The sequence below is a fragment of the Phalacrocorax aristotelis genome, chromosome 5, assembly GCF_949628215.1.
Source record: "Phalacrocorax aristotelis chromosome 5, bGulAri2.1, whole genome shotgun sequence".
In the NCBI taxonomy this organism is placed as follows: Eukaryota; Metazoa; Chordata; class Aves; order Suliformes; family Phalacrocoracidae; genus Phalacrocorax; species Phalacrocorax aristotelis.
In genome coordinates, this window is record NC_134280.1 from 52,289,221 (window position 1) to 52,775,725 (window position 486,505).

The window sequence follows — 486,505 nt, forward strand, 5'->3', positions numbered from 1 at the left end:
CTTAGGAAGAGTTATTACATTTGAAAACCACAACATGAATGACCACATTTCATTAATTCAATTTGAAATGCACAGAAGCCATTGTTGCCAAGGTATTAGGCACGAGTTTCATTTATTTTTCTTGCATCTTTCATCCCCCTTAGTTAAGGTAAGCAGAACCAGAGCTCTGCTCTACATTGCCTGCCAACAGTTAAGATACTAATTACAGGCTCCTCTTCCAAATCCTTTAAAACAGAGTAAAGAAAAGGGAAGACAGCACAACTGTGCACTTAAGGTATCACTCTGTAATTAAGAAACTATGACTAATGTCACTGACAAATGAGGCAAGTTACTTGCTTTCTTCTAACCTTCGCTACTCTTAGGTCTTACTCATTTTCCATTTAGACAATCTGATCTCCACAGCCAGTTTTCTTCCACATTCTACAGTACCTTGCATAGCCAGTTCTAAAGTTACTGTAACAAACTAAAAAGTGGTAACAACTATACACAACACATAGCTCATCTGCCATTTACTGTAAGAATTTAACACTCTCTTCGCATGTGTTTCACCATGAGGCTGTGTGCAGCTTTGTTTTCTGTGGAGAAACCTCTCAGATTTCTGAAGTGGCCTGATGCATTATACTAAACAGAAAACAGACTGCATCATCTATTCCTAGAACCAGGGAAAGGAACCTATGGCCAGAGAGCATCCACCATTTTCTTCCATAGTGGCAGTGCACATATTTATTAGGGGGAAGTTAACAGACCAGTGAAAAAAGTGTGGAGAGTGAGAATGAAACCCTGGGTAGGGCTGGAAAGCAAAACCCTGGTGAGTCACCTGTAAACTGATGGAAAAAAAAGAATGGTTGAGGCTATCAGAGACAGGTGAGAAAAGCATAAGCAGTTGCCAAGGAAAGCAACTAAACCTCTACAGAGCTACGTGGAAAGAGTGTACCGGATCCTCTGCTTAAGTTAATGCCAACTTGGTTTACATTAATTGCAGACTGTCATTACTTTACTTTCCACACCACAATAAATATTCTCTTCTCTGACCAAACCATTTATTTTCCCAGTTCACATGGCAAGCAAGGGCTTCACAGATCTGAGGCATAATGCAGCTTTACCCAGGTCACAACTATCTCTGGTTTATCACACTTGTAGGAAGTAGTTCTTAACATTAGGAGAGTTATAATTTGAACACAGATGAATTCTGGTTTCATTAATAGCTTTAATACTACCACTTCCTAACTTCTGAATGCTTGCCTTTGTCACCTTTTTATTATATGATTTACTTTCAGGTTGTAATTATAGTATTTATAGCATATATGATATCTACATTTTATCTGGCTTTTGAAATTTTACATTAAATTGGTATAATCAATTTCTCAATTTTTAACACTACTTCTATGCAAGAAACCAAGAAGAAGAGGTAAAATTGGCAAGATTATGTCCATTGCTAGAATTATGGGTCAAATAATACATATATTGGACTTACTGTTACAAGAGGTACTTTTAGTAACCAATGCATTGGTATATTTTTTGATACAAGATCAAAATAAGAGTCAGAAGAATAGTTTTCAGCCAGATCCTTGGCTGTTGTAAATAATTTCCAATAACCTTCTATTAAATGAGCTGGTCTTTGTCAACTCTACAGACCTATCCTAAATTAATTCCCATGTTATTTGATGCTGAGATGTCAAGATGAGCTTCTGGGTTTCACACAGCATTAAAATTGAGAAACATGGACAAAAATACAAGAAACAAAACTGTTTTCAACAACTCCCTGAATCTTCCCTCCTGCAAACAAAAGTCCTTCATTTTAGCGCCAGGCAATACCACAACTGTGATCCCTTAGTGGGTTCCTGGTGTACGTTAACAGTAAAGTCAGCTGCTTAAGTTTCTGTTATTAAAATACTTCAAAACATGCTTCTGGGGTTTCTTTCCCCTCATACAACTGAAGAGGAGAGCTTACTCCTCCCCACCTGTGTAGGTAGGTAGTTTTCACTGTACAATCTGGGAAACTTTAAAAAAGTCCTCCAACTACTTTTTTTAATCTACAAGAATCACTTGGAACAACCACTCACATGACCAACGAACATGTTTACTTAAACACTTCTGGTTTTTGTGATACTATCTACAGATATGATTCCCCAGCAATTAGTAAAATCTCATAGCCTGATAACTTTCAAAATTTCATAAGCCACCTAACAGAGTGGCCTGAATTTCTTCTGTACCTGTTTTCTTATTACTAATTTCACCCACTCCTTGTGGTGGAAAGGGAGGAAGAGAAAGACCCTGTATGGTTGGATAAGCTCAACACTGGAACATCATTTGAATGTCACTACTCCTAGAGGTCAGAAATTTCACTCTGAGCAGTAGCAATCATAACAATTCCAGAATACATAAAGTTTTGAGAAAATTACCTAAGCAACATCTTTTGAAGAACACCTTCAAATACAACTGGGACAACCTTCACAACAGCTTTATAATACTCTACACTGGTAAATGATTGGTGAAGCAGCACATTCATGTGCATTGTTGTAGTCACAAAGAGTTACAAGGAGTGAAAACTAAAAACTGTCTTAGACAAAGGAAAAAATATTTTATATTAGCACTCTCCTTAATAACTCCAGTAAAAGAGACAGAGCAAAAGAAAAAAACAGCCTTAAGTCCACTGACACACCTAGTCATCCTAGGTACAGACACCCTCCTCACCTTCACTAGATGAGTATCAAAAGCACTAATTGCCCTGTCATGGTTTAACCCCAGCCAGCAACTAAGCCCCACCCAGCTGCTCACTGACTTCCCCCTCGCCCCCGGTGGGATGGGGGAGAGAATAGGAAGAGTAAAAGTGAGAAAACTCATGGGTTGAGATAAGGACAATTGAATAGGTAAAGCAGAAGCTGCGCACACAAGCAAAGCCAAACACAGAATTAATTCACTACTTCCCATCAGCAGGCAAGGCAGGTGTTCAGCCATCCCCAGGAAAGCAGAGCTCCATCGCACATAACAGTTTCTTGGGCAGACAAACACCATCACAGAAAATATCTCCCCCCACTCCTTCCTACCTCTTCCCCCGGCTTTACATGCTGAGCATGACATCATACGTTATGGAATACCCCTTTGGTCAGTTTGGATCAACTGTCTTGGCTGTGTCCCCTCCCCTCCTGGCTTCTTGTGCCTCTAGCAGAGCATGGGAAGCTGGAAAAGTCCTTGGCTAGTATAAGCACTACTTGGCAATACTTAGCACCTACCTATCAACAACTAAAACACCAGTGTGCCACAAACACTATCCTCCTACCAAATCCAAAACACACTATACCAGCTACAGTGAAGAAAATTAACTCTATCCCAGCCAAAACCAGGACACTGTAGTACACCCAATGGGAAACAAGAAACTCTCTGCAAATGTTTTAAAGTAACACAAGAAGATCCTGGTATTCTGTTATTCCCCTCGTGCAGAGGTGGGTGCAACGGAGAAGAAAAGCAAGCTCTGCTACTTCTGACCATCACATGTAGCCTATTGCTAAAGGTATATGCACATTAGCTGCTGAAAGCCTAGTTTGTTGGCTGGCTTGTTTAATTGCTTAAGTGAGACTAGGGTATATTTATTTAATACAGCTAACTGGTCATGCAAACAAGACATCATTTGCCTTCTTTATGTAGAGATGAATTGATATTCATTATAGGTACTGGCATAGAATAAAACAACATTCTATGGGCAGGAAATTCAGTCTTTTCTTTTTTCCTGGTCTGCTGAAGCATGAAGATATAGATCTAGGGTGTGTAAACAGCTTACTACTGATGATGAAGATGTAACTTTATTAAACATCCTGGATATTTTGACAGGGAACGTTTCATTCTATAGCAGGGCAATATGTTGATTTAAGTACCCCAACCTTGCCATAATAACCTATCACTGATCTCAGTACCAAAATCAAATCTAGGTAACACTTCATAAAGGAACTCTTTTTTGTTTCTTTTATAATACTAAATGAATGAGGATCTAATATATTTAGTGCTAAGCATTATACAGGAATGATGCTGAAACAATGTGATCATGGTCACAGGCCACAATTAATTTAACATTTTTTTTCTCCCACAAAGCTGGTGTAAGGCTGTCTGATTGTTTGAAATTACTCCTCATATTTCCCATGAGAAGGCAAAACCAGATTATGCAGAGAATTCAGAAGCAGATTTCAAGGTTTAAGGCCATCTCTAATAAATGTAGGATACAGTCTAGGTAAAGCTGGCTTAATGTTCCTCAGATAGGTGCCTAATGCTTGTCAGTGCCACACAGAATGGTTTCCATGGTATACACTCGGTGTGACTATGTGATCCTGCAGGACCCTTCAAGGTTATTAATCTGGGTTTTTTACAAGATTAGCTGCCCCAAGAGGCACGGAGTGGCTTCCTAATGCTGGGTGCCCACTTAGGAAATACTCCACACCTCCTCAGACTTCAGAAATCAGTGGTATTTTTTGCTAAGGAGCTGCCTGGCATCAGTTACAGTATTGCAAATCTTAGAAGTATTACTTGCATGCCTTCTGCGTAATCGTAAAGAAACACCAGACTAAATTTGTTCCAGGACCTGTTGTTTGTGGAGGAGGAGTTGTGTTTTATTTCCAGTCATGTTGTGTTTCTTTATTAGACTGAACCTTTACAAAATATATATGCAAAATATATATATGCAAAAAATATATAAATGCAAAAAAATATATGCAAATATATACAAAATATATGTATATGTACATGTATATGTATATGTATATACTCCTCCCAAAATGCAAATAATATCGGCCAGTTTCTGAGGAAGGAAGAGCATCTTCTGTTTACCTGTTCATTTGCTAAAATCCCCCAAACCGCACCTTCTTAGACTCTCTGAATCAATCTGGGACTGAAGCCAAAGTCACCTACTATATAAGTCTGATGGAGCACAGGTGAACTACTCCTGACCAACTTTAGACCTGACATCCCTGTGCCAGACTCCACTCAAGATGGGGTTTGGTAGGGGAATATGGGTACCAGAATGGGCTTTTCTGTTAGCAGTTTGTTGTATCCATCAGATAGGTAAGAAGTTCTTTTTTTTACTGGGAAAAGAAAAAATACTCTGTTTAGATGTAATAACATATTTTAAACAACTATACTCATTGTTTCAGATTGTTGCATTTTTTCTTTTTCCATTTTCATTAAATATTTCATGTCTGTCTATTAACTGGACTGATTTAATTTAATATTGCCTCAAATTACTGCATATAACTATATTTGCAAGGTAGCTTTGAAGATCAACTCGGAAAGAACCATTATTCAAGTCTTAAAATGTCAGATTTTCAGTATCTCTTATGCCTGACAAAAACATTTTATTTCTGTTGCATTTTGTATTAGAATTGATTATGAATGTTATGGGTTTTATGAAATTTAAAAAAACACATTTCAGTTGCTAGATCAGACCACTGGTCATTTTTTTCCACTGTCTAGTCACCTACCAGGAGCTATTACCAGAGTCCTCAAGATTTCTTGCAACTTCTTTTGTAAAAGAGACTAGAAGGGAATATTCATGTGTTGATGATTTTCAGGAACTAATTGTGCATTGATAATACCCTGTGTAAAATATTTATATAAATTACTGATATTGAGTGTGAACAGGATTTGGAGATTTATCCAACACATGCAGACCATCTTTTTGTATGGATTTTTTTCTCCTCTCAATATTGTATCTATCAGGGCTGGTCTTGGCAGTATTTATTAATATGAGGAGCCCTATTAAGTCAATGGAACCACTCAAATTTAAATTACTTGCCCGAGTACAAGCTTGTTAAATCAGTCCCATTCATGTACAGTAACTACTGTCCTGTCAGCTAACATTTTTAAATCTTCAGATTGCTTATGTAAATTTATCTTGCATATAATTGTCAAAACATTGACAAGTGCAAATTTAATTTTAGGCTACTTTATAGTTTGTGAAATAAACAGTAAAATACTGGCAGGTTGATTTAAGCACAAAATACAACAGTTGCTTGGAGTATAAGCTTATGTTTATAGTTATGCAATGTCAGTCAAAAGTATCTTCAACCATTCATTGAACAAGAAAGTTATTTGTACTATGCAATGCTAATCTCATAAATTGCTTTGAAAGGAAGTAGTGGTTAGACAGTGTCCAGTAAACTCCTCTTTATTCGAATCATGCTGTTTGGAAAGTATTTTCAGATGTCCTGAGTGAATAACGAATATTTACCCAATCCCACAACATCTCCACAAACATTCTATGCCTGACTTTATATTTTGGGTCAAATACTAACTCTTATAAATTAATTGTAATGATAATCGCATATGTAGATTGGCAGCTGGCTATAGACTTAGCAAAGTACATTGAGAAATATTCTTAATAATTAGGTCAGTTCCCAAAATATCAAATAGGAAATTATCTTGACTATTCTTACAACTGAGAGACTCTTATTTTTATAATGGTCAACAGTGTGGCATTGTGCAATTGCTAAATAAATGAGTGCAGCTAGAATTTCCTTGGGAATTATGTATTTGCTAACTAAACAAAAGCTCCTGCTGTTTCCTTGAGAAAAATAAAGTTCTAGCCATTTTTCCTTTACAGGAAATGCCTGCCATATTTACTTATAAAAGACAAGAGCTTAGAACACCAACCTAGGAGGTTACGGTTAGCTTTTTTCTAGGCATGAAATGGTTCAGGACAATATTTGTCGTCTCTCAAAAGACTTTGACAATACCTCCTCTGGTATGGTATTGCTGGGCCATGCATGGAAAGGAATAAAAAACTTATGGAGTCACAACAGAGGGAAGGAGAACTCATCTGGAAGACAGTTCATGTAGTTGACCCAGTAACCATTTAACTGGAGGTACAAAAATAATCCTTGAAGCAAGGCACAAAAAAAGGACAGTTTTGATGTAGCTGAGTGCCCCAGTCATGTGGTCACATGATCATGGCCTATTTTTTCCCTCCTTTGTCACTGTCCCACTGCTTTCGGTACTGTGTCTCAGCTTCAGGTCGGGTAGCAAGAACCCTTGATCAAATAGAATTACAGTGTGATGCTTAAGGTTTTCTTGCAGAGAAGATGTGAGTTTGAACCCTCTCAGAGTAAGAAGAGGGGCAGAACAGGAAACCTGGTTCTTTTGCTTACTCCTCCTGGGTTACTGCTCAGGCTATGGGCCCTTGTATTATTACTCAGAGGTACCTTCTTGCATCCAGCTGTAAAGCAAATCTAGATCCCTGATTGAGGCTTTAGATTTTCTCCCAAAGAAAAGACAGTATGCTTAGGCACTAAAGAAACTGCCATAAAAATATCTGCAGCCATTACTGGATCAAGCCCTAAGTCTCATGCTTCTTTTATCCAGTTCTGTGCCTTTTCTTATTATTACCTATCTACTACACAGCATTTTTAATAAATGACTCTTCCACATTTTGTGAATTCTTCCTGTAATTGTTTCACGTATTAGTGAGATTCAGTGCAGCAGTCAAATAAGAGCTGTGATCCAGTCATTAAAATCCCTTGTAGTGAGTTTTAAGTGAAACAAAGAAAGCAGATATACAAGAAATGTTATCTGGATTTCAAACTCTGTGTATTTGTAATAGAAAGTCTCTTTCTATAATTACATTTTACCTTTACTTGAGGCCTGTTTTATTTTTTCTGATGTAAAAGGACTCTCCCCCTTTGTCTTACAGAGATGTATCTGGGTCCTTTGATCCTATCTAAATGCCTTGCTTTAAAAGTTCAGGACATTGTAATGACCATGTTTTTTACAATTTCTTCACAGGAGCCCAGGCTGAAATCCAACAGGAAACAGGAAGCAAACACACTGAGGTTGTTCAGCAGAAACAAAACAGTATGTTCATTTATACCATGTATTTGTATTTATTTGTTACATCTCCACTAAATAATAAAAATGCCTAGAAAAGCTACTTAGCATATTGCTGGTAATGTCAAGTAAAGATAAATGTGTATTAACAAGCCCCTCTCTATATAAGAATAGTAATATCTTTATTAGATACCAATTACTAAACACACATAGTATGGTTATATTTGTATAATAACAGGTAACTAAGAAAACAGATGTGTGTTTGTAAAGGTTGTATGCATATGAGCATGACTATGTATATGTAAAATAAAAGTGGAATATACGTGCAGGAAGTTTGGTTCCTTATAAACAAGGAAATGAGATCGCTTTGGCAAGTTGTAAAGTCGGCAGCTGATGTTGGGAAATCTATTTGCAACCCAACTTTATTGATTTTTATCATGTAATGATTTCTGATCATCCTGTACGTCAGATTTGTAGTCATTTCTTAGGCATTTCAGCCCCTTAACAGAAAAATATTAAACAGAGAGCAAAGGGGATAATTAAAGTTTTTATTCCATCCTTAGAAAGAGGAGGTGTAATGAGAAGGAGGCTATGCTTTTGTACCAATAAAAGGCTAATTTAGTACAGCTTAACCCTTTGTACTGTTCAGTGTGTCTGAAGCACTCCAGTATGCAGAGCTGTGAATTTCTGCCTCTCCTAACACAATACAGAGTTTCATAAAGCGGTCAAAATTAAAACGTAGAAAATGCAGATCATCACAGTTGAAAGCAAGTTCTTACGATCTAACTATCCTGATTTTGAATTGTAGTATGCACTTTAACCTGATCCATGGCCTGTAAAATGGCATTTACATTGCACGTACAACAAAACAGGCCATGAAACATGTTTCATTGGATCTGGCATATTAACTTTCTAGTCCTTTCTAGGTCAACTTTAGGTGCAAATTTTGGTATTCTTTTACCAGGTTTTGTTTTCTTTCTTTCTTCTTTCTAGCTTCCGCTACAGTTTCATCTAAGGTGAACATCATTCAGCCAATGCTGATAAATCCAGTAGTAACACGTAAGTAAAAGAAACAAAATGTATTCAATAAGTTTTCAGTTTTAGGGGATGTAGACAGCGGAATCTAATACAAATAGGGAAAGGCAGTAATTAATTATTAAGAGGAGAAAGGGTGGTTAAGAAACATAATATTGAACTGTAATTTTAGCTGAAACGTGGACAACTAATAAAGCTCTAGCAGAACATAACTGTAACCATACTCCCTATATACCATGGGGGTGTATGAACTACTATAACAATATACCCCCATTTATAGGGGTATATAAGACGAGTAACAGATATAAAATGAGTGAAGAATGAATACACAGTTTTATAATGGATAAATGGACAGAAAATAACACATTAAGATAGGCAGGTGAAAACTATTGAATGACAAAATGAAGCCTTAGACAAGTTGATTTTCACTATGTTAAAGTTGGAATTTTAAGTCATTTTTTTACAGCTAGTTTTAATTCACAGCTTCCAATCTGGCTCACAATGGCCGCGTGTGCAGCACATGGGGCAACTTTCACTTCAAGACTTTTGATGGACACATATTCTCCTTCCCTGGGCTCTGTAATTATGTTTTTGCATCCCATTGCAACACTCCCTATGAGGATTTCAACATCCAAATTAGGCGTATTATGGTGGAAAACGCTCCAACAATCAACCGTATCACCATGAAACTTGAAGGTGTAGCTGTTGAATTATTAAAGGCTGTCGTCATGATCAACAGCAACAGGTAAGTTTATTCATAGCACTTGTTTGGTAACCACAGACCTTTTTATCAAGCTTGCCAAGTACTTTGGTGTATTTGGGAGGAAAAACTACGTGTTCTTCAATAAATCTGACAATTTTACCAACACAAATAATAAATAACTTGCTGTTAATTCCTTTCACAGTAAATCAATCCTTCCCTTAAAGATTACCCCAAAAATAAAATTTGGATGAAAAATCCTGAGAGGTCGGATCCAAATTCAGATCCATATTTGATGACATCGGACCATATTATTTTTTATTCACTTCTCTTTCCGCACACTGCATTATTTTACAATCCCTACAGATCATGGATACCACAAGCCATATTTTTTCTCTTTATCAAACATCTGGATCAGAAAATACCTAGCATTCTTTCTGCCTTTTCCCAGAGTTCAGCTGCCATACAGCGAATCTGGAATTATGATAGAGAAAAGCAGCATTTATGTGAAAGTTGCCAGCAAAATGGGTATTGTGTTAATGTGGAATGAAGATGACAGTATCTTGGTAAGAACTGCTCCTGGACCTGTCTACACCTTCAGAGAGACCAGAGCTAATCTTTGATTAGGCCAGGCCCTGTCTGTTTATGGGGTTACTATTGCCTTCCCATCTCATGCTGTTGAGCGCTTCTTTATTAACAAAGATAGGCTTGCATCTAGGTAGTCCTAAAGAAAATTGCACAGATTTACCTCTAGTGGATAGCAGATATCTGCTTAAAATAGGGTGAAAAATCACTTCCATTATATCATTAACATATCAGCATTGTTATATGTGATATTGTTATTTGATATATATCAAACATAATTTTCTAGCAGAATTTCTCTATCTTAGGACTTCATTTTTGTTGTGGATTTGATTTTCTTTCTGTAGAATCAATAGAGAGAAAGAGGCTGACAGCAATATAGATATTACAGTGACAAATTAAGTCTGCATCAATAGTATCAATAGCTTGGACTCTGTATTGTAAATCAAATCCAAGCCAAGTCTTCATTCTATCCCACAGGGTTTAATTAGATTTTTCAATAAAATTACACAGATCTGATGAAAAATACTTAGAGGCAGCAGGTGCGGGTGCTTTCAGTGGTCTTGAATATATTTAAATATATTTATACTAACTTTTATCAACTTACTGTCCTTCATTTTAGCTGGAATTGAATGAGAAATATGCCAATCAGACCTGTGGACTTTGTGGGGACTTCAATGGCTTACCAATTTACAATGAGTTCTATTCAAACAGTAAGTTTTTTAAATTAAAAAAATTGGTTTCTGGAGTCTCCAACATGCTTTTTTGTATTCTTCTAACTCTAACATCATCAGCACTCCTCTTTCCTATCCTACTAAATTATTTAACTGGAGGATAAAATTCAATCTCTGTTGAAAAATATGTCGTACAGAGATCAGATAATGTGATTTTATACTTTAAGTATAAATATAGTACTGCTGCTATACTGATTGCATATTTCTTGGATGCCATGGTTTTATTTACCTCATCAGCTAACCCCATTAAAATGAGCCAGATTTTCACTAATAACGTAAATATAGAAATATATTCAATAAAACAATAGGCAATTGTAGTGTCTAGTCAGTACGTTTATTTTTGCAGTTCTGTCTTAAAATTGGTATATCCACATTTGCCTGCTGAATTGCATCATCTTTATTAGATCTTATTTTCATCATGCTATCTAGTCCCAGCTTGAGCTTTTTGCTAAACCTTGTCTCACAGCAGTCTCCATTGTCCAAATCCCTGTTTAGATTCTTTTCTTTCTTCCCTGCATGGGTTCAAAATGATCTGGAAACAGTTTGTTATCTTTCTGTTAAAAATCTTAGTTTACATCTAGATGTAATAGGTCGAGAAACGTTTTCTAATGTTTACTTTTTCCAGGGTGCTGTGCAAGGTAAATTCAGGTAGTGATGTACTGTTTCCTTTGGAAGGGATGATGATCAAATTTAAAGACTTAAGGGAACTAGCTGCCTCGGCCAGTCTTGAGCAGAATTCTTGAGAGGAGAAAAAGATAGCAGGCAGTTGCACTGAAAAAAAACCCCAACCTTCATTACAAAACTTCTTTTGTACAGATCTTAAAATGACAGCCTTGCAGTTTGGGAATATGCAGAAAATGGATGGGCCAACAGAACACTGTGAAGACTCCACTTCTACCCTGCCAGATAATTGCACAGATAATTTTGTAAGGATTTTTTTGTCTATTCTTTTATTTTTCTTTCAAATTTATCTATATCCTTCTACAGCTGCAGATGGGTCAACAGGAAAAGCCCTCAGGTGACAGCAACTTAAAGAGGGACATAAGATTCTATCACAGAATAATTATACAAACTAACAATACCAAAAAGTTGCTCCTTTCTATTTTCTGGATTTGTTTGCTTTTTTTCTCCCAAGGATGACATATGCCAGAAAACATTGACCAGCTCTGCATTTGCAGAGTGTAATGACTTACTTGATGTTGGAGAGTACATTATGCTTTGCCAAGATGATTTGTGCCGCTCTGAAGAGTCTAAAAATGCCTCATGTATCTGTGACACCTTTGCTGAATACTCCCGGCAGTGTGCTCATGCTGGTGGGCATCCTCTGAACTGGAGAACCTCAAAACTGTGCCGTAAGTATCACTGGAGACAGTCTTACTTTACGCTCAGTAACTAACAAACAACAAGCTCTCAAATGATGCTCAGGATGCAGAAGAAATTACAGGTCATTCAAGATTGTATTCTCCAGAGGGTTCTGATGTACAAGTTCCAGCATGAAGACTTAGCAAAATAGCTAAGGGTTTTAATGCAAACTGGATTAAACACTATCAAACACTTGAATGGATACTCTAATTGAGAGTCAGTGTTATTTAATTAACTGGGAGAGTAAATAAAGGAGAAAGAATGAGGTGTACTTGCTTGCTTCTATTCCTGTTTCTCTCCTATTGTCATGGTGGCTACAGCACTTTTTATTCTCAATTATTAACTGATTGGGTCTTCACAAGGTGATTGGCTGGTTAAGAACTTATTTATCTCCTCTTGCTTGGTAGTGAGGAGTTTGCACCACTGTAATCTTCATAGAGATTTGCACTGATACATACTAGATTATGGGGTGTAGCTGTTGATACTATCACCAGCATTTGCTCCAAAACAAAACCCCAGGAGGTACTATTTGCACTTCCAATGATTGTAGGGGAATAGACAGGGATCGGCGACCGGAAGATCACGGGATGTGACGGAAAGATAGACTCCTCCCCATAGGAGTGGCAGGAACAGGAAGCTCAAGAGCTATATAAGCGTGTGACGCAGCTAAATAAACGAACATTTTGCATCCATCATATTGATGTCTGTGCATCACTGTCCCCAGGGTGGGTAGAGCCCTGTGTCCCGGAGATATGTGGCCCAAGATAAGTTCTCCCACAGAAGCGCACAGCAACAAATGATATCTGAAAAATACAAATATACTAAATCTTTAGGAACATAAGTCTTACATTTCACTAGCAATACAGGTGTTCATGAGAAGGGTGCCTTCAGTAGAAACACAGGCCTTGCTGACTTTGTGGGGTCATTACCTTGCTTTCCCCAGAAATCTGGTCATTGAGCCAGTTCAGCACCAGAGAGTCATGGAAAGCACATCTCAACTCTAAAATATGGATCTAGGTGACTAAATTTGCAAATTTTGAGAGCTGGCAGTGGATCCACAGTTTAGTATGATTTTACATCTAGCTGAAAAACATAAATAAATACTTTTTTTCTCATACACAGTGAACTAGAAATACTTTTGACTGAAAAAAAAATCTCTCCTTTAAAATTACAGCCAAGAAGTGTCCTTACAACATGCAGTACCAGGAATGCGGCTCCCCCTGTGCTGACACATGCACCAATCCTGACCGATCTCAGTTTTGTGAAGAACACTGTACAGATGGTTGTTTCTGCCCCCCAGGCAAGTTCTTCTGTACTCACATCTCTGATTTCAAATAACAACAACAGCTTACCTGTAGGATTTGGGCACATTCCATGCGGTTTAAGCTGTCTGTGTTTGCATTTTTCACAGCTGCAAGTGACAAGCATTTGTCATGTCTCAGCTGAGAAAAGATATCTGAATATATTGCCCATACACATGCAATATTCAGAAAGCAGGAAAGCAGAACAGCAAACAGATCAAGAATAGCCTCTCAACAAGCCACCTGTGCTACAATAAGTCCCTCTTTCAAAGCAGGTGGAATTTCAGAATACAAAGGTTGAAACCTTCACTGTTGCAAATTGCCATAATCCTGCTGTTGTCAGCATAACTATGTCCATTCACAACAGTTGCAGATCTGTCTCTAAGATGACTTGTAACAAACAAAAATGGTGTATAGAAATGCCTCTTTAACTGATCATGGTCTTGTCTTTTTTTTTTTTTTTTAAATCTAGGGTCTGTATTTGATGACATCAACAATTCTGGCTGCATTCCCCATCAGCAGTGCTCCTGTGTTTACAATGGCAACACCTATGCTACAGGAACTTCTTTTTCACAGCAGTGCCATTCCTGGTAACCTTTGTTACTTTTCTAATTTACTATTTCCTCTCATATATTTAATTAATTTAATGATTTATTATATGCAATTGCATCATTGGTAATTGATATGTGTATTTAACTGACTGCTACAGTTTGAAATATCCCTAAAGAACATTCTTTGATTTATTTAGTCACAGCCTTAACTAGCTTTGCACTCTAACTCAAGGTGATCAAAGCAAGGATTTACAATGTTTAGATTTCTCACCAGTCAATTAAAATTATTCCTCTTTGTTTATTTTGCTCAAACACTTGGACTCCTCTAAGGGCAATGAGACCGCAGTCATTTATGTATTTGCAAATATTTATTTTCTCTGGAGAAAGCAAGGGATGACACAATACAACCTTGATTTCACAGTTATTAATCTTGTACCTGTGCACTACCATATCACCTTAGAAAACAGATATGCTTTGCATCAGGAGTAAGACACGGGGTTGCATTTCTGTTAGTTTCTGATACATTTGTATAACAAAACAAATTTTAATTTGTCATCGTGCTTTATGTTAGCTGCAAAAAACAAGTAATTGCTTATCCAATACCTGTTGCTGGAGCGTTCACATGTTCAAAGAAGGAAAACAAATGAGCAAAGTGAATGCATACCAGAGTCGTTCCTTCTACACATGTTCCAATGTTTTGGAAAGCCTTAAACCCAGATTTACTGTGTGTCAAACTACAGCTTGAGGGGTAAACATTAGCAAAATAGCTGAACCTAACATCACTTAATTTCTTTTACTCTGGACTACTGTTACTTATTTCAGCTAGCTTTATTATCTCTGTTCCAGTACCTGTAATGGAGGCCAGTGGAATTGCCAAGACTTGTCATGCCCAGGAACATGTTCAGTAGAGGGAGGTTCACACATTTCCACATACGATAAAAAACATTACGATCACCATGGAGACTGCACTTATGTCCTTTCTAAGGTGGGAATCAGATATTTCTGGGTCATAAAGACTTATACATACATAGAAAGAAAAGGTGATCTCATTCAACACCTTTGAAACTCACCTCTTTTGACATACAGATGTTAAATTGCTTCTCACTTAACCAGATGTTTACTAGAACATATGCTGCCATTCAAATTACAACGATCTGTTAACTCTTAGGATGCCATGCAACAGTGTATGGTGTTAACTGGGGAATTTCCAGTTCTATGATGTAGTAGTTGCTGAAGAGCACTGCCTTAAGAACTTGCTTAGTCTACATTCTTAAGTGTGATTAATCCAGTTTTCTTATGGAGTTGCATAATTTTCTGCCATGTTTTTTTATTACATGGTATTGGGCCAAATGCTACAAGTCTGAAAAATTACACCAACTGCTCTGAAAAAAAAAATTGAATTTATGAGACTAGTATTTTTATTTCATTTCTGGGAAGTTCAAATAGAGAAAATCAGTTCAAGTCAACTGATATCTTTCATTTAGGTTCTAAATATTTTAAAACAGATTTAAAAATAAGTCAAAAGAAATAGAAAAATTAATTATAATAAAAATATTTAATTACAGCAATGTGCAAATTAAAAGTTTTGATCTTTTAGGGGCTTTTTCTGTTCTTTGCTTTCCTTTTTCCCCATCTGCACAATTTAGTAAAAAGAAAATGCTGTATGTTGCTGTTCTCCTGAAAAATGTTTTATGTGAAACTTTTGTCTAGCATTGATACCAGCTACAGCAAGATGACAGATAATGTAGAATTGAATCAAACATTAGAAGTGGGCATGAATAAAAACGCTATATATGGATATCATCAATAAAATGCAAAACTAGATTCTAATTCTCTCATTGTTCCTAATATTACACCAGGCAGAACTGAATCTTAGGCTGAAAAAAGCATGGGATTTGGGAGAGTCTGGATCTTCTCCAGAAACAGAAATATTTTTTCAGTTGAGAGAAAATTTTACAGGGAAAGCTTCCGTAATTAGTCTTTCATGAAATAACTGTTGGCTTTTTTTTTCAGCACTGTAAAGATGAAACATTCACCATCCTGGTAGAACTACGCAAATGTGGCCTAACAGACACTGAGACATGCTTAAAGACAGTGACCCTCAACATGAATAAAGGACAAACTGTAAGAATGCAAAATAAGCATGGGAGACAACTATTAAAAATATGGGGAGCAAAGAAGCTAGGCCTTAATCAGTCAGAGAACTGCATTTCCCTCTCAAATGGTCAGCATATGCGATAAGTACATGTTATTTTTAATCAAGTGCAAAGAAATTGGTTTTCTTACAAAAATCAGATCAGCCATAAATTTGGTTTTGTGGAAGCTCATTAAGAAAAACGTTGTACTCACAAAGCAGAAAAAAAGCTATTTTCTCTGCCAATTAGATGGAAAAAACATGAGTTTTTAGCTTAGAAACTACAACAGTAAGGGATGTAATTCATCACAAAGATGTGTTCAAGGAAACCAAGATTATGTAATTCTTTTATGGCAGGAAAATGAGTAAAGTGTACAAAGTGGAAAGAGGGAGGAGGTGAAATCACAAAAAATTACCCTTTTTATCTGTCTTTTTTATTAGTACTACTATTTGGACTATAGTTATCCTTCATGCAGTTGCCTCTCCTCTTCCTTATCAGCTCATCGAAGTCAAACCTGATGGTCATGTGTTTGTGAACTCAATCTACACCCAGCTGCCCATCTCAGCAGGTATTTTTTTCTCTAACAGTCCATGAGCAATAAGCTCAGAACTTCAACTCCACACCTGCTTATTTACTTAAACTATGGAAGATAAAAGGACAGCGAGTTCTTCAGAACCTGTATGTTCACACCTTTGTTCTCTTTGGGATATTTCCTGAGTCACACAAGGGCTTTTGAAGCAGAAGTGGGAATTTTGGTGTCAAAAATGGGAGATAGTACAAGCATAAGCAAGAGTTCAAACAGAAGCAAAAAGCATTTACACTCCCCTGATTTCATCACTGTAAAGTTTACTTCCTTCTCGCTGTCCAAAATTGAACCAAAGACATCTGTTTACCTCTTTTTTTTTTAAACTTACCACCTGTGCTCACACTTCCTCAGACAGAGATTTGATTTTTATTCTATCTCAATAACTAATGATTCTATGTGATAACTCTGACCTCCACATCCGCTTAGTTTCCCTCTTCAGAGGAATAAGGGCTCCAATGTATGCTGTACGAGCTTAGAAACAACAATCAAAGTGTTCTTTTCAATGCTCAATGCCATACAGTTTTTCCTCGTTGTTCTCTTGGAAGGAGTAATCTTCAACTGCTTAATGTCAAGACAGCAAATAAAGTTAACCATTTGGTAGCTACAAGCAAATTCTGAACTGTAATTTTTTATTTATATTTCTGATTTATTTTCATAAATATTGGCTTTATTTCACCTCAGAATTTGCAACAATTGCAATAGAAATTCAAGAATAATAGTATAATAATGCGCTGTTTCTAGCATTTCACCTCATTCAGAAAGTGATCATTCTGTTGTTCACCTGTAGCTAATGTCACTGTGTTCAGACCTTCATCATTCTTCATCATCATGCAGACGAACTTTGGTGTCCACCTTGAAATCCAAATCACACCTATCATGCAAGTGTTTGTGCGACTGGATCCTATTTTCAAAGACCAGACCTGTGGTAAGTGAATGAAGTATAAGAATATCTTGCTTAATGTCTTTTGTCTAGTATAAGCAGTATAAAATTTTCACTGCTTTTCAACAGGTCTCTGTGGAAATTTCAATAATATCCAAACTGATGACTTCAAGGCCATAAATGGAATAATTGAAGGAACGGCAACAGCATTTGCTCATACATGGAAAACTCAGGCTGCGTGCCCTAATATCCAGCACAGTTTTGAGAACCCTTGTGCACTCAGCATTGATAATGGTGCGTGCTTCTTAGAATTTTTTCTAGGTTTTTTTTTGCTCATCCCTAAGGAAAACACATCCGTTGAAAAGCAAAGATAAGAGAGTAAAGATTTACATCTGAAATCAGAAATAAATATTCAAAATGGAAGCACTAGGGATAAGTACAAAGTGAAGGAAGAGTCATAGAAACATAACTGAAGGAAACTGTATGGTCTTTGAAAACAAAGAGGATGTCTAAGCTGACAACTTGGTGTCAGAGGAGTGGATTGCAGGAGTATCTTTGGAAATCTTCTATTCTTCCCCTTCAACAGGTCCTCTTCTTTGGTTTTAGGAAACTTAGCCCACAAGCTGAGTGAAAAAAAGACAGGAGAAGGAGACATTTTATGTAATTTCAGAACTGGCTTCATAGACCAGAGCAGTGTGCTTTTGTGACTAATGAAATACAAAGAGTAACGTGCATTCATATTGTTTGTTGTTTTCACAGAAAAATATGCTCAGCATTGGTGTGGACTACTAACTGACAGCAAAGGACCTTTTGCTGATTGTCACTATGCAGTGAATCCCTCTGTTTACCACACGGTACTTTGTTAGACTGTTTTTCCCTTTATAAACAATAGAAATAGGATCATTACAACTAGCTACCAGAAAAGGACCATTCCAGACATGTCTCGTCTCATGCAATGCCTGTATTTTCATTTCTGTACTGCAGCACTTCCTTCTTTCAGCATGTGTTTCTGTTTGTGCTATAACGTTACCTTATTTCAGTTGTCAGTCTTGGCTTCAAGAGCCTGACTTGCTTGCAAATGAAAAGGCAGCTATTTACTTCTGGATGGTTATACATATATAGCAGGAAGCATATGTAAAGTATCATCAGCGTATGTAAAGTCTCATCAGCCTTGTACCTCATTAATAACTACTTGGCACAGAAAGCCCATTAGCTAATTACCATCATTCTGCTATCAATGTGTTGCCAATCATTCTCACTATGAATCATCCAGGTATGGCCACTGGCGAAATGACATGTCTAGACTGCATACTGTGAATAGAGCTTTGTATGCTATTGTGCAGCATATTTGTAAATACAGTTCAAAGGAACATGAAGCTGTTAAATGTATAACAGACTTTAAGACCACCATTTCCCAATAATAACTGCAGACATTGACTGAATTTCCATTACATTCGCTTTCCCCTGCCAGGAGTCTTAGACAAAGACTGGAAAGTGATAAAGCTGTGTTGGTGTTGTCTATGAGTGAGCGTATCTGAATAAAGATTAGTGCATAAGACCAGAAAGATAATGTTGACTTTTTTTAAAAATTGACAATATTACCAGTGCTGAGACTTCATTTTTCTCTGCATTCTTAGAACTGCATGTATGACACATGTAATTGTGAAATGAGTGAGGACTGTCTGTGTGCAGCCTTGTCTTCCTATGTGAGAGCTTGTGCTGCAAAAGGAATCCAGCTGCATGGATGGAGGACTGATGTCTGCTGTAAGTATTCTTAACTATCCCCATTCCTAAGAACACACATCAATAAAAACTGCTGATCAGAGATTATTTTAAACTGATTTCTAGACAAATATACTAAGTGTTGAGGAAGGGATTTTGTTAAGTGCACTCCTGGAAGTAATTTTTTGCTGTTCCCTTAGAATCAATCCATTGCTAGCACGAGCAAATACGAATAGATAGGAGAAATAGCTTGCTTAGGAAAGCAAGTTATGGAAGTGCCTCCACCTGTTTCTTTGCAACTTTGAATTTCACTACAACTTTATGTATCACAAGTTATTGTAGACAAAATGTGACATATTACAATAACAGTACTAGTAACACTAACCAGAACACTTGCAAATGGAAGGTCTCTGAAGCTGCATGCTAGGTTCCACTGATCCAGTAGGGCTGTTTTCAGCATACCAGGAGGCATTCAGGGAGTGATCTTGCCTCGTACTTCAAAAGGTTTAGAAGTCTCGACAATGAACGGCAGCACCAAATGGAGGTTTCTTTCCAAAATGTCATTTGAAAACGTATTTTCTTCTTTGCATACATCACTTATTCCATTTGTACAGTAGCTTTTTACGTCTAACTCTGGAAGTATTCAGAAATACATTTACATGAAAGATGCAACATAGGCAGAGGTGTACAGTATCATTCACAAGTTATTTCTACTGCCTATGGTTTCTTATTTGCCCACCAGAAATTACCATCTGGGATTAACAAATCTATTATTTTTCTTCTCTCAAGCAAAATACACCATGTCATGTCCCAAATCCCTAAGCTACAGCTATACCATCTCTTCCTGTCAACCCACTTGTCGGTCTCTGAGTGAGCCTGATGTCACATGCAACATTAAGTTTGTCCCAGTTGATGGCTGCACCTGTGTAAATGGAACCTACATGGATGAGAGTGGCAAATGTGTGCCTGCTAATGAATGCCCCTGCTACTACAGAGGATCTCCCATATCGGTTGGAGAAGTTGTCCATGAAAATGGGCTTGTATGGTAAGTGAATCTTTTGCAAAACACTCGGGAATTGTATATGTTTTCCCATTAAAATCTGTTACGTTTAAACTGGTCTCACCCTGCCTTCGCTGAATTTCAATACAATGCTCTCACTTTTTTCAGCTTTATTTTCAACTCTTAAGAATGGTACATATTCCCCTGAGCCGCAGAGATGGGGAGCAGAATGAAGCCCCTGTATTCTAAGGGGAAGTGAGTGACCTGCTACACCACTTAGACACACACAAGTTGATGGGGCTGGATGGGATACACATAATGGTAATGAGGGAGCTGGCAGAAGTGCTCACCAAGCCCCTTTCCATCATTTGTCAGCAGTCCTGGCTAACCAGGGAGGTCCCAGTTAAATGGAGGGTAGCAAATGTGACACCCATCTAACAAGAAGGGCTGGAAGGAGAATCCAGGGAACTACAGGCCTGTCAGCCTGACCTCGGTCCTGGGAAGGTTATGGAGCAGATCATCATGAGTGCCATCACACGGCACATACTGAACAACCAGGTGATCAGGCCCAGTCACCAGGGGTTTAGAAAAGGCAGGTCCTGATGGACTAACCTGATCTCCTTCTATGACAAGGGGACCCACTTAGCAGACGAGGAAAAGGCTGTGGATGTTGTTTACCTGAACTTTAGTAAAGCCTTTGACTCTGTTCCCACAACATTCTCCTTGAGAAACTGGCTGCTCATGGCTTGGAGGGGCATACTCTTCACTGGGTTAAAAAACTGGCTGGATGGCCAGGCCCAGAGTTGTGGTGAATGGAGTTAACTCCTGTTGGTGGCCGGTCACAAGTGGTGTTCCCCAGGGCTCAGTACTGGAGCCAGTTCTGTTTAATATCTTTATCAATGATCTGGATGAGGGGATCAAGTGCACCCTCAGTAAATTTGCAGACAACACAAAGTTGGGCGGGAGTGTTGATCTGCTGGAGGGTAGGAAGGCTGTACAGAGGAATCTGGACAGGTTGAATCAATGGCCTGAGGTCAATTGTATGAGGTTCAACAAGGCCAAGGGCCAGCAGGAGTAGGGAAGTGATTGTCCCCCTGTACTCGGCACTGGAGAGGCCACACCTCAAATACTGTGTTCCGTTTTGGGCCCCTCACTACAAGAAAGACATTGAGCTACTGGAGCATGTCCAGAGACGGGCAATGAAGCTGGTGAAGGTTCTGGAGAACAAGGCTTATGAGGAGCAGCTGAGGGAGGTGGGATTTTTTAGCCTGGAGAAAAGGAGGCTGAGGGGAGACTTTATCACTCCCTACAGCTACCTGAAAGGAGGTTGTAGTGAGGTGGGTGTTGGTCTCTTCTCCCAAGTAACAAGTGATATGATGAGAAGAAACAGCCTCAAGTTGTACAAGGAGAGGTTTAGATTGGATATTAGGCAAAATTTCTTCACTGAAAGGGCTTTCAGGGATTGGAACAGGCTTCCCAGGGAAGTGGTTGAGTCATCATCCCTGGAGATACTTAAAAGATTTGTAGATGTGGCACCCAGGGACACCATTTAGTGGTGGACTTGGCAGTGCTAGGTTAATGGTTGGACTCAATGATCTTAAGGGTCTTTTCTAATCTAGAAGATTCTATGATTCTATGATATTTCCAGATCAACAGAGCAATTGTATTGAGGTGCATTTTCTATTTAATTCCATGATTTTTCAAGCATAAAACTATGTCAACACTATCAAGAAGGGGTCTTATGAGAAAGTAAGTAGAGAGAAGAGACATAAACTCATTTCAATCTATGATTTTTCCTGTTAAGCAATAATGTGGAATATGGAAGCTGCACTGGTAGTGGTATTGATGGAAATTCTTTCCTGAGACTGCAAAACAGCATTCTGGAATACCTTTGGAAATTCTGAAACTTGGCAAGAGAGAGTAGCTCTCAGTCTCAATACATGGTTTGAGAAGGAAAAAAACAATATTTTTCCATCTCTTACAGCACTTGCATGCAGGGAAGACTGAATTGCATTGGAGCACCCAATCCAATTCCAGGTAGAAAAATAATCTTCCACTCATCATCTTCTCTGTGTCAGGTTTTGGACAGAAAAAATTGACAGACTTGATTTTTCTTAATTGATTTTTAAATAACAGAAGTATGTCTCATTTAGTTATAGTGCAACAGTTATCATAAGTCAGGCGTTAACCTAGAGTAACGATAAAACCTCTTTTTCATAAAGATTTTTTTCTTAAATAGTGTGAGAGTTTTTCTGGGAATTCAGTGCTATGCAGTGAATCTATTTAGCAGTTTAACATTTAACAATACCTATTAACTGAAATATGCAATTCCCAAAGAATTTCTAGATGGTTTTAATGGCTACAGCTGTGGGATAAACACTGTGCCATTTCTTACTGTTCTCACTTCTTTCCTTCCTCTAGTCTGTGAACCTCCCATGATCTACTTCGACTGTAGAAACATCACTGCAGGAAAATCTGGAGCAGAATGTCAAAAAAGTTGCCACACTCTGGATATGCAGTGTGTAAGTCAGTCAGGTCTGCATGAAATGGTGCTTCCAGGTTTTTCCTGTGCTCTTGGTGCCAAAGTAACTGATCTATCTGATCTGCTCCAAATTTACAACACAGATACTTTTTTCTTGTAGCAAAAGCCTAAAATCATGTTATGAAGCGTTAACAATGGGACCTTTAGACCAAAATATAATAATGTACCATCCAGTTTAATTCATGAGATTAATGTTCTACCTTTCTTCACTATTGCAGGTAACAGTAATTAGTAGTGAAAATATCTAGGGGTCTGCTAACTCATTTTACTTCTTTAGGAGAAAATTACTGCCCAGAAACTGGCTAAAAGAAATAATTCTTCCTCATACCATGACGCAATTATGAACTTCTTGCACATCTAATTCTATGCCTCCATCTAGCTGCATGGTAGCCACATGCCATTTTGGGAATAACTACCATATGAGGTACAATGTAACCCAACGAAACTGAAAAAAAAAAATAATTACTTGTTTTCTTTTTAAAGCTCCTTTCAATCACAATTCACGCAGTACAAAGAGCAAGGCTTCTTCAGCTAACACAGAGCAAGACTTAAGATTAATGTATTTCAAATTTCACAGACTCCAGCAGAGCAATCAGGACTGATGTACATAAAACATTTATCTTTAACAAATTTATATTCTATTAAATCAATGGCTAATAACTTCCTTTTTGTTCCATTGTCCTACAAATACTTCGTAGTCCTCTCTTATTTAAGTTGGGCAGCAATAACACCATATAAAGACATTTTATGAAAATTTAACTTACTTTTTCTATTGTGATTATTTCATTCTGAAATTATATCTTCCTCTTGACTTTTCCAGTATAACACACAATGTATATCTGGCTGCGTTTGCCCAGATGGGCTTGTGTTAGACGGGAATAGTGGTTGTATTCCTGAAGAGGAATGTTCATGTATTCACAATGAAGCCATGTATCAGCCTGGGGAAAAGATCAACGTTGACTGTAACACCTGGTAAATATTTCCTGAGAAGTAGCATTCCTGGTTCCATCATTTGCCTTTCCAAAGATCTTAAATAATACAACAGCGAGGAAATATTTGAAATGCACATTTCATCAATTGATGGATCTATTAGTTTTGGATTAAACAGTATGAGCAGGTTTCCTTCTGATGCACACAGAAGCACAGAATGAGAGGAGGCCTTTGCGACTACAGTATTAGCCTATTTTGTAGTTAAAGTATTCAGAGTAGCAGAACAGAACTTTACTTTAATTCTTTACATGAACAACGTAAAAGACTATTTTAACTCCATGATCAATGTAACATTTACCAGGGATATGTTGCCAAACAAATATAGAGTTGCTGGGATATGTCTATGCCAAACAGTGAGTTGTTTTATTATTAAAATACTTTATTCTCAATCCTAGTGTATGCAAGAATAGGAAGTGGGAATGCACCAAAGATCAATGCCTGGGCACTTGTGCTGTTTATGGAGATGGTCATTATAATACTTTTGATGACAAAAGGTTCAGCTTCAATGGAAACTGTGAATACACACTAGTGCAGGTACTGATAATTAGCAATAGTAAATGAGATGTAACCTTGATCATGTCTACAAAAAGAATATATTTTTAAATGCTATTCTCTCCCAGGACCACTGTGGGAAGAGTGGCACAGCCAATGGGACCTTCAGGGTTATCACTGAAAATATTCCCTGTGGCAACACTGGAACAACTTGCTCAAAATCTATCAAAGTTTTCTTAGAGGTGAGAAGGTTTTGCATATAGACCAGCTTTGTTCTGTACCTGTTTAGGGCTTAGTAGAAGCCTAGATATCCATTGCTACAAGAAAGTTTGAAAAATATTTTAAAAACCAAATCAACTTGTAAATTAAGCTTAAATCAGATTCAAGTTGAATATTTGGTAGAGCTTCCCAGCTTTCTATCTTTTCCATTTCCCACCCTATCTTACACCGCTCTTGGGAAAAATATAGATCTACAGGAAAATTGTCTTCAGCAGAAATTTAGCCTATCGTGTCAGAAGATTATTTTATTCTGTGCAACATAGTTCCCCCATGACTAACAAAACACCCTTTTTTGACCTATGCCATTCAAAATGCCTTTTTATCACAGTTCCAGGAACCTGAGATTTTAACTATATAGTTTTGATTTATCACATCTGGATTATTTGTTTTCATTATATAAACTATCTGTGGTACTCTTAAAAGTAGAAGCACATGTTTACAAGCACAGCTGCAGGTATTCAGTTCATTTCTAGTCACCTTTTCCTCCTGTTCCAGAGCTATGAACTGATACTTGGTGAGGAGCATGTCAGCGTCATAAAGAGAGGACAAAATGCTAAGGTGCCATACACAGTCCGTTATATGGGTATGTACTTTGTAATTGAGACAACAAGCGGACTGATCCTCATGTGGGACAAGAAAACCAGCATCTTCATCAAACTCAGCCCTGCTTTTAAGGTGCGGAACTAGCAGTTAAACAGCAATCTATGGTCCAGATTTGGACTGAGTGTGAATTTTATTGAGATGCTGCCAAGATCCCCAACAGGTGATGTCTCTAGCATTCCTGCAGGACATCCCAGTTTGGTTTTCATTCCTCTGGTGTCTCAGGAAGCCGTGTCATCATTCTGCTACTGTTCTGAGCTCTGAAGGCAGCTTTCAGTGCCTATTTGGGCTGACAGACCTTTAGTTGTCAAACTGTTTTTTTAGACTTGAATTTGTTAAAATTACCCAGTGAACCTTGGTAAAGGTTATAAGACCTTGTTAAAATTACATAACTACATGTGTAGAAATCAGTTGGGTAGTCTTGATCTTGAATGTAATCCATTGTTTCTGGTTCTTACTGACACATAAATCAAATTATACTTCAAGAACAAGGAAGTGAAATATTATGAATGAAAGCCTCTAGTAAAATGCTGCCATGTATTCTTTAAGCATATGTCTACACAGGTGATAAGGAAAATGTATTCCTATTGTCATACTCCTTCTCCTAGCTTATTATATATAAGTACTAAAAACTACAGTAAATGAGGAATTTAGTATCCTATTATATGCCACAGTGACATTTCTATTAGTTACAAAAATTAATTGTGATTTAGAACTAGATATACAAATTTATTTCAGTATCATAGGTTCTTTTGCTGCCTCACCCACTGGCACTTTATAAAAGTAGTAGTAATTTGGAAAATATGCACCTTAGATCCATAGAGAAAGCATAGCATCTATTGTAGCCTATCACAGTTTTACAGATCCATAAATTAAGAATAAGGGATATTTCTGGGTGTGCAAGGAAAATGTAATTTCTTTTTATACCCGTGAGCAGTGATAGCAGTAAAGACTCAATAAACAGACTATGTGGCTGGACTGGAAGTATTTATGACAACTTTGTAAGGCTGTTTTTAATATGTATTGTATAAAACAAGGCTTAAATGAAAAGCTTAGTTGGCTAGCTGTAAGTCCTTATTTCCTTGTTAAAGACATACCTCAGAGAGAGATGTTTATCGTGACAAAGATGGTTTTATTGTTAGATTTAAAAGAAGAAAAGTCAATAGCATTACCCTTCTAGCCTTAGTGGTCATATTCTGTTGCTGAGGAAACAAATGATGAAGATGTTCAGGAATCTTAGAATGGTATGGCACCATTCTAAGAGCTGAATTTCAAGTATTGTTTCAGTCTCAGATGTTGTCTCAAGTTTTCTCACATCCATTATTATTTTATTTACTTCCTTTTGCAGGGCCAGATCTGTGGCCTCTGTGGAAATTATGATGGCAACAGCATCAATGACTTTACTACAAGGAGTCAGTCTGTAGTAGAGAATGTCCTAGAGTTTGGAAACAGCTGGAAAGTATCCTCTACATGTCCTGATGCTTACAGCATAAAAGACCCATGTTCTACCAACCCCTACCGAAAGTCCTGGTCAGAGAAGCAGTGTAGCATCATCAACAGCAACATCTTTGCTGCCTGTCACTCTCAGGTATTACCAGGAGAGAAGCTTACTGTATGAAGACTGGGTCTGTGCATTATTGAATTCATTAGCATGTTTCACTTTGAATTGTGTCAGGAAAACTTCAATCTAAATCCTACTCAATGGGACAGCTCTATAGTCCCTACCTGTAAGAAACAAAAGTACATGTAGTTCGTAGGAAATATTGACCTATTATGAAAGAATAATTATTTCATAAGTACTATGTATTTTCTTGTAGTGTCACTTGAATAAAAATTCTCATATACCATGTATAGAATCAGCATAGCCTTTATCGGACACTGAGGGCATACCAAACAACGCAGGGTAACTGTGTTCTTCATATTACTTTACTTCTTTCTACTGGCAGAGTCCTTCATTTTCTATCAGTTGCCTAATGTTGCTTGGGAACATGAATCTAATTGTCCACTAGAACACAAGTCTGCGTGTCAAAAAATCTGTCAATATGTGATTTGGATGTACCATCTGGCATCACCTCTGGTGTTTGTGTATAGAAACAAAAGAAAAAGAAATTACTGATGTAAACCTTTCTTCCGAGATATAACAATTTGAAGAAAATTGCCCTAACAAAGCTAAGAAAGAATTTAGAAGGCAGGATGTATAGTATCACACTTCTTTTTAATAACAGGTTGAACCAGCAAAATATTACCAAGCATGTGTGACAGATGCTTGTGCCTGTGACACTGGAGGAGACTGTGATTGCTTTTGTACAGCAGTAGCTGCCTACGCTCAAGCATGTAGTGAAGTTGGTGTCTGCATAGCCTGGAGAACCCCATCAATCTGTCGTGAGTTTTATGTCATAAACATTTCTTCTGAGAGAGTAGTTCAATGTACAGTGTCCTGCTCATGTCCTTGAACATACACTCTGGGTGTCTTACATATGTGTATTATAATCTCACTGTGTAGACTTTTCACACTAAGCTGTTTTGATGGTTGCATGATTTCACCTATTCATTGACTGTTTTCAAGACTGTTCAAGCAGCATTGCAGGGATATGATGAAGAGACATGAGTCAAAAATAAAGCTTTTATTCCTCAACATGTCCAAATCTCTGTTTCTCCTTAGCACTGTTCTGTGATTACTACAATCAACAAGGGGAATGTGAATGGCACTACAAACCTTGTGGAGCCTCCTGTATGAAGACCTGTAGGAACCCAAGTGGAAAATGCCTCCATAACTTGCCAGGCTTAGAAGGTAAAAAGAGCTGCAAGTACCTCTAAGTGGGTACATTTTATTATATTTTTAATGGTCTTTAATGGAATGTATTTCCCCCATCAGCTGCATTTGCACCATTCAATTGTCTTCAACATCATTGCATCCATGTGAATGGAGACAGAGTATGGAAACTGGAGTTGAAAACAGCTCTAGGACTAAGTCCTTATGGGTGGGCTCTGCTGATGCTAGTACTCTGCATTACTTCCTAGACTTATTGGAAAAAATTAAGTAGTAAAAATTATGACTGTTAAAAGCAAGACCTGCAAACACATTCTGCACAAATAAAACATTTGCTGACCGTATCTCATCCTCACCTTTTCTATCTTCTATATGCCTTTCTACATTTTCCTTCCTCCAGGCTGCTACCCTAACTGCCCACCTGACAAGCCATATTTTCATGAGGATCAGATGAAGTGTGTCAGTCTCTGTGACTGTTATGATAATGAGGATGGAAAGATATATAGACGGGATGAATGTAATTTATGGTAAGATTTAACATACCAGCTTAATCATGTACAAGGAAAAATTATCAAAACAGCAGTGGGAAACAGCATGTTCCTGTTACATAACAGGACTAGTTTATGCTGCCTGTGTAAAAATAACATCTTACCATCTAATGCCATTTTTCTTACTACAATAGTAGTAAGAAGTTCTTATGTGATTTTATGTTCTGTTGAATTTGTTCCTGATTATGTTGTAAATCCTCAGCATAAAAATACAAGAACAGTAAGTCCTTTATGACCAAGTTTTCTCTATTTCCTGTTCCTATGGCAGGAAAAATATTGTTCCAGGAATATAGGTATGTAATAGGAGTCTACTTCCAAGGATTTTATTACATTCTTACACTGCTTGCAGTATTTAGACTCTTCCCCCTTTCAGCCTGCTTTTTAGTACAAAAACATTGCAAGTGCAAGGAAAGTGCTAAGGAGGAAAGAAGGAAAGTCTTCCTTAAGACTTCTACCTGTAGCTTTGTATAATACTTAGCTTCACTTCCATTTATAAATTTGGGTTTAATATAAAGAAACATTTTGGGAAACAATGACAAAAAAAGAAGCCAACATGAACTGGATACTCAAGGAATAAACACAAATAAAGTGTCCTGTCTTTTGATGCTAGAATTGGCATGAATATGACTAATAAAATTACTTCATAATCAAAAATATGTGGGTTTCTGTGTTTTTCATTTCAGTGAATGCACAGCAGAAGGTTTACAGTGCCAGTTTGATGACAAAGGTAAGACAACTAAGAAGAATTATTAAGAAAATTAAATATGGGATAGTATCTTTTCATAGATGCCTGACAAACTTCTGAATTACAGTATGCTACTGCATTTATGATGGAAACAGCTACAAATATGGTCAACTCATCTACAACACCGCAGATGGATTTGGATGGTGTTTCAGTGCAACATGTGATGTCAATGGAACAATAAACAGAAATATCTTTAAATGTGGCATCTCTACAACACCGACCTCTTCTATACTTTCTACAATTCAGCCCCAAACCACTGCTTCAGGTATGTATGAATGCTTTTTAAAATAACCGAAAAATCTCTGGAGGGGACTGAAAATTGCCTGAAAGGGAGGGCTTTTTCATCAGTTAATGGCATCTAATTTTACTTGAAACTGTTGATTTCTGCTGGAGCCATGAGTTCATCTGGCAGCTTCAGTTGCTAAGATAACCATAATCAAGGATATAGAAATGAGTACAGCATTTTTACAAACTCAGTCTCCACTGTTTCACCATGGCTTTTCCAGGGGAAAAAAAAAATAGAGCTTATTAATCATTGCACCCTTGAGAATCCCCTAATTTCCTTGCAAACAAAAACCAGCAGTTCTAGACCAAGTTCTGAAAACACAAAAGACAACTGATGCCATATTTTAAATCACTGACCACATTAGTGCAAACTGAAGATAAGAAATCTATTTTGAGGGAATCCTCAAATTATTAAAAACCATTCCTAATGGTATTTAATAACCAAATAAAGTTTCCTTCTACTCCTGCAGTACACCTCTACATTATTCCTGCAGTTAACTCTTTATAGCAACCATGTAATTCTGAGGAATTGTGAGGAATATTTCCACAGAATTGTACAATACTACAGCAAGAACTCAATAGTCAACTTCAAGCCTTCTATTAAGTAACATTCATATAAAGAAGGTGGCACACATTCCACATGCTTATCTTCATAATGCTAAGAATATGAAAAGAAACCTTATTAAAATAAGTAGAAAATACTTACTAGATTACATATTTCAATATACTGTTTGTGTATTCCATATTAGAATGTATTATATATACACAATAAATGTGTTAATATATATTTTATATTTTGTATTTATAAATATATTACATGTTATAATATTAAAATAAGTAGAAGGGTCATTAACTTGTAAAAGTATTTTAAAGCCTGTGTGGTTACGCAGTTAAGTGTAAATAAGTACAGAGATAATACCAAGGAGAAAAAATCTCCTCTTACTTATACCACAGCAATCATGAGATCACATTCTCCTATGTATTGACACTCCACACAAAGGATATCATATTAGCTATATTTAACTACAATTTTTAAATAAATGTCACAAAGTACCACCAGAAAAATGAGACATGAGTACAAAACCTACCTCAGAAAAGAAACGCAAGACTGTCAAAGTTCATTAAAATTAAAATATTACATTACATATATAATATTACATATAACATTAAAACATATAGAGGATGAATAATTTCTTCATGCTACTTTCTTTAATAAGATGACAAGACTTATATTTCCTCCTTTTAATTACAGACATGATGACCACAACACCAATGACAACTGTATGTGTGAAGAATGTATGTGTATGGTCAGAATGGTATGATTGCACACAGCCTGAAAAAAAGGATGAGAGCGGAGATTATGAAACATTTGAAAATCTCAGAGATAAAGGATACAGTGTGTGTACAAACCCAAACGGTGTTCAATGCCGAGCCAAAGAACACCCAGATACAGAAATAAACAATCTTAACCAAAAGGTAGAGTGTAGTCAAAGCAGAGGATTAATATGCAATAACAAAGAACAACCATCTAAACAATGCTATAATTATGAAATAAGAATATTATGCTGCAGCTACATACCATGTTCCGAAATACAAAAGACAACACAAAGAACTACAGAAGAATTCACAACTACTGCTGTGAAATCAACACCATTTACATTACACACGAGAACAAAAACAACATCACAAACACTAGAAAGCGCTGCGCAAAAAAGCCCACAACCTACAATGACAACACAAAAAGAGAGCATGACTCCTCTGACAGATACTTCAGTTACAGCAAAGACACGACAAGTCCCAACGCTAGGTTATGAGACCGCATCAACTTCAGTAGAAAACCCCACCATATTAACACAGCCTCCAACATCACCCACTACTGCCTCCACCCTCACCCAGACACCAAAAACAACCACCGCCGCCACCACGCTTGTCCACAGTTCCACTGCACCACCAGCACAAAGAACAACCATCATCACCACAACCAGCGGCTCCAGCACCACCAAGACCTCTACACCTCTGACAGAAAGAACAACCACCATCACACCAACGCCAACACGGCTCACTCCAGCCACTAGCACTGTCAGCACCTCCAGGACTACAATGGCAAGCACCACAACATCCAAAACCACGTCTGCTCCAGAAGAAACCTCCACCATCGCAACACAGCCTCCAACATCACCCACTACTGCCTCCACCCTCACCCAGACACCAAAAACTACCACCGCTGTCACCACGCATGTCCACAGTTCCACTGCACCACCAGCACAAAGAACAACCATCACCACACCCATTAACGTGGCCAGCACCACCAAGATCTCTCCATCTCCGACAGGAGGCACAACCACCATCACACCTACACCAACACTGCCCACCTCAGCACCCACTACTGCCACCACTGTCGTCACCTCCATGACCACAATGAGCTGCCAGCAGCACTGTACCTGGACGCAGTGGTTTGATGTGCACTCCCCTAGCCCTGGTAGCCAAAATGGAGACATGGAAACGTTTGCAAAAATCCGAGCTGCTGGGCATGCACTGTGTGACAAGCCAGAGGACATCAAATGCCGGGCTAAAGATTACCCTGAAAGGAGTCTGGACCAGCTGGGACAGATAATTGAGTGCAGCCTTGACATTGGGCTTGTGTGCAGAAATAAGGACCAGATCAAAAAGTACCCCATGTGCTTCAACTATGAGGTCCAGGTGAAGTGCTGTGACAATTACCACTGCCCGCTATCATCAGAAACCACACTCAGCACTGAAGGCTCATCCAGCACAGCCTCTCCTGCAGAAACCTCCACCATTGCAAAACAGCCTCCAACATCACCCACTACTGCCTCCACCCTCACCCAGACACCAAAAACAACCACCGCCGCCACCACGCTTGTCCACAGTTCCACTGCACCACCAGCACAAAGAACAACCATCATCACCACAACCAGCAGCTCCAGCACCACCAAGACCTCTACACCTCTGACAGAAAGAACAATCACCATCACACCAACGCCAGCAGGGCGCACCCCAACCACTAGCACTGTCAGCACCTCCAGGACTACTATGTCAAGCACCACAACATCCAAAGCCACGTCTGCTCCAGAAGAAACCTCCACCACCACAACACAGCCTCCAACATCACCCACTACTGCCTCCACCCTCACCCAGACACCAAAAACAACCACCGCCGCCACCACGCTTGTCCACAGTTCCACTGCACCACCAGCACAAAGAACAACCATCATCACCACAACCAGCAGCTCCAGCACCACCAAGACCTCTACACCTCTGACAGAAAGAACAACCACCATCACACCAACGCCAACACGGCTCACTCCAGCCAGTAGCACTGTCAGCACCTCCAGGACTACTACGGCAAGCACCACAACATCCAAAGCCACGTCTGCTCCAGAAGAAACCTCCACCACCGCAACACAGCCTCCAACATCACCCACTACTGCCTCCACCCTCACCCAGACACCAAAAACAACCACCGCCGCCACCACGCTTGTCCACAGTTCCACTGCACCACCAGCACAAAGAACAACCATCATCACCACAACCAGCGGCTCCAGCACCACCAAGACCTCTACACCTCTGACAGAAAGAACAACCACCATCACACCAACGCCAGCAGGGCGCACCCCAACCACTAGCACTGTCAGCACCTCCAGGACTACTATGGCAAGCACCACAACATCCAAAGCCACGTCTGCTCCAGAAGAAACCTCCACCATCGCAACAGAGCCTCCAACATCACCCACTACTGCCTCCACTCTCACCCAGACACCAAAAACAACCACCGCCGCCACCACGCTTGTCCACAGTTCCACTGCACCACCAGCACAAAGAACAACCATCATCACCACAACCAGCAGCTCCAGCACCACCAAGACCTCTACACCTCTGACAGAAAGAACAACCACCATCACACCAACGCCAACACGGCTCACTCCAGCCAGTAGCACTGTCAGCACCTCCAGGACTACAATGGCAAGCACCACAACATCCAAAGCCACGTCTGCTCCAGAAGAAACCTCCACCACCGCAACACAGCCTCCAACATCACCCACTACTGCCTCCACCCTCACCCAGACACCAAAAACAACCACCGCCGCCACCACGCTTGTCCACAGTTCCACTGCACCACCAGCACAAAGAACAACCATCATCACCACAACCAGCGGCTCCAGCACCACCAAGACCTCTACACCTCTGACAGAAAGAACCACCACCATCATACCAACGCCAACACGGCTCACTCCAGCCACTAGCACTGTCAGCACCTCCAGGACTACTATGGCAAGCACCACAACATCCAAAACCACGTCTGCTCCAGAAGAAACCTCCACCATCGCAACACAGCCTCCAACATCACCCACTACTGCCTCCACCCTCACCCAGACACCAAAAACTACCACCGCTGTCACCACGCTTGTCCACAGTTCCACTGCACCACCAGCACAAAGAACAACCATCACCACACCCATTAACGTGGCCAGCACCACCAAGATCTCTCCATCTCCGACAGGAGGCACAACCACCATCACACCTACACCAACACTGCCCACCTCAGCACCCACTACTGCCACCACTGTCGTCACCTCCATGACCACAATGAGCTGCCAGCAGCACTGTACCTGGACGCAGTGGTTTGATGTGCATTCCCCTAGCCCTGGTAGCCAAAATGGAGACATGGAAACATTTGCAAAAATCCGAGCTGCTGGGCATGCACTGTGTGACAAGCCAGAGGACATCAAATGCCGGGCTAAAGATTACCCTGAAAGGAGTCTGGACCAGCTGGGACAGATAATTGAGTGCAGCCTTGACATTGGGCTTGTGTGCAGAAATAAGGACCAGATCAAAAAGTACCCCATGTGCTTCAACTATGAGGTCCAGGTGAAGTGCTGTGACAATTACCACTGCCTGCTATCATCAGAAACCACACTCAGCACTGAAGGCTCATCCAGCACAGCCTCTCCTGCAGAAACCTCCACCATTGCAAAACAGCCTCCAACATCACCCACTACTGCCTCCACCCTCACCCAGACACCAAAAACAACCACCGCCGCCACCACGCTTGTCCACAGTTCCACTGCACCACCAGCACAAAGAACAACCATCATCACCACAACCAGCGGCTCCAGCACCACCAAGACCTCTACACCTCTGACAGAAAGAACAACCACCATCACACCAACGCCAGCAGGGCGCACCCCAACCACTAGCACTGTCAGCACCTCCAGGACTACTATGGCAAGCACCACAACATCCAAAGCCACGTCTGCTCCAGAAGAAACCTCCACCATCGCAACAGAGCCTCCAACATCACCCACTACTGCCTCCACTCTCACCCAGACACCAAAAACAACCACCGCCGCCACCACGCTTGTCCACAGTTCCACTGCACCACCAGCACAAAGAACAACCATCATCACCACAACCAGCAGCTCCAGCACCACCAAGACCTCTACACCTCTGACAGAAAGAACAACCACCATCACACCAACGCCAACACGGCTCACTCCAGCCAGTAGCACTGTCAGCACCTCCAGGACTACAATGGCAAGCACCACAACATCCAAAGCCACGTCTGCTCCAGAAGAAACCTCCACCACCGCAACACAGCCTCCAACATCACCCACTACTGCCTCCACCCTCACCCAGACACCAAAAACAACCACCGCCGCCACCACGCTTGTCCACAGTTCCACTGCACCACCAGCACAAAGAACAACCATCATCACCACAACCAGCGGCTCCAGCACCACCAAGACCTCTACACCTCTGACAGAAAGAACCACCACCATCATACCAACGCCAACACGGCTCACTCCAGCCACTAGCACTGTCAGCACCTCCAGGACTACTATGGCAAGCACCACAACATCCAAAACCACGTCTGCTCCAGAAGAAACCTCCACCATCGCAACACAGCCTCCAACATCACCCACTACTGCCTCCACCCTCACCCAGACACCAAAAACTACCACCGCTGTCACCACGCTTGTCCACAGTTCCACTGCACCACCAGCACAAAGAACAACCATCACCACACCCATTAACGTGGCCAGCACCACCAAGATCTCTCCATCTCCGACAGGAGGCACAACCACCATCACACCTACACCAACACTGCCCACCTCAGCACCCACTACTGCCACCACTGTCGTCACCTCCATGACCACAATGAGCTGCCAGCAGCACTGTACCTGGACGCAGTGGTTTGATGTGCATTCCCCTAGCCCTGGTAGCCAAAATGGAGACATGGAAACATTTGCAAAAATCCGAGCTGCTGGGCATGCACTGTGTGACAAGCCAGAGGACATCAAATGCCGGGCTAAAGATTACCCTGAAAGGAGTCTGGACCAGCTGGGACAGATAATTGAGTGCAGCCTTGACATTGGGCTTGTGTGCAGAAATAAGGACCAGATCAAAAAGTACCCCATGTGCTTCAACTATGAGGTCCAGGTGAAGTGCTGTGACAATTACCACTGCCTGCTATCATCAGAAACCACACTCAGCACTGAAGGCTCATCCAGCACAGCCTCTCCTGCAGAAACCTCCACCATTGCAAAACAGCCTCCAACATCACCCACTACTGCCTCCACCCTCACCCAGACACCAAAAACAACCACCGCCGCCACCACGCTTGTCCACAGTTCCACTGCACCACCAGCACAAAGAACAACCATCATCACCACAACCAGCGGCTCCAGCACCACCAAGACCTCTACACCTCTGACAGAAAGAACAACCACCATCACACCAACGCCAGCAGGGCGCACCCCAACCACTAGCACTGTCAGCACCTCCAGGACTACTATGGCAAGCACCACAACATCCAAAGCCACGTCTGCTCCAGAAGAAACCTCCACCACCACAACAGAGCCTCCAACATCACCCACTACTGCCTCCACCCTCACCCAGACACCAAAAACAACCACCGCCGCCACCACGCTTGTCCACAGTTCCACTGCACCACCAGCACAAAGAACAACCATCATCACCACAACCAGCGGCTCCAGCACCACCAAGACCTCTACACCTCTGACAGAAAGAACAACCACCATCACACCAACGCCAACACGGCTCACTCCAGCCACTAGCACTGTCAGCACCTCCAGGACTACTATGGCAAGCACCACAACATCCAAAACCACGTCTGCTCCAGAAGAAACCTCCACCATCGCAACACAGCCTCCAACATCACCCACTACTGCCTCCACCCTCACCCATTCAGGCATTCCAACCAAGATAGGTGGTTCTATTCTCCCAACATCTGTTTCTTCTACTGGACGAAGTACTGCCACCACTGTGTTTCTCACAAATTTCACAACCACAAGCAGCCCAGGTGTGTCATTGTCTATCTCTGGAAATGTTTCAAACAGCTATTTCTGTAGAACACAGTTGGGCTCATTGTGTTCTATCACTTCTTCCTCTATACCTATTTCTTCCAACATAAACCACTTTTTCATCTATCTGTCCCTCTGCTACTAGTATCTGTGTTGGACAAGTATCTGATTGGACTCCATGTCTTGATATTACTTTTCATGAGATCAAGGGAGACAGTGGTGACTTTAAAACTTTTGAAAACCTTACAGCTACATGTCACAAGATTCGCCAAACCCCAGATGATATTCAGCGTAGAGCTAATAGTTTTACACAATATCTATTTAGCAGTAGGTGAAATAGTACAATGTAACAAACATGTTGGCTGTTTTGCCAGAATATTGAACAGTCCTCTCCAATATGATAGTTATGAGATCAAAAGCTTGTTTTGCAAACTAAAGTATGTCTTGTGCTTAACAGTAGCTACAACTGGTACATCACAATCAAGTCATGTTACAACAAGCACGTCTGCAATCTTCAGTTCTTTCCCCAGCACACCTGTCACAACAGAAGCAAGTACATATTTCACATCAAGTGGAACAACTCCATGTTTTTGTCATGTGTCTACTAATTTTTTTTCTCCTGGTAGGTGTCTTATTTTATGGTTATAAAATTTTCATAAGCAATATAAACCCTTAATACTCTATTCAATTAAAGATAACCCCTTAAAATCATCCAAACATAGACCTTTTTATATGTGAATACACTTTATATTTTCTTGGGTTTTTTTTTCTTAAGTATTTTCATTGGTCTTTTAATTTCTCCAATTTTTCTCCACAGGGGAAGTGGTATACAAGAGAACAGATAAGGCTGGCTGTATTTTTTATGCACTTTGCAGCAAGGAATGTGAAATTGACCCATTTCAGGGGCCATGTCCTTCAACAACTCCTTTCACTTCAGTCACCTCAGAAACCACAACACAAGCTGCCTCATCCACAGAACGTGTATTGTCTTCTGTCTCACCAACCACAGCAACATCCCTCACAACTTCAGTAGAAATAAACTGTACTGATGTCAGTCCTCCACGAAAGGTAGTTCCCCTCATTATTTTCTAATATATCATCATTGCAAAACCAGCCCAATTTCTGTCCTTTAACAATCAATTCAAATCAACTTGTACATATTTCAATAAAAAAGTTGGTCACATTACAAATTACATTCTATCACATTCTATGACATTTAAATGTCATAGAAATAAGTAGACCAGCTATGAAAGTGTTAAAATCTCATTCCTTCTACACAGAGAAATTTCTGTGATTGTTCTCAGCTTCCCTGCTCTTAAGGCCTGAAATAATTTGCTAAGAAAACGTTAATCTGAACCCCCTACCAATTTTGAGGGTCTATCTCAAGGTGACCCAGGACAACAAGGGTGAGAGAACGCTTAAAAATCAATCATTTACGTGTTTTTCAGGCTGGAGAGAACTGGACAAGTAATTGCCAGCAGTGCATCTGTGACCCCTTCACTACTACTGTAAAATGCGAGCAGCTCCCATGCCAAACAGTTCAGACGCTATTTTGTGACCTAGGATTTGTTGCCATGCCTGTACAACCACAAAAAATACCATGTTGTCCTGAACTTGAATGCCGTAAGTATTAAAAATACATATATACACACTCTGGTAAATTATATTTGCATCTGTTAATATCTAAGCAAGTTCTTCATGTATCACAAAAACAGTAGTAGCTTCCTTAAATTGTTCTGTCTCAGCAAACACGCATCAATTTTTGACTAAATATGCATCAGAATTTTATTTAAAAACAAAGCGTTGTTTTCAATGAAGTTTGCTGAGAGAATTGGAATGGGTGGGAGAGCAGGATAGTACTTTGAACCTTCAAGTGGTCTATGTAGCTCAACTACCTCTGTATCTGTACTCATAAAGGTTATTAATGCATTTTATTTAATATTTTTATTTAACTGTAGCTAAACTAGGATGCATAAACATAAAAATAAACCAGCAGAAATCTTAACTGCAAAAGCAAGTAACACAAAGCAATACAAAGTAACTGAATTGTCAGTGCATGAAAATTAATATAGTTACACTGTTGTTGAATGCTCATGAAAATTTAAAAATCCAAGTTACATATGCTTATTTGTATACATACATTTTTATATACATATATTTTTATACACATATACTTATATGTGTATTTAAAAAGGTAGCTATAAATTAAGCCCAAAATGGGAAGATCAAAACAAAGGAACAGCCAAGTTTGAAGTAGTTCTGTGAAAGACATGAATAGGCTCTATTGTATTATAAAATTATTTATACGACCACAATAAGAATACCTTTTTCCCACTCCGAGTCAATCTTCCATTCAAGCCATGTTCTGAGAAGTCACAAAGAAACAATTAGAAAGGCATCTTTGAAGGTTACTGGACTTCTAGGGTTCAAAGAGGAAATAACTAATTTAATTTGAAGTGAACCTGACTTCGAAAGGGCAAAAAGGGATTCTTCATGTATAGCTCGAGCCTGAAGCCATTCCTTCTCAACTCTTCTAGCTAATTACAAAGATGAAACTTTACTTAAACATCCAGCTATACTAAATATGAGGTCTAAGCACGTACTGGGGATTCAAGTTTTCCATATCTCTGTGTTACTAAAACAAACCTTGATAACATCTGGACTTCTCAGGAAGTCTCACATCTGAGTTTACACTGAAATTATTTTTTTCTTTGTTTTTCAGGTCGAATACCTGGAACCTGTAATATTAATGGTACAATATACATGGTGAGAATGTTATAGTGGTATATTGCTGAAAGTGAAATCTACACCTTTCCTAAAATCAGCCTTTGAGAAAGTTCTTTTCCCAGTATATGCTGTTCTTATCTCTAGCCCTTAACTGGAACTTATTTTTTTCCTAATGTCAAAAAAAAAAAAAAATTGTCACCAAAGAGTTCCTCAACATGTAGTGTAAAACAAGAGTATACCATTTTTAGTGACATACTTAGTTTTTAAGCTCTCTCCCACTTCTGGAATTAATGAATTTTCCAAACAAGCTGATGAATAGCCCAAACTCAATAATTCTTTGAAATAAGCCCAGAGAACCTTCAAACATAAAGCTAGGATTTTTGCTTAAATCTTCTGCTAAAATTGGTACTTAGGTCATTTAGCCAAAATGTAAACATTAGCTCTGGAGCCTTTTGGGTTCAGTTTTCTCAAAAACTGAGTTTTCACTTGTTGAAATTAATGTTTTGAATTGATGAACATATCATCATGTGTGTGTTTTTCACATGATGAAACATATCATGTGGTTGACATGATCATGTCACATGACATCACAATGTCATGAAATGAACATTTGAATTTTGAAAAAAACAGAAATTCCAGAACGACTAAAATCCCTTTGTTAATTTGTATCTCTGCTCATGTATCTGCATAGGTATCCAATTGATTTAATCACCATTTGTTAATTATAATTTTTATAACTACTGAACATGACTTACAGGGAAAAAAAATCTTAAATGGAGCATTGAAAAGCTGGTAAAATAATGAGGCAGTACAAACCAGTCTTACCTGCATTTTATTAATTTACTTTTCTTTTTTATAGTGCTTCATTAGTTTCATCCCGATGTATGTTTTCTTGCAAGACATAAAGCCAAACAACTTTATCTTGTTCAAAGATAGTTGAACAACTCAGTCACACGTGCATTTCAACAACCTTAATGGTTCTCACCAAGGCTTTCAACTCTGCCTATACATTATATAGAAATGAGTATCTTTTCTTTCTGTCTTCCAGGTTGGAATGTCAACAGTAATCAAACCATGTAAGAATTGTACCTGCACTTCTGAGGAAGATAAAGCAGCTGGGGGGAATATTGTGCATTGTGAACCAATTAATTGTAGCACATCTTGCCCACCGGTGAGTTCAGATTCTCTAGGCTGCAGAGTCACCCCTCAATTACAAGACGACTAGAATTCTCCATCACCAACTCAACAAAATTTCTCTTTCATCTCCTTGTGGGTAGGGTTATCAATATGTGACTGAGGATGGAGAGTGCTGTGGGAAGTGTATTCAGATAGCTTGCCAAGTCAAACTCAGTAACAACACTATTCATGTGCTCCAGGTAAGTATTCCTGTCATTTTCAGATCTCCGTATTAGGCAGTACAGGTTAGAACAGCTAGGAGTCAACTCATGACCCCTACTAGTAAAAATCTAATTAACACTGAAAACAAGACACCAGTTTTCCAAATTCAACATTTACTTGGAATAACAAATTATTGATACATGTGGTTAACTGGGCAATGGTTTCTCATTTGTGGTCTGACTGTTCAGGTACAGGACTTAAACTTTTAAGCTAGCCACAGTTTGCAAAATTTTGCTTTTGTCACTTGAAAGATGTTCAGAAGCATGTGAGAATCTTTCACATGTGAGAACTTATTTAGCTCAGATGTTTTTGAACTAATCACACTATACCTGATCACAAAAAAAATATTTTCTTTTCTTACAAAAATCTTAGGTTAATGAGACCATGTCACTCGATCATTGCAGCCATTACAAATGTGAAAAAATTGAAGATCAGTTTGTTGCAGTCCAAACTAAAAGAATATGCCCCGAGTACAACCCAGGAGAGTGCGATCCTGTAAGTTTTAATCAATTATTCATCGATTGAATGCAGTTTATAAGAAAAAGGGGAGGGTGGACAAGGAATAATAAAACAAATCGCTTTCACTGAAGGTATAGGAATGCCTTAAGAATGAAATCAACCTTGCTGTAACAAGGTAAGTAAGTAATCCAAAGCTTCATTTAGTGTATATCACAGAGGAGCCTTCTGCCCAGTATCAGTAATGCCAACTCATATTCTTACTCATGATTGACATCTGTGCATTAATACATTCTTGCCTCTTTACTTCTACAAAGGAGGAAGCAGACACTACTCCTGACGGCTGCTGCAAAATATGTAAACGTAAGTAATGCTGTGTTCTGCTTGGAGTGCTATATTCAATTTCTGTCTCTGAGTAGATGGAAGGATTCTTCACTCCTCCAGTTTTCACTTATTCTATTTATCAAGACCCCACGTTTCACTGATTATTGAAGAGCAAAAAGCAAATTTGTTTTCTTGATACTGAATACCACAGCTCAAACCACAAATGCTTAAGCCTCTGCATTATCTTCCAAAGACACTGTAAAGCAGAATAACCTGAAAACTCCAGATACATTACACAGTATCCTCTTGCCAATGTCACATACCTCAGTGTCTCAATAATCAGACATTATGCACTTGGAAATTGTTTTAGCATTCTTTTAGTTCTGAACTAGAGATTTGAAGCATATATTTTTCCCCCCCTCTTCTTATGAAGCTGCCACCTGTAAACCTTACAGCAAAAAATCTGTGATCCACCACGGTGACTGTGAATCTTCTGAACCTGTTGAGCTCGCGTATTGTGAAGGAAGTTGTCCTGGCTCATCAGTGTAAGTTCCAAAAACTTAACTTAGCATCTCTATGGCTTCATTTATACTAACAGTCTCTCAAGTTAATCAATACACAAGGGGGTTTCCATCAGCTCCCTCAGTACCTTTCCATCATTTGTCAGCAGTCCTGGCTAACCAGGGAGGTCCCAGTTAAATGGAGGGTAGCAAATGTGACACCCATCTAACAAGAAGGGCTGGAAGGAGAATCCAGGGAACTACAGGCCTGTCAGCCTGACCTCGGTCCTGGGAAGGTTATGGAGCAGATCATCATGAGTGCCATCACACAGCACATACTGAACAACCAGGTGATCAGGCCCAGTCACCAGGGGTTTAGAAAAGGCAGGTCCTGATGGACTAACCTGATCTCCTTCTATGACAAGGGGACCCACTTAGCAGACGAGGAAAAGGCTGTGGATGTTGTTTACCTGAACTTTAGTAAAGCCTTTGACTCTGTTCCCACAACATTCTCCTTGAGAAACTGGCTGCTCATGGCTTGGAGGGGCATACTCTTCACTGGGTTAAAAAACTGGCTGGATGGCCAGGCCCAGAGTTGTGGTGAATGGAGTTAACTCCTGTTGGTGGCCGGTCACAAGTGGTGTTCCCCAGGGCTCAGTACTGGAGCCAGTTCTGTTTAATATCTTTATCAATGATCTGGATGAGGGGATCAAGTGCACCCTCAGTAAATTTGCAGACAACACAAAGTTGGGCGGGAGTGTTGATCTGCTGGAGGGTAGGAAGGCTGTACAGAGGAATCTGGACAGGTTGAATCAATGGCCTGAGGTCAATTGTATGAGGTTCAACAAGGCCAAGGGCCAGCAGGAGTAGGGAAGTGATTGTCCCCCTGTACTCGGCACTGGAGAGGCCACACCTCAAATACTGTGTTCCGTTTTGGGCCCCTCACTACAAGAAAGACATTGAGCTACTGGAGCATGTCCAGAGACGGGCAATGAAGCTGGTGAAGGTTCTGGAGAACAAGGCTTATGAGGAGCAGCTGAGGGAGGTGGGATTTTTTAGCCTGGAGAAAAGGAGGCTGAGGGGAGACTTTATCACTCCCTACAGCTACCTGAAAGGAGGTTGTAGTGAGGTGGGTGTTGGTCTCTTCTCCCAAGTAACAAGTGATATGATGAGAAGAAACAGCCTCAAGTTGTACAAGGAGAGGTTTAGATTGGATATTAGGAAAAATTTCTTCACTGAAGGGGTTGTCAGGAATTGGATCAGGCTTCCCAGGGAAGTGGTTGAGTCACCATCCCTGATGGTGTATTTAAAAGATATTTAAAAGATGTGTAAATGTGGCACTTAGGTACATGGTTTAGTGGTGGACTTGGTGGTTCAAGATTTACAGTTGGACTTGATCTTAAGGGTCTTTTCCAATCAAAATGATTCTATGATTACAGAATGGCAACAAAATTAATGTGTTCATATGGTTTCACTGAGTGGCCTGAGACTCAATGGAAACAGGAACAGTTTCACTATTGAAGAGACACGTAATTAAAATCACATTTGTAAGTGTGTGTGGGAGGGACGAAGAGAGGATGGAAAAAACACACCACACTCCCAAAGCCCCCAACAAAGCCCAAAACAAAAGTCATGGAGGGTGGTGTGTGGGGTGGGGGTTCTGTGTCGGTTTTTAATGAGAAGATGTATTTTCTTTTCCTGGCGGAACACAGGTATTCTCTTGAAACAAACCTGATGCAACGTGAGTGTAGTTGCTGCCAGGAGTTCAGCAGCCATACAAGAGATGTGACCCTGACCTGCCAAAATGGGACAAGCATAAATTATAAGTATATCTATGTGGAACAATGCCAGTGTATGAATGCATGCACTTCAGAATCCTCTGCAGCACATGGCTTCCAATGGAAAAATCAGCAAATCAGAAGATAGATATGATCATTCCAAAAAGAAAGAGATCCTAGGGAAGCTGGAATCATATTTCCCCCAAATAACTTGTGCTCTGCCTTTAACAGAACTTACTTCAGTTTCTGTTATCACATTTTCTCTTTTCTTACTTGTAAAAAAAGTCAAATAATTCAATTGTTTGGGGTTTTTTTTTTTTTAAGTGATACAATATTGAAGGGTAAAAATAGATGACTGTGTAAAATACCTTTGTGTAAATTATGGAAGTAGGCAAATATATTTCCATTCAATCACAAAATGGAAGTTTTGCCAAGTAGTTTTAAGGAGTCTCCAAAAAAACAAAAACCAGAAAACATTGTAGCTACATTGAACTTAACTCTTGTGCCTAGAGAAAGCTTTACTGCAGATCATTTTTATGGATGTAATGGTCCTAACAGACATTACAGCAACATGAAGACCATTTTCCTGTTCATTTTGTCTCTTATTTCATCAATAAAACTTCCAGCATTTTTTCATTTTGGTGACTGTTTGATACTCAGCTGCATTATCTAGATGACAGAGAGCCCAATGGCATCAGGGAGTTTTCTCACTCAGCTGTGTATGTTCTCTAGCAGCTTTTAGGAATGAAAACACTATCAAAACCCTTTTCCTGGGTGAGGTTAAATTCCCTCAGCCAGGTTTAAGTACCTCTGCTCACTGGCATAAAAGGTACAGAGATTAAAAAAAAACTCTCATTTGCTTACTGTATTGTAGTTGCCAGGGTGGTGGGATAACAGGCAGGCTGTAGCTTGTTTTCCCTGTCATTAGTGGAAAGGTCCAGAAGTAAAAAAAAAGGGAAAACTTCATGAATCACTACCATTTCATGTTCTAGACAAAAAGAAATCAGACCACTTAGAAATAAGCACTTGCTTCTTCAGTTAAAAAAACAAATTATATTAAAAAAGCTCTAGTTAGTTGAAGATTGTTTAAGGTGAAGTCAATGAACTTAGTAAAATCCGAAAACTCTCCTGCCTGTAACTGTCACAATATTCACAAATAAGTTCAGGATATGTTTTTAAACTGTGCATTTCTTTCCTGTGCCATCTAAAAGATTTTGATTTACACTAGTGAGAAAATTGGGTGCCTTTTCACACAGTAGCTCATCATGTTTACCTGATCCATTTGGAGCATTTACCTTATAGGTAGCTGTTATAACACAAAGCCTGAAATCTGCACTGAAGCCTTAGCTGAAAAATAGAGGAACTGTTTGATCAAATAATTGCACCTTTTATACATGCTTATTTAGAAGTGAAATTCAACCCCTGAATGAAAATATTGGCCTTCACAGGCACAACCTGATATCATGTTAGGAATAACCAGGGGGGAGAAGTAGGCAGGTTTGTCAGCTTCACATTTTACCGCTGAACTCCATCTGCCTCTCGGCTCCCCATGGTTTGCCTGTCCCACAGCAGGTACACAGGCTCCAGGCAAGGCTCCTAGCTGTGACAGCAGAGCAGGCAGCTGTGCCACTCCCCGCACCTTCTCCAACCTAGTAATAAGCCACTTTTCATAGGTAACCTGGGCTGAAGCCAGACCAGCCAAGTGCCACCTGTTCCACAATTTCACCACTGCATCCTCAGGCCCTGAACACCAGGTATGAGGAGACATCCAAACAGTCCTGAACAGAGTGACCAGTGGGTCAAGCAGTTCGACAGCTTCAGTATGGCTTTCAGAGGGGTTAGCACTTTGGACATAGCACCAGAACAGAGAGAGCCTGATGGGATCTGGAACTGTACTGCAGTGAGTGAAAAACCAGCACTGCTGGCTGCAGGAGGTCTTATGTGAAAGGCATTCATGTGTGCCAGCCAGCTTAGGCCTAGTGTTATAATGCAGAACAGGCAGTGTTAATCCAGGCAAGACAAAATGATGCCTGCAGAGCTGATAGGTCAGGATGCAGAGTGAAAAAACCCAGCAACACTTATGTAACCTAAAACAAACATCCATCTGTAAACACTTCTAATGTTGGTTTTGAGTTCAGACTGAGGCCAATGAAATTTGCATGCTTTTCGCCCTAACTCCCTAGCCCCTATATTCCAAGTATTTAGTACCACGTTCACCAGTTACAAAGCTTCCCTAACATTTTCTGGCCTGCAGGTTTCCTAAACTATTTTAAGCACTGTATTAACAGCAGTACATTTCAGTTCAATTCTTAAGCTGCCCTCTAGTGGTCATTATTTGCTTCTCTACAGGAAACTAAACCAGGAGCTGTTCCATTAATTCTAACAGAAACACTAAGCCTTGCAGAGCATGTGCATCCATCAGATCAATTATATTAGCATGTAAAGTTATTTTTTTATTTTAAATTCCCAAAATATGGAACATGTAGACGGTATTTCTCCAAGCTGAACACTACATTTCCAGGTAGCTGATCGATAACCCATGAGTTTAATTTGAAGATGCCATTGCAATCCTCAGTGTTCATGTACTGCGTTCATGAAAAAATAATCACCATAATTCACCGCTTAGAAGAGATAACCTTGATTAGTGGGGTTTTTGTGGTTATACCAGATCATTCTTATGGATACCTTTACTCTTCTATCTCCTGTTGTCACACTTCCATTTCCTGAGCCTCAAGATTATGTTGCCAACAGGAGGATAAGTCACTGATTTGCCTTATAAGGCTCTCCAAATACTGTGCCAGTAGTAAGTGAACTTTATACTTCTGTTAGCTATAATCCTGAAAGATCCACACAGGAGGTATGTGCAAAAGGGCTTGCCCAATGTCTGAGCACCATACAGAGCCCTAACACTTTCATTATTTTGGGGATCCAGAACTTTTAGGAGTTGGCTACAAACCAAGGAATACCTCCTTTCTACACACTGTCAGAAGGGACCATTAAAACATGGCATGCCGACCACCTTTAAATGACCAATCATACTCCATTTATTTTTGTTACAAAAATCATAGATACACTAGCTTGGAATCTAAGAATTAAGATAATGCAGACCTTAAATGAATTTTTACTTACTCCTCTTTCTAAAGCCTCTTCTTTTTCCTCTCTAGAGAAGTAAAAGGTTCTTAACTAGATTTTGCCTCCAAGTAGAAAAGGATTGAGAATTTCTTTTGCATAAGCTTCCTTCACCCCATCCAATCCAACTCACATAATAGAACAAGCAAGCATTTTTATTTAAAACATAAAAGAGACAACCAAAGAAACAGAAATACTGTGTTCTAACATCTAGCATCACAGAAACTCTGTGGTTGCTTATACAAAGACAGTCCTTAGGGTCATGCTGTTTGCTGACAGCTGACTATACCACAACACTAAGGTAATGAAGCTCCCCTGATTTTCCCAGCTGCTTTCACTGTCCATTTTGTTCCCCCCCACTGAAGATAGCAGCAATGGATCACCTTCAATATAAAAATATTCAGATTAGCTCAATGGGCTGAGCTATTTCTGAGGTACATTTTAGCACTTCCGCTATATTTCAATAGTGAAGACACAGATCACGTTAAGTTAATTCACTCAACATGAAGGCTGAGCCCTGGTTCTCAGGTAATGAGGCTCTATATCACACAAATTTAGAGTCCTGTATTGTCCTGTACATGACAATCAAAAAAACAGGACAGGCACTGATTAACAGACTCACTACAAAAGGTTTTAAGCTTGGAAATATCTACTAGAACAAGCAGAGTGGTTGGTATTTTCATTCTTCAAAACAACAGAAAATGAAATTATCAGGCCCAGATAAGAAGTCACTACAGAAGTCAGCATTGCAAATTCATTAGGACAAAGGTATAAATCAACCTCCCTCTATAAAGCTCAAAACCTAGACACCTTAAAGTTGGGGAGCTGAAGTGATGCTATTCTCAGCTATCTGGATCTCTATTTTCCTGAAGATTTATTCCAAGCACAGCTGTATTAGTTGAAACTATATGAAGCATCTTCTGGACTTTCAGAGTTACCACCCAGCCATGAAATTAAATGGAAATTGTTGCCAGTTTATTCACATGCCACATTAAAATAAAAATTAATAATCTTATGATATCAAGCAAGCTTGTTAATTCATACTGCATCATTTGAGAACAGAATAAATTCCATTTTATAGTGAGCTGGCTCTAAATAATATCTGCTATCACAGAATACCTCAAGTTGGAAGGGGCCCACAAGAGCCACCAAGTCCAACTCCCTGCTCCTCACAGGAGTACCTAAACCTGAACCATATGACTAAGAACAACGTCCAGATGCTCCTTGAACTCTGACAGGCTTGGTGCCATGGCCACTTCCCTGAGAAGCCTGTTCCAGTGACTGACCACCCTCTCAGTGAAGAGCCTTTCCCTAATATCCAGTCTGAACTTCCCATAATGCAGCTTCATACCATTTCTTGATGTCCTATTGCTGGTCACCAGACAGAGGAGATCAGTACCTCCCCCTCTCCTGCTCCTCTTGAGGAAGTTGTAGACTGCAATGAGGTCCCCCCTCAGCCTTCTCTTCTCCAAGCTGAACAAGCCAAGTGACCTTAGCTGCTCCTCACGAGTCTCACCCTCAAGACCTGTCACCATCTTGGTCACACTCCTCTGGGCACTCTCTAACAGTCTGATGTCCTTCTAACATTGAGATGCCCAAAACTGCGCACAGTGCTCAAGGTGGGGCTGCACTAGTGCAGCGTGGAGTGGGACAGTCACCTCCCTCAGCTGACTAGCTGTGCCATGCTTGATGCACACCAGGACTTAGTTGGCCCTTCTGGCTGCCAGGGCACACTGTTGACTCATATTCATTCAACTTGCCATCAACCCAGATCTCCACATCTCTTTCTGCAGGGCTGTGCTGCAGCCTCTTGTCTCCCAATTTGCATGTATAACCAGGATTACTCCATCCCAGGTGTGGAATCTGGCATTTGTTTTTGTTAAATTTCATACAGTTGGTGATTGCCCATCTCTCTAGCCTGTCCAGATCTCTCTGTAAAGCCTCTCTACCCTCAAGGGAGTCCACAGCTCCTACTAATTCAGTATCAGCAGCAAGCTTAATGTAATTTGACTCTTGCATTCAGGCCATTTATAAAAAAAAATTGAAATCAAGCCCTGAGGAGCCCCACTGGTGACTGGCACCAGCCTGACGTAACCCTGTTTATTATAACCCTTTGAGATGACCCATCAGCCAGTTCCTCATGCAACCTATTATGGACTTGTCAAGCCATATGCTGGACATTTTGTCCAGAAGGATACTCAGAGACAGTTATCAAAAGCTTTGCTAAAATCCCAAAACAACTTTTCTACTGGCTTCCCTTGGTCAACTACTTTTATAACCTTGTCATAAAAGGATTAGGTTAGTTAAGCAGAACTTTCCCCTCACAAGCCTGTTGGCTGTGACCAATGCCTGCATTGTCTCCCAAGTGTTTTTCAGTAAATCCCAGAATAAACCTCTCCATAATTTTACATAGTTATGTTTCTTCCCTGTCATGGTTTCAGCTGGGATAGAGTTAATTTTTTTCACTGTAGCTGGCATAGTGCTGTGCTTTGGACTTAGTATGAAAATAAAGTTGATAACACACCGATGTTTTAGTTGTTGCTGGGTAGTGCTTATACCAGTCAAGGACTTTTGTAGCTCCCCATGCTCTGCCAGGTGCACAAGAAGCCAGGAGGGGAGGGAGCACAGCTAAGAGAGCTGATTCAAACTGGCCAAAGGGATATCCTGTATCATGTAATGTCATGCCCCGTGTATTAACTGGGAGGAGCTGGCCAGGGGACACAGGTAGCAATCATGACTTGGGGACAGGCAGCATCAGTCAGCAGGTAGTGAGGGACTGTATTGCTTGTGTTTATTTTTCCCTTTTCCCTCTTTTCCTTTTCATTACATTATCATCATCATTATGATAATGATTATCATCATTACTACTTTAATTATGAAACTGTTCTTACCTCAACCCACAAGTTTTCTTACTTTTGCTCCTCCAATTCTCTCCCCCATCCCACAGGGGTGGAGGGAGCGAGCGAGCAGCCGCATGGGTGTTTAGTTACCGACTGGGGCTGAACCACGACATTCCCTCATCACTCCCTGCAACTGGAAGGATAGAGAGCAACAGTACTTGTGCTCCTGATCCCTTAACCAGTCGTCCCAAGGCCCTGAAGTCTCTTTTGATTGCCTTTGGACTTTAGTGCAACTTCATTGCTGTCTACATTTTAAAAAAATAATCAATAGCAGATAATAATCTCAGGCCATTACCAGGGTAGGAAGTTCTCATCACATCTTTAACCCGGGCTCCAGGGAGGCAGCAGACTTCCCTAAGAAGTTGGTCTGGTCAGCAAATTGGACCTTCTGTTCCCCTCAAAAGAGTCTTCTGTGACAATGACCCATCTTTTTTTCTTCATGGAAGTCATTCTGACACAGCACATAGGCCAACTTAACCTTGGTGACACCTCCAGCCTAGATTGAGCTGTTGTCCTTGTCATTGTTTGGTTCCCCTTGCAGAGCCTTGTACCTATTATATAAGAGCACCTCTGAAGATGAGGTAGTCACGGAGGAGGTTTGCATGCTGTGCGGAGCACCATTCCCCCCACTATGTGCACTTTTATAATTACTTAGTGATACATTTTTAAAATAGCATTAAGCATTTTAGATCAACCCGAATGCTCCACATTAAGCTGACTGCTATCACAGAAATTATGCATTCAAGGTGAGAAAACATTGTCCTGTGACACAGTGCCAAGCTCCTGAATCTAATCCATAAACACAGACAGCACAGACATGGGAGATAAGGTCAGTATACTTCATTCACTGTAGTTATTTTATAACTGGAGATAATTTTAAAATAAATTGAATCAACCTTCATTCTCTTCCAATAGTAAATGCATTAAAATTATAAAAGTTGTCCATTTGTATCTAGTCTGCTTCATATTTCAGATTAGTACACTTAATGTTTAAAACATGTTCTAACTGAATTCTTTGAATACTCCAAACAGCAGTACTTTCATAGTTCTCCCACACATGGAAACACAGACATAGCTAAGATCAATTTCAATCTAATCGCTTTCCACAAATTCACTTCTCTCACCTATATGCAAATTGTATTTCAAGAGTTACTTATACTGTAAGTATAGACTATTTGTTCTTACAAAACTAATTATGCTTTTTGGCAAGATAGTAACAAAAATCCTTCTAAAATATGTTGTAGTATAAAAACAGATCAGCTTGTGTTTCTAAGCAAGCTTCCTGAAGATCTAGGAGAGAAAGTTGAAGCCTTCAGTAGGCTACAACTTAAAACTTCAGAGAAGATTGTTAATATGGGGTGTCATTTTTCCTACTTATACTAAGAAAACACATATTTGCATTTCTTCCTAGACATCCTGTTCTCATTGATGTAATTAAATGTTTTAATAATTCAAGATACACTACTTCTCTTTACACCCCCACACATCATCACTGGTTGATTAGCATTGAAATGAAAAGCTAATAAATATTAAAATGCTAAATACATGCTTTATCAGCCACAAGAACACCAACATTTAAGTAAATTAATTCTCACTTTTCTTATCTTTCCATGCACTGGAGAAATGCGAAGGCAAACTGTAAACTTCAGAACACAAATTGGGATAGAAAGTGACACAGGCTAGCACAAAGAACAATTTGAACACAGTTAATTTCGTAGTAGGTGCTAAGTACATTAAGGAAATAAAGGAAACTCAGTTGTGAAAGATTCCTTTCAACTATCATTTGTTAAAAAAAATAAACTCCTTATAAAAAACACTCTGAACAGGACAGTAAAACCCAAAATGTTAGCTTGATAATACACTAACACTACAGACTAGCATTTGATTAATAATCACTGAGCATAGATAGCAATCCTTTTAAATAAGAGGACCTCAGATTACTTCTATGATTGACTGTAAAGCTAAGAGATGCTACGTAAACCAAATCTTTAAAACTCATTAATTACAGATTAGCAGATAAAGCCAGTTCTTACTGTAGCTAAAATAGCACATAACAAGGTCTATTTCATTACTCTTCATTTGGACACCACTCATCTAGAGAGTTTCAATCCCTTCATAATGCAGAGGATTTTCTCCATAACCACACACTGTTCTTCCCTCGTCCCTTACCCTCCAACATTTTCCTTCGAACAATGCAATCTCACTACTGCCTCATTCTGTCCTCTAGACTGGCATACTGTAACTTTTTTTGAGAAAGTAGCACCTAGAAGAGTTAGAAGAAGGCATCTACCCAGAGATGAATGCTTAAAATACTTTTGAGCTTTTACCATGTTAGTCCCACCAGATGATCCCATTAAGAACCAGTGTAACTTGCTAACTAATGTACAAGACTGAATAAAAAAGACTGAGACCTGAATTGTAAGATCAGTCTATACACAAAGAATCAAATTGTGGTGCTCTCCAACAGAGACATAATACACTTTCATTTAGATGATACATTTATTAAATTAGAATGAAAAACTTAATGTACTTTAGAGTGCAAGAAACACATTTGGACACTGGACCTCAATACAGAGAAACAATGTCTCCAGAATTATTACAGCGAAAAACATCCTCTGTACGGTATTACATATCAACCAAACAAGCAGTAACATTTGTAAGGGAAAAAACATTCAGTACCATCAGCAGATGCAAAGAGCAGTAGAGAAGTAAGTAGCAAGGATCTAACTAGACAAAAAATGTTCCTACCTTTAGCAAGTTTAGGCTCTTGGCAGGACTCAAACTAGTACTAGGAGCACTAACTTTTAGCAGATGCCAGTCTTATACAGCTGGCTTTAGCTCCAAGCTGCTTGAAGCTGTTGAGCAGAAGAGCAGCATCAAACACAGGATTATCCCATTAGCATTTTGTCAAAAGCTACAATCATGAGTGAAAATTTGTCTTAAATCAAGAAACAGACTTTCAGTTCCAGTATCTTAATTTCACAGACCCTAAACACTCCCTGCCTTTTTTCCATCTCTCCTATTCAAACCTGACAATGAACAGTCTGACTGAGAGGATATGTATGCTGAAAAGCTGAGCAGACTTATGATCAGGGTTTTGTTCTTTTTAATAAAGATAAGGTAGCACATCTTGACATAAGAGCTTCACCTATAATGCTTAAATCAAGATAAGAAAACCCAGAACAAAACTTAAGTATAGCATAACATGCTGAAATCCATCTACTGGCCGTACTGCTCCTACATTTCCCATCTTCAACTCATATCTACCCTGTTTTGCGTAACATTTGCCTAGAACTAAAAAAATTTCTAAGAACAGAAGCCTCCCTAAGAGGTCCAGAGACTTGTTTATTAAACCTGGCTAACTTAACATTTGCACTTACCCCTCCTGGTGTTTGGATTGAAAGGTGTTTATTCAGTGCTTGAAATAGAGCTGTAATAGGATGCAGTACAATTTACCAGCCATTAAGTTGAACCACGACCACTTGCTTTTATAAAAAGCTGTATTATGGATCCCAATGTTTTAATATAAAAATTAAAATATATACATTTTCCCTGAATTGTTCAATCCCTAGCAATTCATGCTATCTGCGTAGAAGTTAGAGCAAGGGACTCTTCCTGGAGATATCTAAGCATTAGATACTTAACGAGATTTACCCTTTTGGGTGATGATGTCACAAATCACTGTGCTATAAAGACCAAATGCCTCTACACCTACTCAATCAAAACATTTACCATGATTGTAGGGATGGGGCAAGACTAGTTTCTTGATTAACACTTTATTTTGGAAAATAAAAATATTGTGACTGCATAACTAAAGCACACAGAAACCATAGCCTTGAATCCCATTACTGAAAAGCCAATTGGAGGATGTAGAAAGACACTTATGCTTTCAATGGTAAATTTATGATTGTAAGGGATTCATAACAAAACTTGAAATCATATTATGAAAAGACAGCTTTAAAAGGTCAGAAACTGGAATGATTTTTGGTGCTGTATTTTGAAAGTTTCACTACCACTTTAATAATAAAAAAATATTCATGCTTTACTGCCAGTGCTACCTAAAGGCTTCTTGAATGAAGGGGGGATAAAAATCAGCTTTTCAGCAGATAAAGATGGTATTTTAACCATGGGACATGAAACAAAGTATTGGGAAAAAGAGAACATGGGTCCCTTTCCCCTGTTTCAAACATGGCTTTAACGTTCTCGTGAATCGCTCAAGAGCCTAGATTTCAAGTGTACATTCATTCCAGCTCTTGAAAATATAAAGGTCTATGGCTATTGTAGAAAGTATTTGAAATCAAATATTAGAAAGAAAAACAGAAACATTGCACATCACTGGAAAAAATAAACTGGTGCATACTATTTAAAGTGCATTACTTTACCAGCTACAAAAACAGACACAGCAGAAGTTTATCCAACTGGTGTAACTGGTGCATACTGTAAGATTCTGCAGCTCCAAGATGAACTTATCTGAAAAAAATAACACTAACAATAAATACAAGCAACCTCCAACCTCCTCTGAGGATCAGACTATAACTCCGATATGTTTAATTTTCTCTCACAATTTATTTCTATCTGCATCAAATAACTTGACTATGGCAATTGTAGTCAAGTCACTGAGCAACTCATAATGCCATTCAAAAATTCTGAAGCTACTTTTCGTGCTTATTTCAGATTACAGGAGAAAATACAATACTTTTTCCACTGTTATAAAATGATAATTTTGATGAAATGTAGGTGTAAAGAAAGAAGCTTTATAATCAGACAACACCCTAAATAATTGTTTACAGCTTCAGTAATTTTCCAGGTGTCAAGTGTTTCCTTCTGCACTTATTTTTTGAATAGCCATGGGAATGCAGAAGTAAGAGTGCAATTAACTATGGGAGTACATTAGGGCTCAGTCCTGTTCTCTGCTACAGCAATACAAACTGTACAAGTTAAGTTACCTGTTAAGATTTTACAGATATAACAATTCTATATGGGAGGATAAAGCCCCAAATGCACGCCAGATAATATATTGCTTTGGTGCTCAATGACTAGATTGAATAGAATATGCTCATTACAAATACCAATAGCGCAATCTAAGAAATTCACCTTATTAAATAAAAAAATCTTTAATCAGAAACAGTTGAACATATCACAGCAATAACTAAACACCACAGGACAAGGAAAGGATCTTTCTTTTAATGTCTGGCAGAAACAGGCTGCTTGATGAAACCTAAATATGTTAACAAATCAAGTTATGTTTAAAGAGCAAACCCTCCACAGAAAAAATTTCTTTTCAAGCAAACAAACAGTAGTAAAACCTGTACTGCATAGAGTTCCTTTGTAAGAATAAGGTGGGGGGGGAAAGCAGCTCTCCTCCCCACCCCATCAGAATATAGTCACGCAGGGCACAGCTGATAAAGATGCTTCAATGCTGCATTGTAGGACATAAGCTAAACTGAGTATGTACAGACTGAGAAAGAAAGTGAAGAAGATCCAAATGTCCAAGCAGAAAAGGGGTATAATCTCTCACACAGGATGCGCTAACAGAAAGCTGTTGGGAAATTCTTCCTCTAGCTAAATCCCTGGCTTGGCAAGTAAAAATAAGTGGCATTGAGGACGGGGACTATGCAGGAAGTAGGGATCTATGATTCTTCAGCCATCTGAAGCAAGGAGTTGATAGCTGCATCCTTGTTCCCCCTCTGAGCTTCTAGCACTGAGCGGATTACTTCCCTGTCCATGTTGGGAAACATGTCCTGGATAGATTTCAGGTCCTCTTCATTACACAAGTGCTGAGGGTTGACCGCAGGAGGTGGTATTGCCACTGGTACCATACCCGGATTACAGACTGCAGGCATCCCTGCAGGTAAAAATAAAAAAAAGAAAGAAACTAAAACATACCGGGGGGATTAAAAATTTTGAAGAAAGCAGTTCATGACTTGCTCCAACCCACCAACGTCTACATTTTTTTTTTAATGTGTACTCCAGGAAAAAAAAAGATTGCAGAGATTATACGATTATATCCAGACTGTTTCAATCAGAATACATTTTTCTGGAACGGGTTGTCTGCCCAAGTTATGTTCCAGAAGGGGTAAAATACAGTATGGCAACACGTACAGCTCAAAGTAAGGTATGACTTGCATTAACCAGGTTTACACATGAATCACTAACCAAACAAAAAGCACACCACAGAAAGATGGGGTGGTTTCCCGCCACCACTCTAAACTCCAGAAACAAGGCACCCATCACATTTTAGTTCCTACTTTATTTATGTTGTGATAAAAAGATGGGGTTACACCAGCAATATACATAGCTGATATTTAGAAATTCAATTAATGCAATCTCAGGAAAGCAAAGTACTTAGGTCCACTAGGAGACTGGACAACACTCATAAGCAAGTTTTAAGCAAGTGCTTTTCCCTGGTTCAAGCTCCATCCAGTTTAGCCTACAAAGTCAAAGTGGCAAAAGAACAATTCATCTAATAGCTATCGGGGTACACACTGCTTTTCCCTCTTCCTCTGTCCGAGGACAAAATTCATCTGACATTTTTCATTAGCTTCTTGTATGTCTGTGTAAACTTAAAGCAATGTCAGTTTATAAAGACAGTTTTAGAAAATTAGTTTTCTAATTCCTATTAAAAGGAATTACTAAAGTCCCTTTTCCTCACTTAATTTTTCTCATTATTGAAACAGATCCACTGCTAAAAAACCCTACCATTTGTTTTTATAAAACTGAAACCAGGTATAGCATACTTCTAGAATCTTTCATTACCACTTCTGAAATTGGTGTATTTAATTTTTTCTCTACGTAGTTCCAGACCCCCGATTATCTGAGTCCCATGCCTTTGTGTGTTACTTTTCCAGTTCTGCTGTATTGTTTCTAAGGTAGGGCAAGGAAAACTACCTGCATCTAGACAAACATGGCACTGCTTCATACAGCATCACGATAAAGCTTTTGTATTTGTTTTCAAGCATTTTACCCACTGTTTCAAACATTATTAACCTAGTATTTTCATAGAACAGTCCACAGTAATTCAAAGACCTTATGTGTAGTAATGACCAATCAAGAAGTCATAACTAAATATGTATTAGTTAAGATTTTTCTTTACATATAATATTTCAACACCAGCCTTAATATGTGCTCTTATTTCCCATTTACTATAATAAGATCCTTCTGCAACCTGCTGCAGTCAGAGAGGCTTAGAAATCTGCTAAGAGTTTTTGTTTTGACAAATTGTCTACTGTCCACTTTTTTTTAAATGAGGCACCCCAAAGGCCTCCCTCCATTGGGAGATGACTTATCACTTACTTTTATCTGTTCATCAGCTTTTCAAAATAGCTATTTTATCACAAGAGGACCTTTACTGTATCAGAATATCATATGACAGGAAGAGTCCTTAGCAAACAACATTTTCAAAATGCAGCTGACAAGGTGATTACACAGACCACATCATTCTTACCCACATACGTACCTATCATTTGTAATGTATAAGCTTTTCCTACATAACTATGTCATCTCCTTCTAAAGTTTACCTAGTTAGTTATTTGTTTTAAATCAGCTCATTCTAATCTCCATAGGTTTTAATGAGTTTATGCAATAGGGAAAACACTGCTTAAAAAAATCCAGTTTGCTATCCCCCAGTCCTCTGAAAGCAGGGCTAATTAAGCAATTGGTTACATACTGCATTTGTTAAAAAACCCCACAATACAAGACTGGGAATAAATGTTATCTTACCTGCATTTTCTTACTGATTATCTTAACAGTTAGTGTTAAACTCCAAAATTATAATCTGAGGCTTCTTCTCCATAAAAAAAGCATTCCTTCCCAAGAAGGACAAAGCCAAGCACTTTCTTCCTCCGCGTGTTATGGCCTCACATTCCAACTTTTTTGTACTCCCTTATACATCTTTACAGTCACTTAATTGCTGAAATGATCCTAGGTTTTCTGCTTTAAAATAGCTCTCAACTCCTTACACATTTGATCTTCAAAGGCTTTGTTAGCCAGCCTTATTACCAGTTTAGATTTAATATATAATTTAACTCTCACAACCCCTCATTTGGGCAGACCTACCAATTTTTGTCAGAAACCTGTTTTGCTACAGAAACTTTTTAGAATTCTCCAAGAGTGCTTTTTTTTAATTTGGTATACATTTACTTTGAGCAGCTAACAACTTCTTTTCTTTTTCCAGTTTTTCATTCACCTGTTAGCTTTCTTTCTCGACCTTAATTATTTCTCCTTAAGTTAAACAAAAGGTAGGCTATTTGCATCACTATTACACATCTTCAAAATAAGGTTCTTTTTGAACCAGGTTTCATACATTACTCAGAAGTAGATTAAAAGCTGCTTCTATCTATTGAACTCTGACTAACTGCTCAAATCATAACGTAAAGCAGATCTACTAACATAATTTTCAGGTGTGCCTCTTTGCAGCCTCATCTCTCTCCGCATGACTGAAGTACTAATGAAGTAATCAAACGTATTGACACTATGCTACTTCTATTCAAACCTAACACCTCCAAAAAATGACAAAGAGTAATTTCAATACTTACCTTGTCTCTTCAAGATTCTCCTTAACTTGCAACTATTTAATCAGAAATGTCTGTGCTCACTCTAACTTGTAGAAATATTTTTGCACCTCAGTGATCATTGTTTTTCTATCAGCTTTAAAAATGCTATATTAAAATTCACATTCAAGGTTGGATCAGCTAAACCTATCTTAACTTACATCAACTCTGGCTGATAATGTACTATAACCTAACATAGTTTGACTGTGTGCATTGAAACTGAGATTTTGCCTAATGTACTCTTTGCTGTTTCTTTCTTCAACTTGGACTTATGTCCTGTCTGAAGGAATGCATAACTGAATTTTAAGTGCCTCCATATTTAAGATTATTACAAAGGGAGTTTTAAAATAAAAATTAGAGAACATTAAGTTTTATTAGATGCAAAAAGAAACTTAAATTCTTTAAATCTAATGTACAGGCCGAATCTATCCAGAAAGGTTCATGCTGGCAACTAAAGAATTGTCCCTCTCACCATAAATCTATTACCTATACCCTGGAACCATGTCTCTGCCCAGCTGTTTGCATCACACCACTACCAAGGATGTCTATTGCCTCTTCTGCAACAACCTAAACTTTAGCTCTAGAGCTTCTCATACCATGTAGACCATAGTCCCTGGAATTTTTTCTAGTGCTCTGTGTTTGAACACCTGGCAAATCAGACCATGCGTGCATCCTGCAGGCAAACCACTAGGCAGTCCTCACCAACACTGCAAATACACTTTATCCAACAACCATATCCAGCAGCATTTCAGACTGCCTCTTCTATAGCTTCAACAAGCCAAGTATTCCTCACACTTCCTACAAACCACCTTGGCATTTACAAGAGGTGAGCAAAGATTCATGGCCTCAAAAAATAGAGTTGCAAAGTACCTGAAAGAACAGAGCAACAGATGTTTTACTTCTAATACAAGCTTCCTAATCTTCTTCAGTTAGTCATCAGCCTAAATTGCGTCCATACAAAAGGCCAGTTTAAAATATTAACCCAAATGAAACATGAGACTCGATTCTCAAGTACCACAGCATCCTACAGCTTGCCGATAAAGTTTTCTTTTTTTCAAAAAAAGAAAAATCAAGACCAGCATAAAGTTTTTCTTACTGCTTTCATCAAAACAGGATAATTATGAAGCCAGACATCAGCACAGGCAGTATTCAAAAAGTATTTTCAATCTAAATATTCAATTTTAGCGACAAGAAGTTTCTCAGTAGTGTTGTTTTTCACTGATGATTTTCAAAAATCCGTTTTCTTTAGAAAAGTCTAGTTCTTGAATAAGTTTATGCTGTCTAAAACCATACAAAAGGAAATTAGTATCACAGTGATTTTTAATATTTTTATGATAAATGCTTACTTTCCATGAAACAATATTCAAGCTATATAAATATCAGTTTAAAGAGTACCTTTCTTGGGTTTTTGCTTTGTTCCATGCTCAGACTAGAAGCATGCATAATTTCTCATTTACGAAGTAGTAAGCAAGGCTTAAGCATAAACTTAAAGAACTACACACTGAAATTTAGTAAATATGTATATATACACAGTCATTAGAGAAAGTTATAACAACTTCAAAATTATCGATGTTCAGTAAAATGCTGCTTTACATATTAAGCACCTCATTTCACTAACAGGTGAAAACTGAAACTAAACCACAGAAGGATCCACTATAAATGGAATGGCACACTCCTGTGTTGCTCTCAGGTGTTAGGTGAGTGTTATAAATCAGAAGAACGGAGCACTGTTTTCCAATTCAGTGAAATGGCAATGACAAACATGCTGCATAAGCAGTGACATTCCAATACATGAAACAACACGTACAATAGCAAGTCAATTGTTATGAGCAGCAATGGAAGCATCAAAGCAGCATAACAGGGTAAACTTTTTCTAACCGCACACAAGGCATTACACACTTTTTGTTTTATTTTCTTGTTCAGTCAGGTCCCCCATGTTTAGTTTCTTAACTCACTATTATTCTGTCCCATGCACAGACCCTTTCAGAGTAAACTGAAGAACCTTCTCAGAACAAATTATTTCAGTTAAAGGAAGCAACCAGTATCACCTTTTAATATACACAAGTAGGCCTTAATACTATTTGCTTCAGAAAAATAAGTGCTAAAATATGCATACCATCTCAATTTAAAAATGTTGCTTCTTTGCAAACTACTAGAGAAGTGAAGCATATGGACCCACAGAAAAATTCTATAATTCCACTGCTCTGAATAAACCAAATATGCTGCAACGACATCAGTTTTATTTACAACATCTTTCTGAAATTCACAGCATCAAGAAATGACATTTTGTCTCACAGAATTCTAGAATTTTCTGAACATACTTGATTGAAGACCAATGCTTTTATCAAAGTTAAGGATGTCACAGTATCTTTGCACAATTCAAAGACATCACAGTAAACTGAGTCTAAACTGAAGGAAAACTGGCTTCCTGTAACATAATTTGCCTTTAGAGTTCAAGTCAGATGCTCAACTTGACATAGCTCTAGAACAGATGTGCATGAAAGATACACACTGATGAAAAAATTGTTATATTTTTGAAAAAAGGCTTAGATGAAGATTAACAGAAGGCAACTGGCAGGCTGTCTTCTCAATGTCATTGCAGAACTGAGTTCTCTGCTTTCAAGTTTATATGAAGTCATGACATTACCTGCTTCTCCTCAAATCTTGCAGTAGCAGAACAACTGCAAGATTAAAGTTCCTCTTCTAGGAAACCAGTGCTACCTAGAATAGCTCACTGGCATACAGCATTTTCAGAAGAATATTAACATCGTGTTTTAGCCATCGACACCACTATCACCAATTACTCTAATCATTATAGCTTGAAGCTGAGCAGATGCCTTTAAAGACTTTCCAATAGGTTAGAGGGGCTTTAGCATTTTCTAGGAGATGCATTAAATTGTCCTATTGTGACATTCAAGTGGCAATACCTTGTGATACAGTCTGCTGTAACGAATAAAGCTGTTTAGATGGGTTCATGCAAAGACTCTTGAGTCAATGAGGATGGGAGTGAGAAAAGAGCTTGGAAACTTACCCAGAGCAAAGTACTCAAGCCCTAAGGATAGGTGAAAATGAAGGGGCAAGGGGAAAGGAATAAGACATGGGAAAGAAATATTAATCTATTTTTAAAAGGAAATGAACCATTTAGCTTCCAAAGGTGAAAGCTGGATAAACTGAGTAAAACTAAGCTACCTAATATAAAAAATTAAATGCTACTAGCATTCAGTCTCCTGACTAAATTTGCTTCAGCACTCTGAACAAGTTTCCTACATGTGCCGTTTATACAGAAGTAACAATTAGAGGAAATGTTTTCACAATAAGTAAGCCACCAGGTGTTTACAGCAAGGATTATATTTTATAGCCCACAAAGGACAACATACATCCATGGTTTTCTGAATACATACCAATAACATCACAAGCTAACCTATGACACTCCATACAGACACCTAAAGTAGTAACGTACATATACTCACAACTTTGCCTCAATGAAAAATAATATTCTGGACTAACAGAGCCCTGAAACACATGGGGTTTTAACCTACTATTTACACAGGTTTTTATAAGTACAAAGAGATTTCCTACTTATCCCATGGATACTTAGCTGGTAAGAAAGATAGCTTGCTTCACTGAATTAACTTTTTAGCTTACTGCCTTTGATAGATTATCAAGATGACCAGCTTGGTCTGTAAGCAACCAGTATACCACAATATTCCACAGCCTAAATTAAGTAATCTTTAGAAAAGAAACGGGAAGAAATGGTAGATAAACTCAACTTTTAGAAGAGCAACAGGATTGAAAAGTTGAAGTTTTCCCAAACCCAATCCACAAATAAAATCTATGGCAACTATTGTTTGTAGCAACTAGCATTACTGTCAGCAGTTTTTAATTTTTAAAACTTTTGAATGAATTAATGTGGTGCAAGAATATTTATGGCCACTTCTGCTTTCATCACAGTTCTGTAACACGTACCATTAAATGGCAGGGGAAAAAAGCATTACTGGTGTTGGCATTTCAAGCTTCATCTGCTTACCACAGTAACTAACTGCTTGCTACTACTATTTACCTCAGTTTGTACAATAGAGATATTTGTGAGAGGAATTATTTGCTTTGACATTTGAGAAGGTCAGTTATGTACACTAAGTTTTGAACAGAAATCTTCTGTTACAGAAAAAACAGCTTCACCTCCATGACAGCTAAATTTAACTTAACATCATCTTTCATTAAAGCACAATTATTTTGGACAGTTAACAAATAACTTACATTATCTGGACAAGCATTGTAGTCCACCCATTGTATTTCAATCCTAGGTAAGACTTAGAACCTAAATGATCCCTCCATTTCAGATGTAATAAACTGTTCATTGCTGTTTTTCTGCTCTTCCGAAGTAAACAAATAGAACTTGCCTACTGACTAAGCTCATTTAACTGGCTAGGTAAAACACCTGAACTAAGATGGGAAGGAAGTAAACATAGTCCTGTGGAGCATACTGATATTCTACCATTGCCCTTCTTGAGGCAGTCTCAAGAAGATAAAACCCTGCACAATGTTCTAAAGTGTACCAACAATTCAGCTGGGCAGCAAAGGCTGGCAGTTTGCATGCAGCTCTCCGAAAGAGTTTACACAATCCTGGAGGAATATTTAGTTCAGCATACAGAACACATTCTGACAACGCTCCATGTCTTCCAAGATGGACTACTGATTCCTTTACAATTTGAAATTACTTTTATTAAACCATACAATTAGATACAGTAAAAGTATTCTGAAGTCAATTCACTTTCAAAGTCCAAACCTAACCATCCATTTAATCATTTTGAGTGGGTCATTGATTAGTGACTAGGCAAAAGCTTTAAAACTCAGTGCTTTGAGAAATTTTGATGGTGCACACAAATTCTAGCACAGCAAACACAAAGCACATAATATTAGGAAATACCAAAAATATTTTCTAAATCTAAATATGTCAAAGGTGGCTTGTAATAAGTTGGCATTTACAAAGTCAAGGAAGTACATTCAAGCCTTCCCGGAACAAAAGAAAAGTTCAAACTGGGGATGGAACTTCACAGTGTTTTAAATATACAAGTCATAGAATCGGGAAGAATTTTTAATACAGAAGATCATAGCAGTAATTAAAAACAAACATGCTGAATCTTTGCAGAAGGGCAATGCTCCAACATACAGATCAATAAAATTGTTACATGAAGTCAAACTCTTATATGCTAAAATGTCAGGCATTACTATCACTTGCTAAATATTAGTTATTTCTTCATTTGTCCAAGTACATTTAATAAGTATTACTGAAAATATTCTCAAAACAAAATTTATAGAACACCAAGATCTGAGCATCCAGATACACCACTGTACTGCTTTTCAGCTTTCAAGGTCTAGTATCAGTTTTATCTGTTCAGTTCTATGTCTAGTTTCAATTCTATCTGAAACTAGTCTCTTCATTTCCACTGTTTGTACTCTGACTGGCACAGTAATTTTGCAATGCAAATAGTCTCATTTTGATCTGTTGAAGAAAATTCTATAGCACCTTCTATTACATTGGTATATGTACCACCCCAGCTATTGTTTCTCTCTTTACCATACACAAAATAACTTTGAAGTTCACCAACTGCTTCAGTATACAGGGATGCAATGAACCTAAAAGCAAAAAAGATGGCACCTAATTCAAACACAGAAAAGTTGCACAGAAGTCTGGCTTACCACAACAGAATCTCAGTTCAGGATGCACACACAAGTTGAAACTAGTTCACTGGCAAAGCAAGCAAGACTTAAATCCTGAGAATTAAGCTACAGACACAAAAACACTTTAAATGAAGCAAATTGCATGTTTTCATCAGGGAATAAAGTACGTATCCAAACTTTTCCATGTTTTACTCTAACTTAACTCTATAAAATGAAACAGGAGGTATGATTCTTAGTTACATCAGTAGACGACTACCTAGGAAGTTTGTTTTTACAGAGAATGAAATTTTACATTCAAACAGGAATTGAGTCTTTAAAAAAATTTATTGTGTCAGCAATGCAGTTATGTCCCACGCACTATCACTCATTCATACACATATATTTTGGATTTTGTTGCATACAAGTCTGTATCTTATTTTCCCCAAAAAGTATACCAATTACTGAATAAATGTCCATACAACAAACTGGAGCTTAAGAGCTGCAAGTTAAACAGACACACAGAAAAAAACAAAACTGAACTGTACTTCAAGCTTATTTGCATACTTTAAACTTTTCATCTTAGGTTTTGTAACTTTTCTGAAGTTAACACATCTTTCTGTACAAGTCCAAAACTTACTTTGCACAGACTAAGAGAACTGATGATACCTGCTTTAGCTTTTCTTAACATATTTACGTAACTCTCTTAGGGCTCCCTTTTTCATTTTCACTGTGATACGCACTTCACATGCTGCGTAGCAAGTTTCCAACAAAGCATCTTCAAAGACCACAGAAAAGTCAATTCATTTATGGGATATTTAAGCTGCAATTCTGATAGCACGTGTCATTTGGTGCACTTTCTGAAGTCTGAACAGTTTCACACATGGATTGCCACCATTTAAATAAGCACACATTATATTAAGGTGCAGCGTGCTAGACATCTAGTTATTCAGTGACCTGATACAAATCTAGAAGAAATACTCAAGAAGAGAAGCCTTCAAATTACTTTTTCCAACCTGATAGTAATTTTAATCCACTTAAACTCATGCAGCTCCCTTAAACAGGGTACAAGACTGAAAGCAAACCTACACTTAATTTGCTCACTCTTCTCCCAAAAATGTGTCATGGAAAAAGCGGTCATGGATAAAGTAATTTACAGTTTCCTTTACATTCTGGAACCTGGAAAAAATTTGGCAGTTATTTCTCCAAAACCCTTCACCTTGAAGCTTAAAAGTCTCCAAGGAGGGAAAACATACCTGCTATAGGCACATATCCAACTCCTTGCTGATATACAGTGGGCATCAGGACCACTGGCTGGGGCTGCATCATCATGGCAGCTGGCAAAGACTTCACATAAAAAGTACAATAGACAGATGAGAACTACTCAAGAAATAGAAAAAACTAAACCAACAATTAAAACAGTATTTGCAAAAAAACCCGTCACATTGCAAATCCATGTTCAATATTACAATATGACTATACTAAGCACTAATATAAAGCAAAACCTCTGGCAAATTAACTGAATACTGTCCTTTTAAGTCACAATCAAATTGCCTGTAAATCAATATAAATACATAATGTCAAACTAGCCTTTTGCAACAGTTTTATATATTTTGCCACTGCAATTTTGTTACTGAAGCGAAGTATTTTAAAATATGGGTTTAATCACCTCTCATACCTTATTCTTGTAAAATGAATATACAACATATTCATCGTAAATGAAAACTTAGAGCAGACCCGAATTTTATTAAAAGCAGTATACTGCTCCTAGAAGGAAATTTTAGTTAAAATCAATTATTTAAGGTAAACCAATACTTCAAACAAGATATCAATTTAACTCCATTCCCTTTTACTACCAAAAATTCTGTTCTGTTTGATCCTGAAAAATATTAAAAGGTCAGATTCTGTGTACTGTACGTTCATGAGCAGCCAGTTTTAAAAGTTAATTACAAACTCATTTCTCCTAAGGGTAACGAAACAACTGTTGAGATGTGGCAGAATGTGAATTTCAAACAGCAGGGAGGATCTTTCCCAGCTGTGACTCAACAGCAACTTGGAACTTTTGATCATGTACAAGCATAGCAGGAAGCATTCAGGCTGCACATGCTTCACGCTATCCAACAGCTACTTAAGGCAAAAGTGACAGATGACAGAATAGTCCACAAGCTGCTAAATGGACCAGTATAAGTCAGCAGTTCATTTGGTGCTCCTAGTCATGAACAGGAATGGAAGTAAAAAACTGAAGTCATCAGAAAGAGCATTCAAACTATCCAGAAAGACCTAACACACTGAAGTTTCCATTATTTCTAATTCTAAATTAACATGACTTTCTAAAGATTTAGGGGGGGAAGTTACTGTTAGATTCCATGAAGCTTTTAAAAATTATTATTAGATTAGAAACAACAATGGACCATTTGACTGTTTATTTTTTAATACTTCTATTAGCACAGGAATAAGCTGATTTTTTGTAATTGCAAAACCATATAAATAAATACCCATTTACCACCTCACCAAAAAGTATCTACTGCCTTAACTACCGTATTTGACTTCTATTCCCAAGTTTAATTATTTTAAATGCTAGCACACACACACAAACACCCAGTAAGGTACAATGGAACTACTTCTACCTCAAACTGAAATATTTCCCTCCCACTACCCAAAATGCTTCTCTCCCCTCCTCCTCCCACCCCAAACTTGGCTTACCGTGTATGACATAACCAGATTAATCATTCCTTCCTTGTCATCACCCTGCCTTCCACTTAGGCTATACCATTCATCCTCCACATTTCCTTGTTTCAGAGACTCAGGAATTGTAATATGTGTCCAAGCAATGCGGTCATCCATTGAAAAGGCCCGCTGGAATATGATAAAAAATTATCAAGTTAATTGCCCTGGAAAAAAAAATCTTAAAATTATTCTTGACTAACACTTCCTTCTTTTATTATTCTATTTCATTTTGCCAATTCTGTTTTTAAGATTCCTTTTGAAATTACTAAAGTGTTGTAAATATTTTAGCCATCTCCTTTCCAACAAGGATGAATAATGCTTTAAAGTGGGATTATAGATCGATTGCAGAGAATAAGAAATTGAAAACCTGAAGCACAACACTTCTGGAAACACAACATACTAATATGAGCATAGTCTGTGTGAATCTAGTGACATCATATCAGAGGCCATTAAATTAATGTAGACAGCTCCTGTTTATACTACCACAGGCTGTGAACTGCAGTCATTCAAGAGCAGATACAAGTACTGATCTGCCACCCCTGTTGAAGCATTGAACCACATACTTCAACCAATCAACTAAGCCCATGAAATAGCACCCAAAGGCCTCACTTGTGTAACAACCACACAGCTGGTGCAGTGTCAAGTTCTACTATGCACAGTAAGAGAGGCAGCAAAAAAGAAAGAGCCAAACTACAGACTTTAGCCTCAGTTGTAAACTTAGTTTAAACAGTTTAAGAATGTATGTTTGTGCTAAGTGGAACAGCTGAGATGCAGGCTCATATTCCCTGCTGCCATCATCCAGCAGAACAACAGACTAGAATTCAAGATAGTACTCTTCTAGAAAAGCTTCGTAGAGCAGATTATCTACCAGAATTTTTAAATCAGACCCATTCAATCTCTAATAAAATGAAATTTTTAAGAGGTTCGGTATTTATTAACACTGCATCTTAAGTAAAGCATAGACAAGTACCTACATGCCCACTTGGAATGAATGATTTAATCTATACTTGCCTGAAATTCATGTTTCTGCTAATAAATCCTAGTGACTACACACAGCCTATACATGACCATTTTAGCCTCAGCATTTTCAAGCTTGGGAAAGTTTCTAGCTCCTTCTGGGTTAGAATAACACAGAATATAAGGCTGCAGGGTATTTTGATAGCGAAGAGGAGTTTAAATACCACTCAGGCATTTTTTTGCTTCTCTTCCTTTGCTGGGAACCCTGCTAATGCACCTTCTCAGCTATCAAAGGAAAATAGAGCTGACATTCTTGCATTAGGCTTCACTCTTCCCCATTGCTGCTCTTGGGATTCTGAAAAATTTGCATTATCTCCCAGAGAACACAGCTAAGAAACAGCCTTTGGTAACTCAATCCTTTTTTGCAAGAAGCCACCCAAGCCTCAGTCCAAACAGGAGATTGGGGGTGGGGGACAGGGGAGGGGGGAATATGTAATAGTTCTGACCTCATCAAATATCTCTAAATAAAAAGAGTCCACACCCGGGGGAACAGTGCATTGAATAACTTTGTTCCAGCGGGGGTTCTTGGCTCCATTATGTGCTGTTGGAGTTTCATACACAGCATATCCCAGCCGTATTCGGCAATATGGATCCATGCGTGTCATTCCATAGTTCTTTGCCAATTTTGCCTGGTAAGAAAAAAAGCCTATAAGTGTATAATATTTACATTAACTTGGTAAGTTAATTACTATTAGTTCACAAAGAGAATCAGATATTGAACAACGGACTAGATTCTATTATGAGGTAGACAGGAACAACAAAAATGAAAAACAGCATCCAGTTTAAAACATAGATGACACCATTAAATGTCTGAGACCCCTTGAAAAGGGAACCTCTTTTTAACCTATTCTGATATAGAATACACACATCTTCATGATAGCTAAAATAAGTTACTTCATACCAAACCAAAAGATACGTGATTACAAGGAAATAGTAATAAGTTCAATTTTGCCTAGGTATTTATCTCCAATAAACTTAATGTGATAGGTAGCCTGTCCTCTTTCAATGAAGTACTTCTAAAGGATGAAATACAGAAATCCAGTAGCTTCTGGAATATCACACAATACAAAAGCACAAACTGCAAAAGCAGTTCCACTGAAGTAAAATCTAGTAGATCATACTTACAAAGTGATTAAAAAACTTAATTCAGCATGTACATTTGATATAAATTAACTCACTGGGCAACCTAAGTTCTATGTTACTATAAAAACAGATGCTGTATAGAATCAGAAGACATCCAACATACTTTTGCTGTAGCATCAGAGGAATAGAAGTAAATAAGTTGATGACAGTCCCGAAGACAATGCTGAGTACAGTTGCATAGGTATGCCAAAGTAGAAATCAGACTTTTGGACATGCTGTTTCTCTGACCTGTACTAAGCAGGCTACAGTTCCTTTTATAGTAAGGCAAGTGGCAAAATATGGTGCCTAGGATGCCTCCCACCTACAGGACACAAAGAACTGGAACAGCTGAGACTTGCATAAGATTTAGTCACAATGGCTGCTGCTCTGGCCTGGAAAGCCCTTTTCTTCTTCAGGGCACATGCTGGTTCAGTAATTCATACATTAGACCTGGCAAGAAATGTCTCAAACTGTTCCTTGTAATTGTCAAGCCCACATTTAAATCAGGAAAGGTGGCACCTAAATTATGCACTCTCTAGGCTCTGAAGTCCTGAGATTAAACAGTTTACCATATAACTTCACCAAAAGAAAAGCCAGCATATAAATTGTCTGTCTAGTAATTTAAGAGGTCACAATCAACTGTGCTCAAACACACCACCATTCCTATATATCCACAAGGGAAAAAAAGCAGTAAATTTCTTTCCCAAAAACATTTTCTGATCTTCTACTAGTTTATTAGTAACGGAATTGAAGTATATCAAGCAGCATGCCTTATCAACATATATTTAAATACAGAAGACTTCAGCAAGCTCTTCTTGTTCCACGGGTTAACTATGCCATGGTAAGCCTCCTACCCAGAATGTCACATGACATGCAGCCAAGATTCCCACAGCATTCTTGCATAAACTCTCAGACAGGTACAGAGACTATCCCTTGGGACACCACAGGGTTCTTCTGCCATTCAGAGGGACCCTGACAGGCTGGAGAAGTGCGCAGGCAGGAATCTCCAAGTTCAACAAATGAAAATGCAACATTCTGCCCTTGAGGAGGGGTAACTACATGCACCACTATAGGCTGTGGGCCAACTGGTTGGAGACCAGCTTTGCAGAGAAGGACCTGGGGGTCTTGGTGGACATCAAGTTGGAAATGAGCCTTTGCAGCAAAATTGACAGACAGCATCCTGGGCTGCATTAGGAAAAGCACAACTAGCAGGTCAAAGATTACTGCTTCTACTCAGCACTGGGGAGACCATATCTGGAATACTGTTTCTTTAGTTCTGGGCCACCCAGTAGAGGACATGGTCATATTTGAACAAGTCCAGCAAAAGGCCACTAACATAATTAAGAGTTTTCACAGAATCACAAAATGGCTGAGGTTGGATGGGACCTCTAGAAACTGTCTAGTCCGAGCTCCCTGCTCAAAGCAGGGTGAAATACTCAGGCATGTTCTGAGTGTCTCCACGGATGGAAGCTCCACAACACATCTGGGGAACATACTCTGATGTTTGACAACTCTCACAGTGAAAAAGATTCATATATTTAAATAGAGTTTCCTGTATTTCAATTTGTGCTCACTGTGACTCTTGTCTTTCATCTAGATAGCACTGAAAAGAGCCTAGCTGTCTTCTTCATAAATACCTGATGAGAGGGACTACTCATCAGTAAGACTCCCCCCAAGACTGCTCCCCAGCTCTCAGTCTTTCCTTGTATACAACATCCTCCTTAATCCTCAATTAAGTGACTGGCCTGGGGTGGGTAGGGGTGGGATGATGTTTGGACAAAATAAACTCCAGAGGTCCCCTGTGACTTCAAGTATCCTGTGATTCTGTAACAATTGGCTACTTGCAGACACGGCATCAAGAACAGCCATCTTCTTGATAAAACTAGCTAGGTTTTATTATTCAAGCAATATAAATATTTTTCTTGTCTGCATAAGCACCTAAAAATAAACAAGGATTGAACCTGATAAAGACCAGTATCAACTCCATTGGTTCACCAATCCAAACAGGAATCTGCATGTTTCTGTACATAGCCACTTAAAGTGAGATGCAAAACTTCTTGAACACTATACTCTCTGACCCCTTATCTGCTCCAGGAACTTCCACCATCTACACTGATCAGATCAACATCCCATGACAAAAAGCACTTCAAGTTGTCCAAGCAAATAGCCAAAGATGAACAACCTATGGAGTAGCATACAAGTTGCTAGAAACTGCTAGAGTTAAGACAGACATGTCATGTTGCTTGATAAAGGTTTGTTTTCTTATAAGCCTGAGGTTTAACCTGAATCATCTATTCCTAGCTCGGGGGGGGGGAGGGGGCGAACAAAAAAAATCATACTAAAGCTTCTTCCACTGTGCTCTAAAAGTGGTAATATTTTTCTGCTGTTCAAAGTTGCAGAAGAAGCTTCCAGTCTTACACTCTCTGAACACAGATTGTAGTTCTGAGGAGTTTCCCAAAGAGGGCTGCAACTGAATGCAATGAATGAGTTAATGTGTCTAGACGTTAGAAGTAATCAACTTTGAAAAAGCCTTAACCCCAGTTTTCAAAGGAAGGATATCAGCAGTGAAGAAGCAAACTGACCAGTGGAAGATACAGAAGGAAGGATCAGTGCCTCTTTTCCTGAGAGACCCTATATAGGTTTACTCCCCAATAAGGGCCTCACCATGGAAGCTGTAACCATACGTGTACTATTCCAGGCTTGGTGCTAAATTTGAGGCTAAACATCTCTTTGGTATATTTTTAGTGAATAACTTGAAAACAGTACATGCAAATAGATGATGTATGTTGAGTTAATGTGAAGGACATCTGGTATGCTAATGTAGATTTGCAGAGTAACTGAATTGTGTTAAGATAGACAAGTTTTAAAATCTGAAATCTTACGCATAATGAATGCAGTAATACATTACTGCCAAGAGATAAAAGAAAGAATAACAAGGGAAAAGAAGCAGCAGAAAATAAAGAGCTAGGACTATGCCCTTTTAAGAAAGCCTGCAGAAATCACTAGAAAAACAGCAAATGCATTAGACGAAATGGGGATGGAACAGAGCAGTTACCTAAGAAAAAATACATAAGGCAACTGCAGTTCCCTACAATGCTCTCAAAACCGCTAATGTCTTCCAATATTAAGCACTTCTACAGAAAGCCTTCTTAACAGAAATTTCCAGAGAAACCTGTTCTCTGCAAAAAAAACAAACCCATGAGTTTATTTGATTATGTGCTATAACAGCAAGGTTTATAGGGAATTGCTGCACCATGTGTGATGCAGCTATGAAACTGGACAAATGCTGATGCACAGAAACATGAAGCTACAAAAGCTTTAAAAATTACTCATTCCCTATATACAGGTAATTTAGTAACTCAAATTCCAACACAAAATCTTTTTGTGGCTGCCTATCAAAAAAGATTGCATTATTATGGTTACTTAATTCTACAAAGACAGTACAGTTTATACCTGTACTACAGTAATGCTGAGTCTGCCTACTGTACCCATTGGTCCTCCATACTGTAGCTGCTGAGCTGCCTGGGCATCCAGCTGGATTTGCTGTTGCTGCTGGGTTGGAGTAATGCGAAGAAAATCTTGAGGAAGCTCACCAACATAAACCTTAAAGAAAAAAGAAAAAAACTCTTTCAAATTTAAGTCCTCTCTTTTTCATTGTGAAAGTGAAAAAGAATATAAATCAAAGAAAAGCTTGGCAAAAACATCTGGCAGAATTTAGCCTAGTTTTGACAGCATGAACAAAGAACTAATTAAACGACAAAACTGCCAACTCATGTAGAGAAGGTTCTCATACTCACTTTCAAAAACACTAACTTCCAATTCAAGCCTCTGAAAAAAAAAGTAGGACACAGCCAATGCTGCTCTGCAACCAAACATTTAATTAGTCTACACAAAAGTCAGAGCTACCAAGTTTCACATCCCATTCACATATGGCATCTGATGGCACCCAGCTCTTCCACTCATTCATCACTCACACTGCATCCAATCATTCCTGCAACAGGTCATAGCACCCTGGTCCCTTTCACAGTCACCTTCAAGACAGATCATAAAAACAATGCTTCCTAAGAACCAAATCATTTAAAATAACTAAGAATCCTTCAACCTAACACAGATGCCCTAATGCTTTTCCAGTGTTAAACGCAGCTGGCCTGCACCTAACTTCAGGTACAGTTTGGGGGCAAAATCCCACCATACTCAAAACAATAACGGACAAATTAAAAATCTGGTCTATCACAAGAAAGAACTATGACAAAAAATTCCAAGTAGAAAAATCTTTGAGGGACTCCATCACATGTGCCAACATGAATAAGCAGTCACCATGCATTTTCCATTAGGTTTTTCAGTAAAAGAAGGGAAAGTTTCTACCTATTACTTGTCAATTCTATTACTGTCATTTCAACAACTCGTGTTGTTTCTAGGTTTTAAATGCTCAGTGAACATTATCAATAACACATTTGGAGAGATTGTCACGTTAAAATAACCAGCATACTATAATGATAAATTTTAGAAGGCAAATAAAGTGGCATAGAACATTTATAATTAAGCTGTACTAGTTTGTTGTCTATATACAGAACTGTCCACCAATACAAGACAAAAGACAGTGCAATATCTTACACTGTTATCCCAGGCAAGATTACACAACTGTGTATCTGGCAGATGCATGCCTACATAATGTACTTTAACAAGTTAACAGGCCTCTAGGACATAGCTTCTGAAGATCAGACAGCACTTACATGTCAAGACTGCATCATGGAGTAGCAAGTCATACCCAATGTGATTTGGCAAGAGCTGCAATTTCTGTCTGAGCGCCTCAGGATCCCAGCAACAGTAGGTGTTACGTGCCAGAAAAGAAGTTTATCGAAAAGCTAAGGAGGAAGTACTGAATGCCTGCTGCTAGGCTGTTGGGAGGAAGGGAGGGTGGGTAAAGAGGGAATCAGTTTTGCTTTCAAGCATCTTAAAATTTTACAGTTAAGATCCTAAGTAGCTTAAGCTTTAAAAAGTAGGGAGGGAAATTGGGGCAGAGAAAGAGAAGACTAAGCTAAAAGACAGTGCTAATATTAAAAGAAAGCTTACTTACATTAGACTGGAATTAGGGTCTTGTAACAGCCTTCTCATTAGAATACATGTTATAAAAAGGAGTTAGTTTTAAAATAAAGCATAATCCATTTAGGAAAGATTTGAAATGGCACCAGAATTAGCAAGGCAATGGCGTTTAGAACACAAGAGGTCCCCTCCAACCCTTCACCTCCAAGAAGTTTCAAATCTTGTATTATTAGCATCTCTAAGAATAGACAAAGATTTCTCAGTCAGTAGTGGTAGCTGCAGCCCTGAAATTACATTCCCATATGTGCAAGCTCCCTCTGTCAGCTTCTCAGAAAACAGGGCAGCATTTCACCTCAACCACCTTAACATGGACAGTGGAAAGCTTAATTCATTCACAACAAATGAGAAGTCTAAAATTTAAAAAGTGAACGATATTATAAAGCACCCAAATACTGCTCCAAAATGAAATATATAGTCTCTGTACTGAGGTCTAAAAGGGTCAAAAAAAATCTGTAAGGGAGACCAAAGTTTTCTTACAGCATCTAAGCTGATTTTAGGTCATTCAGTTATCTCACACAAAACTACTGGAATTGCAGAGCAGACACACACAGACTGAAGACAGCTAGCACAACTAAATTTTCAAAAGATCCGACTGGTAAACCTCTCCAAAAGGCAGAGTGGGGAACAGAAGATGCATATGCTACCATCTTAAATGTTCTGCCCTGACTGTGATCTGGTACACAAGTCCTGATGATATATTCAGTAAAACATCTAGGAGAGATGCTTACTGAGGAAAATACACTGCTCTGGTACACAAGTCCTGATGATATATTCAGTAAAACATCTAGGAGAGATGCTTACTGAGGAAAATACACTGCTCAGTAAGTTCTTATGCTAATTATCAGTTGATTCCATGTTGATAGAGACGAATCAGTAACATGCCATCTTTTTATCTGTAAAGAAGAGAGGCTAATTTACATCTTCCTCAAAGCAGTTAAAAGCAGGCACATAATTGCCACCTCCAAACCTGAATCAGAAAAACAAAGTTACATAACCCAAGTTCAACCACAGTTTTTGTTTTTAATGTAAGGAGAATCTAAGTGACAAGCTTGTACCACTGATCCTACTCATCACCCACTTTACAACAAATGCACTTCCCTCTACTATAAAAACATTTAAGGAAGAATGTGAAATTCAACCCCACTGTGCCATTCACTGTAGAACAAAAAATTAATTCCACATAACATTTGAATTTTACTAGCACTCTTTAAGCAAGACAGCAATATGACAGTGCTATGATAGAACTACAATTCAGAATACAAATGTTGAACACATTCATAAAAATAACCCTGCCTTATTAATAAACTTTAGTGACAGCATTGCATATCAACAATTATCTAGAAATAGAATAATATTGCCCTTCCTGTCTGCTAAAACCACCTAAGAGCTAGTTTTGAGGATCTTCAAAGTGAAATGCTGCAGGTATAAAAATTGCATCTCCTTCAGACTGAAGGAGGTGTGATGTTCTACAGCTATTTGAGCTAATTTAGGACTGGGCTGTCTCATCCTCACCCTCCTGTTTCTCACCCATTTCTTGTAAAACGTTAAATGATACCAAGGCAACATAACATACACTAGTGCAGAGGGCTGATCAGAAGAAAATGAATTGAGTTGGAGGTAAAGGGAAGAGGGGAAGTGTTAGGACCCTTACCGTGTAAATGATACGTAAGTACTGGTACCTACAAAACGGGAAGGGAGCACAGAGCCAAGGACAACCGCACATGCCCTGACTTACGGGACGATATGCAGAGAGATATGATACATTCAGGGAACCATTAACTAAGGTTTCCACAGTAGCAATTACCAAGAAACTCTGATACTAGGTTTCAGAGAAGTTTTGTGTTAATGAGCTTTAAACACCTAGCTACTCAAAAAAGTTGTAATTGTTCTTCTTTCAATGTCTTCACTTTTTTTAAGAAAGAATAAGTGACAGAATGAGAGAAAAATTTGAACTAAATAATTATTCTGTTTTGCACACTAAAGAAAAAATTGAGACCAGATAGGATGCATCCAGAGATCCTGGAAAAGCTAGCTGATACTTTCTCAAGGCTACTATCAACTTTGAAAGGTCATGGAGATTTCAGGAAGTCCCCTATAACTGGAGAAAGACAAATGTCATACCCAGCTTTCGAAAGGGCAAGAAGGATGACCTGAGGAATAACAGGCAGGTCAACTTCACTTCAGTTGCTAAGAAAATCATAGAGCAAGTCCTCTGGAAGCCATTTCTAGACACACAAAGGAAAAATCAGAGACTAGGAATAAAAAAAAAGCCTAAGGAGCCCAACTCCTTCTACAATAAAATTATTAGAATCTGTGAATAAGGAGAGAGCAGCAGGTATCAAAGCTGGGATATTACAATCCAGATGGGTAAACCACTGGTTGGGTGAAAAACCGGCTGGGTCACTGAGCTCGTAAGTCAAAGTTCTGTGGTTAACGATACCAAAGGTTGGTTAAAAGCGAAGTTTTAGAGATCTGTACTGAGCCTAACTTACACATCTAATATTTTTCCTTATCAGTGACCAGAGGTGAAGATAGAATGTGCTTTTAGCAGTTTTGAGAATGACACCAGATTTGTTGGGGAATGACTGGTATACTTGAGGACAGGAACAACCAGACAGACGAGAGAATTCACTGGCAGGAACCTGATAAAACTCAAAGTCCTGTACTTCACACAGGAAAATGCCTGGCACCAGTGCAGACTACAGAATAACTGGCAGGCCTGCAGCTCTACAGAGAAAAACATGCAGGTCCTGGTGAGCAGCAAGCTAAACACAAATGAGCAGAGCACTCACAACAATGAAGCCTAATAGCATACTATATTGGATCAACAAAAGCCCATCCAGTAGCTGAGGAAAATTATTGTTTCCCTTTACTCAGCACTCATTAGACCACATCTGGAATACTGCAACCCATTTGGGGCCCAGCAGCACATGAAAAATGATAAACTTGAGCAAGCCCAGCAAAGATCCACCAACATGGCTCATGAAAAGGGCTGTCGCACAAGACCTGTGAAGACAGGCTGAAGATTTGTTTAGAGTCGAAGAAACTTAGTATGTACCTTGTAGCAGCTTTCCAGTATCTATAAGAAGGTCATTAAGAGAACAGAGCCAGGTTCTCTTCTGAGATGCAAGGCAAGAAGAAAGGAGACCTCAACTGTCAAACTGAAGCAGGGGAGGTTTGACATGAAATGAGGTGGAAAAAAATTCACCACAGGGACAATCACAGATAGGAACAAACTGCCCAGGAAGACTGCAAAAACTCTCACCTTACAGGTTCTGAAGATCCTGCTGGACAAAGCCCTGAGCAACACGGTCTGAATCAAAAATTGACCATGTTTTTATCAAGAGGTTGGACTACATGGCCTCCTGATGCTCCTTCTAACTTGAACTATTCTATGATTCTACAGAACTCACATTATAGCATTACACATCCCCAGTTAAACTCCTGTAGAATTGGAGTCAGAGGCTCTACTTCAGAATTCCAACTTAGATATGGACAGAGGAAAGAATAACAGCAACTGAGTTTAGTACAGTTACAGATTTTTTGCTGTTTGCGTTTGGTGGTTTTGGGGGGGTTTTTTGGGGGCAGGGGTGGGGTGGAAGAATTGTGGTTTTTTTAAAAAATATCACCAAAATAAGTGTCATGGACTGCAAGGTACCAGTCATTTCTTCTCCTGTTCTTATTATTTTCCCTGTTGTCAGAAATTTCTGATCTACTTGGTCACTTCTGCTGCTTCCATATATCTACCTATAAAGGCTTTATGATTCTATAACCATCACCTTAATAGCATTTTCCCTTTCCCCCCAAACACACAACCTATATTTAGTCTTGACTCTATATTTTGCCACAAGCTACTGCCTCTGGATTTTCCCAGCACATCCAAATTTGTCCAAGACATTAACATTTAAATATTTGCAAAATGCATTCCACAGTGCAAAAGCACAACTGTTAATAAAGAAAAAAGTTTGGTTTTACTGAAGAAATCAATATGAACCATTGATTACAATCAAAAAAAGATTCCACTCCTGCTAAGCACGACTGGAACTACTCTGTTTGAACATGAGCTAAAAATTAAAGATAGAATGAGTGCCTATAGACATCTCAAGTTCAAGACGTATTTCTAGTATATTCGAGCTATGTGGATTTGGTCTGCACTCAATGTAACAGAGGAATAACATTGGGAAGAGCTATAGAAACAGCTCAAAACCAGGAAACCCATGAATTCACATTGGGGTTAGCATTAAGAAGGGTAATTGCCATAAATTCCAGGAAGAGGCTTCTGATTTTTTTCTACACTACCACTAGACATACCAATACAGATCTTTCTTTCCTCTAAGTCTGGGTTGAAAGAAAATAAGCCACTTAGTGCCTTAAGGCACGTCTCTTATCTATTGGAGAGCAAGAACTTCACAGCATTACCAATGCTGCCCTCAACATTTTTTGTCAAAGGAACATGCTCCAGAGATCAGATCACAGCACTTGTGAATTAATTCACATTTGGCTTAGAAACACTCAATGACAGCTTTCTCCCTCAACTTTTTAAACAACTTCCCAAACCCTGATTGCAGCAATGGAACTTCCACCTTCATGGATGAGGATTTTAATACTACATATATTCACTTTCTGATAAGAATCAAAACATCTAATAAAATGCTCAATTATACCCAGATTATCAACACAACTTTTTTGTAATGGGACTTCGTATTCAAAATTTTTTATGTGACAGCATTACATGTATCAATACTGCAGGATGCAAACAGGAATTGCTTGTCACCTTTGTTCAGAAAAAGATATCAAAGTTTCAAAGAGTCTCAAAACAAAGCTTCAAGTAAAATCAGAGACAAAATTACTTAAATAGCTAAATGACAGTATTAGGACAAGCAAAGAGAAGTAACCTTAACTATAGCCTGCCCATTAAAAGATTTCAAATCATCAGAGTAGTGATTATTAGGGAAATTAGGAGCAGAAATCTAAGCAGCCCTAGCTTGGAACTTGATCTAATTTTGGAGGATCTGACACATTTGCCAGCACAGTGAATAATCACAGAGATTAATTTTGGGTGTGCTTGGCTAGCTAAGGAATCACAAATACAAGGTTCTGGCCTCTCAGATTTAACCTGAAGCCTGACCAAACTGTTCACAGATACCTCTCTCTTAGAAAAAGTATCATTTAGCAGCCCTTATACATTCAGCTACAGTTTAGATTTCAAAAGCTGTTTTGCTCTCAAAAGAGCACAAAAAGTGAAAATACGCTAATTCCATAATATCCTGAAAACAGCCAGAGAAATCTGTATTCTAGCAGAATATTTATCAATAACAAACAGGATGAAGTCCAGTTCTGTTTCAGTTCTGTATCCAGTTCTGAAAAACTAAACACCAATCAGAAGTTTTAATTACTCACCAAATAAGCATCACCACAAACTAGAAAGCACAGGTATAAGAACAAGGCTGGCAACAGTATAGCAGCATACTTTGTCTTACCTGCATGAAACAACTTAATATTTTCTTGCCTGTTCAAACAGAAAGACAGAACTATTCTCTGCAGCACTAAAGAGAAATGTTTCCCAATCCTTTAGCACCATTTAGTGGCTATTCATTTGTAATGCAGTTGTATATATAAAAACAAGTAGAATTCTATATTCCACTCCAAAGAGAATTAAGAAAGGCTGGCATGTACCATATCAGCATCCTCACCTGTGAACTGAATGTTTTCAAAACAGTAAATTTTGCAATATTAAGCTGCCAACCTTGAAGACAAGGAAGAAAAGCACATACAACGTTAGGAAGACATACGAAAATACCAGTATTTATATTATTTTGAGCAAAACCTGTTACATATTGGCAGAATTCTGTTTGGGTACAATCACACCATCAATTGTCCAACACCAAGCCTTTAGGGATAGCAATTACCTAATTCACCACAGATTCAACCAGAACAGCAGTCATTGTCTTTTCATGATACTATCAGGAGCAAACAAAAAACTTAATTCGCTCTTTTTACCTTAATCCTCCACTTCAAACTTTTATTCCAACAACAGAACCATCATCGCAATCCATTGTAAAAGGAATCTCTTCTGGAAGACCAGTCAAAAAAGGAATTTTAAAGAATTAAATTGATGATCATATAATATTACTGTCATGAGATAACAGCAGAAAGTGATGCAGTTTTTCAAGATTGGCAGTTTAATAATTCATTCCTCTGGTCTTTCATCAAGGCTGCATAGGCACATACATAAAAATGTAGCTGTTTCTAGGAAATAGCACACCGCAGTTCAAACTGATTGTTTAAGAAACTCTTATTTCACCTGCAGAACAACATCGTATTGTCAGTTACTACCTTCCAGGCAGGAACAGCATATCAGTCGAGAGCTGCTGTCATACTGCAGTTATACACCACACTGCAGAACGTCCCGGTGTGGGGCAAAATTATTCCAGGGCAAAACTAGACAATAACACATTCCCAATAAACTATCAACACTAACTCCTAAAGATTTTTTAAAGTGGTTTTAAGAGTGCTCAGTTCCTTCCCCCCACCACACACGCCTACATAACTACCACGGAATGCGCCTTCCAGCACGTCTCACGTTCCAGCTTTCAGGTGGCAATTTCAGAGACAGCTCCCGGAATCTGCCCAGCCCAACCACGAAAACACAAAGCTCTACTCTGCTTTAAAGAGAAAGAGGTTTAGCTTTGGTTTAGTTTAAGCCGTCCCCTCCTCTGTAAGGCCCTCAGACAAAGGGCGGGCAGAAGAGTCTCCTCAAGCCCTACACGCAAATAGGAGAGACTTTCCCCTCCCCTTTCCCCAAGCCGCTTCGCAAGGCGGAGAAGCGTGAGGAGAGGCAGACTATCCTTCCCCACCCCCTCCCCCATATCAGGGCACTCTAGAAAAAGAGGCCTTTCCTCTCCTTCCCAGGCAGAGGAAGGGAGGGAGGAAGGGGAGGAGGGCGGGTCCCCCCGAGACCCACCGGTAGAGCCGGGCGGAGGGGCAGGAGCCGAGACGCAGAAGGGTTCCCGCCGGGTTGGGCCCCGCCCGCCCGGCGTGTTGCGGGAATTAACCTCCAGAGGCCGCCGCCGCTGGCCCTCGCCCGGCGGCACTCACCGGGCCCCGCTGGGTGGTGACAGTGGTGGCCATGGCGCCTCCGCGGGGCCGAGCGCCCTCCTTCCGCCCTACCAGCCCACCGCCGCGACCGTTACCGCTCCAACCGCCGCCCCTCGCGGCCCGCCCACGTCACCTGACCCCTGCACCGCCCACAGCGCCACGCGTGCGTGCAGCAACGCGCTCCTCCCCCAGCCCTTCTAGCCGTTTCCAAGACCGCGCCTTGCGCATGCGCCAAGGAAGAGGCCTGAGGAGCGGCTACCCCCGCCTTATTGCGCATGCTTCTGTCGATTCGCTAGGAGGGGGAAGGCCGAGGGCGCTCTTGTGCATGCGCTCTTCTGCTCTGCGGCCGCCGCGAGGGAGCCGGGCGCGGCGGGGCCGCTAGGGAGTGCTGCGGCACTAGGAGGAGGCGGGGCGGGTCCGCGGGTCCGCCGCCGCCATCTTGTGGCTGGGGGCGGTGTCCCCTCCCGCCAGCCTGAGACGAGCTGTCCCGTCTCCTTAGGGGGGGAGATGATAGGCAGGGGGTTTGCGTGGGGGCCCACGGGACGCCCCCCGCTGGGTTTTCCGCCCGTGGGCGCCATGTGTGCAAGGAAATGACCTTTTGCCTTGCCCAGTCTGGACACCTGGTCCGGTGTCAGTGGTTTTCCAAGGGGGAAGACCATGACCTCCTTCAGCTCACTAAGCAATTGCAGCCCTTTCCAGAAGAACGAAAGCAGCTTTAATAGTCATCCAAGTGCTGCTTTGGGAGATAAAATCTGATCGTTTCAAAGCCTATTTAAATAACGTGTTTCCTGTTGTTAGGATCTGCTGCACAAATTTAGCCCTTAATTAAAATTCTAGCACAGATTTTGGCAGCTGGAAATAGAACAGTGCAATTAGGGGCGCTCCAAATATAGCACCAGCTTTTTTTTCCATGCTACCCTAACATCTACTTGGAGTGGGAACGCCCTCATCTTTTCACTTGTGTCTTGATACTCAGAAAAATGAGTACTACAGGATATAATTGATTGGGAGCCATTGAACACTGAATGTAGTTGATGCCAGCTGTAAGTCAGCCAGCCAGCTGAAGAGAAGGGCTGTAACGTTCCCTTTTACCCCTATCAACGGTTTCTCTGCTAGAAGCAGAATTCAGGTCGATGTACAAAAGCACCAAAGAAGCAAATCATCCTTCCCTTTTTCTTGCCACTTGAAGAAACCAAACCTGAAAGGACATGGAATTTTTTCTTTAAAAAGGGTAAATTCACACACTTCCTTTTTTTTTTTTTTTTTTCCAGTTTGGGCCTCTAAACAAGCTCTTGATGTAGGGGTGGGTTTTGTTTTTTTTTTTGCAGGGAGAATGGGTTAAGCTTGGAGGAAGCTTGGGGACTGGGTTTTTTTCATTGCCTCTCGTATAGGCCTTTCAGCAGAGATAGTGTGCTATATGAAGGGACAATGTGATGTGAAATTAAGCTAAGTGATCAAGAACATTCAGTATCTTACAATGTCAGATCTATGCCCTGTCTGTACAAAGCTTGTGTACTGATCCACTTACATTAGTTTATAAAAAATGCTATCTAGATGTAGCCTCTTTCAGGAAACTCCCAATTTTTTGTACTGTATATATGTGCAAAGAGTTTCAGTGGTTAAATAATAGAAGTTTCTTGAGCCAACATGGTTAAAACAGTAAGTAAACCCCATAGAGGTAAGGGAAGTGCTTATCTCCACAATTACAATCTTGACATCATAAGGGCAGGCTGGAGGGAAAAGAGTGTTAACAAGCCTCATTGCTATTCTTACATCTATAACCACTCGCAGTTTTAGGTAAATCATGGGCAGTTACAGTCTTACTTACTGTGGATTTCATTCTAAGACCCAGTCTAGTCACAACAGTTTCAAAGAGCTTAGACATGAGAAAACATTATTGTCTCTATAAAATTTATATCAGCAGAAAAAAACAGTAATATTAACCCAGAGATTCTTGAGATTTGTTTTCCTCATGCAGATATACGCTGTGCCTAGAGTGAACATCGTGCCTTCCTGACAGCACCACCATTTTCTAACTGCATCTTTTACTTTCCTTTATTATTATTATTCCCAGGAAATCCACATAGAATCTAATAACTTAATTTTTAATCACCATTTTTAATCTAAGAATCTGTTGTCAAACAAGCCTCCACTCTCCCCAGGGTAAATTAGCATTTGAAGGTGGCCTGGAAACTCTACAAAAATACCGGCTTTGCCATCTGGTGGACATCCAGTAGAACAGCAAATAGCCTTCAACCAGGTGAGACAGGTGTTTTTGTTTCCCCAAGTGCGATATCACCACAAATAGGGAGCACTGGTGCAAAAACATTAGGCGAGGCATCTGATGCCGTGTAGTAATTAAAGTGGGAATGTAAGCCACAGGAAAGGTGAGAGAACAAAAGTCATAAACCCCTGTTATTTGCAACATATGGGCATTGTTAAAAAAAGGTTGAAAGGTAATTAAAGAAGCTATAATGACAATAAATTGCATTTATATTGTAATAAAAATTTAGACGTTAGTTTTTCCTGTATCATTCTTCTATTCTGATTCCTGCCTCTTCTCTGTTCCTCCTTTCCCTTCCCCTCATCTGCCCTTCCCAGAATCTCCCCTACCCAAATCTGCCCCTTTTTTCCATTGCCCCATCTGTTCTTTCCTAAATACTTCTACCTCTTCTGCATCTCCTCTCCATCCTCTCTTTTGCTTTGATGCTCTGTTTCATCTGCATTTTACTGTTTAACTTTGCTTCCTACAGATTTGTCATAAGGCCCATATTCCCTGAAATGTCACCTGGAGCTTTCTGTTCACATTTTTTATAACCTCATCTCCTTGTTCCAAGATACCAGCTGGGTAAGAGGCAATGCATGTTTCTGAGCTCTCCGTGCTCCTTCCCCGATACCAGGCCAAATACCAAAGATTACTATTTCCTTTGCTGAAACTTGCCTGGTGGGGTCACTAATACAGTTTACTTTCTGTAACCAGTTGCCTATTTTTATGAAATTTCTTAGACATTAATATCTCTGAAGACATTAAATAAAAAGTGATTGAAAGCAGATAGCAGGTTGGAGATGTGTAGAGACAAAAAAAAATACATCCACGTAGTGTGGTGCTTGAAAATTATCAAATAGGCATTTTTCCCTAAGCTAGCTCCAGAATCTGGTAGTGCAGATGCCACCTATGCATTTCTTCATAAAAACAGAAAATAATGTCTCATGGGGCAGAGAAGAGTAATGCACATGATGCTGTCCTCACTGAAGAGCAGTTACAGCATAATTCCTGCCAAATTAATTTTGTGCATGTTCACTTAAAAACCAGAAGGGACAGTTCAAATGTAAAGGAGAGTCTGATGCTATGGGGGGAGTGAGGGAACAAGATGCTCAGCAGGATAGCATCTAACTTTTGGTAGGTACTTATTTAACACTCAGCATTGGGGTCTAGCTCTAAAAGTGAAACCTGTCAGACCTACAAAAATGTAAACAGCAGTAATTAGTGTGGTGAGAGGACTACATTTGTACCTGTCTAATAGTGCCCTTTTAGGAAGGTCAAGCCTCCCAGTTTATTTAGGTAAGATACATAATGGGTGCCTTCAGTTGGAAGTGAACTTCAAACTGTTTGTGGAAAGTTCACAAGTGAGTTGGGTGGTTACATTTTGTGCCATTTTTCCTGTCAATAATGAGTATCTGTCATGATTCCGGGGGAGTTCCCACAGTCATTTAAACCCCATTTGTTTATTGTGGCTTACAAAGACAGTGAAGTCACAGGAATGTGTTTTAAAATGCACTCTTAGCTGAAATAAAGCTGGTGCACAAAAGCCAAGTGACAAGTCATGGCTGTGATTTGTTTAGTATTAGACACTTAGATTAGATATTTATTTGTAATTAGATATTTATTTGTATTAGATACTAATCTGGCCCCGCGCAGAATGAAGAAGGATCTCACAGCAAACTAGCAAAACATGTTTTGGGTTAAGTTTGTAGGTGTTACAAGCACACAAGAATATTGTGGGATGGCTTTGCATCATTTGCATCACTTACATCACTGGCTTGGGTCTCAAGCAAAATCAGGCCTTTTCGCCATGTTGCTGAAGGACTTCAGATGTAGCACAAAGGTACAATCCTACTGCATGAGAAAAACATCTTTTGCAAAATGCAGATGCCAATTTCACCATGATTTCTTACGCAGTCTCCCAAAGCTGACTTGAAGTTAATAGCAGGCAAGGGTGACAGTGGAGAAGGCCAAAGGGATCCACTGCTCTGTGGATCCAGCCCATACCAGAGTGGAAGTGCAGAAGAAGGAAAGGGATGTTGCAGGCTTCAAGCTACAGAAAAGCCCTTGGAGTCCCAGTGTGCCAAGCACAGCTTCTCAGGATGTATGTGACCTTACATAGGCACTGGACACAGCAGCAAACACTCAGCAGAGTGCAATGCTAATCTTTTGTTTGTGGTAGCAGCTCAAGCTTGGTGACGTACAACAGAGCTGAAACAATAACATGGAAATCCCAGATGGCATTCAGACTGGCTGTGACAAACAATAATTTCCACTTCAATAGCATGCAAGGTATAGTGCACTGCAGACTTTAATCCTCACAGTCCAGTTGGGATGCAGAAGGATTACATCCCTCATCACAAAGGAAAGCGAGGTCAAGTGTAAAACATGACAACTCTCTAACAGCACACAACATTACCCAGGACTTTCAACCAGGATGCATACTGCACTGAAACGACAAGGGAATTGAGTTGTATAGACTGAAAAGAGAAAGAATTAAATACAAACTGAAGCTAAAGTAAGCATTGCATCCCTCCCAACACCAGGCCATGAAACAGAGATGTTAAACAGCAGGCAACTTACCACCACTGCATAATTTCATACCCCAACATTATAGCTACTGATTGAGCTAGATGAGTATTGGCAAAAGTGTTGTTTGAGCAATTGCGGGGGATTCTAGCAGAAAAGCCAAAAGCACTGCCGAACAGCTAATAAGTGGCTGTTCTTCAGTCACGCTGCACTCGAAATAGCTTTCCAACAGAGGAAAAGCAAATTCTATTGGCTTCAACACCTGGTTGAGCAACTTAATAAGGACAAAATTGAAAGTTAGAGCTGAATCATTATTTATTTTATAGCTACATCTTCATCACACAGTTCACTCCGAAATGGGAGTTATTTCATTTCAAATCAAGCTCGTGCCAGGTTTTTCTATGGGCTCATTCAGCACAGAGGTGAGGAGAAGGTTCTCTGAAAACAATTTCAGACAGCAGCTGCTTCAGAGGAGGAGAGCAACCTACAATCATAGGAAGATTTTTTTTTCCCTCTTCTCCAGTTCTGCCATGCTTTTCCTGAATGGTATTTCTTAAGTGTATTTTTAATGCACCAGGAAAATTATAGTGGTGCAAAGACTGTATTTAGTGTTGTTTGGGTAACATGTCAATTTCCAGGCAGCACTTCAAAAGAGATGAGTAAACAGTTACAAGAGCAAAATGTCTCTGTCCTGTCCACATCAGACACAGAAAATAGCTTATTCTTCTCATTGAAATTACCTTTTATGTGTTTGAACACTGCTATTGTTTCACCTCTTAGTTTTCTTTTCTCCAAAGTTCAGCTGCTCAGATGATTGTAAGTCTAAACTTAACCCAATTCCTTCAGCCTTTCCTTAAAAGTATACTTTCATGATGCCCGATAATTTTTGTTGTCTTCCTCTGTTTTTTTCCAATAGGACCATACCTTCCTTGAAGTATTCAAAATTGGACATAGCTTCCCAGCTGGGGCACAGACAGCTCCAAGGAGAGGTGAAAAATGTCTAAATGTTTTGTAGGTGATAACACTGGTTCTAAATTGCAGTAAGGTTTTCCTTTTTTACAGCAGCATAACATTGTTTACTCCTGTTCAGCCTATGGTCTATGTTAACATCCAAATCTTTTTCTGTCATGCTATTACATAGCTTGTCCTTCCTTACCTTATGTTTTTGCCATTCATTATTCTTGTCTAAGTAAGTGTGATACCCAGATTTGTACCTACTACCATGCCAGTCTGTGAGTAGATATTGTAGGAATCCTGTTCATGTGCTGTATGATTTTCCATGTATTTGTTTCACTTTTTGCTTGCTCTTTTCTCTTTTCTCTTCTTTCTTTTGCTTTCCTTTGCTTTGCTTTTCTCTTTTTTTTTTCTCAGAAAAGAAAAAATATGTAGACAAGTGAAGGAAATATTTTTATCCACTCTCCAAATTTCCCCTCACCAAAATATAAATTAAGACACGTAAGGAGAGAAACGATGAAAAATAAAAGTGAAATGACTCAGGAAAAAGCGACAACTACCTTCAAGAAGTAAAGGGTATTATTTTAGCATAATGCTAACAAGCCCATTTTTTTTTCCAGATTTCTTCAAAATACTTCACACTCAATTTGTTCATAAATTTCCCATTTGATCTAATGTTTTCTGTAGGCACAAGTAGTGCAAATGTGAATCTCTGCTCAACATAACAAATATTTCCCGCTGGTTTACGTAAAGTACAATTCCCCACACTCATAGTAATGGGCAGAAATTCTTTCACTCCCACTCCATCCCCAGGCCAGCAAACATTGCTCTTCTGCTTACTCAAGGTCATTATAGAAATCTTTGCTTATATGCAGCAAAACACAGTTTTTCTCCTTTGTACTTTGGCTAATTTGTTGCTCCTTCTCCTTATGCAAATCAATGTGCTATCTCTCCCCTCTCTCCAACTGCTGTTTTTTACAAAATAAGCACCATTTGTGTGTGTGTGTGTGTGTGTGTAAAAGGATTGAAGGGAGAAGGAATTCTGCAAGTTAAATGTCTTACCTTCTCCCACTGGGTTCTTCAATTTTATAGATATTAGTTTTTTTAATTAAGAGTGAATATTAAGAGGACTCTATGATATTAGCAGCTTTCAATAGTGATATTTAGCATGTTCTTTCTCTGGTTGGATCTCCCTCTGTGTCTTTATATTTGGTGCCTAAGTGCCCGTAAGGAAATAATTCTTTTATGTTAGATCTTTAATCACAAACCTTGCAAGGAAATTTGCTGTTTTCCAAACAATGCAGAACTAACTTCATTACCCCATTAACATTCTAGATACACTTGTCAGCTCTCAAGTCCCATCTTCTTGAAATTCTCTAGCCTATATTCCCTTTAGGAAAGATTATTTTGAAATCATACAATAGCCTGATTTACTATTTCCATCTTTCCTCCAGAGCCTTTCTTGCTGCATGTGACAGGTTATGGGCAACAGGGTAGGTTGCACAAAAATGTACTTGGTGCCTGCAGTGAGAGAATTCTTACATGTATTTGCTTTTGTTTCTTTGTGGTCAGATACTAAGCCTCCTTCGAAGTCAGCACCAATGTACAAAGAGGGTCTGGAGCTCTGTCCATGGAGAGACAGTGGTTTTACTTCTCTGCAGAGCTGCCTTACCTCAGCCTCAGGGAAGTCAACAGGAGCTGCAGGAGTGCAGCACCTGAAAATGCAGCACATTTGGCAATTTTTTATCAGGTTTCTTCCAACAACCTCAAAGTCATTAGGGTACTAGAGACAGTGCTGAGGAAAAGCAATTAGATACTGAGTCAGCAGTAGCTTCAGAGTTCTCAGACATCTGGACTGGATGACTCTATATCTGTAGCTAAATATTTCAAGCATTTCCCAACTCCTGTTCACTGATCATTAGGTGTCACCATATAAGGAGGTGTCACCTACGTGTTCAGTCACACAAGCATCTGAGTGAAGAAGAAAATTAATTTCTCCCTACAGAGGATACTTCTAGTGAGGTATTGTTCTTGTGCTTAAAGCTAATTGCTTTAAACATAAAAGCAATATTCATGTTGTTAGACTTGCTGAAGATCTAAGTTCAGCTTCCATAGGCTCTATGATCTCAGTAAGTAATTTGATCTCACCACACTGCCTCTCTACTCCCAGACAAGGTGATATTAACATACCTGTTCTGTGTTACAATTCTGCATGCTCAAGGGCAGGATCTCTGTGTCAATAAACATGCATAGAGTGTGTAGCACAAAAGGTCATTTTGGTCAAGGGCTTCAGCACTTACTGCAATTTACACTTACTGTAATTCACAGGAAGAAATTACCAACTTGATAGAGAGTGTGCTTCATTCCTCTCTATCTTCTGAAAGACTGCGGAAAGACTTAGAACAATGAAAGTGTTCCTTCCTTACAATTAGCAAGCTATGTTTCCCCTGTGGCCAAAGGGTATGTGCAGCACACCACAGGCCTGAATACCAAGCTGAACATACAGCACAGCACAAGCCAGCACCTTCGCAGGTTAACTGTTCTGTAGATCACTAACTTGTTAACGTACAATGATCTTCTAATGAGGCTAATTGCAGAAGTATGTGTGCATATGAACCCTCATGAGACCGCAGGTACACCTCAAGTTGTCTACAGGAATGCACTTGGAAAGAATGAATGGCAGAAAAAGTGATGAATCCAATCAAAGAGTGAAAATGAAATAAGGCAAGTAAGAAAAGTTGTTTTCATCATCTTTGGATGTAAAATTTTCAGATTAAGAAAATTTCTGTTTAAAAGCAATTAATTGCTGCTGTAAGTGTGGTTTAAATTGAAGTTATAATAATCTCTAAAGAAAGAAAAAGAACACACCGATATATCTGTATGACATATATGCTCACATATCTGTTTCGAGTCCCTTCTAGCTCAGCTTCCCTTCTGCTGCTTATAGCGTTGTGTAGCACTTTCTGGCACATACGGTGTCTTCAATGGAAAGGTGGTATCATCTGACTGTAATTGTACAGATTTCCACTGCAGGAATTCAGCCCTACAGGTATATTCAGAACATGAAAAAGGTGTGAATAAATTTTTTCTTTCTAAAATAAAGATGGGAAGACAAATATCATAAGATTATCTGAGCTTTCTACACTGCAAATGCTGCATATGTGATTTTTTGCCTCATTCTGTTCTTTATCCCTGGTTTAACAGAAAAATCTTATACTTGTATGACCTGTAAATACTGCTATAGAGACAGTTTATCAAAAACAGAGGGACATTTGTTTCCCCTCTGTGCAGAATACACCACATATTTTTGTGTTACAAGAAGTAACAATTTTTTACTGAAAATACATTTGCAAGCTGTAATGCTGCTATTGGTTCCTACCAATATGTAAGTTTTATGTAAGCCACGGTCAGATTTCATGTGTGTTATGCATACAAGACAGCAGCTGAAACTGGTTGAGCAGATCTGCTGAAAAATGAGGGCAACAAAGCTATCTACCCCATTGCAGAGTTAACTTCTGTGGCTCTTCTGAGGACATCATGCTGGTTTTGGCTGGGGTAGAGTTAATTTTCTTCAGAGTAACTAGTGTGGGGCTGTGTTTTGGATTTGTGCTGGAAACTGTTGGTAATGCAGGGATGTTTTAGCTACTGCTTAGCAGGGCTTACACAGAGTCAAGGCCTTTCCTGTTTCTCACCCCACCCCACCAGCGAGTGGGCTGGGGGTGCACAAGAAGCCAGGAGGGGGCACAGCCAAGACAGCTGACCTCAACTGACCATACTATATGACATCATTGTCAGCATATAAAGCTGGAGGAAGAAGAAGGAAGCAGGGAATGTCTGGAGCGATGGCGTTTGCCTTCCCAAGTAACCGTTACATGTGATGGAGCCCTGCTTTCCTGGGGATGGCTGAACACCTGCCTGACGATGGGAAGTAGTGAATGAATTCCTTGGTTTGTTTTGCTTGTGTGCACAGCTTTTGCCTTACCTGTTAAACTGCCTTTATCTCAACCCATGAGTTTTCTCACTTTTACTCTTTCGATTCTCTCCCCCATCCCACCAGTGGGGAGTGAGCAAGTGGCTGGGTGGGGCTTAGTTGTTGGCTGGGGTTAAACCATGACAGAAATATTTCTGGAACCCTTTCTTTGTGACTATGTTTCCTTTTTAACTTTGACCCCGCTGAACATTTGTTTTTCCCATGGCTTTCCCTGTGGCACTGGGCGACAAGAATTAAGTAACATCGGTGTGGCTTTGCACAGTTGCAGTCGTCAATGGATTGCCAGGTAGCACAGTTCAGACTACCTTGGCCCACATACTCCCTTACAGGCAGTCTACCTCTTATTATTAGTATTATCCAACAACAATAGTACTTAAAGGTCTTTATTTAGATTGGGTCCTAATTGTACCAGGCATTTTCTCTGACAAAACCATTTTTATGTGTACATAAACTGTTCTGACTGATGTTGTTGATCCAGGGTAAGAGATTCCTACCCTCAGCCTTTTCCACAACTTCTCTTTTGCCCCCTCCATTTAGCTCTTTCAGCTATTTATCTTATAATTTCCTCCCTCAGTTCTGTAAAATTATTCTAGTTAAAAACAAACAAATGAACAAATGCTCTCAAGTATGAAAAGAAAGACACTATTGAATATTACTGCCTCATTATTCAGGTGGGGAACTGAGATACAGAGATTAACTGACTTGCCAGAGGAAAAGGAGGAAGGATGCAGGAAGAAAATGTAGTTTCTCTGAGTCACAGTTCAGTATCTTAAATAGAAACCTTCTCTGTTCTGACTTCACCTTACCTCTGAGTGTTGCCTGATCTCTTTTTGCTCAAACTTTCCTCTTCTAGACCATTATGTCTTCTGATTTCAAAGGGTGACTTGTCACACAGGACAGGCAAGAAGGAGATTAATGGGTTGTTCTCTCCTTTTCATCTCTGGAATTTTTCTCCACTGCCACTGCTACAACATACACTGAAAATGATGCCCTGGAATCAGCTTTCACTTCACCATCTAAGGTTTTTTTCCCTGTGTCATATTTGTTCAGTGTACTGTTTGCTTGCTAGCTCCTGCCTGGCAAGCTTTGTCCACCTGCTTTGTGCATAAATGCCAGGGATAATTCTGAAGGCTCAGCATGATTACCAGCTGACCAGTTGCCACGTTGGTCTCTTTACAAAATGGCATGTATTTTTTAATTTATATTTTAAAAGTCCCTGTGCCTATCTTTAGATGCACAAACAAAAGGTTTTAGCCAAATGTAAATACGCACTGTCTGGATTAATGTCCACTAATGAAAGCCCTTCTTAACGAACCTCAACTAACATACTAAACCCCTCCACATCTTTAAATTCCTTTATGCTCTTCCACAAAGTCTAGAGAAAAGATATACTCTGCAATGTGACCCACAGGTGAATAAACTTAGAAGTTGGCAGTCCATGCCTCCTAAACCGTGCCCTGAAGTGCATAGTTTAGCTGCATACAGCACTGAGTGACATTGCTATTCTCGTACTAGTCCCATCCTTGTATACTCCAATAACAGGACAAGCAAAGTGGGCTGTATAGGACTGTCTACCCTATTCTGCAATGGAGATCTGTGGCACCTTTAGAGCATCCATGTGTTGGAATAATTAACGAGGTTTCCCAGTCCAGCTCATCAACTTTCAAAGTTTCTTCAGTGTGTCTGTCAGCAGTTCTTTTGCTTTGCTAATAAGTGTCCTCTCTGGGACAGAGCCCACAGCTTGCATTAACTCATCACACTTTCACACCCAGTCCTTGATGTGGTGTGTTGTGCCTCTCCCAGCACTCAACTGTACTGCTTCTGTTTGACATGACTTGCACCAGGCTCTGCACATCCCTATGCCAAATGTCTCTGTCTTCATTCTCAATGGCTGAAGTACACCAGTGATACCAAAGATACTGTTTTTCTCACAGTTTGTAATACTATGGAAAAGAAAAGGAGAAGAAAAAGTGGGCATTTATGAGATGGAGCCTGGGCAATACCAGAGGATTTTATTCAGCTACAATATACCTTTTTGTCTGAGTGAATTTAGGTGAGCTATATTAATACCAAGTCTTTTCTTCCACTTGTTGGCAATGTATCTCCCTGTTGTTTGAAACCAGTTAGCAGGTGTATGGCACTACAGAACCAGCAACATGACTTTCCAAAGGATCTTCACTGTCTCTGCTGATTATCCTTCACTACTGTCACATAATTCCCACCTTCTGGATGAGTTATTCTTCCATTTTATGCTGTTCTAGCATGAAATTACAAAGCCTGATGCTGCAAATTAGATTTCTGTAGGGATATTAGGTGTATCAAGAAAGGCAATTCCAAGTGGCCTCAAAAACCTGTCCTTTTTAAACATCTCTTGAATGGGAGCTTCTTGTAGGGAAAACGGGGAGAGAAGGCAATAGGGGCAAGAAAGATTGTGATATGTTTTGCATTGTAAAGTTAGAGCTTGTTAGCTTCATTTTCAGTGGCGTGATGTTCTTATTGTTTTTAGCAAGTTTGGGACATGCAGCAGCTCTGCATGTAGAGTGACTCACTTCTCTTAAAATATCTTTGAATAATGTCACCTTAAAACACACTCCACTAAGAAGCAAAAAAGGTAGGGGAAGAGAGGAGGAGATTCAGAAATCTGCAATAAATTTCTACAGAAGGAAAACCTTGTTAGGAGGACATGAGGTTATGTCCCAACTTATTTTAACCCATACAGCATTCGTTCATCACAGCTAACGTTCACTAAATCGGGACTCCACCAGCTGTACAAAATCCAAGGGAGACTGAGGAGAGTAATAATCACTGAAAAACCCTGCTGATGACCTCTCATGTGTCTTCAAGCTGTCTCTTGAAGACTCCATGTGGCTGTTTCAGAAGAGCAGCCTCCCTGCCTGTATTGTATATTGATGCAGGAGAGAAAGACAAACCCCTGTAGACAACAGTGTGGGAAGATTACAATTTGAGGAGGATAAAAAGGTTAATCCTTCAAAACCAAAAGAAGGTACTCCTTAGACCACTGTGGCTTGTCATAAAACTGGAAAATAAATATCTACATTTAACATCTATTCATATACTGGTATTACTAGAATGGAAGTCCAAAATTCTGTTTTTCCATTTGAAAGGAAGTTGGAAAGCCAGAGAGTTACACTGGCTGGACCTGCTGTGTTTAAGGGAGTATTCACAAGGTTTTTGGGGAGGGAAGAATAAAATGCACAAAAGAAGAATGCTGTGTTGAGTAACATGGAAATACTTCATAATACGTGAAATCATAAAGTCCTCATATATTTTAAGTTCATTCCTTATTCAACAAAGTGTTTACGTCAAAAGGAAGTTGGTGAAGGAAGGAAACGAAGATTTGGCCTTAAGTTAATTTCATGCTCCCCTTCCTTTGGACTGATAAGCACCAAATTAACTTTGTGCTAATCAAGAGGTTAGAAAACATTATAGAGATGGATTAATTCTGCTGATTATGGTAAAAAAGGTATTTATGATATTCAGACAATACAGCAGTGCATTTCTCCTAAAATAATTAGGTTTACAATATTTCAAACTTTTCATGCACAAAAGTAGAAAGTCTTGAGAAGCCTTTTCTTTGTCTTCTCTCTCCAGAACCCTGTCTCCCCTACCCCCCTCCTCAGTGCTTCACCACTTCCATTCACAGAACAGTAGGAGAGAGAATCAAATAGAAAATCATGTTGTTCTGCTTTCCCTTTTATCATATTCAACACTTGACCCAAGCAATCAGGAAGCAATTAAAAGCTTCTGTTTCAACTCCCTATCCTGTTCAAATTCTTGCTCTCATTTTGTTTGTCTGAAACTTTGCTCTTTTAAAAGCGTGCCAGTGTGTGTGAATGTGTGTGTTTGTACATACAGACATATGCATGCCCTTGTTCTTTCAGTCAAGTGGTATCACAAAATGTCTTTTCATTTCTAACAGGGTTCAGTCATCTTTGTAATAAACATGTCCTTTAACAAAATTCTCAACTTCAATGCTTTTCAAAATGTCTCTAATGATTTCTAATTTACTGACATTTTCCCTGAGCCCCTCATCAATTTAACTATTCAAATTGCTAACACTGTTAATTCCTCTGTCTCCAGTAGACCCACTGCAGACCTTGAAATCCCTCTGCTGCCTCTGCAGACAAGAACACATCTGGCTGCACATCCATACCATGCTGGATCAGAGTATTTATTACCCTGGCAGTGGAGTCTCATCACCATGCAGTATGATTGATTAACGGCTTCGTTTTCACCATTTCTATCCAGAAGGGCCTCTCACGGGGCCATTTCCTCCCCTCACTTCTATCTTACGGTGGTGTAATTCCACTTATTCCAGCACATGGAGAACAACATGAGGACAAGGGTCTGTATTTCTAAGGGTGTGTGGGGAAGATTTTGAGAAACATTTGGAGCTGCATGCCAAATTGCCTTCCATGCCATTGAAAAAGTCCAGATGTCTGTACTTTGGGAGAGATTTGAAGGGGAAGCAGGTGCAGGCTGACCTGTCTTCAGACAAAGGCCCAAATTTTCAAAATGGCCTGACACATGCTCTACTGGGACTTTTGGCTTGAAGATACTAAAACAAGCTAGGCATGACCTTGCTGCACATCAGCTGAACTGTGCTAATTGGTCTTACCCTCTGGTATGTAAAAAGCATTTGGAAACGGGTCCTCTGTCAGTGGCAGTTCAGGCCTTGGAGTGTTTTGCATTCCAGCTTTCTAGACAAAGCTTACATGTAGAGGCAGCTTGTTAAGTGGCTCACCTCAAAATTTCCTGGACAGAAGTGCTGCTATCTATGGTGGTACACATGCAGCTAGCAAGTGATATGTGGCAGTTTCTTAAAAACGATCATCCTGCTTGTACATGCAGAACAAAGAGATTAACTGCCTCTGCTGATGCTGCCACAGCCAATGAAAATAACCAAACAAATTCAGACAGGGACCGGATGGTCTGCAGCAGATAGCCGGGAGAGTGTTTCTAAAGTAGCAGTGCTTCAGGGGGAAATCCCTGCAGAAGTGCAGCCCAGTAATTAGAGCATGAGGAACTTGGTAAAGGTTTCTAGAGTCTATGTCTGAACCACAAACTTCCTGTTAACTAAGTTTCTTAAACCTTCTGGGCCTTGGTTTCCTTGTTTGTGAATTTCCAATTGAGGGACCCATCCTGGGGTGATGTAATTAGCTTATGTTTACAAAATGCTTTGTGATACCGCAAGGGATGTTACTGGCTACATGCAAGGACTGTTTTTTGTATAGGACAGCATACACAATTTTTTCAGTCTGTCTTGATAGCTGCATGTTCTGTAAACCTGGGGTAAAAAAAAATTACTGATGAGCTTGAATGAGTGCTCTCAGTGCCTTTGGAGTTATGGATAACTGTGAAAAGTTATCCACAGGAAACAGAAGTCTGCCACTCTGAACAGTGTTTACTCCTTGAAAAAAACAATTTTGTTTCCATGAAAAATAAGCTTAGAAACAAATCTAGGAAAATAATGGCAGAATTAAGTTTCACATCTCCACTCAAGTAGCTTTCAGAGGAAGATTAAAAACCATTATTTTGTGGCCCTGATGACTTCCTATGTGGACTCCAAAGTTCATAATGAGGCCCTAAACTGAAACCCCCACGTGGAATTAATCTATTCCCATGTAGCACTTCTGAATCATACTATATAGGAGTAATTGGAGCAGAATTTGGTCCTCAATCAGATGTTTAATGAAAATACACCTACACAAATTATGAACTTCAGGCCTAGATCAAAATCTAATAAAGTCACCAAGGAAAAGAAAGTAAGTAAAAACACCACACCTTCAACATCTGACAAGCAGGGCTCTGAGCTGTGAAAGAACTGCTAGTTGTGGGATGGAGTGTCACTGAGCTATTCTGATATATTTAACTTCTTTGTAAGGCCAGCCCTATTTATGGGGTTGGCAAATGCAGCAAAACATTAGGGACAGCTGATTGTCTACTAAAGATGTGTGGGTGATGCCATACCAGAGATCTGCTGCTTTTCCTGGGGCAACCCAGCCCTGCTTCTCTGACTCTTTCACTCTCAAATGCTGCTGACTCTCTATTGCTGAGAGGATCCATTACCCAATATGTATTAATTCATAATATTAAAAATAGCTCATGTATGCATAAAGGCTGAGTGGAGAGCGAGACAGTCTTCTCTCTTCTTCCATTGTCTCTGGAGATTACCCATAGCCACAGTGATTTTTCAAACAAGCTCAGAGCAATATGTTTGAACATCAGTTAGAAACTTATCCTCACATTATATGGAAGCAGTTAATACAGAGGTTGAACACGTGTTAGAAAACATAAGATCAGGGTTTAAACCTCTTGATGTTGCCATTGCATTAGCATAAAATCTTGATTTGTATCACTTACTCTGCCAATAGAAAGGAGAAAAGAAAAAGGCACATTCCTGGCAACTCCATGTTGGCCACACTCAGATTGTTTCTCTAAAGACATGAAGGAATAGAATCATAGAATCATTTAGGTTGGAAAAGACTTCTAAGATCATCGAGTCTGACCATTAACCTAGCACTGCCAAGTCCACCACTAAACCATGTCCCTAAGTGTCACATCTTTTAAGGTCTTTTAAATATCTCTAGGAATGGTGACTCAACCACTTCCCTGGGCAGCCTGCTCCAGTGCTTGACAACCCTTTCAGTGAAGAAATTTTTCCTAATATCCAATCTAAACCTCCCCTGGCGCAACTTGAGGACATTTCCTCTTGTCCTATCACTTGCTACTTGGGAGAAGAGACCAACACCCACCTCACTACAACCTCCTTTCAGGTAGTTGTAGAGAGCAATAAGGTCTCCCGTCAGCCTTCTCTTCTCCAGGCTAAACAACTCCAGTTGCTGCTCCTCATAAGATTTGTGCCCTAGACCCTTCACCAGCTTTGTTGCTCCTCTCTGGAGACACTGCAACACCTCAACGTCTGTCTTGTAACTGAGAGGCCCAAAACTGAACACAGTATTTGAGGTACTGAGTATATGTGAGTACTGACAATCACTTTCCTACTCCTGCTGGCCACAATAATCCCCCATAAGTCATAGACTCTCCTTTTTTTTCCTGAGTTCCAGCCAAAGCTCTCTGTTCAACCAGGTGTCTTCTTCCCCACTGGCTTGTCTTTGGGCACATAGGGACTGCCTGTTCCTGTGCCTTTAAGATTTCCTTCTTGAAGAATGTCCAGCTTTCCTGGACTCCTTTGCCCTTCAGGACTGCCTCCCAAGGGACTCGGTCAACCAGACCCCTATACAGGCCAAAGTTTGCCCTCTGGAAGTCCAAGGTGGCAGTTCTGCTGACCCCCCTCCTTACTTCTCTGGGAATTGAAAACTCTTTTAAGTTTGTGATCGCTGTGCCCAAGACAGCCTCCAACCATCACATCACCCACAAGTCTGTCTCTGTTCACAAACAACAGGTCCAGCAGGATGCCTTCCCTAGTTGGCTCACTCACCAGCTGTGTCAGGATATTATCTTCCACGTGCTCCAGGAACCTCCTAGACTGTTTCCTCTCTGCTGTATTGTATTTCCAGTAGACATCGGGTAAGTGGAAGTCCCCCACGAGAACAAGGGCTAGTGATCCCGAGACTTTTCCCAGCTGCTTTTAGAATATTTCATCTGCGTCTTCATCCCAGTGGGGTGGTCCGTAACAGACTCCCACCATGATATCTGCCTTGTTGGCCTTCACCCTGATTCTTACCCATAAACACTCAACCCTTTTATCACCATCATCAAGCTCTAGACAGTCAAAACACTTCCTAAAATACAGGGCTACTCCACTGCCTCTCCTTCCTTGCCTATCCCTTCTGAAGAGTTTACAGCTATCCATTGCAGCAGTCCAGTTGTGCAAGTCATCCTGCCATGTTTCCATGATTGCAATTACATCTTCTTTTTAAAGCTGCACAATGGCTTCCAGCTCCTCCTGCTTGTTGCCTGTGCTGCATGCATTGGTGTAGATGCACTTCAGTTGGGCTATCAGTCCTTCCACCTCTTTGGGGGAGAAGCCCTAATTCCTATGTGATTGTTCTCAGGTGCTTCCGTGGTTTCCAACAGAGCAACAACCCTTGTGTCTTTGCCGCCATGTGGATCTCCATGCCCTACCTCCACTGAGATGGCTAGGGTGCTGCGTGCATTAGTACAGGGACATTTCAAATGTGCTCCAGTGTACTCAGCACATCATGGAGCAGACTGAAGGACCTCACTAACACACTGTCACTCAAACACTGGCATGAGCTCTCTAGTGAGTCTGGTTTTATCCCTTTCCCTCTTCAAATCTATTTTAAAGCTCTTTCAATGAGCCCTGCTAACTCCTGCTCAAAGATCCTTTTCCCCCTTTGATGCAGGTGTACCCTGTCTGTCACCAGCAGGCCTGGTGTCATGTAGACCAACCCATGATCAAAAACCCCCAAATTTTGCCAGTGACACCAGTTATTGATCTGCTGGCTCTTCTTGTTTCCTCCCTCATCATTCCCTGCAACTGGAGGGATAGAGAGCAACAGTACTTGTGCTCCTGATCCCTTAACCAGTCATCCCAAGGCCCTGAAGTCTCTTTTCATTGTGCTCGGACTTCTTATGGCAACTTCATCACTGCCTACATGAAAAAGCAGTAATGGCTAATAATCCAAGGGCCATACCAGGGTAGGAAGTTTCCTCATTACATCTTTAACCCAAGTCCCAGGGAGGCAACAGACTACCCTAAGTGGGTCTGGTCAGTAAATTGGAACTTCTGTTCCCCTCAGATGAGGGTCTTCTATGACAATAACTCACCATTTTTTTCTTTGTGGAAGTGGTTTTGACACAGTGCATAGGCCAGCTTAACCTTGGCATCACCTCCAGCATAGAAGAACCATCATCCTCATCATTGTTCAGTTCCACCTGCAGAGCCTCGTACCTATTATGTAAGGGCACCTGGGAAGGTGAGGTAGTCACGGAGGAGAGTCACCTTCTGTGCCAGGCAGGAACTTGTTGCCATTGCCCCCTATTCCTTAAGTCACTGTGTGAATACATAGAGAATATGTATTTCTCCCTATTAAGATCAAAAAGGCTGGGAATGGAGGGATCAGGCAAAGAAGGCTTTGCCTCCAGTGGCTGTACACTACTTCACAAAAGAGACAAAGCCGCTTACATCTCTCAGAAACAAGGAGGAGATTGGCTGGTGTTCAGATATCAGGCCATGATGCATAAAGGCATTTAGGTGATTGAGTTGAGCGGGTTGCCCAAATGCACTTGTGGATCTTAGCATATATATACACATAAAAGGTATTAGGAAAGGCTGAGGGAACTGGGTTTTTTAGTCTTAGGAAGAGAAGGCAAAGAGGAGATCTTATGGCTATCTGCAACAACCTAATGGGAGGGTGTAAAGAAGAAATGCCCCCCAGTCTCAAACTGGGGGGCAACCACACTGTTGTGTGGTGGTAAAAGGAGATGGAGACATCAGGTTACTGTCTCCCAGCAACTCGAGGTTTATCTGAAAGAAGGCTGAACCTTTTTCTGCCAGCCATTCCTTGTAGATGCAGGGAAAGTACTCATTAATCTTCCTCCATTTGATTTCTGTATTTCTGGAGAATTCTAAATTGACAGGTGGGGCCTTTTGACCAGTTCACTTTCCCTTGCATGGTACTTTCTCAATTCCTTTTTACCTTTGAGACCTTGTGTACTCAAGCTATTTGCAACATCTTCTTTATACTACATTCAGCTCAACTAATTTAGCATTTCAGGCTTCACAGCTCCTTGCCCATATCCTGACTCAGGAGCCCAGACCATAGAACACAGTCCTCAATATTATGACTGCAAGCAGGAATTTCCTACGACATTTTTATTCTGTCTCTGGTCTATCTCTGGACCAGCTTAGTTTCTTGTCCTCATTCTCTTCATACCCCTTAAAATAACCTTGTTTTTTCTGTCTGTAAAATAGGACTAATAAGAAGACTTCAAAAAGTGGACTTCACCTTGACATTAACAATCAGAAGGGTCCTTGTCATGACTAAGCATCCTGAGGTATAAACATGCTGCTACCTGTATGTGCCAGACAAATAACTAACAAATACAGTATAAAATTATGTAGGATCTGTCTCCCTTAGAGACCACTTTGATGAAATGAAACATCGTTGTGTAAACTTCAGTGGAAAGGAGAAGAGAGCACCAGTTCTGTTTCATATGACAGAAGTGACAATGGGGACTTGCAGTTTAACAAGCCCAGTCTACACAGGAAACTAAGGTAATTGTAAATTAACATAACTGATTAGCAGCCTTAGATAACATAATTGCTATGCAGAACTTCCCAGTTTTAGTTAGCATTCTTATTAACTACTCTGTAATTATTAAGGCACCATACTCAGCACCAGCAACTTAATTATCTTTAGTATTGCTCTAGTCTCAAGCTTGAATGCCAATGATTAATAAAACACAATTATTTACACTGTAATTTTGGCATTTTAATTAAACTGAAAATACACTTCATTTGCTTTTGGCCACAGTGTTAACTTTTTAAATTAAGGTCAGATCTTTTAATCAAGTTGGGTTTTTTTTTTATCCCTAATTGCAAGTTAGATAGACTGATCTCTTGTCATCTTAAGAAAACATCGTGACTGTTGGTGACAAATGGGTCTTGGGGTAACAGAACAGTCTCATTGCTCTGGAGTTATGTAATCCCAGGGCTAACAAACAGTACCTTAATATGGTATTTCCATGATTCTTAAGTAACTTCAGTGTATGTAAGTCCCATTGCATTCTCTTTTAGAATTAGTCTTTGCAAGGGTCAGTTAGTTATTACTTACATTACGACAGTACCTAGAAGGTCCTGTTGAGACCACAGAATTTAACAGACCAACAAGACCAAAGATGAAGGGGGAAGTGCTGGCTTACAGAAGTAAAATGATCTGCTCATTGTCACCTAATATGGCACTGTCCGAGCCAGGAATAGTCAAGGCCTCCCAGCTCTAATGTCTGTGCTCTGCCTGCTAGATCACATTGCTCCTTAGGTTAGCAAGTTTAAAAATGCCAAACACATGGAGGATGAGGCTTAGTCCCTATTTTCGTAACAGGATTCCTGGCCTTAGTAATAATTAAAAATTTTTTAATGCATTTTTGTAACTCCTCTGATTTCAGAGAATTTTTTTTCTGATTTACACTACTATAAGATGGATCAGGCCCAGGATTAATAGTTTTCCTCAGAGTGTCTGAGCACAGTAAGATTTGCTTATGCAGAGGAAGAATTATTTCCGTGCCATTACCCAGAGAAATTTGCTATGAATTTGAAGCAAATTCTGCCCCAGTTTTTGCCCTCTGAGAGACTCTCAGTGCTAGCCATTAGAAACTTTATAGGTAAGCTTCACTTTATTTTTATATAATCAGAATATAACTTAACTCAAAATGTCGATGTGTTTGCCTTGGGGGAGAATAGGAAGGAGAATTACCTAGTCCATTTCAGGGATTAGTCTTATATGTGCTTGCTTTATTGCTGTATCTTCTAAGTTACAGGACTGGAAGCCCAGAGGTGAAATGGCTGAACACTGGATCAAAAGCCAGATTTTGGGGAGCACTGTGAGAGAGAATTTGTCAGGAGGACTGACTGAAAGCCGTGACAGACAGAAAATGAAGACTGAAAAAGATTTGGATGGGGAAAAAATATGTCAGTTTGGGAAAGAAACAGGTTATGGAAAAGAGGATGCTTTGGGCTGGGCTACTTAAAAAAGAAGCAAGGAATTTGCAGACTTTGGAAGCTAAAGAAAGCTGTGTAGGAAGCAAACATGGAACCTGAGAAACAGGAAGAGAAGAAAATGTTATAATTGCAGTGCCACTTAAATGTGATCTAATCTCTGGCCTGGACAAATCCAAGACCTACGTGTCTGCTCAGCCCAGCACAACAGTGAAATGACTGACTGCCAAGAAAGGGGAAACAAATTGCCTGTCTGTAGAGATAGTGCAGGTATCTCTGGAGCTGTATGTTAAATGCTTGATAAAACTTGAACAGGTAAAGAAGCTTTCAAGCTATAGGGAAGAAATGCCCACTATGCAGATTCATAAATGTATGTCCATAATTTCTAGCTTTTACAGAGGTCTAGTAAAAAGGCTAACCCCCAAATCTTTTCCCCATATGGGATGAGAGTAGGTCACTAAAGTGAAAAAAAAAAAACCACAAAAGAACGATGCAAAAGCAGATCAACAGGTAACAGGAAAGTTAAGAGCCTTTTGTGAGAAAACTTGTATAAGCCTTTCCATCCACTTTCAAAATCCCCTTCTACATTGGAAAATCCTCCTTTTTAAAGATGTAATTAGCAATAATTGTAGGGCTGGATACTCTTGTCATTTGATTCTTCTGCTGCTGTAACTTCTGTGAAGCTGCTATGGACTTACATACGCAAAAGGAGAGTCACAAAGCCCCCTACTCTAGGGATCACTTGCTTATTGTTTTTGTTGCAGATCTCTTAATATCTGGAGATTATTCTTCAGTTACTTAAGCATTCTGGCTGAATTTCAAGACATTGTAATAATAAGAGGGGTGAGGATAGGGGATTTTTAGGCATTAAGAGAAGCGCTTTCATTTTGTCCTGAAGTAGACATATAAAGTTAAGGATGGCAGCTTAATTCCTGAAGCTATTGGAGGCTTTGGGAATGACAGTACTTGCCAATTTAGTGAGAAGATAACAGAGCTGATTTACACCAGCTAAAGACTGAGCTAAACTCTCTAGTGCTGCACAGCCATCACATAAGTGTCCTATATGATGGCCTCATTAGCTTGGAAAGATGTCAGCTGAATTCTACTGCTTAGATAAAACAGAAGGATGCTAAAGCTTTTCTGAGTCAGATTTATTATCAATATTCTTATCCATGTCTGGTGAGAAGAATGTGACTCTTTCTTCCAGGGGTAATCCCTGCCAGAGTGATCCCTACTTCTATCACTTCAAGATTACTTAGCTGCATTACCCTTTGCCTTAACCCCCCTGGGAAACCCAAGCTGAGGAACAATTCTATGACCAATTTTCAAAGCAGAATCATGACAAAATCATTATTACACCAATATTTCTGGGTCTGTAGCAGCTGCTACTAGGTTTCTAAATGGAGTTTAAAATACTAGGATCAACCTATAAATCCCTAAATTTATGGGATATAGTTACCAGAGGGACTGCCTCTTGATTCCTTCGCAACTTTCCTGGCTGAGATTTCTAGGGGCACTTCAGTGGTAATTCTCTGACTATAAATCAAAGAGGTCACAGACAGAATGCTTTTCACAGGGATACGGTAAGGGCTGGAGATCCTTGGATAAAACCTGTATTTTGTAGGAGAGAAAGGGATTGGTTAGTGCGATTTTACCACAAATTACACATATCTGTAGTTCATGGGTAGGAATGAACAGCAGGGCATGAGTCTCCTTTGCACAGGGTCTTTTATGAACTTATATCCATTTAATTACTGCTATGTACTTAGTGCTTTTGGGGCAAGAGGCAGAGTAATGCTCTTCTGGTGCAAAGCGTTCACCTGAAAAATTCCTGTTTAGTTTCAGTGGCTCTAGATCAGACCTATTAAAGAGAACAGCCATAGCAAAAGCACTTGAAAGAAATCCAAGCTAGTTAAAGGTTGACAACTGCTTTATAGATAACAATATTTTCATAAAGCAGACAGAGTTACAGAATTATGATCTCCATGCAACAAATTAGATACATCTTGAATACTTTGACTAGGTGTTCGATAATTTTCTAATACTTTCATTTAAAGAGCTTTTTATTATGACTACTTGCACCTCCACATATAGTCTTTCCTGTAATTTTTGGGATGTAATATACTTCTGATCTTTAAAATCTAAAAAAAAATTAATTAAAAACAAAAATAAATTATCCCATTACATGATTGAGCATATTCACCTTTTACTTCATAGAATTTCTTCAGAAGAAGGAGCACTGAAAAGTCTCAAGATCCGTATTTCATTGAGCAAGTAAGTACAAAGACAGTCATACTAAGAATGCATGGAATATAAGTCACATTCACTTGAGTATAAATAATATTAGGTTTTGATGTAAACCATGATAAATCAGAGAAGTATACACAGTCCCATTGATTTTATGCCCAATTGCTTTTGCCACAGTTCCCTTCTTCATTGATTCTTTTTTGTGAATTCACAGGGAAAACAGAAGAGAAAACAAGTGGTCCCCATCTCTTCACCGTTATAGTACTTTACTTGTGTTTCTTTACTTCAATATATGTTTATTTCACTTAGATCTTTCCTAGTTTTTGCTGACTTACAGTTCCTATTGTCTTGGAAACACAGCAACCCTGCTCCATCTTTCTTTTCCAGTTAGCCATAGAGAGCATTAATACCAGCCATTTTCTTCCTGTGCCTTCAGTAGTCCTCAGAGGGTGTGATGAAAGTCAGGAGTTGAGTATTCCTGGGCCATGTTCTCACTGTCAGCACAAACCAAAATGAAGCATAAATCAATGCTTCTGTTTCAAAGATACTATACAGCAATTTGAGCAGAGATTTGGCCCCTTTTTGGCAATGCAGCTATTGGATAGCATATAAAGTAACTGGGGATTTAAGGAGTCTGCCTGTTTTTAGTAACTTTAATAAGTAATCCCCCTGGACTCTTTACAACTAAATACTAGTTCTTCCATTCTCTTTTTGTATGCCGGTTTGAATTTCATGGCTGTTTCTTGGTTCCACAAGATATTCCCCCGTTTATTGCCAAGGCTGGAAGGTGAGTAGCAAATGTTGCTGGCGAGGTTAAGAAGAGGGCTGGATGGGCTCATGCTTAAGGTAATCATTGATACCCTGGGAAACTGTATTCTTTCCCTGCCGCTATGATAGCCCTCAGACAACATGCTACAAGATGAGAAGTCACATATTTGACATGGGTTCATTAATTGCCTCCTACTCCTTAGTATCTGATCAGATGTGCTAAGAATTTGCAGCTAAAATTAGCATCAATGAGAACTATTTAATTTATAATGCCCAACACAAAGTGAATAAACAATTTGCATCTAAATCACTCTGTCTCAATTTCCGTCTGTAAAATGTGAATAAAAATAACTAATCTAATGAGAATGTTGTGGGGGAAGTACTGGCATACTGCAGTGATGACTGCCATGGGAAGACCCACAGGGAAATTAAAGAGTGTCTTTTTATAAAGATTTGAATAATATTCAATAAATAAGTAAGATCTGCTAACCAAACACTTAGCAATGATAATTAAATTAAATTTTGTTAGCAAAAATTAAACACTCTTGCACTAAAAAAGCTATGGTCATCTGAAAAAAAAAAAAGTCCTGACGTGAGATTGTGTTGCACTACAATCAGCTTAAACTCAGGAACTTCTCAACTTTACAGCTGTCTGACTTTGTAACCTTAGTGATAAGCTAGTGTTATTCACATGAAACATGGCAAAACCACTGCTGAATACAATCCAAAACGTTGCTTTTTTAAAAAAAAAGGAATCAGCCTCTATGCAGTATGTAAAAAGATTCCATGTATCATCCCCAAACTTATAGCATATAAGCTCTGAGTGAATTTTCTGATAACTTAAAAGCAAATCCATTAAGTAGATTAAGTTAAATTAATTAAAACAGCATCCTACCAGAGATCTGTCATCTACGACACTTTTGAATTGTACTTGAATGACCTTCCTGACAAATAACACAGATACATCCAACTTTTCAGATAGCAAAGAACTCCCAAAATCCCCTCTTTGAAGACATTAAATGGAGGTTAGCAATTGTTATGATTATTTAGGTTAGTGACAAGCTTGTCTCAAGTTAGCATGTGTCAGCATTTGTGGAGATCAAGCAAAGGAAAATGGAGAAGCAGTTTGAATGTCTTAGTCTGATCAGGGAAAAGCAACTCTAGAACTGTTAGCTGGTGTGAAGGCAGTTTAAATGATGATTAAGTGAATAGTGTCTGCCAGGAGGACACAGAAAGCTCTGTCACCAGGGAAGAAAAACAAAACTACAGCCTAAGAGACTGACAGCTCCTCATACCAATATCCTCATATTCTGTTTTCTATATCCCCAGAAGACTTAGGAGCAACACAGTCTTCCTCAGAGCATGCTGAAGGTGTAAAAACCTAGGTTAAGCACTATGAACTGAATGTCCCAAGAGTGATGTCCAAGTAGTGCCCTTGTCTGGAAATTGCTCTAAGCCAGCCCTCCAAGTGCTTAATTCTAAGCTTGCACTTAAATGCGTGACTGAATTTGTGCCTGCGACTCTCTGGATCCTGAGCACTTTCTCATCCTCAAATTTTTTCTCTAACTTAGCCCTTCTCAGGCTGTTGCTCCTTAAGGTGCCTTTAGACAAAAGCACAGTGAAGATGACATTCTCTCTAGGAAGCCCAAGGGGCTCCAGTTTGCTTTATGTATTCCCTGTTCCTCTTCACTCTTTCCAAAGTGCACTTAAATCTGTAAATCTTTGCAAAGACCCTGCTCACTCTGTCTCATGCCCTGGTGGCTAAGTTGCTGTGTTGAGCAAAGAGATTGTCCATGCCTCAGTCTCTAATGCTGCAGGGAGATACCAGCCCACTGCCAAATCTCAGAGGCTGTAGAAAAAGTCCTTTGTTAATGTGCCAGGGGTCCCAAATAATACTTCTTGTTATTTAGGGTTTTGGAGAGGATTTTTTGCATAATATGAACTCATACATGGTTTCTTATCAACAGCTGCAGGGGAGAAGTAGGGCTGTTCTTCCTGTTCATCACTGACTTGTTGGCCACTGGTCTGCCCACAAGTGATGGTGGAGTATGTAAGCTTTATTGACAGGCACCTGGCAGCCGTTACACTGAAAACAATGACAATATCCCTGTGTGTCTCTCAGTTTGACTCCCCACAAGGAAGCCACTTTGGGCCCAGTTTACAGAATGGAGCTATAAGTATCATTTTTCCATGCAGCAAAACCAGAGGCTTTGGTGCTTGGCTCCTTTCTGCTGTCAGAAATTGGTGGGGAAACAGTGCTGTAACTCGGAATAAGTTATTAGTGAAGTGAGATGGATGTTTTTACAGCCAAGTCCTAATCCACAAGGTAAATCCAAATTCCTGTAAGTGGGAACAGTGGCTGCATGGGTTCATAGAGTTGTAAGGTTTAATTCCTCAATTTGTGTACAAACACTAAATCAGTGGGATTCCTGTATATGCAAAACTCACAGGTCGGTCACCTCTACTGGGTATTAGATTAGACTCTGCCTGCAAGCAAGCTGTATACTTGTTGACTGAAACAAAAACCAAGGCTACTGTGAAACGTACTTTGAAATCTAAGAAACCACATAACTGAAGAATGAGTTTACATAAAAAAGGCAAAATTATGAAAAGAATTGTCATTAGGCACTGTATTGATAAAGATAACCTCTCCCATTATTTGACTGGCATCTGTCCACTTATGCTTGCATTGCTATTCTACCTCTGTTCCTAAATAAAGTTGAAACCTAAGACTTCTGTATTTATTCACATTTCTAAAAGATGTTGTGGAGCAACTGAGAATGAAGGAAAGGTGACCATTTTCAGGCAACTGAAGGCAACTGATTCATTAGCTATGCCAATTTGTCTGTTTATGTCCTTTTAAGCAGTCCATTCTCACTGAACTTAAACTCCCATAAAGCAACACCACCACCTACAGCTCAAACATCATACTCTCTACCATATGCTAATTGCACTTCTCTGTCCTGAGCTAAAGCCTTGTCAGACCTGACTAATAGATCACTTGTTTTGAAAATACACAGTATCACTTTAATTTTCATTATCCAAAATTAGAGGTTGGTTTGGAAAAAAAAAGAACCAAAAGAAATGAAACACCTCAGTGCAACTTTTAAAAAGAAAGATTCTTCTGTATGTCTTCATCCTGCACTGTGACTTTTGTAGTACAGGGATCCCCATGAAATGCCTTTATGCATTGTAAGCAGAATGTTTTAGTTCCTGAGCAATCCAAGTTCCTCAGAAATTGGTGTTTCTATATATCTATGGAAAAAAATACCTTTGTCAGCAATGGAAGCTCATGAGGTAAATGTTACGGAGAGAGACTTCTTTTTCTACTACTGGAAATAGATACCACAGCATAAAAATTGCTTTACTGCAATAATTTTTCAGTGATTATTTCTTTGGTTCTTTGTCCCATGTTGCCAACCACGCTGTAGCTTTGGCAGGCTGAAAGGGATACTTCCCTCTCAGTTTCACAAAGGTGGGTACCAGGAGGCATTGGGCAGTTCAGGGAACCATGGTCACCACGGTGACAGTGATTAAAAAAATCTAAAAATCTTGTTACTTGAGGAGTTGAAGAGAAGTGAGAAAGACCACAGATGCTATTCTGTCTCATGGCGTTTACCCATCCCTCTCCAAAGTAGTAAAGCCACTTTGTTGTCAGCTTTTGTCTCCTTGTCTGCCCTAGAAGGCTCTGTTAGTGTTTTTTTGTACCAGTGTAGTCTGGCTGTTCAAGCGAACCATGAAAGCGTCAATGTAGAAAAGGCCAGTGATTACCTGAATTTATTGTCTGTAACCCTGGCTGTGCCTGCTTATGCACCATGTTTTCTATTGTCACCAGATGTACAGTTATGCAGAATAATGCTTACAAATTGTTCTTAAGATGCAATCCTAAGCCACTCATGTAGCTGTTTATAGCTTTCAGCACGAAGATATTGTTTTATAGCTTTGGCATTAGTCCAGTCAAGAAAGCTCTGTTCAAGTCTTTTGTAGTGTGTGTTCACATGATTAACCAATTAATGATCAAAGGAGGTTTAAATGTGCTGTTTAAGTATTTCAGGGAAGTGCAGGTAATAGCCATTAAAATTAAAAAAGGAAGAAAACAAGTGTGTGTCAATTTACTGGCAGCTTTGCTTAAACAGAAAGCTAAAAGTTCACTGGACAGGGAAGTTTCTGTTAGTGAAAAGGCACAGGAAGCTTAATAAGATTTCACTTCAAATAATATGATCCATTAGGTCAGTGGTACTGATACTAATTTACAGTAGCTGAAGAGCTAAGCTTGTCTGCTCATACTTTCAGTCCCCCACAGTATTCATGTCATGCTATATATTACACTAATACTTAAAGGAATTAGAACTGGTAACAGAAAATTACTGCTGCCAATGCTGAAAAGTGATTGACAGTGAGTTATGATTAGATGCAGCCATAGGGATCTGTTGTGCAAACACCTAAGCAATCAACAGAGAAGACCCAGAAGAATTTTGAAGACACCACTTACAGGGGCTCCATTCTCTGAGGAGCCACAGATGTAAGCAAAGAGAACTTTGTGGCCTGTTTTAGCGTCAGTTATTACCTGTAACTCCACTGTACCCAACTTACCCCTGCAGGCTAGGAGAACCCACATGCATGTAATAGATCTGTTCACATGCTTACAGGCTTCAATTCTGTCAGACAAATACATTTTTTGGGGTGGATCGCAATAGCATTAGCTGCAAAACCTGTCTGCAATCTGAGTTCAGGAGCCCCTACCCTAGCTGTGTTCAGCAGAACGACGTTTAACTTTGCCACGTTGACCACTAGAGGGTAGTAATATACATTTGCACTAGGTGCTTTTTGAATAGGAGAATGGGGTAAGATGTGAAAGACGAAAAAGAAATCTGGTGTACAGAGAGGAGGTGCCACACTTTACCAATGTAAGTGTGCTGTGCCCTCTATACATGTGTCAGTGTATAGACAATCATGCACTACTATGAATCTGTGAGATCAAGATTTACTGACCAGGTAGGAGAACCATCTGTGAAATGCCATGTTTGAAGTTAGTCACATGCATGTTTTTCAAGACTTTGCCTTAGACAATACAGAACACAAAGGTAACATGCTACATTATTTTCCATGAGTGTATGGGTAGCTGGAGATAGCTTAAATGCATTGTACCATTACTAGTGCTGGCAGAGCTACCAGGATGATTTCTGCATGGAGAGGGCAAGAAGTTTTTGACTTGTAATTATCCACATCCTTAGAGATAGGGTGGAAATTTTTTTAAGTGATCGTGGTACTCAAACATCTGACTTAGGTTCACACAGAACTGAGTTGCTGTGAAGAAGCTAGCCAGGAGTCTGCCATATATAATCAGGTACATTTTGCAGAAGGATCACTCAAAACAGTAACATTCTGTATAGTTTGTCCACAGACCTAAATATTTTCCTGTCTTTATATACCTTATTCTCATTTGGTTTACTCTGTGTGTCCCTGTTCCTGTTTATGCCACCTACAGATCTGTCCAGACCACCTATGAGTAACAAGTATCTTCAACTGTTGTTACTGATAGCACAATTTTTGCTATAATGGGAACAAGAACAGTATCTTGACCCTTTTGATTTTCAGCACTTCATGATTCTCTGTTTTACCAGCAAAATTGTTTCTACTTGTCTCCTTTGAGATAGTCAGCTTGATTCCATATCATCGATGATCAGATGGACTTCGTGACACATACTAAGTCGCTAAGATTTAGCAGAGAGCATTTTGGGTTGGTTTTTTTTGCTTTTGAGTGTCCCAAGATTTCATAGAAATAGAGAAAAAAAGCTGCCTTGTGGCTGTTGAATTGGGACTCCAAGATTGTTTTCAACCCTGTTTCATGTGTAGGCCTCTCAAATGATGCTGGGTAAATTATTTTTTCTCTCCCTACCACAAATCTGTCTTTGTGAAGTGGAGAGAGTCATTGCTGGGAGAGGGATTGTCAAATACTTATGTCTAACCAGTACTTCTCAAGATACTCTTACTCAGGTTTGGAACTCTACATCAAATTGTAACAAAATCTAATAATCTGTAAATGCTGACAGGAACAGCATAACTGCAGCGGGAATCCCCCTTTTTAAAAGTGTGTTCTCTTTTTGTAAAAATGTCCTCCAGAATGGACACAGTGTTAAGGCCAGATCTTGGCTTTACCCTCACTGGTGTTTGTTTACTTGGTACGTTTTTTAAAAGTCTGCTTATACCTGCTCAGGATGTGGTCTTTGGACTTTAAAAAGCCATATGACACTATTCCACTCTACATTCATTACAGGTATTTTGTTTACTTCTACCATTCCAATTCAGGCCTGTCTCACTAGTATTGCTTTCCATGTGAATCGTGTGTTCTTCATTTTAGGTATAGTTGGCTTTTATTAATAGAAGTGGGATAAATGGAAAATCGAATGAAATACCTCTTCTATGGCCTCTCTCATCCTGTGCCTTGCAAGTTCTGGGACTGCTACTGTCAGTCTCTGTGATTTATGTGCTGGGGTGAAGTTGTTCTGACCTGCAGTAACAAAGTACATCATTGTTGGCTTGCATGTTATAAAAATGATACACAATACTCACATCTAAAAGTCAGAATAAACCTTTTACGCAGCTGTTTGTCAGTTCTACAAATGGTTGCAGTTAATCGATGCTATAAAACTTTCCTTCAGGCACTGGTATTCAGCTTTCACACTGGGAAATGCAGTTTCAGCCTGACATTTTAAATACTGGTGGTATTATCTAACGAAATAACTTGGGGTTTGAAGACGCCCATCAGTAAAAGAGTACAAAACCACTGTTGAGTTAGGGTATTTAAAAATATCTTCTGAAGCATTGGGGAAAAAAAAGATGCATTGTACAGACGCTATTATTTTGCTACACTTTTCCTGCAGACACTTCTAACTGGACCAGGGGTCTACTGTCCCATCGGTGCATCCATGGAATTTTCATCAACATTGATGGGAGCTATGTGAATGAGACAATAAGGGCATACATTGAATTCAAAATTCTTTTTTTCATTATTAACAAGTGTCATGCAAGTCTTGTCATAAGGGAAGCCCTAGAGACTTTTTTCTGGCTTACCTTTAAGAACACTGTAGATTTAGCAAACATTTGGGGGTTTCTCCAAGATATTTTTTTTCATTTTGTATTTTACAGATTTACCATTCTGAAATCAACTAGCTGCATCTCAGGGGCTGTGCAAAGAAAAGAGGCAAAGGAAAGGAAAGCCTCCCAGGTGATGAGAAACTGTGGAAATTCCATAGACGTTTATCTTGTGGTTTAATAGTGAATCACTGCCTAGACATTTTCTTACTCATATTTAGGTGTATAAAGAGTAAAGAAGACATTTGGAATTATGCTTTTATGAAGCTCTCAGAAAAACATATCTATTGAGGCCATTTTCTGAGCGTTTCCTGAAATTCTGGACACTCAGAAAAGGGTGACATAGAGGAAAGATGTAAAAAAATCATGGTGGAAAAGGCAGAGGGAAAAAAAAAGCCTTCTGGGACTCTCCCCTTATAGTACACGCAGTACTGTATCCAAGGCAAGCCCACGCCTAGAGGGCAAAATCTATCCTTAAGTATCTAAAAGAGCAGGTGATGTGATTTACTGCTTTTCTGAGAGAATAACTTTTGCCTTGGTAGCAGAAATTTGAAGAAGGCACTCATGCTAATGTGTGCACTGCTGCTCCCATGAGGTTCACAGACCATTCTTTGGAGCAGTTGTGTCCCAGCTTTTCCGAAAACTGTTAAAAAGGTCAGCACAAACTGACCATATTCAAAAAAGATGATCCTTCAGTCCTGCTGTTGTAGTGTTTGTTGTTCTCATTTCTAAACAGGTGAAAAAAACCTAAATAATATGCAAAGAATGCATTTCACAGAATCACAGAAGGGTAGGGATTGGAAGGGACCTCTGGAGATGATCTTGTCCAAACGCCCTGCTTGTCCTGGAGGAATGCTTCCAGGCAGGTTTTGAATGTCTCCAGGGAAGGAGAATCTGCAACTTCCACAGCCTGTTCCACTGCTCTGTCACCCTCACAGTAAAGAAGTTTCTTCTCATATTGAGGTGGAACTTCCAGTGTTCCAAATTGTGCTCATTGCCCCTTGTCCTGTTGCTGGGCACTATTGAAAAGAGTGTCCTGACACCCACCCTTTAGATATTTATAGGTATTTATGAAATCCCCCCTCAGTCTTCTCCAGGCTAAATAAACCCAAGTCTCTCAGCCTTTCCTCATAAGGGAGTGTCGTGGTTTGGCCGGCAACTCAGCCCCACACAGTCGCTCGCTCACTCCCCCACCGGTGGGACGGGGGAAAGAATCAGAAGGGCAATGCTCGTGGGTTGAGATTAAGAACAGTTTAATAATTAAAATTTAAAAAAAAAAAAAAAAAAAAGCAATGGAAAGGAAAACAATGAGAGGCACAAAACCCGGGACAGGGAGGGGGAAAAGGGGAATGAACCACCAAAACAAACTGCACATGACACAGCCGCTCACTGCCCGCTGACCCGACGCCACCAGTCCCCGAGCCGCAACTGGCCCCCTGCGCACCAACCGCCCCCATTAATATACTGGTCATGGCGTCACATGGTATGGGATGAACATCCCATTGGCCGGTCGGGGTCAGCTGCCCTGGCCATGACCCCACCCCACGCCACCCCTCCCTCCCACGCAGCCCCCTGCCCACGTGGCAGAGCATGGGAAGCTGGAAAGGTCCCCGACCACCACAGGCACTACAGTGAAGAGAATTAACCCCTTCTCAGCCAAAACCAGCACAGGGAGATTCTCCATCCCTTATTCCATACCATTTACACCATGCCCAGGTCCCATACCATCCAATACAACCTTACCAACCACCACCCCTCCCCTTCCCATCCTTTGACATAATATGCAGACACCATTCCCTTAGTCTATGGACCTTCCCTGTAAAACATCCATCAAAATGTCCATTGAGTTCACCCAGTCCATGACTCTGGGCTCCATATGTCGTATCAGTCTTTCAGGGTGGGAGAGATGGTGTGTGAGGTGTTGGGTTGCTGCATACCGAGTCAGCCATCTCTCCATCGCTGCTGCACTTTGCTTGTTTCACAGTTTATCTTCCATGGATTGAGAGGCTTGTACTATGACATCATTGATACAACACAGAGATGACACGCAATATTATATAACAGTTTGTATTATGCCATTCTGTTCATTGGCTGTTTTCACCCAAAATCAAATCCCCTTGAGGCACACATCGGACTTCTCCATCCTCCCGCATCACCCACCAAGTGCACCCAGGTCCTCAAGCAAAAGCAATCCCACGAATGGGTTTGCCTTTGCCTGAGGCAGGAAGAACCCAGACTGTTTTGCCCAGCATATTTTTCACGTGCACTACAGGGACTCTGTCCCCTTCCACAGTATGTAGGATTTCTGACGGGCAGGGCCAGCTCGGTTGGCAGATCCCCTCGTGTTGACTAACCACATGGCTTTTGCTAAACGTGTATCCCAGTGCTTGATTGTTCCACCCTGCATTGCTTTTAGCGTAGTTTTTAACAGTCCATTGTACCGTTCAATTTTCCCAGAGGCAGGTGCGTGATAGGGGATGTGATACACCCACTCAATGCCATGCTCTTTGGCCCAGGTGTCTATGAGGTTGTTTCGGAAATGAGTCCCATTGTCTGACTCAATTCTCTCTGGGGTGCCATGTCGCCACAGGACTTGTTTTTCGAGACCCAGGATAGTGTTCCGGGCAGTGACGTGGGGGACAGGATATGTTTCCAGCCAGCCAGTCGTCGTTTCTACCATTGTAAGCGCATGGTGCTTGCCTTGGCGGGTTTGGGGGAGTGTGATATAGTCAGTTTGCCAGGCCTCCCCCTATTTATATTTCAGCCATCGTCCCCCATACCACAGAGGCTTTACCCGCTTTGCTTGCTTGATTGCAGCGCACCTTTCACATTCGTGTATAGCCTGTGCAATAGCATCCGTGGTCAAGTCCACCCCTCGATCATGAGCCCACCGATATGTTGCATCTCTCCCCGGATGGCCTGAGGTGTCATGGGCCCACCGAGCTAGAAATAGTTCACCCTTTTGTTGCCAGTCCAAATCCACCTGAGCTACTTCAATCTTGGCAGCCTGATCCACCTGCTGGTTGTTTCAATGTTCTTCGGTGGCCCGACTCTTGGGGACGTGAGCATCCACATGACGTACCTTTACAACCAGGTTCTCTACCCGGGCAGCAATATCTTGCCACAATGTGGCGGCCCAGATGGGTTTGCCTCTGCGCTGCCAGTTGCTTTGCTTCCACTGCTGCAGCCAGCCCCACAGGGCATTTGCCACCATCCAGGAGTCAGTATAGAGATAGAGCACTGACCACTTTTCCCCTTCAGCGATGTCTAAGGCCAGCGGGATGGCCTTTACCTCTGCAAACTGGCTCGATTCACCTTCTCCTTCAGCAGTTTCTGTGACTTGTTGTGTAGGACTCCATACAGCAGCCTTCCATCTCTGGTGCTTTCCCACAAGGCGGCAGGACCCATCAGTGAACAGGGCATAGTGCCTCTCATTTTCTGGCAGTTTCTTATACAGTGGGGCTTCTTCAGCACGTGTCACCTCCTCCTCTGGTGATAATCCAAAATCTTTGCCTTCTGGACAGACCATAATCACTTCCAAGGTTCCTGGGCGACTGGGGTTTCTTACTCGAGCCCGCTGGGTGATCAGTGCAACCCATTTACTCCACGTAGCATCAGTCGCATGGTGTGTAGAGGGGAGGTTTCCTTTGAACATCCAGCCCAGCACTGGCAGTCGGGGTGCCAGGAGCAGCTGTGCTTCAGTACCAACCACTTCTGAGGCAGCTCGAACCCCTTCATATGCTGCCAATAACTCTTTTTCAGTTAGAGTATAGCAGGCTTCGGACCCTCTGTATCCACGGCTCCAAAACCCTTGGGGTCGACCTCAGGTCTCCCCTGGTGCTTTCTGCCAGAGGCTCCAGGTAGGGCCATTCTCCCCGGCTGCAGTGTAGAGCACATTCTTTACATCTTGTGCTGCCCAGACTGGCCCAAGAGCTACTGCATGAACTATCTCCTGCTTAATCTGTTCAAAGGCTTGTCATTGCTCAGGGCCCCATTTGAAATCATTCTTCTTCCAGGTCACTTGATGGAGAGGGCTTACAATCAGACTGTACCTTGGAATATGCATTCTCCAAAAACCCACAACGCCCAAGAAAGGTTGTGTTTCCTTTTTGCTAGTTGGTGGAGACATGGCTGCTATTTTGTTGATCACATCCATTGGGATCTGACGACGTCCATCTTGCCATTTGCTTCCTAAGAACTGGATCCCTTGCGCGGGTCCCTTCACCTTACTTTGTTTTATGGCAAAACCAGCTTTCAGAAGGAGTTGGACTATTTTCTCAAGAACTTCCTCCACTGTGTTGCCTCTCACAATGATGTCAGCAATGTATTGAAGGTGTTTTGGGGCTTCTCCCTGTTCCAGTACAGTCTGAATCAGTCCATGGCAAATGGTAGGACTGTGTTTCCACCCCTGGGGCAGTCGATTCCAGGTGTACTGGACACCCCTCCAACTGAAAGCAAACTGTGGCCTGCACTCTGCTGCCAGAGGGACTGAGGAGAATGCATTAGTGATATCAATTGTGGCATACCACTTGGCTGCCTCTGACTCCAGTTCGTATTGAAGTTCTAGCATGTCTCGCACAGCAGCACTCAACAGTGGAATGACTTCATTCAGGCCACGATAGTCTACTGTTAGCCTCCACTCTCCATTAGACTTCTGCACTGGCCATATGGGACTGTTAAAGGGTGAGTGGGTCTTACTGATGACTCCTTGGCTCTTCAGTCGATGAATGAACTCATGGATGGGAATCAGTCTTGGTTGGTGCTATATTGCTGCCGGTGCACTGTTGTGGTGGCGATCAGCACCTGTTGTTCTTTGACCCTCAGCAACCCCACAACAGAAGGGTTCTTCGAGAGGCCAGGCAAGGTAGACAGCTGTTCAGTTTCCTCCGTCTCCAAGGCAGCTACACCAAAAGCCCACCGGTACCCTTTTGGGTCCTTGAAATACCCTCTCCTGAGGTAGTCTATGCCAAGGATGCACAGAGCCTCTGGGCCAGTCACAATGGGGTGCTTTTGCCACTCATTCCCGGTTAGGCTCACTTCGGCCTCCAATACAGTTAGCTCTTGGGATCCCCCTGTCACTCCAGCAATGCTGATGGGCTCTGCCCCTATATTGTTTGATGGCATTAAGGTGCACTGTGCACTGGTGTCCACTAAAGCTTTATACTCCTGTGGGTCGGATGTGCCAGGCCATCGGATCCACACAGTCCAGTAAACCTGGTTATCCCTTTCCTCCACCTGGCTGGAGGCAGGGCCCCTCTAGTCTTGATCATGGCAGTCACAACTCACTTCCTGTAAATGTGAATCAAGAGTCTCTCTATTAAGCGCAGAAATAAAATCAGCACTTCTACTCCTCTGTCTGGGGACCTGCTCACTGGAAATCGGAGCAGCAGCTTTCCTGGAAGAACCTCCCTGAGTGATTGTTCTTCCTTGCAGTTCATGTACCCGTGCCTCTAGGGTCGTTGTAGGCTTGCCATCCCACCTCCTCATGTACTCTCCGTGGTCACGCAGGTAGAACCATAGGGTGGCCCGTGGTGTGTATCCTCTCCTTGGAGCAAAATGACACTTATTCCTACAGCTGAGACACTACTCTGTAGAGGTGGGGAGCAGGACATATCTTCTTTGAGTTGCTGGACCTCTCGGGATAGTTTCTCCACAGCAGAGACAAGTGAGGAAGAGATACTTGTTTCGTAATCCGGGAGTCTATCAATCACCTCTGCCACTGCTGGTGCATTGTCATCTTTCCAGGACATCACTGCCAATGAGTTTGCATGCGAAGACGGTGCGCTCCGTACAAACTTCCGCCACATGGGTCGTGTGCACTCGGCTTCATCTGGATCTTTGGATGACTGTTGATCATCCAGGTCACCATAAATCACCTCAAACACAGCTAATTCCCTTATATACTGGATGCCTTTCTCCATAGTTTTCCATTTTCCTAGGTGATATGTAACATCTTCTTTAAAGGGATACCTTTCCTTCACTCCGGACAGGAGTCACCTCTAGAGGCTGAGGGCTTGTGTTCTTTTTTCAATTGCTTTGTCAACTCCCCCTTCCCCAGAAAGGGATCCCAGTTGTTTGGCTTCTTTTCCCTCTAATTCCAGGCTACTGGCCCCATTATCCCAGCATCGGAGCAGCCAGGTGACAATGTGCTCACCTGAACGATGGCTGAAATCTATTCGCATATCCCGCAACTCACTCAAGGACAGGGATCGGGTGGTTTCTATTTCATTTGTGACTTCTTTCTCCTCTCCTCATGATGGCCCTGATTTTTCACCATCCCGTTCTACACAAGTTGACGTCCGCTTCCATGATTTCTTCTTGTGTATGGGGGCAACTGATACTGGCATGGGTTGATTCTCTGAGTCAGCTCCAGTACCTGTTGTGGGGGTTTGAGTAGCCACAGTGCTTGTCCTGGGGGTTTGAGTGGCTGCAGTGCCTGTTGTTGGGGCTGGAGTGACCACAGTGCCTGTCACTTTGCCTTTCAATCCAGAGACCTTCTCTTGCCCTTGGGAGCACTGAGTACTGTTGAGCAGGGCTCGGTATGCATGGGCCAGGCCCCAGCATGTTGCAGTGATCTGTGTCTCTCTGGAGCTCCCAGCGGAAAAACATACTTTCTCCAAATACTCTACTAGTTTTTCAGGATTCTGCACTTGTTCAGGGGTGAAACTCCAAAACACTGGAGGTGCCCACTGCCTTAGGTATTTGCCCATGCTATCCCACATGCCCTGCCACTCGTAACTATCAAGCCTTGGGGTAGATTTCTGGGTGATATTGTTAGTTTTTGGGCATGTTGTTTTAGTTTTGACTAAGCAACTTAAGAATAAGTATACCTTAACTACCCAAGGATGTTCAAAATACAAAAAGGTTGTTGTAATAAAGGCAGAGACATCATAGAAGAAAGTTGAAAAGACACTATTCTGTATTTCCTCCATATAAAATCTCTCAGAGGAGGAGGTATAATTGCTAATTGCCTCAACAAGGTGGTATCCGAAGTACAGTAACAGTTTCAGCAAAAACCCCAAACACCAGATAAAGCTGAAGACCAGTGTTTGCATAACAGATCTCTTAGGCAAAACATTACTAATCACAGCAGAACACAGCAGACTAAACAAACCAACACCAATCCTTAACACAAACTGCAAAAATGAAAACATGGTGCTGTGACCAGCAGCTGTTATTATCTCCAACCCTTGTGCCCCATGTTGGGCACCAAAAAAGACTGTCGTGGTTTGGCCGGCAACTCAGCCCCACACAGCCGCTCGCTTACTCCCCCTCCGGGGCGACGGGGGAGAGAATCAGAAGGGCAACACTCGTGGGTTGAGATTAAGAACAGTTTAATAATTAAAATAGAAAAACAACAACAAAAATGCAATGGAAAGGAAAACAACAAGAGGTGCAAAACACGGGGGGGGGAGGGGAGCGGAGAGGGGAGGGGGATGAACCACCAAAACAAACCACATGTTACACAGCCACTCACCATCCACGGACTCGACGCTGCACCTCCTTGAGCTGCAACCGCCCCCATTAATATACTGGTCATGGTGTCACATGGTATGGAATGAACATCCCATTGGCCAGTCAGGGTCAGCTGCCCTGGCCGTGGCCCTGTCGCGCCCCTCCCAGCCCCCCGCTGATGTGGCAGAGAGCGGGAAGCTAGAAAGGTCCCCAACCACCACAGTGAAGAGAATTAACCCCTTCTCAGCCAAAACCAGCACAGGGAGATTCTCCAGTTCCCTGATCATCTTGGTAGCTCTCCACTGGACTTGCTCAAGCAGTTCCACATCCTTCTTAAACTGGGGGGCCTAAAACTGGACACAGTACTCCAAATGTGGTCTCACTAGGGCAGAGTAGAGGGGGAGGATAACCTCTCTCAATCTGCTGGCCACACTCCTTTTAATGCATCCCAGGGTATTGTTGGCCTTCTTGGCCACAAGGGCACAGTGCTGGCTCATTGTTCTGATACAACTTTTCAAGAATCTCAGACTTTTAAAGGATCCTTTTCAAGGATGTCCAAAAAGCAGGTTAGTTGGAAATATTTTCTGAAAAGGAATGAAACAAAGAAAAGGAAGCTAAGGGCAGTAATGGGATTTTAGACTTCTCAACTTTGGGCTGCCTACTTTTAGCTAATTTTAATAGAACCAATGTTTAGGAGGGCCGGGGCTCTGTACTTTTTGGTAACTGGGCCTCTGCCAGTGTAGTGGCAATCACCCGTGACACATAAACTCACTGATTCGTTTGGCAGTTCTTGATCAGAGTGGCTTACCCAAGCTCATGCAGTAAATCAAAAGCAAAACCCGTGTTAACAGGACAGAGTCCTATTTTCCAAAGTTTGTTTATTCAACTAGCTCGTAACACTTTCTTCCTGTTCCAGCTTAATCATTTGATCACTGCAATGCTATCGTTTGTTTCAGCTTTTTATATCGCCAGCAGGTGAATTTGCTGTTCACCTTTCAGTCATCCTCATAACTTTCATCTGCATATTGTTTTATTTTGTGAGAGGCTTTCCCAGCAGGCTGGTGTTTTCTCTGAAAAGCTGGATCACTTATGGCACTACGAACTGTGACCTTCAGCTGCTTGAATGGTTCTACAGAAACCTCAGAACTTCCTTTACTTTTTTAAAAAAGAAAAGAAAAGTCATTAAAACATTGGGTCTGGAGAGTCTGAAATCCCCTCCCACAATTCTTTGGTCTGGAAAGTCCTTCAGCCTTCAGTATTCTGGACTGCTCTCATGGATTTTGGAGCTGGATTTTTCAGTGTTTGATAAATACTCATTGTACTTTTATGGTAGCAGCATTAGAGTGGCTCAATTGTCTGAATATTGTTCTAGTATCTAGTAATATTTTTCTAATATCTAATAAATATTGCATCTAGTATTTGGTGCTCCCAATCTGAATGTATTTGGGCCTCTTTGTTACTGAGCAGAAAGGCTTTGAGGCAAAGAAGGTGCTAGTAATTCAGTGTATGTTTTTTGTTAGTTTTGTTGGGCTTTTTTTTCAACTGAACAAATAGTTGGTGTAGTTAGGAGATATATTTTAAGGGAAATGATGTTGGTTTTCCTTTGTGATATAAAAACAGTATTTTGACCAGTATAAGCAACCACTTGCACCAATTAATAGACCTCAGTACGCAAATCTTCAGAACAGCCTCTCCCTTCTTGTCTGTGCAACTGGTGGAAGAAGAATCCTGTAGCTGCTCTCCTTTTGATGAGCAACAACTGGCTGATGCCTCAAATTGTTCTTCAGTTCTTTACTTCCTTTCATCAGATGAATCTCTTCCTATTGCTTTATGCTTGATTCCACTGTCAGGTGTGCTGGCCATTGCTAACCTACACCTGCCTTGCAGTTTTCATCCCAACTACTGGCCTAAGTCAGGAGCTACCTGATATGATTTGTCTTCCTTAAAAGCTTATCTTTTGCACTTGCAGTTGCAATGTGTGGCAATTTGATGAATAGATATAGATCTGCTCACTGGTGCATAGTGGCCTCAGGTTCTTGGCTCCTTTGTTCTATTTGCCTACTGCTTAGCTTGGCGCTCTTTCTTATTGTTTTTGAGTAATACCTTTTGTTTTCTCTGAGACTGCTGTGACTAAAAAGAGCAAAGTCCCACTTTTTCACGTCATCAATCTCTTTGCTCATCTTTCACAAAATACCTGGGATAGTGTATTTTTTATGGAGCAGGGGACCCTTTATAATTTTGCCATTGTCATCAGTCACTGGACTGTCTTTACCTCTAACTCTTCCTTCCAACATTCTGTGGGAACCTAGGGCTGGATGTTGCCTTCTCAAATTCCCAGTGCGTGCTAAATCGCTACTTATCTGTGTACTTTGCTATCTCTTACTATGTGACAAATACCAGGTATACCTTATCTTCTAAAAGATACACCTCCAGATCACATTTCCCATCTGTGGGTCATTTCTATAATTCTCCCTGCAGTAGGACTGGCAGGCTATTGTATCCAAGAAACCAAGTGCTAAACCCAGTAGTTAAAAGACAAATTATCCAACAGGATAACATATACGATGTTGTGTGATAAAAGCCCATGAAGGGGCTCAGAGAGGCAGCAACAGGAGAGAGGTGCCCTAATAATAGCCTGCTACCCCCAGGCCCATCACAGGGGCCATCAGCACAAGCCCAGATGAGCACAGGGGCACAGGGCTGGCAGCAACCTAAATCAAGGACTACCCCATCAGCTTTCAGACTAAGGGCCTTATGGCCAAGGGGTGAGACATGTTACAGGATGCAAGGGAAAAGCAATTCAGATCACACAGGACTAATTATAGGATGTTTAGCAAAGGAACCAAAGGTGGAGAAAGAGAGAGGTTTAGCTGATTTGGAGAGGGACAGGTATAGGGAAATATAGGGGTAAGTGAATAAAAAGGGCCACTTCCATATACATAACTGGCTAGTCAGAATGCCTGTGTGGCTATGCCCTGTGCCTGATCGGTACAGTCTGTCCTGTGTTCTTATTAAACTCCTTCCTGGGTGACGGGTGTCTATTCTGTGCACATATGTGTATAGGGGTGTGAGTCCAGCCTGCATGTCTGTGGTGCAGTGACTGATCAAGCGTGGGCGTGTGAGTGAGTGCATGGTTACTAGCAAAGATCAAGCCAAACCAGCTGGTGAGTAGGTAAAGTGACCTGGGAGCAAGGGGGTGAAGGGGTGTCCAGGGTGACCAGCTCTGGGTGTGAGAGCACCTGTGTATCTCTAAGGGTGAGAGCACAGGGAAGGGGAGGGGGAGGGAATAGGGGTGTCAGCCTCACCAGCTTCTATGCCCAGGTGCCAGAAACTGAGCAGACTGGGATCCAGGGGCCAGCTACTGGGCAGAGTGACTGTACGAGTCCAGTTGCTGGAGGCATCCATATATGTATTTATAGGCATACATACATATATAAATTCTCACTAATGGACTTCCATTCTGCTCAGCCAGAGAGGGGAGCAAGATAAGGCCATCAGCGCTGCCTATGTTCACGTGAGTGCTCCGAGTGTCTGTCTAGGAATTCTGTGTCCAGTCCTGTAGATACGTAGTGTATATGTTATATGTATGTATGTAGTGTGTATGTGTGCTTTGTGCCTGTATGTCTGCTGGCAATATATCTTCAGCCTTGCTGAACATGAGCATAGGAAGCAGCAACAGCCTCGCCTCTCTCAGGCTGTTGGATTGAGCATGATATATTTTCCTCTAACATACACATACTGCGCTTCCTCAGTTCCTTTCTGCATTACTGTCAGCCCAACACATACATTCCCTGGCTTATCTCATCAGTACCCCTATTTGCACACTTGAAACCTGATCCCTTTTTCATCAAAACCTTATGTTGCACATATAGCTAAAAGCACTGTACATGTTTAACTGTATGTCTTACTTTCTCTGGTGAAAGTTCCTCTGTGGTCTAGAGAATTATTATTTTTACTTATGTATCGTGGTCAAAACTTTTTATGCTTCTTGAAAACTCTGCAGAGAAATGCAGGGATGTTCTAGGATGTTGACTGGAAGTTCCTCTGAACCATCTGTGATAAAATCTAGAAAATTTGGTTTATTCAGTGTCTTTTACATCATACAACTTCATTGTATAGGGTACCAATAAAACATTTGTGGTAGCTGCTAATACGTGGTTAACAGTCACTTCTTTATGATATAGTCCATCAGCTTGTGATCAGGCTGCACATGCCATTTTGCGTCAGAAGCTAAATGGGTGGAATTGATCTACGACAGAAAAGCACCACCAGAAATTGTGTTTCTGTTTTCACGTACCTATTTTGCACATCTTAACCACCAAATGCACTGGTCTTTCAGCTCTACATTTTCTAGGCTTCCTGAGCACTCACCTTGTGGCTGGAACTGCTCCATACAGCTGCAGGATTTCAAGAATGATGCCTCACTCATAACTTTTTCACTTTTTGAGGTTTTTGAGCATTGATCAATGGATATTACTTGTCTCAAGCATTCACTGTCTTCTGAGAAGTATGCACATAATCTGAAGAGATAGCTGGCCATCTGTCACGGTGTCAACTTTTTAAGGGAAGTCAAAAACAAGCTCACGGCAAAATAAATCTTTTGAGGACTATGGCATACACAGAAACAACATCTGGCTCAGAAAGTCTGAGCTGAAAACAATTGGATCCTGAGAGAGTACTGCAGGGAAGAATCATATACACTTGCTCTGGACTTATTCTTCCCTAAGTTTGTGTTTACAGGTACAGGTGGCCATGTGGTATTGGGGTAGGTGGACACAATCTGACAACCCAAGACAGACATCCTTCTGGTCTCTTGTACCTCAAAGACAGGTCAGTTACCACAGATCCATTCTCACCCTGAAGTGTCTGACTGCTTTCTTCAACAACAACATGAACACGTCCACAACAAATGTATAAAATGGCTGTCAAACAGTATACTGAAGGCTGCTGAGGGCTTCCATGAAGACTCAGTCAAAAGCATATCACATTGAAGGGTATGAATAATATTAATAGGTCTGCATAGAGTGTTTATATTTTTATGAAATACAAAGCTCAGTGTGTGAAAAAAACTTCAGAGGTTTTCACATTTCCTTATTAAGCTTGAAAGAGGATTTTGTTTCTTAATAGTTTAACAGTTCTGTGAGGCAGAGGTAATGACAGCAGCAGGCTTGAGAAAAGGAAATTAATATTTCCAAAGGGATAATCAGAGTCCACAGTCCAGACAAACTAATGCTCCAAGAGCAGTTATCCATTTTATTATTAAACTTTTTACAAACTTTTACCTTAACCTGGTTTGAAACTAAGATGATATGTAGATGACGAGCTAACACCTTTTCTGGGTGAAACTTAAAAATGAGGTACCAGAATATATAGAATGCCAAGAATCCAAATACAAATAGCTAAATACATAATAATAATAATAACAACAACCAAAAAAAATCTCCAAAGTGTCTATCTAAATACCATCATGGTATACCTCTGCTGAGCAATATGGACCAGTTTAGGAACTGCCGAAGTGGGAGTCTTTGTGGAAGTAGACTTCCAGGAAACAGTGTTAACTAGTTCAAGGTCCTCAGCACTTGGTGCAAGTAGAAAAAGTGTCTGAACTCGGACAGTGTTCTAAGAAGTTGAAACACCATCCACTTTTACTAAAATCCCTTTCTTTCTTTTCTTAGAGTCTGCCTGGGCTTCTTAGGAAGATGGTATATATCGAATGCAAAGGGGATAAATTCTCAATTTTAGACTGTTTGCATCTGTTTGGAGGTGTTGCAGATGGATATCATTATTCTCAATACAGGTATTATCAGTTTGTCAACAGTATTGATGCCTAAATGTCCTTCAAATGCCTGGCTCAGTTCACTATGGAGCATTTATACAATGAGGTGAATTCATAAAATATTTTGTTCCCAATACCACCTATCAAAGGGGTGTCATGTGTCCATAGGTATGTGGATGGAACACGTAATTCAGGATTGGATAATGGATCCTGACATTGCAAATGCTGAATATTTTTGCCCCGTCTATCTTTAATATGTCCTTGTCATTGGTATTAGCTATCAGGTTATTCTAAGTGGAGACAAATTCCTAGGTTATGTGGAATTCTTCTTACCATGAGAAGACTATTGACTCATTCTATGCTAAGTACACAAGTTTACTCATGCCTTTTCTTGGAAGCCTGACACTTCCTTGTTTTTAATTATGAACTCCACAACTTCATTCAACTGAACAAGTAAAAAATACCGAATAAAATGTCCTCATGGACCTGGTTTTTTCTCAACTTCTTGCAACATTTCATGATCCGACCCTTAAGATTCTCATGGGAATAAGAAGAAAGGCAATGGCAAGCATCTAAGAAAACAAATGAACATGAGGACTTTCATTATATACATGCTAGCGTTAGTGGGAATGCGTGAAAAATGCCAAAAAATGCAAATAATTTTGCTCTGCTTTCTTTCAGAAATATGATAAAACTAGGCAAAATTCTAGATCATTACTTTTTTTATTCACTCATGACTCAAGCAAAACTTTTGCTGGCATCTGTGTTGAGTCCTTCCTGAGTGAAATTTCTGGGATTTAGTCCTTTAACAAGAAGAACAGAAGAAAAATAATTATTGGGGAAAGAAGTAAAAGTACTGAAGATGGTGCCAATACACTAACCATACACTTAAGTTTACACTGCTTGTTCATTTAAACACAAGATGATACAGAATAAGGTCAGGGGAAATCATCCTATATGCATCCCCAAAGAGATGTTACATCCAACGACAGCAGAGTCCTGTTTATTCAAAATACTTTTGGAACATCAAAACATTTGGATAAACAGGGCTTCAAATTATTGAGGGAGTTACTGTATAAGTAATTCATACCAAGGGGACATAACCTAGATTCGAAGGAGTACAGATAAATGGGATTTTGCTCTATATAAACAAATAAAATAAACAGCATTTGATTATTCAGGAATCAAGAAGTGTCCAAACTTTTTTTTTTCCAAAAAATTTAGGATGAAAGGTCAAAATTGTTGCAATAGGCCATACAGAAGAATATCGCTATGGAATCAAAATAAAAAATGACTACATGAGACCAAAAAGGTGGTGGTAGTGGTGGGGGTTGTGTGTGTTTTGGTTTTTTTGTTTGTTTGTTTGGTTGATTTTCTTTTTACGCTCATGATCTTGACTGGAAGATCATACAAACTTTACCAAGTTTTTGGTCTTATTCCAGCCGTGACACTGACACATATTCTGTGGCAGAAGATGGGGATTTGTAACATCCGTGGCTCTGTAACTCATTCTCCCCAATGTCCAACAGAAGCACACTGTAAAATACACAAGTTTGGTCTTGGATGGACAATATTGTCTGATCGCTCATTTTTCTATTAATATCACAACCCAGATACAGTTTATCTACATACAGACATCATAATCTCCTATTAAATGCTCTTTAAAATACAAATACTGGAATTTAAAAAGATGTCAAGCATGTAGATCTATGCTGATACTTACCCCCTGCATTGTTAATAAGGTGGTGTGGATAATTTGCTAATTTAGACAAATAAACAGTCTTTTCCATTTTCTGAAAGTTATACTCACATTCCTGTAATTCGGTATTGCCCCCCTACTGTCTGTGTAGGGACCTTTTAACAGTGGAGTAGGAGGAGAGAAGACAGATGCGACATTTAAACGGGAGTTAAAGGTCTGAAAACGCGACACACTGATTCCCCACAGCACTTGACTTTTGCAGCTGAGAGCCCAGCCAGGAGAGTGCTTCTCCCACCACGGCACCTCACCTCGAAGAGCCCCATCCTGCCGTGTAAGCCATAGGGGAAAGGAGGGCCCCTGCACAATGGTGTGTGTGGAAGGTGTCTTCTGCCTAAAGCTTCAGACACATGTTTTCAACAGTGTCACAAGAAATACCAGATCGCCCTGTTGAATCCATCCCGACGTTTCTGGGCCTTGTAGTTGGGTGTTTGAGCCCTCGGATATGTCAGCACTGCCAGGTCTGAGTCCTTCACCACACCTGGAGCAGGTTCCCTTCCTACCATGGACAGGCTGTGCTTCACCCCTCGGCCGTAGGTCTGTCAGCCGCCCGTATAGCCCTCGGTCCTAACAGCCTCTTCACAGCGGGACCCAACGCCGTCTCTCCTCCCCCTCGGCCTCGGCCTCGGCCCCAGCCCCCCCCATTTTGGCGGGAACAGCGGTGCCGGGCCGCCGCCACGTCGCCGCGGCTGCCAGCAGGGCCCCCTGACTCCTCTCTCCTCCCCCCTCCGGTGCCGCTGGGGTGCGCAGGGCAGACGAGAGGGGAGGGGAGGGGAGCAGGCCGCCTTAGTTGTGGGCATCATTTTCCCCAACTGCATTTCCTCCCTCCTCGTTGAAGGACTGCGGGCTCAGCTGTGTGAGGGAACGCACCGGGCCTCTGAGGGGAGAGGGGTAGGAGTATGAGAGGGAGCAAGGATTAAAGAGCAGCTGTTGGGGGTGTGTTAAGGTGGGGGGAGAACAATGCTTAATGAAAGATTTGGGGAAGGGAGCTTGGAGAAACGTCTGTTCGAAGTTGAGGTTTACTAGGGGAGGAAAGTAAACACCTGTAGGGTCTGGAGGGGATAGAGGCTGCCGTTGGCAAAAGGTAGAGGCAGTTCTCTCAGCAAGGAAGGAGTCTTAGTGGGTGGTGACACAGGGTAAAGTCTGGAGGGGGGAAGCAGAGGAATGGAGGCAGTTTGGGTTGCTTTGGAGCTTGTTGGCAGGTTGCTGCAGCGGCACAATCTGGAAGTGAGGAAAGATGAACCATAAAGAGCAAAGCAGGGGAAGGTCAAAGAAAGAGCTGGGGTTTTGATTCCTGAGGAGGCAGGAGGATGCCTTTGAACTGGTTTGAGGTTTCAGTCCATTGGCCTGGTTTCCTCCCACCTCATCTTGTTACTCCTTTGCAACCTATTGGGTAGAGTTGTGTTTTCTGTGATACAGGTAATTTCTAGTTTGATTCCAATTTATATCAGCAGATGCTGTCTGTAGGTACATGTATTTAAAAAAAAAAGGTAAATTTCCCTCTTTAAAAAACAAACCTGAAATAGTCTTTTCTGTCAATGAGCAACAGATGATCAGGCTTGTTCAATTTTTGCTCTCACTTTACCCTCCCTTTCTTTTACAGGCTTGTCAAGGCTTCCCTCTCTGACTGAAGAATCCTTGCTGTGTGTTGTGTCTCAGTTGCAATTTGATAAGAATATCTTGACCAGTTTTCTATCTGGAGTAGAGCAGGGAAGAGAAGGTGAAAACAGAACTTGGGTGTGGTAATGGTTTCAGTTTGATAGCCCTGGAGTCTGGCTGAAACTGTTGTATGGTCCGGAATCCAGAAAATACATAGACTTGTGCCTAACTTGAAGCATATATGCAGAATCTTTTATTTCATCTAACTCCCTAAGCTCTGGAGGTTAAACACAGGCATAAGTACTTGGACAAAAACAGCAACAGTTTTCTTATGCTGCTATGGGGCCTGTGGATCTGGGAATCAGTTCTTATTGCCATCAAATCCCTGGATTTTCTGCTGTGTTTCTGATTCAAATAGTGGCCATACCATTTTTCATCAGTTCATCTAAGGACCTGAAGTTTATTTGCTCCCATCAAACTCAAAAGCAGGTCTGTCATCGAGTTCTGTGGTTATAGGATTGTCCCTGTTTTCTTGCTGTCTTCTTTTCTCTTCACCTCCTTCCCCCCCCTCCCCTCCCTGGCTCTCTTTAAAGGGTAGAACCCACAGAATCAATTAATTTCTCAAGCTCATTTTCAGAAGTAGGGGTTGTTGGATTTTTTTTTTCTGTCACAATCTCAGCCTTTCTTTAATACTCTGGAAATACAACTGCATAGTGCAGTATAATTCAGAGAAAAACAAAAAGTGTGTGTTTGGGCCCTAAAATAATATACATATTAAGCTATAATTGTGCCTTATCAAAAGACTGATAACTTAGGTGGTTGCTGTTAGTCATGATGCTCCGTAGCAGGCACAGGCAGTGACTGCTGCTGATGGAAAAGGTAGTGAGAGGAGGTGGGAGACGAGGGGATTGGCTGCTTTTAATGTCAATCACAACTGCAGGCCCCAGCTCTTCCGCTGCTCTATCTCTGGCTCTCCCTTGAACAGCTCCTAGAGAGAACAAGGCGTGCGGAGATCAGATCACCAGCATCATGCTCCTTGGGCTTGGATCGTAGATCCCCCTCTTTGAACATTAAAATAACTCCTTCGTCGATCAGCGTCCCAGGCAGACCCAGCGAGAAAACACGCACGTAAGAGAGAGAGAGGAAAGAAAGAGGAGGAAGAGAAAAATCTGCAACCAGGTGGACTAAAGCAAAGAGAGAGTGCTTTGCTTGCACAGCTGCAAAGTGGGAATTTAAAGAACTGCAGAGAGAGAAATTCCAGCTCATCAGCACACACACATTGCAGAATTACAGATCCAGGTAGAAATGACATCAACAGGGAAAGAAGGCAGCGGAGCTCAACATGCACAGTATGTTGGACCCTATCGTTTGGAGAAAACCCTAGGAAAAGGACAGACAGGTTGGTTCTTTTGCAGCAGCACCGGCGCTAGGGGGAAGGTGCTGTGGCAGCCAGTGAGGTGCTGGGGATGGGATATTTGAGGGTTCAGTTTTTCCAATTTGCTGTTTTAGCGGAGATAATATTCATAGGAGATTTTGGCCTTTATTTATTGTTTAGTTTTCATTTTGATTCTATATTTTCTTAAAAAAAAAAAAGCCGAGGATGCTTTATGTTCATTACTGCTGCTAATGGGTGTTGTTCTGATGACAGCCAGAGTGCATGCAGAGGAAAAAATAGATGATAAGCTGGTGGTGAATTTTTACATCAATTTCTTCCCTGCCCTACTTAAGAGTTTTTTCTTTTTAATCAAATTATATTGAAATGAAAGGTTCACAGCCTGTAGTACCGAGGTGGTGGTGGTAGTGGGGGAGTCACCAGCAGTATTTCATGACATCATGATTGAAAAGGGTGTAGTCCTTAAGGTGCAGTTGGGGGTGTGTGTGGATATATGTACAGTATGTCTGTGGCACTGACTGCTGTGGGTATTTAGCCAATATAGATGGATGGGCTGGTGGTTTTTGTGGGTATGGTCTGAAATAAAAGAAAAATAGATGATCAGTAGCAGAATTCATTCTGGCTATGCTGTGTTTTTGTAGGAGGGATTGGAGGGGGAGGGGAGGTTATTTAATTATTTTTCTTAAAGCTTATTTATGAAACTCGCCCCCAGCAGATTTTCCTGAATGGAACAATGGTAAGAAATATTAAAAAGAGGAAATCAAGTGGAGGGAATTAGCAGAGAGCAGGTGCTTCTGCCCTACATGACATAATTAGATCCCCTAAATGCGTTCAAGATCTGGACTTACTGTTCCTTGCTTGGATAGCATATTCACTTCAAGGGCAGGGGAGCATTAACTGGAAGAAAAACCATTAAAAACAAGCCCAAATGTCTTCCTTATTTAATATTTTTTTTTAGTAACAGGTGCACTAAGCAATGGGATCTGGCAGATGGATTGGGTTAGGAGCCCCCCAAAAGTGGACTGAAACTCGAGGTTATAATTTAGGGAAAGGGGAAGATCAGCCATAGGGGGGCTTCTTTGGGCATGTGGGTGTTAAGTGTTGTTCATTATGGTGGGACAATAAAACATGATGCATTGTGGTGTGTTGGGTTTTTTTTTTATAACCCAGCCGAGCTTTGCCCATCTGTTGTCTAAAGGATTTAATAGGCGTTTCCATCCCCAGCTGCTGCCTCTGCTCTGCCTGCTTCCTCACTGCCCTGCGTGGCAGCAGCTCTGCAGTCCGCAATTTTCTTAGGGACACAGTCAAAATCCAGATCTTTCTCTGTAAGAAGCAATGCTCTTCTGAGATGATTGATTATAAACCACCCCCCACCCCCCCATCCCTTCCCTTCCTCTTCACAACCCCATAGCAACCGTTCAGAGATGTGGATGAAGATGACATTGTCTTCTAGTGAAATTGACTCTTATTTATATTTCATTTTTTCCAAATCTCTTCAGTTTATCAGCCGCTGAAGGTACCTCTCTGTCACTGTTTTGGTTGCCACCTTTATTCTTTGCATAGCTCAGTAAGCCCCTACTTCTGCAGTGGTATTCTTGGTAAAATCTGGTTATGATAATGAAAATACAAAAAAATTGCAGTGTATTTGTCATAAAACTGCCCTATTTCTGCTGGTAATCCTTTCCTGGGTAGTCCAGGTGATCAAAGAGCCAGCAGTAGATGACAAATTCATTTTTGTCTTCATCACCATTTCCCTTTTTCCCTCTCTCACCTTCTCAGCACCCCTCCCTCCCCTTTAAATACAATTGTGTGTGAGATTCCTGAAAATACAGTTGCATTAACCTTTTGCTCCATGTCTCAGAGCCTGACGTTGTGGTCCTAAAGGGTTATCTGCAGCTTTGGTTATTTTTTTACTCTCTGCTAATCTTCCTATCTTCCTCCTAAGTGATTAGAGACGTGGGGGTGGAGGGAGAAGAGGATGTATTTAGAGGCTTGCTGCTGTTGGCCTCTGCAGTTATTCAACCCGCTGGACAAGGGTGAAAGTTTCCTTTTGCAGTTTTACCATAGAACTGATCTTTATAGATAAGTCTCTGCTGCTTGCACACATGAATGCACATAAAATGCACAATGCATAGTGTCATAGAAGCTGGAGGTGGGGGAAGAGGAAGAGAAATCTTAAAAGTAACTGATGTCTTTACATCTTCCTTGCTATACCCGCCCTTGATTAACGGAATAATGCACTGAGGTGAAATCTCGCTTGGTATTAAACATACGTGGCTAAATACGGAAAGATGCCTTCTGGTCTTCTCGCATTTTCTGTGCTAATCACATTTGGGAGCATGCAGAATGTCATGAACAGTGAGTGTATGGTATGTAGCTAGTCCTCATCCTGCTTGTTTTTTGAGGGTAAGCAGGCAACCTGCAGCATTTTAGGGAGAGGACAAGTGCAGTATGAGGGCCTGGTTCACCATACTATTTTGTCATGGTGTGTAACTTTGAATTTGGGGTGCAGTGGCATATGGCTGAAGAAAATAGTGGTTGTAATCGTTCCTTTAGAACTTGACTTCAGAGCTTGGAAGATTAGGAGGTAATGGCTTTATATATTTGATATAAATTTTTTTTCCCCCGAGGGGATGGGGAAGAGTGAGAAATAAAATGTGGCAAAATGTAATGATGAACACTAAGAAAGTATATGTCGTGCTGCAAAGTCTTGTCCATTTTGTAGTGATCTTCATATTTATCATATCCATAATTTTTATTTTGAATAAAAAATTCTTGACTCTATAAAGTTATTTCAGATAGGCAGGCCTAGCTTCGCTCCCAGATTCATTAATATTATACAAATGTTTTAATCACCCTTACCTGCTTTTATTGAGATCAAAAGAAGGGAGTTTTGGGAAGTGGTGTGGGTTCATAGTTCACAGCAGACTTTAGAAAGGGAGCTAGGGAGGGAGAACTTAATGGTAAATAGAACTCTTACTGGCTTTCTCTCCATGAAGTTCTCACTGATTGCCACCTTAATAGCTGGAAAAAAAAGTGTCTACCAGTCTACTGGTCCCTGCAAAGAGGTCCGGTTGCCCTATCTGTGACATTAGCAGAACCTGGTGACATCTGGCTGTGGGTGGGCCAAACTGACATGGAGAAGCCTTCAGTTCAAATTGGTGGGTAATAACCGTTGTCAAAAGTGTCGATTAGAATTCAAAATCAGGTGTGCAAAATTTGTCCTGAGTGGCCTTCTGTGACGGTGCGTCAAGCTTGCTGAGGGTGACTGATGCCACAGAGAGGATTAGGGCCTCTCAGGGAAGTTGGAAGAGGGCTACATGGAGCAGTACTGAAAAATGTCTGTGCTTAGCTCTGTGCTGATAGTGGGAATGATAGAGAAATGAAGGAAATTTTTTAAAATAATGTAGCATAAGAATGTAACATGTTATTTGAGTACTGTAGTAAGATGGTTTGTTTTTGTAATAGGCTGAATTCAGAGCACCTCTTGTTTACTGCAGCTGGAGGAATAGCTTATGGAATCTATATGAATGATTTTGCAGGAATACAAGTAGCAGCATAATCTCAATGACTGTACTCAAAAAGATTATTTTACAGAACCGTCAGTGTAAAAAATCAATACCATACATATATACGGGTGTGTGGGGAAAGGTTGTTTTATCTAAGTTTCATTGATACATTCTTCTATAGTTAATTATAGGAGGTTTCCATTGTAATTAACAGTAATGAGCAAAGGATGTTGTCATGTTACAATAACACACGTGGAAACAGTGTGCCTTTAGAAACCCCAGTCATACCTGATCATGAAGCACTGGTTTAGTTTTAGATCAAACAGAGGCTTTTCTCCGTTTGCCACTAATTCTGTGTGAAATCAGCTTCTTGTGTAGTCCTTGCTTTATTTTTTTTGTTTTAAATTCCACAATTATCTTTGTTCATGTGTTTAGTTTGGCCTCATTAACCCCTATTTCACCCTTGAAACTCTTAGGAGTAATTCAGATTGACTGTAGTGAATATTTGTTAATAAATGCAAAGATGAGGAACTGAAGTATTTCTTGTGAAGGGCTTCAGCGTTTCGGAGGGTTTTCTTCTGTATTTTTTTGATGGTCACTATGGAGGCTTCAGCATCGTTGTTTGCTATGGTACCAATTCAATGTCTAGTTGAAACTTCACAAATGCTGCTTTGTCTACAAGCAATAAGACACTGGCTCCAAGTGGGAGTTATCCTATTGACTTTGAGATAAACTTGATGAAAAATTTAATGTTGCTGATCTATTTTATCGCGTTCCTTTCATTCTGTTTTAAGCCCAGTTCTGCAGACACTCAATGCAAAGAATCCTGCTTGAAACTCATGGCACTTTGACCATTCCGAAAAATGTAGGGGGTCCCTTTTCTGCATTGTATACCATGTAACTTAGAGTTCTTTCGGTGTGTAACATGTTAATTGTATGTGTGCCATCAGTGAGGTGTTCAGCAGTGTGCTATTGTGTTATGTAAGAACAGAAATAATTAAATTTGAGCCTTAGTGGATTTAATAGCCTTTTATTCAGTGAGAGCTTAAACAGGATGTTTCTTTATAGCCTTAACCACCTGTTTCCATGATACCAGCAGAAACTGAAATTTGTTAATTTTTTTTATTTGTCTCTGTCAAATTTGGTTGAAATTGAAAGCTTCAGTTCTATTCAAGGAGTATTCCATAGCCAATGTGATCTCAGAAGCCTGGTTTCCTTAGGTAAGTAGGCTAAACAAAGTATATCCTTTTCATTCATACTGCTATAATTTTTTTTTCCTGACCCAGTGTCTTGGATCTAGAGAGAATCTAAAGAGAACAGCTTTATTCTGTTTAGCTGTCTAGATGAATATATTGTTACAGAAGTGTCAATCATTGTGTTACAGAAGTGTCAATCATTGTAGTTACTCCCATGGCCTTTTAAAACAAACAAACAACAAACCAGTATATATTCTATTAATGTTTTGACATATAAATGTGTATCTTACTTTCCTTAAAAAAGTTTATTTCAAAACAGAATCCATACCCTTTGTCATGATAGTCTGTGAAGACTTAAGCAGTTAATTATTAATCACATAAAATAAAATATTGCAAGGAATACTGTGGGCAGTAGAGGTGTTAAGGATGAAATTTTGTTACCAAGAAAGGTTATGTCATAGTGACTTAGATGTAATGGATTTTCGTATACCTTTGATCCGATTGTTCAAAAGTACTGATTTCCTGCATTACTGACTGAAGTAAACTAGTATTACCATGCAGCATATCTGAACTACGAAGTTCAGATATCCCTTTTATGACTTTCACTTTTTTTTTTCAGCAAATTCCTGTTTGCTAACTACAGTGAAAGCAATTTTTAGCCTCTATCCTTCTGCAAACTTCGTAGAGGCACAACATTAGTCTTTTACCCCCAATATCAGTAGCAAAATTATTGTGAACTTTTTGAAACAGGAGCAGGCTCTGAATTGTTGTTTTTCTTTGTAAAGCACAGTAAGCTTTCTCACCCAAGAGTTGTTAAAATTCAGATACTGTCAAATGAGTAGGACTAGATGACTATTTATATACTTACTTTTCAGACATCAACAAGAACTATGGAAACAGTGATTTCTCAAATAAGAGTTCTTGCGCTCCTCAAGCACTTTTCTACTTTCCATCACTGCTCTGATGACATTTTGTGCCACTACAGTGGAAAGGACTGCATTAGAACGGTGAGAAAGGTTGGAGAAATTAAAAAAGCTTCTCAATAGAATTTACCTCTTGAGAGGAACTCTTTCTCATCTCTAGAAAACCAGTGACTCCATGAGAAGACCAAATGTAACATTTAAGTGAGTTCTTATAATGCCTTTTGTAAATTGCAGTGAAGCAGCCAGTGTATCTTTTCAGTTCTCCAGCATTGCAATATTTTTCAGTATACCATAAATTTACTCCAAACAGTAATTGCAATGGTGAAAATAAATGCTGATATCCACCTCAAAATTAGTAGGTAGGTAGTACAGAACAAATGTAGGTGGTGAAAGGGTTCCAGCTTTCAGAAGGAATTTGAAAGGGAATGAGAAATTTGGAAGTAATGTCCTCTGAAGTAGGAGATGTTGCGTGAAAAATGTATTATGCACATAGGAGAACAGCCAAAGTAGAGGTGGAAGCCTGGATATAGATTTCCATGAAGGCAGGGTAAGGGCAGAGACATAAATGAGCGCTCAAGTGCGCCTGTTCAAATGCTGAGATACTGTGAATTGCCCTTGTGAAGTCAGTCGGTGTTTTAAGTTGAGCTCACTTCAGTAGGAAGATCATCGAACCCATGATAAATAGGAAAGGGTGGAATCATTTTTTTTGTTGTGGATTGTTCTATTAAGAAATACCCCAAAGAAATTTTCTCGTTTAGTGTTTAATGAACATAGGATGTTTAGCAATCCTAGTCAATAATGCTGTTAGTTCTGCTAATGGAAGATGAGGAGTGTGTTCTATTTTCAGTTCATGCAAAAACAGTTTTCCTACAGAACATCCATACTGCTCTGTACAGTAATGTGAATAATTTGTTGTAAATAGTGTTCTTAATGAACTGTCTTCATCTGCAGTGCAGACTCTAAGTGCAGACTGATTTCCTTTAAGTCCTTATTCGTTTCAGATTTTCTGCAAACAATTATTTTTATCTCCTTTCACCAACTGTCTTTACCTCACTTATGGAGTCATTCTACTTAATCAATATTCAAAGATTTGTGTTGTACTCTTGAATGTTGTCTGTTGGATATGTTGCATAAGAGTTTTACGTTCTGCTTGGGTAGTTGTGTGAACACTTCCAGCAGAAATGTTCCAATGGAAAATTTAGTTTTCCTGGACAGTTTGGACATGATTCTCATGGGCACCCTTGCCTGGAAGATGTGAAGTTTTTCAAAAAGTTTTTTTAAATGATGCACAGAATGTGACTGGATTAAATTTACTTAATTTCAAATGCCTACTTTTAGAATGTGTGAATAGTGTTCATCCAGTTCCGTTTGACTTATTCTAGGTTTAATTTTGAATAGAGATACAACATTTTAATTCCTTTAATTTTGTTTACAGACTGGAAACATTACTGATAAAATTCTGGTAAAGAACAGGCAAAAAGTCCAGCCAGAAGATTTTTTTTTTCATTGCTTCTTAGCTTTTGAAAATTGGGTTTAAATAGAATTTACCTGGAAAGGAGGAAATTATATTGGTTCCTTTTCTAAAGGTGTATTACTCGCTATTGATGTAGCTGCAAGCATTTCTCTTGACTGTGTCACTTGTGGCAGAGATACCTATGAGATCGCTGTTGTCCTGTGCACTGTATAAACAGGAATATACTGTTTCTTTTGCAATGACCTTGGGATACAGTTTTTAAAGGATAATGAATGGAATTGTGTCATGAGACTGAGGATAACGAGCAATATGGATAAAGAAGGTAAGTGATGGTGTTTGTATTTAAACAAATCCAGGTACATTCTCTTGCCAGCAGCACTGCTGCCTTCATGGTAGTGCAGAGTAACCTTCAAGCTGGTGCAGGTAACTTTTAGGTAGTTACGCAGTGCTGGAGTGGGTAGAATAGAATGTTTATCTTGAGTTGTCAGCTCTCTGAGTTTTATTTTCAGAAAATAATTTTATTATTTCCTGAAAGCCACAGAGATCATTGTCAACTGACATTTAATTAAAGTAGCCTTAAAGCTGCCCTAAATGACTCTTTCACAAAGTTCTAACGGCTGAGCTTACTGTTTTGCACCCCATGGCTGTGCCTGGAACCTTCTGCCTTTTAGACTTTCACTGTTCCTACTCTGGCTTCTTTGCATAAAGATTATTGCATACTTAAGAGGAAGAGAAATATTTTTTAATTTCTTGTCCAAATAAATGTTTTTAATATGGGGTGGTGAAAGGGGTGTGCTTAGACTGGAAGGGACCGTTTTTGTGAAGCTTAGCACTGATAACAGGCTGCTCTTCAGTTTCTTATCTAATATGCACACATTCATAATCAGTGATTTGAAAATTAAGTATTTCGGGAAAAAGTAAATAACTTACCAGTTACTGACAAAAGGAGACTATTGCTGGTAAAAGCTTTGCACCAACATTTGCAACATCAACTGACAGTAAATGGATTGATGCAGGGTGCAGAGGGGAACTGAGAAACCAGCATCAAGTGGCTTAGGGTATGCAAGTACTATCTTTTTTTCTTTTTTGTTTTAGTGTTCCAACACTATGTGGGAAGTAAAGGCATGACAATGTTTCCAGTGAAGTGCTTAACTTAAGAAAAAAAAAAAAGTAAAAAAGAAAAAAGGTGGAAAACTGTTTTCAGGCATCCATTTAGTAAGTGCTCCTCTGGTTGCCTGCTTCTACTTACAAAACAACATACTCTGTGTCCTGAGGCTCTTGCAATTTTGATTTGCTGTCTTTTGCAGTATATGCTTAATGTGGGAGAAAAAAAAGTCAGTGTGATAATGTATATTTTTAAATAATGTCTGCGTTACATGTGTATTAACAAGCTCTGCTTTTGCAGTGTCATTCCTCTGTGTACTCAGCCTTACGTGCCGTAAACTGACTGCCCTTGTCTTTTAGCTATTAAAAACACTATTGACTGGAAGAAAAATAATGGAGGAGCTGGTTTCTGGTGGAAGAAAACTGGTCTGGACCAAAAATGTGTTAATTTTCTACTGTCTGTTTAAAGCGTCCTCTTAGAACTTTAAGTTTCAGTCTCCCACAGGCTCAACAGCAGTCCTTCAGCTGCTGATGAGAATGTACCAGGTCTTCATACTGACCCAGCAGGGAATGTTGTTGGAATTGCTTGGCTCTTTATTTTCTCTCTTTTTCTTGATTATTTTATGTGTGGCTAGCAACATAGACACTAGATTTCTACACAGGTGCTCTTGGAAAAGTGATTGGTTTTTTTTGCTTTGGTCCAGGATGAGGTATACCATAGCCCAGGTTCATAATGTTGGCTCATCTGCCCTATGGTAATATAATTTGTGAGGAAGAGGGTCCAACAGTAACATATTTGCAGCTAAATGTAAGCTGTTGATGTATAAGTTCCTTTTTTTAAATTTTGTTTAAAAAAAATAGTCCTGCTCTGATAAAGTTTGAGCTAAGCTAGCACAAGACTTTGCTAAGACTACTGTTTTATTGCATTTGAATTAAAACACAAGCTTAAGTAGTAAAAGGAGACTTCACATTCTGAATCCTTGTGCTATGAAATGCACTGTGTGGGATGTTTAGAAATTCCTCATGTCTTTTGCTGACTGTTTGCCAGCTGAGGGTTGGGTTACTCATCATGCCAGCCATCCACCCTGGGTAAGTTTCATTCAGTGACTGTATGAGTTCCTTTTAATAACTATGACCTGTCCCTAAGATTAAGGAATGGATTTGACTCTTAGATTTTTGTTTCTACCTTACTGGAATCTCTTAATCTCTCCCAGTATTCCATTCCAAAGCTCTCATCTTATTTTCAGGTTGTAAGTGATGGGTAGCTTGGCTGTCACATTGAGGTGACCTGCTGTCAGCAGGTATAGAGGATTCGTCTATGGTTTTCCTTTTGAAGTTCTGGTCATCTGTTTTTTGGTTTGGTGGGGTTTTTTTGGGTTGGTTGTGTGGTGGGTTTTTTTTCCCTTTTTTCCTTTTTTAAAAAAAAACCAAAACAACAAAACAACTTTGAAGTTACCTTGCCTCTTCAAACTGGAAACTGGTTCAAGGATTGGCATCCTAATCTAGAGGATGCTAGGCCAGGTATTTGGTTCTTTCTACAGCCACTATCTCCTACAGCAAATTAATGAAGACTTCAGGAGGGTATTCTCAGAAAACTTTTGGGGACGTTACAGTTCGAAGACCAAGTCCCTTAATCATTTGAGCCCTACTTAAATAGGTTGATGGTTACTGCTAGAAGAGCTGGTAGAAATACTCTAAGCCTATCTCTAAATAAGCATATTTTAGAGATTTCTTTTTTTTTAAACTCTGTTGTCATGGTGGACTGAAAAATAAGGTACTTCTAGGCTTTTATCCCACTTCTTAAATAGATGCATTGTCTTTGGGAAATTAACACCAATATACTGTGTGCCCTTGGAGAACTATTTTAAGTATGCTTTGTTTTGCACATTTCATGTGTCTTGCCTAAATTGTGAACGGAAAGGAAAGATAATTTGTTAGATTATCTGCATATAATCTCTTTCATGCTAAGGCACTAATCTTAGTTGGGCCTTTGTTTGTGTGTAGGAAGTTCCATTTAAATATAGGAAGAAGCTTCTCTGCTGTGAGGATGGGTTGAACCTGGCACAGGTTGCCTAGTGATGTTGGGAAGTCTCCATCCTTGCATATATTCAAAACACTCAAAACACACCCTTGAGCAGCCTGCTCTAGTTGACTCTGCTTTGATCAAGGGTGTTGGACTACATGATCTCCAGAGATTACTTCCAACCTCAGCTCTTCTGTTATTCTGTTATCCTGTGCAGCTAAATCATAACTTTTTCAGTGAACTATGAAACTAACGAACTCTGTTTCCTCTACTTTTGTACCCTATATTCCCATCCCTCTCCTGCTGTCTCTGTGTGTCCTTGGGCTAGGTGAAGACAGTGTTCGGCTCATTTGGAGCCATCTCTGCTGCCTGTCTTTTTTCTTTCTCTTGGAATACAGTAAAGATTAAATCACAATTACTCTTTCCATTGCAGCAATAGTTAGAATCTTGTTTTCTCCAGACATTCAGCACTTGCCATAAAATTTGTAGAATCTTAGGCTTTCTTTGCTCTTTCCAACTTGGTTGAAACTTACTAATCTATCCTGGTGTTATGGGAGAATAACACACAGATAGCCTGATCATTTAAATTTTGGTCCCTTAAGAAATCAGGCCAAAGCAAAGCCATCCTAAACAGCACAGTTTCTCTACTCTGCATTTGGTTTTGAAGGTCATGAGATGCTGCTATGGCAGATTGGGATTGCTGCAATACAGCTACTCTTCAGGTATTGCCCTCACCTTGCTTAAGAGTCTTGTACCAAAGTTAGGAGGAAAAAGTGGTGGTAAACCACATTGTGATTCCCTAATGCTGGAGGAATCCCCAGCCAGTTGATAAGCTGGATTCCTGCCTACTTTTTGCTGCTGGAGCAGTGCAAAGCAAGGAGGACACAGGCTAGAACTCAGTTCTTTCTGTTTGCAAACTGAGCTCAGTGATTGGGGAGTGTGGGAAGAAGGGAGCCCTCTCTGTATTTCCTCATGTATCCATTTTGGTACAGTGGCAGTATTTGAAGTAGTCCTTTCCTGCAGAAAGCTGAGAGGAAGACTGAGAGCTGTTTGTGTGTTTGCAATGCTTGTCTGTACAAAAATCGTCCCCAAAGACAAAGCCAAGTATTGTATTAGAACTTGGCAATGACACAAGTGCTATAGCCCTACTAAACGTGGGCATTTGTTTTGTTGAAAAGACATGGCTATGAGTGGCACAGCTTTTAAGATTCCTTATACTTTACAAGCACCAGCCTTAAAGTTTTTCATTAGCTTTGAAACATTATAACTACACTTTTTTCCAAACTTCCCACCCCTATAAATCAGTAAAGCTTGATTAAAATCAGCAGTCATCGACAACAAAGAAAGATCTGCACATGTGTTTCTGGGTTTTGTCCTGTGCTGCTTTTCTTCTGGGTCTGTAGTTTATTTCATCGCTCGTATTTGTGAAATCACATCTCTCTTGCTTCTGGTTGTTCCCTGATTGCACTGAAGACATTACTTAGTCAGATTCCCCACTCAGTTACAGCTGTGCAGTCCCAGTGACTTCAAGGCCTTCCCCAAGTTTGTCTGAGAGGGGAAGTTGACCCATGAGTTAGCTTCTCATTGATGGCAGCGGAGGCAGACCTCTGGCAGTGTTTTAGTTAAGAGCAGCCTAAGAATACGTCTCTTCTGCAGTGAATATTCAAGCAAATTAGGGCACAAAGTGGAATGATACTGTAAGCTAATTCAATTCAAACTGAAAATACAGGCCCAGCATTTTACAAATTACCATCTTTCATCCTTAAAGCAGAAGTCTGTCCGCTCAGCTAACACAGAAATTAAGGCAAGCCATTATTTTAATACTTTTAGCAGTAATTCTTCTCTAAAATTCCACACATACACATACTGAAAACACCCAATCAGTTTGCATTAAGCTTCAGGATGAGGAAATGTCCTTACCTTTATAATAACTGCATCTTTCCTAGGGAAAGCAATAGCCAGACTACTAGCATGTTTGGGGCAGTTGCTGTCTTGTTACCAGGTGGCTCTTCCTGCTCATAGGAAATGCTGCAAAAATAGGCATGGTTTCTGGATCTGTGTCATAATGCTGTCATCACTGTTACTCTTATCACCATTGAATCAGATGAATTACAACTGAGAGCCTTTTTAGCTCCACCAGTGCTTATTTATTCTCAGTGTTTTGGTGCCTGTGGCTCTGTGGAACCAGGTGGTCTGTGGACTGCTTCTCAAGAATTAATAAAAATATTGATTAGAATAGCAAACTTAACATATTTACTGTTCAAGTGTCTACTTCTCTACTGCAAATTTCTGAAGAGTTCGCCAGATGGGAGAAACCCGTGTGTCGTAGGCCTTTTTCTCCTCATCGAAATGGTGGGAATTGAAAACATGGCAAGGCAAAGCGTCTTGATCAAAGGGTATGTCTACCTTGCAGTCAGAGGTGGAATTCTAGCACTGGCAAGTAACATTATTGCCTTCCAGCACAAGCAGTAGTGAAAATAGGCAGTGCAGGCTGTGTGAGGGTTGAGGAAGTGTATCACGGCACTTAAAAATGTTGCCCTGTGTAGAAACCCAATCTTCCCCATCTTTACCTGATTATTTACTAGTACCAGTTGTGCTTTTGTTTTGCTCTCTTGATAAACCCTGCATCAGCTACATGTCATTGTGGTATGTCAGATGCGGGTAAGCCGAGCACTTACATACATAATGCACTGTACTCTTTGTATATGTGTGACTTCACTTCATGGTTGGGTTTTTTTGTGTATGCAAAATACCAACCTTGTGCTTGATCCTGTGGAGTTCTAATTCTAGTGTGAAAGATTATTCTGTACTCTCAAGGCCCATTGCATTAAAGGTACTGAACTTCTCAAAGGAGCAGGTCCCTATTTGTACTCTTATGGTCTCTAAAATGCTACAGAGTCCTAGCTGGGTCTTTTCTTGGGGGAAGAGTAGTAGAGATGTGTACAAAACGGGCTCTGTTCATGTCATTTTGCAGTTATTAGGCAGATTCTTCAGAAACAATAACTATGTAGTTATGTAGTTTTCACTGGCCCTAACAGGCTCAGCCATTGACTTGGTGTTAATTTATCTTTTTTTTTTTTTTCCCTTTTTATGATGCCCTGCTGTAAAAGTAAGGTAATGCTTGATTTCCCTTTTGGGACTTACAAGATTAGCCAGCTAGTATTGATAACTTTTTCAGAAATAAAAAGCAGCATGGAAAGGCCTGAGATAACCTTACTATTTAGGCCTAGTGACTTTTTTTTGGGGGGTGGGGTGAGGTGGGGCTAGCATTCATTTTTGTTAACTTCATTTTATTTAATGTACCTCTGTGGATTTTCATCTGCTGAGGACAGACTAAACCATAGAGCCTGGTCTGTCCAGATGATGATACCTTTTCATGCTGTATTTGTCTTCTGTGGTTTCACCTTTTAATTATTGTAATATTGATACATAAATGCTGAAATCTCGGTCGCTGCAATTTAAAACTAAAGTTGTTTTAACTATCTAATAAAATAGAAAAATTGCTTTGATGTTCCCATTTTGACAATTTGTGGCTATGCTGACTTTTGTTGTTTCTTTCCTTAGGGATGTTTGTCCCTGATCTCAAACAAAATGTCACTGAGTAGAACTATGTTTGTATAATGCTGTGTGTTTTGCTTACAAAAGATTTGTAACTTGGTCACTTTTATTTATGCTCCCATGGAGCTGGTAGAATTATACTGCAGTGTTAAAATGCAGCAGTTTCATTTTCCTGCAGGCAGCAGCCCTCTGGTGGTGTGGGTTTTTCTTTTTTTTTTTTTTTTTTTTTTAAGTCGTCTTTGGAAGTTCTGACAGACAAGCCTTTAAAAATGCCTCAAATTCAGCTGTCACAGCATCCCATATTTCCTTTCTTTTCCTTTCCAACCCTCACTGCATCACCACCCCACCTAAATTTGGAAGTGGGATGTAAAAGGCAAAGCAAGGTTAATAAATGCACCCAGTTGATAATACCAACAGTCTTATTTGGCAAAATGGTATTTACCAAATGCTATTTCAGTAAGTTTCAGCTTCCAGAACTCTTGCCTGGAAACGGTATAGGTCGATGTGAAGTGGGTGGTGAGGCTAATGGGTTGTTCTAAAGACTGGTTGAATTGTTAGGAATGCAGGCATTTCTGAGGAGGCTTGAAAATTGAAACATCAAAGAATTTTTTAAAGAGGTAACCTTACTAGTCTGTTATATGGGTGTTAATGATAGTTATATTGCAAGTGACTGCCTGAAAAAAATATTTCAGCTAATGGGGAAGGAGAATCTTCTCATCAGTGCCCTAGGAGTGAAATTTACCCATTTGCTAGTATGAGATTTAGCTATTATTTCAGTCCCACTTAAGACCTATTTTGAAGTATTAAGTTATGTACTGGAAGGTAAAAATGGGAGTTGAGGAAGTAGATAAAATAAAATATTACTCCTTACTCTTTTTGTGATGGTAAGCCAGAGTTACGTGCAAATGTTTTTGAAATTATTAAAGCTGTGCCAGGGATGCATTTGGCTTTTTCCCTTTCCAGGACTACAGTAAATGTCAAAATCATGCTGTATCTGGAACTATGTTATTGCATAAATACTCAGTCTTTATAGGAAAACGTACAATTTTGTAATGATTGAAGCCTGAAGTTGTATTCAAAAAAAAAAATGGGGGGGGGGGGGAAAGCAAGACTTTGTATAACTGAAGCTGAACAGAAGTAGTAATTTCTACAGTTTCAGGTTTTAGGGAAAATAATTCCAGTTAAAATTAGTTGTTTTAAAATGCACTGAATTTTGACTGTGATGTTTGAAACCTACTGTGTGTCTGTAAAGTGGAACAAAGGTTACTAAGTTTGTGGGTTTTTTTAATATCTGTTTTAAATAAATCTAATGGGATTGATAAATAAAGCATCACAATACAGAATAAATTCTATTACTTTAAATAACAGGCAGTGATTGCAGCGTATGAGCCCTTCTCAGTATTTCGTTGAACTTCATACTGTGGACAGCAGATAATACAAATTTGTGGCCATACTCAATAATGCTTTAGGCCTCTTGTGGTATAATTGCTAACAATTACCAAGAGGTATTTATGCCAGCTAAGGCACATGGTGCAAAAGTATTGTTTCAGCCATGATACTTTTGGGGTGTAAGTCTTGACTCTTTTTGCCAGGTTTGTCTCAGTTATGAAGGCTGTGTGGCCGGGTGCATGTATCACTTGCACAGTATGGGGTTGGAGTTTGATCCATGCAAAGAACTCTCTGTGCACCTGGCTTATATATTAAAGGGATAGTGTCAGCTTCTGGCTTTTGATTCCTGCAGTTAACATAGGGTGAAAAGGCAGTAAAATGAGAGGGGAAATCTAGAAAGGAGAAAATTCCACCCCCTCCCACCCCCACCTTGCCCAGTTAGCCTGTCACTGATCTTGAAAATGAAAGCTTACTTGAGATTTCCCTGCTCTTAATTGTAAAGAAAGAAATTTGGGAATAAATCCACTAAACTGAGTGGAGATAGGTTGGCATAGAGACAAAATGATGACCAAAGGAGGTATTTGTCATCCTTAGATGTTAAAGATGCAAAGCTTTTGTCACTTCAGAGCTTTTTTTTTTTTTTTAAACATAAGAAGTGGAGAATCGTAGTAGAGGTCAAGGCAATGCTAATTCTTGAATAACCCACAGTCTCAAAAACATGATTTTGTTTTTGCTTATTCAGATTCTTGTTTGTGATTTAAAACAGACAACATTGTAGCACATGCTGCGGTAGGTGGCTGGTCATTTTTTGGAGGCAGAATTAAAATGGATTGTTGCCTGCTCAGGGACAGCTTAAAAAAATGGAAAAAAAGGAGAACCTTGTGCCTTTTGTCTCCTTTTTCCTAAACATGCTTGTCAAATTGGTGCTGAGAGGCCTAAGCAAAACAACTTCCTGCTGCTCAGTGGAGAGGGTTACATACTTTTAAACTAAATCCATAAAAATGATAACAATGCAAAAACCAGGAAAAGGGAATTCACTTTTTTAAAAACTTAATTTGCCCTGTCTCTACGTAGAAACAGTGGTGAGTCACTGCTATGTGAGCAAAGTGGCATATAGTTTTGTGGAGTTTACTACTGTCTTCCAGTGAGCTGACATCACTAATTTTAAATGAGGATTTTCAGTTGGTTTTTTTTTCTATGATCTTTTATGCTGATGTAATAACCATGGGTGAAACACATCCTGATGTGGAAGGCCAATGCTTGGCCATGTCAGACCACTTTCAACTCCCTGCATTTCTTTCTAAAAACAAACTTTTGTCACAAGCCTATGGCAGTTCAAAACTTTTTTTAAAAAAAAAAAAAAAAAGGAGTTACTAGACTGGGGATGAGGTGAAAGTGAGTCATACTTCAACTAGAAAAGCAGTGTCTCCCCACACCTTGATTATTCTAAATACTACTTGTATTATAGAGTAGTGGAGATATACAAATCTCAAATTAGGTTATTTCCAGCCTAAAAATGAATTTGAGTGGTTTATGGCCACTGCTGGAGGTAGGGTGTTGAACTTTTCATACGACTTTTGGTTTGATCACAGTGTAGCTATACATATATCCTAGGAGGAACTAAATCTTCCAGACTTTATTCCCTAACCTTAAGAAAGAGGCAGCTATTATTATAATGTCAGTAGCCTGTCTCAAATGCACATTTTCTTCAATTTCCTATTATATCCTTATCTGCAGAGTACTGAGATTTGAATGGAAAGTGTTTAAAATTAATTTTCCCTCTTACTGGCTCTGTTTTTGTTTCTGGATGCGTTTGGTATGTGACCTTTGCAGTTTTTGTCATTCTAATGTTTGTCCTGCTGTGAACTTGCATAGATGTGCTATTTCACCACATTTTGGAAGTTGTGTAATGTGAGCCAGTTCATATGCAAAATAGTATTTAAATATCAGTTTTACACTGACACATTGCTGTCCTGGAGTTTTTCGTTTCTCATGGTTATAACAGGCTGTTTTACATGAGAGTCTAAACCTATCCCTGGTCATCAGACTTGTACCATTTGTCTTTTGTTCAGAGGTTGTGTTTTACATTAAAATTTTCCCATAATGATGGGTCAGATTTTTGTTCTTGCTACACTTGGTTTTGTTTTGTTTTGTGGGTTTTTTTCCTTTTTTGTTTTTCTTGTTGCAACTCCAGTATTTCACTGACATTTCTTTAGATTAGAGCAGTTTGACACAGCACAGCAGTATAATGTCCTACTATGGACCTTAATGTCTTCCACACGTCTGTATGAGAGTCACCATACCGAAGTCAGCGAATGTGTGCTGCCAGGAAGCTGTTTTAAGTGAGAATATTTTGTAGTTGCTGCTCCTGAATTACATGTAGACTAAACAGCCTCAGGAAAGACTAGTCGATAAGCATTAAAGGGTATAGGTAGAAATATTAGTCAAATACGGTTTGATTATGAGCTGTACCAAAAAAAAAAAAAGCCCTGATCCCTGATGCATTCTTATTGTGAGCTGTGATGCTTATTTAAAATGACATATACTGCTGAAGAGAAGCATTTAGTAATTGAAATGTAAGTGGGTGACTAAGAAGCAATACATATGCAGCAGTATTTTTTTCTTCCGGTTTTGTGTTTCCAAAAAAACCCATCTCTGACTCTCATAGTAACAACTATTGACAGTATTGGAAGTAACCGTTTTGGTTTTCTTGTTCCTCTGATGGTATATTAAACCTTTATTTCTTTACATTCAGCAGGTCAGTGGTATAGGATCATCTTACTGCTCACCCTTTGATTTCCCCCTCCCTGCCCTTTCCCTGTGGCAACTTTCCCTGTTGGATGCATCTGAATTTAGCTTGATTCCCAACCTCGCCAGCAGCATTATAAAAATCGAACTGTAGCATTTGAAAAAACTGCTCTATTGAAAACCAAACTGGAGCAATCCAGACTTGAATTTCAAAGGGGATGGAAAGATCTTGATCTATGCCGCTGTTGCAAGCTCAGCGCCGCCATGGAGTGTGGTTGACTGTAACCTCACTCACCATTACGAAAAACTGAAGGGTATTTAGTGTAACAACAGGCTGTAAAAGTGGGATACGTGAGATCACGAGGCAGCCCAGAGTCTGCCTCCCTCCACAGGCAAAATGGTGCTTTGCTTATGCTGTTGTAAAAATGGCATGATGGTTCTGAGGCTGTTGAGTCTTACTTTAGACTTACACTGCTGCACAGAAAACACAGTTTAATTATGCATTACTCCGGAAACAGTCTGAATTTGTATCCCAACACCTTAGTTTCAGTTGATTTATTTTATCCAGTGTAACTGAAAGAAAGGTCAGTTTTTGTGACTATGGACTAGATCCTCAGCTGGTGCTGTTGGGTTAAGAGCCTTGGACTCCATGCTGCTGGACTAACTTACCCTGGTTATGGGTTTGACCTCCTATATTAAGGCAGAGACTATAAATTTTCAATTTGGGAAAGGATCTAGATGTTGGGTTCTCTTTTCAAAAATTGCTACTTGAGAGAAATACAAAACCACACACGTTATGAAAGGTTTTGGTGTCTAAAGTTTTAGCTATCACACCCTTTCTGCAAAGAGGTGCATATTTGTTTCTGACTTTGAAAAAGCCTTTCCGTAATCTTTACCTTTTTCTTTACTTTCTTTCTGTAAGTAAATGATCTCTGAATTTATAGCAACTGCATTTCTATGTTTATATCGTAGCCGCAGCTTAGACATTACCTCTGTTTGAAGCTATCCACAAGTACTTAGAATTCTCTTAGAAAATTGCCCTGTGGGCTTAAAATTCTTATGCTTGACCTCTAGTCCAGGAATTACTCCTTTCTCTCTCAAGAGATCGTGATAAAAATCTATATGACTAGGTTTATTTTATCTGACTTTTGGCAGCAGGAGGTGGTAAGGAAGGGGAGGTCACTAGTTCAATTCCTTGTTGGAATTAAATACTTGAGAAAATAATGATAATCCTTCATTTGATGTTTACTCAGTTGGTTGCTTCCCAGTACTTAGCTTGCTCCACATCAGACTTCATAATTTTTGTGCTTCCTTTTCTTTTCATTAGCAGGCCTAGCAATTGTTGATTTTGCATTAATGCCCATTGATAAATAGTCACGTAGGTGAAACACAGTTAAACAGTGATACTGTTAGTTACAGGTGAAATTTTAAATCTGAGGTCTAAACATCTTTGAATCTGAGGAGAGTGCTTGTAGGAAAAGTGGTTCTTGTTCCAGAACTGAACACGATCACATACTTACTTTTCATCTGAGTAAGGTGCAAAACTGCAAAAGGGCCTGTCTCTTAGACCAAATTTGGACGTTGTCCAAAATCTCATGCCATTTGGCACTGTCAAGAGCAAACATCAGGCCAGTTCAGCTTTGTGTATGTCTTCACTGCAGTTCCTAGCCAGGCAAGAAGGAGGGCTCCAGGCTGCTATGATACCTGAATTTGCTAATTTGAAAGTGCCTTGGTTATCTCTACTGTACAGCGCTATCAGTTTTAGACAGCTTAGTTATTGATGGGCACACCAGGAATGTTATGATAAAACAGCAGGGTTTTTTTGTATCAGACCGGTGTTCTCTCTTGTTACAGTGTGTTGTAGTAGATGTTGTTCAGCAGGCAGTTTTAGAAATCTAGCAGCAGCTGACTTCAGAATCGCCAATAGTAGGGTTTGGTGTTTTGCCCCCAGTATCTGCTGGTTAGTAATTGCCTTCTACCTGAATGTGTCAAAGCTTAGCTATTGGTTGGTTTTACCCTGATACAGGGATATGGATCTATTCCCAATAGCCATCTGTATTTCAGATATATGTGATTATATATTGTACAAACCCCCAAATGAATGAAAAGAAGCATTAAAATCCTTTTCTCCTTTTACTTCCTTCTCTGTTTAAAACTTTTCCCTTCTACTGCATTGAGATAACACACATCCTGGTAGTAAGAAGAGGGGACATTCCTGATACATCATCTTTAAACCTTTCATCATCCTGTGTTTGTCTAACATTGTTTAGTAGGTCTTTTTTTACTCAGGTCTTCAAAACTGGCAATCTGCATATTTTCATTCTACTCTGGTATGATCCTCATGCACTCATTGTTTTTGCTGCTTGTCTCTTAATGTTACCTATTTCTGCTATGCATTTTCGAGGACAGTATTCCAGCTGAAGATGTATCATTGATTTATACATTGACATCATCTCATTCTCAAGTATAATTTTCCATTTCACTGTTCAACGTTTTGTTGTCACTTTTGATTACCTCTGCTCTTTGAGTTGATATTTTTATTATGCTGTCTGAAGGAATGCTAAGTCTTTTCTTGAACAATACCTGTTAACTTCGGAGTCAGAAATGTATATTACTAGTTTACATTATTCTTTCTATTATGCATTTGTCAACACTGAATTTCATCTACAGTCATGCTGTCCATCCACCAAGCTTTGACGTTTCATTGTTTTAAGTGCTAAAGTGGGACTTAAGTAATATATTGGTCTCATGCTAGCCTACTGTGCAAGGGTAATTTTCACCCTTTATGAACTGATGCATCCTGTCACATTAATCAGGGATATACTGTGTATTTCCTAGGGCAATCTAAAGGATCAAATTTCCCTATTAACCCCTTCAGAACTCAATTAGGTGTTGATGCCATATCTAGAATGTGCACCATGAACTTGATGTATTGTGGTCTGTAGATCAGGTGATCTATATTAGTATAACCATAGGGGAAATATAGAATTAGCAATCTGCTGGATACTTGAGAGATCCTGAGATTGAAAAGGCCACAACTGGTGTATCCAGGTGTTGAAAGATTTGTGGGTTTTTTTTCTGTTGCTCCTTCTATTTGTAACATAGCTTTTTTTCAAAGCAAGTCCATAAAGGTTCCCCCAAAGCTTAAAACATTAAGTGGAATTAGTGACTGATTTATGCCCATCTACCCCTTTGCTTTTATTAAAAGGAAAATCCATTTCTTTGCTGTTCTGTGAAAGATTTTCTAGGTAGGCAAGCAAATGGCTGGACTCAAGCTTAGGAGGTTTGATTTCTTATCTCCGATTTTGAGACTTGTTTATTGACACTTCTGTTTTGTCACCTATAATGTTGATAATATTCCTTAAACAATTACTTTGAGATTTGCAGACTCAGTGTTCTATAAAAACTTGAGATTTTTTTTTTTACATATAGCATATCACAATATATAACAGGATTTTCTGATGTCTGATTTGCCTTTCTGCTGGTCACCAAAAATATCAACAAATTGACAAACCAAACAAAATGTCTCTCCTCCATATCCCTCAAATGAGCGGGAAAATATAAAGCTATGAAGACGATGATTCTTCCTGCTTCCCAACAATACCCAAATGCAATAAAACTGCAGTGTAAGGGGTGTAAAAATGTGAACAGATGGAAGAATTTTTTTCATCCCTGCAATATTATTATTATTTTGGTCCTTCTGGTTTGGGAAGGGAACTTGATGGGTTCAGTGATCACTGATTGCTGTAAAATTGGCAAACTGTGCCCAGCTGTTCAGCGGATGCTTGTCTGATCATGGAAATCCCTCTTATGAAGTAGAGCAGGGAGAAAAAGGGAGGAACATGCTGGTATCTTAGAGGATTTAGTTTTACACAGTAGCATCTGCTAAACATGCAGTGACTCTCTTACTCAGCAATTTAGACTAAAACCCATAATTATTTAATAAGCAACCTCCCTCTTTCTCTCCCATTTGTTTTGCTCCTCCTCCCCCCCCCCCCCCCCCCCCCCCCCGCAAAAACAAAAAAAGAAAGGTGGCTTCAGGATATATGAAGGCATGGCTTAGTCTGTTTACCCACTGCCCACCCTGGGTATTGTGAACATTGTTTTGATTTATTTATTGGTCTTTATTTTTTAATCTTTGTGAAATTGCAGGGAGGGAGGAAGGAAACAGAACCTTTAAATGACAGTCTACAGCTCCTATTAACTAGTGACAGATGCCTTCTGACATGACATTTTAGGGACTTCGAGGCTTTTGATAATAATATTTGTGGTTTGAGAATAACCTTGCATATTTGAAGGACTTCACCTATGCTGTATGTCACCATGAGTTAAACATTCTGGTGAAACAGCACAAAAACTGTAAGTGCTGTGTCTGAGGCTCCTGCAGATACTTTATCCCCTTGTCATGTTGAGGAAGAAAATAAAAATTGATGTATCTTTCTAGAGAATAAGGAAAAATTGTTGCTGAAAGGAAATAGGTGTTCGTGTATGCTGCTTAGAACACTATACAAGTGGTTCTGGTACTTGACTCGGTCATGGGCAGCATATGGAAAAAGAACTGCAAGAAGCCTGGTACAAAGCCAGTTCAGAACCTTGCAAACAAACTTCTGGACTCGGTTATCATTTATGTCTTAAGCTATTCTAGTTAAACTAAGTTTGTTTTACTTATACTTACCTTTCATAGAATCATAGAATGGTTTAGGCTGGAAGGGACCTTTAGAGGTCATCTAGTCCAACCCCCTTGCAGTGAGCAGGGACATCTTCAACTAGATCAGGTTGCTCAGAGCCCTGTCCAATCTGACCTGCAATGTTTCTAGGGGTGGGTCATCTACCACCTCTCTGGGAAACCTGTTCCTGTGTTTCACCACCCTCATAGTAACCAATTTTTTTTCATTATATCCAGTCTAAATCTACCCTCCTTTAGTTTAAAACCATTACCCCTTGTCCTGTCACAACAGGCCTTGCTAAAGAGGTTGCCCCCACCTTTCTTATAGTCCCCCTTCAAGTACCAAAAAGCCGCAATAAGGTCTCCCTGCAGCCTTCTCTTCTCCAGGCTGAAAAACCTCAACTGTCTCAGCCTTTCTTCCTAGAAGAGCTGTTACGGTCCTTGGATCATTTCTGTGGCCCTTGTCTGGACCCACTCCAACAGGTCCATGTCCTTGTGCTGAGGGCTGCAGAGCTGGATACAGGGCTCCAGGTAGGGTCTCACGAGAGCAGTGTAGAGCAGCAGAATCACCTCCCTTGACCTGCTGGCCGTGCTTCTGATGCAGCCCAGGATGCGGTTGGCCTTCTGGGCTGCAAGCGCACATTGCTGGCTCATGTCCGGCTTTTTGTTCACCAGTACCCCCAAGTCCTTCTCTGCAGGGCTGCTCTCAATCCCTTCATCCCCCAGCCTGTATTGATACCGTGGGTTGCCCCGACCCAGGTGCAGGACCTTGCACTTTGTCTTGTTGAACCTCATGAGGTTCTCGCAGGCCCACCTCTCCAGCTTGTCCAGGTCTCTCTGGATGACATTCTGTCCTTCTGGCGTGTCAACTGCACTGCTCAGCTTGATGACATCTGCAAACTTGCTGAGGGTGCACTCGATCCCACTGTCTGTCATTGATGAAGATATTAAATGGTACAGCTCCCGGTATGGACCCCTGAGGGACACCACTTGTCACTGGTCTCCATCTGGATGTTGAGCCATTGACCACTGCTTTCTGTATTAACTCTTTTTTGTGCTAGATGGGGAGCCAAGTGGAAGTTGCATTTCAGATTCCAAAATCAACTTTTTCTCCAGCTTGCTAAAACAGGTCATGCTCTTTTGTACCAACATCACAATTGGTTACTGAGGGGGAATGGTTGTGTCATCAGAACTGAGGATTATGATGAGGATTCAGCAGTGGAGAACAGCAACATCTGGATTACGTGCAAATGCTCAGGAATACTGTTTTGTATCTAGAGATTTAAGGTTGGAAAACCAAGATCTAAAGGGCTTGGTATTTCAAATGATGCATTCACTTATAATGAGGTTGTGATATAACTTATAGTTATTTTCCAGTGTTGCACTGTGAAGCTTTGTCCTTATCATGTTTCAGCTTTGGAATGAGTTCTCACCAATGCGAACTCCTCATCAGAGGCTTGAAGCCAGTCTCTTGTAGTTCCGCATTGACTGAAATACAGTTTTTTGTTGTGTGTCAGAGCTGGGTTTCTGGACTTTGAAGGCTGGAAAGTCTGTTGCTTCTAGACAATGCCTCCCAGCTTCTCTGGAGTCCCATACAGGAACCTGATGGGTGGCTGGTGAAGTGGAAAGAGTAGGCCAGTGTAAGGGCTATATACAGCAAATGAGCTCAGGAAAAGAAGTATTAAAGGAGCACCCAAAACTGATTTTATTTATTTTTCTGCAAGGGTTGCATCTTATCTGAAGCATAGCCATTATTAACGAAACTTTTCCTGCATGTCATGTTGGACCTACTGGTTCTGCCCCTGAGGCTTGCTGAAGCCATGAATCCAGGAAGACCTTCAGGGTTTTGCTACTCCTTTTCCTCCTTTAGTGAGGATAAGGAGAGGGTCTAAAGCATGATCAGAACACTTCATTTGCTGCTGGGTTTGGTGTGAAGTAGTCTGATTTAATTTCTTTTCGGTCAACAGGAAATTCCCTGTGGCAGTGAGAAGTCTCTGCTTCTAGTAGTGGTGTCCTGCTACTGGAGGTGTCTCCTGTGCAGACCTTGTTGTTTGTGTTGGCCCAGTATTATATGTTGTAGAATAAAAAAACGTGTGCTGAAGCAGAGCTCTACCATGCCAATCATTCACTAATACAAGGTCTCCCAGAGACTCAGTGACATATGTGAGAACAATTCCTGCTCTTGCCTACATTATCACAGGAAGGGAGCTGTAGTTGACTTCTGTGTGGCTTATTTTCCTCTCAAAGTAGAGGTAAGCCACAATAGAGAAGCTGCCCTTCAAGACAGATGGTTGTGTAGTTTCAATGATGATGATCTGTTTTTCCAAAGAAAGCTGTACTGTCTCCTTGTGTTGTAGGGAAACTTGGCTGAATCAGTCATTTCATCCAAGAATAACCTTTGTCTTGAAAACAGTTTTTTTATGATGATACAAAATGAGAAATTATGGTTTTGGTGTGGTTTTTTTTTGTTTTTTTTTTTTTTTCATCTAGAAGTTTCCCTTCTGTTCTCTTCTGTACTCAGTCATGTGTTGGGGAATTATTTTGTGTCTTTTTCTCCTTCCTTTTTCACTGAAGTCAGAAGGTGAGTGAGGATCTAGTCGCACAATAAAATCTAACTAGTAGGGAAGCCGTAAGCCATATATTATCTGATGTAAATTTAGCGTAATTCTATTGAAGTCAGTGTTGATTTAAACTGGCTGGTGATCTGATCATCTGTAGCATGTGTTCTAACTTATTCTGCTATGCGCATCTCTATTGTTTAGCATTATGATCTGAAGAAGGGCGTGGCTATGACAACTAATATTTTACAGTGGTGAAAGATACATGAAGTCTAGTTAAAAATGCACTGAGAAATTATGGTTTGGGCCCCTCTATCTTTGTAGATCTTTTCTTTGAGCATACAGTCTTGAAACTATACCCAAAGCTATACTGACAGTCATAGGAGAATACACCCTGTTGCTTGGCTTCTTTGGGTTTGAGATTTGATGACAACATGAGAGACAGCATAAGTTTCAAAATAACTCACCAGCTGCCATTTTTGAATACTGTTCGGTGAGACTCTCCTGACCAGTTTACTGTTTTAGACTAATGTGATTTGGCTTCTGTCAGTACAGCATGCACTTACAGTGCTGGAGTGAATGCTCCTTTCACAGAGGAGAGTTAGTACAGAAAGAACTTTCTGGGAAGGATTGTTCTGCTCTTCAGTTTTCTTACCCCAGTTTTTAAAGTCTTACAGCTGCTAAATAACTTAATTGGAGTCTTCAGTTACATCTAAATATTTTTTTCTTGATGTTTTATACTGCTATAGGAACTTTACTTACTCTTTCTAGTTAATTTTCTCTTTGTTGTATAGATACTACTTCCTATAAAGTCTTCCTTCTTACTTCATGGCATTGTGAGTCTGATGGAGCCATCAGAATGCCCCTTCCAATCTGATGCTTAAATCTCTGAGGGATCATTGGTATGCCTTCTTTCTTTAGAAATACTATAGGACAAAACGCAGACTTGCTGCTCATGTTGGCTGCATTGTCTGAAGTCCATGGGAGCAACTGTGAAACTAGTAATTTCATCTAATTCTTGAACTGAGACCCTTATCGCTTCCTGCAGGGGTAGCATTTATTTGTTATGGTGGGGGTCGGTGGAAGGTAGGTTGACTTGCTTTTTTCACTTCAGTTTAAATGATGGAGGGAGTCTTACAAAGACTCCTAAAAATTGAGCTGTGCTTCCATTTAGGTTGGAAAGCCAGGGAGACATTCTTCTTTCTTCTGTATATCAATGATCAGGAGCAATAGCTGTTTTGAAAACAAAGCAAATATGTGGAGCAAAATTATGTGAGGCTGAGAAGTCATGCTTCCAGTGGTAGATGTGGACTTCTTGCTTATATTTTTGCTGTTCTGGGCAACTTTATTTTTGCACCTCTCTATGGGAGCAAGCTATGTTGAAATGATAATACTGAGGTGTATTACTGCCCTGGGGCCAATTCTCTCCTCCTCTGGATGTATATAACCTTTTCTAAAGTAGGAATTATTTGGTTCTCTGGCAATACCAGAAACTGAACAATTGGACACTTGTTTTTAACATGGCTAGAGCACAGCTCTGTAATGTAGTTACAATAAAATTTCTATCAACTTCATGCAATATATAGAAAGGTCATAGGGAATCATATTGTAACATGGATACATGATTATCATTGTAAAGGACGATCTCTGGCACAGGCTGATAGTGCAAGTCATTACTTCATTTCTCACATTGTTCTTGAACACTTCCCGTTTTCTCAACTGTTCAAGCAGCAGAGATCTAGAACCAATTAATTAAGCTGAGATAAACATCTGATGATTATTGTTACTGTTTTAGTATCGTAAATACCTTGGGAGCCACCCTCTTAGGGAGCTTCATCCTAGCTGAGCAGTTGCTACCCTGAGAAACCTGCATTCTGAATATGAAGCTTCATGGATATTAAGTACTGCCAGAGGACAAAAAAAGTAATTTAAAAAGTGGTTTTTTTATTCTTGCAAGACATATATATATATATAAAACACCAACAATCTTGCATATTGATGCCCTCATCTACTAAATATTTTCATAATACAAATAACTCAGAATTTTAAACTTTCTTCACTGACTCTCAGATTTTGAAACAGGAGTGTCAGTAGTCTGAAAAATGCATTAGAAAATTGCATGTGTATGCTAAATAGGTTTTTTTGTCTTTGTCAAACTACAGAAACTGCAGGTATCGTCATAAAACTGTTATCGTAAGATATTATTCAGTAATAACTGTTTCTGAGTTGTAACAGCTCTTCTGAGTGCCCAGCAGAATACAAAAGTTTTTCACCATTTTTCACAGGCAATGTAAACTTTAGTCAGACTTTTTGTTTCAGTCTGCCAGTCCATGTGGAATACATACAGAGAATTAATACCAATTGTATACTGATATTTGTTTAAAACTTACCTAAATGTACAGGGTGACACCATACATAGAATTTATGGATTCTCAGCACAGTGACAGATTGCACTGCATTTGTTCAACTCCCAGTTCTGCAGTGATATTCTTGATCCTGAGGAATTAACCCATCTATGTAATATTTTGCTACAGGAAACCCATGTGAGTTTGGTAAATAATTGTTTCTGGCAAACAAAAGGAACTGTCCAGCATTTTACAAGCTGAATGTATTAAAACACTGATAAACTTGAAGTGGCTTTTAATGTCTTTTCAGTGCTTTAAAAGCCTCTCATCTATGAAATAGTTTTCTAAACATAGGGTATGTATTTTTACATATCTGTATATCTCTATATGTTGGGAGAGACGGCAGATAGTCACAAAGACAAATACTGTTTGTAGCCTAATTCTAGCAGTTGCAGTGCAAAAGTGATGCAAGCTTTAAACTTCTGAATTTCCTCATGAAACCTTTAAATAACATTTGAGTTTGAAAGGATACAAAATGAAGAACATTGATTTTAACAGCAATGATAAACTATGATGCATCTATGTATTCAGACTAAATAATAAAGAAATGTGTCTAAATTATGGCACAGCTGAGAATGTCAGTAAGGATGAAAGGAAAGGAGGAAAAACACATAATACATTACTGGTTTGCTTGGTATCAGAAAACATCTTAAACCTCAAAATTAATGAGACATAAAATAATCTCCCTCCTTTGCAGCTGATTCTCATCAGCCAGTTATAAAAGAGCTATCATAGGAAAAGAGAGCATACCATTAGCTGTTAGTTCAGAATGACTCTGCAAAATAATCCTTAAAGGTCTTAGGAGCTTGTCAGAAAGATGCCATTAAGGTCTCAAAGCTGCTAGTTGCTACAGTATATCTGGCTGTCTGATCTGAGTTGTATAGCAGAAATGTCCTCCCTCTGTAATTTGCTTTAGAGCAACAGTCTCTGAATAGTGTAACTTGGGAAGATACATTTCTGCAGGGGTCATTCGAGCTCTGTCTTGGCCTGTGCAACAGTGGGGATCGTAAGTTTAGCACTAACACAGTAATATTTGCTGCTGACAGGCTGTATGATTGGATCTCTACACTTAATATAATTTTGTTTAAAACAAAACAAACAAAACCCCCAAACAAAACAAAAAAACCCCCATGATACAGACGTGCCCACTGCAGAATAATGGAGCAAGTCTACTTTGTGACTTTTGGTATGCAGGTACGTACTATATTCCTCCTGGAAAACCTTTTCTTTCTTAAAAATATCTTTCAACCTTGAGCATCCCAAACGGCCCAACCAACATCTTCTATTATGCAGATATTAATCACTGTGATATCTAAATTTTCATTAGTGTAATTTTTTAATAACTGCTGTAGAGACTAAGGGGTGGAAGAAAAGGGGTTAAAAAGAGTGGGAGATATATTGCAGCGAAGTTAGGTATTATAGAACTAATGTGTGTTACATAGAAATTATGTTCACTTGCACTAAGTTACAGGTGGCTAAGAAAAAGTCTTCTGAGTGCTCAAAAACATGTGATGAGTTGTCATCCTGAATGGTTAAAGGCAGTTTTGGAAGCTGGAGTCCTCTCCCTCTTCCCACTTGCCTCATCTTAGCCAGGTGTCATGTAGCCAGCTGGAAAAGCAAAGTTTCTATTAGTGCTTTGCCAAATGTGCCACATTCTCTGAAGCAGGAATAGCCCATTTTTGCTTCACTTATTTTTAGGACTGACAAGTAGCTTGGTTTACATGTTTCGATCCTTGGTGTGTTTTGAGAATAGCCTTCCAGTCATTCTGAATTGCATGTGTTGCTTTGATATTAAATTTTCATGTTATGAGTTCCATTGGAAATAAATGTGTTTTCTACCCCTGCAGTAAAATGTTGGTTTATACCAAAGCATTCTGAAAGGCAAATTGGCTGCTTATTTAAGTATGTCTTAATGAAGAGTTGCGAACCTAAATATCTTGATTAGTATGAGTAGATTATGCGAAGATAGCTAGCTGTACTGTGTTACTGTTACCACCCACAGATTAGCCCATAGCCAGAATGACTGATGGTTCTTTATTGTGCATTGCTATTTGGTGCTGGTGAGAAAGTGGGGAACCACTAAAAGCAGAGGACAGTGCTATCCACATATATAATTTTGGGTCACAACAGGTTTTTTTTGGTAGTTCTCAAAGACTGTTTCCCTAGTGAATGACGGGGGGGGGGAGGGGAGGGGGGGCAGGCAGGAGGGAGAGAGAGAGAGAAAAAGGTGACTGGAATGATGGTGACATTTGAAAGGGGAAGAGCCTTGTCAGAGGCTTGACTTTGGTACAGATAAGAAATATATTTTCTGATTGTACAGAAGGTTGGGAGAGGCTGCTGCACTGGGCAGATAAGTGGAGTTACATACTGGTTTATCTGTAAGGAGTCCGAGTGTTCCTCTCAGACTTGTGTATTTAATCTAGATCAAAAAATCCTGGGGGATTTACAGCTAATCATAAGCCAGCATAGATTAAGAAAAACTCTCTGAAAAATGTTATAGTGTTGTATATAAATGGATATAAGTGTACATAAACACATATTTTAGCTGAATTAAAGGTCATTCTGCGGTACTAATGAAGGACGCTGTAAATGTTTCTTGTAGGAAATTAAATGTAGGTGTGTTAGGGAATCTTGCTTAACATAGAGCAGCGCATGCCCTTTGGCTGTAGAACTGGCCCGTGCATGGGCAGCATGCTTGATGGCATGACTTCTTTGAGTACCAGGCTGATCTGTGGTAGGAACTTGCCAGAACTCTGGGCTGCTCTAAATTACACCAGACCTCAGGCAGCCCTGAGCAGTATTTAGAATTCAGAAGACGCATGTTTTTGCTCCACATGTTGTTTGCTGCACTTAGTGAAGGAGATGATAGTACTTGATACGGTTTTTAAGTTTTCGTATTATAACTCATAGTGGTTGTGACAGCTGTTCAGTGAATTCATCTGAGTTCTAAAACAGGTACCATATGGGCAGTGGTAGTATAATTTTTTGTCTGCTGCCCTGCTAATATATTGGAGCAATATGAAAAAAAACCCAACCAAACCCAACCAGAAAAAACTCCAAACAGTTTTAAGCTTCCCTACCTGTGGTCTCCATGGGCTTTTCACTCCTACAAATTTTACTGCTTTTCTGCAACGTACAGTACATCTGCCATGCCATAGGAGCTATGACTGCAATCTGTAGGCATGCTTAAACTATCTTTCATCTTACTAGGTCAACAGCCTAAAGAGTGAAACAATGGCATTACAGACCTGGGCTGGATAAACTTGCCCACAACCTTAAGTACTTGGATGAAAAAACACCCAACCAAATATGAGGCCTGTGTTGCTCTTGACTTGCTGCTATTGTAATTGTGCTCAGGTAGGCAGGTACGTGCCACAATATAGATACAGTATGCAAGTCTTATGATGTTACTTTTTAAAAGTTGAACTCTGACCATATTTTGAATCCTGAAATCTGACAAAGAGCTACTTGTGATGATACCTTTGGTTCTGTAGGTATAGGTGTGAGAGACAAAGGGCTCAAATGGTACTGCATCTTGAGGGCAAACCTTCATTATATCTTTCTGTCTGTATGCTACATAACAGAAAATGGAGTGTTTAATGTTAATATAATTTTAAATTATCTTTTTGTCTTGTTTCTCTATTTGCATATGTTGTATGATATAATACCTTTTAATAACATATTCACAAAGGTTGAACTATATAGCAGTTCCTATACTAATGAACCTGCACATGTTGAACTGTTGGAGCACAAGACACACTCCTGCTCAAATAAAACGTCACAAGGTAAATATTAGTGGTACAGTGGGAGAACAGCAACTTTGCTTACATAAACCCTGAATTTTGAGAAGTATATGGTTCAGAAACAGTTCTTCAGAAACTTTCACAGAGCTAACCGAAATGAGTTATGGAAAAACAAAGTAGGCTTTCAAACTTACGAGTAAGACACCTATGTGAGTTTTTAAATGCATCTTTCTAAGTCATGCCTTCTTCCCAATCCAAGCATAAAGATTCATTTTGTGTTTCCTTGTTGCAGTTCTCAGATGCTGGGTTCTGAACCCACTGAAGAATTGTCATGTCAGGATTCAGGTGCCTGTTGGGAGCTGTACCGACTCCATTTTGGCAAGAAAGGGTGCATGAGCTAGTCATTTTGCTGAGAAATTGGTGCGGTCCTGTTCCTTAATGCTGCTGAATGGTTCAGAGCTAGGTACTTTGACTATATTTCAAGCACACAGGGTGATGAACCAACTTTGTACATAAAAAATAATTGCATTTTATCATCAACATACATAATAAACTTCTAATGCTGTTCTAGCCCAGAAATAATATTAACCATTTCAGTTTTGTGGAAATTTCTGTATTTAATAAGCTAAGTTCTACCAATCAATACAAACATTGAGTTATCTTTTAAAATCTTCTATGTTTGGAAGATAAATTCTTATGGATTAAGAGAATTTATTTTATGGATATTTTCTTTTGCCTTTTGTGGGAGCTTGATTTTTACTTTTTGTTATTGAAGAGGTAAAAGGTTGATGAGTAAGCAGGATGGGATGGTCACGTGCTGCTGCTGAAGGCAGCAAAATGTATCGTGAAGTTGATATGTAAATGTATTAATTTGCTGAGTTACAGAATAGCCTGGTGTGGCTGGCAGAATCCCTATCACATAAGCAAAGGTAGAAGAATTGTGCCTTTTATTGCATTTCACAAACACTCTCTCACTTTCTAATTATGTGGGTTGCCTTTTGGTTTAAGGAAGAGAGAAAAGGGCATCCTTATTCCCTGCAATCTGCACTGTTGCTTGTTCCTTGGGACCCCACTAGTCAAAACAACGGGATTCATATGTTGACGACAGCTGAGAGACCAAAGTATGACCAGATGGCAAGGGGGAGCTGAGCTGTCTGTTTCTGCAAGCGATAGGCACATTATGGTTATTCTCTTCTGGGGACGAGGGGGTGGAAAAGAGGGGGAGGGGGAGAGAGAAAGTGAAAGAGGGAGATATTAGATAAACAGACTGTAGCCTGAATACATATGACATGTGGGAGGAAAGCTTTGTTAAGCAAGAACTGAAAGCCTCTCGCAGAGCATTAAGCAACACCGCCTGTGCATTGGACTGAGCCAAAGCAGAGGAAACACAAGCACAAATCTGTAAAACTGCTGTAAGGCCAGCGAGGTTCGGCAGGCTTCTGCAGAGGTGCTTGAAACAATGAAGTGCTGGAAGGTTTTACTGTTTCCTTAGGTCAGCTTACGTTTTTTAGTAGGGAGGAAGGGTCATGTAGTAGCAGATGTGCTAAAGGTCTGTTTTCCTATCTTTGTGATGTGCAAGCTATGTTTTATGAGTCAGAGTTGATTCATCGCTTCATTCTGCTAGACTCTTTCATCAGCTTCATGCATAGGAGATGCCTTTATGGGGTTGCGGGTATCTGCTGTTTGCACTGAAGTCACTGGAAGTTCAGTCTAGCCAGTGATTTGCAGGTGGTGCTCAGCATGCTCTGTAATTAGGGAATGCATCCTTGATCTACATCACCCTGAGCCTGATCTGGAGCCAGCTGAAATATGTAAAAATTTTTTCCACTTGACTGTGTTAGGGTCTGGATTGTGTCTTATGAGTGAAACTGAAGTATACTTTTCTTTCATCAGTTACAGATATTAGAGCTATCAAAACTTTCCTTAATGCCCTCTCTGGCCGAGCAGCATAAGTTGCAAAGTTTGTTCCATTTCCTTCTTATATTTTTCTGGCTGTTCTTGTGGGACTTGAGTGAATGAGTAACTAGAGCAATTGATACTTGCATTACATGAAAAAAGGAAGAGGGAATTTTCATTATTTTGCTCATGTGAGGACGGTGTCTGAATGTTGAAAAACTGATATGAGACTGTAAAGAGCATTTATTTGAGAAGGGTTTGATATTCTTTCCCAACTATGCATCACATGCTGGTAACTTTACTTCCTTTTTTCCCCCCTCTGTTTTATTGTTTTGACTTTTGCTTGTCTGATTTGCTGATCTTTGAGTAGTTCTTTCTGAAGTCAGGTGATATGAAAGCAGCCTCATCCTCTTGATTTCCTGATGAACCACTCTGAAGCGCTCTGGTTTCCATAGGGGGAAACATAACAGATTTGTTGGACTGCGGCACCTAACACCGCTGCTCAATAACCTATCGGAGTGTTTGAATGTGGTCATCAGCTTGGCTTCCCTGCTGTTCCCTAGATAGTTACTAGTGACGTGGGGGTGGGGCAGGAAGCTAATTGATGGATGTAGTCTATTGCCTAGAGGAGTGGGTTAGCTAAGATTGCATTCTGCCTAGTTTTGGTTACAATAATACAAAGACACTTGGGGGCTTTTGATACACAAAACGTGCAGCTAGAAAATTGAAAATTTTTATACTTGTACATATATAAAGAAAGCCTTAAAAAAAAAATAATACTAAAAAAACCCCCAAACACACAACCCCCCAAAAAACAAACAACAAAACACCACCACCACCCACCACACCCAAAAAACAAAACCAACCAACAACCAAAACCAAAAAAAACACCGAAAACATTTAAACTCTTTTTGGAAAGATGCTGAGTGTTGTATGCCAGTTTTCTACTCACTTCTTGGAAAACCTTTTGCAGTTCCATATGGGACACCATCTTTTAGAACACTGTTATTTTAATTAGTGAACCAAAAAAAGCATTCTGCTAACTACCGTTGCTTCTCTAGCTATGCAGAAGCCCCTTCCACTGTTTGGTAGTAGTACAACGTATATAACTGTAATGTATTGGAGATTAACTCTTTTGGTTTTATGCTAATTATAGTGGCTGGAGCAGAGATGTCAGTAATTTTTTGTTGTCAGCTTCACTGATCAGATAATTTATGACCCTGTCATTCTACAAAACTTCTACCCCATTATCAGGACTCATAAAAATTTAGGTAAACATTTTGATTACATTTCAATACATTAATGTAAGAGTTACTTTCAAGTAAAGGGCAAGAATAAAATATTAACTTGTTGCAAATTTGCTTTACTTTTAAAATGTCTGCAATTACATTGGAAAAAAAATTTTTCTTCATTGTAAATATGAAAGCCTGTTAAAAACTACTATTTAATTTCTAATTTAAATAATGTAGGAAGCTTCAGTTATTTTAAAACAGATAAAAGTAAGGTGTGTGGTTCAGCAGTACCTATGTAATAAATGCCGTTAGTATTGAGATGTACTATGTTTACGTAATATAAAGGGACACAGATACCAGGGAGAAGGCTGGAGACTTCCTCATATATGTAATAAGAGTAGCTAGCTCTTCCACGATGTGTAGAATCTTAGGCTCTTAAGTCCATATTTAGTCATAAAAATGCACTTACTTTTCAAAAAATTCTGTCAGCATCAACCTGTCACTTATGTGGGATGTGGTATTGTCAGGTCATTTTGCAAGTTTGTTTTTGTCTTGTTTTGGGGTTTTTTTGTTGTTTTTTTTTTTAAATTGTCTGAGGGCTATTAAGGTATATAATTTTGGACTTGGGGAGAAAAAAAAAAGGGGTTTTAAGCCAGAAAAGGTTAGACAAAAATATCTAAACCAATATGGTGAACATAAATTGTGTAATTACTTGGTCATTTGCTGTTCTTCTGCAATTAAGTGGTATCTTTTGTTGTTGGCTTTTTTAGGAGTGGGACTGTCCATTCTAACACTTCTGTTTTAGATGATCTATTACTGGTTTGGTGTTACAGTTTTTCATTGTGATCTGCTAGTATCTGAGCTGATAGGGAGGAAACTTAATACAAAGCTGTGTTTAACCATTTAAGTTTGCTGTCTGTTCAGCCATTCCAGTGTTCACGATCTAATTGGGACCTCAGCTTCCAAGCCAAGGAAGCAAGGAAGATAAGAACTGGAATAAGGATCCAGAAAGTTAGATTTAAGGTTTTATTCTTCTCTCTGCTTTGACATTTTAAAAACCTTCAGGCACAGGAGTTCGTATCATATCCCATGAATGTTAAACTCGATTGTTTCTTGAGCACCTGTACCTAGAATTAAATAAATGCAAATAATAGACCTTGATAGTTGTGCCTGATATGTCTCAGCATCAGATTTTCCATATATATAAGAAAGTTGTACTCATCTACCTCACCCGTATGTTGGATTACTAGTGTGAGAATTGAAAAATGCTCTGCAATTATCAGAACAGAGGTGCCCAGTACTTACTTACCTTTATAAAAATGAGAGAATATACTTTGAATCTTGTCTCCGTGGTTTTCTTCTTTGCCTCTCTTGCTCTTTGAGTTTGTTTCCAAATACACTTGAATGTCACCGTATCCATGCTGTTACAGTCAGAGACTTTTCATCCTGTGAATAAACTGGCAGCTATTAATGGCAATGGAGATGTTTTTAAGTTCAGCTCTTCAGTACAGCACTAGGAGTTCTGAGCATTAACGACTGCATTCTTGGGCCCATCCATATACTGAAGTTAAAGAGTAACCCTGTTTTACAGTGAACAATTTTCTGTATAGAAATGTCAACCATAATTGGGACTTAAAACATTTCTTTGATGGCTGCTGTGATAAAAAGTGATAGAGTGAGATCAGCAGCGTGTGGCTGACAGGTTTTTTTTGGGGGGTGTTCTGTTTGTTTTGGGGTTTTTTTTTTTTTGAGCAAAAGGCAGGTTACTAGAGTTTCAATGTTCAGATATAACCTGAGTACAGTAGTTTGCAGCATTTAGATTACTGCTACAGACTCACACTTCAGTGTATCACCAGTGGATCACATATATCTTACATGAGTACAAGTGCATATGAGATTAATTCATTTCTATACTCTTACCAAGTTCAGATAAGGATTTCTTGCTCTGTGCATGAATACTTACTCATTACATTTTCAGTTTCTTAATCACAATTAATAATACACTAGGTATGTTTCTATAGCAACTTCTACTCGGGGATCTCAAAGCGTTTTAGAAATGTTAGTCTTAGTTTCATAATAGCACTCAGATAAAGTGCATGTAATTATGCATATTTTGCAAGTGGGGAAACTGAATTGGGGAGACTGAGTTGTTGAAAGATGTACAGAAATTGTTGGTGGAATTAGGAACATTATCTGGAGGTTTGATCTAAAGCCTATTGAAAGTGTTTGCATTGTGTCGTAGGTTTCTAGTTCTTTTGCAGCATGGTATACACAACACCGAGCATCCTTCCATGATGAGGCAGCCTTGAATAAAAATTGTTTTCCTGTAAGGTTTCTGTTCTACTCTACCTTTAGACTACCTTACAAGTTTTCTGAAACAATCACTTTTCACAGTGGCCGATGCTTTTTTATTTCAAAAACCACCTGACATTGGAGAATATCCACATGGGAAGGGAGAGAGGACAGGCAATCATCTGAATATTTTGACCGTTTATTCCATCTCTGCAGACAAAACCAAGACCATTCTCAGACAGCTTCTCAGCAGATAGACTGCTTGAAGCTGGTGACTTGTGTGCAATGTCATTGGTTGCTATCTCAGTAACAGTTGTACAGGAAGTGGTAGGAAATAGAGGCATCTTGTTGCATTTCTTCTCTCTAATGCGCTTATCTCTCTATCATTTTATTTGAACTCTATTTGCAATTAAAGCCATCTTGAACGTTGCAATCAAGAAAAGTATAGTTCTTCCTGAAATGCAGTTGCTCAGCTTTGCAGAAGCAGAGATAGATTGGGACAGGACAAAAAAATGTCTTAATTTTCAATCCCCATTCAGTAAGAACCGAATTCTCCATTTTTCTGAGCTGAAATGGATTTAATTCTTTTCTCCTCCTTACTTGTTCCCTCCACCTCCCTCTAGCCACCCAACAAACTAAAACAAACCATTCAAAACAAAAAATGCTTAATATTTTTACTCAAGAGTAATCTGTGGAGGCCAAAAAATAATTTTTCTAGTGCACAAGTGGTATTCGTGGACTGACAAAAGCATTTCTTGCTTTTTCAAAATTCTTTCTACTTCTTGCAGCAAAATGAGGTAAGAAATGCAGCCTTTCTTTTGATTCTCTCAGGAGATTTACATTCAGGTTTCTGACTCTTCCACAAGCTGTGTTTGCTTGGGTTTGTCCATCATTCTGTGCATCTTAGCTTCCAGTCTACAAAATGAAAGTAAATGAAGCTTCCTTTCTCTGGCTTGTCTATTTTCTCAGTGACTAGAGGAAAGAAAGCTTGATCTTGACTGAAGCTTTTATAGTGTCATAACACAAATAATTAAATGGATGGAGGAATATGAGTCTAAGAGAACGTAGCGAGTCTTTTCTGGCTCTTATTTTGCACATTGCACTAGTCATGATGCTGGAGACCTACAAATCATACCTTTGATAATTATGCTGCTGCTTTTGTCTTCAGGAAGATGAAAAACAAAAAACCCACCCCCCAAAAAAAAAAGAAAAAACAAACCAACCAAACTTCTTTCCTCCCTTTCCCTACTCCTTTTGTCCAGTTCCATCACTTCTGATTGAAGATGAAAGGTTATGGACAGCTAGAGAAATGTAGGGCAGAATTCTGCAATCTGTCTTCATTTTAATGGCAGTTAGTGTAGATGTTTGTCCAAAGTTCCCAGGACAGCACTGAGATGCAGAGGACAATAATAGGAGTTTTCATTTCAGCTCCTGGCAGAGTGTATGGAGATCCAGTAAACAAACAAACAAACATAAACCCCCACAAAACCCAAAAAACAAACCAAACCCACCCACCCCCTATATTTTGCAGTCTGTCGGTATCTGGAAGAACAGAAGGAGGTGTCAATAGGATGAAACTTGAATATTTGGCAGGGTGTGGGGAAATTGAGTTGGCTATTAGTAACTGCTAGCCAGTAGCTGCTAGCTGGTGAGTTTTTGAATGGACCTTTCCTCTTTTATGGACCTAGTGGTTTTCTGGGTATTTAAAAAGTCAGGACTGTTAACCAGCGTCATGTTTTTATAGAGCAGAAGGATGATTTTGCAGTGTTGTTAACAAATGGAATAAATCAGTGTTGGAAAAGAATAGTTTAGGAATACTTTTAGTGTTAGTGCACTTGCGTATTGCTTAATTACACACTCTATTTAGTAGCACTCTGTGGACAGCACAGCATTCAATTTATGTTGTTTACTCTATGCACTGGTATTTGTGAGGCTCTATCAGTCAATGTAACATTTTGGGATGTCAGTGCTGAAGGCTGCACCTTAATGCAAGGGTGTGGATTATACTCACCGTTGACTGGAATAGCTGCATATTGTTGCTGTCACCTTAGCATGAGTCGTGTTACAGTGTTGGATCAAATTAATCTCTTGTGCTACTGAAATAAGTTGATCGTGCCTGTGATAAAAATGTATTGTTGTCTCCTAGTGGTGTGTAAGCAAAGACTTGTAATGATAGTGACATCTGGGAAATGCCTATTGCTACCCTAATATAAATAGCGCTTCAGCTACTTTTTCCCAGTATAGTTTTGTGGGTGTCAAAATTTCCTTTCCTATCGTCTCGTTCCTGTTGTTTGCAATCTATTTGTCAGTTAGTGTAGTAGTACTTGGTCCAGGACTTCTGTGCCATCTCTGAAATACTTCCCTGTGATTCGGTGTAAGAAATACTGCTTTCTGTGTGGCTCTAAGTTATAAACATGTTGGCTAGCTGCACAGAGAGGTAGTAGTGTCACAAATACTGAATTTCTAAAAGATTGTTGAAAACAGACTCTTGGTAAGAGGAAAGAAACCAGGTTAGTGCTCCATTTAAGGGAAATACTGTAGCGGAAGCTCAGCCTTTTCTAGGTACCAGAGAATATGTGTAGAAGAGATGCTTCACATGGCTCAACTACAGAAAAGTCTGTGAGCTTGCCCCTTTCAGAAACCAAAGAATCTGGTATGAACGGAACTGCAAGAGAGCAGGCTTCTTTAGTTGTGCTGCTCACATATCTTCTTACCCAACAGCAGGTAGACTTCGGCAGTTTGATGTGATCCAGTATAGCACCTGACCCATCTCTGTGAACATTCAGGGAGAGTTTTCCAAGGTAGTAACTGCTGAGTTTATCTGATTGTATCATGTTGGATTTAAGAAGAATGAGGTCATTAAGAAACGTGCTGGGATTAGTTAGGAATGCCCACTATCTGTAACCCAGTAAGAAATGCTGTATACAAGCTTTATTCTACTTAATGAAGGTTGGGAATTGTGCCTGTTGGATAGTGTTCAACCGTAACTTATGATTTTTTGATGAAGGAAGATCAGCAGTAGCTTTTGGCTGTGACACTTTATTATATTTAAACATGTAGTTATCCACTGCAGACTCTCAAGGAACTAGCAGGGATAGCTTGCAGATTTGGAGATGAGTGGGGAGAGTTTGCAAATATCACCTCTTCCCACTTGTATGTTTCCGACTTAGCCTTTGAGGCTTGGTGGTTGCAGTTTCTGTTCTTAGCTGGCTACAGAAAAAAAAAAAAAATTAAAAAACCCCCTCACCATAGTTCCCTACAATAATTAGGAAAAAGAAATTTTCCATTAAGATGTTCCAAATGTCAATGTTGATGTTGTAACTGTGGGCCTATAGGAATTTCCCACTGATGCAGGGTTTGGTGTGCTGGTTTGCCAGTGTGTCCAAGAACTGCCACAGGGAGCCTGGCTTCCTACTGAGTTTTCATATGGGAAGTAGCAAACTTTGAAGGGCCAAAGATAAAGATCTTTGTAGCTCCAAGTCGGTTGTGGAAGGCATAGTGCGCAGATATACTTTGACTTTGGCAGGAAGCATATGAAATCTATTTCTTGGCATCTTCACTGCCAAAGCTTCCTGTGGTGGTTGAGCTTGTTTATTTGGAAAAAAAAAACACCCAAAAACCACCAACTCCAAAAAAACCGAACCAAACAAAACAACCCCAACAAATACAAAAACAAAAAACCACCCCAACCAAACAAAGAAAAACCCCACAAAACCGAAACAAACCAAACCAAAAACCCAAAGCAAAACAAAAGAGCTAAACAAAATGGCTGAAAAGCCCTACCAAAACAATTGCCTTTGAAGCAATACCACTTCCCTTAGTACAGAATACTGATACCATAAAACAAATCGGCTAAGGGATGTTCCTGAACACAAGGGTGGAAGTTTGCACTGAAATCAGGCAAAGCAGTTGACCTCTGTGACGTTTGGGATGGGGTGGTGGGGAATTGCCTTCACACTGAAAGCTTGCTTTTGGCCCAAGAAACTCCTAATTGTTAGAGCCTTCTTGCCTTACGGCCTCAGGAATATGCGCTGTGTTTGAGGAAAGTTAATGTATACTTAAGTTCTTGCCAATGCAAAGCAGTGTTGTCTCTCCCCACTGGATAGGCTACACAGATATGTTGGAGTGCTTCACTGGGTTTGAGGTCTTTTTTGCCCTCGCTCAGTCAGTAACATGACAGATAAGGCAGATCTCTGTTACTCTGTTAGAGGGTAAGGTTTACAGACCAGCCTATGTCTGTTCTTCTCTGGCAAATTGCAGTTGACAAAACCTAGAATAAAATACAAAAGACATTTTTTTTCATCTGTGTATGTGGCTGTGGACAGATTTGTAGAGGAGATTATGCAAATCCAGTGTAATTATTTGTAGGAAGTGTCACTAAACCGTTCTACTTTTCTAAAGCTTTTCTACCACCATAGTGTTCACTGTATCAGTTAGCCCTCTGTCCTTTTTAATGAAAAACACATATACTACTTTTATCTGTTGCATCTTTGAAGGCTCCAAGAGGTTTATGTTGCTAACATACAGAAGAGGTGGAGTGTGTTCAGATGCTGAAACAATGGGTGACAGGACAAAGCCAAGTACAGGGGGATTGAGAGGAATGCAGTGAATACATGTTTCTAGCTCCTTGTTCTCATTAGTAGACTGGCTGTTGTCAGACTGGACCACTGGCCTAATTGAGTATGGCAATTCTTATGTCCCCAAAGAAGTCACCTAGTTGCTATGTGCATTCTGCAGCCACAAGGTTATTTTACTTTGTGCTCCCTTCACCTGTACCTTGAAACATCTGCAGAAAAAATCAGCACTATGTGTATGAGTAAATTTAAAAAAGAAAATAGCCCACCGAACCTCTCTCCCATTGCTCCTCATTTTCAGAATAGAACTGTGAAATTTCTCTCATTTCACCATGACTGGTCTGTGAAATTAGGCATCGCTCCCTTTAGTTTACTGAAGTCCCCAAGTATAAGATCAGGCTCTGGAACCATAAGCTCTTCCTGGCACGGAAATTTTATTTGGGAGTGATTTGTTTGGGTCTCTGTGTAAGCACAGGATGCCACAGCTTTTTTTTTTTAAACGGAATTTTTTCTCTGAAGCAGAAAGCCAACCGATCTTTTGATGTAACTCTTGTACATAAATGGTCTGAACACATACATGCTGTTTTTTCTTGAGGGTGTGCAAGTTTAAAACATCATGATCTTACTACAAATGTTCACAAATGTTCCTACCCACCACTTAACTATTATTAAAGATAGAGTAATATTAAATGGAAGTATACGCTTGTGACCACAGGACTGGTCAGCACTTTTCCTTCAGTAATCTTAAAATATTTAGGCACAAAGGAGATATTATTTAAGACCATTTTGCAGCTCTTAATGGGCTCTGAGAGGATCTGAACCAGTGGCTGATCCTGCAGAGAGCTGCAAACAATTTGTGTGTTGGTAACAGTTGTTTCAGGGTACTGACTAATCTATAGTGAAAAAAACCTTCTTCAATCTAGTGATCTAATTCTGTTGCACTGGTTTAATTGCAAATGTAAGTCTAGCCTAACCTGACCCACATCACAGAATAACTGTGGGCGGTGGGGTATACAGCTTCCACTGCCTGAATCTGTCTCCTGTTCTGACCTCTGCATCTCCTTCAGTGAAATGTGTCTTCCTATTCATATGCTAAGTAAGATTTCTGTGTCAGTCACACATTCAGACTGTAGTGACTAAATTGTGAAACTGATACATTTATCCAGTACATCTGGTTTCATGCGAGTTTCTGGTAATTGTATTTCACACAAATAAAACTAACTTTTCTGTGACCGAGTACTGCTCTGAAGGATTTGGCTGTGTTTTGCTATTTTGTCTAGGTTTTTATTCTTCTGTTCTCAAGCCTTGCCATCAAGACTAAATCTGCTGGCATTAGATATTCTCTATAGCATATTTGTATGAATAGCATACAAATAGCATATTTGTATGAAAATGGAGGAAAACCTTTGATTTGCTGTAGAGAAGGATTCAGGAGTTGCAGCCCTAGGTGTAAAAAGCTTGCTTACAGCAGTTATAGGTGACTGTGGAAAGCCACTGAGATCCAGAGGTCTGTAATGTATGCCATAGAGATGGTGCTTTTTGATGTCTTACTGGTGGAAATTAGATTTAGTGGTATTTTTGAAATGAATCTCAGTCAATACCAAGTTCTCTAAAAGCAATCCTTAAAACAATGCTTGTGAATCCCCACAGAAGTTGTATTTCACTACCTTTAAAATACCCCTATCATTTAATTCTAATTACTCAAAACAAATGCAGACTATAAAAAACTGTTGTTTTGAAAAGCATCCCTAGAGCTGTTTATCCAAGTAGCAGGAAAGTATTTATGGTATTCAGGCAAGAACAATCTGCTGTATTATTTTAGATAACCCTTGCTGTATGTAATTTTGGGTATATTTTAATCCTCCTAAAAATTCTTTATCCCTTTGTTGTATATGTCAGCACTGTAACTGTAGTCTAATTAATATACATGAAGTTATCTAACCTATCTATTATATTAAGTATCTATTAGCATCTAATGGATACATTAAGTATCTATTTCAGATGTTTTTTCTTTCTCTGTAGGAAGGAATAGTACTGCAGTGTTACTGACAAGCAGATCAGCTGTTGTAACATGCTGTGTTTCTTGAAAATGAGTTAAGGTAGCGTGAGAGACTTGAAATTTTCAAATGCTCAAAGGTGCTGAGTAAGAGCATGCCAGCCCTCTCAGAAGGAGAGAGGGCAAAAGGTGTGACCTCTGAGTGGACTACCGATTTGTGTGAACTACAGAAATACACAATAAGGGCAACTACAAATTAGTAATTATTGAGGAAATGCTATCTCAATCCAAAATGGTTTTGAATGGGTTTGTGGGTTTATGGTGGCTGATGTGGGAGCTGTAGGAAGTAAATATAACGAGGAACTATGTGAGGTTCTATTCCTTACTTGGCTGAAGGTATTGGAGACATACACTGCAATTGTTACAGCGTTTTGGGATTGTTCTGATGGTTTTTTTCTGCAATCCTGTTTTTTGTAAGTAATATGCTGGGGTAGTTGGGGATTTTTTTTTGTGCTTCTACCCTGTCTCTCAAGAAACGCAGATGACTTCTATTCTTAATTCAGCCATGTTGCAGTAGAAGTATGTTTCTCTATTTTAGTAAGTAAGGTAGTAAGTAATAAATAAGGTGAGATGCCTTGAACAAAATACGTCATATAAAATCTTTTAGTGCCTGGTGATGGGAAAATAAAGGATCAGAAATCTCACAATATGTAGAGACACAAAGGCTTTGCAATCTGATGTTGTCCTGTTCTCTTGCTGTGCTAGTATAAATTATAAATGATCACACCTTTCACAGATGGCTTAATGCCCTGTGTTATTCAGTCTTTGAAAGGCCTGGTAGATTATTTCTTTTATAAAGTATGGAGGGATTTTAACAAGTTTTCTGGAATTATTAATGCTGCATTAATAGGGTGTTTCAGTTTGCCTTTTACCTGAGAGAACCAAAGATGGAGAAAATATTTGAGAAAAGGCAAAAGTCTAAGTTCCCAGTTATGGGCCAACTGGTGTGGAAGTAGAAATTTTGGTCCTATATCTGCTCTTCTTGGTAGTCTCTGAGGCCATGTCAGGTAAGAGTGATCTTTCTTCAGAAATGAGCGCATTCTTGCCAGTGCTGTGCTGCAGCACTGCATGAAGGCTGTTTGACAAGAGAGCAGTTTCTTGAGAGATGAAAATCTGTAGGACACGATTTCTTCTTGTTGTGACAGAAGTTGGCCTGTTCACAGTTTTGGCATAGCATCAGAAATAGTCTGTTTGTAGTAATTCCTTCCCACCCCCACCCCCCCACACCCCCTGTATCACTGATCAGGTCTTTTTTCTCTTTGCTTACCTATTAGGGTAATATTGTGAATGGTGTGATTTCACACACCAAACTCAGAGTGGTTTCCCTTTACCTTGTAGTGGAGAGAAAAGATGGAGTGGAGGGGTAAGTGTGCACAGGTAATCTCCACTCTGTTCCCACAGACCCAGTCCATGCTACGGATGATTGTACTGTGTGTTGAATTTGCAGATTATTTCTGAGGACCCAAAAATGGTAATTCATGTGGAGCTATTACAAAAAATAGGAGATCTTGTTACAGTCATCTTCATTATGGCTTTTTTGGAAAGCTTTCTGTTTGTCAGTTTATATATTAACAGGAGATTTGGATTGATTCAGTCTCAGGGCTCCCAAATTGTGCAGACTTGTTCAGTAAATTTAAGTAAACTGCATTTGAGTCAGGACAAATAAATGATTAATTTGCCCCCAAATCAGTCATCTTTAGGTAAGAGATAAAAAAAATCCATGTGTCCGTAGGGTTCCTCGACAGTTTTTTTTATGCGGTCCCATTTGCTTTTAAAATGTTGGAGCAATTGTGTGATTCTGTGAATACTTGCTATTGGTTTCATTTTAAGTGGTGGCAGGGGAGATGTCCAATCGGCATCTTTTTGCTTGTGATGTTTTTGTTTATTTCCTTTTATGTTGCAACAGAAAGATCTAAGGCTGTTTATGCCATTCTTCTGCCACAGACTGAGTTGCATTTTGGCTTTCAGGTTCTGCTGTTGGCTTGCCTGCTCCACATTGTAACTGTTGCTTCACCTCCAACTCAGTGGGTGGGTCAGGATGACATTGCCCCTCAGCTTGGACACGCAGAGTCATGTCACAAAACCTGAAAGGCATCTGGTCATGCTTATTGATCTCCCTTATTTCTGCCAGTCCCATATTTTGATCACCTTGCTCTGAGAGGAAATACAAGTAGCTTTGTACTGTGTTGGGGTGGGGGCGGAAATCACAATTGTCTTCAGTTTGTAAATTGATGAAGCATGTATATGGAAGACTGACCTTCCTCTAGGCTTAATATTTACAGACCAATATCTCCAGGTACATTGACTGTTTAAAATAAAGTTCCAGTGCTGCTTTGGGGTACACACAAGTGTTGGAGTTTACACCTTTGTGGATAGGTGGCAAAACCATTTTAAAACCAGAATCTTCTGAAACATGAAGGCTTTGAAAGGAGGCACAGTGTAGGGGGCTGAAATGCTTTTGAAGATCGTGTCATTGGGTGATTAGGTAAGTTGGGACCCAAATTCCAGAGAAAAAGATTTCAGTTAAGGAAAGTAAGTATCTGCATCTATTTTTGAAAGTCTCGGTTTACCATTGCTTGTAATTCTAACTGCACCTATGTTTAAGATTTTATTTAAAAAAATAAATTAACAAATTAGACTGAAAGCAAAATAATCCCTTGGGGTTTAGTTAACCTGCTTCTAATTGCTGGTTTGTTACCACCCCAAGGGATGTGGCATTCCAAGAAGGGAATTCTTGCATGGATGCCAGAAAATGAAAACGGTCTTATTAGTTGCTGTCTGTTTCTTTTGCTTAACTACCTCTGCTTGGGATTTTTAACCCTGAAACTAAGAGGCTATGGTATAGGGAACATGCAAAAACATGGAGTATGCAATTTCAAGGAAGTTCTTTGCTTTTAAAAGATTTTAGCATCTGTTTATTCCAAAAGGAATATGCACCAGTGTATGGTATTATCACTGTATTTTTTAAGGTCTTTCATTTGTTCTATGTATCTTTTCTTAAATTTTGCTTATGTATGTACCTGGTTTTTTGCATCTATGCATCCTTCTTTCCCTGTGTTTGTGTCAGTGTTTATAAATGGAGATATACCTAATTTGAAGCTGGCATAATCTTTTGAGAGTTTTTGTTGTTTCTGAGCGTTACTCATGGTTGTTACTATGTATGTGAATTCAGTCGAGTCACCTCAATGCCACCACACCCTGCACACCTCAATGCCACCACACCCTGCACACCTCAATGCCACCACACCCTGCACACCTCAATGCCACCACACCCTGCATTGACAATCAAGAAATGAATGGAAGCGTTGATTTTGGTTTTTTGTGTGTGTGGTTTTTTTTTGGTGTGGTTGGTTTTTGGTTTGTGGGTTTTTTGTTGTTTTTTTTTTTTTTTAGTGAAGGAGCTATTTTTTCCAGAGATCCTTTCTTCCACTATGTGCTATAACATTTGTTGTCCTTTTGAATTCTTCACTTAGCAGAAGATTTTAAATTGACAAGGGGTTTGGGGGATTCAGTAGTTAGTAATAGATGTGTGTTCTATTGTTGACAATGTCTATCTTTTTCATTATTTTTTTATTATTGGAGTTTACTGTGTTAATGCATTGCAGTTGAAAACCTGGGCATGGAGAAGAGGGGAGGCATGGCTGACGTAAGTGATTTTCTTAAACCTGTCTGTACTTGACGACAACATTCATAAAAAGAACTGTGGAGGGCAACTCCTGATTAAAGAGGCTTGTAAACTACTGCTGTTGATATCAGTAGCAAAACTTCTCGGTGAATGCAAGAACAAGTTCTACATAGAAGATATGCCCGTGTTTTGGACAGTGGATGACATAATAAGGTACTGTGCTGGCTGGCACGTGTCAGATGACTATGAAGGTTATAAGGCAGGTATTAAGAGAGATGCTGGCAGTCAGTGTTTAAGAAATGTTCTTTTCTGTAACTTGTGAAGCCCTGTTGAGAGCAATACGCTAACTCTGATTTCCAAGCAATCTGCCACGTTTTGCCATTGCTTTGAAAGTTTCCTTATGGAGTTTTGCAACCAGGATGTTGCTGGGAAGTGTAGCAAAAAGTGGGAACATCTGTGTGTCATGCTGTCTGCCAGTTAAGTTATTCTGGTCAGGTAAAATAGGTAAGAGTTTTAGGGTTCTTTTTTTTTTCTTATGGATTCTCTTCATCCCCACAAATTGTTCCAGTACTGAAGACATCTTTGAAATTTACAGACTCAATTGGGAATTATAGTGGAAATAATATCTGATGGAAGAGACACCCAGTCCAAAATCCTAATTTGCCAGGAAAACATTCCTTGAGTAGTAACTCATGCACAAAGGCAGGTTCAGTCTTTAAATTTTAGTGGTTCTTGTCTTGGCTAAGCCTGTGAGATTAGGTTAAATTCCAGCAGCCTGATCCAGATCTTTTTAAATTCAGTGCAGGGACTGGAGGTCCAAAATGGTTTTATTTGGATTGAACCTCTCCCATGATGAGAAAAGCTGAATACTATGTATTCTTCCAGAGAAAGGTTTCCTTATTTATTACTTAGCAGGGAAACTTGGAGTTGTGGATGGTTGACAGTAAACAGAACCCTAACAGGATTGTGGATTTTGTAATGGTAAAATGTCTTTGCCTCCATGTAAATGTATCCTTTAAAAATTTCACACTGCTGTTCCCAGTTCTGTTCTGCACCTTTACAATATTATGTAGTAATGGCATCAACCGCATCATTCCTACTGTTAGTAAAACTTTAAAAGAGAGCCCAGAGTCTCAGTGAAGGTAAGTATTTGAAAGTTATAGATGTAGGGAATGTGAGTGATGGTTTATTACATAGGCTTACTAAAGCAAATGAATAACCTTGTTCCTCTGCAAATTCCCCCTCCTTCTCCAGATAACAATGCTTAAACTTTACATAAATAGCTGGAATACTGCGAAGGGCCTGATAAGCTGATTTCTTCATCCATGCTGAGCCTCCCTTATATCATATACCTGTTTAATTATCTTGTGTGAAATGCTCATTGCAATTTCTTCCATTTAGTGTCCTGTATACATTTTCTATAATGTATATTGGAGTGTGTGCATGAACAAAGGACAATACCCCATAAAGCGAGAAAATTACTCTTAAGTTGCTAGTGGTGGACCCTTAGTGGTATGATCTCTTTACGTTAGGAAAACAATTCCCTAGTATCCCCTGTTATATTATAGACCTTGATTTAATTTTCTCTTTCTCTTTTAATCTTCCACATATTTAATCAAGCTATGCTAGAAAAGGAATATCTAATGATGTTGAAGTAAGTTAAAGGGTCTATACTATGAATTGTTTTTGTAAATCTGCCCATTTAAAGGAACACTATAAGCTTCCAGTGTGTTTGTTATGTGAGAAGCATCAAATTATGAACTATGAAGTAATATAATAGTGGGAGTAGTAATAGTACCGTTTTTCCTCTTAAGAGCTGTGATCTAAACTTTGAACTAATTTTTGAGTGCTCCAGTTTAATGTATGTAGATATTTTAAGGTTCTGATCTTACTATTCAACAGCATTATTTCTGAGAGGGAAGAGGGATTAACCTAAGGTCTTAGCAAATACTGGTGTCCAGTTGCATTTTTGTAGTCTCCAGTGCTCTTATTTTCAGTCAAACTGTAATCAGCAAACCGGTGTTAGAGAAGACACTTTAGGTTATCCAGGCAACACTCTGTCATTGGAGGATTGTTGCATATTGTACACTGTTTGAGATGTTTCCTTTGGTTAATATTTTTTGTCCTGCACTTGTTTTTAAGAATTTTGAATATTGGAACTTTATTTTTTCCCTCTGGAGACTGTTTTGCAGTTTCTGTTTCATCCCTAGGTGTTCTAGTTGTCTGCACTGACACATTCTTCTATTTTTTTTCTTAACTGTCATTCATACTTGCACTGACTAGAGTAAATAATTCCTTTCCATCATTGCTGCATATGCTTTCCTATATTTCTATTTTTTTATAATTTCTTTCTTTATGCACTATTAGACAAGTTTTGAATTGTTTTTTGTTGTTGTTTAATTTTATATATCCACAGAATAGTCCTTCCAAGCAAATATTATTTTCCATAATTGATATCCTTCAAGTTGTGCCAATATCCTTCAAGTTGTGCCAATATCTGGAACCAGACTGAAGACTCCAGGCAGAACCAAACACAGGCTCAACCGGACTGTGTTGCCAGTTTCTTTGTGGGACTTGCAGCCCCAGGACATGGCTACATAGGTAGCACTACAACCTTGGTTGTGCCTCCTCCCCTTATATCCTGGCTCTGTGGCCTGAGGAAACAACTTCAGGGAGCAACCAGACAGAGACACCAGCTAGTACTAACAGCTGCAAAAGCAGCACAGCAAAGCCTGGATGCTGTGCAGAGCATGGCCTGTGCTTCTGGCTGAGGCGAGGCTGAAGCCCTGTGCTTCTGGGTGATGCAGTCAAAACTTACCTCAATTTCTCTTCCTCAATACTGTCTGTTTTTACCTTCCTTATATCACCTTATTCCAGGCTCCTCCTTTCCCTTAGCTTTGTGGTTAGTTGTCCTCTTCAAAGCAAACACCCTGCACCCCACCATGCATGTTCCTCAAACTGTCCAGACAGTTACAAGCCCTTGCCGTGCTCACTGTGTCTGTCTTCAGCCTTTCCCCTGTCATGCTTACTGTCTTCTCCTGATAAACTTTGGGAGAGATCCCAGCTACATTTCTGTACTTGCAGAGTGCTTAGCGCTGTAAGCAGGTGCTATAACCATTTTTAAAGTATTTATTCTTGCAATTCCTAAAGGTTACAGTTGTTACTACTGCTGGTAGTAACATTGGAGACCTGTGTCTGGTTTGTGGTTGGCTGTTTCCCATAGATTTAGCAATGTGGCACATAAATGTCTCCCTTAGCTGAGTGTCTGAGTTTCAGATTATCTCCTCAATACCTATCTGCTTTTTCCTTCCTCCTTTCCTTCTTCTAAGTTATTTCTCACTTGACAGTTTTTGGAGCATTGTTTCACCTTGAAAACCCACTGTTTATGGGTGTCAGTGGACAAAATCTGTCAGTGGATTTTGGCTCAAACCCTTAGTTTTGGTTTTGTAATTGTGACCAAATTTCTGTCAAATCTCCTGTCATTAAAAATAAACCAAACCAAATTGTTTCATAATGTCATATGTTATTAAATAGTTGCCAGGTACTGCTTCATATACAATAACATTTCTGTTGTGGGTGACAATTGAAATGCCCACTGTATGTGCAGCAAAAGAGCTTTTAGACACTTGGTGAAGTGTTCACTATCTTTTATTTTTACTAGAATATAAATACCCTCAGCTATGCCAAGAAGCATTGAAGTGGTATTATATTTTGAATCATTGCAAGGTTCTGTTCTGTAGTCTTGCTTTCTAAGGCTTCTTTACTTCTTAAAGTAGCTAGAGTAAATTTACTATTTCTAAGACATATTATCACCTTATTGAACCTGGAACATAAGCTTCTGGAGACAGAGGAGTTATCAATCTTTTTCTAAGTTTGTAAGCACATTTATGGCACTGTAGGTATAATACACTTTATAAAGGAAAGCTAAGTTTTGTGGTGTGTATCTTCAGTTGTCTCCCCCGCACCCCCTACTTTGATGTATGCAACTTCTCCTAAAATTAGTCCTGAATTATGTGGTCCCCTTTGGTTGTGGGAGGACCCCGTTATGTCCAGACCCTCATTCAGGTTACTGGATTTCTGTGTGCTTGTAAGACCACAGCAAAAAAATGCATGGCAGGGCTGGCCTTCAGGGAAATTCTGTTATGCCTACATTGCTTTGAATGATATGTTTGCTCACTAAAAAGTTCAGAAATACTTCTGTAGATCTGCTGTAACTGTTGATTGGGATTGCATATTTTCACCTCTCTGTATACTTTTTTTTGTATACAGAAAGATCTCTGTCTATGCTGTGCTTGCTTATTTTAAAATGCCTAAGTCTGTAATTGGGTGTGAAAAAAGGAAGCTGCTACCTTTGCATATCATCCTGGGCCTGATTCTGGGATCCTTAGGGTGTGTGGTGCTTAAGCATGAATTCTTCAGGATTTTGTGCGTAATGAATATTGGATATGGATAAAAGTTTGCAGGACTTCATTCTGGGAGGTGTTTTGAGAACTCCCTAATTTTTTTTTTGGTTTGTTTTTTTTTTTTTTTTTTTTAGAATACTATAAGATTCTCCAGCTGTGACTCTCCTGTTTTTCTAAATTAATACAACTGCATTACTGTGTATGCTGACACTGCCTGACATCTTAGCGCCTGCAGAAATGTTTGAGTGACTGCATGAGTTAAAATCCTAGTGTATTTGTAAGTATCGAAACAGAGAGATTCAGTGAAATGGATGTGGCATAGTTGGGAAGGAGGTTAGGAGTTCTGAGGTTAAGCCAGCCAGAGTCTATGAAGTGGAATTAGTGCTGCATTCCTAGAGTGAGAAATATGACTCCCCTTCCTCAAGTCACCTTCTTAGCCACTATTTTCCTGTTCTTTTTGTTCCCCTTGCATTTGTGGTATTGTGACACTGACCATTAGAAGGATGAGCCAACAGCACTCCATGTACTCTTCTGGACATATTTGTTTATGCATCATCCCTTCTTTTTTTGTGCAAAAATAGAGGGAGCAGAGTGGTGGCAGGGGAGCTAAAAGTGTTCCTGGAAGTAAAATCTTTCATGTTAACTAGGTTGCCATAAGATTTGTTCAAAGGCTTACATTGCTAATAGTAAAAAAGAAAAGATTGTAATGTGGCTGCCTGCTTTGATGAATAGTTGCTTGGTAAGTGAAAGGGGAAGGAAATGGATGGTTTTGTTCTTCACTGCATCTGCATTACTTCTGGTCAGGAGTGTCCTCTTAATTTCTTCCCCTGCCTGTATGGGCTGTCAGACTTTCTCAGATCCAATATATTACCCTCTGTTATCTGCACTTGCACTGCAGTTATCCTCCCACCCTGTTTGTGTTTGGAGTTTACGAACACAGAGGAAGGAGAAAGCTATAGCTTTCTCTAATGATTGGTGTCAGTATAAGCTGCCTTAACAAGAAGAAGGTTTCTTTTTACTCTGCAGCGATTGATTGCCTCCCCACTGTAACTTAGAAAACAACCTTAGGGTGTTAGGGAGGGGTTTGACAAACCAATACAACTACTATCCTGTATGGAAAGAATCACAAGTTCTCCTGTGTGTATAAGCCTACTTCAAGGGACTCAATCTACTGAGAGCTGAGTGAAGTGTGAGGCTTAGCAGGAGGTAATGTTACTTTTGTGTAAAAAGAAATAAAAAAATAAACGTTGTTACAAAACCTGAGGACAGCTAAATTGTAAAATGTAGCCTCTCTGGATGCTTACAAACAGAAGTTTTTGAAGTAGAGACTGTTTAGTGATACATCTCTTCATGGAAACATGAAGGTTCGGAAGTAATGATCATTGTGCTCAACACTGGAGGTGTAACTATGCGTCCTTAGATGTTCATTTATATTTGAGTAAAAGTGGACTTTTATGCTTTGTGTTTATGGTAGAGCAATAGTCACCTTACCATTAAAATGGGGCATTAGTTGAAAATAGATTCAAAGACGTGTTTCAAGACACACTTCATCTAGCACCAGAGTTTTATCTGCAAAGCTTGTCCAAGTCTCTGCAGGCATCAACTTTACACCAACATTCACCCCAGCCATTTTTTAGAAGCTCTGTTTCATTGCATTTAAGCCTCATGATACAAACGTGTAAGAAGGAAATAAGAGGACTTCATCCATGTACCTCTTTCCCTATTTCTCTTTTGTGTAGATAAGAGCATGAGAATAAATAAGTGTACATATTTGTATATTTAAATGCACACACATACACAAAACCCAGGTGTATAAACACATTCACCTAATATAAAAAGCTGAAAGAAAACTTAAGATTTGGGAACTGTTTATTTGTTAGTGGGGAAAGAGAATTTGGAGCTCTTGAAAAGGAAGAACTACTGTACTTGCACTAAACTGAACTGCAAACAATAGGAACAGGTAAATGTGACACCTTGTTTTTTCTACTTTCCCAAAGTCTGTTTGTGTTCAGTTCCTAAGTTTTTAATTAAATACTGTTTTGAGGCATATGACTTATGAACAGTATCCAGAATTTGAGCACAAACCAGGAGTAATTTGCTATGTTTACAGACCTTCAACTTATTTTGTAAATAACATGACAGTAATAAAAAGGTGCTGGTTTGTCCACATGAAGTTATTAGTGAGCAGCACAATTAAGAAGATTAGACCTGTGTAGAGAGATGTTTCAAAGCTGCTGTATAATTAAATCATAGAATGAGAGAATGTCCTGAGTTGGAAGGGACCCACAAGGATCATCAAGTCCAACTCCTGTCCCTGCACAGGACAACCCCAAATTCACACCATGTCTCTGAGGGCATTGTCCAAGTGCTTCTTGAATAACGTCAGACTTGGTGCTGTGACTGCCTCCCTGGGGAGCCTGGTCCAGTGCTCCACCACCCTCTGGGTGAAGAACCTTTTCCTAATATCCAACCCAAACCTCCCCTGGCACATCTTCTGCCATTCCCTTGGGTCCTGTCGTTGGTCACCAGAGATGATAGATCAGCGCCTGCCTCTCCTCCTCCCGTTGTGAGGAAGCTGCAGACCACGATGAGGTCTGCCCTCAGTCTCCTCTTTTCCAGGCTGAACAAACCAAGTGACTTTAGCTGCTCCTTGTACTGTTTCTCCTCTAAACCCTTCACCAACTTTGTGGCCCTTCTCTGGGCACTCCCTAGTAGCTTTATATCCTTAATGTACCGTGGCACCCAAAACTGCATGCAGCACTCAAGGTGAGGCCGCACCAGCACAGAGCAGAGTGGGACAATCTCCGCCCTCAACCGGCTGCAATGCAGTGCTTGATGCACCCCAGGGGTCGGTTGGCCCTCTTGGCTGCCAGGGCACGCTGTTGGCTCCTGTTGAAACTTGCCGTTGACCAGAACCCCCAGGTCCCTCTCTGCAGAGCTGCTCTCCAGCCTCTCGTTTCCCCCCCGGCTGTATGTATATCCAGGATTGCCGTGACCCAGGTGTATAGTCCGTCACTTGCCCTTGTTAAACTTCATACAGTTGGTGATTGCCCAGTTCTCTAGTCTGTCGAGATCCCTCTGCAGGGCCTCTCTGCCCTTGAGAGTGTCAACAGCTCCTCCCAATTTTGTGTTATCAGCAAACTTAGTATTCCTTGCAGTCCTGCATCCAAGTCATTAACAAAGAGACTGAAGAGTACTGGCTCCAGGATGGATCCCTGCAGAACCCCGCTAGTGACTGGCCACCAGCCCAATGTAACGCCATTTACTATGACCCTTTGAGCCCGACCCATTAGCCAATTGCTCACCCACTGCATTACGTGTTTATCCAGCTGTGTGCTGGACATTTTGTCCAGGAGGGTACCGAGAGAGAGAGAGTATCAAAAGCTTTATGGAAATCCAAAAAGATCACATCGACTCGCTTCCCTTGGTCAACTAGGTGAGTAACCTTGTCATAGAAGGAGATCAAGTTTGTTAGGCAGGACTCTCCCCTCACGAACCCGTGCTGGTTGGACCAATGACTGCATTGTCTTTCAGGTGTTTTTCAGTAACTCCCAGAATAATCTCCTTAATTTTACCAGGCACAGATGTGAGATTGACAGGCCTGTAGTTACCAGGGTCATCCCTGTTGCCCTTCTTGAAGCCTGGGACAATGTTTGCCAGGTTCCAGTCAACTGGGACCCCTCCAGATTCCCAAGAGCATTGAAAAAATAATTGAGAGAGGTCTTGCTATGACATCAGCCAGCTCTTTAAGTACCCTTGGATAAATCCTATCAGGCCCCGTCGATTTACAGGGGTCTAGCTGGAGCAGCAAGGCCTGCACAAGGTCAGGGTTTATCATTCCTACAGTGACGGTTACCTAGCCCAGGGCTCTGGGGGTCCCTGAGCCCACCATCGGTGTTGAAGACTGAGGCAAAGAAAGCATTAAATGTCTTTGCCCTGTCTATGTCCGGGCTTGTGAGGTGACCATTCTCATCAAGCAAAGCTTGTGTTTGTGAGTTTGGAGTACCTTCTTTCTTAATTGGATATAGGAGTGACACTTTTGTGGTGATAATAATTGGGGAAGGACTGCTGGGTCTTACAATTAAGTGCTCTAGGAAAGTGCTCTGAGATCTTTTCTGATCCGTTCAGAGTGTTATAGTAAATATGGCAAAAATATGACTTATGTCAATAAAAGTAGAGAATGAATAACAGCATATTCAGCCACGAGCATCCACAGAGTGGCCACTCAGAAAGTAGTGTTTTTTGAGGGGAAACTAAATCGTCATCATTTGCTCTCCTTATCGGGGAGATAAGAATTGTGAGTGGGACTAATGGCCTCTGCTAGCTTGCTCCTTGGAGAGCAGAGTTCCTGAATGAGATGTGACTCTGCCCAGTACAGATTCTAGGAGATCCTCACAGAGACACAGCACTTTAAGTTTCTATAGACTTCTTTTGTTAATAAACTGAATGTTATTCCCTCTTTAAGTGACAGAAAAAAGGTCATCTTCCCAGGTACACTGGTTAATCCTTATCAAAGGTTCAAGTCCTATTTCTGTGATGTAAAACTAATTCATAGGCTTGTGCTCTGTGAGGAGCTATGCCCAAATGTCAGGATCTTGCTGAGGAATGGGACTATCCCATTGTTGTTTTCACAAAAGAAGGGAACTGTTGTGTCAAATATGTCCTATAATACCTGTAATGCAAGTTCATACACTACTCTGTTTTTACAAGCATGTGTTTTATCTACTCTCTGCACTAAGTTTAAAGCCTGACACTGAATTGCAGTAGAAATTTAATGCAATGTATTTAAACACTCATATGACTGGCTCTATTCTCAAAAAAGGTTGCTCCCTTGACATGGTGAGCTTCAGAAATTGATTCAGGTGCACTGAGAATTGATTTGAGAAGTCCGTGTGGCCTTATGGGACTGCAGTGGAAAGAAAGCTCAATAAAAAGATGTTTTAAAAGCAATTTAGAGTAAGAGGCAGTAGCCAAGATCTAGCAAACTGTAATAGGTGAACATTCAAGGGGCACTTTCACTTTGAATTTGCATTTTAACTGATTAGGAGAACAGCATGATAGTAGAGGGCAGTTTAATGGTAGAATTATATTTTTTTTTACTATTAGAAATTTTTTTCTCTTTTATGCTAGGTCTGTTAGAAAGGTATGTAAGTCACAATACCAAGATGATTCTCAGGCCTATTCTTTCTTTTTTGTTCTTCTTCATTACATCTTTCTTGCTAAAATGTCTTCTGTCTTAGTTAGGCTGATAGTATTTTTATTAGATTATTTTCTGATGTCTAGGAAAGGATACACACTACCAAAGTAAATGGTGTAGTTGGATTTACAGAAAAAGTTGCGAAACATGACTAATGAACTGAAGAATGAAAGAGAAGACAATAAAACAAATTCTAAAATGAGAAACAAAATATATCTTGTCTACTCTCTCCTGGTCCATAATCTTAGGAATTATGGGAATAGGTTTTTAACTTTCATGGGGTAATGTGACTTTCAAAGTAATGCAGCTGTTTCTTAATATCTTGGCTTGCTTATTAGAGGTCAGTAGAAGCGAAATCCGGGGGATATTAGAGATGACCACTTGAGACAGATCCTGGGCTAGAATATTGGACTTTATTATGGAAAAAACACTGTAAAAAATCTACCTGCTAGTAAGAGAGAAATCCCTTCTTCAGGTAAATTGAAATTCATGTTGTACAGGGAAATGAGCAGTCAGAATAAATGAAAACCACTGTGGCAAACTCTAGCTTTTATTCCATGTATTTCCTTAACCTGAAATGTGTAAGAGAACCTGACTTGTTTGCATGTCTTGTGGGGATGATTGGAGACTAGCAGCACTAGTACTTGGCACTGGTGAGGCCACACCTTGAATATTGTGTTCATTTTTGGCCCCTCACTACAACAGGGACATCAAGTTGCTGGAGCATGTCCAAAGAAGAGCAACAAAGCTGGTGAAGGGTCTGGAGAACAAGTTGTATGAGGAGCGGCTGAGGGAGCTGGGGTTGTTTAGCCTGGAAAAGAGGAGGATGAGGGGAGACCTTATCACTCCCTACAGCTACCAGAAGGGAGGTTGTAGTGAGGTGGGTGTTAGTCTCTCTTCCCAAGTAACAAGCAGTAGGATGAGAGGAAATGGCCTTAAGCTGCATTGTGCAAGGTTTAGACTGGATATTAGGAAAAATTTCTTCACTGAAAGAGTGATCAGGCACTGGAACAGGCTGTGGAGTCACCATCCCCAGAGGCGTTCAAAAAATGTGTAGACATGGCACTCCAGGGCATGGTTTAGGAGGCATGGTGGTGTTGGGTTGATGGTTGGACTTGATGATCCTAGAGGTCTTTTCCAACCTTAATGATTCTATGACTTTAAAGCTAAATAGAGGTTTTATGCAAAATTTCCAACTCCAGGGAGCTGTACTTCACAAGGCAATCCTTGAAGCAGGAACTGTGATATAGTGCACTCCTCCTTACAGAGGAGACAGTCAAGATTCAAATAGGTAGTCATTTATGTTTAACGTGGCCTCTTTCTGTAAGGAATCAAATGCTTTAGAGGGACTTAAATAGACACTAGTCACTTCAGTCCACTTATTCCAGCATAGGCAAAAATCTGTATGACTCTTTGGAGGTGTCAAGTTAACTAAGACTTAAAAAAAAATGATACAAACACTGGCCTGTCAGGTCCAGTATATTGATGAAGAGTTCTCATTGTTACGTCTTTATCCTCTGGATACATCATTCAATTTTGTCCCTTCCTTAGACACGTTTTTTTGTTTTTTAGCTCTCTTCTGGGATTGTTTTATGAAGTGATTTTCTCCACTGCGCATGCAAGCATACTTGTTAGGATTTGATATATGTAAGCCATATATTTTATTATGGTGGATGTGTTCATATAGGATTCTTATTGATTTTCTTGTGTTCTAGTTGATGATGAGCTGAAGCGATAATAAAGCATGTATGTGCCGGGTTTGTTTTCTTTACCTCTGCTGTGACTCGGACACGCCATTGTAATTTTTTTAGATATGCCAAGTGCAACACAGAAGTTATCTTTCTGTCATGTAAAACAGTGTAGGATTACAGCAATAACTGCTGGTAGCTGCTGTGCTTGTCCTTTGTAGCTAACTCTTGTGTGCTGAAAATCCTCCTTACTTCTTCAGTTTTTCCTTTTACATCAAACAAAGGAGGTTTTGGATCTTTGTTTATAAAGGGCTTATTCCTGTTTCCAGTGAAGTCATTGCTAAAATTCATAGTGGTCAAAGGGGAGGTTAGAGACAACCATCTAAAATAAATGCTGTGCAAGTATGAAATGATGTCAGAACACATTAGTTTTCACATATGTGACAAAATGCTGCTTATCTACTTAAAGATATTTCTGAAGGAGCCTTGTCATTATGGTATTAAGATGATAGCATCCTGAAAATACTTTGCTTGGCATCGGAAACTTGTACTGCCCAACCTGTTGATGAAAAGTATGTTTTTTCTATTCTGCAAAAAACTAAAATACCTGCAACTGAATTCTGCAGATGTATTGTTCTATAGCATTTTATACAGGTACATCATGTATTCCCAGTACGGCAGAATTGCCAGTAGAAGGCAATTGCTAGCAGCTGCTTGTCAAATAATGCTGTCATGAGAGGTGCTGAGAGTTTTCAGGCTAGTGATTACTCTTTTTCACCTATTCTCTGAAGGCTATTAACTTCAGATTTGTGTAGCATGTGTATGAAACAAATGATCATATTGTGGTGCGCATTTTCAGCCTCCTGAATGCAAAAAAGGGAAAGCATTAACCTGTTGTGTTCAAAGGACAGGGTTAAATTCCCTTCAGTGTTTGCTTAAAACTGTGTGGTCATTAATCCTTCATTTCCTGCTTTTCTGACGTCTTGGGGATTCCAAATAAACTTCCTGTTTTGATGGAAAGCATCACTTTAAAACCTCATTAAAAATAGAAAATAAAGTTGGAAACGTACATATCCCATCAGTTAAACATACAGTCTCACAGAAGTTGGTGAAGTTCCACAGTGTAAATGTGGATATAAAGCAGGCTAGATGTGTAACAGTCACAGTCACCAAAGACCACAAAGAGAAATGGTGGGAAGAATCATGTGATGGACTAGTATTTATTTGTACTCTGAGAGGATGCCTTACCTAGTGTTAATTAGCACATTTCCATTAAAATAATAATGACATAGCTAATTACCTAAAAATATTTTCAGATACTCTAAAGAAAAAATTGTCAAAATCTGGAAAAAGAAAAATTTAATTTGACCAATGGAAACTCATATATTGTCAGGAAAAAACGAAACCTATGAGGACGATGCAAGAAGACTGGTTGAATGTTATTGCCTTCTTGAGGTTTCGGTCAGTATCTTGAAATACTGGCAGTGCAGCTCTGCTCTGTGTGAGTCAGTACTAAGTTCGTCAAGCAGGAGAACTTAATAAATGGTCTCTTCCACTTGGTCATTGAAGGCTGTGCTTTGCACTTTTTGCCTTTCTTGAACTTATCTCTCTTTTTTTTTTCCTTTCCCTTCTTTGTTCTGTGTCTGAAACTTAAAAAAAAAAAAACAAAACAAGTATTTATTTTCTAGTGAATAGAGATTTCATCTCTCCTCCCAGGGCTTGCGCAGGGTCAGTAACAGCTTCTGCAAGAATGATTTATTGACTTCTGTACTCTGACCAGAATTAAAAAAGTCACCAAAGGGCCTGTAGTCCCTAGACACCAGCTTGGCCTTCTCAGTCAATCTGCTGGTAAGATAGCTTCAGTTACATAGCAATTAAAAGACTTACTTTATGGTGAGTAACTAAAGGGAAGTGGAGGGCAGAGAGAGAAAGGTTGACACACTGAGGTAGAAATAGTACAGAGCACTAATTCTGTGCTTATATAGAAGTCTCTCGTTTCCCATCACCTCTCCCTGCTGTTCATTTTCCACTTTCACTTTGTATATGTCTCTTGAGTTATTGAACCACCTTTAGGAACCCTGGAGGCTTTATGAAAAGGGTTATAATTACTGGGGTAAAAATGCTACAAGTTTACATCATGACATCTTAAACCTAGCTTCATGAGGGATCAAGGCCTATGTGATCATGAACAGTTTTACCATCCTTGGTTGTATTCCATCTTTTTCTCCTTCCAGCTGTGGACCTGTTGGCCGTTTTAATCCAAATTTGACAAGAAGGGTAACAGCCTCCACAGTGCAGGAGAGGGGGTGCCCTTGGTGCTCTGCTGAGAAAACAGCATCACAGCTATAACCTTTACAAGGCACTAGAGACTACAAGTGAAAAAGCTCTGTTGTGAGCTTTGTAACTTAAAGGAAACTTTAAGTTCAGTTTTGCACCTTGTTGGAAGCCAACTGACACACAAACCTATAGGAAGCCTGACTTGATCACTTCCTTTTCTTATGGTCCTGCCTGTTTTGTGATCAGCCAGTTGCTTAGCATCTCTGGAAAAGAGCTGTCCCTGTGGAAATTAGTGCAATGTCTACGTCAATATCAAAGGCATTTCATTAATACAATTCTTGTTAGAACCAAGCTCATGCAGAATCAAAGCATTAGGATTCTCTCTGTTATGCCTTCACGGTGGTTTTGGAGAATTAATGTCTTCTCATGCTGTAATCCTAATGCACTGTGATATGCCAGGGAGGAAACAATGCTTTTTGGAAGGCTGGTTGAAATTATGTGCGTTTCTTACTGCTTATTGGTTTGTTGTCGTCTTCCTTGATGACTGGTATATCCAGGCCTTCAAGTCTTACAGAACTGCCATTCTGCAACTCTTACTGAATTACACTAGGTACGTGGTGCTGGCATTCTGAATTTTACCTTGTTTGGCTGCAGGGATGGATTGTATCAGGGAATTGTTCAGCAGACCTGACTACATCCCTTTCTTATTGCTAGGGCAGCCAGCTTTTAACTGTTTTTCTAGGAGGACACTTGCAGATTTTTTTTTTTATTATTATTATTTTTTTAGCCACAGCTGGCTTCCCATGGTGAAGAATTGGTGCCAGAACTCAATACTACAGTGGCACTGTGGAGCTTGCAATGTGATTCAAGACCTATTTTGCTAGATTAAATAAGTACATAACTGTGTTTATTCCAAACAGATACTATTAAAAAAACCAACCAACCAATCAAACTTCACTGAATATGTTGATCACAAAGGGATTAAATGACATCTCAGACTTGCCAGGGAAGTCTGTGACATAGCTGTGAGTTGAACTCCAGATCTCTGCATCTCAGTCTAGTGTTTTAATGACCAGATCCTACAATTCTTTTATGAGGGAAGTGTTCATCACTGAAGCATCTGTGTGCCAGACTGGCTTTGGTATCACACGTGGACTAGAGAGTAAATCTTTTTCTTACTCAATCCTCTCCATCAAATACAATTTTGGTGCAACTTAATGCCCAAGTGTATTTGAGATTTATAGCAAATAATGAAGTCAGAGTTTCTCCTGCCTTAGTCTGCTAATGCATCTTAGTTTGTTCATTGCTGGAGAAAATAGATCTCATGTCAGAATTGAAGGCTGTTCTACCTGCCTGAGAGAATTTCATGTGAGGTGGGCAAAGATCCCTGGGGCTAGTTTAAAAGAACCAATTTAATTTAATGTGCATACTACTCTGAATTTGAAATAACTCTCCCAAGCCTTTTTTTAATTTTTTTTTTTTATTTAGTGCACAACTTCACACATCCACAGAGTTCTTAGTGGAATGTCCATTTATTTCCCATTCGTTGGATCACAGTAAGCAAAGTATAAAAAAGTTCATGGCAATGAGGGACGTTAAATGCATTGTAAATTAGAAGCCTTCGATAAAAATGTTAACAATTTTGACTTACGGTATTGTCACTGAAGCCAATTTGAATTTTTAATCACAAAAAATAGTGAAAAAACCCAAAACAAAACCCCAAAACTTTGCCAAAGAATATGGCAGCCAGTCTTGCATATTTTGGGCACCTTCCTGTTAAGAGATGAGGGCTTCATTCTGTCATGAGAATATCACTGTAATTTACAAAGCCTGGATGGCAAGGAGACTATGTTGTCAGAACTGAAATAACATCTGGAGTTACACTGTATCCGGAATGTTTCCTATTTTATTTGTGTAACATACATTAAAGTCCTTTGGGAACTGAAAATCTCCAAAGCTTTTTTTTCCTCCAGTGTCCAGTGGAAAGGCACCTCCCTGCTATGGATGCATTCACTGCTCTGAACCCCCCACATGTGTATGATGTAGAAGAGGACTTCTAGAGATGGCAGGATGTTGAGTCTTGGGAATTCTGACCCAGTGACTCAACCAAATGCTGTGTATCTGTAAATATGAAAGTTCATGTTATCTTTACCATGTCTTTCTATGCCAGGGATATATTTAACCCCGCATATAATTATAAGGAAAGAATCAAGATCCTGGTCTGTCCTTTTATTCCAGTCCTTTCAGAGAGTGTGTTCACATGCTAAAAGGCTGCCACCACCCAAATTGGCACCAAATAGAGTTTAATGACTTGTTTTTCATTTGAGGAGACAAGGTTCTGTGAGCGTTACACACACACAGTTTTGGGACAATGGAATAGGTCAGAGCATTCTTCAGAATTTTTGTTGAAAAAGCTTCTAGTGGAGAGGATGAAGAATTGCTCAAAACAAGTTTTAAAAGTCCTGAAGTAGCACATAAACTAAGAGTCCAACTTTCAGGGTAATTCGTTAGTGCTGTCTTGTAACTAATCCATGCAGTTGAGGTGTGTGATTTAGATGATGGTGCCAGAGATGCTCTCACCTTTCCCAGCTACTCCTTGTCCTAAAAAGTGAGCAATTCTTTTTCAGGCTTGGAGCAAAAGTTGGTAGCTAACCCTATGGCAGATGAGATACAACTGTTTTCATCAAGACAGCCTGTGGAATGATGCAGACAGTGGTTCTTATTCCAGCTCACATATAGCTTGATTTGCTGTGGAGATAAAGAAGATTGTAACTGGCCCAAAATTAAGCAGGTTTTGTGGCTTGTTAATGCTTGTTTATTCATTTTCACTAGAGGTATGCATGGGCCCACAAATATGGATCCTCTCTAGGTCTTCATTTACACTCAGCCAAAAAAAGGCAGGGCTGGGGGCAGACTTAAGGGGGAATTAAAAGATCAATTCTGATCAAACCAGACTTAAAACCAAAACCAGAAAAATTCTGCTCTGAACCTGTGAAAAGTACTGTTTTTCTTTCTAGCACTTTTCTATCTTCTGTAAACACAAATCTACCCACCTTGTTGTTTCTCTGTAGCTTTTGTCATGGCAGCTTCACCCTCAGGTGAAATGCAAGGCAAAATCTCTCAAAGCGACTATACAACTTACTAGTAAAACTAGTTGTACCATAAAGTTTCTTTTAAAATGAAGACCTTTCAAATTAATCCTGGAAGTGGGTGATGATCTTCTTAAGTGGTTGCTTAATGAAATATGTTATCTTTTATAATTTCAGGGTTTCATCCAGACCTATCAGAATTTAATTCATTGGAAATATAGTTTTGACTTCTTTGGACAGTGGATGTGACCTTTAGGGAATTTTGTGCTTTTATGAAAGTCAAGCTTCTCTGAATTAATAGTTGACAGAAAAGAGCAAGGTCTTTAATTTATTATAAATTTTACTTTAAAGTGATGTGTGTCAGTGATAATCCTACAATGTAAAGAAGTGTTGCCAGCAAATTATAAGAAGTGTCGAGGAAAGGGCAGAAGCGGGGAAGGGATTTTAACATACTGGTATCATGCTATGTCCTCTTTTTGATAACCTCTAATGACAATGGCTGTCAAAGCTGTCAGGGTACCAAAGGGCTGTTCTTGAGACATATCTTTCTCTTATCGACAGGCAAGGAAAAGTGTCTCCATGTGCCTATGCATGCATTTGTAGAGGGATACAATTTGATCCCTTTTATTCTGGATCAGAAGAAAAGATTAAATGTTGAGTAATATTCTGATTCTCTTTGTAATTATTGTAGTTCCATAAAGTCTTTGGTGCTTTGTGCATGGTCGTTTCTTCTGCACCTGTGGTGTAATATTAGGGAGCTCATGTAATTATAGATAAGTTAATGGATATCTGTTTTGTATATATTATGTAAATGTATGTCTGTTATAATCTATACCTATGATATATGTATTAGTCCAGAGGTATTTTAGTTAACTGTAAGGCTTTCTGAGAAAGAGAGGAAAAGAACCCTTGCTTTCAGCATCTTTCTAGAACTGCTACAGTAGAATGCTCCAAATTCAAATACTATCAGGTTTCTATCTTCATCCAAGAGTGGGTGAGTTTTAGCACAGAAGAATGCTTAATACCCTGTCTTTAAGTTATGTCCAAGCTTCATGAGACACTTGTTAATTGAGATACTGTGAAAAATAAGCAAATGCTCATTACGTAATTGTATTTGGGATGAGGCCTTTAGGCAAATTGAGATAAATGAGGGATGGAATTGTCAAAATCTTGAAGTTTTTGACTGGGTGGATTTGCCAGTTCCCTATTACATCCACACCCTGCCTTTCAGTGGGTCAGCATCCTTTGCTCTTTTGGTTTGAGGATAATGCTAAAATGTTCTCTGCTGACATAACTTGATAGAAATGTGAGAATTTTCAGGAACAGTTGGATCTTTTATTTTTCAGTAATGTCAGTGAAATGATCTTGCTAATCTTGAATTTAAGCTTGTAGTCACTATGTGCATTTAACTTTCAGTTGTACCAACGTGAGTTTTGCCAGAGTAAACAAAGGGAATCTGAGAAGCACGTAAGCAGCATTGAGTAGAGATTTGTGAAACATGAGATGAAAGTACCTGGCCTGTGGGGAGAAATATGACTTTAATTTTAAAAATAACCATAACAAAAGAAGCAAATAGAACACGGAGCTATTTTATTTTCCCATTCTGGTGACACCAGTGGTGTACAACTGTTTTTTGAAAACGTTTCATCAGAAATATATCTGGCATGGTAGGTTGTCCACTCTTCTTACAGGTTGAGTACTGTATATAGATGTAAAAGATTCTGCTTGATGGCTAATTAGTAATTTAATTTCCAGAACCTTGTATGAATGGGTTCAGTTTTTTTCAGTGACTGCTGTGGCCTTTCCATTGTACCCTGGAGCCCTAGCTGTAAAACTGCTGTGAAGGAGACATAGAAGGTAAGGTATAACAGCAGTACTGCTGGTCTGGATTGCAAAAGTAGCATCTTTAGCTCTCAAATTACTAAATAGTTCTTAGGAAAGCTAGAAATTTTTACTCTGATCCTTTGGTAATATCTCCCTTAAATCAACTCTCTATTAATCCTGCTGTTTGGTAGCTGCTGAAATGGTGTTCCAGAGTATATTTTTTGATGGGGATTTTTTCTGTCTTCACCACCCTCCCTCCTATTTTCTCCTCATGCTCTAACGTAACAATTTTGAGGAAGAGCCTGTGAGACTGCATAGCAAGACTTATGGGCTAGAATGCATGAGAGATTACGCTGTAGCTAAAACTTGTATGATCAAAGATACTTGTGTTTATGATGGTTTGCCAGGTCCTTTGGGAAGTACAATTCCTATTTTGCACCAAAGAGTGACTTCAACTCTTGCAAGCCAGAGGAAATACAAATGCAGAGAATCACGGTGAGGCCCTTAGTGCAGGAGAGTGACTTAAGAGTTGTTTAATATAGAAACAGGATTTCATTCTGTGATGATTTCCCTGAACATTTCTTTATCTTTCCGGACTGTTGTTTGGCCAGCTGCCCTCCAGAGTAGAATCACTCAGCCTGTGAAGCGCTGAGTGCAATCTTCATGTTGCAATAACCTGGAGGGCACAGGGAAAGGAGGGAGTTCCTCCTCATCTCCTTTCTGTGAGGTAAGACTGGACTGGCAAAGCAAGGATTTCTGCTGCTTATTTTGTAGCCTAGCCAGCCATCTTCTGCCTGCTGAAGTACATCCAGGTATTCATACTGTTGCTGCTGGTTAACAACACAGCAACCTATGCAAAAGCTTGAAGAAGTGTTTAGGGCCCCTTCACTTAGTCCTCCTTCCTGTGTTTACATGACCTGCATATTTAAAGATGGAGACCCCACATTAATCATGCAAAGGGTTTGGTGCTTTGCTTATCATTAGGGGTGGGATATGTGTCTAAGGACATGGTTGATGCTTTGTTGCCTAGTTCAGAATGTTGTTACATCCCAAATCTGCAGTCCAAAAAGGCTTGGCTGGAGTGCCTTTTACTTTTCATTGTACGCAGCTGTATGTATCTGATGAAACCAAATAGTACAAATATTTCTTGGCACTGCAGAGACTGGTGGAGCAGAAGGCTTTTGTCTGTGGATTCTGGCCTTGCTACCACTGTTGATGTAGGTGCTGTAAAAAAGGAGTAGGTGCATCTAGTCCTGCAAGCACAGTGGTCTAGAAAGATTTTTTACAAATAAAGCTCTAAAACAATGCTAACATAAGTAGATAATTGTTAGGGTGGTAACTAAAGTAGGCTTAATGAGAAAGAGCTGTTAAAGCTGAAAGTACAGGTTAAAAAGGTGGTTGGTGAATTACTAGAGATGATGTGTCAAAAGGGATCCCCTGTCATTTGGGATGCAGCTTCTGAATCCTAGAGATTAAGTGATTTTTATTTACATGCAACTTAACATTGAATCCTCTTTCCTTTGAGAGTCCATACAAAGATCTTTGGTTTGGTTCTAAAATTTTGGTTTATGTTTGAGGGGACAGTAGATACCTTATTGATTACAAATTCAGTACATCACAATCTAACATGACACAGCTCTTCAGAGGAGATACCAAAAGTGGAAGCTCTGGATGGCCGAGCGAGCAGCTTTTAACCATGAACTTCAGTGTCCCTTGCTGCAAGAAACATTCAGTTGGTATTTCTTCTGTGGTATGCAGCAGCTGTGCTGACACCTAAAGGCTTGATGCTTAGACCTGCAAAGTCAATGGCCCAGCTCTCAGGGGTATCAGTGATGTAGGATCAGGGCCTGAAATGGAATTGCCTTGCCTTACTGGAGGTATCATCATGTCAGCCTCTGCTACAGGGCAAAACGTGGGCATCCTTAACCTAGTTCATAGTTGCTGAATAAAAGAAGCAGGACTGTCTTTCTGTTCTGCATTTGGTTTGTGTTTATTGAAATCAGTATTGTATGCTTGTAGTTTGGAAAAGTAACACTTTCGTTCCTTTTAATAATGGAAAACGTCTATCTGAATCCGTCATTTAGATTTTATTTAACAAACATTTCCTTCTCCCTCTGCCCTTTCCCTTGTTTTATTGTCACAGATGGTACCAGGCTAAGGATGAAGAAGAAATGGTAAGTTATTGAGTAGTCAGCCTGGGGCAGGTTAGTGAATTAAAATGCATGTGAAAAAAAAATGTTACACCAACACTTTCTACATTATTAAAATAACAGGTTTTATTGGGCTGAATATGTCTACACTGGTGTTTGTATAAATAGCTGTGCTGGAGAGAGATGAGTAGCTGCCTCTGTATTCCCATATTCTATTCATTAACTCATTACAGCCTAACGTGGCTTTTGTTAAAGTGCTAGTTGCAGTATTTTCATATGGCATATGGGGGAAAATAGGCAAGCACAAATGCTCAGGAAGTGACCTTAACACTCAGCTAATGCAGCCATAGCAGGGTGAGGGGAGAGTGTTTGCAGCCTCTTTTGCAGTTTGTGACATAATTTGTTAAAGAAACAAGATTTTCTTTCTCCCTGTCTGATAGATAGGCCAGATAAATGAGAAAGATAATAGTGCATTGTTTCCTGCTCTTTGAATGACATTCCTCTATTGTCTTAAAGCCTCAGTGGAGTGAACTTAACACAGTGGGCTTTGTTGAAACAAAAGCACTTGTGCCCCATGTCACCAAGAGAGCTACAGTGGAAATGCTAATTTGGTAGCACTGAAAGTGTTTGAGGTGGAGCCAGTGGGCTAAATATGAGATCTTCAGCATCAGCTATTTACAACCTTTGGTTTTCTGTCCTGGGTGAACAGCCTGTTTCACAGGAACATCAATTTTTGTGCCTTGTCATTTCACCAATTGCATCATGCAGGCAGATTTCAAATGCCTTAAGAGTAACCATAGTAACTGCAGGTCATTTAAATAAACTGAAGGAAAAGGAATTCCCTCCCTTATAAAACCTTTCAGTCAAACATGCTCCAAAGGTACAGCAAGATTCAGATTCTCCTCTGCTGCAAACTGGCACTGCTCTATTGGGTCTTAGTAAGCTTCTGTGGATTTGCACAGGTTGATCTCATGCTAAAAGTATCTACAGAGCAACTCAGCGTAAGTGGGTGTAGCTTCCACAAGAAGACAGAGCTGTGACTGCTGGCACAAGTATAGATTTGTGTCTTTGTGTGTGTGCCTGCCTGTCTTGCTCAGGCAAGTACGATGTGCCCACTCATTCTCTTCCCTGCTCCTGAAAAATGTTGTTTGTTATCTGACACAGAACCACTATTGCTGTTGTGCTCTTGATTAGTAGAACTATGTCAAAGCCTCTGTTTTTACTTTGACAGGGTTTCTGTAGTCAATTTAGGATGGATTTATAAATCTAACCTGAAATGTTCTGAATAAGAATTGTAATGCAATTGGGTAGGTCCCACTCCATGAGCAACACAATACATTTGGCTATTGTTTAATATCACAATGGCATCCATGCAAGAACACAAGGAAGAAGTCATGCTTGACCTGTCTTTTTGTTATGACAATGAGGAAAATCTAAATTTCCCTTTCACTCCTAACCTAAACTTACCCTTACCTACAGCTTTTAGATTTTGCCCGTTCCCTTTGTTTACTAAACTGAAAATCAGGGTGCTGTATTGTTATGGAGGTCCTGAATGTTTTACTGAGAAGATTTATCCATTCGTTCACTTATTGATTCATTGAATAATTCTCCCAGATTCATGCTTACGTCGATTTCAGTGAAACATGGTGCTGGTGATTCTAAATGTCAGTGAGTCTTATATTTTCTTCTGTAAGGATCTCTTCAGCTCTGAGTTTATAATGCAAAAGTATCAATGCATTTAATTCAGATTAATCATTTAATTGTTAATTTTTCTGAAAAAGACAAAGACTAAGTCGGTAAAATTCAAGTAAGCAATTGCTCCTAACTCTTAAGGTGAATGCATGAATGAAGCAGCTAGGTACTAACTGGAGATTTTGGTGTCCATGCCAGTTGTTAAGAAAACTGTTTTATCTGCAAGGATACTTCAATTGTCTTGTTTGGCGTATCAGTGAGAATTAAAAACTAGGCTAAATTTGTAGTCAATTTATAGATTTAATAGCAAAGAGTATCTTCCAACATCTTTCATTCAAGGCTAGTATTTTAAATCTTGGTGATTCCAAATCATTAGACTTCCAAAAACCAATTTGCTAATAAGAAACAGATTTAAGTACTGGCTATTAGAATCTTATCATTTGGCCTTGTAGCATTAACATCGCCTGTTCTTTTGAGGCATTCAGGCACTTTTTGAGGGGCTCATGCTTAAAGCTTGTCACAATACCCATACTGAAATACAGGCATTCTCATCCCTTGTTGGGCTAACCTGGAGGCAAGTTGGATGATGGCCGAATTGTTTATTAGTCTCTTTCCTTTAAATTTGGTCACCACCAAAACAGTATACATTTTTGTTTTGCATCATTCTTTCCCAGAATTATTCTAATAAATGATTCTCTAAACCCATTCCATAATCACACTTTCAGATATTTTTCCTGCCCATGTTCCTTTAGTTGAGCAGTCTTGACTAACTAACTGTTTCCTAGAGGGCTGTCATCAGTCCGTAGTACCTTCTTGCAACAATTGGATTTCTGCTGGCTATTTGACTTCAGTACAGCTGCAGAGATCAATAGTCTGCGTGTGGCAGTGTGCTGAACAGGCGTGTTTTGGAGTCAGTCCAGGAAGAAGGGTGTGTAACACTCCCTGACCTTGTGTAGACGGAGAAGGATGCGAAGGTGACATTTATAACTCTCGGCAAGAAAGTGGGAATAAAATGGAAAGGTAATATATCTTTGGGACATCTTTACTAACAGTTACAGGAACTCTGAATTTGGGCCTTATTTTTCCTGTGTTAAATAATACTGTCATCTTTCTAGCTGTGTAGATGTAGTGTCTTCTCCCCCCTTACCTCTTCAAAAGTTTGCTCAGTTTGTGATCAAGTTATCTTTTTAGGTTCTTTGTTGTTCCATGTTTTAGAATTTTTCATCACGTTAATTTTTTCCATAACATACTTGGAAAAAAAATTATTCCTTTAGTTTCAAATTTTCATTTGTGAGCTATTATCAGCAGCACTTATTGAAATAAATCCTTTTGAATTCTATCCTCTGTTTTATAATAAGATAGAGATGGAATAATTAATCTTTTAGTAGGGTACTTTAGCATAATTGTTCAGTGCTGGGTCCTCCCATTCCCTCCATTAACATCACTAATTATCTAAAACCTCTCGAATTCAGTGGTCTGAATAAATCTAGAAAAATGGAAGTAAATTACGAGATCTGAGCTTGGGTACAGCTTCTCTGGAATCTACAAATCCTGATCCACAGCTGTTGGTCTCAGCAATAGTGTTTTCTGACTTCAGTGGTCTTTGGAGCAGGCAAAGACAAGCTAGCAGTGTTATTTGGCAGCGGTGGGAGTCTGGGGTTAGTTATAGCTGGACTGCTCTCTAAGCAGTGAAGACTTTAGGAGTTAGGAAGAGATCTCATTGTTTTGAGAAGTAGAGATAAAGTAACATTTCCTCTACTATATTTCATATGAGAGTATCTCATAGGATCGTGATAGTTTGAGAGCTGAGGTGGTCTTGAACTATTTCATTCAACAGTCAGAGAATTTGAATCTATCTCCCGTCTCTCCCTTCTGGAGGTATGGCTTATATTTCTGACTGATATCTGCAACCAAGTACTACTTTCTGGACTACTAGAGGCTGGCCAGTTGTGGAGGCAAAACATTAAATGAAGAACTTATTGAAGAAGAAAGTATTTATACATTGGGTAGCAATATAGATATACCATGCACACTTTGATCGAAAAATAAAACCACACATTTATACTTCCAGTCTCTGATTTTTTTACGGCAGTGATTTGCCATGCTATTAACACTTGGCAGTCCAAGGTCTGGAGAATAATATCAAGCCATCTGCCTGTGTCCCTGTAGGGCTGCTTGTAGCTGTGATGCTGTGTTGCAAATATCTCACTGCAACTCATATCCTGGAAATCCTGTTGCATATCTTGGATTCTTTTTTTTTCTTTTGCCTGGAGGATGGTGGCAGATGTGCAGGATACACAGGTGGTTTTTGGATATTTGGCTATGCTGTAAATAGTTGAAATTACAATCTGATATTTTTGGCTTTTCTTGCTATATAACCTGAGAAAATGAGGAAAGGGCCTTCGAGGAAAGACTGGCACACACCAGAAGCAAGATAAAGTCCTTTTTAGAGAAGAGAAATGCTATTTCCTGTAAATACTTTTGGAGCCAATTGTCTTGCTAGTTCTTCTCTTGATAATATATATTCTTCTTATTGGCATCATACTTGGATACTACACAAGCTAATTGGGGGCTTAACTGATTTTAGGCTGAATTCTTTGCTGTGGATACTGTGCATTCTACTCCACAGCAAAGGCAAGTTCATATATGCCCTATCACTGGAAGTCCCTCTGCTTTTTTTATTTTTTACCTCCTCTCTGGCAACGCTGTGAGGACTGATGCTATTCTTCATGAGTATCTTTCAAGATAAAGACAGATTGCAATTAATGTTGGTCACCTGCAGGGTTGTAAATCAAGTTTTTGTTCTGACTGTGCTTCCACAAACTGGTGAGAGCCATTATCTTTGGGATTTAGTTTTCCCATGCTTGGTCTGTGCCAAGGAGCATGCTGTTGTGAAGAACCTGAGTAATACCCTTTTCAGACCCTGTGTAGTTCTTGGAGAAGGTGCAGTTACAAAGCGGTATTGCTACAGTTCCAAACTGGAAAACACGGCTGGTGTTGCTATGTGTCGTTACTCCTTTTGGCTCTGAGTTATAGAGAGTAGGTTAAACAGGAGTAGCACGCAGGAGGTGACCGGGGTCAGCAACACTATAGGTAATAAAAGAGAGAAATGGGCAGATGATATAAACCCCTGTTTTCTTGTCATTAATGTGATATACCATGTAATCTGGCTGATTTTAATTATTCATTATGTTGGAAAGATTTACAGGAACAGACAAAAAGACAGCATCTCAGAGCATAGATTGTGAAGCAATTCTGAACTGCAGAGTGTGCAGGAATTTGCTCTTCATTTTATCTACTTGTGCTTCTCCACTTAATGAAGATTTGGTCCATAGTGTTCCAAATATATCTGGTGTTACTATCATTACTCATTCATAACCAACTGTATAAATGAATACCTGGCAAGGAGAATTCCTTGAAGGACTGCAGACAAGAGCAGGAAATTTCTTTTGGGATGATTCTTGTTATGTCTTATGTATGCCTAAAATTACTTTAAAAAAATTCTGTTGGAAGTGGAGAGAGAATTGCAGTGGCAATAACTGGATCTGTTCAACGTTGAGGAGTGGATGACTTTTGAAAGTGCATTTTAGTTTTAGGGGTAGTTTCAAATGCATACGTGATGCACTATTTCTATTTCTACAACTGGAATGCACTTTTCCTGTTTGTCAATTGTAGGTACAATCTGAAATCCCATAGTGAAACTTGTCACATTTGGATAGTTGTTTTACATGGCAGGAAGGTTTGAATTCAAATGGCTCCTGTTTCAGATATAGATGCTGTGTTCATGTCAGACACACAATACATTTGGAAGGGCAATGCCAGCAGAGTTTCACTTAGGATTAGTGTGATTAAGAAACTGTGGATGTTGCTGCAGTTTACCCTGGGTTTATGCAAAATCTTCAGGCTAGGTCTGCCAGGCTAAACTGTTAAGTTTTGAATGCTGAACTCAGTGTGTCTTGTTCTTTCTCAGAAAACTACTCTGTTCTGTTCCCTCTCAATGTCTTGTTCTAGAAATGTGTCAGTAAAGCTATGGACATAGTCTGTTAACTAAATGTGGAGTGAGTGGCTTTCATGGAATCCATCTACTTTCAGGTATGCAGATATTAGATAGGAAAATAAGGATAATGATGAAGAGAGGCCAGGCAGAGACTGGGAACAGACCCTCAGGAGGCCTTGCAACAAGGACAGCCAGCCCAGCTTCCCAAACTTGCTTCTGAAAAGAGATTGGGTGGAAAACTATGCAGGAGTTCAGCTGCCAGTGTGAAATTGGTGCTGGTGGGATGGCTAGTCCTGTGGGGAAGCATCGTCTCCCTGCAGAGCTGCTCTGCAGCCCTATGTGCTCTGTTATTCCAGTGGGGAGATTGAATAGAAGTAAGCATTTAGATGCAGCTCAAAATCATTCCCCACATCTGTGTTCTTGCTTTGGCACACACAGCACCATGCTGACCATAATCCTGTATTAGTGATATTGCCAACCATTCCCCACAGCAACAACCACTGATGTCACAATTAGAAGATTATGACCTCTTAGGAGATCTGACAGGAGAGAAGAGGCTGGATTAATAGGGCAGGTAGATGAGAAAAGAGAAAATTCTTTAATAAAGCCTAAGCCTTTATGTAAATTTTACTGGCTCTTTCACAGAAGAGTTGACAACAAACTCGGACAAGAATCTGGTACAAAAATTGGTTTTTATTTATTTCTGCAAGTCTGGTCATGGAATCTCTCTCTCTTTCTCTCTACCTGTTGGTCTCACTCCTCTCTCCTCCCCAGACAGGTTCATCCCTCCAGGCTTTCTTCTGTATTAGAAGTTTTCTTCCATGGATCCATGGGCTCCCTGTTTTGTTTATTTGGTGTAAAATCAAATGCTCTATTTGAGGGCCAGGTGGTGAGGAATATGTATGATTCACAGCAGTCTACATCTGGGTGGGGTGGAGGATAAATCCACAAGATTTCTTTCATATAAACTGTATGTTCCAAGGTAACTAAGCATCAGAACAGGTATATTGAGGTATGTTGCTATTTGCTGGGGAAATGCTGTCCATTTATATAATATAGTATTGTAACTGTAAAGATGATATTTTTATATGGCTTTATATGTGTACGTATGCATGTATCTCCCTTCAAAATCCTCTCTTATTTCCAGTCTGGTAGTTTAATCTGATCAATACTTCCTCAAATGTTGCAGGTCAGGAAAGGTATATTGTACATGTCACTCTCCGGAAATTAAATCTGAACTCACTGCATCTGTGACATATCTGCAGAACCCCTCTGAAAAACTCTGCTTCTTTGCCAGTGTAATTGAGAGAAGGGTCTGACTACCTATGGGATTTTTTTAAGCTCCTGAAGGAGTAAGGTATCGGTTCCTATTGAAGGGCAGTGACCATAGGGTGCTTAATTTCCTTAAACTGATTAAAAAAATCTTAACCCAGTGTGGGATATTTACATTTGGGTAGGAAATAAGGGTGAATTTGTAATCCTCATTACAAAATATTTGATTCAAAACTTAAGGGAGGACAACAAAATAACATACTTTGATACAAATTGGTAAAGTTTTGTGGACTTCAGTAGAACTGCAGCAGTTTACACCCTCAATCATTTGGCTTAGTAAGTTTAGTTTTAAAATTAAAGTATGTTCCCCACTGAGGATCTTCAGAAGTTAAGAGGAGATCAAGGAGAGGGGGAAGTGCAAAGGGAGAAGGAGGTAAAGAAGAAAGGATGTATTGATATTTTTCAGACATTAGAATTACCTCCCACGCTCTTGGCTTAAAGAAAAATAAAAAGGAGAACACAACAACTCTTTGAAAATTTTTTCAGTATAGGTCATGAAGTCCCGAAGACTGGTCTCCAGGTTTTTGGGGGATTTTAGAAAAGCACTGGTTTGGTCTTGTAGCTGAAATACAGAAGTGCAACTAGTTTACTGCACACCCTTTTCCCACCTCTGGTGGTGTGGTTTTTGTGTTGTTTTTTTTTTTTTTTTCCTTTCTTTCTTCCTGTAGGTAGCACATTCTGATGTTGTGTTGCTGGTCTTCTGCTAAAAGGATTTGCCTCATGATTTGGTTTCCCTTACAGATTATTTTTTTTTTTAAAAAAAAAATGCATTAGCACAGTGCTGTCTGGGGATTTCCATCCACTACATAAATAGTTCAGCTAGTGCATTTGACTGTCATCGTGCTTTCAGATATGTCAAAGCCTGCTCCTTAAACTCAGATAACTTCTGTGCTCTGTTTCCAGATCAGTTGCATGGAAGTAGCCAACCAGCAACAGCGACGTAGAGTGGTCATTGGGATAGATATGCTACTTATTTATAAATAAGTATTAACTTACGTGGCTAAATGAACAACATATTCATTATTTTAATCAGGTGATTTTATTACCTATATTTCTTCTTTTTTTTTCATTTTCTCCCTGGTGTTTGTTTTAGTTTCTTGCTGTCTGGTTTCAAATTATTGCTGTTTTCATGAATGTTTATTAGAATTTGTTCTTGCCTTTTAATGTTGGGGTTTTTTTTTCATATACTTTACAAACGCACATGAAGCTATTGTTGTACTGGAATGGGTGCTTGTAGACAAAGACGAGACTAATGCATGTTCAGCAACAGCTTTTAGCAGAAATCTGTTCACAAAATTTATTTTCCTGCACATGGAAAGAAAAAAAATTATTCCTTGTGTCTGATTCAGTCATGCCTAAACAAAGCAAAACAGATCACATCCTAGATTTGGAATGTCAAATCACAGGAAAAAAACGTAATGAGAAAAATCACTGAATAGGCAATAAGCTTGTAAAAATTACGGGATGCAGACAAAAAGTGTGAACTTCGTGAAGTGTCTTAGCTGTTGTGAGTTGTTCACTCAGGTCTGTTTGCAAGTGGCTAGTGTTGCTTGTCTTGTGGATTAGGGGGCTTAAGAAGCTCCAGTCTCTCTGGAGGTCTGTTATCTCATGCAGGCAGCTCTCTGTCTGCTTTGCGTACCTGCATGAAACTCATCTGCTGTAATGGTGTGACCACATTAAAGAGGGTGCCAGCGGAGCAGGAGAGAAACACTGACTTTAGAGACGCAAGGAGCAAAATGGAAAACAAAACAGAAAATGGGAATTGAGGACCAGGCAGGGTAGAGGGGATAGGTATGCCCTTCTGTTTGCAGCTTGTCTGCGTAGCCCTTGAAACCATGATGATCTGCATTGCTTTGCATATTCCCTTGTTACGCTACATCTGCAGAACTGTAGGGGCAGCAGTGGGAAACCCTGCATTTCTCCTGTCCTGTGAGTTCATAGTGGGTTCAAACCATTAGCATTTTTGACCTGGTTTTGGGTATTTGTTTCTCTGAAACCACTAAATGACTCTGAAATAACATTCTTCTGACTTCTCTAAGCTGTGAGCACTGAACAGGTTAAAAAGGGAAACAAGCTAAAAGCTCTGCTTCCTTTGCCTGAAAATCCACTGATGCAGGATGAAATTAAAGGCTATAAATAGCACCTGTCCCTTCAGCTCCATCATGCAAGCTTCGGCTGTGCGCAAGGATTAGAAGAAGACAGAATGGATTTCTCTGTGGCGTCAACAAGAGTCAAGGATTATGCCCACTGTGCACATTGTATTGTTCATTTCTCATGGGCCCTTGCAGGGAAATTAAATCCCTTCTGATGCTCAAGGTGCAGGGAGCAGGGTCGGCTTTGAGCAGGACATGTGTATGGCAAAGCAATTTTACACAGTAGGACTTAGCTTCCCGTGGGTCTGCAGCATCAAGCCCTGGCTTCATTTTCGTGTGGGCAGACAACCCAGCATAGATCATAGCAGCACAGGCTGGGGCTTTTCAGACTTTGAGCTGCAGCTAGTATCAGTGAAGTTCATTACTACTGAACACATTTTGAAAATCAGTTGTATGTTTGTCCCTCATGTTGCCACTCCTTCACTCTGTTCCCTTCTCTTGTGCAAATCCTGTGTTGCACGAGTACTGCGCTGTAGTGACTAGTGTCAGGTGACAGAAGGCTTTCACAGAGTTAACTGCAGATAGTCCCTAGTGATATGTGTAAGGCGCTTGAAGAAAGGATGCCATTTCTTTCCTTAGAGGAGCATTCAGTTTGGCATGACCTTAGCAGTGTGAAAAGTTATTGCAACTTTTCTCTGTTCTCTACTTGCCTTTTCCACCCATGCATCATGTGTGTAATTAGAAGACATTTGTTTCAAGGAGGAGGGTTATAGTAAATTTCTCTTTAATATTTACAAAACAATAGAAACCTTGAGCAACAGTATTTGTCCAAAAGGCTTCTTTTTGGAGCAGTTTACAAAACTTTTGCTTTTTCAGATTCCTGTCCTGTGAGATGCAGAAGCCCACTTTCTTGCAGTTCCTGTAGTTTTAGATGAGGTTTGATAGTGCAAAGCATCTTTCCAAATTGGGTCCTCAGCTGCATATGTACTTAGAGCTGTATAATTACAAGTACTATTAATATCTCTGCTTTATGTATGGTAATTTCAGTGGAGAGAAGGGCAACTTTGGACTGCCACCTTATTACTTCATGAATAATAGCTGATGTCTTTGCTCGGAACATTTAAATATGAAAATATTGGTAGCAATTGTTCCTAGCTGGTAACAAGATTTTATCTACATTTTATTTTTGCAAATCATAAATACACCTTGGGACTGCTAGGAATACAACTTTGTTCTGGCAACACTGTAATTCTTCCACTAAAATGTATGTAAGTCAGCATGGGAACTTGTCCCAATACTCAAACCTTGCCCAGCAACCTCCGTAAGAAGAAGAATGGTTGAGGGTGTAGAACTTGAAGTAGTCAGGGAAAGTAGGCAAAACCTGGTTTTAGATCGACTAAAGCAATTTTGTTGTTAAGTCTTGTGGATACATCTGGTATTAAAGTGTGCATGTTTAAATTGCTGCTTCTAACAGCTAAAAGTGAGAAAGACTGGTCCTTTTTTCTGACCTTGTTGTCCTGTTGACCCCATCTGCTAGTCTGATGGAAACCATATTTCCATCTCCTACAGTAGCACTGAGAAGAGCATCAATCCTCTGGGAATTCAGTAGGTAGAAGGAAAAATCCTATCCTTTCCTATACTTTGAAGCCTAAACAGGTGTGTGTTAGCCATTGGACTGTGAACCTACCACTTTTGCAGAAATGTGATTTTGATTTTTAGTTTTTCCAGTTGAAAACATTAGCACTCTGTGGTGGTGGGGCTTCCTTCAGTGGGACAGTGGACATGAGTCTGAGAGCACTCACTGACTGGTAAATCTCAAGGTCATTCATTCATTTCCCCAAGGCTTTTTTTTTTTTTTTGACAAATCCATTATAGGCACATCCATTGTAGCTGTCCAGTTATAAATGCGTATCAGTAACTGCTTTTAAAACATTAAAATAAAGAACAAGTAGGAAAACAAGGAATGCGGAATTAAGGTTGTATATCTTAGAAGAGCTGGGAAAGCTGCTTATCTTTGCCTTGAATAAGCAATGAGAAAAGTTAGACGCTTTTCTATGTTGTTAATTTTTTCACATGTAATGTCATCAAAGACTACTAAAACAGAAAGCCTTGATTTGGACTCCCTCGTTACTACAAAGAAGTTGGAAAGGTTTCTGGGTGCAGCTGTTCACTGCAGTCGGACTGTGTCCCATCTCCCTTGAAAATGGAAGCTTACTAGGGTCTGGCTGACCTGCTCTCCCTGATAGAGCTTCTCATTGCAATGCAGAGTAATCAAAAGAGTAAACTGGCTAACAGTTCCAGTTCTTCGAGCAACCATGCACTTGCCTCAATGAGGCAGTGCTCAAAGAGACTCCAGTGATGCAGATTCAACTCTCATTTGGTTCTGTCAAGGATGCCTGCTATTAAACAACTCTTTTGCCAGCTATGTGAAAAACCTTGACTGGTCCAAACTTGCCCGCAGTTTGTACTTCGGAAGGGCTAGTGATTAGACCTGTGTGAATATTTTTGTTGTAATATATTTATTGATTACTTTTCCCCATAGTTGAGCTAAAGAACATTTTATCTCTGTGCTCAGTGGCAAAGGAAAGTTTATTTCTCCTCTCCAAAAGTTACTGCAAATGTCCTAAGGGTGATATGCGAGGTACTGACTGCAACAGGAAAACAAGAACTATGTTGTCATGTGTAGACAGGAAGAAGCATAGGAGGGCAGGAACAATTTCATAGAATCACAGAATGAGAGAATGTCCTGAGTTGGAAGGGACCCACAAGGATCATCAAGTCCAACTCCTGTCCCTGCACAGGACAACCCCAAATTCACACCATGTCTCTGAGGGCATTGTCCAAGTGCTTCTTGAATAACGTCAGACTTGGTGCTGTGACTGCCTCCCTGGGGAGCCTGGTCCAGTGCTCCACCACCCTCTGGGTGAAGAACCTTTTCCTAATATCCAACCCAAACCTCCCCTGGCACATCTTCTGCCATTCCCTTGGGTCCTGTCGTTGGTCACCAGAGATGATAGATCAGCGCCTGCCTCTCCTCCTCCCGTTGTGAGGAAGCTGCAGACCACGATGAGGTCTGCCCTCAGTCTCCTCTTTTCCAGGCTGAACAAACCAAGTGACTTTAGCTGCTCCTTGTACTGTTTCTCCTCTAAACCCTTCACCAACTTTGTGGCCCTTCTCTGGGCACTCCCTAGTAGCTTTATATCCTTAATGTACCGTGGCACCCAAAACTGCATGCAGCACTCAAGGTGAGGCCGCACCAGCACAGAGCAGAGTGGGACAATCTCCGCCCTCAACCGGCTGCAATGCAGTGCTTGATGCACCCCAGGGGTCGGTTGGCCCTCTTGGCTGCCAGGGCACGCTGTTGGCTCCTGTTGAAACTTGCCGTTGACCAGAACCCCCAGGTCCCTCTCTGCAGAGCTGCTCTCCAGCCTCTCGTTTCCCCCCCGGCTGTATGTATATCCAGGATTGCCGTGACCCAGGTGTATAGTCCGTCACTTGCCCTTGTTAAATTTCATGCGGTTGGTGATTTATTCCATTAGTTTTGAATTCTAACTGTTTCATCTTTCCATATAATGTAATGCTGTAAACCAGGTCTCCTAATGGAGTAAAGTAGAAAGTGCTTTAGTGACAGGCATGCAGAAATATCAATTAAACATACGCTTGAAAACTTCCATTGGGGAAAGTAAGATTTAGTAGCTGCTGTTGCAGAATGTTAACCTCCTTTCTACGTCTTTGCCCTCACGCCTTTTCTGGGCTTCTCTTCCAAGCCCAGCTCCTCACTCCATGAACTATATCATAATGATAATTCTCCAAGAAGACCCCTCAAGGACTTGTTGTTTGGAGCTCAATTCTGCATGAGTCTAGAAATTAGCTAGCCCATGCTTCAGCTGGAGTAGATCACTACCACGCCATTGACTTTAGTGAACAGGAACAGATTCAAATCCTTTACATTGTTTTACTACCAGAAGATAAGCAGCGACTATAAGTGTGACCACTTGCCATAGCATGGACTCCCAGTGGCGAGGGCTCTGTGGAGCCCAGAACTCATTTGGTATCATTCTGCGCGTCTCTGATGTAAGGATGTGTTCCTGAACAGACAGATGGTATCACCCACCAGGGGATTATTCAGGTCCTCCTCTGTGGAAGTAAAAATGTACATTCAGCACTTTCTGAGAAGAGGGAAGAAAGAGTACAGCCAAACTCCTGAAGTGACTAGCCAGCTGCTGCCTTCCCATTTTTGACCCTGTTCTTGACGTAGCTCTTTGTGAAGCAAACAGTGCAAAATGACATCATTTCTCCCCAGTGAAATCTTAAAATATGTAGGATGTGGGCAAAGGAGTCAGAACCATTACTATTCCTAGACAACCATCCAGTCAGACGAGCAGATGGAAAAGCACAAACCGTTCTCAGAGAGTAGGAAATATGGACCAATGCCTGTAGCTCAATTTCTATGCCAAAAAAATGTGAAATCAGCAAGAGTCGGGATCCCAGTAGGCAAAACCACCAAATAATGCTCAGTATAGTATCTAATAGAGGAAAAGACCTAAAATACCTTAACTTTCAATATAATTATATAAAGTTTGTAATCAGAAAAATCTTCTTTGCTTTTTGAAAAACAAAAGAAAGTCTTAACTTTATGGCTGTAGAAATTTGACAGGTGCCGAGTTTGTAGAATCTATAATGAGGACATTCTTGTGATGAGGAAGACTTGACTAATACTGCAGTGCACTAGACTGTACATCTTGCATGTTCGTGAATTGAAAATGAGAATAAAGAGAGCAGTGCTGTTGCTTGTGCATAGTGTTATTAGCTGTGTACAGAGGTGGTAGGTTGAATGTGATGATCAAAGGCTGTGAGGAGATGGCAAACTAAAGATATGAGTTGAGGCAACAAACACGTAAGCAGCTTCAGCATTTGAGTTACCGAAGTTAGACGTCTTTGCTAGGCTGGTTACATCTTGAGATGTTTATTAAGAGAACAGAGAAGGGGGAAGAACCTAGTGTGTAACAACTAGCTGTACTGTTAACAAGCTGTGCTATACAAGATGGAGTGGAAGAGAGGAAGAGTGAGGAAGAGAACTGAAAGATGCAGAATAGGGGGAGGCATGACAAGAAGACATGGATTAACTATTGCCAGACAGCAGGTATTTGTGGAACAGTTAATTATTGCATGGCTTGAATAAAATACTATTGAGGAAGAATATGTCAGTCTAGATGACTGAAGATACACCTGGAGGAGGAAAAAAAAAACAAAGGAAAGACATTCTTGTAGAATGGTCATAACTCAAGCCAGTGCTTCCTTACAGCACTGACCGCTCTCTTTACAAGGCTCTCCAGAGAGTCTGAAGTGCACTAAGGAGGTTTGAACTTCTCCTTCAAGATGGATCACACAGATACTAAAAGCTGTAATCAAGAATTTCAGTGTGTCAGCCATATTATGCTGTGTGAGTGTTGCTTGAGTGCAGTCAATTAACAGGGCAAGGAGAGCACCCAGTGTGAGAAGCGACTTGAAATACCTCACTGGAGGTATGAAACAGCTTTTGCCACAGGATTATTTTCTAGACATGGTGTAATACAAAACAGAGTCATCTTGCTCATACCAGATTGGAGCATCTGAATTTGTAGCTGGAGGGTCTTTCTACATGAAGGAAACAAGAAGGCAAGGTAATATTAGAAATGGACCATGTTAAGTGATGTAATGTGGCTCTTAGTGAGACCATTGACAGAACAGTGGAATTATTTCCAGTAAAGTAGGGTAAAAAATGCATTGGCCATGTTTCTGAAAATTTCAAACTAGCTAAATAATTTAAAATTAGCCTAATAGCCTGGGCAGATGATGTTAAAGGTGTTCCACTTTGCCTATGCAGAGCCGACATCCATAACTTTAGTCTCCATAGCTAAAGCTTGACTACAGGGTGGAAAAGAATTTTCAGTAGATTTGTTTACCAGCAAGCTAGTAAGCAAAAGCAGTCAGGATATTTACCTGTCAGCCTGACACAAACTGATCACAACATGACATAATTTGATCATAACCTGCAAGTGCTTGAAATGAGCATTGCCAAAGCTACACCAGAAACTAAGTTTTAGGCTAGGGAAAGGCTGGGATGTTTCCTTAAAGCAATGGGATATACTGGCCAGCACCAAGCACTGTAGCCTAGAAAACTGACCTCTAGATGAGTAGTTTTCATCTTTCAAGTCAGTCCTATTTTTTTAAACTTAATTTAAAAGCAGTTGTCAAGAGTTAAAGCTTAACCATTTCTCTTGCATTCTATCAGATCAAAGCCTTTTCCAGGCTGTTTTAAAAAGGTATTCATATATTTACTCAATATTTATGGTTATTTTACAGCCTTTGAAGTGGAGAACAGTGGTAACGTTCATAGAGAGTGAGAAGGTGACCTAGTGATTTTGTTGTAGAGGGTGGCCTCTGCTTAGACTCCTTAAATCAGTCATTCGTAATGTATACCTGTGCTACTGAGAGCAACAATTCCCCACTGTGAGACTGTGTTTTCCCTCTCTGTGATAGAGGAAGATGTTAGGCAGGAACACTAAGTCTTGTCATTTTGTAGGCAGGTGTTTTAAGGAGCTGCACCTTTTCATCTCAGAACAGAAGCTGCTCAGCACTCACGAAGAGAGCAAGACCGAAGTGTTTTTCCTAAATCAAGACAAGCCCTGTGCACAGCTTCTTTATGCATACAGGGAATCTAGATTCTTCCACAGAATTACCATTAGGATTAAGCTCTTCCTAGACACATAGACAATGTTTTGCTTGGTTTTCTTCCAAGGTGAATAATTTACACCTCCCTCTTCCTCCGTTTGTATGCCATGTCGTGTGAGGTAAAGCCACCCTGAGACTAGATTTCATAGGATTCCCTCCATCGTGACTTGTGCTTCTGAAAAAGAATACCCACAATGCAGGATCCTAGAGAAGTCTTTGAACTTACTTTTCATTTTCTTAGTGGTTATCCTTTTGCTCCTTGGATCTATGGTTACGGAGAAGGAGATAACTACATACTTAGTTCTGAGGCTGCACTGGCTGGTAGGAAGCAGGTGAGAGCCACACCAGTGGATGGGATGTGCGCTCCCTGATCTCTAGCAGTTCCATTTTGTGATTTTGGGGGGCTTTTTGTTCTTTTTTTTCCCTTTTTTTTATCTTTTTTTTTTTTCTTTTTCCTCTTATTCACAAAACCTCAGACCTTGAAAGACATTAAAGTATCTGTCACCCATGGAAAACAGTGAGAAAACAGCTACCTAAACCACCTCATTCCTCATCTGTGAAAGAGTGAGTAAATATTATTTCGTGTTTAGTACAAGCATAATTATACTAAAGATTGTAAGGCACTCCATTACCCTAGCAATGGTAGGAAGAAGTCCATATTTATTAGAGGAACAGTATAAGATCAATATCACAACCTATTACACTGTTTCATCCAAGTACTATCTCAGTTCATAAGGTACTGGAACAATAGACTGTCACAGGGAAGTTAGTGGATTGTTGACCTGTTATACAGTGACCTTCTACATTATTAAAAACAATGTTTCCTATATTTTGTGGGCTTTGTTGTTTGGGTGCAGAATGCAGGTGACCTTTTGGGAAAAAAAGCTTTTCTGTATGTGTGCAGAAGACATTTTTAGAAACAATGTAATACATTCCTGTGCACTCTTTTGCTTCTTTAGGCAGTGCATGTCTGCTTTATGTACAGTGTCTCTTGTGTTCTTTTTGTGTTATTTTGTGGTGGTTTTTTTAATAGCACATTTACCGCTTAGTTTTTATGTAACTGGAGACGAGGTCTCACCCATTTGGAGTTATTAAAAAGCCCATCAAATCATTTAATGAAAGAAGAGATTTTAGACCCAGTTTTCTGGGCAGAATTCCAGGTTTTCTTGCTGTTAATTTCTTCTTCCAGTCTACTTAAATACCATGCCTTTCACTCTGTGTCTTAAGCAGTTTTGTACTCTTGTCTCATTTTAGTAAATAGCTATCACATTTCACCATGAAGGACGCTTCATTTCAATGGCAGAAAAAAAAAAAGGATAATGTTCACCTTTTGAAAAGTGCTTTGGGATTTGCTCAGATAGCTCCCATATAAATGTATGTATTGCTCTGTAGTGGTTTGCTTAAGGACTTCTCCTTCAAATTACGAAACTTGTCCTGTTTCCAAGAAGAGGTGCCAGGTATGACTTCAGGCTTATACATCCTACTGGATTTGAGATCTTTGTTCACTGACTAAGAATCTATTTATGTAGGTTTTACATATTGCCATGTCTGTACTCTGGGTTTATAGATATTTCTCTTAATTAGTTGCCAATGGGCAGCCAAACAATATTCAGTATGAATTTGCTGCTTGTGTTTGCATGTTAAGAATCATTGCTTTGTCTATGGATCGTGAGCAATTTGATGCAAGTAATTCAGTATTCAATCAGGTTGGATACTGCAATCACTTTATTCATTCTAGAGTGGGATTTGTCTTGCCTAACTAAACATTTTAATGGAAGTCTAGTTTAAGGTACTTGTGTAGGCTCCCATGAATAAAGAGAAACGTGGGAAGAATATACACTGCCAGGAGAACTTACAGGACCCTCTAACAGTAAAGGGAAAATAAATAGGGAAAAAAAGGTAATATTTTCTCTCACCCTCACATTTGTCCTGTATCTTTTGGTTATTGGAAGCTGGGGTATTATTTCAAGCATTACTGTGTAAGATATTTTTAAACAGCAGTGAGATTTTTAATTTGATTGTGTTCCTTTAAAAATGTTTATGTCCCTTCACTTCCCTCTAGATTTCTGCAAATAAAATCATTACTATACTCTTTCTAGAGACTGAACACAAAAGGGTGAGGAACATGGAAGGGCAGAAATCAATTTCTTTCATTTGTGTAAATGTAAAGGGCATAGCTCCATTTAAGCATACAGCTGAAGGCATGTTTCAGTTGCAGATAAACTGAGCAACTTGATGTATAGTTCTCCCACTTTGCCTGTAGTTGTTTTGAATTAAAGGGTGGATGCAGCCCTGAACAGCTGGAGAAAGAAACCTGTAGGTATGGATGTCCAGAGGATGGGTCTGTGTTGTTTCATGCACAAGAGTGGACGATCAGAGAACAGTACACTCCTGTAGCAGTTCTGTTCACTGGTTTCTGTGCTGCATGTCTGCAGATGTCTGAGATGCCTACATCTTAATAGTTCAAGGCTTTCCTTTCTGCTTCCTGTCTCAGTAATGCATTCTGATCTTTTAGCTGGGGCAGAGACAGACAGCAATGCTCCTGTATTAAACCTATTTTGGAAGAAGTGTTTAGCAGTTGCTGTCCTCTCTAAACTCATTAATTCAGGTGAATAGCAAGCAGAGAGAGAAGGTGGCTTTGCCTGGGTTGCCATACTGCAGTCTTTCTGTGCTGAGGAGCCTGAATGAGGAAACAAGGGAAAGAGGCAGCTGTGTTAGCCTGTTGTCAACTGCCATTGCTAATAGAACACGATCTTTTCCATCTTTTCCCATCTGCCTATGGGGGGAGAGGCGCTGATAAGGCCTTGGGATTGGTTACAATCTACTGAAATCACAAAGCAGATGGATATTGAGCAGATAAGCGTTAATCTGTCCTGGGAGAGGATTAATCGGGTGAAAGATGGCAATCTATGTATGCGTGTGCGTGCGGGTTTGTGTGGAAGGGGGCGGGGGTGGAAATGGTGGGCAGCTGGTGCTGCCGTCATCTCTTTTGGTCCTGCTTTTGTCTTGCTTGTGTGCCATGATGGCAAACAAGGTCTGTTTCCTACAGAATTCTTATTCCTTTAATTTTCACTGAACATTGACTTCAAAGCTGGGGAGAATATCTTACATTTTTTAAACAAGCTAAGTCATATTTTTCGGCTCTTTAGCTTAATAGCTTAGCTTTTCTTTCCTCACATTGCTGAAACAATTTCTGTAGCATTTGATTGTTGACTTTTCCTCTTTACTTCTTGCCAAGATACTGTTTCTTCGAAGTTTGCAAGCATGGTCTTTTCCCCAGAACACATTCAGTGTTTACGTGACGTTTGATTTAAATTATTGTTCTGTCGTCTACAGCATTTTATCTGAGAATCTTGAAACATTTTACAGGCATTAGTTAATTAATCCTCACAGCATCCCAGAGAGGTTAGGTAAGCATTAGAGACGTAGTTTCTTCCCCTCCACCCCCCAAGCATTTGAATACCTGTAGCGCCTGTTGCCTGAATTTGGAGTTATGGTGTTAAGCCCTTCTGAAATTCAGACCTTATATCCATTATTGGTGTGTATGCTGTGAGACAGGGCACTGGTCTCAAAACTGGAGATAAAAGTGTATCAGTGAACAAGATTAAGAATAAACCAACGAATCCAGCCTTTTCCTCTTCAATCTCCTTTTTTCACCACAAAATACAGTGCCTTTCTGATGCCATGCATTCGAATGCTAGTCTCTTGTTTCTCTCTGAAACACAGCTGTATCTTTTTCTGCCTCCCAGTTGCAGTTCATATGGTTCCTTTTTATTCATATCCCTCTGTATCTCTCTCCTAATTTGCTTTTCACTGTAGAAGAATACGCAGCGATGCCAGTGTCCTCTCACAGCTACCTTCTGACATGCCTGTTCTTTTCACTGGCTTGGTTGGCAGCAGGTATGAAAGATCTGGCAGCCTTGTATAAAGCTGGAAGATTGTAAAACTATTGGGGTTATGTGGAGCGCATAAAGGCAAATTCTGTCCTGCTGTTCTGCCTTGGGGTTAGCTCTCAGTGTCTGTACTGACTTTTACCAGTGAATGGCTGAACAGCGTGGCGTAGTTTATGTACAAGAGGTATAATTGCATACCATGGCCAGATTTTCAGAGGGGCCCTAACTCAGTGTCTTATTTTTATGCTCTCTGAATGTTTATTTCCATATGCAAATTAGCTCAATCGCAAAGGTGTATAAAAAGAGCCTTTTGTAGATTTAAAACTCAACCAATCTGTCTGTTTCTATCGCAGTAGTATGATAAATGAACACTATCTTTGGTAAATTGTGTAGGCATTTAGGGGCTTATTTTATTCATCGGGTCTGCACAGTAAAGAAACTGGAACCAGGTATCTCTACAAATGGTTTGCTTTGGGTGGACTGGAGCAGACCAAGCAGTGTGCAGTATCTTTGATCAGTCTTGGGTTTTCTTCCTTTGTCCCTTGAAGATGAATATTCAAAATATTTTTTTCAAAGCAAAGTAAGGAGGTTTTACTATTGCAAGCCTGGGATGGGTGGCAGTTGTTACTAGCTCTGCAGCTAGGTGAGTGCTGAGGCACACTCTGCCATGGGCCCTGGAAACGTCAGTGACGACCCTGGAGCGTGGAGTTGTCATGTCCTGTGTCAGCTGTCTCAAGGAACCTTCTGTTCCCTCTAGAAGTTAACGCAAAGAATAAACAATATTTTTTTGTTTTGAGTATGAATTCAGGTCTCATTTACTATTAATCATGAATATTTAGAGGAATCCATGTTTTAATTTTGCTACATTTTTATAATAAACCAGTTGCTGTCGCTAGGACAGGGCCGCTGGTTTTCTTTGTTCTGTCTTACTAGGGAACTTGCCAAAGGCATGAGAAAAGATTCAGAGTCAGACAATCGTAAACTAGGAATAAGACACAGCTTTTATTTTTATTTCTTTTTACATTTTTGATATTTTATCAGTGGTACAAATTGATAAGAAGGAGTTTCCCTCTCATAAAAGAAGACGGGATACCTTTTAAATTATGTAGCCTTTAGTGCCGATCACAGTTTGCAGGCTTGTTGTTATGCAGGAGATTGGATGAGTTAATTAGAATGGTTCTTTTTGGCCTAAAGTCTCTTACCGGAACAGTGAGAGGTCAGTGGTCTCCAGGCTAAAGATGCTCTTTTGAATCACCTGATGCTCTTTTTTCCACATATTGGGGTGGGGGGAATGCATGCTTCGGTCTTTACTCTTCCTGTAATTTGTAACCCTTGACTGAGTTTCTAAAATGTCCTCATGTTGTTTTACAAGTTTCTTGTGGTCAAACAGTTTGCCAAAGTTTGCTGTGACATAAGGGGTAGATAAAGAAAACCTTTTGAGACATCAAGTTATTGAAGCCAAGGAGACACACTGGGAAAATAAATTGCCACCAGCATGAACTGAGGTAGAAATATTTGTTAACTTGCTGTCAGATGCAGATTTTTTTCCTTCCTAAGAAAAATTACAGACTCTCTAATTTTTCTCCTATCACTGTCACTTTGATGATGATTTTCTTTACTCTCTTTACTGTTTTGTTCCGCATCCTTTCAGTCACCTATAGGAGGAGCTTTTTCTGTCTCCTTATGATTTCCTTGTTTGGAGTACTTAAACAGTTATTTTGTAAAGGTCTACATTTTTGACCAGTAAGAGGATAGAGCAAGATTGGATTCTAGCAACAGAGATCGAATGTATAATATTCATCAAAGATCCATCTCATAAAGGGCTGGATCCAGGGCTGCACTGGTCAAGCAAGAAGATAATTCTGTTGATTGCTGTGGCTTAGGATGAAATGCAAAATGGTGTTCTACTAGTTTTCCTTTTAAAGTATTCTCTACCTTCCTTTTCAGACCCAAAGTGAGGGCTCTCTTCTTTTATCAAGGCAAGGCTTTGCAGAGTCTGTTTCAAATAATAGAATTAAAAAAAAATTGCATGGATTTTCAATTCTAGTTTGTTCAGCAAGTTTGACAAATAGACAAAATTTCTGTTCTAGGTGAGAATGCATGAAGTTTACAAGGCCAAGTGCTAGGTCCTAACTTCAGTCACAATCCCATGCACCAGTACATGCTTAGAAAAGAGTGGCTGGAAAGCTGCCCAGCAGCAAAGGACCTGGGAGTGTTGGTTTACAGCCAATGTGAGCCAGCAGTGTGCCCAGGAGCCAAGAAGGCCAATGGCATCCTGGCTTGTACAAGGAATAGTGTGGCCAGCAGGAGCAGGGAAGTAATTGTCCCTTTGTAGTCGACACTGGTGAGGCCACACCTCGAGTACTGTGTTCAGTTTTGGGCCCCTCACTACAAGAAGGACACTGAGGTGCTGGAGCGTGTCCAGAGAAGTGCAACGAAGCTGGTGAAGGGTCTGGAGAATAAGTCGTATGAGAAGCAGCTGAGGGAGCTGGGGTTGTTTAGCCTGGAAAAGAGCAGGATGAGGGGAGGCTTTATCACTCCCTACAGCTACCAGAAGGGAGGTTGTAGCGAGGCGAGGGTCGGTCTCTTCTCCCTAGTAACAAGCGATAGGATGAGAGCAAATGGCCTCAGGTTGCACCAGGGGATGTTTAGATTGGATATTAGGAAAAATTTCTTCACTGAAGGAGTGGTCAGACACTGGAACAGGCTGCCCAGGGAGGTGGTGGAGTCACCATCCCCAGAGGCGTTCAAAAAATGTGTAGACATGGCGCTCCAGGACATGGTTTAGGAGGCATGGTGGTGTTGGGTTGATGGTTGGACTTGATGATCCTAGAGGTCTTTTCCAACCTTAATGATTCTATGACTTCTATGATTTGTTTGAGTATATCCAGTGGTTAAGAGATGGTATTAAATCAAACTTAAAACTCTCTTCATATGGCTTTAATGACACTCATGACAGAGTCAAAGCAAGCAAAAATAGAAAAAAAAATTGGAAATGTGCATTTGCTTCCCAACCCTCTTTCTTTTTCTAGTGAAATTCTACTCTGAATGCTTCAGGTATTCATTTTAGTCCACTGAAGTGCAGCTGACTGGTGATAATCAAGGTACCAGCCATATCACCTCTTGTGCTGTTGTAAATCCCTCTCCGCAGTGGAATTTGCTTTTAAATATTGGGCAGGTAAAAATGAACCCTATGGAGGAAAATGTTGTATTGTGTTGTATTGTACAGATTTAGTCTGGACTTTTAGATTCTATAATCTGCAGTGTCTTAGACAAGAGGAGGAGAGCTGTTAATTAGATGTTTACATGACTTTTATAAAAGTAGACAGAGTTATGAATTAAGTTTGTGCTTCCATTGTATTTTGAGGGGATATATGTAGTGTACAAAAATATCTAGCACCATGGGCATGGCATTAGAACTCTCAGTGTACAAATAAATGTTCCAATTCATCTCATTTGAGAAAATTGGAGCCCTTTTGGCTGTGCTGGGATCAGTCAAGAAACTGAAATACAGATGCTGTCCCTATTTGCATGAAATGTTTTAATTACATAACTTAGAGAGATGATCACACTGGGAAATACTTAATATCATGTGCCAAATCCTTAGCAAATATAAATTGACATAGCTCTACTGAATTCTCCAGCCAAGGATTAGAGCTGATTGAAAAGCAGGAAATGGCAATGAAGAAAATCAACCAGCTGAAAATACCTACTTTGATTTAGTTCCATTTGTTCCCAAAGTTTTTATTTTGTTTGTTTTTGATTTGTTTCCACTTTTGCTATTTTCTTTTATGCTCTGTGGCAGACTTGTAACTTTTTCTTCTTCATTAGGTTAGCTTTTCTATTTTTGCTGGTATAGAAGAGGGTATGAACAAACACAGAATATCTGTGACCACAAAGATGAAAAGGACTCAATTTGGGATTTTCCTTTCCACAAAGGTGGCAGATTCCTTTTGTTACAGCATTGGTCTCTTTTTTCAGTATGAATGCATTTTTTCCTGTAAACTTGCAAGCAAATCTGTTGAGTAAGAATGTTGCCAAAGTATCTTAAACAAGTACATTTTATCTTTTTCTCTTCTTTACGCTAATTTTTCCAGCTCGTCAGGTGGTGATCTACTGCTTGGTTCACACTTCAGCCCTGTCCTGTATTATCTGGATGGTTTAATTAAAACTGGAATAGGGAACTTGACACATGGCCACTTTTAGGCCTAGGAGTCCTCTTTTTCTCTGAGAAGAATGCAAAATTCTAACTTGACGAGATTTTACCTGAAGCAAGATACTTCCAGCCTGCTTTTCCCCTTCCCCCTTCATTTCCTAATGTAATTGTTTCTGGTTTTCTGCCTTCTCACTGTTAGAAATGTCATATTGCTCAATTATCAGCATGCTCATTTGGAGAAGTTTATTAAAGGCGACCTAGAGTTTCTGACATACTAGTGGCAGAAAAGTAAAATGAATTTCATGGCTTGTTTGGTAAAATGCTCCTTTTTGAACTGGTGGATTTTATATGGCTATTATCTGCTTAAGAAGATTGTTGCCCAAAAGAGACAGTGTTTTGTGTGAAAGTAGTAATTAATGAATACGGAGTAGGAAAGATGGTTCAGCTAAACAACATTGCGTGAGATGATTTAAAGCAAGTGGAAGTTTTCTTGTGTTCTTGGAACTAGACCGCACTTTGTTGATTTGTATTTTGCATAGTCGAACAGTATTCAGGTGCGCGGTCCATCTTTAGTTTCACTGTCATACCTGAAATGGTTGGAAATGACAGGCCTTTCTTACATATGTGACTTCCACTTTGTCCCTGTACCGTATTTCACATGTGCAGCTGCAGTGAGAGATCCAGGTACATACTGAAATGCACTATTCAAGGGTGCTTGCTGATGGTGCTTTCTAGGATGTTCATCTCAGTCAAGCAGGAAATCTAGTCGGCTGTAGCCAGCTTTTCTTTCAGACCAGAAATTCTCAGTTCAGAAGTTAGTCCAAATCTTTTATTGCTTATGCAAGCAAAAATTGAGACTAAGAGTCTAAATTTACTTGCTTGAGAGCATCTACTCAAAAATGTTGTTGCAAGGGGGATGAGGGAGAGGCCTAAATGCATTCTTTAAGGTAGAGTGTGCCTTAAGGCAGAGATTAAGGAGGTGGCAAGGAAGTAGAGAAGAAGAATGTGGCTATTGAGCTGGAGAGAGCAGTCCTGTTGAGATTTCACTGCAGTGCAAAGAAGCACGGCTTTTGATGTAGTGGTGTGCGAGGCCTGCACATGCTTGTATGTGTGTCTGTAGTCTTCAGTCAGGGCTTTTTCCTCTGAAGATGCAGCACAGTGAACTGTGGGGAACACAACTTCGTAGCTGTGAAGTTGTCTGTAGCTGTTGTGGCTAACTCAGTAGCTGCTGCTGTGGACTGCCCTGTTCCCAGCTGCTCCACAAGCGGAGGAGACATACATAGTTCAGGGACAATTTAGAATGTGTTTGTGTGTTTTGGGGAATAAGGGCAACAAGATAATAAAACACTTTTATATTTTTCTGACACTATTTTGTGGTTCAGTGAGAATTTTTCTTTTCATCTTTTATTCTTAGAATTGATGCAGTCCCAGATGTACTGAATCATGGGCACCTGTTGATCGAGAGGATGGTCTGTGATGATTTGAGAGGTGCCTCTTGGTCCATGAAATGACAGTTTGAAACCTCAGTTTTTTTGCACTGCCAGATGTTTGGGGTTTGTAAAAGTACAAATAATAATGAAGGAGGGAAAAAGCAGATTGCAAAAACTTACTATGAATATTTTAGAAATGTGTTTCTTATAAATAAATACTAAAAGATAAATTAAAGCAAATACTTTGCTTCAATATTTGGTATTTTGAAGACGGTTGCTATTTTTGGTATCCAGATATGGAAAGTGATAAATAATCATGTTTTTCTGTAGCTAATGGCAACTCTTTTAGAGGTTTCTTTTAGTTTGAGATGAAGGGAAAAATAGTAATAGAAGAGAGAAGTGCAGATGAAAACAAACAAAAAAGTTGTAAATTTCTGATCTTCATTGATTTGGATGAGAAATGGTGAGAACGTTACCTTTTACGTACAGAACGTGAATCAGACCTTAACACCCATTCTGCTCTACCAGAAAGAAGATTAAAAATGTAAAAGCTGTCATAAGGAAAGTGCTTGGAGCACTAGAATGCCAATATGTGTTCTGGCAAAAGAAGTAGGCTACGCAGCTACGTGCTGCACTGGCAAAAGCTGTAAAATCAAATAAATAAATCTCTTATGAACGCGTGCGCACACACACACCTATGTGTGCTTGTGTGAAAGAGAGCTGGACAGAATAGCTGTGGAGGATGGTTCCTAGCTGAGTTGCCTTTTCAGTGTTGTTAAATGTGCGGTCCCAGCCTGCCTATTTCTGGTTTTGATCTTTGCATTATGTGTTGGCTGTTGAAGACTGAAGAAGAAAAAAAAAAAGAGTATTAAATATGTTGAGCTGCAGTAATAGCAGCAGTGATGCTTCTTGAACTTTCTCCATCTTGGGAGACCATAGATGTTTCCAGGAACAACTGGGGCCTGATCTAAGGCATATCTAATTAAATGTTTCTAAGACATGATGGAGGCTGTGTGTATAAGGTCTGTTATTGCTCTGTCCAAGCAGTGGTGCATGAATGCAGGCATTTGCCTGGGCTGCCTTCTGCATTTGTAATTGACTGTTTTGGTTGAAAAGTTACTGTTTTTTTTAGAAATTATTATTTCTAGTGTACGTAGTTCCAAGGGAATATATACTGCACATATATACTGCTTTATCAGCTCTTTCTTCCCTCAGGTCATACAAATGTTACTTTTACTGCAACTGCTTACTGTTTTTTGAAGAGATAGGGCCAGCAAAGCTAATTTCCTTGGAAGTGGACTCAGCTCAAGTGGAACCAAGCTGAAGGGGAGTGCTCATCTGCGTTACAGTCAGCTTGTATGATAGATGTAGAAAAAGCTGAATGTCAGGATTTATTGTGGCGTTCAAATAGTTATGCTTTGTGTACTCCTGTCTGCAAGACAAAGTACCTTAAATAACGTTATGCTTTTTGGGTGGTAAAGGTGGGAGAAAATCTGAGGAGAGTGCAGGTGTGAAAGATTGGTGGCTTGCCCGAAGTCACCTAGAAACCTAATGGCAGACTCACAAGAGGAATGCAGCTCCCATGAGACACAGTCTGTGCTTAATATAATTTATTTTCATTGCTCAGAGTATACTCTAACTTAAATAGCAACTGGAGGAGGAAATACACTCTCTCCTTTAGTCTGTTTGTAGTCTGACACATAGTGTACCACATCTAGCAGTGGCTGCCATTATTTAATATTTGATCCTTTTTCAGTATATATGTGCCCTTTCAAAATGCTTCAGGATGGAAATAGGTTTGGACTTGATCCTCATTTCACCTGCATCAGTACAAATCTGAAGAATTTCAGCCTGCATCTTGTCCTTCCCAAAAGACTTTTTCTGGGGTTTGGAGAGATGTTTGCAGAAGAAGAAATAGCGAGGAAGCATGTTGGTAGAAGCTATGACAGACATTGTATACCAAGTGCAGTGTTTCTAGACGAGTCATTCAGCAATTGCAAGCCTCTTTAACATAACAAAATTGATGATAATTAATAGTGTCCGTGTCATCTGATTGCCTTGGAATCATCGAATGATTAGATTTTACACTCACCACTCTGTGAGATGGGAAGCCATTATCTGCATGCACAAAGAAGAAACTAAAAGGTGTAATAAATTAAGCAACTTGTTCAAAGTCACACAGAGAATCATTAACTGAAGAGGGCTTGAACCCAGGTGTCCCGAATCCTAACCCCATGTCTTATTCACTAAGCCATCCTTCATAGCAGTTCATTGTCTCCTGTCATACAGGGCTTTGCCTTGAGGGCTCATGAGCTCTAACCTTCTTGTAATAAAGCTGTGCCAGTAAAAAGATTATTTTTCTTGGGTGATTCTGCTCTTTCAGTAATTAACTTTTTCTTTTGGACATATGAAATATTTTTGAGTTAGATCGATACGTATATGCAGGAGGAATATGAGAGGAATGCATGAACACATGTAAACATCAACCCATGGGAAATGAGTAAGTGCTCCACACCTTGCTGAGAGTAATTTAAAATAACATTGCCCTCACTATAATTCATCTCATTCTTCCAATGAAGCAGATTAGCATGGGGTCATATTAATAATTCAAACAGTCTTGCCCCTCAGCCTTCTTCCTCTGCAATAGAAGGATTAGTACTTAACAGAACACCATTGTTTTAGCTTTTGAAGACTTTAATTGGTGTTTCAAAGAGTATGACCTCATTCACTCACATAGCATTTTTCATTCATTTTCTGTTCTCTTCCTAAGTTGCATAGACTTCAGGTTTGCTTATTTTTCAGGATTTTTTAACCCCAAAATATTCATAACTAGTATGGTGTATAAAGGAATTAGAAAATTGTCATGCTGTCATCTCCCCCATTATCCATTCAGATCCAAAGCCAGTTGAAATAGCTTAGAGCACTCCTGTAGTTTTGTGCAGAATTTACTTTCTCGACACCTACAGAAGCAGTGGTTAAAGCCACATAATCTTTACTTTGCTTCAGTCCTTCCTGGCACCTCTGTTTCACCCCTGCTTCTCACCTTTCTGTAGCTTCTTTGCAATATCTGAAAGGGACCTTTGCTGTTAGCCTATTCCAGGCATCTCTTGAGCAGAAAAAAGGTGAAGATCATTCCTCACAATATTATGATGAGAATAAAATATTTGAAAATCACTTCCTGTAATGGACAAAATAAAGCTTGAACAAAAATTCACAGGTTTGAAAACAGAGAACCAAATTCAATTATGTGAACTAAGCTTTTCATTTATTTCAGGCATGCCATCAGTGGACCTATATCAATTTTAACTGTCTAGCACTTTAATGTGTAATTAATTTTGTAGAGTAGAACATGCTTATTGCATCCTGGAATCAAGTATCATATGAAATTTCAGTGATGCTAGTGAATGTCTTTTTTGTTTGTTTGTTTCTGATGTTTGCAAAGTAAAGGAACAGTTTAGACACCCTGACCACCCCTGTCCTGCTCCCCAATGCTAACCCTGGTCTTGAATTTATAGAAAAAATATTTTGATGCTTAAAACCTAGGATAAAAATATGAAAATTATTTTACATTAATCTGCAGCTTACTGTAAAAACTTAACAGCAGCATGTATGGGTCTCAGGGAAATTCTCAGACCTTTCCATTCTGATATCATAACCTATTCCTAGTTTTAGTTGTCAGTATAAACCGGGCACCAACTAGTGCTCCAACGTTCAAACTATGAGATAGAAATTACATCTTTGTACCTTCCAGAATGAAATAATAATTCCAGTTTTTCTACCCTGCCATACTGAACCTTAATAGTAGGTGTGAGTATAAGCTAGGTAACAGCCTCATTATACAAAATTAATGGTCAGGTGTAAAAAAATCTTCTGCTGAGAACCTGGGAAAATTCAGTAGTGATTCACGCTATAGTACCCAGTTCCAAACCTTAATTGTAAATTTTTGAACATGAATTCAAATTGCTATAGCTGACCTAAATTTGTTACTCAAATCTGCTGATGTCGGCACTTCGCTTGCTACGTTGTATCATGCAAAGGGAAAGAATCACTTGAGCTTTGTAGTTCTTACTTTCCAAAACCCCAGTGCCAACCCTAACATTCAGTATGACATCAGTAGTTATTGCTACATGAAAATTATTAACAAGGCATTCAAAGTCAAAAATACCCACTTTTAATTTTTTTCTGCTGCCCCTTGGAAAATCAGGCAGTAATGCCAGGTAAGCAGCCCCTGTGACCTGGAATCCTAACCCCCAGAAACTACTCAAATCCAGCTATGCTGGTACTTGGTTTACTGTCACAACCCTGGAACAACATGTCAGTTGAATCCTGGTGTTTTCCCTACCATCCTAAGCACTAAAAGCTTGCAGTTCTGTCAGTTTTCAGCTGACAAAACTGATTGATTTGTACCATAGCTTTCTGGGTTAGGAAGCCATTTGCTCTAGTGTATACAAAGCTGAATTACTGATCTGTGTGTTTTGGGGTGTGTTGGTTGGGGTTTTTTTAATATTTATAAAGGTACTGGATCAGTAAGTGGAGGCAACTGTAACCCTATAAGTTACTGTTAAGTACATTCCTGGTTTTGCTCCAAAAGAAATAATTTAAACCATAAAAACCTCATTAATGCGTGTATCTTGCTTACGCAGGTGAGGTTACGAACGAACCCCTGGGAAGCAGCCTTAGATTCCTTTCCAATAGTTGGATGTTAAATGTGAGGAAGCCTGAAGTAATAATGTTAGCTCCGTTCTTCCTCTTCTTACCAGCTCAGTTCTTGCATGCTGTTTCCCTTTTTCTTTGATATCTCATTGTCTCAGGATTTCTATCTCCCCCTTCCCCAATTTACGATTTTTTTTCCCTTGTCTTTCATCAGATACCACTATCATCTCTGTTTCACTCAATTCTTTCTGTCCTTGTTTGACTGCTCAAGAAGCTAAAAAAAAAGCTAAGCTTTTCTTTGCTCAACTCACCCCACCAACTCCATCCCTGCACCTCCAAAATGCTGGATCCAGGAAGGCAGGAAGGAAGCGATTCTGTGAGCTCTTCCAATAGATAACTGCTGCTGGCAGGGATTTGGACTCACTAAGAAGAAAATACCTTTTCTTGGGGCTGAGGGAGAGAGCTACTAGGTGCAAGGAAACAGGAGTGGAACAGAGTTCGCTGCCTGGTGTGCAGGGGCTGGAGAGGTCTAAGGTGAGGTGAGCTGAAATCAAGCTGACAGACTCTCCTGTACACCACGCAGGCTTGTGGTAGTTCTTATTACGTACAGGAAATGGGATCTTGCTTTCACTGTCAGCCGTGCTTTACTTATGTAGAGCTAAACCAAAATTCTTTTGAACATTATGGGAGTCCTCTCTTTGTTGGCAGTGGTTCTTGGATGAGACCTGTGACAGGATGGTTTTGGATTCTGATGGCATTTTAATGTTTAAAATTTTGTGGCTCTTAAGAGAGCAGGCAGTGCCAGATTTCAAAATTTGTATATTAAGTGAGCTTGGTTGAGGTCATCAGTAGCTTAGAATATCTATCATCAAAGAAAACTGTTTTGGGAGTGAGATTGCTGAATCACAAGGCAGCACTTTTGACACAGATTCAGTGTGACAATCTGATGCAGGAGGCACTGTACTGACAGGTCAAGCTGAGGCACTATATTCATGGGCATCAAAAGGTGGTGTAACTTTGCTGGTGAGTTACTAACTTCAGTGTCCAAAGGTAATCTGTTCTGCCTGGTCAGCCTCCCTCCCTCAGTTTCCTGCATGTAGTACCCTTTGATCTCAGTTTTTAAATTACTATATTGATTGCAGCACAGTTAAATAATTGCCATGCTTCATCCCAGTGATGGGAATCCTTTGTTCTCTAGGGAATTGTGTGTGTAGTGGCTGATAAACCAGTATGTTAATTTGGTTAATACTTGCGTGAATCCACTAATTTTGATAGTGTTGCATTGTCACATGGTAACAGGATTATATGGGTGACCCAAGTCCATAGCTTGGAGTGAACTTTGCCATATTTTCAAAAATAGTTGCTATGATTAGTTAACAATCTGTTTTCCAATAAATTGTAATGTAATTGTGATTCTCCTTAGGTTGCAAATATTGATGTTGTGTCATATTTTTCTGCAAGAATAGCTGGAGATGAAAGCCCAAGCACAAAGTCTTAACTGGAGTCAAGAACAGGATCAGTTTTGCTAGCAAGTTGGCACGGGAGCTTACAGTATCCTCAGTAATAGCGACAGTAATAATTCTTTACAGTTGCATTAGCATTTTTATCTGTAGTTTTTGAAGAGTTTTATAAAGATATTACATTCTCCAGGTTACAAATGAAAGAGCAGGTAGTTTAAATCCTAAAGGAAAGGGTGACTAAACTCAGGAGACCTTGGAGGGGAAAGGAAAGGTATTATCCAAAACATTCCCTTCTGTCACTTTGTGTTTTCCCCCACCCCATAAAAAGTTGCTGTTAGTCTACTGCAGTCTAACTTTGCATTCTCTCCACACTTAGGTCTATGTCACAGCTGGTCTAAGCTGGTGTAATTTCCCTGAGGTTGTGGGTTTGCCTCTAACTGATTATCTCTTGCCTAAGTTTTTCGGTTAACTTTCCTTAAGGTAATTTCCATTTCGTGTGTTTATTCTGGCACCAGTTTTGTGCTTCGTCTCTGCTAGTGCTGTTTGAACAGCTTGGAAGGATGGATTTTGTTTAGATTCAAGAATCCCTCCAAGGTTTGTTTTAGAGGGAGGCAACCTGTAGGCATGCTGCCTTTGAATCGGTCTTTGCAACTTTCTCCACAGGGGACATGTGCCTGTCTCCCTTTCCTTCCCTTTGCAGGCTTCAGCAGAAAGGCTCCCATTTGTGTTTCCCCCTCTCACGTCTGTGTGTTTTGTTCCTAGTGCAGATGCAGATGGTTAGTTAGTACTGACGATCTTTGCAAAGACATCTTTGGATTTCACATGACTTTGAATGCTAATGAGAGGTTTGTTGTTTCATTTCCGAGTTTTCTAAGTAAACAGTTCCACCATAGATGCGTTCAGAGGAGGAAGTTGCTAATTACGTCTTCTGCCTTCCCTCTCCCTTTGGTACCTGTTTCTCCTTCCTGGTTAGGTGCTGTTGACATAGCAACCGACCATTTATCTTGCCGGAGGGTATATTCATACATGTGTGTGTTTAGGTGGTGGAGATGTATAGAAAGAAACTGTGAGACATCAGGAGCTGGAAATATATCCAAAAGCACTGTTGGTAAGGTGTTTGGATGAAAACACTGCAGAAGTCTGTTGCAGGGTGGCAACTTTGTTCCTGGCATGTGGTAACACAGGAGGAAGTCTCCTGGATTGTTTTTATCTGGGATTTCTTAGAATGGACTGAGAACTTCCTGTAGCCTTTCACAGATTCTCTAAGTGCCTAGTTTGCCCTAAAAATTCCTGCAGTGTCAAAGCATTGTAGGAGGGTAGGAACAGGAAAAGAGTATTTTCCCTCTGTAATGGAAATGCAGCGTTGTCACAGAAGTGTTCTCTTTTTGTACCAGGCCTCAGTAGTTGTTACAGTTTTAAGTAATTGCTTTAGTGTAATCCAAATTTCAGAATATTATAGTAATAATCTTGGCTATTACTGCTGTGACAACCAGTAGTGAAGAATGAAATAGGAACCTGCCCCTCAATGTCTCCACATAATCTTTGATCTGGAAAGAGGTCACACAATAAAACCTTAATTCGTTAATTTCCAGTTCCCAGAAAGATGGAGTTTGGGGAATTTAATTTGCCTCCTGTTGTCTCTCTGCCACCTTATCTTCACATGTCTTGTAGGAAGTTGTTAGGCTGTCCCAGTTTTCATGCTGGCAGCCAGTCGGATGAATAGCCTTTGTATCTTTGCAGCCAAGAGGGTTCAGAGAAAAGAAGGTAAATATTCCAAGGCTGTTTGATGTATGGACAAGTTATGCAGCACTGTGGCAGTAGAAACAAGTACTTCCAGTAGCTCATTAAAGCTGTTCCAGTGAGACAAGGGGTCTTCTAATATCCTGCTGACATTAGAAATGTGCTTCGGCACTTCACACAGAGACTTCCTAAGTATACACAGAACAATGACTTTAATAGTAGTGCTTTTATATAGCAGCTGTAAAAGGTAGTTCTCAAAGCATTCAATACGGAAAGCAAATACTGTTAATTCCATTCTGCAGACAGGGGAACTGAATTATGGAGGGGAAGTGAAGTGAATTACAAAGATGATGCAGCAGGCTACTGACACAGGCATGAATAAAGCTTAGGTCTCAAGTCAAGCGTCCTGTGCCTACTGACAGTGCCACATTGCTGCGCTAAAGGTGAGCATATGAAGCCAGAAGATTATGTTTTATTGTAGCTTGGATACGTATGTTCTTAACCACTGTCACAAACAGCTCAGCCAATTGTACAGGCCTTTCTGATACATTCAGTTTGGTATTGGAATGGACAAGTATCTCTCAGCATTGCTCTTAAAGCTGCTGTGTACCCAGACGCTGTCCCAGATTCCAGGATGCAGGCACATGACTCCACAGAGATCAACAGACGGTGTACATCAGCCTAAAAATGCTCTGAATTTGGCCCATCCTCTTGAGTAGCAGAGCAGTGCTGCTGCTTACTCTGTCAGCCAAAAGTATCTGTGCAGGGTGTGAAGAATGGCAGTCTTCCAGCTCTTCAGCAAGTCTGGACAATGTGCTATTAAACTGAGTGTATGAAATAGTAGGAAGAGCACAGTCCTTAAAGGGCAGAGAGCAGATACATTATAAAGTGATCTATTTATATCAGAGAGGTACACCTGTATCAATACAGTGTTTCTGGAAGCTACCAGTCCTGGGTACTCTCCTATTAAAAGCATGTGACAGAGATGGGTTCTGCAGTAATAACTTCCTCTAATCACTTAATAAAAATTCTGTCCCTTGTGTCTTTCCTTTTGTACTTTTTAAAGCATTGTGGTTGAATTTTGTTGTCTGAGGGATAATTTCAAGTAAAAAATATTTAATGTAGGTCTTTGCAAGGTCAGGCATATAGTACTGCAGGCAACTACTGTGCAAGTTTCTCTGCATGCTGTTCTGTCAAATGTGTACTGCCTCCTGGACCTGCAAAATCCCTCCTGGTTATCTGCTCTGTGCCTTTCTGCTCTGTAGCGATAATAAGTACTCACACTGAAGTATATAATGCTTCTATGGCAAAGATATATATGCATATATATCTTTGAGGGGGGATTGGACTAGATGACTTTTAAAGGTCCCTTCCAACCCAAACCATTCTATGATATGTACACACTTTCCAGGCTGCAGGTCAGTGCCTTCGAGATGCATTTGAATTGTTTCTTGTGGCAAATTTGAATCCAGGGTTTCTGTAACGGAAGATGGAAAAGAAAATATTTAGTTTTCAGATATTTCAGGGTTTCTGCTTTTGTCACTGAGTTGTATTGATGTATACAATGAATAGTATGTTTGGAGCGCTGGTATGTCCATGCCAAGCTCAACATACCTGCTGGGGCTAGTGGTGTAATGAGCATGTGGTTGTGCGGACTGTGCTGCAGTCATACTTTCATTATTTTATGTAAATATAGCAACACTAGATCTGGAGAGAACAGTGAGATATTGCAGCCCACAAAATCCATAAGTTGTGGCTTGAATTCATTTGCTTATTCATCATCATCCTTTTCTACACTTCTGTGAAGTCTAGCTTGATATGTGATGACCTATTCGGTTTTCTCCTTTAAGCAGTTATAGCCTTATACAAATGAGCGTGTTATAACCAAATAGGTGTTGATAGCTTTATAAGAGAGAATCAGATCAAATACATTGTTCATGGCAAAGGAATTCAGAAGGCATTCGTTCTTTCAGAAGATTACATGAGACTGTTTAATCAAGTACAGCAGAGCAGAGTTAGCCTGTACAGCTTTTTTCACTGGTAGATCCTTTCATGCAGTGATATTTTTATAATGATTTGCTTGCAATAAAAAGATCCTGGTACTGCTGGAATAAATCTTTTTTCTGCCTGACCAGTCCTCAAAGACTATTGCTTGATTCTTAGAGTTGATAGGAAGGACAAAAGTGATTGTCAAGCTATAAGCTCAGTCTGATGCCAAAGTTTTAAATTAAAATACACAGTTTGGTTGGCACCATTGGGCCTCTCTCCATGCTTTTGTGCATAAGGTGTTGCCTGCTCAGCAAAAGTGGCAGTTTCAGAAAAAGAAACCAGTTAGGTTGCTGGTACTCAAATGCACCAGGGAGAAGTATGGAGCCCTGGAAGAGCCAAAGCAAGAAGCTTTGCTGAGAAAGAACATTTCAGTCTCTGTCACGACTTGTGTACTGGCTGTGGAGATACATGGTGGTGACCTGGAGAGGAACCTAGCTACAAGATTTTTATGCAGTAGGTCTGTTTAGTTTTTTGGAGTCTCATAGGGAAGTTTATATGCTGAAGGTCCCTCGTGTTATACATGGATGGTGAAATAGCCACATAATCTCTGGGAAAAAGTGCAGAGTTGGGTGTCATGAGCACTCCCTAGATTTTGTAACAACAGTCTTTGTAAGTGCATGTCTGGTTTGAACAGCTGAGAGCTTGATCTATGGATGGTGCATTTCATATCAAAGAAACACCTGTGAAACAGGCTCAGTGTATTCTGTTCATGTATTAACTTTCTATTTGGTCTAAATTGATGGTTGTCATTAAAATGTGGTTTGGAAGCAGATTTCCCAAAATTAATAGATGAAGCACCACAGGTTTGCTGCTCCTTCCTCTGAAGGATTTCAAGTTCTACTTTTTTCCCTCATTTCCTCTTCAAATCTTTCATGAAAATTATACCTTTATTTAAAAAAGAACAACAAATACTTGAAACAAAACAAAACCTGACCCCCTTCTGACTCATTCCAGCAAAAAAACTGAGGAGCTGTGCCATGTTTCTGTATATGTCAATGAGCGCTTGCAGGAGAACTACTTACATGATGTCATGGTAGGGGAGAAGAGAGTTTATAAAATTCCCTTCAGGAGAGGGAATAGGTCGGCACTAGAAAGCTCTTCTAGTGAATTTATGAGAAGGTGGGGCAGGGTGGGAGAGAGGCAAGCAGCTCAGAATGAGAAAGGCAAAGCAGATTTAAAAAAAAAATTTAAAAAGAACAAATAAAAACAAGGCAAAGTCCATTGGGGGATTCTGTGCTGCATTTTCTGTATGTGCTGGAGTATTAAACATCTTCAGGCTGCACTAATGATGTTGATAACAAGTCTGATCTTCTGATGTTTCTGAAAACATCAAAGTGAAGGTCCTGGAAGGCCCCAGTTCATCAAAATCCAAATCCCAGACAAAAAATAACTTTTTTTTTTGTTTGGTTTAATAGGTATGGATATTTTATTACACTTAATTATATGTTTCCAGGGGCTTTGGGAAAAGGAAGGACAAGATGGAAGAAAAATAAGAGTTTTGAAGTAGGCACGAATGGAGCTGAAATGTTATTATAATAACACTTCGGAAAACAGTTTAAATCCTTTAAACTACTTTTTGCCTGTTCTGATTTGCGTGGGGAGAAGGCAGAAACCATCTTCCATGGCTTTTTGTTTTGGAGAGAAGAGCTTTGTCGATTAGGAACATCAATAGATCCATGCAGCTTGTAAGAAAGGAATGATTTTTGCAGTTGCTTCCTGACGTCTGCCACCCTTTTCCATTGCTAAGACCAAGTCTTTCACTTCTGTGTTCAAGCAGTTTTAAGCTCTGGCTCCTATAGTCCTTCTGAAGGACAACTTCCAAAGCAGTCAGGTGTCCATCACTGATACTGTAACCTGCCCTCTGTCAGGGCTGTAAAGAATTTATGGAGATTACCAAAAATGTGTAAAGGTACTGGAATGATGTAAGACGGATTTTATAGTTGGGATTTTTCTTAAGATTTCACTTAATTTTGGTAGCCAGTATTTCTAATGATGTGAAACACAGGCAAGATATCGTGAGTACTTGTATTTCACAGACCTTAAGAATACCAGGAAATCATATTAAACTCAAAATTAGAAGGCCTCTGCTTGAAATAAAGCCACTGGCATGTATAAACCAAACATAAAAAGCTTTTCAGAGAAGTTCAAGTAGAATAGACTCACTCTTGGGTGCATGACGGACAGGAGCAGAGAAATAGTTTTGACTCTCTTGTCAGAATGTCAAGCTCAGGTCTTGTCCCTTTTGAAATTGGTGGTTCTTGTGTAACACCTCTCAACTTTGAGTCAGACGCACATCTGTTTGATAACAAGTACTTACTAGGCTGTAGTTTGCTGTCAATAGGCATGAAACAAGAATTAAAATCTTTATATAAGTAGAGTTTGCTGTGTAGCAAGTAGCTACTGAATAACCTCTTCAGATGTCATTGCTGCTATGCTTCCTACTAATGGCTTTTGGGTTTTTTTGTATTTGGGAGTTGTGCAAATCAGGCATTGATTCAGGGAAAACAGAGGTGAAATACATTTAGATTAATACATCTAGTCAAAGTCCTACTCATGGAAGGCTATGTGCTGCAGTATATTTTTGGGGCTGCTGAAGCAGATCAGGATGAAATGCTAACACTCTGTCCAACACTGTGCTGGTTTAGAGGACTTACTGTCAGATTCAGTCTTCTCATGATGGCCTGCATTGCCCTGAGAACCCATGAGCTCTTGTTAAGGGTAATATGGTGGAGGAAAAAACTATAATCACTGTGGGCACTCAATGGGAATGACAATTCAGTCAAATGCTTCTAGATGCTTATATGCTTGTATTTTAAAGCTGAGGGGCACTTGTTATTTTTAGTGGTATAATAATATATCACAGAATCAAAGAATCACAGAATCACAGGTTGGAAGGGACTTTGGGGATCATCTAGTACAACCTTTCTGGGAAGAGCACAGTCTAAACAAGATGGCCCAGCACCCTGTCCAGACGACCCTTAAAGGTGTCCAAAGTGGCCGAGTCAACCACTTCCCTGGGGAGATTATTCCAACAGTTGACTGTTCTCACTGTGAAAAATTTTCCTCTCATGTCTGACCAATCGGAATCTCCCCAAGAGCAACTTGTGTCCATTCCCCCTTGTCTCCTCCGTGTGACTCCGTGTAAAAAGGGAGTCCCTGTCTTCCTTGTAGCTACCCCTTAAGTACTGGTACATGGTGATGAGATCCCCTCTAAGCCTCCTTTTCTCAAGGCTGAACAAACCTAGTTCTCCCAGCCTATCCTCATATGGCCGTCTTCCCAGTCCTTTGATCATCTTGGTGGCCCTTCTCTGGACCCCTTCCAGCCTGTCCACATCCTTTTTGTATAGCAGGGACCAGAACTGTACACAGTACTCCAGGTGTGGCCTGACAAGTGCTGAGTAGAGCGGGATAATGACTTCTTTCTCTCTGCTGGCAATGTCCTTTTTGATGCAACCCAGCATCCTGTTGGCCTTCTTGGCTGCAGCAGCACACTGTTCCCTCATGTTGAGCTTCCTGTCCACCAGGACCCCCAGGTCCCTTTCCACAGAGCTGCTCTCCAGCCAGGTGGACCCCAGTCTGTGCTGCACTCCCGGATTATGTTTTCCCAGGTGCATGACCTTACAGTTGTCCTTGTTGAACTTCATAAGGTTCTTGTTGGCCCACTCCTCCAGCCTATCCAGATCTCCCTGCAGAGCAACTCTCCCTTCTGGAGTGTCTACTTCCCCACTCAATTTGGTGTCATCAGCAAACTTCATCAGGCTACACTTGATGCCGTTATCCAGATCACTTATAAAGGTGTTGAATAACATTGGGCCCAATATCGATCCCTGGGGGACTCCACTAGTGACAGGTTGCCACTTGGAAAAGGAGCTATTTACCACCACCCTTTGGGTGCGGCCTGTCAGCCAGTTCCCCACCCACTGCGCAAACCACTTGTCTAGGCCATAACCCATCAATTTCTCCAGGAGGAGACTGTGGGGCACAGGATCAAAGGCCTTGGAGAAGTTCCAGGTAGACAATGTCCACTGCCCGCCCCATGTCAACCAGGCAAGTCACTTTGTCGTAGAAGGCCACCAGGTTTGCCAAGCATGATCTGCCTTTAGTGAAGCCATGTTGGCTTTTCCCAATCACGTGCTTCAATTGACTTGTGATGGAGGATTCGTTCCATAACTTTCCCAGGGATTGAAATAAGGCTGATGGGCCTATAGTTACCCAGATCCTCCCTCGAGCTTTTCTTGTAGATAGGGGTAACATTTGCCTTCCTCCAGTCCTCTGGGACATCCCCCGTTCTCCATGACTTCTGAAAGATTACGAAGAGTGGCCTTGCGGTGATGTCAGCCAGCTCTCTCAACACCCTCAGGTGGATGGCGTCAGGGCCCATCGATTTCTGGGGGTCAAGCCCCTGCAGTAATTCATATACCAACTCTTCCTTCACTGACAGTGGGTCAGTGTTTGGTTCAATTGGCGATTTTGTTCCCAAAGCCTGGGACCCTCCAGTGCTGGTAAAGACAGAGGTGAAGAAAGTGTTGAGGACCTCTGCATCATTTCAGCATCGTTGGTGATAGACTCTCCTTTTCTGTTTAACAGTGGGCCTATGTTTTCCTTCTTTTTCTGCTTGTGGTTGACATGTCTGAAGAACCCTTTCTTGTTATTTTTGACATCTACAGCCAGTTTCAATTCGAGCTGGGCTTTTGCTTTTCTGACTGCGTCTCTGCACTCTCTGGCAATGCCCTTGTAGTTCTCGGTGGATAATCCTCCACTTCTCCATCTCTGGTATGCTTCCCTTTTGGATTTGAGTAGACCCAGGAGGTCATGGTTGGGCCAAGGGGGCCTCTTGCTCCGCTTATTTCCCTTTCCTTTGTAGGGGTTAAACTGGCTTTGTGCTTCCAGTAGAGAGTTCTTGAAGAATTCCGCAGATTTATATGGACTTGTGATGGACTGTCCTGCCTTAACAGCCCTTTCTGAAAAGTGATTTCTTCTAGTGCTTTTGAGTCCTTACATAGGAGACTGGACATACTGGGTGCAAGTCACCGAGAGGTCAAGGACAATGTCTGTTGCACTCTATCATGAATCATGATGACTGTGGGTTCAGGGGCACACTCTTGAACAGCACAGTGTACATCTAGGTAACCTCAGGGTGGAGAAGATGAGACCCACTTTTGTCTTCCTTTTTGACCAAGATAGGAGGGAACGGTGGCTCTAACTCATACTCTGTCTCAAGTGTCACTTGTGTGAAGGTCACAGCTGTACAAAATCTCAGAATCTAGTTGTTAAGCTTTAGGGTAGGAACTGGCACCAAATGGAAGCCTAGGGATGCTGTGTATAGGATAGGAAGTTACATACTAGAAATCTTTCATTCACTGAAATTTTACCATTGACTCTTTCTGCCCTTTTTATTGCAAACTTTCTACCCTTTTGTATCTGTGGTTGGTGGCAGTAAGCGCTAGTACGTGGAGATGTAGATAATCACATCACAAAACTCTCACCTCTCTTGTTTTTTTGATTTTTTTAAAGCACAAAAACCAGAGGCTAGTCTTCTCTATCATAATGAATAACTTTCTTTTTCCCCCCCACACTAACAGCTGCTGCATTGTTTCAGGTTTGCTCTTGACTTTGCTATGTTGCCACAGCCTATCCATTCTATCCTAATGCTGTTAAACTGTAGTGTGTATAACAACTGAATTTGTTCAGTCCTGTCCTCTAGCCTCTTTCTCTCTCCCCCTACCCAGCCTTTCCAAAATGCATCAGTTAATTTTTTTCATACACCTCTCTGACTTTGTTTTACCCAAATTGACCATAGACCTCTAATATTCTTTCTTCTGCTACAAGTAGTCCATGCTTCGTATATTTACTTCTAAAGCAGTATGCAGTATGATTCCAGCTTTTCTGGTTTTTGCATTTTCCTGCTCTGCTAATCCCTAGTCTTTACATTTCTGCCTCCTACCTTTGAGTCTTGTACACACTGAAATCTGCAGTAAGGCTGTAGTGCAGGCAGGCTTAACGAAGCTGGCTTTAATCCGTCTAGTTCGACTGTTGGAAACAGTGAAGTCACACTAAGCACAACTTTTCTGCCATAGTTGCGCTCTCCTATTTAATGGCAGTGTGGACTGGGCTGTCTGAGTCTGGTCATCATCCCCAGTGTGCTTTGTGCAGCCTGCTGCTTCCCACAGAGCGAGGAACTTCACTTACTTTCTCCATCAGATACTGCCTAGAAGTCCGCACTGTGCAGAACTTCCTGTTGTAGCTCTTCAGGCTGAGGTTGATAATTTCTTGTTGGGTCCTTAATTTTCTTTACTGTAAAACAGACTGTTAACTTTGTTTTCCTGTGAATGTGTTTGTATATACCTGGGTGAGAACAGTGATAATGAAAAGTTCTCATGACAGTTGAATCATTGTTGGCTGATGATTGTCCGGTATATTGCATTTGCTGTTGTGCTTGAGGAAAGCAAGGGGAATATGTTCACAGGCTCGTTGCCTGGGGTTCTACGGGTAAGCTGGCTGCTTCATTGTTGGAATCTCTCTCTGCTCATGTGCACTGATATTTTTCTGATATTTTGTTTAAATGCCATCCCGTCAGCAGTGTTAAAGGAGGCTGAACAGCCACTCAGTGCAGAAAATCCATGGTCATGGTTGGATACGTAGATGATTGTGAACGTGACATTCAGAGATGAGTTTCAGAAAGAAGAAAAAGAGGGATTTAAAAACAAATAAATAAGAGATGCTCTCCAGCAGTCCCAGACACGTACCTAGACAAGACACTTAAAATCGCTGAGCTGTTAATGGTAAGTTTGCCTCACTTTATCAAATGCATCAAGCACAGTGCTTCTGAGAGATGAAAGATCAAAGCTCACATTGGTCACCCTCTCTTGGATTTCTATGCCTTTCTGGGTGTTTTGTTGTTTTGCATTCTTGGGTTGGGGAGGGGGGAGAGACAGAGTGGTGTTTCTGCTGAAGGCAGTTTTAATTTAGTGAGACTAGTTTAGTCGAGTTAACAGACTAACTGGTTAAGAAGTTGGTAGGCAGTGGTTTGCATTCCAGAAACCTTAACACAGTTGAAGTTTTCCTAGTGGGCATAACCCATGACTCAAACAGCTATTCTTTGCCTGTTGAAATAGTGTTGTGTTTTCCACAGGAATTTTACAGCATCTGATAAGGGCTTGTAGTTTGTTTTAACACACCAAGTCTGAATCATAAGGTAATACTACACCCACAGTAAATAGTTTTAAAATGAAGACGCGAAAAAGGTGCCATCAAAACAGGAGAGGCAATCAGAAACAGACAGACTTTGCTGGACTCCTTGTAATAATTTCTCTTGAGAGGTTACTCCAGGTAACTTTTGCCTCTTACATCTCTCTTAGGTGTCCATGGCACCTGCCTATTTTTGCAAAATTCAGCATTGCAGTTCTTTTGATTTCTGTGTGCTTCCTGGGTTGGGTACTCATGGAACTGTGTTCTTGGCAACTTGGTATTACGAGAGAGAAACCAATGTTTGTCTGCTGCTTGTAGCTGTTATTCATATTCCATCACTTAAAAACAAGAAGCATTTAATGTAGTTGAAAGATTGCAGGCTTGAGTAAAAGGCATTTGTTTTTTTCTCCCATATCATCTTTATGTACAACTTTTTTAAACAGTTCTTCACATGTGATTTTGTTTATTGGGTTTTCAGATTTTTGAACAAAGTACCCAAAGAGAATGCACCTGAAATAGATAACTCTCTACTAGCTCTTGTAATCTGCCTACCACCGATTTTAGATTGAAAGTTTTGCCTTTCTTAAGGCTTCTTAAGGTGGTAAAGAGATCCTGACATAGGGAGCTTCTTTAAAATGCCCAGTGTTTCTCACTGGAAAACATAATTAGGCAAATCCAGGTAGCTAAACTCTGAGGAGTAGCTTCTTTCCTTCAGCTGCGAGCTTAACTCTGAATATCTGCCTGCATTTTTAATATCATAGCTCTGTTTTCTTTCTCCCCACCCCACTCCTTATTGATCACAGAAATCTTTTCCTCACAACTCTGTCACCCCCGCTTTGGTCCATGTGTGCTAAAATAGTCTTCCTTGCTTTTAACTCTGATCATGTCACAGTCTCCTAGATTCTTCCAGTTACTCTGCTTTTGTACCATATCAAAATTAAGCTTCTGGTTCCCACTTTCAGAGCCCATTAGCTTTCCTCCTTCTGTCTCTTCTCTCCCTTCCTGCACCCCTTTCCCTCAGCCCCCCAGCTGTGTTTGTCTGTGTCTTCAGTGCCTATGACATGGTGTCCTTTATGCACAGTTGCCCACCTGACATCATCTCCCATTCTAAGACATCCTTACAACTGACTCCTGTTTAGTGTCTGGAAGCAATCAGCTCACTAATGATGGCTAGGTTTAGAAGCAGACTAGGGATTGCTAATGGTATTTATTTATTCATGCTCCTTGTGGAAGATAAAACATCCAGTTGATTGCGATTAGCTGATCTAGATAACCTTATCCTTATTTTCATCTTTCCTCCCAGTCTCTATCCAATCTTTTATTTTAATTTGTTTTGTGATTCAGTTCTAAACTTTTAAAGTCAGTGGCCTGTCCTCTTGAGCCTTTATACTGCAGCTTGATAGTGAGGTCCTCTTCATGACATAAATGGTAGCTATTGCTACTACTGTACAGTTTTAGCCTGGGATTTTCAAGAATGCTGAGGAATGTAGGTGTGCATGTGATCTTATGGAATCTTGAATAAACTGTAGCTATAGTTGTTACATAGAATGGGATATTTTTTTTTTTTAATTTTTCCAGTTTGTCAAGGGGATACTTGTGAAGTGTGAAAACAGTGTCATTTGGGCTGCTTGGTGGAGAATAAAGTCAGCTGTTGCAGTAGAGGTGAGGCTGTAGGACAGCACTAGCAGTGCATGCTGAGCTCCAAGAAGTGACATGGTTCAGCACTTCCAATGGATAACAGAAAAAAAGGCTTGATTCCCTGACGTGTATGCTATGGTAGTTGTTCATCAGCTACTTTGGGTTTTGTTGGTTACAATTTTTCTATTCCATTTGAATCAGAATGAAAGCAGTGCAATTCTAAATGTCTTAAACTTCAGTGCTTGTGAAAAAGTGCCTGAAAGTGCAAATTAAGGTCAAGGATATTGTATTTGGTCACTGTGCAGAAATTCCAACTCATACCGTTCACTGCTTTCCATCACAGACCTTGCAGAGGTCAGCTGTTAGAGATTTCATAGGAAGTCTGAGAGGGACCTCAGGAGATACATTGCATCCTTTATCCATACCATCTCTGGCAGATTTTGTCTAGCTTATTCTGAACGGCCTCCCAAACATGGTAATTCTGTGACTTTTCCAGTATTTAACTGATCTCACCATTAGAAAAGTTTTCCTGGACTCAAACTTCCCTGCTGCAATTTAAAACTTTTAAAATGTCTTCTATGGTTCTTTTATACTCCTTTGAATTCACTCTAATTGACCCACAACCTGGTTGAAATACGATAGGTGATGCTGCTGAGTCCTTGGTGGTATAAAATATATAGGCAAGGCTGTTGCTTAAAGAGCGTGGCTTACAGGTGATACTTCCATTCATGCTGTCTACTATGTTTTGGCGATCGGTGACTCTGCTGTGCTGTATGTAGCTGAGTCCTGGGCTACCACTTCTGGAATGTAATTTCAGCTTTTCTGAAAGAGAGTGAAAATCTTCCCATATTGTGAAGTGGTTTCATAATACGGCTAAAGTAATTGTTTGCCAGTCTGGACCCTCTGAAGGTATGTATGCCATGAAACAGATGTGAGCTCATTTTCCACATTGGCCTTGTGGAAATCCCATTGGAATTCAGTGAATGACTCCCAGCTGTAAAACATAGGCACTGTATGAGCAAAACTGGCATCATAAACAATGTGCTGTAGTATGAGCTGTAGGTAACTGGCAGAAGCAAAAAAATTTTCCCAGTATTAATTTGATTATGAACCCTCTCTTAATCCTTCAGTTGTCTGTAGTGTTTGGAGGAGCACCAGTGGCAGAGCAGAACAGGTTGCCAGAGACCCATGGCTACTGAGTTTAGCAACTCAAGCCAGGGGAGAAAATATGAGAACCAGTTAAAGATGTAGCCTTAAGGCATGAAAAACAACTTCTTGAAACTTTTCTATATATTTTTTTTTATTATTTAAAAACACCAAATGAGACTGCATTTTATCTTTGTCAAGACATCAAAAAATGCCTTATGCTGAATTTTTCTGCAGGAGGCTAATGGACTAGTTCTTTCCTTAAGAGTGTAGCTTCTGGAGTGAAACAGAACAAGCTCTTAATTTTTCATGAATGCTGGAAGATTTAAACTGTAGATACAGAAATAGCTTGAGCACATGTCTTAATACTTTGATTTGTTTATAAAGCCCTGTATGTGAAGGACAGGATAGAAAGGAAAACAGCTGTTTAGGACTTGCACACTTACTGTTTTTTGATCTTTTAATGTTAATAATATTTACTTTTGCACTTACTTCATTTGACACTCTGGTTTTGCTGTGCTTGAATTATATATTCAAAATGAAAATATCCCTCTTAGCTTCTAAAGACTTTCAAGAAATTTGCTGCTTTTGTATGTACTTATTTATAGCAGAAATTGAAACCTCTAAATGCTTGTGTTTTCTTACCAAAGTTTTCTGTGGCTTACTCTGTCATTTATGAAATAAATTATACAAAATTAAACACCTTTATTTTTTAAAAGAAGATGAACTGTGCTATGTATCAAATGGATCTTTGTGATGGCTGGGCTTAAGAGATGGCATCTTCTCAGCACACTTAGATCTTGCCTTTATTTTTTCTTTAATTTGGTGTCATTTCTGCATTTATTGCACAATGATCATGGACAACTGACATGTCACAGAAATACCTCAAAAGCTGAATTCTCAAGAGAAAATCCTGAGGTGAGGTCACTACATTCCTAAAGACCCTGTCATAGGCAAGCTGTTATTTAGTGTACATGAGTGCAAATATCCATGAACTTGTGCAGTATATGAAGATAGGCATCTTCTTCTGAAGTGTTCACATTGAAGTCTGGCAAATGATGCAACAAAGAGAGGTGTTAGGCCTGGGTGAAAATATGACTGTGGAGAAGATCTGCTTAGAAAATTTTCTGTGTGAAAGACCAGGCCCTCATATTGACAAGAATGAAATAAAATGTTTTAACAAAAGTAAAAATAATGAGAAAATACCTTTGTCTCCAAGGAAAGCCAAATAAGAGAGATGTACATGTCCTGGAAGAAAGTCCTTATGCTGTTTAAATATGGTTGGCTGTATTTGTACAGGGCATCGCATCCTGCTATACTGACATTTCTGCAATGTCATTTGCGCACCTGGTCCCAGGAGGGCACCGAGCTTACATACTGGAGTTAGTATTGCAGGATCAGGCCCTTTGTACTGGGAGAAAGATGGAGAGCAGGGAGGGGAGCTGGTAGAGCAGGGCAGGTGTTGACAATCAATTTCACAAATTAGAAGAGGAAGCTCATAAGGTCATCGTGTCCCCCGCTGTGTTGTTCATATGCTTATATAAAATCTTCCCCATTTCCCCCTGCTGATGCCAGGCGAAGGGAGGTATAGAGCTGACAGGATGAATGATGAAGGCTTCCCCCAACCCATTGCCACACTGTGATGGAGTGACATATTTAACCTCCCCTGATGCTACTGCTGCAGGTGAAATGAATTATGCGACCCTCTGAATCCCTTATCGGTGCTAGGCTGTCTCAGGGGCTGGATGCAGCTGCTATAATTTTGGAGTTCTTTCCCTGCTTTAATGCCAAGTACAAATCATGCACATTTCTCTGCTTGAAGACCCCAGGCTGCTTTGAATATGGAACTGGTCTCCCTAGGGGATGTGAAGGGGGAGGGGAGAATGGTGATAGAAGATAGGAAACCTGCACAGAATTGCTAATAAGGCACTGCCCTGTGTCTTCTCAGGCTGCAGATGGCTTCTTGCTGTGTTGTGCGCCTTGCAAAGCCAAACACCTTCATTGTCGGACTCGCAGGAAGTGCTTAAAGTGTCTACTGCAAAGGGTGGGTGGAGAATGGATAGCCCCATTTTTAAGATTGCTGGAGAAGCCTAATTAAGCTGCTGGTTTTCTTGTTTGGGAAGTGGTCACTGGTAGCTTTGAAGGTAATGAAATATGTCGGTCTGAAGCACTTTTCATCTCTCTGGAGCAATGAATTTTGCTTTTCAAATGGCCATTGCCTGTTTTACTCTGAAGGGTCAGAACTGTGAGTCTCCCTTGGCTTGATTCCCCTTTCTGTATCGGCATTGTTTGCTCAAGTCTAATTTCCTTTTGCAAAGCACTGTGAGCCCTCCCCTTTCCTGCATGTATAGCCAGATAGAAAGATTCTTATTTTAAAAAAAAAAATTAAATCCCCAAACAAGAAGAAATAAAACAGAAGACCCTAACAGGAACACACAAAGAACTTCACCGTACTGGAGAAACAAGGACTGCAGCGCTGCAGGACAGGGTAACATTTTATGCCCCGAAGCACTGAGAACAAATACCTCAAAATACAAGTTCCCTGAGGTTGGGTGATTAAAGAACCTGTGGGTGGGATGTAGAGAAGGTACTAATAGCACGCCCAGCATTTAATTATTAATTCAGCCTATAAATTGCAATGGTCCGTTTATACTCATTATACTACTTTGGCTTCTCTTCCCGTTGAGATCAAGCACTTGAGTTGCTAGAGAGATTTTCCTGTACAGTGCCATGGGTTGTGGGCTCAGTTTCCTCTGCTACACATACTCTGTTGGCTGGAACTTAGTGGAAATTCTAGACTAAAATCAAACAAACAAAAAACAGGAGTGGGATGGGGAGCAGAGAAGTGCTTACAAATGCTCCTGTGCACAAGCAACAAAACTGACCTTTTGTCAGTGTTTTCTGTAATTGCTAGGGAGCTTGAGATATGGTAGCTGTGGACTACTGTGGAAAGTGAATTGGTCACTAGGCTGTCATTTCAGTTTGTTTTGTGAGCTACCTGTGTGTTGCATACGTTTTCTTAGTTTGTTATGAGAATTGTGTAAGATACTGTACGGATTGCACAATCATTTTCACTGTCTTCTGTTCTGATAATATGCAGTGCAAAAATCTGTATTCTGAATAAATTTTTTTTATAGGAAGCATTCAGTATTTTATTATTCAAGACAGTTCAGGAAGAGAGAAAAACATAAATGCTTTATTTATTTTGAAGAACCTGTGTAGGTCTAGACATTCATTAATTTTTTTCAGGCTATTCGTTTACATTTTAATAAGGTTGTCTATTACCACACTGCCTGAACACTTCTGCAAGCCCTGACATAGGCAGATTTTTACCAATATCAGTAGTGGAAATTGGCTTCATTGAACAAACAGTCAGCATTAAACAGTTAATAACCACAGAAATCTTAACAAAAGGAAGGGACATAGGAATTTGTTTCCTGAAGTTTTATTAATGAGCACAACTTCTTTTCTCTGAAATGCAGAATTGCTCTTTGTTCAACAACATCAGAAAATGCCATCAGAGATCATGCAACACTTCTGAGGTGTGTTACTTTGTTTATTGTCGTGATTCAGAAGGTTTTTTGTTCTTGTTAGTCTTTATGCAAACTATTTCATCCAGTTTCATGTCTGCTAGATTTCCACTAAACACATATTTAAAAAAATTGTTTTAGCATATTTTAGTATTTTGGTTTCGGTTTGTGATGGAAGTTTATCTTAGCATTGTGTTTTGGTTATGTGTATACACTGATCGCTGTTATTTCACTCAGCCGCTTGCCATAGAATTGTGTCATGAAATGTTGACTTGCTTTTCACAGAAAATAGAAGGGGGGAAATACTACATCCTCTTGCAAGGAGAACTGTAGATTGTCTTCCCTTACTTTTCTGGTGTTTCATCTTATTTCATAACATTGTTTATGGGCTGCATGTTCCATCTTGCTACTCATGCTAAAGAATAGTTGGGCAGAAGACACAAAGGTGTCAGTTCTGGTTTCTCTTCCCAGAAAAGCCAGGACCTCATTTTGTGTTAAATGGGAATAAAGTACTTCATAGGATTGCTGACAAACATACTAGATTTCTGTGGTTTAGTTTTCTTGCCTTTCATCACAAGAGGCATTGTGCAAGTGTAGGTAATTCAATGGGTAAGAATAAATAGGTGCCAGTTTCAGTTTTGCGAGTCCATATCTCTTTCCTATGAACTGCATAAAGAGGGCATTTTTCTCCTGTCAGGTAGAGGGAATTTGCTAGATTAGACTAGTCAGCATTTCCTTATCATTCTAGATGCCTGTTGAAGTTATTAGATTAGGACTTTAAGACATACAGCCTAGCTCCTTTGCGCTGGATGGATGAAACAAGTGGGTCTGAATATATCACCTTTGCTTGTCCCTCACATTTGCTTCTAGCTTTCATTAATCTTAGGATTTTGAGACTACTGTTAAGAGTACCCCTTATTCCAAGGCTGGTTGGAACGTGAGCAAGCAAGAGCGAGTGGGACAGCAGCAATTCTGAAGGCATCGATACACAAACTTCTCAAGAGGTGCCATCAGTATCAAGCACTGGAGCCTGGATTTTAGTTTCCATGTAAATCAGCACATGCAAACTGCTGCTCTGTCTCTTAAGTGCTACATACATTGCCTTGGGTGCAAAGCATACTGGTGAACCTGGGCTAAGGCTTTGTTTGGAAGCTGGTGCTGTTCAGCAGAAGAGAGTAAAAGAAGATAAATGACTTAACACAGTGTTTAGGTTCAGTGGCTCCTCGGCAGTCACCAGATGTCTATCTCTGTACTGATAATGGCAGAGTTGGTACCTGGCAGGCAGCCTTGCTGTGCTCTGACTCCTCATGCTCTGTGTGCTGGCAGCAGGTGAGCTGGGTGAAGGTGTGCAGTTGCTGCAGTGTCAGACCACAGCAGCGGTTACCTTCTCCCTCATGCCGAAGCCTTCTCACCGCTGCTGTGGTCTGGTATGTTTTGTGATGCCAGTGCTGCTAATGTGGGACACTCCTTAACTGCTGGATGCACCAGCAGCAGGGTTGGGGGCTGTCAGAACTGAGTCTGCGGTGAACACATTCATGCGTCGTTGCTGTGCCCTTCCTCCATGACTTTTATAATGCCCCATCACACATCAGAAACTCTTCATTTACTTTATCTCCTAATGTGCTGCATATCCTGAATAGTATGTGTTGGAAGACCACTGCAAAGGTTCAACCCCCAGGTAATTATACAAACAGTAGTGAATCAGGATGGAGTATAGCATCATCTTTTCCCAATCTACAAGTAGCAAATGGGGTCAGTGCTTGGTTTTATTTATTCATAATTACATGTCCTTTAGATCTCTCCCTTCCTCACTTTTAGTGCTACATTTGAAATTACACCGTGATCCAGGCCCTATACAGATCTTTGTATTATTTTCATTATCAGTTTTTAATTATCTTCCTGTTTTTTCTTCTCTCAAACTGTTAGAAAAAAGAGAATGTTTGAGTAGGGTGTATTGTACTTTCATTTCACTATACAGAGTGGATGAGACGTTTTGGCATTCTGTATTGTAAATGATGGACCAGAAGCAACTTTCAGCATTCTGGGGCACAGGTCAAATAATATTCAAATCCTTATGAATATGTATTGATGGCCTCTAGCTTCCTATGAAAAAATCTTTCTTGTGTAGTGTCTAACACTTTATCTGTTTAATTAAGCGTTGATTCCATGTCTGTGCTGCTGCACTGAAGCATTGTGGCTTTTTCTGGCAACCAGATATGTCACTTTTCAACAGATACCAGTGTGTTTCAGGATTTATCCCTGTATTATGTATGTGAAGACTCTCCTGTTGGTATCTCTGGACACCCTAGGATCAGATCCTTACTGGCACATACTTCATATAACTTGCTTGGCATATGTGGTTTTGAACAGAATATAAATCAAAGGAAATTTTTGTATGTTCAGTAACATTTTCAAGTAACATTTTTCAGTAACATTTTCAAGTGTTAAGCTCTGCCATCTCACTTCTGAGAGATTAACACTGCATTCCCTGTATTGGGGGCTGGGGCAGAGAACTGCTAAATCTTGATGACTTTGGTTCTGTTGTAGCACCTATTCCTCTGTCAGGTGTGACTCAAGTCAAACAACTGTGGGGTGCCATAGCATCTCAGTACTTCATATTGTTAAAGAACAAAGTAATAGCATGTACCAGGTTAATAAGGTAAATGAGGGATAAAAACATCAGAGAGAGAAACTTCTGTTCAAGAGTAGCTAATGTCATTGTTTTCCCTAGACATCCTTGCTATGCAAGAATAGCGCAGCAGGATGTCATGATATATGAAAACCTTCTACTGGGGTCAAGAAAGAGTTGTGATCATCTGTATCAGCTGATCATAGCCTAACTGATGGAATGAACTATGGCCACAACTACTTTTATTCACACCTCTGTTGCCCTGTGCATCTAGTATCATGATTAAATCTGCCAAACACTACTTTTGCAATATTAGTCAAGATGTCAACTACTGCAGCCACTACCAGGCAATGCATATAGATTTTGTGCCTATTTGTATATCTTAACAAGTTTATTTTTTATTGAAGTCTATGGGAAACCAGATGACTTTCTGTCCATGTGGTGTTTGGGGTAGGAGACAAGGTTTGTGTTGTGCTCGTGTTTAGAAGCCTCAGGGCTTCTTACAAAACAAACCAACCAAACAAACAAACAACAAAACAAAAAAAAAAGAGGAAAAGAAAAGGAAAAAAAAAAAAAAGAAGAAAAGCTATCTTTAGAACAAGAGTTCATTTGAAAGGTAAGAAGTGTAAAAGAGCTGCATCAGGAACCTCACCGAGTATAAAAAGCAGGAGGTGCTGTGTTTTCTGCTTTACTTTTATACTTGCCCATTCCACTCACTTGAATGAGCACAGTTTGGTTTCATTTTCTTTTAATGGAAAACAAAGAAGTAATGATCTGTACCTTTCCAGGAACAGACTTCTTTGGGTTTAATGCAATAGGGAGTTACAGGTTTATAAAGTGATGGTGGTAAGTCAGGGAAGAGAAAGAAAAGAAAGCCTTTGAAAGAGGAAATAATTTCTGTGACTATGAGAACAACTTGCTGATTGTGGATAACAATTAGTTTTACTTCGTAAGTTCAGCTGGATCATTGCTGCAATAAAGGTCCTTCAATACTAATATGCCTTGTAATGGGGTATAGAGGTAGGAGTTTGCAATGTTCAGACCTAAGTTCTGTGTGATACCTTTGCATCTTCATTTAAGACGGCACATTCACTCGTATTAGTTATTGTTGTGATTAATTACATTCCTTAAGATTTTGCAAGCAGCAGGATAAAAGATTTGGTTCCACCATTAATCTTCTGTTTGTGTTCTTCCTCTGAAGGATATAATGGTTATATTCTGCTGAAAAACATATAAAATTTGCCCTTCAAGTCTTAATCTTCTCAGTTATTAGAAATCACTTGGTTAACATTTGCATTACACAACTGAAAATAAAACTTCAAACTGATCAAACAACCAAACTCCACAGTCTTACTGTTGATGAGTTATTTGGGTCCAGGAGATATAATTGACTGCATGAAGTGGATATGGATATTCCAAGCAGGTTATTTAGGTGGCTTATTATTCAAGGGTCAGCTGTTGATAGCAGTTTAGTATCATCCTGCACTCTCTTTCTCCATGTGGTAGTTTTAATTGATCTGTGGAGTAAATGCACTGAAATAGTGGAATAACAGTGGCATTCAGTTTGCCTCAGACAGGCTAGTTTGTTACAACCAAGGGATGAGTCCTGTTCTCCTCATTCTTTTACAAGTACTTTACTTGTAATTTCAGCAGAGCATCTTAGAGTAATGTGTTTTACAGGTTGGCTGAATGGATAAAATGAGGGATGGAGGGAAACTGCAGAGGATCAAGGCCTGAGCTAATGTATCCTGCTTCTTGATGTCCCATGTTGCTTAAAACATTTCAGTTTTTAACCTTATTTCTTCCATCACAGAATGGTCCTTCTTTCCTATTCCTTCCTCTCCGTGTACAGAAGAATGATTAGCAATATTTTTAATAGTCGTCAAAGCATCATATCTTAAAACAAGCTCAGCTGGATTTTTCACGCTTCCTCTTGCTCTTATCTCCCTGAAGCTGTTAATGGTGACTTGAGTTTGAATCTTTTATCTCAGTCAGTTATTGTGAATTTATGAAGTTCAAAAATAAGGTTCCAGTTTTGACCTTTCAGTCCTTAATTTTGGAAGCTGGATTTTACAATAACTAGCCAAGAGAAGCGATGCACTAGGGATTTTCTTTCTGTGTAGCTTTCAGTTCCCTTTCTTTTCCAGAGGAAAATACAAGAAAGAATGAGTTTCCTATAATCAAGCAAATACATCTAAAAATAACAGCCCTTGCTGTCTCAGTCCTTGTTGCCTACGGAAAAGAGATTTGTATGTCAAGCAAGTTAATTAAAATAGTCATAAAGTAGTAGTGATTCCCAGCTCCTACGTGTTTCTTAAGGGCCCATTGACTTGGATTTTAGGATATGTTAATGATTTTGCCATCAGACTATTGTGTTTGCAAATGAGTTTATAACCAGCAGCCTTTATATGTAGGTTTCTCATCACACTGGTCTGAAGCATGGGAGTAACTGGCAATTCATCCTGGAGCCGTCACTGTGCCCTCGCCGGGTGCTGAGCAACGTCTTCTGTCTATGCGTGGAGCTGACAGGATCAGAAATTCTGTTACCCTCTTTGGTTGGGTTTTCTTTGTGTCTATCTCTTTTCAAATCTTTATGCTCATACTAATTATGGATGCTCTAGAATTTTCCTGACAAAGACATGTTTTTCTACTCAGTATATTTAATGTATGCCATGTCCTTCACCTTAAAGAATGGAGACCCAGTCTGTTTTAAGCTCAAAGTAGCTGAACAGGTAGGTGGATAATATGCAAAGATATGTCTATTGGTGACTTTGGGCGGAAATCCAGAAAATGGCTGTCTTGGGAGAATGTAAACATCTGGAGAGAATTAAACCTGAGTTCTGGTTATCAAAGAAATTCTTCTAGAATTTTTGTAGTATAGCCCTTGCAGAGCAAGGAGAGAATTATGTTTTCAACTTTACTGTTTTTACAGGACCCCATAGTCATTATACTATCATAGCTTAAAACAAGACATTGGAATGAATCTTACAGCAACTGAAGTTATTCTTCTGCTTTTTCAGACAACAATGCCAGCCAATCTTTTTCCAAAAATCTTTGAAGCTTGAGCTCGACAGCCATTTGCTTACTTGATTTTTGCCGACACCAGTGCTATTGGAAAACTATTCTAAAATCTTATTTACCATCTTTCCTTACTTGATTGTGAACATTATCTGTGCTTCTCAATCTTATTTCTTTCTATTCAATGTTAATTTATAATACTAACCTATCAAATTTATTAAAATTTGAAGATATGCTAAATCTTTTTGAGGGAAACTTACGCCTTAAATATCCTAAAAATAGAGAGATCAAGATGTGCTTAAAATATTTTAAAGTATCTTCTTGGGCAATTTTTTCTGCTGTTTTGCTTGAAATGCAATGTCTTGGTTGTTTCTTTTCATTACTGATGCAATCTAAAAACTGCGCGTTTGTTTAAGATCGTTTTCCTCTGATGTGACAGCTAGCGGGACGCTGAAATGTTACCTGTAGTGAAGGGACTCTTTATCCAAATTTTTAAAGCATCCTGTTTTAGTCTTGGAATCCCACTGGAAAAAGCGTTTGAAAAAATGAGTAGAGGAATACACAAAAGAAGAAAAACATGTCTTTCAGCTCCAGAGAAAAGCAGGAAAGACACCATGAGTCTTCTCACGAAGAGCTGAAAAGAAAACTAGCACTGGGATAGAACAGATATGCATCTTTGCAAGACCACTGAGTACAGCTATGTCTCTGGACACCTGCTATGAAAAGAGCAGCAAGTATATGCCATCGGTAGCCTCCTCTTACCTAAGCTCTCCAAGTCCTCTGAACTGGTGGCAGGATAGCAAACATTCTTGAATTAATCTTATGTGACCACAAAATAATTAAAAACTTTTTGTTAAGCCCTTGTGCAGTTTAGTTTGCAGCAGGTTGATGTTCTTCGGATTCAGGAGAAAAAAACATTTGCAGGTTAGATGGGGCTGTGCTGGTAGCTTCTGCTGTGGACATGAGTCCTTGCTCTGCCTAAGTGGCATAGTCCCTAGGCTCTTGTGCAATTATCTGCTCTTCTCCTCCTACCATCTAAGAGCAGGTTGACCCACCATAGTCCATTTGACTTTTCTGTGCTCCCCATGGTGTGCCAGCAGAGTAGTGTTTCAATTGGAATTTTTTGTAAATAATCAAGAGCGTTTATGCAGCAAAAGATCTGTAGCGATAGGAGTTCCTGAGAGTTCCATTGCAATGCAAGTCAGGATTCATGGCTTCAGGAGGGCAGATCAGAGGGGTGTGCTTCCTAATAATGAATTGCAAGAGGGTTCTGACACTGTACGCTCTCTTCTTTCACTTACAAAACTGTACAAGTGTTCTCAAGAAGTATATTTTGGTCCTTTTTCAAGTGACAAAAGTCTTTCTAATGCTCTCTGAAGTGTCATCTTTTACTACAGAGGCCTATAGTAGTAGGAATCACCACTTCTTCATTATGTTGTTTCTTATTTCCATGAAGCTCTCTTTGCTACTTTCCAGCCTCAATTCTTAGACTTAAAGTAACCTAACTAACTAAAGAAAAAAATTAAAATTATGTGATCTAACATATATACCCAAAGCACTGGGAATGGAAATTTTTAAATATGAGGAAGCAAAACTTAGACAAAAGCTTGAAAGTGTGTCAGCCAGCTATATGGTAAGCAAAGGCAGCTTTACAGTGGTGAGAGCAACAATTCTTTATTAGTGCATGTAGCATGTCTAATAGTGCTAATGACAGTCTCTATATCCTGCTGGGTTTTACTGTATTAATATTGGCATGCTAGCAGTTCTGGGATCCAAAATGGTGAGTGTTGTTAATGTGCTATATCCAGCCTGTAAGTAAATAGTAAATCTCCATGGTTCCTGTTCACACAAACATGCCATATGAGCACTTAATCCCATTCTTTTGAAATATAATCTGGAGACTGCATTAATTACTTGTAGTATTGACATTTACCTTTTGAAATTTATTATATGGGGGCAAAATTCTTTCATGTGGGGAAATAATGCTTTTGGTCTTTTTAAAAATCTTTCAATAACAAATAAATGACTTTTCATATATGTCATTTCTACCTCTGTCTCTCCTCAGCCAGAAGCCACTTTATAATTTCATTATAGTCTTGCTCTAGCAATGCTATATTTAAGGTTGAGATGGCATTTTCTTCAGCAACCTTATATTCTCTGTCATTTACAACTTCCCCAGAACAATACCTTTCAAGCTGAAATCTCCATATTTGCTTTCTGCCAAGAAGTAGGGGTCTGCATAGGTGAGAAACTTGTTTTTCTTAAAAATAGCAAAGTTAATTTCTTTGAGTGAAATTTCTTTTTCCCTTTTTCTTTCCCATGAAAGGGCTTGACTAACTCAGAAAATGTCAGAATTGTAATTCTGAAGGAAGATGAACATGTTTCCCTTCTGTTAATATGTTTGAAAATTGCTTAGAGAAAGATCTTATCTGGTGCTGCGCAGCTGTTCGCACGTACAGGGGATGAGCAAGGTGTTCCTCTGCACTGCCCCTCGTACAACTTTTCGTATTGGGGTTTTGCATATGTGTGGAAGTTGCCTCAACTGCTGAGCTAGGAGAGGCTAGGAAAAAAACTGCATAGGAAGCCCTGTCCCCATCTGTGCTTGCCATCTTCATCTTTGGGATAGAGCATGCCTTTCCTAAATGGGGGATATATATGAAAGATCTGGTCTCGTTCTCTATAGACTATTTTCTGTAACTTTTGAAATCTTCATTTAACAGGACAGCTAAGTATAGGCTTGGTATATGCACTTTGCTGAATGTATTCTTAGTGCCTACTAAAGCCTAGCAAAAATTTTCCTTTTACAAAAAAGTTTGTCATTGAGTAAACAGAAAGAGGCAAGGAGCAGATGGAGAAGGGGAAAATGGTTTGACCTAACAGAATTACAAACCTGCTTTGTACTATCTCGGTTAGTGATAGCCTTGACCACAGTGATCACAGTATTGTGGAGTTCGGGATCCTGCTGAGTGTGCTGAAGATCGGCTCCAAGGCAGGGGTTCTGGATTTTAGAAGAGCAAACTTCAGTTCACTCAGGGCTCAGTTGGGAGGGATTCCATGGGATGCTCCCATGGAAGACAAAGGAGCTAGTGGGTGCTGGGAGTTCTTCAAGAGCTCTCTACTGGAAGCACAAAGCCAGTTTAACCCCTACAAAGGAAAGGGAAGTAAGCGGAGCAAGAGGCCCCCTTGGCCCAACCATGACCTCCTGGGTCTACTCAAATCCAAAAGGGAAGCATACCAGAGATGGAGAAGTGGAGGATTATCCGCCGAGAACTACAAGGGCATTGCCAGAGAGTGCAGAGACGCAGTCAGAAAAGCAAAAGCCCAGCTCGAATTGAAACTGGCTGTAGATGTCAAAAATAACAAGAAAGGGTTCTTCAGACATGTCAACCACAAGCAGAAAAAGAAGGAAAACATAGGCCCACTGTTAAACAGAAAAGGAGAGTCAATCACCAACGATGCTGAAATGATGCAGAGGTCCTCAACACTTTCTTCACCTCTGTCTTTACCAGCACTGGAGGGTCCCAGGCTTTGGGAACAAAATCGCCAATTGAACCAAACACCGACCCACCGTCAGTGAAGGAAGAGTTGGTATATGAATTACTGCAGGGGCTTGACCCCCAGAAATCGATGGGCCCTGATGCCATCCACCCGAGGGTAAAGAAGATGGAGACTCCCTTTTTACACGGAGGAGACAAGGGGGAATGGACAGAAGTTGCTCTTGGGGAGATTCCGATTGGTCAGACATGAGAGGAAAATTTTTCACAGTGAGAACAGTCAACTGTTGGAATAATCTCCCCAGGGAAGTGGTTGACTCGGCCACTTTGGACACCTTTAAGGGTCGTCTGGACAGGGTGCTGGGCCATCTTGTTTAGACTGTGCTCTTCCCAGAAAGGTTGTACTAGATGATCCCTGAAGTCCCTTCCAACCTGTGATTCTGTGAATTTCAGATCAAAGAACTTCATGTAGCCAGATTAGATTCTTAAAGATCTGCCTTGTCTCAGTACTTAGAGTGCCATGGCTGGTCTTTAGAGGCTATGCTCTACCACTCATCTGTTGTCTGCTGGGATGTGAATGCTTGAGAGGTGCAGGCTACTTCAAGTGAAAGGCAGGAGCAGGGTGTTTCACAGAATGAGACTGTGGTTTGAGCATCTCTGCTTTCTATTAGTTACAAAAGAAAATAAATGTCTGGTCCAGACAGTACTTGGATAAGAAATCTGAGGTTTAAAAAGAAGTCTGTTTGTATACGTAGGTTTTGTTCCTACTCTCTGTTTCACAGGTCTCAGATCTCTTGCCAGGAAGAAAAAGCACATTTATGTTAGTACAATAGGTTCCTTTACCGCTTCTGGATTCATGGGTCATGGTTCAGTTTCTCGCTGGAATAGATTCTTTACAAACAAGAATAATCCTTCATTTGATGTTATTTTCTTGGTTACCTTTCAGAGTATTTCTCTGTCTACATCACACTTTGCCATTTTTATCTTTTCTAGATTGAACACATCTCTGAAAGCAAAATTCCTAATTTTAACTTGTAAATGCCAAAACTTGTAATTGGACTTGTAACTTATTTAACTTGTAATAGTCTATAAGATAGATACTATGTTCTCAATGACAATGATTTAAACAAATCACAAATCTGGCTGATTTCACCAAGTGCAGCTTTACTCAATTTTTGACATCAGCTTTCAAGCTTGGAAGGTCCAGAATATGAAAGCAAAAAGTCTTGTGCATTACTTAGTTACTTAAAATCCTGAGATTTTCAGTATTATTTTGGCATTGGTGGTGGGACCATGACAGGACAGCTATGGAGTCTGGTAATATGTGAGAGAAAGGCAAGTGGTCCTTAAATAACTTCTAGGTTGGTAACTGTTTGTTTAAGATTTTATGAGAGGTTTTTGTGTTTGTTTGTTGGTTTTTATAATAGATTTTAGGGAATTAAAGTTTTAGAATAGATTTTACAAAGAACTGTCGATGTAAGAATTTTTGGAGCACCATTAGGCTTATGTAAGAAAAGGTGTTTGTACCTGTTGAGACATTTACAATACACAGCTCCTGGAGACATTCAGTTAGGACCATTTAATGTAAAATGAGAGGTGGTCTTTGTCCCATGGAGTTTGTTGTGAACATATTGAGACCAGGCAGGGGAGGTGAGAAAAGAAACATGACCCTCCTGTGTAAATGGGAAACCGAAGCACTGCAAAATTTCCTACTTGGCCATGGTATCAAAGAAAGTAAACAGAGCTTCAGAACTGGATCTTCAAAGCCCTATTCCTGTTTCTTAACCATCAGGCTCTCTACTGTACGGTCTAATGCAATATTGGATTGAACTTTAATAGCAAGAATTTAAATAAATCTGCAGTATGGAGAACGTCTGTCTTGGACATATTTTTTAATGTATGTGGAAATAGGTGGTGGTTACACAGAATTGGAAGAATTTGGAAGATTTTAGTCTAAGTATTTTTCTGCAAAACTGGAAATACAGCATAACACTTAAAATTTAATATGATAGAAACATGCCCACTTCCATTGTCTTAATTGAGATGAGAAATGATAAATAATCAAGTAGCAGCAAGTAAATGGTAAAGCATAATTTAATCTTAATAGTTTTTCCATTTTGGTAATGTAATGTGTTGGTTGTAGCAGAAAGCAATTTTAAAAATACAGGTTTTGTATCATGACAGTTTTATAGTTAAATTGTTTTGTGGTTTGGATATGTGTAATAAAAATATTGCATTACAAATAAAACCCTAATGTTGTAAGTGAGCTTCAGCCCATCAGGCACAGTGGCAGTGAAAGAGTTTGGTATCTTGCCCGCATCTGTAGTACACAATTAGAGCAGGTAACTAACCACCAGCAGAGCCTCACAGCATGAGAAGAGCTTAGCTACCAATCAGAGGAGTCATCTATATAGTTATTCAGAGTTTATGCCAGTGGTTAAAAGAAAGTGATCAATTTTTGGCCAAATGACCATAGGTTAAAAAAGAGGAAAGAAGATGGCTAGGTAAAGCTTCTGTTTCAAAGGAGGATGTTAAACCAGTACAAAATGTTGATGTTATGCTTCTTTTTGGGGTTGGTTTTTTTTGTTCGGTTGGTTGGGTTGTTTTTTTTTTTATATATTATGGAATACTCAGAAGCTGAAATGCCCATCACTGCTAAAAGTTTACCATGTACAGTTCCTGAAAGTAGGGTACAATTAGCGTTTTTTTGTGCCAAGACGAGAATTTCCAGTGCAGTGTCCCAGCTTTTCTACCTTGTGACTAAGAGAGCTCCATAATTCACACCCCTACTCAAATTAGCCATTGTTCCAGCATGAAAAAACCCCGTGTGCTTTGAATGCTGATTTATAAAAGAGTTTTTTGGAGTTCATTGCTATTGCAGGTCCTGTTACTTAATTTCTCTTTCCTTGTGCAAAACTTACCAGTCAGTTTTGCCTGTTGGTGATGTCAGATATTAATTTAGGAGTGGACTGGTTCATTATGGGGTGAAGGACTGTGGCCGCTCAACTCGCATTGCTTTTAAATTGGGAATGGGGTTTCTGGTAGATGGTCTGTTGTGGATGTGCCAGCTGCTGATTGGCCTATTGTACAATGTGAAAAATGAGAGAGACCAAATTATAGGGCAAGCTAGGACTTGAAAGCAGGCCTTGACCTTTCAGGGGCTTCTCACCACAACGTTGTTACCTACAGCTTTGTGAAATGCTTGTGATGACACAAGGTTTAAAACAGAAGAGAAGTAGCAGTTTCCTGCCTTTCCCCAAGCTGAGAAGGGGATGTGGAGGACTGGGGCGGATGTGTTTAAAGAGAGGTATGAGAGGGTGGTTCATTCCCACATTGCCAGCTGTGCATCGCGTAACCTTGACTACACACACTTCTGAGAAGGTGATGTCTGGCTGACCCTGTGGGCATTTCCAGAAGCTGGCTGCAGGCCTACCTTTCTCCCCTCATCAGCACTTAGGAAAGCACACCTCTGGCCACATCTTAATGCTATTTCTGTGTCATCGTTACAGCTTGAAGTTACTTAAGGTTGATTACTGTGCTGAGTGAAGCTGGAGCTAGTTCCCTAAACCCAGCTTGTGCCGTAGGATATATATTGCAACATTAAAACATCAAACAGTTTGGTGTTCTGTGAGCTATTTGCTGGAGTAAAGGGCTTAAAAATTGACACTTTTTTTTTTTAAATATTGTGTGGCAATTTTCTTGCTTCATACTTTAATACCCAGAGGGTGGGAAGTGGTGTCTGAAGCACTCTGCAGTAGTGAGCAGACTGTCCTGAATCTGTGTCAAAGCTTTATCTGCTTACCCTACAAAGCAAATAAAGAGAAGCTATAGGAACGCAAGGCAGCTACATTAAGGGGTTTGTTGTACATGCAACACTTTGTGCTATAATGATGCACAAGTCATGCAAAACTTGGTAACCCCAGTTTCATTTCACCTCAAACTGTAGAAAATGGCCATGTGGAATGACAGGCTTACATAAATCGCTTGGAAACAGATCATGAATTACCTCTTATCTGACCCTGCTGCTTCAATTACAAAGCAATTCAATAACTACAAGGCATGGCTGTTAACAAGAGAAAAAAATCCAGTATGTTACAGTGGTAAGACAGAAAACTTCAGCATAAGTTGTTTTGTTCTGCTGATGGCCTGTGGAGTTTTATTTTGGCTATAGTATCCTCTCTCCCCCCTTTCTGGTGGTGTTATTTCATGAATTAAGACCATTTTTGCACAGTTTTCTCAGATATCAATCTGATTTCATTCTCATGGTACATTTTGGTGCCTTTTTGGTGAAAAATACAGTTAGAGAGTCTCCAAGAAAATCTCACTGACTACTAGACCAACCCGCTTAAGATAGAAAAAGAAAGAAAGAAAAATTTCATAGGAAAGGAAGAACATGAAGTTAAGAGCTGGGACTCTGGGGGTCCAGAGTCTGTTCCTGCTTCAGGTGTTGACTTCACTGGGCAACTTGCTTTGGCCAAGTCAGCATATATATATACCTCTGTGTCTTCATTTCTCTGCTTCTGTAATGGTGAAAGTCACAAATCCCTCTGACAGGAAAAATACAAAGATTTATTGATTGCGAGTACTGTAAAGAACTGAAATACTATGCTCCTGTGTGTAATAAAAACGTAGATCGAAATAAATTAGATATGCTCCTAACCACACATGAATCTTTGTTGCTAGCTTTAGAGTATGGGCTTGGGCAAGGCAGCTAATCTTTCTGAGTCTTCTCTCCTGTGAAATGGACGTGAAAATTCATATGGCTATTGTGGAATTATTTAAAATCTGTTGATGAATTTAAATAAATAGTTTTGCACTCACGGTGCAGTATTGGTTTGCTCTGAGAGACTACTACATTGTATTCTTCTTCCTTTTATACGTGTTTTTACTTATTTAATGAAATTCTATGGAGTTTGAAAAAAGAACATTTTTAGTAGACACCCTCCTTCAATGAATTGGAAAACAGAGCATGGCACCTACAACAAAAATAAATCATATATCATTTAATAATAAATGAATAATAATAACAAATACCTGTAATTTAATAATATATACATGTATATTACATGTATATGTATAGTAAGTTGTTAATTCTGTAAGCTTCTTATACAGAAGGACCCCAATTCAGGAAAGCACAACAGGAAGTATGTCTCAGTTTGGCGTTGTGTTAGAAACGAGCTTAAGATGAATATATGAGTAAACATCTACAACTTCAGTAAATTTGGATCAGATCCTTAAATTCATTCATGACCTCGGCTGTTTCCCAGGTGGAGTCCTAAAAAGCAGGAACAGAGCAAAATAAAATACAGGATCTTATTAGGGTGCCATGAGTGTTGGTTCACCAGTGTTTGGGCTGTGACTGTCTGGCTTTTCCAGTTGGTTAAGGTGGGATATAATGTATTCCTGAAAGGGTTTTCTCCTTTTGGATTGCAGATCACTCTAAGAGGATAGAAATGGAAGTTGTTTTAGGTCATCTTCCTTTCTCAGGGAGTTCCTTATGTTATGTGCTCCACTGCCATCGTCTGTCCTGTTTCAAAAGCAAGTGAAAAGGATGCCACTTTTCTGCGGGGAGTTTGTTCTTTTACTCTGATAGATCGTGCTGTTAGGAAATGGTTCCTGGTACTTAACCTACATTTTCTTGTGCCGAATTCTACCACATAAACTGAGTTTTCACCCCAGACCATAATAAACCATAATTTTTCACTGACCCCACTTTGTGCTGTTATATTTGAATTTGATTTACATATTATTTTGAATACAAATAATGGTAAAATGATAAAGGGATTAAACAACTAGGTATCCAGTAGGAGAAAATAATGAAAGCAGAAACATTTCAGAAGTCTTCTATGTTATTAAGCACAAGGGCCTACAAAAATGCTGGAGAGGGACTTTTTAGAAGGGAATGTAGTGATAGGACAAGGGGTAATGGCTTTAAACTGAAAGAGGGTAGATTTAGATTAAATATAAGGAAGAAATTCTTCCCTATGAGGGTGGAGAGGCACTGGAACAGGTTGCCCAGAGAAGCTGTGGATGCCTCTCCCTGGAAGTGTTCGAAGCCAGGCTGGATGGGGCTTCGAGCAGCCTGGTCTAGTGGAAGGTGTCCCTGCCCATGGCAGGGGGGTTGGAACTAGATGATCTTTAAGGTCCCTCCAACTCCAACCATTCTATGACTCTATGACACAGGGAGAATGTAATGGGAAACCAGGAGCTTTCTAATGCACCTCAAAAGTTTAAAATAAAGATCCTTGAAGCAGAAGGGGGTTATCGTAGCTGGAAATCGTTGTTCTTCATCCCTCTCCTTTCTTTACTTGAATAGTACCTATCATACATCTTTGTTCCATTTGAAACTTTCTACTTTTTACACCTGTTGAAAAGGTAAATATTGGACTAGGAAGAATTTACCACTGAGCGTAAAGTATTTTCTTGTCTGCCCTAATATTTTATGCATTTGTGATTTGTCCTCTCATTTCTATAGTATAGAATAATAAGACTACTGCTGTTAATGATGTTTTGTGGGTAGCATTTTTTTCTATATAAACAGGATATTGGACAGTGAATATCATTCTATCTGTACAAACAGATATTGGGCAGTGAGTCAAGGCAGCCTTTCGCTGTGCCCACTGCTGTTGGCTCCCTCATGTCCCACTAGAAGAAATGTAGATGGAAACCTCTGATGGTATGAAGACTTTTCCTTGTTGCAGGTTTGGTAAAGGCTATATTTTAAACCTCTTTTTGCTATGCTTTTGATGTTTATAACAAGCTTAGACTGGAAGGGCCCTATGAATTCAAACTTCATTATGGTTAGTTCTTCTGCAAGCATTTCAGTTTCCCATTAGTAAAAACTAGAAAATAAATCAAACATAATCAAATAATGAGAAATACTATTTCCTTTGGAAAATGTCTTCTGTGGCTCTGGCTTCCTTATGTTTCTATCTCGTGCCTGAGGATGTGGGCATTGTTGCTGTAAGCAGCATGTTACCACTTCAAGTGGAAAACCATCGGATCAGGTTGTTTCCCATTTTGAACGAAATGGAGTTAAGTGTCCGTCACTAATAGACACAGGGAGGGAGCCTGCCTGATTTCTGGCTGTGGGAGACTGTCTGCCCTCTATCACAGAGTGAAATGGTGACAGTGGCTTTCAGCCTTGCCTCTGAAGGGCAGAGAATTCAGTGCATCCAGCTGATTCTCCATGCTGCCCTTCCAAAAGCAGCATGTGCCTTCGCTGCTTGAAGCATGGTGCGTAAAGTGCGTAAGGCTGTAAGAAGTATAGCTGTTACTTCCATGCCTAAACATAATGGCCAGAACTTGGAGAGTGCAGAAAACTCAGTGTATGAACCTTTTGCAACTTCATTCACCCAAAGGGACTGGGGGTGGAAGCCAGGGAGGCCGTGATGCAGCCTCTGCTCTCTGTACATGGTTTTGAACAAGTCTAACCCTTGTTTCTTTTTGGGTTTTATTTGTCCATAATGATGTACTGTCCTATGAGGAAATGTCACCCAAAAGACCTATTTCGTTCTCCATCTAACAGCTATATGACTTCAGCATTGGCTGGAAAAGCGCTGAGAGGTGAGGTTCTCTGGTAAATGTTAATCAATCAGGATTTTATTTAAAGTGTACATGGCTAATTACAGCATGAAAACTGATGTTGTTGCAGGACTCTTATTCCTGTTTCTAGTTGACTGCTATAACAGTTTTTTATAGTATGATGATGTCTAAATGTTCATAGGGAGAAAGAAGAGCTGTGTTATGTTAGGCACTGTATGTATGTTTAATGTCCCTGATTCTATTTAGTCATAACCTACAGTGAAGTTCTGCAGTATTTTACCTGCACTTAGTGTGAACCAGGGTAGGGTGCACATACAGAAAGGCAGATTAAAGCTTACCGGACTGATGAGGAATCCATGGAGTGAACAGACAGACACCTTTGGGATTCATACTTTGGTGGCTATCTGGATTTACTTGTGTTTTCCTTCTCTAAACAGTTAATATTTGTTTTGATAAAGTGTTATATGAGTTTGGTGTTAATTCTGTTTGTTCTAAAGCATGATTGAAATGAGTTTAGTTTAACTCTGGGAATGAAAGTTGTCATAATGAGTCAGTCTTTGTGACAGTGACACAGGAGAGCAGGACAGAGGTACTTGCTCAATGACTGGCGCATACTATTTGCATGGCTAACTTGTCAAAACTAGTTTGTGCTACCCTCAGCCCTGAAGCACCAACCTGGCTCATGAGAACTGGGCTTCTGTTTTCCTTCTTTATACTTCATTGCCGAATAGGCCAAGGGCAAGCAAAAAGTAATTTGGGATTGCAAATCATAATTGTCAATCAGGCAAGAGAAATCCAAGACTTCAGATGACCCTTTGGAAGAGCTGTTGTGTCCTACAGGAGCTGCAAGAACTGCACAGGCAGCTTGGTAAGACAATCTGTTCCTTCCTCCTCTTAACATGCATTTATTTCGGCTCCTGTTTTCTGAAGTGTCCTTATAACTAATGTGGGAGAATTTAAGATACTGGCCAGTACATGGGAAGGCTTGCGTTCAGGTCCAATGCAATCCAGAAGTGGTTGATCCACGAATGCTTTTTAGAAGATTGCACAGAAGCAGTGGTCACCTTTTTGGATAATAAAAGGCACAGTAAAAAGAAGAGCTGTTGTGCCAGTGGAAGAGTTTTGTCTTCACAGGAGGGGGTTCTTGCATGGTGTGGAAAACACTTTATAGACCAAGCTACCAAGCTGCTACTTTTTTTTTTTTTTTTAAATGGTTGTCAAGAGGTGCCATAAACACACAAACACCATTCAACCCTGATGCTGCTTTGGAGCTCTTCCCCATCTGTCTACAGCTGGTCCCTAGGACACAGGGAGAAGGTCCCCTGGATTTCCTAGATGGAAATGGAGAATGAGATAGGCTGAAGCTTTCTTACCATCCCAATGTGCATATCTCACATGCTTATGTTAGCTTGACGTCACTGTGTTCTCTAGGTTGTTTAAGCACATGATCTCAGACCTTCACCTGTGGAGGGACTTGATTCTAATTCAGTCCTCATTTCATGTGACAGTCAAAGGAGCAGACTTTGTGAAAGACTCAAAACCAGTCACAGTTAATCAGGACAAATAGTAATAACAGGTAGACAAAACAGTAAAAATACTCTCACACACATAACCCTTCTGAACCAAGCTCGGAAATCGAGCCACTTTGCCTCTCTTAGATTTATTTATCTGTGCTTCCTTTTTTCTGTGTGAATCCCTCTTGGGTTTTTAAAAGTGAGCACTAATGACCAGTTTTCTTGTTCTGAGGAAATTCCTTTCATTTGAACTGAAGCCATCACTCTATCCAATAGAGTGCACCTACAAATGCCACTCCACCACAAGAAATCCAAGACAGTCCATAAAATCAAATCAGAAGTTGTATCTTGTACTGATTGCCCCAAATCACCCCGGTTAATGTTGTGTTGTTGCGTTCTGGTGACTTCAGAAGTGTTGAGGGATCAAAGGCAAATGCTCACTTGAGTTGTGTTTCATGGCCATGGACTTGCATGTGCTTCTGGGTAAACACGCCTAGATGCTTTGCTGGATCAGGGCCTGAATGCTTTCTGCCTTTCCTGGGGCCAGGATCTCAGATGTTACAGTGCCTGTCACTCATGAACTTTAAAATTTGCATTTGAGATATTTAGCATTGCTTTTAGAAATTACTCTCCACCTCTGTTTTTCCCCATGTCCATGTCTGCACACCTGAATAATTTATTTGGACTCCTTTGCTGCTCAGTTTCAGTGGGTTACATAAAGTACCAGCCAGGTCTGAAGAGCTTCTGTCTCTGAACTAGATTATTTACAATGAAAGTTAAGTTGAAAACTTTTGCAAAATTATTCATCCCCTCCCCACCTTTTTGCTACCAACTTAGTTTGTATGTATGTGCCTTGTGTCAAGAAAAGGCCTGTGATGTGTCATAGTCAAATTACACGAGGGGCTGAACTCCGCTTTCAGCTGCCTGTGGTGCAGGGAGGCTGCAGCGGTGCTCAGAATTGCCAAGGCGCCCTGAAGAGCTTCAATTCTCTCATCTCTTACTACAGCGGATCTAAGGTGCTGGTTTGTGAGATCTTCTACATCTGACTGATGCAAGATTCATGTTGCTGAGGGCTGGAGGGGGAAAACTGCATCTCGGTCAGATCATGTTAGGAGAGTTATGCATAAGGAGTGGGCAGAACAAGTCCCTACCGCATACTTCAAAGAGTTTCTCCTCTGATTTTTGAGTATCTTCTTGAAGGGGAAAAAAAGAACAACATTGCTACCACAAACATAAATTCCCACAGTGGTAATAAAGGTTCTTAAGCCCCCAGTGTATAAATTACTGTAAAGAAAAAGCAAAATATGCATTTATTTTATTTTTAATTAAATTTAGGAAAGCATACAAAAATTGCATTTTGAAGAGTTCCTTTGAATGTTATGGACTGTCCTGTGTTCATTATTTTATCTTGTATTATATTGTATTATCTTGTATTTTGTGATATGCAAGTGAGGACAAATAGAGCAACTATATACACATGTATGCATATTTATATATATATATAAAAATATGCAGTTTGTTCATGTGTAAGGAAGCAAGTAATTGAGGTGTGAAGCTTGGGCTGTGAGCTTCTTTTCAATAAAACTGTAGTTTTTCATGTCATTCCTAGCAGATTGGCAATCTTTTAAATGCCTGGAGCTCTTACACACTGCCCATACAGAGAAGGAGAATATGGTCTGTGCCCCACCAAGGAGCTTACAGGGAAAAGGTCACTGTACTTGATGTACATTTCTAGTTTTCCTCGTCGAGCAGTGGGAATTGGGAAAACAGTGGTTATTCTCTTAATCAAGGTTGATTCACGGGCCTGTTCCCAAAATGGTTCAACCAATGCTGTCCTTTACCCACAGGGTTCTTAATAGTACAGTCCATTTTCAAAGTTACTGGAGCCTGCAGGGACCCGCTGTCCCCAGTGTTATCCCTCTGAGTCATGTTCTTAGGAACAGTCTTTCTGACTAGGACTGTGAATGCTGCGATGTGAGTTGTCTTCCCATCAGGTAACTCAGGCACTTCCTTATGCCCCTGCTGCTCTGTACTGTCTTTGTGGACAGAAAGTACTAGCCAGGTTGGATTTGACATGCATACTGCTCCTCAGGGAACTGATGGGGCAAAAGAATTGGGGAATTTATTAGCCTTGTTTAGTTGAAGCAAAATTCAAAAGCAGATGGGAATGCATCCTGTGATATCTCAGACTTACTGCAACAACGGATGAGCTCCTAATGTTGGCAATGTAGGATTCCCTGTGCTCCTTGAGCATATGGCAGAGAAGTGGGGTTTGTTCTGGATAACAAATATAAGTTGAATTGAATAAATGTTAGTACTTGCAGGTTTCAAGAATTTTCTACAGGAAATATGAGAAATATACTGCATATACTAAGGAAATACATCTATTTCTCTTCAATTAAATGATTTCTTGGCCCTTACACTAGTGTAGACATATTAACGAGCTTTGGTTTTCACTTTTTTTCTTTTTTGTTATCATGAATGAAATGTCTGTAGGACTGCAGAACATTTATTTAACATGTTTACTGTGTTTGTTCAGAATAATTTACTGAGTGATATGCTTCCTGTGGGACAGGGAATAGTGGGATGATCAACTTTCCCAAACCTGGCACAGGTAATTAATTGTGCTAGACAACAGCGTAAGCGAGAGCACTGGGTATGCTCAATTACTTACTTTGTGTCTCTGAGTGTAATGATGACAGAAAATGACAAACCAGTAAATTCAGTAATCCACATAGGATGTTCTAACACAGCAGAGTTGTGCATGATGTAGTGGTTGGATTGGCATTCCCTGGGAGCCCTGGCACAGAGGCAATTTAATGGACATATCAGTGATAAAAAAATACCCTTGCAGTTGCCTGGGTATGTGAAATGATTTTGGTTGAAAGTTGCAAGAAGAAAACTGGATGTGTATTCTTTTCTGGGTGACAACATCATCTTACAGCTCAGTGGTTTTTACAGTTCGTGTCTTGGGCAAAGCAACTTGAGAGGCAAGGTGACTAAGAGAAAAAAAGATTGAAAGTACTTTTCAGTCCTTAACATGGCATTGTTTTCTACTTCCTCATAAAGTTGTAGCTTTCTGTGAGAGCTCCAAAGGCCCAGACACTTCCTTAAACCCTTCTCCTAATTTTGAAAGCTGTGCTTAGTTGACTGGGGGAAGTAAATCATTGTTTTGTATCAATTGATGGGGGCTAACTCAAGATAATTACAACTAACCAATAACTGTGTGTTGTGTATTATGTATCCAGTACTTGCTGCAAATTATTTTTAATCTCTGTAGAGTGATTAAAATTCTCTAAGAAAAAATCCAGAGCTGATGCTGATGGCTTGAGTCCTGCTTGCTTACCATCATATTTCAGTAGATGTCCCTGGGAATCTACTGGGGCTCTCTGTGGGGTGAAACACTAATTCATTGTAAGCAAGACTGGCAGCTTGTTTTTTTAGGGGTAACTTTGAGTAATAAATAAATTGGAGGGAACCAGAGTCTCCTTTGAAATGTTGTGTGATGGTCTGCAAGGTGGTAGAGGGGCTACATTTCTTGACTTATGTTGGTAGGTGAATGACTCTAACCCAGTGACTACATGGTGATACCTTTGGTTTCTGGGTCAAGTAGTCATATATATGCAGAGTGAGCAGGCAGAATCTGTCTGCATTTTTTTTTTCTTGTGTGTGTATATGTTTGTTTACCATCTGTCTCTCTAATGAATTTATATCCTTGGGAGAACTGCATCCAAACTGGATGAGACAGGATTATGTAACCTAGATGTTTTCCACTGCTATATTGTGAGGCGGTCAGGAGTTGGAGGGCTTGGAGTCGAATTAGAGTCAGATGGCCCCATGACTTAGAAGAACAGTGCATCTTCCTAGGGAGAATGTTAATCCTATGGCATGTTGTAGGGTGAAAAAAAGCCTTCTGAGTTGGTTTTATTTTACCAGACACTGTACTAGCAACGTACATTTTTTTTCCCTGTGCATCTCCCTGTGCATTCTTTAGCATTGTCAAGCAGAGCAGAAAGCAAAAATAATGGAAAAGTAGTAAAATTAGACACTTCAAAACATTCTTGTGAAACGTCAGTGGCACTGATAAGCATGTTCTAGGCAAAAAAAGAAATGTAAAAATAGATTTCAGAAGGACCATGTTTTCCAATTTATTGTTTTAAATAATGTTCTGAACTGTTTGGCAGAAAGATACAAATTTGAAAGTATCATATTGTTACCAGATCTGCATATTGGATTGTGAAAAATGATCTCGACTGAAATGTATTGTCCGTTACTAGCTATAGATCTCCCTCTTTGTTCTGTTTTTAGAAAAGCAAATTATTCATTTAAAGGACTGCTTATCTCTAAGTACCATTGATTGAAATTTGGTTAAGTATTTTGCTGAGTTACACTCATGTTTGTTCATCTGTGGATAGGAGTCCCACGGCCATTTTTGTTAGCATCAGGTCAGAACAGGAAAAAAATTGAGAACACTGATCTGCAATTATCCACCTCCTCTACCTCATATTAGGGTTTCCAGGCACTAAGTCCAGAAAAAGAATTTTTAATCTAATATTATATTTGATTCAAGTAAATAATGTGGTGATTTGACCGCCTTGTTCCTCGATCTTGCATCTCCACCTGCAATGGAGTCCTTGTAGGCACTTTCTGATACTGCGGTTCCCACTCATCTTTTTTTGTCAGCATATTTAGAAGGAGGCTGGGAGGCAATAGAAAAAGAACATCCCCTTTTTGGACAAAAATAACTTTTATTCGTAAGAGATTTTAAGATATCTCTTTGAACAGCTACTGCTGAGTTGATTTTTCTTTTCCTTCCTTCTTTATTTTTTTTTTCCCTTCCAACTCTTGGAACTGCTTTTCTAGTTTGGAAAGTAAAATCCTGAAAAATGCTCAGATGGCCATTCATCTCCCTGTAAAACTGAACTAGGTTGTTTCTTTCTGCTTCATACGCTGCTTATTAGTTGGGTTTCATGTAGCGTATGTACAGTGAGATTTGTAGATAGGTGGATTAGCCCTGTTACGTGGCAGGCAGTGGAACGGATTCCCTGCCTCTTTGCCAGAGGCAAATCCTTATTTCTGCCTTGGCTTAAAGAAATCGGAGTTTGAGGCAATATATTCTGCTTCTCTTTTCATCAGGGTCTGCAGCACCACTTTATTGGTGTGATTTAGAACCTTATGTTATTATTTCGCTTTTCTTTCAAGGTGGCTTTTTAGCCACACTGAAAACATCCAAAGTATAACTGGGGCAAAGGCACTAGTGTCAGAGTATAGTGGAGAAGACTGGAACTGTTAGAGGTTTCTATTTGTAGAGGTTGCAAGCAAGATGGTTAGGGAGGGGAGACAGAAAAATCCAGTCTTTTCAAAGGAAGCACAGATGTGCAGCCTCCAGTTAAGAACAAGGAAAAAGGGAGTTTGTGACTCCTGGACCATTTTTCATGCACTTCACTATGGAAACTGTTGTCATAGCTGCCTCTACTGCCTATTCACTGGCTTTATTATTTAGGCACTTTTGTACAGAAAACATTGAGCTTGGTAGATTGGCCACAAGACACTGAGTGCTACTGAAGACTTTTAGCTGTGTTCGCCTGAAGGGGAGGTTTCCGACCAGTGTGATTTCCTTAAATTGGACATAGAGAAATTTAGCAATGCTTGTACGGTATGATATGCAGACCAAATGGAGCTCACCTAAGTTACTTTAATTTCTGGCAGTTGTTCCTGGTGCTTGACAAGTAGGAGGACGTTGCCAGAGATTTAGGGTTTTTTTTTCTTTTTTTTTGTTTTTTTTTCTTTTTTTAATAAAAACATTTTGTTAAACGGGGCTGAAATCAGAGAATTGACAGAGGATTAGATGGTACTTAGAATAGTGAAATGAAATTATTCAGGTGTGACATTGGTTTTGAGAGTAACCTCCATGAGCAAACTTGGTTAGAAGTGGAAAGTTCAACTAATTTTATTTTTTTAAAAGGTGCTCTCATATAATGCTTGCTTTCAAACGCTGTTCATTGTGTGGGATTGTTTATTTTCTCAGCAAAGTCAGATGGATCTGGGCTGAATTCTGCTTTCTGAAATCCAGACAGGGTGCCTCAGTGAGGAAATGTTAAGTCTCTTCTGTGGCAATTTAGATTCTTAATGCCCGGTGATTTACTAAGTAGTGTATCTTACCTTATGGGTCTTGGATTCATCTACCTTGCATTCAAGGTGTTGCTTCTGCTCAGTTCTGATAAAATTCTCAGGAGTCCTGTCTGATTTTTACAGATTTGATGCAGAGCCACTGGGCTGAGACACTTCACTGCAGGGACCTCATTCCTTCCATGAGGCCAGATGCTGTGAAGTCAGTGGAGAAGACTCCTCCTCATTCTTAAAGGACTTTGAATATGACGGCCCATACTAAAGAAGGGGCTTAATGAGGGGAAATCCTGCATGCAAGACCATTTGTTCCCCAAACTGCAAGCTCAGTAATATACTTTAGGGCCCGTTAAGAAGCCAGTTAATGAACAGCTGCGGCTACTTTCATGAGGACCATGTCATCCAAACTGCATGGTACCTCAGACTTGAGGCAGTTGGCATGGACAGTTAAAATCTTTACCCTATCTTAGTCAATAAGAAACCAGTATGGCTACTTGAAAGAGACGTAGAAGTGGAGAGACAGATGACTTGCTCAGAAGCCAGAGAACCTTCCCCAAACGTTTCCCCAAATGAAAACTGCCAATGCTGATAAAAAGACGTTGCATGCAGACCATTATTAGTGTTATAAATTGAAGAAACTTGATATGAAAACCACTAGGAGGAAATGAGGAAGGCCATGATACTGTAGATAGCCTTTGAACAGGTCCAATGCTCTTCTTCTGCAAACTTGCACAAACCTGACTGGAATGATTGGAGTTATTCTTGCTTTACACTGGTGTAATTCAGAGCATATTTTGGCCCTTATTGCCTCCCATTTGATTACAGCTCTAGTGAAAATCACGCTAGGCTGCTTAGGAGTAAACACTCTTTAGAGCAGTGCTTGCAAATTGGTTGAGATGGGATGTGTGTGTAGCCATAAGACCTCCTTCCACAGCTCAAAAATGATGAAGTCTTTTTTTAATTAGGTGAGAGTTGGGCTTACTATAATATGTGGCTGTCATAAAGACTAACACTAGCCTGTGTGTAGCAGAGTAATTTTTGTTTGTGTAATCAGAGGTTTTTTCATTTGCATAATCTCTTTTGTGTGTACATGCATTCCATATCCCTCACAGGAAGCTCAGAGCTTGACTGTCTCCAGTAAAGGGATCCGTTATTAACTGGTGATGCCTTTCTGCTCTGTAGACTGATATATATGTCCTTGGGATTCTTTTAAATTCAAAATAAGCTTAAAATTAATCTGTAGGCTGAGCAGTAGGAAGCATAGGTCTAGAAGTGGATTTCCCATTCTGTATGTGAACGGAATGTATGCACCTTTCAAGCCCTTGGCTTTCTCAGTTGGATGAAATCTTTGACATAGTTTCGTTCCACTCAGGAGATGAGTTATCAGCTTGTAAGCAGTGTGATGGTACTGTCAGTGTTCTCAATTGCTTACAAAGGGTGATTGTAGTCCTCCCTTGTTTGTACTGATTTAACTTATAAGTAGTTCCACTAATCTCAATTAGCCTTGTTCACATGTTTTTAACCAAGATCAGATTATATTTTTTTTAAGTCACATCTGTCTTGTTTGTTGACTTGAACTCATTTGTTTTACTGCTGTCAGTGTAACCAACATGAATATGCAGGTTATAAAGGCTGATGCATCCTTCGGTACAGAGCTGGAAGTTCTGGTGTGCTCTTTGGAGAGAATTTTTGCTGACTTCCTAATATGTTGGGGAAGGGCTTCTAATACGGTAAAGATTAATACATGGTAAAGGACAAATGATGAGAACATTTGCTGTCATAGTAAGTTACACTGTGTGGTTATGGTTTATATAACTAGGGACCTCAGAGCTGTGTCTGAAGGATAAAGGAAGAAGACGTGTTTCTGTCTCATGGTGGTATGTGCTCATACATGCTAGCCAGCACAGACTAACTTCCTTTTTATGAAATACATGATTATTTTTAAGAAACAACTTTGAAAAGAGATCACTAAAGCAAACAACTGATCAATTTAAGCAATTACAAATGGCATATGAATGATTAGACCTGACTTAGCCGTGTTTAATCTAGCTGTACCTCTGTGATTTTGAAAGGGAAGTAGGGTAACTTGCTTAAGTGAAGGTATAAAATATTGCAAGAGACCTGTATACTTACTCAGTTTGCTGACCCACTCTAGTGTTAAGGGGCATGATACATTCTGGAGGGTGTGATGTGTTATGTAAAGACTGAAATATGAATTTGGGCTGGGCATGTTGCAAGTGTGGACTGGTCAGTGAGAATTGATGGATTCTGTACATCTGTCTGAATAGTTAGAAATGGCAAGTTCAGCAAATTGTCTTTTCTGCTCAGTTCTAAGGAGGAAGAAGAGGAACCTTTAGAAAAACACCTTAGAAGTTCTTCTGAGATTTTACCAACCTCAGTACATTAATCCTTAGTATTTCTGTGTGGCAGATTAATACTACTAGTGGAAAAAACAAAGGCATGGGAAGACTGAGGCCCAGATTCACAAAGACCTTGAGGTACTTACGTCCATGCTGACTGATGCACTTAAATGACCGGTCGCACAGGACAGTTTCCATAAGGTTGAGAATACAGGTCGTTTGAGTTCCTGTCCTGTGCCTTAACAGGATAAGTATCATCCTCCTGTTTGTTGTCAGCCATAGTCCAGAAAAAGTGCCTTGTCTTATTTGACACCAGAACAAAACATGCAAGACACTGCTCATCTCAGCCATAATCCAAAAGAACTAGTACCGCATTCATGAAGTTACTACTGCCTTCTGTTATGAAGAGGCATACCTGTCAGATCTCCCTCTTTTACTGTTGTATCTTAATTGTAATACAATGGTGTCTATGCTTTTTGGTCAGAATTGGATATGTATTGTACTTGTTGCTGTACAGATAGTACCAACCTGTTGCCCTGGTGCTAAAGCCTGTACACTCTGAGTAGACAGAAACAACAAAGGAAATAACGTTGCCCCATGTCACTGATGGGGAATTGAAGCTTGGGAAAAAAGTGATTGATCAGTGATGTGAAGAGAGTTTGTAACAGAGAAAGGAATAGGTTGTTCATAACAGAGAAAGGAATTGAATTTGGATGTTCTGGAGCTATACTTGTAGCATTGCATATGTGTGAATAAGCTGGCATTGCTCTTAGGGGAAGTGATCCTGCAGGTTGTGTGGTTCTTTTGTGTGCTGGGTTTGGGTACAGACCTGAGTTAATTAAACTTTTCTTCCTGGATTGGCTTTCGCCTGCATCAGTTCTCTGAGCTGGTTTAGTACATGGTCAAGAAAACACTCGCAGGTGACATGAAGAGGTTGAACTGCTGCTTGTAGCATTAGTGTTAGCTTCTGTACATTTAAAGTGTAGCTGAAATGACAACATATGACCCTGTTCAAAGTTTGGCATTGCTAAGCAATTTTTATTCTGCCTTAATATGTCTTATATACTGAAGCACCCATCCTTCATGAAAGCAGGTACCTGATGTCAGTAAGATTCACTAACATTTTCACTGCTGCTGAGGATCACCCAGCTAATCCTGCTGGCAGAGAGTAGGGATACAGGGATAAATCTTAGTTTTCTGCCCATGTGGTACCCTTTGCCATCTTGCATGTTCTGAAGGTACATGTTACCTCCTTCCATTCCCTAAGTGGTAATTTACAGAGAACTCAGCAGTGGAAAAACCTCTTTAAATTTGAAGGAGTAACAATTTTTGAAATGATTCCCTAAAGCTTAGTAGCTTCACTTCACAAACAAACAAATAAACCTCTTACAAATACCTACAGGAAAAACAATCAAACCCCTTAATTACAAAAGATGCCTCTATGCATTCAAAATCTTTGCCTTGTTTTCCTGTCAGGCCTCATTTCCACCAAGGGATCTCTTTCCTAAGGCCAGCAGGACTGCTGTGATGTAGGAGGAGATAAATATATATGACAACAGATGTGAAGGAGCAGAGCCCTGTCTTGACATTGACACAGATAATTGAGTTATTGGGGAGTTAGTGTAAAAGTTGGCTGTTTCCTAGGAGAGATGTCACATGGCATTCTGGTTGTGGGAACAGTAATTATCCTTCGGCAAAATTTATACTTGCCATTTTTCCCCTTTCAGTTAATGCTTCTAATTTCTTTAGGCACTATTTTCAGCAGCTCTGGAATAGATGTCTGTTTAAGAAAGAAAAAAATTCTAGATAAGTTGTGGTATGTTGTCCGGTCACCTTGGTAGAGATCGTTGGCAGGTGGGGTCCTTCAAGACACTGCTATTTATAACAAGAAAACCAATTCATATTCACAAATGCTTGTGTAGGGTTCCCAGAATTTAACCTTCTCTCCAGACTCTGTTAGGACTACTCAGAAACATTAGCCAGCAGTTGAAATGGAAATCTGGTACTCCTGTATGACAAAACCCCAGATTTTTTGCTATGAAACTTGCATGCTTTTCATCTAATATGCACAAAAGTGCAGATATAAATGTTTGATGTTTTGAGTAGTGCCTTTTGTTAAGGCATAGTGCTGTATACTAGTAATTACAGACTTTAATTATAGAGGAGAACTGGATTATGACTTTGGGTGCCCTCATTAGGAGGGGACAGTGTATAAGTGGTCCTGGGAGGCTTTGTTAGTTGGAGAAAACTTGTTTCATAGCATCTTCCTTGCCTTTTTCACCAGGAGGTAGTAATTTACTACTGCTTATACAAACATCAAATGAAACATTGCTACTGTAGGTCAGCACTGCTGCTCGGTGAAGGGAGAAGTGAATGTGGCTCAGCTTTGTTGGTTCATTTCCAGCCTTTCCCCATCTTTTGCCATCTTTGGCCATCTTTGGCCTTGCTTCACTTCTGCTTTCCTGGATTTGGTTCGGGTAGTCTGTGTGGAACTGTGTGTATGCCTTTGTGTGGGTGCTCATCCTGTGATGCTTTGTCAAAGACTCCCTTGCAAGACCTAATATTCACAGAGGGTTTCTTCTGAATTATCAGGTATACCATATGGCACCTATTGCCTACTTCCCATGTTTCTTTAGGAACCCAACCATATATGCATGCACAGGCACCTGTAATTCCAGACAGATACATTAGGTGCAGTTATCTTGCAACCGGGAGGCCTTTGCCCTTCAGGAAACTCAAATAACTCTTCTGTACCTTTAAAAAGGAAAGTAACCACAGGCCCTCTGGAACTCTCTAAGTTGCGTGTGCATGCAGCTAATTATTTTGAGATTGAAACTGCACCTTTGAAGCATGTCCATGAAATACATAATTAAAGTATCTCGTGTTCGATCATACCGTTGGACAACTAATTGAAAATCACATTGTGTCTACATAATGAGACAAATAATATATGCATTTGTGCACTGATGAAATGACTCGTCCCATAGTCTTTTCCCCTTTAATTGCTACGATAGCAACTGGCAGAAGAGGACCACGTGCTGGGTTTTCCTTGATCAGTAAATCTAACAGGCACAGAGTTACTGTTAGGGACCCCCATGAGCTCAAATAAAAGAGGCTCTGAAGGATAGGACTGCTGCTTCCAACAATTTCTGTACAGATGTGTAAGTCAGGCAGAACATGTTGGGTTTCCTGCTGTCTCGGAAGTCAGTGGCTAGCACAGCATCTTCCTAGGCTTCATAAATGAACAGAGCATATGTATTTATGGTGAGGAATGGCTTGAATGGTTTTGGCCTGTGTCCACCTGTAGGATTGTGCCATTCAGGACCCTCTGTGATGCCCAGTTGGCTCTGTTACAGCAAAGAGTCCCTGCAGAGCAGGTGCTATATCAGCAAGTGAAAGTCTGGGGCTTGCCAAGCTCCAATAGCATCTGGATGTCTTGCAAGCAGTGAGTTGTCCTCAGTTGGTCTCCTGGGGATCTGTTGGCTCAAGAAGTATTAATGGCAGGGAGTACATCCCTCTTAGCCACATCTCTTGTGTGCTTTTTATTCCTTCAGTATCTATCTTGCTCCCTGTGGTAGGGGAAGTGCTGTGCTGTTTTATCATCATGCTATGAACACATTTCTTGGAATGTAAGAACACAGGAAGGTTTTCTTTGCCCTCCTCTCCACCATATGTTGTGCATTTGTGGAGGACAAGCATACCATGATCAGTAAAATAATTGGCTTGGTTATCTTTCTTGCTACAGTTTATAGATATAGGGAGAGACAGAATTTATTGTATTATGCTGTAGAGTTATTTGCAGGAACTAAGGTTGCTAGAGAGGAAAATAAATTTAAGGATAAAGATATATGAGGAGAATTCCAGGCTGGTCCATCCCTCTGAAATGCACTGATGGCAATAGCCACAGAAAGGAGGACTAAGGGATGTCACTTCCTCCTCTGAAGATTCAGAGCTGGATCAGAGCTTAACTACAGTGGATCTTACGGTCTTATTTTTACAATGATGACTTGCATGATCTCCCTCACGTCACAGCAAGAACAGCTTTTCAACTTACTGGGTCATTCATTTGGCTGTAGAATTGCCTGGGAAAAGCTAGTTATTTCAGGTTAGCATTTACACATATGTATGTTCATGTATATGTTCTGTATGCCAAATAATTTGAGTAATTTTTCTCAACCTACAGTCACATAACCCGGTTGATCATAGTGTTCCTCTGTAGCTCTTTCACTTTCTGACATCTAAAAATATGTCATAGTGCATTAGTGCTAGGGAGACAAAGACAAGTAAGGATGTCTGGTGATGCTGCTTTTTACATTTAAAATCATGCAGCTTATCCAGAGGTTTAGGGTGCATTTTCTCACTTGGTTCCTATGACCTGAGTTCCCTGCTGTTTACCTTTTGCAGTCACAGCCTTCTAATTATAATGCCACAGTTTTGGGAAAGGTTATAGTCCCTTTGACTGGCTTCAAACCTCGTGCTGCAAAATTATATTCTGCTGCTGCTAGTGCCTGACAAAGATCTGCCTACCAAACAAAGGCAAAGAGGAAAGAATGAAGCAGCAGACCCTGCAAGAGACAGAATATTGTCTGTGTGATTAAAGCTCTTTTATTAGGCTGTGGTCTGTAATGGGAAAGAAAAAGCATCATCTCCACTGATCTGCATTTTAAACAATGTTGAGGATTAGCAGAGGGGCAGCAGATGCACCTATTGAGCTGTAAAGGAAGGGATTCAAAGCTATATCGTGCAGATGGGAGATTATTGTACTGTACCTCCCCACATGTGCCAGTCAGTACTCCTGCTGCTCTGCAGAGCGGCACTTATCATCTCTGTCAGCCCGCCTTGTCCCAGAGCATGCACAGCACAATAAACCTGCCTTAGCCTTGCCACTGTGTTGAGCGGACACTCAACCAATCTAAACAAGCAGAAACGGAGCTGTGGCAGCCATTCTGCTGCTGCTGCCAGTAGGATCATGATATGGGCACCGGGTGATTATCACATCCCTCCCTAACACAGTCTTTCAACCAGCTTAACCCTTTCCATTTGAGCAGCTTGGTCTAACAATGCTGCCTGTCATTTTGCTACAGACCCATCCCTTTCTTAGAGCAGAGTGAGTAAAATGATAGGTGAGAGGAGAGAGATTTTCCTTCATGTTTTTTTCTGTTCTTCTGTTGTTGCTTCCAGAAATCACCATCCATTCTCCTATCTAAAATAGTGTTGCAATTATCGTTGGTTTCATTAAATGGATCATATATTTGAAAGCTCTCTCACCAAATTTATACATTCAGGTAGAACATAGCAAACATCCCACTTTTGCTCTCAGATTTGCTGCTGCAAGTCAGGAACAGATCTAGTGGCACAAATGGAATTATTCTCATTTCCACTGCTGTAGCAGGGGATGGGTGTGAGGTTTATCCGGAATTTAATAAAAATTATGGTCTACTGGCCAATTGTTTCTGCTCTAGCATACAGTCTGAAGTTCAAAATACATGAATAATGGTTTTCTAGCTTTTACCTGCTCCCACCAACTTAAAATGTGATTGTGGCATGTGCTTGGTTTCTAGCTCTGCCACAGGGTTTCCATGTGACCTTCAGCAAGTTACCCAATTTCTTCATGCCTAAAGTCTTTATCTTCAAACAGAGAAGTAGCGTATAATCAGGTGTATTCTTAAACTGCCTTATCTGGTTGGATCATAGCCATCTACCCCAAGGCAGGGCCTAGCACCTATTATGTGTATGCATTATGTTTATCACAGTACAGTCAGAGCCTTCAGCTGGGTCTTCCAATATAAGCAGCAATAATAATTCCATAGGGCTCTTTTTCACATAATTAATTCTGTGCTCTGTTACTTATTTTCTCTTTAAAAATAGTTTTCTCTGTAGTCCTGAAATATGTTCACGAGGCTTGAAAATGACAGCAGAAAACAATTATTTTCTGCAGCATCCTATTCTTATTGTGTTACATGTGTGATAAAGTTGGGCTTCCCAATAGCAGCCTGAATATTACTTCATGGTTTGTCTGCTAATAGGTGGGTAGGAGAGAGAGTGCAAATTCCTATATATATGTAAACATGAATATCTCTTTGCTTCTTGGTTAGCATTATTTCTACCTGCTTCACCTCAGTAGCTGCATCAGTTTGTAGACACTTCTCTGACTTTGTCTTAAAGATTAAGCTCTGCTTAAAGCTGGAACCTACCTCAGGTGCTGACATACTTTCTGTAGCACGCCTATTTCCCCATCTTGAACAGCTGAGTTCCCACATTTGACAGCAGATTAGGAAATGAGAACCTTAACCTACTGGCATCTAGAGCCATGCTCTGTGGTTCAAGTGCAGAAGTGGTGAGGATGCTGCCAAGGAGGTAGGATTTGGCTGCAGCAATGCACTCTTGTTTGCACTTTTGTTAGGTTCTGACATGGGGCTGATCTCCTAGCTGTGAAGAGAATTACTATCTGAAAAGCAGGGTTGATGAATTTATAACATTTATATTTCTATCAAAGCAATTTAAATTGTGACTTTTTGTTACTGTTTAAATCAGCAAGGGCAAAACCTTGATTTCATTTATTAATTCCATACTTATTTGCCATTTGTACATTTTAGCTATATTCCTAAAGAAAGGTTGATTTTCAAGTTGGTATCCAAATATGTTGATTTGCAAAAAAATTCTCTTTACACAGAATTTGGTATTTCTTTTCTGTGGTTAGGACGACATTCTTTACCACTGCCCATTGGAGTCATAATGTAGTTAATGCGTATTTACTTGCATTCTTTCTTTAAAATTTTTTGTTTCTATGATGGCATGACTGGCTGGGTAGATGAAGGGAGAGCAATGGATGTTTGTTACCTCGACTTCAGCAAGGCTTTTGATGCTGTATCCCATAACATCCTCATAGGTAAGCTTAGGAAGTGTGGGTTAGATGAGTGGACAATGAGGTGGATTGAGAACTGGCTAATGGCAGAGCTCAGAGGGTCATGATCAGTGGGGCAGAGTCTGGTTGGAGGCCCATAACTAGCAGTGTTCCCCAGGGGTCTGTGCTGGGTCCAGTCCTGTTCAATATCAATGACCTGGACGAAGTGACAGAGTGTACCCTCAGCAAGTTTGCTGATGGTACAAAACTGGGAGGAGTGGCTGATACACTGGAAGGCTGCGCTGCCATCCAACGAGACCTGGACAGGCTGGAAAGCTGGGCCGAGGAGAACCTGATGAAATTCAACAAAAGCAAGTGCACCTGGGGAGGAACAACCCCATGTACCAGTACATGTTGGAGGTTGACCCACTGGAAAGCAGCTCCTCTGAGAAGGACCTGGGAGTGCTGGTGGGCAGCAGGTTGACCCTGAGCCAGCAATGTGCCCTTGTGGCCAAGAAAGCCAGCAGTACACTGGGGTGCATGAGAAGAAGTGTGGCCAGCAGGTTGAGGGAGGTTATCCTCCCCCTCTACTGCACCCTAGTGAGGCCACATCTGGAGGGCTGCGTCCAGTTCTGGACTCACCAGTTCAAGAATGACAGGTGTCATGGTTTAGCCCCAGTCAGCAGCCAAGCACCACGCAGCTGCTCGCTCACTCCCCCCTGGTGGGATGGGGGAGAGAATCGGAAGAGTAAAAGTGAGGCAACTCATGGTTTGAGATAAAGACAGTTTAATAGGTAAAGGAAAAGCTGTGCGCGGAAGCAAAGCAAAACAAGGAATTCATTCACTACTTCCCATGGGCATGGGGAGCTGAAAAAGTCCTTGACCAGTGTAAGTGCTACTTAGCAACAACTAAAACATCTCTGCATTATCACCACTGTTGTCAGCACAAATCCAAAACACAGCCCCATACTCGCTACTACGAAGAAATTTAACTCTATCCCAGCTGAAACCAGGACAACAGGGAAGTACTGGAGGGAGTCCATCAGAGAGCTACGAAGATGATCAGGGGGCTGGAGCATCTCCCTTATGAGGAAAGGCTGAGAGACCTGGGTTTGTTCAGCCTGGAGGAGAGAAGACTGAGGGGGGTTTTCATCAACACCTATAAATATCTAAAGGGTGGGTGTCAAGAGGTTGGGGGCAGTCTCTTCTCAGTGGTGCCCAACGACAGGACAAGGGGCAGTGGGCACAAACTGGAACACAGGAAGTTCCACCTGAATATGGGAAAAAACATCCTTCCTGTGAGGGTGACAGAGCAGTGGAACAGGCTGCCCAGGGAGGCTGTGGAGTCTCCTTCTCTGGAAATATTCAAAACCCACCTGGAGTCGTTCCTGTGCCCCCTGCTCTGGGTGTCCCTGCTCAAGCAGGGGGGTTGGATGAGATGATCTCCAGAGGTCCCTTCCAACCCTACCATCCTGTGATTATAGATGGATGACTGACATCTTATGCTCACAGTAGATGGACATATATTCTTTATAGATAATTTACATCAACTTCTATTTGGTTTTGAAATTGAAGTGGAATTGAATTGGTAAAAAAGGCCTAAATCATTAGTCAGGTTTGCTGGTTCCATTTAAAAATAAACATAAATTTGTTTGTTTTGAACATTTATGACAGTATGTGAGGTACCTCTAGGCAGACAGTATACAGAGTTCTCTGTGCTGACTTCCCAGTGCACCTCACTGCTCACCTGATGTCTCTGAGCTCTGGAAAACAGACTGTGTTGCATGGGATCTGCAGCAAGTGGGGATCCCCACTTGGAGTTAGAATGAGACCAACCAGACATTAAAGTGAGGTCTTTGGAGGAGGAAGTCTTAGCTTCAATTGTGTATATTGTTACTGTTCTTCCTTTTAGCAATTCCAAAAAAATTGGTTGATTGGGAGTGTTTGAGGTAGGGGTAAGGTTGGCAGGTAAACTTCACTGGGGTAGGGAAAGGGTACAGTATTGTCAGCAACTTAATACTCAGTCCCTCAGTGGTTCTTCCCTGCTGTTTGGGAAGAAGTAGAGAGCAATTTGTAGGGCTGGGTGTCTTGTTGAGGGCAGGTGAGCTGAAAGAATCAGGAGGAAGGTTGGGGTGAGGAAGGAGAAGTCTTCTTTCACGTGTCCAGCTAATAAATGCATGAATTTACCTCAGCAGTCGCCCATTCCTAACATTGCCTGTAGTCAGAGCAGAAGCATATGAAATTATCTGTAAGCCAGTAAGGTCTCTGCTTATAGGAGAACTCCTGTGAATGGAGTGTGGCATGGCTGAATAGAAACAAACAGCTCGTTCACATCTTTCTTTCTCACTCCCTCATTGTTGTATAGCTTCTGGTTTAGTTTTTGTTGGGTTGCTTTGTACTAGATAGAAAACTTTAGGGGGAAGTTTTTCTATTAGGATAAAACACGTCAAAACCATGAAGAATTCCTTACAGTAATTTAGATAACATTCTGTAAAACTGCTGCAAAGAAGCATTGTTATTCCATTAAACGTCCTTAGAACACCCTGAAATTGTTCTTTGCTCATTAATACCTATAGAGACTAAATGGAAGGAAACCATTGAATGAACAAAATTCAATACATTGTATTTTTGAGACCAAAACCAGCAGGAATGGCTGATACATCAGTGGTTGTACTGCCATCCACAGGTACTTGGACATGCTGGAGAACTGGGCAGGCAGGAATGGCAGAGTTCTGCAAGGGAAAACGCAAAGTCCTGCAGTTGGGGAGGAGTAACCCCAGGCACCAGTACATGCAGGGGACCAGCCAGCTGGAAGGCAGATCTGCAGAGAAGGACCTTGGGGTCCTGGTGGGCAACAAGCTGACCATAAGCCAGCCATGCACCCTTGTAGTGAAGGCGGGCAACAGTATCCTGGGCTGCAGGACCAGCTAGATTGAGGGAAGTGATCTTTCCCCTCTGCTTAGCGCTGATGAGGCCACAGCTGGAGAACTGCATCCAGTTCTGGGCTCCCCAGAACAAGAAACATATGGACTTACTGGAATGAATCCAGCATAGGACCGCAAAGGTGAAGGGACTGAAGCACCTACTCTAAGAGGAGAGTTGTGACTCTTCAGCCTAGTGAAAAAGCTCGAGGGTTTCTCATCAATGTATATGAATACCTGATGGGAGGGAATGAAGAGGAAGCTGACTCTTCTCAGTAGTGCCCACTGACAGGACAAGAGGCAATGGGCAAAAATTAACACACAATTCAATCTGAATGCACTTTTTTTTTTGCTGTGAGAATGGTCAAACAATCGAACAGGTAGCCAGAGAGGTTGTGGAGTCTCCATCTGTGGAGGTATTCAACACCCAACTGGACAGAGTCTTGGGCAGACTGCTCTAGCTGACCCTGCTTGAGCAGAGGCTTGGACTAGATAATCTCAAGAGGTCCCTCCCAGCTTGTGTTGATTCTGAGACTCTGCAAGCAACAGCAGATCCTAGATTCTGTTTTCTTTTCTCCTCAGCAGTGGATTCTGGACCACTAGCACAAATCAGGCAGCATGTTTAGAAAAGATTTGATCTGTTTCTTTAACCCTGTGGCTAAATAACTGGCCATCTGCTGCCCTGATTTTCTTTATGCTGTTTCTAGTGCACTGCCAGTAAGCACAGTCTGGATGTTCCTGCTCTAGTATTCATGCACCTGGTTGCCTCTGTACTTTCAGAAGGCACCTCCTCTTCCCAATACAGCATTAGGCACAGTACACAATAACATTCACATAAAGTTGCAGAGGCAGATTTTGAGTGGAGTACACCGCAGAAAAAGAGAGACAAAGGTTTTCAAAAGAACCTTTATTTTAGGCTTCTTCATGTAGTTGTTAGTAGGATTTACAGTTGGTGCTGTGACCAGAGGGATTCTCCTTAATTTTTGACAACTTGTAATCACACAAGGCCAGAGATTTGCCTTAATTCCCTTTAGTCTGACCAGAGGGGAGCCACCTTTGCTCTTTCTCAGTTCTGGTTTTCTCAACTGCAACTACGAATATAAGCCTCTGTTTAGACAAACCTTATGTGAGAAGTAAGCTTCTCTTTCAGTGTTTCTATATCTCCTGGAGCTTGCAGGGTCTTCTATCCAGCCCTTGAACTGGAAGGGAGATCTAGTGTTAAGGACTTTTGAAGTCTTGAATCTGCAAGTAAAAATGGACTCTCAGGAAGCTTAGGGCAAGTCCCTCTGCAGCTGAAATCTGAAGGGCTGAATCTGCTGCACGCTCTACTGTTGGTAAGGTTCACATTACACATGCTTTTTCAGGCATTCCTGTTTCTAACGTGTGTAGCAGTCTGCTTGAACAGGAGGCCTTGATGACCTGGGCTGGATCTCAGGAAGCAGATCCTGTGCTTATGGCACTGCCGTTGCGCCATTTTGTGACATTACATAGGTCACTCTGGCTCACAGTAGTTTCCATACTGGTTTTGTTTGTCCCACTGATGGAACCATGCTCATTGGTTTGCAGATTGAGTTACCAGATTTGGACTTTCTGTCTCTGCAGACTGAGGCTTTTCTATATTTGTCCTTTACTAGAGTTCCTGATTCTCTTTTAAAAAATCTTTTTCCATCCTTGCTGAGAGTTTTTTAAATTATTCCCCTAATAAGATTTGGACTGCAACCTCTAACCTTTATTGTCTTAAGCATAGAGGGTCACAGACAAATAATGTTTCTGTGGGATAGCTGTCCTGCCAGATAAATGCTATTCAGCCGATGATGAGTCTTGTGTTCAGGGAAAGACTCTTACATACCCCACCCTATGCAATTTGGCTGTAGCCTTAATGTGCAAGTGGCATGACCCCTCAGTATGAGTAAAGAGTATCATAGCAGTTTCTGGTCACTTAGGAGCTCATAATGCAAAGCCAAAGAACGTAAGTGTGTGTAATGTTCATAAAGACAAGACAGTATTTTCTGGTGCTCTTTACAGGCAGTATCCCTTAAGGCCAGTGGCTTTGCAGAAAGCAATACATGATTTGTCTAATGCCATTATTGCTGCGTAGTACTGCATTATCTTAGCATGTTTATCCCCTGTGTATGTCAGGACACTGAACATGCACAGCAATCTCAATTGTTTCTGAGCTGCCTCTTCTTCTGAGCACGAGCGGCTCTAAGTCAACACTGAGTTCCTCTGTGGCCGTTGTAGACTGTGCTGTGTTGTCTCACCTCCTTGGAGAGGCTGGGAGGGCTGTGATTCTTCTCGGTCTGTGGGAATTGGGAATAATTCCAAGGAAGCCAATGGGATCACAGTGGCGTACGTGCAGGGAAAACAGGGTCCTCGTGTGGGAGTGTTGTTCTTGAGGGATTAACTTTCACCCAGACTTTGTAGCTCACAGGGAGAAGATGCTTATTGGTCTTTTGCTTATTTCTATGTACTTGTCCAGGCTTAAAACTTGTCCTTCTTCTCAAGGTGATTTTTTTGATTGAGCCTTACTGGGTCTTCTGACAGTTCATGCTAACTGTGTGGGGCCAAGAAATACAATTATTAGTAGAATAGAAAGCAATCAGAGGAAAAACCCTGGGGATGAGATTCTCTGTTGACATTAGAAAACTCATCCACTCTTTATCCTTCTTTATTGTGGCTTGGCCTTGAACTAGTGTTTGTGGGGAGCCTAATTTTATGGGTTTATGTTGATACTAACAAATTACCAGTCTGAGTAAAGGCAGAACCCTTTCCCGTGTGGGGGAGTGGTGCAGTAAAAGACACTGTAGATTCAATAATGCCTGCAGATTTGTTTTGCCCTAGTGACAGTTAACACGTACAGGGAGTGCTATACTTTCCTAACTGTTGAGAACAGCTGGTTCCGACATAGCTATAAGGTCTTCTACAGCCAGATCTTTCAGCACTTCCATCTAATTCTCTACAGCAACACCCATTAGAGGAAGCAAGGTTTGGATAGCTGTAAACTGCTGATAAAGACACTGGTCTGCAAATTCCTGAAACAGATGTGCTGTTGCATTGACTTCTGTGGGCTTTAGATCAGACTCATGGGGCTGTTCATCATCCTCCCCAATGAATTCTTCCAGAAGAGAAAAATTCACTGTGGGATCTTCCAGCAACCCAGGCAGGGGTTGTTGCACAGAAAACCTGGAACAGAAGTGTGACACAAAGATGAGTTTTGACAGCACAGTTTTCATGCCACTGTCCTTTTCTAATAAGTGGTTCCTGCCTGAGTTTGAAATTGAACTCTATTTCAGGACATACTTAGCCTCAGCCACTCTGGTATGAATTTCCAAGTGATGAAGCTGGGTATCAGAAGGTTTGTTGCGGTGTGCATGTTTGTATTTATCCAACCACCTTTCTTTTGAAAGGAAATTAAATTCACTTTATTTTCTTCCTTTTTTGCAGAGGTACAGCTGGCTGTGTACTTTAGGTATGACATTTTTTCTCATAAACCTTACCTTAAACTAGTGAGGTGCTTGGGCCTTTTTTATAACTGTGTATTGAATATGACCCCCTGCTTTCCTCTTTCTTTAAGAAACATGGTGAACCGGATGTGGCGAAGTTTGTACTACACGGGCAGGCAGCTCCTGTTCTTCTTGGTGTAGAAGTCCATAAATGCTTTCAGCTTCATGCTGTGACCTGAGCCATTATTCTCACATTAAAGGAAATACTTTTGAAATTTTTTTTATATGCCTGTTACTGTTCATTAGAATTATAATAGTCTAATTTTTCTGACCTTTAATTCTTTTGCTGTGAATTTCCTTCTTTTTTTTTTTTAAGCCAGAAATCAGTTTTCAAATGGTCTGTCTTCCCATTGTGCTCATATTCAGTATAATTAAGAAAATGTGGGATTTCCTACACTTTTTACAGAGGAACATATTACAAAATCGGAAAAGCAATCTTTTACAATTGTGTCATGACATCTCTGCCTTCATAGTTTTATAATACACACAATCCACTACGGAGGGCAGGAAGCACTTAAAACATTTGCTCAAATTGAGACTACACAGGCCCATGTGTAGGGCTGTAGGAGTCATGTGAAAATACCAGAATCTTAAAATTATTTATTTCCATTCCTTTCCATTTCATCCCATGAAGCTGTGTTCTGCAGGCCCGTAAGTCTGCTGTTAGGAGACCCCAGGCCTGTCCCTGACTTCCTGCCCTTCCAGTAGCCTCAGGGCCACCCCCTCTCCATCCCCCTCCCCTTGTCCCCTTGTCTAGCCTGTAGCCAAGGCAGTACAATTGGGCTCTGCTCAGGAGTTCATTCTCATGCTGACTGACCAACAAGGCATCTTCTCTTAGCCAGACTGCATGACTGAAGGCTAACCTCTGTATCCTTACCTTTCCTGTACTAGGGCAACTTACAAGGTCTCTCCATAGCCAGCTGCTGAATTTTGTTGAACCTTTTACTGAGGGTTCACTGTTGAATTTAGTTGGTGTTGGCCAGTGGGATCCAAAGTTGTTGGAGATGGAGGGTGTGTGGATAGCGAGACACGCAAGGTGTCTGTGTGAACCTTGTTTCACTAGGAAGCTTTTTTTTAATTATTATTTTAAACAAATAACTGAGATATGTTTCCAAACAGGAACTTAAGAAGCTTGAAACTGTAGTAAGAGGAACTACATTAACAATTCAGAGAGTTTTGAACTTGGGCATTATTAACTCAACAGGATTTAAATTGCAAAGCCCACTGCCCTCTTGGGAGGTCTCGGTATCATTTTGAAAAGGGCTAGGACGATACCATCGGAGCCAAATACAGAACAGGGAAGATGAGGTATCCCTACTGTGCCCCTACCATGGCCTGCCTGATTCTCCTCTTGTATGTGAGAACATGATAATGTATGGTGGGAGTATCTCCATGTAAATAAACGGAATGACATCAATGTGGTCTTACAGGTCTCTCAGTCTCAAAAAACTTTCAAAGATAATGAAGTCCTTTCAGGCTTAGTTGGATACTGTTGACTGAATACAGGAGAAAGAACTAAATCTGAGAGGGAAATACAAGGACAACTCAGGTGTTAGATATTCTGTTTGGTACATGCTTGTTGACCAACACGGCAATGTGCTCACCAGTCTGGACTAGCCACAGCATCTGTTGTCTTCTACATAGGTGAGAGAGTCACTATATGGAAGGAAGCTATGCAAGTGATAGGTGAACCGCAGGACAAATGGGTAAAACTGTGGAGAGTGTTATTGTAGGAGACATAAGAAGCTAGATACAATGTGGGCAGAGGTATGGGAGGAAATTGTAGGTGTTATGACATGGGGGGAAAAGTAGGATGTCCATAGATGAGGTGAGGACCTGTTGGGATAGGACTGGAGATCTCATTAGGGAACATGAGGGGGATCCAGGGTTTTGTAGTGGACAATGAAATAAAATTTAGGGTGTGCATCTGCAAGAGATCAGCCCCTATTAGTTGTACTGGGTGCAGAACACTTTGTCCTTGAAAAAAAAAAAGTAAATCTGTGGCTGTAGAACAATGTATGCAGTGGCTATACAACGCATTTCTTCCCTGCCTGTGTATGGGCCATATCCCACTGCCATCAACAAGCCCTTCTGGAATTCATGGGAATTGAGACATGCTGCATGTGCTTGTGACTTGCTGTTTGGAGCGTTGTTTATAGCATGGGTGCAAGTATGGTTAATCCAAATCACTTCTTGAGACTGAAGTCCAGCATATTGGTAGTCAGTGAAAATCCTGTTAGGAATCTGTCAGTGGGTGATTAAGAGATGTCAGAGGGCTGAGTAAGCTGTATCAGCACTGAGCTGGGTAGATGAAGTGTTCTGTGGTGAGCTTAATCCTGTGAAGAGCATGACCTTTGTCGTCTGTATAAAGGTTTTCCATGGTAACCCCCCTTTTTAATTAAGTTCTTAATATACATATAATCTAGCTGAAACAATCTTGGCTGATGGGAGGGTCAAAAGGGTGTGAGGACTTTCTGATGGAGGGAGGGTGGAAAGGTGTAGTGAAGAAGGGGTGATGTAAGAAATGAGTATAGAAAATGAGATTAACATAAGCTAAAAGCACATGCGAAGAGCAATTTATCTGCTGTTTCCCCTCCTCCTTCGTCACCTCCTCTTTCTCTGCTGTGTGCTGTTCCCTCCTTGTTAGTGCATCAGCCCTTCTCAATAGATCACTGGACCAAGCGGGGATGTTGTGGCTCATTACCCAGATGTTACCTAATTATAGCAACATGCTTTCTAAAAGAATCTTAGGCAGGATAGACAGAGCTCTGCTTGGATTCCTGCTATACTTGAAAATGTCCATCTTTGGTCATCTCCTGACAAAGGATTAATGAAGTCTGACGGGGGACATGGATCCCATCATTCCTCAGAAAGTTTTTCAAGGAGATGTGCAGCTCTTGCAAAGTGGAAAGAAAAGCTTTTGTCTAGGATAGCTGTGGGCAAAAGCAGAATTCCTGATAGATCCCAGAGGGATTCAAGAGTTTGTTAGAGTTTGGCTGATTATAATGGCATTTTACAAAAGCAGTATCCAGTGCGCTCACCAGGGTTTGTGTCCTGGTTTCCTGGGGGGGCCTCTTTAGACACGTGAGTGTGTATGGTAAGATGGGAAAGAGAGCGTGTCAAAAGGACTCAACAGTCACGTTCTTTGCTATATTCAGGGAGTACAAAAGGTTTCTGAGAAATATTGATTTATGAAATACTGTAAGAAAGAGACCGAGATAAAAATCAATAGAGGTGATGTTGGTTCTGTGTGTTTTGATCCTTCTGAGCTTGGAGGATGATCCTACCATAATCTCTGAGGCATACAGTGTAAAACCTGCTCCTGGTGAGCTGCTGTGTGTGTATATGTATGTGTCTGTGTCTCTTGTTCTCTAATATCAGGCATGTGGATCCAGTCACATCTGGGCTGATGCATTGTTCTCACCAATCTCTGAGCTTAGGAGTGTGTCCTGAGCCACCATACATTTGGCAGTGCTGATAGCTCAGGAGAATAAATCTAGGCTATAGCAATTTAGTGTGCAGCTTCTCCATACTCTGAGCTGAGGCACGTGAATCCCGGCACTGATGAACATCTCTTCTATGCTCCTGCTGAGCATTTGAACTCTGGCTTTAGTCCTACTGTAATTACAGTTTATTCAATTTAGAAACAGTTATTGCATAAGCCCTCAGAACAGCCTTTTAGCACTAGAATCTCTCTGTAGAAGAGCCCATGGTCAAATTATTTCATTACCAATGTGGGTAGCTCCATCCTCATCCTTTTAGATTTCTAGACGACCCTATACCTCCTTTCCCTATATGCAATTTTAAATTGATACTCTATAATTTGCCTGTCACTTGATATAAGGCTCTGTTTATTTTAAAGGCAATAATTAGAGATAACAATTGCTACAGAAAAATAAACATCTGTTTAATGAGAAGACTGAGTAATTAAGAGCAATTATTGGTTTCCGTAAGTAGGATGCTCGATAACAAAATTCCTTCCAGTGCAGCTAAGAAGAGCATAAGATGCATGTTGTAGGAGATCAGAAATCTATGCACTAGAAGAACTGGGAAATTAAATAGAAACTATCAATAAGAAATTATCTAGACCTTTCTTTCCAGATTGTATTTAAGGTGCAGTTTTCCTGGTTGTAATATGTAAAACTTTTGTAAGATTTAGATCCCTTTCTAACATTCTTTGCAAGGATTTATCAGTTAATCCTTCTACAGCCCTTGCAAGGTAAGTAAGTGTTATTATCCTCATTTTACGGCTATGGAAATCGTGTTGCTGTGGGCCAAATTTTAATCCGTTTTCCACTGTTGTAGATCTAAAGCAACTTCACTGCAGTCAGCAGTTAGACACTGTAACTGAACTGATTTAACCCTAAGTGAAACTACAGTGTTTGTGAAAGATAAATGTTGAGAATAAAGAGCAAGAATATTACATTTTAAGCATTGTCCTACGCTCCACTTGATTTGTAGTATTGCTTTTGTTTGCTTTCAGGGTTGATTTTCTAAACTGGCATCTTTGAAGGTTTGCAGATCTTGCAAATGCTAGTCCATGTAGTTTTCAGGAATGAGTATCCATAAATACTTTTAGCATTTACAAAAGCAACCTCCAATTTGTGGGGATAAATGACACTGCTTGTATAGAAAGATCATATACACAAAGTTAATATGTAACAACTATGCAGTACATACACAAAGCTTTTTAAAACACTGTGTACTTGTGTTTGTTCAGTCTAAGGTTTTTGTTCCTCCTTTAATCCAGATAGCTTGTTACCAGTACTGGTCTGAGCCCTGAAGTAAACCACAAACGTTTGTGTCCTGCAGTGCCTAGATTAACATTTGCAGAGTATTCATTGACTTGAATTAATTGGCAATTAGCTAGCTCAAGTTAAGAGAGGAGTGATATTTCTTGCTAGACATTCTTTTAATTGCTCATCCAGCCAAAATAGATACTACTGGCCGGACCAGGGTTTTCTGCTCAGATTTTTAAAGTAGTTTTTTGACAATGCACTCTGAAGTGAAATGAAGAGCAAGCAACATGAGATGTGCAGATGATCTGAAATCAGTGGCTAGTTTCCCTACTACAGAAAAGTAGCAATACTTAAAAATAGGGCATTGGGTTGGTTTTATTTCAAAAGAAAATGAAAGACCTTCATTTACCATTGGAAAGATCATATGTATTAGATGTAGTAAATGTACTTAATTTTTCATTCAATTTCTTGAAGTACTTATTGGTCTTATGGTTAAAAATCAGGATAATGAGTTACTTGTGTTTAGCATTTCTGAAAAACTATGGGAACATTATTCATCAACAAGGAGTATACCATAAGTGCTGTATTTAAACAACAATGTTGTTTCATTATTTATGAGTCTGTTTCTCTCAAAATGATAATTTGTTTCAGATTGGTGTCTTTGGCAGACTCCAAGTTTGGGTAGGATTGAAAAACAGTTCTTTCTTGTTCCAAGAACGTTTCTTTCTCTAATGAAGAGTTGTAATAACAGGATCGTTAGTAAGGTATTATTATCCAGAGTTGTGTTCCTCCGTGCTGCTATTTACACAACTGTAAAGTGCATATGAAATAGCACCAGCTCTGAACTCTTAGCTTTTTATTCAGTGTGTTAGAGAAAATTACTACACAAAATCTAAGGCGAAAGTGAATCATCCTTTTCTGAAATCCTGTCCTTGGCTGAAAAGTCATGGAGGTGATTGCCAGTTACAACATGGGCTACGGAGATGACTTTCTGCAGTCAGGGATGCGCAGTGAGTATATTGTCTCAGCTGGAGGGAAGCTTTTGTTTCTCCATCTCCATTCTACATTCTTCCTGGGTAAAATAAAGGATTCCTCTCTGTGCTGCTTCAGGATGGGCTGTCCAGCTGATCTAAATCTGTCCCTTGCTCATCACATAAGCTCCTGTCCTTTTCAGAAGAGATACGTGTATCTTTAAGCATCCACAGAGAGGGAGTTTACCAGCAGCAAAATGCACAGGCATGGTTGTTAGCAGGTCAGTACAGCATTAGGCTGAGGCAGGCCTGCACGCTTCCCTTTGCTCTTCTTCCATGAATGGCATCTTTCCCTTGTGTCATCTGGGGTTCCTCATGCTCAGTGGTTTTCAAGTTGTGACTTTTAATTATAAATGAAAAGATAATGTTGGCTTACGCATTCACTTGCTTTTCACCACGTTCATGTTTTCTTCTTTACTCCCCAACCTGAAATTATAAGACTGGTTCTGGTGCAGTTCAGTGGCTAAGATCAAAAGCAGTCTGGTGTTTGCAGCTTGTAGGTTGTAATAGCCTATTTGAAAGTGCCAGCATGATCAGTGTCCGAGAACCCCCGGGAACCACCTGTGGATGGAAATCTGAAGTGTGCCCAGAGGACTGAGTGTGTGTGACAGCTATGTGGGTGGCTGGGGAAAGTACAAGTGCTTGATTCCCACAGCATCGTAGATTTTTCTGCCAGGACAGACCAGAGTTAACTTCAACAATCATGAAGATTACTTGCCTGCATTTGAGGGGTTAGTTACTCATGAAGCTGACGATTTCAGACTCTGTTGCCTGGCAGACTTGCTTTAAGCCAAGCCAGTGCAAAATACCCTCTTAGCAGAAGCCTTGTTCATTTTCCTTTGGGGACCAGACAGGTACCTGTGCTAGCCTGAATGCATAGAGAAGCTTTACAAGTAAGTACCTAACTTATTGACACATTTGTATTGGAGGTTTTATGTAGATTTGAGGTGCTTATTAACAGCTGAGGGAAAACTGGAAGATCCACAGCCTCTTTCACAACCCTGTAAACATACCTTGGGCACTTGTTTCTACGCAGGCATTTCTGCCACTTCCATTTCACTAATAGCTCAGGCCCTTATTCTAAGGGCCTGGCATTACACAGACATATAACTTGATTGGTTTATGTTCTCTGTGTCAGTAAAAGGGCTCCTAAGCATCAGAAGCCCACAGGAGTTCAAATCCATGTGTAAGTAATCTCTGAGTAGTTGTACAATAGACTGGAATTACAGGACAAAACAAGAAATCCTGAGTACAAGCCCTTCCTTGGGGCCAGTACTCTTCAATCTCTTCGTTAATGACTTGGATGCAGGACTGCAAGGAATACTAATTAAGATTGCTGATGACACAAAATTGGGAGGAGCTGTTGACCTCTCAAGGGCAGAGAGGCCCTGCAGAGGGATCTCGACAGACTGGAGAACTGGGCAATCACCAACTGTATGAAATTTAACAAGGGCAAGTGACGGACTATACACCTGGGTCACGGCAATCCTGGATATACATACAGCCAGGGGGGAAACGAGAGGCTGGAGAGCAGCTCTGCAGAGAAGGACCTGGGGGTTCTGGTCAACGGCAAGTTTCAACAGGAGCCAACAGCGTGCCCTGGCAGCCAAGAGGGCCAACCGACCCCTGGGGTGCATCAAGCACTGCATTGCAGCCGGTTGAGGGCGGAGATTGTCCCACTCTGCTCTGTGCTGGTGCGGCCTCACCTTGAGTGCTGCATGCAGTTTTGGGTGCCACGGTACATTAAGGATATAAAGCTACTAGGGAGTGCCCAGAGAAGGGCCACAAAGTTGGTGAAGGGTTTAGAGGAGAAACAGTACAAGGAGCAGCTAAAGTCACTTGGTTTGTTCAGCCTGGAAAAGAGGAGACTGAGGGCAGACCTCATCGTGGTCTGCAGCTTCCTCACAACGGGAGGAGGAGAGGCAGGCGCTGATCTATCATCTCTGGTGACCAACGACAGGACCCAAGGGAATGGCAGAAGATGTGCCAGGGGAGGTTTGGGTTGGATATTAGGAAAAGGTTCTTCACCCAGAGGGTGGTGGAGCACTGGACCAGGCTCCCCAGGGAGGCAGTCACAGCACCAAGTCTGACGTTATTCAAGAAGCACTTGGACAATGCCCTCAGAGACATGGTGTGAATTTGGGGTTGTCCTGTGCAGGGACAGGAGTTGGACTTGATGATCCTTGTGGGTCCCTTCCAACTCAGGACATTCTATGATTCCTGCCCAAACTCAGTCAGTAATTCCTCATAGCAGCAGGCGGGCCTTATCCCTAAGTAAGATGGATTTACTTAGAGGTGGGATTTTTTTGGCTACACTGGCATGCAAATGTCAGAAGGAGGTGGCTGGGGGGAGGGAAGGACACAAGGCAGAGTGACATGCTTTATTTTTATCCTAGAATTACATTCAGTGAATTTAGTACAGTGAAAAGTGCTATCTTGGGCTATTCAGAGGGTTGTCTTAAAGTTCTGTCTCCACAAAACAGACAGCAGTGACAGTGCATTTTTTTTTTTCTTTATTTTTAAAATGTGAATCAGGAGAAGAAGAAAAATGCATTAAATCTCACATGTGTTTTCTCATTATGTCCTCTGGTACTGTGGTGTAAATCAAGAACAACTTCTTGAGGTCGATGAATTAATTCAATATAAAATCAGTGTGATTGAGTGTCAGTATGATTTTTGCAAGGTGTGCAGTGTCTTTTAACAGTTGATTAACTTTTTTATTGGAGTAAACAGAATGGTTTAATCTTAATTCTTGATTTTCTGTGGTAGGTTAGTAGCCAGAAGGACAGAGGATGCTGTGAAGATTGCCTGTACAGCATGGTGATGTCCCAGAAGTTCATGGTTAAAACCCGTCTATGACTCAATGACGGGATGCTTCAGGGAGGACAAAGGAACAATAGTTTACAGATCAGCCAGGTTCAGTGGGACAGATGTCTTGATTTGGGAGCAGCAAAAGTTGAAATCAAACCCTGAAGTGTGAGATACTAGAAGCCTTTATACTTTCTTCAGGCTGAAGGACCAGTTACAGAGAGCAGTTTTTTCTCACCTTTATTGACCTCTTAAAATAATTGGTCTGCAGCATGTTACAGTACAGCACTGTGCTACAGATCCTGGGAGTCTAGATGTAAAGGATTGAGCAAGAAATTCTGCTGAGATTTGAATGTGTAACTAAGAGCGATGGGAAGAGTGATGTAGAGCTGTGATTTGTGCTGGAAGCAGGAAGGAAGCAATCGGCACAGATTGAAACTGTGCACACTTTCAACAAAGTGGTGCCAAGTAGCTACTATCCAAACCCAGAACAAAGCCAAAGAGCAGAAGCATAAGTAAGGCTGCAGCTGCATGAACAGTGAACATTGAGCCAGTAGTGCTATGGGTAATATTATAAATTTATTGAATAGACAAAATTCAGACATAAGAGTGAGGATTGGCTGGACATCACAGCATCTTCCCCCAGCTGTGTTTCTCGGCTGCCTCAGGCAGAGGACAGGCTATTGCTATACACAGTTTAAAATTTATTTGTCAGTGCACAGCGTTCTTAATTTTTGTGACTTGTTTATGTCATGCCTGAAAGTGAGGCTGTCAGCATTTAGCCAGATGAGACTGAGAAATTATGTGACTAGAAATATCCAGAACACTTGAGCATACCATAAAAGAGGTATGACTGGAAGCAAGTCAGGAGTTTATTTCTCAGCATAATAACCAGTGATTAATCGTTCCAAATTTATGATTAACTGTGTGGCAAAAAGATGGACAAGCATCTGTAGGAGATTGCTGGTGTCCCCGATGAAACTCCAGTTCACTTCACTGGGGACAGTTTGTAGTAAGGCAATAGTCTGTATATTCATCCCCAGGTAAGAAGTGGGAAGGCTTGTGTTCATTGTTTCGCTGGACTGCAGATCTGGTGTGTTCAATGTGCAGATAAAGCAATGTGTTCGGCTTTGTGGTTTGTATCAGTGGATGGGGTCAGGATCTTAGTTGCAACCCAGTCTAGGAGCTGTGAGCTGAGCTAAACTTTTTCTTACTGTGCGATGTCATTGCTCATAAATGCTCCAACAGGTCTTAGTGAACCCAGGAGGTACCATTTCTTCTTACTTCAGTTATAATCGAATTAAACTAAATGGCAATTTGGCGTATTGTGTGTGGAGTGGGATGGGATCCAGCCTATCAGGTGTTGTACTGCATGCACATGTTTGACGAGTAAAAGCTGAAGCAAGCAAGATCTCACCTAAATAGACCTACAAAGTACAGTTTTAATGGGTACAAATTTTCTTGATGGTGATATAGTTGAGAGCTCAGGGGACCATCTTAGACTCGCCTGTGGGAGATACCTGAAAGTACTTTCATGCAATCCAGCAGATTTAGGTCAAAAAATTTGCAGAAGATAATGCTTCACTTACGTTACTTATCTTTCTCTTCTAATTCTTGGAGTTTTGTTCCATATTTGGGTGATAGTTCAGAAATCCTGATGCTGTCTGGGATATCCATATCCGTTTGCCAATACAATCATTTAACAGCACTCTACGTTATTTGAGGACAAGGATAGAGTAAATAATAACAAATAAGAAGAACTTAGAATTGTATCAGCATATGTTGATGTTCCTCCATGCCACAGAGGCATTCATCACAGTGTTAACTTTATACAGCAGGGTAAATTAAAACAGTAAGGGAAAGCATAATTAAGTACCTTTTTATTATGACCATGAAAGTTTTGGAAGGAGCTAGAAAAATGCTGAGGCCATGTCTACACTGCAGACATTTGACCATCTAGTTCTGTTGATTTCTGAGTTTTCGTTGATGCAGGTGTTGGCAGAAGCCCTCAGCCTAGTGTGGTTAAATAGGCAGAATTTTACTTCTTACTGGAAGAACGCACTTTGAGTGGTGAGAGCTGGAATACAGTGCTTCAACAAAAATACAGCTTAAATGGCAGAAACTGCAGCAGCATTAAGGATGTTGTCTGCTTCACTGCCGAACGGTCACAATGTGGGCTGCAGGATCTTCGTTATTCACAAGACATTATCTGGCTGAAGGAGGGACTAGTGGAAATTTGCTTGTATAAAAGTTGCTAACTGCTGAGTGGCGTACTGATAGCAAAAATCTCAATGGCGACTATCTCTAACCAATTCTTCCTTTCTGTTTTGCTCTGTTTCTCCTGCAGGGCTTGTGAAGTTGGGGGTTCACTGTGTCACGTGTCAGAAGGTTGCGATAAAAATTGTCAACAGAGAGAAGCTCAGTGAGTCGGTGCTAATGAAGGTAATTTTCTAATGGGAGATTTAAAAAAAATTAAGTTCTTGGCTCTGTGTCTTCTGTTCCATGCAAAATTAATATCTTTAATTATGTGTAACAAACATCCCTGTCAGTACTAGGATTATGCAGAGCATAATAACAATAATTTAGTTATGGGGGAGGCCAGGGCAGCTGAAATTAAATGGGAGTATGTCTGTGCTTTGTGAACAAAATAAATGGTCAGCTGCAGAGTTGTTGCTACTCTGCTGGGGCAGATGTGTGTTGGGCATCTGACTTCTACCACTGCAGCAGTGCATTATAGTTGCAGTACATTGCAGACTGCAGTGTACAAATGTCAGTAGGAAGTAATTGAAGAGAGGCTGGTGAATCTGTTTTTTGAATAGTCCTACTGCTTGCTTTGCTGCATGGGTTCGTTATGATCTGATGTGCCAAGGTCTATGGCTGCTTAAAGCTGTTGTAATTCTGTTAACAATCCACAGAGCTGTGCCATTGGAAACCATCAAAGTGTCTGTCCTGGTGGTCCCAATGACTGTAGTTTCAGAAGAATTTAATTAATTTTTTACCTAGCCTTGTGATATCTGTCTCCTTACATGAGTGTCATTGATTGATCTTGGAAACCTAAAAATAAAATAAATACATGCATAAAAGTTTATTGATGTGATTTGGTGACTAGAAGGGCTAAATTCAGCTTGATGGGAGGGAACACAACTGCACTGTGATCAACAGAATTCCATCAAGCTGTCACCTGCAAATGACACTAGCAGGTCTGCATGCAGCGTAGAGCACTTTACTGACATAACATCCCTGTAAGCACGTGGAGCATATATCTTTACACTGCCATTTCTTATATGTAGTCTGTGTCAGCTGTTTTCCAGCACAAGTAAGTATAACAACCTTACTAGGAGCAGGAAGAAAATGGAGACTAAAGGAATATGCAGTCAGTGAATGTTACACATACAATGTAAGTTTATTTTTTTCTGAGAAGGATTCTTAAAGTTTATATTCAATTGTAATGTGTTCAGATTTACCTTTCTGGAATTTCATTGAAGTATTCCCTCTCCTGCAGTACTGTGGATTCAAACAGTCTTCTAATATAGACCGAAAGTTAGAAAGTGAAATAGGTAAGACGACTGCAACTTTAAAGGGAGATTCAGCAGATGAATTGAAAAGAATGGAAGCAAACAAAGTGTGTAAGTGGTAAAATCTGAATGAGACTCTACACACTTTGAATATTTTCCAGAGTAACATAGTAGGAATATTTTTAAAAAACATGAGCATTTTGTTTGCTGAGAGACACTGTCTGGTGTCTGTATAAAACATTTTATTTACTTCATTGATTTTCAGAGTAGGAAGCAAATCACTTAGCATAGCAAAGTGATGTCTCTGCTTTAGTTCTGTTGCATTACCTTCGTCGTAGTATGAAATCTGAGTAGTGAAACGGTGTGTTAGGCCCTTGTTTACACAGCTGCATGCTGAAGTGTGCCATGTTTTCTGTAAGATTGTACAGTATTCTTCTCAGGAGGAAGCCACACGTTGTACCATGATTCTCATTTTCAGACCATTCTTGGGGAGATTTTCTCTTGCAAGAATTCTGTTCTCTGTGCTCAGGAGGTTGGAACAACAGATGGGATTGAAGTGGTTTGCCCAGTTCTTGCATAAACTCAGTAACCAGATGTCTTTTCAGGAATGCCCTGTGTCTGATGATCGCAGACAGGGCCTGAGACTTCTAAGTGAATTTGGAATTGACTGTACTGTTAACCAGCTTAATCCAGCCTGGCCAAAGGGAAAAATGCTTGCAGCTTTCAGCAATCCTAGTGTGACCATTGCCAAGCATCCAGCTGACAGCTTGCTGCGTGGAGTCACCAGCCACAGGGAAATAGCCAACAGTGAAGCCAAGTCATGGTGGTGTGGTGGCATTCCTACTTTGCAAATCTTCCCACTAGCTTATCAGTTCCAGTGATTTTCTTTGCCAGTGGGCCGTGCAGAACAGTCCCCTGGAGCCATATGATTCAAGACCACAGCTACTCTCCCAAGCCAGGCCTGGATTGATGGATTTTGCTTTAATCCATCCTTGGGACAGAAAAACTGGATCTGACAAATACACACACCTGCTGCATGAAGCTGTAACACTGCAGTGCTGTGGCCATTTATCTTAGAGTGTAAGGAAGGAGTCTGCTTGCTGTCCTTTCAACATCTAAAATGACAGGCACAAGCATATACAGCAGGCTGCTTTCTCTGCCATCATTATTCTATTTTGACTTACTTCTTACAGCCTTAATTTTTCCAGTGTTTTTGCAGTGTTTTATTCTGTACGTTCAGGGAACTGTCCCTTCTTTCTGCAGCTGCTCTTCATCTATGCTATGCAGAATTGAAAGGCATTTGGTAAAGTGCTTTCTAATCATAACGTCGTAGTATCGATATTTCTGGAGAGAAGAATTTGGAACTGAAGCAGCTGGTCTCAATTAACAGAACTGCTGCTATGGAGATGGTACACGGGCAGGCACAATGCAGCGCAAGCTGCAGTAAATGTATCATCCAAGCACTTGCTGCCCTGTCAAAGGACAGGGATGCTCAATGCACATGCAAGCCTTTTGCTTTGTCATGCCCTTACTCACTAAACCCAGGCTGGGGAGCAGTGTTGCTTTCCCAGCTCCAGCTTGGGCCTGTTTGGGAGCCTGGTTTTGGGGCAAGCCTACAAATGTAATTTCAGAGATGAGAACAGAAGGGCTGGTTCTGTTCTTGCTCATGCTTTCACACAACTAGTAAAAGCTTTAGCTGGGTTTCTACAGCCACACCATGGTAATCCCCACTGACGTGGAGACCTAGCTTGCTCTAGCACAAATCGTCAGAAATATTTCAGAAAGGAGTACATTATAGGGAGCACCTTGGGAAAGGTTCATTAATTTCCCTGAATTACTTCTGGGTTCACTGAGAGGGAAATTAGGCCCAGAATACAAGAGCCAAATGTGTCTGTAAAGCAGGAAGCTTTCCTGAACAGGCAGGTTCACTACTGATGGTTTCATTTTCAGTACCAGCACAAGTGTCTGGAGTTTGTAACTTCAGAATATAAAGGTTAAAGCAAATCTTCCCTCTCGTGGCAAAAGCTTGTTTGGAAACGTTGACGTGTCTCATGAGACATACTCAGAAGAGTCCTTTTCTCTTTACCACCTCACCAGTTCTCTTCCACTCCCTCCTTCCAAAGAATAAACAACAAAAAAGCTACTCTTTTGGTGATCCATCAGATGAAATACTCTTTGGACAGACAGTGGTAGTAGAAGCAATGGGAGCATAAAGGGTGAAGAGAGAGAAGGGGACAGCTGGCCTTAGACTAATTACATGAACACGCAGGCATCCTGAGAAAGCCACAGATGTCCTGGGCTTGATGACTGGAGCCCAGAGCTCTGTATGTGTTCTTTGTGTGTTTGTGCCTTTTGTTTCTTCTGACCAAGTCCTCCAGTGCTGGCCTTGAAGTGAGGCAAGTATTTCCAGGGTGGGGGATGGGAAAAGACACAGTCCCTTCCACGTTTCTCTTATGGAGCACAATTGAAACATGGATGTTGGGTTTCGGGGAGGTTGGTTGGTCGTCTTAGTGCCTTGTGGTGCTAATGAGCTCTGCTTCGAAAAAATTGTGCAAAGGTGTAAGGGTGTTCTTAAGCAGGGAGGATCGTGCAGTGATTACTGTCAGAGATCACTGATTGCCTGAAATAATTGAGTGGAGGGATAGGTAGCAGGATCGAGTGTCAGCCTCTTGGAACTGCCAAGATAACTTATGAAAGCATACTTGTAAATAAGCACTGCTTTGCATGGTCTTTTTGTCATCTCTTGCTTCTTCCTTGGCTTCTATGTCAATAGCTGCTTATTTCTTTACTACCTTGTCCTACTTTGAGTCTTTCCTTCCTTCTCCGTTTCCTTTCAGTTGTTATTTTGCCTTTTTTTAACCTCTTTAATTCTTCTTTTCTCTTTAATTCTGTGATTTCTTCCTTTTTTTCTCTGTCTTTTCCCCTTTTGCTACGGAAAGTCATGTAATAACTGTCATTATTTTGTTGCAAAAACTGCTGAAATGCATCATGTCTGGTTAAGGTGTCTGTTCTTCCACGAAAAAGTTTAGAAACTGAGCACAATTCAGAAAGTATCCGAGGGAGTAAGTAAACAATCAGAGCTCAAGTTTTATGAGAGAGTAAGGGACACAAACTACCTAGTTCACTAAAGACAAGGTTAAGGCATAACTGTGGTCTGTAGATACTGGTGAGGAGGATAGGCATTTGATAATAGAGGATATTACAGTCATGGGGGCAAAAAGCTTGTTGGAAACTAATTGTTGTAAACTGTAGGTAGACAGATTAAATACAAAAATACTAGGCCTATTTGACTACTGGATGAAGTTACTAATTGGAACAAGCCATCCAAAGCTCTGGCAAGTTTTTCCCCTGAAGGACTATTAAACTTTATCTTAAACTGGTGTGTGTTTTTCTAAAACCTAGATCCTAGTTCAGCTTCAGCTGCCAGACTTGCAGCAGGAAGTAGCTGAAGATGGTTTCCTGATCCGTGCTATGCATTAGTTCTGACTAGGTTAACGCAACAGCCTCTCTGGCCTTAAAATCTGTGGAGTTGTGAATTTCTAATAACACACTTGAAATCTGTAAAAAGTCACCTATCTCTGTCTGGAGCAAAAAGAGAGGTGCTTCTGCAAGGTATCTGCCAAACCAGAAATTTGGGCTCCCTCACGTGAAGTTAAAGAAGGGAATGCTTGAGAGCAGCATCATTGCTTTGGAATACCTCATTTTCAGACTTTTCAAACAAAAGACTGTGACATTGGCTGACCTCAGCTGCTGATTGGAGGCCTGGTCTACAGAAATCATTACCAGAATATCAGAACAGTGTCAGGGTGAAGCTAAATGTGAGACAGAGGTGGAAACTTGGTTCAAATTCAGCTTTAATCATAACAAGGGCAGTTTCCCTGACATTACCGAAGCCAAACTCACCAACACCAAACCTGAGTGTCACCAAATCAGAATTTTTTTTCCTTAATCTATTCAATAGTAGCCTAATTGTTTTCCAGCTGCAGTATTTAGGAGTTTTACTAATGATTGCAGTGGAAAAGGTGTTAAGCTGATGCTGAATCCCACTGAATACCCCTACCATTGGGTACAATTGAACACAGAAATGAGACCACGTTATTTCACCAGTGAAATGTGTTTAGACTTATCTAGGATACTGGCAGACAAGATTTTGGAGATGGTCATGTTAAAAATAGCAAATAATAGGGAAAGTATTTCCATTTATGAAACAGATGTCCTAAAGAAAAGGTTTTAAAGCATTCATCAACCTTTCCAGGGCTCCCTGATTATGGAACACTGTCCTAATTTGCTGCTACTTGTCTATTATTCTTCTGATTGATTGGCATATTGCTGGGAGAGGAGAATAACACAGAGGACCCTGTATTCATGGCAAAAAAAGGTGAAAGGATAAAGGAAATTAAATCTCTCCAAAACATGTACATACTCTCCGATACTTGTATTTTTACGTGCTGGTGAACATGCAGGTTGCAATGTACAAATGAGTATGTTCACACTTACATGGATTGTCCCTTGCACATTCTCTGCATGAGCTTGTTAAAAACACACACTCTCACCCCCATTGTGGTTTATCTTTAACCTGGAGAATTACCACACGCTTGTCTGTTTTTAGCACTGGAAGAGAACAGATTAGAAGTGTGCACGTGTCTGTGTGTATGTTTGACAGTGTGTAGGTGGTGAACAAACTGCAGGAATGATTTGCACTCATGAAGGAACATGAGTGCACGAAGACACACTCACCCCCCCACCTCTGTGACCCTAGTTCGTATTCCAGTAGCAACACAGTTAGCACTGCAGAGCTTCATGTGTGTGAGTCTCTCTTCTGAGTTCAAAGAGATAAAAAGCGCCTTGCAATATGAAAAACATGGGGAAAAACAAGGGGCGCTTTTTTTTCCCTGGCTCCCTTCTGCTATAGGGAGTTTGGGAGTAGGGATCTGTTACTGAATGTATAATGCAGAGTGTTTTGTTTTAAGCTGGAGCTGGTGGGGAGCATTGAAAGCCTATTCACTTGTCATCTGTTTGAGCAGTTAAAGAAGTTGGCTAATTGTATTTTCCTTCAGAGAAGAATCACTCTCCACCTCCACTTTCCACCACACCCACAAGGAACACAGTTTGAGGTATTCTTAAAGAAGGAAATTAAACAGGAATCATGAGCATATGATGTACCTGTCAGAGGAGCAAACCTGTCAAGTGTGCACAGTGCCTTTTGCTTTCTAAAGTTAGTATGATCAATTGGGGTACTTGGGCAAGCTATGAAAATAATTGGCCCTATTTTTAACACCCTACTTTTAATTCTGCAGACTTATAATAGTCTGGCTCAAACCTCTATTGTACTAAACACGTTCTACCCACAGCCCCATATGCGCAAATGCGTAGACACAGACAGTCTACCATCCTCGTGTACTGCCTTGGTCATACAGCAATTAATGTCCCTCATGACCCCTAGCTAGAGCTAGCTGAAGTCAAGGAATGCTTTTTCCATTCATTTTACTTGATCATAACCATAATCCCTGGATAGGGAAATAGCTGCTCCCAGAGATGAGATGTCTAAACATGCTCTGCCATCCACCTGTAAAGCTGCTGTCAACAATTAGCCTGTAAAACCCCTTTCTGTTCACTTTCTCTTTAACTGTTTCCACTCTAATTGCACCATGCTTGCTTTTGGGGTGAGGCTTCACATGGTTTCATGGTTTGACTTCACATTGCTCTCTCCACCGAAGCTACTGGCAATTCTTCTCTTCCTTTGCCAAAGCTTAGTTTTATCAAAAGATGCTGATTCACTAAAATGATTTTTCTGAAATAAATTTGGCTCAGTGAACTCCCACTATATCAAAGACTAGGTTTCTTTTGAACTCTCTCTGGATTCGTAGCAGGCTGTTAGGGAGTCCTGCTTGCCGTCTCCAAAGCAGAGACCCTGAAAGCCCAGCCTCTGCAGGGACTCCCACTGCCTCTTGAGCCCTGGGTTATTGAGCCTTGATATGGGAAGTCTTGAGACAGGCTCCAAGAGCCCACAGCCGTGGGGCAGACCCAGCATCCCCAGCTAGAGAGGTGTAACCCCACAAAGCATTGCTATATTGGTGAGTGGCAGAAAGCACCAGGATCCTTGGCTACTGTCAGGCTTGATGCTCAGTTTCCTGGGAAGGACAATCAGTAGAATTCACCCTGAAAGGCACAGGGAACCCCAGGTGAAGGTCAGCTTCCAGGCTCAGTCTTGTAGAGTTGGGGCATGGAGTGTGAAAGTCTTGAGGCTGACATCCAGAGTTTGTAACCCCTGATCAGATCTCATAGTAGTTCCAGAATTTCTGGCTGGCTGGACACCCAGTTGGTCTGGGAACCTGAAGCTTCAGACTCCCCCAGCCTGGGTGGTCTCTAGCAGAGCCACCTGAAGCTGTAGTCTCTGTTAACTCCAGATGTGAACCATAGGTCTGGTAAGATTGTTTTTTCCAATGTGGAGCTGCAGGCTTTTCAGTGCATTCAAAACTTTACTTCTTTTTTTAATTTTTTTCTTTTGCTGACTCACTGAAGGTTGATGAAAAATGCTAAAAAGCATTGGATTTTGATCTGATTTAAGCTAAACCCTCCAGAGCAACAGTACAGGATTTTGTAAATCATTCCTCACCTGCCACCCATGCTAGAATTGAATGAGTGTGTCTTGTGCCAGGATTTATTCTGGGTTTTTTAGAGACTATTATATCCTGTTTTCATGATTCTGCCATGATATAGTGTTTGTTCAGTGTCATTGCAAAAGCTTGTAAACTGTTTAGGAGGAGGAAGATGCTGGGATCTCAGTGCTGCAACACATCGTGTGCTTTGCAGGGTGATTTCATTAAGGACCAAGGGTAACTTGGCAAAGCGTGGTTTTCACTGTTGTATATTTTCTGCTCTATCATAAACACCTTTTTTTCTGGATTGCAGATGAAGAGATTTCTGATTCCATTTTACATTGGTTTGTACTTCACGTTCCAGAATCTTGTCTGGAAACCTTTTAATTCTTTTTTCATTGCTCCTGGAAAGAGAACCAACATTACATCAGAAGAGCTCTAGCAGTAATGGGACATCAATCCTTAAGTAGATTGACTGAAACCAGAATTGGCTCAGGTATTTGGCCCTGCATCTATCATGTAGAATAAGCACCATAAACATCAATACACTGATCCATCCCAATTAAGGGGTGTAGTCCATCCCTGTATATAGCGGGCAAGTCATTTGAGAAAAGGCTTTGTTCAAAGATTATCTTAATTTTTTTCTGAAACAAATGGGTGGTACCTTGTACACCAGCAGTACCTCTCTGTTAAGAAGCATTTCTTAGCCCCATATAACATATGAGTCTCCCAGCTCAGACAAAATGTGTCATCTAGTGGATATTTAACTAGTACAACTGAGAGCCAAGAGCTGGCATTACATGGATGGTTAGGGGATGCAGGCTCTTTTTGTTTGTTTTGCATTGTGCATTCCAGCACGAACATCTTGCTGATCATTTGTTAAGTGTAAACCAGGCCTCACTCGGCCTATTTCTGCAGTTTGTGCTATTAAGTGGTTGGCACAAATTTAGGAAAAGTCTGGGAAGGCTCAATCCCAGTGCAATTAACTGATAGTTCCAGAGATGTCAGATGTATCTGGATGCAATACGCCATGGGTTTGCTTTGCTGCTGTTAGAGCATGTTGATCTCTCTGGTGGTAAGTTTTTAGGTATTTGGGCATTTCCTCTTTTACCAGGTGCCATCTCTGAACTTGCTGCCTTGCCTTCTGGCATCCTGAGATGCTGAATCTACGATTAGCATGTATTTAACATGCTGGTCTGTTCATGAAGAGCGCCCCCCTAGCAATAAACCATTGCTTGCATTCCCCTGCTGTCCTCCCATGGATGCACACATCACACATAGAGGAGACTCCAGAGTTTTAGTTCCAAATGTTGTTTCTTGTCCAACTGCAAGCGAATCTTCCAGGTGCACTAATACTAAGGGAGCTCAAGCCCATGCTCTAGTGGTCCAGCTATCATGCAGTGACAAAATTGCAGTCATGACATGGTTGATTTTGCTCTGATGTGGAAGAAGCAATCACTGTTTTGTCAGAACACCTGGTATTCTTGCCTGTAATATAATACCTTGCACTGTAATATAATATGGTGTGCTCTGCAGCTGCATGGAGAGGCAGCAGCAATGGCTTTGTGCTGTGAGGGCTAATGGACATGTTACCTAAATTCTCTACAAACCATAGTGAAAGAGAGATTGAGTTCAGACTTGAACTTCTGCATCTCTTCCAGTCTCTCAGCCTGTAACGATTGCTCAGTAACATCTCTGTTATGTTATCATGCATTTCCCCCGGTGGAAATAGGGACTTTTGAAAATTACAAGAAATTCTGGGGTACAGGCTGGCTTTTTCAAGAATTCTCAGTGAAAACTCAGGCAACCAAAATCATTGTCCTTTCTGGAAATTTGGAACCGATGTTCCAGATCATGCTAAAATTAACACAAAGTCTTGCTTTAAAACTTTTGGTAAGGCAGGGGCGAACAGCTGTCAACACTGAAGAAGCAGGATCTGGCCTAAGAAACTTGATCACTTGTTCCTGTTCCTGGCATATAGCACAGTCAGAAACATTTTTATATCAGTTGCAGCTCTCACAAGTGCCTTCTCTTCTGTACGTTCAGTAGGGGAGTGGTGAGAAAATGTCACTGGTGCAAGGTGTAACACAACAGAATGCAGCTCTGGAGTTTTTTCTGCTTCTAGGTTTCCCGTTGCTCCAGGAGACAAAAACATTCTTTATCATCTGTGTCCCTCGGATGCAGGCCTGGCTACCGGAACTAAATAATAGCAACATGTATAAACAAGACAGCAACAACTAGTTTAATCTCAAGTTTGTTCATAAGGAATGTTTCTGTCTTTTAATGGGGTAGGTATTTTATCTTATTCCTCCAGTTCCTAACAGTTTGTTGTACCCTTCTGTACAGCTCTATATAACTAAGTAACCAAGGCTAGAAGGTCTAAAATTAAAAAGAGTCACCAGAATATGCAAAAAACTGTCATAACGAACATACCAGGAGATAGGGGTTGTGTTACTAGTTTTCTCCATCGTACCTGAAGCAGATTTTCAACAGTCATGATACATAAATATAGTCGTCCTATAAGAATTGCTGATAGATTACATTTTTCAGTGTTCTGGAAGTCTAGTCACACTGTCTGTCGGAAACTGTGGATCCTTGTAGTAGACAGGAACTTAGGATTGCTCTGTGGGCAAAAATCTGGTGTGCACATCTAGATTCATGTGGGTGGAGATGGTCCAGCAGAAAGAACTTGCTGTCAATAGAGGCAGAAAAATTTCCCCAGCTGTGAAATACTTCAGCATAAAGATATTTTCAGAGATTTTTCTTCTTATATCTCCTTCCTAATACCCTGAAATAAATCTCCTCAGTCTAATGTTCTTATCGCTTTTCTTTGATGAATTTTTTCTCTTCACTCCTGCTCCCTCAGCTGTCCCTGAATTTCCTTCCTAAATCCCTTCTGTCCTTTGCACTTTGTCCACTGCAGCACTTTCAAAGCAGAAAGGAAAGACGCACACAGTAAGAGAGTGCATATTATCCTCTAGGTATTATGGAGTCATTTTATCCTCATTTCTACCTCTTAAATCAATCCCTGATTTGTCAAATCCAGAAAATAATAACATTTACTTAAGAACAAAGATAACATCTTCGGACACAGGACAGAGTGGCACACAGCTGTTCTCACAGTCATCTGGGGTCGTGTTTTCACTTCTTGTTCATCTATGGGTGTCAGCTGTGAGTTTAGGAACCACAGAAGAACTTGGATTAGGGAGTAGTCTTGTGGGGATGCCTAAGAGCACCAAACCGCTTCTGGGCAGCAGTGCAGTGTGAATTGTAGATTTGATTGCTATGTAGTACCAGAATATCCCCAATATAAGAGACAAAGCAACTGGGCCCTGCCCAGTAGCCTAGCAGAATAAAAAGATGTATTTCACGGGGACTGACAGGGAAGTCCAGCAACAGGTAGAAACTTACCTAAATAGTGCCTGTAACAGTAAAAAACCCTCAGAGGTCTGTTAACCATAAAGCCTTAATTTCTGAGAGAAAAGGTACCCTTGCCCTCCTGCATGGCTGAGCAAGGCCAATAGTGGTGAGAACATGTTTAGTTAAAAGCACTGCCGAAAACTGCTTTACTTAGTATTGATGAGAGAGCGGCACCACTTGCCAGTGACTGAGGACATAGCATCTGCATGGTGCTGGGCAACAGCCACTTGCTGCTTGTGTACCAAGAGGGCATATAGTTTATTGAGCCATCCTGCCACCTGGCAACCTGTCACCCATTCATTGGCAGATATCAATGATTCGTCATCTCTCTGCATCTGTTTGGCTGCAGATGCATCACAATACAAATGGAACCAATGTTCAGACTCTTAAATGTCAAGACTGGAGCTGATGACATACTGCTTGAGGAGAGAGGAGATATCAAGGACAAAGAAATATAAGATAGCCAGATAGTTACAGGGTACAGGAGTGAAATACTGGACAAATGTGTAGAATCATAGAAATAAGGGTTGGAAAGGACTTCTGAGGGTTTATGTAGACCATCCTCCCACTAAAACTAGGACTGCTGTTGATGTGGGTCGGCCATGGCTTTGTCTAGCTTGGTTTTGAAAACCTTAACAGATTGAGATTCATCAGCCTCTCTGGACAGCCTGTTCCAGTGCTACATTCCACTCCCAATGATTTAATTCATCCCTAATGTCTAAACTGAACCCCAGTGCAGATAGGAGGAGAGAGCCAGCTATCATGGCTGTTGTGTTCAGTAATGAATAAACTTGTATTGGTCATCAAATAAAGACTTAGAGGTAGTAAAAAAAATCTGTAGGATTTGGAAGAAAAACTTAATGCTTCGGAGAACTGTGTTACAGTACTGAATGCTGCAGCCTCATGGTAAGAACAACCAAGCAGTGAAATTAAGATCCATGTCAGGAAAATTTAGTATGGGAAGGGGCAGCAGAAGCAAAATTCATGAGTAAAACTGAGACTCAACAGACTAGCATACAAAGAACGGGGGTCTCAGCAGGTGAAAATAAACATTACAGCAGAAACATGAAGAGGGTTTAGGACTCTTGTTCAAAGGCAGCTCGCATCTCGTTTGTGGTTTGAATACCAACAGGAGAGCAACCACATTAGAAGGCAAAGGGGGAATGCTTTCTCAGAGCCTTCCTGGAGTCTTGAGAGGAGATCTCAGTGATCTGTAGGAGGGAACACCGGAAGGGGGATCATAAATACAATGGACTGGAATAAAGGGCATGATTACTGAATTTCTGTGATTTAAGTGTTAGATATAAATTAGATTTTAAATATAAACAAAGTTCTGTAACTGTAGTTTCAGGAACAACTGGCAGATGATAGATGAAATAAGGAACATATTGACATACCTTCACTGTGCTTCTGAAGAGGTCTTAGCTATTTTTGACTCTTCCATTTCTCACTCTCTCAAATTGCCGGTTCTCACAGAGGTTTGACCTCCATCTTCTGATATCATCTCTCCAGCTGTCCCTTTCATTAAAGTTTCTATTTCTCTTCCACTTGTTTTCCAGGTGCAGATCCTGTTAGAGATGCTTGGTTTCTCTCCCCTTATTTTTACGCATCTTTTGAACAGCAATACCATTTGTATCATCCTCAATTTCTCCTCACCATTGTTATAAATGTCTGCTACTACTGCAAATATTTTTTTTTCCTCCCGTTTTGGTTCTGGGTCCTCTATGTACCTCTCTTCAGACTACCTCACAGCTGTTCTTTACAGCTGCTGTAGTTATAACCCCTCTGGTACTTCTGTATCCTCAGACCTCAGTTCAGTGTTTAGCTGCAGTCTACTAATACCCGTATGCCTTAGGAACTGTTCATTTAGCTTTTTTTTTCAAAAGCTTAAGGAACTTAAACAAAACTAGGGTCTAATTTTTGTGCATTCTTTACCTGAATTAGATGGCACAAAATCCTGCTGTCATGTCTAATGGTCTGATATCAGCTCTGTGACATTCAGTATGACTGAATACAGAATTTAATACAACTGGATTTAAAGAAAATGCTGTTAATAGCCAGTCAGAATCATCAGTTCCTTTATCTGCATAAGCAGATATGAATTTTTAAAGTTAGAGTGTTTCAACCAGTGTATATCAACAGTTTAAGCATTATTGTTATGGTCAGGACTACAAATACCTAGACCCGCAGCACACAATGTAACAGAAGTGAGAGATCTGAGCAGAATTGAAGAATTCAGGGCCTGGCAAAAAGGTTATGTCTTGATAGATTTAATGAGTACATTGATGCTTAGATATCCTAAGCTTAAAACCTATACTTAAACCCTATAGAAGTTAAGAATGTGTTTTAGGGGTTTATGGGCCAGGTATATTCCTGAGAATAAATTTTAATGAATTAATTTTGGTTATGAGACTTAGAAAGCTAATGACATAGTATTTGAAAGCTCAAGGTTGCTCCTATATGCATCAGAATAAATTGATGCTGAATCCAAATTTTTTAATTTATTTAGTAGACAATATAGAACAGGTATTTGTTGCCTGGTGAGTAAGTGGTATATGACATAATTCTGTTAACCATCACAGAAATAACTTTAATTCATTTTCCAGCAAGACTTCTGTGGCTCAAAATGTGTGTAAAACATACTGGCCTAAGCACAGAGTTATCATAAGAGGATTCTACTCCTGTTGGACTCAGCAGAACTGCAGCTGTTTTCTACAGGTCTGAATTTGGCCCTGGAGTTTTATCTATACTGTGTCATCCCTGAGGTAAAGCTCAGAGGCCCCCTGATCCTCTTGCTATGAGAAATAATTTTTACTCACTGATAGGCAATTTTGGTCCTCACATTACATGCATTTTCCAAGCCATAACCTCCTTCTTCTCAAACAGATGATTTGTTTTTTGTTCATTTTATTTTTAAGTCATTTCCTGGGGATGGGGGGAATTTCTGTGCATGCAGAACAACTGTTAAACTGAATCCTCATTATAGTAACATCAAGTGGCTGGTTTAAACTGCTGGCCACCCATCTGAGTCATTATGTTAAATGTTCTTTGCTTCCGGGCACCTCCCTCTCTGTGCGTGCCACAGTGATGTGAGAAGAAACACAGAAGTTTCTGTGGGATCTTGACATCTTGCCCAAAGCACCAAAGGCCATGGACTGCATGGGTTTGTAAGTTCGTCTCTTCTCATAGACTTGAATTCACCCGATGGATCTGCTAGGACAGTGCAGTCACAAAATTATATAGATCAGAAAACCAGAGCAGAACTGGAATAAGTTTTAATCAGTTGTTTGTAAATTAGTACATATACTTAAGAAATTATGCCTTTGAAAAAGCAGTGTGTGGGTAACATGGACATACTTTGACTCCCCAAATATACTTCAGTATAAAACATACCCAGCATATTATACCTGATACTACCTATATAGCTTCGGTTCCTGGGGAGGATGTGTAGCTGCCTCATGAAAAACAAACTTTGGAGGCAGAAAAGATCATAGAATCATAGAATCGTTAAGGTTGGAAAAGACCCTTAAGATCATCTAGTCCAACCACTAACCTAGCACTGCCAAGTCCACCGCTAAACCATATCCTCAAGCACCACGTCTACCCTTCTTTTAAATACCTCCAGGGATGGAGACTCCACCACCTCCCTGGGCAGCCTGTTCCAATGTTTGACAACCCTTTCGGTGAAGAAATTTTTCCTAATATCCAACCTAAACTTCCCCTGGTGCAGCTTGAGGCCAGTATTTTATCAGAGGGCTGTTGTCTTTCAGCCGTCCACAGCTGTAAAATCTACAGCAGTATGCTTTTTCCCTCTTTGTATAGGAACCTGGGATGTCTGCTGGCCATCTCCTCTGAGGGATGAGTAAATATATGCATGCAATGCTTTTGTCACTGCTATATTATTTTGTTTTTGATTAGGTACAAAATCTGAAAAGACTTTAAACAGGGACAGACCCATCAGCTCCTGAAGATATTAGGCAACAGTATTAGTGGATTCCCAGTACTTCTAGGGAATTAGCTCCACGCGATAGGTTAATTGAAAAGTATATCTGTCTTCAAATGGTAACTAGAAACCCTAAGGGAAAACAGACTTTGTGGCAGCTGTTTGTCTCCCCTTGACTGTTCTGTTTTCACTTTGTACTCGAACTCTCTCCTGCCCTCAATTAAACTGTTCTTGATACCTGCCCGGCTTTTCAGAATCAACCACTTAATCATAAACAAAGGCTAAACTTTCGTCTTCCCAGAACAGTTTAGCCTCTGAACCTTATCTTCTGTGTGCCTTTCCTTTCCCATGCTTTTGCATTTCCCCAGTCCTGCAATCAAACTTGTCTTAAGTATCTGCAAGTGCACAGCATTTCTTTATTATTTCCTATGATGATGAATTAGCATGAGTGGGAAATGGGGCTAGTTTTCTGTTTGCTTGTTAGGACTCCTAGGCTGAAGCATTATAAACTGTTTGTTACTTCAGAAAACTTGGAGCTGCTGGTGGGAAGGCCATACATGTTTCAGGTTTGAAGCAGGATGAGACTGCTTTTTGCCTTCATTTTGGAGAGCGAGATGCCAGGCAAGTTGAAATGGATTTGTTACAGTATTCATATCTCCATAAGAAACAGGAAGAATCTGCTCCCTGCCTCACCCTGGGCTCTGGTTGTAGTCTGATAGCATATCCACAGCTAATTTACATGATTTTCCTTTTCATTCTCTTTCCATTACAAGTTGAACAAATGATGCACTTAATTGACAGACTGTTTCATCCTTTTCTGCTAGTCTTATTCTTTTTTTTTGTGCAAATAACAGATCAGACTTTCCAAGTAGTTCTTCATGTCACAACATCAGAAACACTGAGAGTGACTAATTGAGTTACCAGAAGCCTTTTTTCCTTCTTGGGCTTCATGCAGCAGAGCCATCTCAGCTAAGACTCCCACTGTTGTGGAGAATGATACTTTTCTGAGGTTTCATTGCCATTCATTTACCTGTAGTGAATTTTATTTCATTTGTTGTTTTCCCTCCTTATTTACTAACCTCAGACCAATCCCTTCTTCCATTCTGTTGTACCCCAGGGCTCTGTTTCTGCATGGTGTTAAGTAGCTTGGGAAGGCTCTGCTGTGGATGTTTTCAGCCGAAGCCAGTCAACAACTGAGTAACTACAGGTTGCATAACTCACAGCCTGGCCCAATGTATCTTTTCATAGGAAAATGAAACAAAGCAGTTGCCAAAAACAGGTGGTTGGTTTTTTATCTGCAGAGCTTTCCACTGTCTACAGCCATGCTTTATGGTATTGTAGGACAGGACTTTCTGTTTTGGTGGTGTTCTGAGCTCGAGCTGGAGAAGGAATGGTACCCTACACTGCTGTGAGACATCAGCCCAGCACTCTGGAGACCTCAAAGCTCTTACCTTTCATATACCTTCTGCCTTTTTACTGATCCTGGAACATGCTGAGATGGGATTTAGCAGTTTCAGACACAGTCATGTGGATACATGGGCAGTATCCACAGTATTAAGGACTGTTCTTCTCATGCTCTTCTAGCATTTCATTAAAGCTCTTGCAATAAGGAGCCAGCAAAGAGGTAGCTTGATGGAAGTAAACTATAATCAGTGCTGCCTTTTCCTCCTTTTCTATACTGGTGTGAGGTCATGCGCTTTCCTATCCCTCAGTCACTTTGGAGTCTTGAAAGCTAGAGTAAGTGTACTTTGCTGAAATGAGAAGAGTAGGCTTGGTGCTCATGTATAGTGATTCATCGAAGCAGAGCAATTACCGGCTTTCCCATTCAGATTCTCCTGTTGTGCATGGATTTCAGACACAGGGCTCAATAAAGTTCTTATTTATGTACGTTGTTCATAGAGCTTGCTATTTGATTTAGGGATCTCCCAGTCATCTCATCTGCAATACAGGCTCTACTTTGCAGAGTTTAGCGCTATGGCTAGAAGGCAACTTATCTCCAAAAACAGCTTGCCTTTGACCTTGAATGTTCTTGCAGTTGTTAAATGCTTGTGCAGGTTTTCTGGGGAGCTAGAAGAGCCAGTTTTGCAGTATGATTCTGCTTCTACATGTGTCTGTAAAAACCAATGGTATTTTAGGTTTTCCTGTTTGTTTTTTCCGTCCATGGCTTGTAGATCAAATATGTCCAAACTTGCAAGTGAGAAAAGGGATTTTCTAAGCCCTAGTTTCAGAAACTCAATTATTTGGTAAAGATACCTGAAGGTAAAGCTTCTACACCTGAAGGTTAGTTGATTAGCTTTACTGAGGATACAGGAACCTAAGTAGATATTATTCCTTTGTCATGGCTGTGCTTACTCTGCAAGGATGATAGAAGTGTTAAAATTTTGTTTGTGTCATTTGGCTATGCAGAATTGTCTACGAATGCACAATACGGAGGAAGAGGAGGTTTTCTTGAAAGCTGTGTGAACCGCACTGTGAAAATACTTACACAATACCAGCACAGCACTGCTGTTGGGAATACAGCCTTACTAGTTACCCTCATCCTACGCAAGGCAAGCTGAAACCAGTGAAAACTGTGTTTTCATACTGTCACTGCATCGACGGTAGGGGTTTCTGTGGTCACGGCTTTTTTTAGTCATGTGTTGTCATGTCACTGTCTAATATAGTCATGGTGGCAGTGCGCTGAAGAGCAACCACTTTTCTGACTTTACATATGCTTTTAAGCTCACCTATTACAGTTAGACACTACCTACCCCCTTGGAGCACGAGACAGATCTTTCCTGATTGTCCTGGGAGTAGCAGAATCATTTCATTTGGGGAAACTACAATCAAAATTAGTTACTGCATGATAATCAGAAAATTCGGTCCTGCAATGCAGCATTATGGAAGGAGGAAAAAAAATAAAAAGGCGAGAGAGAGAGAAAACAGAGCAGTTTGTCTCCCTGTACCACATAGGGGAATTCAGAGCAAGAGAACTGTGTATTTGGGTCAGCTGAGTCCTAAAGGAGAATTTTCATGCAGTCTTTTCAACCTATTTTCATATATGGTTGTTGAAGATGCCAAACCTTAAAGGGGCAAATATTAATAAGATATAATCCTATAATTATAAACTGCCTGTTCTGTTGCTGCTGCTATAATTTCAAAAGGAAAGCAACAAAGCAGCTAGGGTATGTCTACATGATGCAATACACAGTCATGCAGAGACACCTAAGTTAGCTGTGAACATGCCCATATGGGGACAGAAACATTATAGCCATATCAGGGCAGCACTCAGCTTGGGCTCATTAGGCAGCTTGTTTGGAGCTAGCTGAGACATCTCTGCCCAGCATGGAAGTTTCTTAGTTCTCCTCCAAATGAACTCAGGTTTCATCTAGGCCTGATCCACAGCTCACTAAATTCTGAGAATGTCTTTCTACTGATTTCAATGGACTTTGGAACAGACCTGGACATCGTTTTCAGAAAGGTGTCCCTCAGTAGGGTTGTGCTCATGTCTGCCATGCAGGGCACCTCTTCTGCATGGTGTTCTGCAGGGTCAGAAGGAGATAAAAATAACTCACTGGGAACAGTGGGAATGATCAAATACAAAGGAGTATCACACTGAAATTAACAAGAAAGATGCTTAGCATGAAGTGATCTTCTGGCACATTCTCTCTGTGAAATGAGACCAAAGTAAAATGTGCTAATTCCCTCAAATGTCTTAATGCAACTCCCATTATTCCTGCTTCAATCCAGTAACTTTTGCTTTGCTGCTTTTGCTTCTCTTTGTCCCAGGCATTTCACACTGGCCCAGGATGTCCTGCACACTACTGCTGCCAGAGTCAGTTCAGCTTGGATTAGTCTGTTGTCTTCCAGATTTAGCTTCAGGTTTTTTAATCTAAACTAAGAGATCCAGAGAGAGCAAAGTTGTGGCTATATCTTTTTGTAAAGACCACTTTTTATAACAAGCCTGAACCACAGCCTCCCCCAAAACCCTTCATCTAAAATATGAGCATTTAAAAGAAACAAAATTTTTTACAGGAGGAGTAATTAAATATTTTACTGTGTGAACGTGTTGAAGAACAAATTGATGGTTGCACAGCACTGAATGTTCTAAAATGTATGTGTTGTTGTGCATCAGTTAAGCAGTCTAGCTTCTATGTGTGTGTTTAAAGAACAGTGAGTTCTTTTAAGACTAAGGGATAGGAAAGTATGTTTGAGAAAATCTCTTTGATGTCCAGATCATGAGGTCCTAAACCAGGCAGATTTTTGAAGAGACTTAAAAGGTGATACAGTGTTTTAATGTGCCAGCTACAATTAGCCCAGATAAATTTCATTTGTTTAAAGAAAATACGTTATGGTGGTGCAGCAAGAGTGCTTGTGCTTTTCCTACTCAGAAACTATTGTAGTCAGTTTGAGGTTTTGGTGTAGACTGTAGTTGTACCTCTTCCTGAAGGTGTCCCATAGTTGCTGCTGAAGGAGTACTGAATCATCTAACCTTAAAGCAGGCTATGTTGTGTCCTTTGCCTGGTGCTTTATTCCTTGTCTTTATTACCACAGTGTCTGAGGGGCCACACTGTGCTTTGCCTGTTTTGCCAAGTAGCCTGACACAAAGTGAACATGAAGCAGCTGTGAATTAGTCGTGGAGATTGTGACAGTGGAGTTAGGAGTAATGCATGCATGTGAACTGCTTGTGATTAATATCAAGTGTGTCTTTTTTTAGCAAGAAGCTGTCATCTTCAAAGTTCCCCCCCCACTCCATCTTGCTCATTAATTTTAATTTTTTTTCAGTCTTCCTGTTAAAAATGAATTCTTAATGAGTGCTTCTGCTATTTAAAATGCCTCAAATTCCCTCTGTAATGATGCCTCTCGATCAAACTGAAAACACATTCTTTGTAAACAAAAAACAAGACCTTGTGGTATGCAATTTGCATACCTTCTGTGGCATCTTTGAGTTTATAGTATTGAAATTTATTTTTAATTTCTTTCTATCTATTTCATTCTGGCTATGCTGAATGAACACATGATGTTGGTGGTTAGTTGTCATTCTTTTTTTTTTTACTTGGCCTCTGTTATAAAAATGTTCCTATAAAAGGAGCGTTTGTAGTCCCTCTGTCTCTGAAGTTTCCATAAATTTCGACTTGTCAGTAGCGCATGATTCTTGTCAGCACCTGTCTTTCACTATCGTTTGGAGCTTTGGAAATGTTTTCTAATAATTGTTTTTAGCATTTTAAATATCTGTTCCTGTGCTTGGACAGAAGTTTTAATCCCATTGACATGGGCAGGAATACAATAATTAGCCGGTAAGTTTAGCACCAATTGGTATCTGAGGAAGTTTTGCAGTACTCGTCTTTTTCTATCAGTGCATACAAAGAAAAATTAGTCTCTTTGTAGTAAATTTCTGATGTCTTTGAATTAGCCATGACATCCATAAACCACGGTGCAGAAGCAGACAGCAAAGCCTGGGATGGAAACCCAGCAGCGTACTGACACCTTTCCGTGCAAGTGGACTTTATAGTTGGTGCAAAAGTGTGCTAACAATTCCTTAACTGTATATGCATTATGGCTCTATGCCACAGTAGCTGACAGTAAAAAGAAGGTAGGAATTCTCTCTACAGAGCCCTGTGCTCCCTCTCTTCCTACCTACATGTCATCTTCAGCCACAAGAAGTGAACAAAATACGGTTGACTATCTGTTGTCCTACTGTAGCCTCAAGATTGAAGGGGAGCAACCTCAGATGGAAGTACACCTTTCTCCATCGAGTTCAGCCTTGAAAGCCTGACATCTCTACAGAAGTTGTTGAGCCTTACATTTCAGTCTCCCAGTCCAAAAACTACCTTCTTTGATGAGGTCTCAGATTGGGGGTTCGAATAGAGTAGTCATTTTTTTAAATGCTCTGCTCCAACACAGAATCACAGTGTGCCTTCTTAAATAGGTCATTTGTCCTCAGATGTTCAAGGCTAACTAATCATGGGAGATACCAATGTATCCATAGCTGAGACTTAAATAGGTGGCATTAAAAATTACCAGTCAGTTGAATGAGTGTGCTCCAAGCTTCCAACTTATGTTTTTCACAGCTTTTGCCTCACTGCTAGCAGACTGTCCACAGAAACTTTACCTGTCTTAATTTCAAAGAGCCTTAGGAACTAAAATCTGCTTTTCTGAAAATACTGTGCTTTGGGCTCTTGAGCTGGAAACTCTGTTGCAGGTGAAAGTATTAGACACTTGCATGGGAAGAAGCTAATTCCAAAGCATTTTGGTTCTGTCTGAGCCATGTCAACTACTTCATTTTATTATTAACTGTCTCTTCTTGACTTTACAACCAGCAGGCAGAAGATATTTTGCCACTTGATACCAAGGGTAAACCAAGATGATTAGGGGAGAGAGGAACTGTCCATGTTGTTAAAAAATAATTGTTTGTACATCAACAAAACTGTGATAGAAATGGAGAGGGTTCCTAATGGAAGCCAAACAATTATTCATGCAGCAGAGGAGGATGTAATTCCAATCTGAAGCACTTTAGGGGCCTTCATCTGCCTTTGGCTGTGTACTGGCTGGCGTCTCATTTCCAGGAGTTATTCTGCCTCTATCAACACAGCTGTAATCTGCACCCACTGCTGCGCTAGCCTGTAAATCACTGCAGCCAGTTATGTGCTCCAAATTATTGTGCACAGCCTGAATGCACTACCGAGGACCCTTCCTGCCAGCACCCAGCTTCCAGGAAACGCATTTCTGCTTTCCCTCAGTGAGACTTTCCTTTCTGGTTTCTATCTTAATTTCAGAGATCTACTGCCTGGTATTAGAGGGCTCTGTGCCACAGAATCCCCTCCTTCCTTGGCAATCAGTGAGATACAAACAATACATTGCTTTCATTATGATATACCCTCTGTAGTAGTTAGGTAGGGTAGATATACCCGTGGCTTTAAGTTGTGCTGGTGATAGAACAACTGTGAAATGGGAAATGTCTTTTTAGTATCTCTTGTCTTTCCCACTCACTTAAATGCAAAGTTCCCTGAAGTATATTCCTCAGCAAATTTGGTTATGCTATCCATTTCAGATGAATTTGTCAGTAAATTTAGGTCTGGGTCCTGCTCCCGAGTTCATGATCAGTAGTATGTGAACTTACTGAATCTTCCATGAATCTGTTTGTCAGTATTTTAGTGACTCATTTGGGATTAAGCAATTTTTCAGAAATATTAGCAAAAAAAATTCATATTAGTTGCTGGCTTATGTTCACTGTTTCTAGTTTGTGTCTCTTGTTATCTTGGTTACATGGGTCACCCTCTCATTAACTGACTTTTTTAAGCAGGTGAGAGAAGAGGTTGTCATGGTAAATAATGAATAGTATATGCACCCCTTCTCACGTGTCGTGGGTGTGCACAGAAAATATTGCAATCCCTTGGACAATGAGAAAATGTTTTTGCCTGGGGGGTTTTAGAAAGACCAGATAGAAGAGGGCACAGACTTAGTGAACAAAGTGACTGGTAGCTTCCACAGACGCATTGTTTGTCTACTTTATTCCTATAGAATAATAACAGGGTGTGTCACTCACTCAAAAGTATCTCATAACAAAAAAAAACAACCAAACAAATTAAAAGCAGGAACTAGAAGCATGCACAAGCTGGGTGAATATGGAAAGGCTCCTATAGAGCACATGATTACAGTGGTAATATTTCATTCCTGTACACGTCATTGAGAATCCACTTCTGCTCTTGGTACAATTTACTCTAACAGAGCTTGTATGTGTGTTACGACAACAGAGCAAGGCATATATAAATGAGTCATCAGAGGTACTGTAATGCATTCAGGTAGAGGTTGTTGCCAAAGCACCAATGCCCCATCTTGCTGATCTAAACGTCTAAGTCATAGCCCTGGTCTTGCTTCTTTTTTACTGTTTCTTTTATTCTAACTGTTTAGCTGCCAACCCTGAGTGAAATAATGACTGAAGATGCAGAAATAGTCTTGCAGTGTGAAGGATGAGGGTAGCGTTCAAGAGGAAGGACTGGAAACTTTCCTTCATAGCTCATGGAGTGTGCAGCTTAGAAGGAGCTAAGATCTCTTCTCTTGCAGTCACATGCTTTCTGGTGGTATTTGGCTTTGGCATTGTGTCTTAAACTTCTGCTTCTCAGCTCTTCTCTTTCTTTCATGGATCCATAATGTGCTAAATCAATGTATTTTTTTAAGGATATTCCACTCAAGTGTGGGAGAAAAGAAATTATCTCCATATTTTTTACTGATAATCCAATTTACCAGATAACAGTTAGAGCCTGCTCTTCACTGTCCCCACCAAGTGGGACTTGGGGTTCTGGCCTCCTGCATCACTACGCAAACAGCTGCAGTGTTTTAAAATATTAACATCCTCTTACTGCTTATTACTGTTCCCATTGCGGAGCTGGTGGAAGAGAAGGTCCATCAGGCACATTAGCTTACCATTATCTGTGGTTTAAATTGTTACACTGGTCAGTGAATGGGAGTGGCTGGGGTGCAGGCAGAGGGTTCATTTGTGTTGATTCTGCCAAAGGACTAAAAGAAGGAGTAAAGTGGGTACATGGATGCAGGTACAGTTCACAGGCCAGTGAAGATAAGAGGGAGGTTCTAGCAACCTAACCTTGTTATGGCCCTCAATGGTGGCTGGTTTTGGGAATGTTGTGGGGGTGGGGAGGGTGTTGACTGTCCTGAAGGTCAAGAAAGAAACCCATCTTGAGTCTTGGCTCTCAGTCATATATTTTAATTACTGGTGTGGCACAGTGGCAGGCAAGAACAGTATTTCTCTTGTGGCTTGTTTGAAATTTTGTGAGGTTACCTATTGGACTTGTGTAGATAAGGAAACTAGCTGGAATAGCTGTTGAAACACGAGCTTCTTGCAGCACCTCAGAACTAGCTCCATGTATAGAACATCTCATTCTGGACCAAGAATTTGGGTTTTTTTTGTAGAATTTAATACCCTTTCAAACTTCTGCTGAATGGGAAAAATCAGGTTTTAGTTCACTCCCTGTGCAGGGCAATTTGATACTACTTATTTCATTTTATATTTACTTTCTTGTGTAGAGAATGAACTAGATATGTAGATGTGAGGGGAGTGTGTTTTGCCCTGTAAGTTCTAGAGCAGAAAGGAACCTGCTTTGCAAAACTAAATCGAGCCCTGTGCTGGTTTTGGCTGAGAAGGGGTTAATTCTCTTCACTGTAGTGCCTGTGGTGGTCAGGGACCTTTCCAGCTTCCCATGCTCTGCCACGTGGGCAGGGGGCTGGGAGGGGTGGCGTGGGGAGGGGCCACGGCCAGGGCAGCTGACCCCGACCGGCCAATGGGATGTTCATCCCATACCATGTGACGCCATGACCAGTATATTAATGGGGACAGTTGGTGCGCAGGGGGCCAGTTGCGGCTCGGGGACTGGTGGCATCGGGTCAGCGGGCGGTGAGCGGCTGCATCATGTGCAGTTTGTTTTGGTGGTTCATTCCCCTTTTCCCCCTCCACGTCCCGGGTTTTGCGCCTCTTGTTGTTTTCCTTTCCATTGCATTTTTGTCGTTGTTTTATTTATTTATTTAAATTATTGAACTGTTCTTAATCTCAACCCACGAGCGTTGCCCTTCTGATTCTCTCCCCCGTCCCACCGGAGGGGGAGTGAGCGAGCGACTGTGTGGGGCTGAGTTGCCGGCCAAACCACGACAGTCTTTTTTGGTGCCCAACATGGGGCACAAGGGTTGGAGATAATAACAGCTGCTGGTCACAGCACCATGTTTTCATTTTTGCAGTTTGTGTTAAGGATTGGTGTTGGTTTGTTTAGTCTGCTGTGTTCTGCTGTGATTAGTAATGTTTTGCCTAAGAGATCTGTTATGCAAACACTGGTCTTCAGCTTTATCTGGTGTTTGGGGTTTTTGCTGAAACTGTTACTGTACTTCGGATACCACCTTGTTGAGGCAATTAACAATTATACCTCCTCCTCTGAGAGATTTTATATGGAGGAAATACAGAATAGTGTCTTTTCAACTTTCTTCTATGATGTCTCTGCCTTTATTACAACAACCTTTTTGTATTTTGAACATCCTTGGGTAGTTAAGGTATACTTATTCTTAAGTTGCTTAGTCAAAACTAAAACAACATGCCCAAAAACTAACAATATCACCCAGAAATCTACCCCAAGGCTTGATAGTTACGAGTGGCAGGGCATGTGGGATAGCATGGGCAAATACCTAAGGCAGTGGGCACCTCCAGTGTTTTGGAGTTTCACCCCTGAACAAGTGCAGAATCCTGAAAAACTAGTAGAGTATTTGGAGAAAGTATGTTGTTCCGCTGGGAGCTCCAGAGAGACACAGATCACTGCAACATGCTGGGGCCTGGCCCATGCATACCGAGCCCTGCTCAACAGTACTCAGTGCTCCCAAGGGCAAGAGAAGGTCTCTGGATTGAAAGGCAAAGTGACAGGCACTGTGGTCACTCCAGCCCCAACAACAGGCACTGCGGCCACTCAAACCCCCAGGTCAAGCACTGTGGCTACTCAAACCCCCACGACAGGTACTGGAGCTGACTCAGAGAATCAACCCATGCCAGTATCAGTTGCCCCCATACACAAGAAGAAATCATGGAAGCGGACGTCAACTCGTGTAGAACGGGATGGTGAAAAATCAGGGCCATCATGAGGAGAGGAGAAAGAAGTCACAAATGAAATAGAGACCACCCGATCCCTGTCCTTGAGTGAGTTGCGGGATATGCGAATAGATTTCAGCCATCGTTCAGGTGAGCACATTGTCACCTGGCTGCTCCGATGCTGGGATAATGGGGCCAGTAGCCTGGAATTAGAGGGAAAAGAAGCCAAACAACTGGGATCCCTTTCTGGGGAAGGGGGGGTTGACAAAGCAATTGAAAAAAGAACACAAGCCCTCAGCCTCTAGAGGTGACTCCTGTCCGGAGTGAAGGAAAGGTGTCCCTTTAAAGAAGATGTTACATATCACCTAGGAAAATGGAAAAATGGAGAAAGGCATCCAGTATCTAAGGGAATTAGCTGTGTTTGAGGTGATTTATGGTGACCTGGATGATCAACAGTCATCCAAAGATCCAGATGAAGCCGAGTGCACACAACCCATGTGGCGGAAGTTTGTACGGAGTGCACCATCCTCGTATGCAAACTCATTGGCAGTGATGTCTGTTGCTGTACGCTTCTATGGGAGAACTTATCTTGGGCCGCATATCTCCGGGACACAGGGCTCTGCCCACCCTGGGGACAGTGATGCACAGACATCAATATGATGGATACAAAATGTCCGTTTATTTAACTGCGTCACACACTTATATAGCTCTTGCACTTCCTCTTCCTGCCACTCCTATGGGGAGGAGTCTATCTTTCCGTCACAGCCCGTGATCTTCCGGTCGCCGATCCCTGTCTATACCCCTACATATGTCCTGGAAAGATGACGAGGCACCAGCAGTGGCAGAGGTGATCGATTGACTCCTGGATTACAAAACAAGTATCTCTTCCTCACTTGTCTCTGCTGTGGAGAAACTATCCCGAGAGGTCCAGCAACTCAAAGAAGATATGTCCTGCTCCCCACCTCTACAGAGTAGTGTCTCAGCTGTAGGAATAAGTGTCATTTTGCTCCAAGGAGAGGATACACACCATGGGCTACCCTATGGTTCTACCTGCATGACCACGGAGAGTACATGAGGAGGTGGGATGGCAAGCCTACAACGACCCTAGATGCACAGGTCCATGAACTGCAAGGAAGAACAATCACTCAGGGAGGTTCTTCCAGGAAAGCTGCTGCTCCAATTTCCAGTGAGCAGGTCCCCAGACAGAGGAGTAGAAGTGCTGATTTTATTTCTGCGCTTAATAGAGAGACTCTTGATTCACATTTACAGGAAGTGAGTTGTGACTGCCATGATCAAGACTAGAGGGGCCCTGCCTCCAGCCGGGTGGAGGAAAGGGATAACCAGGTTTACTGGACTGTGTGGATCCGATGGCCTGGCACATCCAACCCACAGGAGTATAAAGCTTTAGTGGACACCAGCGCACAGTGCACCTTAATGCCATCAAACAATATAGGGGCAGAGCCCATCAGCATTGCTGGAGTGACAGGGGGATCCCAAGAGCTAACTGTATTGGAGGCCGAAGTGAGCCTAACCGGGAATGAGTGGCAAAAGCACCCCATTGTGACTGGCCCAGAGGCTCTGTGCATCCTTGGCATAGACTACCTCAGGAGAGGGTATTTCAAGGACCCAAAAGGGTACCGGTGGGCTTTTGGTGTAGCTGCCTTGGAGACGGAGGAAACTGAACAGCTGTCTACCTTGCCTGGCCTCTCGAAGAACCCTTCTGTTGTGGGGTTGCTGAGGGTCAAAGAACAACAGGTGCTGATCGCCACCACAACAGTGCACCGGCAGCAATATAGCACCAACCAAGACTGATTCCCATCCATGAGTTCATTCATCGACTGAAGAGCCAAGGAGTCATCAGTAAGACCCACTCACCCTTTAACAGTCCCATATGGCCAGTGCAGAAGTCTAATGGAGAGTGGAGGCTAACAGTAGACTATCGTGGCCTGAATGAAGTCATTCCACTGTTGAGTGCTGCTGTGCGAGACATGCTAGAACTTCAATACGAACTGGAGTCAGAGGCAGCCAAGTGGTATGCCACAATTGATATCACTAATGCATTCTCCTCAGTCCCTCTGGCAGCAGAGTGCAGGCCACAGTTTGCTTTCAGTTGGAGGGGTGTCCAGTACACCTGGAATTGACTGCCCCAGGGGTGGAAACACAGTCCTACCATTTGCCATGGACTGATTCAGACTGTACTGGAACAGGGAGAAGCCCCAAAACACCTTCAATACATTGCTGACATCATTGTGAGAGGCAACACAGTGGAGGAAGTTCTTGAGAAAATAGTCCAACTCCTTCTGAAAGCTGGTTTTGCCATAAAACAAAGTAAGGTGAAGGGACCCGCGCAAGGGATCCAGTTCTTAGGAAGCAAATGGCAAGATGGACGTCGTCAGATCCCAATGGATGTGATCAACAAAATAGCAGCCATGTCTCCACCAACTAGCAAAAAGGAAACACAACCTTTCTTGGGCGTTGTGGGTTTTTGGAGAATGCATATTCCAAGGTACAGTCTGATTGTAAGCCCTCTCCATCAAGTGACCTGGAAGAAGAATGATTTCAAATGGGGCCCTGAGCAATGACAAGCCTTTGAACAGATTAAGCAGGAGATAGTTCATGCAGTAGCTCTTGGGCCAGTCTGGGCAGCACAAGATGTAAAGAATGTGCTCTACACTGCAGCCGGGGAGAATGGCCCTACCTGGAGCCTCTGGCAGAAAGCACCAGGGGAGACCTGAGGTCGACCCCAAGGGTTTTGGAGCCGTGGATACAGAGGGTCCGAAGCCTGCTATACTCTAACTGAAAAAGAGTTATTGGCAGCATATGAAGGGGTTCGAGCTGCCTCAGAAGTGGTTGGTACTGAAGCACAGCTGCTCCTGGCACCCCGACTGCCAGTGCTGGGCTGGATGTTCAAAGGAAACCTCCCCTCTACACACCATGCGACTGATGCTACGTGGAGTAAATGGGTTGCACTGATCACCCAGCGGGCTCGAGTAAGAAACCCCAGTCGCCCAGGAACCTTGGAAGTGATTATGGTCTGTCCAGAAGGCAAAGATTTTGGATTATCACCAGAGGAGGAGGTGACACGTGCTGAAGAAGCCCCACTGTATAAGAAACTGCCAGAAAATGAGAGGCACTATGCCCTGTTCACTGATGGGTCCTGCCGCCTTGTGGGAAAGCACCAGAGATGGAAGGCTGCTGTATGGAGTCCTACACAACAAGTCACAGAAACTGCTGAAGGAGAAGGTGAATCGAGCCAGTTTGCAGAGGTAAAGGCCATCCCGCTGGCCTTAGACATCGCTGAAGGGGAAAAGTGGTCAGTGCTCTATCTCTATACTGACTCCTGGATGGTGGCAAATGCCCTGTGGGGCTGGCTGCAGCAGTGGAAGCAAAGCAACTGGCAGCGCAGAGGCAAACCCATCTGGGCTGCCACATTGTGGCAAGATATTGCTGCCCGGGTAGAGAACCTGGTTGTAAAGGTACGGCATGTGGATGCTCACGTCCCCAAGAGTCGGGCCACTGAAGAACATTGAAACAACCAGCAGGTGGATCAGGCTGCCAAGATTGAAGTAGCTCAGGTGGATTTGGACTGGCAACAAAAGGGTGAACTATTTCTAGCTCGGTGGGCCCATGACACCTCAGGCCATCCGGGGAGAGATGCAACATATCGGTGGGCTCATGATCGAGGGGTGGACTTGACCACGGATGCTATTGCACAGGCTATACACGAATGTGAAAGGTGCGCTGCAATCAAGCAAGCAAAGCGGGTAAAGCCTCTGTGGTATGGGGGACGATGGCTGAAATATAAATAGGGGGAGGCCTGGCAAACTGACTATATCACACTTCCCCAAACCCGCCAAGGCAAGCGCCATGTGCTTACAATGGTAGAAACGACGACTGGCTGGCTGGAAACATATCCTGTCCCCCACGCCACTGCCCGGAACACTATCCTGGGTCTCAAAAAACAAGTCCTGTGGCGACATGGCACCCCAGAGAGAATTGAGTCAGACAATGGGACTCATTTCCGAAACAACCTCATAGACACCTGGGCCAAAGAGCATGGCATTGAGTGGGTGTATCACATCCCCTATCACGCACCTGCCTCTGGGAAAATTGAACGGTACAATGGACTGTTAAAAACTACGCTAAAAGCAATGCAGGGTGGAACAATCAAGCACTGGGATACACGTTTAGCAAAAGCCATGTAGTTAGTCAACACGAGGGGATCTGCCAACCGAGCTGGCCCTGCCCGTCAGAAATCCTACATACTGTGGAAGGGGACAGAGTCCCTGTAGTGCACGTGAAAAATATGCTGGGCAAAACAGTCTGGGTTCTTCCTGCCTCAGGCAAAGGCAAACCCATTCGTGGGATTGCTTTTGCTTGAGGACCTGGGTGCACTTGGTGGGTGATGCGGGAGGATGGAGAAGTCCGATGTGTGCCTCAAGGGGATTTGATTTTGGGTGAAAACAGCCAATGAACTGAATGGCATAATACAAACTGTTATATAATATTGCGTGTCATCTCTGTGTTGTATCAATGATGTCATAGTACAAGCCTCCCAATCCATGGAAGATAAACTGTGAAACAAGCAAAGTGCAGCAGCAATGGAGCGATGGCTGACTCGGTATGCAGCAACCCAACACCACACACACCATCTCTCCCACCCTGAAAGACTGATACGACATATGGAGCCCAGAGTCATGGACTGGGTGAACTCAATGGACATTTTGATGGATGTTTTACAGGGAAGGTCCATAGACTAAGGGAATGGTGTCTGCATATTATGTCAAAGGATGGGAAGGGGAGGGGTGGTGGTTGGTAAGGTTGTATTGGATGGTATGGGACCTGGGCATGGTGTAAATGGTATGGAATAAGGGATGGAGAATCTCCCTGTGCTGGTTTTGGCTGAGAAGGGGTTAATTCTCTTCACTGTAGTGCCTGTGGTGGTCGGGGACCTTTCCAGCTTCCCATGCTCTGCCACGTGGGCAGGGGGCTGGGAGGGGTGGCGTGGGGCGGGGTCACGGCCAGGGCAGCTGACCCCAACCGGCCAATGGGATGTTCATCCCATACCATGTGACGCCATGACCAGTATATTAATGGGGGCAGTTGGTGCGCAGGGGGCCAGTTGCGGCTCGGGGACTGGTGGCGTCGGGTCAGTGGGCGGTGAGCGGCTGCATCATGTGCAGTTTGTTTTGGTGGTTCATTCCCCTTTTCCCCCTCCACGTCCCGGGTTTTGCGCCTCTTGTTGTTTTCCTTTCCATTGCATTTTTGTCGTTGTTTTATTTATTTATTTAAATTATTGAACTGTTCTTAATCTCAACCCACGAGCGTTGCCCTTCTGATTCTCTCCCCCGTCCCACCGGAGGGGGAGTGAGCAAGCGACTGTGTGGGGCTGAGTTGCTGGCCAAACCACGACAGGCCTCCATAAGAAATCAAAGGCAAATTCAAAGGTACGTAAGGAGCATAAACACTACCAGTTGCATATCAGTGGCCTTTTATGATAAGTTTCAGAGCCTGATCTTGTCATGTAGCCCGTTCATAGTAAGTACAACCATGTAATTACAATTACCTCTTGTGCCTGGGAGCACATGATGTGCTAATGGGATGAAGGTAAGGGTTAGGACTGTAATAGTTAAAATTACAACCCCTAGTAAATATACTCCTGGTTCTGGGCCACAGGGTTATTTATCCTAAGGATAAATAGGATAGGCTGTTTCCTGTAATTCCTTGTGAGGCTCAGGGAGAGTGAATAAGGTGTGGGGAGTGCTGATTTGAGCAGAGTAGGTTTGTCTTGAATTCATGTCGCTGCCCTTTCTCCTTATAATTTGACACATTTTGATCTATGTATTTTAAATAAATGGAGGAATGTATTTATCTGGGCTTCTCCTGAAAGGCAGGAGAAGTCTCTGAGCACAGTCTGTGAGGTTTTCTCTTCCAATATCTCTATTGCTAATAAAACCCATAGCTGCAGCATGATGCAGTTTTTGCCTCTCTGTCTTCTCTGTGGGAGCTGCTTTTCCTGTGAACTGAGGTCAGCCATTTGAAGAGTCTAAACCCAATTTCCCATTGATGCTCGCTGTTTTCGGGAGCTCCAAAAGGCACATCTTTAGCAAGCTACATGAATGTGCCTGTTTGAGGCTCTGATGCATACTTAAGTGTCATTCTTATTAAAGCTAATCAGTTATAGGCTCTGTCTGTCACCAAGAGCAGCTGTTTGTTTCATAAATGAGAATTCCCACACCTGTGCCTGCCCTCATTACAGCTACACCCCCACCACACTGCTTCCTGCTCACTTTCTTCCCTTCCTGCACCTCTTCTAGCTCAAAGTCAAAGACAAAGATTCCTCTGGCCTGTAGGTGTTGTGTGCGCCATATGACAATTCAGAGGGAAGCCTCATGGTCTGGTGGCTGGAGCCAGACCACAGGACCAGTGGCACCTAGGATGCAAAGCTGGCTAAGCAGCTGACTGCGTGGCCTTGGGCGAGTCACTTTACCTCTGCATGCCTCAATTAACCCAGCTGGAAAATTGGGTAAAAAGCAGAAACCTTAATGCTGTGTTTGAGCTGAATTCTCCTGGGGAAAGATATAAATGGCAGGAAGGTGGGTGTTTACTGCTTTAGGCTTATGAATTATGTGAAGTATTTGGATTATTGGAAGTGCCAACTGGTGTAAATAGCTGGTGCCCAGGTGCACATAGAGAATGGTGACAGAAACTGATGGCAGTGCTCCCTAGGGAAAAGCACTCAGGTTTTGTTTCAGGCCAGGCACATGCCATGTTTGCACAGGAGGTAGTGGCCAGCTGTGACTAGAGTTTAGTGAATGACTGCTGTGCTTATGCTGGAACACTTTTTCTTGGAGTATTCCTTAAAGATCTGATCTTGCCTGTTTGGGGCATCCCTGATTTTGCTGGAATATTGGGAGACTATGAGATTAGTTAGAAATACATTGGGCAGAACTCAGTAGACTCCACTTTCTATGATCTACCTATTACTGTGAAGTAAAAAAGGGAAGAAGGCGTATGAGGGGAAGGGAGTAGATGCTACAACTGTAGATGTGTGAAATGAAATCTCAGAAAGAAAAGCAAGTAAAAAGAGTAAGTTTCAAACCCAGTGGCTACTATTTCCTTTGAAATGTTTTGGCAGATTTGATCAGCTTGTGATTTAGCTAGAACTAGATACTCTGGAGGTGCACAAACTGCCTTCAAATAGCTTCTCTTGCAGCCTCGCATCAGGCTCTGGGTCAGGAACTACTCTATGACTTAAGTCCTGTAGCTCCAGGCTGCCGCTTACCAGCCTACCACAGTCCTTCCTCCTTCTCTCATTGAAGTCCTGAACCTCCCAACAACTTGCACTGTGCAAATTTTTCTGGTAAATTAAGATATGACCTCTTTGCATCTTGCAAATAGCTTGGTAGATGCATCTTAACTTGTCAGGAAGTATAACAGATAAGGAAAGAACTTGTATGTTTGAACAGCTCCTCTCTCCACCCTCATTTTCCTTCACTTTCTTCAAGCAGCATGACCATCTTGGATCTGCTGTTTGTTTTTGCAGTAGGGAGGGGTGGTATCTGGTCCAGAGACATTGCACGGCATGAAATTCAGGCATAAACTTCAGCCAGAAATGAAATTATTTAAACGGCAATAAGGAGTCATTCCATTCCTCACATATTCCCCCATGCAGCCTGAGTGGCATTTTTCCCAGTTCGAGTCCAGAGGGATTCAGATTAACAGCAGACCCCAATGTACTTTAAAGTAACATTAATCATTGGCCAAGGTCAGCAGGACAGAGCTTGCAGTAGTGGAGTATGTTTAGCACGTATCGTCCTTGTCGTCTTTTTTCATCTGTCCAGTTTGGTTCAGCTGCATGTGTTCACCAGCTTGTGCCGTCCCCGTTCTCCCTCCCTCCATCGCTTTTTAACTTTGTGACAATTGACATTGCTGAATTCAGAGGCAGGCACTTTATCTTGGCGGCTGGCTGCCAGTTTATCTAATCCAGGGCTGACGTATTTGACTTAAGGCTGTACTGTCACTTGCCCCTGAGCTGTGCACCTGTCTGAGGTGCTCTGTTCATCTCACTTGGACTAGAATCCCCCCTTTGCCAAGTCTTCTTGCAGGTTGTCTGCTATGGATAAAGCAAAGCAGGGACAATGTTAGAAAGAGCCTGCACAGAGGGAAAAGAAGGACGAAGAGCAAGGAACAATAATAAATTACTAACAGTTATCACTGTGAGCCATCTGCAGAAATCCCCATGACAATGCAGACACTGGGGATATTGCTTGTAAGCAGTGCTGTTTAACACCTTCTGCAAAGGAAAAGCTTTGTGAACACCCACTGATCCCAGAGAAGGCACCCACTGGAAGCCAAGTTGGCAGCAGTCATTAATAATCCTATAGAACAATATATGCCAGTTAGAAATAGCTGAGCTATTTATCTCCAGAGCTCTCCCTGGGCAGCTGCAGAGGGGCTGGCCTTCTATATTTCTGATCAACACTTAGTAATCCAGTATCTTTTCTACCTAAAATACATGAACAGAATGATACAGCACAGATGATAGTCTTTGAAATTATTATTTGTGTTATTTAGCATAGACTTGGCTGAAGTGTGAATGTGGTACTGTACAAACAGATAGTAATAGGCAATCCTTACTCCAAAATTTAACCATCTCAATAGTCAATTAAAGGGTAGATGAAGTGATGTACCTGGTATCACATGCAAGGTAAATGGCAGAGGCAGAGAAGACACTGGGTCTTCTTGCTCCTGGCATAACGCCTTTCCCCTATATCACATTGGATGAGTACTGCTTTTCAATAGAGTTTTACAGTGCTTTGCAAGAAATCATGAATGAATCTCCACCAGAATCCCATGAATCAATGAATGAAACTGTCTCACAGTCCTACAAATTAAGTATTATTGTTCCAAGTTTGTCGGGAGACACAATTTGCTAACCCAAAGTTAAACAGCTCCCAAGGTTTTTTCTTCAGATCCTTTTCAGGTATTACTTAAAATATTATTAGAAGATGACAGACCTCTTTTTCATGTGGAAGGAATCAGTCAGCAATAGACTGCCATTATTCACATTTGCTGTGTTCTTCCTTACCTGGAAAACTACCTTGGCACTAGAGAGGACAAGGAGCCCGATGACTAGGAGATGCAGGTCTGGTGTGGGCCATGTAAGTTAAATGAAGCTTCATCCATACGTTGAAATCTTCCTTAAGGTTGAGACTGATTTCTCTTCTACTCACCTTCCCCCTTCTTGTTTCTGCCCCAGAAACCCCAAACCCATGTGGTTTTAGGCTGCAAAAGGACCCAAAAGACTTTGGGGCATTTTGACTCTTGAGATGTCACAGAGCCCTGAATTCAAGGTAGGCAGCTCAGCTTGGCATCTGTGCCTGCTGTTAATGGATGAAAGCAAACCACTGGCTGTCATCGAAGGAACATGCAGTGGTGATTTCTGCTTGGAGGCAAAAGGGTGTAGATCATCTCTCAATGAAGATTCCTCATAAATATATAAATAGTGGCCAGGCCTTCCCAAATAACACAGCTAGCAGGTGGAAGAGAGCAGGGCTGGTGTCTCCATTTATGTCAGTGAATGTTTATTCAAACGGACTGAGTTTCCAGGGAAAGTGCGTGCTGTATAAAACACCTTACATCTGCTGAGTTCCAGGTGCCTGCCAAATTCTGCCCTGTCCCAGGTGTGCTTATTCCCTGTGAAGTTTTTTGCTGCCAGCAGAGTGACAGCATACCACGAGTAGAAGGGAAGATAGTGATGATCAGTCCCTCTGATAGCCATTTTGGCTGAGTCAAATTGTGTTGCCATGCTCTCGATCCCCTGCTTATCAGAGGATGCAGCTGTGTGCTACTGGAAGCAGTTCTAATTGTGTCTGTGGCTGTCTCCTGGAGGATTTTAATAAGCCCTGCAGAGTATGTAGGAATTAGACAGTGTCTCTTTAAGCAGTTTGTAAACCCCCAGGAGCATTCTTGATTTTTCTTGCAGAAGCCACCAGAACCAATCTGCGTAGTGGTTCATGCAGGTAGTAAGGCTTTGCTTGTTTATATCCAGCAGAGACTGTAATTTTGAATGGAACTGTGGCCATGTGACTTCTTCATATTCCTGACATTTTATAGAGAGCAAATACACTGTCCCCTGGTGAGAAGCCTAGTCTGAAGAGGTCTGCCTGTACAGCAAAGATGTGCAATTCCTCAAATATACCATAACTATTCAGCTGGTGGTCTTCCTTGATCGTATCACCAATAGCACCTCCTGCTGCAGCCCTCTAGGGGCACAGCATAGAACTGACCTTTTTCAAATGGAGCACCCCTTTAAAAACTGTTCTCATTTATTTTAATTAAAGTGAAAGAGCAAGTTTTCAGATCATAAAGGCCAGCTTTATTCCTAAAAGCAAATATAAGCAGCAGGTAGTAAAAAGAACTAGATCTTTATTGCAGAGCATTGTGGGTAATAAATATTTATCGACTTAATTCACTGGTATAAATATGAGCTCATCTGTGACTTTTCTCCACCAGTCCTCTTCCTCCGTCTCAGCTAGGCACAGCATTTACCTGTTATCCATCTGTTCACTCCATTGTAGTCTGCTACTGATTACAGAATCGTCTTTTCTTTCCGGTGATTATTTCTCTAGGAGAGCAGCAGTGAAGAAAGCTGGCACATGACCATTTAGGAACGTCCCATTAATGAATGGGAAACAATTTCTCTGTTCTTACAGAGAAAAAAGACAAACATAAACAATCATTTATTGTATAGTTTCACTTAACAGGGCAGAAAACAGGGCTGCTTTTAGTGAGTGGAATTCTTGAAGTGAGCGGACTCCTGGGAAAAAGATAAAAAATGCGTACTGGAAAGTAGCCTTTGTCTCATTTCCCAGATACTCTTTGAAATCTGAGTCCTTGTCCTGGTTACTGTTGACCATGGGCCTATCATGAGAATATTGTTTTTGAGAATTGATTAGGGAATGACCTGCCAGAATGAATGGGAAATCAATTAAATGATTGAGGTAGGGGGTTGAAAATGAGCAAAAAAACCACATAATGAAACTGCAAAATAATGGGAGCCTAAAGCATGTATAGGTTCAGGAGTTAAAGAGAGCCAGCCAGGTCAGGTGGTCCTTGCTGATTGCCAGAAGCTGAAGTGGGATAGATAAACTAAGGAAGACTCACTCCCTAGTTGGTCTGTTAGTGTGTTTCCATAGGCAGTGGCCGCCAGCATCTATTGGGAAACCTCTGGAGTAGCCAGACCCCTAGTCTAAGGTCCACCTCTAGCTGATTTCCCAGTCTCTGTAAGGCTAGAACTGCCTGGTTTTGTACTTACAGATATCAAAACAAAGGTGTGATGTTAAATGGGGCCTTAGCAAAATATGAATAATAAAATTATAATTCATAAATATTTTAAAAATTTATTTTATAAATAATTAAATTATAAGACCAGACTCAGCTGAGTGAATAAGTCCTGTGTTTTGTATGGCATTGGTGAATTTGGGACTGACTTGTCACATCTACACGTACTACTACTCTGTTTGGCCATAGCTTTCGGCCTGTTGTGCCTATTCAGGGGTCTCAGAGGGATACACTGGGATACCCCATCAAGCATCCAACATAAGCGAGCAAAGCAGCTCCAGCTGTGAGGGTAGGAGGAGGTACTGTGTGTCAAGTGGGATGGGCATAGCTTCCCTGTGGTTTCCCAGTTCTGGTACAATGATACAGCTCCTTGTTCGCTTGTAGTGAAACAAGTATCAAGTGCGCATGCTCTTCGCCATTAGGAAAATGCCCTTTGGAGCAGGTGATAATTTAAAGAGCTCCTTTGTTTGATAAAATGTGTTTGGGGTTTGCTTGAGCGGAAAATGTATTCATTGCAGATTAGCTTTCAGTCGTAGCTTTTTTTTTTAACTGTCAGTGTATGGGAGCTGGGCTTTGTGTATAAGCTACATTCTTTGTGAGAGTTCATTTAAAAAAAAATCAATGTGTGGTTTCCCATATGTGTTATCTGAATGGAGTGAGTGCTGAAAATTGGGGGAGGGGGTGTGGGGGTGCGCATCTTAAGTTCCTGTTGGGCATTATGATTGTTTGGGGGTTATATCCCAGACAGACTAATGTCGTCTTCCTCCCTTGAAGCTCTGCCAGGGCATTTCAGCTTTGTCTTGGTCTCCTATCCCAGGATACCCACAGGGATATCCACAGGGAACCGCAGATGTAATTCATGCCATTCCTTTCATCACCTCTCCTCACCTTCTTCCTTTTCCTGTTACACCATCTGAACACGTCACTGTTGTTTGGAATGTTGTCTCTCTGGTGATGTGGCTGAACCTCCTGTATGCCTGGACACAAAGTCACCCAGTTAATTTTGCTTCAGGCTGTGGCTGTACTGAAACTGCAGCAGGTAGAATGCAAACACGAGGCCAACACATCACCAGAGCCTTTTCTCCTGCTTTCCGTATTTTCCAGGCTTCTTCCTGTTATTTGCAGCAAGCAAAAAAACAGTACAAAAAACTTGGTTGTCATTTATAGAGAGAAGTATTTTGATTCAGTCCCAATCCTAAAGTGCAACATTTGAGGAGAAGAGAGGAAAGAAAAACCTTTGTTTTGTTCTTGCAACCTTTGTTCTGTTCTTGCCGTTTCTGCTAAAGGAATGGGAAGGCCCTTTTCAGGGGCTGTGGGGCACGACTCAGTCCTTTCCCATCCCCCTGGTGCACAGATGATGGATCGCTCAGCCGCACATGCGCTGTCTTTCTCTCTCCTGTGCATCGTTACATTATTAGCCCTGTTCTGGAGAGCAGCGGTATTTAGGATTGGGCAAGGATGCCTTTAGGATGCATGTTGATTTTTTTCACAAAACAGGAGGGATAGAGGGTGTGAAAAGTGAGGGAATGAGAACTGGGTCAGACAGAAGCTTCCAAAAAGCAGCTTTGGAGAAGAGAAGAAACCGGAATAACAAACCATAGGACAGTGAAATTGATTCCCCGTTCCCTCTTACCCTCCTCCGGGTAAACCTGTTTCGGTTGATAGTGAATATTTCATGCAGTGCTGAGCGTTTTCCGAACTGTGGTGTCCTACTTTTTCCACCTCCAGCCCCAAAGGAATGTTTTTACATCATGGAGCTTTATTTTTGGGAAGGGGAGGAGGGAGCGGAGGCTGCAGGCTTGTGAAGAGACAGCAACAAAGAGTGGTTCAGAGAACAGCTTAGCTCTGATGTCTTGGCTGAGAATCTCACCTCCGCTCCTTTGCTCCCTCCAGAAAGCTCAGTGAAAAGGGTTGGCTCCCAAGGGGCTGGAGTGTGGTTCCAGGCAGAGTAAAAGAATGCTAAAAATGGCACCCTGACTCTGCTTGGGTCTGTTCTCAGCGCACTGCCGTCATCGTAGCTGCTTCGTTAGCTGACAACAAGCTGTTGTTACTGTCAGCACTGCAGGTCCATATAGCTACTGAGGGGAATAGCCATGTCTGTTCTACCTCATGCACCAGCACCCAGAGGACCGCATGGCTCCTCGCTGCATGTGAACTGTCCCTCAGGAAAGTCTTGTCCCTCTTTACTCCCCACCTCCCCTCCATGTGGAAAGACCAGCTAAGAGTTTGCAGGTGTGGTAGCGCGAGTCCAAAAGCCTCCTAGGTCCTGATCCAGTGCCCTTCAGCATCAGCCTTTTGAGTTCGTTGCAGTAGGCTTTAGGTTGGGCACTTTCCTTTAAAGGAAACCCTCAAATCCTGCTGGGTACTTAAGAAGCAGGGTAGGGAACAGTGTCATTCTGCCCCAATGTTTTATTCCCTCTTTGGAAATCAGTCTTTTAAAAGTTTCCACATATGCTTTTATGAAGCAGGTGGAAGGTGCCTGCTTGAAACTGAGACCTTCCACACCACAGTGTCTCCAGCTGCCTCTGAAAGCACCACAGCAGAATAAACTGCCCCACTAATCTGCCAAACAGCTGAGAGCCTTGTGTTACCCTCACTCCAGCAAACTCTGAGGGAGGGAGGTTGGTATCCCAGACCCTGCCATGGGTTTCATTTCACAAGTGCTTCTTCCCTTTAGGATAGGCAGAACAGCTATGAAGCCTTGAAAAGTCCCAGAGCCTCAATATGCTTGCTCATATTAGCCTCCTAAAAGCACACTTTACCTGACCAGCTGAATTAGCATCTACTGTAACCAAGATAGCAGCACAGCAATTCAGAGTCTGACTCACCCCTATTATGGATTGCAAAGGCCAGCACTCGTGTTGCATGATTCCCTAGATAGCCTCTTTTCTCCTACCTAGTCACGCTTGCCCTCTATGCTCACTGCCCATTATTAAGGGGCACAGACTGGCAGAGCTTTTTCCTCAGACCACTGAGCTGCAGCTCTAGATCCTCTGCTCCCCTGACATTAGTCCACAATGTAAAGCATTTGCTGTGTGGCTTGTTAGTCTGGAGCAAGATGTGTTCACACACCCTGAAGGACATGGGGTAGGAGCAAAGTACGAAACTGCTTAGTTTATGCTTTAGATTTGCAAGATTTTGGTTGGTGCAAAAAAGGCCTGAAGAGGGTGATGGTACAGCTTTCTTCCTTGGTGGTTCTTGTCCCCTTACAGGAAAGGAAGGGTGAAGGGAAGGGAGAGGAAAAATGGTTCTTCCATGGTGTGGTGGAGGCAAGAGGAGAGCTGTGGAATATCCCCAAAGCATGCTCCACCTCTACACTGTTACAAAACATCAATTCAGCAGGGGACACCAAAGCACTTAGGAAAACTGCAGCTGAAACTAAGTGAACCTTTCAGTCTACTTATCACAGCATTTGCAGTCTCTGCTTCAAGGAGAAACAAAAATAAATAAAAAAATCTTGCAAAAAGGAGCTAGTATCCATCTAGAGCATTAGATGAAATAAAAAGTGACAAACAAACAAAATCACCAGCTCCTGCTTTAGAAACTGTTGTTAAAAATAAACCATCATTCACTGCTGCAGTCCTGCCAGTTCCTCCCTGCTGAGAGCAGGAGACCCAGAATACTGCGTATCTGTACAGTTCCTGCGCATGTTGTATAGTTTAACAGCTCTCTCTGTTGTCATGACAAAGATTCCCTGCTTTTCAGCATGAAGCTTGCTCTATTATTTCTAGTCTACCTGTAATGCTGCCTGCCCACCCTCCCAGCTTATGAGACACTGTATTTTCCTGTGCTCAGAGGGTGTCTGGTATTGCTGCTTGCTTCTGACTTCTGTGAGGACAGTTACTGACTCCCAATTCCCTGCGTGGAGCCAAGCCAGTAGAGGAGAGCACCAGCACCAATCTCAATCTGGTGCTCAGCTGTAACAGCGTGCTTTGAACTTACGTTTTGCTCCATATGACATATTGCAGACTTCACCCTCTACTGCTTCATTCTCTGCAGGCTGTAAGTTGAGTTAGTGGTGACATTTGAAACGTCATTTTTTGTCTGTGTTTGTCAGAGGGTGTGTCTTAGCACATGTCCTGGCATACTAGGCACTGTAGCTGTGTTTAAAAACAAAGCAAGGGACGATCTCTGACCTGAAACATTTACAGTCTGAACAGGCAATGCATGTAAAAGTGCAGAAAAATGTGGGAAAAGGCAAATAGCTTACTGTCTCCATTCTCTAAATACAGAACTAAAGCACAGGTAGGTTAAGTAACCCATCCGGGGCAAAAGAAACTATCAAGAAAATCAGAAAGTGAAGCTAGACTTTCTTAATCCCAAATCAGCACCTCAACCTCACACCTGTATACTGTCAGACCAAGCCAGTATTGATACCGTATTTCCCAGAGAGGTTTGCCAGAGTCTTTTCAGACTCAGTGAATCCAGACTAAGTTAAGAGATTCTTAGACAGCTTTATGGCTTCCTTTGGATATAATTTCAGATAATGATTCCACCTTTAACCCCAGCCCATGAAAGCCCCAGGTTTTAGGTGGTTATCATTTTGTTTAGAGATACGCCAAAGGTGGGTTTTGATGCAGATCTCACTCACACTCAAGTTTGGAACTATGTATATACATGCAATAAAAGGTATTGCACCTCTTATTTCATTTTAGTATTCTGTTTAATATGCGTATTTATGCCAAACAGTGCAGATGTGTCCAGTAATTGGGGTGATTTTCTTGGGGAATATGTAGAAGACATTTGCTGTAATGTCCCACCTCTGGTGGGACCCTGCAGCAGTCTCAGCATCTCCAAAATTTTGGGCTTAGGCCTAGACTTTTCAGAGGAGCTCAGCTTCCATCGTTAGGCCAGATTTTCATTAAACCCAGTCAACTATAGTGTCTGAGCGACTTGAAAACCCGATTTTTAATATCATGCCTAATTGGAGAGGGGATTCTCCTTAAAATCTTAGCTGCAGGTAGTTCAGCAGCTGAAAATCTGTCTCTAGAGTGCTTCAGTGCAGAGAACCCAATATTACTGAACTTTTTGAAAATGGGGATTCCTGATGGGGGGAGTTGTCAGCATCTGATGAAGGTCCCACTGGCAGTACCTGAATTCCCAGAGGGAAACGAATACTAAAGGTAAGCAGTACTATAGAAAGCTTTTTAGTGTTTCTCAATGGTGACTTTTTTAGAATTGTAATGATTGTACTTTTGGAAAATAAAAACCCTTCATTTAAGAAGAGGCTCTTTAATCCTAATGTAAGAAAATCCCCTGTACTCCAGTTTGAAGAATATTTTTCTTGGGAATGAAAAGGGTGCTACCACGTATCAAGGGCCTGACACAAGTTATGTTAGCACCGGGAGGCTGCTTTACAGTGACTGGCAGCAGTCCCCAGTGAGGAGGATGTGCCGGTGAAGTGTTCAATGCTGATGCTTTCTAATACAGCCTGCCCACTCACATGTGCCTCATAGGTCCTGGAGCCGCCATCCATGTGATAGTGACACTGTTCTGAAGTGACTGCTTGTTCCAGGGTCCCAAAGAAAAATCGCTCGGGAAGGACAAAGGAACAAAATAAGAATATTATGGCAATCATTCTTGAAAAGACCACCTTGTACCTGGCCACTCCCAGAGCTGGTCTGGACAGGCGGGTGGTCACTAGAGAGAGAGAAGGGGATGCAGGGGGAAGTTACCACCAAAGAAACATTAAATCCTCTCTCACTGGGTTTGAGTGGAGCTGTTGTATGGGCAAAGTCCTGTACAACAGGTGAAGGTAGAAGTGGCTCGAGTGCATCAGAGCTGCACTAGGAGTCTGTAGAAAGCAGTTAGTTTTCTTTATTTCTCTTTGGATTCCTGCTTCTTTCTATTTGTCCTGCAGGACAAAATACCCACATTGTAATGGGTGGCAGTGAAGGGGTGGTTGTTGTTTGTGTTCAGCCAGTGCTGCAGAGGGAATAGGAACTCTGACATTACTGCATCTGCTTTTTACCAACACATCAGGTCATGTGCAGGTCCCTCATTTTTCTGTTGATTAGTTGAAAAATGGGAACACACCTTACATTTGGAAATGCTTGGCAATCCTGTTCTGGCTGCTGACTGATCCTTGGTTTGGAAAAGCTGTTACTGAAAGACTTCCCTGTTGGTATTACATACTGCTTTTTGCCAAGCAGTTGTGTCTGTTTGTAGCTTGAAGGGCACAGCCTGCTTTCTCAAGTCTCTCTGCTGAATTAGAGGGAGTAGAGATCTAAGGGTAAGTTAGAGTAGCCTCACAAATGCTCTGACTTCTGTTTTGATTCCCATAGTTTTGTACTCCAGGAACTGAAGGAGAAGAGCAGCTGTGCTTCACCCAACAGCTGGCACTTTAATGTGTCCCTGACATATCTGGGTGAGAAACTGGCACCGAATCTTTAGTCCAACTCTTCAACAATTACAGTGGGCTTTTGCTTGGGAGATTGCTTCCATGCATACATTTTAATGCCCTGACTCTGGGAACATCAGTGTGTCAGAGAGCCAGCTACAGCCACCATGAGGACTGCAATACAACTCTTTTTCCTGCTTTTAAGGTCAGAACTTATATTCCTCTGTCACAGCACATGCACACACACACAAAAAAAAAAAGATGTTTCCCTTTAAAAGCAGTTGAGAAAGGGAGAATGGCCTTTTGTAGCAAGGAGGAGACAACATCCTCAGTCTTTAGGTGTCTGCAGCGGTGGCAGTAGCAGTCGCATCCCTAATGGTTAATGAGCAGGCAGGCTGGATGTGAGGAGCAGAGCACAAACCCCATTTCAGAGCTGGCTGTGGGGATCCCCCAGGGAGAGGCGGGCTGCTCCGATACAGCAGAGGACTGGAGGCAGCTTACAGAATGCTGACTGCATGGAAGGCAGCAGCTCTTAATGGTGCTGATGTCTTAATCGTTGGTGGCTTCAGCAAATACTTATCTCACACCCCCATACTGCTCCGGTGAACAAAGGACTTGAGAAACATAGCTTGACCCCTTGGCATTAGGTGGGTTTGGGGCTAGAAAAAGCAACTCTATTTAAAGAGGTGTCATAAGGGGAAGAGAAAAAGGGAAGAAGGGAATTCTCCAGCCCAGGTTAAAAATAAAATACAAATCCTATTTTAACCCTTTGCTAGATTCGTTCTGCTGGTTTAGGATCACTCCTGCAAAATGGAGGTAGTGTTTCCAGCAAAATGAGGGCGTTTCTAGAAAGGCACTCTGGTTTTCTGTAACATAACAGTGCATATATGCCCTCCTAAGCTGCACAATAAACTGTTTGGTAGTGCTTGAAGCATAAAGTGATTGTTCAGCTACGTAGTCTATGTATCTGCCAGAGCTCTGGTGCCTTATGAAAAGGGAAATTTGCACAGGACTTGGAGACAGCCAGAACGCCAAGAAAAGGAGCATGCAACAGGGGCAACAGAACCAAAATGCTTATAATGAAAGTCATTCTGCCAAATAGGACTTCTGGTAAAATACACACTCACCCATGAAGGTAATCCCCTCAGGTTGTCTGAAAATCCGTTTGGCTGAATAAACAGTATGAAGGAGAAAAGATTAGGCTGGGCAGGCTGCTTCTGGCCTAAATTTGAAAATTGAACTCATTCATTCATGTAAACCCTCTGTAGATTCTTGCAGTCCTGTTTCACCTCTGAGGTCCTGGGTTCACTTGTAACATCAGGCGCTTCTCCCAGAAGAAGGAAGCCTGCTGCAAACTGGGTGGCTAAGTGAATCCTGAGGTCTCAAGGAGATCATCAGCAGAGTGATCCCACTGAAGGGCTAAACAGAGGTGCTGACTCCTGTCCAGAGACTTGGAGATTATGCACACATATCATGGAAAAGGATGAGGAAGAGCCATTATAGTTCAGATTGAGGCAAGCACACAGCTATGCACTACACATTTCCTTTCCCTCTACAAGGAACATTGTCTTATTTGAGATATTCAGACCACTTTTAAGGGAGGGCTGTTTGTTTTGGGTTTTTTCTCTTCTGCTTATTTCCTGTTTCAGATTTAAAGAACTGCTTCATATTTCCTTAATGAGAGTGTATGAGAGCTATATGCTTATATATGTCTTCCCTAAGTGAAGCTTCTGCTCATTTGTTTGAAGATAGAACTGACAAACTCAGGCCTTCAGATAGGCAGCAACTTCCTCTGCTGTGGGCTTTAAGTGACTGATCATTTGCAGATCATGAGCAAGATAAGGGACCAGAGAGACACAACAGTGCTTCAGGGATCTTGGTAAGCCTGGAGAGTGCTAAATGATACCCTGTGGAGACATTTCAGGTTTCTCAAACAGGTCACTGTTCCCACAGAAGGAAGAGGGACAACAGTGCCTAGCTCCCTGGGTAAACGAAGACATGTCCAAAAGAATCTCATCAAAAAAGTAGCTCTGCAAAATGCGTGTTTAATGAGTCAGAAGTAAGGACTATCCCTACTTCCTGGCTGGTCACCAAAAACATTCACATTGGCCACCAAGAGCTTTTAAACAAAATGTGTTACTCTCCTATGGGTTTTCCAGAAGTTAATTTTTTTAAGGTAATTTTTTTCCCCACCTTCTTTCATCACTTTGCTGTCGTTCTGTTGCTTGCAGGTAGACCCAAGGCTATATAGTAGTGGTACAGACTAAAGCATGCATTTTAAACACTTTCTTGAAACGGAAATAAAATATTTTCTAGAAGTTCATGTGCCCAGCCACCCTGAAGGGAACATGGAAGAGATCTAGAAAATTGCAAGGAAAATCACTTCTGCCTCAGAAACAAAGTAGTGTGGAGGAGGAAAGGTTAACAGTTTAGAAATGTTAGCAAGCATAAGAATTCAAAACCAGAAGAGGAATAGTCAGAAAAAGGCGCTCACATTCCCTAGGATTTCACAGAACATGGTTGTTCTTCAGTGGCTTCTGTGGTGGCATAAGGAATCCACTCCAAAATAAAGAACAGGCTCCCGGTTTGGATGTGTAACATTACCCTACTCTAAATACAGGAACATGTGGGCAGCAGAATGATACCAAAGAACATGACAAAACTCTAGGTAACTGTGAAGTCGTCCACTTGGGATGGAGTAAGACTGTTACTGAGGGAGGGAAAATTGCCTCAACTCTGTTTAACAGTTACGTAGATCTCTGCAGAGAAGAGGGCTGGCCTCCTAAAATCACCATGATTCCTTATCAGCTGCTGTCCCAGACTTTCTCACTGAGCAGCATCCAACAATAATTTTAGAATTCTCAGAAAGAAAAGGGACTCATCAATGTTAATATGTTCCTCTGGCAAACAAAATGTCAGACGGGCTTGGGGCAAACATCCATAGAGCTTTCCTGAGTCCCCTGCGAGGATGTTTTGCAGATGATGTTAGTTCACCTTGGCTCCTTGAACCTGGGAAAACATGTCCAGCACAGAGCAACTAAAAGAAAGTGCTGCTCTGCTGTCCCATGGTGTCCAGCAACAAAGCACAGAAGGCACATCCTTTACCTGGAGTACAGATTTCCTACTCAGAGGAGGGACTGTGGATAGGAATTATTTCTGTTCGAGTGCAGGAATGACCTTAAGGGTAAGAAGCAGTACACAAATGGAACTTCTGACCAACACAAATCCATACTATACAGCAGTAGGATGCACTCTAATCCCTGCCATCACACATATGTTAATGTAATGATCAGCTACCCCTAAACATCTTGAGGTTTTACATCCAAACTCACTGAATTCTGTGTGGAGAACATCTCTGCAGTACTTTCCTCCCAAACATATTTGCATAAGTCAGGATTCAACACGTAAGCCTTGCATCATGGGGACTGTTTCCTCCTATCTGAGTTTACTGCTGGGTTTCCTCAGCCTGGCATCCACCTCAGCAAGATTTTGGTGGGGTTTTTGTCTGTCCCTTGCTTGCGTGGGAGGCAGTATGTGTTTTTCATGGAGGGAAAGGCTTTCTCCATTGGAAAGAAGGAAGCTAATTATGTCTTCTATAAAGAGACATAATTGGTTTTCTTTTCTGTAGAGAGAGGATGACATGAACAGCATCCCTTGCCTTTTCATTCCCAAAGTCTGTTGTGACCATATTGCTGAGTCTGAGAAAACTCCCCAATTCACAGGTTGTTTTTTGCATGTTCCAAACATCTGGGAACAAGGTTCAGCTGACTGATGAATGTGATCTCTGGCAGAAAATGCTGAAAAGTTGGGGAGGGAGGAGGGTAGATCTAGCCCAGCTGTCCATTTCAAATTTAGTCTGCCATCTTCTCAGCAAATATTTGAAAGCACTTTTAAATCTGCACATGTAAGTGTTATCATAAGTATTTGGCAAGTACAAGGGATTTTGAATTAGATTGTGAAAAGAGGATGCCAGTATATGTGCCAAAGCATCCCAAGGTGTACAGGCCTAAGATGGTATGATTTAAGTGAACCCCAATTTTCAAATTTTCTTCTGTATTTGGAGTGCTTGCTCTACCACTTTCAGGAATAGCTGGAGTAAGCATGTCCAGCTAAGTCCATTCTTTTCAGAGAATTAAGTTAGTTTATTTATTGTTAGAACTTTCCTGCTGCTTCTTCTGAATAATTTTTGAGTCATTAGCACTTTCTTTAGAGATGCATTATCACCTGGCATAATAAAGTGTTGCATCCTGTCTTTGCTCTTCATCAGAAGCCAAATAGCTTTGAACTCTCTATTAGATGTGTGGTGTAGGGCAGATACAAAGGAACGGGAAGAGTCTCAAGTAAGCAATGGCACTTAAAGACAACTATTCTGAAGATGTATGACCTGCAACAACACCTTCAGAAATAATGAAAATACCACCTTCTTCAGGTTTAAAATGCCTTAATTTCTTTGCTATTCCTGGTCTCCATGCAATAATGCTGTGTTGGTGGGTGCATCTGCACTGCAGTGACCACTTGTCATAAACATATAGGTTGCTTTGGAGTGACGCAGGTAATTTAAGAGAGGAGTTTTCTATACTGCAGAAGCGATTGTTGTTATGTGGAAAAGATGATCTGTTTTAGCATAGGGAATGCTTTCGGCTATGGTTTAGTATGGTGAAGCTGAAGAATTCACCGTTAGGACTCAGGAAGGCTCAGAAATACTGCAGGATCTGGGAAGTAATGTTCAAGGCGTAGATCCATAAATAGTGAGGCAGGCCTCACATTACAAGACCCATCTCTAGGGACTTAGAACTAAAAGATGGAATTAGATGTTCATTGCTGGCTGACTCTGGTCTCATTTAGTAGTAAGAATCCCATGAACTTTGAGATAAAGAGATAGGCCCATGCTAAGTACTTCTGAAAGTCCGACCGCACTGAATAATGTATTGGAAAATATAATGAAGATGTGGAAAAGAATTGTAGTCAGCTCCAGAGAATATGCTGGACCCTTCTTTAAGGATGTGGCCAGAGAAGTCTGACCCCTCCTTTCTCAAGGACATTTGGACAACGTGAAGAAGAAATGACTTGTCTTATCCTTATCACCTGTTCTGAGATGCTTGAGAGCCTATCTTTCAATGTTGTTTGTAAACCTCCCTTGCCAAGAGGTTTCTTGATCATGATATTGATGTTGATAGGCTGCAAGATGCCATCAGCACCTCCAACAATAAGGGACTGGTGTGCAATGGGAAGGGTATGAGAAGAGCAGAGATAAAATAACTGAGAAACAAAACGTTCCTTCATTGCTGTCTTTGATCTCTTAACTTCCAGCTGTGAGAGATCCTGGATGCTGATGGTAGCAATTGACTAATTTTCTGCTGCTTCTCTTGCTGGTACAAAACAGAGGAAGACGTTGTCTTCACTAAGGGGAGTACAAGTCTTGCTGTAATGTCCTCTGCTGCAGGCTGAACCTGAGGAGAGACAGGGAGTGAGCACAGGCAGCCTGAAGACTTGAGGCAAAATATGCAATTTTATTTCTTCCTCTCCTCTCTCTTACTGCCTCTTGCATTGTACTACAATTCCTGCCTTATTAGCCATCCTTTTGCAGATTAAAACCAGTGGAAAGCTCCCAGCCAGTGTTGCTATCTTTGCTGCATTCCTGAAGCCAAAGGAAGAAGTGGCAGGAACCGTGGACAAAGCTGTTGCATCAGGACTAGCATCATCTTGAAATCTTGTGTCATTTCTCAGCAGTGATGTGTGGTATTTGAAGGAAGGGGACAGTTTTACAGTAGCCATTTAATTGTCCACCAGTAGTTTACTCCTGACCTGGGACTGAGGCTGAGTCCATAAACCTAATTTTGCTCTGTGAATCACCAGTGAGCTGAGAGTAACAGGCTTTGAGCCTGTCTGCTGTTGGCTAGATCCAAACAGGAAGCCCAGAGGTGAAGATATTGAGAGGTCACTGCTGATTTCCCATGCTGTTCAGTCCTGTCTTGCAAGATATGAAAAGATATGCTTGTGGTTGAGGTGGGTCTGCATTAAAAAGTTATAATCCCACATATAGATGAGTGGGCAGGGACGTTTGGAGCTGAAGTGCTGGTTCATGTCGCTATGAGGTAGCGACGGAAGATCTCCATCTAGCGATGTAGAGATACACCAGCTATGCTCATGTTATCATAGAGAGACACTGAACAAGTGTGTTCCTGAGACACAGTCTGTGCGCAGAGCTCTTATTTTACAGACAAAGTGGACTAATTTAAACATCACGGATAAGAATAAGTAGTTCTTGGGATCAGCGTCCCTAGGATGAAATGGGTGTAGAAGCACTAATGTAGAGCTGGTGCACGTCAGGCAGGAGCTGCTGTTCATGCTGCAGTGTGATAGAAACTGTTGCTGACCTGCTGTGGTAGAAGAGCTGGGCTGAAGGGTTGCTCGGCCTCCCTGAGTACGCAGCTGCTGGCTCTGTTTGGCAGAAAGTCAGCTGCTGATTCCTCTGCCTGCAGCTGCCAGGCCTCGCCTCAAGGCTCCCTCTTTATTGCAGAGCGAATTGCAGACATTAACTTTGTACGTCTGTGTTGCCCTTGGCCTTTTCACAGTTCCTGGACGAGGTCCATGCTGCTGTTTGTCCCACTGGGAGGTGCAATTCTGCTTCAAAGGCGTATTCAGAAAATGGAAACAAAGCGGAGAGCTTTGGTTGCTTCAGTCTCTGCTTCTGTCACTGCCAGCTGTGAGGGACTATTGGGACGGAGAACCCCTTCTAGATACCAACCATTTGTATCTCACTGAGTTTATTAACTCAGCTGAAATGAGGTCCTAATATACAAGTACATACAAATATCTATCTAAAGGGGCAAGGGGCACCCAAAAGTGAAGGACAGGAGAATATAGTAGAATAACAAAAACCCTATTATCTGTGTTCCACTCTTTGAAATTATTGATGTCATTAAGCTTGTTGCGGAGCAGGGCAAGGTAGGGATGGCGTCTGGCATTCTGCCTCCAATCTTCACAAAGCTCCACCTATTCTGCCTGCTCCTGGAACATTTGTTACCTGCCTTATTCTTAGGGAACCAGAGATGGCCATTAAGGAAAAATGTAGAGAAGAAAACAGCAGCAATTATTGATTGCTTGTGAAAGAGTATTAGGGAGAAAGTATAAAGGACATTTGTGGAAGACAATGCCAAAGAGCTAATAAGGCCAGTGTGACTAACGGAGAAAAAGAGGAAGAGGGGGAAAGAGGCTAGCCGAGACACATAGGAAATGGTGGAGAGTTTATCCTTTGAAGCTTTTCCAAAACCATGCTTTTGAATTTCTCTTCCTACTGATGGTGGACTCCCTTAAGGATCCAGTCCATGGTACTGTCAGCATCACTTCACTGTCTCAGTCCCTTCTGTGGATGCCCTTGGGAACCCGTCTGCCTTATCATATCCTCAACCAATGCTCTCAGAAGCTCTATACTACATTGTTGGCAGAACGTTATGCTGTGCTGTGCGATACCGCCTCCTTTGTGCTTGCCCATAATCCCTTAATGGGATTCAACATCTCCTGCATCCTCCACCCACTCTTTGGCTTAGACATTCCAGTGTTGTGTTTGGTACTGCCCATATTGAATCTATAATGTCTCAAATAATACAAGGAGCTCTGCACTTATATTATTTGAACTCTCCGTACCCCTCAATTTTGCAGCTTGCTTCTTGTCTGTGTGTAGTGACTGTTTTTTCCATAGCTGAGCACAGCAGTGCACAGGCATTAAATCTTCTTGAATATACCTTCTACCTTTGGTAGAAGTAACTTCTGTGGGGGGAAAACGAGCTATAAATTGCATTCATTTCCTGCACTGGAGCGCAGGGCCTGTTGGCTTCCTGGTCTTGGGTTTTTAACATGTATGTCCCTGAAATGAGCCAGGCATAAGTTTGTTGGTCCTTCAGGGGGAAAGAGCTGCAGGTGAATACTGCCTACACTATTGCTTGTGGGGGTTAGACTTAAATTTCATAGTTTGGAGTGAGCACTGCAGGTCTGACATAGCAAGGAGGGCTACTCACACAAGAGGGACTGAGCATGCTGCTTTGGAGCAGCAGATAGCGGAGTTCACACAGGCTTGGTTGTGGCTGGTGATTTAGGGTGGCAGGTTTCTCATAAACACTGGGCTGGTTGCAGGTGAGTTAGTTTTTTTCCCTACCAAAAAAAAAAACAGCTGTGCAAACATTCTGCTTCAGGTCAAAGAGAGCACAGTGCGCATTAACATTAAAAACCAGGATACAGAGGGAAAAAGAAAGGCAAGACAAAGATCAGGTTATTTCTCCTGCAGAGTGGCTGTTGGTTTGTGTCCTGTGTCCTGCACTACTTGGGGATGGCAGCCAGGACGTGGCACTCACTGAAGGTGACAGGAGGCACAGGGAGGTTATTTGCCTTCTGGTATAAGGGGCCAATTCTGCTGACTGCTGGCGGAGACTTGCACATCAGTCACTCGTAAACTGTGTACCACCAGGCAGCAGATAATCTCAAGTGCTGAATGAATAAATCCACTCCTTGTCAGCTCCCATCAGTGCTTCTTGCAGGAAGCCCTGATGCTTCTTAAAGAAGCATACGCTGCAGATAAGTCCAAGTGCCATATTTACTCAGTAGCCTATGACAGAGCCTGAGGAACACTGCAAATGTGAACTACCAAGTTAAACCATTAAATTCCTGGGTAGGGTTTGCCAAGGTTAGATAACCTGTAGGATCCAAACCCCATCATTTCAAGACCTTGGAATCAATATGCCAGGCCAAGCCAGGAGTCCCCTCCTGATGTGCAGGTGTGTTGGCACCAGCAGAAAGGATTTCCAAGAAAATTCTCACAGTATCTGCCCAGCTGACTTCATACCCTCAGACTTTATGCTAAATTTTGAAATTCAGTGAAGCTTCAGAGTTGCAGTTTTGAAGGGACTATGGAAAAATACTTGTTTCAATAAAGACAAGTAGAAACTGACATTCTGTTACAATAGTAGTTTGTTGAAAATAAATTTCCATACTAAAGCATCATGGTATAGAAGTTTGCACATGCAAATTTTAACTTCAAATATGCATCTCACTTGTTTCTCACACATACCTATTTTCATTTTCATTTATGGGGAAATAGCTTTGAGAAGCACACATGCAAACAAAAATTGTGGTGGAATGAGCCCATAATAGAGCTTTCAATAAAATAAGGTATTGCTCAGCTTTCCAGTAGTTTTGTCTGTTTGTTGTAAGTATTTTGTACAGCATTGTCTAGCTGCATGATTCTGTGGAGATCTAAGTCTAGTTTCCCCCCTCATTTACCCACATTGTATAGAATCTTCTTGTAATTACTAGTACTTAGCAGAAAACCTGAATTCATGTTAAAGCATTTAATTAGTCATAATTGTGTAATAGAAGATTTCTTCCAGATACCACTTAATGATCATTAGGAGGTCTGATTCAAAGCCCACTCAAGTCAATTGATGCCTTTTGTTGACCTCAATACGTTTTGAATTTGGCTCAGTATATGCAGAAATGTGAAGCTAATGGCTACAACAGCAGCAGGAAATACTCTCCAGAGATGGACTGCTTCTGTGCTTCTCCATTTGCTTCCATAATGGCCTGCTGAAGAAGTTTTGAAAAAATGTATTGAAAGGCCATTTTAAGTGAAAAATCAACTAAATTCAGAGCTGCCCTGGAAGATATTTTAATGTTTAATCATTTAAAACCTGATTTTTTTCTGCTTCTACTCTATTTATGCTCCAATTGAAATTAAGGATGCAGCTGATATAATGTGGTAATGCTTAGATTTGGTAATGACTTACATTTGTTTGGAAGAATTATATTCCCACAGCAGTGACCCTGCAGGACAGACTGGCCTGACAGTTACTTGTCATATAAAGCCATTTCTGCTTTAATGGTATTCTCTTCTGATTTCAAGAGTAGCCTATATATTCTCTGATTATGGAAAGAGTGAACAGGTGACCTAGATGGTCTCCACCAAAACCAGTCATTTTTCACCATTTTTAACTTTCAGTCCCACATAACATGGAAGCAAAAGTACCAAATTAATAAAATCCCAGGGTCTGTTCCTGGGATATTTCTGTTACGGCAGGAAGGCAGACTTTCCAGAGAACTTGAGATTAGTTTCCTCCTATCTGATACCTTTGGTTTTGCCACTTCAACTCAGTGAAGTATCACGGTGATTTACTTTCTGCTTTCTGTGCTCTTATCATGGAAATGCAAATTACGGCACAGCAGGCCAGACACTGGAGAAAGTAGGCACTTTGGTACAAGATTTCCAGCCTGAGTTCCAGCCTGAGGAGTTAGATGAGCATCCAAATCTCTACATCCTTTGAAGTTCATCCTGAGTCTAAATAATTCTCAACTCAGAGAAAGTTCATGTCCAGATTCAGTTGCTAATAACTGAGGGGCAGCCATGAGTTCTGAAAAGTATTCATTAATTACTTCACAGCAAAGCAGAGTCAACATTAGAGAGCTTGATTTTCACACGAAAACCTACCATCCCTGCCCCCTCACCAACATTTTGCTCTGAGTAGGAAAAACAGCATAACATATGTGCAGCCTGCAGGGCTTTATTGCCCCTTGCCACTACTGCAGCTCCAGACTTCCTTCTCAGGCCAGTGCTTTGAGCAATATGGGAGCCACTGATGTCAATAGAGAGCGAGCTTTGTGGTGTGCTGCTGGTGAACTTCAAAGCATCCATGGGAAAAATGTCATCTGCTGTCCTCCAGCTTTTTGGGCACAGGTGTTCTTTGAGAAACACTGCTATTAATGACCATTGCATAGTGCCTGCACAGATTTGGTAGATAAAATACAGCCTGGTAATATGAGACAGCTGTCCATTTAATTTTTCAAGTTTCATTTTTCAGTGACCCAACTGTTATTGAGCAAATGAATAAAAGAGGAAAGGACACTTTCTTCATCACTGAGACAAACCTTCAGGCTCCCTCAACCTGCCCTCCTTGCCTTCTAGGTGAATTAGCACCCCGTGTGTCTGTGAGTTGGAAGGCGAGAGAGCAGAATGCTTGTCGGCAGCGAAGACGGTGCCAACAAGATGGGCTTAAACCAGAGAGATGTGATTTCCTCTGGGGGAGAAGGAGGTTGAAGTAGAGATGGAGGAGGGTGAACCAGAGTTTTGCATTATTCCTCTAAGGGTGGTGTTGTCCCTGTGTTGTACTTTGTCATTAGCTGAATTACTGGAGCATCCTGTCAAATCAGCCTCCTGCATAGATTTTTAAAACCTCTAATTGGCACCTGCAAGGTTCCAAGTAGTGATGTGTCTCCATTTGCCCTGCACAGCCTTTTGCAGATCTTTGCCCCAGCTCCAAGGTACTGGAGTGCTACACAGTCAGTAACCTACTGTGGTATGAGGTTCCCAGGCTGTAGCTGGGACCCTGTGATGTGGCCTGGCACTTGTGTGACAGAGAAAGCTTCACTTTTTTCCTTTCTCTTTTAACTATTATGCAAATGTTTCTCCATGTTTCCTGTTTATCACAGACTCTGAGCCTCCCTAGACAGGCTATTCTGAGCTTGGCCTGCTTTCTGATAATTGCATCTGCATTAAAGCGAACACCCCTGCAGGGTTTCTCCATTCCCTTGTCCTTGCCAGTTCTGAGCTGGACAGCTCTCCATAGCTTGCAAGCACAGGGATGCGCAAAAAAAAAGGCATGCCAAAGGGCTGGCGGAGCTCTGGGGAAGAAAGCAAAGCTGTGTGCTATTTCAGGCCTCTTGTATCTAAACTTACTGGCAAAATAACTCTCCTTTGCTAATGGCATGGTGGCTGCTAGGTCCTCCTGAGCCATGCGTAATAAAATCACTATTGAGCTCTACAGTCTGTTTCCAACCTTTATCAATTACTGGCCTCTCTGTGGGGTTATAAAAAATGAACAGAATCCAAGAGAGTCACCCATTAGTAATGACTGCAGTAGTAATTTTGAGAAGGTGGTCTGTTGCACGTTTTTGTGAACTGTTGTTTTTTTCTTTGGAAGGGAAAAGAGGCAGGACACCACTGTAAGATTTTTGAGGATGATCTTTATCAGATTGGTGTTTAGAGAGCTGGGAATCTTGAAATAATACAGCCATTAGTGTCTCACTCCTCTACACTGGGACAAGGCCTGGACTACGATAAGTACAGTAACGGCACTTGATCTTCATAAAGCCCCTTTTCAGTGAAGAATTATACACAGTCTTACTGAGATGAGTAGATTAATTTTGTCCTTGGTTTGCAGCTAGAATAGGTAGCAGACTGTGGAAAGCTGCCTGCTGCCTGCACTGGAGTGGTGCAACACACCACTGAACTGAATGCATTCTAGTGAAAAGCTGCCAGGCACATCGAGCTGGATGCTTTCTGCATACCTGGGATTGAAATCAAGACTTCTGAAACTGTATTTTCTCTCAGGATTTAGTTCCCAGGAAGTTAAAAATATGCACAGAACTTTCCACGTTCACACACTTAAAATGGTGAAAGTAAAGTAACTCAGGTTATTTCTTTTCAGTCGGTTCCTGGCATAAATCTGTAGTTAGTAAGTAGATATTTGCTTTCTGGTCTGATTTTCTTGTATGGAACATAGATCACACAGTGCCATAAGTGAATCCCTTCCTCCAAACACTGCCTCTTCTCATGCTTTAGGACAGTAACCAAGCAGGACCGTGACTGGATGCTGCCATCCATCACTCACTTGGTCTGAACACACATTGCTGTTGCACCCATTAAGATGTTTTCCAGAATTGAATCTCCAGTGCAGTTAGACAGCCCATCTGCAGGGAATTTCATCTTTAACAGGCAGGATATCCCCCAGGAGGGAGAACAGGGTTGAATGATCCCTGCCGTAGCTACTGCAAGGATCACATTCCCCATGAAATACCTAGTCTTCCCATCCAAAGGGAACTTTGTTGGAGTTCCAGTTTCTGAGCAGCTGAGGTACAGAGTGCTGATGGTGAACCTCAGTACTATTGGGACAGTGTTATGGAACTGAGTGCTTATTCTGTTTTGGTTTTCCTCGTTCTTGAAGCAAATCCAACTTTATCAATTATAGGGCTGAACAAGCCCTCTGCAAATATCAGTGCATATCTTGTAAGAGAAAAGAGTAACATGTCTTTTTGAAGAGGAGACAAAAATGGAATAATCTAACTCTCCCTGGGTTTTTGGTGGAATAGGTATAGAGTTGAAATCTACCCAGCTTCCATTTCCTATTTGTATAAGTGGCTTTTCATCTAAGTGCTGGTCATGAGTAAGTTGCGCCTGTGGAGCTGTCACCATCAAGTACTGTGTATCACTGAATTCATAGCCGTTCTCGCAGTGCTGAACTGCATACATACATGTTTACATGCATGCACGTGTACACACATAATTCCATTAGAGCTTCCTGATACACTTTTCTCTTCCTCACTTCTCTGAACCAGCAATTTCCAGAGATCCCAAGTGTGGAAATTATCTCTGAGATGACTTTTGACACTGCAGAGAAGAATAAGTGTCTCTGAAAGACTAAAGTTGACACATTTACAAACACCCTTTTTTCTCCATCCTGATATGCGAGGGAGGCCAAAGGTGATGTGGTTCAAGAGTTGCTTTTGCTGTTTTTGTGCAGTGATGTAGAGGAAGAGAAATCTGGGGTGATAACCAACATGCTGGAAAATCCTCCTCTGTACAGTGCCAGAAAACTACCCCTTTTTAATTTCCTGCCAAGTATCTTACTGGCATTAAGGGAAAGTTGACTGTGTTCAGGCTTAGCAGAGGATGATATCTCAGGAAAGTAAAGGACATGAAGAACTAAAGGAATACTGGAGTAATTACTTGTCTGATCCCTGCAGGTGAGATGCTCAGGGATGGTTTTGAAGTTTGTTCATGTTTTGTTTCCTAGCATAGCAGCTCCGGGACAATCAGTGATTTGGAGGACTGGGAAAAAAACCTACCTAGTTTTCCTTGTTTGCTTCTTTAGGTCTTTTTCCTGCCTTTGTGGATTCCTGGAAATTTGTCATGCCCAGCTGTGCAATACTTAGACTGCATCTTGTTGCAGAATTTATTTCAGTAATCTACAGTCTCCACAGTGCTACATTAATTCCCCTCGAGTTAGCCTAGGTCAAATCAGAGCAGTTACACTGTGGCTTTGAGCAGCACAGAGCAATTTTGCTAGCAGCTGAGGAATTACACTGACTCCATCTCTAATGAATACCCTTAGTAAATTCAAGTTAAAAGCACCATGGCAGTCATGATGGGAGTTTTGGGTAAGAACAGGGTTTGCACTAATTACAGGAACTTAGTCACAACTTGTTAACTCTGTGTTGAAGACACGGCCTTAGAAATAGCCATGCTCGGACAGATTGGGAATTGAGAGAAAGCACAGTCTTACGCTTAAGACTCTGAGCTGCATCTCCAGTAATCGGGTTCAATTTCTATTTAATGCCTTTGTACTTCTTATGTCACTTATTACATTTTTTTTCCCTTTCTGTGCCTCAGTTCTTCGCCTATAAGATCAAATTGCTGTCTGTCTTCCATTCTTTGTCTCCCCTGCAAACACCCCAAGTTCTTCAGGATGAGGATTTCCTAATATTGTGTATGCAATACATAGTGCAGCATGACCGCACCTGTGCCTGTGGGAGGTCAGGAGAGCCCTAAGTGACATCTCAGAGTTTCTGTGCTTTGAGAATATGTCATTGGCTTTGGATTGTGAGGCAGGAACAGCCTTGAATGCTCATATAACTTCTGCAGCTAATTCCCTTTGCTAGATTTGGGACTTTTCTTTCAACCTTGAAATTTTGCTCATTTTCTGTTCTGCAGGGCAGGGAGTGCTGAGGCTGAATGAATTGATTTTTTCTTAAATTATATGAGTACTAAATGTGATACATTGTTATAAGTTGCCGTATCCTCTGCATAAAGAGAGGAGCAGAAAATGGATAAATGGGAAGAAAATGTGTGACAGTATCTAATGTATTCTAAGACCAAGCTTCTAATCCTCTCTATTTCTTTTTGTTTCTTCCAGGTGGAGCGGGAAATAGCCATCCTGAAGTTGATAGAACATCCCCACGTTTTAAAGCTGCATGATGTTTACGAAAATAAAAAATATTTGTAGGTATTACTGGCTTTTGCCAGGGAAAGGGGAAGAGAAGGAGGAAGGAAGGGAGGGAAATGAGGGTTTTGAAACTTGGTAACATTTCTGAAAGAATGGAGTAGAGTGTGTTTTCACCCTTTGCTGATGTCTGTGTGATATCTGGTACTTGGAGGAGGAAGGCACACTCCTTATTTCCTTGCCTTTTCTCGTTTTCTTCTCTATACTTATATGCTGTTTCTTTTCCTACTTAAAATGGAGGAGGGAGGACAAACCAACGTTTTCTATCAAACAGCAAAAGGGGAGGAAGGTTTGTACCTGTAAGATCTGGAACCATTTTGAATCAAAATTCTAACAGATTGTTACAGTCGGTAATTTGGATAACCTCATTTGCCTAATACTCTTCATTGAAATCCTCAACTGTCACTAAAAATACTTCAAATTTTTCCCATCAATAACAATTTTTGGTTTTAAGGGCTGCTGAAACCTCCTGATGGTTCTGCAGTAACAGTTAAGTAGCAAAGCTTTTTTTTTTTTAGATCATTGCCGTTGCCAGACAGGGATGTTGTCCACAGACAGTGATTTTAGTTTGACAGGGCACTAGATACATTGAATCTGTTGTCAAACAAAGAGACCACATTAATCTTGGCACAACAGGAAAAAAAAAAATCAATGTTCTCCAAATGGAAAAGGGCAACGCAGTAGGGAACTCAGTGTTATTTTCAGCTTTTTAACAGGTTATTGCAAGTAGAAGAGAGTGGTTAAAAAAAATTTAAACTATTTTTAAAAACCACCACCCACTGGTGACCTCTCCTTAATGTCACAGCACAAGAAGGGAATGACTGTTTAGCCAAAGAAAGTGTGTTGAATGGAGGTAACAATCCCTCATGGACTATGCAGCCAGTCTTGTTACTGGAGCAATGAATTCATATTCCAAGAAGTGAGGCCTCTGTGCCTAAGGGTTAGCTTAGTAGAGCAAGCAGTAATTTCTTTCGGATTCCCCATCCTCCTTTGGAGCAGAGCCTGCCATCCACGGTGAAATGCAATTGCCAGAGTGAGCTCGTGCCGGCACCGGGTGGAGGCTGGCTCAGATGTTCTCCGAGCTGCATGCCGAGCACTTTATTCTCAGTGGCGTAAATGATCATGGCTCCGTTAAGCAGAGTTTGTCTCAGCTGAGGACAGAGGCCCAGATCTAACGCAGCCTGCTCTACGTGCAGAAGGGTAGCAAAGGCAAATGATGCTTTACAGCCAATAAGTTCTCCTTTAATCCTGAAAAGAGAGGCACCATTTGTAAGAGTACACTTCTCTGTATTCTGGTTTAAAGGTGGGTAGGATGAAGCCCCAGACTTTCTTTTGGTTAAGAGAGACAGAATGTTCTTCACTGTGATCCTTGTTTGTTTGTATGTTGTGTAATCTTAGGTATTACACATAAACACACGTACACTTGCATATACAGCATACGGTGGATATGTTCCAGGTAGGTGTAGTGTACTTGAGCAGTGGAGACAATGTATGATTACACAAAGAAAGGCCATGATCATCACCTTGCGAGTGAGGGTATGGGTTACAGAGGCTCTGAAGCTTTCTTCATGCTCTGAACAGCTGTGAAGCCATCAGCTGAGCTGAGCTCTTCTTTACCCTGAAAGACTTGGGGCTATTTTGGTCCATGTGAAACATATCTAGTGCTCAGAGCAGTGGGGATGGTATTACATGAAGATTTCAAAAAAATGACTGCAGTCCTTGGCAGGAAAATATCTTCCTGCTGAAAATCGCCTTGAAAAGGGAAGCATCCCATATCTTTAAGTTATATCTGGATGTCCTGGCTTCTAAAAAGTGTTGGGCTCTAAAGCGTGTTTTGCCAGTGACTGTTTAGCCTTTAACAATCACTAAGTCGTCTTTGTGCTGTGTCTCCTCTGCCTGTAAGATTGAGCTGTCCGCATCTCCCCGCAGAGGCACTGAATCCCTCTGCTGAAAGACACTGACTCTGTGAAAGAGCCGATGACTGTTAATTATGTTTCAGTTATTATTAGTCAGTACTTTAAAGAGAGGGCACAATGCAGAGCTTATGCCAAGTCTCCGTGTTCAAAATTAGAAGCAGCCATGGCTTTGGGTAAATCTAAGAGGTGGAAGAGAGTGCCTGTGGAGGGGTGGAAGTGTTACAAGTGTGTGGGGGCTGAGAAGTGTGTATGCATGTACTTTCCCAAATAATAAGACACAGTGACCTTTAGTTCTCACCAGCATCAAAAAAGGGATTGCTCTCTGTCTGTGGCAGCACCTTTCCATCATGGATGCCATCTCAGCAGTAACGGTAGTGGCATGGTTTCAGAGGAGCTCGTGAATTATGGGTGATATTTCAGATGCCAGAGACTAATCACGATGCAGGGCTGGGGAGTATTTCCTTGATAAATGTTAATTTCACAAATCATGTTTGACTTTTGGTTTATGATTTAATTTGTGACAAGGGACTTCGGTTAAGCAGATTCCTAATGCGACCATGAATCAAATCCTTTTTCCACAGTTTATTTAACATTGAAAATTAGTTTTAAAAAATAATAATAAAAATCTGTTACCATATGTATGTTAGCCTAGCAGTCATTTTCTGTTTGTTTTGGTGTCTTTTCACCAGGAGGGTTGGAGATGGAGATGGCTATGAGCTCTAAGACTTCCAGCTCTTTATTCAGCATTTTGAGTTGTCTTATTTAGTAAGAGTGTGGACTACAGTTTTAGGTGCATAGGGGAAAGCACAGCTGCACTGTAGATCTCTGTATATGTGGTGATATACCACCTCACATATACATTATGATGGCTAAACTAGCAATATTACTGACAGTTGAATTATTTTGTATTTGTTGTATGATCACATGGCCTTCAAGCAAGATTGGGAGTCCACAGTAATTGGTAATTTATAAATAGCTATAGACAACCTATGCCTCCCTCTCTCCCATCATATGTTAATGGACAGAACAGCCAGGAAAGGGGGATCATCCTCCCATTTTAAAGATCAAGAACGAGTTAAAGTAACCTGGTATGGGGTAAGCCCAGAGTTGTTTAAGAACTTAAATTGCTGGTTTATAATGGTGAATGATCAGTGAGCTGTGAAAATTTGTGTGTCCCCCAGTTGTTTTGACTAACCAAGTTCAGACAGTCAGGAATTTTAGGGAAATATAAATAAACTAAGGGAATGAGCAAGGCAATAACAAAGCCATTAACAAAGTTTTGGTGTGTTCTGTAGTGCATATCAAAGGGGAAACACTCCTTTGGTCATATGGTTTCTCCATTGCAAATGAACTGTGTGAACCTGGGCGATGGTCCTCTTCTCCCTCTGCTATGACAGAAAAGGTCTTTCCTGAACTGGCCCCAGATAGAGTTTGTGTAGCAACCTGAGAGGAAGATGGGGTTTATACACTGTTAGCAGCACTACCACTGTGAATGAGCAGGAGGTTCTCATTAGCAGACTTGCTGAGGATTAAGTAAGAGGAAAGATGCAAAGCCCAGTCCTTCATGAGTGAAGTGATTGGCTCAGATTTTTTCTAGGAAGCAATCTTATGCTTTATTCTTAAATCTCTGGTACGTACATTTACTTAGTTTTATGCAGTAAGCTCAGCTTTCCTTTTGATCTTAGGAAAGCAATTGTCCCACTGTTGGAAGAACTGTTAGCACAGCAACCTAAGTGCCAACATATAGTCCACAGGAGATGGACGTTCCCTTTCCAAGGGGGATAAAGCTGACTGATACAGTTTTGCTGCAGAACTCCCAACAGGGGGGCATTACCCATTTGATCTCATTTGGTTAGCTATTTGTTTAAATTATTTGGGGTTTGGCAGGGAATGGAAATGGGGTAGAACAAACACATCCTAGGGCCACTCCATGCCCTTTTCTTTCAGATGTTTATACGAGTATTTCTCAATTCCCTTTCCATCAATGTCCATAGATATATCTGTAAATTTCTATTTATAGGTGCATACAGATATTTGTTTATATATGGTTAGGTTTATATTGATAAATTTTCAAATCTTCACCCTTAAGAATTCAAGTTTTCAATTTTTACGGGAGCATTTATTTTAAATCTCTATGTTGTCCAACTTGATCAGCTTTTTAAACAAGAATCTGTTTTAAGAGACGGAGTGGACATCAGACTATTATTCTCTGAAATGCACCGTGCGCTCAGCAGCTCTTTTTCCAAGCACAAGTCCCTTTCTTATCATTCAGCAGTACAGTGCTATCACTGGGCAAATGCCCAAGCCTCACTGCAATGTACACAACACACTGCCTCTTGATTTCAGGGGTGAAGGTGCTTCTCAATGAGCCATATAACAAAATTAAAATGTCCTCCTACTCATGCACAGCTCACATTTCTGGCTTAAACAAGATCAGCTGATGGCAGGACTCAGCGACTTACCACTCTGGTGATGTCTGCAGAGGCATACATGCTGCCAGTGGTCTCCTGCAGGGTTTTCCTGTAATTCTGTTTATTGTTGCTGAAAGCTAATTGTGAGGTGCCAGAGGAAGCAGGAAAGAGAAAAAAGGATTCTGCATGTTCTTCTCATGTGCTTCCCAGTAGGCAGACAGTCACGAGTGTGGTTGCGCAGGGCTCAGTTTTGGAGCTGGTCTTGTTTAATATCTTTATCAACGATTTGGATGAGAGGATTGAGTGCACCCTCAGTAAGTTTGCAGATGACACGAAGTTGGGCAGGAGTGTTGATCTGACTGAGGGTAGGAAGGCTCTACAGAGGAACCCAGACAGGCTGGATCAATTGGCCGGGGCCAATTGTATGAGGTTTAACAAGGCTAAGTTCTGGGTCCTGCACTTGCGTCACAACAACCCCATGCAATGCTACAGGCTTGGGGAAGAGTGACTGGAGAGCTGCCTGGCAGAGAACGTGGCGGTGTTGGTTGACAGCTGGCTGAACATGAGCCAGCAGTGTGCCCAGGTGGCCAAGAAGGCCAACAGCATCCTGGCTTGTATCAAGAATAGTGTGGCCAGCAGGAGCAGGGAAGTGATTGCGCCCCTGTACTCAGCATTGGTGAGGCCGCATCTCAAGTACTGTGTTCAGTTTTGGGCCCCTCACTACAATAAGGACATCGAGGTGCTGGAGCATGTCCAGAGAAGGGCAACGAAGCTGTTGAAGGGTCTGGAGAGCAAGTTGTGTGAGGAGAGGTTGAGGGAGCTGGGGTTGTTTAGTCTGGAGAAGAGGAGGCTGAGGGGAGACCCTATCGCTCTCTACAATTACCTGAAAGAAGGTTGTAGCAAGGTGAGTGTTGGTCTCTTCTCCCAAGTTACTAGCAATAGAATGAGAGGAAATGGCTTCAAGCTGTGTCAGGGGAGGTTTAGATTGGATATTAGGAAAAATTTCTTTACTGAAAGAGTGGTCAGGCATTGGAACAGGCTGCCCAGGGAGGTGGTGGAGTCACCATCTCTGGAGGTATTTAAAAGACATGTAGACACAGCACTTCAGGGCATGGTTTAGGAGACATGGTAGTGTTGCACTGACGGTTGGACTTGATGATCCTAGAGGTCTATTGCAACCTTAATGATTCTATGATTCTCTTACTAGTAGCCCAGGGCTTCTACATTCGATCCATCTGTGGGGAAACCTGTCTAAAGACAGAAGGAGGGTTCAGAAAGTTGGAGTGGCTCCAAGGGCTCAGTGCTGCAAATTAATTTTGTGGTATGTATGCTTCTTGGTAGTGTGGTTGTGGGATGTCAGATGCTGTGGATACAGGAAAAGAAAATAGAACAGGATTGGAACAAAAAATTATGTTCCACCTGTGTGTTGATTAGAATTAAGAGAAATATTCATAACCAGCTACTTTGAACCCCTTTCGTCTGCTGTTGACTTGTTTTAGTAGTCATGAATTGCAGGTGCATGTAACCAAAGGAAAGCCAGTCAGCTGTAGGATTGGAGCCAGCGCACGTGAGGTTTTGAGTCAAGGATGGGCCTGGAGGTGAGGAGCTGGCTAGAGGCCAGGGGAAGGGGAGGGGGTGCTGCAGGAGGGATACCAGCCTGGCACAAAGCAGGGCTTGCACAGAGGTGGTGGTGATGATTAATAGTACACTTGGTGCAACAGGGTCTTAATAAGCTCTACCCAAAAGCCTGACTGTTATCTTCTGCTCGCTGCTGGACATGTGTGCTTGCATACCATCTGGGCCATGATGCTGGGCTTGGGAGAAAACAGACCCATAGTGGAGCAATTCTGTGACGTCAGCAAAGGTCAAAGGGAGATGTAGCTCCAGAGCCACCATATATTTACATGCCTAACTTCTGTTTTGAGCTTTGATAGGCATCATTGTGTGTGTATGGGCCCTAGCTATTGAAGGAAAGGCCACTTAGCTCTGAAGAATAAAACCCGAAAATACATGGTCACTAGCAGAATTGCAGCAGTGCACCGATGGGTGTTGTCTCAGCTCTGCCCCTCCTGTGCTGAGCATCCCTCTGGCTGGATCCATGCCATATTGTGTGCCCAGATAGGATGGATGCTGCAGTGCCTTGGCCTGCGTGACAGCACACCATGAAGGCACTGCTCAAAACACCTTTCACCCCCAATAAATCAAAGAGCGCAACAGCGTAATCTCCTACTTCCTTACTTTTCCCCAAAAGCCCCAACCTGTTCATGTCCAAACATAATGGGCAATCAAATACAATCTCCATTCAAACAAGCAGACTGGAGTTAAAATTGTCATTTGGAAAAAAAAATCTAACACACGCACATTTTCTTGCAGGCGAGGAAAAAAGTTAAAACAAAAAAAAATAGAGTTCCTGGCCTGGTGCCAAATTAGGGTTTAAAAATTCATGCCCACCATAAGAATTTCTATAACTTCTGAATAATTTATAGGCTGCACCAATAACAAGGGGTTTAATATCTGATAGACGTTATTTAATCTATAGGAAACAGTGCAGTGAAAAAGCTGTCAAAGAGCTACATGTCAGTCTGGGCTGGGCAGCTTTTAACCTCTTCCCTGCTACACTTACACATAGATATGTATGAAGGGATGTTTTGCAAGTAGGGTGGTAGCGTGGAAGAGGAATCACCAGGACTTTTTTATTCTAGAGGCTTTTCTTCAGCTGTCTGCTGTTCCAGACAGATCCCTTGCTGATTCACCAGAGCTTTGAAATGTAATGAGTTTTCTAGCTCTTAGCTGAACTGGTCAAAAGGAGTTGTTAGTTGCTCGTGAATAATCTGCCAGGGATTGTGGGGTACTTTGAGATGGCTGAGAGTTCATCAAGACTGGTGGCAGTGTCTAGCACATGCCATTTGTGATGCAGTCTTTTCTGTTTGTGTTTGATTCTGTGGCCAAACTGCAAGAGGTTTTTACAGATGTGGGCATTAATAAATGTAGGGAGAGAAAAGAACTAAAGATGTATCTATCTTTATAAAGGAGATTCCTCCCTGACTTGTATCCCTGGCCTCGGTAATTGCTTAGACATCTGCATCGCTAGTAAGTGTCTTGATCCGTGCCATGTTCCTCAGTTTTAGGATTATGCTCATGATTTTCATATAATAATCAATGATTAAGTGATAAAACACAGTAGTTGAGCTTCTCAGCAGGTGAGTCATTTCACGAAATGTCTTACCCATAGGCATCACAAAACAGTAAACTCTTGAGCACAGAGGAGGCAAGCAGGAACTCTTCTGATTTTTCTTGTCTTTGTGTGTGTATCTTTCTATATAACTGCATCTGGGTTTTGCGTCTTGCTGGAGTGCGCACCTGAAGTTGTGCATCGTGCATCTTAAATGCTAGCCAGTGCCACATGAGTATTCAGTCTAACTTCTGGCACAATAAAAGTCCTAGAACATCACCCAGTGGCATGTTAGAGATTAAAACTAACATCTTTATTTTTTATGAGTGTCTAAATTTTGCAAGGTTTTTTTGTGTGTTTTGGGGCAAAAGTCACAGCTTTTTTTTTTTTTTTTTTTTAAACTTCTGGTAGTGGCATCATAAATCCTCACAGCCCTGTCAGGAAGTTAATGTGGTTGGATACAGCCAAAATATATGGTGATTATAGACAAAATTATTGTTGTTGATCATCAAATGTTTATTGATCATTCCCAGGGGAAAATGGACCATCCTCTGTGTTTATAGGAGTCCTACTGACATGCAGGATTTGGAAAAGACTAAAATGATTTGAAGGATGCAGGAATGATGTCGAACTGGTCTACTGACACATCTTGTGATTCCCAAATACAGGCAATTTGGGGTAATGAGGAGGGGAGGTACAGTGCTTTTTTGTTAGATTTCCAGTCTGAGCTACTGAACGAGCCACAGTCAACCAGGGGGAGGCTACTGTGAGTTAGAGAGCTCTGGAGTCTCTGCTAGTTCCTGGAATAGCCAGAATCTGAGGGGCACAAGGGCAGTTTAAAACCACATTTCTCCACATTCATCTTGGATATTCCATCTCTCATAGGCAGAAACCACCTCTCCTTTGCTCTATTGTTTAGTTTTCATTATTACTTCTTTAATGTTTTGATTCCTGAAAGAGTAAATGAAATGAACCGAAAAGAAGGAAAGAGCGTAGGATTATTCTAAGCTTGCTTTTACTAGCTGCATGCTGAAATGATATGTAGTGGGTCATTTGAGGTTAGGAACTTGTAGCTTTTATTGGGGATGAGTTGATGATGGGATGCAGGTGGAAAAATGACAAAGGGAATAGATAGAATGCTGCTGCATGCAATCTCTCTGCTCCTCTCCAATAGATGAAGTTATTTTGTATTAAGCATTCAGCTTCTTTGTCTTTAAAGACCAAAGTCTTGTCCCCTTCAAGCTCTGAAACTCAACCAGAGATTTTCTTTTTATGACTTGGCTTGTAGCAGGAACATGAGATATCTTGCAAGACATGGACCTTGGTGTCTCTATGAAAGCAAGCTGTGGCCTGTGAAAATTTCTGCAACCTCTTAAAGAATATATCTAGTGAGGAAAACAAGTAATCGAGAATTTATTTTTAACACCACATGCACTGGGCTTTATATTGAGTTGCAGAAGCCTGATGTTTACTTACTTTTCCAGCAAGCAGAGAGGAAATTGGTGGTGGGGACAGCATGGAGTAGAAGGCACAAGGGAAGGGACCATAGGTGCTAATCCCAGCTCTGATACTGGGTGACTACAACCCTAGGCAAGTCACTTTGCTTCGCAGTTCCCTATCAGTAAGGAACAGGAGGTTAATACTTGTAATGCTTCTCTCACGTGAAATGCAAGGATTAGAGGAGCATCCGAGATGTGAGAGCTAAGTGCTCTTACAGAGTCTTTTGTCCTAATACAGCTCCTTTCTGTATTATCACAGCAGGTAGTGTGCCTGCTGCCAGCCAGAGGCTGGGTCTTTCCTTTCCTTGAACCTCCTTGCAATGGCTATTACCGGGCAGGGTTTCCTGCATTTTTACAGTGGAAAGACTGATGCTGTCAGTCTTACATAGACAGGATTTTGAAAAAAGCTTCATTCACCGGTAAGTTACTTTTCATCTCCAAGTGTAATAGGAGACTAGTTCTGGTTAATGTTCTGGGATTTTTGGAATTTGCTTGCTTGCTTAGAATAAATGTAAAAGTAGTATTATAGAGAGTACTATAGTCATGTCTGGGAAAGATAAAAGGGAAGGGGGAACTCAGGAAAATACTTCTTAGCATTTCTCTTCCCTACAGGCTATGTGTTATTTACCGCCTAGATCCTCCAGGAGCTCGGATTGGCATACATCCAATCCTATAGCACTTTGCTAAAGTAAAGGATTTTAGATGCTGATATGGGGTCAGGAGATCTGGATTCGCTTCTGTGCCACAGATTCAGGAAGGATGTAGTGTCTGTATGCCTTATTTTCCAGCCTCTGGAATAATGATCTTTCTTTCCTTTGCTTTTTCTGTTTGGCTTTTCAGAGCGTGTGTTTTACGGAGGCACTCAGACACACTCACACATGCACAGATAGATGGATAGACATAGGTATATAGCATTTAGTGAGGATTGTGTAAGCCATGCAGTGATAGTTAGAACTGGTGCAACACTTGGAAATGTTTAAATGACTTTTGTTGGCCTGTTTGGAAAAATGTGTACTACTACTGTGCAATGTAATGCACCAGCAAAACATTGGCTTGCACAGAGATGGAGGCAGGTGCCTTTGTTTAATCGAAAATCGCCTAGTTGGGGGCTATCGTAAAAAAAACCCACATCATACTGGAGGGAATAGCGTTGGCAGGTGGCCAGCTACAAATCCGAACTCAGAGACCCTAGCTGCAACATAACCATGTAGTACTCATGGAATGATCCCTGCAGCATTTATTTCTTGCAGTTGACCACTGGGGAATGTGTCGTCCTTCTCAATCCTGTCACGTTGGGAGCTTTGACAGATCAGAATACATCGTCGCTGTGCTTCTCTGTGTCCCTTGACTTGTCATAGGCACAAATCTTTTTCAAATGTTCTCCCCTGTTCATTTCCATTATTATATCTGGTGCTTCTAGGTGGCAAGCAAAAATGAATAACCTTGTAAATGCTCCCTGTCTTTCAATTTGTTTTATTTTTCATACAACGTGTCAGTTCATTTTTGTTGAGTGTTTTTAATAAGATGAAGTTGATGAAAATAAATTGCTTTGCAGCTCCTGCTGTGGGTGACAGAAATGCTGGGTCTGTAATTTTCCAAAACTGTGCATTTGAAACTAGTGTGGAGGGAGTTCTGTATGCCTTTAACTGCAATCATCTTTGTAAAATACCTCCCAGGAAAAGAAAGCAACTAGCAATATGAATTTGGGGGGCAAGACACACTGCTGTATCTAGCTTTTGCTGGGCACAGTGAGAGAGCGAGCTGTCAAGGAGAATTTTAGGATTGATTCTGTGCCAGCCTTGGGCCTGCCATATGGGATAGTTAGCCAGATCTGTCTCTAGTATAAGAGGGAGAATGAATGATATAGCAAACACTCTTAGTAGGGTGTCTGTTAGCCAAGGTTTGGAAAGTGAAGACTGAGACCTGAAAATGTGGACACCCCAGTGACCATGGCTACTGCATATCAGCTTTCTTCTGAGCAGTTCAGTGTCTTGCTCAAAAAATGTAATGCAGATAAACGGTGATTTCTGTATTACCAAGGTGTACTCAGTAGACAGTCTGGTAACTACTCATCTCTTCTTGGAGAGAAGATAACCCACATATTCCAAACGTGATTTTCAAGTCAAGGTTTTTCTCTTTTTTTACTCATTCTAATGAATAAAAGGTCAGTATTACCATATTTCTTTTAACTGTTTCCATTTTTATAAAAATTGCAGAAAATACCATTTCAATTCCCTAAAGTTTAGAATTTCATTTTGTTGTGCTTTTGTACTACTTACTTGGCTGGTAAGACAATATTAATGTCCATTTCTTACTGCATTCTCTGCCGCATTTCTGTAAGGTGGGGAAATGCTTTCTCCTTGTGCTGGCTGGGAGCTGACACATGGAAGTCGCACAGAAGCTGATGATAGACCAGGAGCTCAGGTCCTACTTTTGCAACTTCAGGACTAATGCCATTATCATTAAGCCAATTTTATTTTCCTTAGAACAGCTTTTACTCCTCCTACTGTTCCATCTTTTTTGAAACATTGAAAACAGGAATAATTAAGCCCCCAAATTTATAATAATCTTCCCTTTCAGTTTCCAAGTTAGACATTTCCTCCAAGATTATGCTGCTTGAGGTACAGAAAAGGCAGTATCCTAGATTAATTATTTGCATTGTCCACTCAAACGTGAAGAGTTGGATTAATACTGGTAATAAAACTAGGTTGCTGTAAAGCAAAGCCTTGAGAGGTAGGGATCATACTGCACATACAGTTCAGCCTGGTCTGCTGTGCTGTTGGGAGGAGGGGACAGAGAAGTACACTCAAAATTTGGAAAAATTTCTAGTTCTTGTTTACAAGTCTTGTGGTGATGTCTCTCAAACAAACAGCCAAAGGTTTGAATGCCCTGTTCATCCTTGCATTGTTGCTTTACAGTAACAGCCTTTCAGATCACAGGCCTGGCCGTGCAACTCTGGAACTCACTTCAAAGAGGTTAGGCAGCAAGGGAGGAGTACAGGTTTCTGCCTCTCTTACAGTGTTTAAACCAGCTAGAGAGCCAAAGAACAAGTGATTTTTCAGTAAAAATAATAATAATTTGTTTTTTAGACTTGTCATTTCAGATTCTGAATAAATAACCTCACTGCATAATTTCTTCATTCTGTTTTAGAATACTCTGTGCTGGGCAAACAAGCAAGGAAATAGTAGAGCACAAAATCACAATGGAGATGGAAAAAGTCCATGGAGGTTTCAAGCAATCCCCTTGCCAGTAGAAGTCTATTGCTTAGTCCATATTACATCTGGTTTATTTTGAAATGGTTCAGTTGATGGTGTTCCTGCCACTTCCCTGGGGAAACTATTTCATTCCCACTATTAGGCAACTTTTCCAGAGATTTATACTAAGTTTGCCTCTGCTTGGCTGCCTTTCATTACCCCTATGTACAACAACAAAACAGTCCATCCATGGCAAGTCCTTTCCTTCCAGAAGATTTCACTTTTCTCTCTATGACTGCCAGGAGTGCTATGTGAGGTCCAGGGTTTCCCCTCTTGCTTCTAGGTCCCCGTTGTGCTGCATTTATTCACTCAGTGTCACATTTTTCACGTGTGAGTTGCAAGGGAGAGCAGCTACTCCAGCAAATCACTGCTGTTCAGCAGAAAAAGCTGCAGCCCCTACGTAGGCTGCACACATGTAGTTCTTTTTATCTTTTTTCATAATTTAGACTGTTCACCTTTTTTTTTTTTTTAATTCCCTCTAGTTCATTGACATCTGTCTGGTTCTCGGGTGTCCAAGACAGAACAGCATGTGAGCGCAACTTTGCCACAGCTGTTTTATAAAGAAACTGCCAGCTTGGTTAAGGGACCTGAGGCTTCCTAGTACACAGTCTCACTCTACAGTAGCTTTAAGAGCTGCTGTGAAAGCTAACGTGATTATTCTCTTCTTCCCCTCCTGGTCTTTTGAGTAATTTTTGGCTTCCGGATTATGTCTCACTATTATATTGAACACTGAATCCAACAGTGGCATGTCTGAAGTCTGCAGAACCCCTGCTAAAAATACTGATCAATCCTGATCTTAAAATTCTGATTCTCTTCCACTGTTCTTTACAGAATTGTTCTCCTTAACTGGGTCTAAATGGAGGTGTTGGTATATAACTCTGTGTGTATGAGGGGGTTGGTATGATGATGTGCTTACAAAATCCTGGGTTTGTTATTTTCTAGGTATTTGGTGCTAGAACATGTGTCCGGTGGGGAGCTCTTTGACTATCTTGTAAAAAAGGGAAGATTGACACCAAAAGAAGCGAGGAAGTTCTTCCGACAAATCATCTCTGCTTTAGACTTCTGCCATAGTCATTCAATATGGTGAGTACATCCATTTCCAATGGGAGTTACATAAAAGCACAGAATAAAGGGATCCTATTCCTTGATACTTCTGCTTACTATTAAGTAACATGTTGTAAAGCTCTAACAGCATTGTGTAAAGTGCTGATGTAGTTTTTAATACTTGGCTGTCTGTGAGACAGTGCGCCAGTCACAGACTTTTCATGGAGAAGATTATCCATCATTTCTCACCGGAGGAGAATTCATTCACAGGGAGTGCTTTAACCAGGAAAACCAAAAACACCAAGGAAAAGCAGTTTCATTTCCATCATTCTTGGGGCACTTACTAATAACTGAGAATTGCATACACTATGTCAAAATTAATCCCTGAAGAAACTTGGGACGATTACGAATACAGCAAAGTCATTTTATGGCTTACTTCAGTTTTTGGAAAGCTGCTGGCTTTTGGCAACCTTCATTGAGTCCCTTCTGGGCATTTGGGTCAATATTGCCTTTAATTTCCTTTCCAGTAGGGAAGAATTTCCTTGATCTGACTGCTGTTGATACTCACTAACTCCATCATATGTTTTAACCATCAAGTGTGGTTTAACCTGTGCTTTCACGTGGTGTTTTAAACTGGACCAGTTTCTCCTTTATCTTCAGCAAGTTTAAGTAATTTAAATTATATTGAAATCAAGTTGTTATCATCAGTCTGAGCACAGAGTTTCTGTATAGCTGCTGACCCATAACTGCTGCCTTATTTCTCAGAAATGCAGCTCCTCACAGTTAGATTGGCGGGGGGAAACCATTTACATTACATCTGCGCGGCTGCTTCTCCATAGCTACAGATAGCTGTAGATCCCCCCTCCAGGAGGCCAAGAGCTACTGATAGATTCTGCAGTAGTTGTCTCTGCATAATCACTTACATATGGTTACTTCTCAGTAACCGCACAGTGATTTTCTGTACCCCCAGTTTTGTGCTGAGAACTTGGAAACCAGACATCCACAGCATAAATGGCCACAGCAAAAATGGATGCCTAAATATTTAACTTGCTCTTCTAGTCCCCTCCCTCTACCTCTCTGACTCATTCCATCAAGAAATATTAATCTGAAAGAGAGCATATTTCTCGTAAATGGAAAGGGAAATAACAGCCTTTCTTGAGGATATATTTAAAAGAGTATAGTGTTGGCAGAAGAGCCCGTTCAAAGGTGGAGGATCTGGGTGAGAAGGTCCTGAGGACAACACCTGCCTGGTACAGCCAGGGTTACAATAGTCAGAGAAATTCCCAGAGGAGCTGAGAGCAAGTTGCGTGCCCTAACTAGAGGATCTAAGTTTTCTCTGTTGGCGGAGACCTCTGACAAGTTTTATTCTGCAAATTCCACAATTTTTCCTCCCAGCTAATCAACTGGGTTGAGTGATCATGAACTTCTTATAATCAGCATAATCCTTGGTAGGTTTTACAGCTGTTATTTTTTATGTACGCTGGGCAGTGTAACCACTGGTGAATGGCATACGTACATGTTTCTGTTCCCTACTTGGCTTAACACTTAGAAACCCAATCCAAGAAGATTCAAAAATGCTCAAGTACAACTGAAGAGAAATTATTTACTCTTCCAAATGAATATTCCAGAGAAATATGAATCTCCACTGGCATAGAACTTTCTATGAAAGCATGCGTATATGCACACACATACTAGTTCTTTGGGCTTGTGATGGATGCCTCTTGGTACGGCAGACTTTAATAAGCTGAGTGAGGATTGTGGTGAGGCTATCAGACAGACAAGCACCTCTGCAGTTTTAACAATATGTGGAATTTCCAAGGCAGAGTGCATGTCTCTCTTGAGGAATCCATTTTCCTGTGTTAAACATATTGGACTGTGAGCAGTAGTCTTGTTTAGAAGTAAATCCCCTGTCTCCTTGCCAACTCCCACTCAACTAGAATCTAGTGCTGAATAAGTTAGCAGTAAATCATAAGCTCTCCCTCCAGGTCACTCTGAGACTTGTGTGGTCTGTGTTATATTAGACTCTGTGTTGTATTCTGGACAGTTATCATTAAACCCTTTTTGAAAATCAGAGCATGCATAAATATATGTGTGTGTGTGAGTATAAAAGTTAATGTGCTTTCCTAAGCAATGAAGCCTGACCTTGTCCTGTCATGGGGCAGTGAAATGACAAATCATCTCATCAGCCAGGTTATCCAGTTATGACCAGGTTGAAAAATGAAGGCTTCTGCTTTGGTTAATGACTAAATGTGGGTGCCTCTAACCTAGTGGCAGAATAGATTGATAGCCTGGTGTCCCCAGCCCCATATGACCGTCCCATCTTCTCCCATACCTCCCAAAACACTGTGAAATATCTGTGGCTTACTTTCACAGCAGTATGTAACCACACTCAGCTTTTGCTGCTCAAAATGTATTGATGCACCAGGATTCCCAGATCAAAGAACCAGAAAGGATTCCCCAATCCTCCCGTCAGTAAAAGGCTTCTGCTGCGACTGTGTGGAGAGATCACCTGTGTCTGAGAGGTGTTTTCAAACAAGCAGCTCAGACAAGGAAGCAGAATAGGCTTGGATCTTGAGTCTGTTTGTGTGTTGTTTTAAAAAAGTAGGAGCTTTCTGTTCTTGTTTAATTTAATGGAAACAGTGGGGGAAGATTTGATGTACCTCACTCTGAGGTGTAGTCACTTAAGGGGTTTTGTGGTACAGGTTGGCCATGGGGGAAAGCTTATAGGTAACCCACTGTAGAGCTCCCTAAGGACTTCTCTGTGCACATAGCGCCATGCCGTGCGAGGGACCCACATGCAACTGTGGGCGTGAACAGACGCACTGTGCAGAGGTATTACATGGGATCCTGCAAACAGTGTATCTGTGTTACCTTGCTGCTTTGCCTGAGCTGGCAAGCAGAGCAGTTATCTCAGTGAGGCAGCATTATTGCTTCTGCTTCCAGCTCTTCCTCTGTGCTAGTGCTGAGGGCTCTGCACCATGCTGCAGTGCCTGGAGCAGACGCACTCAGCAGTGGTGCAAGAAATGGCAGAGGAACCTGGGCTTCCTTGGACATCAGTGTAGGACCATCCTAGCCTACAAAGTTTTCTTTGGACATAACTGATGTTTTTCTCCTAAGCTGCCATTCACCTACTGCTGGGTGTCTGCTCTCCTCAATTCAGGGCCTTTAAGATGTCTCAGCTGGGTGCCCCAAATCAGTAGTCCCTTTTGAATATCCTGCCTCTGTACTGTGGGAGAGCTCTCAGCTAGTTCAGTGCCAGCTATATTTTCTGTCAGAAACAATGTAGGAGCATGTATTGGGATAGCTCACAAATCCTTGCTTTCCTCGGGAAGTCTCTTATCTAGAGCAAGGGAATGCTGCAGCACCAACAGAGGGTGGGAGCCGGGCGAGGAGAGCTGGCGGGCGCCTTATTGGCTGGGTGTGACATCACCGGCAAGAGCTGGGATTGGCGGCGTGCGTATTTTGTGTGTGTGGGCTTTTGCTTTGGTCATCCTCATCTTTGGTGTCTGTATCTCACAAGCTGACAAATAAAAATATGATTACAGAAAATGCCCTGTGGCAAACTTTATTACGGCTTCAGAGATAACAGATAATGCCAATTACTGCACAGGGCAGTAGTGACATTGAGAGGAAATCCCCTGCGGTAATGAGCAGCAAGATGATTATTTCATTTTATTTTTATTTTGGTTGGGTTTCATTTTGTGTTTTTTTTCCCAAGCGTGCACAAGAGGGGGTTAAGGCAGGTTCTTTATGAATATTGATAAATGACAATTATGAGGGCCCTTTCTCCTTTTATTGCCTGGGGCTGTGCCTGCTTGAGTACACACAAAGCTCTTGCTGAAGTGTGTCTGTGTGTGCATGCATAGGCATGGGGGTGTGTGACTTAGAGGGCTGAGGCAATGAATAAGAGCTTTGTTTGACTTTGCCTTGTGTTCTTCCCATCAGTGTAGGGCGGGAAAAGGCTCCTTATAAAATAACACTTCAAGATTTCACAGCAGTAGTGCCAAAATCTCTGGTATATTCCTGCAAGCAGGAGCTGCAGAGCACTGTCAGTAAAGGAAGCATGCTTTTCGGGAGAAATATGGAGTGTGTTCAAGAAACAGAGAAAGCTGAAGAATGCCAGGCGCCATGTTCTGTCAGATAGTGCCACCCTCCTAGTGACTCCTGTTCTGCCTTGCTTCATTTATGAGTGTGCTGTAGTGTTCTGCAGGGATGGTCTGTTGAATGCTTAAGACTGCAGCAGCTGGACAGTTCGAAATCATGACCTAAGGCCTCCAAATGTGAAACTTGTCTAGAAATTGTGGAATTTGATAAGGTTGGTTTCTGGGGGTGGGGGATAGTTCTGGTCCTTGAGTCTTTAGGTTTTCAAGTTTTCTTTCAGAGAGTCAGAAGTGAGGAAGATACCTTTTTCCCCTGTTGAGAGCTGAGATTCACCAATTATTGCCTGAATCCAGGAGTTTCAGATCTGTGATTGAGACTTAATCTAAAACAGTGAGGAATTTCCTAATTTCCCATGTACAGGGAAACAGAGAAAACCCACCAAGTACAGGAGCTGCAGTGCCAAAGGCAAAGTTACAAGCTCAGCTAAAGTCAGAAGACATGGGGTTTTTTTACGTTTACTTCTTTATATAAGTCACTGGAAACTCAGAAATGGCATAGTCTTGTTGTAAGCATAACCACGTAACATTCTCTGGCAAGCACAGCAGTGGTGGTCAGACCTGACAGTCTGTTCTGGCACTGAAATACATGAATATATGTTTCGATGCAAGGTTGGTCAGGAAAAGCAATATATTTTAATAGATCAATGGAAATAATTGTTAAAAAGCAAGTAAGGTTTTATGCATACAAACCCTTCATCAGATCTCCTGAAATGTTTCTAGATGTTGCCCTTTTTCCTAGCTATAACTATATTTATTTGTTCTGCAGAATTCTGTGAAAACTTACTAAATTAGAGCATAGCAACCATGGCTCTAAACAAGGATTCTTCTGTAGGTAGATACAAGTTACACATTCAGATCTGATTTGCAGAAGCAAGAGAAAATGAGATGAAAGGGGTTTTCTGCTCAAGAAAATTAAAAATACTGCTTCTCATACTATTAATTATTACTGATAAATTATTTGCATCATATCAGGGACTTTTAAGAGGCATACTGCAGAACAATTGTTCTGTGGTCTGGGCCTTCTGGGAGTTTGGGGTCAGTAAGAAAAGCATTTGCAAAGTAGCCAACAATTTGATTAGTACAAATGACCTGAAACTACTCCAATTAGGACGTTTCTTGGGTTAGAAATCTGTGACCTACAATGAGTTGTCATAGAAACTGATATGAATGTTTCAGCTCAAAAATCACTTTAAAATAATGGATTAGTTCATCATCTCGTGCCAGGTAACACAGCTCCTTTGAATCCAAGATCTGGAGTCTGTCACTACACCAAAAATCTTCTGCCAGCCCTGGGTGACAGGAGAGTCTTTTACTTCTCTTTTTTATGTATGCTGCAATTACCTGCAGCAGTACAGATATGGGGATATTCCCAGAGCAGGAGGACGGACTAGAAAGGCAACGGAGGGAGCTAGAGGAGCTGTCTGAATAGCGTCACTGGGAGCGACCAGAAAGCAAGTGTGGCTAATGTGTAAGTGGGAAACTGGAACATGCTAACGCATAGGTGTGCATTTCATTTTCTACAAACCACATCCAAGAACTGTGCCCATTTCCATGGGACAATTTTTTCCTACCTCTCTGTATCCATCTTGACTGCAACAGAATTGTAAAGCCTTTGTTGTAATCTGTAAAAAGGGGACGTTGCAGAGAGTCTGACAGTGTGTGCTTCCCCTGTCATGGCTTGTTTAATGGCTCCCTTTCACTCACACACTCCCCCTTCAAAAGCCTGCCATATACAGGCTCCTGGAGCTAATTTCTTCCTCTGTTGCCCTGGTTGAGGAGCTCTGGGCAGTCTGTGGCCACACTCGATCAGGGTTACCCTGACTTTTTCTGCAGTGCTGCATTTCTCTTTCATATTCTTTCTCAGCATATGCAGGGCTCAATAGGAGAGTTTGCTGTGTTTGTCACTAAAGAAGCTGCTTTCCTCTCTTCTGACATTCCAGCCATGTGATAAAGCCCCTACAGCTTTAGAGTCTTTAGAACAACAAAAGGGTAACGAGTCCTCTGTTCACCTGCAGAGAGAAGAGTTGATGCAGTCATATAAGACATGGAGAGCCAGAGAGATCAGCTGGAATGGGACCAAATTAAATGCATTTACTCTGCAATGTTCCATTAATGCCAAGTAATTACCACATACGGTGGGATTTTTGTTTTGTTTTGTTTCATTTTGGCACAAGAGAATTCTTTCCAAATATGAATGCATGAGGCTGTCCAGGCTGCTGGGCTCTTAGGTAAATTATAACAAGCCTTCCCTATTCCCATATGTTCATCTCTTTTCCTTCTGGCATTTGAAAAGCTGGCAGTACAAAGATGGGAAATGGAAATGAAGAGCGGAAGTCTCATTCCCAGTGGCAGTGATGCTGGTTCTGCAACTCCAGTACAGAGTCCCGGCCTGACTTCTATCCCCAGGATGCTGCCTCGGCAAATTCAAAGTGGTCCAAAGGTAGATAGCGGAGAAATGTTCCAGCTAGAAGAAACTTCTCATTGGGGCATAAAATTCTCTTGTGGTTGAATGTGCAAGCACTGCCTTATCCCAATCCCACTGGCACCCTGATGTCTGAGAGGAGTGCTGCCACAATACAAAAAAAATTGCTCAGGCTGCCATGAAATTCCTATGCTAACCATCCATACTGGGCTCTAGGGATGGTGTTGAAAGAGGGATGGAGAAGGGTCAGAGAGATGCAAAACTGCCATATGACAGTTCTTGTATTTTAGGGCCCAGTCAGCCATAAATGTAACGATTCTTGACGGAGTCCACACTCTCCTCTCTGCTCAATGGGCTGTAGTGAAGAGCTGATAATTTTTCTTGGTTTTATTTTGGTAAGTGTCTGGAGCAAAAAATAAAGCTTTAAGGCCTGCTGCTACTCCAGATTTCCTTTCACACATACTGTCTCAGTCCTGCAAATCCCCAGGTCCCAACTTAAGGCTTTCAAAATGCTCTCTGGGAAGTGGGTCAGCACCTCTGCCTAAAAACCGCCATCAGCCCATGTAGGATGATCGTTCATGGAAAAGTGTTGTGCAGCACAGTGAAGTGTAGCTTACTACACATTTGGAATGTGGATGGTAGCACCCCCTTGTTCCTCTCTCTCTTGCAGTGACTTTCCAAAAAAAACCTGAATATATTTGCCACTTTATAGGAACCTCATTCTCCCACTTGATCCTCCCTAAAATCCCAGGCCTAAAACTGTCTGTGTTGTGGATCCTAGCTGATGGGAAGACAGGATGAAATGGGGAGAAGGAGACTCCTTTCCACCAGTGAATACTGTACTCAATTTCAAAGGTGTCATCTTTCCCTTTCACTGCCTCTCAGTGGTCTGGGAGTGGGGCTGCTTCAAGGTTCACTTATGTTCTGCTCCAGCCAGGGCCTGTGGCAGGTCTGCTAAGGCTGGTAGCTTTGAGGCATGAAAGGGGAGCTGCACCATTTTCCTGAAATAACATGAGATGTTTTGTACTGAGCATGCATGCAGGCTGGAGAAGCGCTTGTGGATGTCCTGTGCTTAGGTCATGCTGTGCATTGATCATTCCTTCTTTTCTCTCTAAAAAACTGCACAATTTTAGGGTAAGCAAAGAATTTCAATTTTTTAAGTACAAAAGGCACGTCAGCAGTATGCCGGTGTCCAGGTTTCTGCTGGGATAGAGTTAATATTCTTCCCAGTAGCTGGTATAATGCTGTGTTTTGGATTTAGTATGAGAATAATGTCAATAACACACTGATGTTTTAGTTGTTGCTAAGTAGTTACACTAGTCAAGGACTTTTTCAGCTTCCCATGCTCTGCCAGGTGTACTACAAGGTGGGAGGGAGCACAGCCAGCACAGCTGACCCAAACTGGCCAAAGGGATATCCCATACCATAAGATGTCATGCTCAGTATATTAACTGTGGGGAGTTGGCTGGGGGACAGCGATCGCTGCTTGGGGACTGGCTGGGACTGGCTGGGCATTGGTTGGCGGGTGGTGGGTGGCTGCATCACCTGTTTTTCCTGGGTTTTGTTTATCTTTCTCTCTCTTGTGTCATTTTCCTTTTCATTACAATTCATTATTATTATTACTATTACTACTACTACTATGACTACTACTACTATTATTATTATTATTAAACTGTTCTTATCTCAACCTACGAGTTTTCTGACTTTTGCTCTTCAGATTCTCTCCCGCAATCTACCAGAAGGAGGAGGGGGAGTGAGCAGCCATGTGGTGCTTGGTTGCTGACTGGGGCTAAACCACGACAGCCTGCTATAGACTGGATATGTATGAATGATACCAGTCAGTGCACAAATGGGAAAAGGCACAGACAGCAGCACCCTCAGCTTCTACACCATGTATCTGTTCAGTAGTCAGTCAGAAGTAGTCACCAAGACTGAAAAACAACCATGGCCGATGAAAAACCATGCACAGTAGAAGGCCATGCACTCAGCTTGAGCTGTGGGGAGGTTGCTTGTTTTATAGCATCAAACAAGCACGGTTCACTTTATAGGGAGCTGTTACATGCCACTGAGCCCTAGTCCTCAGACAGGAGAACTTCAGTGTATCTCCCCAGTCAGATGAGGTCTTCCCAGCAACCCATTAATGAAGCCAGTTGTAAGATGAGAACTGTCCAGGATGTCTGCTGCAGGAAAGCTTAAATGACACACTGCTGTCTCATTAGTGTCCAGCTTTCCTAGCTTGCCTTAGGACTGTGGGCTCTTCAGGCCATTTCACTGCTGGGGCTGGAGCATGTTCAGATTTGGCAGATCTTGCCTTTGTCCAGGACATGTCCTTGATGATGGCATTTAGGGATTCTTTTGGTGGCCATTAACTTCTTTAGTGTGCCTAAAGTGCTTTGCTTCTCATTTCTGATAATTTCTGAGTTGCAAATAAAAAGAAAAAAACCCAAAGTAATCAAAAATTTTGTGCAAGATTTTCGTCTTTGGATATAAAATCAAGTAAATGGGATAGTTATACAAAAGCACATGCGTACTAAGAAGCAGACATGGGCGCACAATGGTGTTGGCTGTGGGTAATGAAGATCAATAAATTAGTCAATATATGGTACCTTTGATGTAAAGCAGGAGCTGCCATCCTGAAGATCACGGCTGCCTGGCTCTTCCCTTGTTGCCAAATAGTAAGAGAATTGAGCTTTGATGGAAAGGAAGGAATCCTCTCTCTTCCTTCCCACTGCTGGCACCCTCAGTTTGTGCTGGGCTGAAGGGATTTCTCCATCAAAGCTAATTACCAAAAATTATTTCAAAGCCATACACCTATGTAAAAAACTCCTAATAGGGCCTTTTTGCAGTAGTATTTACACCAAGGATGTTTTTTTCTCTAGATATCACTCTTTTTGTTTCATGTTGTTGACAGAATATATCTATGGTGTTGCCTCTGACCATAAGGAGCTGGCATATGATGGAGTATATCAGCCCTAAATCCAAGCTGAAATTCTCCTCGTACCTATTTCCCTCAGTCTGTCCCTCAGATTGTGTTGGTATCACTGGAAGCTGAAGATGTTCATTTCCTGTCGGGACACTGCAGACTCAAACCTTGCATTCATCAGAAGCGGTCATTTGGGATACGGTCTAGACTATTGCAAAGATTAGATATTGGATATGTGTGTTCTCCTGCCTGGGACAGGAAAAAAATGAAATCAATTAAAATATAATAGGTTGGATGCTGTGCTGGATAAAGAACGAGTTTTGGAGTGGGAAAGCTGTCGTGGATAATTTAACTCACATTTTGATCCTCTCTTTACAGCCATAGGGACTTAAAACCAGAAAACCTACTGCTGGATGAAAAGAACAATATCAGGATAGCAGACTTCGGGATGGCATCGCTGCAGGTTGGGGACAGCTTGTTAGAAACCAGTTGTGGGTGAGTGTCTCAGAACATATTGCAAAAATCAGTGATAGATTCCAGACACAAAGGTTGTCTATAGTAAGGGTTGACATAAAGATCTGAAGACTTACACCGTGCATTGTTATTTCCCAGCAAGATAATAAATTGATATGATGCACATAGTGTATAAGATAGCTAAAAGAAGGGGGTTTTAAGTGCTTTACAGTGAAAGACAGGCCTCTGTAGGTGTCATGTATGGATGTAAAAATCAAACCTTTCAAGTTTGGATCCATCTGCATACACTGGGGTATGTTTGCTTTCGCTGGCCCTATAATTTTTGGAAACTGAAAGCAGTATTGTTAGCTGTTTTAAGAAGAGACTTTAAAATATTAGGGAGTGAAAAAAATAAGAATTTAGGGGTTCTGAAATGGAATTTGCATGTCCTGATTAGGCTGCCTACTTGCAGCTCTTCCTGTTCATACTCCGCACTGCTTCATTTCGGCTCACATGCAGCATTGACAAGGGAGGCAGTAGGGTCCTTTGCAATTACAAGCAGGGTATGAATGCCGATACAAAGGAGACTGCTTGGAGGAATATTGCAGGGGCAATCTAAAAAGATTTCCATGGCAACTTAGTTGCCAGCAAGAGCTTTCTAGGAATTTCCAAGGGAGCCAGCGCTAAGCCCAACAGCTGAGCAAAGCCTAGGTCCCTGGCTGGGGACAGTACATGCTTTCCAGGGTCAATGCCCTGTCATCACCATGGCTTCTAGGGGCACCACTGGACTATGCCCCCACCTTGCCCCCCCAGAACTATGGCTTGGTGCCATGTTGACTGTGCAGGGGCGTGCTGCAGTGAACTGTGGCAAGGGCAGCAGCTGCATCAAGCTGCTGCAGCCTGGCACCACTACGCCAGCTTTTAGCTGTGTCTGAATTTGTTATAACAGCGAGCTCAGCAACTGGAGTTGCAGATGCTATCAGTAGATTTCCACCTCCTCCCGTACAGACTTTCTCTTCCTGGCCTTTGGTAGTGTGAATCTGATGACTCCAGCCCAGCCCTGTCCTCAGCTGGTTACAGTCCGTGTTTTTTCAGTCAGTGCTCTGAGCCAAGGCAATTCAGGGTAGACGTAGAGCCATCATGGTTCCCTGTACAGCCCAGCCACTGCTTCTCAGTCCTGAGCTGTACAGCTCAGCTTTCCAAGACATGAATAATGGACAGCAAAATTATTTGAAGTTCATGATGTAATCAAATACTTGTTGATGAGTACGCTGAGACCCACCCATTCCTTTCTGTCCGTGTCAAGTCAAAATTTGACTCCTAACAGCACAGATGAAGAGCAAGGAGCTATGAGTCTGCACATCTGTTGCTCGCAGATGCTTTCAAGTCTTCCCTCTAGATTAAGAAATCAAGTCCTTCTTGCAGTTACCACAAAGTCTCTATACTCTTTAGATAAAATTTTCCCCCTTCCTTCCATGAAAAAAACAAAAGGAAGTACAAAAACCAACACAGACTCACATTGCCCTGTAGGATTTTTCAAACTCCTCAGGAGCTTCTCAGCAGGGTTCCTGTTCTTGTTAGCACTGGGCTCTGTCATCCAGGTCTAGAGTCTCAAAGGGAGGCTTTCTTTCCATAAGCTGTGGTGGAATTCAAACCTCCATGCTTGAAGCAGAGCCAGCCCCCACATTGCGGCCTTAAAATGCTCTAATAAAGAAATCAATAGAATGGAAGAAACGTGCCTGTAATAAACAGAACACAGCAGCAACGCTATGATCTCCTGCCTTGCAGATGTGTTTTAAGTGTGGTGCCAGTCACTAGGCCTCCATGTGAGCTATTACACCACTTCATTAATTCTCCTGGCATGCAGCCCAGCATGGCTGATGTTGGTGTCTTGTGATCTCTCTGGTTTGGGGGTGAAGGAAGGAAGGAAGGAAGGAAGGAAGGAAGGAAGGAAGGAAGGAAGGAAGGAAGGGGGGGAGGGGGGGGAGGAGAGGGAGGGAGGAATATATAACAACATGCAACACTGTTCACAGAGAAAGGCAATCCAGTTATGGCTCCCTTCCCCTCCGAGCACATACAGTAACAAACCTCAGAGCTTTTCAAGACAACAGTTTTACCTGCTGTTGTAGTTGGTACTTCTCAGCCAGCATGAAAAGGAACAAAACAGAGTGAATCATGGCTGAGATACTGAGCTTTAATGAGATGCTCCTCTGTGCACCCAGAAGTTAATTTCCAGAATGGTTTTATCTGTGCTGTGAACACTGATAACAGGATGAAACTGTAACATTTCCGTTGACAGTCACACAAGAAGTCTCCAGGTATTTCTGTCCATCAGAATAGGAGGATCAGGTGGGGTTGAGGCGTGTGATGCAGCTAACTTTGTCAGTACAGCAGAGTGGTTAGAGTGCAGTCAAAAATTCTTTGCTGTCACAAGTAAACTGCGAAGTTTAGTCCAAAGTTTGGGTAGGGTTTAGGTTACCACAGAGCCTTGACTGGCCTCATGAGTATGCTGTATTACATACCTCAGAGTCAGTGTTTTCTGGGAGCTACTCCTTAGATCTGCAGTTTTCTGTAGCACCGATGGCTACCTGGAGAAAACAATAAAAGGAGAGGGAGGTAAGGATGGCCTTGCTGTTTCATTGGCATAATTTGTCACTGACAGGCTGCGCATTGGGCCTTGATTGTAATGAATCCCCTTTCCTGGAAATGTATATTGAGCAAATCTTGCATATATATACACAGCACAGAGGAATAAGCCATAGTTTTAAACAAGTGTCTTTTGACCCTTGAGGGCAACAGGAGCTGTGTGTAGGGTCTGCAGGAATAAATCTGCTTACTGCACAGAAATTGCACAGCAAGGCAGTCTCATGGAGAGATGATTCCTGAAATGCCAAAGTAACACAGTGAGTGTCTGTTCCTCTAGGAGCAGGGGAAGTCTGTGAGCAAGCAGCAGACAAGGAAGGAAGCAGAAGGTGTGGTAGGATGCTGCTTCTATTATTTTAGATCTCTTTGGCTCTTCTTCCTCTTTTCCCATCCAGGCAATAGCATACAGAGACTCTCCCCTGCCTCTTTTCACAGGGATTCTTCCCAGCATGCTGCTTCACAGTGTTTCAGAATCTATCCTGAATTGTCACTAGGCAAGAAGAGTGAGTGCCTTATGGTTAAACAACAGGCCTGAGACCCAGGTGATCTGAGCTTGATTTCTGTCTCTGCTGAAGGCATTCAGGGTGGTCTTGGACAAGATGCATGACCTTTCTCTGCTTCAGTTCTCCATCTTAGTAAGTCATTGCAGCGCCCAAGTTGCTCTGAACATAAATTGCAGCCATTTCTATAAGAGTCTTGGAAAAGTAGGAAGGGTTGGAGCATTCCCTGGATGTTGTTCCCTTTTCTTGAACTAAGAGGGCTTATGCCTAGAATGAAGGATTGGAAGAGGATACTGTTGAGTTACAGTTCTTGGGAGCTTGTAAAGACCCTTCCTAATTCCCCATCTCTCCTTATAGAAACCTGGCAAAGTAAATTTTTGCCACCTCTTCGCTTCTCTCTGTTTCACTCATCACAGCTTTGAAACACTGAGTCCTACTGGATGGAGATTGCTGCAAACTGCCATGTGACTGAGAACCCACAGCAGTGCTAGTCTTTGTGCTGCCTGCTTGCAAATCTCTCTATCCCAATGAAGAGCTAGGACAGAACTGACGTGTAAATGTAGCTCGCTCCAGCACCAGACCTGATCTCTGCAGAGGCAGTCAGTGTGGAGGCTGACACCCACTGCTGACAGCCCCACAATTAACTGACTGTATGCAACAGTTCCCCCATATTGGTGTCTCCATAGGGAACCCCTGGCTTGATCCAGAAAGCTGTGTGCATGTGGGGAGAGCAATGCTGATCATGATTTTACTGAGAGTGAGAAGAAAGCCTTGCACCTGTCAGTGGCATAATGGAAGAATACAGCAACTTCCAACCCCAGCACAGTCAAATCATCTGCTCTCACTTCTCCCTAGCAATTCCTAGCAACGGTTTGTAGACCCATAGGTTGCCTGGATCTATCAGAAAAAAAAAACCACAAATTCTCATTAGGACTGATTACTGGCTCTTTTTTTTTTACCTCAGGGTATTTATAACAACCAATGCACTGTCTGTTAGAAATGCTAGTGGAGATCATCTAGCTCCTGATTCCCTTACATCTGTATTTGGTGTTTCAGCCCACCTGTGACGAGCAGATAATTCAGAAGAGTGATATTCACTTGCCACTCACCACCTTGTCCAAGCACCATTTCTGATTTACGGTGCTGCACATATTCTTTCCCCTTTATAATGTGTGCGTGTTGCCTAAAACAGATGCAAGTGTCCTACATCCAATTATTGTTAGGGTTGCAAATTTAGGCTCTTAACATTGGAAATGCCAGAATTAGTACTTTTTACCCCATCTCATCAAGAGCTTTCATTACCAGCACTCCATTCCCATCTTCTTCCCTGATTTGCACTCTAGTCTTGTTGACTTCTCCCAGTCATTTCTGCTCCATAATTGGCCCATAATCCCAGATCTTTTTCTCTGTTCCACTAGGTTCCAGCTCTAGTTTCCCCTAACTTGTCATCCCAGTCAGTTGCTGTCAGTCCTAGATCTGTTCCCTGTTGGTTTTGCACTCACTTTGTTTTAAAGTTTGGCGATGAGTGAAACAGAGATAAGTTGAGTGAAACAGAGATAAGGGAAGAGATGGCAAAAATTGATAACAGTCCTTTACTTGGAGAGCAGAGTGCCTACTAACTGCAGCTGCTGCTCCACATGCTTATAAATACTGTAAATCAAACTTCAGATGTGATGCACTCTGATTTTGAAAAACTTGTAATTACCTGTGAACGTCTCAGTTTAAGACCCTGTTCATTTTCTTTCACAGAAGGGTTCTGTGGCAGTGACAGAGAGTTTGATTCTTCAGTATATCAGTCAGTTGCCTCTATCACAGACTTGTCCTTCATGACACTAGACTTCCCTCACATTGCTACAGACTTTCCAACTTCAGCCACAAGTAAAACAGAGGTGTTGGGGACAGCAACACATCCACCGCCCCACCTTGACTTACCTGCAGTATAACCTCTTCAAGCTTTATTGTAGCAATTCTTAGCTTTTGAATACTTCACTTTGTGATCTTTATGCCCTTTTAATACAGGGGTCTGTTTCATTTTTTACATTAAGACCTCTTAAAGGTTCCAAGTCTTAATAATTTAAACAGATATATTAATTAATGAGCTGATTTGCAGATTTGCCAGAAATGTAATTGTACTCAAGAAGTAAACAGCTGTAAGATGGCTGAGGGCTAGATGCTGAGTTTTCTCATATAAAGCTAAATGACTTAGTCGAAGCTTTAATGGTAAAATAGCACTCAGCCTTAACTACAGCTACTACCTTAATTATAGCCTTACCTACAGCTACTGCCTTCACTGGAGCCTTAAGTATGCACTTCTACTGGAACCGCTCCTTCAGTCTCTCCCTGTCTTTTCTGTGTGATCTGTGGCTGTCACTTTCTCCACCTAGGCTACTCTAACGTATGTCCTTCTGCTGAAGAATTCCTTTTATCTGTTTTGCTACTCCTCTGGCATTCCGCTTCCTCTCAGCCCTTTGCTACCCACCATGGGGGGGGAAAGCTCATGCAGCCTTTTGCAGTAGTGGGTAGCTTCTGTCTCTGAAAGCCAGCTTGGAGACAGTGATTAACAGGTGGGGAAGAAGGGACTCTAGCATCTGAGCAACAGCAAAAACAGCTAGACATGGGAGGACTTCAGCGCACCTGTACAACCTCCTGTATCAAGGTAACTTCACGCATAAGAAAAACAGAGGGAAGGAGTCTTCTTGTTCCTCCCTCTCTGCAGAAACTCTGCCTCCAGCTATGAGGCCTAAGGAATGGCAGTCAAAGAAGTTTTCCTTCTTCCCCAAATAGTATCATTTTAAGGCATGGGACCAAAGGACCCAGGCAGGTACACTCATCTTTGATGGTACGTGGGAACCCATCAGGCAGTGTAACACATGATTTGTCACACTGTAGAGTAGGATCACACAGCTTTCCCTGTGTTTCTTGATCAACCAGCTGCTTCTCTGGAAAAGCAGTTACTGTATATTCCCAGATAAACCATACATGAGCAGTCAGTTTGTGTGTGCACAGTGCAGGTCTCTCTTACCTACATACCAAGACCTGTAGGTTACAGGCACATCACATCTGCCCTGAAGATATTGCCCTGGTTGTCTCAGATCTGCTGTAGCTGCACTGTATCTTGATGTGCACAGATCGAGAACTACTTTTCTGCTTCTTGATCTTGCTGAGCGATATACTTATTTGTTATCAAGGGCAGATTGTGGCTTTTGCTGCACAGACACGTAGCTGAGTGATGAGGAGATGGCCTAGGAGAAGAGGCAGTGAGTGTTACTCATGACAAACATATATTGAATAATTAGTGGTAAGAGCCAAAGAAATATTCATGCCTCTGTAGAAAGATAAGTAGATTTTTGATTAAATTTGAGTTTGCTCTTTAAAGTAGTTGAAGTTACTCTGTGATTGGCAGCATGGAAATGAGTTTTGTATGGATTCTGGCTGGCTGGAGGATCCCTTTTAGAGCTGTTAGCCAAGATAGTGCTGCATATATCTAGATAGTGTGTGCTGGCACAAATTCAGAATGTCTGTGCCAGAAACCTGTGCTCTCTGGGCAGTTGCAGTGCAGCTGTTGAATGACTGAATCAATCCAACTTGTTCAAAGGATTTATTATAGCATTTTCTCCACCCATTCTCCTAGATTTTAGCAAAATTTCAGTGGTGCCTTGTAAGACACCTAGCAGATTCCACTGCACTCCAGCTGACATGAGGAAGGTAATGCTAGTGGGACACATAAATAGGCACATACCTATCTTGGGTTTTTCACAACACTTACATTCTTCTTTTCAAGGATGTTAGCACAGGAAGCTGTCAAGGTGGTTGCATTGCTCAGCATCCACAATTAAATGTTCTGAAATCTTTGTTGGAGTGATCTTTTACAAATAAAAACTCAGAAGCAGTCTGCAAGTTGAGATACTGACTCTTCCAGTGCACCCCAAATGGCATGGCCACCCAAAAAGTATTGTGCTGAAGGATGCTGTTGAACTGTACAGGATATGGTGCAGGATTTGAGAGGATTTGAGAAACCTAATACAACTCAGTTATATAGAATATGTTAGAACTGGTCTTTCTGTTCTGAGGTGACTAAACTGTGTGAGTGTCCATGATCTGATGTAATTCCTATACTCTTTTTGCTACCGTGTTTTTTCCCAAATTACAATTGCATTACTACCTTCCCTACAGCTCCCATACTGCCCTCTTTCACTGTTCTGCCTAAGCAGTCTAGCACTGGTGACAGTTGGCTGTGCGTGCCCAGTTTTGGGTTGCAGTCCCCATTCTGGTGCGGCTTATTAATTCCGGTTTGTGTGTACCTGTAGGATGGTCTGTACACTATACACCGTTTTTGTGATATGAAAAAAAGACACCACCACTAGTCAAGCATTCTGACAAGAATAATCTAACTTGTCTCCTAAAAGCTTGTAAATCATGCATTAGTCCAGTGACATGACTGTTTAGTGGTTAAGGCTTTGAGGTGTTAGCAGGTATTGGATTGCTGAAAAGAACCAAATTCACAGGGAACAGTATACATTGGAGGGTTGGGAACATGTACATAACATTAAGCAATTCAGTGTCTCATTCTGGCCTCACTTTCTCTCCAGCAGTGGCCAGCAATATGCTGCAAGTCCCCGAAATCAGCCCCCACTTAGTCAAGAAGCAACAATTCTATTAACATTACTGACTGCTTTAGCTTTATTTCATTATTGTTGCCATCACGCCCTTTGTTACTATAGAAGCTTTTTGCCCTAAAAGGTTAAAGTCGTGTACAAAACCCAGTGAATTCAGTCATACAAACTTTTGTCATGTATGAAAGCTGTGGTGGCATTGCTTGTTTTAGTCGGAAGAGTAGGCTCATGGTGAGGTTCTGGTCACCTTTCTTAAACTGTGGCCAGCTGCAGCTTTTAAAAACATTAAGTAACCATGTCCATATGGCTTCCAGTGACAGAGCTGCCAAGAGAGCCCAGGTAGTCTGTCTTACCCACTAGGCACGAGTCCATTCTTTTTGGTCTCCCAAGAGCCAACTCTGGCCAGAAAGGCTCTGGTTTCCATTATCTGTTTTGACTCTCGAATTGAGGTTTTAAAAATCCAGTCTAAGTTAAGACACTTGGGTTCACTACTGAGGTCTGTCTAGACCTGGTTAGAATACCTGTGATAACCTCTTACGTGGGGGGTGGGGGGTGAAGGGTATTAAATATTGTACTAAACTTCTGAATTCCACTTTTCCTAAAATTTATGAGGAATCAACTGCATTCCTGTCTCCTTGCTTAAGCTTTGCTGTCAGGGTAGCTGTAGTCCAAATGTAACCTGAGTTTATTATCATGGTCTGCCAAAAGCTGTGATACCAAATCAGGGCATTCCATGCCCATGGGATGATATTTTGCCATAAGATAAGTGTAGTGTGTATGGAAATTCAATTAATGGACTGTCTCACTGGGCATTAATGTAGCATCCTAGCACAAAGCTAACCTCACTGTGCTCATTACTTTCTGAGACAGGTATTGCCCAGCCATGATTGCATTTGTCACAAGAAACAAATGCACAAATGAAGACAGGCTCAGGGACTGCTGGGAGGTGTCAGTGTAAACAATAGCATGATTTGCACACTGGTCTCAGACAGTTTGCATCCCTTTTACTTGTCAAGTTACTTTAATGAAGGCTATAAAATAAATAGCTGTGGCTATAATCTTTAGGAATTAAAATTATTACCTGGCAAGTTGAAGTAATTAACTATTCTCAGCCAGGAATCAAACCAGAAATATATGGGTAGAGGGATACAAAAAGAATATGTTAACTCACTAGGTAATAGTATTACTGTCCATCCTTTTTCGTTTTTTAAAAGGAAAACAAATTGCATGTTGAAATCATGTATTGGCAGCTTTATGACCAGTGGAGTAATTGAGAGCAATCTTAGCAGAAGAGATGCAAGACATGGTTTAGGGATGTGTGTGTTTGGTCTGAAAATACTCTTCTGTCGTTTTTCTTGTAAAAGGCTATCCAGCATGGACCTTCTGTCTAGTTAGATACAAGGCCAAGTTAAACAGTGGGCTTAGAGGGCTGGAATTCTCTATAATCACAGAATATGCCTGGTCGTCTCTTCCTTGCTTACTTTTAAGAAATTCATAGTAGGGCCATAGAATTTCAAGTTATGCTGGTTCTTGACCATTTTCTGAGTTTTCTAAGAAATGTGTTCTCACTGAGGTAAGGACAAAAGTGCTGGTGTTGCACACTTGCATTCTGTATAAGCGAGCCAATCATGATTCTGCTAAACAAAATCGAAATGCACATAATCCATAAATAACAGGCTCTTACATGCTCATTTGACTGTATTTTGTATTTCAGATCACCACATTATGCTTGCCCTGAAGTCATCCGGGTAAGTTGGTTAGCATTAGTGTGTATATTTTTTAAAACGTTACTCAGTGCAAGTACGCAGATCGACCCTCTGTACAGGAAATCTGTCCAAGGCAGACAGCATTGGAAAGGACACAAGAAACATAACTACAGTTTTGTTTGTTTGGCTCAGCCCTGAATCAAGCCACATCGACCATATGAGGGAAATGATCTTGTGTTATTCTCACAGTACCCTTCATGCCATGTGATCAGGCAGAAATACAGTAGCCTCATTTAACTTGATCTTTCCACCCAGGGGATGCAGTTCCCTACGCTTTCCTGTCTCTGATGTAGCTGTCATTTCAGGAGAACTGGGGTTGGCTGTCAGTGATGTTGGTTTCTGTTAAACAATGCAAACTACCCTTTCCCTCTGCTCTCCCTTTGTCCTCTGAAAATAAGGATCCAAGATTTCAATGGCCAAGAATTCCCCTCTTTTAAAGCATATCTTCAGTGTAATGCCAAGCAGGAAGCAACTGTCCAGACAATACTATGAGTCTGCAAATAATGTGACTGGTGACAAGCTCCCTGAAGAACCAGGGAAGAGAAAAACACCGTCTTGACGTTCTTAATGCACCTGTGAGACTGTTTAGGTGCCAGGTCTAGTCATTTGTGAGTTGTCGACAATTTCTGCCCTGCTCCCCACTTCTAAGCCTGTTCTCGCAAATCCCAGATAAGACTGTAAACTGATATTCATAAAAATTCAATTAATGGGCTGTGTCATGGCCTCCTAGTTGGGAAGGCCACCTTGGGAAGCAGGTGGCTGAATAGAAATGTGGGGTTTCCCATTCTCCCCTCTCTTGTTCTTCAAGGATAATTAATTCATTTACTAGTGAACAGTCTTTTGAACCTCTGTGTCATTGCTGCGCAGGGAGAAAAATATGATGGAAGGAAAGCAGACGTCTGGAGCTGTGGAGTCATTTTATTTGCATTGCTAGTGGTGAGTCATCTTCCTTGCGCTATCCTTTAAAAAGAAAAGAAAAACACGAAAATGCTGCTGTATTTAATGGTGATTCTGTTGACATCATGTACAGATGGGTTATTTTAGTTCCCTTATTTTTGGATCTATCAGTTGCATCCTTTCCTCTTATTTCTACACCAGTCCCAAAGGAAAAGCATGAGGAATATTTCACTGCTGCTTTGAAATGCTGCTGCCCTGCACAGGAGAGCATAGACAAGTGTCAAAAACTTGTCTCCAGAAATGCTTTTTGCTGTGTTGTGATATTGCAGTGCATTTTTTGACTGGAAAGGATGTGCAGGGTTACAACTCCAGGATACAGAAAGCATCAAAGTCCTTCATGGGATCAAAATATGACTGGGTTTGGGAAGCATTTGTTTCTTCTGCTTATATATACGTGTTTCAATAGGTATATGCATACATTAACTGCAGTGTTTTATCAAGAGATTTGAGTGCAACAATTTTGTTTCATGCAAGTATTGAGCTACATTCTAATTTGGTACACTTGGGAATATAAAACTGAGCCAGTAGTACAAAGTTTAAATTAGTTTCCATCTGGCTCAGTAGTACTTTCTTTAGTATTCAAAATGTGGTATCTTGTAACTTATCCTTCTTTCGATCAAAGTTTCAATTCTCTGTGGAATTTATTCTGATTTGCGGTGGTAATGTAGCACTCCTAAACATACAACAATTGGATGTCCAGCTGAAGGCAGGTAGGCTTGGTATTTGCTATCAATTTCCATAGTATAATGTAGGAAAATACAGTTTGTGTTCATGTATGCATATACCATGTGCAGACTGAATGCTGTATATGAGAGTAGATTTTGTGTGTGATAAATTTTTGATATTTATAATAGTTCAGATGATCACCTACAATTATAAAAATAACAAGCCCGAAGTCAAATTTTATGTTCTTGTACATTTATTAGTAAACCTAATTACTTCACTTAAATGTTTTATTTTCACTAAAGCACTTGTACAATGTACAATTAGAGTTAGATTCTGCACATTATTCTTGTTTAAAATACTTGAAAATTTTAAAGGATTTGTATTTATAAACTATGCTGATAATTTTTTTAATGAAACTATCTTGAAATAATCTCAGTATGATGCTTTAATTCACCTTAACCATTCTTACTTTTTTTTTCTGTTTAGTCATTACAATTCACTGATTTTTTGACTTTTCAGATTTTTTTTCTTGATGTTGCAAGGGAAGAATTGTAACTTTCTCACTAGATAGTACCTGGTCATCTATTGTTCCTGGGCAGCTATTTTCATAGCTGATAAAATAGAACTGTGTAATGAGCTCTTAATATAACTTCTTGGTTTTGTAAGAATAGAAGAGAGAATGTGTCATGATGGTTAGGATTTGTAGGAGTGAGCTTTTCATTTTCAGGGGGATTCTCTGTCAAGATCTGATGTCTCTCTGTCCCTGCATCTTCATTTGTTCCTACATATATACATGAGCCTGCAAAATGATTGAAATAAGTGTATTATTGACGGAGAGTGAAGAGCTCTCCAGTTAATTGTGTCAGGACAAACCCTACAAAAAGTCTCAAGCTGTAATAGCAGGTGGTAGTAATAAAAGAGCTGTAGTTGTTACCTTCAGGAAATGCCACAAAGCAGCCTTGCTGACTTCATCATGGTTTAAATTGCGTTAGCCAAAGTACTGAACTATCAGAATTGATTTTCCTTTAAGTCTGGAACAGTTAGGAAAAAAGTAGGTAACTCAGGAGATTGGTTACAGAAGACAGGGAGGCTCTCTCTTCAAGGCTGCTTGAATGAACAAACAACAGTAAGTAGTGCCCAGTAGCAGTTGCCATCAGGTGGGCTTTCTGAGGCTTCTGTAAATGGAGCTGTTGGTCTCTGTAAACCATAAACACAGGATTGCTTATACAGATGCACTACTCACTGTAGTAAGAGCAGTGCCAGAACTGACAACTTAAAGCTTCATTATCACAGCAGCTGACAACTTGCAGCTTCCCACAAACCATCCTGGAAAACAAGGAAGCTCGACACCTACTAGAATTAGGCAGCGCAAGAAGGAAGTGAGAATATCTAGGAAGGTGCAGACTTGTAGTAAAAGGGTACAGCTTCAGTTGGTAGAGTTATTCTAAAGATTTCAACTTCTTCTTTTCTTTTTTGTACTTGCAGCAAGGATAGGTCTTTTGCTGCTTTTTGTGGCAAGCTGATGATCTATTCAAAATGTAATTTCAGCTAAAAAAACCTCAAGCCATTCATGTAAGTGAGCTACAGTAGGGAAGCAATAGAAACTGATGACCTGACCACAGCATGGGAACTGGATGGAGTATATTAAACAGGTAGAATGTCTGCTGCTTCCAAAGGCTAATGTTGGTTAGAGTTTCTTTCAGCTGTGTCATTTGACTGCTCCATCAGAAAGCGGATGTTCTTTACTAAAAGTCTCTCAAATGCTGTTCACCTCCTTTTCAATGTCTGCAATAAATGTGTCTCAGGAAGATTAAAAATAAGGAGACGATAAACATTGCTGCTGTGAAAGTATGCCCAGGAGGAATACCAGCAGATCAAAAGCTTGAGCTGAATTTAAGTGAATCCATGCATGCACCTTTGGTGAATTTGCCTGGAAAGGCAATTTCATATTTTGTATTATGTTTTATACTGGTAGTCATTTTCTAATTAAAGGTCTAATAAAAAAACTGTGTCCTCAGTTTTGTTTCTTATGTTGGAGAACATACAGCAGCACTAAGAAATTATTTTCCATGGATAAAAAGTTTTTTTCACTTATGATAATTCGTTATGAGCTGGCTTCCTCTTTTCCATTCTCTCACTGTGTTTATCCTGGCTTTTCTCCCTTTGCCTGCTCCAAATCCCTTTCACTTGTCTCTCCCATCTACAACTCTGTCACATCCCTGCAGGGTGCCCTGCCTTTTGACGACGACAACTTGCGGCAACTGTTGGAGAAGGTGAAACGTGGAGTGTTCCACATGCCACATTTTATCCCCCCTGACTGTCAGAACCTTTTGCGGGGGATGATTGAAGTGGACGCCTCGAAACGTCTCACGGTAAGAAGGCATTTGCTGTGAGTCATGTGAGCAAGGCTTCATTTGTCAACTTGTTGCAGTTACGGTTGAGTAACTAAGGTAACTTGTTGATTTACTGCCACTCCTGTGTGTTTCCTCCTAAGCAAAGAATGAGGGGAGTCTTTGGGAAGAAGTTAGTTACCTTCTCTTTTGAATCATGAGGGCAGATTACCTATGTAACAGTGGGCATTTAGAAGAAATCCCTCATAATGCCATTACAGTGCCACTGACCACCATTAGCATATTTTGGAGTCCACCTGAGTTGTCTGGCTCTCCTGGCTGGTCCAGCAGTTTGTCAGGGACATGATATAACTGTTTGAAGGCCAAAACTGTTAGGATTGTTATTTGAAGCTTTGCTATTAAACAGAGTATGCTTTTCTTACATTTCTGACAAAACTGGTGGCTTCTCACTTCATGCCACACAGCCTGCATTGTATCCTATCCTGCACATGCGCTGCATTATCCTCTAGCAGCCATCAGAGCAAGTGTCTTCTAGTCTGTTCTTTCATTTTGTGCCCTGTGGTCCTGAGCAAGATTAGGCCCACAGTGTTTAGCTCCTGGCATTCAGCACTAAGTCTTTGCATCTAGGATATATCCCATCACTACAACAGAGATGCTGCAAGGGTGAGCACTGTGTAGTGATTATCTCCATTAACACTGTGTTAATGTTTTGGGGAATTAAAAAAAAATCATTTTGGAAGGCAAGATTGCCCGCTTGTCAGTGGAGGCTTCTGCCTTTATGGGTACATTGCCCTTGTAAATCCTATTGTCAGGCTCTGGTGATGATTTTATACAGATTTACTAAGCTCACAGATTCTGAGTGGGAGTATGTATAAAGAAATGTAAATTTAAAACTCCTCCTGGTTCTTCAGTCTGCTAAAATATTTATAAATAAACTCTCAGATCAGTACTTGGCCTCTCTGCTGAGACTGCTAACAACAGCATCAGTCTGCACCAGCTGTGATGGTGCTTTCCGGATGCAGACACCTGTCTGCTAATAAGTGAACTGAAACTCCCTTCACAACTCTCTTTACAGTATTACCTGACAGCTGCAGCTGAGTTTTTCTTTCATTCATTGCAAAACCAGGTCATGCTCTTTTTGGTGATGTAGGTGAAAAGTTCTTCATGCTATTATTAGTTTCCCTACTTCTGCAAACCCAGTAGCTATCCAATTTGCAGTACCTAAGTAGCACTGATTGGAAAAAAAAATAACAAAAGTATTAGGCACTTTAAAAGACCTTCTTAAACAGATTTTTAAAGAAAATATTTTTTTCAAGTATTGTCATGGAAAGAATACTGCAGAGGTTAGGGCTGTACCCTGAGATATGAGGCAACCATTCTTCATGACCCAGAAAGTCACCAAGTCCCTCTCTAGCTTAGTTTTGTTTCCATAATGTAAACATAACAGCTTTTCTGTTGTTTTGTTTGTTTGGTTTTTTCTCTCAAAGATCTTAGTGTGAATGGTTTGAGTATAATAGAGAGCAGATCGTCAGGCATTAGATCTTCTTCAGATTGTTCTGACTGAGTTTTGCCATATAGCATAGTCCCTAAATGTTTGAATTGTGCAATACAGCAGAGAATATACACACATAGGAGAGAAAATGGTTAAGGTAAATCAAGGTCCCATAGTGACATCCCCCACCCCTTGCCCTTTTCTTGATCAAAATGAAGCTCTTATTTCCTTAGGGAGGAAAAAACCCACCTGATCAGATAGTTATTGACAAGCACTATCCAGTGAATTGTGAATAAGAATTTGAGATAAAACGTATTCAAGAGCTGAGAGCTGTGAGGAAAAAAGGATCGTTCTTTATTATTAGCTACAAACTTATTTTCATTATTTTAGGGACTCCTGGTTTGCTGTCCCTGCTGCTGTCACACTTCCCTTCCTATGCTGTTAGTGTGTTCGTTGCTTAGATTGCCAAGCAAAAGGGAGCTCTTTGTTTACCGCACAGGAGACGGGAATATATAGTTCATTTTGAGGAGAGATCTGAATTCTATTTTAGCTGTGTCCTGTAAAAACTGGTATAAATATGGGTTTATTTGGAAGCCTTTATTCCTAGAAAATACCTCACTGGAATCAATTAGATATTTATACAAAGATCTGAGTGAAGTTGTGGCTTGGGTGCAATAGGTACAGATGTAGCTGTTACCATTACTGATCATTTGCTCAATATCTGGTGAATTCAGCAGAAAAATATAGTGATATGTAAGGTCACTAGAATTTTTTTGTTTCATTTTTCCCTTCCCCTCTCTGCTTTGTTCCTTTTTTTGATTTGTATCTCTCTTCCTTTTCATCCAACTACATTTCCCTCCCTGCAGTAATTGCCATTTCACAGCACACCCACACCTTCCCCAGTCCATCTGTTCAAATGATCAACAAAACCAGAACTATCATTCATGCTTAACTGTCATCATTCGGCTTCAGTTGTTAGAGCTTGAGGGGATTAATGGAGAGGAGGGTACTCAGAATTATTGTTGCTGTCCCTTTTCTGCCTTAAGAAATAGGCAATACCTTTCTTTGTATATAATTCATGTATAGAAAGAAGACTTTATTATGTCTTAGTGGAATATTGTTCTCGCTCACCATATATTACGTAGATTCGGGTATTGTTAGTGGGACATCCTTGACCGTTCTTCTTTACTGGGCCTGTTTTACTGAACATGCTTTAAAATAAATGAATCCATGTTTTTCTTTCAGTAGACTGGAGAAGTTGACCCTAGCTGCTGGTCATGGTATTTCTGACCACCCATGTTCAGGAAAGATTCAATCAAACAAAGAATTAGTACTAAGCTGGTCAACATTTGAGAGAGCCTGTCTGAATAGCACAGCCTAAAATAGCTCCACTTAATCTACACAGATGATGTCTAAGAAAGGTTGTGCTGGTTGTCTGCACATTCATTAGAATATTCAGGGAGAGAAGGATTATTTAAACTAGAGGAAGATACTGGCACAAAATGAAATGTATGTCAAATGGCCTTACGTGAAAGTAGGCTAGAAATTGGAACCATTTTAGCTGTATTAGTGGGGTTCTGAGACAGCTTTCTGGTAGGAGCAGTGTCAGGAGGGAAAATCGAACTAGTTTAAGTCTGAGAAGGTTTATGGAAGAGAATGAATGCTCTCAGTGCCTGTATTACTGCAGGATGACGTTTCTTTTAGTTATGTGCTCTTTGGAAAGTAGATGTTTTTTTCCTTGGAGGGTTCTAATGATTCAGCACCTCTACAGTGGAGAATTACAGCTCCTGTAGTAGGATCCATTTGCATTCTCAGTTGATATTTTCTTCTACAGAAACACAAAAGCAAAGGGGGGAAGAGTAGGGAGTTTTTTAGCCACTTTCCTTTTAAAGTTCTGTGACAGTTATCGAAATTTTGTCTGCAGAGCTAGGTGGATCAGAGCAGATATTGCAGAATAAGCTATTCTGATGAAGTTGTTACCATCCCCTAGTTGACATTTTATTCCAGAGTAGAATGACTTGTCTTCCATGTTGGGTGTCCACATAGTCTGAAATACCTGATGACAAAAGGAGGGCCAGGGAGAATCTCCCTCCTTTGTTGGATGCAGAGGGTAACCTTGTCACAAAAGATGAGGAGAAGGCTGAGGTACTTAATGCTTTCTTTGTCTCAGACTTTAATAGTCAGACTGGTCATCCTCAGGGTTGTCAGGCCCCTGTGCTGGGACATGGAGATAGCATGCAGAATGAAGTCCCAGTTGTTGAAGAGGTGGCAGTCACCGACCTGCTCCTTCACCTGGATGTTCACAAGTCCATGGGGCCGGATGGGATCCACCCAAGGATACTGAGGGAGCTGGCAGAGGAGCTCGCCAAGCCACTCTCCATCATTTATCAGCAGTCCTGGTCAACCAGAGATGTCCCAGATGACTGGAAAATGTGACGCCCCTCTACAAGAAGGGTCAGAAGGAGGATCCAGGGAACTACAGGCCTGTCAGCCTGACCTTGGTGCCGGGAAAGGTCATGGAGCAGATCATCTTGAATGCCGTTTTGTGGCATGTGCAGGACACCCAGGGATCGGGCTGAGCCAGCATGGGTTTATGAAAGGGAGGTCCTGCCTCACTAACCTGGTCTCCTTCTATGATAAGGTGACCCGCTTAGTGGATGAGGGGAAGGCTGTGGACGTTGTCTACCTGGACTTTAGTAAGGCCTTTGACACTGTCCCCCACAGCATTCTCCTGGAGAAGCTGGCTGCTCACGGCTTGGACAAGTGCACTCTGCGCTGGGTTAAAAACTGGCTGGACGGCTGAGCCCAGAGAGTGGTGGTGGATGGAGTCAAATCCAGTTGGCGGCCGGTCATGAGCTGGGTTCCCCAGGGCTCAGTGTTGGGGCCGGTCCTGTTCAATATCTTCACTGATGATGTGGATGAGGGGATTGAGTGCACCCTCAGTAAGTTTGCAGATGACACCAAAATGGGCAGGAGTGTCGATCTGTTCAAGGGCAGGAAGGCCCTACAGAGGGACCTGGACAGGCTGGATCATTGGGCTGGAGCCAACAGTGTGAGATTCAACAAGGCCAAGTGCCGGGTCCTGCGCTTGGGTCACAACAACCCCATGCCACACTACAGGCTTGGGGAGGAGTGGCTGGAGAGCTGCCTGGAGGAAAAGGACCTGGGGGTGTTGGTTGACAGCTGGCTGAACATGAGCCAGCAGTGTGCCCAGGTGGCCAAGAATATCAGGAATAGTGTGGCCAGCAGGAGCAGGGAGGTGATTGTGCCCCTGTACTCGGCACTGGTGAGGCCGCATCTTGAGTACTGTGTTCAGTTTTGGGCCCCTTACTACAAGAAGGACATTGAGGTGCTGGAGCGTGTCCAAAGAAGGGCAACAAAGTTGGTGAGGGGTCTAGAGAACAAGTCTTATGAGGAGCGGCTGAAGGAGCTGGAGTTGTTTAGTCTGGAGAAGAGGAGGCTGAGGGGAGACCCTATCGCTCTCTACAACTACCTGAAAGGAGGTTGTAGCGGGGCGGGGGTCGGTCTCTTCTCCCTAGTAACAAGTGATAGGACAAGAGGAAATGGCCTCAAGCTGCACCAGGGGAAGTTTAGGTTGGATATTAGGAAAAACTTCTTCACCGAAAGGGTTGTCAAACATTGGAACAGGCTGCCCAGGGAGGTGGTGGAGTCTCCATCCCTGGAGGTATTTAAAAGAAGGGTAGACATGGTGCTTGAGGATATGGTTTAGTGGTGGACTTGGCAGTGATAGCTTGGCATTTGGACTTGATGATCTTAAGGGTCTTTTCCAACCTTAACGATTCTATGATTCTATGATTCTTTAGATACCACAGCATCTAAAGCATGTTAAAAAAAAATGAGCAAGGGAAAACACATCCTGATTCCTTATTCATTTTTCTAGAAGGTCTTATGGTAAGGTGCCTGTGACATCATTTAAATTATCTCCCTTCACCACCTGTAGGATGGGAGTAGTTGCTAGTTGTCGTATTTAGGCTGTAAGCTTTTGGCTGCCAAGGGCCTATTCATGCACCATGCATGTACCACAGTGATACTTTGCCCTTGTCTAGGTCCCTGGAGGCTGCTATAGTATGGCTGCTAATACTGACACAGATAATGGTTTTACCAGTGCTGTTTGCACTGCCAGCTTGAATCCTTTGGTCAGGAAAAGCCTCTGTCTTGACATTATGCTGTAAGTTTAAAGCTCAGACTAGAGGATCTTCTAAATGAAGAAGACTCGTCTGTGGTGTGGGTCAACTTAGTTCACAGATATGTTCGAGACTTTTCCCCTTCCGGTCAGGAAAGTTTGAAATTTGACAAGTTCGAGCCTGGAAGCCCTCATTCATATCCACAGACTTAGAGAAAGTTTTTCTTCAGTTCAGAACTTTTTAGCTTGGCAACCGCTCTGCTGAGATCAGTGCCGAGGATGTAGACAGCACTGTCTTGTTTTCCATCTGCCTGTCTGTCTCCATCTGTTGTTCCCTGCCTTAGAATTCAGACATAAGATCCTTGGGGGAGGAGACCTATTTTTCTGGTGAGCTTGTACAGCTCTGTATCACAGTGGGTCTCTCATCTGTGAGTGGGGCTCCTGGATGCTACCTCAGTATACAAGTATTGGATGTTTTATGTAAAACCATGGTAAAGGAATTCCCCCTCTCCTTCCATTACAGCCTTTTAGCTTGCAGAAGTCATTCCTCTGACTGTGCATGTGCAATGAATCTGCATGTTTTGTTGTTTCAGAGATGGCACCATGAGACAATTGCCTGCAGTGGCTAGGAGATTCTAGGGAGGAGCATTTTTACAACTTCCATAAAATGGCATTAAATTTGGCAAACTCGTGCAAACAGCAAGAACCACCCTCTGGGAAGGGTTGTTAAATGCCTTTGTCACTTAAATGCATTTAAACATTGTGTTTAAATGAAGGCAGAAGGAATGAGATTAGTTCCCACTGTGTGTCTCCCTCCCCTGCATTGCACAGCAAAAAGCATACAGGCTTCTCCTTGTCAAAACCAATCGCCCTCTCATAACCCTCCTGTCACTTCAATGCAGATGAAAAGCAACAAAGCATTAATTAATTACCTTTAAAAAAGCAGTGAAGATTTTGGCAGCATCAAGCACACTTGTAATAACGTTTCAATGCAATTATATTTGAATCAGAATATAAATTGGTTTTGTACAATACTTTTCATATCTGGGATATCCCAGCGTACTTCACAGCAATGGTTTTGATGTGGCTTGAATAGCAGATGTGTAGGTAAACAGTAGCCATGAGAGCTGTCATACACCTTTGAATGGATATCAAGGTACTACAGGGCTTCTCTTTCAGAAAAATGTTATGGGTTCATTAGCTTGAAGGAGGTTGATCAGCAGGGATGGGCAGAAGGGATTTCTGTTTGACATCTTCTCTGAAGGAGCCCAGAGGTTCTGTAACTAAGACATGTACTGGTGACCCTCCTTTCTTCCCCCTCTCTGGCTCAGAAAATGAAGTGCTGTTGTCTACTTCGCCATGGCATTTCTGCATATCACAGGCACAAAAGAACAATGTGACCCATGGAGGCAGAAAATGCAGCAGGAGAAGCAAGCATGAAAGAGACTTGGACATTGCTTAGCTGTATCATCTGCATCTTGTCTGAAATCATTAATGTCTGTAACCCTCCATGTGGTGTATATGAAATAATGAGTAGATATGCATCTCCTGGGGGGTTTTACTGAGCAAAGGAGGTACAGTATACTTCTTAGCAGATCCTCACAGTACTATGGACCTGATAAATAACCATGCTAAAATCCTGTCCCATGGAAACCATACAAAATAGGCCCTTCTTATGTTCTGTGTTTGTACCTCAGCTTGCAAAGAACCAGGAGGAAGAGGGGAGGCTGTTAGGGGAACACCCATTATGTGTATCTTATCTTCTCAAATTAAATTGTTCAGGGGAGATGGCAGTGTGTCAGGAATACACTACCTTCCTTGTACTAGTGCATGGATGAAAGGACTACCTAATGCAAGGGGAATTGTGATGAAGGGGAATTACTGTGGCAGAGCTGAGGCCACAGCTGGAAGCTGTGCAAGTCTTCCCGGGCCTGTAGATGTGTGTGCTGGGGGGCATTGGTGCCCCCAGCACCTGGGCTGGTTAGAAGATAGCTAGATATGCAAGCACCAATTGCACCTCTGATTGCAGTGTTGATACAGTGTTGATTTTAAAGGAGGCTATTTGTCTCTCATACTGATCTCTCCAGCCTCCCGTCGTGCTTTCCTAGGCTGCGTTCCCTTGTTTCTTTGTTTTCAGGAAAAGCCGTCTCACTTAGAAAATTATCTCATATAGAGCCAACCTCAGATATTCCTGGTTTCCCAGGAACAGAGCTGTTGTTCCATAGCACAGAGGTCTCTGATTCCTTGCTGTCTGTGGGAAACACCTGCTTTCTATCTCTGAGATATTGTTGTTTGTCTGTTCCTCTTTTTTTTCTTTTTTTTTTTTTTCTCTGATTCTCATTATTCTGGAAATGAAGTGGAAAGTAATAAGAGCAGGACAGCTGTCTTGGTTCTTCCTGACCAGCTTAATGGGTGTGTGATTTCATCTTATAGCTGGTAGCGCTTGAATTTCCTTGCAGCTCTCCCCTGCCTCTCACCTGTGTGTTGCATAAACACAAGCCTGTGTACAGTGAGTGTGCATATTGTTCTGCACGTACGAAGGTGCTTCATAATGAGGAATATGAGAAATATTGTCAACATAATGGAATAATCCCTAGGCATCTATGAAAGTTCTTTTCTACTGTGCTGATGCTTCAAAACCAACAGATTAGGAAGGTTGTATTGTAAGTATGTCATATGAACAGTTTCTTCCCTCTACTTTTAAGAGTTTCTCTTGGAAAAAGGGTGTTACTTTCTTTCCCCCATGCTTGTGGAAAACATGGTCATCGTGTAACATTCGCTGGAATCTACCAGGTGGACAAGGCCACTGTTCAGCTTTGATGGGTCCTTCATTGCATAGTAAAATGCTCATATGTGAAACAAGAAAGAGGGAAGTAAAAGAAATTTGCAGTCTGGTGTTCAGGTGCTGGAACAATAAATAGTATTATTTTGACACAGAACCTTATTCTACTTGGTCTTTAGATTTTAATGATAAATGTGAAGCCAATCAAGAATGGGTCCTCGCATAAGCTCATTTCACACCTGCACAATTTATTTTCTCTCTTCACACTATCTGTGTGTTCTATTTCCTTCTCTCTCTCTTTTTTCCCAGAAAAAAATGAGAAATCAGCTTTAGGTGTAAAGAATGAGCTATTATGCACATATAGAAAGGAGCAGTTTGTTAGCTTCAGTTGGGTTATAGAGGGGAAGGGCTTAGGAAGGGCAAACCTTAAATTGCCAAAATACTTGCCTGTGAAGGCTTGTGCTTATGCATTGTCCTGGGAACGGTGGAGTGGGTGAGGACGAGCAAGATCTTTATGCAGCAAAAAGCTCATGTTGTTTGCACAGATCCAGCTCTAGAATGTTGGATTTCCTTGAATAAGCCCTGAATAAGGATGTCTTGTGGAGTTACCTTTTCTGTTTTACAGGATTAATTATTTTATTTCTTTTATTTTACAGCTAGAACATATTCAGAAACACATATGGTATATGTAAGTAACATTTTTAATTCACTTTTGCATGCATTTGTTATTGGTTCTGTTACAGGAGCTGAGATTCTAGTGATCTCAGAAGAGAGAGACTGAAGTTGGAAAGCAGCTTTCATACAGGTGGAGAAAGAGGGAGAGGACAGAAAGGCATCTAATGCCGGGGGTTTTTTAACCCTTTGCTAGTCATATAATTTCATAAATATATATAAATATATATATATATATATATATCAAGCCAGGAACTTTTTATACAGTGGCTACTGTTGTTTGAAATGAGATGTTCAGTCCAGCAACTTGCTGTGTTAAAAAGATACCTGCAAGTGATCAGCAAAAAAAACCCAAACTAACAGCCATGTTTAGTTTGCTATCCAAGTGCTACAAACAATCCCTTGTAATACCTTCTTGACAAGAAAGCTTTCATTTGTTCCTTCTGGGCACCTTGGCTTTTCTCTGAAGTAGAAACAAAAATGATGATATTGGTAAGTAAGCACCTGTGAACAGGAGCTTTTCTGTCTCATAATCCCTACTCCTCCTTCGCAGCAAGCTGAGGCTGCTTCTGACCTTGTAACCTGTTGATGTGAGAGTAGTCCTGTGACTTGATTAAAAGCAGCACTCTTGACAGTGTAACAGGATGTCTGTAAGAAAAGTATGTGCCTGTCTAGTGGTTTGGGTGTAAGGAAGATTGATGGCTTTTGAAAGTGACCTTACACTTCGTGTAGCCTTAATAGTATTTCAAGAAACCTAAGTAAATAACTTTTTTTAAAATACCAATGATAACCTAATCAAACTACAGAGAATACTTCACATACTAAACAAGGAAATGATGCTTTGATATATGATTCTGGGGGTCAGCATACCTTCAGGTTCGTTCCCCAGGTGGGAGATAAGGAAAGTCCTGCCTTCATAATCCTATCATTGCTCTTGGGAAATAGTTGATACGAACTGATATTTAAACCTGTCACCAGTAAAAAAAAAAAACCAAACCTTTGTTTTGATTTGTTTTGTTTCCTCTAATTTTGTCTTATGGGCAATGTTCACTTCTGGATTTATCTGACTTCAGTAGGACCTGAGGGCATTCAACAGTTTGTTGAATAACATGCTTTTTTTCTTAGTTCACCTGAAATGGTGGCAGTGCTCTGCCCATGGCTTTTTCGTACTCTCTACAGTTACCAGTTGACACGGCACCTTTTTAAACCAAAGAAGGACTGGAGTATTGTTTGCTGCAGTGATTTAAACCAAAGAAGGACTGGAGTATTGTTTGCTGCAGTGATTTTTTTTTTTTTAACTTTCATGGATAAATGTAGGAGAAATGGAGGGGGGAAATCTCTAATTGTAATCTCTGAAATACCCTCCTATAATGTCTTACTAGCAATTCCAGAAGTAAATGCTGTTTACATCAGACTGGTAGCTGATCCCCTCTGTTTCTTCATAGAGTGAAATCAGCTGACTTCCTCAGTGCTTTGATCAGAACTGGAATAGGAAATAAAATGAAATATCATTGATCACTTTTATTATTATTCTAAACCTCCTCAAGATTTTTGCCTGGAAGTTTTCACCTCTCAAAGGACTGTTGTCCTAGGCTCACATGCACAATTAGGCAGGTATTATTTCACTACTTTATTCTAGATTTAGAATGTGAAGATTTTTTTCTTTGCAGACATAAGTATATGAACATTTTTGTGTACTTCTTCATGAAGGTCAGACTCTTTGATGATTGACACAGTAAACAGGTTTTTACCCCAATGGAACTGGCATATGAGGCTGTTTTCAGAAGTAGAAACTGAGTTTTGCAAAAGCAAGTCTTCCCTCGACTTCCAGTGCAGTCAATGCAGAGAGAGAAAGGCTCTTCCAGAAGCCTGTTCAGATTGCCTAAAATGAAGTTTCTGCTCAAAATATCTTCTTTAATGAGTCTCTCTTTCATTTTCTCTATACTCGCCATGGATTGACCTGAGGAGGTTAACCTCCTTTGGCTAAATTTAGTCTGTGAATAACCCTGCCAACTCCAAAACTCAACTACTTTCATCTGGTTAATGTTTCACAGCCTCTTTGCATTAATTTTGCCTGGAAATATTGATGCTGACAGAGAAGGGGTGGTTATAAGTGTTTTTACTCTATGGCTGTTTTGCTCAGTTCTTTCATTTTTTCTTTCATTTTTTCTTTATTTCATGTAACACTACTAATCTATGTAAAATCTTAATTCTTTGTCATATATAGGTTTCTGACCTGAAAGTTGTACTCAGGACATATAAGTGATTTCACTTAATTCTTCAAATAACTATTAAGGATGTTGTGAAACTGAGGAAAAGATTTAATTGCAGACTAGGCAGACAGAGAAAGAGGTCTTGAAAGTTGAAGTCATGATTCATAAACCTAAAAAAAAAGGAAAAAAGATAAACCTTTCATGACCAACCTCCAGTTCTTCTTGCTTTCCCACCCAAATTAATTTAGTGAGATTTTTTAAGCCTTTTTAACTGAAATAATTTATTTTTACCTCAAGCACAGATTATCATAAGTCAGCAAATGAACAGCAGTTATTTTCACATTTTTTTAATAAAGCAAGAGGGCAAATAAAATTAGCTATTATGATAAATACATACTCCTGTTACACTAAGCTATTGTCCCAATTGTGAGGGTACCAAATTTACTAAAATCAGAAAAAGAATAACTGTACCAGTTCTGCTTTGCTTTGCACTGATGCAAATGTGCATTTTGGTGAGATTCATGAGGGAATTTCACGGAGAGACGGAAAAAGTTCACCCTGGTCTGGAATCACAGCCATTGTACGCATCGATCCTCACAAAAGAGGATGGGTTTTAAACTAGCAATTATATTCATGCGAGCCTTTAAAAAATATACGTGATTTGCAGTATTCATCGTGTGACATTGTTTGGTGTCTATGTGGGCTGAAATGCAACAAATTTGTCACTCTCTGCTAGACTGAGAATGGAACAGGCAGGGGAGTCATGCCAACCACAGCCCAGCCCCAGTGATTTTCATTCCCTGAAGCACTGAATTACATTGCCAAATGATGAGACACCTCTTTGCAGATTTTGCTTGTACCTGATGAGGAGGTGTGAAAATTCCTATGTCTGAGGCTGACCATGTGCAGGGCATAAGGAAAAAGCCACTTTTCAGTGCACAGAAGATGGCAAGCTGTGCTCTTAAGAAATGGCTCCCATGCTGATTGATGTAAAAGAAGCTTGGAGGTCATACTCTGCTATAGACTAGGGCAACTAGTAGGAAGCCCAGATTTTTCTGGAAATTTTCAAAAACAATAATTCTTTTTAATCTCTTTAAATTGCCTTAAGGACATCTGCTTGTAACATAATGAAGTATTTATTAAGTCAATACTTTTAAAAAGTGAACTCCAGATCATTAAAAAAGAAGAAACTCTCAGCTGCTGTTCAAAGGTCCATCCTACAAGAATTTATCTTAATGACAAGGTCATCACTGGCTTTAATAGTGCAAGGTTATGATCTAATCATTGCTTATTACTTGCTGAGAGCTAGATCCTGATCCTAAGAGGTAGGAGTAGCTACCTCTTAAAGACAGGACACTCAAGGAATAAGATGTTTCTTCAGTTGAACAAGGATTTTTGAATCTAGGCCTTACACACAGGGCCATGGTGTCATTGTAGAAGACACAGACCCTTCTGCGAGACTCCAAGGAGGCATCAGAAGCTGTGTTTTAGTGGTCTGACACACAGGAACGAATCCCAAGGAGCAGATTCTGTCTCTGTTCTGTATATTCTGTTTTCAGTCCCCTAAACTGAAAAAAAACTGAGCAGGGTGTGTGTGAGTGCTCATGGGGATCCCATCCATGTTGTTATGACCCATGTAACACACACCGGAGTCTGAGTCCATGACATCTATCCAGAAGGGCTAAGCACATTTTCACTGCTTCAAGAGAAGATAAAATGAAAATTTCTGACGCGTCTTTCTGCAAGTGATGTCCCACAAACATGGTTAACAGAGCAGATGCCTCGCAATTGCATTTCAACTTGCTTGAAAATAAACTGCAAGTAGCACGCAGCAATCTGCTGTGGTCAAGGTGTAGTGTGTTAACTGTCCTGTCCCAGCATCAGAGCCTTGTCTGCAATGACTTAGTATTGCCTTCTTATGTTGGAGGAGATAATTAATCTGCCTTAGCTGTCTTTCTGGTACCCTGGCTGAGACCTTGAGCTCATGTGTATGATCTTACCAGAGCTGCTTTCTAACCTACCCAAGAGAAATTAGGTGCGTTTGACTTGGAGATACATTTTTTGTGTATATACTTGGATAGCTGATATCTGAGCCCAGAGCATTTTAAACTATGTGAGTAAGGTCACAAGTTGTGTTCACCTTATTTCTGCCAGAATCAAAAGGAAGAATCTTCTGCCCAAGCACAGCCCCCTAAACAGCAAATGCTGACATCTGATGTAGCTTAAATATTCCTGATTCCTGTTGCCCACCTTGGGAGCCTGGACCCAACAGTCACACATTTACATCACATAAAGAAAAGGGAGGACTTCACCCACAAAGTAAGAAAACCTCGACATCACACAAAGCATCCATTGAAAAATAGGAAATATTCAGGGTAGACAGTTTCTCCAACCAAAATAACCACCACTGCCAAAACCACCTCTTCGGGTGGATAGAGTTTGCATAAATTGCTCACTGTCTACTTAAATAAAATCAAAGGATATTCAGGGTGCCTGCAAAATATATCATTCAGTCGGTTATAGATACCCTGACACCTTGACCTGTTTCTTACAGTCAGGGCTTTTAATTGCAATGAATAATCAATATTTCCTGAGTCTAGTGAATGGGATGAAATAATTATGCAGGAAGCCTGGGTTAACTACTTTTAAGAGAGTCGTATGCTCTACTGCTAATGGTGTATTCCTAGGTCTGCCGCTGACCTCGGGCATCACACTTGGGCCGCAATTTTCAAATCTGCACATCTGAAGAGAAGCAGAGATTGTCATATTTGGACGTGTAAATGAACAGCCTGGTTTCCTCAAAAAATCTTTAAAGTGTGTCAAGTGGGGACCTGAACACTGAGGTCTCTTAATCATATTGGAAGTTTTAAAGGAAGAAACTGCTCCAATGCTGTTTGTAATGAGAATTGGTGGAAAACAGTGACGGTTTGTTTGCAGCTCCTTCTTTGAAAGAGAATAATTCAGCTTGCACTTTTCAGCCTGATAGCCTGAGGTCTGACCTGCTGATGAGACAGCATCTCTAAAATTGCATAGTGGTTTATAAATGTTTGGCATTAGGATACTGAACAGTTGCTTAAATTATGAGGGCACTGGTAAGTGAAGCTCCTACTGCCTTTCTGACTGAATGCAGACATTTCTCATTAAAGACCTAAATCCACAAGGTGCTGGTCACTCTTAGACTTCATGGTGGTTTCTTCTGAAAATAATATCTGTCTGGTTGCGAGCTCTGGTCTCTCAGTGGGAATTTAACAAGCTATTTCCATCTGTTGCTGCAGGCTGTGTTTAGGAGTACAGGTTCATTTGTGACTCATGTTTCTTTTCTCTCCTTTCCCTGTCCCCTTTCTTTCTCTCGTCTTCTTTCCTCTGCAGAGGGGGTAAGAACGAGCCAGAACCAGAGCAACCAATCCCTCGAAAGGTGCAGATTCGTTCTCTCCCTTCCTTGGAGGATATTGATCCAGATGTGTTAGATAGCATGCACTCATTAGGCTGCTTCCGTGACCGAAACAAACTCTTACAGGACTTGTTGTCGGAAGAGTAAGCACTTGCTCAGTCTTAATATCAGTTGGGTGTCCATGGGCTGGGACGCTTATAAACCTGCGGAGAGGTAGAGGTCACTTTAACATGTATCTTGCTGTGAGGGACCAGTAGCAACTTCTCACCCTCTGGCTGCTCAATTGCTAGTGAGCTGTTGGGAGCAAGCACTGAGCCTTTCTTGCACCATGTGTCAGAAGCTCACAGCATATCTTCCCTTACTGCCATGCAAGGTCACTTCCTGAAAAGATGGGCCATGCAGTCCGAATGGGGAGGTATCATTGCTCTTATTTGTGTTGGAAATGCCTTTATTGGCAAATTTTTATTTATTTCAATCTTACACCTGAGAGCTGGTGTATTTTCTGAGGTGTTAAGAGACACATGTATTGGAAAGAGCATTTAGAGGCTCAGGAGACCTGTCTTGCTGCCACTTTTGCTTTGGACTTCCTGTGGACACGTTACCTCATCTTTCCTGTGCCTCTGTTCTGTGTGTATAACATGGGAATCATATTTCCTTTTCTCACTAGCTGGTTGTTGGAGACAGCAAGATTCTCAGAAGCTTTGTGGGTTGTGTATCTAGCTGACAGGTATATGAGAATTTCCAGCTTATTTAGAATAACTGTAACTGTTTGTTTGATGAGAAGGGTTTATCTACATGTAGATTTTTTTTCTCTTCAAATTTAAAGAATTTTCTTCTTCTTTTTTTCCAGAGAAAATCAAGAGAAAATGATTTATTTTCTTCTGCTTGACCGGAAGGAGAGGTATCCTAGTCATGAAGATGAGGATCTTCCCCCTAGAAATGAAATAGGTACTACAGATATGACCTCTGTCACCATCAACTCATCTCAACTAGTTCCTCTTCAACTTTTATTTTTAAATATATACCCAAACCCTAGCACCACTGTTACCTTCCCACTGAAACAGTGTACAGCACTGTTGAGAATCCTCAGCCTGAGGTAGGCAGGTCTTTTCTGTGGTTAAACTCGGCTTCATTTTTTTCATTCATATGTCTGTCTCACAGTGCAGAAGCATCCAAGTTGGTCCTGAACCAGATCTTAAAAAATACTTTGTGGACCCACAAGCTGGATCTATGCAAGCAGATGAGGTTTAGAAGCAGTGTGGTCTACTGGCAGAATTTTCTAATCATTAGTCTACATGCAGTATTGCAGAAATGCTGCTCCCACACTTGAGCTAGTAAGACTGTGTAGCATTGCATCCCTATGGAATTATATATGTACACATCCTCTTTTCTGTAGGTAAATACATACACTGTTGAAAGTATGAATAATATTACGTACCTGTTTATAGTACATACATCAAACTCCCATGTTTTTAGACTATCTTAGAAAGATTTTTAAAGCTTAATAAGCTGTAAGATTTGTATCTTAAAGCTCTAGTGATACCGCTTCATTTCTGAAGAACTGTTCATTAGTATTTTAGGGTACTGCTGATTGCCAAGGACTTCACTAATCTAGACAACAGGAGAAATGCTTCCCTGAGGAGCTAACTATATAAGTGACTCTTGCTGTGCAGAGTGACAAACGTTAAACTAATAAAGGATTAGTCACTTCTATCAATGACGTGACATAGCACTTTTACATAGTAGTGTTGTGGTTTTCAGGTATTGTATTTCATCACTTTGAAGGCTAGAAACAAAGTGCTCTTTATTTTCACTGGAAAGCCTGGAATCTCCCAAGCCTGCAGGGCAGCGGTGTATTGAACTGTAAGTTTGTTAATACTCCATTGAATTATTACCGTATCCAAATTCCAGGCTCCAGGCCCTATAATTTTGCAGGGAAATCTCTTCTATGGGAGAAGAGATGGAAATTCTTAGTCAACACAGTAATTTTTAAACTTTTACCTGGATGAAGCTACAGTGAGCATGTTAGCAGGGATCCTGATGAAGATGGGTAGTTGTGCCAACTGAAGGTCCTGTGGTCAAAAGCCCCTTGCTCAGTGCAGTTTGTCATCTAGCACTTTACTCATCAGCTTTTGACTCAAACAGATTATCCTGCAATGTAAGGACACCATCATCTTGTTTTAGAAATGCTTTTGTTGTAAGAAAAGAAGCAAGGTGACTCTAGAATCTTCATATCCAGCATGTAAGTGAATACGTAGCTATGCCCTAAATTTATCATATACATACCTTCCACATGCCAAAGTATTTTCATGGTTTGAACTGAAATATTATGCTCTACTCTTGTATTTTTTTTGTACAAGGAGTGAAAATGTTCCCCAACAGGGAGACACTATCCTGAATGTATCATTGTGCTTCATCAGCACATTTTAGACTCTTTGAGCATTATTCTTTGAGTGTTTGTAGGTTGTATTTCCTCTTCCACAGAGGGTTTCCACCTCCTCTGTTCCCAGCAGTATCTCTGAGAACATGGGACAAGGTTTAATTAAGAGCAGTCATGCTTCTGATGAATATCTCATCATTAGCCATTAGCAATGGCCTTGCACAAACAAAAAAGAACAGAGAAAAAGTAACAGATTTAATAATTGCAGCTTGAAGAAACCACATTCATGAGTTGTGCATTGCCTGAGCTCTTGCAAAAAAAAAAAAAAAAAAAAAAAGGTGCCTCAAGGTGCCTCTCAGAGTATTTTGCCTTTTCCTCTTTGCAAGTTAGGTCTCAGAAGGGATGGATGCAGGTGAAAATATGGCCAGCTGAGACTAACACTCTCTTCTGGTGTCTCTTTTGTATGTTTCAGCTATATAAAGCTTTCTTAAAGGTCCAGGGAAGAGCCACCTTCACCATCTTTCAAGTCCAGCTCCATTTTCTTTACCTGAAAACATAGTAATGAGAAACTTCTCAGTAAAATGAATGAATGTCAACTAATGTCTCCTTGAGGAAAGTGCTTTTGTGGGGTGGAGTTTCCTAATAAACCAGAGAACAAGAGATTGGGCCAGATTAGCCGTATAGTATATAGGTGCCTCATACAAATTCAGAAGTTCAACCTTTATGTCCCACCTTCCAGATCAATGCCTTTTTAATTGGATCATTACCTATACGATTCTCTCTTCCTCTGTAAAAATCCTTAGAAATGGCTTCAATTTTCTGATGTGAAATAAATGGAAAATGCATCCCCAAAACTATCACAGATCCAAACTAGGACTTAATTTTTTTCCCTCATGTGACATATTTCCAGAGAGTCAAGAAAAGAAGGGCAAACACCTGAGGTTTTCCTGTTTTTAATTCCTGTGCTTGTGCAAAATCTTCTACTGCTTTTATATGACACCACTTTAGTCTTTAAACAGGATGGCTGATTATTTAACGATTTCTTTAGTATCTTTAGACTGGGCAGTGATGACAGACTCAGTGCCCTGTCATTTCTTACTCAGACCCTTTTAAAAAATACGTATAATACTTGCTACCCTCAGCCATGTATAGTGTAGGATTGCAGACAATTTTAAAGAGGAATCAAATACCTTTATTAGAAGCTCAACCACATTCATGCAAGTTTCTGGATGTATTTTCCATCAAACCTTTGTGAATTGCTGTTATTGAATTTACTGGTGTGTTTCACTATCTGCTCTTTTTGCTTAGTCTCTCTCTTTGATAGTTTAAAAATACAGATTGGAAATCAGTATCTTCCAGCATCTTGAGCAGCAAGGACTGATATGAAAGAACCATTTAGCTTGTTAGCGATATCCTTCTCCTCCTTAATTGTTCTGTTGATTCCCTCATGGTCCCTCTGGTTACTGTCCTTCCCTCAAGCTTTCTCTTTCTGATGGCTGTACAAAACACTGTTTTTCAAGTCTTTAGCTAATTCATCTTCAAATGTTTTCTTCCCTCTTTTTTAATGTCCACCTTATATTTGGCCTGCCACTTTTGTAAGTGTCACTCAGCTAAACTTCCATTTGCTGAAGTCATCTGTTTTGAACATGTTTGGATCAAATTGCCTTTTAAAATATCTGTTCCTGAAATGTTTTTCTTGCCTTTTTCCTCCTTTCTTGTTTAGACTCTATTAATAATTAACATTGATGCAGTCTGACCTTACTAATTTCCATTCTTTTGACATTAACTGCTTTCTTCATCTTCCTTCTTCTTCCTTCTTTTTCCTTTCTTTTAAGCTGCACTCTTCCACTTTCCTTTCTCATGTCTGATATCCCTCTGCAAAACTTGTATCAATCCACTGTTGTTGATACCAAATGCAATTAGATTGTTGTTATATGTGTTACTCGGCTCTAGTCACACTTCTGATACCAGCACTGGTCCTGCGGGATGAATCCTTTCTCATTCTTTGAACTTGTTTGAGGAAGCAGAGGTTTGATATGTCTAAACTTCACCCCAGCTTACTTTTGACCACTTACATGCACGTTCGCTGCTGAAGTCACCCAGTGTAACTGCTTTACTAAATTTGTCTCCCTTTGTTTTTCTCTTAACTTCATGCACCATATATTTTTCCTAATCTGGAGGTCATTGCCCCTACTAGTATTTTCTGCTACCTTTTTATTACTGGATGTAGTTTGAAATGGAGTGAGATACAACTGCTTTCTTTCTAATTAATTAATTTTTAATAGGAAAATTATTACTATTAGTACAAAGAACATTTGTGTTATACAGTAATGGGGTCAGTTGTTGTCGCTAGTCCATTTGCATTTGAGCCGTCTTTGCTCATGCTCATTGTTTCAAGAATAAGCCATGCCTTAAAGGGATCTACTTCTAAAAAACATGATGTGAGAGAAGAAACAAGCAAGTAGATGGGGGCGTGAAGAGGGCAGGATAATAAAAATAATAAATAAGCATAATAAAAATAATGCCATCAGACTAGGCAGTAGAGGTAGAATTGTCAAATGCAATATTACTGGTTTTACAAAGGAATCCTGGCAGAGGAAGAAGCCTTAGGGGCTGAGCACTAGGAGCTTCTTTCTAACTGCAGGACTGAAGGAGGCCTGTTTTTACAGGTGGTCACCCTCCACTAAAATTAAAAATGTGTCTATAAATAGAGGCAAGCCCAAACAAAGAAAAGAAAATACTTCTGTATTTTTTTCTGCCTTCCTTCTTTTTACTGTTTTGATGCCATGAGAGATGCTAGTAATAAAACATCTCAGCGGCTCTGAATTTGGTTCCCTGCTTCACCATGGAGGTGTGTATGGTTTGGCAAGTCACCTAGGAGCACTTTCTGCAATGTGGTTTGGTATCGAAAGACTCTTTTCACAGCAATTTAGGTGCTCTTCAGAACCGCAGTAAATGTTTGTCAGCACCTTTAGGAGTGAATTGCCTTTAAATATCTCATTCTTATACCTCAGTTTTCACTTCAATACCTCATAGAGGTATTGAATACAAAGAGTAAAGCACTTCAGTTGCTATGGCAGTAAAAGCTGTACGATGACCTCTGAGATAAATTTTAGTAGCTCTCATTGGAAATTCTTCTGAGGTAGACAAGTATGTTTAATTTGTAATGCTGAAGGAGGAAAAATATAAAGCAGTAGGGAAAACCTGAAATCTAATCTTAAAGATGCAAAAAAGGGTATGTTTTCAGAGGAGAACGCAATTCTGAGTTCAGAGTGTACTCATGTCTCTGTGTCACATTTAATCTAGCTAGCAGAGACGTTGAAGGCAAGCTCTAGCAACCTGAGTACATATACAGGATCCCTAGATGGCTTATACTCTCACTAACAGCTTGTGCTATAGCCCCTGCTGTCATCTTGTTATTACTGTTATCAGCTTTGTAAGGTAATTTCTGCAAGCTATGCTATAGTTGTACCTTTATTTTACAGTGCTCATACATTCAGGGCAGTAGCAGTGCTCCTTCCCTCTGTAGATGGATTGCAACTTATGTCTTAACGTTTGCGAATTTGGAAGAAGGGAGAGACTGCAAATTATCATCTCCATCATGAAGAGACCTGTCTCTGTAGGGGAGGTGTGAGAGTGAGATTGCTGAGAGAGGATTTAACCAACCTATGTGAGGTAAGTTACAGCCAAATTCAGCTGACAGCGTTTTCTTTTCATAAAGATCCCCCCAGGAAGCGTGTGGATTCTCCAATGCTGAACAGGCATGGGAAGCGGCGGCCAGAAAGGAAGTCGATGGAGGTTCTCAGTGTGACAGATGGCGGCTCTCCAGTCCCTGCTCGCAGAGCTATTGAAATGGCCCAACATGGACAGAGGTGGGTCCCTCCTTTACTCAGGAGTCCTGCCTGTCTGGGTTTGCTACCCCCTTTTATCTTATACATACAAAAGGGCTGTGGAGCTTTTCTGTTCACACCAGCACTCATTACAACTTTCAAGCACATTTGCAACATGATCTGGCAGCCAGCAGCACTTATGCACACAGGACCAGGAGTCCTGCCAGGGGCTTAAGGGTTCGCTTGCAGCTATTGCTCAGGAAACCACCACATCCTCTGGGCAAGATTCATCTCACCTCTTTTTAACTGTCAAGAACATAGGCATTCAGTCTCAGCTTGTGATGCAGGCTGTCACTGAGGGCAATGGGGACAGACGAGGGCTTTGGAAGGTCTCAGATACTTATGTCCTCTGTTCCAACAATCTTAGATGGGCTAAGTTGCCCTCTGGTTTTTCCTTTCTGTCTCCATAGCCTACAACAGGAATCTGGATTACTATCTTGGATTAGGTGCCTAGCTTTTGGGCATCTGAAGTTAAATGAGAGGAACCCCACGCTCCATGTCATCAGAACAGCTTGAATCTGGAAAGCCCTGTCCAGGCATCTGTAGATGCCTCTAAAATGTGCTGTCAGAGCCAGCATGCATCTGACCCACATAAACTACCACATGCCTGTAAAGTGATGGAATATGTATAATTTTGCCTCTTTTCTATCAAAGAAAGTGTCAGTCTTGTGGAGAAACAGCAGAGGAAGATGGTGTCTCCTCAAGGCAGGTTCTGGGAGAGTAAGTGAACTATGGAAGTTCACTTTTGTGAACCATGGAAGTTGCTTCCTTAGTCCCTGTGACTAGCCTAAGGGAAGCACATGCATTTGGATTCACACTTGCATAAATCAATCAATATAAAAGAACACATCACATATATGTATGCTGATGATGCTGTAATTTCTGTTTCAGCTTTATGACATGATTTTTTTGTTCAGCTGTTAAGATCTGCTCAAAAAGAGCCTGCTGTGCCCAGAAACTTCCTTTGCTGACTGAGAACTGGGTAAAGAACATGAAATAATTTCATGTCCAGAGGCCCCTAGAATTGCTGGGAAGTTTTGCTCTTAGAGTTCTATCTACCGTGAGGAAAAGTGGTGATTTCCAGAATATGCTAGGACTTATTTCAGACTGGATATGTGGCCTTCAGATACACTACCATAAAGATTTTTCGTTTTAGTGTAGGTTGGAAACCTGTCTTGAATATGTGGTTTGCTTTGATGTGAGGTCTGGGCAAAGGAATGTTCAGGACAGGGTATGCTCAGTGTTCCTCATAGGCCTCAAAGTGCCAAGGATGAACAGAACACTGACAAACAGTTGCTCACTCCTTATCCAGATTGCAGTGTTTAATCTGGTACCTGGTAGATGCATGGGCCATGAATCTCCCAGAACCAGACAGAGGTGAATGACTTACGGTCACCCCAAGGCTGCCTGTGAGATGCAATACTCTGTAGCTGTTTACAGTAAGTGTCCAACTGTGTGGAACAAATAGGAGGTGTTAGATTGATCCCACAGTTTTCTGAGAGCTGAAACCTTCTCTTCCAGCTCTCAGCTTTGACTTTGGATTCAAAAGTCTGAAGAAGCAGCAAAGCTGTGTCTTGCTATCCAGAGAATTTCTTTTGCTTTTAAATGTCTCACTCAGTCCTGCACATGAGGAAACAATTGAAGGCAAAAAGTCTGAGGCAAGTTCAGAGCAGAGACATATCCAGGCTACATACCAATAAAGAAGGGCTTTGGCTTAAGGAGGAAGCAAAACCTGCCAGGCACAAATGAGATACAGGGCAATGTCTACAAAAACTCAGGGCTGGACATAAAGGTGTGATTAAGGGTGGAGAAAGGGATGTAATAACACAATGATTGATGATGATGGGCTTGGTAGTGCTTGTTTTGGAAGGGGTTAAAGGGAAGATGTTATTTTACTCTATGTGTGAGCTTCCATAATTCATACCATCCACATCGACAGATGACAACGGCACATTTTGTGTTGCTGGCAGGACAGTCGTTTATAACGTGAACTGGCTTCATTAACGAACACCATTGTCTGGAGACGATGCATTGGTGATGGGGCACCATCTGTTAGAAAAGTCAGTAACAAATTGACAAGTGCCTTGCACCAGGAGTGGGGGATTTTTAATGGCTAGTTGCATATTATATTCCATGAAATGACCCACTGACAGTGGATTTTGCAGCAGTAGGGCTCAGATCCCACAAGTGGATTCTTTTTTAAGAATGACATTTTTTGGTCTTGACAGATGACTATTCAGTGCTTTTACCCTACAATACTAGGAAGACAGGGAGGCGGACCATGGAAACAGGTCTCCCTGTTTAATCACAGATGACTTGTGTAAACATCCAAAGACACAGAGCCATTGCTTCTTGAGCTGGCAGAAATACTTTTCTGGCCAGTGGGCAGAACACACCCATGTGTCTTGTGATTTAGTCCTATTGTCCTCTTTCCCAGTAGTAAACAGATGTTTGCTTGCATAAAGGGGATTTATGTTATAACCTCTGGTTTATGTGTTTGTGTGACGAACTGTGCTTTTGGTAGCCATGTGGGGACCCTGCAAGTGTCTGTTCTTGGCTTGTTTAAGGGCGTATATTTCTGCTGAGATTTGAAACCTGGTAGCCTTCAACTGTATGGGCTGAAAAAGTATTAAATGAAAAACCGTAGTCCTTCAGTGGCTTAGTTTTGGTTAATGGAGATGGGGAACTTCGCACAAAGGCTGCTTGTTTAGCTTACAGACTCCTTGAAATGCTTGTGCTGACCTCTCCAAGTGTTCTCCATTGGGTCTTCGTATGTGGTAAAGTTAGTATGCACAAACACCAGCCACCCTAAAACTGGTGACTAAGTTTTGTTAATTCTTGGTTTTCCCTCCTAGCTGTCAACTAAACAGGTTCATAATTACATCTTAATTGTTTTTGCTGTTGTGGTATCCACACCTCTCAGACTATCTGGCATTGCATTGAAATGTCAAAAGACAAGAGCTAGGTTTTGAGCTTAGTTTAGCACCAGCTAATTTGTCCCTTGTGCCAAAATTACACAGACTAGGAAGAATTCCATGGAGGTTAGAATCCCTCAGGGATATGCCAGAAATTTTCAGCAGCTCTGCTGTGAGAGTCCAAAAACTGTTCTAAAATGGGCTTCATTAACTATTCATTTTCTTCTAGTTATTGAAGTGGATAGTTTGCGTGAAAGATCAGCTAACATTAGGAGGAAGTGTTCTGTGAAACAGTGAAGCATATTACCAGTGAAAATTATTAGAGAGAGCTGCCTTTTCAGCAAAGCGTAGGGAATTTTGCTTCTAAGCTTCAGGGATTCAGACCCAAGATGATAAAGAAAGGCATTTCTCTATACACTGAGTATAGGGAAGAGAGCTGGGAGTAAGTCGTAATGGAGCCTACAAATTAGAATACAAAATGGATTACTGTTCCTCTAAGAGGCTCTATGGTCTGATTTTAACCTTTTCCCAGATTGTGCCCAGTGTTGAGGTCTTCTAAAAAAGTCTGAGGAATGAGTGCTTTGCAATTTGTGCCTTCAGGCATGGTCTGTTTTCCCTGGACAATGTGATGAAGTAGATGGTACCTGGGGTTTCAATTGGATAAATAAGAGCAGGGTTTACAACTATGTATGGGGGAAATCATCTTAGACCTCAGCAGTCAGGGGAAGATAATGAACTTCAGCACTTTGTAGGGTTGAGCCACAGTTGGAAAGTGGAAGAAAGGTTTTTCAGAGCATTGCTTAAAAAGGGGAGGATGGGTTGGGGGGCTGGGTGTCCAGCATTGCTTCAGGTGACTCTCTTTTATAAATGTCCACAGTAGTAACTCTGTTTTCTCGCTTTGTTCCTGCCATAGTAAAACAATGTTCAGTAAAAGCCTGGATATCTCTGAAGCCAATCCCAAATTCAACAAAGAAGAAAGGTATAAACACTGACAATATGTTCCTTTCCTCTACCTCACTGCTGAGACCTTAAAGATGCAGTACTTACCTTCTCTGTGTGGGGACATAGCTGTTCTCTCTTTAGAGAGAAACAAAGAGGGTGGGATATTTATAGCCCCATGCCACATATATTTTTGTACTGTACCATTCATTTGAGGCTATCCCCAATGCAGCCTTTGACTGTACCAACATTTTCTTCACTGAAATTTCATCCTACTGCTACTTCTGGTTCAGTTCTGCCAAGAGTGAGGATGCCCAGGGTAGAAAACATATTTGCTAAGACTGCTTTGGGAAGGATTGGAATATAAAACACTAGGAAAGCCCAGAGTGCTCCACTCCCAGCACTAGAAATAGCAGCACAACTGAGTCAGTGACAACAGTGGTAGGAAACTTCGGAAATCCTGTATCACAGAGCAAAATATCAAGTGCCTGTAGGTAAGAGACAAACTCTTTACGACTACTGTGGATGCACCGGAGAACACAGACATGATTGAAGATAGAGTTTTTGGAGGATGATTTCAGTCTAGCAGTTCAGGTGGCAGATCGTGAAGGATAACAAAGGGTAACTCCCAGCTGTGACTAGAGGCACAATGAAAGACATGCAGGCCACCAGATTTAGGGAGTTTAAGTGGACTCATGTGGGTCCATGAACAAAAAAAATGTTTAGACTTCTGGGAAGGTTTTTAGTGGACATGTTGTTCCTCAAATTCTGGTCTCAGAGGAAGAGAATTTTTCTCTAATGTCAAAAGCTGGCATCCCAGTGGATAATTCTTCATCAAAATGTAATCCTTATACATTTTAGACAAACACTAGGCTTACCCAAAGGTTGGGAGTGTTCCATATCATTCAAAATGGGGGAAACAGTGGGTTCCTTAAAGGAACCTATGGACTTCACAAACCATTCTTCTTTCCATTTCCCTTTTTAATAGACACCTTTCTATTTAAAGATAAATGTGGCCTTTAAGCCTCAGGAGACTTGTAGGATGTGTGAAGCACAGCCCCTGTTTTGGCGTTTTGCAGACCGAGGCAGTCCTTTGTGGACAGTGTTTCAAGTCATGAACCTGCCACACTGAAGAACATCATGCATCTGCAGGAGAGACTGTGCCTCACGTGGTGTGTAAAGCACTCTCTTTAAGATGCCAGGATAGGAACAAGCATTGGACCCAAACTGTTAGAAACCTCTAAGTTTCACAACCATGAAGAAGTAGTGGTTACACAGTCTTTAGTGGCTGGGCTTTCCTGGACTGTTACTATAGACATGCAATGTCTCTCTCCCCAATATGTAAGTTCTGTTCTTGAACACATGGCACTTCTTGCATTAAAAGTTAGTCCGAAACTACTCCAAAGATGAGCTCTTCCACAGTAATTAAAAGTCAGGTCCAGTAAGAGAAGTGCAGAAATTTTATCTGTGACAGGAAAAGGGTCTTTTCAGCAGATGTTCCAGCACCATTCTTAGTCCCTTTGTCCTTCTCTAGCAGCTGCTACAGCTGTGTTAGGAGCTGAGGAAATGACCCTTCAGTAACCACTGGGGGAATTTCTTACATACACGTGGGTGTTTCGTGTTCCCTCTCAAAGGTGATATTTTTCAGAGTACAGGAAGAGAAGATTAGGGCACTGCATGAGGATCACCCAGGGTCCTTCTCCTTGAAGGACCAGACTCATTTTAGGAGGATCACATTCACTGTGGTTTTACCTCCCTCCCACTTCTTAGAGTTAGGATGAAGGACCTCAGTGGTGGGAAAGTGAGAGGACCTGGATTCTGGATCTGTGCACAGCCACATGAAAGAAACGGATAGTCAGCAAAGAGAACCCCAGCAAAATGGGGCCAGCTAATCATGGTGGCCATTAAATTTTTGGCCAGTGTCTAATTATCCAACTTTATGATGTCTTTTTTAAAGGAATACTGCATCTTTAAGGGTCCCTTCCCTCTAGATGCACATGGTTGTCTTAGTAGCTGAGGCCACTGTCCCTTTCTTTTTCTTTTTCTTTCTTTCTGACTTTCTCTTTCACCCCCTCTTTCAGTGCTTCTCTTCTTCTGTATCTGGGTTGCTGCAGCTCCGTAGTTCACTTGCTTCAGTATTGTAGGGAATGCACATGTCTGCGCTTCTGGGTCTATTGTGTCCTGGGATTGTTCTTTTTTTTTAAACCTCATTTCCCTCTTCCTTTTCCCTATTGTCAATTTGCTTTCCATTCTCTTTGTTAACTTCTTCAGTGCCTTCCCTGTTGGGAAAATGACTTGAAAGAAAAACTAATCAACCTTCTTGCACCCATTCTATTTACATTTTAATATTCTGCATGTGTGAATATGGGTGTATTTTCTGTATAAATATACACACACGTTCCAATATACAATGGGTGTCAATTTGCTCTTCTCACTTAGATGTCTGTAGGTAGACTTGTAAGGGTACAACTGAGGACAGCATTTGTCCCTAAATATATTCATACATATGTATTTGTATATATATGAATTAGATCTTATGCAAATATGCACTCCAGGCCAAAATACAAATGGGGTGTCACTCAAACACATGAAAAAGAACTTACTGGAATGCTTCTTTCCACTTCTCTATCAATGCATAGCACAACAGCTTTTTCTTTCTCTTCTAACTATGTTTTAATTTTAACTTTTCTCAAAACTGCCTTGCATTGCCCAGCCCAGCATTTGCAATGTTGATGTAACCGGAAGCATGGCTAGTTGCACTAAGCAGTAAACTGTGAAATCTACTGGGCATATATTAAATTTGGCATTTCTGTTGGTGACTGTCTTGTGGAGAATGGATTTTCCTCACCCAGCCAGAGGTAGCTCTGGCAGCTTGGGAGCCTGTTATAGACAATTGAGAGAATGAGACAGAGAGACAGAGAGGAAAAAGAGCACTGCATCTGACTTGAAAATAATTTGGCTTAGTAACACGCCAGATTTTCTAATCTGATCTTTGTTAATGTGAAGAGATGGTGACACTTTCCTGAGTTTGCTTACCTGCACCCTGAAAACTGAATAACCTGACTATCTTTTCTATATTGAATGCTTTGGTTAGTAGTGAAAAATTAAGAATACTGAAGTTTTTGATTCTCGCTAGGCTTCAAAGCCAACATGCCAGAGATTCATACTGCTTTTAGAGCTGCTGTTTCAGACTCTTTTCAGCACGGCATTGATTTATTCTCCATTCACATTTGAAAGATTTTCTTTCCAACCTTTAAGACCCAGAAACTGAATTTATTTTAAATGAAAAATGAGATCCTGGAGCACAAGATGGCATCCACAGAGATAAGTGCTGGGTTGCTGAGCTGGTATGTTCTAGCTGATCTGAATTCCTGACTATAAGACCATCATGACTAATAAGCTGCTATCAAAGCAGGTTCACAGCTTGAGCTACAATCTTGTACCCTGGGCTCCCAAGCTGGCTCAGAAATGCATGCTTTAATAACCAATATGTTTCACAGTTCATTCATGGCAAAAAAGTACTTCTTACCAGGCCAGCTTGGGGGACAGAGGGACACTACCTGGAGCAAACTGGGGACAAAAAGAACAATTTCCTTGATAACAGTCTAATATAACTGTGCCTTATGTAGGAGGCAGAAAAGAAATGCAGCATGAAGTATGAACCCCATTGCTCTGCTGACTACTTTAATTGGGATTTGGCTGGGAATTTTTTTTTACAGCCTTAGTACGTCCCTCTCCATATTCCCCAGTGCCAAAGTTGGATGTGTCTGCAATATTGGGAGCAGGACAAAAGTTATTTTCTGGTAAATGAAACTGTCCCCCTAGTGTTCCTGGTCTCTGAAGACGTAGGCACCGGTGGCAATAATTATGACCGTGCAGTTCTCCGAACAGTATTTCACTCTGCTTTTCCTACTCTTCTCTCCACCTGCCTCTACATCCCTCTCTCTTTCTTTCTCTCTCTCTCTCCCTGTCTCTTCGTTTTCCCTTTCCGAGGATGGCGAGTGCTGATCCATTGGGGTAAGCTCTAGTTTTGGATTATTCCTGTTGCGGGACCTGTTGTATCTTGTAGAGAAACTTTTCATTTGCACTTTACAAATACAATACAGGCTGATATACTTAAGTGAATGAGGCTTTACAGCAGGGAGAGAGAGAGAGATATGTGGGAAGAAGCATTTTTGGTGCTTTTGTGTGCTTTTATGTTGGAGTCACACTCCGTATAATTTACTTTTGGGTTCTTTTTTGTTCTCTTGTTTGTCTCTATGTTTCAATGTCTGTGGGCACAGAGAACTATTCTCAGACACTGTGTAGGTACCAGGATACCTTCTGAGAATTAAACCCCCTTTTCCGTTTAGTGCTTTTTGTATCTGTTTGGTACCCTCCAGTTAATTTTTATCCTAATTTATCCTTTCTTCTTCTTTTTTTTTTTTAAGATGAAGCTGAATCCCGTCCGTGTTATTAAAAAAATGCTGGGTATTCCCTCTCTTTTTAGTATATGTTTTCTTAAGAGGTGAGCAGATGGCCCTAGAGACAGATATCTCTTCAAAGCTCTTTATGTTCAGTAAAGAGGATATAGGTACACCTAGGAATGCAGTCATGCTTCAAATTAAAGTTCCATTTATAAATACTTAAGAGAGGGACAATATTTTATTAATAAATTATTTAATAAAATCATTGTAATAGATCACTACAGACTACAGCAAAAGCTTATTGAGAGGGTATATATTGAGAAAACTAATTAGCACCATTAACATTTATTTCTCATGCTTGTAGCATGCTTTACTATTTATTAATTCTTTCTAAACCATTTATAAATGGAACTTTAGTATAATTGGCCAATTAAGGAAGGTGGTGCTGTTTAACATCACCCTCTGTGTGCACTGAAAGGAAGAAGAGGTGTGTTATCAACACCTGCTGTCCTTTCTCTGTACCCTTTGTAAGGCTTAATCTTACAAGGGGTTATTACCATGAGTAGCCCTTCTGACTTAAGCATAAATATTCCCAGTAAGAGGAGTTGTAGTTAGTATTATTTCCACAGTTGGGACTGTAAGACAGTGGAGTATCAAAGGTGTTCTATTCATATTCTCTAGATCAGGGATCAAGGAAGCACAGTTTTTATCTCTTGGACACCCAAGAGTAATAGTGATGAAATGTTGTAACACGCAATGCCTGACTGCTCACCTATTGCATATTAATTCAGGTCATTTTCAGGGGTCTCATACCCTCAAATACAGTTTAGATTTTTTTGGGGTGGTTTAGAATTTTTCAGTTTTATTTGAGTGAGCAAGCAAAGAGGAGCATCAAATTCCACCCAATTTATGTTTGAAGCAAATAAGAGGTTGGCTGGATATTTTGGGATGACTTTCAAAACTACATGTGGAATCAAACCAATTCAACATTTCTAAGGCATTTCACCCAGGGGCACAAGTCTGATGCATTACTGCACGCTGCATGCATGCTGCAGGCTCCCCTTCTTGGAAGCATGGCTCCAGCTTGACCAGCTAAGAGGCTGTATTCAGAATCCTGGTAAAACTGTGCTATGAAAGCAAGTTCTGCTGGGACTGTAACAAGGTACCAAACTCTCCTTTGATTGTGAGATGGTTATTCAAAGCAACAAATACCAAATCTGACCCAAATGCTTAATGCTGCCTGTGAAGCCTCTATACTCTACTGGTGTATACTAGCAGATACACTGTTTAAAACACTTCAAAATTAATCTGAGCGAAGGGCTATATAGAGTGCTCTGTACATGTGCTATATGTGTAGTATGGTTACCAGGTCAGCTGTGCTTTCCCTTCTTGTATTTCTCTCTGCCTACACCTGAGCAGTGTGAGGCTTCAGCCCTTCACCTCTTAGAGCTCTCAAGAAATTCTGCAGTTCTCCGAAACCAGCTGGAAACTGGATTCCAGCTCCTCAATTTCACCATCAGGAGACCACTGGTCTAACATGAATTGGGCCTCACATGGCTTCCCCTTTGATAGCAGCTGGCTAAAATGAATTTTAAAATTACTTTTAAAAAAATGACCTTTTAACTTGCATACTTTGAAGTATCAAATAAATTGAATAAGGTATAAAATCATCACATCTACAAACTACAGCCCACACATGCACATTTCATTTCAGTCCTTGGCCTCTCTCTTTCATAGCTCAGGTGTCTCCAGATTATTGTCAATTTATGAGATGGGAGGAATAGCCTGCAATGGTCTCAGTGCCCACCTTATGTTTAGAGTACCCTCTACATCTTCTCCCTCCTAAACCTTGGGTCTACCTCCCTTATGTTCTTTTTTTAATTCTTCCCTTCAGGCATGGCAAAACAACTATGTCACTTTGGAAGGGACTAAAGTATCTCTTCTTGTGTCTCTAAATCTGGCAATTGTGTTTGAGGGAATGCTCTTTATCTGAGCAACTGCATTAACTCTTCTGCTTGTATTTTCAACAACTTTTTGATGGCCTCCATTGAGTTAGTGCCCAAGCATACGGCAATGCAAAACGCAGAGCAAAGTGAGTCACACACAATGTTCACAGTTTCCTAAATTGTTACATTTAGTATTAAGTTATTGGAATAATTAGAGATTTAATACTTTCAATGACATTTAATGCCTGTAGAGACTCTTAGGAGGTTACTCACTAATAGATATTTCCCACTAAATAAACTTAGTTCGTAGAATCATAGAGATATTTTTCTCCTCTTTCCACACATAAGATCATCCAGGGTTTGCCATACTAATGTTGCTGCCTGTAGGGCCTCGTATTTTCATTTTGTGGTGAGAGGGATAAAATTTTAAATTCTCTCTGTTCTTTCACTGCAGCATTTCAGCATAATGCAATATTTTCATTACTTTCTTTTGGCCCTGTCCCAGTTCTGTCCACCTGACTCTGAGATACAGGAGCAGTGCATGTGGTTTCTTTGGTTTTTTGTGGTTTTTTTTTTTTTTTTTAATGAATTCTAGCATTTCGCAGCTCAGATTATCTTGACGGTAGGGACAAATCTGTCGGTTTTGCTTGTTAGCATTTTTGTACTGGAGTATAGAACCTGCCACTGTGCTGAGTTTTTATAGCCAGCTTGGGAAGTATGTCCCATTTATAAAGCTAAATTATGGGAGATTTATTAAATTGAAGAAGATGCAAGGAAGATCTCCTCAGTCTGGGTGTCATATCCCATACCAGCACTTTCTTGTAAAGGGGAAAAGTTTTAAAACTGTACAGGTCTCTCTTCACCCCAACACTTAAAATTAACCCAGGATTCATTAAACTCTTTCCTACTGCTCCTATATACGATTTCCAGTGTGGACAAACTAAAACTTGCTATAGAGCCTACGTTACCTCTTACGTATTTTGCATGTAAATCAGCAGCAGAAATAAAGCTTGTTCAATAGCAATCATGTGGATACTGAATGCATTTCCAGGAGGATTTCACACTAACTCTCTCTTCTGTCCCCTACCTCAGGCTCCTAGGCTGGATGAAAACACAGTACACATCAACTCTTTTTCAAATATTGCTTCCAATAAGGAACTGGGAGTTGGGAGGTGGGGCCTGCCATGTTTTGCCTTCCATACGTGTGATCGTTTTTGTAAAAAAATAGGAGACAATGGGGTTGGGAGGGGAGAATTCAGAACTGTTGAAAACACCTGATTGAAAAGAGGAAATAGCAGATTGGAACTTTTAATCAAGTATCCTGGAATTCAGGTGAGTGTGAGAGAGGACTTTCTCACCACAATTAAAAGCTGGTGGAAACAGCTCCTAGTGGGAGTTTAACTCCTAAGTAGGTGTTTAACTGCATCTCTGGGCACCTAAATGCCTTCCACATTTGTCCAAGATAATGTGAACACTCCTTCTGTAATTTATGGTTTGGAAGAAGCTTTTTCTGATGACTCATACAAGGAAGATTTTAACTAAATTGACTTCCAGTATACACAGAACATCTGTGTTGCACTCAGCTGCTTCAGTTATAGAAGAGGCACGTAAAATAGCCATTCAGAAGTGGACCAGACAGTTCTCCCCTTAAACTTCCTTTGCATAAACCTTTTTGAGTGCCCAGATCTCAATGGTACAAAGTTAGGTTTAATCTAGTGCAAAAGAATGCCAGGACTGAGCTTCTAGTTTTTGACTGCTGTACTATGATGGGCAGACTGCAGCAGGGCACAAGAAAAAATATAAGTGGGGAGTTTCTGCATAGAATGAGAGCCCCAGATTTTCGTGGTGCAAATTTTGATGTAATCTGGCAAAAAGCATGCTGAGTCTGGGCTTTTGGGTTTCACCTACTTACTGCGACGGACAAACTGCAGTGAGATACAAAGAAAACCATCAGTGAGTAGTTTCTGCAGAGGATACAAATAAAGAGAACAGGACCTGCCATTGTGTTCAGTGGTAGCTTACTCTTTCCTTGGAAATATTTCTCTTTCACAGTTCACATATTTTTTAATAGTTCTGCTACTCAAATTCATTTAGTAATACATGTCTGTGAGACTATTTTAGAAACTGATTTTTTTGTTTTATTCTTCTATAACAGTAGAAGAGACTAAACTGAGACAGTTTATGGTCTAAATTTGTTTTATGTTCTCTTACGTATAAGCTGACATTAACTATCTGACCTATACCAATTTTAAATATAGATATGTGTACACACACACATAGACACATATGTATACATATACACACATGCACTCTGTTTTCCAAGCATCTAGAGGATTTCACCTTCTCATGTTTGTTACCTGAAGGCAATTGCTTTCATGGCTCTTACTATAGGTGAAACATCAGTAGTTTTGCTATATTGATATGTTGCATGGTGGTTGTTAGGTTCTTAGCCAAGTCCTCTCCTATAAGACATTTTAGTCTTCAAGACAAATTTCTTTCTATTTAAAAAGGATAGAAAGCAGCTGCCTCTGGGGTTTTGCAGACACATGGAGGGGAGGGTTTCCTGCTGGGCAGCCCTCCTCCTGGAAACTTCTGCTGCTGAAATATTTGTGCATTTGGCCTGTCTGCCCTTTCAGCACATTTAGCATAGCACATTTGTATGTTTTATTGTCTTCAGCCAACATTTTTCATAGGTGGCCTTTGGTGGAGAGTATAAAAGCATTACAGCATAGGTGACCATCAGCAAATAGAAGGATAGAAGTTTATTCTCCCTTGACTGGCCTCTGTTCGAGGACACCTGGGCTGTTATGTTGATATTAGTAAAGTCAATAACAACACCAGAACTTGTTATCCATAGAGAAGACGTGGCTTGTTCAATGCAACAGCAGGAAATCTTACTGGAGAACAGAGATGGAAAGTCCATCAGTGAGAAGCTGGAAAGGGTTAAGCTAATGTGAGCTTTGATTTCAGTGGGAAGTCATCATATAGGAAATGACTGTGTGCCTGGGCCATGGAGGCTTCTTTTTTTTCTTAATATCTGGAAGTACCCCCTATCTTTCTGCCTTGTACACACGGTGCTTTTCCATGTTGCTCATGACAAAGAACATCTCATTCTATGTCCACCAGCGCTGCGCAGAAGAGAATTCTCAGCACCAACCTGAATGTCTTGACAGTCCTTTTTCAATTCAGAAGTTCAGCTTGCACAGGTCAGACGTAGTAGCTTCCATGTGCTTGATGACCAAAAAGAAGGTAGCAACTCCCTTAAAGAAAAAGAATTATAGTATCCTCCCTGAGCAACAGCATTTCTTTGTTTTGAGGGTGGGACAACTGAAAAATGTGACAGTAGTGAAAGGAAAGAGTCATGTGCTTTTCCAGTGACAGCCTCCCTCTTCCTCCTCACTTCATGCCTGTGCCTGTGGTGGCTGGTGTTCAGGGTTATTACTTGTCCAAGTTTTCTGACAGCTGTTTTCCTTATTGTGTCCGTTCAGGTCTCGGTCAATCAGCGGAGCATCATCTGGGCTCTCCACCAGTCCTCTCAGCAGTCCAAGGGTAAGTGGTGCTGCTTCAGGATCTGTTGGTCCAATTCACTCACACATGCTTAATGCTTTTCAACATCTATTGCTGCAGAGCTGTGGCTCTTAGCTGGGATGTTTTGGTTTTCCTTGGCAGCTTGTAAATTTTCATGAGTGGTAAGGGAAATGTTATTTACAAATGCAAGCAGAGAATTTCTGATATGTGTTCCCTGCACTGTTAGCAAGGGTCTCAAGGTGCCCCTGCCCCTTTTCAGTCTCATAAGCACATAGAATAATGTTGCTATGACTTAACACTGCCATATCCAGCTGAGGTCTGTATACGGAACGGTTTCAGGCCAAATATCAGGAACCATTTCACAGCTACCTTCAGTCAGGTCACAGGAGAGCACCAAACCATGCCGGTTACAACCAGCTTGATTCGGTTAGCCTCGGAATAGCTTGTATTAGAAAGTCAGAGAAAATGAATTATACAAATTTGAGGGGTTTCCTTTTAAAAGGAAAGTAAGAAATTGACTAATTAAGATGAAAAAAGAATACTCAAACCCCCATAAATAAGGTACATTCACATGCTCTTATTCAATATACAGTCAACTAAATACCAATACTCAATTAACACTGATACTCAGCTAGTACAAAGCATGCTTGATAGCACCTGTTGCAAAGTTATTACGGTTTCTAAGTGCAATGGCAGAGGTCTCCCTGTCCTTGGTAACTTCTTTAGGGATAAGAGTTAAGTATTCCTACTGTCTGACAAGGTCAGCTTAGTCACTTCAAGACTGCAGTCCTTACAAAAGTCTACACCTCATCAAGAAGTCTGTAGGGCTATGCCAATCCGTGTTACCTAATTGTCTGGCCCAGAGTCTTTGGAGGATTTCTACATACTTTTCATGATTTTATGAGAAGACGCCATCCCCCACTGGAGATGGATAGACTCTTAGATTTATGAAGATAGTATCAGTATTCCAAGTGTTTAGATTTGTAATTCCCAGGTAACATTGTGTGTAATTCATATGCATAAAGACACACTGTCGGGTGTAAGTTTATAGGCTAGTAAAGCTTCTAACTCTTTGCTTGATTGAACTATTTTCTGAAACATATTCTGGGTTCCTACCAGTTGTTACCCTGTTTTGCAACTGGCATAAATGTGTTTGTGGTCTCCTCTGCGTCTTTAATGTGGCAGGAACCAGTGAAGATTGTTTGTTTCCACACTGGGACTCCTGGACATCAGTTGAATGAGGCAGAGGTCTGAGAATTCTTATGTCATTGCAAAATGTACTGAAAAAGAGCATGGAAACAGTTTTGTGCACAAAATAAGCATCCAGTGCAGCAAACTAAATCTTGATCTCATTAATTGATCTCTTGGGATCAATTTCTGACATCTCAGTAGGACTACATCAAAGAATAAGGATGACAAAGTCTGTTCCATAGTTGCTGTATCTTACCATTATTACTTAATAGGCAGTTGATTAAATAGTCTTCAAAGGGATTTAGCAACCAGATGGCATTTTCAGCAGATCATGATGATATTAAGGCAGGTCAAATTTGAGGCTTACAAGGAAATGTTGGAATGAAAATCATATATTTTTAAATGTCCTTACCTATGCTTCTAATAACACCTTAGATTATTGAAAGAGAACATATTTTAAAAAGCAAATACACATTTTACTGTACGTGCTGCTTAGGTTCAGTTCTATGAGGAATTCAGTTCAACAGCAACTAAGAGTTCTTAAATTTCACAAGATCTTGCTAATGGTGTTTCCCATTGCACCAGCTGAAATACAGACCTAATCTTGTTCTTTATTTCATTATTTAAAATGCAGTAATTAAGGGTGCCCCTTCATAGTCTTAATGGCTTATGTGGGAGTTGGGTTTTACTTTATTTCTTTCAAATTTGTTTCTCAAACCATCATACTCACAAGATACAAAAATTGCAAGGAAACATTTGTAATCACAAATCTTTGACTTTTATCCATTGGTGTCATTTGCAAATGGTTAATAGTTAGATGCTGATAGTGACTTCTGTAAATTAACTTCTTCCCTTGTCTTTTCCCCTTCCTTTCTCATTGGTGATCAGAATTTACCAACATGGCAGACTTCAGTTTAATGGTACAATCCTAATAATAATAAAAATGTTTTGATGTAGTGTTTTTCTCTTAATTTTGGTGGCCTAACCATGTTCTTTAAAGTAATTACAAAACTTTGATACAAACAATCTTAGGAATTGTCAAATACATTTCTGCATTTTTTAAATATTGCAACATTGTGCCCATCAAACCCAGAAAGTAAGCTCACTAGTGAGTGCTTACTGGAGACTGAGATTTGAGGCATGATTATATGTACATGGTATGTCTGGACAGTGCTTGATTACAGCTTTTAGATGTTAAGAATAGATAATAATAATAATAATGGTGATAAATAATTTATAATAGGTAACAATTTATAGAAATCAGAATTTTACTGCAGACGCAAGCTAAAGATCTTGAGTAGTGGTTTCTATTTTTACAGTTCTACCAATACTAGTAATCTAAGGTGTTAACAGCAATAGTTTGTAAGGACATTTGTTTTGTTTTAAATGTGATTTTCAGCTTGGTGATATCCCTTTAAAAGGCTTCTATCCTTCAAGTCTGTGTATTACTGTTTGCTGTCAATGTAGAATGGTTACCCAAAGTGCCTCTAATATGTAAATGTTCTTGTTTGGGGAAAAAAAAATCATAATCCCATTTTGATAACTCAGTGATGGATTATGAACTTTGGTTGTCTTTTTCTTTTTAAACTGTGTCTTACAAAACAATGGCTCACCCCACCCCCTCCATAGAATTTGGACTTAGTGGCAAATATTGCTCTGACTTTATGACAGAAATTCAGATTATCAAGCTGTCCTTCGATGTGATGAGGGATGTTGCAGGAGAAGCATAAAGTCTGATGGGAAGTATCATCTCTTCACAGATAAACAAATTTGCCAGGCCTCTCTGAAGTTTTTGTTGTAGCTGTTTACAAATCAAACACCAACCTGAGTCCATATTTTTCTCATGGTGGTGTGTGTTCTGAAGCCTCCAAGTGAATGCTGAGTGGTTTAACCTTCCAGGCCAGGGGAGGAGTGTGGATGCCCATGCGGCATCACTCTCCCTTTTCCCCTCCTTTCTGCAATGGGTGGCTGCAGCGGAGGTGTGCATTAGCCAGAGTCAGGGGTAAAGAGGAAGGAAAGAGGTTCTGACTGGTGCGTGCAGTAACCTGTCTGTATCGCTTACCACTTCGTATGTATCACACACCTGTTTTGAGTTCCGTCTCTCTGCTGGGTTTGCATACAGGCACTTGGAGCTGAAAGAGGTGGTCCCATTCTTGGCACATCTCAATTGTCTGTGGCTTCAGTGGTTCTTCCCCTTCCTCACCTCCCTACAGCATCATGCTTCTCTCACTGCAGGGCAATCAGAACAATCCCAGAGAGATGGCATTTCTCTCTTCTTTTTTCTTGGTTACTTTCTTTCATTTTGGTTTTTTATACTTTTCCTTTGTTTTACTTTTCTTTCTGTTTTCCTTTGCTGACACATGGTTGGTTAATATGATGAAGCCTGTTATGACACTGTTGTTCTTGCTGCTGCCGCTGCTGCTGTTTTTGATTATGCTGTGTTCCCAGCTAACTGCATGTCTTTTTTTTTGTTTTTTGTTTGTTTGTTCGTTTTTGTTTCTTTGCAAAAACCCTCCCCCCACTACCCCTTCACCTCCATCTCTTGTGTCTCCTTGTGACATGGTGCATCTTTGTGACTCGGATGGATTTTATTCTGACTTTCCTTTCTCTGCTCGCCCGCTCTATGCGTATTTCACTGTTTTTTATGTGCATGGACACTCTGCGTCTGTCTTGTAGCCTATCAGAAAGTTCTTCATCCCCCCTCAGACCTCCGACCTCCCTTTCTCTCCCCGACCCCAAGTCTCCTTGGACCCTGATGCTTGTAGGAACGCCTCCAGGCCTGGACATGTACTCCAACCAAAGCCAGCACTTCAGCCCAACCCAAAGACGCAGACTTTGCCATCCAAGAGCAAATTGGCTGAAAAACCACTCCAGTCTACTAAATCCAACCCACTCCCTACCAGCAATACCAGCGCCCCCTCTTCTCAGAACACCCCTGTGCAGAATGCTCAGGGCCGCTTGCCTGCTGCCAGCTTTAACCCACAGCTGGCTGTTCCTAAAGTGCACACCAACCCTATGTCTCCTGTTAGATTGCTCCCTTCTAGTACTGACCCAAGCACCAAATCTATCCCCATCATACAGGTCACCCCTCACCCCTCTCCAAGGGGAAGTCCCCTCCCTACCCCCAAGGGGACACCTGTCCATACGCCAAAGGAGAGCCCAGCAGGCACACCCAACCCAACACCACCATCCAGCCCCAGCATTGGAGGAATGCCATGGAGGACACGGCTCAACTCAATCAAGAATAGTTTCCTGGGGTCTCCTCGCTTCCATCGCCGGAAATTGCAAGGTGAGTACTCACCCAAATGTACAGGGTGGTTCTGATTTGGACAGACATTCAGCAGCAAGTTGATGCCTGTCTGTGGCTCTGCAAATTTCATGTACTGAGGACTGAATATGGGCATTGAAAATAGGAGTGATAGCATCAGCCAGCCCTGTCGCCAGGCACATGTAAGCAGGCTCCATCATGCCACTGCACCTGCTCCAACAGTGTCTCCTGAGCCCTCGTCACACTCTAGCCATACAGCTCTTACTACACCTGTTGTGGCGCTTACAACACAATAACATTTTATCTTCAGCTTTTCACTTGTCAGCAAACCTAGAGCTCAGACATTTCCCTTATGGTTACACTCTGCTGCCTCTCCGTAGCCAGAGGCTGAGTCTTCTGCTGAAAAAAGATAGCCAGTGGCAATAGGCTGAAATTGTCCTTCTGAAGCACAGCTTGTTTGATCTTAGTTAATGCTTTTTTACCTCCTTTGATAATTGGTGTAAAAATCTCCTTCATACAATTACTGATTTCATATCTGCTGGCTTATTTCAGCTTTCAGAGTCTCTAGAGTGTTGAGGTGTGCAAAATTTTCTTCTTCAAGCCACCTGGGTGGCTTTTTGCATTCAGGCAAAGGGCACACGAAGTCACATGCATTGTCCTCAGATGTCATCAGCAGCTATCCCAACACCCTGTGGTTTTACAGGATACTGGGATGTGATCCCATGGGGAAGGAGGATTACAGCCATGGAAGAGTTAGATTTTGAACTGTGATGGTCAGGGACATTGTCTCTAAGACGGTCAGAGAACTGTGGAGAACTGCAGCAGTGACTGAGCTGCATCCGTCTGGACTTTGAAGCAATTGTAAAGCAATCAAATTGGCACAGTGGGTCTGAACCAGAAATGATTGAAGCCAGTGCAAGATTACATAATGATCTGAGGAAGGGTGGGGCGAGCCTTGGAATGTAGCACTTGATTAGATACGGTGATCTAGAGTCCTATGACCAACGTTCAAATGTCGGAACTAGTTTGCAGAGGCAGTGGGCAAATGCCAGAGGGTGTAATGCCAGAATTGTTTCATTTGTATATAAGCAGAAAATGGAAGGTGTACTGAACAATCAATTTCTTTTCTCCCTCCCTCTCTTTGGCTGTGCGTGTGTGGGCAGTACCTACGCCAGAGGAGATGTCTAATTTAACCCCAGAATCATCCCCAGAGTAAGTAATTTGCCAGTATACTACTTTTTTCTACCACATACCAATGCCATTTCCGTGCCTAGATGTTATAGGGTGACATATTCCTGTTCTGGATCAGTATCTGACTGTAACCTGTTATCCTGTGAGAGGGATAGAGATGTGAAATGGTTCTTCTGCGAAGATCCCTGGATAAAATCTATACCTCAGTAATGGCAGTAGGGTCAGCAGATGATGAAACAGCCTCCCAGTAACCACCTCATTTTAGAATCATAGAAGAGTTTGGGTTGGAAGGGACCTTTATAGGTCATGGGCAGAGACATCTTCAACTAGATCAGGTTGCTCAGAGCCCCATCCAACCTGACCTGCAATGTTTCCAGGGATGGGGCATCTACCACGTCTCTGGGCAACCTGTGCCAGTGTTCTACCACCCTCACGCAAAAATGCCTTCCTTATACCTAGTTTAAATCTACCCTTTTTTAGTTTAAAACCATTGCCCCTGTCCTATCACAACAGGCCCTGCCAAAAAGTTTGTCCCCATCTTTCTTATAGGACCCCTTTAAGTACTGGAAGGCTGCAGTAAGATCTCCCCGCAGCCCTCTCTTCTCCAGACTGAACAACCCCAACTCTCTCAGCCTTTCTTCATAAGAGGTGTTGCATCCCTCAGATCATTTTTGTGGCCCTCCTCTGGGGTGCCGCAACACGTCCCTGTCTTGTACTGACAATGCCAGAGCTCGATGCAGCACTCCAGATGGGGTCTCACCAGAGCAGAGTAGAGGGGCAGAATCACCTCCCTCGACCTGCTGGACATGCTTCTTCTGATGCAGTTGGCCTTCTGGGCTGCAAGCGCTCATTGTTGGGTCATGTCCAGCTTTTCATCCACCAGTACCCCCAAGTCCTTCTCTGCAGGGCTGCTCTCAATCCCTTCATCCCCCAGCCTGTATTGATATCAGGGGTTGCCCTGACCCAGGTGCAGGACCTTGCGCTTGGCCTTGTTGAACCTCATGAGATTCATGTGGGCCCACTTCTTGATTTTCTCATGGTTTGCTGAATTTACTAGGTTTGTAACATGCTCCTTCTCTCTTCTTTCATTTAGTTGTCAAGCAGATCACTCTTGGGGAGTGGATAGGATAATCAGTGGCTTATACTGGCACTGTCTATGCACTAAAAAGTCTTCCTCTTAGTACAGGAGAGTTTGCATCCTCAGGATAACATGCAGAAGCCTCTGCTAAGATAATTCAGAGGAATCTTTGGCTGCAATAACAAATGCAGCGTTAATATTGGGCAGCAGCACTGGGACATGCAGAAGCTGTTTCATATTCACCAGACTCATTCCTAAAACACAGTGCACGTTTCAACCATTTCACTGCACAAATGTGCGTCACTGCATGGCAGCTTTGGAAATCCCTGCCAGAGAGTGCTGCTCCAAACACTTCCTAATATATGCAACAGATGCCAAATTATTCCTTTTTATTTTCACAGCTTGTGTTTGTGCACCCAGTGCCCATAGACTTAGCCTGCCAACCAAGGCAATTTGGTCTTTTGTCAAGATACTTGTGTGAAATATTCATGAGTTGTAGATGGAAATTTTGGGCCCAAAGATTTGTAATTGGTGACAGTGGTATTGCCTTAACAACTTTCCCCAGACCTGGCATTTATCTGGTATAAGATGGACACTCTATATCTAATGCTGCAGAATGGAGAGGGATAAAGACTTCAGGAGAGGGAGAAGTAGGGAATACTAAAGGTTAGTAAAAGAAATCCAGGAAGAAAAATGGAATAAATGGTGTTTTCAACACTTTGGAGCATTTACTAATAGAGATGCATGAGAGAATTTCATAAAATATATGCATCCTTATCAAAGAAATACACGATACTCTCATCTCAAATGTTTATAAGGCTGTTAAAGCAGAAAACCTTCAGAATTAAATCTCTTCTTTTCTCTTCATGCATGTATGTTGGTGGAAGTTTTTCTATTAATTTATTGCCTTCTCTGCTTCCCACTCACTCTTTAAAAGCTGGTAGAGAGAAGTAGTGCCTGTCATTTGAGGCAGTTTGGATGCAAGTCAAAGCCTAAGGCCCTTTTTCCTTTTTCTGTATAATTGCCAAATTAATGAGTTCAATTGGGCTGCACCCTGCAGTAAACATAATAAAAGTCATAAAAAATAATGAACTGTATTATATTTTAACGATAGATGTCTTGTTGCTCAGTGCCCACTTCCACATGTCTTATTTTTTCTAATATTTTCTTACTTTCTGTAAGAAGTAAGAGATCCTTATCAAGAGCTGTATTGTCCTCATGGGTTGAGCGATAAAAATACATGTCCTTGCTTGGGTACAGCATTCTTTAATGACTGTCGTTCATTTAACAAACCTGATGATTAGGTAATGTACTTTGACATGTCAGGGTAATGCTATTCTTTCTCATATGAAGAAGTCCTAGAAAATGTGTTAGGGATGGCATTTAAAGAGACATAGCTCCAGCTGCTTTAAACCTGCAAAGCTCCATTTGCTTCAGTAGAAATGCTGTTATTTATGGCAAGCAGGTAAACCTCTGGAGGTTACAGATCCATGGGCTCAGGGACAGATAAGGCTTTCCAGAGGCGATGCAGTCAGACACTCCAAAAGTAAGAAAAGGAACAACATTATAGCAGTGAGAAATTCAGTGTGAAGTAATGAAGGACCAGCTCCATTTTCATGCTAATCTGTTTGCTTTTTCATCAACTGGACACCTGATTAGTTTCCCTAGAGTAATCTACATACCCAGCCTCCCACACATATCTCCTATCTCCCTCCCCCTTAGGAGGTTTGCCATGACAAGAGAAGATTGTTAATTTTAAGTACATTTTTAACTGCCTGCAGCCAAATCTTATGAGGTGCTAGAGCATCTCATTCAGGGTGCTGAGGATCCTTGATTCATATCCATTTTAACCCAACTTAGTAGCACCTAACACTCTCTAAGAGGAGGGGAACCTTTATTGTGTTGTTTTACTCCAAAGCTGCCCCCTCGTCTTCAATGGGCCTATTCCCCAGGTGTATGAGCACGGCTAGTTCTGCTGATTTCAGCGAGAAAAGCCAGTGCATGTGTGCTATGTCTTGATTCTGTTCATTCCAGAAACAGGAGAGGCTACTGGCATCTATTCCATCTTATGTGACACCAGCAAAGTTACTCAGTGAATTCCAGTGATTTACAAGCTGGAGCATAGCCAAGGATATCAGTGAATCTTCCAGAGTTATCACCAGTATTACTGGTGATAACCTTGCCAAAGAAAAGAGTCCAGATGGATTCTGGAGACTACAGACCAAGTTTCCAAGCTGAGCAGGAGAAAACCTCCCTGTGTTCTGGGGCCCTTTTAACCTGTGCTTGTTGAGAGACCTATAAATGAAGGGCCAACAAAATAATTAATGAAAATACAAAAATGAAAAGCCATATTTTAATGCGGCAGACCTGCAATTAAATATGCACACTTGTTCCAGGCCCAGCTTCCATGTGTGACATATGCCGGACCCCTGGAGTCCATATAGACAAACCTGGTTCAGATTATGATACATACAAGCCTAAGACAACCAGCCATTTAAGATGGATAACCAGGTGATAATTTACTAATGAGCATAGACTCTTTACATGCAGGGAGCTATTGCCCCAGCTCTCCAGGGGCTTGTGGAGTTGTTATGGTGTGTGTGAGACACATGAGCTAATTAGTATGTAATTTCCTTTCACACTCTAACCCTGGCTCCTTAATGACCCATTTAAATGAGAGGCCCTTTATCTTTACTGCTCCCTATGCTAATCTCTGGCTCACTGGCTTAGTTACAGCTGCCTATGAATATTTTAGGGAGTGACAGTTTTCCAGCCCACTTTAATTGAGTGGGGGGCACTGGTTTACCAAATTGCAAGTGAATCTTTCAGTACTCTTGTTTTTGGTTGTCCACAGTAACTAGAAGCAAATTATTATTTGCACAGCTGAGCTGTCTTCCAGTTGTGGTCTTTCTACTGTGTGCATTAAACAGGCAGTGAGATGACAGTTGTTTGATTCACGGAGAACTCTGGAATTGGGAATGAGTGCAAATTGCTGGATGCTGCTGAGGTCAAGTTTTGTCCTTCATCCTGAAGGTCTAGACTTCAAATTAGTTTCCTAGTTTGCTCCTCTCTCTCCCAGTCTCTGCCCTTCCTCATTCTGTTTCAGTCTGAGTCTTTGCTATGGAAAGTGAATCTACTAATAACTCTCTCCAGCTGTTTAGTGCTTTGCTGGAAAGCTGATACATAGTAATCCTTTTTGCAGATGGCTCTTCTTGTCTGGAGAGGTTGCCTTCTTCCACTGAGTGGTGAATGTCCACCAAAACAAGTGAAAGCCTATTGCTTGCCATATGGCAAACTGGACTTGTCATGGCATTATAAAGTATCCTGTGGAGGAAAAAAACTGCAGTCTCTTGGTGGCAGGGCTTTTAATTTCTGACATTTTCATGCTAAATTCTTCCCTACTAGAATATGGCTGATTTCAGTGGAATTTTCTCTGGGTTTAGGTTGGTCCAGCAATTCTCTGGCCTGTATGTCATGCCTGACATCATCTTCTCTCCCCTCAATACCACACCTGTCAGAGTGCTACCTTCAAGTTCTGGGTCATATCCCCCAATAACATTCATGTCCCTCATTTTTCCTTTAGCCTGTTTAACTTAAAAGACAATGTCAACAAAGAGCATTTAAGATGGTGAAACAATAAGCAAAATCAAACATTTGCTGATATGATCAGTGTGAAAAACAGAGCAATTTCATTTTTTGATGAAAACACCATCTGATGCTGAAAGGAACTATGAAGTTGGACTGCTGTCAGTGGAAAGCCTGAACCGTATTTTGCAAGGTGTTGATATCTTCTCTCTTCATACTAAAAATTCATTCCTTTGTAGGATGGCCAGAGTTCACTCATACAGACACCCTGAATGGGACTAATGAATGGGACAGTCTTTGTCCTGGCCCTCTGCGTAGGAGTGGATTTCACTCACTGACGGTTTGGAGGTCCAGCAAAATCTACAGCTTGCTTTAAAAGGCAGGCTCCTGTAATTGTACTGTAAGCCCAACAGGACACCTTCAGAAAAGGAACTCTCCAAGTCCTAGAATACCAAAGGGGTTGAAATTGGGTGGGAAGGAACTTAGATCCCTGTGTTACCAGAATCTGCATATTGTCATAGAAATCAAGAGACCCCTGGAGACAAACCAGAAATGTGCCCCTGGCTTATATGCATTTTATATATCCAGTATTAATTGGTATACTGGGTCAGTCAAAAGAGTTAAGATTGCTCCTGATTTTTCATTGTTGGTCACACATGCTGCCAGACTAATGCTGTGTGGTCTGTCATTTTAACAGTTTTCACTAAGTGAAATGTTGTTCTGGATGTTCTCTAACACTGTTTTCCACTTACTATTAGTGATAGTATCATACCTGGAGTGTTATCAAAACTTTCTAGTGTGTGTTTTTAATACTTTTTCTAGCTGGAGGTATGTAAGAAATAGTGCTCAATATTCTGAACCATATCTTTCTTTTCATCACATCAGGCTTGCCAAAAAATCCTGGTTCGGTAACTTCATCAACCTAGAGAAGGAAGAACAGATTTTTGTGGTCATTAAGGACAAACCACTAAGCTCCATTAAGGCTGATATTGTCCATGCTTTCCTCTCGGTAAGTCACCCCAGCTGCCTCTTAGAGGCATTGCTTACTGGTCAGTTCCAGGACTCCTCGTGCCATATGTTACTGGGCAGGGTCTTTGCTCCTTCAAATCCATCCTCTGTGGATTTAATTTATGTGGCCTGTTGATTCAGGCTTCCCCTGGACTCTGTCTGAATATTTAACTGTAGATAATGCTCTCTAAGATGAGAAAAGATTTCAGCCTTCTTGGCAGGGGCTCCAGGTTGCCAGTGCTTGGAATATCACTGCAGTTACAGCACACTGCTGGTGCAGTATCAAGACAGTGATTTGCTGCTTTGTCAAACTAACCTTACAGTCACCATCTGGGCATCAGATTGGGTGTCCCTCTGCTGGTTATGCCCTTCACCGCTTTAGTCAGACAAAAGCCCTGTCTCACATCTGCATTTGTTACTCTAAATCTCCTCTTCAATGCTATACGGCAGAAAGAAGGGTGACTTCCTCTGGTGACTGGAGTATCAGTTGTTGCAGAAGCGGTTTATTTACAATTTAGGAAAGCAGAGGGAAATTGTCATTTTTTCCTATAGAAAGTCCTTATTCTCAATATCTAGAAGTACCAATGAAGAAAAAGTCGGCACAGTGAAGTTGGTTTGAGAGATTTTTCAATTCATGGTAGTTGACAACATAATTAGACTTTTTTCAATAGAATTAAGAGAAGGAGACTTAATTTCTTATATTGTTTGTTGAATTGATGTTGTTTTCCACAAAACGCTGCACTCCTTTTTAGTCTCTATGATGCTGCAATGGATTTCTTCCAAAAATCCAGCCATAATCCTTTTAACTGTACATACAAGGAGCAAGTACATTATAGTAGCATGCATCAGACACTGGCATCCATCTCAGATTGGTTTGAAGCAGCCATGTTACTATATCAGTTTCATGCATTTAGCTGTGTTTGTGGGTTTATATTGTAGCATAGTGTGCACTGCTGTCTATATTGGTGACCCTGTGCATACCCCACATGTGTGGGTTGAGGTGTGATGTAGTGATTTGTGTGCAAACCCTATGAACTGTCTCTAACAGCCAACTTCAAACTTAAATGCATTGTCACAGCCTGCTAAGTCCTTACGGTCAGCTTCTCAAAGAACCTATCTTCATTTTTCCTCCTAAATTAGAGGCCAGATTTCTAAGTGATTTTTAAATCTGGTCCTTTATGAAGCAATAAATAGAATGTGAGTATGTTAAATTTTGGCAGGAGCTGTGAATGCTTGAAACGTAACTGCTTGAAAGTTAGGCAGTTATGAAATTCTACTAAAGGTCTGAAGGTACAGCTATTGGATGGTACCAGAAAGCTTCTCAAAGTTATTTTACATATTGATAGGAGTTGCAGTTTGGGTAAGTTATTTTCAGGCATGCTTTCCCTGTGGATATCCCAGGCACTCGTCTAAGTGTCTGCTCCATGTCCTGATGTCTGTTTGATATCATAGAATCACCAAACAACTGAGGTTGGAAAGGAGTTCAGGAGCTCTGCTGCTCACAACAGGATCGGCTATGAGATCAGACCAGGCGACTCACGTGGTTTTTTTATATACAACTTATATCCCACTGACTTTTCTGCCCCTTCCCTTAATATCAGTTTTCACTCAGCAAAAAGCATTTCTCAAAACTAGAAGATGATTAGAAAAAGAAAGACTGAGTGTATGAAGTTGTGCAATATGTGTAAATTTATAAGCATGCTGGCTATTCCACCAATATTCAACCTTTAAATTTAGGTCAGTCCTGTTAGGAGCAGTGCATTCTTCTGCAGTGCCAAGCAACCTACACTACACTCTTACTGATTTCACAAGAACACTCTGTATGTTACAAATTCAACTCCAGAAGCAAATCCAGCAAATCTTATCCACTCTGGAAACATGTATTTTCTAAACAGAATTTTGCAGTTTTGTTCCCTTTGTGCTCTGGTATACTATCTCCTTCTACCAACCTGTTTCAGATTCCAAGCCTCAGTCACAGTGTCATCTCACAGACAAGTTTCCGTGCAGAATATAAGTCCACAGGAGGTCCTGCTGTCTTCCAGAAGCCAGTGAAGTTCCAGGTGGACATAACATACACAGAAGGCGGAGAGGCGCAGAAGGAGAACGGGATCTATTCTGTCACTTTCACACTCTTATCAGGTAACCATGGCAAAGCTGTAAAATGGGTGCAAGCTGGCTTTGTCCTTGCTGATATAGAGGCCTGCAAAGAGAGCTCTGCCAGGGGAAAGAATGTAACTGTCTTGACCTCAGGGGAAAATTCAGATGGCGGCAAGGTGGACATCGGGAACAAAAATGGTGTTGGTAGTGATGGAAAAGCTGGGAGGGAAAGAGATCCCCAAAGAGGTGAAGTTGCCACCACAATTACTGCTAAAATGGCTGCTCTGTGCATCATATTTGAAGTATCTCCCTGCACTGTCTTCTTGTTTCATTCAAAGGTCTCAGTGTCGCAGCTGGACACTGTGAGGCCACTGGTTTCTTCCTTCTGACAGAAGCATGTGATCACCCTTTTCTTCTGGGTGGCCGCATGCCCCCCCACAGGGGTTAAAACCAACAAACAACCTTTTCTGTCTTTACAGAAGGAGCCCAGAAGCCAACCTTCCCCCTGTAAAGTCCAGCACACCACAGTCCCTATTAACATGGGGACTGCATAACAGTTCCACAAAGCCGTGCCTTTGGCTGAAGGACAGATACACTGTCAGTACACTCTTGGGGACAAGACTGAAGGGAAAGTGCTTTTCATCCTTCCCCTCCAGCCTGGGTGGTATGAGGATTTGTCTCCGGCTCCTCTCACAACCATTTGTGCCTCTTCTCTCCTCACAGGTCCAAGCCGTCGTTTTAAGAGGGTAGTAGAAACCATTCAGGCACAGTTGTTAAGCACACATGACCAGCCTTCAGTGCAGCAGTTATCAGGTAAGTAGTTTCTACTGTTCAGCACCTTGCTTCAGCAGGGACAGGAAGTTGAAGAGCCTCTCCGTACCAGGAGGCTGACAGAGGCCATCCCTCTGATTACAGCAAGAAACGAGCTCCATTCAGACAGCGCAGTAACTCCCCCCACCCACCCTACCCCTCCCTCCCTCATTCCCACTCCAGTGCTCCCAGAGCATTCCCCAGTTGAACAGCTTCTGCCCTCCTCCAGCCCAAAGAGCCATTTGCCCACTTCTCCATCAAAAGCTTCATCATCAGTAGATATTCCAGATTTCCGCTACTCCAAAATCTCCCAGAATAGGGACATGCTGTAGAAGATACCTGATTTTCAAACCCTTCGGGCATGCTTTAGAAACATCCAACTTCAGAGGGTCCCAGAACAAAGTTGAGAGCTGCTTTTAATTTAGCCATTAACAGAAGCATTTTCAGATGGTCAGAAGGTGGCTAATAGTTTCCAGTATTGTGGTCAAATTCTTGGCCCAATATTGTGGTAGCACAAATCATATACTAAGGTTCTGCAGAAGCTATATTTTATCTATCTTTAAAGTAGATTTCAATTCCTCATGGTGGTAAAGAAACCCTTACGTGTGTGACCCTGTGCAGTGACATCAATCTGAATCTGCAGGCAGCCTGAACTGATAATACAGAAACTGGCCTCACACCATTATGTAGCAAATGTTGACCCTGAACACCAGGGGTGACACACACACACAAAAAATTATCAGTTTTAACCCTTCCATCCTTTAAAAGTACAAAACAAAGGAAGAAGTTGAAAATTGAAAACTTAAGGAAGCTTAGCTATTGGGAGTGCTTCAAGAAGGAAAAACGGGAAGAAGCAGAAAGAATGTACAGACACAGGGAAGAAATGGGAGCAAGGCAGAGAGCAGAAGCTGCAGGAAGAGGACAAAGAGGCAGGAGGAGTGGGAAGAATTTTCCCATTGTATGATGATGAGAAGGTAGTAACTAAGTATAAGTATATATATATATATATATAAAAAAGTATATATATACTTATATATATATATATACTTTATATATACTTTTATATATATATATATATAAGTATAAATATAAGTAACTAAAAGCCAAATTCTATGCTTGACCTTTGTGTGAACCAACTAAGACAAAAATGGAGGAATGAAGTCAGCATTGCATCTTTCAATTAAATCCCAGATGCCCTTGGCTCATTGCACATACATAGTTCTGGTCTAACAGCATGGCTTTAACAGCTGAAGATAAAATAACTCCATCTAGAAGGGTCTGTGCTCACTACATGACAAAGAAGTATGCTTAGGTCAGGAAATACTGTTTTCTACTTTGCTTTTGCGCTCCAGCAATGCCTGACCTTCTGCACACTGGATTGCAAGGGTGCCCAGCACATGGGTTATTCTGTTAGGAAACAGAAAAGGTGAGGATACTAGAACTAGGGTGGATTCAGATTTTTGCTGTCTGGACTTTTGAAATCAAATCAAACTCAGGGAAGCAGCCAGAATCTTCTGCCAGCCCTTCCTCTTAGGAAATGCTGGGGCCAAGTGGGAGTGAGGGGAATTAGATAAAAAAACATACTTTGAGTCTAGTTCATATTACCCCTGGTGCATGAACAAAGTTCAAGTACTCCTTGTTTCTTGGGGAAAGGAGTGTACCCTTGCTTTCTGGTGAGGAAAAAAACTGTTAAAAATCTAAATAACATGGTAGTCTCTCTTAACATCTTCACCCTAGTATGTGCTAGCTACTGAGGCTCTCTAGAAAGACTTGGATGTGAAGCAGGATGTCTTCCTGAAGCAGGAATAAAACCCATTCATCTGACTAAGGCTCAGGGAGATGTTTAGGGCAAACTGTACTGTGAGAAATGTATCTGACTTACAGTTTTGCTCTGGTTCTGGAATAGAGGAATCATAGACACAGAATCTCTTTCTATTGCCTAAAGCTACATGAGAGCATGTCATTCAAGCAGGGAAAACTCAGCCTGATCCTTAATGCCAGAGTGGAATTGATAACTCCCCATGGAGCAAAACCAAAATGAATGGTCTCTTGAAACTTAAAAATGAGAATTCCCTTGGCCAGGAAGTTATCCAGGCAAGACAGCTTACAAGAGGTGGGGTGACAAAGCTATCCTGTGTCATATCAACTGACCTGATCAGCAATATGCAAGTCTCTTGAAAAAGAGAGAAGTAACTCAACCTGAAAACTTTAGGTTGGAGCAGAGTACAAGGAAAAGAGGAAAGTGGGGAGGAGATTGTTACCAAGAAGAGACAACCTGTACATCAAAGTAGGGAGGCCCTGTGGTTCACATCACCAACCAGTGAGAGAGTGAGGGGAAATAAAGGGATAAAGGGACAGCAAGAGTTCACATTCAGCACCATGTTTAGCTGGGTGGCTGTAGTTGGGAAGATGTGTGCAAGATCTTCCTAGAAATTGCCTTGGAATTACTCAGCCTTTCTTACTAGAAACAAGGCAAATTCTTCTCTGTTTCTCTTCTTCACCCACATTCCCAGCCCTGAACACCTCACAGGAATTGTGATTGTTGGACTCTTATTCAGGTTCATGGTTTGAGGATACTCTGTAGGCAGTCCACTGCTGCAATACAATGAGCTCACAGTTCACTTTGACTCTCCTCCTCCATGGCTCTGAGGATACTGCTGGCTCTGACCAGCAATACTGGCCCAGCACTGGATATTTTCCTATCTCATTGTGTGCAGACATATCCTCTGTGCAGCTGTCTCCTCTGCCCTTTAGTTCAGATGTCATTGCAGGTAGGATGATGAAAACCATCTGTGAAAGGTGCATGCATGTAAAGTGAGAGCTGTAGAAGGGGCAGATTCAATGAACACAGTATAAAGCACAACAGCAAGACCTAATAAGCATATGGCACTGATAGTCATTCTCTCTCCTGCCCCTCTTTGATCTGTTATGCAGCATGCCAGCCCACTAAGCTGGCTTGCCTGGGTTTCAGAACGCACTTTCCTCTTTCTCATTTCCTCCAGCTCACAACAGTGTTTGTAGATGTCATGTTGTCCATGCATCTGTGTGTGTGTGTATGTGAGCCTGATATGTACCTGATTTAGGCAGATGTGTTTCTGTGTCACACCTGAGCACCTTATAATCTCCCTTTCCCCTGGATATCCCTTCATTCACTTCCATTTTTCTTTCCTAAGACTGGTTGTGCTTATTTCTTCTGACATACTCTGAATCAGGAAAATAGCTTCCCTCCCTTACCTGAATAAGTGTGTAAATGAATGAAATCTATCCCAAAACCTAATGTAATACTTCTAAAACCCACTGTCTAGTTGGCCAAATTTAGTGCAACATATCAGCCTTCTACCTTAATGTTTCAGGACATTACATCCTCTGTGGTATAACTGCTGAGACAATATCAGGTCTGCAGACTCATGACTGGCACAGAACAAGCAGCTAGGGATTGATTGTTCGTTTTTTCTTCCCAGTGAAAGAACTAGAGGCCATCATATGAAACTAGTGGAAGCCATGTAGCAAAAAAATATTGGAAGGCATCTCTTAATGTAATGTGGAACTCCTTACTGAAGCAGGTTCTGAGTATGAGGAGGTTGCAGATGCTCATCTTCACCTGAGTACTCCTTACTCACAGGGAGGCTGGACAACTCCCTGGAAGAGAAATCTTCATGAGGATTGCTAAACAGAGAAACCATAGCAGGCTCAGCAAATCTCTGACCTGAAAGTGGTGAGAGAGTGAGGTAGTATTAGAAGAAAGTGTTCTGGATGCTTGGCATGCTGTTACACTCTTGCATATCTGTGTGTGGCTGCTGATGGAGACAGAGCACTGGATGGTTTTGGTCTTTCATCTGAAGCAGAATAGCTGTCCATATGTTCTTGTTACTGGTATCACAAAATCCATTAAGCCCAGTGAGGCCATGAAAGGACAGTCCCTTTTGGATTAAGAGTGAGTATCACTGTCTCTGAGACAGCTGGCCTTGTCGCTCATCCATGAATGGCTCCATCCAGGAGCCTTATACTCAGAATCTCTGCTTAGGTAATCCCCGGGCAGGACTGCCCTTTGGTGGGACAAAAGGATCTCTCTTCATGGAAGAATATATCTCAGATTCGTGCTTTTGTTTCAGCCCAATACTCTTTCCATTAAATCATAATCTGTTTTCCTCCAATACCTTTGCACAAAAAAGTAATAGAAACAGCTGGTAAATAGGGACATGCAAAAGCCATCTGTGATCATTCACAGGGTGTCAGTTTTTATTTCCCTAATATTTTCTTGCCTCTTTGGGCTTTGATTTTAAGTGTGGGGTGCTGCATATTCTTATTTTTTCCCATTTTCCCATGTTCTGGGCAATCAGCAATACTGAAATGGCCTTCATAACTTCTTTGTAATAGGTTTTCTGTTTCTTTATTATATTTATTGGCTTCATGACAGATTTTAACCATTGCCATCTCAAAGTTCAGAGCAGCTCAGTGTCACTGCTGGAAATGCCTTTCATCAGCATAAACAAGTGTTTAGAGACCATATCCAGCTTCGAAATAGGGCAGTGCAAATTCTTGCTCACTGCATGTATCTTCTGTATATGCACCCAAGCTCTTTTATTGTGCTGGTGTATATCTCAAAAAGCAAAACATGTTCACGTGACTCAAAAAACTTTGCTAGAGTATTGATCTGTGAATTCTGGGTGTTCATCTTTATGGCTCATGAGAGCTGTAGGTTGACTAATTTGCTACGAAAATTTATTAAGAAACTTACAGTTTCCAAATGTGCAAAGGATTTTATCATCAAGACAGAAAAGGGAGTAAGGAGCAAATGAAGTGCTTTGCAAGGTAAACTTCCAGCCACAGACTCAAAACAGGGCTGTGCAAATGCCAGTTTGGAATTGGACCGCAAGTCAGTTTTATCTATGTGGAAAAAAGTCCAAGCTCTCCAGAGTTTTGATGGGAGAACGGTGACTTTCAAATAAGCACCCAAACGCTGGGGAATTCTAATCTAAATGATAACTGCCTTGGACCAGAGGAACTGGTGGCTCCCTTGACATCATCTCCATTAATGGAAATGTTTATTGCAGACTATGAACATCTGGCAGGAGATGCTCAGTGCTTTCTGCTATCTAGCTCTGGATTTGGAAATCTCAGAGGAGCAGCTGTTTGGGTGAGATTTCCTGGGCTGGGACAAGTCCCAGTCTCAGAGGTATCAGAAGCATCACAAACCAGGCAGCTTGATTGTGAAATTTATGTAGGATGGAAACACAGAAATTAAAGTAAAAAGAAAATCAGGAAAGAAAATTCAGCAGAACACTAGCATTTTTTAATGGATTCAGAGCTTGTGTGGCCTTCTGAAGGAAGGTCTTACTTTAACCAAAGCATTTGCCATCTGTTCATAAACTGAACTGGATGTTGTTTATGAAAGAGTCTTGGTCAAATCCAAAGCATGAGTGACTGCCAGCTCTAAATAAGGAATTGCCTTATCACCAGAAGGGTTGAGATCTGACACTGTCACTATGCTTTAATTAAAAAATTAAACAGCACACATTAAAAATGCAGTTACATGACCCATCAATGCTCTCAGACAGCTAAAAGCCTTTGGACCCTGGCTTTATTCACCTCACATAACACCTGGATCCCACAGTCACTGGGTTATGGATTATTATCCATGAGCAGAAGCTGGCTGCCAAGAATCTAAGGCTTTCTAATTAGAATGAAAATTCTATTTTAAAATTATGAAATATTTTATCATATGGAGTGTTTACTAAAGCAGATGTTACAATATGATGGAAATGAACAAAGTATTAAAGTAATTATTACAACAGGGAGGCTGAAGGCCCATTAACTCTGTTAGTCTTTCAAGCGATGCGGTATGAGCTACTGTTTCTGGTGTGCTCGTGTTTGCTGCGCCTCAGGAATGGGGGAAAAACAACCTGATCGTGTCTTGGAAAGACATTAAAAATAAAAACAAATACCTGTGCAGTTCCTGGGACTGGCCATTGCAATATAGAGAATGCCAATTATAGCTGTGCATAAAAGTTCTCTAAATTAGATCAATTAGAGGTTTTATTAATGTTCCTTTGGTATTTTTCCATGGTCTTCTATTTCAAAAGAGGGTTCGTGGTTTTTCCTATCCATCAAAACCAATTCTATAACCTGCGAATTTATTTTTTAGGAACAAAATGGGGCGCAGAGCCCAAGATGTTATGCTGCCAAAAAGCCTATGTTACAATCCTTTTGTAGACCTGTCAGTTTGTATTCTAATCACACGATCAATATATGTGGACCCGATACACAATTAGCTTTAAATAAAATACTCAAAAGAGCTATGCTGACTACAAGTGACTTAGGAAAAAAGATGGTATTCTGAAGTATTAACTTAATGAGACATGATTATTTTTAATTTGTTAAAATTAACAAGGAAACAGAAATACCAATTTCAGAAGAATCTTAGTAAGCCAGCCACAATGTTTACCTACTCTGACACTATCCAAATACTACCATTTTTGTTTCCAGACTGGTAGTTACTGTGTGGCCAGTCAGTCTGGATACACTTGAGGGAAAATTTCCAGGTGTTGGAGGTGGGAGTCAGAAACAATCTTTTGGTCATATTTGAGAATTCTTTGCTCTTATGTGTTTTTTCAAAGCATAAGTTCTGCTAATGATTGGGTGAATGTTCTGAGCTGTGCTGCTATAGATCTGTATTATACAGCGTTACAACAAGGTGTAGTTGACTCAGAGGGAGCTGGACAGGAATCACTAAAAGGCACGAGACAACAAGCTTCTACAAGTTATTAAAGAAAAAAAAAATGGTACAAACTCGTGACTGTGACTTCTGGTCGTTGGCTCAGTCAGCAGCTGTAGGCACTTCTTTAAACTTGTTAGGCATCTTCAGGGAGAAGTGTATTTTGGAAGCTTAATCTGCCTTCACTCACTCAGACTAGCCAAAGAATTTCAAAGGCAGGTAAACTCCTGGCCTCTCTGACACCTCTGATACCTTGTTCCAGTTCTTGAATCCTCTCTTCTCCTTCACCTCCTTCCTTTTTCTCCTTTCTCTTTCAATCTTGTGCCTTTCTGAGAGACTTCCTGTGGGTATCATCTCCCATTGACCTCTTCCAGCCTGCTTCTAACCTTGGTGATGGAGAGTGTATAAGTGATGCTTTGATGCTTTGACCAGTATGACTGGACCAAGCACCTACCCTCTCTGCTCCATGCTTTCCTACATGATCTATGCAGCACAGGCCTGGCTGCATCAGAAAACATACATATCCATGCTCTTCCAGCATGGGTTCAGCTTACCCAAGCACATTCAGCACCCCTTTCCCCTTTTTTGAAATTACTTTTCTCAGTTTTTAAGAGAAGGAATGCTGAGAAATTATCCGTCCCTCTCTCTGCAGACTTTTCAGCCCATAAGGAGTAAGTTAGAGCTTCCTAGCAGTTGGGGATTTTCAGCATGTGTGTTCATGTTTCCGAGAAGCCTATTTCTTGAATACACAAGTGTTCATCAAGAGGAGATCTGAGACTGAACTGAGTGCTCTAACTGTTAACCACTTGCTCAGCACCAAGTGCTCCACGTTGCCCAGCACTCATGGACGCAATGATTTAGATCCCAAATGCAAGGCAGTCCTGGCTGACAGCAGCAGATCTGGCTTGCCAGAAGGTTCCGCATGGAAATGCCCAGCTGGGCTGGTCCTTTCTGCTTTAAAGCTGACATGTAGAGCTCCTTCTGCTTATTGCATCTGAGTAAGAAGCACTCAGAGGCTGTGGCATTGGGAGCTATACACAAAGTGGACAGTAATGTCTTAGGGCCAGATTCTGCCACCCTTTCCAGAAGTAATTTTGTTGCCTGCAAATAGTGATGTTGAAAGCAGAGGAGTAAGAGACTACACATGAATGAGAGAGGCAGAGTTATGTTGAGAATTTGGACATTATCCTTTGGGGTCTAAAAGATGTTTTTGAGTTATGTGAGTAGCCTCCCCATTCCATGTCCAATAGCACAATGTTGTATTTTGTCCCTCTCACCAGGTTTTTGATGTACATAGGTCAGCTGGCTGGGCTTTTCCTGGCTGTTGCAGGCTAACTTGCAAAACAGCCAGGTGAAACAATGTATTCAGGGCTTTTAGTTTGCAAATGTGGTGGCAGAATATTTCCCACAATCTCATAAATACCTGTAGCTATGATCAAGAGGTGAGTGGAAGCAGCAGGACTGAAGCAGTGTCCACACTCAGTCACAGGGCCAGGTTTGTACTGGCGTACAGTGGGTGGCAGAATTTGGCCTGGGTTGTGTAAAGACCAAGACGTGTATATGTTTCCTGCTTCAGGTAATAATGTGCTAAGTTACTACTTTATGCACAGAGGTATGGAAACCTTTTTTTTATGTTTTTCCCTCCCTCCCTCCTCTTTCCGTTCTATGATCCAGACACCACTAACTGTATGGAGTTGATGACTGGCAGACTTTCCAAATGTGGTAAGAACTTCCTTCCCTTCTGCCTTTTCTCCTTCCCCAGCCCCTGCTCAACAACATACTAATGCGCCGTCCTGTCCCTTCTACCTGTTCCCCTTCCCTATCCCTGCTCTCCCACGCTCTTTTCAAGACTACCCACCCCGTAACAGCCTACTATGTCTTTCATTTACCTGGTGGACACAAGCATATACCCCTTATTCTGTCCCTCCCAATCCATGCACAGATGCACAGGCTCCACCATGGCATTCCCCTTCATAGCACAAGTGTGTGGTGCTGCACCTGAGAATCCCTCCCTCACTGTAACCCAGGCCAACGATTTTCTTTTTCTTTCCTGTTTTTTTTTCCTCTTTTGTTTACTTACTGCCTTTGATTCATGATTCTTCAGTCCCTTTTCTGCAGTGAAGCTGAATGCTGCCCTGCTAGCTGCCATCTCCCTTGGTTTCCTGCTATTTATTGAGACAGGATTGCTATGTTATTTAGTTTCCTTTTCCATCCACTCCCTTCTTCCCCAGATATCCTTGTGGTAAGACCCTTTTAAATCTTCCATAAGACACACTGCATATTATCTGTCAGGCACTTAGCTAGTGTAAATTGTCATAGTTCTAGCCTTGTCTTGGGGAAGGATGTTGTGTCTCTACCTGGAGGAGTAGTGAACATACTGGAGATTCAGAATTTTGCTAGAGGTCAGAAAAAACCAAAAGAGTTTCCTGCAAAACTTGCAGCTCAATTTGCTTGGGGTTCCATGAATTTTCGTTAACTTGTCCCTTGCCTTCCCTCCCCTCTATGCACACATGGACTATATTCTTTCTTTCATTACTTGTGCCCCTACTGACTCCTCCAAATACAATAGTGGAAATACCCAAATACAATAAGAGAGGTTTTTGTCTTGCTCCTTATATCTCGTGCAGAATGGTTCTGTATAAGGGAACTCTGTTCTCTTTAGATTTCCATTCCAGTATCTAGGTTGAGTTCAGATGTCTCTGTGAAAGGGAACACAAGCTGTTGAGGCAGTGATCACTTAGCTAGTACTGCTCTCCAGCTGGGCCTGTAACTCCTGTGTCATCTTTTCATAAACTGAGGAAAGTTGTTCTGGAGTTGTTGTGGAGTCTGTAACAACAAAGGAAAGTTGTCATGGTGGAGATAATATTAGGTTTATGCATGTGTGACTGAGGCAGAATTTGGTGCACGTGCTGTATTTCAGATGATCTCTTCCCTTTAAGTGGCAGCTTTGCTGGTGGGAGTTTTTCCTTTACTCTGAAAGGAGCTAATTTGATTTCTTATTTGAGTTTTCTGGGTTATACCATTTCTGATCTCCTCATGAAGACTCATTTAAGTTGTAGGCAGACCTCCAGCTTCTTCTTGAAGGCATCAGACAGCAAGTCATTCTTCTCACTCAAGCCTTTGTTTCTTGCCTGGATCTGGCATTCACATCATATGAAAATATTCAAATTCTGATTCTACTGGTTGCTTGCAAGTTAATTGAGCTATGCAGGTAACCAGCTAGTACTCTGTGTTCTTTAGATAGAGAGCATTACTTCTTACTCCCAGTTCAGGCAGGCCCTCCAGCTGTCACAGCATCAGCATCAATCTGACAAGGGACAAAGAGTACAAGGTGAAGACCAGCAGGGAGACTATTTTGTGGCAGCTACAGCACAGACAGAGCACATCTATCCAGAGAAGAGAAAGGATGGGTTATAGGGGTTTAATGGAGCCACTTCCTTTAAATCATATTCCTGTTGGTGTGCTCACATACAACATAAGCAGTGTTGACTGCACCATGCTGAATTCCACCCTCCTATATGAGTGGAGGGCTATTTCATGTGCAGGAGAGCTCACCCAAAATATAGACAGGGGAGTGAAAGGGAATGATGCCAGCATTTAGCCTATTATCAGCAAACTGTCCTCTATGACTTTGGGGACAGGGAATGCCCTGTGATGTTGACATACTGTTCATCTAGAAACAACAAATAGTGTAAGAAGAAATATACTATGTGGATTTTTGACCACATCGTTGTTCCATATTCTGAAAGTGAGCACGGGGGGTAATTTTTGTAAAAGAGTTAACACTGGAGCAGGAAGAGTTAATCAGATGCTTTATGCCTGGCTCAGCCATGTGAAAGCTCTGGTGGGAATGAGGAAGATCTTTTTACCCACTATAAACCATTGAATGTTGTAATTAACAGCAAGGCAAATTTATTTAGTCCTTTAAATGTTATCTCGTCTTCTGCTAGCAGTGGTCATCAATCTGAGAAGATTTTGCATATAGGCATTGGCATTGAAAAACAAGTTAATGTTGAACAGCAAGGGTATGTCAGAGCAGCTGCCAATAGCCAAATGACGTAACAGCTGCCATATCAGCCCTACCTGTGCACACTAGAAAACTGCTGCCAACTCTGAATATTTCACAACAGAAGAAAATAATTTGACTCATATGAAGTTGAAATGCATATTGGGGAGGAATGTTTTATGTTTCCACTTCTTTGAGCAGGTGAATAGGCATTTCTGTTGTCAGAAAAACCTAACTGGTTTCCATGAAGTCTTTCATATCTTTCATAAGATTACATTTACCTTGTAAAAATTAAAACCTTTGCATTTAAAATGCAGCTGTAACCTGAAAACTGCCTATAGGAGTGATACCTTCTAACTTCCTTGTGTGTATCCAGAGCCAAATAATTTTTGTGACAAATAAACTTTGCCACTTTATGTGCTGCCATTAAGCCTTATAAAATCAACACAGCTGTAAAAGATTGGACTGGATTCTGTTTCTTTTGAGTCAGGATTGAGAGAACTTTTTGCTACCATCTAATCTGGTATTTATGTCTATCTCACTGACGAATAGGTTGTATAATTGACAATTAATTTCTAATAGGTTCTGCAGAGCCTTTACATTAAAAAAAAATCAAGATAATACATAAATTGGAAAGCCCTCCAGCTTCAACCACAAAGCTGGTAATCATTGCAGACTGAGCACATTGGATCTGGAGCCGTTGATATACACCACACAGAAGCCCACAGTGCCATTTCAGTAGTCCTTGTTCAGAAAAGTCTCTTTTTACAAACTTCAATGATTTTAAGTCCTTTAAATAGTGAGCTGAGAATTTCTTTGGGTGGTTGACTCAGTAGTAAAGCTGGTGTATAGCCTTTGATAGCTCGCCTTCCCAGCAATCCCCAGCTTTTTGGAGTCCTTAGGAAGTACATTTCGCCAAGGTGCTGGCTGCTGGCAGAAAGCTCTGAAAACCCTGCCTTATTCTTGACTTTACTGTCTGAGAAACACTAGTCTCTGCACTGTAGCTGTCTGGGGCTGAATTTTATTTCCAAGGAAGGCAATCTTTGCTTGTTGTTTTCCATCCCTCATGACTCTCAGGAAAGTCTTCAGTTACATCAGTGGCACTTCCATGGAACTGGGTGATGATAAGAGGAGGAAAAGGTTAGTATGTATAACTAGTGCAGCTCCAGCCAAATCATGCTATCGTGTTAGGCACTGCACAATCGTACCTTCCTGCAAAGTCCTAGACCATAACCCTGTAACAGACCGGCCAGAAGACCTCATGTTTATTCTTAAACATCCCATGTTCCTGCTTACAGTTCAAAACTTTGATTCCTGGCACCAGAGTTAAACAAAAAGTTTTATGGATCCTTGTGTGTACCAGTGGATATCACCAAAATGACCTGATCAAAGCAGAAGCACAGCAAATCCATTTGTCTTTCATATCTTTCCAATGTATCTCACTCAAGTCTCTTGCTTCCAGTATTCAGTACATGACATAGCTTCCTATTCAGAGCCATCTGACCTTGTTCCCTCTGGCCAATCATCCCCTGTGCATACAGAGCAATTGCACTGCAGTAAAGGCTTCTCTTCATAGCTCCTTGCAATCACAGTTTGGTTCATATAGATACAAGCCCATTTCAATAGCATCCCAAGCTACTTGAGAAATTAGGAGTCATTTTGTAGTTTAAAACTGGTGACAGTTTAAATTATTTAATTCTGAGACTGTTGGTGTTACTAGCAGCAGCAGATATCTGGATTCGGTGCTCTTGGAAGTGATGCTGATCCATATTGGCATTAATTAGAGTAATCCTGCTTCTCACAAAGTAGCTGTTTGATGGAAGAGGAGGTTGGTGATTCATAAAGCCATAACTGACGGCAGAAACACAGGTGCTGAAACCTGCAGAAAAACACATATGCTGCCTTCCCAGCTGAAGGGCTCTTCTCACCACTGTTACACTATGAGGTAGTCAGAACAATATTATTTTCTTATTAGCATTTCTGAAAAATGTGCTGGCTACTGGTCTTTCTGAGCATGGCTGGTTCTTCTGTCTGATCTGTGACCCAAATGAGAGATAAAAGGAAGAAGACCTACCTGAAAGATCACATATTCCTTCATAATGGGTGGATCACGATAAGTAAGAAAAGTCAGACTTTCCAAGGTGTTCAAGCCAGGTTTCCTAAGTTATCCTTGCCTATTCTACTGGTATCCTTTGCTGACTCCTCCCACATTGTTGTCATATCTCTTCATTCTGGTGCTGTGATGGGGAGACATTTCTTTTCCAACTCATGACTCATGTTTTTGCACTGTAGAAGAAGGTAGCAACAAAAATGGCCACTTGGCAGTACAGATGAGTCCAGATGTACTGAACTATTCGGCACGTGTCAGACCCTGTCTTGACAGCTATGGCTAGATTTTTACTGTCCAATACAAGATCTTTTCCTCTTTCTCTGCGATATTACCTAATGCAGAAAAAAAAATATGTCTCTCTCTTAAGATCATAGAATTCATTTATGGCAGGCAGTGCTTCAGGATACTCCATGTGAATATTTACTTGCCGTACTTAGCTAAATTTGAGATGGTCTCCCAAGAAGATTAAATCATATTTTGAAGGGATTGATTCAGAGGAAATGAGGAGGCAACATTTCACCAGCATACACAGGTCATTTCTCTACTCAGGAGCAGGTCAGAGAACTTAAAACCTATAAGATCATATTTGAACATCCATCTGGCAGGAAAGACAAAATCATATTACTATATGCTGATAAATTTCTGACATTTCTATAGACAAAAACATGGGAATGAAGCAGCAGAAGTGTCTAAGAGAATGGGTAGCAGCAATACTATCATCTGCTGTGGCTTTGTTAGTGTAGGTCGTCAGCTTCCCTCTCAGCACACACTTGTGCAGGCAGATCTTTGTAAAAAGACAGGCAGATACAAAGAATTCTTGGGCTGAGTCCTTTACCAGCCAATTTGCCAGAACAGCATGATTCCACAACAGAATCTGGCATCTCTCCATCCCACCACTATCCTTGTCTGCTCTTTCAGTGCCACCAGCTGTCCAAATAAAGGTATGATTCCCTCTCATCTCTCCCTTTTTGAATGTTATGTGGTGGTGCTGGATTGGCCAGAGCTATTCATCAGTAGTGGGCACGTTTGTCTTCTAATTAATTACTTATGCTTTAGCTCTGCAGAAGGTAGCAGCAAGGAAATATGCCTCATCTATTTGGGTCTTTGCTGCCTGTGTTCACCATTCTCTAACTCATTACCCAATAGCTACTTGCCTCAGTTACATTGTCTGTGACAGGGGAGGCTGAACTGGATCTCAGCTTTTCTGTGTGCATACAAGAGAGAAAATGTGCAAGACAGAGGCAGAATGGCCATCTGGATGCATCTGGCTAGTCACAAATATTGGGTCATCCTCCTGCAGAGGAGATGGGATGTTTTAGGGGAGTAGGAACAAGGATGGATTATAGACCGTTTAAATGTCAGGTTGTTTGTTGAGATCTGCCCAGGTGTGTAGCAGCTGAAAGTTCCCACCTTCTGCTGGTCACACGGACACCTGTGCTAACAGTGTGTGATAATCTGAGTAGTTCCTACCAGCAATCTGTTTCTGCAAACACTGTTTTCAGCTGGCATTTTTACTGGCAGAGTCCGAGGACCCTGGAAAATAAGCTCTGTTCTTACCTTTTGAAGTCACCTTTCCCAGTTGCTATTCAGGTGTCTGGCTAAGAAACTAGAGTTGTTCTGTGGACTGTCTGTCTCCAGGACAAGGGGCAAAGGGCACAAGTTGGAACATAAGAAGTTCCACCTCAATATGAGGAAAAACTTCTTTCCTGTGAGGGTGACAGAGCAGTGGAACAGGCTGCCAAGGGAGGCTGTGGAGTCTCCTTCCCTGGAGACATTCAAAACCCACCTGGACGCGTTCCTGTCCCCCTGCTCTGGGTGTCCCTGTTCAAGTATGGGGATTGGACAAGATGATCTCCAGAGGTCCCTTCCAACCCCTACCATTCTGTGATTTTCTAGTCCTAAACTGAAATGAAATAGAAACAACCATTTCATTAGGTAACAAACTCGGGGAAAAAATAAATGAGAAAACTTGTTCTGGTCAGTCTGTTGTGACAATTTATAAATCCAGTAAAAAACACATCTGTGTCTCTTGAAATGCTTTCCTGACCTCCTATATTTTTAGGCAAGTATCAGTCTTGGGATTTCTGCAGTTTCTTCAGCTCACTTCAAGTGGCCTAGAATGGGTTCATATACTAGGAGGAAGTTCTGTGTGATGGCCTCCAGCAAGACATAGCAATAGCCTTTCTGTCATCATTCTCCATTCTAGATGGAAGCCTCACACATACAACCATTAAATGAGAAAAAATTCTTTCTGTAGCCTTCTTCAATAGTTGGTGAGCTCGTTGAGGCATCTTTCTGATTTGTATTTGTACAATGCCTAGGCTAGGGGCTCTTTAGTCTGGAGGAAGACCCCTATATGATATTACAACTAAACAAAGAGGAATAGGCCACTTTTATCTTTCTGTCATCCCTTTCACTGCATATACTCTTGGATTGGATTCTATATTTTAAGTCTTTTTTTTGAAGGCAGAAGGGACTCTGCAACAGAAACCAAGCAAGCAGGCAAAAAATACTTAGTCTTAACAAAGATGGCTAGAACTGTCAAAGTAGTGAAATGCATTTGAAAGAGAATGGATTATCACCCATCAAGAGAGTTTTTCATTGCTTTTTGTGAAAGGAGTTTTGTTACATGATTCACTGAAACCACAGCTGCTATCGAAATACAAAGAAAGCTAGGGATGAAAAAGACAAGGGGTTACAGAGAAAGGAATGAATATAGGAAGAAAACCTCAGTAGAAGAGGTAGGCAGAAGGCAGTCAGAAAGGATGTGAAAGCAACAAGGGAAGGAATATGGAAGTCAGGTTGACAAGGGGTGTCTCTGTTTCCAGTGGAGACCTATTGTTTCCCATTCACCTTCTCCAAAAGCCTAAGCTAAATATGCAGAAACCCCAAATTTCTCAGGCTATACAGAAAGGAAAGGCAGAGGATAATCCCACAGGCAGCATATTTGGTTTGTGCAACTTTGTGTTCAGCACCACAAGGATTAGTGCATTAAAAATACAAAGACTTGAGCAAGATGGTTTCACAGGAGAAGGAAGTGCCTCAGGGTTTCTTCCATTAAGTCAATGGGAGTGTTGCTATTTTCCTCAATGAAAATAGGACCGAGTCCTTAGCTGACTGTTAAAATGTTACAGAACAGCAGGCTCTAATCAGTGACTGAAACCTCCAGGTTTGTCCTGAAGCTGCTTGTTCACCACCTCCTGTTATTTTCTGTGGAGGACCCTGAGGGTCTTTGCAAGGTCAGGGCAGAGTTTTTGCAATGTCAAAGCAGGTCTTTGCAAGATGCCTCCTTTCCTGGTGTCAATTCTGGTGTCTGGAGTGAATCATCTCATTTTCTCTTTCCCCTTTTACCTGGGTACTCCACTTTCACTTTGATTCTCAAACCTGTGACGCTACTGGGGCTAGGTCAATGTCAGACAGACTTGCTCAGAACAGCAGATGAAATACTGAGGACTGTGAGGATTGATACAAGCCACCTGCCCAACCTCCTTCTATATTTTTGTGTCTTGTCTCCAGCCCTGTTTCTTCCTTTTAGTGCCTGTTGTATACAAATGCATTCATAGTTTTGACTTCTCTCATATTTGGCCATGACAGTGCTGCACACAGGTGCCACAAACCAGTGCCTTCTCCATAAATATATTCCTCTAGCATCCCTTCAATACATGACCCTTTCATAAGCTTCAGTGCTTGTTTTCAAACCCATTCCCCTTCCCCATCTTGCAGCATACAGCTCCTTGGTCTAACTCAAAAATGCACATATCCATCTCCTCCTAATAGATGTAAAGCTAATGCTCTCAACCTCCCCTCCTGCCTCTGATCCTCACAGTTTCTCACCCTTGCTACCCTTCATGCCTTCTTTGCTCTGTGTTGATGAACATTTGCTCTCAAGGGAAAAGAAGACCTTAGTTACAGAAGCATGAAACACCAGGGAAGTTTTGAAGAACCAGTGAGCCAAACCTTCATCCCTGTTCAGAGGAAATGGGATGTCATCTCACTTTCTGAAATAAGAGAGGCAGCCTTTTTGAGGCCCCCAAATGGACTTACAGGTGTAAGAGCCTATAACACATTTTGCATTGAATGCTAGGAGTGGAAGATTGCTGAAAATGCTATTCTAATCCATCATCACCTGCATTCTCAAGTCTTGTTTTACTGGACATATAAGCCCAAAGGGAACTGAGAACTAAGAGGAGCAACACCACGCACCATTTTCATGCTTCCAGCATAGCTGACCCATATCTCCAGAGAAAAATGTGAAGACTCTTTGTCTATCCAAAGACAATATCTAGACCAGCCCAAGAGTGGGCTAACAAGCTGTCATGTAGACAACATCAGTGCAGTGATTGTCTTTAATGCTTGGTGTAGGATCTGTTCTTTCTTGACTGCATGATAGGAGAGCATTATTTCCTAGTATTTAATTACAAGTCCAGATACTACAAAAGGCGAAGGAAGGAAAGGGTTAGTGAAATGTCCTATTTTATTTTTCAGTAGCTCCCTTTAAACGTCCCTAAGGATTTCTTACCTCCCATTAAAATTTTACCTGAAAATGCTGATTGTAAGGAATCCAGTAGTAATACAGGCAAAGAAAAGCAGACTGTTAAATACTTTTGCTCTAATAAATCTCCAGGCACTTGAAAGCCAGTAGGGCATGGGGAGGAGAACAGGTGGATGAAACAGGGGCTGCATATTTTAATAGGATGATTACAAATCCTGTGTCAGGACTCAGCAAGTACAAGATATATAATTTTAAAAATGTTTTATTGCTTCATTCTTGCAAGTTGTACTTTTGTCTACTGTTCCTGTCTACGTGAAAACAAAAAACTTCCCCGATTCCTGCAGAGCCCTGCTTACTCTGCCCTCTTCTTTCCCTCTTGTTGAATAAACTTGTTGAATAAACTGCTCAGCTGAATAACTAGAGATATTTCCCTCTCCTTTCCTCCCAACCTAGCAGTCTTTCCCTCTCCAGCATTTTTTTCAGTGCTCTTTTTCATTCTCTCTGCTGACTCCATTTGCTTATGAAGATGAGGGGTCCAAAGCCACATAAGAACCACATCTACCCACATTCCTGCATTCAAGGCTGAGTGTTTACTTTTTTCTTTCTTTTCACTGAAAAAGAGTATGCACCTAAAATAAGTAGAACTGAGCCTGAGCATATAGAAATGAGTCTGAGCAAAGCATGCACCCACAAACCTAAAACAGTTTTAGGGAGGCTTAGTCATAGATGTGGAACGGATATCCCCCTTCTAAAGCATTTGCATGCATGTGGAAGGAAGCAGGTGGAGCTCACAGAGGTCTGACCCTGAAACGACTGAGAGTTTGATAGCCCTTCTCTTCCTGGAAACTGAGATACGTGCTTTGCCTGGCTGTTTGGTTGGGCCCATCTCTAAGGCTCCAGTCAGTTAGGTGAATGATGCCCTTCCAGAAACTAACAGCCATTTGCTTGTGGCATTTGTGTAACTGAATGCACAGACAGAACCAGGGCCAGCAGTAAGTTAACCACAAAGCAGCAAGTAGAGGAAGACAAGGAATGAATTAGATTAATAAGATTGAGATCCTTCACTGTATATTCCAGCCATTTGATTTTTCTCAATGCCTGTTAGCATGCAGAGGAAAGCGGCAACTACCTGGTTAGCATGGGGCAGGAAAAAAAAGAGTAATACATTCAGTTTTGCAGGGTAGAAATACTGTGTATTTCCTCTTTCTTTGTATAAGAGCAGTTGATGTCTGTCTAGCATTTTCCATTAGAGAATAAGAAAGCACTCAACAAGCTCTTCAGACAAGTTACTGTGCACAGAAAGTACTTGCCTGTTGTAGTAACTGGTTTGCTTATGTTTATAATGAAAGCGAAGGGAAATACGATATTATCAAGCCACCAGTGTCCACCAACTGTGGATAAATGGCAATCTCTGCTACGAAGAAACCCCTTTGCTCCCAACTGAACATTCCCATCTCGTGGATGAAAGGTTCCACTCTTCACGGCATTGGATGGCAGATACAAGAAGCCCGTTTCCTTCTGGGAGCTGGAGAATGAAATTACTTAGGTGGGATATAAATTATTTGAATTTCTTAGAACAGTGGAGCTAACAGTCCCAATATTGAGAAATGCATCATGGGGTTTTAATGATCACAAACAGGCATCACCTCCACGGTGTATGTTAGATAAAAAACACCTTCAGTATCCATGTTCAGAGAATTTAGTGTGACCCCCCTCCTATGTCTGATCAGGATTAATCTCCCAATCCAAGAAAATTAAAAGGGCCTACAAATGCCCCAAAAAGGCTACCCTCCAGTAGTTGCTGGTCCCTTTCCCTCATTAGCACCCCCAAGCCTTTCCTCAGGTATGGCCTTCTACACATCCTCTAACACAGGACTAGATTAACAGCATACAGCCCTGCTGCCTGGAGGTCCAAATGGCATGCAAGATTGTATTCATATGCACAGTGCCCAACCCATGTTAATACTGCGGTCTGCTCTAACGAGGTACCCATTCTACTAGCATGCAACCCTCTCTGGCTCCTGACTCCACTGGAGTGAATGTCAGTGTCATGGAGGCTGTGCTGTAGAGAGAACATAAATTCAGGACAATGAGGAATTGACCCCGATAGGCCCCAGAAATAGTTAGATGCATAACAGCCTGCTCCCACAATGCATTCAGCATCTTCATTTCCAGGTCTGTGTTGTAAGAAGGATCTGAAGGTGCTTAGAAGCTTGCAAGTACAAGCCACAAACCACACACGCAGATGGCAATACTCATGTCGGCCATAGCTCATTTTTCAAATGCTGTTTACCTTGGAGCACTCAGGTGTTTCAGGCTTACTGACTAAAAGGTGAGCAAGGAGGTACTCAGAAAGAAACAAAATGCAAGCAAAGAAAGCCTAATGCCTGGTGTAGCCAGAGAGCTTAGCAAGGCTGCAAAGCGTCAATTGGCAACCACATAAAAATAACCCATGTTTGTTACAGCAGCAATAAGATGGGGTTTGCCTGTATCCAGCATTACATTCACTGAACAATTTCAGCCACATGGTACTGTGTCCTCCTGCTAGGTGGGACAGCAACGCTCCCCCACTCAGGAGAAACCTAGGACCTTCCCCCTAGGTGCTTTTTGCTCCCAGCCTCTTTACTTCTGTAGGTGTCCCATCCTAAACACTCTTCCTCTTCCTGCTCATTGTCTTCATCCCCCACACACCCCCACGCACGTGGCTCTGGATCTCCTCATCATGTTCTTCTCGTTAAAAACCCCATTGTTCATTTGTTTGTTTGTTCTCTCTCTTTCTCTCCTCTTTCTCTCTTTCCCTCTCGTTTTTTTTTTTTCTCTTTCTTTCTTTCTTTCTTTTTTTGTCTCCTCTGTTTTGTGTACCCAGGCAGCCCATTGAGTAACTTCTTTGACGTAATTAAACAACTTTTTTCAGACGAGAAGAACGGGCAGGTGAGCCACCCCCCCGGCACGCCAACCAAGCATAGCGCAAACAGCAAGCGGAGCGATTCCGGTTCTAATGACTATGGGTCTAGAGGAGACAATAAGTACCCTGCTGGCAAAGACAAGGCAAAGATGGTCTCATCAGTCGGCCTACAAGACCAACCTTAAATAAACACATAAAAAATTAAATCACTTAGGAAAAAAAAAAAAGGCAAGAAAGAATGAAAGAATATTCCTTAGCAAGCTAGCCTCTAAACTAGAAGGATGTATATACCTTGCCACAACAGTACAAAACTGTCTATAGACAAATTTTGTATGAAGGAATGACTGTGTATATATATACATATATATATTTATATATGATATATAATATATATCTCAGAAACAAACACAAAAACAAACGAATGAAAGGATGAAAAGAAAGAAAAGAAAAGGTAGCACAGATGACAAACCCAGTTCATCAGATCTTGGGTTGTGGTTTTTTGGATTGGTTTTTTTCCTCCCTTTTTTTTGAATGTTTTGCTTTTTTCCTCCTTCCTGATTTTTTTTTTATTATTATTTTTTTGTTTGTTTTCTTTTGTTTCTTGTTCTGTTCATGCTCTCTCTGTGTTTCTGACGACACCACTTGTTTCCGCTCTGCTACCAGGAATTATCCCGAAAAGTTAACATGTCAGCCACGGCTTCACCTTCTGTGCTCTGCGGACACTTGTTGACGGAAGGCAACCGATGTAGACTGTCCAAGGACCAGTCCTGTTTGAGGTTCCCAGCCTCCCCTCTCCCTTCAGGAAGTGGGCTTCTCCCCCACTTCCCCCCACACACCTCCCCAGTGCACGCCTGGTTTTTTTTTTTTCTCCCCCCTCTCTTTTTCTTTTTTGGTGCTCCACAAGAGAGATCTGCTCAGTTACAGGATTGCAGAGTCTGGGCTGAAAGGAGGTTGCAAATTGTTGGAGTGAAACCTCTCCCCTTGGCAACTTCTGTCCGCGCAGGTGAACTCAGCCCGGAGCGGGAGGGTGTGGGGAAGGAGATGGGTGTAGCGGGAGCGCAGTGTTTCATGAACCCAGAGCATATTCTCATCAGAAACCAGCCAGGAGCAACTCAAAACTAAGCGTTGAACCAAGACAATACTGGGGAGCTTCATCATGGGATTTTCTTAACCTTCTTTTTCTCCCCACCACCTTTTCCTTTTCTTTTGCCCCTTTTACATATACATGTATATATGTGTGTATATTTCTATATAAATATACATACATACATACATATATATACAAAATAATTGGTTTTTTTCTACTGTATCATTTTGCTTTTTGACCTGCTGGAAGGGGAAAGGAGTAAACTTAGGAGGGAGAGGGGGTTCAATGAATAAACACATACAAACAAAACATTAAAACTTAGGGAAAAGGCAACTTCTGGTAGCAAAGAAGAGAGACAAGACTCTGCCAAGGACTGTCTCTCCTGCCACCAGGCACAGTTGCCACTGCTGCTGCTGCTGCTCCTCCTTCGACACCTTCCTCCTCACCTGTCAACTCCCTGCCACTGTGCCACCGCGCTGGGACCTTCTTCGACCAGCTGGATCCTCCACCACACCCTGCATTTAGAGGCAATTGTTGTGTTGCTAGTGCTGCGTTGATATCAGTATTATTATTTCTTTAAGTTACCAGTTTCATTTGTTGGCTTGGGTGATTTTTTCCTTAAAAAAAAAAAAAAAGAAAAAAAAGATGATGAGGAGGAAGAAAAGAGACTTATCTTGGGTTTTATTTCCTCTGTGTGTGTGTGTGCAAATCTCACTGGCACTTAGTTCATCAGAGCAAGACAAGGTGGAGTCAGGGCAATGGGAGACTTAATCACGAAGCTACTGTAAACTTTAAAAATTACTGCAAGATATTTTTATAAAGTTTTTGTTTTGTTTTGTTTTTGAAGGGGAGGAGGGTGGGACTGGGTGGATAGGGACCTTTTTTTTGTGTTTCAGTTATTAGGTCTTGGTTATTTATATATACATATATATATATTTAAAAAAATAAGCTGTTAGATATATCTTCTGTTTAATAACTGTGTAGAGGCAACATGCATTCTTATTTATTTTGGCGCGGAGGGGGAAAAAAGACACAGAAACTCCATAAGTGTTCATCCTGTGACTTTGAGAAAGAAGAATCGCCGCCTTTTTTCCTCCTCCTCAAGACTTATGTGACCAAGTGTAACTTATTCTGGCCCAAGCTCAAAGGTTAAACAAACAAAAAGAAACAAACGTGGTTTTACGCGTGGAAGACAAAACACAGTGAGAAGTACTTCTTGACTGAGATTTTAAGAATGTAGGCTTAGCATTAGTGTTCAGCTCTTTTATGACCTTCGATTGCTGCTCGTTGGGTTCCTATGGGTGTATGTTGTATCGCAAGATTTTTTTTTAATGATAATGTTGGATGAGTTCTTTTTTGTTGTTGTTGTCGTTGTTGGTTTTTTTAATCATTTTTCCCCTTCTTGGACCAGTTTTACTTGTACATAGGTTTGAAGATTAAAAAGGATTTTTAAAGACACAACTGGGGCAAAGATCTTTGACTTGTGCCCCGTTTCCCCGTTCCCCCAAATGGGAGGGATTGTTTTGTTTTGTTTTGTTTTATTTATTTATTTATTTTCCCTATTCTTAAACTTTTCTCTCTCGTATTGCTGTGTGCATGTCAGACACCAGGGGGTGATGGCTGGGGAGGGGGGGAGGCAAGGGTGCAGGAGAGGGGGGCAGTTTTAATTGCATGACATTGCTGTAAATTAGTCTCTTTTGCTTTCGTTGTCTTTCCTGCCTCCACCCTCTCTCTACTTCTCCTCCAAGCTCCCCTCCCATCACCCCCATCCTTCTTTTCCCTCTTTTCTCTTCCCTTGTGTATAGATTTTGATGCTTCTGTTACATTGTACCTCTACAAAAGGCTGGGATTTCAATACAAAATAATAATAATAATTTAAAAATACCTATATCAGCAAAACCCATGTGGTACAAGCAGGAAGGGGATTACTTACACAAGATATAAGAATAAATGAAAGCAATACCTCTTGTTATCCTTCCTATTTTGTACTTTGAAGACACACACGCGCACACACACATATACAGACGCAAACTGACATTATTTAATGGTTTAAAATGGACAAAAAATCTGATGTATCCCTTGTTAAATAACTGTGAGCAACTTTAGTTCAAAAACCAATAAATTCATTCAGTAAAGATACTAGCTGTTGAGTGTCCTGTTTTTATGTCCATGAAAGCGAACTTCTCGCCAGCACCAGACCCAGTAAATACCGTACCACGGCATGGCTTTCTGCACCAGAGGAGCTGAAGATGCCAGGCATGTAAGGCAGCGTCCTCCTGGCCACAGATTTAACATCGCCTCCTCGCAGCACTGGGGTCTGCAGCACTGCAGCTGGTGTGCTCCACCCTCACAACACAGACATGCCACGAACGGGCAAAGAGAAAGGGCAGCTCAGCCCCATAGGCCTGGTTTTCCACAAGTAAGGTGTTGGAAAATATTAATCCAAATTACCGAGCAATCACACAGCCCCTAGATGTGATCTGGATGGAAACCACTGTACCAAAAAGTGTTGCTGCTTGTTGTCACTCTCATCTCTAACCTGAGCTTCTCACATTGCTTCCAGATTTAGCATAGGAAGGATTTCTGCACCCTCCCCACCTGAAACACTCTCAGTCACATACATTTGATAAAGCTCATCAGGTATGTCCCTCGCTTGCGTTGCGTTTGGGGGCTTTTGTGCTTCTTGGCTGGTCAATTCACACGTCTGTCTCAGCTTTGGGCGCTCACCTTGGCGCTGGGTTTGTAACTTCTTCCAGGTCGCCACGAGAGCCTGGCAGTTCTCCTCTCGGGCTCCAAGCTTTGGCCGCTGGATGCCCAAGAGAGACCGACACCTGCCCGGGCGCTTCCCCGCAGGCCCGGCCTAACCGCAGCAGGCCCAAGCCCAGGGGAGGCCTGCGGCGCCGTTCGTGAGGCGCTTGGGCCCCCAGCCCCGGCCCTTCCAGCCGCGGCCCCGCCGCCCGCGCCGCAGAAGGCCTGACACCGGCCGGGTTGCTCGACTGCGGGGGCTGCGAGGGGCGGGCGCCGCCCGGGGTGTGGAGGGAGGGAGGGAAGGAAGAGGGATCCCGCCGGTGTGGCGGAGGGAGGCAGGCAGCCACCGGCGGGACCCAGCCTGGCGGAGCAGGTAGGGTCCGTGGGCGGGAGCGGGGCGGCTGGCGGGGCTGGGGCAGCGCTGTCCCCGGGCGAGCGAGGAGGGCGTCGCGGTGAAACGGCGTCTGGAAGGTTCGGTGGTGCCGCCCCGGCCGCGGGGAGCTACGGCGGGGCGAGGGCGGCGGGGCCGCGGCCGGGCAATGGCGGGTGCGGCCCTGCAGCCTCCACCACCACCGGCAGGCCCCGGCGGCGGCCGCCCCGGGCGAGGTGTGGCCGTGCCCGTTTGCAGGCCCTGTAGAGGAAGCAAAAGGAACAGTCGCTGCGCCGCCACCTCCTTCTTGTTGTGGCCACCTTTGGAGTCTCTAGCCCATCTCCGCGGGTTGCGGCTGGAGCCGTTACCCGAGCGTCTGTGTTCCCGGCCTGCGGCCGGTAACCTCTCCCACCGGGCAGTCCTGTGAAGAGTAGCGACCAGGGAGGGTGCGCACAGTGGTGGGGGAGGGCGCCTCAGAGGTGGTAGGAGCATCGCAGCAGATGTTATCTTTCAGAGGTGCCGTGGGGATGGCTGTGGCCTGTAGCATCTCTTACAGATGTGTGCATCAGCCTCAGGAGCTCTGTGCTGGAGTAGTGCAGATGTTGATAAAGCTCAAGCTTTCCAGGCAGGGCTGACGGAGGTGCCTCACAAGGACGTCCCTGCTGCAGTAAGGTTTCAGCAGGGTGTGAGGCTCACAGCTGTAGCAGACCTGTTCCTGCGAGGTTGTGGTTCCAGCAGGCAGCATCTCTGGAGGTTGGTGTTCACGTCAGCACCTGCTGCAGCGGTAGGGTGTGAAGGCTTGCACTGCAGGTGGCATTCCCAGGGATGCAGGAGAGATGCAGGTGCACTGGAGGTCCCAAAGGTGTGTGTGTTGGAGGGGCAAAGGGGGACAGAAGTGCAGTCATTTCAGCATCATGCATGTTGTTCATACAAAATATGCTCTTAGCTAGGAAAAAGCCAGAGTGTTTGTAAGGTTTTTGAGGGACTTACTGGTCTGCTAAAACTGCAGGAGAGGGAGGAGTAGAAGCATGAGGGGAGTGGAGAAGCTGACAAAGATCAAAAGATGAAGAGAGTGACAGGTGCGGCAGGGTTTGGTGTCTCTAACACTGGAAACCCAGAACTGGGAAATAACAGCATATCATTTGCAGCTCTGAAAGCAAAAGAATGTGCTGGCCTGGAGTGTACTGCAGGTAAACGGGATTTAGCAGCAGTGTGGCAGCAGGTGTACGCTTCTTCTATAGCTGTTTCTCTCTGTCTATATTTTCAGAAGCGTTTATAAACTTACATGATCTTTTTATGTCTCCAATAGTATTCACAATTAGGGTTCACAGGATTGCTAATTATGATCTCCAAAAGCTATAAGAAGAAAATAATAAGTTTGCAATGTGAGGGACTTCATGCTTAGGGTGTACCCACATTTAGTCTGCCTTCTTGTTTGGCCATATTATAACACAGTCTCTAGCTACGTGATGTTATATTGTCATCAGTAGCACACAGGATGGACTGCTTCTGAGTGAACTACATTCGTATTTAAACTGTTCTTTGCAAAACACCTATTTAAGCTACAAAATCCAAAGGCAAGTAGTAAATGCAGTAGAGGATGTTGGTGGGCCTCTGTGGTTGAGGTTGTTGGATTATCTCTACTGTCAGGTGCTGGCTGTTGTCCTCCTCCAAACCCCCTACCAGGTGGTGGCTGCTGAGGTGCCGTGAGCTGTGACACCTGTTCTTCATTTGCTGTGGTTCCGAGCTCTGCAACTCTCTGGGTCTCTTAGAGAGCCCAGCCCCTTGGATTCCGTACCTAAAAAGCCTACTATGTTTAACATTCATCTCTCTGATTTTTTCTGGGTAAAACAACACAGCGCGTGACGTTCCAAGTATAAATTGAAGACAAGTATGTAAGACTCTACTGTGTCTGCATGCATGTGGATGTTAACTCTGTTTAGCTATATGCATACATGAAAAATGTATTTGTGCTCACCGTGAGCTGTTACTAATTGAGCCATGTGCTATATAACCAGTAAATTGTGTATATGCATTCAATGAGCAGCTGAGCCCATAGTCATGGAGGTAATTCTCATGGCCACGTGTCAGCATATAGTCTGTTTGGGGGCTGAGAAAGAAGTCAGTTGTGTTTGAGAGCGCTAATGCAAATTGTCCAGGCCTTGCAAAGGATGCATGAAAACTTCCTCAGTAGTCAGGCTGGCTTTAATAAAAGTGATCTGATACAAATGACTGAGCTTTAATGGTTCACTCTAGGCTTAGGCAAAGACCAGTGTTTGTAAAGATGGTGGAACTTGTGTAAGGCCTCTAGGTAGTGCTAATTCTGGTGCCTGCTGTTTTGAGGTATGCCTTTTTTCCTACTGATTTGCCCAGTGCATTTAAGCCAACAGACTTGGACATTGTCTTAAATACTGCAGCAGAATGGCTGCAGGGATTGTCTTCCGTATGGAAGTCTGCAGGACTGGTCCCCCTGCCTTTGCTTCATTTCAGCTGTATACAACCAATTGTATGTGAGCTTCTGCTAGAAGGGCAGAGTGTTTTGGTAAGGAAGCAGATTTAACTCTGAGTTTCATATTATAGAAAATGGGGAGGGGAGAGAGACACTTGTGTAAAAACTGGGAAGTATCTTAGCTCTTTGTTGTACCCTTTAATCTTCTCATTTCATTTAAAACCACTTCAACAGCTGCAGCTTCTGTTTAATTTGGAGAACAAAACCCTAGCAGTTCAAGGATCTGGGGATACTTGAGGCCACAAGTGGAAGGGAAACCCACATCACGGGCAAATCCTTTCTTTTTCTAAATGCACAACTTATTGTGTGGGTTATTTTTAGTGCCGTAATCTCACTGAGTGCTGCTGAGAGAACTGTGCCAGGCAGGCTGGCAGGCTTTGAAGGGCTTGAGAAATGGGATTTCCTGTTCCACTGGCTCAGAGCTGACTCTTGCCATTGTCAGGAGCTGTTATCGCCTTCTCACAGCCAAAGCAGATAACACAGTTTCAAGGTCGGGGAAGACACAAGCTTTCATCAACAGCATTACCAGAAGGAAGAGGTTGCTTGCAGTCAGGGTGACTGTTTCTGTAGCTGATGTAGTCAGGGACCTCAGCCTGGGCAGAGGGGTCTACATGTGGATCACAGAACCACACAATGGTTGACGTCGGAAGGGACCTCTGGAGACCTGCTCAAAACAGGTAGCTCACTGCTCTGTCCAGTTGGGTTCTCCGTGTCTCCAAAGTGGATGCTACACAACCTCTCTGGATAGCCTGTTCCAGAAACAGCTACTGGGGAGAGGAGAGAAATGTGTTTCTCAGCTTCTTGCTGACCTGTTCTGTGTTCTGGCTTTTGGGCTTCTGCTGAGTGTTATCTCTCATGTGGCTATAACTGGGACTAGAAGGTAATACTGGTCCTGCCCTGGGATTGTGGCATGTTTCTTTCTATGCTGTCCAGAACAGAAGGAAAACAGGTTCATCTAGGGAAGAAGCAAGCCTTGGTACAGGAAGCACTTCCAGCTACAAGTGCTGTCAGAAAAAGCAACTGTGTTTACAGAAAAGCTTTTTTAAAAAAGAAAGCCTTGGGACTAAAGTCCGGTCCCAAAATCTGGCCCCTGTCTACTGAGCTTTAGGCCAGTGTTTTGATGGGCTGTGATACCCTTCTGCAGCAGGGCTGCTGCGCAGGATCATGAAAAGAGGGTTGGGCTGGGACTATGATGTGTCTGGCTTTGGCTTTTGCCTGCTCTGTGGCGGTGGGCAACTCCCCTTTCTTACCATTGCAGAGACGAAGAAGCTGAGGAAGGCAGCAGCATGTCCTTTGCAAAGAGGTTTGAGGATCACTGTTAAAAGTGTGGTACAAGAAGTAATTAATTTTGATAGACTATTCCTGTTTTACTGCAGCTGAGAATCAGAAACTGGGCATTGAACGGGAAGCTGACGTTTTGTCTGAAACACAGCATATTCGCTGTGGGACCCTGAAGTTGTTGGCTCCTGATAGAGACATCTCGATGTGAGGGGTTCAGATGCTGTTATACTTCATGTGAGAGTTGGGCATGTTCTTTGCTTGTACTGAGGTAGCTCAGAAATGTCTCTGGAGTGACCCTGTGGAGAGGAGACCTGGACCCAACACGGGGGTCTGGGGCACATGGTGTGGCTTGGTAGCGTCCTGGTCTTAAATTTCTGAAGTTTAGTCTCCTGTAGGGAATCCAAATGAAGATTCAGATAACAATTAACCTTAACCATTCAGTGTGAAGGTGTTTATTTGCCAGATACTTGGATGGCACAGTGATGACAGCTTTGTCAGCACTTTACGGAGGGGATGACTGAAATCTTAATTGGGCTAGATAAGAGCAGTGAAGAAGGATGCCTCTTGCTCTGCAGAGGTTGTAACTGAGAGCAAGTATCTGAGAGGGAGAGCACGACTCTCTTCCCTTCTCTGCCCCTTGCCTTGTGTGTATAACCTGGTAAGTGTGTAAGTGTGTGTGGGGACACAGGCTAAATAGTTCATAACTTACAGCTGTAAAAGAGACTCTGTGCAGTCTGGCTGACATCAGAGCTGGTGGTTTTCCTGGTGCTAGCAGAGCCATGGGAGGGCCCCAGCAGCCACAGCTGGCAGATGCCTGTATTGGCTGAATTAAGGATTGCATTCAAAGAAGGAGGTAAAGGTCCATGCTGCTATTTCCTTGTTTCTATTTTTAGAGGTAGTTTAGTTTGCTAGGTCTTGGTGCTGCAAGTGACAATGCTTACAGTGAATGTTGGAGGAGTCAGTGCTCAATTTAAGACTGAAGTACTGCCTCAGCCCCACGCAATGGTGGTGAGACCTGGCCAAAATGGGACCTGTTTGCTGCTCCATTAGGTTCCCTATGCATCTTTTTTTTTCTGCGACTGTGTTTTTCACCTATGAAGTGGCGGATCCCTTCCTGTGCTGGGAGGGTGACCTGTGGAGGCCGCCATCCCAGTGCCAGGCTGCCAGCCAACAGCAAGGGCTGCAGGGGAGTGTGTAGGAGGGAGCACACGTGGGGCAGGCCTGCTGGGCTCGTGCGCAGCATGCTGACACTGACCCCCTTGCAAAGCCAAGTTCTTCAGTTCTGGTTATGCCAGTGCCTTGCTTAGCATGTGTTTTGCTTACCAGGATAACCCTGCTCTGTACATTGATATTAACATAGCATATCTATCGCATAGGTGACTTTCCAGCACAAGATGATGTTATTCACCCCCAGATTTTTCCTCAGCAGTTATATTGAATTTTATCTGCTTTCCCTGATTCTCTGCTTTGCATGATTATCATTCATTTACACATACTGACTCAGCAGCTGCTGACTAAATGCTGTCCTCTGCAGCTTGACTAGGCATACATTAGTGAGATGCCGTCTGGTTTGACAGCAAGAGAAGGAAGTAGGAGCAGCCCTTGGCCATCATCCTGTTAAGTAGCAGTGTGAGTGGTCAGGTGCTGGGAGCTCTGGGGATAGCACAGCAGCCCCTCTGCCAGTGCAGAAATGTGCCTGCAGGAGCTTGGGTCCCCTTGGACAGCAGGTCTGCTGGTGGATGGAGCTGGAGGGCCAGGCCAGTGAGTTTCTGCCCCCCATGGAAAGGGGGATTGTGCTTATTCTGTTTCTGATAAAAGGATGCTAAGTTTGTACTTCTTTTTAAGGACAGTGTTTGCAGTGCACGTATTCTGTGATACTTGACAATGCAAAGGGTGCAGCTGAAGGAGAAAGCCTGTGGGAGAGCTGAGACCTGTTTTTTGCCTAAAACTGATAAGCTTGGTGACTTTGGCCAGTCTGCCTCATCCTTTTTGTTTCTGTAATATTTCCCTGTATGGTGTCTCCTTCAACTGGCTTGTCAGCTGGTCTGTAAAGGCCTTCAGCAGAAGGATTGTGACTTAGTCTGGGAACGATGTTTGTTTGGCATTGGCCTTGCAGCCTTTAAATGCTGCTATTATCCAAATAATAAATATTGCAAAATACCTGTTATTTCTTATCACTTCACTAAGCAATGAAGAAGCAAGCCTGAGCTCCTGATAGTAAGCCTTGTGGTGAGTCTGGTAACTCATTTTCTTGCAGTAGGAACAGGCAGCTTCCTGCTTTTCCCATAGGTGCCAAAAGCAGAGAATGCAGACGTGTCTGCTGAGAGGCTGGAAACAACCCTCTGCTTAGGGATGCCTGAGCTTGCTGTAAATGATCTGGTTTGGGTGCGGGATGTGGTTGAGCTATGTTAGCTGGCACAGCTCCAGGCTAATGCATCTCAGCTGGATCCAGTACCCGAGCCAGCTTGTCTGCAGGTGCTTCAGGTATCACTGTGTGATGCAGGACTGATTCACTCACTAGTGCTTCAGAGTTCCCAGGAGCTGAAGGCATTCGAGGCAGCATAGACATTCTCCCTGGCTTGGAGGTGTCTTCCTCATTGGTGGGGTAAATTTTAACGAGTCTTTCACTTTATCCTAAGACAATTTAAGATAAGAAGCCTAGATCAAGAAGATCTAGGTCCAGAGAAGGGCCACCAAGATGATCAAAGGACTGGGAAGCCTGCCATACAAGGATAGGCTGGGAGAACTGGGTTTGTTCAGCCTTGAGAAAAGGAGGCTCAGAGGGGATCTCATCACCGTGTACCAGTACTTAAGGGGCAGCTACAAAGAAGATGGAGACTCCCTTTTTACACTGAGTCACATGGAGAGGACAAGGGGGAGTGGACACAAGTTGCTCTTGGGGAGATTCTGGTCGGACACCAGAGGGAAATTTTTCACAGTGAGGACAGTCAACCATTGGAATAATCTCCCCAGGGAAGTGGTCGACTCGGCCACTTTGGACACCTTTAAGGGTTGTCTGGACAGGGTGCTGGGCCATCTTGTCTAGACAGTGCTTTTCCTAGAAAGGTTGTACTAGATGATCCCTGATGTCCCTTCCAACCTGTGATTCTGTGATTCTGCGATCAAATGGGAGCATGGGTCAGTAGGGGAAGTCTGAGCAACCCTGTGGTCTTCTACTTCTTGTTCCCTATAAAATCCTGGCATATATAAGGTTTGTATCCTGGCAGAAAACAGGGAGGCGCACAGGTAAAGAGAGAACTAGCAAGTTCTCTGGCTGATGAAGGTCCCTCTGATACCATTAGGATTCAGAGTGGCATGGCTACAAGCTGTCCAGTTGCACAGTGCTCTGTGTACTTACCAAGTGGTATCCCCACTTAAGGGCTGAGTCATTGAGGGTGGTGATGATACACCAGTTCTTGGTTAGGTATTAGGTAGTGTGAGGGCACTCTTTGGATTTCCAACATCTTTGAACCTGTAGCACCTTGCCTTGCATAAAGGAATTGGTTCTAGTGGTTAGTTCAGGTACCATGGCTGAGATTTTTAAGTGGCAGCTTAATTTTTTCCCACCGTTCTGTGGGAGCATAGTTAAGCAACTCTCAAACCCTCTGAAAATCCCATGTTACTGTAGTGCTTGTAGTAGCTGAACTAAGCCCTGAACTCAGGTACGCTTGATCCGCAAGTCAGTGAGGGAGAAGAGGATGATTACAAGGAGAGACTTTGGACTTAAGTATAGATCTTGCTGTGCCTGTGCAATCCCCAGCCAATCCATGCTGTGCTCTGGCTTGGCCTCCATCCTGCTATGCATCAGGAATGCAGTACCTACCTGTCTCTGCAGCCTTTTATCAGTGTGCATCCAAGCTCCCGGACTTGCGTGTTCTGCAGGGTGTGTGCCCATACAGCATGCTGCACCTCCCTTGCTCTGGGGAAGTGTATCAGTCAGGGAGATGGTTTAAAGGAGGCAGTGAAAAACACAGTCTTAGGCCAGTGTTAGGCCATTCTTTTAAGGAGCATGTGGAGACTGTGTGTGTGTTTCTGGCCCCGTCCTAGGAAGAGGTACTCATAGGAAGTAGCAGTACAGGCTTCCCCATAGCCACTCCCATCAGGGAGCTGCCTGTGTCAATTCAGACAACTGAGACACAAATCAACATTGAGGGAAGGAGGAATCATGTCTATACTGCTTGATATTTAAAAGAGGACCAATAATGTCTGTGCATTAGAAATGCATTAGAAAAGACTGAGTAGATTTAGTTGGTCAAATCAACATGGCAATGGCAGTAAGACAGAGAAAGGGAACTTAGTAAGAAGTATTTCAAGACAGACTGATAGTTGTTGCTTCAGCTGGTAGAAATCTGTACAAGGCCAATGGCCTCATTGGGTTAAACTAGCTGTAAATCTGACACTGAATGCGCAATACTTCTGGCTCCAGGTTGTACTTCTGCCCTGCTATTCTTTCCTTTTGCTGTGGCGTGTGCTCAGTTCAGAGTACTGCAGCTGACATAGCTGCTGGAATATCAAATAGTTCCAGGGAAAATGTTTGGGTTTTGGCTTAGCTGTCAACTTGAAGCAGAGAACAAAACTGTGTTGCTCAGAGAATTCTCTAAGCAACGTTGCAAAATACAGGATTCTTTGAGACTGTTGTTGTGGCTTGGGGTACCTGGGAGTTCAGAGCAGTAGCTGGCAGTGTTCCCTTCTGACCCTGACATGAAGAGTCTTATAAATGGAACTGGACTTGCTTTAAACCAGTAAACTTCAGCTGAGTTTATATGATGGTCTAACCTGAGCGATTTACACTGTAGAAGAATGAAAACCTTTAGAAAAGTTCTCGGTATAAGAGCAATTTTAATTGTTTGACATACTAGCTCTAGTTTTTAATCATGATGCTAGCATGTGAGGGCTTGGTTTTCATTAGTTACCCAACCAAGGGCCAGCTACAGCCATTAATTAAAAAAAAAAATAGTTCTAACAGTAGTTCTGCCAGATAGGTTTGGAAGTATGTGGGTTGCAGGATCATACAGAGGTATGAAAGCAGATACAACCCTGATCTCAAATTTCAGTGGAGTTGCACGGCAAGTTCACTTTAGGAAAAGGGAAGAAAGAGGAGAGCCTGCCAGGATCTGCAAGCCCAAATGAAGGCCACTGCTGCAAAAGGATCTTATTTGGGAAAGGGGGAGAGAGTTTTGGTCTCCTAAAGTTATACTGTCATGTAATAGAAAGGAATAAACACTTGTTAAGCCGTGCGTGTAGTTTGTGCTTGGTCTCTGTTTAGTTCACCCCAGGCTGTGTTCATGTACAGTTTCTGCTTGCACTTGCCTGCTCTATCTCCTGGGGAGATGGGCTGCAGTAGGATGGAGTTGGCCAGAACCTACACATCAGCACTGGCCATGTCCAGTGTAAAAGGTTACTGCAGCCTCTGAGGTGTGAGTGGTAATAGGTAGAACCAAGTGTCATGATGTCACTTGCAAGTATGGACAGTGTGGTTTGCATGTTACTAGTGTGTTTTGTATGAAGATAAACTCCCAAGTCCTCCTGTTGCTTCCGCAGCTGCTGCTGCACCACTCTCCACAAGAGAGGGGTGGAGAAACAAGATGACGCGTGTGGCATGCAAAAATCCTGTAGCAAGGCAGAAAATGGGTGACACTGTAAGTTGGTATGTGAAGCAGCTGGGGATCAGTCATACTATGGTGGTTTCATAGAATCATAGAATCGTTAAGGTTGGAAAAGACCCTTAAGATCATCAAGTCCAAACGCCAAGCTATCACTGCCAAGTCCACCACTAAACCATATCCTCAAGCACCACGTCTACCCTTCTTTTAAATACCTCCAGGGATGGAGACTCCACCACCTCCCTGGGCAGCCTGTTCCAATGTTTGACAACCCTTTCGGTGAAGAAGTTTTTCCTAATATCCAACCTAAACTTCCCCTGGCGCAGCTTGAGGCCATTTCCTCTTGTCCTATCACTTGTTACTAGGGAGAAGAGACCGACCCCCACCCCGCTACAACCTCCTTTCAGGTAGTTGTAGAGAGCGATAGGGTCTCCCCTCAGCCTCCTCTTCTCCAGACTAAACAACCCCAGCTCCTTCAGCCGCTCCTCATAAGACTTGTTCTCTAGACCCTTCACCAACTTTGCCCTTCTTTGGACATGCTCCAGCACCTCAATGTCGTCAATGAGGGGCCCAAAACTGAACACAGTACTCGAGATGCGGCCTCACCAGTGCCGAGTACAGGGGCACAATCGCCTCCCTGCTCCTGCTGGCCACACTATTCCTGATACAAGCCAGGATACTGTTGGCCTTCTTGGCCACCTGGGCACACTGCTGGCTCATGTTCAGCCAGCTGTCAACCAACACCCCCAGGTCCTTTTCCTCCAGGCAGCTCTCCAGCCACTCCTCCCCAAGCCTGTAGTGTGGCATGGGGTTGTTGTGACCCAAGCGCAGGACCCGGCACTTGGCCTTGTTGAATCTCACACTGTTGGCTCCAGCCCAATGATCCAGCCTGTCCAGGTCCCTATGCAGAGCCTTCCTACCCTTGAAAAGATTGACACTCCTGCCCATTTTGGTGTCATCTGCAAACTTACTGAGGGTGCACTCAATCCCCTCATCCACATCATCAGTGAAGATATTGAACAGGACCGGCCCCAGCACTGAGCCCTGGGGAACCCAGCTCATGACTGGCCGCCAACTGGATTTGACTCCATCCACCACCACTCTCTGGGCTCGGCCGTCCAGCCAGTTTTTAACCCAGCGCAGAGTGCACTTGTCCAAGCCGTGAGCAGCCAGCTTCTCCAGGAGAATGCTGTGGGAGACAGTGTCAAAGGCCTTACTAAAGTCCAGGTAGACAACGTCCACAGCCTTCCCCTCATCCACTAAGCGGGTCACCTTATCATAGAAGGAGACCAGGTTAGTGAGGCAGGACCTCCCTTTCATAAACCCATGCTGGCTCAGCCCGATCCCTGGGTGTCCTGCACATGCCACAAAACGGCATTCAAGATGATCTGCTCCATGACCTTTCCCGGCACCAAGGTCAGGCTGACAGGCCTGTAGTTCCCTGGATCCTCCTTCTGACCCTTCTTGTAGAGGGGTGTCACATTTTCCAGTCATCTGGGACATCTCTGGTTGACCAGGACTGCTGATAAATGATGGAGAGTGGCTTGGCGAGCTCCTCTGCCAGCTCCCTCAGTATCCTTGGGTGGATCCCATCCGGCCCCATGGACTTGTGAACATCCAGGTGAAGGAGCAGGTCGGTGACTGCCACCTCTTCAACAACTGGGACTTCATTCTGCATGCTATCTCCATGTCCCAGCACAGGGGCCCGACAACCCCGAGGATGACCAGTCTGACTATTAAAGTCTGAGAGAAAGAAAGCATTAAGTACCTCAGCCTTCTCCTCATCTTTTGTGACAAGGTTACCCTCTGCATCCAGCAAAGGAGGGAGATTCTCCCTGGCCCTCCTTTTGTCACTGATGTATTTATAAAAACATTTTTTGTTATCTTTAATGGTGGTGGCCAGTTTAAGTTCCAGCTTGGCCGCCTTCTTCCTAATCTTTTCCCTGCATAACCTCACAACATCCTTGTAGTCCTCCTGAGTCACCTGCCCCTCTTCCAAAGGCGGTAAGCTCTCCTTTTTTTCTTGAGCTCCAGCCAAAGCTCACTATTCAGCCAAGCCGGTCTTCTCCCCGCCTGCTGAACTTACAGCACATGGGGACAGCCTGCTCCTGCGCCTTTGAGACTTCCTTCTTTAATAACATCCAGCCTTCCTGGACTCCTTTGCCCTTCAGGACTGCCTCCCAAGGGACTCGGTTAACCAGACTCCTTAACAATCCAGAGTCTGCCGTTCTGAAGTTCAGGGTAGCAGTTTTGCTGACCCTCTTCCTTACTTCTCCAAGAATCGAGAACTCTATCATGTCACGGTAGCTGAGTCCAAGAAAGCCTCCAACCACCACATCACCCACCAGGCCTCTCTGTAAACAGCAGGTCCAGCAGGGCACCTCCCCTGGCTGGCTCGCTTACCAGCTGCATCAGGAAGTTATCTCCCACGCACTCCAGGAACCTCTGAGACTGCTTTCTCTCTGCTGTGTTGTATTTGCAGCAGATCTCTGGTAAGCTGAAGTCTCCCACGAGAACAAAGGCTAGAGATTGTGAGACTTCGGCCAGCTGCTCGTAGAGTACTTCATCTTTCTCCTCATCCTGGTTGGGTGGTCTATAACAGACTCCCACCAGGATGTCTGCCTTATTGGCCTTCCCCCTGATCCTTACCCATAAGCACTCAACCTTATCATTACCATCGTTGAGTTCTAGACAGTCAAAACACCCTCTAACATACAAGGCTACCCCTCCACCTCTCACATCACTGCTGCATCCGGGATCTCTGCATTTAAATCTCCCGCCATTGCCCCAGCAACGCCCAAGCCCTGTCTGCCTCGCTTGCGAGAGCAGCCGGTTGTTTTTGGCGCGAGGGCCCCACTGGGCTCTTTATTGGGTTCCCTGGCACAGGAAACCCCTTTTTCTACCCCGATCTAGCGCCCAGTCACAGGACTTACTGTTGCTGCCGCTGCGTGCCTCGTGGATTGAGCGCTGGGCCTTGTATGATGCCCTGCTGATTAGCTAGTATGGAGAATAACAATGTCTGGAATGCAGGACCTTCGTCAGAGGGGTCTGGGTAGCAGACACTGTCTTTTCGCTTTGCTTCCTGAAGACTTTTACAGGCTGTACCACATGGCTGCTGTCAGTTGTACTATGCAGAGACAGGAGAGCATGAAAGAGAGGTGTGGATATGCCTCTGTCAAGCCTGTGTAGCTTCTACATAGCTTTGCAGAGACGTGACAGCATTCAGTCTGGGTGTGACAGGGACACAGCCAAACATCAGTCTGTTTGCATGAGGGGAAGGACCATGCAAAATCTAGTCCTTCTCAAAGGGAAAGGTGAAGTAGAGCCTGCTACCACAGGAGCCTGGGCAGGTAAATACTGTGGCATGTTATTGGGCTTATTTCAGTAGCACATGAAAGCTACGACTCTTGGGCTGGAACTTGAATCCAGATGATAACCTGGATTGGTAACAGCACATTCCAGTGAGCAGGTCTGCAAACCTCCTCAGTGGCCTGTTGCTAAAGACACATTCTTTCATTTCTCAGCACAGCAATTTAGAGTAGCTCTTTTCACATGCAAATGCTACGTTACTTTCTTTGATAATGAAAGAAAAGTTATTTTGGCATTTCTTCTGTCTCTTGTAGAATAGTACTAAGATCTAGCAGGCTATCTGCAAACTGAGAGACTGCAGAGGAAGTCTGGATCATGCCCCCTGTCCCAGTTGTGCAAGCAGTGAAACAACTGCCTGCATTTCAGAAGCTAGATCTGTAAAATTTGTAGTTGATTCTGAGCTCTTCTGTCCCTTTGTGTTGGGGGACTTTCATGAGTGTTGTGTCCTTGTGCAGGTTCTTTGGCATCTGGTAACATGGGAGCACAGGTTGCAATTTTTTCCCTGCTCAGGAAACTTAAGGGTTCATTTACAGGCTCTCTCATCCTTTGTGATGGTTGCTTGTTTCTGCAAAACTTGTAGAAACTTCCTAATTGCATTGAGACACCTACCTGTCTTCCAGGTTGGTTGAAATCAGCCAGCAGTTCAAAAGTCTGGGGTAGGCAAGAAAGAAGGGACAGGCAGATGGAGTGTTGCTTAAGCTTTCTTCATTTTGGATATCTGGCTCAAAATGAAACCATGGCCTTTTTTTAATGGGCCAGAAGTCTTTCACTGCAAAATAAAACCACTCTCTTATAAACCACCTGACCTATTTATCTGAGGAGCACCTGGATCAGAAATTAATGTTAATCCAGTAATAACAGATAATTAAACCAGTATAATGGGTTTTTTAATCTTTCTTCTCCAGCTCTAGTTTTGCTTTTTGCCTTCATCAGGGAGATTATAATGAAGCACAGAGGGCTTCTAATCCAATCAAAATTCCTTGATGAATTGGAGTGTTTGTCGTGCTTTCACATTTAAGCAGTGGTTGTGGCACAAGATTAACTTCATTCACAAGGGTTGCCATCTTGTTACTAAATTTAGCTTAGTGGTTTGAGGTAAGCAGAAGAAAGGTGATTCCAGGGTACCTGATCTCCACAATGGTCTGTGAACATCTGTGTGGCAGGGCCAGGTTTGTGAAGACGTCAAACCAGCCGTCAGCCAGGCACCAACAGGAGTCCACAAGACCAGCACTTGGGTCCTATCCAGTCCTAACAGCACCCACAGGTTTGTAGCAGTTCTGGTTTGGCCCCCAAGCACAGACAGATCAATGCGACTGTGAGTGGCGAAGAGCGATTACAGCCTATCTCAGGCTGTGTTCCCATGAAGGTCTGCAAAACATACGTTCCCCCCTCAGTGGCTTTGCTTGAGCTACCTTATCTGCACGCACAGCATGGCATGATTCCCTTTGCCAGTTAGCCTGCTTGATTTGGAGCAAGGCAGGTACTGATCATTTCCTGAGCACCTCCTGTTCTTTCCTGCAGCATGTTGTAAGCGTGGCTTTCGACCTTCAGTCCGTCACGGTGTGTAATGGGGAGTTTGGGTTTGGGAGTGCAGGACATTTATGTGCCATGGGTCTCTGTGCTGAACATCCATTGCAGAACTGCTTTTGATTGCATGGGGCCAGGCTTTGTGATTCAGGTGATGCAGTCTTCTGGTGCCTCAGTGTTGAGCTTCGTGTGGGCTTGAACTGATCTGGCTTAAGCCCTGAACTCAAGTTGTGGCTTTGTGGTTTAAATCTCATGTGGAAGGAGCCTTACCTGTTCAGCTGGGAACTGTGTGACTGCTTTCTTTTGCTCTGTAGATTTCATCTGACTTTTCCCAAGTAACTGGGTTTCAACCTGTGATTTCTGTTTGGCAGCAGGATGCCAACAAATATTGGTTTGCAGTGCCCTACTACCTTCTGCTCTCTACTTCCTAATGTCATCCTTTTGGGAGTGAAGTGGGGGACTCCCTGCACAAACCTTTTTGGGTCAAGAAATGCAAATTCAAGGAAGTATTGGTTCTTTGCCATTCTGCAGATCATAAGTGTCACTGGTATGACAGTGAATGAATTCACAGTGATGAATAATATTAAGGTCTCGATGCACATCTCATTTTAAGATTTGCTGGGAACTACATGTCCGAGCTGCCGTCCTTTTCACATGCTGGGACCATGACATTCTGATCATAGCACATCACCTGTTCTGTATATTTCATTTAAGCCAGTTTAAAACAGTTTTTAAACTGGTAAGATTATTCAAAGACATTTTTTATTATTTGCGCTCTCTTGAAAATGTTCTTAAAGTAGCTGAAGTTTCCACAGTTCTGCTGCAGTGCATACAGGGGGTCTTTAGGCACAATTTGTCTTCCACTTCCCGCATTCACTCCTCCTGAGGCAGGTTTTATAGCCACAAGGACTGAAATTAACCTTCCTAAATTGTTGAGTGTCAGTAAACCTGGCTGAAAAGGACACAGAGTTCTTTGTGTTACAGGTTTTATATAGACTTCATGTAAATGTAAAAATCTTGGATTATTCTATATCAGTTTCCAGTTCTGGTCTGGACTATCCTTTTTGAGTGGAGCCAAGCACAGGGTTCTCCTTATTCATGAAAGTAAATTCTTCTAATAGGCAGATGTAAGTATTCTGGCTGTCTGCAAGACTAGTGTCCCCAGATTTGTTACAGAAGACTGTAAAAACCAATGTATTTCCACCTTGCAAAGTAAAATGATCGCTTACATTTAGTCATCCAAAACCAGGCATACTGTCTGCCTCTCTGCCCTCTGTCATGACAGAGGCAGTAAAGACTCTAGCATTAGCTTGCAATAAAACAAAAAAGAAAACCAACCCAGATTGGCCAGGACAGAGAATTGGGAGGAATTTCTGTATTAATGGCTATTCATTGCGTACCAGACTTTATATGAGAGTTACCTCTTCTACCCAAACTGCTCCATAAGCTTTGATGCTCAGAAACAGAAAGAATATTTATTGAACTGGTTTTGGGAATGAATTCTATGGGAAGTCAGGTTTTTGTGTTTGATGCTTGATCAAGTGCAGTTGGGGTTGGGGGGGAAGGTCATTTAGGAAATCTCATCTGCTTGGAAATAGAGCCTTCAAGTATAAGTCTTTCCTAAAGGAATTCAGTCCATACAGAAGGAAGCAGAACAGGACTCTGTAACCGCTGTGTGCTCTTAGGGGGGGGTCTCCTGGGTGTGTGGTGCTGCAGACCTGTGCAGCCTTTCTTTTCTTTACCAGACTGAGGATTCACCTTCAACTTCTTGTACCTCTGCACTAAAGCCCTTCTGGGGGAACCCCAGACCATTTCATTGGTTCAGTGTGGTAGTTAAACTACTGGCTGGTGCTAAGGGCCAGTTTGGTTTCCTTTTGCAGCCCTTGAGGGCAGCACTTGCTTCAGGACAGGTGTCATCTAAGCCTTACTGATGTCAGGTGAAGCATGGTTTCACAGGAGCTGAAGTCCTCTGTGAGATGGCATTTGACCTTTTTGTAGCAGAGCTGGTGTTGCAGAGGGTTGCTCGCCACTGAGTGGAATGGGGCTGTAGCCCAGGCTGTTTGTACCTTTTCTTTTGAATTATCCCAGAGACCATTGAAAGGAGGAGTTTTATGTAAGGGATGTTGCACCACTTTGTGAGAGAATGTTAACTGCGCTGGTGTATGGGAACGCATCAGAGTATTTTAATGCCTCTTTTTTTTAGATATAATAAAAAGAATTAGCAGGTGACAACACATAGAGAAGTGGGGCTAGTTCTTTTTCTTTTTTTGTTAGGCAAAGCTCTCTGAATGTATGTTCTCTCATCCAAGTGCTTGGCCACAACAATTTCTGTTTTTTCTGCATCACATGCTAACCTAGCTTTCAAAAGTCTTATTGTTCATGTCAGCTGTCACAACCAGAACAGTTCTTCCGTCCATGAAAAGAATGGAGACCCCATCAGCACACAGAGGGGTTTTTTCCAGCTGTTTGTTTGGTGGTTTTCTCACTTGATGTCATCATCAGTTCCACTAGGGATATTGGGCTTTGTCTGTACTGCGTACTGCTATTATCACGTAATGGTACCAGATCTGGAAGTACATCCTTCAGGTACTGAGCTTGTATTCAGGCACTAGTATTGCCACAGCAGCATGGGTAACTCAGCGGTACAGAACGCTGCTGTGACTCCTGCCAGCACACAGGCATTAGCGCTAGATTTAAACTGACTGGGGTTGCCATTTGTGCTACAGACATGACCATTGGTTTCATTTGTTTAGTAGGTTTGAACAGAATAAAACAACAACCTATTCCTCTGTCCTCTGTTTAGATAATAGAAGAGTATTTCTGGATTTGAGTTGCTCTGTTAACAGCTGAAATGGCGAGCTAAAGATTGGCTGGGGCAAGTTACGTGGCAGATGTGCGTAAGGGCTTGTTTGATGAAGCGTGGCTTTGTATGAGATCAGCATACTGAGTGAGTGCTCATAAAGTTGGCTTGTTCTTTTATGAGATTGCTTGTTTCTGTGACAGTCTTTTAGTCTTCTGCAAATGTGCAGGAGCACATTGTTACCCAACCGCACCCACCTCTAGCCCCCAGGCCCTTCCAGGAGCCCCTCGGTATGCCCATGTTTGGCCAGAACAGGTGCTACCTCAGAGCTAGAACACATCCTTCTCCCTTCTCAGATCTTCGCGTCAGAAAGTGTTCCATAAGAAACAAGGTCAATTTTCTCAAAATTCTTGGTTAAAAGGTTGTTACTAATACACAAAATGAGTGCTCTGTGGGATCTCAGACTGGATAACTTTCTGCAGTTTACTGGCAAGAAAGAAGGACGTAGCTCTGATTTTGCTGGGCTGAAGTAGAAGATGCCTGGCTCAGTTTACAGCTTGCCACATCAGGACTGTTCTTAGCATTGGGGTTTAAACTGGGCCCGTGATCTCTGCACAGCTTCCTTGCCTCGCAGTCAGTGGTAAAGCTGGACAGTTCTCTGTGCGGAAGACTTGGTGGCCCTGTTCCTGCATCTGGTCCCCGTGAATGGCCAGAGGTAGCCCACGTAATGGACACAAGCTGCTGAGCTTGGTGCTTGCTTACCTGCTGCTGGTGGATATTCCGGGGGGCTGTATGAAGGCATTGGTTTCCTCCTTTTTTTTTTTTAAAACGGGCACTTATGCTTCAATTTCCTAAGGACGCTGCAACCTCAGAGAGTCACTGATAATGACGGGATGGGGGGAGGCATTTATAGTAAGGGGGTAAAACGTTATAGCAAGCTAAAAGTTATGCCACCTCAGCGCTTTGGCACATCACTCGTGTGTCCAGAGCACCAGACCTCAGGAGCACAATTCTACAAAACATGCATAGGGCGATTGTTGGTTTTTAAGGGAAAGACGTTAGTGCTGTGATGGCTGGTGCTCATTGCCATGGTTTTAGGCCTGAAAGTTGCTAAGGCATTCTGCAATGGCAGCTGTAAAGCTGAGACTCTGATAACAGTGTTTGGTTATTTTTTCCTGGGGCATTTTGTGGTTTTTTTTGTTTGTTTTGGTGTTTATTTTTGTTTTATTTATTTAGCAACCTTTAAAAAATGGACTTAGACCATCACCATTTTTAGGGTTGGGTTGAATGTAGCATAATTAAGGCGCCTCTGTTGTTCTCACAGTGCTTTAAACACCTTACAAAACCCATTCAAAGCAGCAATATGACCATTTCCTCAGTGTTAGACGACCTAAGCCTGTCTTTTAGATACCGGGGAGTCAGGCTCAGTGCTAACAGCCTGGCCTGTCAGTGACATGCTGCAAGCATAGACTGGCACTGACAGGCTTCAGGCATCAACCAAGCAGCGTTTGAAGATGTCATGGCATTTCTACACCTAATGTTACTGCAGCATACTTCAGTAACCTCTGCAATATGCTTGGATGCCTTGAGGCTGAGCTTTACAGTCACATTTACTCCTGACAAGAACGTTAGTGTTGGCACTATTTCAGTGATTTCCTTATGTCCACTTCTATAACCAATGAGCTGAGCTACACTAAAATAGGATTAATTATTTGTGTTCTTGTTACTGGGTTGTTAAATATAAAAAAGAAATTATGCTTCTAGATGAAGCATCTATGCTTTTAGGAATATCAAATGTCTGCAGAGTAAACACAGGAGAGCTGCCACCAACAGCATCACACTCTTCTAGAGGTAATGTTCTCCTGGTAGCTGAATTAATAGGTTGCTGCTTTGCATCAATGCATGGGTTCCCAGACTTCCTACGAGGAAGTCTGTCGGTTCTCCTATGGGAAGCTAAGGTATGGGCACCCTTGCATTTCATACAGATATCACTGTGTTGTGATTGGAAACTTTGGAGTTAGTTAGTCTTGAAGTTAGTCTTTCCAGAGCGAGTTGAACTGCCTCTCATTCAAGTCAAACCTTTCCCAAATGTGTATCTTTTCTAAGTGGTCTTTTAGAATTAAGACTGCAAATGCATTTTTAAAAATAGGTAATAAATTACCAGAAATACTTGGGTTTGGGTTGTTGCCCTCGCTACTACCTTGAACCCTACTGTGTGCTCTCACTGCAAGTAACACGGGGTCTTACAACTGGCACTACTCTGATAGCGGCTGCTCACCTCTGGCTTTCCCTTTAGACATTAGTGTAGGCAGTTGGAATGGAAAGGCTGGCAGCGGCGTGACCAAATGGGAATATTCGCCTGCATATGGAGGCCACGGCACGAGGACATGGTGGGGAACATGTGCTCTTGAACAGCCTGGGCTACCAGCACCCAGGGGAGCAAGTCAGCAAGACTCCAGCACATTTGCCTGCAGGTTCAGAAGGCACCCACAATCTGGAAACACAACGTGGGACAAGTCTAGGCTCACAATGTTCGAGGTCATTTTCTCTCACTCCTCCACTTCCCTTTTCCTGGTGCTTGCGCCTTTTTGCTCCTTTTTTCTCACTTGCACCTTTTTCTTCCTTTATCTGTTGTTGCTCTTGCATGCTTCTTCGCAAGCTTTTTTCCCTTGCTTGTGCTTTTTCTCTTTTTTTTTTCCCCTCCTTTCTTGCTCCTGCTTCCCCCCAGCCCT

General features: G+C 41.3%; 3 protein-coding genes across 24 annotated transcripts; 2 read left to right on the plus strand and 1 right to left on the minus strand.

Moving 5' to 3' along the window:
- Positions 1-4,926: 4,926 nt before the first annotated feature.
- On the plus strand, positions 4,927-46,304 carry LOC142057790 (uncharacterized). Its single transcript, XM_075094514.1, has 41 exons — positions 4,927-5,049; positions 7,765-7,833; positions 8,800-8,865; positions 9,325-9,586; positions 9,993-10,107; positions 10,746-10,836; positions 11,674-11,783; positions 11,993-12,209; positions 13,394-13,519; positions 13,993-14,110; positions 14,918-15,056; positions 16,085-16,195; positions 16,705-16,774; positions 17,580-17,717; positions 17,802-17,966; positions 18,432-18,526; positions 19,310-19,436; positions 20,184-20,439; positions 22,379-22,431; positions 22,816-22,916; positions 23,757-23,908; positions 24,322-24,460; positions 24,547-24,660; positions 25,193-25,372; positions 26,646-26,885; positions 27,523-27,679; positions 27,960-28,088; positions 28,468-28,594; positions 29,299-29,342; positions 29,428-29,625; positions 30,898-36,990; positions 37,449-37,613; positions 37,809-38,059; positions 38,440-38,614; positions 39,714-39,757; positions 40,767-40,889; positions 40,996-41,094; positions 41,489-41,611; positions 41,890-41,935; positions 42,330-42,441; positions 44,109-46,304. The coding sequence occupies exons 1-41, from the start codon at positions 4,977-4,979 to the stop codon at positions 44,320-44,322; spliced, it is 11,427 nt and encodes a 3,808-aa protein (XP_074950615.1). The 5' UTR covers positions 4,927-4,976; the 3' UTR covers positions 44,323-46,304.
- Positions 46,305-55,367: 9,063 nt separating this feature from the next.
- TOLLIP (toll interacting protein) lies at positions 55,368-81,646 on the minus strand. Of its 14 annotated transcripts, none has more exons than XM_075094518.1 (8): positions 81,478-81,611; positions 80,073-80,125; positions 72,730-72,879; positions 68,601-68,783; positions 67,114-67,266; positions 65,667-65,757; positions 61,784-61,804; positions 55,368-56,048 (listed from the first exon to the last, which is right to left on the minus strand). In XM_075094518.1, the coding sequence occupies exons 3-8, from the start codon at positions 72,766-72,768 to the stop codon at positions 55,834-55,836; spliced, it is 702 nt and encodes a 233-aa protein (XP_074950619.1). In that variant the 5' UTR covers positions 72,769-72,879; positions 80,073-80,125; positions 81,478-81,611; the 3' UTR covers positions 55,368-55,833. The 14 variants fall into 14 exon arrangements, with proteins under 14 accessions (XP_074950619.1, XP_074950620.1, XP_074950625.1 ...); XM_075094519.1 differs by lacking the exon at positions 81,478-81,611 and adding an exon at positions 80,380-80,395; XM_075094524.1 differs by lacking the exon at positions 80,073-80,125 and having other exon boundaries at positions 81,611-81,629.
- A 48,859-nt stretch (positions 81,647-130,505) lies between these two features.
- On the plus strand, positions 130,506-464,186 carry BRSK2 (BR serine/threonine kinase 2). 9 transcript variants are annotated; one of them, XM_075094531.1, is made up of 22 exons: positions 130,506-130,974; positions 298,158-298,252; positions 356,489-356,574; positions 369,770-369,910; positions 379,755-379,871; positions 389,300-389,333; positions 390,219-390,287; positions 393,200-393,346; positions 402,400-402,431; positions 407,998-408,162; positions 408,870-408,967; positions 414,121-414,271; positions 418,118-418,183; positions 422,137-422,160; positions 427,984-428,044; positions 432,296-432,503; positions 433,646-433,694; positions 439,222-439,345; positions 441,303-441,483; positions 442,165-442,254; positions 450,641-450,688; positions 462,489-462,757. In XM_075094531.1, the coding sequence occupies exons 1-22, from the start codon at positions 130,881-130,883 to the stop codon at positions 462,662-462,664; spliced, it is 2,256 nt and encodes a 751-aa protein (XP_074950632.1). In that variant the 5' UTR covers positions 130,506-130,880; the 3' UTR covers positions 462,665-462,757. The 9 variants fall into 9 exon arrangements, with proteins under 9 accessions (XP_074950632.1, XP_074950637.1, XP_074950634.1 ...); XM_075094536.1 differs by lacking the exons at positions 450,641-450,688; positions 462,489-462,757 and adding an exon at positions 463,143-464,186; XM_075094533.1 differs by lacking the exon at positions 450,641-450,688.
- Positions 464,187-486,505: the final 22,319 nt, after the last annotated feature.

Bases quoted from the DNA above. Each gene is read 5' to 3' on its own strand.
- LOC142057790 (XM_075094514.1), top strand. From the start codon at position 4,977: ATGGGGTTTGGTAGGGGAATATGGGTACCAGAATGGGCTTTTCTGTTA. The intron at 17,967-18,431 runs GTGCGTGCTTCT...TTGTTTTCACAG, and splicing joins TGCACTCAGCATTGATAATG to AAAAATATGCTCAGCATTGG. The intron at 25,373-26,645 runs GTGCGGAACTAG...TTCCTTTTGCAG, and splicing joins AACTCAGCCCTGCTTTTAAG to GGCCAGATCTGTGGCCTCTG.
- TOLLIP (XM_075094516.1), bottom strand. From the start codon at position 81,510: ATGGCCACCACTGTCACCACCCAGCGGGGCCCG. The intron at 72,880-81,477 runs GTGAGTGCCGCC...TTTTTCTTTAAG, and splicing joins TCACCACCCAGCGGGGCCCG to GTTTATGTTGGTGAGCTTCC. The intron at 61,805-65,666 runs GTATGTTTTCCC...ACCTATCCTTAG, and splicing joins TGGATATGTGCCTATAGCAG to GGCTTGAGTACTTTGCTCTG.
- BRSK2 (XM_075094531.1), top strand. From the start codon at position 130,881: ATGACATCAACAGGGAAAGAAGGCAGCGGAGCTCAACATGCACAGTAT. The intron at 418,184-422,136 runs GTATAAACACTG...TCCCTTTCCGAG, and splicing joins AAATTCAACAAAGAAGAAAG to GATGGCGAGTGCTGATCCAT. The intron at 432,504-433,645 runs GTGAGTACTCAC...GTGTGTGGGCAG, and splicing joins CCATCGCCGGAAATTGCAAG to TACCTACGCCAGAGGAGATG.